The sequence below is a fragment of the Hyperolius riggenbachi genome, chromosome 2 (assembly GCF_040937935.1).
Source record: "Hyperolius riggenbachi isolate aHypRig1 chromosome 2, aHypRig1.pri, whole genome shotgun sequence".
Classification (NCBI taxonomy): domain Eukaryota; kingdom Metazoa; phylum Chordata; class Amphibia; order Anura; family Hyperoliidae; genus Hyperolius; species Hyperolius riggenbachi.
In genome coordinates, this window is record NC_090647.1 from 145,457,544 (window position 1) to 146,019,514 (window position 561,971).

Genomic DNA, 561,971 nt, shown 5'->3' on the forward strand with positions numbered 1-561,971 from the left:
TAGGATTCTCTGCTTTTCCTTTATAAAATTCACAGGAATCGTTACGTGGATAGCACAATACATCTGTTATGTAAGTAGAAGTAGTATTTATCTACTTATGTGTTTTTTATTTCTAGGTTAGCATGGGTGTCACTTGTTCTTTAAAGAAAACCTGAAGTTGAACTTCAGGTTTGATACTTGCCCAAGTACAGGGAAGGCTCTGCATACCATAGAGCCTTTCCCAGTAGTCTCCGCTCTGTCCCTGCTTTGCCTTCGGTACTCCTCGGCCAGCCTTCACATATACTCTCTGGCCTAGTGCACACCAGAGCGGTTCTGCTGCGGTGTGCGATCCGCTTGCGGGTGCGGATCCGCTAGGGTAATGTATTTCAATGGGCTGGTGCACACCAGAGCGAGAGGCGTTTTGCAGAAACGCATACTCCCGGGCTGCTGCAGATTTTGGATTGCGGATGCGTTTCTGCCTCAATGTTAAGTATAGGAAAACGCAAACCGCTCTGAAAAACGGCACTTCAGAGCAGTTTGCCAGGCGTTTTGTTACAGTAGCTGTTCAGTAACAGCTTTACTGTAACAATATATGAAATCTACTACACCAAAAACGGTTCACAAAACCGCAAAATGCTAGCTGAAACGCTACAGAAAAAGAAAAAGCATTTCAAAATCTGCTAGCATTTTGCGGATCTGCTAGCGGTTTTTGGTGTGCACCAGGTCTCTGTGACGGATTGCGGAGAAACCGCCGCGCGTTCTGACAGTGAGGCGGCAGAATCCGCGCACAGAGCGGCGGTTTCCCCGCAGCAACATGCTTCTGGTTTCTAGTAGTGCACACAGATGGAGAGCTGCGCGCGCCGCAAGACAGGCTCTTTATGCCAATAGGAGAACGGTCCTGCTGATCGAGGCGGTCAGCTGATCCCAGCTCAGCAGGTGATTGGTTGATGGGAGCTGGGCGGCGCTGTGGAGGGCTTTACTATATATATATATATATATATATATATATATATATATATATATATATATATATATATATATATATATATATATATCCCTTGCTGTTCAGTTGCTGGTTGTCTGGCGTTGCGAATACCTGTGTTAGCACTCAGACCTTAGTCCGAACCTTCAGTGTGGTGGAACCAGGTGGACCTGGGAATGCACACTTAGCCAGTTTACTGTGTATCATCTGTGTTATTCTTTAGACCAGTTCCAGGGTGTAGAGACCACGGACCTCACACCCAGACTAGGGAACCTGTGTTATTCTGTTATATATCAGACTAGTTCCAGGGTGTAGAGACCACAGACGTCACACCCAGACTAGGCATTGTTTGATATCTGTTATGACTTATTGCTTTCCTGACTTTCCCTCAGCTTTCTGATGCGGTACCTTGCATTTCTGATTACCTGTTGCCAAACCCTGCTTGCCTTGGATACCGAATCAGCTTCCTGTCTTTGTACTTTATCTTTCTGGCTGTCACCCACCCCTTGGGTGCTCAGCCTTCCTGCAGGGGCCCCCTGCTCCTCAGAGGGGGCACTGCTGCTAAATCAGTCAGGGTCTCCTTCTCCTGGAGTCCTTGACTGCAGTAGAGTCTTTCTCTACTCATTGGACCACCTGCTACCCCGGTGGTCCAAATTACTACTGTTACACCAAACACTTACACGCTTCAGGTGTCCAGAGGTTAGCAATATATCTGTATTATCGGTGATTCTGCAGATCATCAATAATCAGGTAAATATCTGTATTCTTGGTGATACTGCAGATCACCAATAATCAGATTCTCTCTGCGTGCTGACACCAATCGTTACACTCTCGTTCAAGTAGTTCCAAGGATGAGTGCAGAAGCACCAAAGGCATTCCTGTTTCCTAGCATGTGGCGCATTCTCTGTACACTCCCGGCACTCACATGGGGAAGGTGCTGGCCGGTAACAAACAGATTTTATGATAGGTTAAATTGTATGGCAAGCAATGTCACAGCATTGCAGCTAGTGGAGGCAATTTGCACTAATGAAGAGTCCAGAGGATGTCAGAGGTGGTGTTCCTGCAAAGCTACCCAAAAATGCAGGAGGTGAGGGGGGAAATGCCATGAGACAAGTACAGAAGTCATCAAATGTTAAATAAGGCTGTGACTCTCTTATTTAAAATGTTTTCTAATGAGCAACTAAGGTTCTCTAACAATGTTTTAAGATTATTTCAAACCACCAAATCTAATAAGTAGAGTGAATGAACAGTTGTCATAAATGGAAAGGTATAAAAATCTATGGCGCAAAAACGCTCATGAGAACATTCAAAAGTGGCTGAAAGAGTTTCATGAGAAACTGTAGACAATAGAAACCAGGTCATGCACTGTATGACTAAAGAGCCTGCAGGGATGAGACAGCATAAACTTCCTTCTCCTGCATCAGCTGGTATTGAGGCACAGAATAAGGGCCAGAGTCTGAGCAGCTTACTGATCTTTTACAGGAGGGCGGCTTCAGCATATTAATGAATGGTTGTCTAGAAGCATGCCTTCACTCCGATGCCCACACTGAAAAGGCCAATTCATGAAGTGGATGTAAGATACTGCTTTCAGAGGGATGTAAAGTGGGGTATACCTCGCCAAGGCAACATTGTGGCGATTGCTTCTCAACCCTTATTGGGGGTTTGCGGTATATTTGGTTAGCATCAGGCCGAGTAGGAGAGGCATACACAGGTATTTGCAGCTCCATTACTGTATACGGAATAGACTTGGACACCTTGAAAAAAAAATGACAAACTCTGGAAACAAACCACAAGACCTCAATTCACCAAGCTTCTCTCCTGTCTTTAAAGAGAACCCGAGGTGGTATTTAATTATGTTAGTGGGGCACAGAGGCTGGTTGTGCACACTAACACCAGCCTCTGTTGCCCCATGGTGTGCCTCCAGGACCCTCCCTGCGCGCCGCTATACCCCCCGCAGTGCTGGTGACACAGCGTGTCGCCAGCACAATGTTTATCTAAGCGCATCCGCTGATTGGAGGGAAGAGACGCGGGCAGCGCCGATACGGAGGAGCGGCGCTAACAGGCATAGGTAAACATTGTGCTGGCGACACGCTGTGTGTCGCCAGCACTGAGGGGGGTCCTGGAGGCACTCCATGGAGCAACAGAGGCTGGTGTTAGTGTGCACAACCAGCCTCTGTGCCCCACTAACAATTAAATCCCACCTCAGGTTCTCTTTAAAGGTAACCTAAACTGAGAAGGATGTGGATTTTACCTTTTAAAATCATGCCAATTACCTGACTCTCCTGCTGATCCTGTGTCTAATACTTTTAGCAACAGCCCCTCAACAAGCATGCGGATCAGGTGCTCTGACTGAAGTCAGACTGGATTAGCAGCATGCTTGTTTCAAGTCTGTGATTCAACCAGTACTGCAGCCAAAGATCAGCAATACTGCCAGGCAAGTGGAATTATTTAAAAGGAAACATCCTTATCCCTCTCAGTTCAGGTTCCCTTTAATAACATTTCTATAGCCGTCACCATGGTGATGAGGCATGTAGTATTCAGGAGACATTTTGCTTCAGGAAAACCTAACGTTAACTACTGTCTTTAAGTTAACTCTTCAATCCTTAAAATAACTCCAGAATTCTAAAGTTAAAGGGACACTCTGTAGGGGGGGGTTGTCGGGGGAAAAGAAGTTTAACTTACCCGGGGCTTCTAATGGTCCCCGCAGCCACTCACCGATGCTCCGGCCCCGCCTCCAGTTCACTTCTGGAATTTCAGACTTTAAAGTCTGAAAACCACTGCGCCTGCGCAGGCCCAGTATGGTTTTTGTCTGCGCAGTAAGCTCCTGGTGACATCAGCGGGATTGAGGACATGGCAACGCAGGCGCAGTGGTTTTCAGACTTCAAAGTCTGAAATTCCAGAAGTGTACCGGAGCTGGAGCATTGGTGAGTGGCTGCGCGGGAACAGGATGTCTGCGGGGGACCATTAGAAGCCCCGGGTAAGTTCAACTCGTGCCCGCCCGTCCCCGCCGGCGCCGCTTATCTCCCGCACGATTCCCTGCCATTGTCCCCTCGCGGGGATCGAGCAGGGAATCGGCGGTGCGAAGATCCGTCCTGCCAGGTCTTATCAATCGAGCCGCATTAGCGGCTCGATTGATAAAGAGCATCGCGGCCACATCTACGCGTGTAGATGCTGCTTTAAAGACAGGCTGTTAAACAACAGAGTGTGAAAATAACTACAGAGGTGGTAACAATGTGGATCAGAGAAACTTTTACTCATTGCATAATTGTGTTCCCTTCATATAGTTTATAGGGCATTCCTCAAGCAAAATACTTTTGTTTTAATACTCTAATTCCCTATAAACTAAACAAGCCTCACCCACAGCTCCTTTTGTGCCTCGGCACTGTAGCAAGGGCTTACAGGAGCTCAGTCTGGGTAGGAGGAGGAGGAGGTTACTAGCCATTGATTTCAGAGGCAGAGGGGAGGAGGGAGGAGGAGAGGGAACTGAATTTACCAGGGCTGTGGAGTCGGAGTCGGGCAATTTTGGGTGCCTGGAGTCGGGAAAAAATGCACCGACTCCTAATGAATTTGTAACTGTAATTAAAATAGAAAATATGATAAAATGTTCTATTTCTCAGATAATAGTCATTAAAAATAATGTATATATACAGTATACATACAGTAATAGCTGTGCTTAGTCCACAAAAATGAAATAAAACAATCAAAATTAGTTACTTGTGCTGCTTCAATAAAGCAGTCCCCGTATTTTTAAGGTCAGATATACATATCTGATTGTGACTGTATATATGATGTGTACACAGGAATCTCTTATATATGTTACGGCCAGAACCCGAAGTGTGGCCACTTCTAGTTCTGGCCGGCCACTTCGGGTTCTGGCCGGCCAATTTGCGAAGTGGCCGCAGCGCAGCGGCCAATGTTAGAAATGCAAAGCTACACTTATTTTACGGCCGTCTCGCTGCGGCCAAATGTATTAAAAGTTGCTTAAATTTAATTAAATATAGCCGGCGGCGATGTGATAGATGAAGCCGCCGGCTTTCGCACTGCCTCCCCCCCCCCCCCCCCCGATTCTCTTCCCCCCCCCCCCCCCCGCCTCTCTCCTTGTCCCCGCCTTCCATACAATACGGAGCCGCCGGGAGAGTCATTCGTCGCGGCAGGGGAAGCAGAGCGGGGAGGCTGCAGACATTGCTTCTGCCAGCGCCCGCTCTGCAGGAACGGCAGGATTCCCCTGCCGCGACGAACGACTCTCGGGGACACGCGTGTCCCCGCCCGGCTGCTCCGTATGTCGTATAGGAGGCAGGGGAGAGGAGAGAGGCGGGGGGGAGGAGGAGAGGAGGAGGAGGCAGTGCGAAAGCCGGCGGCTTCATCTATCACATCGCCGCCGGCTATATTTAATTAAATTAAGCAACTTTTAATACATTTGGCCGCAGCGAGATGGCTGTAAAATAAATGTAAACTTTCCATTTCTAACATTGGCCGCTGCGCTGCGGCCACTTTGCACATTGGCCGGCCAGAACCCGAAGTGGCTGGCCAGAACTAGAAGTGGCCACACTTCGGGTTCTGGCCGTAACATATATACTAAATAACATCTATGCTGTAAGAATAAAGCCTGATGTGTAGCTGTGTCACTAATAGAGATGGTCAATGAGATGGAAATAATTCTGCATTGATGCTGATTTATGCAAATGTATGCACTCCCTTTGCTGATGAAATCAAATAATTTGATATGTTGTTAAAATTTGGTTTAGTGACTGCAAATTAAAGGGTACCTGAGACGGATGAAAAGTAAAGTTTTATACATACCTGGGGCTTGGTCCAGCCCCCTTCAGGCTAATCAGTCCCTCGCTATCCTCCACCACCCGGACCTTCTGCTAAGAGTCCTGGTAATTCAGCCAGTCAGCGCTGTCCGGCCGCATGCCGCTCCCACAGCCAGGAACATTCTGCACCTGCGCAATAGTGCTGCACAGGTGTAGTATGCTCCTGGCGGTGGAGTGTGTGCATGCGCACTACGCCCGACTGGCTCAAGTACCTGGACTCATAGCAGAAGATCCAGGTGGTGGAGGAGGACAACGAGGGACTGATTATCCTGAAGGCGGCTGGACGAAGCCCCAGGTATGTATAAAACTTTAATTTCATCTGTCTCAGGTTTACTTTGTTACACAGTAGTACTATACTCTACATATGCACTCCCCACAGAGCTGCAGGGAGTCCACTGAGAATGCTGTGCACGTTGAACACAGGTGTTGTCTGTCACCCATAAACGTTGTTCAGATTGTGCATGAAGAATGTGTAATAGAGGAAGAATCCCCTCATTCCCCTGCAGAGTACCTGCACATCATTCTTACATGTACCCACACTTACATTGCCTAGGGCCTGATAGATGTTCTTTGTTCCGGTTTGTACCTTTTACAAGTACTCTTACCAAGGACTAGGTTTAGTCTAAAGGGAATAAATATAGTAGCCTACATATCCTTCTCACTTCAGTTGTCTTGTAAAATTCCTAAGCGTTGGCAGTTAAGAGACAAATTTCATGTTACATACTTTTAATCAACAAAATTGTAATATGCAAATTAGAGGAGTCGGAGGAATCCTAAACTGAGGAGTCGGAGTCGGTGGATTTTTGGACCGACTCCACAGCCCTGGAATTTACCCAGAGGCAAGCTGATAGCATCTTCTGATAGCAGCCTGTGACAAACAATATGGCTGCTCTCATTGTATCACAGGATGAAATCATATTCTGTTGAAGCTGTTTGCAGATAGATATGCTGTGTAAACTATCTACACTTAGGTAACATATAGACAAGTTACTTGTTTTAGTTTTCATCTCGGATACGCTTTAAGGAATAAAGAGATAAGATAGCTCTCACTGTGTGGCGGCAAGTTTTCTCTTGCCTTATCTCCAGCATGATCTTAGTGAATTGAGGCCAAAGTGGCACAGTGTATTAAAGGCCTAGTTAAGGAATAGTTTTCATTATATTTTTCAAAGAAGCATAGTAGAATATGCAGTTTAAAGTTATATTGGAAAAACTGTCAGTATATTTTTGTGAATGCAGCCTATTGCCCTCCATATCATGGGGCAGTGTCTACTGTAATCTCCACTAAAGCCATAACTACTTACTGACCAACACCACAGGAGAGTTTGCGCCTACGCAGCAGCACAGAGTTGCAGTACTCAAGCGGCTCCGCAGGTTGTACTTTGTGCCTGCGCAGTGCCAACATACACAATTCTTGACTTATTTCAAAGGTTGTCACGTAGGGAGACCAGGGAAGCCTCTGGACCATCACAGAGCTTTTCCTTACTGATGCATTTTTTTTTTTAAAGTTACAGGTACCCTTTAAATTTGCATGCAAGACAAACTGCTGTTAGTGACCGCCCCCAGCTGACAGACCAATCCTGAAGAGTAGTAGAGTTAAATGATTAGTAAAGGGTGGTACACATGTTAAAGTGTCTTGGTCATAACTGCCTCTGCCAAGAATTACTGTGTGTACAGCTTGATAGTCTCGACTGAGAACATTGTTCTTCATACTCCCGGTAGTATAGTTTTATCCTGTGGCACGCTGCCCTTCTTTCTCTCTCCACAGCAACAGCTGTAACCTTGTAACAAATATACAGCACTCAACCTGTCATACAAGGGATCCAATCCCTGCTTGGGACTTTTTGTGCAAGCACACCTTCAGGCACAACTGTAAAAGTAGAACCTGCATAAACAGCAGCAAGCATAGCTCCTGTCCCCAATGAAAAGACAACATTTAGCCAGAGTTCTGTTTTAGCCTACACTAGAAGATGGAACTATCTTCTATGAAACTTATTTCCTGGCACAGCTAAGTAACCAGTAAAAAGTTTATGAATTGCTAAACCTTCTGAAACCTCTGTGCAAGACTCTCACATGCCCGTTTCCACTAAGCAAAATCATTGCTTGCGACAACTCATCTTCCAAAGTGCATTTTGTCATCATAACCTTTAGATATTTCACAATCTTCAGCTATAAAAAAAAAAAAAAAACTCCTTTTATGCAAGGCCTAGTTTACACAGACTCAATTCGCATGGAAAGCTCATACAGTGCTTGTAAGAGACCTGAGCTGGCCACACACCCAGTTACCTGGAACCACACCCCCTTTAAGGTGGCCACACACCATACAATTTTTTATATATCTGTTCAATTTAAGAATTGCAATACATTTTTCTGACTGATTGTAACATATCAAAAATCTGACCAATGTACCACACACACACGTATGTTCAATTTTCCCCCAATTATGATAAAAATGATTAGAAACACTGAAAATTGCTAGGGTGTGTATATTAATAAATTGACAATCCAACACACACACCGTACAATCTTTAGAAGGATTGAAGAAAAATATCTGGCATTTCGGATCGATAAAAATTGAATCAAACTGGAAATCCGATCGGATTTTTCAGTCGAATGAAAAAAATAAAAAAAAAAAAAATAAAAAAAAAAAGCAGCTTTCGATTTTTCGGGAGATACGATCTTTTTTTATCGAATTGCTGTCAAATCTGATCATTTTATTGTATCGTGTGTGGCTACCTTTAGTCAGGAGATGCCGGGGTGATGCTCTGCCAGCTAAAGTCATAGCTCCTTGCTGACACATTGCCCATCAGGAAGCATGGCAAAGACTGACTGTGCAAACAGGAGCTTCAATGATGGTAATAGGCTCAGCCCATGCCCACAAACTTACAGTTCCCAGGGAAGATACTCAGCAGCATGCATGCAGTGGAAACCAAAGGAAGGCTCTAAAGGCCTTACACTAATGGTTTTGTGATTAATAAATTGCATTTTTACCGCCATCTAAAACAGTACAATGTGTAAACATTTGGGTCCATACATGTATACGCTTCTCAGTGGGCAGTGCAGTTGAGGCTGGCTGAGCTGCAACTAAGGGTATGCTTCCACCAGGGCTGTGGAGTCGGCGCAATTGTGGGTACTTGGAGTTGGAGGTTTCATAAACAGGAGTCGAATGATATTTGTGCCAAATTCACAACACTGGTAAGGATTAGACTAAGGAGTCGGAGGTTTCATAAACTGAGTCGGATTCAGAGTTGGATGATTTTTGTACCGACTCCACAGTCCTGGCTTCCACTATTGCGGAATCTGCAGCGTTTCCCCACATGCGATTAGAGCAGGGAAAATTCCATGAATAGGCTTGCCATCCGATTGGCATGCTGAAGTTTACCACAGCACGCATCCAAATCCTTATTCTATTGTGATTTGAGCAGGACTTTGCACAAGAACACGTGCCGCATCTGATACAAGGATACAAAAGCCCAGTGGAAATAGGCTTACAGTCTTCCATTAGGAAGACCAGCACTCACTACTACACTGGGCAGAACACTACTACACTGGGCAGAGCAAAGAAAACTAGCTGTGGCAGCAGCGCAACCTACATTACATAATACATCTGCTGCAAGGTGGAAAGTAGGTAAACCATCAGCATCAGCTACATCCAGAAGATACTTTACCTAATCCAATATGTATTAAGGCCTCAAGAGTGGAGTAGTATCTACCAGTTTGTCAGGGGTCAGGCTAGGACTGTACTACTATTTATAGCAGTGTTTGCATTGTCTGTTCTGTAGTGGCACGATAATTTTGTATTTTCATATACACATTTTGTGTTCATTTTGATACAGTCAGCTGCCTTGTATATAGAAGAGCAAAAAAGAGAGCGCTCCGTAGTGCATTAAAGTATTTATTCCTCAGACACGCAATTCTAAAAACACACTTACTGGAAAACAATGATAAATAGGCATATAGTGGGCAAAGCCCAATCAGACAACCAAGGGTGGCAACCTGTTCCTCCTCTGTGGCCTGCAGTGGATGGATGTCCCAGCTGGTGGTGGACAATGGGCGCCTACCTATCGGTGTCCGTGTGCAGTGACTACACGACGCGTTTCGGCGTATCCACGCCTTCGTCAAGTGAGGAAGACACTTGACGAAGGCGTGGATACGCCGAAACGCGTCGTGTAGTCACTGCACACGGACACCGATAGGTAGGCGCCCATTGTCCACCACCAGCTGGGACATCCATCCACTGCAGGCCACAGAGGAGGAACAGGTTGCCACCCTTGGTTGTCTGATTGGGCTTTGCCCACTATATGCCTATTTATCATTGTTTTCCAGTAAGTGTGTTTTTAGAATTGCGTGTCTGAGGAATAAATACTTTAATGCACTACGGAGCGCTCTCTTTTTTGCTCTTTTCCATGTTCCCAGTCATTTCCTCAGCCAGGACTAAGGAGCTGCTAGTGGTCGCATCACATACCCAGTACGCCTGGTGAGATTAGCGCAAGATTGCACATCACTTTCTTCTTGTTGGATTCATGCCTTGTATATACATGTTTAATATCGAGGCAGTTTTAAATTCTACATTTAGATCTGGATCTCACTGCCATGTATGATGTAATATACCTACTGAAGGCAGCAGAAGCAGTTTCTGATTATATTAGTCCTATTTCAGTAATGCTGTACTTGACAAAGTATATACTGTTTTTTTATGACATGTATGTGTTTTATAAGGGATTTATTTTGCAGGGTTCTCCAAGTCTCAGGTGCTACACATGTTCATGTATTGTCTAGCTGTGGGCAGCTCTAAGAACCTCCTTCCCAAATCCCACAAAGCAATGACTGTGCATCCAGACAGGCAATAACATGAAGGAGGCAGGTATACGCCCACACAAGTCAATTTCCTGCTTATGAAGTGATTGTGGTTCTATGTAATCATCTCCTATGGTGCAGGGGCAATGCAGTAATGTTCAATATGTAATTTATTCCTCAAGGATTCATTTAAGCCCGACTGGTTTTTTTTTGTTTTGTTTTTTTGCATCTGAGCAACTTTCACCTGCATTCATTTTCCAATAACTATCACTACTCATCAATATGAATTGATCTAGATCTTGTTTTTCCGGCCACCAATTAAGCTTTCTTTGGGTGATACATTTTGCTAAGCATTATTTTATTCTAAATCTATTTTAACAGGAATATTAAGAAATGGAAAAAATAATCTCAGTTTTTGGCCATTCTAGTTTGAAATTAATACATGCTACCGTAATTAAAACCCATGTATTTTATTCGCCCATTTGTCCCGCTTATTACACTATTTAAATTATGTCCCTATCACAATGTATGGCGCCGATATTTTATTTGGAAATAAAGGTGCATTTTTTTCAATTTGCGTCCATCACCATTTACAAGCCCATAATTAAAAAAAAAAATTATATTAATATACTCCTTTCACCTACATATTTAAAAAAGTTCAGACCCTTAGGTAACTTTTTTATTTTTTGTATTAAAAATTGTATGTGGGTAATTTTTGGTGTGGGAGGTAAACCGCTAATTATAAATGTAAAAAAAGGTCTTTATTAAAAAAATGTATGTGTGTAGTTTTACTATTTGGCCACAAGATGGCCACAGTGAAAAAGTCCTGGAAGCGTGATCATACGCTCCCAGAAATAATTTTTTGAAACTCAGAAAAACCGCTGCGCCTGACGAGACGCTGTCGGCTTTTCTGCGGGGGACTTAGATCAATGAAAGGGATCTATAATCCATTTTATTGATCGCTGGGCTAACAGCTGGCGGTGGGAGCGCGCGTGGCCTGCGGGAGTGCACGCAGCCCAACTGAACGAGAATGTTCATCCAGTTGGGCTTAAGTGGTTAAAGTTAGCATACAGTAACATTGGGCAACAGAAATAGACAATCTTAAAAAGAAAAAAACTTCAGAAAAACTGAAGGTGAAAACTGGCCAGTATTACAAAACAATGAAATGATAGGTCCTGCTGGGAAGTAGGAGGATGGTCTTGGGGTGGGACCCTCTTTTTCCGTCGGGTCCAAATCACAATCCTGGAAATGGTTTTAAGTGGCAGATTATGTAAAGGGATCAAAAAAGAGGTTCCCCACCTTCTGGCCACACTGGTCTTAGAACCAGTCAACTGATGGCCTTTCCCCTACAAGGTTCATCACCTCTGTCAGTATATCATTATGCGAAGCAAACGAGACTGCACACTAAAAGCTCAAGCAACAAGCTTATACTGAAGCATTACAAGTAACGGAGTACACACACTACACACCTGAGGACAGGGCCGGTTCTTTATTGCTGCCTGAGGCAAACTTGTGAGGTTGTGCACCTCACTTCTGCTGTACAAGTCAAATGAAACACTGCTGCTCTCCTGCCTACCCCCTCCTCACTCACTGTCAGACTCCTCACATAGAGCAACAAGCCGATTTTACCCAATGATGACCCCTTCACCTTGCTCACTCTCCTCTCGTTTCCCCTAATCTGGCTGCATGCTGTAAGTGTAAACGCATAGTACAAACATGTTGCCCCTGCAATCTCTGCACCTGATGCAAATGTTTCACATTGCTTCATGAGAGAACCAGCCCTGCCTGAGGAAGAGCAATGCCCAAAACATGTACCGTGTGTAATCAGTTGCCTGTAATGCTCCATATAAGCTCGTTGCTTAAACCATTGATGTGCCGTCTCCTTTGCTTGCTGTAAAGAGGTCCTATTTTATGTTTTTTTTTACTAGTGAGCAGAATATCTCTTTTTCAGTCTAACATAGAATTAATGATCTGTGAAAACTAGATTTAATAAGTTTAGTTCCCCTTTAATGTAATGGCTGGCATCACTGACCAACCACATAGCTGAGGATTCAAACCATGCAAATAAAATTCAGGCAATGCCAAGTACATATGGAAGCTGGTTAGTAACAAATGCAAAAGGATTGCCAAGTCTGAATATTTGTTTCCATGACTAATTACATACTTTCACACTCTTAAGGGGCCCATACGCTTAACGATTTTCCTGCCGATATACAGCAGATTCGATCACTGTGATCAAATCCGCTGTGAAATTGATGCGCAAACGTTGACCGATTTCCATCCGAAATCGATCATTCCCATTGATCTGTCTGTCGGTAGCGGCGTTCGAATGCTCGACGACCAACGCTAGAGGAAATACATTACCTGCTCCGCCGGCGCGTGTCCCCGCTGTTCCTCCTCCGCTGGCCTCCGGCAAGCTTCACTACTACTTCCTGTCCCGACAGGAAGTTTAATCAGAGCACGTCAGCTCCACAGATTGTGAATCGGTTTCATAGTTAAATCGATTCACAATTGTTTGCAGTAAAGGCAGCCATACGATTCCTCTCTGATCAGATTTGATCAGAGAGGGATCTATCTGTTGGTCGATCTCATGGCAAATCGACCAGTGTATGGCTACCTTTATTGCTCTAGAAAACTGCAGACTAACAATTTATCCTGTTCTGTACTACTAACAAACGTAGAGGGCAGGACAAGAGATTTCTCTTAAAAAGTTTTGCAAGCAGCAGTTAAGCCAATGAGAGCGCACCCAGAGTCTGCCCAGCAACAGCTGACGGATGTATACAGCCATTCCTATTCTAAATGGAGTTCCAAGCAAGAATACATATGCATCAGGAATCCCTATCCGACTGCAGTATACTCAAACCCGCCTCCCTTGATACATCCTCCAACCAAACTCCAGACACATTAGCAAGCACACTCAATTACATTGTCATCCCCGGATCATCGGCACATCCGATTGATATCTGCAAGTAGACGCTTCCCTTCGTTTTTCAAGCATCATTACAAGTGTATGGGAAACTGCTCCCCTGTATAGGGTTTCAGATAATTTGTATCTTCATGCGCTCCCCAACTTTCTATTTTTGAATGTTTGGCAACATTGCCTAAATTCCCTAAAATCGTGTAAAAATTGCTGTGATCGCATACGTTTTTACGCAATCGCTGCGATTTTTACCTCAAGTTTAATGAAAGTGAATGGGAGAGTTTTAAAAAGCGCTAATCAAATCGCAAGTGCTCAGAAGAGTGCTTATAGTGTGTCTGAGCCCTTTGGGCAAGCATCCACAAGCACTAGTAGTCTCCGAGAGACGCCGGCACTTGTGCATGCAGATTACACATCTGAATCCCTGTAGCTGTGCCAATTATGGCTATGGAGATTCAGACGAATTGTCCACAATTGCTGAAGCGGTGCGTCAGAATTTTATCCACGCGCCAGAATTCGGAAGCAGCCTGTTGACTTCAATAGGCTAAGATTCTGGATCTGCATTTGTGCATGACTTCGGACACTAACAGCCCCAGTGGAAACTGACCCTAATTGTTTCTTTTAGGGAGGGGGTCACAGAAGTGCAATTTGCACAGTGTTTCAACTAGCTTTTTACAGTAGCCATTGATTTCCATGGAAAATTGCATGCAATGAGCAGGAAAGTAGTGCGAGATAGAGAGATAGATAAAGAGAGATAGAGAGATAGATAGAGAGAGAGAGATTTTTTTTACGCTATACAAAATCGCATATGTCTTCGGGAAAATGCAGCAGCACCATAAACTATGGCACAATGCTGCGGATTTGATCAAGTGTGACCCCTGTTTAAGGCATATGCGATTCTGCATAGCGTTAAAAGGATACAAACTGAACTGCGTCCCTAATGCATGTGGTTTTCCATAGAAATCAATGGCTACTGTTAAAAAAATTAAAAAAAAAAAGCTAAAACAGTGCAAATCGCACAATTGTGCGGCAAACCACTTGCCTGCAGATGCAAGTGTGATCCCTACCTTAGTGTAAACTCCACAGCTATTTTAACCACTTGAGGACCGCCCCCAGCCGATGGGCGGCGGCAAAGTCCGGGCCAAAACGTCCACAATACGCCCATCGGCGGGGGCAGTATCAGCGGTGGCTGTGCGGCGATCGCGTCATCAATGACGCGATCGCCGCCGGCAATAGGCTCCGCCCACCCTGCTCGGAAACCCGTCGGCCAATTAGCAGCGCCGGCGGGTTTCAAATGCGGCGATCGGGCCAATTAGGAGAGTATAATACACTGTTATTGTAACAAAGTGTATTATACTGGCTGCCTCCTCCGCTGATGGTCACTCGTCGTGCGACCATCATAGAGGACGGCAGCCCACTAGATAAGTAAAAAAAAAAACAAAAAAACAAAAAAACAAAAAAAAAAACACACACCACACTTTAGCCCACCCAGACCCCCCGATCGCCCACCCCAGCCCTCAGAACCCCCCTGACCGACCCAGCACACCAGTATCTGCACCCCACCACCCACCTAAAAACCCATCAATCACTCCCTGTCACTATCTAGGGACGCTATCATTTAGGTTAGGTCCCTAACTGCCCCCTAGGGTCCCCTGATCACCCCCCCTACCCTCAGATCCCCACCAGACCCCCCTCCCAGACCACATACAGTAGTAGTGTAGTGTATACAGCTATATAGCTGCCTTAGCCACTGATCACCTGTCTATGACCTGTCTATCACCCATCTATCACCTGTCTATCACCACCACCCATCAGCGCAGACCCTAAACTGTCCCTTGGGGCACCTGATCACCCACCCAGACCCTCAGATTGCCCTCAGACCCCCCCTCCTGATAACCTCCCCAGTGCATTGTTTACATCTATTCTCCCCTGTAATCACTGATCTCCCATCGGTCACCCCCTGTGTCTGCCACCCATCAGATCAGGACCCAATCTGCCCCGTGCGGGCACCTAATCGACCCCCCATAACCCTCAGATCGCGCCCCCCCCCCCCAAATCACCTTCCCAGTGCATTGTATTTGATTGTGCCGTGATTGGCCTTGATTGTGCCGTGATTGGCCTTGATTGTGCCGTGATTGGCCTTGATTGTGCCGTGATTGGCCTTGATTGTGCCGTGATTGGCCTTGATTGTGCCGTGATTGGCCTTGATTGTGCCGTGATTGGCCTTGATTGTGCCGTGATTGGCCTTGATTGTGCCGTGATTGGCCTTGATTGTGCCGTGATTGGCCTTGATTGTGCCGTGATTGGCCTTGATTGTGCCGTGATTGGCCTTGATTGTGCCGTGATTGGCCTTGATTGTGCCGTGATTGGCCTTGATTGTGCCGTGATTGGCCTTGATTGTGCCGTGATTGGCCTTGATTGTGCCGTGATTGGCCTTGATTGTGCCGTGATTGGCCTTGATTGGCCTTGATTGTGCCGTGATTGGCCTTGTGCCGTGATTGGCCTTGATTGTGCCGTGATTGGCCTTGATTGTGCCGTGATTGGCCTTGATTGTGCCGTGATTGGCCTTGATTGTGCCGTGATTGGCTTTGATTGTGCCGTGATTGGCCTTGATTGTGCCGTGATTGGCCTTGATTGTGCCGTGATTGGCCTTGATTGTGCCGTGATTGGCCTTGATTGTGCCGTGATTGGCTTTGATTGTGCCGTGATTGGCTTTGATTGTCCCGTGAATTGAGTGCCCTGTGATTGGCCTGCGATTGCCCTGTGATTGCCTTTGATTGTCCTGTGATTGTTTCTGATTGCCTCTGATTCCCCACTCGCCACCACCCACCTGTCACTATCCTAGTGATCTAAAAACAGTGATCAGTGAAAACTGTCACTTTTTTTAGTACCACTAGTGTTAGCAGTTAGGCCAGTAAGCTAGGCCCCTTTGTGTCAGTTAGTGCTCAGCCCACTGCACCACAGTCACTAATTAGTGTCATCACTGTCGCTAATCAACATTGGTACTATATAGTATCTGTAAGTGATCATTACTGATCGCAGTCAGATCTATTAGGGTCACTAGGATCCACAAAAAAACGCAGCGTTTGCCCGATCAGGCCTGATCGTTCGCCTGCACTTGCGTTCAGCCCGCCCCACCGCAGTGACAGAATTTTTTTTCTGATCACTGCAAAAAACACTGTACAATAGCTGTGGCACTGTAAACCTCAGTTTTGATTTATTTTTTTATCAAAACTCAGTGACCACAGCTTTCTACCTCTCAAATACTCCCTTTTGCTAGGTAGGTGCTTTTTTTTCTGGGTAGTCTCAGAGGAATACCCCCTAAATTTAGCAGCCCACCATGGCAAGAAAGGGGTATTCCGATGATGAGGTTCTCAGGTATATGGCCCAGTCGAATGAGGATGATTGGGACGTCTCATTCAACGAATCTTCCGGGTCAGAGTTTGAACCTGAATTGAGCAGTGGCTCACTGACCGATAGTGATGACGAGGTTGAGGTCCCGGCTAAAGCCAGGCGTACCACACCCCATGTTGTTGGACCGCAGGTGGCGCAGGATCAGCCTCAAGGGCAGCAGAGTGGTGTTCGTGCTGGTCTGAGATTTCATGGTGGGGCCGGCACCAGCAGCACAACATCTCCTGGACCTAGCACCAGTACTTCCGTAGACCCTGGTGAAGTGGCAAGCACCAGCATGGAAGTTGAAACTGGTTCGGTGGCACGTGCAGTAAGATCCCAGTCGCAGCCACCAAGAAGACGGGCCCGTATTACCCCTAGTTTACCAGAGGTGCTGGCAAACCCAAATTGGCAATCCCCTGATTCCGCCGCACCCGTACTTCCCCCTTTCACCGCCCAGTCTGGAGTCTAGGTGGAGACAGATAATCTAGGATCGGCCCTAGACTTTTTCTATCTGTTCTTCACCCAGGATCTCTTAGACTTAATTGTGGCAGAGACCAACCGTAAGGCCACACAATATATAACCGCCAATCCGGAAAAGTTCCTTGCCCAGCCTTTTCGGTGGAAACCAGTCCAAGTTTCCGAAGTTAATTTTTTTTTGGGCCTTCTTCACACGGGACTAGTAAAACAGAATGTGTTGCGGTCTTATTGGTTTACGGACCCAGCATATGTTCCCCTGTACTCTGCCGCCATGTCCAGGACACGATTTGAGAACATCCTGCGCTTCCTGCACTTCAACAACAACGAAACCTGTCATCGAAGTGACCACCCTGCTTTTGACCGGCTCCACAAAATTCGACCCCTCATAGACCACCTGTCATCCAGATTTGCAGATGCTTATACCCCTGACCAGGACATCTGCGTAGACGAGTCCCTCATACGCTTTACCGGGCGCCTTCGCATCAAACAGTACATCCCAAGCAAGCGCGCCCGGTATGGGGTGAAACTGTATAAGCTCTGTGAAAGGGCCACAGGCTATACATCTTATTTTAGGGTCTATGAGGGAAAAGACTCAAAATTGGAGCCGGTCGGATGCCCTGACTACCTGGGGAGCAGTGGAAAGGTTGTGTGGGACTTGGTGTCACCCTTGTTCCAGAAGGGGTACCATCTTTTTGTGGACAATTATTACACAAGTGTGGCCCTCTGTCAGCACTTAAAAATAGAAAAAATCCGATACTGTGGCACCGTGCGGCCTAGTCGACGGGGCTTCCCCCAACGGCTCATTACCACCAGACTTCAACGGGGGCAGATGGCCGCCTTGTGTGCTGACGACCTGCTCGCGGTGAAATGGAAGGACAAGAGGGAGGTTTACTTCCTGTCCACCATTCACGACAGTTGAAATTCAACAGCGAACTGAGGTCATTGAAAAACCCCTTGTCGTCAATGAGTATAATACTAACATGGGAGGGGTGGACTTCAATGACCAGATGTTAGCGCCCTATTTAGTTGCCCGAAAAACAAGACGCTGGTATAAAAAAAAAAGTGTCTTTTTACCTCATTCAATTGGCAATTTACAACAGCTTTGTTCTCTCCAGTAAGGCTGGGAGAAATGGATCGTTTATTCTACCGTATATACTCGCATATAAGCCGACTCGCATATAAGCCGACCCCCCAACTTTTCCCTCAGAAATGAGGAAAAAGTGATTGACTCTCATATAAGCCTCCCCCCCACCCCACTAACAGTATAAATAGCCAGATGTGCCCCCATATGAGGTATTCCCCATATGCAACAAATTGCCACAGTTAAACTTGAACCATAAATCCAAATAAATAGAAAAACAGCCAGAAAGTGCATATAATAGCAGCTGAAAAAAAATAGAAAGTGCCAGTGCCCAAGAAATAAATAAAGCTCAAAACCAGCCATGATCAAAAGAAACACCAATGTGCAATTGTACAATAATTATACTTTAAAGTGCAGAATGCATGAAATAGGTATTATAACACTGGGAAAGTGTTTGAGCCTAATTAATTGATAGCTGTCCAAACAGCCAATGTCACAAGATGCACAGTTTAACATCCACAGTAAATAAAACCTCTCTGAATACATAGACAAACCAGCCACCACAGCATTAGTAGAAACAAGTTTTCCGCATAGATTAACTGCGATAGAACCAGCTTACCATCAGAAAATGAGAACGTGCCATGCCGAGTGTTCCTACCAGGAAGTGCTCCCTTAATCACCGGCGGTAACACATCACCTCTCTCGCTACAGGGGCACAGGTCAGTCTTGGAGGGATGGGGGCACGAAAACAGTGGGGAGCAGGAAGGAGCCGGGCATTGCTTTCCTGCAACTCCGCACATGAGAGAAGCGCGCCGCACATCCCCAACGAGGCAGTGTGTCTAACAAAACATGCTGACTGGCGCTGACAAATGACGCTGCTCGCTCCGGGGGCACAGGTCAGACTTGCATCACACACTCACCATGTTGCGATGGAGGACAACGGATGCATCGCGAATTCAGCAAGTGTAGGATCCGGCTGCACAATGCCTTCCACTGCACTGCCGGCTCTGCGATCCAAATGATGAGGCTCGTTCCGGGGTTGCGCACTCACAATCTTGCGGTGCGGGGATGGAGGACACGGACACAGTGGAAAGCCGGCAAGTGCAGGATCCTGCTGCACAATGCGTTCCACTGCACTGCCGGCTCAGCGATCCATACTGATACACTTCTGGGGTAACCGCACAATATGTTCTGCTCTGCAAGCACCCATTGACATCATGGTGACTCGCATATAAGCCGAAGGGGGGACTTTTGAGCACTTTTTTTGTGCTCAAAAATTCGGCTTATATGCGAGTATATACGGTATTTAATAAACAGATCGTGATGGAACTCCTGTATCCAGGAGGTGCCGTGGCCCAACCCCAAGATGCAACTAGCCGGCTGCATGGAAGGCATTACGCCTATCCAATTCCGAGTACCCCAGGTCAACGAATCCGAAGAAAACGCTGTCGTGTCTGCAGCAGGGCTGGAATAAGGCGTGATACCACTGTTTATTGTCCCACCTGTCCTGACCAGCCTGGCCTATGCCTAGGGGAGTGTTTTGAGAGGTACCACGGGCAGGTACACTATTAGAGAGTAGGGAACTCCACACACAGCGGTAGGCACACAAGGGTCTCTCAGTGCCATTTCACACTGCTGCGATGCGTTAGGGCAAAATGCCTAGCAAAAGTCACACTTTGCGCTCCCCCCCCCTACGCCGGAAGTGCTTGACTTAACGCTAGTGCATGCCTACGTTACTGCGTGGCTTCGGTGGCAATATCGATCGGCGCGGAAGTCATGTTAGTCTATGGCGACGCAGTTCATTACTAGGCCGAATGCTACTCTTGTGGTATTGCCTGAAGGTCTGTTTTGGACGATACGGTGCGGCGGGCTCGACCCACCAGATATGTCAATATGCAGTGTGAAACCAAGCATCGGGTTTCCAGAGACCCTAATACACAGGGCTGCCAGAAACCTCTCCTTTCACTTGGGACAAATTGCGTAATGTACTTCGCCACAACTCTGTGCGATTTGCACTTCGCACATTGTTCCATGGGGGAGGAGGGGTTTGTCCTCGGGAGGTAAGTTAAAAAAAAAAAAAAACTAAACAGGTAAGCAAAGAAGTTAATGTTTGGTTTGCAATGTTAAGTTTTTTTATTAAAAAAGTTCAAAGTTTATTAATGTTAATGAAGTAATTGCTTTGCTGCTTGCTTGTTTGTTTGTTTTTTTATTTTTTTTTCTCTTTTTCCATCCAATAACCTTCCAGGTGGACCGAGCGAACGACTAACCAGCTGCAGCACTGATAGTGCATCCTGACAGAACATTGCGTGTGTCAGCTTACACACAAGTCGGTGCATGCAGTGCTGCAGGACGAGATTTCTCCTCCGCAGTCAAAAAGATACGTTTGCCGAGGCATATGGGCCGAGGAGTGGTGTTGGGGTTTCATATGCTTTGGAAAGCACTTTGTATCAAAAAAGAACTCTGACAATGATTTGTTCATCCACATCGGTGTGAATGGATAAATCAGGTTTGCCAGGGCATACGAGCTGGTGGGTTTGGATTTTTGGGGCGGCAGCTCCTATGTCCTGGCAGACTCCTTCCCCTCTATTTTTTTCAAATTTTTTTGGCAGATATTTTTTCATCCACATTGATTGATTGACGTTCATTTTACCTTTCAGCCCAGAGCGCATTACCCTTATACCCAATATAAGGAGTATAGCAGAAACTCCTAATACCGGCCATACATGTAATGATTGCAGAGACCCTAAAATGCCAGGACAGACCCCACGAATTATGCCATTTTGGAAAGAGGACACCCCAAAGTATTCCGTTAGGTGCATGGTGAGTTCATAGAATATTTTATTTTTGTCACAAGTTAGCAGAAATTGTGGTGTTTGTTTTTTTTCACAAAATATCATTTTCCGCTAACTTGTGACAAAAAAATAAAATTTTCTATGAACTCACCATGGCCCTCATGGAATACCTTAGCGTGTATTCTTTACAAAATTGGGTCATTTGTGGGGTTTGTTAACTGTCCTGGCAAGTGGGGGGGGGGGGGGGGGGGTGCTAAATTGTAAGCATCCCTGTAAAGCCTGAAGGTGCTCATTGGACTTTGGGCCCCTTAGCGCAGCTAGGGTGCACAAAAGTGCCACACATGTGGTACCGCCGTACTCAGGAGTAGTAGTGTAATGTGTTTTGGGGTGTATTTTTACACATACCCATGCTGGGTGGGAGAAATAACTCTGTAAATGGACAATTGTGTGTAAAAAAAAAAAAAAAATCAAAAGATTGTCATTTACAGAGAGTTAGCGGAAATTGATTTTTATTAGTTTTTTTTTCACAATGTCATTTTCCGCTAACTTGTGACAAAAAATAAAATCTTCTATGAACTCACCGTACTACTAACAGAATACCTTGGGGTGTCTTTCTAAAATGGGGTCATTTGTGGGGTTCCTATACTGTCCTGGAATTTTAGGGGCCCTAAACCGTGAGGAGTAGTCTTGAAACGAAATTTCTCAAAATGACCTGTGAAATCCTAAAGGTACTCATTGGACTTTGGGCCCCTTAGCGCAGTTAGGGTGCAAAAAAGTGCCACACATGTGGTATCGCCGTACTCAAGAGAAGTAGTTTAATGTGTTTTGGGGTGCATTTTTACACATACCCATGCTGGGTGGGAGAAATATCTCTGTAAATGGACAATTGTGTGTAAAAAAAAATCAAAAGATTGTCATTTACAGAGATATTTCTCCCACCCAGCATGGGTATGTGTAAAAATACACCCCAAAACACATTAAACTACTTCTCTTGAGTACGGCAATACCACATGTGTGGCACTTTTTTGCACCCTAACTGCGCTAAGGGGCCCAAAGTCCAATGAGCACCTTTAGGCTTTACAGGGGTGCTTACAATTTAGCACCCCCAAAATGCCAGGACAGTAAATACACCCCACAAATGACCCCATTTTGGAAAGAAGACACTTCAAGGTATTCAGAGAGGGCTATGGTGAGCCCGTGGCAGAGTTCATTTTTTTTTTTGTCACAAGTTAGCAGAAATGGAATTTTTTTTTTGTCTAAAAGTATCATTTTCCGCTAACTTGTGACAAAAATACAATCTTCTATGAACTCACCATGCCTCTCAGTGAATACTTTGGGATGTCTTCTTTCCAAAATGTGGTCATTTGGGGGGTATTTATACTATCCTGGAATTTTAGCACCTCATGAAACATGACAGGTGGGCGGAAAAGTCAGATGCTGGAAAATGGGAAAATTCACTTTTGGCACCATAGTTTGTAAACGCTATAACTGTGACCCAATCCAATAAATATACACTGAATGTTTTTTTTTTTTTTTATCAAAGACATGTAGCAGAATAACTTTCGCGCTCAAATGTATAGGAAATTTTACTTTATTTGAAAAATGTCAGCACAGAAAGTTAAAAAAGTCATTTTTTTGCCAAAATTCATGTCTTTTTTGATGAATATAATAAAAAGTAAAACTCGCAGCAGCAATCAAATAGCACCAAAATAAAGCTGTATTAGTGACAAGAAGAGGTAAAATTCATTTAGGCGGTAGGTTGTATGAGCGAGCAATAAACCGTGAAAGCTGCAGTGGTCTGAATGGAGAAAAAGGCTCTGGTCCTTAAGGGGCGAAAAGACACTGGTCCTTAAGTGGTTAAACTACAAAGCCAAAGAGCTGAACCATGGCCTGAAAACCCTAGTCCTACTCCTCTTGCTGCAATGTTTATATATACACTACACTGCATGTAAGGACCGTGTTCTGTTAATGGGAAGAAGAAAAAAAAAGAAACTCTGTACCTCTTTCTAGTATAAGTAAACTTCCAGCAGGCAAACATTCAGAATCCTAGATTACCATTTAGTGTTTGTAGCAGCTCTGTATCACTCAGGAACCTTGTGCACTAACCACTGTACAGCTATCTTGGCTGATGCAGTACCTAGGTATCCAAGATAAACTTTAGGCAAAACAAGTCTGTAGAACATACAAAATTCACCTGAACAGAGGGATTATGGAGGCTGCTATATTTATTTTCCCTTTAAACAATACCAGTTTCCTGGCATACTGCTGTTCTCTTTGGCTGCAGCAGTGTGAATCAAACACCTAAAAGATACATGCTGTTATTCTGGTCAGACTTCCGTCAAACATCTGATCTGCATGCTTGTTCTGGATCTATGGCTAAAAGTATTATGCTGGGCATACACAGGCCGATGCGCCCTTATCAATCGAGCCGCTGATGTCTCGATTATTAATTTCCGACAGGCCCGATGACCCGCCGGATCGATACCCTGCTCGATCCCTGCGGGCGGACAATAGCGGGGAATCGAGCGGAAGATAAGGAGCACCCGCTAATCGAGCCGCCGGGTCGATTCGTGTATGGCCAGCATTATGCTGGGCATACACGGGTGGATATTTGTTATCAATCGAGCCGCTGATGGCTCGATTTATAATTTCCAACAGGTCCGAAGGCCCGCCGGATCGATTCCGCGCTCGATACCAGCGGGCAGGACAATAGAAAAAACAAAGCGCTGATTAGGAAATGCCAGCAGGGACGAGCGGGAATCGATCCGGGTCGGCCGCGGGGACGAGCCGGCATCATGCCACTGGCTCGATTCCGGGGTATAATCTACCCGCGTATTCCCAGCATTAGAGGCAGTGGATCAGCAAGACAGCCAGGCAATCTGCATTGCATAAAATAAATATGGCAGCCTCCTTATGCCTCTCAGTTCAGGTTTGTTAGTATTCTCCACCGAGTACTCTAACCTATTCTAAATTATACAGGGATGAGTGAAAAATGAAATGTATGGCAACAGGTTACTAGGAGCTGCATGTTAGGCCCCGTTCACACTTGCGTTTGGCATGCAAACGGACCGGATCAGGACCTGATCCGGATCGGATCCGGTACGTTTGCATCAGGAATGTATCAGGCTGCTATCCGGATCCGTGTGGTAAAAACAGCGAAATTACCAATAAAATTGTTGGGGTCAGCAGAAGGTGCACCTGTACAATCAGGTCCTCCTCTGTTTAGGCCTCACCTCCACCTCCGACATTCTGCCAAACAGCTCCAGCACGTTAGGCCACATACACACATCAGACCATAGTCTTTTGAAAATAAAAGATCACAGACCAATTTTACCCCCTTCCATGTAGTATTAGAGCCATACCTTCACAGTCTTTTCTATGGAGCTGAACTTCCCATCAGAAAAAAATCTTTGCAAGATGCTGCACACACAGATGCTGTACAGACACAAAAGATCAGTATCTGCAAAATATCTGTTCCTGCAAATTGCATTCATAGTCTATGATATCTGCAGATCATCATACACACCTTGTTTAACTGACATTCATCTGCAGATCAGACAACCATCTGCAGATCTGAAAATCCATCCTGGTGGATCTGATCTGCAGATGAATGTCAGTTAAACAAGGTGTGTATGATGATCTGCAGATATCATAGACTATGAATGCATTTTGCAGGAACGGATCTTTTGCAGGAACAAATCTTTTGCAGATACTACAGTGCAGCATCTTGCAAAGATTTCTGTCTGATGGGGAGTTCAGCTCAATAGAATAGACTGTGGGTATGGCTCTCATACTACATGGAAGGGGGTAAAATTGGTCTGTGATCTTTCATTTTCCAAAGACTATGGTCTGATGTGTGTATGAGCCTTTAGTCACTGCTGCCCATGTATCCCCATCCGAAATGGCCGCTAGAATACGCATAGGAAGTGGGGTAGAACGTCAGGTGTTTGTATCCTGTGTGTTCTGTGCTTTCCATTCCCCATAGGTTTCTATTTCCGGATGGTGCAGTCAGGCTCCAGGCCAGGTGCATGGGCCGGATGATCCGGACCCGAAAAATAGCGCATGTTGTTAAAGTGTCCGGAGTCCGGATCCGATCCGGCTCCGTTCTGTACAGAACGTACGCATGTGAATGTCCGCATAGACTTTGCATTGCTATGCCGAACGTACGTTCCGTTTGTACAGTATACGGTCCGGATCCGAACAGGCGGATCCGGACAGGGAACGCTAATGTGAACCAGGCCTTAGTTACCATGTGTATAGAAAACTGCCGCAAGCTTTGTGAAAAGAAAAAAATTGCTATATAAATAAAAACTAGAATGTGTGAACATAGGATGCACAAGGCTGCTACTGCTGGAGCGCCTTACAATCAGAGAGAAGTCAAGTGATTAGGCTCCAGTTACACTTCCCAAAGAAGCATGTGACCACAAGCTGCACCCGCTATCCATGAAACCAGCAAGCTTCGAACAGTCAGAATGTCAAGTAGACGTCAGATTTAGGATTATCTGTTTCACTGAAGAATGCTGATACAAGTGTTGCCTAGCAATTCAGGAAGGTCACACAATTTGAGCCCTAAAGCCTCATCTACACGTGTAGATGAGGCAGCGATCCAGCGGCTCGATTAGCCGCCGGATCGCCACTTCGGCGTCCCCGCTCGCGCCCCAGAATCAATACCCGCTCGTCCCCGCGCCGCTTATCTTTCGCTCGATTCCCTGCCCTTGTCCCCTCGCGGGGAGCGAGCAGGGAATCGGCGGTGCAGAGATCCGTCCTGTCGGATCTTATCAATCGAGCCGAATCAGCGGCTCGATTGATAAGGAACATCGCGGCCGCATTTACGCGTGTAGATGCGGCTTACTGCCTAGTACACGCCATACAATTTCTGCATAGATTTTCTGTAGAGACTGGTCACTATCGTTCTGGTTCTAGATGCGGCCGCGATGTTCCTTATCAATGAGCCACTGATGCGGCTCGATTGATAAGATCCGACAGGACGGATCTCCCCACCGCCGATTCCCTGCTCGCTCCCCGCAAGGGGACAATGGCAGGGAATCGAGCTAAAGATAAGCGGCGCAGGGACGAGCGGGTATTGATTCCGGCGCACACGCGGAAGAGCCGCCGGATCGCCTCTTCCGCGTCCCCGCTCCGGATTTGATTCCCCGCCGGCGCCGCTCATCTTCCACTCGATTCCCTGCCATTGTCCCCTCACGGGAAGCGAGCAGGGAATAGGCGGTGCGGAGATCCGTCCTGTCGGATCTTATCAATCGAGCCGCATCAGCGGCTCCGATGTTCCTTAAGAGCCGCTGATGCGGCTCGATTGATAAGATCCGACAGGACGGATCTCCGCAACGCCGATTCCCTGCTCGCTCCCCGCGAGGGGACAATGGCAGGGAATCGAGCGCAAGATAAGCGGCGCCGGCGGGGAATCGAGCGCGGATGCGGTGGGCACACGGAAGAGGCAATCCGGCGGCTAATCAAGCCGCATCTACGCGTGTAGATGCGGGTAGTGTCACACTTGAGGCCACGGGAAAACTGCAGCATTTTCCTGCAGCCAAATCAGCATTCTTAGCCAGCAGCCAGCTGAGAAAAGTTGGCCTGCAATTTTTGCAAAGTGTGACCCAAGCCTGAAACTTCAGTCAGTCGCCCAAAGGGAGTATCCAAGCAAGGTCCGCACCAATTCGCCACGAATCATCTTTATTGTTAGGACATATCCAGTGTTAAAACATCAAATCTCACGCTGACATGTTTCGGACCTACTGGTCCTTAATCATAGCTGGCTCAGCTATGATTAAGGACCAGTAGGTCCAAAACATGTCAGCTTGAGATTTGATGTTTTAATACTGGATATGTCCTAACAATAAAGAGGATTCGTGGCGAATTGGTGCGGACCTTCCTTCTGTTGGAGTGTCTCTGAGGTCTTGCTAACCTGGTCCAACACAACTATCCACTGGTGGGGCAGAGCGGTGTTCCCTCTACCAACATATGGAGTATCCAAGCAGTTGCTACATGCTCATTACTGGTGTGCTGCTCAAACCACTGAATCCAAAAGTTATGACAAATCAGCACTTTTTACAAGGGAATTGAGAGGATAGACTCCATATTTCTACAGCCATAATGTACCTTTGAAATTTTTCATTCACTGCAAGCAAAAAGGTGAATAAGTGACAGCAGCAGTTTCAAGCTCCTGCGACTTTTACTGCCGCAATGCATGCTGGGAGAGGTAGTCTGGCCAATACACAGGAGCTTGAAGCTGCCACAGCTGTGGTCTGCCCAGAGATGATGGTGAAGCACACAGAAACGGGGGCTAGGGAGCAGCCCCACAAAGATAAATAATGCCCGTTAACCTCTCCCACACACTATTCGCGAAGCCTAGGGGAGGTTCATTTTACATATTTTGTAAAATAGGTGCTCAGATCCCTTTAAGACTTGTACACATGCAAGATGGCTCTCGGCAGGGGCGGCCAATCCCCAATCCTATTTTATAGGTTTCCAAGAGATCAAACCCTATGGTTCTTCTCCTAACCCCGCCAGCTCCATGGTGTCCTCACCTCTCCACAGCAACTGAACGAAAAGGCTAGCAAAGCATCTGTACAGCCCTGAGCCCCAATCTGTTGCCAAGGAATCAAGACCCAATCCATACAGGTGACAGTAATTGTGTGTTAGTACGCACCCTAACACCAGTGCTTTCAACAATCTTTCAAAGCATACCGTAATAGGAAAACCAGCAATAAGATAAAACTGCTGATACTCCAGATGGGGTTGCCCTCACTGCCTCCTGCCCACTAGATTGCACAGTTTGCCCACTAAAAGGGTGATAAAGCACAGCAGTAAACAGATTTATAAACCAGATATTCATGTAGTAAGAATAAGCACATGCATCATCCGTCCACAAGGTGTAGATTTATTGGAGTGTCAGCATAAGTACATACAGGAGTTTATGCACCGGTATCTGCCTGTGTAGCAACTATGTGGGAAAGGAGGTGGTTGGACGGATGGTGCACGTTCTTACCTCATGGATTTGCCATTTTTCTTCTTTCCTCACCCTTTGATGGAGCACATGTCCAGATACAGTTAACCAACAGTACGCCAGCAGCTTTGATGAGAGGATTGTTTGCTTTCATTTATTTTCCCCTATAGAATACCCTATGTGAAGAAGTGCCGCACAGTTTGCACAATAAACCAGATACTACCACCCGTTTAGAAATCGTATGGTTATAATGTGGAGTCTTCCCACAGGAATCTAATTCTACACTTAAATTTGAAGTGTACCTCCAATGTAAAAATCAATGCAATTAATCCTCCCCAAATAGTACCATTATATAGGGTTGGCAAATGAACGGGGCTATAAACCAGGAAATTACTGTAATTGGTAAACCACTCTATCACTCCCCTTCCCCCAAATAAAAGTGCCATGGCTGATTTTGCCCAAAGCCTGCAGAGAAGTCCAGAGCTCTTTGGCCACTCCCACTGTGTTGCTGCGGTCTGCCCCCAGCTTGGCAGCCAGTGCTTGATAGGCGGCAGCTGAGCTGGGGGCAGGCTGCAACAACATGGTGGGGTTGGCAAAAGAGCTCCAAACTTCAGGTTTGCAACAGGGGGCAGGGTTTACCAATTATGGTAATTTCCTGGTAAAAGGTGATCTATATCCTGTTATTTTGCGAACCTATATTATGGTACCATTTAGGGAAGATTCGTTGCATTGATTTGTACTCCAAATTACACTGGAGGTAGTCTTTATAAATAGGCTTCCTTACTTTCAAGGCAGCTACAACTATGATTGTTGGTATGGGGAAGGCAATACTTTTATTCAGGCAGAGAGGTACAGTGAGGCTTAAAAGGTTTGACATGAAGGACGCATGTGTAACTATGTAAGATATGGAGTCAACTGATCACCACTACCAGAAATAGTCCTGTATACAGACACCATAATCTTCCCCTTATACCTTTACTGAGAATTAGAGCAATCCCTGAAAAGGATCACAATATTTTGTAGTGTAGCTTTAGACAGGGTGAAGGAGGGGACTGGCGACTGTAGTGAAAGAGTATATGCATTGTACTCCATTTATCATAATTGCATTAAAGGAATTGTCCAGGCAATTAAAAAAAAAAAAAAAAAAAAAAAAATATAATAATAATAATAATAATAATAATAATAATAATAATAATAATAATAATAGTCACTTACCTGGGGCTTCTACCAGCCCCATGCAGCCATCCTGTGCCCTCGTAGTCACTCACTGCTGCTCCAGTCCCCCGCTGGCAGCTAGCCGACCTCGGGGGTCAGCGGTCCGCATTGCGTACATTTTTACGCTTTGTCGTGCCATGCGCAAATTTTTACACGTTGCGCCACTATCGCGTAAAAATGTATGTGTTAATGTTTCTACACTAGCGGGAATGTGTAAAAATGTACGCAATGCGGCTCGCCGACCCCCGAGGTCGGCTAGCTGCCAGCGGGGGACTGGAGCAGCAGTGAGTGACTACGAGGGCACAGGATGGCTGCATGGGGCTGGTAGAAGCAGACTTTGCTCTAACATTGGGCAGTGCCTGCGCAGTTGAATCAGATCGCAGACAAGGACATATCAGGTCTGCCTTCTAAGGGCTCCTTTGTCACTAGAGGCATTTTTTTGGATTTTTTTTTTTAACAGGTGTTTTGTACAAATCGCCCTAAAAGTGATTTCTAATGGGGCCATTCTGTTTGCTTGCCGCTGACAAAAGCGCTGCATGTACCATTTTCAGGACGATTTGCCATGAATGGAAGGTGTAGGGAAATCACAAAGCGCTTTTTATAGCGATTTCCCCAGCGCTTTAATGAATACATACATTGTATTTATTCATTCCCGGGGGCAAAGTAATCACTTCCTGAGAGAGCAGAGCAATTTGGAAAAAATGAATTGCTCAGTGCGGGCGAGAGCGCGATCGGAACGCAGTATAAACGAGGCCTTATTGAGCAATTTCCTCCTTATGGCTGCCCTCCCTCTAGCCTCCTCCCTGTAGCATGCGCAAGCTTTGCCCACACTCCCCAAGATGTCAGCCCGAGTTCCAAATACACCAGCGAAATTGAGCTGCACCTGCGTGGGGTCACACTCTTCCGGGTTTGGGGGACCCAACCTCGGCTGTTCGGGTCAGGGCTGGGGAGTCAGTAAAAGATAAAAAAAAATCTCAACTCCGTCTCCTAAGTTTATGCAACCTCCAACTCCAGGTACCCAAAATGTCTCCAACTTCTCAACTCCACAGCCCTGGTTTGGGGGCAATCTAATCTCACTGGTCAGATGAGGGTACTGAACAAGGTTAAGACTGCCTTGGAAAAAAATTTCCTTGGACATTTCCTTTAAGCATGATGCTGAATTCCTGTACAGCAGGGGTGCCCACACTTTTTCGGCTCACGAGCTACTTTAAAATTCGCCAAGGCCAGGAGATTTACCGATGTTTCAAATGCACCCATCTTCCCCCCCCCCCCCCCCCCGGAAATGTAGTTGGGTATAGGTCCCTTCAGTATAGGTTTGCTGGGTATAGGTCCCTTCAGTATAGGTTTGCTGGGTATAGGTCCCTTCAGTATAGGTTTGCTGGGTATAGGTCCCTTCAGTATAGGTTTGCTGGGTATAGGTCCCTTCAGTATAGGTTTGCTGGGTATAGGTCCCTTCAGTATAGGTTTGCTGGGTATAGGTCCCTTCAGTATAGGTTTGCTGGGTATAGGTCCCTTCAGTATAGGTTTGCTGGGTATAGGTCCCTTCAGTATAGGTTTGCTGGGTATAGGTCCCTTCAGTATAGGTTTGCTGGGTATAGGTCCCTTCAGTATAGGTTTGCTGGGTATAGGTCCCTTCAGTATAGGTTTGCTGGGTATAGGTCCCTTCAGTATAGGTTTGCTGGGTATAGGTCCCTTCAGTATAGATTAGCTGGGTATAGGTCCCTTCAGTATAGATTAGCTGGGTATAGGTCCCTTCAGTATAGATTAGCTGGGTATAGGTCCCTTCAAATAATCCAAATAACCCCTGCGCTTCAATCCTGGTCTCAAACAGCCATCCAAAACAACCTCTGCAGTCTATGTTCACAATGCCTGGCTCAGCTCCAAACAGCTCTGGGGTGTGTGCAACTTTAAAACAAAAAAAAAACAGGGAGCGCTCCATAGTGCATTAACATAAAAACTTGTTTATTTCGCATTAAAAGTTATACTCACAATGTGCTAATACTAGCACATTGTGAGTATAACTTTTAATGCGAAATAAACAAGTTTTTATGTTAATGCACTATGGAGCGCTCCCTGTTTTTGTTTTATAGGTCCCTTCAGTATAGGTTAGCAGGGTATAGGTCCCTTCAGTATAGGTTAGCAGGGTATAGGTCCCTTCAGTATAGGTTAGCAGGGTATAGGTCCCTTCAGTATAGGTTAGCAGGGTATAGGTCCCTTCAGTATAGGTTAGCAGGGTATAGGTCCCTTCAGTATAGGTTAGCAGGGTATAGGTCCCTTCAGTATAGGTTAGCAGGGTATAGGTCCCTTCAGTATAGGTTACCTGGGTATAGGGCCGGTGTCTTCCCCGGGTGTCTTCCCGCGGTGGCGTCCAGGTCTTCACTCCCTCAGCCGTGGCTGAGGGAGGCTCCGGTGGGCAGCGTGAGTGGTGTCGGAACTCGGAAGTTTTCCGCCTCTCCTCCCCTGATTGGCCGCGCGCCTCTCCTCCCCTGATTGGCTTCACGATCAGCGGTCAGCAGCAGAAACTGCATTATACAGCTGCTGGCTGCTAAATTCAATGGGACGCGGCCAAGAGACCGCGATCTACCGATCAGGCGGTCGCTATCTACCGGTAGATCGCGATCGACCTATTGGGCACCCCTGCTGTACAGGAACAAACATTTGAGAATCATGTTGAATATATTTGCCTCAAACCCTTCCGGGCAGCACAAAATGAAATCTACCCAGTTTGGGAGAGGTTATGCTTTTCAGGGACAGATTTTAATCACTCTCGCTGCACGGCCCCATTGCAAGCGCCGTTTGCACCACAGTCATTCCTGCAGCCCGCTCACTCTGCTGTAATAATGCTCCATGCATCAGTCAGGACCCTGTGAGCCAATCAGTGATCACAGCTTGATTTTCAGAAAAAAAAGCCTGTGGTCCTTAAGGGGACAGAGATTCACATCAAATTTTGAAAGAAAAGCTTTAAAGTGTTTCTCCTGTAGAGTTACAACTTTATGGGCTGGCTCAGAGACAGAAAACTCTATGTATATACATAACATGCATGTCTTATTAGAGCGTAAAATTATGGCATGGCTGCCAATAAGGATTAACTATACAGTCTGGCCTATCCATTCATTGATGAACCATAACATTTAGTTACAAATTGCTTCTGTGCTGGTGCATTACACAAGGTTTGCCCCACATCATTTATGAGGTTCATAAATTGGGAACCAAATTAATCTATGAGCAGAAGGGAGAAAGGTCTGAAGTAATTTTTGAAAAAAAAAAAAAACATTCTTATGAAACTAATGTTTAATAAAGACAAGGAAATCTAATCTCATAAGCTATTAGGATTTTTTGTGGCTCATATAGGGATTTAAAGCTAAAGTGAATGCCCTTCAAGTAGACTGAGCAGGTAGATTTTCCTGTTCAGTATAGATAAGCACATCAAAGCTGATCATATTTCAAACCATCAATTTGTCTTGTAAAAGAATAACCTGACCTGTACTTGTCAGCCCAAATATAGAATTGAGAAGAAAGAAAATGCTACTTTTCAGGGCTGTGGAGTCAGTACTTCCGACTCCAACTCAGACTCCTCAGTTTATGAAACCACAACTCCGACTCCAGGCACCCAAAATGGCCCAGACTCCTTAGTCTTATGCTGGGCATACACTGGTCGATCCAGCGGCCGATTAGCCGCCGGATCGGCCCCCGCTCGTCCGTGCGGATCGATTCGCGCTCGTCCCCGCCGGCGGTCCTTATCAGCCGCTTCATTCCCTGCCATTGTCCGCCGGCAGGAATCGAGCGTGCACGGGGCGAGCGGCATGATCGGGCCAGCTGAATATTATCAGCTGGTCGATACACGGTACAGAAACGTACTGTGTAGCCCCAGCATAATACTTAACAGTGCTGTGGATTTTGTACAAAAATCATCCGACTCAGACTCCTCAGTTTATAAAATCAACGACTCAGACTCCAACTCCGGGTGCCCAAAATTGCCCCGACTCCGACTCCACAGCCCTGCTACTTTTCTGTACCGATGAAGTGAATTATACAGGTTTTAGTTCAGCAGGATCCAGCCAGGGATCGCTACAGATCCAACATGCTGGATCTGTGGCAGACATTGGGCGGCAGCTGTACACACGATGGACTGAATGACGATTCTTGACCAAGGCAGTCTTTACTGGCTGCCTTGGCTGAGTTCACTCCAGCATGTGTACAGAGCTTTAGTGCTTGCTACTTATCAGGTGCATGGTCTTCTGGTTATAGCCTCCTGGCAGCACAGTACCTCAAAGTGCATACACATGTGAAAATATTGTCTTCCCCTGAAGGGCTGTGGAGTTAGAGCAATTTTGTGTACCTGGTGTCAGAGGTTTCAATGAACTGAGGAGTCGGATGATTTTTGTGCCAACTCCACAGCCCTGGTAAGAATTAGACTAAGGCCTCGTTCACACTAGTCAAGCTGCCGTGCGCATTTCAGCAGCATGTATGGTGTGCGTTCTGACATTCAGACTATGCCCACTGTACAGCAGTGCGATGCGCTATCGCACTGCTGCACGCATTCTTGGCAAAGCGCATCGCTGATCCCATTCACTGCAATGAATTGAACCAGTAGCGCAATGCAGATGGCGTGCGATCATGTGCGCTTGCATTCCGATCGCACAGCCATCTGTGTTGCCTAATATGAACAAGACCTAAGGAGTCTGAGCAATTTTGGGAACCTGGAGTCAGAGTTGGTGGTTTCACAAACCGAGGAGCTGGATTATTTTTGTACTGATTCCACGGGCCTGATCCACTGGCCAAGTACTGCACAGCCTTGCAAAACTTCTAGCAGGAGGGGTAAGGAAGGAAAACTGCACTCAGCACTACAGATCTCTGGGTTGCATTGGAGAGGTTGTACACATGTAAGATTCTAGCCAGGGACAGCCTCAAGTGGCCACCTTAGCTGAGAACACTAGTGTGTGTATGAAGTTTCAGACGCAGACTGCATGGCCAGTGTTTAAATTTACAGTACTAAGGACAGCAGAACAGCTACAGTGTTCTTCGATAATGCAGCCATGTCAACCAAAAGTTAACTTTTATACAGCTACTTGAAAATATCCAATGTGTTTGCTCATCTCGGCCGAATTAATTGTTCCCCTCTTTTCTTTGCAGTTGAAAAACATGCCATTATCACTATTCTCTTCATAGCAACAGAATGTGTCGCAAAGCTGAAGCCTAACGATGCATCTGTGCACTCACCCCTGACCTGTCGCCTTAGGAATTGTGTTTCAATCCATGTAGGTGACAATCATAGTGCACACACACACACAGCAGATTTCTGGATTTCCCACTTAGGGCTAGTGCACACCAAAAAGCGTTAGTGTAATCGCAAACGCTCAGCGCTTTTTGAAGTGATTTACCTATGCGATTCTAGGCATTTGCCTAGCAATTTTCTAATCATACCTAATGATTTTAGGAGCATTTTTGTGTAGAGCTTTTTTATTTTTGTTACAGTAGAGCTGTAACTGAACAGCTTCTGTAACAAATACACTTGAAAAATCGCTCTCATCTAGTGCTTTTCTGAGCAATTTTCCACTTTCCTATACTTAACAGACTGAATTGCCTCAGAAATGAGCAGAAATGCTGCAGGACCCGCATTGTGTTTTGAGAAAATCACATCAATCTGGTGTGATCCATTGCATTCAAATACATTAGCCAAGCGATTTTCAAAGCGCTAGCGGTTTTAAAAACACTCAGAGCTCTTTCACATCAGACAACGCGTGCAGGACCAGTTCTCCTGCACACGTTGAATAGCCTGCGGTGTGTCGTCGGGATGCTGCGGTGCGATGCAATCAGTGGCGGTAGCTATTAATTCACCCGACGGGAAACGCTGGCTCCCGCCAAAAAATAAATAAAGCTCCTAAATGCGTCAAACCGCAACGCACCGCAATGTCTGGGGTGAAAGGTAAAATAAAAGTCTATGGACTTTCATTTAACCTTGGTTAACGCAAAGTTTCGACTTTCCGTTAAAACACAGCAAATAGGCTCTAGTGTGAAAGAGCCCTTAGAAGAGCTTTTGGTGTGCACCACACCTGAGTCTCAGTGGATTTTCCTCAAGATTTGTGGTCTTATCACTGCTTTGACGGATGGAGTAGTAATTACCTCAAGAATAACTGGTAATAAAACTATTTAAATGTATCCATAGCTGTTCCCTGTCCCAGCATCACCCAGCCATATCACCACACCTTAAAGGGAGTAAAGGTGCCCATACATCTAGCGATGATGGGCAGATTCAATTAAACTCAAATTCATTCAGAGAGAAAACTGTCAGCTGTCCATATATCGCAGGTTGATTCCCAATCAACTTCAGCACGTAATCTCTTGGGAATTGGCCTGGTGACACCACACATCCGCCACATGCTATACACCGGCAGCGTGTGGCACGAATAGAGCAAGCAGAACACGGATAGGCACTGTGGCGCATGTTTCCTGCGCAGTAGAACGAACTGACCCGATCGGGATTGGCTATTTCTGCCTGAGCAGATCGGAAAGCCGCTACTGCGCCTGCACTGGATCACGGTAGGTAAACATTTACATCCCTGGTGTTTTAGGGACCGACAGTGCTGAATTTCCAGGATGGAGGATGATGGGGGGGGGGGGGGGAGCCTCATGATCCAGAGGCTTTGCCATCCCAAGGTGAGTATCCCCTACAGGGCTGTGGAGTTGGGTACAACAATCCTCTGACTCCTCAGTTTATGAAACCACCAACTCCAACTCAGCCTCCAGGTACCCAAAATGGCTCCAACTTCTCGACTCCGACTCCTCACTCTAAAGGCTCATACACACATCAGACCATAGGCTTTGGAAAATGAAAGATCACAGACCAATTTTACCCCCTTCCATGTAGTATGAGAGCCATACTCTACACAGTCTATTCTATTGAGCTGAACTCCCCATCAGACAGAAATCTTTGCAGGATGCTGCACACAAAGATGCTGTAGACATTCAAAAGATCAGTATCTGCAAAAGATCTGTTCCTGCAAAATGCATTCATAGTCTATGATATCTGCAGATCATCACACACCTTGTTTAACAGACGAATGTCTGTTAAACAAGGTGTGTGATGATCAGGGCTGTGGAGTCGGAGTCGTGGAGTCAGAGTCGTGCAATTTTGGGTGCCTGGAGTCGGAGTCGGGGAAAAAAATGCACCGACTCCGACTCCTAATGAATTTGTAACTGTAATTAAAATAGAAAATATGATAAAATGTTCTATTTTTCAGATAATAGTCATTAAAAATAATGTATATATACAGTAATAGCTGTGCTTAGTCCACAAAAATTAAATAAACCAATCAAAATTAGTTACTTGTGCTGCTTCAATAAAGCAGTCCCCGTATTTTTAAGATCAGATATACATATCTGATTGTGACTGTATATATGATGTGTACACAGGAATCTCTTATATATACTAAATAACATCTATGCTGTAAGAATAAAGCCTGATGTGTAGCTGTGTCACTAATAGAGATGGTCAACGAGATGGAAATAATTTTGCATTGATGCTGATTTATGCAAATGTATGCACTCACTTTGCTGATGAAATCAAATAATTTGATATGTTAAAATTTGGTTTGGTGACTACAAATTAAAGGGTAACTGAGACGGATGAAAAGTAAAGTTTTATACATACCTGGGGCTTCCTCCAGCCCCCTTCAGGCTAATCAGTCCCTCGCTGTCCTCCACCACCCGGATCTTCTGCTATGAGTCCTGGTAATTCAGCCAGTCAGTGCTGTCCGGCTGCATGCCGCTCCCACAGCCAGGAACATTCTGCACCTGCGCAATAGTGCTGCACAGGTGTAGTATGCTCCTGGCGGCGGAGTGTGTGCATGCGCACTACGCCCGACTGGCTCAAGTACCTGGACTCATAGCAGAAGATCAAGGTGGTGGAGGAGGACAACGAGGGACTGATTATCCTGAAGGCGGCTGGAGGAAGCCCCAGGTATGTATAAAACTTTAATTTCATCTGTCTCAGGTTTACTTTGTTACACAGTAGTACTATACTCTACATATGCACTCCCCACAGAGCTGCAGGGAATCCACTGAGAATGCTGTGCACATTGAACACAGAGGTGTTGTCTTTTACAATCTCCTCATTCCCCTGCAGAGTACCTGCACATCATTCTTACATGTACCCACACTTACATTGCCTAGGGCCTGATAGATGTTCTTTTTCCGGTTTGTACCTTTTACAAGTACTCTTACCAAGGACTAGTTTTAGTCTAAAGGGAATAAATATAGTAGTCTACATATCCTTCTCACTTCAGTTGTCTTGTAAAATTCCTAAGCGTTGGCAGTTAAGAGACAAATTTCATGTTACATACTTTTAATCAACAAAATTGTAATATGCAAATTAGAGGAGTCGGAGTCGAGGAGTCAGAGTCGGTGGAATCCTAAACTGAGGAGTCGGAGGATTTTTGGACCGACTCCACAGCCCTGGTGATGATCTGCAGATATCATAGACTATGAATGCAATTTGCAGGAACGGATCTTTGGTAGGAACAGATCTTTTGCGTCTGTACAGCATCTGTGTGTGCAGCATCTTGCAAAGATTTTTTTCTGAGGAGTTCAGCTCCATAGAAAAGACTGTGAAGGTATGGCTCTCATACTACATGAAGGGTGGTAAGATTGGTCTGTGATCTTTCATTTTCCAAAGACTATAGTCTAATGTGTGTGAGCCTCAATACTTACCAGGGCTGTCCTCAGTTTATGAAACCACTGACTCCAACTCCAGGTATTGCTCCGACTCCTCTACTCCACCTCCACAGCCCTGATCCCCCAGAGCTTTTTTTTTTCTTTCTTACGGTATGTCTAATGCTGGGCATACATGGCTCGACGCAGACTTATCAATCGAGCCGCTGATGGCTCGATTGATGATATCCGACGTGTCCGATCACCGCGGGGATCGATTCCGCGCTCGATCCCCGCGGGTGGACAATAGCGGCGAAAGGAGCGGAAGATAAATGCCGGCGGGGACGAGCGGGAGTCGATCCGACGGCTAATCGGCAGCCGGATTGACCCGTGTATGCCCAGCATAACATTATGTCGATTCTGCATTGCAGTTCACAAACCACACAGTGCATTATGCAATACGTACAGTGTCAAACCAGCCTAAAGTAAAACAATAATTTAGCTTTAAAGTCAATCTAAATTTAAAGTCATATGCTTTGAGTGCACCATATAACTTGACCATTAAGTGTGCTTTAAAGAGACTCCGTAACAAAAATTGCATCCTGTTTTTTATCATTCTACAAGTTCCAAAAGTTATTCTAATGTGTTCTGGCTTACTGCAGCACATTCTACTATCACCATCTCTGTAATAAATCAACTTATCTCTCTCTTGTCAGCCTGTGTCTGGAAGGCTGCCAAGTTCTTCAGTGTTGTGGTTCTGTGATGCATCTCCCCCCTCCAGGCCCCTCTATGCACACTGCCTGTGTATTTAGATTAGGACAGCTTCTCTCTTATCTTTTACAAGCTGGATAAATCCTCCTCTGAGCTGGCTGGGCTTTCACATACTGAGGAATTACATACAGGCAGAGCTGTCTGTACTCTGCAGGAAGAAACAGCCTGACACTTCAGTGGATGAGAGCTGAAGGGGGAAAGAAATACACAAATGATCTCTTGAGATTCAAAAGGAAGGCTGTATACAGCCTGATTGTGTATGGATGTATTTTCTATGTGGGGACATACTGTACATCAACCTACTTCCTGTTTTGGTGGCCGTTTATTTATAAACAAACTTTTTAAAACTGTTTTTAACCACTTTTAATGTGGCGAGGAGCGGCGAAATTGTGACAGAGGGTAATAGGAGATGTCCCCTAACGCACTGGTATGTTTACTTTTGTGCGATTTTAACAATACAGATTCTCTTTAAAAAGCAGTATGTACTTCAGAAATAGAAGGTCAAATTCATTGACCTTTACAGAGATCTGCTCAATGAAGGCCTTATCTAAGCTGTCTTTGCAGAAAAAGAAAAATGTACTCACTGATAATATTACAAGAATCAAAATATTGCTGTGCACAACAGTTTAGTGTGAGTGACAAGTATATATATTACTATAGATTTGTTCATGTGCCTTCCATTATCCTATATCCAATGAACTGTACATGCTACTTGGCTATCGCTGGGCAGCGTGTCCGAACAAAGCTTGTTCTACAAAACACAGCCCAAACGACCGAGCAATGATTTCTTAACCTTTTAACTAACCGGTCCAGCCAATTGGCATGGACGCGGCAGCCCCAGGACTGCCCAACGCCATGCAGTCCTTGGGGTGTGTTTTGCAGGAGATCGCATGCATCTCCGCTTGAATGACAGAGCAGCGGCAAACACTGCTAGGAGACTGTTAGATAGCGAAACCGCCGTCTACAGCAGTGCTGTACTGGGAACAGATGTGTGACACGGCTGTCCCCCTGGGAACCACAGGAGTGATCAGCTGTCATAGGCTGATGCCTATGACAACTGATCACGGTGATTGGCTGGTTTGGGGGGGGGGGGGGATGTTCGGGGAGACGGACTGAGTAATTAAAGATTTAAAAAAAAAAAAAATGATGAAACAAAAAGTAAACATGCCACAGGGGATCAGACCCCACCAACAAAGTTCTGTTGGTGGGCAGAAAAAGGGAGGGGAGAGATCACTTGTGTGCCAAGTTGTACAGCCCTGCAGCGAGCTGTTAAAGCTGCAGTGGCCCAATTTGTGAAAAATAGCCTGGTCACGGGGGGCAGGGCTGTGGAGTCGGTCCAAAAATCCACCGACTCCGACTCCTCAGTTTAGGAATCCAACGACTCCGACTCCGACTCCTCGACTCCGACTCCTCTAATTTGCATATTACAATTTTGTTGATTAAAAGTATGTAACATGAAATTCGTCTCTTAACTGCCAACGCTTAGGAATTTTACAAGACAACTGAAGTGAGAAGGATATGTAGACTACTATATTTATTCCCTTTAGACTAAAACTAGTCCTTGGTAAGAGTACTTGAAAAAGGTACAAACTGGAACAAAGAACATCTATCAGGCCCTAGGCAATGTAAGTGTGGGTACATGTAAGAATGATGTGCAGGTACTCTGCAGGGGAATGAGGAGATTCTTCCTCTATTACACATTCTTCATGCACAATCTGAACCAGGTTTATGGGTGACAGACAACACCTCTGTGTTCAATGTGCACAGCATTCTCAGTGGATTCCCTGCAGCTCTGTGGGGAGTGCATATGTAGAGTATAGTACTACTGTGTAACAAAGTAAACCTGAGACAGATGAAATTAAAGTTTTATACATACCTGGGGCTTCCTCCAGCCGCCTTCAGGATAATCAGTCCCTCGTTGTCCTCCTCCACCACCTGGATCTTCTGCTATGAGTCCAGGTACTTGAGCCAGTCGGGCGTAGTGCGCATGCACACACTCCGCCGCCAGGAGCATACTACACCTGTGCAGCACTATTGCGCAGGTGCAGAATGTTCCTGGCTGTGGGAGCGGCATGCGGCCGGACAGCGCTGACTGGCTGAATTACCAGGACTCATAGCAGAAGATCCGGGTGGTGGAGGACAGCGAGGGACTGATTAGCCTGAAGGGGGCTGGAGGAAGCCCCAGGTATGTATAAAACTTTACTTTTCATCCGTCTCAGGTACCCTTTAATTTGTAGTCACCAAACCAAATTTTAACATATCAAATTATTTGATTTCATCAGCAAAGGGAGTGCATACATTTGCATAAATCAGCATCAGTGCAGAATTATTTCCATCTCATTGACCATCTCTATTAGTGACACAGCTACACATCAGGCTTTATTCTTACAGCATAGATGTTATTTAGTATATATAAGAGATTCCTGTGTACACATCATATATACAGCCACAATCAGATATGTATATCTGACCTTAAAAATACGGGGACTGCTTTATTGAAGCAGCACAAGTAACTAATTTTGATTGGTTTATTTCATTTTTGTGGACTAAGCACAGCTATTACTGTATATATACTGTATATATACATTATTTTTAATGACTATTATCTGAGAAATAGAACATTTTATCATATTTTCTATTTTAATTACAGTTACAAATTCATTAGGAGTCGGAGTCGGTGCATTTTTTCCCGACTCCGACTCCAGGCACCCAAAATTGCCCGACTCCACGACTCCGACTCCACAGCCCTGACGGGGGGTATAAAACCTGTGGTCCTTAAGTGGTTAAGGGTAACAGGCTAGTTTTAGCTGGGAAATTGCATTATAGAGCAGGATCACAATGAAACAACGAGGAAAGGTTGCGTTGTGTGTCACAAACGCAATGCAAGACATACAGCACATAAAAACTATGCTTCACCAACTAAATGTGCATGTTGTCCAGTAACACATAGCATGTTCACGTTATTCCAATGGATTCTGAGTCAATATGAACGTACCATTACAATACAATTGCATTTTATTTGTGATGTGAATATTGTCTGACATAACTTCACTTTGAAACTAGCCCATGTACAAGGCTTAACCTCCCTGGCGGTATAATTCCCGCGGCTGCGCGAGGTTTTTTTTAGCATGAAGCTAGCCTAGCGCCAGCTACATGGTTCCCCCCTCCCTGTGGCGTCCCCTTGTAATGTCTGATCGCCACCGCTTGCCCATAAGGAAATCCTGTTCTGAACGGGATTTCCTTGAGGGCTTCCCCCGTCACCCTGGCGACGAACGTCGTGACGTCACAGGGAGTCCCGATCCAACCCATAGCCTAGTATCACGGCGGGTAGCGGCGCATAGGCGGCGATTGGACCAAACACGCAGCTAGCAAAGTGCTAGCTGCGTGTTTTCAAAAAAATGATGCAAATCTGCCTAGCAGGGCCTGAGGAATCCTCCGTGGCGGCTTATCCCGTGTCCAGCACGGGGTTACCGCTAAGGAGGTTAAACCCTGTAGCAGCCCTTGAAGAGACCATGGGCCGCTGCTCAAAAGGAATCACAAGGGCCAACACACTGAAGTCACTGCCTCTTCTGTTTATAGTAAGCACCACTAAACACCAGGATTATATGTAAGTTGGCTACAGAAGTCCTATAAACTAATTTACACACGGACAGTCAAATTGACACTAGTCCTCTGCTAGCAGCTAAAACAAGTATATTAAGACGAACAGTTTTCAGCCGTGCGAAAGCTAAATAGCCACTGACCTTGGTGATCCATGTGTATTGCTTTGGTACATGCACAGCAAGGAAGTGGGAGTTCAGGGGATAAAAAAAAACAACCCACATTATTTGACCTGTCCCACACTAACTGGGGAGACATGGGAGCATGAATTTTTCATATGCTTCATCTCAATGTAACCAGAATAGAGGGTCACCAGTCAAAGGGAGCTCAAGATCTTGTGTCTGGCCTACAAATGTGTCCACAAGACCTGCCCGACCTACATATCTAAACTTGTCCATAGATTAGCGCTGGGAAAACTACGGCCAACGGGCACTGTTCATCTGGCCCGCCAATAGGCAGCCAGAGTCCTCTCTTTCGCTCCTCCCTGCAGAGCTGCAATGCCGTTACTATGGAGACGCAATGCAGGAAGCGGCAAGTGCATAAGTATTAACCCCTGCTAGCAAATCTGCAGGGAGGGGGGAGGCCAAAAATGATAAGAATGCGGCACACAATACAACCGGGGAAACAAAGTTTGCCCAGGCATACCATATATCCTTCAAATGTCATTTGACCACCCCGTGCTTCACTCATTCCCATCCAGGATTTCTCTATAGCTCCCCCACTCTGTGTAAAATCATTCATTCAAAACATCTTTTATGTCCTATGCTGGGAATACACTGTTTTGTATCTGATTAGATGGTTCGATAGATAATTTCCAACATATCCGATCTCCCTTTCGTTTCTTTTGCGGCTCGATGTCTGATAGAAGTGAATGGAAAAAGATAAGAAAAACGAGGGGATGTCGAGAGCTGAAATCGAGCAGCAAAAATGATCGAGAGCAGAAACGCACGGCAGAAACAAACCGTGTATTACCAGCACTAGATCTCTCTGCTGACCACTTGTTCTACAACCTCTACCAAGTGCATCCTTCCCAACTCACTACAGACTGTAGGCCTTTGGCAGGGTCCTTCCACAACGACCTCAATGGCCCACTGATAGCCTTGGACTCAAATTACATGGTCTCTAATAGCTGGTACACACCATGACACTTCCTGTAAGAGTTTGGGGTGACCCAAAATCACCCCAAAATCTGACAGGAAACTGCATGGAGTGTAAAAGGCATAAGACCACCTCCACATTGTATCCTTGTATGACTTTTGCTGTATGTCCCCCCTACTTGTCTATTTCTTGTCCAGGCCATCGTAATATGCTGCAGCTTTATAAATGAATCATCTCATTAACAAATACTACGGAGAGTTCTGAACAGACAAACTAACCATCAACATCTAAAGTGTTAGCCTCAAAGGTTCTTTGCACTATAAGTTTATGTGCCTCATAGGAGGAGAAAGCGAATGAGTGCCAGGCGCATAAATACCGACAAATTATTAACCAGTTTCACATTTTATTTTTTTTTTGCCACTTTCTAGCTTGTAAAGGCAGGCTTTGCATGGATACACCCAACAGCCCGGCCAGACAATGAGGAACCACAGCAGCATGTTCACATGGTGACATCCGAGGAATGACACACTACAAGGGAAGCCGCCCTCAGCTAGCCCTGGAAGGCCAGGCAGACGGGAGACACGAGCAGGACAGCGCAGTGCTCTGAACACTGCAATACACAAAGCACACGGCTTCTGTCACTGGGCGTGTAATATGAGCCGGTGTCACTGTGAGGAGCACACCGGCTCCCGGGCCGGCTTCATGTAAGCAGATAGGATGGGGCACCGCGGTTACGGAGCAGCGAGTTGGGGGGAGGGCAGGTAGACGGGCGGAGGTGGGCTGAGGGAAGGGAGATGCGGCCAGACTATAGCATTGCAGAGCACACAGCCCCGCACCAGCAGCATACAGACAGCACCAGCTCAGACACCCCGGCATCTCCTCACCTTAGCTCCGAGGATTCGGGTGCACAGGCGTCCAGCGGTGATGAGAGACATGGTCACGTGCTGCTGCTCGGAGTCCGGTGTGTGTAGAACAAGGTGAACGCCGTCACTGGGCCCGGAGCTGCTGCAGCCTCTTACTGATGCTGGCGAAGCTAAGGCGCCTAGAAGGCCGCAGCCTGGACAAGGTTGAAAAGGAGGACTTGGACCCGCCTCCAGGTGGCGACGTCACTGGCCGCCTTCAGAACGCAATCACGCATCGCCGCCATCTTACTAGAGGCGACTAGGTTGACCTTTCGTCTTCTCTACACCCAATCCGATTAGAGAAGGGTCATATAGTGTTGTAGTTCACGATGCAGCACGCATGCGCAGGAAGCATGCCCTACCTAGTAAGAAACAGCACGTCGCAAAGGACAGTATGCGCTTCGCGAAGGCGTTTGGCTTGGTGCCAGCTGTCCACCGCCATATATAGAGAGTTAGCACGCGGATACTAACATACATATCTTATTACCGTACACACACACCCACTCTAGTGTAGCGCCAGTTCTGGAACGTTTTGAGGCTTGGCCTCTGATTGGGTGGCCTGGTGCTGTTGGGCGGGGCTTTACCTAGCAAGGACAGGAATTACTGTATCCATATAGGGATGTAATGTGGTATAGAAGGCATTTGTATGTGATCCCTTCCACTCTTCTGAAATAAAACATGTAAACAATTATTTCCCTGCTGCATGCATGGCTGCATACTGATGGACTATTACATGCAGCCATGGTTATGCAAAAGTATGTTGTTAGCTATTTTTTGCCATTGTGAGACAGTAATTCACCCAGCTCCACTGGTTTATAGCATATGTAATCTGTAAACCAGGCAGAATGAAGCCTCATTCTTGCAGCAAGGACTGCAGTTCCTCTTGTATTTGTGGCTGATGAAAATTGACACTAGGTGATGCATTATTTATTTATTCTCAGGGTAAAGAAGGTTACTGTGACAGTACTAGGGTTGGTGTAAGCTGTGCATTAGGATAAAGGTAGTTTGCATTAGGATATAGACAGAGCTTGGAATAAAGATGGCAGCCTCCATATTACTCTCACTTCAGGTACACTTTAAGCCCCTTTTACACTTGGGCACTTTTTTCATTACCCTTTGTGCACGCTTGGTAACACAACAGAAAATATTGTGTGTGGGGCCCAGTACAGCAACTGCGTCGTGTTGTGCCAGAAGTTTCCAACCCACCACAAAGTCAACAGCGCATTACTGTGCGACTTCCTTGGCAAGGCGGCGGTGGAATGAATAGAAGCCAATGGGTGACGCAAAAAAATGTACATTTGTTGGTGGTGACGGTGCGGCGTGCATGCGCCGAGCGAAGCAAATACGATTGAGAAGCTGGGAATCCCAGTGACGTACGTCCTGTCCAGCAGGGAGTACATCACTGGGTGAGGGGCGGTGGAAGGCGTGCAAGCAAGGGGCAGCGTAATGCATATGACCCTGTTGGTGCACTCTGCCGCAGGGTGATACGAATCGATTTTTGGGCCGTGTATCGCGATGGTGGCGGCGCATCGCACTACAATGCTTGCCTCAAATTTAATACCGGCCTGAAGCTATCTTAATCCTTGGTACATATTTCCATTTGATTGGCCAATTACTTACCAATTTTACCATCTCCATGTTGTATGAGGGTCAACATATACTGAATGCCATGAGCAGATTGTGTTAGTAACCCCTCAAACTAACTACACATAAGTGGTAAAATTGGTCAGTTATTGGCCAATAATAATTGAAAGTGTGTACCAGGCTAAAGAGGAGTCACATTTTACAGTTCTGCACAGACAGACCTAATAAAAGAAGATATAAATATCTTTTGAAAATCACCACGACATTTGCAAATAAAAGGTATACAGTACATGGATTTTTCACATTGTGTTTCTGCAAAGGATTTCTGAAGTTCAGGTAAAGTTAACCTGAATCGAGTAAAAGTATTTAAACACATGATGTACCTGCATATGAATATTACATATTTACTTCGCCATCAGTTCATATAAGAAGCTCACCATTTTGTTCTTACAACGATTAAAGGAAACCTGAGATGAAGGACACCTCAGGATTTTAACTTACCTGGGGCTTCCTCCCGAAGCAGGTGATTTCAGCGCTCAGTGCTGGGCGTCTAGCAATATCATGCTGCACATGGCGTGTAAGAGTAATTTGGGGCTATTACACCTACCTTTGAGTTAGGATGACTCGGAGGGGGCATTGTATTTAACACCGCCTGGGAGTTTAGCGGCAGCAGGGAGAGCTGTCATTTGTCTCGCCCTGCGCCCAACTCACCAACGCCGTACTAATACGCACGCCTTCCTTCAGCCCTCTGTAGTCCGTCTGGTCCCTTGGATTCCATCTGGCCCCCTGTGTTGTGCCACTGTGAAGCCATGCGCGATCCTGGCCACACGCACCATCTGATCACGCTTCCGTGGCTAGGAAGCATTCTACGCAGGTGCAGTTACAATCTTTATGAGCTGAATGCTCCCACCTAAGGGAGCACGATTGGGGGGTGCGTGCGGCCGGGACCGTACACGTGCAGTGGCCCGCGACTGTGCCAGACGGGGAATTTATCGGGCTAGATTGGCCAAATACTGCTTGACAATATTGTCTTCTTTCCTTTCCCCTTCCACTTCGTCGTGAGTCACTCTTTGTCCCTCCACTTTCCACTATAGTAACAGAACTAGCAATGCATCTATACAGCGTTAGGCATCAATGTTGTAGCATCAGATATACTGGTGACATATATCAGAGTCATTTATTTTGCCAAGTACAAAGATATTTCATATTCTTTCCTGCCCGACATGACAGAGGGTGGAGCTGGGGGCATGTAGCAGAATGGCCCATCTCCCCATTACAAACTCTACCCTCGAGCGGAGAAAGGGTTAAATGACTGGACACAGGCTGTGAGGGGAGTCCTTATTTTGCCATCCATATACCATCTAGGAGTGGCTGCTATCCACGGACTCCTATCCACAGAACTTTCCATAATTGGACTATTATATCTTCCGTTTGGACTCACCATCGCAAAGAGCACAGTAACCTCACACAAACTACTCAAGATTAAGAGCACAGTAACCTCACACAAACTGCTCAAGATTAAGAGCACAGTAACCTCACACAAACTGCTCAAGACATTATACTAATATATTATTTTCACTTTTAATCTTTACTATTTTTACTGTATCCATTTGAGTCAATTGCCATATTTAGTTTATGCATTATTTTTTAAAATAAACGATAAAAAATTGTTTGTCTAAGTGCTTGTTCTGAAGGCTCTGCAACGGTTCCCGTCTCCTGAGAGAAACATTACCATAACTGTTTTGATATTCATATTGTTATTTTTGCTATCTCTAAAAAAGGTGGTCGAATTAACCCTTTTTCCTACAGGATTCCTACACTTAGCGTATTCGCACGCTTATTACGGATTAGTGGCAGCGATCTGGTCTCTATATGAGATCACAGATTGTATGGATTGTACATACAATCGAAACGACTGTGTGTGGACTCACCAACCAATCCAAAATATTACTTTGCCTGCAGTGCTGACTGCCTTCAGGAGTCTCTCAAGTCTGAGGCTGAATGGTAAATTGCAGAAAAGGGAACAGGAATTGGAGGGTGACCGCATTCCGTCACATTGTCGGCAGCGGTGCGACAAATCTTTGGCGTTAGTCTGTTCACCATATTTCAAGCCATCGGATGCGACTATTCCCCGAATGGTAATGGTGGCAGATTAGAAGGGATTGGTGTTTCTTTAACAGTTTCACAGCGTCAGAACTTTGTTTTTCTTACCAAAGCATCATTTTTAGCTGCATTTTTAGCTAAGCTCCACTCATCAAAGCCAGGTTTTTTTTTCCCTGATGCTGTGCAGAGCATGATGGGATTTCCTATGTTGTTATTCACGTTGTCTAGCAACTGGGAGAGGTGCTCAGGACACAGGACAGTTGGAACTGAGTCTCATGCTCCCTGTCAGCTCCTTTCAACCAAAAAGATGGCTGCCATCATGAAATCAAACATTTGCCTGTTCTTTTAAAACAGTGTGGGTAAGAGATTATATTACCTATCTATTTTAATTAACATAACTAATGTAACTTAATGACAGTATGTTTGTTTAGGCTGGAGTTCCTTTTTAAGTAGTGTTTAACTCAATGAATCACTGGGAGACTGCCGGCATTTGTACTACTAATAATAATAATAATAATAATAGATTTTCAGCAGCAACAACAGTGTCAGACAGACGTCTGTTTTGTGTGTGTGTGTGTGTGTGTGTGTGTGTGTGTGTGTGTGTGTGTGTGTGTGTGTGTGTGTGTGTGTGTGTGTGTGTGTGTGTGTGTGTGTGTGTGTGTGTGTGTGTGTGTGTGTGTGTGTGTGTGTGTGTGTGTGTGTGTGTGTGTGTGTGTGTGTGTGTGTGTGTGTGTGTGTGTGTGTGTGTGTGTGTGTAGCTTCACAATCAAAGTAGTTATCACATGAACAGCTGTGCTATGGAGCAGAGTAATTGCCAGTAAATGTAGCATGAAATCAGTGATATTGGCCTATTGAAGGATGTTGTGGAAAAAAAGCATGACATGAGAAAAGCTAAAAGGGGGGAGCGGGCTGTTAACCCACATTTTCAGTCATGGTTATTAACTGTGGTAATCCATTCTTAGTGGTCATCTAAGAAAAAAAAACGTTGCCAGCTCTTGGAAAATCTTACATATCAGGGCATATTCACAGTGGGACATTGCGTTGTAATGTGACATTAAAGTCTCAACACAGCATTACAATGCTGCGTTATCGTGGCATACAGTAGGTACAGTGGAGCATACAGTCAATGAAAAGTATGCCTCTGTATCTGTTTAATGTCTGCGTTTAGAGGTAACGCACTGCAAGTACTGAGTTACTATAACGCAACATGTACAACGCAACGTGAATGTAGCATAGGCTTAACACTACAGTGCGTTAACCTGTGTTATGATGACTTTATAACGCAGGACAATAACGTCCCACTGTGAATGCAACCTTAAGTTGTCTATTTATGGAGGCCATGGAGAATACATAAAATGGTAATAATCTGTTGTAATGCTAGTTTGGATTGACATTTTTGCATTCTGATTATATGCCTCATGGAAGACATTAGGAATGATTAATGAAATGCAAATAATTCTGTGTTTATGCAGGATTATGCACATGTATTCATCTTAAAAATGGTCCAATCAGAGTCCACCAAGGTAAAATCTGATTGGCCCGTTTTCAAGCTGCATACATTTGCATAGAATTGAGTGAAAATCTGTTAAAAACGAACACCTTTGATATATATATATATTTTTTCAAAATATCAATAAATAAGGAATGCCAGTTCTTTTATTAATCCAATGGAAGGCAGGGATAAGTAGCATGGCATGGGATTGTCGGTGTTACATAAGTCTACATCAGCATACACTAAAAAAGGGCATGTGCAAATGTAAGTGCCGAGTGAAGCGGCTAGCAGAATATTGGCAGTATTACCGATATTGTTTATTAAGCGTTGGTTAATGCGGATAGTAAAATATTGGTAATTTTACCAGTATTCTACTATTGCTTTACGTAACCTGCCTTACACCAACCCTCCTCTCTAGCGACTCCTAACACTAACCACCGACAGGCATGGGAATTCGTGATTTAACCACTTAAGGACCACAGTCTTTTTACCCCTTAAGGACCAGAGCCTTTTTTTTCCATTCAGACCACTGCAGCTTTAACAGTTTATTGCTCGGTCATACAACTGTAACAATTGGTGTCAGCACACAGAGAGAATCTGATTATTGATGATCTGCAGAATCATCAACAACACAGATGTATACCTGACTATGGATGATCTGCAGCATCACCAACAATACAAGTATGGCTAACCTCTGGACACCTAATAAAGTATAAGTGTTAAGTGTAACTGTATGCTATCTCCCGAGAGGCGGGAGATACGAGCAGCTCGGCCAGGAACCACCTGAGGGGCAGGTGGCCCTGGACTGTGCAGCGACTATCTCCTTGAGAGAGGAGATAGAGATAATCTGGCAGCCAGTGATTCCCTGGAACTGGAAATCAGACTGTACTGCAGCCAGGGGGCTCCAATGGGAGAGAGGCCACTGGCTGTACTGCAGGAAGGACTCTCTGATGAGCAAGAGGTCCTTGCAGCTAACTGGCACTTGGTGGAATAGTGTCACGGGTAGTACAGACAGACTGAACACTCAAGGGATGAGTGACAGCCAGAAGGGTCGGGCAGGCCAGGTCGGCAACACCCGAGCAAATGGTTATAACATATATAAAACACAATCCTAGTCTAGGGTGTGAGGATCTTGGTCTCGACACCCAGGGACTAGTCTAAAGAATAACACAGTATCCTATGCTTGGGTGTGAGGTCCTTGGTCACAACACCCTGGAACTGGTCTAAAGCATAACACAGTAATGACACAGTAATCCTAAGCTTGGGTGTGAGGTCCGTGGTCACAACACCCTGGAACTAGTCTAAAGTATAACACAGTAGTGACACAGTGATCCTAAGCTTGTGACAAAAAATAAAATCTTCTATGAACTCACCATACTCCTAACGGAATACCTTGGGGTGTCGTCTTTCTAAAATGGGGTCACTTGTGGTGTTCCTATACTGCCCTGGCATTTTAGGGGCCCTAAACCGTGAGGAGTAGTCTTGAAACCAAATGTCTCAAAATGACCTGTAAAATGACAAGACAAGACAAATAACATTTATATTGCGCTTTTCTCCTTGCGGACTCAAAGCGCCAGAGCAGAGCAGCAGCCACTAGGGCGCGCTCTATTGGCAGTAGCAGTGTAAGGGAGACTTGCCAAAGGTCTCCTACTGAATTAGTGCTGGCTTACTGAACAGGCAGAGCTGAGATTCGAACCCTGGTCTCCTGTGTCAGATGCAGAGCCCTTAACCATTACACCTTCAGCCAAAATCCTAAAGGTACTCATTGGACTTTGGGCCCCTTAGCGCAGTTAGGGTACAAAAAAGTGTCACACATGTGGTACTCAGGAGAAGTAGTATAATGTGTTTTGTGGTGTATTTTTACATATACCCATGCTGGGTGGGAGAAATATCTCTGTAAATGACAATTTTTTTTTTTTTTTTTTACACACAATTGTCCATTTACAGAGAGATTTCTCCCACCCAGCATGGGTATATGTAAAAATACACCACAAAACACATTATACTACTTCTCCTGAGTATGGCGATACCACATGTGTGACACTTTTTTGCAGCCTAGGAGCGCTAAGGGGCCCAACGTCCTATTCACAGGTCATTTTGAGGCATTTGGTTTCTAGACTACTCCTCACGGTTTAGGGCCCCTAAAATGCCAGGGCAGTATAGGAACCCCACAAGTGACCCCATTTTAGAAAGAAGACACCCCAAGGTATTCTGTTAGGAGTATGGTGAGTTCATAGAAGATTTTTTTTTGTCACAAGTTAGCGGAAATTTACACTTTGTGAAAAAAACTATAAAAATCAATTTCCGCTAACTTTTGACAAAAAATAAAATCTTCTATGAACTCGTCATACACCTAACGGAATACCTTGGGGTGTCTTTTTTCTAAAATGGGGTCACTTGTGGGGTTCCTATACTGCCCTGGCATTTTAGGGGCCCAAAACCGTGAGTAGTCTGGAAAACAAATGCCTCAAAATGACTGTTCAGGGGTATAAGCATCTGCAAATTTTGATGACAGGTGGTCTATGAGGGGGCGAATTTTGAGGAACCGGTCATAAGCAGGGTGGCCTCTTAGATGACAGGTTGTATTGGCACTGAATTGCAGGAAGCGCAGGATGTTCTCAAATCGTGACCTGGACATGGCAGCAGAGAACATGGGCATGTGATTGATGGGTGTCTCAGGGGGTGATTAGAGGGGAAAATAGATGCAATCAATGCACTGGGGAGGTGATCGGAAGGGGGTCTGAGAGGGATCTGAGGGTTTGGCTGAGTGATCAGGAGCCCACACAGGGCAAATTAGGGCCTGATCTGATGGGTAGGTGTGCTAGGGGGTGACAGGTGGTGACAGGAGGTGATTGATAGGTGTCTCAAGGTGTGATTAGAGTAGGGAATAGATGCAAGCAATGCACTGGCAAGATGATCAGGGCTGGGGTCTGAGGGCGTTCTGAGGGTGTGGGCAGGTTATTGGGTGCCCAAGGGGCAGATTAGGGTCTGATCTGATGGGTAGCAGTGACAGGGGGTGATTGATGGGTGATCAGATAGCAGAACAGATGTAAACAATGCACTTTGGAGGTGATCTGAGTGTGGGTCTGCGGGCAATCTGATGGTGTGGGTGGGTGATCAGATGCCCGTAAGAGGCAGGTTAGGGTCTGATTTGATGGGTGGCAGTGACAGGTGGTGACGGGGTGATTGACAGGTGATTACAGGGGAGAATAGATGTATACAGCACACGGGGGAGGTCTGAGGTCGTTCTGAGGGTGTGGGTCGAGTGATTGGGTGCCCTGGGGGCAGATAGGGGTCTGATCTGATGGGTAGCAGTGACAGGGGGTGATTGATGGGTGATCAGTGGGTGATTAGATGGCAGAACAGATGTAAACAATGTACTTTGGAGGTGATCTGAGGGTGGGTCTGTGGGCGATCTGATGGTGTGGGAGGGTAATCAGATGCCCGTAAGAGGCAGGTTAGGGTCTGATTTGATGGGTGGCAGTGACAGGTGGTGACGGGGTGATTGACAGGTGATTACAGGGGAGAATAGATGTATACAGCACACGGGGGAGGTCTGAGGTCGTTCTGAGGGTGTGGGTCGAGTGATTGGGTGCCCTGGGGGCAGATAGGGGTCTGATCTGATGGGTAGCAGTGACAGGGGGTGATTGATGGGTGATCAGTGGGTGATTAAATGGCAGAACAGATGTAAACAATGTAATTTGGAGGTGATCTGAGGGTGGGTCTGGGGGCGATCTGATGGTGTGGGTGGGTGATCAGATGCCCGTAAGAGGCAGGTTAGGGTCTGATCTGATGGGAGGCAGTGACAGGTGGTGACGGGGTGATTGACAGGTGATTACAGGGGAGAATAGAGATATACAGTACACAGGGGGGAGGTCTGGGGGTGTCTAAGGTCGTTCTGAGGGTGTGGGCGAGTGATTGGGTGCCCTAGGGGCAGATAGGGGTCTGATCTGATGGGTAGCAGTGACAGGGGGTGATTGATGGGTGATCAGTGGGCGATTAGATGGCAGAACAGATGTAAACAATGCAATTTGGAGGTGATCTGAGGGTGGGTCTGTGGGCGATCTGATGATGTGGGTGGGTGATCAGATGCCCGTAAGAGGCAGGTTAGGGTCTGATCTGATAGGTGGCAGTGACAGATGGTGATTGACGGGTGATTACAGGGGAGGATAGATGTATACAGTACACAGGAGGGGGGGGGCTGGGGAGGATCTGAAAGTGTGGGGGGTGATCAGGAGACCCCACGAATGATGCGATCACCGCATAACCACGCCCGCCACCGCCGATGGGCGTATTGCGGTCGTTTGGGCCCAACCTTTGCCGCCGCCCATCGGCTGTGGGCGGTCAGCAAGTGGTTAAATGAGGCTTAATTGCCTCCGGTGTGCGGCTGAGAGAGAGGGGTTACTTACCCATAGGTCCGCTGTCTTGTATGCGTTTCAAACGTCTTTGTTGTAAGACTCACTACTGCGCACTTCCTCCTTCCGGCTTGAAGGAGGAAGTGCGCGGTAGTGAGTCTTGCAACGGGTCCAATAGGTAAGGTGTAAGACGTTTGAAACGTGTGATGAAACGCGGAAAAGCCGCTGTCTCTCAAGGTGAGGCGGCTGTTTCCGCGTCCAGCATGGCGTCACAACGCGGTAAAAACGCTGCATGCCGCATAGGCAGAGCGGCGGAATCCGCATTGGGAACGGCGGAATCCACATTGGAGGCGGCTTCCGCACTCAGTTCACTAGATACATTGCAAAACAGTACTGGTGTGGCTGGGACTGATAGTCCACCAAGATTCAGAGTGACACGCGCACGCGCACAGAGGCTGAGTTTAAATAACAGCCAGAAGTGAGTCAGCTGACCAGGCGGGTCAGCTGACATTTTCCACAACTCTCATTGGTCCAGCAATTAGGGAGGTCCTGGAGAGGTCCTTGTGTATATATACTGCTGGCTGTTCACTTGCTCTTTGTCTGGCGTTGCGATCACATATGTGGGAGCACCCAGATCTGTAGTCAGATCCGCAAGTGTGCCGGGACCAGCTGGAGCTGTAATCCTACACTTAGCTAGATTCTGTTGATAGCTAAAGTACTAGTTTGATTGTGATTATCTGTTATGACTTTTTGCCTGCCTGATTATCCTCCTGAACTCTGACCTTGTACTTCGATATTTCTGATACTCTGTTGCCGAACCCTGGCTCGTCCTTAGACTCTGTTTCTGCCTCCTGATCTTGTACCTCGATATTTCTGATACCCTGTTGCCGAACTCTGCCTGTACCTAGACTCCGCCTCTGCCTTATGAATCTGTACTTTATCTGTCCGTGTGTTTACGACCTGGCTTGTCCGACCTCGAGAACCGACCTCACTATTGGAGGCGGTTCCCCGTCCTGTTAGGGACACTTCCTCCTGAGTGTCACTTTCAGACTACCTTCCTACTCGCAGCCTGACTCCTCCCGCCTTGGAGAGTTCAGGTCTTCGGAAGGAAGCCGTGCAGTACTCCTCACTGCACTGAGGCTCAGCCCTCTAAGTGTTACTGTTACACCAAACACTACACTCTACTCAGGTGTACAGAGGTTAGCTGGTATATCGGATTATCGGTGATACTGCAGATCACTTATAATCAGGTATACATCTGTATTCCCAGTGATACTGCAGATCACCGGTAATCAGATCCTCTCTGTGCTCTACCGTTCGTTACAGAACTCCAGACCTTGCCTCGACTTCTGAGCGGAAGCTCAAGCTTTTGCGTCAAGGCGAAGGTCCGGTCGAAGATTACGCGGCCGAGTTTAGGAGGTGGTCAGTTACGGCCAGGTGGGACACTTATGCCCTGTTAGATTGTTTCTTGTCAGGGCTGTCCGATGAGGTCTCGGATATGATGTTAAGTCAGCCCGAGCCCAGAACAGTCGATGAGGCCATCTCAGCGGCCATCCGAATCGACCGCAGGCTGTGCTACCAAAGACAGACCAGGGGTAGTTCCCGTGTCAGAAGGGTGTCTTACACCACGGCCCCAGTGACTCCACCTCCTACTGTTTCGTCTTCTCCGGTCTTGCTTCCATCCGAGCTGATACAGATTGGTCGGTCAAAATTGACCCAGGTGGAGTGAAGACGGTGAATGACCGAACAGCTGTGTCTGTATTGCGCTGAAGGGGGGCATATAGTACGAAACTGCCCTAATAAGCCGGGAAAACGCTACCGCCTAGGAGTGGTAGGGGGTAACACCCTGGGCGTCCGACTTTTACCCTTAGAAGAAAAACTGTTGCTTCTTCCCTGCACCGTTACGTGGGAAGATAAGACCGAGGTCACGGAAGCCTTTATCGATTCAGGCTCCGCGGCAAATTTTATGGATTTTGAGTTTGCTAAGAAATTAGGTATTCCGCTCACTCCAGTACAACCACCCATCCAGGTTACGGCAGTGGATGACTCTCCTCTGCAAGGGAATCACCCACTGTCTCAGACACCAGAGGTGGGAGTCACCATAGGGGTTCTGCACTGGGAGAAATTACAATTCTTTGTGTTGCATATGACTACTTCCACCATTATACTCGGCATGCCGTGGTTGTACCTTCATTCTCCACACATCGATTGGGCCACCGGCCAACTAATTTCTTGGTCAGCACACTGCTTTCAGCAATGTTTAGGGAAGGTGACACTAGGCCAAACCAGGGTTCATGTACAGGGGGTACCTGAGCAATATTTGGAATATTCTGATGTATTCTGTCCCAAGGCAGCAGACAAATTACCTCCACATCACTCTTTTGATTTCCCCATTGATATCCGTTCAGGTTGTATGCCCCCTCGGGGTCATTTGTACAATTTATCTGGGCCAGAAAAGTTGGCTTTGCAAGAATATATCCATGAGAATTTGGCCAAGGGTTTCATTCGCCCGTCCCGATCACCTGCTGGAGCAGGTTTCTTTTTCGTTAAAAAGAAAGACGGGGGCCTGCGGCCCTGTATCGATTACCGGGGACTAAATCAAATCACGGTAAAGAACCGCTATCCATTACCCCTGATAGACGATTTATTTACGCAGGTCACGGACGCTAAGATCTTTTCAAAACTGGATTTGCGGGGCGCGTACAACCTGGTACGCATAAGAAAGGGTGATGAGTGGAAAACGGCCTTTAACACACCAGACGGGCATTACGAGTACCTGGTGATGCCCTTTGGGTTATGTAATGCCCTGGCCGTTTTTCAGGAACTCATCAACGAGGTCTTCAGAGAGGTGTTGGGGAGATTTGTTCTGGTCTATCTAGATGATATACTTGTTTTCTCCAACAACCTCTCTGAGCACAGAACGCATGTGAAATTTGTACTCAACAAACTAAGGCAAAACTCACTTTACGCCAAACTTGAGAAGTGTATTTTTGAAGTAACATCTGTCGCCTTTCTGGGGTACATTATTTCCACCATGGGCCTGTGTATGGACCCCGCCAAAGTCTCTGCTGTGTTAGAGTGGCCCCAACCCGTGGGGTTAAAATCTTTACAGCGGTTTTTAGTCTTTGCAAACTATTACAGAAGATTCATAAAGGGGTATTCCACGGTCATTTCACCCCTCACCTGTCTTACGAAAAAAGGGGCAGATACTAACCACTGGACCCCAGAAGCTCTACGAGCATTCTCCACTCTGAAAGACTTGTTTTGCTCGGCACCCATTCTGAGGCACGTTGACACTTCTTACCCCTTTATTGTTGAGGTGGACGCCTCAGAGGTCGGGGTAGGGGCTGTGCTGTCTCAGCGATCAGGGTTGCAGGGAAGATTACATCCCTGTGCCTATTTTTATCGTAGGTTCTCTCCGGCAGAGAGAAACTACGATATAGGCAACAGAGAGCTCCTTGCCATTAAACTTGCCTTTGAGGAGTGGCGTCACTGGCTGGAAGGAGCAGAGCATACGATTACAGTACACACTGATCACAAAAACCTGGAATATATCGAGGGGGCTAAGAGGTTAAAGGGACTCCGAGCAGTGCAGAAACTATGGAAAGATGCACATCATTTTAAAGCTCTCTTTCTCCTCTTTCCAATGATATATAAACCGCCACCCTACGCCTTTTAGTTTTCGCTATTTTCGCGATTGAAATTGCAGCGGCCGCGATTTCGATCGCGAAAATAGAGAAAACTAAAAGGCGTAGGGCAACGATTTAGGTGTCTTCAGAAAGAGGAGAAAGAGAGCTTTAAAATGATATCCATCAAGCCATAGTTATATTGTATTACACAGGGCGACTTTTTGTCAAAGTCAGCAGCTGCATTCAGCAGAATGGAGCTGCTGACACTGGGGAAAGTGTCGTCCTGTGTAATACAATATAACTATGGCTTGATGGATATCATTTTAAAGCTCTCTTTCTCCTCTTTCTGACGACACCTAAATCGTTGCCCTACGCCTTTTAGTTTTCTCTATTTTCGCGATCGAAATCGCGGCCGCGGCAATTTCAATCGCGAAAATAGTGAAAACTAAAAGACGTAGGGTGGTGGTTTATATATCATTGGAAAGAGGAGAAAGAGAGCTTTAAAATTATATGCATCTTTCCATAGTTTCTGCACTGCTCGGAGTCCCTTTAAGTCCCCATCAGGCTCGATGGTCGTTATTTTTTTCAAGGTTCAGGTTCATTATTACGTACACCCCGGGCAGTAAAAACATTAAGGCAGATGCCCTGTCCAGATGTTTTGAGCCAGAGACAGCCCAGCCTCCTGCCCCCGAGTCCATTATCCCACAGAGGCTAGTGCTAGCGGCAACTGAGACTTGGGAGGACTGGACAGAGACCCTGAGGCCTTTTCAGCAGGATGTCCCCGAAGGGAAACCTGAAGGGGTGATGTTTGTACCCCTACCCTTTCGTCTCCGCACGTTGCAGATGTTTCATTCTCACAAGAATGCGGGACACCCTGGGGCATCTAGAACTCAGGATCTAGTGTCCAGGTGTGCTTGGTGGCCTTCTTTGGCAGCAGACTGCAAGGAGTTTGTTAGGGAGTGTGCAGTGTGCGCAAAGAGTAAACCCTCCCGGCTGGCACCTGTGGGTACCTTGCAGCCTTTACCCACCCCGAGTGAGCCATGGACTCATTTGTCCATGGATTTTGTGGGTGAGCTTCCCAGGTCAGAAGGTATGTCGGTCATTTGGGTGGTAGTCGACCGTTTCAGTAAAATGGCCCATTTTGTGCCCTTGAAAGGACTCCCCTCGGCCCAGGAATTGGCCGACTTATTTATTACACATGTGTTCCGGCTGCACGGCATTCCGGAGAACATAGTGTCGGATCGGGGAGTCCAGTTCGTTTCTAGATTCTGGAGGGCATTCTGCCAACAAATGGGCATGAAGCTGTCCTTTTCATCGGGCTACCACCCACAGACCAATGGTCAAACGGAGAGAATCAACCAGTCGTTGGAGCAATTTTTGAGTCAGAAGGGTCAAGCTGACAAAAGACGTTCGGTGGAGTGGCGCTTCCAGCCAGGAGACTTGGTTTGGGTATCCACACGTCATTTGGCCCTGAAACAGCCCTCAGACAAATTGGGCTCCAGGTTTGTCGGTCCGTTTCTGGTAACGAAAAAGATTAACAACGTCACTTATACCGTTGATCTCCCCACCAGCATGCGTGGGGTGAGGTCATTTCACGTATCCCTGCTCAAACCAGCAGTCCATGTGGGCCCTACTCCTCCTCCTCCTGTCCTGGTGGATAGTCAACCTGAGTACGAAATAGAGAAAATTTTGGACTCTCGCATTGTTCAGAACTCGGTACAGTATCTGGTACACTGGAAGGGGTATGGCATTGAAGAGAGACAGTGGGTACCGGGGACTCGCATGCATACGGATGAGTTGAGGAAAGAGTTTCACGCCTTACACCCCGAGAAACCTGGTAGGAGTTGTCCGGAGTCCACTCCTCGGGGGGGGGGGGAGGGGGGGAGTACTGTGATGAAACGCGGAAAAGCCGCTGTCTCTCAAGGTGAGGCGGCTGTTTCCGCGTCCAGCATGGCGTCACAACGCAGAAAAAACGCCGCATGCCGCATAGGCAGAGCGGCGGAATCCGCATTGGGAACGGCGGAATCCGCATTGGAGGCGGCTTCCGCACTCAGTTCACTAGATACATTGCAAAACAGTACTGGTGTGGCTGGGACTGATAGTCCACCAAGATTCAGAGTGACACGCGCACGCGCACAGAGGCTGAGTTTAAATAACAGCCAGAAGTGAGTCAGCTGACCAGACGGGTCAGCTGACATTTTCCACAACTCTCATTGGTCCAGCAATTAGGGAGGTCCTGGAGAGGTCCTTGTGTATATATACTGCTGGCTGTTCACTTGCTCTTTGTCTGGCGTTGCGATCACATATGTGGGAGCACCCAGATCCGTAGTCAGATCCGCAAGTGTGCCGGGACCAGCTGGAGCTGTAATCCTACACTTAGCTAGATTCTGTTGATAGCTAAAGTACTAGTTTGATTGTGATTATCTGTTATGACTTTTTGCCTGCCTGATTATCCTCCTGAACTCTGACCTTGTACCTCGATATTTCTGATACTCTGTTGCCGAACCTTGGCTCGTCCTTAGACTCTGTTTCTGCCTCCTGATCTTGTACCTCGATATTTCTGATACCCTGTTGCCGAACTCTGCCTGTACCTTGACTCCGCCTCTGCCTTATGAATCTGTACTTTATCTGTCCGTGTGTTTACGACCTGGCTTGTCCGACCTCGAGAACCGACCTCACTATTGGAGGCGGTTCCCCGTCCTGTTAGGGACACTTCCTCCTGAGTGTCACTTTCAGACTACCTTCCTACTCGCAGCCTGACTCCTCCCGCTTTGGAGAGTTCAGGTCTTCGGAAGGAAGCCGTGCAGTACTCCTCACTGCACTGAGGCTCAGCCCTCTAAGTGTTACTGTTATACCCAGTGGCGTAGCTAAGGAGCTGTGGGCCCCGATGCAAGTTTTACATTGGGGCCCCCCAAGCACTCTATACATAACAATTGATACGGTGCACCAAAACCTGCCAATGGCAACTACAGTGTCAGAGGTGCAAGAAGGGGATGAGGAACAGTTTGTTAATTATTGCCACTATTCAAAGTATCTATAGAAATGATTATTATGAGCACCGGACCAATAGAGAGCTAATTCTGTAGTTGAGGGAAGGCCCTTCGGGGCCCCTCTGGCCCAAGGGCCCCGATGCGGTCGCTACCTCTGCACCCCCTATTGCTACGCCTCTGGTTATACCAAACACTACACTCTACTCAGGTGTACAGAGGTTAGCTGGTATATCGGATTATCGGTGATACTGCAGATCACTTATAATCAGGTATACATCTGTATTCCCAGTGATACTGCAGATCACCGGTAATCAGATCCTCTCTGTGCTCCACCGTTCGTTACAAAACGCATAAAAGACATCGGACTTATGGGTAAGTAACCCCCTCTCTCCCAGCCGCAGACTTGAGGCAATTTGAGTCCTTGCGGACTCATGAGCCCACCACTACCTACTTCTAACTCTAAACCCCGCCTAGCCTAACATTATTAGTGCTAATGTGCGCTGTTTCATTTACCCCTACCGCCGCTATCTGTTGCTCCGCATGTATCTTCACCAGCTCCTCACCGCTATTTATCACCTTCCGGCGTTCACTTATATCAAACTTATAAAATAAAAAATTATACATTATAGGTGCAATTAACAGTGCGCTCAAATTACCAGGGGTACACAAGTGCCCAAATTACCCGCTTCGCTACCTCAAGCATTACAAAGCTAGCGGTGACACTACAATCTATCTTTAAATTCTACTGAAATATATCAAGTAATATACACTATGGAAATCCCTACCTCCACCCATTAGGGCAGCCCCATCCTTCAACATCATCAAGAAGGCCCTCAAAATTCACTTTTTCACTCTGGCCTACTACCCCTCACAAGTGCTCTAAACCTACAGCTGAACTCTGGTCCCCTACCTCTCGTGTCCTTACCTTGCCCTCTAGATTGTAAGCCTTTTGGCAGGGTCCTCTTTTTGTGTCCTACCCAATCATGCACCTCCACTACTGTGAACGCATGCTATGCACTTGAGTGAACCTCACTTGCCTAATCTCCATGCTCCCAACCAGTGACTGACTAAGCATAACCTTGTACTCATACTGTGCTGCATGATCTGGTTTTTCTTGTATTCCTGTATTGTCATATTGCTGTATGTCACCCCTAAATATTGTCTGTAACCTAAACTAATGTCCAGCGCTGCGTAATATGTTGGCGCTTAATAAATACAATAAATAAAATAATAGAAGTCGTTAAACAATCAATATTTCCCAATGTAATTTCAGTTAGGTAAACTTTGACCATATGCTACATTGAGGATAAACTCATTGGCTACTTTCAAACTGACACGTTGCAGTATATCAGACAATATAATTACATTTTCTAACGCGATTATATTGTAATGAGATGTTCACATCATCACGTTAGCAGTGTGGCCTGGCAGAATTCTTCAGAATGATGCAAGCAATGTTGTGTGTTACCGGACAACATGCTTGTTTACAGCTTTCCCCTACTGTTGCATTTGTGATGGTGTGCAGTGTAACACACAGAGAAGATTTGAGGAATAAACAATTGTGACTTTAAGGTTGCAAAAATGCGCATGTGCAAGTACTTCAACATGTAAATGTCAGCATAGCAAAATTAAATATATTACATATCGACATGGCTGAGTGGTGGCTGAGGGCATTGCTCTCTCCCCGCCCACTCTATCAGCCCACCTACCTTCTCCATAGCAACAAACGTGTCGCAAACCTACAGGACTGTACAGAATCTTCCTGAACTGTCGCCCAAGGTACTGAGTTCCGATTGATATAAAGCACATTCATCCTGTGTGTACCTAGCTTTTGATTCGTTTCCTGAGCAAATATAAACCACTGTCTTTAAACTAATGCTACATATGTATGTTAGATTTTCATCACCTAAGACGATTGTTAGTGATCATTGGGCTGGTCACAAGCCCCCCCCCCCCCCCAGTCACAGAACAGTCAAGCAGTGCTGTCCAGCTATTGCTCTTAAACTGTCACAAAACAAATATTGGGGGACATATACATAGCAATTCAAGACACTGTACAATCATGACATCCGGTAGTATAAGTACAAATACATTTATAATTAATGTGTGGATTGAGAAATCACAAAAGTTGGTACACATTAATTTGGTAAACTACAGCAAAATAAGAAACAACAGGAGGAGGTCCCTGCCCCGCGAGCTTACAATCTAGAGGATTTTCCAGCAACAACACATAAATGTATGGATAAGGCTTTAATAAGACACACTGTTAAATGTTTGTACAGTCTATTTGTTATTCAATATACTTTCTCCTATTTATGAAAGTATGAATTATCACAATCATTTATATTTTAGTGATATATTTTGCCCTATCTAGTGATGAGCAAAAAAACCTAAATCTCATAATAAGCTAACTTGCCCTAACAAGGACACAGAAGAAGGAATAAGCACAAAATAACTACCATAATTAGTATTCTCTCCTTCAAGTCAATATTTAGTATGTACACACTGGTCAGTAATTACAGACTTGAACTAGAGCCACCTGGGAAGGAAGGTATAATTAGCACCTTCTGAGCTGGTTTTGCCTGTAGCTTGAGTCCTTCCGAGGTGACAAGTGTACACTGATGAGAATTTGTTGCAGTTTGGACATGTAGAGTCACATTTTACCTTTTATTTGTGCACTGTGATGAGATGTCCTGATATCGTCCCCACATAAAGCTCCTGACTTTGTTTAGGTCACATTTTAGAGTATTTATTTGTACTTTGAACTTGATTAGAAATTCCTTGCTCCCTTGTATTTTAAAATTCCTGGACGCCTTGAGATCATTATTGTATCTGCATTTCCATAACTATTAAATTAATGCTAATGTATTCACGGACATAGGGTTGTTCTTGGTCTGCCATATAGTCTCGTGTTTGGACATCTCATGTATGCAGTTGGGTAGACCACAATGGACCATTTGCAGTACAATTATCGCTTTATCTTTGGTTCTATCTTCTGCTTATGGGGTATAACTAGCCAATCTGTAGCAGATTCATTTGCAGGTGTTACAAGGCATCTGTAGACAGGGAGACATTTTCTCCTGGGTCACTGAGGGACCTTCAGGCAGTTGTTTGATAGTTGGTGGTTGTATGTAAGGAGATGTTCTGATGATCGCTCTCTTGGTCTGTTTTTCATTATGCAAGCTAGTTTGGAGCCTATGGCCTCAATTCACGGAGCATTATCAAACGTTTATCAAACACTTTATCAAACGTTTCATAATTTACCTCATGGGTAAAATCTCACTAAGGTGTTATATATTTATTGAACGTTTTATCGGTAAAACATTCGATAAATATATAACACCTTAGTGAATTTAAAATGAGGTTTTACCCATGAGGTAAATTATCAAACGTTTGATAAAGTGTTTGATAAACGTTTGATAATGCTCCGTGAATTGAGGCCTAAATATAATTCTGCAAATATCTAGGGGACTTCAAGGGGGTCATAGTTACTGGTATCCTTATATTTATATTCTACGTATGAAAGCTCTGCTATAGTTCAAATAACCATTCTGGGTGATAGTTTCCATCCTAAGGCCTAGGACCCACAAGCAGCACTTTTCTAAGTGCTTGTGATTTAAAAAGCTCTTGCTAATATAATGCTGAGTATGATCCCACTTGAGGGATGTTATTTAAAACAAAAATACCCATAGCATTACATTAGCAAGAGCTTTATAAACCACAGGCACTTAGAAAAGCAGTGCTAGTGGCTCCTAGGCCTAATTTACATTTATATACTGTATTTTTTGGACTATAAGACTCACTTTTTCTCCCCCCAAAAGTGGGGGAAAAAAGTCACTGCATCTCATAGTCCAAATGTGAACTTGTGAATGTCTGCCAATACAAACCTCCAACCTGCCGCTATGTTGGGGACTCCTTGTACTGTGCCCATGCAGAGGAGGACACAGGGAGACACAAAGAGGAATAGAGGAGGACACAAGGGGAATAGAGGACAGAGGAGGATGCATGGGGGACACAGGAGGGCACAAGGAAGACAGAGAAGGACACAGGGAGACACAAGGGGGCATAAGGTACAAAGGGGGCCTAATCCACAAGATGCCTCTTCACCATGGATGCACCAGGTTTAGTATATATTTTTTTCTCCCTGGTTTTAGTCCTCTAAATCTAGGTGCGTCTTATGGTCAGGAGGGTCCTATAGTCCAAACAATACGGTACTTTTAGTGTCCACATTCCTATTTATCACAGTGCATAATGGAATGATGGGGATATTTGCATCTTGGATAGCTATAATTAAACTTAAGCCTTTCCATATCTTTGCAGGTTTTCACTTTGACAAACAATAGGAAGGAACACGTCTATGTCCAACAGTGCTATGTTCTGAATTCCAGTTTTTTGTATCATAAACATACAGCTTTGATGTTTACTAGAAATAGTACTTCTGCTATTAAAGTCTGTGTGTGTCAGAGAAAACTAGTCTTTCCTCAGTAAGGCTCAGTTTTAAGAATTTTGTTATGGTAAGCATTCAATAACACGTTTTTTGGTTTCCTGACACCATCACACGATTGGTCCTAACCAGAGCTGGGCAGTGCCACGCTAATAATTTCAAGCTGAAGCAAGGTTTGTGTTAATATAATGCAGCTTGAAATTGGACTAATTCAAATAATCTGCTACTGCGTTTGATTGGTCCAATTTTAAGTTATATACAAGTAAATTAGCATTTTCACTTTTCATCTATTAACGATTTAGTGGATGGAATAGAGTAATGTTGTCATGTTCGCAAATTATAAAAAGTTATGGTATGCAGAATTAACACTAAGCAGGATAGAGACATATTACAACAGGATCTTCACAGCATGGCCAAGTGGGCAGGTATATGGGATTTCTAGCCATCTATACTGGGGGCCCTCTCTGGCTGCAAAGGCTTTTCTTGGTTAATAATGTACCGCTTTGAGGGGGGATCTCTGGCTACCTAGGCTTTTATTGGTTAGTACTGTACCGCTTTGAGGGGGGCTCTCTGGCTACCTAGGCTTTTATTGGTTAATAATGTACCGCTTTGAGGGGGGGGGGATCTCTGGCTCTGAAGGCTTTTATTGGTTAATAATGTACTGCTTTGAGGTGGGATCTCTGGCTACCTAAGCTTTTATTGGTTAGTAATGTACCGCTTTGAGGGGGGGGGGGGGGATCTCTGGCTAGCTAGGCTTTTATTGGTTAATAATGTACCACTTTTAGGGGGGCTCTCTGGCTACCTAGGCTTTTATTGGTAAGTAATGTACTGCTTTGAGGGTATAAAAATACTAACATAATCAGCCTGCCAGGGAGGTTAAGGGGGGTTCCAGATTCTACCAGAAGGCCTCCCCATGCTATTAACCACATTGACCTTTAGGGCACACAGAGGTGAGGAGGAGGATCTAGTTGAGAGCTTGTTGGGGGAGATTTCCCTTCACTTCTTGTTCCAGCCAAGAAAAGAAATAAGACCATGGGTCAGTTTTAATACAATTCTCTTGAACAGGGCAAACACGTCAGTTAAAGGGCAACTGACGTGAGATGGATGTGGAGGCTGCCATATTTATTTCCTTTTAAGCAATACCAGTTGCCTGGCTGTCCTGTTAAATCCTCTGCCTCTAATGCTTTTAGCCATAGACCCTGAACAAGCATGCAGAAGATTAGAGGTTTCTGACATTATTGTCAGATCTGTCAAGATCAGCTGCATGCTTGTTTCTGGTGTTATTCAGACACAACTGCAGCCAAACCAATCATCAGGACTGCCAGGTAACTGCTAAAAGCAGATAAATTGCACCGCTTTTAGATCCTTATGCTGGGAATACACGGTTTGTTTTTGAGCCAGAGAGATGGCTCGAAAAATAATTTCCGACATGTCTGATCTCCCGCTCGATCATTTCGCCGCTCAATTTGTAATAGAAGTGAATGGAAAAAGATAAGAAAAACGAGTGGAAGATAAGAGAATAGACTGCAGAATCAAGCGGCGAAACGATCGAAATGGAGAATCGAGCGTCAGAAACGAACCGTGTATGCCCAGCATTAAGCCCAGGACTAATCAGATCGCCAAGGAGGTTAATCTTATAATGCATCATTTCAGATTGGTATATATGCAAAATCACTCTCATGTCTTTGAAAAGCCAGGCTTGTACTCGGAACCACTTAGCATAGCTTTTCAGTAGATGGCTTTTTGATTCCTTTTGAGCCTCTATCAAAATCTTATTTGTTTGGTTTCTCTGTATGTAACTTCTCAAGGTACTCTGTAACTTCTGCTTTGCATGTCATACTAGAGCCATATCAATCCTTACCAAGCACAGGTCAGAGCCAAACAGCCTGTAGCAACTCTCTAAGGGTCCACACATCCATTTTTGAATGGCCAATTTAACGACTTCCATGTAGTAGGAGGGCCAATAGGCTTTTAAATATTTTTGAATACTATGAACAGCTAGTGTGGGTAAGCTCTCATACTGCATAAAAAGGTAAAATAGAAATATATATATATATATATATATATATATATATATATATATATATAAAAAATCTAACAGGCTATAGGCATGGTGGAAGCCAGAGAGCCCAGATGTAGGTCAGGCTTTTTAGTAACATAAAAATTATTTGCATATTTGCTCACTGGCCAAAGTCATGCTTTATAACAGTAATTTCTTGCGCACGTGAAGCTAAATACTTGCAAGTGCCTTCTGTTTTTAGAAGGGAAAAAAAAAAAAAAAAAAAAAGATTGTACTTGGCATTTCCAGTGTGAACCAGGAAGTACAGAAATAAAAATGTTACGTTGTAAAATGAAATAACCTTAAAGTGCAGCTCAAGTCCACCCCCAATATGGGTAGAGTGATGGTGTTTAAAGGCTGTTATTGCTGCTTGTGGTTCCAGCCCCCCCCCCCAAAAAAAAAAATCAGAAGACCTTGGACTAGACTAAATACAATTCTCCTAAGCAGGAAAACATAAGTGATACTAAAAACTCATCTAGATTGAATAGCTCTGAAGTGGAAACATTCTACAGCCCTTTCCTGGGTTGTTGAATTAATCTTTGAACAGAGGCGCCAGAGTAAAATATTTTAAAACAGTTTAGGAAGGGAGGTGGTGGTGGACTTGCCTTCCCAAGCAGACCCAAAACAGTCAATTGTCAGCAATCTCTTGCAACGTGTTTCAGGGGTCTAAGGCAGGGGTCCCCAACCTGTGGGCCGCGGCCCACTAGTGGTCCGCAGGACATTTCATAGTGGGCCGCGGCTTCAGACTCACTTTCACGCAGATTAACATTTCACTTCTAATTCTAAGGGCAGCCGCGGCAGGAGGGCGGGCGCATCATACGTCTCCAGTCTCCAGGCCCGCCCCCCTCACTCTGTGCGACCGAAGCAGTGGGCGTGGGCGTACGCGTAATGCGTTTCAAGTCCCGCCCCCTCACTATGTGTGGCCAATCACCCCCTGGCGGCGACGACGCTATTATCGGAGGCGCCCGTCCCGCCTCCTGCATCAGTGGGGATTCCTCTCGGAGGCCTGTCATGCCTCCATGTGGCCAATCACCCCCTTCTGAAGCGGCGGCCAATAGCAGCATATCGGAGGTGCCAGTCCCGCCTCCTCCATCAGTGCCCCAATCATCATTCCCCCTTCAGCCTCCCGTCCCGCCCCAAGGCCAATCAATGAATGGCTGCATGTATTTCATCACTGCGACACAGTCGCAGTGTATACGAGTGCAGCGTCTGGGCGCCATTAGAGAGAGGAGGTCAGACAGAGCCTGCCGCTGTGAGCCTGCCGCTGAGAGCCCACTCAGAGCCTGCACGAGCCTGACATCAAGTAAGCCTTACTTACTTAGTAAGGATCACACACATATACTGGGGTAACTACTGGCTATACTGGGCTAACTATACTTGCTATACTGGGCTAACTGTACTTGCTATACTGGGCTGACTGTACTTGCTATACTGTGGTAACTGTACTAGCTATACTGGGGTAACTATACTTGCTATACTAGGCTAACTGTACTTGCTATACTGTGGTAACTGTACTTGCTATACTGGGGTAGCTATACTTGCTATACTAGGCTAACTGTACTTGCTATACTGGGGTAACTATACTTGCTATACTAGGCTAACTGTACTTGCTATACTGGGGTAACTACTGGCTATACTGGGGTAGCTATACTTGCTATACTAGGCTAACTGTACTTGCTATACTGTGGTAACTGTACTTGCTATACTGTGGTAACTGTACTTGCTATACTGGGGTAACTATACTTGCTATACTGGGGTAACTATACTTGCTATACTGGGGTAACTATACTTGCTATACTAGGCTAACTGTATTGGCTATACTGTGGTAACTGTACTTGCTATACTGGGCTAATTATACTTGCTATACTAGGCTAACTGTACTTGCTATAGTGTGGTACCTGTACTTGCTATACTGGGCTAACTGTACTTGCTATACTGTGGTAACTGTACTTGCTATACTGTGGTAACTGTACTTGCTATACTGTGGTAACTGTACTTGCTATACTGTGGAATCTGGGAAAAAAAGGGGGGGGGGCTGCTGCCGCCGACACTAGCCACGCCCACTCCCCCCCCCCCCCCCCCCCCCCGGGGGGCCCCGGAGAAAATTTTGGTCGGGATAGTGGGCCTCGGGCTCAAAAAGGTTGGGAACCACTGGTCTAAGGTGCTTCATCAGGATATAACAGGAGTAACTTATCTAAATTTTAGCTGGTAAAAGCCCCTCCGTGTCACTCCTGTTATAGCCTGATAAAGCAGGCTGCTGATTTTGAGTCTGCTTGGGGAGGTAACCTCCCTTTTTAAACGGTTTTTAGATATTTTACTCTACTCTGGCGCTTCTATGCAAATATCAACTCAGCATTCAAGTACACTATTGGTGGAGGGGTGTTACCCCGCTATCTTCTTCCTTGCTAACAACAAGCGAAAGCACCCTCAGTCATTGCTGGTTCTAGACTTCTTGCTGCCTGAGGCAAACCCCCCCACCATTGGACAGTTCCCAACAATTTGCTCTGCTTCATTTAATGTTCTCACATGACATGCTGCAGCTCAACACAATAGCACACTGGCTGGCTGTGAGTCTGTGACAAACACTCTGCTCACCCTCAGCCACTCCATTCCTCCACAGTCCTGACAGCAATGCCACCTTCTCCCCTCTGCTGTGCAAGTCAAATGAAACACTGCTGCTCTCATGCCTCTCCCCTCCTCACTCATTGTCAGACTCCTCACACAGCACAGCAAGCTGCTGTTCCCCAATGATGACCTCTTCACCTTGCTTGCTCTCTTCTTCTCCTACTCTGACTGCATGCTGTTAGTGTAAACAGTACAAACATGCTGCCCCTGATGCAAATGTTTCACCGGGCTTCATGAGAGAAGCGGCCCTTGTATGAACCTTGAATGACCAAACTGCAGTTAAAGTAAAAATGCTGGACGGACAGACGGACGGATACACACACGGAAAATAGTATAAGGAAATTTTTTTTTTATCAAATATTGTAAAAATAACCTGCCATATCAGAAATACACTATATCTGTGTGCCAGTGCAAAATGACGTCAAAATTAGTGCAAACCCAGTAAAAAGGTGTGCAATGTCATATACTGATTAAATCTGTAAATGTGGCACAAACTGTGTTGCACTATGGAAATAGTGTGAACTGTGCATATAGAAAAAAGTTGCTGTAGTGTAAGGCCTCGATCAGATAATTCGGCGCAGATGGCTGTGCGATCGGAACGCAACGTGTACGATCGCATGCCATCTGCGCTACTATGTGCTGCACTACAGTGAATGGGATCTGCGCTGCGATTCCCGAAAATGCATGCAGCAGTGCGACATCACATCACACTGCTGCGCAGCGCATATGATGGGAACGGTAGAAGGGCTGTCTATGCACTTATACCATTTTTGCGTGTCACACTATACACGCTGCCAAAATGCACACGGCAGCGCGTATAGTCTGAACGAGCCCTAAACCTTAATTTACCTGTTTTTTGGAATAAATAAACTTTTGCAACTTTAACTGCAGTATGCTCATTCATGGTTCATACAAGTTTACGGAGGGTGCTTTCTCTTGTTGTTAGCATATACCTATATTGCCCTTTAAATAGTAAATATTATCCAATTTGTGCTCAATATATGGGTGTCGCTATCTTCTTCCTGTCTACAGAGAGCGACTTTTTAACCTGAGTAGGGTGGGTTCAAATCTCGCCACAGCCGTTACAGTGGTTGCCTAAACTGTAACCCACGTTTGTGAGTACCTCTCTTTCGTTATTACAAAATACATTGCCTGGTACTAACTTACTACACTATTAGGGGCCCTCGATCATCTCTCCCTTTGTGTCTTTCCAGCACTTTCCTGGGTTGTACCCAAGACCTGGGACTGGCAGAGGAGATCTGCGAGTTCCATAATTCTCTCTGTACTGTAGATTTGCACACTGGCCATTTTCTCTGGTGAGATATGAGTGAGCTGGCACAAACATGAAGATCAGCAGGTTTGGTTTTAGATATGCTGTAGTGTGTATTGTAAGCAATCCCTCATGTTTGGACAAAATAAAGACAACACTCAAGATGACAAAAGTATTTGTTTTTAATGTAAAAATATTTAAGAAAACAGTACAACGTGCGCAACCCCATTCACATTTACCCACAATTTCTGTAAACACTAGATGAAGCTTTATGGTCCAAGTCTGAAGTAGTAAAGGTAGGTCACAGTTCATCATGAGCTATATGTACAGCATGGTCGCACAGATCTACATAATGGAGATAAAAAAAAAGAGAAAATGCTGTTATCTTTAAAACTGAAACTGGTAGGCATTAAAGACCAGGATTGCAGTGCAAATTACTCCTTTATTCTATGAAGAGTCGAAGGTATCCTGCTGTGGGGAAATACAATAGCAATCCACCCAAAAAGGATTCCACACCCCAGATGATTCACAACAGAGGACAACAGGTCAAACTACAACCCTAAACAAATATTTGAGGCAACAGAATTGTAATATAGAAATTACAATATCAAGTTTAAATGATGAACGAACATATAAATTACTAAAGCTACAAGATCTGCGTGAAGTATAACAGGACAGTATGTCTAACCATATTCATTTGCTTCGTTGGTATAATAAATCTAAAAGATGCGGATATAATAAAAGGGGGATTGACAGCCTTAACATCCAATTCCTATTACCCAATGCTCTGTGTATATTAACTAGTCTACATAATGTCCCTGCATTGAAAGCATTCCAATATAATCATAAATGTGTCTGCTGTAATGAATCTTATGTCAGTCAGCATGGCTCCTTTCTGGTACATTACCGGGGAGAGGGAAGCTTCTTATCTAACCTCCCATATTCCTGTTCCTTACTGATTGGCTGAGGGCAGTTTAGTGTGACCGGAGGCGGAGAAGGGAAATACACCTCACCCCTCTGCAGAAGCTGCTTAAATATGATCTATGCTGTGCTCACATGCATTTACAAAGCAAGCTAGATAGGCCATTTTTAGTATAGAGCTCAGTGGGGATGAAGGCTGGCAATGCATACACCATTTCAAGAAGAGGAGGAGGGGGGGGGGGAGTAAGGTGGGAAATTACATCAGGATTGGCTTTAGTCAGAGGTAGTAAAGATGGAAAATGCCTGGAACAGTTTTATCTTTATTTACTATATAAAATTAACTGAAATCAAAATGTGGACAGTACTATACATATGATAAGTAAGTAGAACAAGTATTTATCAACTTATATATGTTTTTTATCCTGGGATAGTATGGCTGTCTCTGCTGCTTTACCTGCTTAACGTCCGCTCCACACCAATTGGCGTGAGCGGAGGCCCCAGGACCACTCCACGCCAATTGGCATGAAGTCCTAGGGGCGGAGATTGCAGGGGATCACGCGCATTCTCGCTTGAAGAGCTCCGTCATCAGCCTTCCAGCGGCAACCGTCTATTTACATGGTACAGCCCTGTCTCATCCACTGAACTGATTCGGTTCAGTGTGATGAGTCTGATCACTCAAGTCACAGGAAAGAACCGGCTCATCACTAGTTCACATCACTAGTGTGAAGGGAAACTTCTGTGTGCTGAGCCGTTCACACAGACATTTCCCTTCACAGGGAAACAAGCTCATGGCAAACAGCAGGGGACAAGTAAGCACGTTATTGGCCGGGCAGACTTGGAGCTAGAGGGAGAGAGAGCGGTTGTCTCTCGCTCCTCATAGTAACTTATTGAGGCTGGTCGTGCGCTGCATAACTTGCACTGGTGTAGGGGAGCATCAATATAGTATAATCCACAGCTGCACTCAGCAAGAGGCATCACCTGTAGCATAACGAGCGCCCCAATAACCCGTCGCCAGTTTGTTTAGGGGACGCTGTCTTCAAGGTATATTTAAAAAAAAAAAAAAAAACATTGCACAGCAAAAACATATGCTGTGTTTGTTCTGACTGTTATTGCCATATTGATTAATGCTGCTGCCAGAAATTGAGATACTTTAATAGTATTCCTTTAGGGAAGAGAGCATGTACTTTCCTACGGAGGGTTGCTCAAAAGTCTCCTGTCTATATACATGCCTCCATCTTCTCTTTCCCTGTGCCACAGAACCGCAGGTTGAAGCACCTGCAGTGATGTTGTGTGTCCTCGACCGCTGCATTGCATACTGGGAAATCTAGCCCATTAATGTAATTCCATCTCTCGGCTGTGGTCCAGGGACAAAGAAGATTGATGCTTGTGTACAGATAGGGACTACGTAGCAGCCCCATATAGGCAAGTGAAAGTCCACACCGTTTACAAACCTGCCTTTGGGGAGGATCTTTTGATAGTTTGCTGAAAATGGGGGCACTCAGGGGCTCAGTTTATTCTAAACCTACTTTTGTAGCTTTTAAAGTGGACCTGAACTTTTGCACAGGACAGAAGAAAACATATGTATTTAGAGAGTAAGTGTATATTTAGTGAGTTTAGCCTGTCTAATTCCCCCTCATCTGTGACTAATCAATACTGTAACTTGATCTGTCAGCTGTGTCAGCTCAGGAATCTCCTCTGCCATGGCAGAGCAGCTAATTTGTAAACACTGGATGTTAACCCTATGTGCGCTTCCATGAAAGCAGGAAGAGACACTGCAGGTTTACTGCAGTATTTGTATCAGCGTTAACAAATACATGTTTTTCTTTAAAGGTTACTATGCTGTTGCTTATCTTTTAGAGCAGAGCGGAAGTTCTGAGTCCAGGTCTGCTGTAGAACACAAAATAAAACTGTAAAAATCAAATGATAGATGGAGGAGAATGATAGATATCTCGCTGATGCGTCCAGAAGTAATGCGCGGTGACGTGTGGCAGCCCTGTTCCCACACACCTTCTCTCCTATTGGTATGTTTGAGTATTAAAGTGCTGAGGTAAAGTAGTAAGGCCCCCTCCCCCGGGAAGCAGTAAAACTGTTGGGAGTCACTTTCATGGGACGCCACGCCACCCTGCACCTTCAACGTGGCACGGGGATGTAAGAAGGCCATTTCATCTTGCCTGGCATATGCCGCCCATGGAGCAATCCATGGCCACCACTGCATTTCCCAGCGCCCCCCTCCAGTACACCCGCAGCACAACCACAGCATCTGACTACTTGAGCCTGGAATTGAATCACAAAACTTATGATCATCTGAATCATCTATCCAGTTGAGCCACTGAGGACTAATGGATGTAATATACATTATCCAGATCTGGACTTTGGTGAGATCATTCCTATTGCTACTTGCTTTGACTGTTCGCAACTGCTTAAAGGAATACTATTAAGCTTAACCAATTTCTGTCAGTATCAGAAATCAAAATTGCAACAACAGTCTGTATATCTGCATATCTTTTTGCTGTGCAGTGTATTTTTTTTCCTAATTTACCTTATAGACGGCATTGCCTGACAAACTGACGGCGACGGGTAATGGGGCAGCTCATTATGTCAGAGGGGATTCCTTTTTTTACAGGGCGCGGCAGTGCATTATGGTAGTTTCATGTACCCCCACATCAGTGTGCATTATAGAGCATGCGACCCGTCGAAGCCTGCTATGAGTGAGAGACAACCGCTCTCGCTCCTACTCTGCCCAGCCAATCACCCCAGAGGAGACTTCCGTGTGTTGGGCTGCCATTGCTACGCAACGGCAAACATATAAGCTGGAGGAGGGCGCGTCATGATCTTCCCTTTGGCTCCAGGATCGGATCAGGAGCTAAAGGGAAGATCATGACGCGCCCTCCTCCAGCTTATATGTTTGCCGTTGCGTAGCAATCAGGGCTGTGGAGTCGGAGTCGTTTATTTCATAAACTGAGGAGTCAGAGTCGGGAGTCGGAGTCGTCTGATTTTTGTACAAAATCCACAGCCCTGTTAAGTATTAGACTAAGGAGTCGGAGTCTGAGCCATTTTGGGTACCTGGAGTCGGAGTTGGAGTCGTGGTTTCATAAACTGAGGAGTCGGAAGATTTTTGTACCGACTCCACAGCCCTGGTAGCAATGGCAGCCCGATACATGTAAGTCTCCCTCTGGGAGACTATAACTGAATGCTGATTCTGCCACTTTGCACAGTATTGCTTTGAACACCGATTCCTATGGCTGTTTACACCATAAATTTGTGGTCCTGTTTGAATGGGCTTATGAGAAATGTTGCTTACAGACGGGCTAACAGACATTTATTGTGAACTAACATCTCTCCAGATATTTAGAACATGCCTATTGTTGCTTTGTGGTGGTGCACCTGAATGTGTTGTGAGGTGACTGGGTCTATGGTGGGGTGGCCACCCCATACACTTTTCATTTTTTGAGTTTATATTATATTTTGTGTTTTTAGGTTTAATAAATTAGTCTTCACTGCTATCGAGGTTCTAGTGATCTTTTTTCGTATTACCTCTTTTGTCAATCTGTTTTTGGCCATTTCATATAATATTGTGTTGATAGATATACCGTAATTGTTTATCTCATCCTCTTATTTTCAGCTCAGGTTTGCTTTAGGACGCATTGATGTCAAGCAGAAAAAAAATTGTCTGATGTATGAAACTATTACTTTTCTTTTTTTCTCTTTTAAAGAAATGATGAACCCTAGATTTTCCAGGATAGAGAGAAGGGTCATCTGACAAGTTAGTGCCCATTTCAGAAGCCAGCAGCGTTGTTGCTGTGGAAGTGCATTAGTGAATGTAACATGGCTAGCTTGCACATCTCAGAAGAAAACCATTAATGTTAGATGATACACACAGGTTTTAGAGTAAGGCTCCCTGCACACTGCAAATCAGTTTTCCGATTCGGATTCCGTTTCCAATTTTCAATTCCGATTTTCCCTGAATACATTCAACAGAAAAATGGATCAAAAAACGCAGCATGCAATAAAGATTAAAAAATCGGAATCGGATGTAAAAACCGATTAAAAAGCGGAATCTGAATCGGAAATGCATGCAGTGTGCAAGAGGCCTAACAAATGCTGTCATCCAGCCAATGTCTTTCCCAGGGAATGTCCTACTCATATCTGCATGATGCCAAACTGCAAATATTACAACAGCATAGCTCCATAGCACAGGAGTCCAGCAGATAAACCAGCCCGCCTGCAGCACAGATCTGTCACCCACTGAAAAGATTTGGCACATTATAAAACAAAAAACATGACTCGGGAGGCTTGCTGAGCAGTACCAATCATATCAAGCGTAGGAGAGCGCTCTTCGCTTTCTAAAACTAGTACATGTCTCCTCACTTCCTAAATGCTTACCGACATCTGTTAAAAGAAAAGGTGATGCAAAAGTACTAAACATGCCAGTCCCAACTTTTCTAAAATCTGTCCCTGCCATTACATTCAAAATGAGCACAAATGTATTACTTTTTTAAAAACGAATATTCCTCGGTTTCATCATTTGCGCTGTTGTCGTATTTTAGGATTGATTATAGGGTTTACATGATTTGCAAGTTGCCATTTTTTTTGTTTTTAATAATTTACACAGCTTCACAGCTTTTTTTTTTTTTTTTTTTTGAGAAATGGGGACATAAAACAATATCATGCAAACCCCAACCAATACCATCTCACTTCTGTGACCGGAGCTACCCTTTAATCTCAAATGTACACTACTGACTTTACTACACAGCAGAAAAATAAACTGTTTCCAGCAAGCGAGAATGAAAATATATACATGGCCTCAATTCATTAAAGTGAACCTAAAGTCAACAAAAAAAAAAAAAAAAAAATGAGATCAACTCACCTGGGGCTTCCCTCAGCTCCCTGCAGCCGATCGGTGCCCTCGCAGCCCCGCTCCGATGGTCCAGGACCCGCCGGCAAACACTTCCGGTTTGGCCGTCACCGGCCGAGAGGCATGGGAACGCGAGTGATTCTTCGCGCTCCCAGCCTGTATATCGCCCCCTATGCTGCTATTGCGGCCAGGAGGCTGGATATAACCGCTAGCAAACAAGGTAGAGAATCGTAGAGACTGGAGATTTGGTTCAGTCATTCATGTCAAGGGCACAAACCGACCATACCATACAGCTGGGCAGGTCTTAAAGACAGGCCGTGACCAATAATTGAACTTCATCCCAATCAGTAGCCAATACCCCCTTGTCCCATGAAAAATCTTTTCCTTTTCTCAAACTGAGCATCATTGGGGTTCTGTATGGCTGATATTGTGGTAAAACCCCTCCCACAGTGTGATGTCAGGACCATGGTCCTGACTTCACACTTTGGGAGCCTTGCTGCATTGTGAGAAATAAAAGCTGTTTCCAACTGCCAAAAAAGCAAGCAGCATCTCCTTTCACTGACATCACCTGCCAGCAGTAAAAATGTCACCATATGATAAATGTCAGAATGTAAATCAGGGAGAGACAAGACAAACAACATTTATATTGCGCTTTTCTCCTGGCGGACTCAAAGCGCCAGAGCAGCAGCCACTAGGGCGCGCTCAATAGGCAGTAGCAGTGTTAGGGAGACTTGCCAAAGGTCTCCTACTGAATAGGTGCTGGCTTACTGAACAGGCAGAGCCGAGATTCAAACTCTGGTCTCCTGTGTCAGAGGCAGAGCCGTAAACCATTAAAGATTTTACAATGCAACACCGAGTAAATCATTTATACATAATTATTGTAAAAATGAAGCACTTTTGTTCATTACATCTCCAGGCACACCTCTTGTAACACATCTTTATCTAGCGCTCACGTCACTTATCACAGTTTTTATCAGGGATACAGGATCTGTTTCAATGTGCTTATGAGGGGTTTTTTTTTTTTAGAAGGAAAGGCAGTGTCTATTTGTTTAATCCATTTAGCCTTGGTGGAGGAGTTTGTTCGCTGCTACCGGTAGATAGGAAATAGCTTTAACATGGGGAGTCCAAAGTCTACAAACTTTTTAGTGTCTGCCTGGATACTCATCCAAAAACACACTGGAGTGGGTCCTTGAACATGGGGAAACCCCATTTTGTCATGGTGGAACTTGACAATCTGCCTCCAGAATTTATCTACAATAGGACATTACCATAGAAGCTCATTTTATGTAACCTGGATGGGGTCAGATGTGTAAGTCTTTTGCGTAAACTGGGCGTAGCACACTTAGCCGCTGACAGAGCCTTGTCCCAGTCCTCATTTTCTAAATTACTAAATCGGGGGCACCCATCTTGACTTAGATTGGCTTGAATTATCAAGGGCAATATGCTCATTTAACACCTTGTAAATGTTGCCAATCAGGTGTTTTTCAGTGCCTTCATTAAAGGACACTTTGGGGTTTAAAAAACCCCAAAAAACAATATCTGCTTACCTGGGTCTTCCTCCAGCCTTTGGCAGCCTATTTGTCTCTAGCCGCACCTCCGCTACCCAAGTGGGTGTCTCGGGGTTCCCTTTGTTGCAGATGTCATCTGCCTCTGTGCAAGCACGCAGCCGCACTGCTCGCAGTCGTACTCCCATACCTGAACGCCAGACACAGAATGTTTCAAGCTAAGTGAGTGTGATCACAAGCGGCCTCACGGTCACGCCGGTGTAGAAGATGCCAACCTGGCAAGGTCAACATCTGCAGCGGAGGGGGCACTGGCTTGGAGAGGAGCTGAGGCAAGGAACAGACCCTGGTAACTAGATTTGTTTTTTTTTTTTGTTTGTTTTTTAACCTCAAACCTCTCCTTTAATATGGCCTAGTACTGGGGATTTATGAATAGTAATAGGAAGGATGCCAAATTGAGCTTGCACAGTGTGCAGATGGTGGGGATACCTAAATCTTTGTAAACTAGGTACAGAGTATTGTGTGGCAAGGTCTTTAAAGAACATCAATTTCCCCATTCTGCATAATATGGATGGGAAATATAACCCCTCGAATGGTCCAAAAATCGGGGAGAATTAGCAATTCAGCCGGGGATGGGTTCTCTAGAAATCTAGACCCTTCAGTTTCAGGTAGGCCGTCAACCATTTCCAGAATAGAATTGCTTGTCGTACTTTTGTGCCTACACCCAGATGCAGTACCTCTCAGAACATCAAATGCTAAAGTTGTCCACTCCAATCTCAAGGGGGTAGCCATATGTTTCAGGGCTTACAACCACCCTTGCATTGTGTGTATTTAGCATTAGCCTGTATGTAGGTTTAGTTGTATGACTTTAACAGGCTTTTGAAAAATGTTTCAACTAATGTGTAGCAGGAAGAATGAGGAGAGGAGAATTTCATTGCATAGCTCACGACAATTACAACTGTACAATCGTTCCTTTTTCTTTTGTCTCAAAATCACCACCCAAACCAACTATTAAAGATATACTAAGAATGGTAGAATCAAACTTTCTAGCTGAAAAAGCATGGGCGATTAAATGTGGTAATTTGAAGTCCTTCCTGAAAAGGGCAAGTCTATGGCCTACAGTATACAGAGAGTCTAAGCTGTCGGAATTTTGATATACGGAATGATCCTCTTGACATTCATTCACAGGCTTGGTGCACCTCACCAATCACAGTCCATTTCACAAGTGATTTTCTTAAGTGAATACTCACAAGTGAGTATCCATGAATAAGAGAAAGTAAAGCATCATAATACTTACCTTCTGGGGACATACATACTAGGTATAATGTTTAGTTCAATTTAATTTAGTTTAGTTGAGTCAAATCTAGTCAGTTGATTGTAACTTAAAAAACAACAACATAGGATAAGATAATCTTATTACTGTCCTGGTTCCTATATCATATTGTTCACATTGTTCATATATTACCCTTAAGGGTAACCCTTATTAAAGATGCATAACTAAAGTCCCACCTCAGTTAGAACTTACATGGTGGTATTGTATAGTACTATATCCCAGTAAGTTCCACTCCCTGAGATCTCAGTAGGGCGGCTCTATACCCCCATTTCTCAGGTAGAGAGGACAAAGAGTTAACTGATTCTTACCACTATGTGTCAAAGAAAGGAAATAATTCCTAGAAATAATGATATGGTGGTACTGGAAAAGACCATATCAAGTTTAACTGTTATAATAGATTGGCAATATGAATCCATTTTGATTAATACTGTTAATACTGATATTAATATTACTATTATCTTAAGCGTACGAGTATGTTCAATAAAACTATCAAGGTCATTGATGCTATTTTTATCACTAATATTATTGTCATTCTACTGCTAGTCTATTTCTTGAACTTTATGACTTATTGTATACTGCTATTAACTTATCCAGTTTAAAATACCGTTTATATTACTGTAAAATGTACCTGTTCGTTTACTGCACAATTTGTCCTTTACATTATCGGTTTCATGAGAGAAGAATTCAAGCAGTTCATCTTCATATTCTTCAACAATGTGTTCACACTAGAAAAAAAAAAAAATAAATGAAAAAAAATAAAAATAAAAATGAAGGAACGAATGTATGTAATCATTTCATAGAAAAACCGCAAAATATCCCCCTACTGGTGTTATCTCCCAATGCAGCACACTCTTGGTATCCCATCCCCTTTCCATATAGCAGAACAGGCAGATAGCTGAGCAGCATATTCATACAGGGAAAGATCAGCTGATACAATGAAGATGTGAGTGTCATATGGGCAGATCAGTTGCTGCATCCAGCTGCTAGTGCCAGTGACAATTTACTGTGACTTTCCTTTAGTGACCTTGTGCAATATACAAGAAAACTATACTAAAGCAAGTACAGTAAAACCTTGGATTGAGAGCAATTTGGTTTAAGAGCGCTTTGCAATAAAAGCAACATTTTTTGTGAAATCTTGACTTGATATACAAGCAACGTCTTGATATATTGATATTCAAGCAAAAAAGTATACATGATTCACGTCATCACAACTGAGCTCCCTTTGGCACGGCAAGATTGTACTTAAAGGAACAATATCGATTAACATGTTTTTTTCAATTGAGATAGGAATAGTTTGGGAAGTGCTGTGAAGAACATTTCAATGCTTATCTCTTTGTTTATTGTTATCGAATTCCTTTCACACTTGAGTGTCGCCAAATCTGACAGCTAAGTGAACCATGAAAGGAAGGGGGATTCCCTCACATTACATTTGATAACCCTGTGTGTGAGAGAAAGCTCTCACTGCAGCTGCCTGTCTCTAAGAGCAGTCTGCAGAAAGCAGAGGAAATGTATCTTATGTGCAACATACACATTTGTAATAGTATGTGAAACCTGAAACCAGAGGCATTTCATATAACTCTACTTCAATATTACACTGTTCTTAGCATGTCAGACTGCAGAGATTCACCTATGCAAATGAGACTGTAATGATCTGCTCTGCTGTCTGCACAGGCAGGCAGTTTTTTGACCATTTTTCAGGTTTATATGCTGCAGGTTCCTGGAAAAGAGACCGGTTTTCATTCTGCAAGTTTCAGACGTGCTGTTCTGGTGAGAGATTTGCATCCACTTGTCATGCAAATTGTTTATCTGCTTCCTTTGAAGGCTTGCAGTATAAATACCATTTCCTTCCAGAATTCCCTGCTGGTCATAAAGGTTTGGTTCTGCTGGACTTGCCTTGAGTTTCAGCCCCTCTGCTGATTGTTTGCGAATATTATAGTGTAGTTAATTATTGGGGAGTGCATCTTGCATTCTCTATAGTGCAGTCAGGCTTTGTATTATTTGTACTGTTTATTCCTGTGCTGTTTTGTCTTGTCCCTGCGATTGTACTGTCGCCTGTGGCGGCTGGCAGTAAATCGTTTGGTCTTGTTCCTAGATCGCATTCGCCCTGGCGGTAGAGGCGGTGGATCTCCTTTGTCTGTCTTGGAGTATAACCTTAGCTGCGGTTGCTACTGGTTACTCCTTTAGTCTGTCTTGTCCAGCACGAACGCTTGCTGTTGTCTGGTGGGAGGCAACCGATTAGCAAGCGTTCGCATTATTTGTCTGTCGTCATTGTCAGGTTTGTGTGTTAGTTAGGGTTGTTACGTTTTGTCACTGTTGCACTTTTCGTGCGGTGACCGTGCCTGGCACGCGCTGTCGCTATTGCGCTTAACGAGTGGTGACCGCGTGTAGCTAGTCCTGTCTGCTCCTTCGTGTTGGATTACAGTTTGTCATTGGTTCTGTCTTTATTCTTCCTATGCTCTGTCTTTGCTCAGTCTTGTGTCACTGTTAGCAATCGCCATTCTTGCGATTGCTTTCTCGCTTGGTCTTCGCTGTTGTGTGTCCACCGTCGCCCGGTGGCAACTAGATTGGTGGACATACATACATTCTGTCTCTGTGCTCACTCTCTAGAGAGGCTATCTTGCCCTGTATTGCTTCACTTCGTACAATCTGCCGGTGGGAATTTCTCTCTACAGGTGCATTGCACCAAAGCTGGGTTCTGTTATTTAAGCGTTTGTGGAGGGTTTCCGCAATGTTAGCGCACATCTTGTGCGCTGACCACGGAGATAATTCCACAATCGTTACAAAGAAATTCCGAACATAGCTAAAATCTACACACAATGAATTACAGCATTTGCCTCTGATATTTAACATAAAAAGTAGGAAAATGTTTACACAGCTACTTAGACATTATTTGTATATTGTCATTTTAGAACACTTGGTTTGATAGTGTTCCATTAATTGTATTTAATCTGAGTGTAGAGAGTGTGCAAAGTCACTAGTCTATGAAATGCTCAAAAGTAAGCAAAAGAAACTGTCATTAACCTCTTCACCTCAAAGGGTTTTTCTGCTCAAAAAACCAGAGCAGTTTTCACCCGTCAGCGCTCCTTCCATTCATTCACCTATAACTTTATTACTACTTATTACAGCGAAACAATCTATATCTTGTTTTTTTTGCCACTGTATAGGCTTTCTTTGGGGGGTACTTTTTGCTAAAAATTATTTTCTTCTAACTCAGTTTTAATAAGAAGAATAAGAAAAAAATTGAAAAAAAAACATTTCTCAGTTTTCAGCCATTATATTTTCAAAATGAAACATGCTACCGTAATTAAAACCCACACATTTTATTTCCCCGTTGGTATCGTTTATTGCAACGTTTAAACTTTTTCCTTAGTACAATGTATGGCGCCAATATTTCATTTGGAAATAAAGGTGCATTTTTTAAGTTTTGCGTCTATCCCCAATTACAGGCCCATAATTTATAAAGTAATTGTAGTATACAGTTTTTGTATACATATTAAAAAAGTTCAGTCCCTAAGGTAACTATATGTATTTTCTTTTAATTTTGTAAAAAATTTTTTATTAAAAAATAAATAAAAATAAAATGGTAACTTTAGGGGAGTGTGGGAGGTCAGGGGTTAATAATAATAATTAAAAAGGTAACTAGGGATAATAAACTGAAAAAAAAAAAAAAAAAAAAAGGAGGGGGATGTAATATTACAATTTGGCCACAAGATGTCCTCAGTAGTGACTTCAGCTCCGTACTGTTTGTACGGAAACGGAAGCACTACGCATACGGAATGAATGAATGGCAGAGCCGTCTGTATAGACGGCTGCAGTCATTCACACGGGGAATTAGATCAATGAATGGGAATTGTTTTCCCATTCATTGATCTAGCGGCGGGCGAGCGGCGGTAATGAGCGGCAGTACCGAGCGTGGGGGGGCGTGGCGGGAGGGACGTAGTACCTACGTCCCTGCACAGAGTTATGGCAGTTTGCAGGGACGTAGTTACTCGTCCCGGGGGAGGGGAAATGGTTAAATAAGTTCCTTGTTAAAGCCACACAGAAAAAAGGTTGGGTCAAGCTAACAGATTGCAGGGATTCTGTTAGTTATAGTGAAAGCCTTGTTTACATTTTTATTTTATACTATCTTATCATAACTGTTTTTGGATTGTAGAACGAATCAACTGGGTTTCTATTCATTCTTATGGGGACATTTGCTTTAATGTAAGAGGCTTTGGATTACAAGCATTTTTCCAGAACAAATTACGCTCGTAAACCAAGAAACTATGAAGTAATTATAGCTTAATTGGGGTTGATGCACTAAACTGTGGTAATATTGCTGTGTGCAGGGCAATATTACCATTAATACTGGCAGCAAGTACCACGAGTTTCGCTACTAGCATGACCCATGGTTTTTAAAGTGGATCCGAGATAAACTTTTACTCTTTGCATAATTCTGTTCCTTTCATATAGTTTATAGGGCATTCCTCAAGCCAAATACTTTTTTTGTTTTGTTTTAATACTCTCCCTATAAACTAAACATGCCTCGCCCACAGCTTTTCACAGTGCCTCGGCATTTTCAGACAGTAGCAAGAGCTTATAGGAGTTCAGTGTAGGCAGGGGGAGGTGTTACTAGCCATTGATTTCAGAGGCAGAGGGGAGGAGGAGAGGGGACTGAATTTACTCACAGGTAAGCGGCTAGCATCTCCAGCTCTCAGCCTGTGACAATGTGACTAACAGAACATGGCTGCCCTCATTGTATCACAGGAATAAATATTCATACACTGGTGAAGCTGTTTGCAGATAGATATGCTGTGTAAATTATCTAAACTTTAGATAACCTATATAGACAAGTTACTTGTTATAGTTAGTTTTTCATCTCGGATCCGCTTTAACACGAGCGTTGCTATAGTAATGTGCATTAGTAACATGTTACCTTAGCAACGGTCACACTACTCGAGTACCGCGGGTTGTGCTAATAGCGTACCTTACGGTACACATTGTAATTTGTAATGGTCATACACACAGCAATATTACGCCAGTTTAGTGCATCAATCCCATTGTGAGCAACAGGTAGCAGGACATTTCAGTGCCAGTCACTAGTGTTAGGCCTCTTTCACACATGAGACTGAAAGTACCCCTAAGCGGGGTTTTGAACAATATACTTTTTATATATTTGATTTCTTTTGCTGTGACATATCACAGCACGATCTTCCTCCACCTCCCCCTCTACTGAGTCTTCGATGATGGGTAGGGAGGAAGTGTCAGCACTTCCTCCTCTCTGCCCGTCCTTAGTCCAGCCCCTGCACTAGTAGCTTACAAATCCTAGCAGTGTTCTCCCCAGAATTTTTGTCCAGCCGGGTGGCATGAAGTAGTAGCCGGGTGGCATGAATTATTAGCCGGGTGGGGAGAGATGAAAATGCGGGGCAACTATGCTTACAGCATAGGAGGAGGTGAGGAGGTGAGCCGATGACAGCCGGGTGGTCTACAAATCTAGCTGGGTGGAGCACCCGGCTAAAAGAGTCTGGGGAGAACACTGTCCTAGTACCGCACACAGCACGAACGGGAGCTGTGCTGTGTGCGGGCTTGTGATAATTGATAACAGAACGATAGTGTATATTAGTACACTATAATTCTGACCTCAATTATCACAAGCCCACACACACAGCGTAGCATCCATGCAAGCTGTGCGGTACTCCGATTGGAACTGTAAGCTACGAGTGCAGGGGGCGGAGCTTAGGAAAGGCAGAGAGGATGAAGTACTGACACTTCCTACCCACCCATCCCCGACGTTCTGCTCAAGTCGAATATTTTGGCTGAGCAGAACGGGGACACAGGGGGCGCTGGAGGGGGAGGACTGTACTTTCTATTTCCACTACTGAGTTGTGGCTGGATAGTGTAATGGTTAAGGGCTCTGCCTTTGACACGGGAGACCAGGGTTTGAATCTTGGCTCTGCCTGTTCAGTAAGCCAGCACCTATTTAGCAGGAGACCTTAGGCAAGTCATCCGGAACACTGCTACTGCCTATAGAGCACGTCCTAGTAGCTGCAGCTCTGGCGCTTTGAGTCCACCAGGAGAAAAGCGCAATACAAGTGTGTCTTTTACTTTTACTGCAATTTGACTGCAATTGGCCGGTCAGGAGCTTGAATGCACCAAAAATCTTGCAGGCCAGCAATTGCGATTCGGGGAAAAACAAATTGCACTAATGGAAAAAACAGGCCCTGACTGCTTATAAATGCCACTTTTAAAATGTGCTCCTAATAGTTATATGTTGGAAGTTGTTTTTCATAGTATTTCTAAAGCAGTGGAATTAAAAAAAAAAAAAAAATTAAGTTACTTTCAGTTAAAAAAAATGGCATTATAAAGCTTTACATTTATTTTCTTATTGGCATTAACACCATGAAATTAGAGTCAGGAGATTTTTCCCAGCTTTCTCTGTAGAGTTGTTGTCAGAGTGTGGCGTCCAGTGACAAAGCAGTAAAATTAGCTGTGGCAATCTCCTACTTCTATTTATCACTACATTATAAATAGAAGCAGCCACTGAGAACACAAGAAGCAGCAGCATGTGCTCCTTGCCATTTAATCTCTGTATTAGAAACAGATACCTTAACCTTTAAGTAAATACTGTAATCTGTAAGCTCCCGTTTGCTGCATGCCGTGCAGTATATTCACGGCCCTGGAAAAAAGAAAGGATGCACCAGGGCCGTGAAAACAAGTCTGCAGCGGCATGCAGCCGCCACTCGCTCCCGTTCGCGCGTGCACCGCCGTTACCGCCGCTTAGAGGGGAAGTTAATGAATGGGACCGCAGGTCCCATTCATAAATCTAAGTCCCCGATTCAATGAATACCAGCGTCTACGAGACACCGGCATTCATTGTATCTTCCTGTGTTACACAGCCACGGATTACTTCCGTTTCACGTGCTTACGTACGTGAATCGGAAATGACGACTGAGAACATCTTGTGGCCAAATAGTATATTGCACCAAAATTGCTTCTTATTTAATAAAAATCCCCACACTGACTGATATAATTAACTATTTCCCTCCCACACCCTCCCATAATACCCAAACTTTTTTTTTTATTTATAAAAGGGGGGAAAAAATTACATAAAAAAAAAAATATATATATAAGTAGTTACCTTAGGGACTGAACTTTTTAAAAATTTATGTCAAGGCAGTATATTACTATTAATTTTTAATTTATGGGCTTGTAATTAGTGATGGACGCAAAACTGAAAAAATGCACCTTTATTTCCAAATGAAATATTGGCGCCATACATTGTACTAGGGAAATTTTTTTGAACGTTACAATAACCGGGACAAAAGGGCACATAAAATCTGTGGCTTTTATCCACAGTAGAATGTTTTATTTTAACATTATAATGGCCAAAAACTGAAAAATAATGCATTTTATAATTTTTTTTTTCTTATTATTCATGTTAAAATGCATAGGATAAAATTATTCTTGGCATACTGTAACTCCCAAAGAACGCCTAATTGGTGGCAAGAAAAACAAGATATAGATCATTACGCTGTGATTAGTAGTGATTAAGTTATTGGAAAAAGAAAGGGAGGAGCGCTGACAGGTGAAAATTGCTCTGGTCCACAAGAGGAAAAATGCCTCAGGTGTCAAGTGGTTCAAAAGCTATGGACACACTTAATATTTTCCTTGAACAAGATGATCATTCCTCCTCCACTCGGAAATCTGAAGTGTTTGCTGGTATCCAACAGTGCTGGCCTCTTTAGAATGCCCTGATATGGCTTTCCCTTGCCCGGCTCCTATGGTGACTGGTAGAAATTCAAGAGAAGTTTTCACAGCATAGATCCACTTGCGCATCCGTCCTGCTCCCTCCACTCCATAGAGTAGAACATGTGGCTCGATCTAAATGGCATATAGTTCCTAAACTGATCATAAATTGTCAGGAAAGATTGTTTTGGGGGCAGTAATCCAAGATGTGCAAATAACGTAATTAATAAAAGTTTATTTTTTCACAATATTCATTTATAAATTAGCTTTTGTTTGTTGGGAAATCTTTCCTCACCCCAATCCTCAATTTACATTCTGAAATTTTTCACAGGCGATAACATATTTAGTTCTGTCAGGTGAGGTCTGTGGAATGTTTGGTTACTGAGAGTTCCAAAGCCAGTCCAATAATACCTGGTCTCCCAGAATAAACTGAGGGGACTTAGCTAATCAACCTAGGATAAACATCACTGGGAGGGCAGGCTACATTAAATATACAGCAATATATAGGTAGAGGAAGTGTTTCTGATTCTGAAACCAGGAACATTTCCCTACAAGTGAGTATCCTAAATAATTTACTGCATTCTACTATATGTCATTACAGTGCCTCTTTAAGAGCACAAATGGGCTTTCTTTTGTCTGCACACAAACCTGATGTAGCGTCATTTGGGAGTTATTTTTTAGCAAGTCATGTGTTAATGTTACACAGAAAGGTATGCAATTATAATGAACCCAGGTGATTTATTACAAAAAAAACCTCAACACACCTTGATATTGGAAGGTACTAAACCTCAAAACCACTTGCTAACACTTTATTGCTTAAAGTGGACCTGAACACAGGACAGAAGGAAAACAGAGAAATGCACCCTGTATGTATTTAGAGAGTTTAGCCTATTTAATTCCCCCTCATCTAGGCCTAATCAGAAGTTGTAATTTAATCTCTCATGTGTCAGCAGACTGCCATGGCAGAGAGGCCATTTTATAAGCACATGATGTTAACAATAGGTCTGCTTCCATGAAAGCAGGAAGTAGACAGACTGCAGATTTATATCAGCTGCAACAAAGAATTTTCTTTCTTTAAGGCTGCTTTCACAGTGGGACGTCACAGGCGCACGTTAGAGCAGCCTGTAACGCAGCCCCACCGCACAGTAATGAAAAATCAATGGGCTGTTCACAGTGCCCACGTTGCGTTACATTGTAACGCAGCACATCTGTGAAGTGCTGCATGCTGTGCGTTATACGCGGCTAAGCCACGTTAGACTGTGCGCACATGCTCAGTAGTGTTGCTGAGGAGTGGAGAGCGGCCAGGCATATGGCTAATTAATATTCACTGCACGGTGTGAAGTGCAGTGTTTACTTCCTGGAGCGGCCGCTCTGTGCGGCGATTGGCCGAGCGGGACCACGTGATGCAGCATGCGTCCACGGACGCCAGAGTGAGCTGCACAACGCGGCTCACTCTGACGTCCACATCAGAGAGCACCAGGCGTTGCGTTAGGGGCACGTTATGTGCCCTATATCGTCCCCTAAACGCAACGCCCTGGTGTGTAACTAGCCTAAAGGTTATTATGCTGTTGCTTATCTTTTAGAGCAGAGAGGAAGTTCTCAGTTCAGGTCCGCTTTAATATAATATAATGTGAAAAATAATGAAACGACTGAGAAAACTAGCGAATCAAGTGTAACAAAACCAGGAAATTAGACAGTCTTTAATTCCTTTTTATTAAATGATACCTGACCTGAGGCAAAGCTACTCAAGGTAAGCTCAGAGGTATGCTCATGCTGGAGTCACACACCTCTTCTTGAATCATAAAGTTATTGACTTTTGAATTCTTTAACCTAAGGACTGCAGCCTTAAAGAGACTCTGAAGCGAGAATAAAACTTGCTTTTTCCCTTATATTCTGCTGGGGCATGTTAGACCCTGCTAAAACACTGCTATCCCGCGGCAGAAGGGGGGTCCTTTACCCCCCAAATCCCCCCCTGCAAAATCCACGACCAACTTGGTCGTAGATTTTGATGCACATGGAGGCAGAGCTATGAGCTGTAGCTCTGCTCCATGCGCGTCTATCAGCGGCGGATCTCCACCTCTCCCCACCCCTCTCAGTGAAGGAACACTGAGAGGGGCGGGGATCCGCGCTGATAAGACACGCTGAGAGGCAGGGCTGCGGCCGTCAGCCCTAATTCAAGCAGGAAGCACTCCCCGCACAGCACGGAGGGGATTTGGGGAGTAAAGGACCCCCGTTCTGCCGCGGGATAGCGGCATTTAGCAGGGGTAAGCATGCTGAATATAAGGGAAAAAGCGAGTTTTATTCTCGCTTCAGACTCTCTTTAAACCCCCTTAAGGACCAGACACTTTTTTTCCCATTCAGACCACTGCAGCTTTAATTATTGCTCGGTCATACAACTTACCACCTAAATAAATTTTACCTCCTTTTCTTATCACTAATACAGCTTTCTTTTGGTGCTATTTGATTGCTGCCGCGATGTTTAGTTTTTATTATATTCATCAAAAAAGACATGAATTTTGTAAAAAAAAAAAAATGTTTTTTTTTAACTTTTTGTGGTGACATTTTTCAAATAAAGTAAAATTTCTATATACATTTTTGTCTAAATTTATTGTGCTACAGGTCTTTGATCAATAAATAGACACTTATTGGATTTTGTTTTGTTTGGGTAAAAAGTTATAGCGTTTACAAATTATGGTGCAAAAAGTGAATTTCCCCAGTTTGATGCATCTCTGACTTTTCTGAGCACCTGTCATGTTTCATGAGGTGCTAGAATTCCAGGATAGTATAAATACCCCTCAAATGACCCCATTTTGGAAAGAAGACATCTCAAAGTATTCACTAAGAGGCACAGGGAAGTTCATAGAAAAACATTTTTTGTCACAAGTTAGAGGAAAATGACACTGACCAAAAAAAAAATTAAAAAAAATAAAAATAAAGTTTCCATTTCTGCTAACTTGTGACAAAAAAAAAAAATGAAATCTGCCATAGACTCACCATAGCACTCTCTGAATACTTTGGGGTGTCTACTTTCCAAAATGGGGTCATTTGTGGGGTGTGTTTACTGTTTACACCCAGCATGGGTATGTGTAAAAATACACCCCAAAACACATTATACTATTTCTCCTGAGTACAGCGATACCATGTGTGACACTTTTTGCAGCCTAGGTGCTCTAAGGGGCCCAAAGTCCTATGAGTACTTTTAGGATTTCACAGGTCATTTTGGAGGCATTTGGTTTCCAGACTACTCCTCACGGTTTAGGGCCCCTAAAATGCCAGGGCAGTATAGGAACCCCACAAATGACCCCATTTTAGAAAGAAGACACCCCAAGGTATTCCGTTAGGAATATGGTGAGTTCATAGAAGATTTTATTTTTCGTCACAAGTTAGGGGAAATTGATTTTTATTATTATTTTTTTTTTTTTACAAAGTGTCATTTTCCACTAACTTGTGACAAAAAAATAAAAAAATAAATAAAATCTATGAACTCACCATACACCTAACGGAATACATTGGGGTGTCTTCTTTCTAAAATGGGGTCACTTGTGGGGTTCCTATACTGGTTCATAGACAGGTGGTCTATGAGGGGCCAAATTTTGTGGAACCGGTCATAAGCAGGGTGGCCTCTTAGATGATAGGTTGTATTGGCACTGAAGTGCAGGATGTTCTCAAATCGTGACCTGGACATGGCAGCAGAGAACATGGGCATGTGATGTATTGGGTGCGTAGACCAGTAAGACCACAATACATTCTTTTTGACTAAACCCATGTTAAAGGGAATGTCCAAGCAAAATAAAAAAATGAGTTTCACTTACCTGGGGCTTCTACCAGCCCCATGCAGCCACCCCGTGCCCTCGTAGTCACTAACTGCTGCTCCAGTCCCCCGCTGGCAGCTTGCTGACCTCGGAGGTCGGCGGGACGCATTGCGTACATTTTTACGCATTCCCGCTAGTGCAGGAACATTAACACATACATTTTTACACGTTACTGGTTTAATGCATACATTTTTACGCATTGAACCAGTAATGCGTAAAAATGTATGTGTTGATGTTCCTGCACTAGCGGGAATGCGTAAAAATGTACGCAATGCGTCCCGCCGACCTCTGAGGTCAGCAAGCTGCCAGCGGGGGACTGGAGCAGCAGTGAGTGACTACGAGGGCACAGGATGGCTGCATGGGGCTGGTAGAAGCCCCAGGTAAGTGAAACTCATTTTTTTTATTTTACTTGGACATTCCCTTTAAGGAGAAGGCCCAAAAAAATGTTAAGTTTGGAAACTTGGAGTGGTTTCCACCGAAAAGGCTGGGCATGGTAGCTTCTCCGATTGGCGGTTGCGTATTGTGTGGCATAACAGTTGGTCTCAGCCACAATTAAGTCATAGAGATCCACGGTGCAGAACAGTTGAAAAAAGTCTAGGGCCGATCCTAGATTATCGGTCTCCACCTGGACTCCAGACTGGGCGGTAAAAGGGGGCAGTACGGGTGCGGCGGAACCAGGAGATTGCCAATTGGGATTTGCCAACACCTCTGGGAGACTATGGCTAGTACGGGCCCGTTTTGCTGGTGGCTGCGACTCGGGTCTTAATGCACGTGCCACCGAACCAGTTTCTACTATCATGCTGGTGCTCGCCACTTCACCAGGGTCTATGGTAGTACTGGTGCTAGGTCCAAGAGATGCTACACTGCTGGTGCATGCCTCACCAAGAAAACTCGGGTCAGCGCTAGCACCACTGCTGCCCTTGAGTCTGATCCTGCGCCAGCTGCGGTCCAGTGACATGGGGTGTGGTACGCCTAGCTGAGACCTCAACCTCGTCATTGCTATCGGTCAGAGAGCCACTGCTGTTCACCGGTTCGTATTCTGACCCGGATGATTCGTCGTATGATGGCAATCTCACCCCACTGGGCCAGAATCTCGGCGGCCTCTTCAGCGGAATACCCCTTTTTTGCCATGGTGGACTGATAAATTTAGGGAATATTCCTCTGAGACTGCCCAGGAAAAAGAGCACCTACCTAATAAAAGGGAGTACTTGTGAAGTAGAAAGCTGTGGTCACTGAGTTTTTGAAAAAAAAAAATAGAAACTGATCTTTACAGTGCCACAGCTATTGTACAGTGTTTTTTTGCACTGATCAGAAAAAAATTCTGTCACTGTGGTGGGGCGGGCTGGACGCAAGTGCAGGCGAACGATCAGGCTTGATCGGTCAAACACTGCGTTTTTAGTGTATCCTAGTGACCCTAATATAGATCTGACTGCGATCAGTAATGATCACTTACAGATACTATATAGTAGCAATGCTGATTAGCGACAGTGATGATGCTAATCAGCAACTAAATAGTGACTGCGGTGTGGTGGGCTGGATGCTAACTGACGCCAACGAAAGGCCCTAGCTAAATACCTGGCCTAACTGAACACTAGTGATACTAAAAAAGTGACAGTTTTCACTGATCACTGTTTTTAGATCACTAGGATAGTGACTGGGGGGAGGGGGGGGATTGATGGGTGATTAGGGGAGTGATTGGGTGCAAACAGTGGTCTGAGGGGTGATGGTGGGCGAGGGGAATTGTGTCTGAGTTGTGCTGTGGGTGATCAGGGGGCAGAATCAGTGTGCTTTTGTGATTACTACAAGGGGGCAGGATCAGTGTGCTTGTGTGATTACTACAAGGGCTGCCTCCTCCCCTGGTGGTCGCTCGATCACTGGGACCACCAGGGGAGGAGGCAGCCAGTATAATACACTTTGTTAGCTTAACAATAACAATAATATTTATATAGCGCTTTTCTCTCTGGGGACTCAAAGCGCTGTGACCCTGCATTATGCAGTCTCAAAGGCTAGGGAAAAGAGGTGAGTTTTTAGCCTTTTTTTAAAGCTGTCCAGAGAGGGAGCCTCTCGTACTGATTGTGGAAGTGAGTTCCATAGAGTAGGGGCTGCGTAGGAAAAGGCCCGAGCACCAAATGTTAATTGTATCCTGGGAATAATCAGCTTCATCTTGTTGGCAGAGCGGAGGGTGCGTGGAGGGGCATAAAGTTCCAATAGATCCGCTATGTATTTGGGTCCCATGTGGTGTAGAGCCTTGAATGTCAGCAGGCAGATCTTAAAATTGATTCTCCATTTTACTGGCAACCAGTGAAGAGTTTGCAGTACTGGGGTGATGTGTGAGCTGCGTGGGGCATTGGCTAGGAGTCTGGCTGCAGCATTCTGTACTAGCTGTAAGGGGCGCAGAACCTTTTCTGTAGATCCGATGAACAGGGCGTTGCAGTAGTCTAGGCGGGAGGATACAAATGCATGAACCAGGTCAGGTAGGTCTTCAGCTGGGATAAGGTGTTTGATTTTCGCTATATTTCTTAGATGGAAGAAGGAAGACTTGACGACAGCTGATATCTGCTGTTTGAGTTTTAGATTTCCATCCAGCATCACCCCAAGGTTTCGCACAGAGTCTTTATACTGTACAGTATCTCCCCCAATTGCTAGTTTGAGGTGGTGAACGTTTTGAACTTTATCCATCATGTGTGGACCACCTACCACCAACACCTCTGTTTTGTCAGAGTTCAGCCTCAGCCAGCTGGTGTTCATCCAATTTTGTAAATCCACTAGACAAGCATTTATGGATGCTGATGGGTCTTGGGTGCCAGGCTTGAAGGACAGATACAGTTGTGTGTCATCTGCATAACAATGGTATCCTAGGCCATAGTTCTGGATTATTTTGCCCAGTGGGAGCATGTAGACTGCAAAGAGTAATGGTGATAGTACAGAACCCTGTGGAACTACATAGGGAAGTGGCACTGGATTAGAGTAGTGTGTGCCCAGACATACTTGCTGTGTCCTGCCAGATAGGAAGGTCTGAAACCAGCTAAGAACAGTACCCCTTAGGCCACAGTAATTCTTCGCTGGATTAGTATTTCATGATCCACAGTATCAAATGCTGCAGACAAGTCAAGAAGAATCAAAATTGAGCAATCACCCTTGTCCCTTGCAGTAAGTAGATCATGAATTACTCGGACTAATGCTGTTTCAGTGCTGTGCATTTTCCTGAATTCTGACTGAAAAGTATCAAAGATGTTATCTGTAAGCCTGGCTTCTAGCTGGTTGGCGACTACTTTCTCGATAACTTTTGATAGGAATGGTAAGTTCGCAACAGGTCTGTAGTTGGTTACAGAATCAGGATCTAGTGATGGTTTCTTCAAGAGGGGTTTTATGATTGCTTTCTTTAGTTCTTCTGGGAAAAGTCCACTTTGCAAGGAGCACTGAGTGATTTTGTGAAGTGCTGGCCTGATCAGCTCTGGGCACTGCATTAAGGATCCAGTTGGGCCAGGATCCAGGTCGCAGGTAGTGGGGCGGAGACTTTGAATGAGAATTCCAAAATCTTCTTCACTCAGAGTGTCAAAGACTTGCCATGGTGGTACGGTAGTAGGCAGATGCAAAGTCCAGTGGTCAATTGATGTTGGTGTAATGCTGGCACGGATGGTATACACCTAGTTTGTGAAGAAGGCAGAGAATTCTTCACACCTTTCCCTGGAGAATGTGGTTGGGGCTTTTAGGCAGGAAGGATTGCAGAGTGATTCCACTGTGTGGAAGAGTTGACCAGCTCTGTTGTTGGCTGTAGATATTTTGTGCGAGATAAAGTCTGATTTTTTCTTGGTTATTGCTTGTTGGTATTGTCTGAGGTGTTGAATTAGGCTAGATTTGTGCTCCTCAGACCCTGATTTACAAAAATGTATTATACATTTAGTAGTGGCGAGTTCGGGTATTTACAACCCGCCGGCGATGCTAATTGGCCGGCAAGTTGACGTCACGGGTGAGCGGAGCCTAATGCCGGCTGATGTTCCCGGCTAATTAGTCCCCCAGGTGCCACTGATCGGCGTTAGGTGGTCCTGGGGGAGCCACCTTGCCGCCGCCAATAGGTAGTGGGCGGTCGGCAAGTGGTTAAAATGGCACGGATTTCCTCCAAATCTTGGCTATGGTCTGTTTTGCAGTTACCAATATGACATGGAATAGTTGTAATTGATAGAGAGGAGTGCTAATCTGAAATGTAGCAGAGCACACCAGGAACAATATGCAATTCACCGTTTCTTCTGAGTTTTCTCCTATGTGATATTTTTCTACCTTGTGATAAAATGCATTTTAAAGGGAAGGTTCAGGGAGGGTGGGTAAAAAATAAAAATCAAATTCCACTTACCTGGGGCTTCCTCCAGCCCGTGGCAGGCAGGAGGTGCCCTCGCCGCCGCTCCGCAGGCTCCCGGTGGTCTCCGGTGGCGCGCCCGACCTGGCCAGGCCGGCTGCCAGGTCGGGCTCTTCTGCGCTCCAAGGCCCGGAACTTCTGCGTCCCACGCCGGCGCTCTGACGTCATCGGACGTCCTCCGTGCTCTACTGCGCATGCGCAGTAGTTCTGCGCATGCGCAGTAGAGCCCGGAGGATGTCCGATGACGTCAGAGCGCCGGCGTGGGACGCAGAAGTTCCAGGCCTTGGAGCGCAGAAGAGCCCGACCTGGCAGCCGGCCTGGCCAGGTCGGGCGCGCCACCGGAGACCACCGGGAGCCTGCGGAGCGGCGGCGAGGGCACCTCCTGCCTGCCACGGGCTGGAGGAAGCCCCAGGTAAGTGGAATTTGATTTTTATTTTTTGCCCACCCTCCCTGAACCTTTCCTTTAAGCCACCAACAAGCAAGAAAATACTCATATTAAAATTGTAAAATGATTAAAAGTTATTTTAAAGTGAAGATGAAAATTATCTCCCTGGAGATAACTCAGGAGAAAAAGTAAATTGCACATGAGCCCATGGATTTTAAGATTCTGAGTAGCAAATGCAGAAGAACAAATACTCTGGACCAAAACCTGGTAAGCCTAAGAGTGCCCATACATTAGAAGATGTATGGGCAGATCGACTAAGAGAGATCTCTTTCTGATTGGAGAGAGATTTGTTGCTTGCACATACACCGCAGGCCGATTACTGATTCATTTCATGCTGAAATGGATCTGGAATCGACCTTGTGTTGCCGCATCCACTGCCTCGTCGTCAGTAACGGCGAGCGATATCTTGACGAGCAACACACGCAACTGCAACCATCCCCCCAGTGCACTACACAATACCTGTAGTGTCTGCCCCTGGCTCCAGGCGCTGTCCTCCATCCATACACGCGACCCACATGGTTGCTGACATACAAATGGGCGCGTATTACTCCGGGCAACCACGTGGGGCACGTGTATGGATGGAGGACGGTGCCTGGAGCCAGCAGCAGACATGAACAGGTCAGTACCTGTCCGTGTCCAACCCCAGGCTCTGTGGGGTGGGGGGGGGGGGGGGACGACACATTGAACATTGGGGGGGGGGGGGATCAACATGCTCGGCCCAAAATCGGTCACATATTTGATTGGCCACTTGGCGGCACCGATTTTCATTTGATAATAATTATCGAATCAGATGGTCGATTGGCCGCCAAGTCGCTAGATATTTGGGTACCTTAACACATGACCAGAAGGTGTAAAATATATCATCTCTCAGTCCGCACCCAGCAGGAGTCTAATACTTGTGCAGATGGTGGGCCAGTCCGGATTACTGACAGATTTAGTTACAATGATCAGATATGCAAGAAACCTTGACTAATGTTAAACACACCCGACCTATCTGACCTGGATGATGTAAATTTTTGTTTTGTGTTTTTGACTTATTACACTGTTGAAGCTCCCACGCATTTTTTGTGATCTACCTGAGCCTCTTTTACCCTTATATGACCCTCAAATCCTTATGCACTTATTTCTGGTTCTCAATATAAACATTCTCATTGGGAGATAAACCAGATATTGTATTTACTGTATTTATTCACTAGTATGTTAGTAGGAACGTTGTTTGCTCCATTCAGGGGGCATAACTACCATGCAGAGTAGCGCGTGTCATATTACTTGCGTCCAGTGCAGCAGGTCTCCTCTGTGGATCACAGCACACTCTCTTCTGCTGCCATTAACCAACTGAGAGTCATGTGATCAGAAGCTCAGCGAAGGGCTGCAGAGAGTACTAGAATATGGAGGCAGCCATATTTATTTCCTTTTAAACAATACCAGTTGCCTGGCAGCCCTGCTGATCTATTTGCTGCAGTAGGGTCTAAATTACACCAGAAACAAGCATGCAGCTAATCTTGTTAGATCTGACAATAATGTCACAAATACTCGATCGGCTGCATGCTTGTTCAGGGGATATAGCTGAAAGTGTTAGAGGCACAGGATCAGCAGGATAGCCAGGCAACTGGTATTGTTTAAAAGGAAATAAATATGGCAGCCTCCATATACCCTTCACTTCAGTGGTCCTTTAAGGCTGGTCACCGTTACTCAGCATTTGAATAGCAGCTATGCTCACTGCAAGCCTAACAGTCCAGGCTCCTTTCACACTGTGCATGTTGCATTTGAAAGCAATAGCAACGAAACAGAGCCAAAAAGTCACATTAGGCAGTAGCATTGCAACCATACAGTGAGGCACAGAGTACAAGGAAAGTCTGCCTCATTGCCACTGTAAACACACACGTTGCACTGTAATCGCACTGCATGCTGTGTGTTACCCTGACAGTTTGCGCCACACCACAATCAATGTGATAGCCACATAGGAATATCAATATACCGCGTTTAGATGCAATGATCTTGTCTGTTGCAACACTAACCAACAAAAACAGTGTGAAAGGAGCCTTACAGTACAGAAAATACCCCCTGGCTGAAGAAAAAAAAAAAAAAAAAAGTTTTAGACCAAGAAATGTGTTTTTTTTTTCTATAGCTGAAAACACGGGACACCATCTAGCACTGCACGGTAAGTTAACTAATCACCTTTCTCCTCCTTCCAGCCTGCCTAAAAATGTCTGAGGAGGTCTCTGGGGATACTGTTTGCAACGGATTAGTCCCTGTGGGTAATCATTTGTTGATTCTGTTAATTTCCATTGTACAGTCTGACTTGTCTACCACTTTATTGATATTCCATCACAGAATGTCTTGCTGAGTAGCAAGCTGCTATCCTATAACAGAAAGTAAATAGTGCCACCTTGAGGTATTCTGTTTGTATTACAGTCAGCAAGGACAGCATAACTACTGTATACAGTAAAACCTCATTACTATAAAGAACTATGGAAAATTTAGTGGTTAACAATAAGAATTCAGAGAATTATTAAGTCCAAGTATTACCATTTTTGGAGTATTTCCATTTAAAAGGAATGTAAGCTCACATAATAGTCCTATTTTAATTGCGAACTAGGTAATAATACATTTCAGAGTATGGTCAGCAACAACCCGTCTTCCTATTTGTCCAAAATCAGATTTGTTCGAAAGTAAATGATTTATCCACATTTCCCCATGTATAACGCACGCCTCAACATACAAACTCCCGGCACGTAACCAGTTTGTCAGAAGGTTACTGCTTGTACTTATAACAACTCATACAATATCGTAACATGCAGCATCAACAAAAGGGAAAAAAGGGTTTTATAATCAGTACTAGGCATAAAATATAAAACTGAAACTATAATAAATAACTCAGGACAGCCCTTGTTTCATAAAATATGAAATTATCACAATGAAGTGCATGCACTTATGCATATTGTAAAATGTAAGAACAAAATATATGCAATTAAAAAAAAAAAAACAATGCTTTTAATACATGAAGACTACTTTCTTTGTATGTCTGAAACATAACTCGTGTCTATTGTAAGTAGGGGACTGTTCTATAGCAGATCAAAGCACCTTAGACCACTGGTGTCACTAAAGACAGACACTACATGTGTATATGAAGCCACCATAACCCAAGCAGCATGGTTTACCACAGGACAAACATATGCACGTTTCAGTCCATGCCACTATCAATAATACTCACTGTGAACTTCAAGTCTGATAGCATTTCTTTCTCTAAGTTAGTGGCTGACGCATCCATGGTCTTGCCATCCCGAGAAAGCACTCGGACATAGATTTTGCGGTGAGTGGTCGGGTCCGTTTTCTCTCCATAGTCCTTCATTCTCTCACAGACACGTTCTAGAAGCTCAATAAGATGTGTTTCTGATCGTACATACGGTATCTGCAGCAAGAATCACAGGGATCATTTGCATAGGAGCAATTCACTAAAATGTGTGCACTGAAAAGAAGCTAAGTCAGTCCACGTTCATATTAAGCAATAATGGAGAACCAGATGTGGAGTGAGAAGGACCTTTCTACCATTAGAATGCCATGTAGAATGAATGGTCACTTTGTGCAATTACAAGATTACAGCATTTGTGGGGACTTTTGTAAATATCACAATTTGAAGCCACATCACATTTTCTTTATAAAGTTGATCATCACACTTGCCAAAATGTTGGCAACGTGTTTTGTGGTACTGGAGTAACGTTCATACTCTTCAAGAACCGTTATATTTTACAATCCAGCCTGAACATCTCTGATAACATTAGATATAATTACCTCCATCATTGACTGGGATCCATCTGGATTTATGCGAAATGATCCTTTCTGAATGGTCTTCTTAGGATCCACTTGTGAGATTTCCCACTCTATCTCATCAACAAGAGCCCGGCAAGCTGGGTTATGAGAGATCTTTCATTAATCCTTGTAGCTAAGTAAATATTAAGGTGTAAACACACACACTATAAGAGGTAGCCCCGTTCACAGTGGTGCGTTGCGGTGTAATGGCCGCTTTATAACGCGGCTTACCACACTGCAATGCACAATCTATGTGATATTCACAGTGTGGCGGGAGCGTTGCAGTATAACGGGACATGGTGTGGTAACGCACTCATGGGGTAGAGAAAAGTATAACAATCTTTATTCAATATCATCATAGTTATATCACAAGTCTAAATAAGTCACCAATAACATTTACATTAAAAAAATCCCCATAAAATGCACTGCTGCAATCAATTGTCACCAATCAGTGGAATACTTTGACTATTAATTATATGAGTCAATGATAATTCAACAGGTGACCCCTGTCTTGACTAGACCCGGGGTTGTATATAAAGTGCATGTGCAATATCAGATACATAATTCAAAGTGATCAATGCAAAACAAAGAGCAGAAACGGGTTATAAATAAACACATTAAAAAAATCATTCAGAAAATTAGGCAGTAACTTGTGCAATTTTAGTCAAACTAAAATGAATGGAGCAGCCTAGCAGTAATGGAAAAAAGTGCATAGTGAGTAATAGGTAGGAATACATCACCCAGTTATAATATGTGAAGTCCAGGATAGGCAGAAGGAGCAGTGCAGTAGACACTCCAACCCCCCCAATGGTTATAGTGAGAGAAGCATACTTTTCATTAAACTGCATGCTTCACTGTATGCACAGTGCTGTTTCCCAATCCGTTGCTGTGCTTTCTGCTGCTACAGGTAATGCAACGCAATGGGCACTGTGAACGTGGCTGTAAATGAAGTGGTCTCAACTCTAGACCACTTATGGAAAAGTACTTCCAGAAAGAGAACAAGAGCATAACTTTTAGTCAGACATGTTAGATTTAATAACATTTTATTTTTGAAATCATAAAAAAAAAAAAAAAAAAATCTAAAGCAAACAAAATGAAGAGCACATCAGAGGGGAAGATTACAGTTATATTAGGGATGGGCGAGAAGAGAGCAAATTTATCGGAGAACTCCATTATTACATTTAAGCTGTAGCTAAAGGTCCTGTGTCCGCTTATTACTTCCTTCAGCATATGTGACTAGCGAGCTACTCCAAATACTGTGCAAGAGCCACAAATCCACAGGCATTCTAATGAGGCAAATGTGAATGCCCCTTACAACCAAGTCAAACACTCCCATTTTTATGGACAGCCCACACATAAAAAAAAAAAATAAAAAAAAAATATAAAGACTTGGTCTGCATTTTACACTGAAATCCATACATTCTTTTACACTCATTTCCAGCTCCGCTCAAGGGTGCAGGGTGTGTGTGTGTGTGTGTGTGCGCGCGCGTGTTTCTAACTAATCTCACATGGATGTTTTAAATGGTTTTCTAGTGGTCAATGTGCAGGCAGACAGCTACAGCACAGAGGAAGAAGGCACACATTTGGAAGAAATTCATTTACATAATCTGATATAGCTCACCTTAGGATTCACTTTAGTTTTTAAACATGCACATTTATCCTAAATACTAATGATGAAAAATTGTACAAAACAACATATTTGGCTGAAATGTAGCAAGCATGACACACAGACGCAAGCAAAAAAATGTAAAGTTAGTAGAGTGTTTAAGTGCAGTATTTCCCACTAAGCAGAAATGAATGAAGACAAGTAACCATAGATTCTGACTGCAGAGGCTCCAGGTAGGGCAAACCTGTAGATCCTACCTATACAGTATGCTCACTATACTATCAGTGGTATTAGATGTACTGTTGAAATTCTGATGTAGTTCAGGGTCACAGACTTTGTTAAAGGGCAACCTACTCAGATAGGCCATAAGAAACCATGTGAAAGAAATGGACTTCCTGGTGGAGGCTGGGCAGTAACAGCAGAGCAGTGGGTGGAACATACAGTGACAAAGGTCATGAGGCACTGAACAAGGAAATTCTTCAAGAATTCTGATACATTCACTGAGTTTAACCAGCTGAGCGGTCTGGACGAGCTCAGCTCGTCCAACACCGCCAGCGGCTGCCGCTCAGGCCCTGCTGGGCCGATTTTAATGAAATAAAAAGCAGCACACGCAGCCGGCACTTTGCCAGCCGCGTGTGCTGCCTGATCGCCGCCGCTCTGCGGCGATTCGCCGCGAGCAGCGGCGAAAGAGGGTCCCCCCAGCCGCCTGAGCCCAGCGTAGCCGGAACAAAAAGTTCCGGCCAGCGCTAAGGGCTGGATCGGAGGCGGCTGACGTCACGACGTCGGCTGACGTCGATGACGTCACTCCGCTCGTCGCTATGGCGACGATATAAGCAAAACAAGGAAGGCCGCTTATTGCGGCCTTCCTTGTTTATTCTGGGCGCCGGAGGCGATCGGAAGATCGCCTCCGGAGCGCCCTCTAGTGGGCTTTCATGCAGCCAACTTTCAGTTGGCTGCATGAAATAGTTTTTTTTTTATTTAAAAAAAACCCTCCCGCAGCCACCCTGGCGATTTAATCAGAACGCCAGGGTGGTTAATATACACATATACTAATGTGCCACAAACAGGAAGTTAATATCACCAACCATTCCCATTTTATTAAGGTGTATCCATATAAATGACCCACCCTGTACAGTGCTGTGAAACATGGTACCTGACCAAAACAGTACTGCGATGTAAACCCTAACTTAGCTACATAAGTGCAAGGCAGAAAGTTCACAGCCAACTGCCACTAGTCCAACTGTTAACATGGCCATGTCCCCACTGACAACAAAATCTGCAAGCAATGCACCCCATTCCAGCTGGTGATGGTCAGATAAGGAGTTGCTGTACAATGGATCTGTTTCAGGGTTTTTTAAGGCTCATGTTTCCAGCCTGTTGGAAAAGCACTAATGTGAAGTGGAAACAATTATTTCCTTTTCCATGGGGTTTAGTACTTCATAGGCCTCAATTCACTAAGCAGTTTAGACCAGTCTACTGATGGTTTTTAGTCTACTGATGGTTTGGTCAGTTGCATCAAAGGGGAATTCACTATTACCAAACGTTTTACACCTGTTTTTAAACCTGGTCTAAACCATTTGGTAATTAGGTCGGTAAAGCAGAGGAAATGATCAAAAGATGAAATTCACAAATGAGTAGCTATGACTGACATCCTTCTCCTTTGATGAGTTCTACTGTGCATACAATTAAACCCCTGCATAATTACTTTAAAAGGTTCCATCCTCACATCTAAAATACCTCACAGAATTACTTTACCTACAGAAATCAGCTGGTCTAACCTCTGTCAGAAAAAGTGGGTGTGGTCACTCCTTGTTTGCCTTTGGGAAATTACTGAATGTTAGAGCAGGTCTAAAAAACAGGTCTAATGCTGGGCATACACGGTCAGTTTATGCGCCGGTATCGAGCCAGTGGCTTGATGCCGGTGCGTCACCACTCGTCGGTGCGGATCGATTCCCACTTGTCCCCGCAGGCATGCCTTATCAGCTGCTTGATTCCCCGCCCGCGGGGATCGAACGGGGTATCTATCCGGCGGATCATCGGACCTGTCGGATATTATCAATCGAGCCATCAGCGGCTCGACTGATAAGGAAACAACTTGCCGTGTATGCCCAGCATAAAACATTACACCAAACCATCAGTAGACTAAAAACCATCCGTACACTAGTCTAAACTGCTTAGTGATTTGAGGCCATTTTAGTGTGTTATGCTTTCATGCAAGTAAGAGAGAAGACAGCCTGGTCGTAGAAGCATGACTGTTATGCTGGGTACACACGGGGTACTGCTGTAGCTTGTCGCTAGCACACCGGGGGACGTGTGCACGACAGCTCGTCGCCAGGTCCCTCTGTGCAGCAGCCGTACACACAGGGCTGTGGAGTCGGAGTAATTTTGGGCACCCGGAGTTGGAGTCGTGGTTTCATAAACTGAGGCATCGGAGTCGGGTGATTTTTGTACAAAATCCACAGCCCTGTTAAATATTAAACTAAGGAGTCGGAGCAATTTTGATTACCTGGAGTCAGAGTTGGAGTCGTGGTTTCATAAACTGAGGAGTCGGAAGATTTTTGTACCGACTCCACAGCCCTGCACACGGCGCACAGAGGAACAGAGATGCGGCAGAAGCTGTTGCCGAAGGTTCCTCCCCCCCGCCGAAAGCTCCGTCCATCGCCTATGGGTTGCTGTCGCTAGTCCGCATACATGTTTTGTACTTCTTGGACAGCACACCTATCTTGCTTCAACGGCTGTGCCAGGTCTAGCCTGTATGGCTGATACAGACTTAATGCAAGCAAAAAAGTAAAAATGACCAGCACTTGCCAATTCTTAAAAAGCAGGGTATTTATTCACAAAAAGAGTGAACAAAAATAGCCATGACATCTGGACTCCCAGAATGTAACTATAGCTCTTGATAGTAGATATAGCTCTTAGCTGCAAACAGTAGCACGAGGACTTCCTCCAGAATAGGTTACGCCTCCATTGCAGCCCAATTCCAATCACAACGGACTGTAGCCGTTTCGAACAGATAAACCGCTCTTTGTCAAGTGAAAGCATGCTGGTCATTTTTACTTTTTTGCTAGTCCGCATACAAACGCAGTACGCGTGGCGGACTAGCGACAGTTGCGGTGACAGCTGTTGCCGGCAATTGGGCACGCTAATAACCTGGCGACAGCTCTGACTAGCGACGGTTTGTGGCGCGCGTGTTATACACACGGGGGACCTGTCGCTGTAACACGCGCGTGCCACGTGGTTGCGGTGACACTTGTAACCCGTGTGTATGAGCCATTAATGTCCTGACACCACACCATTCACTCTGACTGAGGAAGAACAAATGCATACCTGAGCCACCGAATCCAGCTGTTTCCTAAGCTGGATTCACGTAACCACCATTGTTCATTTCCCGCTTTCTTTACTGTAGAAACCGGAGTGATGCTCAGCTACATGAAGCATCAATGCCTGTATAGCAGTTGGAGGATACAAACCTTGATATCTACTCATACACTGCTAGACTAAAACAATCTAAACGTTGCCAATATCGATAATTTATTTGGATTACAGCTGTACACCACTCAATAGCCATCAGATATCTGACCAGGGCTGTGGAGTCGGTACAAAAATCATCAGACTCCAACACAGACTCCACAGTTTATGAAACCACCAACTCCAGGTACATAAAATGGCTGACTCCTTAGTCTTAAGATGGCCACTGACAGTCCAATTTCTAGCGAAAAATCGTTTCAAGCAATCAGAAATTTGGATCGTATTGATTGTAAATAATCTCCATTGATAGGCACAATCGATTATGAACGATTATAACAATAGTCATCCGATTGGATTCTGGTCAAACCAAAATTTGGATTTTTTTGTTGGTTATGATAGATAGAAAGCAAAGATTAGTTCGTTGATGGTGCAGTGAACGATTTTTCTTCCAATCAGAATTATCTGATCACTCGTTAGTGCCCACCTTAATACTTATCAGGTCTGTGTATTTAGTACAAAAATTATCCAACTCAGACGCCTCAATTTATGGAACCACGACTCCGAATCCAGGTACTCAAAATTGCTCCAACTCCGACTCCACAGCCCTGCATCTGACTGGATGATTAGAACACCTCAACTAACTGAACGACTCCATGCAGTAAAAATCTATAGAGCCAATTGCCTGCTGCTTCCCCCACCCCAGTCTCATTTTTAGACCACAAAATGAACAGATGTTCTCGATCAATGTTTGATGGATACATCAATTAAAATTGATAGTTTGTCTTTTGTTTCAATGTCTGTAATAGAACCAAATATCTAATCTATTATAGGATATCGTAGTGTATGCCTCGCCTCAGGATTCCCACCACCCTTGGTTATGCGAGAGCATACTTACATAAGGGAGTATACACATGCACTAAAGGCAGACCAAGATGAAGCAACATGGCACATTCAGTAGAAATGAATGGTTATTTACCTTCATCTGTCTCAACTTGTTTTGTAGGGAGTTCCCCTCCCCCAATGTAAGCTGTTTTCTATTTCAATGAGAGGAGGAGGGAGATTAAGCAGAATTCTTGTAGTGTAAAAAGATGGCTGCTTCAAAAGTAGATTTTTATTTCATAATGTACAAGTGAGAGAGTAACTTAAAATGTTGGAAACACAGACTTGTTAAAAATAAAATTGAAGCAGCGCAAAAGCCAAAGAAAACAAAAACAAAACTGAATTATTGCAGCGAATTAAATGTACAACCAATGATAATGAACTATACCTGGGCAAACTCCTTCATGCAGACACACTTACAGATACGTAACAGAAGCACATTGTGATGTGATGTAAGCATCTGGATTTCCCAATTCTTTTGGTGCTACCAAACTGTGAATAGTAGCAAAGTAGCATTGGGGCAATGGCATGAAATGGTCTACACCCCCATTGTTTGCCAGTACTACCAGTCTTCATGGCAACTGACATTATCATGAAGGCATCAAATCAGTGCTGGTACAAAGGATTCACTCCACAGCATGCTCGGTCATCTCCAACTCCAGCTTGGTGTGTGACCTGATAATTGGTAATGATCTGTTTTGAAAATTCAAACGTTGCCTATAGAATGTTAGTAATGGCTTTGTGTGTCCTGAAGTGGAACACCTTCCAAAACCTCTTGTTATTTTCTTCTTTAACAGCTTTGATCAAAATGGAGGATTTTTCTGTAAAGCATAAATGGCTGAAAAGTCATTGGGAATATGAATATATATATATATATATATATATATATATATATATATATATATATATATATATATATATATATATATATATATATATATATATATATATATATATATATATATATATATATATATATATATATATATATATATATATATATATATATATATTCATATTCCCAATGACTTTTCAGCCATTTATGCTTTACAGAGAATTCTCCATTTTGATCAAAGCTGATAAAGAAGAAAATAACAAAAGGTTTTGGAAGGTGTTCCACTTCAGGACACACAAAGCCATTACTAACATTCTATAACTAACATTTGAATTTTCTATATCTATATCTTGCCTGAGGTAACACTCTGGGTCCTATAGAGCCTTCCTGCTTCTCTCCTGGTCCCCCTGTTGCAGCGGCAGTTCCTCTGTTTGAACCCCCCACCACAGGTGACTTCGGAAGTCTTAGGGAGCAGAGTTCTACCAAAGACAGGCGGCTCCACACTGCACAGGCGCGGGAGAGGGCGCTAGTGCAGGCGCATTATGGAGCAGCCCGTCTTCAGGAGAATTTCCAAAGCATCCTTCAGCAACAGAGAGAGCAGTATTTGATACTGCTATGGGGGATGCAGCACTGGAACGGGGGGGGGGGGGGGGGGGGGGGCTGAGAGAGGAGTGGGAAGGCTCTATAGGACCCAGAGCCTTCCCGCTCCTTAAGTATCTGGCTGATTATTTTTTTTTTTTTAATCATCGATTCCCAATGACTTTAAAGCGAGACGGCAGACATATACTTAGGGCTTGTTTCCACTAGTGTGGAATACGCAACATTTCCCTGCATGTGATTCGAGCAGGGAAACGTTGCCATCTGAATCACATCCTGGCACGAGTCGGATGGCATGCTACAGTTTACCGCAGCACACATCCAAATCCCTATAGCCATGCATTGCACAGCTTAAAGGGAACCCAAGGTGAAAATGTAATGGAGGCTGCCATATTTATTTCCTTTTAAACAATACCAGTTGCCTGACATTCATCCTGATCCTGTGCATCTTATACTTTTAGCCAAAGCCCCCGAACAAGCATACAGCAGATCAGGTACTCTGACTCAGCTTTTACTGGATTAGCCATATGCTTGTTCCATGTTTTTGACTCAGACACTACTTATGCCAGAAGATCAACAGAACTGCCAAGCAACTGGCATGGTTTACAAGGAAATAAATATGGCAGCCTCCATATCACTCTCACATCGGGATTCCTTTAAGCCAGGGCGAACTCCTCACACATTTTTGGCACAGCTCAAATTAATTGGTGGGACTGAATCAGGACAGGTGTGGTTCATCAAGTACAACACATTTCTCCAGTTCTCAGTCCATTCGAAACACTAGCATGGATTATGGCCCTCCAGGCCCGGAGTTCAACACCTGTGTCTTAAAGTGAACCAAAGACGAAGCACACTCATGTATTTTACCATATATATCAGTGGGAACATTAGAGAAAACACCTACCCTGCTCTCTGTTTCATTCTTCACTGCTCAGCCTGCTTCTAATCAGCCCTGATAAAATCCCCGACTGAGCATACAGTCTGGCTTTGCTCAGAAATCATTATAGCGGAGTCATTATAGCAAAGCCAGACTGAATGCTCAGTCTGGGATTTTATCAGGTCTGTTAAGAAGCAAGCTGAGCAGTGAAGAATGAAACAGAGCGGGGTAGGCGTTTTCTCTAATGTTCCCACTGATCTATATGGTAAAATACATGAGGGTGCTTAGTCTCTGGTTCACTTTAAGCGATTCGGTTGCAGATTCGCAACAACATGGGTGCTTGCCTGATTTGGAAGCGGAGGCGGCACCCCACTGGAAATAGGCCCTTATTGTTTTGGATACAGCAGAGAAAAGTCAAAACCTTTATGTTATCTCAATCTTGGCAATTCTCCTTCATTTCGTATCCCAGAGACACAACCGGAGGTTATATGAAATCGCTCCAGATGGGGTGGAAATTCTACTTTTGACAGCTCTTCCTAGCAGGTGCTCCAGGGGGAATTAATTCGCAGCTTCTGTTTCTATGACAACTGCAGAATTTAAGGAACACATTCCACCTGCTATACAAATATAAACTGTCAGAGAAAACGAGTAAGGGATGCTTTCTCTACAGTGATGCTGAAGCTTAGATTCTAACTGCTCTTCATGTTGGTCTAACACACGTGTCGAACTCCAGGCCTGGAGGGCCAGATCCATGTCAGTGTTTAGGATGGACTAAGAAAGAAAGGAATGTGTTCTACCTGATGGACCACGCCTTTCTTGATTCAGACCCATCAATTCATTTGAGCTGTATAAAAAAATGTGTGAGGATCACGGCCCTCGTAGGACCGGTTTGACGTACCTGGTCTAACAAGAAGAAAGGGGGGGGGGGGGGGGGGTTAGGAGCATTACAATGACTGGACACACAATCCTATTGCTGCTGCCCCCTGGAGCATTGCTGTCAAACTAGCGGGCCTCCTGTTGTGGCCTGTCACCTGCTGTGATTCGTCCATGGCTAGCCCTGTGGCTGGGCTGTGCATCTTTCCCCTGGAATGGGTTCCAAAATGATGCAGAGTGATTAACACGCTAAAGGCATCACCCAGAAATACCCAGTAAGTTAGCTCAGTGGGGAGTGGGAGATTTGTAACCGGAGCTGCTGTACTGAAGAGAGGAGATTGCCCCTGGAGGAGTCACCTCATAGGTGAGTATATTATTTTTTTTGTTCCGAGGTGCCACTACTGACACCAGAGATGACAAGGGCACAGCAATACGCAGTGCATTAAAGGGGAACTCTGTTTGTGTTTTAGAGGGGAAAACTCTGCCTGGTGTTTTTTTTTTGGGGGGGGGGGGGTAAATGCTGCCTGATTGTGTGTACTTTAAAAAATAAAAAAAAAAACTACCAAATCATGTGCATTTTTGATAGTAATGTAGTCCCCAGTTGCTTAGCAGGACGGAACGTGTATCTGGAAGCCACAACAATACATTGTCTGACTAATTCAGGGCAACTAAACCGCTGCTACCATGACAGAACCAGGCAAGAGAACACACACGTCAGAGGGTCCCAGTTGCACACTGGGCCGAAGAGCTTACACTCCATCTGCTACCTGCAGGGATGCCCAGACACCCCCTAGGGGGGATAGCTGCACTGCAAATGCCCAGTTTGCCCTTGTGGAAGCGGCAGCCCTGTATTTTCCTGTCTCTCTCCACCTGGCTAGTCTTTCATGCCACCCGACTGGGGAAAAAAACTATAGTTATACTAACATTATTTCAATTATGCATAAAGAAATACAGGTGTGGATTGTCTGAAGTGTCTATCTATTGCCGCTCCCCCCCACGGCGAATCGCCTGAAATTTACCATCTGGTCCGATTGTAATTTTGACCGATTTTTACAGCGAATCAATCAAAATTACAATCAATGTGGCTAGGTGTCTCAGATAACCTTCAGATTCAATCAGAGTGATCGAATCTGCGAGCAGAAATGAACGCACGTGTGTGGCCAGCTTAGGGCTGATTCACACTACCAGCACTTTTTTAAGCACCAGTGCTTTGAGAAGCTCTTGCTAATGTAATGCTATGAGTGATACAGGAGGCCCTTAAAGCTGTAATGCTCAGTTTGCAAATGAGACAGTGTATATTTGCACTCTATAGCTGAAGCCAGACATTCCCCATATACCCCAACCCCCAAATACAAAGTGACTCCCTGACAAAAATAGGCGTGCAGCAAGGTGGTGCGGTTTACATTAAAAGGAAGACACAAGGTTTTTGTTTTATTATTATTATTATTATTATTATTATTCAGACAACAGAGCACGTCTGTAGGATTTAAAACCCGAGGTAAGAGTGATATGAAGGCCGTCATATTTATTTCCTTTCAAAAAAATACCGGGTGCCTGGCTGTCCTGCTGATCCTCTGTCTCTAATACTTTCAGCCATAGACCCTGAACAAGCATGCAGAAGATCAGGTGTTTCTAATAATATTGTCAGAACTGACAAGATTAGCTGCATTGCCAGCTCCTACACATTAGGTAGGATTATTAACAGAAAGAAGTGCAACTCTTCATTTAGCGTTACTACTATCAACTGTTAATATCAATGGGTATTAAGCCACTGAAAGCTTGCATATATTTGTTTTAGCATATCCCCGGTTGAAACAAACAGAACAGGCAGACAAGAGAATTATCACTAAATAGAATGTATTCTTGTGATAATATACAGAGAATATACAAAAATTACATATAAGATAGTTATGATTAAGATGCCAATTACTAAGATATCTGCTAACCTAATTTTATACTGTCCACCAAAAATATATTGCATGAAATACATTACCAGTTCCTAGAAGCCTAAGTAAGAGCAGCAGTAGTCTAAAAATCTCTCTCTCGTTACCTATCTTTATAGGGTTAGAACAAAAAAAGAAATCTAACTCCTCCTGCTGATTAACATACGCGTATGTCAGCACTTCACATTCCAGAAATTCATTCCGATGATGTAATGTGCTTTTGGTTTCACTTTCCATCTTATGAGTCATTCTAGGAGATCTTGCCAACTATTAGCTACTTGCTAAAATATTTCAGTTATTAGTGAGGTCATTTTCAGCGTGAGAAAAAAAGTGGGAATAAAGTGTGGGAATACATGAGAATAGTTTCACATCATTACACTCTATGCGAGATATAAAACTGGTTATACAACAACTGATTATTACTCATTTCAACAGTAATTTTGAGACTATGATCTAGGAATAAATAAAAAGATATAAATTCATGATATATAAAAGGAATACAACGTTCAAATATTTGACAGCATGCTTATTTCTGGTGTTATTCAGACACTACTGCAGCCAAATAGATCAGCAGGTCTACCAGGCAACAGGTATTGTTTAAAAGGAAACAAATATGGTGGCCTCTAGATCACTTTCACCTCGGGCTCACTTTAAGACAATTCTGTCTTCAGGAATGAAATACCGGTCAGATGTAACAAAAACTTCCAGGTACAGGAACAGTTTCTTCCCTCAGCCGGTAGCCCTGCTTAATGCAGAACCACGCAAATTCTGAAACCGATAGGACTTGAAAACATTATTACACAGAACTGGAAAATTAACGCTTCATCCAGTTTTTCAATTATTTTAAATCCTATATTGCTCTTGATCTGTAATTATCTATACTGTCTGTCCTGTGCAGTGCAAACTTAATTGGCCAAATCAAAAATGATTCTTTAAAATAAAGAGATAAGATTTTCATTCTAAGCAAAATAAGTAAATGCAAGTGTTAAAAACACCACCATACATTCCTATTATGAGATCACAAACACCACTGTGGATTACTTCCAGACAGAATTACAAAACCTCCAAATTAATTTATTTTTCACATCTCACCTCCACATCGGATATCCTGTCCTCGTCTAGCCTGACTGCCCGTGAGAATGGAGACCAGAATAACCAGTAGAAGCCAGCAGAATGTTTGGGCCGCCATCTTTATGAGAGATTTGACAACCAAATCTGTAATGAAGTAAATACACATTAGAGGGATTTTGCTAGTAGAAATCAAAAGAACTTTTGGGTCACTATCTATCTATCTATCTATCTATCTATCTATCTATCTATCTATCTATCTAAAAAAGTGGTTGTGAGGTTAGTAATGTAATGTCAACAACTACACTATCATGGCCGATCACAAAATCTACATTACAAAAGTAGGCCGGTTCAGTATAGGATTGCCAATCTCATACTGACAGTCACATATATGAGTGTGGTGCTCAAGATAATAGCATAAAATGTAAAAAGAGACAGGTGGACGACACTTGCCCAAACCGCCGAAGCAGAACAGTTAAAGCGGATCCGAGATGAAAAACTAACTATAACAAGTAACTTATCTATATATCTTATCTAAAGTTTACACAGCAAATTTAGCTGCAAACAGCTTCAATAGAATATGATTATTTCTTACTGTGATACAATGACAGCATCCATGATGTTTGTAAACATTACTCACAGGCAAGCTTAGCTGCATCTTCAACACTCAGCCTGGGAAACAAGCCTAATCCCCCCTCCTCCTCCCCTCTGCCTCTGAAATCTCTGGCTAGTAACACCTCCCCCTCCTCCTGCCCAGACTGAGCCCCCGTGAGCCCTTACTACTGCCAAGGCTCTCTGAAAAGGTGTGGAGGAGGTTTGTTTAGTTTATAGGAAATTTGAGTATTAAAACAAAAAAGTATTTGGCTTGAGGAATGCCCTATAAACAAACAATAGGAAATTAATACAATTGTGCAATTAATAAAAGTTCATCTAGGATCCACTTTAAGTGCACATTCCTGCTATCCCTAACCAATTATTCGGCTAAACAGAAGCCAAATGCCAGCTTTATATAGGTAACTAGCGGTGGGAAAGCTGCTGTAAATAAAGTCAAACTCTAAAGCCAAACTCTGGCGCCTCACACCCAAATTACCCTGTTGGCTCCACCATAAGCGCTAACTACCAGGGCTGTGGAGTCGGTCCAAAAATCCACCAACTCCGACTCCTCAGTTTAGGATTCCACCGACTCAGACTCCTCGACTCAGACTCCTCTAACCACTTGCCGACCGCGCACTCATAACGCGCGTCGGCAAAGTGGTAGCTGCAGGACCAGCGACGCAGTATTGCGTCGCCAGCTGCAGGCTAATTAATCAGGAAGCAGCCGCTCGCGCGAGCGGCTGCTTCCTGTCAATTCACGGCGGGGGGCTCCGTGAATAGCCTGCGGGCCGCCGATGGGTGCTCGCAGGCTAAATGTAAACACAAGCGGAAATAATCCGCTTTGTTTACTTTGTACGGCGCTGCTGCGCAGCAGCGCCGTAAGGCAGATCGGCGATCCCCGGCCAATCAGCGGCCGGGGATCGCCGCCATGTGACAGGGGACGTCCTGTCACTGGCTGCACAGGACGGATAGCGTCCTGTGCAGCCCCGATCACCGGGGATGACAGGTAAGAGAGGGAGGGGGGGAATTTCGCCGCGGAGGGGGGCTTTGAGGTGCCCCCCCCCCGCAACATGCCAGCCAAGAGGAGCGATCAGACCCCCCCTGCACACCATCCCCATAGGGGGGAAAAAAGGGGGGCGATCTGATCGCTCTGCGTGCTGCCTGATCTGTGCTGGGGGCTGCAGAGCCCACCCAGCACAGATCACAGAATACTGCGCTGGTCCTTAAGGGGGGGGTAAAGGGTGGGTCCTCAAGTGGCTAATTTGCATATTACAATTTTGTTGATTAAATGTATGTAACGTGAAATTCGTCTCTAACTGCCAACACTTAGGAATTTTACAAGACAACTGAAGTGAGAAGGATATGTAGAATACTATATTTATTCCCTAGACTAAAACTAATCCTTGGTAAGAGTACTTGTAAAAGGTACAAACCAGAACAAAGAACATCTATCAGGCCCTAGGCAATGTAACTGTGGGTACATGTAAGAGTGATGTGCAGATACTCTGCAGGGGAATAAGGAGATTCTTCCTCTATTACACATTCTTCGTGCACAATCTGAACCAGGTTTATGGGCGATAGACAACACCTCTGTGTTCAATGTTCACAACATTCTCAGTGGATTCCCTGCAGCTCTGTGGGGAGTGCATATGTAGAGTATAGTACTACTGTGTAAGTAAACGTAAACCTGAGACAGAAGAAATTAAAGGTTTATACATACCTGGGGCTTCCTCCATCCCCCTTCAGGCTAATCAGTCCCTCGTTGTCCTCCTCCACCACCTGAATCTTCTGCTATGAGTCCAGGTACTTGAGCCAGTCGGGCGTAGTGCGCATGCACACACTCCGCCGCCAGGAGCGTAATACACCTGCGCAGCACTATTGCGCAGGTGCAGAACGCTCCTGGCTGTGGAAGCGGCACGTGGCTGGACTGCGCTGACTGGCTGAATTACCAGGACTCATAGCAGAAGATCCGGGTGGTGGAGGACAGTGAGGGACTGATTAGCCTGAAGGGGGCTGGAGGAAGCCCCAGGTATGTATAAAACTTTACTTTTCATCCGTCTCGGGTACCCTTTAATTTGTAGTCACCAAATCAAATTTTAACAACATATCAAATTATTTGATTTCATGAGCAAAAAGAGTGCATACATTTGCATAAATCAGCATCAACGCAGAATTATTTCCATCTCATTGACAATCTCTATTAGTGACACAGCTACACATCAGGCTTTATACATAGCATAGATGTTATTTAGTATATATAAGAGATTCCTGTGTACACATCATATATACAGTCACAATCAGATATGTATATCTGACCTTAAAAATACAGGGACTGCTTTATTGAAGCAGCACAAGTAACTAATTTTTATTGGTTTATTTCATTTTTGTGGACTAAGCACAGCTATTACTGTATACCGTATATACTCGCAAGCAAGCCGAATTTTTGACCCCCCAAAAGTGGCCTAAAAGTTGGGGGGGGGGGTGTGTCGGCTTGCTTGCGAGTCACGTTGGTCGGTGGTCGTAGTGCGCCCCCCCCCCCCGCCGCTGCTATTAGCTTACCCTGCCGGCTTCCAATAGCCCCCTCTCCGTCTCCCGGGCATGTAAATAGATCACAGCAGCTCGCTCCACGGCGGCTGCTGTGTGATGACAGGATTGGAAGCAGCAGGCAGAGCGGTTTCCATAGTAAAGGCGATACACATCGCCGTTACAGGAAGCCGCTCTCCCTACAGCTTCCTGTCATCACACAGCAGCCGCCGTGGAGCGAGCTGCTGTGATCTATTTACATGCCCGGGAGACGGAGAGGGGACTATTGGAAGCCGGCAGCCGCAGGGTAAGCTAATAGCAGCGGCGGCCGCGGGGGGACGGGGATTGCTTGAGGCGGGGGGCACTATACTAGCTATGGGGGGCACTATACTAGCTATACTGGGCACTATACTAGCTATGAGGGGCACTAAACTAGCTATGGGGGGCACTATACTAGCTATACTGGGGCACTATACTGGCTTTACTGAGCACTATACTGGCTATACTGGTCAATATACTAGCTATACTGGGGCACTATACTAGCTATACTGGGCAATACCTACCCATACTGGGCACTATACTAACTATACTGGGACACACTGTGGGGGGGGGGGGGGGGGGGTTGGGTGAAATCACACGGCCAGCATTTCCTACTCCCGGCTTATATGAGGGTCAATAATTTTTTCCTGGTTTTTGAGGAAAAAGTTGGGGGGTCGGCTTATATGCGGGTCGGCTTGCTTGCGAGTATATACGGTATATACTGTATGTATACATTATTTTTAATGACTATTATCTGAGAAATAGAACATTTTATCATATTTTCTATTTTAATTACAGTTACAAATTCATTAGGAGTCGGAGCATTTTTTTCCCGACTCCAGGCACCCAAAATTGCCCCGACTCCACAGCCCTGCTAACTACAATGTGAGCGATTGCCGTGCCCAAATCACCAGGCTTCCAAGTTACTGGCTTCAGTGTGTCTGGCCTTTACTGCCATTATGGATTTAATTCAACTTTGCAGAGGACAAATCAGCACTCTGTAACTCCATCCAGAGAAAAAGAGGGGGTTGTCATCAGTAATTCCATGCCTCCTCTACATGAAAAGTCAAAGCCAGATAAAAGTGGACAATGGAAAAACTATAAGGGTCTATTCACACTTAAATGCTTTGTGCTTGTGATTCACACTTTGCTGATTGCTGGCGATCAACAAAAGGCTGCTGTACAAGTGTTGCACAAGTAATCCTATGGGATTACGTGCGTTTGCGATTATCTCCGATCGCAGAGCTTTGTGCAGCATTTTCCCAGTGACTGGAATAGCTTTCCAGAGTGTGAACGGGGCCTATAGCTACTTTTACACTTCATCCATTGCGTTCCTTCACAACTGACAATATGATCGCATTGCAATGCAATTTCTATGGCACATTTTCTTTGGTGCATCAGCAGTGCAGTCGGTTCTGCTAGAATAACATTTACTAAACAACATGCACATTTACAGTGGCAGTGAAGCATACTTTCAATGTACTGTATGCTTCAATGTGTGCGCCGCCTGGTCGGAGTCCTTACTTGCAATGTGAGTTTACAGCACCGTTGCGTTGTGAACATCAGGGCTTTGGAGTCGGAGCAATTTTAGGTACCTGCAGAAGGAGATGGAGGTTTCATAAACTGAGGAGTCGGAGTTGGATGAATTTTGTACCCACTCCAACGCCATGCAAGGGCTGTGGAGCGGGAGTCGGAGCAATTTCGGGTACCTAGAGTCTGTGGTTTCATAAACTGAGGAGTCGGATGATTTTTGTACCGACTCCACAGCCCTGGTGAACATGCATAAAATGACGATTAATTGGATTGGGTACCATTAAGGGTGCCGTTTGATGATGAACAATCGTTCTAGCCATCCAAATTTTGGAACCATTATTTTAGTCCAATGGGACGGCTTATCCTTTTCCCCTCCATTGGAGAACGCGACCAATCACTTCCGATCGAGCGCAACGATCGGATCAGATGGTTGATCGTTTGGAAGATTGCACCATTAATGGCCACCTTAGGAGTGCATACACACATTCAATATTTTTTAACCAATGTAACTACTTCCATGCAGTATTAGGTCCAACAGATTTGATATACTATGAACAAATTGTTCACATTGCATGGAAGTAGTAAAATTGCATGTTATGCCCACTGATGATACAATTTAGATTGTAATGCAGGCATCAAACCAGAAAATGTTGATTCCAGTGATACATTTAATGACTAACTGTACATGGTTTATTGCAAGCTTTCAAAACGTTGTTTCTTCTTCAGGCATTATACAGAACTGGATCAGAACCGTACAAATCAACAACAGTGGTAAGATTGTACAACCACCCTGTTTGGATGTCCGGTCTGTTTGATCTTGTGGTGGTCTGCCCTGGCTTTATATTTGACCAGATGAGTTTCTACCTTGTATTCCAACTGTGCAGATGTTCACTATATATTTAAAGGCCTGAAGAAGGGTTACTAACCCGAAACAAATCGATGTTGTTGCCTTTTTTTCAATCAATCATAAGCACTTTTTACGTGATTAAATATTTTGTGTATATATTTCTGCACCTTTTTGCAAATAAAAAATAAAAAGTAATTTTTCAATTTTTGATCTTCCGTGTCTTTGGTATATCCCTGATTAATTATTTATGCCCACTGATGATACAATTTAGATTGTAATGTAGGCATCAAACCAGAAAATGTTGATTCCAGTGATACATTTAATGACTAACTGTACATGGTTTATTGCAAGCTTTCAAAACGTTGTTTCTTCTTCAGGTATTATACAGAACTGGATCAGAACCGTACAAATCAACAACAGTGGTAAGATTGTACAATCTTACCACTTCTATATAATATGAGGGGGTAGCTAAAGTATCCATTTAAAGAGAACTTGTAACAAAAAAAAAAAAAGTTCCCCTGGGGGGGTACTCATCTTGGGAGGTGGAAGCCTCAGGGTCCCAATGAGGCTTCCCCCACTCCTGTTGCTGCAGGCAGTCCAGCGCTGGCTCCCTCGAAGTGTCCTGGAATCCTCCCTCGACAAGCGCCGATTTATTTACCTTTCCTGGCTCCAGCGGGGGTGCTGTTGCGGTTATCCACGCGGAGATAGGAGAAAATAGCCGATCTCTGTCGGGTCTGCTCTACTGCGCAGGTGACTTGCGCCTGCAGAGTAGAGCGGCCCGGCAGCGATCGTCTATTTCTGAGCGGAGAGCCGATACTGCGCCTGCGCTGGAGCCGGGAAGGTAAATATTTACATCCCCACTGTTCGGGGAGCTTTATCGCCGTCACTGTGGGACCGAGGAGGACGGAGGAAGCCTCAACAGGATCTGGAGGCTTCCCCCACCCCAGGTGAGTACCCCCCAGGGAAGGTTTTTCTCATTGCAGGTTCTCTTTAAATTCAATTCTCTCTCTCTCTCTCTCTCTCTCTCTCTCTCTACAGCAAAGTCACCATTATCTGGAACTCAGGCAACCAGAAGTCTCAACTAAGCGACATGCCAGAGTGAGCTTTTTTTAAGTGGATCCGAGATGAACTTTTACTCATTGCATAATTGTGTTCTTTTTCATATAGTTTACAGGGCATTCCTATAGCCAAATACTTTTTTTGCATTGTTTTAATACTCTAATTCCCTATAAACTAAACAAGCCTCCCCCACAGCTTCTCCAGAGAGCCTTAGCACTCTAAACCTTAGTAGCAAGAGCTTATGGGAGCTTAGTCTGGGCAGGAGGAGGAGGTTACTAGCCAGAGATTTCAGAGGCAGAGGGGAGGAAGGAGGAGGAGAGGGAAGTTTTTACAGGCTGAGGGCTGGAGATGCAGATCAGCTTGCCTGTGTGTAATGTGACAAACATAACATAGCTGCTCATTGTTTCACAGGAATAATCATAAACTGTTGAAGCTGTTTGCATCTAGATTTGCTGTGTAAACTATCTAAACTTTAGATAAGATATATAGACAAGTTACTTGTTATAGTTAGTTTTTCATCTCGGATCTGGAGTTTACTTACCGACCATCCGACCGCCCTCTTCAACGCACCCTGCACCACACGACCCGATGCAGGTCAGGTGATATGCTGAGAGCCATACACTGAGGGCTGGGAGGTGCTGGATGCGTAGAATACGACACCTAAAATCTGACAGAACTGACAGTCCATTCATAGAGAAATGTGAACAGTACATTGCAAAACATAAATACATAAAGTTTTGCCACTTTTATTGAATGATAACAGCCCTAAGGTGAACTGCTAGTAGTAAAATGAAATGTGTGGTTGAATACATTTTACATCATATCCCCAGCAAAATAGCATGAAACAGCAGTGCAGCCTCTGATGCCACAAGGTCCAATAAGCTTTTACTGTATCTGCGCTAGCTGACAATTTCAAGCATAGAAGCACACAGTAATTCCATTACAGCATCAGTAAGTACACACAGTCCTCTCCTCCTCACTATTAGTAATCGTGGCTCAGCTCGTGCTTATCGTAACGAAACCCTGCAGCCTCAAGAGACCAGCGACCTGCCTGCCCCATCCCTCCGGCCACATCAGCCAGCATACCCGACCCGTTACCTCCGCACCAGCAGCTCCGGCTACTCTCTCTGAGCCACGAAGCCCCCTAACCGGGCTGCCTTTCCACTGCCTTGCTATTAATACATACTTATATGCTATGGGATTAAATGTACAGATTTCCCCCCTCGGTTTCCTTCTCTAAATGAAACTCGTAGCACTGCTGTATTTCACTGATAACGCCGTAACAAGAAGCACACATAACAGGCGCTGCAAGGTCGCCTAAAATCCTAATGTAGGTCCCTAATTGCGTGGCGCTGTATCCACGTGTCCGGTGCTTGTGGGTGTGTTTAGGATAACAAGCGTCTTATTGTACTGGCTACTGGGCTAGCATACTGGGGTCCTCCGAGCATCATTTCTGCCTCTGCTTCTCATCTGTTGGAACTGTTTTCTGTCCAGACGAGTGATGGCTATTATAAAATTTACAAACTCACAGTTGTAGATACTCATAGCTCCCAACTGTCCCTCTTTTAGATGGATTGTCCCTCTTTGGGAGCTCTGTCCCTCTTTCCTCATTTGTCCCTCTTTCAGGACTTTGTTCCTTTTTCTATGTGTATATATACATATATATCTACTAAAAAATGTGTTTGATTGACTCTAATCTTTATTCCCATGCTTTAAATTGATATACTACTAATTTTAAAATGTTTATATGAAGGAAAATAAACCAGGGTGGCAAGGACCAGTGTGATTTGAATTCAGGCCCGGATTTACACCACAGGAGCCTATAGGCACTGATGTCCTACACCTTTTGCCCTCTAGGAACCCACAAACCCCTGATAAACTGCACCGCAAGTGTGCTGGCTGGGACAGCTGTAACTTCTCTCTTACCCGTCATAGGTAGCTACAGGTGTCTCTTAGCATTAGGTAGCCAGCAGTACCCTCAGTATTAAGTAGCTAGTGGTGCCCCCAACTGAAGGGAGATCTCGTCAGTGGAATGCAGAGAGCTGGGTGAGTAACCTCTTATTTAAATGCCGCTCGGGATTCAGCATAGGGAAGGAGGAAGGCGCTAGGGGAAGGGAAGGAGCTGCCCTTCCATCATCAGGCGCCTGTAGGCACGTGCCTACAGTGCCTTATGGGAAATCCGGCCCTGTTTGAATTATAAAAATATTTGTCTTATGAAATCTTTGATATGAGTGAGTGAGGGCGTGATCAGGGGTGTGGCTTATGTGACCCTCTTTCTCATCTCAAAAAGTTGGGAGGTATGGATACTGGCCTCCAGTCACAATACCATGTGCAGCAATGAAATTTGTAACAAGAAATTACCAATAGCTGTAATTACTGTTTTCTTTTTTTACGTTCACAAACATTTTTTTGAAGTGCTAGTAAAGATTGGTACAATACTATGGTAGTAGTGAGACAAACATACAGTATATACATACCTGGGGCTTCCTCCAGCCCCCCTCCAGGCTGATCGCACACTTGCCGTCCTCCTGCACCTTCAGCGCAGTCCAGCCGCGCGGGCTCTCGTGGCCGGGAGTGCTCTGCGCCCTCAGCAATGCGAGTGTGATGGGGGCTGACCAGTACGCCCCAGTAGGCCTTTCCAAGGCGAATTTCCAAAGATCCAGGCAGTGGTGCAGGAGGACAGCAAGGAAGCGATCAGCCTGGAGGGGGCTGGAGGAAGCCCCAGGTATGTATGTTTTTTTCAACTCCTGACCATTTCAGGGTCCCCTTAAAGCTGATTTTAAAAAAAAATGGTAATTAATGATGTAACAATACATTCTTTTTTCATCATAAATTTCATTTTTTGTGGAATTTAAAGAGACTCCGTAACAAAAATTGCATCCTGTTTTTTATCATCCTACAAGTTCCAAAAGCTATTCTAATCTGTTCTGGCTTACTGCAGCACTTTCTACTATCACAGTCTCTGTAATAAATCAACTTATCTCTCTCTTGTCAGCCTGAGTCTGGAAGGCTGCCAAGTTCTTCAGTGTTGTGGTTCTGCTATGAACTCCCCCTTCCAGGCCCCTCTAAGCACACTGCCTGTGTGTTATTTAGGATTAGAGCAGCTTCTCTCTTCTCTCTTATCTTTTACAAGCTGGATAAATCGTCCTCTGAGCTGGCTGGACTTTCACATACTGAAGAATTACAGACAAGGGCAAAGCTGTTTGCAGGAAGAAAAGAGCAGCCTGAAACTTCAGTGCATGAGAACAGGGGGAAAGAAACACACAAATGATCTCTTGAGATTCAAAAGGAAGGCTGTATACAGCCTGCATGTGTATGGATGTATTTTCTATGTGTGGACATACTGTACATCAACCTACTTCCTGTTTTGGTGGCCATTTTGTTTGTTTATAAACAAACTTTTAAAAAAGGTTTTTAACCACTTTTAATGCGGCGAGGAGCGGTGAAATTGTGTCAGAGGGTAATAGGAGATGTCCCCTAACGCACTGGTATGTTTACTTTTGTGCGATTTTAACAATACAGATTCTCTTTAAGTCTGAAAGAATGATTTTTTACAGACATGTTACCGCGCTATCATCACATTTCCACAAACCGTAATTTCAGTTGAAAACATTGTGAATGTGGACATGGTCTAGAGTGACCAGACGTCCCGGATTCGGGGTCCGCTGACCCAGGCTGCATGAGGTCCCAGGAAACGTCCCGCTTTCAGCAGCGGGACGTCCTGGCCTCGGGACTCTGGCCACTCTATCCTTATGAACTGGCAGCGGCGTCTATAGTTCATTGCCTGCAGCCCCGCTCCAGCCTTCTCTTCCGGTGTCTGTTCCGACTAGTGATGGGTCGTTCGCGAACGAGCGGCTCTAAGAGCCGGCTCTTTGCTGCGAACGACAAGAGCCGGCTCTCAATTTTGAAAGAGCCGATGCCTCAGCTGCCCCACACAGCTCTGCTTTGCTGTGTAATAAAGGGCGCTGAGGCATGCTGGGAGATGTAGTCCTCCTCGTGCAGCTTGTAGGAGTGTATGGGGCGCAGCAGAGCAGTAGCGGGAGGGATTGCCCGAGCCAGAAAAGCAGTCTGGAGTTGTCATGGAGACGGGGGCGGGGCTTTTACTCCGATTCTGAGTGGCGTCTAGTGATATTTAATGAAGAACCGATTGAGAGCCGTAAGAGCCGGCTCTTTAATGGGAGCTGATTCAGAAGAGCCGATTCTCCAAGAAGAGCCGAAATTCCCATCACTAGTTCCGACACCGGCAGGCGAGCAGGGCTACGGCAAGATGGCTGTCGAAGCCCTGTACTGGAAACTATTTGTCTCCAGTACAGGGCTTCGGGCGCCATCTTGCCGTAGCCCTGCTCTGCCAGGCTGTCAGCGCGGGAGACTTCAGGAGGAGGGTGGTCCCGGGAGCAGCGCGCCAGAGGCCGGAGACTTCTGCCAGGTGAGTAAATGCTTTCTTTTCCAGGTGAAATGTTTGCCCGCATTGCGTTTCTTTTCTGGTAAAATGTTTGCCCGCATTGCGTTTTTTTTTCTAGGTGAAATGTTTGCCCGCATTGCGTTTTTTTTTTCCCAGGTGAAATGTTTGCCCGCATTGCGTTTTTTTTCCAGGTGAAATGTTTGCCCGCATTGCGTTTCTTTTCTGGTGAAATGTTTGCCCGCTTTGCGTTTCTTTTCTGGTGAAATGTTTGCCCGCATTGCGTTTCTTTTTCAGGTGAAATGTTTGCCCGCATTGCGGTTTTTTTTCCAGGTTAAATGTTTGCCCGCATTGCGTTTCTTTTCTGGTGAAATGTTTTCCAGCATTGCGTTAATTTTCTGGTGAAATGTTTGCCCGCACTGCGTTTCTTTTCTGGTGAAATGTTTGCCCGCATTGCGTTTCTTTTCTGGTGAAATGTTTGCCCGCATTGCGTTTCTTTTCTGGTGAAATGTTTGCCCGCAATGCGTTTCTTTTCTGGTGAAATGTTTGCCCGCATTGCGTTTTCTTTTCTGGTGAAATGTTTTCCCGCATTGCGTTAATTTTCTGGTGAAATGTTTGCCCGCATTGCGTTTCTTTTCTAGTGAAATGTTTGCCCGCATTGCGTTTCTTTTCTGGTGAAATGTTTGCCTGCATTGCGTTTCTTTTCTGGTGAAATGTTTGCCCGCATTGTGTTTCTTTTCTGGTGAAATGTTTGCCCGCAATGCGTTTCTTTTCTGGTGAAATGTTTGCCCGCATTGCGTTTCTTTTCTGGTGAAATGTTTGCCCGCATTGCGTTAATTTTCTGGTGAAATGTTTGCCCGCATTGCATTTTCTTTGTACTGACATGTTGCCCGCATTGCGTTTATTTTGTACTGACATGTCCATTGCGTTTATTTTCTGGTGTCCGGGGTAACTGTTACTGCATTTATTATTTAATGGTCATAGGTGGCTATGTTTGCTGCTTTGTGGTATACTATTAGCATCACACAGTTTCTGCACACCCATGATGCAATGTCTCGTTTGTCCACATCATGGCGTAAACACTGCTTTCTTATGCCTTGCTGTTACATCATTACGTTAGCTCCGCTCATACAATGGCATGGCCACGCCCATTTTTCACCGCGTCGCGCTACGTGCGCCGCCCTCCTCCCCTCCCCGTCCCAGGTTGGACCCACAAAAATCTGGTCACTCTACATGGTCATACTTCATTACTGAACGCGGTAACTTTGAGAATGTAGGCCATCGTGGGACCAGTTAGTGGTACCATGAAAATATGTGATACCACATTTTTAGCGCTAAAAATCCAGTTTTCTTGGGTGTCCCCCTTGATCACCCACAGCAAAGTCCAGCATATCCCCTATAGATGCTCAGCTCCCAGTATGCCCCCATAGAGTAACCACAGCTCCTAGTATACCCTTATTGAAGAACCACAACTCCTAGGATGCCTTCATAGAGGCACTACAGCTCCCAGAATACTTCTCCATTCATGCCTCCCAGCTCCCAGCATTCCCCCATCGAAACACCACAGCTTTCAGAATGCTTCCCCATTGTTGTAGCACAGCCCCCAGCAGGCCCCACATTGATTCACCACAGCTCCCGGAATTCCCCCATTGATGCACCACAGCTCCCAAAATGCCCCCATTGATGCACCACAGCTCTCAGCATGCCATCTATAGAGGCACCACATTTCCCAGCATGTTGCCCTAGAGGCACCACAGCTTTGAGCATCAATGGGGGGCATGCTGAGAGCTGTGGTGTCTCTATAGGGGTACTTTGAGAGCTGTGGTTCTCAGCATGCCTCATAGCCATACAGGCACCACAGCTCCCAGTATACTTTCCATTGAGGCACCACAACTTCCAGCATACCCCCATAGAGGTGTGGAGCCTCCAGACGATCAGGGAATAGTTACTATTGGGGTAAGATAGGGTCCACTAGGCCAGAAAATACTATTTGGGGGGGGAGAGAGGGGTCCACCAGACTGCCATGGAATACTTTTGGGGGTGTTTGGGGTCTACTAGATGACCAGGGAATACTACTAGGGGACCACTAGATGACCAGGGAATACAGTGGGGGGGGGGGGGGGGGGACACTATGCTACCAGGAGATACAGATATACTGTGGGGAGATTGCCAACCAACCTGGTCATGTAAATTTGGCTTCACCCATTCCCACACCCATGTTTCTGTGTGAGGCCATACTCAATTTTTGGAACAGCAAATGGGTGCCCAAAAGTGCCCCTGATCTTTTAGGATCCTAGCAACTTTCCTGCCATTATTGCTAAGTAGCATACATATCAGGAGGCAGGTTCTTTTGCTGCCGACTGTAATTGGCACTAGGTTACAGTAGCTTAAAGGTAACCTGAAGTGAGGAAAATTATTTAAAATAAACACATGACGTAGCTGCAAATGAATATTACATACTTACCTCACTATCAGTTCCTCTCAGAGGCTCACTATTTACTTCTTACAAAGATCCCTTCCACTTATGACAATATTTTGTCAGAACTGAAATATACCAGTTGCTGTCAGTTATATATCAGCAGCTGTCAGTTACAACTGAATGTGCAAGGTAATGTGCATGTTTCCCTATGGCTCAAGTGGGTGATATTACAGTTTAACAGTGTGCTGACCAGGAAGCTGTTAAGGGGTAATGGACATTTTTAAAATGGAGGACGGAGAAATCCATGGATCACAGTGGACAAATGAGACGCAGGAGAGGAGAAAGAGATTGAGGAGTAGACTACACAGGAGGTAAGTATGACCTGTGTATGGTTATTTTGACTTTTTATTTTCAGTTCAGGTTCTCTTTAAAGGGGTGTTGTGGACTGTTTAAATAAACAAAAACAGACACTTTACCTGGGGCTTCAAATGCCCCCTGCAGCTGTCATGTCCAACCCCGTCCTCCTACAATCCTCTGTTCCCTGCCACCGGTCTCGGTCTAATCAGCCGTCTAATTAGACTGCGGCTGCGTGGCCGTATGCATGCTCGCTGCCGTGCGCGTCATCGAGAGCTTACTGGCCAGGTGCAGTACAAGAAAACTTTGTACTGCACCTGCGCAGTAAGCTCCAGATAACGCACGAGGGAGCGAGCATTATTCGTCTTGTTAGACAAATATTAGACCGGGACCAGCGGTGGGCAATCGAGGATCGTAGGAGGACGGCGTGGGACATGACAGCTGCAGGGGGCCGATTGAAGCCCCAGGTAAGGGTCGGTTTTTGATATTTATACAGTTCACAGAACCCCTTTAATATCAAAAACTGCAAGGATCTGGCAGAGTGTTCATACAAAAGCTGAAATGCTGCAACAGGATGACAGTAATAATTGCTAACGTTTGGTGTGGAAGTTTGGCTGTTTTATGGCCGAAACATCACCCACTGAACCACACAAGGTGAATAGGGAACTTGTAAATGTTAGGCAAACTGAGGGGTTTATTAGGATTAAGGATTTATACAATAGGCAGGAATTAAATATTTCTGCCTGCAGGTGTTTTCACCTTCAGGATGGAAGCAATTTTTCCCCCGTCAGCACTCCTCCCATTCATTCACCGATAACCTTATCACTACACATCACACGTAAATGATCTATTTCTTTTTCCACTACAAATTAAGTTTTTCGTGGGTGATATTGGTTTTCAGTAATTACTTTAAGTTCTATGCATTTTATAGGCAAATACAAAGAAAAGAAAAAATACACAATTTTTCCAATTCCATCCAATACTACTATAAATAAAACCCATTCATTTTATTTGCCTATTAGTCCCAGCTATTACAACATCCTAGTACAATGTATGGCATCAATATATTATGTGGTAATAAAGGTGTATTTTTTCAGGGTTTTTTTGTAAGCCCTTATGTACTAGAATAACAGTAAGATACCCTCATGATATATCATTTAAAAAAATAGCTTAATCGCCAAGGCAACTATTTATGGATTTTTTTTTTTACTGTTTTTTCTCATCTGTTTGCTTGGTAACTGGGGTGGGGGCTTTTGAAGGGATTAATTATATTATTTAATCCCTGATCGGGGTCATGTACAATCATTACAGGCACTGTGATTGTTTCAGGGGAAGCCTTGCTTCCCTACCCCAAACACAGAAATGCCGCCAAGTCCGAGTGGCGGCCAAGCGCGCACCCCCGCCACTTTAACACTGGATGAGAATACTCGTCCAGTTAGCCTTCAGCGACACCTATCTGGATGAGAACACTCATCCAGATAGGCTTAAGTGGTTAAAATTGTCAGGAAGAGGTAAGGAGTAGTGAAGGTTAGGGTTGGATATTGCTAAGAATAATAAACAATGAAGGGATTGGGTAAGGTTAGGTCAAAAATCCTGCCACTAACAGTATTGGTAAGAGCATACTACCAATACCCTGGCTAGCATTTCAGGATTCTCGCACCAAATCTAATCATTTCTGTAGTGAGCAAATGCTTTTTTTCCTTCCATTTTTGTTACTGTTGTTTTGTTCTGTATCTATTTGGACTAATTATCGTATTGTTTGGAATTTAAGGGAAACCTGAGTTGATTCAAAATGAAAAATTCATACATACCTGGGGCTTCCTCCAACCCCCTTAAGCCTGATTGGTTTTCGCTGTTCTCCTCTACTATGGCTCCCGGGAGTTGGGGCTTACGGTGCATGCATGCCCCTATCGCCGGGAGCGTTCTGCAACTGTGCAGTACTTGGATAGCCAGGAGATATAGGCTACACCTCTTAAAATAAGCACTAGTTGCGTTTATCAAGTGGGAGCTGCCCCTTCTTTATACAATCTGGAATAATCTATTCAGAAGGTAACGCATACACAACCACCTTTGTCTGGGCAAATAAAAGTCACATTATATGCATGAAGTCCACATCACAATCCACATCTGCTAGAAGTAGGTCTATGGTGTTCCTATTTTCTTTAACACTTCCTAATACCTCCACCAACACCCTGTGAGCCGACACTCATCAGATTCAAAGACCTCCACTCAGATCTATTCACGCCTTGGGACACTTCAGGCCATCCCCCACCATATAGGATAAAAGCTGCACACCACCAGATTCCTCTCTTCACACAATCAGAGCGGACGAACTTCCATATAAATGTGACCTCAAAGACAAATGCCTCACATAGCGTAAAACCATACACATTTATTAAGGGAGAAAACCAATTGCACTCACAAATTATGCTCAATTTCCAGCTTAGAGTTTGTTTATCGTCTCTCCCCCGTTAAGTTGGGCACCGGCTCGCTCTAGTAGTTCCTCTGCTGCAGAAGTTTAGGGTGCCACTCAATAGCCCTCGTGTTCCTTCGCTCATCAGAGCGCGGCAGCAGGATCAGATGTGGTATGGAAGTTTTAGTTTACGGTTACTGTAATGTAGCTTAGCTGGTAGGGCAGCAGGGATTAGTGTAATTTAGCTGGTTATTATAGCTTAAAGCCAGTTTGTGGCAAAAGGTCCATAAGATGCCCCTAAGTTTAGTATTTTTAATATTTTCCTTGATTTTTGAACTCTAAACCTAGGGGCGTCTTCTAGTCCAGAGAGTCTTATATTCCAAGAAATACAGTACCTAAGTTGATGTAATACTGAGTGAAACATTTTCTTAAGCTTGGTACACACATCCAATGGCCAATAATAGGTCAATGTTACCACTTCTGTGTAAAGCCTGGTACACACTTTCAATTATGATTGGCCAATCACTAACCAATTTTACCACCTCCATGCAGTTGGAGGGATTAGCTGTACAATCTGCTCATAGCATTCAGTATCTGTTTGCCCTCTTACTACCTGTTGGTGGTAAAATTAGCCAGTGATTGGTCAATCAAAAGTGAATGTGTATATTCTCACCCTTAAGCCTGGTACACACTTTCAATTATGATTGGTCAATCACTGACCAGTTTTACCACCTCATGTAGTAGGAGGGTCAACAGATATTGAACACTATGAGTAGATTGTGTAGGTAAAGCCTCATACATGGAGTTGGTAAAATTGGTCAATGATTGACCAATCATAGTTGAAAGTTTGTACCAGGCTTTACAAACAACTTGTCCTCATACAACAATTTGTGGTTCCCACCTTAAATCAAGTTTACTTGCTTATCTCTCAGGGAGAACTGTCCCGGAAGAAGGAAAAAAAAAAGTGACTTACTGGCCACCGTATTCCTGTGAATTTTTTAGAACAGTTAGTATATCGCTTGCTAATCTATCTGTGCTAGGTTTCACCTTGTTTGGTCAAACTTAACATGAATAAAATGGAAACTGAAATTTCCAATTTCTCTCTCTGCACCCCCACATGTACTCTCCATCAATGTAGAAAACATCCCAATGACCTCAAATCATCATGAGTTCTCATTTAAATCCTGTATTACCATGTTAACAATCCCCAGAATATATTCCTTCCTTACACAAGCGACTTCTAAAATGCTTGTACATGCTCTAATTATTTCCCGTCTTGACTACTATAGCACCCAACTGTGCAGTATACAAAAAAAAAAACAGGCTAGCACCTCTCTAGTCCCTATTGAACTCTGCTGTTCGTTTCTTCCACCACTTCTCTGATCCCAACCTGCTCTACCAATCCCTTCATTGGCTACCAGTTACCCAAAAGGATCCAGTTCAAACGCCTAACACCATCATGGCAAACTCTGAATAAGCTGTCCCTGCCATACAGTTCCTTCTTTTAACTCCAGCTACCATCCCTCGTGGAACCTTTGCTCCTTCCTTGAGATCCCCAGGTCAACCAGCTTGGGTACCTGCTCTCTCGGTCACATCTTGGACTTCTCAAGTGTCACATCTCCTTTGGAACTCTCTCCCAAAGCCTGCCCCTCATGCTCTAAACCTGGAACTCTTCAAGTGCATCATTAAAACACCTCTTTAGACAAGCTTGTAATTTGTTACGGCTAGTATTTGCAGCTCACTGCTTAGTCTACCAAGCCTTTTGTCTCCTTCCCTAGGGTCTCCACTCCACATGAGTAGGGGCCTCTTCAGTGTTTTCTGTTGAAATTTATCAAATGTCCCAGTATTGGTGATATTTTAACTTTTTGTACTTGCGTAGCTGGTTACCTTGATTGTACAACTGCATAATATATTGGTGCTTTATAAATACAATAAAGAAATGTGTTGGACTACTTATTCATGTATCTATGCTCCCCATAATTGTCTGTTTTGTAGTATGTACAGTGCTACAGAAGATGTTGGCACAGTGTTCTCCCCAGAATCTTTTTTCAGCCGGGTGGCATGAAAAAGTAGCCAGGTGGGGCACGACGGGGGAATGCAGGGCTGGAGCAGCTCTGCTTACATCATGAGGAGGATAAGAAGGCAGGCTGATGACAGCCAGGTGCAAGGTATAAGGCTTTATAGCAAGCCTGAACAGAACAACAAAGCGATATTTACTTGTATGTGTAGTACGAATTGTAAATAGAAGTTTCCTGGAGTTGCATAATGTTATTTTCTATTTAAGAGGTTGCCACAAGTTTCCAGACTGAACTGTGAACAGCAGCCATGTCAGTGTGACATAGAATCAGGTTCATTCAGGCTGTATTCTTGCCAATTTTCAGTGTATGAGAGGTTGACTGTTGCTGATTTCTGAAATATTCCTCTTGCTTCCAACGGTGCTGAACACAGCTTCACTTTAAATAAAATGTGGTTGCTTTGAGCATCTACTCCTCCTCTGCTCCAATTTTAATAATCAATCCTTACGTATAATGATACAACACAATCTCGTTACAGTAAACTCAGTCCCCAGGTCCCGACCATGCGCCTGTATAAATATAAAATGTATGGCCAATCCCGATATAGTAAACTTTTGATATAATAAACTACTTGACTAAGTCCCTTGGAGTTTAGTATAAAGTGATTGTACTGTATATCCTAAAGTTTAACTACAATCTCTTAGTGAAATAAAGCCTTTTACTTTTTATACTGTGTTACAATACACTTAAAGTTAAGCCGAGGTGTAAAACTGATGAGATAAACAATTGTATTTATCCTCCTACTCCTGAAAAGGATTTTTTTTAATTCCCATGGTTTTAGTTTATATTTAAGAACTTACAAAGTAGATAGCCTTTAAAACATTCAATTACGTTTCAATAGTTTTCAATTAAATGTCCCAGAGTTAAAATACATTTTATTATATTTTTCTATCTTTCCCTGCTCTCCGAAGTATTTTTCTGCCAAGAAAACTTTTATGGCTGTAATTTACTTAGTGATGTTTACTATATTCCTGACAAGGTACTGACAAGACAGAAGCTGTTGCTTGCATGCCTGAAAATTAATTGTTTTAGGCAGCAAAATAAGAACAACAGCCTGGTTATTAATGTTTTGCACTGTACATACACGTTTATCTCATGTCACATATCGCCTTGGGTACACTTTAAAGAGGTACATTATATGAAATCCTGTTTTTTTTTTAAATAAATGGAGAAGTCACAAAATTAAAAATTTAATAACTTTTTCCAAAACAAAAATGTAACTATAAAATTGATGTCTTAAGAGCTGTAGCAAGAATAGATGATCTTTCCATGACTGCATTTTAACTGATCACAGTTTGATGTCAGACCAGTGGTGGTTTGGCAAGGTAACAGTTCATAGTAGCAGCAGGGATGATAGAGTGTTATTTCTGCAAATCCTTTCCCCACAAGAAGCAATACATTATATTGGACAGTCATAGATATGAATTTCCTGGTCATCTCCAACAGACACAATTTTTGATCCATTCCTGTTGTATTGTGCACCCCACACCTGGCGAAGACAGAACAATCCGTGAGTTATATTTATTGGTAGTCAAGAAGTAAAATTAGTCACAAGATGAGATACTTCAGATACAGCAGTACCTTAAAAACGAGGTCATCTCGGTCATTAACCACTTAAACCCCCGCGGTACGAATTTCTCCGTCCCTTTTTTCCACCCTAAAAGACCATGGACGGAGAAATCCGTACCTTCCGTGCTACCGCCGCTGTCCGCGCTCCCGCCACCGCCCGCCTGGAGATCAATGAACGAGAAAGTCCATTCCCGTTCGTTGATCTAAGCCCCCGCAATGATCCGCTGCTTCTATTAGAAACAGCGCGATCATTGTGATCTTCTCAGCCTCCTACTGCTTCCTGTAAGCGTCCTTCCGGACGCTTACAGGTCGCATGTAAACAAACACACTGTGGCCATCTTGTGGCCAAATAGTAAAACTACACCCTAAAGCATTTTACATATACAAACACATTACATTTACACAATAAATTAACCCATTACCTCCCACACTCCCCAATTTTATTTTAGTAATAAAAAAAAAAAAACAAATAAATAGTTACCTTAGGGACTGAACTTTTCAAATATTTATGTCAAGAGGGTATAATACTGTTACTTTATAAGCTACGGGCTTGTAATTAGGGATGGATGCAAAACTGAAAAAAATGCACCTTTATTTCCAAATAAAATATTGGCACCAAACATTGTGATAGGGACATAATTTAAACGGTTTTATAACCGGGACAAATGGGCAAATACACTTCATGGGTTTTAATTACAGTAGCATGCATTATTTAAAAAGTATAATGGCCGAAAATTGAAAAATAATAATTTTTTTCCCACATTTTTTTCCTATTTTCCCATTAAAACACATTTAGAATAAAATAATTCTTGGCATAATGTCCCACCTAAAGAAAGCCTAATTGGTGGCGAAAAAAACAAGATATAGTTCATTTAATTGCGATAAGTAATAATAAAGTCATAGACGAATGAATGGAAGGAGCGCTGAAAGGTGAAAATTGCTCTGGTGTTCAAGGGGTAAAACCCCTCAGTGGTGAAGTGGTTAAGTACCAAACCTGCATGAGGCCTGATGGCTAGAGCAGCAACCTGTATATTCATTCTCTCTCTCCTCCTACAACCCCCCTCCCCCCCCACCAGTTAAATGTGAAAAGATTGCACTTAATGCTATAACCACATCCTGGACTAAGGAAACAGGCAAAGTGTATTCTAGAGAAAAAGAAGTTCAATTCCCCATCAACTTAATGTATACTACACATTTAATAATTTCTGTAAATGTTTTTGTGCAGAATGGACACTATCGCTTCTTGTAGTGCGTTATCAAAAATACACCATTACATTCCACGCCAGTGAAATGCACCAGAAGCACTTTCATAGGTTCATAGGGGACAATGCATGCAAAATCATGTACAAAAATACATGACGTGCATAGAGACTTACAGTCAGGTCCATAAATATTGGGACATCGATACAATTCTAACATTTTTGGCTCTGTACACAACCACAATGGATTTGAAATGAAACTAACACCATGTGCTTTAACTGCAGACTGTCAGCTTTTATTTGAGGGCATTTACATCCAAATCAGGTGAATGGTGTAGGTTTTACTACAGTTTGCATTTGTGCCTCCCACTTGTTAAGGGACCAAAAGTAATGGGACAGAATATCAAACTTTCACTTTTTACTACTTGGTTGCAAATCCTTTCAATTATGGACTAAAGTCTGGAACGCATAGACATCCCCAGACGCTGGGTTTCATCCCTGGTGATGCTCTTCCAGGCCTCTACTGCAATGTCTTCAGTTCCTGGGCTTGTTCTTGGGACATTTTCCCTTTGGTTTTGTCTTCAGCAAGTGAAATGCATGATCAATCAGATTCAGGTCAGGTGACTGACTTAGCCATTCCATAACATTCCACTTCTTTCCCATCAAAAACTCTTTGGTTGCTTTTGCAGTATGCTTTGGGTCACTGTCCATCGACACTGTGAAGCACCCTCCAATGAGTTCTGAAGCATTTGGCTGAATAGGAGTAGATAATGCCCAAAACACTTCTGAATTCATCCTGCTGCTTTTGTTAGAGTCAACAATCAAGAGAAGACTTCACCAGAGATTACAGAGGGTTCACCACAAGATGTAAACCATTGGTGAGCCTCAAAAACAGGAAGGCCAGATTAGAGTTTGCCAAACGACATCTAAAAAGCCTTCACAATTCTGGAACATCCTATGGACAGATGAGACCAAGATCAACTTGTATCAGAGTGATGGGAAGAGAAGCGTATGGAGAAGGAAATGAACTGCTCATGATCCTAAGCATACTATCTCAACACTGAAGCATGATGGTGGTAGTGTCATGGCATGGACATGTATGACTGCCAATTGACCTGGTTCTCTTGTATTTATTGAAGATGTGACTGCTGACATAATCAGCAGGATGACAGTCTGCAGTTAAGGCACAAAATGTTAGTTTCATTTTAAAAATCACTGTGGTTGTGTATAGAGCCAAAAATGTTAGAATTGTGTCGATGTCCCAATATTTATGTGCCTGACTGTATATAACCACATCTAGTCTAATCCTGTAATGCCGTACAACCAAAAGCATATACACAGTCACTTTGCCGTTCTGACTCATGGGAGCAACACATTCCTAAGCTATGCAGCGCTATTTCTCCTCCGTAAACTCCACAACACAGTGTGCAAAGAAACTGGTATGCCTAATCGCCAGGCTTGCTCCAGTACATAACCCAGTACAAGCCAAGGTTGTACTCTGATGTTTATGTGCTGAATACACAAAAATGTAGAAATATAATTACACTATACTAACTAAATTCCCATTCAAGCCTCACTACGTAACTAGTATTTTCACACCATTAGGTTTTACCAATATGGATTTCACAAGAGCATTAAAGGATACCCGAAGTGACATTTGACATGATGAGATAGACATGTGTATGTACAGTGCCTAGCACACAAATAACTATGCTGTGTTCCTTTTTTTCCTTTCTCTGTCTGAAAGAGTTAGATATCAGGTATGTAAGTGGCTGACTCAGACAGGAAGTGACTACAGGGTGACCCTCGCTGATAAGAAATTCCCCTTTTTATCTCTTTCTTGCTCTCAGAAGCCATTTTCTGCTAGGAAAGTGTTTTATAGTTGGAATTTCTTATCACTTCCTGTCTGAGTCAGGATTGAGTCAGCCACATACATACCTGATATTTAACTCTTTCAGACAGAGAAAGAAAAAAAAAAGACACAGCATAGTTATTTGTGTGCTAGGCACTGTACATACGCATGTCTATCTCATAATGTCATGTCACTTCGGGTATCCTTTAAAAATATTTAATAAAGACCGACATCTGGGGTCTCCTTAGTAAGGGTCATCACTTGTGTGCTGAGCTGTATGGCCTGAATTGTAAAACATAGCCTGGTCACTAGGGGGGTTTAAGACCGTGGTCCTTAAATGGTTAAAGGTTATTATGCGGTTGCTTATCTTTTAGAGCAGAAAGGAAGTTCTAAGTTCAGGTACGCTTTAATTTATAGCATCAACATTCTGCAAAAAATAAAAATTAGTATTCCCCATGTTTCTATTTTTACAGGTTAATCCAAATGTAAACAATTTGATGTAAACACCTGAGAGCCTTTTCCTCTTACCTGTTCTTGGTGATCAAAGAATGTATGCACACAGGTTCTGCTGGCAACATCCCAAACCTTCACACTCTTATCAGAAGATCTAATAACAAGAATCAGTTTATACTCTATTTTAGCAACACTTACAGATCCACAAACTGAGTGCTGAATATATAGTGATTTTTGTAACTGGCTACTTACCCAGAAACAAAGTGAGCATCATCGGGGGAGAACGCCACATTCAGGACCCAGGAGCCATGTCCACTGAGTGTACCAGCCAAACTGGCATGCTGCCTGGCAACACAACACATTTACAAGATTTATTATAAATATTTTTTTCAGCCGAGATGAAAGTGTTCTTGAATCACTAGAAGTTGCCAATGAGTTACTAGTTGTCTGTGCAGTGAAGGATGGTTTCTAATTGGCAACAACAGATCAGGTAGCCTAATTAAAAGCTTGCAGGGAATAGGGTAGATCAGGTGGAATCAAATGTCTACTGTAAATACCACTTTCACCCCATAAGTACCCCTGATCTGGTCATTCAAACTTTAAATATTGTCTTATTACGTGCCGTGACTTGGACACAGAACTACCCTCCCACCTCCACCCCCCTGACCCCGTTCTCCTGTCAAATATGTACAGGGAGGAAGTGGCAGCTTTTCCTCCAGCCCCCTCCAATCACTGCTATAGATCCCCTTATGATCCACTGAACACAGCGCGCAGGGGAGCTGCGCTGTGCGATTGAGGACCGAAGGATATCCGACCTCAGTTATCACAAGCCTGCAAACAGTGCAGCTCTGGCCCGCTGTGTGCATTAAATCATAAGGGGAAATACAGAGACTAGTGGAGGGGGTTGAATTATGAATGGGCAGAGAGGAGGAAGATCTGCCACTTCCTCCCTGCCAATATTCGACGTTCTGCTCAGTCGAAGATTACGACTGAGCAACATGGTGGCCACGGGAGGGGGGGGGGGGACATGGTGCTGTGCGCCAGTAATTAAACAACACTAAAAGTATTGGGGCAGAGGGTACCAGGTCGGAGGTACGTTAAAGAAATATTCAATTTCCTTTGTACCCCTTACATCTCATTAGCATATAACTGGCATCTGCCATTGGCTGTATTCAGTAAGTTTCAATTGACAATATCGTCAGTTAACATTTTATTTATAGCATAATTCACCAATGGCAACAGGAATATCTTGAATATTAGCCACTGTCCGTACACAAAAAATAAAAAATTTAAAATGTGGCCATTATGGTGGCCTTATGAAATAAGCCTGCAAATCTACACTGATCCACCAAAACAAAAAAACACCATTGTAATGGGTTCTGTCGCCATAAAAGCTTTGGCCCATCAAGGCATGGACTGCAAAAGACCCCGGAAGATGTCCTGGGGTATCCATCCTACAAGCAGTCAAGTACGCTTTTTTCAAACACACCTTACAGACACACAATCAGATTGCAATCTGGGGAATTTGGAGCCCAACAAAATGCAATTTATCAAGACAGGTTACTTTTTCTCTATAGCTCTGTGGTCCAATTCCAATATTCTTGGGCTTATTGTAGGTGCTTTTTGTAGTGGACTGGCCTTCAATTGCCACAAAAATGTATGAGCCGGGGGCTCCCTTCAGCCAGCCGCTGGTTAATGAGTTATCTATCCTCGAACAACCTGTGAATTGACTTGGCTGTCATAATTTAGCCCCTGTCAAAGTTGCTGACATCCTTACCTGTGTACATTTTTCCTGCTTCCTACATCATAACTTTAAGACAGCATTTCAGCTTTAAAGCATTAGTGTACTGATACCAGAGTATGCCTAGCATACAACTTAAAATGAGGCTCTGATCAATAATAGTGTAAATATTTTATTTATTTTGCTTTTGTTCTACAATAGAAAATGATCTCCGGTCAGTTTATATTGCAAAAAAAGAAAAAAAAAAGTCAGCAGCAGTCTGTTCTCAGTACTCAGTACTTACAGGTGTTGGCACTTGAGGAACTATTTGAAGGGCAGACAGTCAATATGAATATGTAAAAGAAGTGGGGAAATATGCAGACGTGGGCTGCATGGTAAGTAAGTGGCTAGTGTTCTCATATTGCATCACAAAAGTTCCTAGTTTGATTCCTGGTAAGGACACCAACATGGAGTTTGTATGTTTTGCTTTTGTTTCACCCACAGCACACTAGTAGGTTAACTGGATTTTCCCCTTAAAAACAAATACCACTAGATAATGGCAATTGCATGATAACTCCACACACTTTAGTTTCTTTACTATAAGGACAGTGTAAAAGATAGCACTATAGATACTGGGAATTACTTGACTATATGTTGAAAGGAGGTAAAAAAAATTGCAGGTTTGTTGGATTATTGATCAGTGCTTTATTTTAAAGAAAACCTGAGACAGGGAGAAAAAAAAAAGTTATACACACACCTAGGGCTTCCTCCAGCCTGATCGCTCCCTCGCCGTCCTCCGCTGACTCCTGGATCGTCTGCAATTCGCCCCGGAAAGACCTCTGGTCTGAAGTGTACTGTGCATGAGCAGCCTGGCCTTGTGTGCCCCAGTCAACCGGAGTGTTCTGCACCTGCGCAGTACTAATGCGCAGAACGCTCCCGACCAAGAGCGCACAACGGGGGAGCGTGTGCAGCTGGACTGCGCCGGTTGGCCCCGACTGGAGGTCTTTCGCAGGGCGAACTGCAGATGTTCCAGGATGCGGAGGACGACAGCGAGGGAGCGATCAGCCTGGAGGAAGCCTCAGGTATGTATATTTTTTTTCTCCCCCACCTCCCTCCAAGGTACCCTTTAAGTATTTTAGGCACATCTAAGTGCGGTACATACATTAAATGTACCTGTATTTTTTTTTGTTATGGCACACAGTGACATCCCAACACTTACACATCATAAATCTTGATATAGCCATCATCTGAGCCAGTCACTAGTAGTTGGGAGTCCGGGGAGAAGGTAAGTGATCTGATAGGCATAGCGTGTCCTGGTGAAACACAAACACAGTCAGTAATGATGCACAATCACTGCATGGAAGGTCTCATTTTCCTATTCCTATTAGGTTAATATGAGCAACATAATATGACAATCGCTGAAAATGCCCATATCCTGAAAATACTTATGTCCAATTTCAGATTCTACAGTGACAGATTTCTCTTAAAAATAACATTCCACAAAAACAAGAAAAGAGACTACAAGCCCCAAACGCATTTGATTTTTGGGTGTTGCACAGTTAAAAGCAGACCTGAAGTGAGAGGGTTATGGAGGCTGACACACATTCCTTTCCTTTTAAACAATACCAGTTGCCTGGCAGTCCCTTCAGGAGTTGGAGAGCAGACGGGGAGGGAAGACTGAAGATTGAAGTTCATAGCTTTAGTTTTAAAGTGAATCTGAAGTGGAAGCAAACTGTTGAGATTGTATGTATAGATCAGATCCTAGGTAGGACTTTTCTGGAATCCTGTTTTTTTGTTTGTTTTGTTTTACAAGTTAAATATGTAGGTTTGAAGCTTTGACTGTCTTATGCTGGATACACACCATGCGTTTCCGCGTTCAATGCGTCCGTCGATACGCATCGATTCGATTATTTCCGACATGTCCGATTCAAGCTTCGATGGATCGTTAGGTCGATTTGCCATACTTTACATGGCAATCGACCTAAAAATCATCGAAATGCATTCGGAAATGCTCGGAAATAATCGAATCGACGCGTATCGGACGCATTCGACGCGGAAACGCATGGTGTGTATCCAGCATGAGATACATGACTACCATTTGTTTGTTCGCTCCCATACTGACGAATTTTGACCTATTGAACTTATCTGCTCCCAGGAAGGTTTTTTTCAGCCACACATGAGTTTTATGATCTCTGTTTAATTATCAGAGTTACTGTAGTTTGACTACCCTACTATAGAAACTGTCATTTACAGCAAGAAAAAAATAAACAAATGCAAATTCTAAGTGGTACTGGTGAGGTGCATACATTTGTCTCATGTTATGTCACTTCACTGTCACTTTAAAAAGATTTAAAAAAGGTATGAACATTTTTTTGTCTCTCTCTTTAAGCACAATAGGCTCTATAGGCCTGACTTACTAAGAATCTGCCGATCTCTACAAAAAAACCTGATCCTGAAATGAGACTGAAGGGTTTCACTTGCTCCACATGTCATCTGTCTGTGTCCTGGCTCCTGTACTTGTGTCATCAGGGAAAGTTCACAACAATGGAACTGCAGAAACTTTGGGAGACTGACAAAGCTTAAGGTGGCCATACACTGGTCGATTTGCTATCAGATCGACCAACAGATCTCCCTCTGATCGAATCTGATCAGAGAGGGATTGTATGGCTGCCTTTACTGCAAACAGATTGTGAATCGATTTCAGCATGAAACCAATTCACCATCTGTGGAGCTGCCGCCGCCCGCGTACATTATCTGATCCGGCCGGCGCCAGTCCCCTGCTCTCCGCTGTCTCTTCTCCGCTCTAGGCTCCAGGCCTGCAGCTTCACTGTACTTCCTGCAGGGGAAGTTTAAACAGTAGAGGGCGCTCTACTGTTTAAACTTCCTGTCCGGACAGGAATAGGTGAAGCATGCCAGGCTCAGAGCCCAGCACGGAGAAGAAGCAGCGGTGACAGCGGGGACTCGTGCCGGCCGGATCAGATAATGTATTGCCAGGTATAGTGTAAGGGAGAGTCAGTGCACAGGACCGTGACCTAGAGCATAAGGAGTGCGGGGCCCCATGTAGAGTCCACTCAGTATTCAATAGAAGAGAAAAGCAGGCCCGCACATCCAATGCAAATTCAATTTATTTCAACATTAAAAATCATTCAGGCACTGTACCGTAATGCTGGAGAGGTATGTAAGTCAGTGAGGGATCGGTCTACAGCTGTTTCACGCCAGTAGTATGTGGCGCATTATCAGGACCTCTCCAGCATTACGGTACTGTGCCTGAATGATTTTTAATGTTGAAATAAATTGAATTTGCATTGGATGTGCGGGCCTGCTTTTTTCTCTTCTATTGAATACTCAGGTAATGTATTGCCTCTATATCGCGTCGGTCATTCGAACGCCGCTATCGACGCACTCCCGACCTGCCGGCGATTGAGCGAAATCTTCCGCACGGACAGATCGATAGGAACGATCGATTTCGTGCAAAAATCGATCGTTCGGTCAGCGTTTGCGCAACGTTTCGTTTTGATGCGACATTAAGGTTGTAACGCAAATTACAACGCAACGCCCCAAAAAAGTTGCAACGCAACTTAATTCCCAGTTATCCTCGCAAACAGAGCATACAGTCAATGAAAAGTATGATTCAAAGTCATAACTGAGCATGTGCAAACAGTCCAATGCAGCTAATAACGTCACGTGTATAACATGCAGCCTGCAGCACTTTCTAATAACGCTACACACAAACGCAACATGTGCACTGTGAGTGTCCCACAGACCTAGTATTACTGTGCGTTAGTCTGTGTGGAAACATTTTCTAACGTGCAATTTTAACGTCACACTGTGAAAGCTCCTGGACACAGACAGAAACTCAAAGCATTTCTGCGTTCAATACATAATGAATACAACCAGTTATGAATAAAATGCAGTCAGCTCTCAAAGCAAAAAAACTGTACTTTTAGGAACTAAATTCATTCTAAATGAATACTAATACTTATGCACAAATGCAAATACGATAACAGTATGGCACATGAAAAAATTTCTATCAGGATTTTTCCATTGACTGTTAATCCCAATTATTTTAGTTGATGTGAAAACAGGAAAAAAACCATCGGCTATTCATTTTCTGTGCCCGCATAGGTCATGTGTCGAAACAGACTCGGGAACATCCGATTTTCATAGCCTAATGAATTATATTTTTTAATAATGCATCAGTTTTTTTTTTTTCCCCCTATATAGGTTGATCCACAGCAGGTGTGCCAACAGTAATATCAGTATTAATTACAGGTAATTGGATAACTGATTAAGAAGTAGGTAGAGGTGGTAAATCAATTTGCAAAGTAGCAGGAGCTTGTGCAGTTACCACTGCTTACTGATTAATTGGCTAAGTAACAGGTGAAGATGGAATAACTGTTCCTGCAGTAGTAGGAGCTTAAGCCGTTACAAACAACTGTTAACTGACTGAGAAGACAGATTCTCAGAATATGTGAATGAGATGGCAGAAAATTTTGTTCAAAGGTAATCCTTATATGTAACTGCAGATTACGCATATAACACAAATAACAAACAAACCAAAAAAGACTTATGTAACCACATTTGCCTTTAAAGCTCCATAGTTAGTGATATTACTTTCCACAGAAATGCATTAATCACTTTTAGTCCCTTAATCAGATACAGCCAGCACAATCAGCAAAACACCTAAGCCCTTATGCTGGGAATACACGGTTCGTTTTTGCCTTCGTTTAAACCTTCGTTTCGATTGTGCCTTTTGTCCTTTTCGATCCCGAAATAATCAGTCATACGGTTAATATCACCACCCACGGTTTAGTTTTTTTTTCCGATTCTGATGGTTTCGTTTTTCCAATGATCGAAGGCTGCAAAGAAACGAAACGAAAATCCCTTTTTACAGGGACGGACTAGCATAAACGAATATATAATCGATCTGAACAGCCATCAAGCCTACCAATGGCTCGATTAGATGGATAAAGAGAGATAATATCAAACATGTTCGATCACTAGTCGTTCGTTTTTGGGGTCTATTAATCGAAACTATAATGAGATTATGACTATTTTCACATACGTTTTCAACACTCGATTCGTTTACCGAACGAATCGAAGGTTTAAACGAAGGCAAAAACGAACCGTGTATTCCCAGCATTAGACAGAAGCAAAATCAGACCCATTGCAATACCTTGCTAGAATCCCGTTTAGGCTCCTGTCACCTTGGCTCTGAATCATGAGCAGCCGCCTGGCTGGTTTCAGGCCTTGCTGTTGCTTCTGCTGTATCCATTTTGCGTCTGCACGAGTGCGAAGACGCTGGGACGCCGCAGCCCTGTCTATCCGGCGGGCGGAAGTGACGAAATCCGGGAGTACCTGAGCCATCTAAAGTCCTGGAACATGAGACTGTGGCTTACAGCCTCCGCCTACGCCTGCTCTGTTCCATTCGTCCTTCCAGCCGGCGGCAACTGCCATGAAAGAAAGTAACGCTGCAGCCATCTCCCCTCCAGGACCACCAGACTATGTGCCATGAAGGGAGGTACGCAGGGAACACCAGGAATCAAAGCCTAATGATCTGCCGTGTCTCCTGCAGCGCCAACAGCCCTTAGCCCCCCAGGCTCTCCAGGACTGCAGCACTGGTATAGAGAGACCTGTCCCTGGAACAGAAAACATCCATACTGCCGATCACCTGACAATTATTTTAATTTATAGAGAGGCTGTGGGATGTTTCCTGGGAGGGGCCAGATCTCGATGTATACCTGTCCTGGAGGGTTACTGGAAAAAATGTCTTCTGAGAGCAGGAAAGAGAAAAAGGGTCAATAGTCCATAGATTTTAGCTCTGGAATACTTCAATTCATGTGTCATTGAGCAAAAACTTAAAGTAGATTTAAATACAAACTAAAACTGTGGAAGATCTTAAAAAGTCATTTTTAGGAGGAGGATAGATACAATCATTTCATTCGTTTATTTTTGTGTCTTTTAAAGCTTCGTATACACACTGGTTTGAACTCAGCCGTGACAGACTATAATGAATCACTAGGCCGAGTATTGAGTCATTCAAGTGAGTGTACAGCAGCCGCTCAACATCTGCTAAAGCAATGTTCCCCAACCCTGTCCTCAAGGCCCACCAACAGTGCATGTTTTGTGGAAATCCACAGAGGTAGTTAATCAGCTCTGCTGAGACACGAATTACCTCACCTGTGCATGTTTGTGGTTTTCTGAAAAACATGTACTGTTGGTGGGCCTTGAGGACAGGGTCTGGGAACTCTGTGCTAAAGGATCGTCATACAGGATCTCAAGCAAGCCCCAACGCTTGATTGCATGGTTCTACCCCGCCTGCAGAAATCCGCTCTGTTGTGTGCTGCTCATTCATCGGCTCCCCCCACATAGCAACAGATGTGTCGCTAGCCTGGAGGCTGGGGGTGCGCCTGTACAGTCAGCACTGCACTGTCACCCAAGGAATAGAGCATCTATGCCTGCCAGGTGACAAATCCCCAGGTGTATATGGGGCTTAACAGATTAATCTGTCAGATGATCTGAACAACACAGGTAAAGTAATTGTGCAGGGAATTGATAAGCTGACCTTTCACAAAACAACTTTGACTGTACAATCTTACCACTTTTATGTAGTTTGACAGTTTACCAAACCTGTTCAAATCAGTTGGCCCTTACAATACATAAAAATGGCAATAATATTCCATCAAGCTTGTAATATTGAAACTGAAATGATGGCACAAACTTTTCATAGGTTGTACAGTTCACATTTGCAAAGTTTGTGTTCGTCCGCATGTTAAAGTATGGGGCGTACGTTAACATTTAACCCAGCGTTACTGTCATAATGTTAGCTATGGTGTCATAAACAGCAATTTCCCATTGAAGCTTCATAGCACATTATTTCAATAAACCATTTGTACTATTGTTACATTCACTTTATCAGATAAAAATCCGCCAGTGTGTGGCAAACGTGACACGTTTTTATAAACCCAATATAGATCTGCTCCAGGTCTCTGAAACCGTCTATCAATGTTTTTACATCACATTTAACATGGACATTATTGTATTTACGGAAATCGCTCTCTTACCTTCCAGCGTGTGGAGGAGCTTGCCAGTCGCAATATCAAAAATGTTAATTATTCCATCAATAGCTCCACTGGCCAAATATTTCCCATCTGGACTCTGTAGGGGTCAGATATAGACAGCTAAGTGTATTGTCTAGCAGCAGATACAGTTTGTGCTAGATGTACAGTCACAGAAACTTACATAAGCAATACTGAGAATAAATTTGCCTCTGGTATCAAGAGAGAATTCTTTCTTTCCAGTCTCAACACCAAAGATGTTCACTTTTCCTACATGGCTTCCGGTGGCCAAATGCTGGGAGTCTGGTGAGAAAGCCACAGACCAGGCATCCACTGTGCACACAAAGGGAAAACCATTACATCCTGATACAGCACATGCATAAAACCAATACTTCATGCTTTATTGATAAAGCTTATCTCCAGGCACACAGCTAAAATGAATCTAATGGTTTAGAGCTCAGATATTAGCTTTTTGTGTAAAAAGAAGCTCCAGGTACTGAAGTACCCCTGAACTGAGAGGGTTGGTTTGCGTGGTTAATAACATTTTGTTTGCGGTGCTATGACATATGTCACAGCACTATCCTCCTGTTCCAGCACCCCCAGGGGTCCCTGCAGTATTCAGTCAAACTCTTCAACTGGTACAAATGGCAAATATGCGCAGGGAGGAAGTGGCAGTTATCCTCCTCTGTTGGCTCTAGGAACTCCCTTGTAATGTCCCCGATCCCGCCCACTTGTATCGCCCCTGGCTTTATTCAGGAAATAATTACCGATGGAAGAAGGAGAGAGAAGAAGAAGAAAAAAAAATAAAAATAAGGGGGGGTGGGGGGGGAGGTTACAGATCATACCTCACCTATTCGACTTGCCGTCTTTTTCTGTTAGTACTTCCGTTGCGCCGCGTTGTCCACTTGTAAGCCCTGGCATTTCACAGCAATGGCAGTGATCTAGAAATACTGACACAGAAGTACTTCCAGGTCAGTGCCTTTGCTGCGAAAATGCCAGGACTTAATAGGGCTTGTACCTTAAAGAAAAACTGAAGCCAACCTAAAAAAAAAGTTCAGACATTCACCTATGTAAAAGGAAGGTTCGGGTTCCTGGTCCTCTCTCTGTGCCCTCATTCCACTGTTGCCACCATGTGAAAGTCATTTGACCAACTGGTTCACTCACAGTCTTTGGAAACACTCAGGAGACATGAGTGCTTCCAAAGCCTTCCAAGGAGTCCCGAAGGTGCAGACTTTCACTGGGTGACAGCAGTATAGAGGGCATGGAGAGAATAACGGGAAGGCTCTGTGGGATCCAGAGCCTCCTCTCTACATAGGTGACTCAACTTTTTTTTTTCCAGGGTGGCTTCACATTTACTTTACATTTTATAACAGAGATTGTGTTAGGCTCAGTGATGGGGCTGCTGCTCTAATTTCCTCACGCTGCTGTACGGATATTAGAGGGAAGGCACAGAAAGAACAGCTCCAGCATACTTTCTATAGCAGTAATAGTCTGTGGTCCAGGAAGTGACCAGCATCTCATATCCTGCCCTGATACTTTAAAAGTAATTTATATGAGATCAGTAAATCAAGGAGCTTCTAAGCATGAACAAAAAAAAGCTTTGTGTCTACATGCATCTAAGCAAGCATTTATACTTGGAGTTGGGCTTTTATTGCATCCAGAAAGATTTTACCTGGTCCAGCATCAATGGATCGGATCTGTTTTCCTGAGTCAATGTCCCAGAGACGAATGTGAGCATCTAAGGAGCTGGAAGCTGCTATGTTCCCAGTGTGACTGACATCCACAGACACCACTCCCAGCTGGTGACCCTCCAGAGCCCATTGCTGCTCCAGCTTCTCACCAGTCCTGCATTAGGACAACACACAGTACAGATATATGTATAGGGTTTTTTTTATAGGTAAACATAAAAATAAAAAAAATCTGTATTTGCAAAAAACTCAACTTTATTAAAAAAAAAAAAAAAAAAACTCCACACACACACACTCCCTGAAAGTTATTTGCAGGGTTCCTCCAGGGTAAGAAGGCTGAGAAAGGCTGGTTTACAAACTAGATAAAAACTCTGCTGTGGCGGCCAATAAAGACTGCCTCTGCTGAGAAGCCAGAATGTTTAGTGTGTATGGCAGCTCGGTCAGCAATCTGACCTGATGGATCGCTTCGGCTGAGAGCACTCACCCCACGACACCACTCCTGTACCGCTTTGCATGCCTCCCCCTTGCAAGCAAGGGACACATCTGTATAGCCTCAATGCTGCGATGTTGCCTAACAGATCGAGTCCTGATCTTCATTGTGACACATTGATGGTGCATCTGTACGGGGCTTTAGACTATAGCAGTGGTCTCCAAACTTGGCTCTCTAGCTGTTAAGGAACTACAAGTCCCACAATGCATTGCAGGAGTCTCACAGCCACAGTCATGATTCATAAATGCAAATGCATTGTGGGACTTGTAAGTCCTTAATATGGGGAACTGAAGTAAGAGGTATACGGAGGCTGCCATATATTTCCTTTTAATCAATACCAGTTGCCTGGCAGCCCTGCTGATCTTCTGCCTCTAATACTATTAGCCATAGCCCCTGAACAAGCATGCAGCAGATCAGGTATTACTGACTTTAAAGTCAGATCTGACAAGACTAGCTGCATGCTTGTTTCTGGTGTTATTCAGATACTACTGCAGAGAAATAGACCAGCAGGGCTGTCAGGCAACTGTTGATTAAAAGGAAATAAATATGGCAGCCTCCGTATACCTCTTACTTCAGTTCCCCTTTAACAGCTGGAGAGCTAGGTTTGTAGATCACTGGACTATAGAAACTTTAATTTATTTATTTTTAAAAGGGCTACATTTAATCAATAACCTCAGGTTCCAACACAAACACTGACTGCTTGGTTCTGGAAAAGCTCGGTGCCTATATGTCTAGAATGCACATATTGTTGAAAAACTACTTTTCCATGTAGCAATATCATGCCTTTTACCTTTAGGTTGCATTCACAGTGCCACGTTGTGGAGCTGCGCTATAAAGTGTTATACTGCAGCTTACCGCACTGCAATGCTAATACTATGGGCCGTTCACAGTGCGACCTTAAAGTCTTGTTGAAAATTGTTGCGTTGTGGTAACTTACTGCTTGCAGTGCGTTACCGCTTAACGCAGACACGTTGCGACTTTAATGTTGCATTCAAATGCAACGTTCCACTGTGAATGCAACCTAAAAGCTACAAACACACACTAGATTAACCTCAGCAGAGATGGCTTATAAAGATTGCCTCAGGCAGTGATGGCTAACCTTGGCACTCCAGCTGTGACAAAACTACAAATACCATCATGCCTCCGCCCCCCTGAGTTAGGCTTAGAGCTGTCAGAGTGTTGCAATGCTTCATGGGACTTGTAGTTCCACCACAGCTAGAGTGCCAAGGTTAGCCATCACTGGTTTCGTGCAAGAATCTAGCATGTGAACAGCACCCCTCAGTGCGCCAGCAAGCAATTCACCTAGCAGAGCATTCCTCACTCACCCTGCCACTTCGTCGGCCCTCCTCCCCCCTGCATAGCAACAGAACGGATCTCTGTACAGCCTCGGCCCCACACTGTCGCTGGGGTGATCATGTCCTGAGCCCTCCCAGGTGACAGTCCTCGGCCGTGTGCGCGAGGCTTAAGTCAAGCAATTAATAAAACCCCTCTCTGTCAGAAAAGTGTCAAGAGGCCGGAAATTTAAATAAGTTATAAAACCGCTGTAACTGTGCAAACTTTAGGCGCTAGCTTACCATTTCCACACCTTCACCAAGTCATCCAAGGAACCGCTAACCACAGTCTCTGACCCATCAGTAGTGTTTTTCCCCCAAGCTACCGACCATATGGCATCAGCATGGGCTGGGAAAGAGAATATAAAGTACAATATAAGGAAACTTATGTTTTGTGTAGCAGTGCATTCCTACAAAGTGTTACACACATTTCTGGTGGTTCTAGGTTCCATCCATGACAGTTGCTGGTTCAAATTGTATACAATGAACAGAGGCGCCAAAAGTATAAGATTAGATGAGCTTAAAAACCAACTTAAATGGCAAAATTGAAGGAGGAAGTGGTGGTCTTACCTCCCTCAAGCAGACACGACAACGACTGCGATTCAGACAGTCAAACACATTTATTAGGAACTCCAAAAAGAAATGCAACGCTGGTTTAAATTGGTTGAGATCCCATTTATTTATAATGAATGGAATCACACAGTGAAAGTGCATAAATGCATGTAACCAAGCATTGCGATTCAGTTGTGAATTGCAACGTATGGATAGGGACATCAGACAGTGCAGTCTAAGGCTCGGATCACATTGGCAATTAAAAAATGGTCCAGTCACAAATCGTAACGGATGTGAATGGATCAAATGCTAACCTATGGATCCGTTGGAACGGATCCAATCCCCACGCTCTGCTGAACGTTTGGTGCTGCAGTGATTTTTCCAGACAGCGGAATGGACACTGAAGCACTGCATTAGGGCAATGAGAAACAGATCCTGTTAAACACACTGGCTAAAAAAAAAAAAAACGGACCGCTCTAGCCAGCAAAATCTATTTTAGTGATGGAGGTCTGGCAGGATATGGGGAAACGGAACTGAACCAACTGAACAGAAAAAGAACAGAAATAATCGGATCAGTTCAAACAGAAATCTGATCCATTGGAAAGTAAATTGTATCCGTTTAGCAGGTAAGTGCCAGTAAAAACCGGCCCTAAGAACTTCTGATGTCCCTGCAGATTGCATCAATATGTGTGCTGAAAACACAAACAGCAATGAACAAGTGGAAACAAGGTCTTAGAATACAACAGGGACATATGACTATGGTAGTGATTAGACTGCAAGCTCCTCTGTGGCACAGTTAGCACCATAACTTGTGGAAGATGCCAACGCTACATAAATACATAAATCATTGTAACAGGAGACTATTCTGAATCATAAACACAGGTTAGTTTTGCAGGATCCCTTCTCCAGTCTAAAGAGGTCTCCAGGCCACATATGAGAAGTTTGGCTTCTTACCTTGTTCTTGCTTGTAGAGGATGCTGTACTGTTAAAATAATAAAAAGCATATTACAGAACAAAGTGACTCGACAAACAGCATAATTAAGTTGTACAAAAGAGCAGCAGCCCATTACACACACAGCTGCATGAAGCACATTGCTGCTCGGCTCACCTGTGTGCTCATGTCCAGGCGACTGCTACTAGCTTGCTGAGAACACAAGCAGAGCTCCTGTCTGTGGCTCGTATTCTGTGTGCACCGGGTTAGTAGCACTGTGCACGCCGCTACTGCTTGGGCTGCATGGATTTGGAATTCGGTATTCTGTATGGTTTCTAGGATCCGCCTCCAGCACACACACACAACCAGCAGGCTGCTACTTCCCATTCAGGACAGAAACCCGGAAGTGACGTTCACAAGTATAACTGGGCGGGCTTCACCAAACTTGCAAGGGGAAGACCGTAGCCGTCATGTGATGTGTGTAGAGGCAGCCAGTGACAAGGCTAGTGTCAGTGTCACTGGAGCAGAGTGTGGTAACGGGTACTGTATATGGTGTACATAGAGCATGGCTGTGTTATTTACTGCTATTGTAAGCCTTGGGGACGGGGGGTAAAGGTTAGAAATGATTTGATTTTCACTCTACTTCTGATCTCTTTTGCGTCATGTGACATGAGACTTTTCATGTTTTAATGCGACAGCTAAGGCACATTTGTATGGTGGCATTATATATATTGCATACAATTTTAGTGGCGATAAAAAAATGTTGTTACACTGCTGTTCACACAGCCTGCAGCCTGTCAATTGAAAGGGGGTGACTGTAGAGAATGGCTTCAGTGTGTCCCTGCTTGCTAATCATGGATGGATTACATGATTTCTTAAAGTGAACCTGAGGAGGCAGATACCTAGGTGTAGGGATACCTCCGAATAGTACAGAGGTTTCTCCTTTCCTCCTTGCTCCCACCATTTTTATGCTCAGACCCTCTGAACATATTCACCAAGAGCTTGTAGGATATGTTCTTGCGGTTGTGCCAGAGTACGGCGCTGTGCCTACACAGTGAGCCAAAAAGCCGCTTGTCCATGACAACCGCACTTGCACACGAAGGGGAGCATGGACATGAATTAAAAGTGGTTCCTGACCAGCGGTGGTGGGGTCGGGGAGAATGTGAGAAGCCTCTGGAGGATCCAGAGTCTCCCCTCTTCATAGTTATGTATCTAAAAAATTGAAAATGTACTGTATATGATTGTAATATACTTTTAAATGTACTTTTTAATTTGCATTTTTGTGGTATGTAAATACACTAATTTTGCCTTAATTGGGGCTTTATTATTATTAATAAATAATATACTCTTGCAACTAACTGTCCCTCACAGGGCAGGGGTAAACAATCCTATCCTATAAATCCTATCATAGCCTTATGTACATCATTGGGCTCTCTTCACAAAACTTCTCATAAATGACTTATTTATCACCTAATTGATAAAAATAACATTTCAGCACATTTGCAAGCAAAATAATCTCTCAAAGTAAGTTTTTGTCGATTAACTTCATTTCAATATTACTTTTCTCACCTTAATTATTTTATATTTTTTTCTGTTTGGGAGCTTAACAAAGTAACATAGATAAGGTGAAAACAGGTGAAAAATCTTTGCCCATAGTCTAGGGCCAATTTAGGGGGAAGTCAATTACTGTATATGTTTTTTGGGATGTGGGATGAAACTGGAGTGCCCAGAGGAAACCCACCAGACTTGGGAAGAAAATAGGCTGTGGGTGTTTGCACACGGATTTTACTTTGCATGTGTGCTATCACATCCCTGTTTATTTTAACTATTCTTAGGCAAATAGATACATGGTTACATTTGTACCCTCTCCCTTCCCCCCCCACCCCCCTTAATGTCTGGCATCCAAGTCTTTATCCTAACATTACTAACAGGAGGTAGTCAGGGAGGAACTGAGGAGAGCCACTGACTAGTTTTTTACTATGAACACTAAGCTGACCACTTAAAGGGAACCAGAGAGGATGAAGTATACATACCTGGGGCTTCCTCCAGCCCCATACGCACGGATCGCTCCCACGCCGCCGTCCTCCGCTGCCTGGAACCGCAGATGCCGGGTCCCGTCATTACCGCCAGTCGGCCGGCGGACGCAGCTAATTCTCCGCATCACAGGGCGCTCCCTCCATACAGGTACGCGTATGGCTGCCTACTGCGCAGCCGCATGCGTACGGGTACGTCGGGAGCCACTGTGATGCGGACAATTGGCCGCGTCCGCCGGAAGTGACGGGCCCGGTACCGGCGGATCCAGGAAGCGGAGGATGGCGGCGTGGGAGCGATCCAGGCTTATGGGGCAGGAAGAAGCCCCAGGTATGTATAAACTTTTTTTATATTTTATAAAATCATTCCTCTCTAGTTCCCTTTAAAGAGAACCAGAGACGAAGCACCCTCATGTATTTTATTACATTTATCAGTGGGAACATGACGTAAACACCTACCATGCTTTTAGTTTTATTCTTCTCTGCCTAATCTGTCTGTTATCAGCTGTGATAAGAATCCCCGACTGAGCATTCAGTCTAGGTTTGACCTGGAAACATTACAGCTGAGTCAGTCTTCTGTGGAGTCTTTTCAAGCCCAAGCCTGCCCCCTTATGGCTCAGCTTTCCTGCTTTGCATACTTAGAGCTCTGATGACATGGGAGGGGCTGCTGCTGCCGAGAAAGAAGCTCTGAAACAGACAAGTGTATCTGTGTGCACTGTGCAGCCAGTCATTATCTACTGTATTCAGTTTAATTTCTATGAGAGACACTTCCTACAGGCAGCCACACAGCGTACCAGAATAATAAAGATGAAAGCCTGCAGCAGCAGCCCTGCTTGTCTATAGTCTCATAGAGGCTAGACAGCACATCCAGAACAGCTTATAACCTGGAAGCAGAAGGGATATGAGCCGGCGGCCATATTGGATTTTTCCTGGAGCAATAATGGATAAAAAACACTCAAAAAGGCACATCAGAGTGGCAAAATTATCAGGTAGAGCATTTATTCTTTACAAGCTATCAACTGATATGTTTATTTTGTGTGAATCGTTCATCTCTGGTTCCCTTTAACTCTTCCCACTCCATCCCTTTCTGCTGTTGGGAGACGAACTCTTTCCAGTTGGCACTGCAGCTTCAGTCCTGCAGTCTCACCGTCCGTTTCGGCCCAGTTACAGCATACTGAAGATGAAATAAAGCATTCTGTTCTGATCCAGCGCTCTCCTTATTGTGTTTGTAAGAAAGGTAAATAAAAAACAAAAAAACAGTGAGAAATGACTTCTTATTGCAGGAAAGGCTGGGTGAAGAGAAATGCGCACATCTTTTGTAAACAAAGGGAGAATGTGAGAAGAGTCAAATGCTTTATTACACACTGAATAGTAACTGCAGTGCTTGGTTGAGGTAATCAACTTTGTACTTAGGAAGCAACTCACTCTCCCAGCCAGGAACTGAAGGAGCCATCAGCCAAGTATTTTAAATATATTTTTTTGCAAAAAGTACAGATGTTCAGAGCAAAAACAATTTGTGCATTGTTAATTAATGCAAATGTACTATTGGATGCATAAAAATGGGAGGCTGAACTCAGGGTTGGATTTATGGGAAGGCCCGTAAAGGCAAGTGCCTTGGGCAGAAACAGCAGAGGGGAGGCAAGACTAGGCAGAGATAAGAGATCCCACGTTAAAGTAAATCATCTCTCTTGATCCACAGACACTTTGCACACACTGTCCGCAGCCTGAATTTCAGAGTTCTCTGAATCTCCCTCACTTTCTGGGAGCGCAAACGCAATACGTGGTACTCTGCTGGCTTTAGTACTCTTGTACTACAAGAACAAATTGATAGAAGGATTTAAAGTACACTTGAGGTGGGATGGGCAAAAATAGATACTTACCTATGTAGAGGGGAGGCTCTGGATAACCTAGAGCCTTCTTGGTCCTCTCTGTGCACTCATTCTACCGCTGTCCCTCTGGTGAAGTTCTTCGACCAGCTTGGTTGAATTCTTCTTTGGCCCTCCTTGGGCAGTCTTCGAATTGGTACTGTGCACATGTGAGTCCAGGCTCACACATGCTCAGTACTGATGCACCTGTCTTCAAACAGAGACAGTGGTGGAATGAGGCATAGAGAGTACCGGAAAGGATCTACAGGATTTCGAGCCTTCCCTCTACTTGGGTACATATCTAACCTGAAGCGACTTTTTATTTAAAGCTTATAAAAAACACACCATATTATTAGATAAATAGAATATGTTGGTCAACAAGACCATAAAAAGTTTGACAAAATCCTTGCTACACATTAATATATCCTAGCAGAGTAGTATCAGTCACACAAAATGCATGGTATTAGCTTGGAAAATTTCTAACAATTGTTCCTGAAGAGGTGAGACAAGGTCATGTCATCGGGAGCCTTATAACTGTATCAATGGATGCCAGGCTAAATCCCCAAGAGATCATCACCTAGACCCTTGTCTGTTGACTACTGTATTACTTAGGTATTGCATGCTTGATGGTGTTCAGCTGGGAGGTATCAACATATCAGAAGTTCTGTCAAATTTCTAGGAGTGACTCCAAACTGTTTAATTATGTAGTTTGTATAAAAATTGTATTGTTTCAGACAAACTTTATTATACTTTTATATAAACTATTTTGATGTATTTTATAGTGGTTTAAACATCTGTTTTATTTGGCTTTAGTTAAACCATTAAAGAGGATCTGTAACATAAAAAGATCCCCTGGGGGGTACTCACCTCGGGTGGGGGAAGCCTCCGGATCCTAATGAGGCTTCCCACGCCGTCCTCCATCCGTCAGGGGTCTCGCTGCAGCCCTCCGTGGAGTCCGGGCAGCGGTGACGTCATTATTTACCTTCCTGGCTCCAGCGCAGGCGCTCTGACGGCTGTCGGCTCCGAACTACACGGAAATACCCGATCGCCGTCGGGTCTGCTCTACTGCGCAGGCGCAAGTTTCCGGCGCCTGCGCAGTAGAGCGGACCCGACTGAGATCGGGTATTTCCGTGTAGTTCGGAACGGAAAGCCTCCACAGCGCCCCCCGCTGGAGCCAGCAAAGGTAAATATTAAACTAACAGTCGGCACAGTCGCCGGCTGTTCGGAGGGCTGCGGAGAGACCCCCGTGGGACAGAGGACGGCGTGGGAAGCCTCATTAGGATCCGGAGGCTTCCCCCACCCGAGGTGAGTACCCCCCAGGGGATCTTTTTAATGTTACAGAGTCTCTTTAAAGCCAAGTTGTTGTTTTTTTTTTATTTAAAAATTGTATTATTATCAAGTTGGTTTTTTAAATGAAATTTGGAATAAAATGGGGAAGAATTAAAACATCACCTGGGTTGTTATTGCTCTCATGTCCTTTGAGAATTAGTTAATTTCCTGCCTTTGTCATTCTCTGGGATTTGAAATGGAATTTTGGGCAGTCCCCTATAACTAACCTGTGGTGGGAAACATATTATTGCACTCCCCAAGAAGGCACCACTGTCTCTCTCTGCTCATCTTCTTTCTTGCCACAGTTCCTGTTACTTCACTGAAGATCTATTTTTTCAAGGTGGTCAATAGTCCCGATCCTTGCTTAAATGGTAAGATGCAAGGGAGCTTAGATCAACAGGGCCACTGCTCTCTTACCAAGAAATGACCAAAAATAATGTGTCAGGGTCTTGTGGCGGTCTGTCGGGCCCTTGTGGCAATCTCACCATGTCCTGGGGTGTCCGAGAGGTTCCCCATGCAGTCGGGCCGGAGTACTGCGGGGAAGTCGGAGTTCCGTGGCTTGCCACGGCTCGCATTTCCGAGTTGGTCTCTGGGCAAAGGCGTCTGCGCATGCACGTGCGTCCCTAGCGATGGATTGGTCTCTGTTGCCGGGAGACGTACGCGGAAGTGGGTGAAAGAAGTGCCAGGCATTGTGTACACGTCAGATACTTATGATTTCAGCTTGCATTCAGCATGTAAATGAGCAAATCAAAATCAGAGGGAACACATTTAATTGGTCCAATTCCAAGCTGCCTACAGTTTGCATGAAACTAAACATGCAAGCTGGGATGGAATTAGCATATCATTGACACCCTCTACTCCCCACTCTACAACAAAAATTATTCTTCTATTGGTGTCTGTATCCCAGATGTAAAAATGTATGACACTTTCTATCTAGACCAGGCATGGGCAAACTTGGCTCTCCAGCTGTTAAAGGATACCCGAAGTCAAATCAATGTGTAGCGAGCACCTATGGTGGACCGAGGAAGAATGGGACGTGCTCTCCACTCCAGTCACCTGTGCACTCCAGGTGTCCTTTCAAGTCGTTATTTCAAGGAGTCAGCACCATCTTCAAAGGATAAGCTCTTTTATTTGTATCAGAACATCAAAGATCCAGAAGATCAAGCAACCAGCGACAGCTCCGCTGTTTCGGGCAATCTGCCCTTTCTCAAGCTGTTAAAGCATGTCCTCCACATTAAAGTCTCACATCATGTTCATATATATAGCTAACCAAGTAGATCAGGTGACTGCAGTGCGACCAATCGCGCGTATGGGGCCGCCGGCGGACCTGATGGGGAACTACCAGCTTAATATTCAAATTCTGTTCGAGCCCAACCCCTCATGGCAACCAAATCCCAGACGCCACCCCCTATCGCATCACAGCTATTCCTAATAGTAGCAACTTACGCTGTCATCAGCAGTGTGTATGGGCGTGCACGGCGAGCCTCTCCGTCCCCCTCCTCCTCGTGTACTTCAATGGACATGCGTGATACCTCACGCATGGCGTGACGCGATGCCGCACACGCCTCCACATAGCGGCAATCGCGTCACCTCGTATCTAGGCAACCAGACGCTCCGCATTCACAGGGGATACAAGCCCCACCCACCTGCAGAGCTCTGGCCGTCCTAACAACATATACCAACTAATGAGGGGAGGAACATTGAGCCCCCTCCATACTCACTCACCACACCACCAACAGACAGCAGCCCAGGGATAAAGGGAATAAAATCAGAGGTCCCACACGTTTGAATAGCGCCTGTAGCCACCTGTAATAAATAATAAACAAAAGTGAATGTCAATAATACAAGAGTCACGGCAGTACATCTAGATACACGGCAACAGGTCATACTCTTTATTCAGACCGCCTCTCCCCATCGTTCCTAACCTTTTTATCCACATAGCCTCTTTCTTAAGCAGCATTTTGTGTCGATCTCCTCTACGCTGGCGCAGGGGTGCATGATCAATCACCTGCACCTTCAACTGAGAGACACTGTGTCGAGAATCCTTAAAATGACAGGCCACCGATTGATCCCTACTTTCTCCCCTAATAGTTGATTTGTGTGAGGAAATTCTATCTCTTAGGGGTTGTGTGGTCTTCCCCACATACCCCAACCCACAGGGGCACTTAATTAAGTATACTACATAAGAGGATTCACAAGTAAAGTGACCCCTAATCTTGAATCTACGTCCACTAGAGGGATGTGTAAAGGTATCTCCTTTTATTACACTATTGCACATGTGACAGTGGAAACACGGGTACGTCCCCCTTCTTCCCACTACTCTATCATCTCCCCCATGTGTATGGACAACTTTATCCCTGATCGTAGGTGGCCTGCGGAAAGACAAGAGGGGCGGGTATCTAAATTCCTGTACTTGAGGAAAGGATTCGGAGAGGATCCTCCAATGTTTACGTATAATTTGGCCAATTTGTTGGCTCTGGCTATTGTAGGTGCTAACAAACGGGATTCTAAGTCCACTAATTTTGTTATTGTGATTCCTTCTGTTTCTCTTCCCCTCCAGGAGTCTATCTGGGTACCCTCTTTTTTTAAATTTAGATCTCATCTGCTCTACCCTCTGCTGACACACTAAAGGATCCGCCACTATTCTCTCCACCCTTGCTATCTGTCCACACGGAATGTTGTCCTTAACACCCCCCTTAACAGGGGAAGAGAAACAGAAGGAATCACAATAACAAAATTAGTGGACTTAGAATCCCGTTTGTTAGCACCTACAATAGCCAGAGCCAACAAATTGGCCAAATTATACGTAAACATTGGAGGATCCTCTCTGAATCCTTTCCTCAAGTACAGGAATTTAGATACCCGCCCCTCTTGTCTTTCCGCAGGCCACCTACGATCAGGGATAAAGTTGTCCATACACATGGGGGAGATGATAGAGTAGTGGGAAGAAGGGGGACGTACCCGTGTTTGCACTGTCACATGTGCAATAGTGTAATAAAAGGAGATACCTTTACACATCCCTCTAGTGGACGTAGATTCAAGATTAGGGGTCACTTTACTTGTGAATCCTCTTATGTAGTATACTTAATTAAGTGCCCCTGTGGGTTGGGGTATGTGGGGAAGACCACACAACCCCTAAGAGATAGAATTTCCTCACACAAATCAACTATTAGGGGAGAAAGTAGGGATCAATCGGTGGCCTGTCATTTTAAGGATTCTCGACACAGTGTCTCTCAGTTGAAGGTGCAGGTGATTGATCATGCACCCCTGCGCCAGCGTAGAGGAGATCGACACAAAATGCTGCTTAAGAAAGAGGCTATGTGGATAAAAAGGTTAGGAACGATGGGGAGAGGCGGTCTGAATAAAGAGTATGACCTGTTGCCGTGTATCTAGATGTACTGCCGTGACTCTTGTATTATTGACATTCACTTTTGTTTATTATTTATTACAGGTGGCTGCAGGCGCTATTCAAACGTGTGGGACCTCTGATTTTATTCCCTTTATCCCTGGGCTGCTGTCTGTTGGTGGTGTGGTGAGTGAGTATGGAGGGGGCTCAATGTTCCTCCCCTCATTAGTTGGTATATGTTGTTAGGACGGCCAGAGCTCTGCAGGTGGGTGAGGCTTGTATCCCCTGTGAATGCGGAGCGTCTGGTTGCCTAGATACGAGGTGACGCGATTGCCGCTATGTGGAGGCGTGTGCGGCATCGCGTCACGCCATGCGTGAGGTATCGCGCATGTCCATTGAAGTACACGAGGAGGAGGGGGACGGAGAGGCTCGCCGTGCACGCCCATACACACTGCTGATGACGGCGTAAGTTGCTACTATTAGGAATCGCTGTGATGCGATAGGGGGTGGCGTCTGGGATTTGGTTGCCATGAGGGGTTGGGCTCGAACAGAATTTGAATATTAAGCTGGTAGTTCCCCATCAGGTCCGCCGGCGGCCCCATACGCGCGATTGGTCGCACTGCAGTCACCTGATCTACTTGGTTAGCTATATATATGAACATGATGTGAGACTTTAATGTGGAGGACATGCTTTAACAGCTTGAGAAAGGGCAGATTGCCCGAAACAGCGGAGCTGTCGCTGGTTGCTTGATCTTCTGGATCTTTGATGTTCTGATACAAATAAAAGAGCTTATCCTTTGAAGATGGTGCTGACTCATTGAAATAACGACTTGAAAGGATACCCGAAGTGACATGCAACATGATGAGATAGACATGTGTATGTACAATGCCTAGCACACAAATAACTATGCTGTGTTCCTTTTTTTCTTCTCTGTCTGAAAGAGTTAAATATCAGGTATCTAAGTGGCTGACTCAGTCCTGACTCAGACAGAAAGTGACTACAGTGTGACCCTCACTGATAAGAAATTCCAACCATAAAACTCTTTTCTAGCAGAAAATGGCTTCTGAGAGCAGGACAGAGATAAAAATGGGAATTTCTTATCAGTGAGGGTCACACTGTAGTCACTTCCTGTCTGAGTCAGGACTGAGTCAGCCACTTACATACCTGATATTTAACTCTTTCAGACAGAGAAAGAAAAAAAGGAACACCGCATAGTTATTTGTGTGCTAGGCACTGTACATACCCATGTCTATCATGTCACATGTCACTTCGGGTATCCTTTAACCATTTTAGCCACGCGGACGTGAGCTTCACGTCCGCAGCGGCAGGTGCTAGAGACGCAGGGACGCGCTAGTCACGTCCCTGCAGTTTGGGGGGAGGGGGGTCTGCAGGCGATCCTGCCCGTGATCGCGCTGCTGCTGCTAGCAGGGGGGATTGGCTGCAGGGGACAAAAGTCCCCTGTGCCAATCCGTACATGCCCGCCGTGAATAAACACTGTTTTTGTTCAAAAACAGTGTTTATTCTGTAAATGGTGCCGCCACGATTTCCGCCACCCGATCGTTAAATTTATGAATGGAAACAATGTTTCCATTCATAACCTCCCCGCCGCCACTGGGATCGGAGGCTTCCGATGGATGCCTACGTCACGTCCCTGGTTACAATGTAGTGGTACATTGTATCCCAATTAGCGTACATTGTACGCTAATGGGATTTTTGCTCAGTAGAGACATCGTGTGGTCAAATAGTAAAACACACCTACTGACTTTGGGGAATAAAAATAAATGATTATTTATGTCAAGAGGACATATAATTAATAAATAGTGGGCTAAAAATTAGTGATGGGTGTAAAACTGAAAAAATGCACCTTTATTTCCAAATAAAATATTATCACCATACATTACACTAGGGGTATAAGTTTAACGTTGCAATTACCGGGCCAAATGGCCAAATAAAATGTGTGGATTTTAATTATGGTAGCATTAATTATTTTAAAACTGTAATGGCTGAAAACTGAAAAATATTTTTTTTTCATTTTTTTTCTTATTATTCCCATTATAATGCATTTAGAATAAAATTAATTCTTAGCATAAGTTACCACCCAAAGAAAGCCTAATTGGTGGTGGAAAAAAAAACAAGGTATAGATCATTTCGCTGTGATAAGTAGTGATAAAGTTATTGGGGAATGAACGGGAGAAGACAGGTGAAAATTCCTCTCGTCCATAAGGTGAAAAATCCCAGCGGGCTGAAATGGTTAAGTAACTACAAATCCTACAATGCATTTGCCTTTATGAGTCATAACTGTGGCTGTCAGACTCCTACAACACATTGTGGGACTTGTAGTTCCTCAACAGCTGGAGGGCCAAGTTTGCCCATGCCTGGTCTAGATAGATGAAGAAACCCACTCCAGTGGGACACAGATAACAATAAACCATCTGTTAAATGTAAAATAAAAGCTTTGGCCAAACATGAGGCAGAACCTTGGGAAGATATAGAGAGGATATTTACTCCTCATGAATATTTGAGTCCTCTGTAACGTGAAGAGCAGGTGAAATGTTGCATGAATACTCAGTGGGATAACAACTAATCTCTTGGCAGATCAATTGACCTATGGGATATAGTGCATTATTTACCAGGGTCTGGAATAAGAATGGATTGTTTTCCCTTTCAGAAACCGCTGAGCCTCTGACGTTCTACCTGACTTTACATGCAGGTTTAGAGTGTCGATGCTGCAGTGGGCAACATGGACATGCATTTGTCATCGGTTTAGTTGTGTGTCTGTCTCTACCATTTTGAAATCTCTGAAGATTGTTTGTGTGACTTAGCAACATTATACAATTGGTTGGTTGCGCTAAATATATAGTAAATGTGTTTGTTGGGTATTTGTTGTATGGGTGAGGCCACCCCATGACCCTTATCTAAAGCCACATGCAGACTTAGATGTCTATTGCCCTAAGTAATCTTCCAGGATCATTTTTGGTGACAGCATGCCGGTGATCCCTGTACATACATTTTAGCTCGTCTCTGCTGAGCTCTAGTAAGGATCTGAATGTGTGATGTGCGCTCTCCAAACCCGTCCCATCCTAATGCGTGCATTGCTATCATAATGTGCTGTGAAATGCACGTTACCATAGCAATGCAGTGCGTTACTGCGGTAACACCTGAAGGGTTAACATGCGGTGCTTCCCCAGTGTTGGTAACAGTAATATTGCTGTTCTCTTCCTGTGCTCGGCAGCCTTACCACAGTGTAGTGAATTAGACCCCTAATGCGGTGCAGAGGGTTCATATGCAGGGCAGCGCATGTGTTTACAGTGAGGCACATACACAGTGTGAAAGGGCCTTGAAAGAATATCCATGGCTCAGTTCAGTTTACCAAATATGAGCTTTGTTTCATTTTCACATGTGCGTTTTTCAAGTCTGTGCCACAAGTCATGAATGTGTTAGGGGTGTGTTCGCAAATTTATGGGCGGTGTAAATCGAATGGTTTCTCCTACAGCTACTTTCACACTATGGGCCTGATGCACTTACAAGCAGTGATTTTGACGTGTGGCAACAGCACATGGCAGTATTACTGGTACTACCACAGGCAGTGCACTGTAAGTTATGCTATTAGCAAGACCCGTGGTCCTCAAGTAATACGAGCATTGCTACGGTAACACGCATACCTGTAGAACCACACTGCAATATTACTGCATCAGACCTTACATGCATTATGTTTCACATCCTGAAAAATAAAATCGTGATGTAAAGTTATATGGGAGTCTACTGCTGCAATGCGACCCCTAGGCATGCAGTGCATAGACTGTACATGGCCTGGTAACACCCTGACTGCTGTGCGTTATACCATCAGCCGCCATCCAAATTATTTAATTGCAAAAATACTAGTGTGAAAGCCCCATTGAACCATAATTGCATCACAGTGGGATGTGATTATATTGTCTGTTGCAACACAACAGATGTAGTGTGAAAGGAGCCTTAAAGAGACACTGAAGTGAAAAAAAAAATTATATAATGAATTGGTTGTGTAGTACATATAATTACTAGAATATTAGTACAAAGAAAATATTCTCATATTTTTACTTTGCATTCTCTAATATTTGCAGTTTACACACTACTTAGCATTCTAAATGATTTTAGAGAGCAGACCAGTGAACTATTGACCTGTCCTCTGGAGAGAAAAAGAAGATACAATGACTGAAAGTTGTGATAACAAGCTTTAGAAGACAGAGCTCTCTGCAACTTTGAAAGTCGTGGAGCTCAATGGCTCTTTTGCATAGATAACAACTGGAGTTTCTTAACTCTTCCTGTACTGGAAACCAGGGCTGTGGAGTCGGAGTTGGAGTCGAGGAGTCGGAGTCAGGGCAATTTTGGGCACCCCGAGTTGGAGTCGGAGTTGTGGTTTCAGAAACTGAGGAGTCGGGAGTCAGAGTCGCATGATTTTTGTACAAAATCCACAGCCCTGTTAAATATTAGACTAAGAAGTCAGAGTCGAGGAGTCGGAGTCTGAGCAATTTTGGGCACTCTGAGTTGGAGTCGGAGTCGTGGTTTCAGAAACTGAGTAGTCGGAGTCAGAGTTGGAGTCGGAAGATTTTTGTACCGACTCCACAGCCCTGCTGGAAACAATATTAGACTTATGTCTCTGCTCCTAATGTTTTATTTCTTAGCTGAACTACACATACAAATCCTTATCATCATTTTTTTTTCGCTTAAGTGTCTCTGTATAGACTTGTTATACGTAGTTGTGTTCCCTATACATATCTCATATTATCATTTAACGGTAAATAAAGAAAGGAAACCTCCACACAGTTATCAATACAAGTTTTTTATATTTACATCAGTGTTGTGCTTTAAAAACAAGCATGCAGGTCAAACATTGCATAATATAAATAATAAATTCCCAATTCTAGAATGATGTTCCACATGCAAGTGGATGACGAGGCCTGCTTACTCTGACTTAGCAATGCTGGTAAAACAGATTGCAGATCATATTATACAGAAGATCCCAGTAATGTACTGCTATCACAAGTCTAATAATTCAGATCTCTGTAGAGTACCAGATCTCAGTGAATCTGTGTGGCGGACCAGATTTCAGTGAATCTCTGTGAAGCACCAAATCTCAGTTAATCTCTGTGGAGCACCAGATTTCAGTGAATCTCTGTGGCGCACCACATCTCAGTGAATCTTTGTGGTGGACCAGATCTCAGTGAGTTTCTGTTAAGCACCAGATCTCAGTGAATCTCTGTGGCGCAAGAGATTTCAGTGAATCTTTGTGGAGTACCAGAACTCCAAGAATCTATGTAAAGTACCAGATCTTACAGAATGTTTGTAAACAATATAATGCATAGCAAGTTCATAAGAGCCGAGACATATATACAGTACATGTTTATTATTGCTTCCCCACCATGCTAGCTTCCACAACACACCTGCATAACTTCTATTTAAACAACTTGTGTAAATCAGATCTGATCTGGCATACTGTGTTATTTCAAATTTGTTTACCGTACATTAAATATGTGTGAAATGGGTACCTCCTGTATTTGAGTGCAAAATATGGGCTTGTCTTCCACTGGTTTAATGTGTTGTGTTTTTTTTTATTCTTCCATTTGCCATAGTGCTAAGCGCTACTTTGCTCGATGTCATCCAAAATAAAGCCTTACTAAGAGGTGTAACAGCAAAACATTTACCAGGTTTTTGCTGTATCCTAATATAACTTTTAGGGTCCTTTTGTTGCTTTGCAATACCATAACAACGCAATGGTGCTGAAAAGTGTGCGGTACGACTGTACAGTGAAGCATACAGTACAATGAAAGTATGCTTCACTGCCACTGTAAACGCACATGTTGCCCAGTTAACACACAACATGCTGTGTGTTACTGCGCCAGAACCTGCCGTGCTGCACTCAATGTGAATGCCCATAGGAATAACATTGCATCACATTGCGGTGATATTGAGACGCAATGGACATAATGTGTGCATGTAATTGCTGCTTGTGGCCGGCAGCCAGGAGGCTGTACTACATGACAAGTGCAGAGTTCAACCTCCCATGAAAAAGAGGCATCAGAACAGGAAAGCCTCTGGATAATCTAGAAGCTTCCACCATCCTCCCTCACCCCACCAATCCAGCGCTGGGACCCTCTGAATATATTTGACAAGGGATTGTCATGTATGGTTGCACGGCCTCGCTCCTGCACGTGTATGATTGCGGCCGCACTGTGCAGAGACAAGGATGGCTTGCGCAGTAACATGTAGCTAAGTGTGCACAGCTTTTTCCTCTGTGCACGAGCGACTCCATGCTGCTGTGCAGTGCAACCACGCTTGTACACCAACGGGAGCTCGTCCGTGACAAAGAAGAGGATCCTGGGGAGCAGCAGTGGGGTGGAGGAGGATCGCAGAAGCTTCCCTGTACTGGGGTATTCAACCCTTGCATTTTCTCACACAAAAAAAAAATGCTACTTACCACATGCCTAAGCTGGCTCGGTTCTTGTAATGAAAACTTACCCGTTTGGTACATTTTCTGCAGCACAGCGAGGGACATGCAAACGGATCTAATATTAAAAATAGCTAGTACTTTCACTTGCTATTTTTAATGGATCAATTTGCTGCATTGCAGTAAACGAAACACAAAGTCCCGACCTGATGCATCTTTCCTGATAGCGGATGTGTTTCCCATTGTGTCGCTTCAGAAGCAAATGGGAGGAGAAAACGGAGCAGAGCGGACACAGAACTGTCCAGTCCACTCCGAACTGATCCGTTGTAAGTGGGAATGAGCCTAACACATGAAATGACTTGATGCATACATTATCTCCCAACACAGTCCCTTTTTTGGAGAGGCAGTCATTTTGTATCCAAATCGATTGGTCCCTTCTTGTTCTTTTGTCCTTCTTTCAGAACTGATGTTACACCTCTGTGTAAATGCATTTCTGTACGCAAACTCTTTTTATGTGATTATGTGAAAATTATTGCCATTCTCTAAATTGATGTTCTGTATTGCATATTTTTAAATATTAATATGAAAGAAAAGTGGTTGTGAAAGCAGCTAAGACAGCTAGGTCCAACAGTATCTCAAACAAAATATTCCTCACTAAAAGGACACTTAAGTCTGTGGAAAAAAATGAGTTTTACTTACCTGGGGCTTCCAGCAGCCCCCTGCAGCTGTATTGTGCCCACACAGACTCCATCAGATGCTTCTGGCCCCACCGGTAGCCACTTCCGATTTCGGCGACAGGAGCCGACAAACAGGAAAGCGAGTGATTCTTTGCGTTCCCAGCCACAATAGCGCCCTCTATGCTGCTATAGTATAGAGTATATATCATATAGCAGCATAGAGGGCGCTATTGTGGCTGAGAACGCGAAGAATCACTCGCGTTCCCTGCCTGTCGGCTCATGTCGCCGAAACCGGAAGTGGCTGCCGGCGGGGCCAGGAGCATCTGATGGAGTCTGCGTGGGCACAATACAGCTGCAGGGAGCTGCTGGAAGCCCCAGGTGAGTAAAACTCATTTTTTTCCTCAGACTTAAGTGTCCCTCTAAGTGTAAGACTTTAAAAGTAACAATTTTTAAACAGAAGAAGTGAGAGGAGAGAAAATTATCATAAAATACTAAATTACTTTATTATTCACCAAAAATATTATAAATTGTTATAAAATGACCAGAGCACACACATGAGTGGAACTTTGATTTTTTTTATTTTGTATTTTATGATAATTTTCTCTCCTCTCATTTCTTCTGTTTAAAAGTTGTGAAAGCAGTACTGTATTGTGATTTCAATTGTGAAAATCAATGTTTTGCTCATGAATTCTTAGTGATATTCAGGGCCGGATTTCTGGTAAGGCCACAAAGGCCGGGGCCTTGGGCGACAGCTGGCCAACGGGCGCCTGGACACGGAAGAACAATAGCTGCATATAGAAGAAGATGCTACAAATGGAATATGGAAGCTGCAAATAAGGAGCAACACATGGACATAGGGAGCTGCTGCTGCTCAAGGGATTTGTGTATAACTGGGGCTGCTGTCCATGAAGGTTAGACATGGGAGAGGGGGCTGCACAAGAATTAGGAGAGGGGTGCTGCACATGGAAGGGGAGCAGCAAGGGGCAGAAAACCGATAAATCCAGCCTTGGAGATATGCATGATTAGGTTGTGATTTGATTTGGCTAAAGGAGTGGCAGTGTCTATCTTTCTTATCTCAGAGATCTGTGTCATGAACTGCGCACCCGGCATCAGTCTAGGGCCAAGTTTTCTAGTTTTTTTTCCCTGCTCAGAGTGGTAACCCTGATTCATGGTAGCCGCCGGAAGGTCTAGGTGGAGCCTGCGCGCAGCTGGAGTTTCAACTCACCTCTACCGGGAACCAGACGCCGGCAGTAATTCTCCTTCCTGTCCTCTCTGGCATTCCTCTGGTGAGATCGTCGTTTTGTTGTCATGAAGACAGATAGCAATCTCACGACAGGGTTACAGCACCACCCGGAGGACGGAGGGAGAATTGCAGCACTGGATCCCAGGGAGGTGAGTAGGTGCTGGGCTGCTGCAGATCTCTCTAGCAGCATGTTTTTTTCCCTGGTTTTAGGGTCTGAAAGTGTGGAAAAAATGGCACCGCTTTTAGGCACTAAAATCCAGAAATAATACCGCCAGGGGGGGTTAAAATTATATGATGTAGTAATCCCTTTTCTAACCTGTGTGGGATGTTCTGTGGAAGTTATTATTTAGGAGAAAAATAGACCCTTCAAGGGATGCTGCTACAGGGGACCCAGAAGCCGCATGGGGCCCTGTAGGGGGAGACATTTCTTTTCCCTGTCCTGAGTCTGACAACTAAAGGCAGAGAAAAAACTTTTTGCTCTCTGCACAATTGTTCTAATGACTGCATCTGCTCAGCCAGTGATAACGAATCATGCATTGTTTTGTAGACAGTCCCTATTCAGTGTGCTGCAGGCTCTTGTGTACAGACCCTGCCCCAACCTATCTACCACTCCCCAAGTGCTGTGTACTGTAGTGATGCTGGAGGTGTCCACAGAGCCAGTTCTGCTCAATCAGAGATGGACAGAGTAAGTGTAATAAGCTGAAACTGGGAGCACACTTGTCTGTGGGTTTTCTGCACTCCATGTGTGTCTGTATGTGTGAAAACATGCACGTTTATCACAGAAGCTAATGTAATTGCTAGAGAAAATGCATGCAGTGCTTCAATGCTGGCTGTTTTTATCTGCATGGGGAAAACACATTAGTGTGCTAGCTAGATGAATAACATTGGTTCTCAGTTTACCTGTGCCCCTTCCAAAGTTTCACAGGGGGGCCCAGTGATCTCTAGTTATGCCCGTTATTCATCCTTTTTTTATGAAACATTAATGAAGAAATTCAATGTAAAATAATGATGGTTTTCCAGACACCTTTTTCCTTCTCCATGCAGAATGAAAAAAACTCATTGTCCATGCTTCTTAGAAAGGTGCATCGCTGAAGCCCATCTCAGCATACAGAGCAACCATGGAAATTCTTCTACAACATAAACAACTAGCTTCACAGTTCAGTGCTCTGCTGCCATCTAGAGTTGAATAAAAGCATTACAGTGCATTCCATTGTTCCTGGTGAGAAGACTCCTGAACTAGCATACTTGCTTTGATTAATGGAGAACTAACACAGAAACTTCATGAATAATGCTGCATATCAGTAAAATATTTCATCCGTATAAAATATACAACCTGAATAAATGTTAAGTGCTTTAAATAAACGTGTGACTAGATGCATGAATTTTACATAAATTAGCTGAGATTCAGCATCATCTTGCTTCATTATATAGCAGTCAGAGGTATTCTGAGAAGAAATATAGTCTGTTTCTTTGCCTCTGAAACAGTTTGGAGCAAGTTAAAGTACATTTCATTAGGGAATGACATCATAAATATAAGGATGTGAACTTTGCAGGGGGTGTTGTCAGTGGGTTGCAGTGGCTTCCAGAACTGTTTCTTTTTTCTCATGGAAGCAGCGATGTACACTACTGCGGGAAAAGCCCTGGCAGCCTCAGGGTGGCCCAGGGCAGTGGAGCAGCTCCTACTCACTATCCTTCCAGTACAAGGTCTCCGCCCTCCAGAATAGGGTTTGTTGTGACCACACTTGTTTGAAATAATTGAATCATGGTGGTTACACTGTTATGGGAGATTCATGGTGGCCACACTTGTTATATGGCTGGCGACAGTTGGGCACGGGAGTACCATGGGGGAAAAGGAATAAAGGGGTGTGAGCATCGGGGTTGGCTCCATCAGTTTTGCTGGGGTCCCCTTGATTTGTAGTTATAACCCTTCACTGAAGACTTACTTAAGAGCAGTCAAATGCATCCATGAACAGCCTGCTCTGTAGCAGATCTTCTATGCCTTGTGCTCTGTGGGAGGCTTGATAATCACTCACTGGCCCATCTGTCTGGTGACACCATTCTGAAGACAGCTGTGCAGAAAGGAAACCACTGACTGCTGCAAATGGTGCTGACTGTCCTTCGACAGGAAGAAATGGTCCTCATCTGGGTAAATCTAGAAAGCAGAACCCAACAGCACTCAGTTAACTGTAAGTAAACCTCATTTTACATTCTGAAAAAAAAAGCTGCGATTCATTCACGCTTTTACAGAGCCCTTTGGGAAAACTTTAAATGAGCCGGTAGGCCTTTCATGCAACCATATACAAGTCAAGTGCTGCTTTATTTAGAGCAGCTAATCTTTCTCACCTAATTTAGTGCAGAAACGTATCTGCATTGTTTACACAGCTTACCTGCTTTGGGACTGGTCCCTTTGAGGAATAGAGGTTTTATTCTTTTTGCTCTCTCCCTGATCACTGTGATTGGCTCACAGTGATCAGGAGGTCAGGAGCCAATGTAAACTGCTCTTGACCGAGTTATGGAGCTCTGAAGAGATCTGTGCCAGAGGGGACATTCTATTGTGTTCCGTGCTCAGAATGGGGCAACTATGCCACATCAGGCTTAGGCAGCCACAAGTGCGACAAAGTTTTAACTATACGCAGTCCCAAACAGGTTAAGATGCCCATACACTAAACGATTTTTCCATCTAATTCCCTGCAGATTTGACTCATCTGATGGCAGTCGATTCTCCTAAATGTCCGATAAATCAATTTTTTTCATTGATTTAGACCAAAAATGTATTGAAAGTAATGATTGGACAGGTTGAAAAATTTTAGTTGATCAGGGGCAGGGCGAGAGCATTGGTAGATCGATGGCCCATATAGCATTGTACTACATCGAACAATGCAATGCTGCCATTCAATCGATTTTCACTGTATTCCCTGCTGGAATCTATTGGAAATTGATGTGCAGTGTGTGGTAGGAATCAATTCCTTCTGAATCTTTTCAGAAAGGAATAAATTGTTTTGGAACATTGGGTGGAAATCTATAAGTGTATGGCCAGCTTCACACTTCCAACACAATCTCTAATGGTGATTTTATCAATTAGCAGGTAAGTGACGTCAAAAGTTTGAATATTAACCTCCTTGCCGGTTATCCCGAGCTCAGTTCGGGTTAATCTGTGCAGGAGGATTTCTCAGGCCCCGCTGGGCCGATTTGCATAATTTTTTTGTTACATGCAGCTAGCACTTTGCTAGCTGCTTGTGACATTCAATTACCGCCGATTTGCCGCTACCCGCCGAGCCGCCCCCCCCCCACGCCCCAGACCCCTGCGCAGCCTGGCCAATCAGTGCCAGGCAGCGCTGAGGGGTAGATCGGGATTTTCCTATGACGTCTGTGACGTCATCCCGCCCCGTTACCATGGCGACCGGGGAAGCCCTGCAGGAAATCCCGCTCTGAATGGGATTTCCTGCTTACTCTGAAGGCGATCGGAGTGGGTGGGGGGATGCCGCCGCTCAGCGGCTATAATGTAGCGAGCCCTGGGCTCGCTACATGATTTGAAAAAATAAAAAAAGAGTTCTGCGCTGCCTCCTTGCCGGCGGGAATTAGACCGGCAAGGAGGTTAAGCCTTCCATTAACTTGGAAACCAGTCACATCTGTTTAGCTAATAGTTGTTTGCTGTCTTTAACCACTTGCCGACCGCCCACAGCCCATGGGCGGCGGCAAAGTGGACGCCTAAAGGACCGCAATACGCCTTCAGGCGGCGCGTCCTTTAGGCATGCCGGGGGAGCGATCGCGTCATTGATGACGCGCGCTTCCCCCGGCAACTGGCTCCGCCCACCCGCCGTAACATCCCGCCGGCCATACGGAAGCGCCGGCGGAATGTTAACCCCGCGATCGCCGCTACAAAGTGTATAATACACTTTGTAATGTATACAAAGTGTATTATACAGGCTGCCTCCTGCCCTGGTGGTCCCAGTGTCCGAGGGACCACCAGGGCAGGCTGCAGCCACCCTAGTCTGCACCCAAACACACTGATCTGCCCCCCCCGCCCACTGATCGCCCACAGCACCCCTCAGACCCCCCCCTGCCCACCCCCCAGACCCCTGTTTGCACCCAATCACCCCCCCTAATAACCCATCAATCACTCCCTGTCACTATCTGTCAACGCTATTTTTTTTTTATCCCCCCCCCTGCCCCCTCCTGATCACCCCCCCACCCCTCAGATTCTCCCCAGACCCCCCCCCCCCTGTGTACTGTATGCATCTATCTTCCCTGATAACCTGTCAATCACCCATCAATCACCCATCAATCACCCCCTGTCACTGCCACCCAACAATCAGCCCCTAACCTGCCCCTTGCGGGCAATCTGATCACCCACCCACACCAATAGATCGCCCGCAGATCCAACATCAGATCACCTCCCAAATCCATTGTTTACATCTATTCTCTCCTCTAAACACCCACTAATTACCCATCAATCACCCCCTATCACCACCTGTCACTTTTACCTATCAGATCAGACCCTAATCTGCCCCTTGCGGGCACCCAATCACCCGCCAACACGCTCAGATTGCCCTCTGACCCCCCCTTATCAATTCGCCAGTGCATTAATTACATCTGTTCTTCCCTGTAATAACCCACTGATCACCTGTCAATCACCTGCCAATCACCTATCACCCATCAATCACCCCCTGTCACCCCCTGTCACTGCCACCCATCAATCAGCCCCTAACCTGCCCCCCCTTGCGGGCAATCTGATCACCCACCCACACCATTAGATCGCCCGCAAACCCGCCGTCAGATTACCTCCCAAATGTATTGTTTACATCTGTTATCTTCTCTAAACACCCACTAATTACCCATCAATCACCCATCAATCACCCCCTATCACCACCTGTCACTGTTACCTATCAGATCAGACCCTAAGCTGCCCCTTGCGGGCACCCAATCACCCGCCCACACGCTCAGATTGCCCTCAGACCCCCCCCCCCCCCCTTATCAATTCACCAGTGCATTAATTACATCTGTCCTTCCCTGTAATAACCCACTGATCACCTGTCAATCACCTGCCAATCACCTATCACCCATCAATCACCCCCTGTCACTGCCACCCAACAATCAGCCCCTAACCTGCCCCTTGCGGGCAAACTGATCACCCACCCACACCAATAGATCGCCCGCAGATCCGACATCAGATCACCACCCAAGCGCAGTGTTTCCATCTATTCTCTCCTCTAAACACTCACTAATTACCCATCAATCACCCATCAATCACCCCCTATCACCACCTGTCACTGTTACCCATCAGATCAGACCTTAATCTGCCCCTTGCGGGCACCCAATCACCCGCCTACACGCTCAGATTGCCCTCAGACCCCCCCTTATCAATTCGCCAGGGCATTATTTACATCTGTCCTTCCCTGTAATAACCCACTGATCACCTGTCAATCACCTGTCAATCACCCATCAATCACCCCCTGTCACTGCCACCCATCAATCACCCCTGTCACTGCCACCCATCAATCAGCCCCTAACCTGCCCCTTGCGGGCAAACTGATCACCCACCCACACCAATAGATCGCCCGCAGATCCGACATCAGATCACCACCCAAGCGCAGTTTTTCCATCTATTCTCTCCTCTAAACACCCACTAATTACCCATCAATCACCCCCTATCACCACCTGTCACTGTTACCCATCAGATCAGACCCTAATCTGCCCCTTGCGGGCACCCAATCACCCGCCTACACGCTCAGATTGCCCTCAGACCCCCCCTTATCAATTCGCCAGGGCATTATTTACATCTGTCCTTCCCTGTAATAACCCACTGATCACCTGTCAATCACCTATCAATCACCCATCAATCACCCCCTGTCACTGCCACCCATCAATCACCCGCTGTCACTGCCACCCATCAATCAGCCCCTAACCTGCCCCTTGCGGGCAATCTGATCACCCACCCACACCAATAGATCGCCCGCAGATCCGACGTCCGATCACCTCCCAAGTGCAGTGTTCACATCTGTTCTCTACCCTAAACACCCACTAATTACCCATCAATCACCCCCTGTCACTGCTACCTATCAGATTAGACCCCTATCTGCCCCTAGGGCACTCAATCACCCGCCCACACCCTCAGAATGCCCTCAGACCCCAGCCCTGATCACCTCGCCAGTGCATTGCTTGCATCTATTCCCCCCTCTAATCACACCTTGAGACACCCATCAATCACCTCCTGTCACCCCCTAGCACACCTACCCATCAGATCAGGCCCTAATTTGCCCCGTGTGGGCTCCTGATCACTCGGCCAAACCCTCAGATCCCCCTCAGACCCCCTTCCGATCACCTCCCCAGTGCATTGATTGCATCTATTTTCCCCTCTAACCACCCCCTGAGACACCCATCAATCACCTCCTGTCACCCCCCTAGCACTCCTATCCATCAGATCAGGCCCAATACAACCTGTCATCTAAAAGGCCACCCTGCTTATGACCGGTTCCACAAAATTCGCCCCCTCATAGACCACCTGTCATCAAAATTTGCAGATGCTTATACCCCTGAACAGTCATTTTGAGACATTTGGTTTCCAGACTACTCACGGTTTTGGGCCCGTAAAATGCCAGGGCGGTATAGGAACCCCACAAGTGACCCCATTTTAGAAAAAAAGACACCCCAAGGTATTCTGTTAGGTGTATGACGAGTTCATAGAAGATTTTATTTTTTGTCAAAAGTTAGCGGAAATTGATTTTTATTGGGTTTTTTTCACAAAGTGTCATTTTTCACTAACTTGTGACAAAAAATAAAATCTTCTATGAACTCGCCATACTCCTAACGGAATACCTTGGGGTGTCTTCTTTCTAAAATGGGGTCACTTGTGGGGTTCCTATACTGCCCTGGCATTTTAGGGGCCCTAAACCGCGAGGAGTAGTCTAGAAAACAAATGCCTCAAAATGACCCGTGAATAGGACGTTGGGCCCCTTAGCGCACCTAGGCTGCAAAAAAGTGTCACACATGTGGTACCGCCGTACTCAGGAAAAGTAGTATAATGTGTTTTGGGGTGTATTTTTACACATACCCATGCTGGGTGGGAGAAATTTCTATGTAAATGGTCAATTGTGTGTAAAACAAATCAAACAATTGTCATTTACAGAGATATTTCTCCCACTTAGCATGGGTATGTGTAAAAATACACCCCAAAACACATTATACTACTTCTCCTGAGTACGGCGGTACCACATGTGTGGCACTTTTTTACACCCTAAGTACGCTAAGGGGCCCAAAGTCCAATGAGTACCTTTAGGATTTCACAGGTCATTTTGCGACATTTGGTTTCAAGACTACTCCTCACGGTTTAGGGCCCCTAAAATGCCAGGGCAGTATAGTAACCCCACAAATGACCCCATTCTAGAAAGAAGACACCCAAAGGTATTCCGTTAGGAGTATGGTGAGTTCATAGAAGATTTTATTTTTTGTCAAAAGTTAGCGGAAAATTGATTTTTATTGTTTTTTTCACAAAGTGTCATTTTCCACTAACTTGTGACAAAAAATAAAATCTTCTATGAACTCACCATACTCCTAACGGAATACCTTGGGGTGTCTTCTTTCTAAAATGGGGTCATTTGTGGGGTTCCTATACTGAACTGGCATTTTAGGGGCCCTAAACCGTGAGGAGTAGTCTGGAAATCAAATTCCGCAAAATGACCTGTGAAATCCTAAAGGTACTCATTGGACTTTGGGCCCTTTAGCGCAGTTAGGGTGCAAAAAAGTGCCACACATGTGGTATTGCCATACTCGGGAGAAGTAGTACAATGTGTTTTGGGGTGTATTTTTACACATACCCATGCTGGGTGGGAGAAATACCTCTGTAAATGACAATCTTTTGATTTTTTTACACACAATTGTCCATTTACAGAGTTATTTCTCCCACCCAGCATGGGTATGTGTAAAAAAGTTAGAAGAAATGGATTCTTTGTTTTTTCTTTTTTTTTGTCACAAAGTGTCATTTTCCGCTTACTTGTGACAAAAAATAATATCTTCTATGAACTCACTATGCCTCTCAGTGAATACTTTGGGATGTCTTCTTTCCAAAATGGGGTCATTTGGGGGGTATTTATACTACTATCCTGGAATTCTAGCCCCTCATGAAACATGACAGGGGGTCAGAAAAGTCATAGATGCTTGAAAATGGCAAAATTCACTTTTTGCACCATAGTTTGTAAACGCTATAACTTTTACCCAAACCAATAAATATACACTGAATGGTTTTTTTTTTTATCAAAAACATGTTTGTCCACATTTTTCGCGCTGCATGTATACAGAAATTTTACTTTATTTGAAAATTGTCAGCACAGAAAGTTTAAAAAATCATTTTTTTGCCAAAATTCATGTCTTTTTTGATGAATATAATAAAAAGTAAAAATCGCAGGAGCAATCAAATAGCACCAAAAGAAAGCTTTATTAGTGACAAGAAAAGGAGCCAAAATTCATTTAGGTGGTAGGTTGTATGAGCGAGCAATAAACCGTGAAAGCTGCAGTGGTCTGAATGGAAAAAAAGTGGCCGGTCCTTAAGGGGTAGAAAGACTGTGGTCCTCAAGTGGTTAATGCTTTAGACCAGTGTTCCCCAACCCTATCCTCAGGGCCCACCAACAGTGCAGGTTTTGTAGAAATCCAGAGGTAGTTAATTAGCTCTAGTGAGACACTAATTACCTCACCTGTGAATGTTTGTGGTTTCCTGCAAAACATGCACTGTTGGTGGGCCTTGAGGACAGGGTTGGGGAACTCTGCTTTAGACCATAGATAAATTAATGGAATGAGTTTCATCCCACTTAGGCCTCGATTCATAAAGCATTACCGCATGCGTTATCGCCCAAGCGGTAAATTACCGCATGGTATGTTGTTGGTAGTGAAGTCATAAAATGTAACGCATGTTCTACGCATGTTTTACCGCATGCGGTAATAGTGTGGTAATGAACCTGGCGAGTTTGCTCTACACAGTAGCATTTTAGGTGACAAATGGAGCCCTTTCAACTTAATGTTATGGAATTTTTAAGGATTCAGAGGAGGAAGGGTGGTTGTAATATCAACAAGGCTTTCAGAAATCATACAGTTAGATAATTTATAAGATTGATATATACTGTGTGTATATATATTATAAAAAATAAGTCACATGTGTCTAAAACTGCTCACTTCTACCCAGCATGCACCTTGTCATTAGGAAGTCAGCGGCAAACTACCGCACTCAGCAAATTATACCGACAGCTTTCCGCACCACACCGCACACTTACCGCCTGCTATCGCAATCACTTCGCACTCTGATTTTTTGTAATGAATTCACTGCAAAAACCCTAATAATTTCCCGCCACTCTCTGAACTACCGCACTCACTTTTATGAATCGAGGCCTTAAAGGGGAACTTCAGCCAAAACAAACATACTGTTATTAAATTACATTAGTTATGTTAATTAAAATAGATAGGTAATATAATCTCTTACCCACCCTGGCCCATATGCAATTAACTTTTTCTTCTATGTTGTCTACTAGGAGATAATTTTCATATTCTCTTTAAAATACCTTTTAAGCATTTTACAACTGAAAAAGTTTCTAAAAGTTGGTAAAAGCGTACTATCAAAATTATTTCGAGTGTTTTCTTGCTTGCTGGTGCTTTAACAGGCATTTTATTGACAAGTTTAAAAATATCACCTAGGAGAAAATGTAGGAGAAAAAGTTAATTGCATATGGGCCCCTGTTTTAAAAGAACAGGCAAAATGTTTGTGATTTCATGGGGGCAGCCATCATTTTCATGGGGGCAGCCATCTTTTTGGTTGAAAGGAGGTGACGGGGAGCATGAGACAGTTCTGACTGTCCTGTGTCCTGATCACCCATCCCAGCTGCGTTCGCTAGGCTTCAAATCTCAAATGTAAAAAATTAAAATTGCACCAAAACAGCAGAACTAGAACAACAACATCAGAAATACCATCACGCTTTGCACAGCATCAGGGGAACAATGCCCGGGCAGATTTCTTCTGTGCAGCTAAAATAAGGCTTGGGTAAGAAAACCAAAGTTCTGATGCTGTGAAACTGTTAAAGAAACACCAAGCCTTTTCAGTGCTGCTGAGTAGATTTTTAGTCAGGAGGTTCACTTTAAAGAGAAACCGTAACCAAGAATTGAACTTTATCCCAATCAGTAGCTGATACCTCCTTTCCCATGAGAAATCTATTCCTTTTCACAAACGGATCATCAGGGGGCTCTGTATGGCTGATATTGGGATGAAACCCCTCCCACAGTGTGATGTCAGGACCATGGTTCTGACATCACACTGTGGAAGCCTTGTTGCATTGTGGGAAATAACAGCTGTTTACAGCCGTTTCCAACTGCCCAAAAAAAGCAAGCAGCATCTCCTTCCACTGACATCATCTGCCAGCAGTAAAAATGTCACCATGTGATAAATATCAGAATGTAAATCAGGTAGAGGAAAGATTTTTTTTTAATGGGCAAACACTGACTAAATCATTTATACATAATTATTGTAAAAATGAAGCACTTTTTTTATTACATTATTTTTACTGGAGTTCCTCTTTAAGGGCTCCTTTCACAGTAAAAACATTACATTGTAATAAGATCGCAATACAACATGGCCATAGGCAAAAGTTGCATTGTGCAGTAACACTGCGGTGCAACTATGCAGTGAGACATAAAGTACAATGAAAGTATGCCCCACTGCCACTGTAAACAGTGTGAAAGGAGCCTTATAGAAAACTGAAAAATGTGAAACCAATAAAAGCAGTAGACACAAACAGATATGCAAAGGCATGTGCTCCTTGTGGAATTCTTTTGAGAATGGAGTTTGATGCTCCTGAAATAGCAGGTGCTCCTATTTGCTACTTGCTGTACTGTGGCGATTTCTCTTTTTTTTCCTTATACCACTGTTTGTGGGTAATCTAAACAAGCACATGCATATATAGATCTATTCTTTGTTAGCGTATTTACCCATGGTTTCCCTAGTGCTAAAAATTTGTGTACTATCTGTAAAATGAGAAACCAAAGCTATGATATTCTAAAACTGCAAGTAAATACAATTTATTTTGTTGCAAGCAAGTATGGCAACACTGCACTGGTCTCTGCAAAACTCCTATAGCTTTGTATAAAATTCTATTTGATGTTTACCAGATGATGGAGAAGAGAACATGTGATGGATCTGCAGACACCCTCTGCACATTCCTTAATGTTTGTGGGTCTTTCAATTCTGTTGACGTGCCAGAATTCTCAATGGCCTAGAAGAATTTGTGGAAGATCAAGAGCTTAGAGTGGTTCTCTCAATCTCTCAAAGCATCATTTGTATTTGTCTGTGATCCCAAACCTAGTCCTTTCACACATTAGAATCACATTACACAGTTGTACACAAACACACCAGAGGGACAGTAAGTTAGGGGAACGTATCATTAAGGCATGTATAAATGTGTTTTCAGTTATGAGGGCGTTATACAGTAGTAATGATGTGCACTGATAAAAACATTACTGTGATGTTATGCACTTAAAAGGGGATATCATTAGGTCAAAGACACTGATTGGCACTTCATTGTAGTCTAGCCTGGCATGTAGGTGACATACGGAGGAAGACAAGGAAGTTGAAGGACACAAGTGAATTGGAAGGTAAGTATGGTGTATCTTTCTTATTTGTGCAGGTACCACTGAACACCAGTGATTTGAGGGGCATATTGGCTAATTATGTATGAGGGCACAATGACCAATTATGGGCATGGCCATTACATAATGTGGGTGGAGCCAAATACTAGCGAAATATAGGTAGTCCCCGGTTAATGAATAAGATAGGGACTGTGGGTCCATTCTTCACCTGAATTTGTTCTCTTTTGCCCCTTCTGTTCCCCCTGTGCCTCTTTTGTCCCCCTCTGTGTCACTTCATGTTCCTGTGTCACCTCTGTTCCCCCTGTGCCTTTTTTGAGCCCCCAGTATAAACAGCCAGACATAGATGCCCTAGTATAGGTAGCCAGGCATAGGTGCCCCCAGTGTAGGTAGCCAGGCATGGGTGCCCCAAGACAGTATAGGTAGCCACACATGGGTGCCCCCACTATAGATAGCCAGGCATAGGTGCCCCCAGTATAGGTAGCCAGGCATAGGTCCCCCCAGTATAGGTAGACAGGTACAGTTTCCAGGAATGGGTGCCCCCAGTATGACCATCGTGCGAACCAATCGTGTGTTTTTTAAACGTTTTTTTTTTCAGCTCTAGGACATGGCAGACAGGTGAGCGGTTAGGGAGGGACCCCTGTCAGAAGGAATGCCTGCACGGGGCGGTCCTGCTAGCGACGCAATCTTGCGATTTGCGTCCAACTGAAGCCTCCCACCTGAATGCTAATGGCTGCTAGATGTGGTATGGCAGGTAAAGGGTGTATGACAGTGCATCCTGATTGGCTGACGAGCACCTGCTGACGACTTAAATGTAGCTGCATGCATGTATTGCTGTGTTCTATTGCTTGTGTGTGTCGAATTTAGCATTCAGTATGGAGGCAGTGTTGGTGGGTTTTCTGGATGTGAGAGGTCCAGAGCCTGGGTGTGAGAGGTCCAGGCCCACCTGCACTCCCCTCCAGGTATCGCGCATTGGCCCTGGGGCCCCGGCCAGTGAGAGAGGCAAGGGGCCCCTGGCCATCGTGCGAACCAATCGTGTGTTTTTTAAACGTTTTTTTGCCCCCAGTATAGGTTAGCAACATATAGGCCTCCCCCCCCCCCCCCGGAAACTTAAATGCCCCCAATCCTTTGCTGACTCTTTTCAGTGCTCCCTCCTCCTATTAATGGCTTCACATCCCACCGCCATGGTTACATCCGACGGCACTTCTGCCGTCATGAGCGGTGCCTGCTGGGGTAGCCATGATGACAGGATGCCGCAAATTCAACAACAGGAGGAGAGAGTGGTGAGAGGAGTCATGTGGGCATGTAAGTTACAGAGCGACCAGCGAGGGGCCACAAGGAGCACAGGGTAGACCGAGCCGCCAGCTGAAAAGCGAGGCCCCCCATGTAAAGTAGGGCCCAAAGCAGGGGCGTGCCTTGCTTGTATGCTTGCGGCGCCCCTTGGACACAAGTTAAAGGGCAACTGAAGTGAGAAGAGTATGAAGGCTGCCTGTAACGATTGGTGTCAGCACGCAGAGAGAATCTGATTATTGGTGATCTGCAGTATCACCAAGAATGCAGATATATACCTGATTATTGATGATCTGCAGAATCACCGATAATACAGATATATCACTAACCTCTGGACACCTAAGGTATGTGAGTGTTTGGTGTAACAGTAGTACTTTGAGTAATGCACCTGCTGGGCAGATGATATTAGGCAGTATAGGAACACTGCTCTGAGAGCACAGGAACCTTCCAGCAGCCTGAGACTCTCCAAGGGGTGGAGTCAGGATGGAGACAGGAAGGGCCAGAGAGTGAATGACACCTGAAGGTGGATGTCACTTTCTGATCTGGAGACTATCTCTTAAGGGGAGAGATAGCTCTCGAGGTCGGACACGCCTGGTCGGACAGATAAAGTACAAAGACAGAAGGCTGATTCGGTATCCAAGGCAAGCGGGGTCTGGCAACGGAGAATCAGATATGCGAGGTACCGAATCAGAGAACAGAGGAGTAGTCAAGAAAGCAATAAGTCATAACAGATATCAAACAATGCCTAGTCTGGGTGTGAGGTCTGTGGTCTCTCCACCCTGGAACTAGTCTGATGCATAACAAAATGATCACACAAGTTCCCTAGTCTTGGGTGCGAGGTCCGTGGTCTCAGCACCCTGGAACTAGTCTGATGTATAACACAAATGACAATACAGTTCCCTAGTCTGGGTGCGAGGTCCGTGGTCTCAGCACCCTGGAACTAGTCTGGAGTATAACAAATGATAATACAGTTCCCTAGTCTGGGTGTGAGGTCCTTGGTCTCTACACCCTGGAACTAGCTTAAGCATAAACAGAATAACAGTTCAAGTAATCTGGCTCAGTGTGAATTCCCAGGTCCACCTGGTTCAAACACACTGTTGGATCTGACTAAGGTCTGAGTGCTTCCACGTAGTGTTCGCAACGGCAGACAACTTGCAACTGGCCAGCAGTAACTATATATGGAGTAGTGCTCTCCAGCACCACCCCTAATTGATCAACCAATAGTATCCTGCTCTGGAGTCAGCCGATCAGCTGACTCTCTCTGCCCAGTATAAGAATTCTGCCTCTCAGCGCGCGCGCGTATTCCTAAGCCTGTGTGCACTAACAGACTAAGCCACACCAGACACACGCTGCCTCGTGCAAACCGCCGTGCTGGACGCGGAACCAGCTGCCTCACTGTTGTTGCATGCGGCGGCTTTTCCGCGTTCTGCCCTGCTACCAGACACACGCTTCCGCGTGCAAACCACCGCATTGGACGCGGAATCAGCCGCCTCCTCAGTAGCACACGCGGCGGCTTTTCCGCCTTCTCTCATACTGCCATATTTATTTCCTTTTAACCACTTGAGGACCAGAATATGGAGGTTGCCATATTTATTTCCTTTGAAGCAATAGCAGTTGCCTGGCAGCCCTGCTGATCTATTTGTCTGCAGCAGTGTTTGAATAACACCAGAAACAAGCATGTGGCTAATCTTGTAAGATCTGACAATAATGTCAAACATCTGATCTGCTTATGCTTGTTCTATAGCTAAAAGTATTAGAGACAGAGGATCAGCAGGATAGCCAGGCAACTGGTATTGCTTAACCACTTGCCGACCGCACGCTTATACCGTGCGTCGGCAAAGTGGCAGCTGCAGGACCAGCGACGCAGTACTGCGTCGCCAGCTGCAGCCTAATTAACGAGCGATCGCGCGGCTGTAGCCGCGCGATTGCTACGTCACACTCTTCGGCCCCCATGTGACTTCAGCCCGCCGGCCAATCAGCAGCGCCGGCGGGCTGTAAAAATTCAAATCTGCCAATAGAACAGGTATAATACAGTTTGTTTACGTAACAAACTGTATTATACTGCCTGCCTCCCGCTGGTGGTCACACTTAGCGATCGACCACCAGCGAGGAGAGCAGGCACAGTATACACACCCACACACACATCTTAGGAGCCCCACAGACCCCCCGATCACCCGCAGCACCCATCAGACACCCCCCTGTACCCCCCTGCAGCCCGCAGATCAGACCTAACCACCCCCCATATCACCCATCAATAAATCCCTGTCACCACCTGTCACTTCTATCCATCAGAGCAGACCCCCAACTACCCCTTAGGGGTATCTGATCACCCCCCACACCTCCAGATCTCCCCCCGACCCCCCCCCCCCCCTGTATACTGAACCTATCTATCTCCCCTGCATCTGTCTATCTCCCCAGTGATCAGCTGCCAATCACCTATCAGTCACCTGTCAATCATCCCTTGTCACCACCTGTCACTGCCCCCCATTAGATCAGACCCCCAACTGCCCCTTAGGGGTATCTGATCACCCCCCACCCCTTCAGATCTTCCCCCCCCCCCCCCCGTATACTGCATCTATCTTCCCTGTAATTGCCCGCTGATCAGCTGTCAATCACCTATCCGTCACCTGTCAATCATCCCTTGTCACCACCTGCCACTGCCCCCCATCAGATCAGACCCCCAACTGCCCATTAGGGGCTTCTGATCACCCACCCACCCTTTCAGATCCCTCCGAGACACCCCCCCTGATCACATCAGCAGTCCATTGTTTACATCTGTTTTTCCCTGTAAACACCCACTTATCACCCGTCAATAACCCATCTATCACCACCTGTCACTCCTATCCATCAGATTAGACCCCCAACTACCCCTTAGGGGTATCTGATCACCCCCCACCCCTTCCGATCCTCCCCACACCGTCCTAGTTCATTGATTGCGTATATTCTCCTTCCTGCCATTGTGTATCTTATCTCCTGTCTGTAAGGCTTGATTGTGCTTTGTTTGGCTACAATTGTCTCAATTGCACTGTGATTGGCATCGATTGTCGTGTGATTGGCTTCGATTGTCACGTAATTGGGCTTCGATTGTCGCGTGATTGGCTTCAATTGCCCGTAATTGGTTTTGATTGTGCCAATTGCCCACTGATTGGCTATTTTGCCCTGTGATTAGCATCGATTGTCGTGTGATTGGCTTCAATTGTCACGTAATTGTTTTTTGATTGTCACGTTATTGGATTCAATTGGTCCGTGATTGGCTTTGATTGCGCCGATTGCTGTAATTGTGTTGTAATTGTCTCGTGATTGTCTTTGAATATTTGTGATTGCTCTCTGATCCCCCCCCCCCCCCCCCCCTCACCATCACCATCACTATCACTATCCTAGTGATCTAAAAACTTTTTTAGTATCACTAGTGGTAACAAACAGTTAGGCCAGTTAGCTAAGCAAAAGGGTTGTTAGTGTCAGTTAGTGCTCAGCCCACTGCACCACAGTCACTAATTAGCGTCATCACTGTCGCTAATCAGCATTGGTACTATATAGTATCTGTAAGTGATTATTAGTGATCACAGTCAGATCTATATTAGGGTCTCTAGGATCCACAAAAAAACGCAGTGTTTGCCCGATCAGACCTGATCGTTCGCCTGCACTGCGTTCAGCCCGCCCCACCGCAGTGACAGAAATTTCTTTTTTCTGATCACTGCAAAAAACACTGTACACAAGCTGTGGCACTGTAAACATCAGTTTTGATTTTTTTTATCTAAACTCAGTGACCACAGCTTTCTACCTCTCAAGTACTCCCTTTCGCTAGGTAGGTGCTCTTTTCCTGGGTAGTCTCAGAGGAATACCTCCTAAATTTAGCAGGCCACCATGGCAAAAAAGAGGTTTTCCAATGAAGACATCTACAGGTACATGGACCAGTCGGATGAGGATGATTGGGTCGACTTATTCGACGAATCTTCGGGTTCAGAGTACGATCCTGTAGACAGCAGTGGCTCTCTAACCGATAGTTCCGATGACGAGGTTGAGGTCCCGGCTAGAGCCAGGCGTACCACACCCCATGTCACTGGACTGCAGGTGGCGGAAGATCAGTCTCAAGGGCAGCAGAGTGGCGTTGATCTGATTTTTCTTGGTGAGGCATGCACCAGCAGCGCAGCATCTCCTGGACCTATCAACACCAGTACTTCCGCAGAAGACCCTGATGAAGTGGCGGACACCATCCTGGAAGTAGAAACTGGTTCGGTGGTACGTGAATTAAGATCCGATCCGCAGCCACCAAGTAGACGGGCCCGTACTCCCATTGGTTTTCCAGAGGTGCTGGCAAACCCTGATTGGCATTCCCCTGATCCCGCCGCACCCATACTGCCCCCTTTCACCGCCCAGTCTGGAGTCCAGGTGGAGACAGTTGAACTAGGATCGGCCCTAGACTTTTTTGAACTGTTCCTCACCCAGGATCTCCTTGACTTAATTGTGGCTGAGACCAACCTATATGCCACACAATTTATAACCGCCCATCCGAAAAGCTGCCACGCCCAGCCTTTTCGGTGGAAACCACTCCAAGTTTCCGAACTTAACATTTTTTTGGGCCTTCTCCTCAACATGGGTATTACTAAAAAAAATGTATTGCGCTCTTATTGGTCTACACGCCAAATACATAACATGCCCGTGTTCTCTGCTGCCATGTCCAGGACGCGATTTGAGATCATCCTGCGCTTCCTGCATTTCAATGACAACGACACCTGTCATGAAAGAGACCACCCAGCTTATGACCGGCTTCACAAAATTCGGCCCCTCATAGACCACCTGTCATCCACATTTGCAGATGCTTATACCCCTGAACAGAACATCTGTGTAGATGAGTCCCTCGTACATTTTACCGGGCGCCTTGGCATCAAACAGTACATCCCAAGCAAGCGCGCCCGGTATGGGGTGAAACTGTATAAGCTCTGTGATAGGGCCACAGGCTATACATCTCGTTTTAGGGTCTATGAGGGAAAAGACTCAAAATTGGAGCCGGTCGGATGTCCTGACTACCTGGGGAGCAGTGGAAAGATTGTGTGGGACTTGGTGTCACCCTTGTTCCAGAAGGGGTACCATCTTTATGTGGACAACTTTTACACAAGTGTGGCCCTCTTTCAGCGCTTAAAGTTAGAAGGAATCCGATGCTGTGGCACCATGCGGCCTAGTCGCCGGGGCTTCCCCCAACAGCTCGTTAACACCAGACTTCAACGGGGGGAGAGGGCCGCCTTGTGTACCGATGACTTGCTCTCGGTGAAATGGAAGGACAAGAGGGACGTTTACCTTCTGTCTACCATTCACACAGACACGACAGTACAAATTACACGGGCAACAGAGGTCATTGAAAAGCCCCTCGCCGTCCACAGCTATAATGCCAACATGGGAGGGGTGGACTTCAATGACCAGATGTTAGGGCCCTATTTAATTTCCCGGAAAACCAGACGCTGGTATAAGAAAGTGTCTGTGTATTTAATTCAATTGGCGATGTACAACAGCTTTGTTCTCTACAGTAAGGCTGGGAGAACTGGATCTTTCCTTCAATTCCAGGAAGACATTGTTTCGGCACTCCTCTATCCAGAAGGTGACAGAGCCCAACCCCCAAATGCAACTAGCCGGCTGCATGGAAGGCATTACGCCTACCCGATTCCCAGTACCCCAACTCAACGCAACCCCAGAAAAAGATGTCGTGTCTGCAGCAAGGCTGGAATAAGGCGTGACACCCCCGTTTACTGTCCCCGCTGTCCTGACCAGCCTGGCCTATGCCTAGGGGAGTGTTACCACGAGAAGGCACACTTTTAGAACCTAGGGAACTACAGAGACAGCAGTAGGCACACAAGGGTCTCTCAGTGCTATTTCACACTGGCGCGATGCGTTAGGGCAAATTGCCTAGCAAAAGTCACACTTTGCGGTCCCCCCCTACGCCGGAAGTGCTTGACTTAACGCTAGTGCATGCCTACGTTACTGCGTGGCTTCTGCGGCAATTTGGGTCGGCCCGGAAGTCATGTTAGTCTACGGCGACGCAGTTAATTACTAGGCCGAATGCTACTCTTGTGGTATTCCCTGAAGATCTATTTTGGGCGAGACGGTGCGGCGGGCTCGACCGACCGGATAGGCCAGTATGCAGTGTGAACCCAAACATCAGGTTTTGAGAGATCCAAATACACTGGCCTGCCAGAAACCTCTCCTTTCACTTGGGACAGAATGCATAATGTACTTCGCCACATATCTGTGCGATTTGCACTTTGCACATTGACCCATGGGGGAGGAGAAGTTTATCCTCAGCTCGCAGGTAAAAAAAACAAACAAAAAAAAAAAAACAGGTAAGCAAAAAAGTTAATATTTGGTTACCAATGTTATTGTTTGGTTTGAACATATTTAATAAAGTTTAGTTAATGTTATTGAAGTGCTTTGCTGCTTGCTTGCTTTTTTTTTTTTGTTTGTTTGTTTTTTCTTCTTCTCTCTTTTTTTCCAACCGACCAATCAGCTGCAGCACTGATGATGCATCCTGACAGAAGCATTGCGTTTCTGTCAGGTTACACAAAATCGGTGCATGCAGCGCTGTAGGACGAGATTTCTCCTCCACAGTAAAAAAGATACGTTTGCCGAGGCATATGGGCCAAGGTGTGGTGTCGGGGATTCATATGCTTTGGCAAGCACCTTGTATCAAAAAAGAACTCAAGCAATGATTTCTCCATTCACATCGATCAATGTGGATGAATAAATCAGGATTGCCTGGGCATACGAGCTGGTGGGTTTGGATTTTTGGGGTGGCAGCTCCTATGTCCAGGCGGACGCCTTCCCCTCCTTTTTGTTTTGTTTTTTTTCGTTTTTCTTCTCTCTTTTTTCTATCCAGACCGACCGACCGACCAATCAGCTGCAGCACTGATGGTGCATCCTGACAGAAGCATTGCGCTTCTGTCAGGTTACACAAAATCAGTGCATGCAGCGCTGTAGGACGAGATTTCTCCTCCACAGTAAAAAAGATACGTTTGCCGAGGCATATGGGCCAAGGTGTGGTGTTGGGGATTCATATGCTTTGGCAAGCACTTTGTATCAAAAAAGAACTCAAGCAATGATTTCTCCATTCACATCGATCAATGTGGATGAATAAATCAGGATTGCCTGGGCATACGAGCTGGTGGGTTTGGATTTTTGGGGTGGCAGCTCCTATGTCCAGGCGGACGCCTTCCCCTCCTTTTTGTTTTGTTTTTTTCGTTTTTCTTCTCTCTTTTTTCTATCCAGACCGACCGACCGACCGACCGACCAATCAGCTGCAGCACTGATGGTGCATCCTGACAGAAGCATTGCGCTTCTGTCAGGTTACACAAAATCAGTGCATGCAGCGCTGTAGGACGAGATTTCTCCTCCACAGTAAAAAAGATACGTTTGCCGAGGCATATGGGCCAAGGTGTGGTGTTGGGGATTCATATGCTTTGGCAAGCACTTTGTATCAAAAAAGAACTCAAGCAATGATTTCTCCATTCACATCGATCAATGTGGATGAATAAATCAGGATTGCCTGGGCATACGAGCTGGTGGGTTTGGATTTTTGGGGTGGCAGCTCCTATGTCCAGGCGGACGCCTTCCCCTCCTTTTTGTTTTGTTTTTTTCGTTTTTCTTCTCTCTTTTTTCTATCCAGACCGACCGACCGACCAATCAGCTGCAGCACTGATGGTGCATCCTGACAGAAGCATTGCGCTTCTGTCAGGTTACACAAAATCAGTGCATGCAGCGCTGTAGGACGAGATTTCTCCTCCACAGTAAAAAAGATACGTTTGCCGAGGCATATGGGCCAAGGTGTGGTGTTGGGGTTCATATGCTTTGGCAAGCACTTTGTATCAAAAAAGAACTCAAGCAATGATTTCTCCATTCACATCGATCAATGTGGATGAATAAATCAGGATTGCCTGGGCATACGAGCTGGTGGGTTTGGATTTTTGGGGTGGCAGCTCCTATGTCCCTCTTTCTTTTCTTTTTGTTTCACATTTTTTGGCAGATATTTGTTCATCCACATTGATCGATGCGAATGAAGGGATGTTTGCCGTTCATTTTTCCTTTCAGCCCAGAATGCACTACCTGTATGCCCAATATAAGGAGTATAGCAGAAATACTGGCCATACATGTAATGATTGCAGAGGCCCTAAAATGCCAGGACAGACCCCACAAATGACCCCATTTTGGAAAGAGGACACCCCAAAGTATTCCGTGAGGTGCATGGTGAGTTCATAGAAGATTTTGTTTTTTGTCACAAGTTAGCATAAATTGTTGTTTTTTGTTTTTTTTCACAAAGTATCCTTTTCTGCTAACTTGTGACAAAAAAGAATTTTTTTTATAAACTCACCATGCCCCTCATGGAATACTTTGTGGTGTCTTATTTTTAAAATGGGGTCATTTGTGGGGTTTGTTAACTGTCCTGTCATGTGGGGGGGGGGGGGCTAAATTGTGAGCACCCCTGTAAAGCCCAAAGGTAGTCATTGCACGTTGGGCCCCTTAGCGCAGTTAGGCTGCAAAAAAGTGCCACACGTGCTATCGCCGTACCCGGGAGAAGTAGACCAATGTGTTTTAGGGTGTATTTTTACACATACCCATGATGGGTAGAAGAAATCACTCTGTAAATGACAATTTTTTGATTTTTTTTTACACACATTTGTCCATTTACAGAGATATTTCTCCCACCCAATATGGGTATGTGTAAAAATACACCCCAAAACACATTGTACTACTTCTCCCGAGTACGGCAATACCACATGTGTGGCACTTTTTTGCACCCTAACTGCGCTAAGGGGCCCAGAGTCCAATGAGTACCGTTAGCATTTCACAGGTCATTTTGAGAAATTTGGTTTCAAGACTACTCCTCACGGTTTAGGGCCCCTAAAATGCCAGAGCAGTATAGGAACCCCACAAATGACCCCATTTTAGAAAGAAGACACCCCAAGGTACTCAATTAGGAGTATGGTGAGTTCATAGAAGATTTTACTTTTTGTCACAAGTTAGCGGAAAATGATTTTTATTGTTTTTTTTTTACCAACTGTCATTTTCCGCTAACTTGTGACAAAAAAAAATCTTCTATGAACTCACCATACTCCTAACGGAATACCTTGGGATGTCCTCTTTGTAAAATGGGGTCATTTGTGGGGTTCCTATACTGCTCTGGCATTTTAGGGGCCCTAAACCGTGAGGAGTAGTCTTGAAACCAAATTTCTCAAAATGACCTGTGAAATGGTAACGGTACTCATTGGACTCTGGGCCCCTTAGCGCAGTTAGGGTGCAAAAAAGTGCCACATATGTGGTATCGCTGTACTCGGGAGAAGTAGTACAATGTGTTTTGGGGTGTATTTTTACACATACCCATATTGGGTGGGAGAAATATCTCTGTAAATGGACAATTGTGTGTAAAGAAATCAAAAAATTGTCATTTACAGAGATATTTCTCCCACACAATATGGGTATGTGTAAAAATTTACACCACAAAACACATTGTACTACTTCTCCCGAGTACGGCGATACCACATGTGTGGCCCTTTTTTGCACCCTAACTGCGCTAAGGGGCCCAGAGTCCAATGAGTACCGTTAGCATTTCACAGGTCATTTTGAAACATTTGGTTTCAAGACTACTCCTCACGGTTTAGGGCCCCTAAAATGCCAGAGCAGTATAGGAACCCCACAAATGACCCCATTTTAGAAAGAAGACACCCCAAGGTACTCAATTAGGAGTATGGTGAGTTCATAGAAGATTTAGCTTTTTGTCACAAGTTAGCGGAAAATGATTTTTATTGGTTTTTTTTTACCAAGTGTCATTTTCCACTAACTTGTGACAAAAAAAAAATCTTCTATGAACTCACCATACTCCTAACGGAATACCTTAGGATGTCCTCTTTGTAAAATGGGGTCATTTGTGGGGTTCCTATACTGTCCTGGCATTTTAGGGGCCCTAAACCGTGAGGAGTAGTCTTGAAACCAAATTTCTCAAAATGACCTGTGAAATGCTAACGGTACTCATTGGACTCTGGGCCCCTTAGCGCAGTTAGGGTGCAAAAAAGTGCCACACATGTGGTACCGCCGTACTCAGGAGAAGTAGTATTATGTGTTTTGGGGTGTATTTTTACACATACCCATATTGGGTGGGAGAAATATCTCTGTAAATTGACAATTGTGTGTAAAGAAATCAAAAAATTGTCATTTACAGAGATATTTCTCCCACCCAATATGGGTATGTGTAAAAATACACCCCAAAACACATTGTACTACTTCTACCGAGTACGGCGATACCACATGTGTGACACTTTTTTGCAGCCAAACTGCGCTAAGAGGCCCACAGTGCAATGACTACTTTTAGGCTTTACAGGGGTGCTTACAATTCCGCACCCCCCAAAATGCCAGGACAGTAAACACACCCCATAAATGACCCCATTTTGAAAAATAGACACTTCAAGGTATTCATTGAGGGGCATGTTGAGTCCATGGCAGATTTCATTTTTTTTTTGTTACAAGTTAGCAGAAATGGAAACCTTTTTTTTTTTTTTTTTTTTGTGACAAACTGTCATTTTCCGCTAACTTGTGACAAAAAATAAAATCTTCTATGAACTCACTATGCCTCTCAGTGAATACTTTGGGATGTCTTCTTTCCAAAATGGGGTTATTTGTGGGGTATTTATACTATCCTGGAATTTTAGCACCTCATGAAACATGACAGGTAGTCAGGAAAGTCAGAGATGCTTAAAAATGGGAAAATTCACTTTTTGCACCATAGTTTGTAAACGCTATAACTTTTACCCAAACCAATAAATATACACTGAATGGGTTTTTTTTCATCAAAAACATGTTTGTCCACATTTTTCGCGCTGCATGTATACAGAAATTTTACTTTATTTGAAAAATGTCAGCACAGAAAGTTAAAAAAATCATTTTTTTGCCAAAATTCATGTCTTTTTTGATGAATATAATAAAAAGTAAAACTCGCAGCAGCAATCAAATAGCATCAAAAGAAAGCTGTATTAGTGAGAAGAAAAGGAGCCAAAATTCATTTAGGTGGTAGGTTGTATGACTGAGCAATAAACCGTTAAATCTGCAGTGGTCTGAATGGAAAAAAACAGCGCTGGTCCTTAAGGGGGGGTAAAGGCTGAGTCCTCAAGTGGTTAAAAGGAAATAAATATGGCAACCTCCATATTCTCACTTCAGTTGTCTTTTAAGGAAGACATTGCCTAATTATGTTTTGGGCGCATATTGTCTAGATTTATCTAGACACTATAATTATCTTTTAGTGGCATGCTACCTAATTATGTTATGGGGATACGCTGCTTAATTATGTTTTGGGAGAATACAGTGCATCTTTACATGCACTACTTCATTACACCTCATATACGTTTCCCTAAAATCAAACATACTCTACCAATAAGCCCTAATATGGCTTGTTCTGTATTTTTCCAGATGCTCAAAATATAAGCCCCATCCCCCCAAAAAGCCCTAGTTGAATTTCATATTACAAAATATTATTTTGTTGCTGCTTCTGACCACTAAGGGGAGCCAGTGGAATGCAGAAGAGATCAGCTGGCACTTGCCTTTGACAGGAGTGCGTGAGGATGAACACCAGCTAAAACCAATATATCTCTCTGTGGCCTGGAACCCACTGCCAATCGCTAGCCCAATCGCTAGCATTTGAAATTAGCTTTTTGTAAGCAAATTCATGAGCATTTTCCGGCGATTTTGGTATCGATTTTAAAAAGTGTAAGCTTTTTGATAGCGATTGTGATAGCCATTTGTGATTAGCGATTTCAATTCTGATTGGACCTTTCAATTTATTACAATTTTTTTTTACAGTTTGCAGTAATTTAAATCGCCCGCAAATCGCTATGTGTAGCGATTCAAACACTAACACTCCCAAAATGCTGCATGTCCTGTGATTGCAATTTTGCTAATTGCAGTCGCTACTGTGGAATTTGTTACATTTATTAACATTGGCAGAGTGTTTAGGAAAAATCGCTAGCGATTTAAAGCGCTCCCTTAATGCTCAAAAAAGCGCTCTAGTGGCTTCCAGCCTTCAGACCCGTATGCAATTAACTTTTTCTCTTAATTCTCCTAGGAGATAATTTTCTTCTTCTCATTAAAATATTGTTTCAACATTCTGCAATTGAAAAAGTAGATGAAAAAGTACTATCAAAATTATTTTGAGTATTTTGTTGTTTGTAGGTGGTTTAAAATGCATTTTATAAACAAGCTGTGAAAATATCAGAAATATCACCTAGGAGAAAACTCAGGAGAAGTTCATTGTAGATGGGCCTGTATGTTTGATATTTTTTTGTGAAATTTGCTGCTTTTCTAATACAGATCTATAACCTTCATGAATACCTCTGAGTAATTTTTGTTTCCAGAACTGCACCAAAAGGGAGGGATTCAAATTTTGTTTCCTTTTCTTGGTGAAGGGTCGGCCCTACTGCATAATAATTTTTTACATGTAAGTTGCCTGGACTACGACTATGTTTGAATAAATGTTGATTTTTTTGTTCAAGGCCAGATTCACATTAGAGTTAAAAAACGGTCCGTTCCTGGATCGAAACGGATTGGAGTGGATCCAGTGTTAACCTATGGATCCGTTCACATCCATCCGTTCAAACAGATCCGTTCCATACGATCCGCTGAACAGACCACAAGTTTCCTACAGCAACTATTTTTCCGGACCGTTGAGCCCAGTGGAACGGAAATGGAAGCTTTAGCGCTGCACTGGGGGCAATGAGAAAACTAGTGAAGAAACGGTTCGTTCTAAATAGAAAAATACACTGGGGGTCGGGGGGATGTGTGGAAACAGAACGGAAGCAGCAGAACGGAAATGGAGTGGCAGATCAGATCGACCAGTAATCAGATCCGCTTTCATGGGTCCGTTTGCCACTTCATCGCAAGTGTGAACTGGGCCTAAGAAAAAAGGTATATTGTTGTTCATGAAAAAATAAGACATCCCCTGAAAACAAGCCCTTGCGCTTGTGCAGTATGGATCCACTTGTCTTTGGAAGTATTCATGGAAGCCAGTACTTCTGAAACTTGCATGAGGAGTCCCAAAGGGTTATCTGACCGAGCTGGTTGAATAACTTCACCGTGGGACAGCAGTGGAATGAAGGCACAAAGACAGGATTGGGAAGGCCCTATGGGATTTATAGGCCGATTCATGAACTTGCAACAGCACCGCACTCTAAATTCAAGGCTGCATGCTAAGCTCACTCTTGCAGCGTAGCGCACCTTCCTTATTTACACGATTTGCTTACATAGCAACTCATGTTCCTTTAACCTTCTGGGGACTGCCTAGCACCAATGGGCATGATCAAGGCGGCAGCCCCAGGACCGCCTAACATCAATTGGTGTCAAGTCCTGGGCCGGAGATTTGCAGATCACGCGCGCCGATGCACTCGCATCTCCGCATGGATGATGGAGCTCTGCTCCGCCTTCAGTCTCCCAGCGGCGATCGCCACTAGGAGACTGTTTAATGGCGAAACCGGCGTCTGTTAGTCTGTACAGCGCTGCGATCTAAGGCAGCACTGTACTGGGGACAGCCGTGTGACATGGGTGTCCCGCTGGCAGGCTCAGGGGTGATCCGCTGTCATAGGCTAAAGCCTACAACAGCCGACCACAGTGATTGGCTGGCGGGGGGAGGGAGGGAGGGCTAGGTAATAAAAATATTTTTAAAAATAGCAAAATTTATTATAATATAATGTTATAAATATTTTCAAAAAAACAAACAAACACTGCATCACCAGTCAGAGCCCACCAAGAGAGAGCTCTGTTGGTGGGTTGAAAAGGAAGGGGGGAATCACTTGTGTCCTGAGTTGTGCGGCCCTGCAGTGAGGCCTTAAAGCTGCAGTGCTCCTTTTTGTGAAAAATGGCCTGGTCACTAGAGGGGTGTAAACCTATGGTCCTCAAGTGGTTAAATGCTGGGGCCCCTGCTGTGAAGTTTTGCGACCGCACTATTTTACTAGAGAGGCCGCTACTATGTTAATTAACATAGTAACTGTTTATTAACATAGTAGCTGCTGCTCTAGTGAAATATCACAGTCGCAATAGTTCTCAGCAGCGGCCCCGGCGTTTAAAGGAACATGCGTTGCTATGTAAGCAAAGTGTGTAAATAAGGAAGGCATGCTAGAGCGAGCATAGCATGTAACCTTGAATTTAGAGTGTGGTGCTGTTTTGGAACTTTTGCTGCTATAGCAGCGCAGCTTCATATATCAGCCCCCTTAGTGCCTTCCCTCTTCTTAGATTTGTATCCAACAATTTATTTAAAAGTGACTTTAGCTTTACTTTAATGAAACTAGCAGTTGTGTATAAGAACTCTATAAAACACATGGTGCTAAGGATGGCTCTGTGGTGCCCTTTCCTCCAGGTGTCACCCCAAGCACTGGTTTACCTAAGCCTAAAACCGGCCCTGGTGTTTTACACCAAGTGGGAGCATTATTTTGATGTCATGCTCTGAGGTAGAGGTAGTTTGACTAATCTGCAATGGTTGGGACTTTCCAGACACTGATATGATGGTGTGTCACCTCGACTTGACCGTGCATCTGTTCCTCAAGTCAATACATGACCTCAACATTTACATTTAGGAAGAAGTTTGTGGTTTGTGCAGTGTATATTTAGGACATATATGAATTCACTTTCTGTAAAAACATAGCTTCAAGTTTCATAATGATGCCCAAAAATCACAAAGGGACTGTTGTGGGAACGAGATTGCATCCATAAATGTATACACTGGATAGCACTTAGAGGTTTAGCTTTCCTTTACACATTTTCTGTGAAATGTTTTTGTAGTCATACCCTAGAGGTGACATTAGCTCCAGCCTGGATCAGACGGCTCAGGAGTTCAGCTGTGTGCTGGAAGTGCACGTTGGCTTTGGTTGAAAGGACAGACAGACAAAAAACAGCAGAAAGAGAAACAAAACAGTAAATATATAATAAAGAACTGATATTTATACAAAAAAAACAATTCATTTTAGGATTATAGATATTCTGTACTATAGTGCAAGGATCTTTATAAAATTGACTAAAAGTACTCATTAGGGTTCATTCACACTATGGGCTTGATTCACTAATCCGTGATAACTCAAATATCACACCTTGAAAACGATATCACGCCTTATCAAAGATATCACACCTTATTAAAGTTAACATGCCTTATCAGAGTAGCATAGCGAGCACTACGAACCCGCAGGGGCTCAGGGCAGGGCGAGTGCCATTGCCAAATTAGCAGGCATAAGTTTGTAGTGCTCGTTATGCTACTCTGATAAGGTGTGTTCACTTTGATAAGGTGTGATATCATTGATAAGGTGTGATATTTGAGTTATCACTGCACATGGTGTGCAATCTGCATGGTGACATGAAAGTTCATAGTCTTTCATGATACAGTTTATAGTACAGTTATGCATACCTGTGCATTTTGATATAACACATCTAGAAACATTTTTGCAAACAACGCACATGATTCCTCGTCAAGTTGTATTGTACTGAGGCAGCCGACAAACGCGTCATACCGCAACTCACCATGCACGGCAAAAAGTGAATGAGACAATGCATTCATGCACATGTTGCAAATGTGCACGAAGCCTTAAAGGCCAACTAAATCCACAACTGAAGTTGGTGTATTCTGAAAACACGTACTGTCTACATCAGAGGTCCCCAACCTGGGGGCCGCGGCCCCCTGGGGGTCCGTGGGCAGATTTCTGGGGGGCCGCGGCGGATCTGGCCTTTCTCCCTCTCCCCCCAGCGGCCGCCGTTCCTAATACCTTATGAGCGGGCGGCCGCTTTCTTCCTTATACTCCCCATAGCCCCTCTCGCATCTCGTATTACAGCAGCGCTTGCCGTGCGACTGCTGTAAGGAGGGAAGGAGGCGGGGCAGCCTTCCCATGGTAACTGCGATCGCCGCTACAGGAAGCCGCTGCCCTATTTCCTACCCTTCCTTACAGCAGCCGCGCGGGAAGCGCTGCTCTAATACGAGGTGCTGCAAGAGGAGAGGAGCTATGGGGAACATAAGGAAGCGACTGCCCGCTCGTAAGGTAACAGGAGCGGCGGACGCGCGGGGGGAGGAGAGGAGAGGCTACACTGGGCTAACTGTACTGGCGACACTGGGGCAGCGATACTGGGCTAACTATACTTGCTATTCTGGGCTAACTATACCTGCTATACTGGGCTAACTATACTTGCTATTCTGGGCTAACTATACTTGCTATTCTGGGCTAACTATACTTGCTATACTGGGATAACTACTGGCTATACTGGGCTAACTATACTTGCTATACTGGGGTAACTACTGGCTATACTGGGCTAACTATACTTGCTATACTGGGCTAACTGTACTTGCTATAGTGTGGTAACTGTACTTGCTATACTGGGGTAACTATACTTGCTATACTAGGCTAACTGTACTTGCTATACTGGGGTAACTATACTTGCTATACTAGGCTAACTGTACTTGTTATACTGGGGTAACTACTGGCTATACTGGGGTAGCTATACTTGCTATACTAGGCTAACTGTACTTGCTATAGTGTGGTAACTGTACTTGCTATACTGGGATAACTGTACTTGCTATACTGTGGTAACTGTACTGGCGACACTGGGGCAGCGATACTGGGCTAACTATACTTGCTATTCTGGGCTAACTATACTTGCTATTCTGGGCTAACTATACTTGCTATTCTGGGCTAACTATACTTGCTATACTGGGCTAACTATACTTGCTATACTGGGCTAACTATACTTGCTATTCTGGGCTAACTATACTTGCTATTCTGGGCTAACTATACTTGCTATTCTGGGCTAACTATACTTGCTATACTGGGCTAACTATACTTGCTATACTGAGCTAACTATACTTGCTATACTGGGCTAACTATACTTGCTATACTGGGCTAACTATACTTGCTATACTGGGGTAACTATACTTGCTATTCTGGGCTAACTATACTTGCTATACTGGGCTAACTATACTTGCTATACTGGGATAACTACTGGCTATACTGGGCTAACTATACTTGCTATACTGGGCTAACTATACTTGCTATACTAGGCTAACTGTACTTGCTATACTGGGCTGACTGTACTTGCTATACTGTGGTAACTGTACTAGCTATACTGGGGTAACTATACTTGCTATACTAGGCTAACTGTACTTGCTTTAGTGTGGTAACTGTACTTGCTATACTGGGGTAACTATACTTGCTATACTAGGCTAACTGTACTTGCTATACTGTGGTAACTGTACTTGCTATACTGTGGAATCTGGGAAAAAAGGGGGGGGCTGCTGCCGCCGACACTAGCCACACCCACTCACCCCTCCCACCCCCCGCCCCCAGAGGGGCCCCGGAGAAAATTTTGGTCGGGATAGTGGGCCCCGGGCTCAAAAAGGTTGGGGACCCCTGGTCTACATAGTTATTTGAGTTGAAAGAAGCTATACGTCCATCGAGTTCAACCGAGTCCTTCCCTCTCTAAAAACTGCAGGCAGAAATCAAGCTTCCTATGAACTACAAGTCTGCATCTGGATGTAGAGCAGGCTGGAACAGTATGGTGAAAAATGGTATAAAAGCTGCCACCGATTTTAGTGCATGAATATGGATGAGATGTGCAGGGAGTTGTGGAAATACAGAAATGTAACTCATAGGTAGCCTGCTTTATAGGCGCTGCACATACAAGCTGTGCTCACCTCTCCAGTGCGCTCCACAAACACAAATCCACACTTATGCTACATACACACTTGAGATAAAAGTCTGTGGAAAAGGCAAGATCAAACCAAACACAGAACATTTATATCACGCTTTTCTCCTGGCGGACTCAAAGCGCCAGAGCTGTAGCCACTAGGACGCGCTCTATAGGCAGTAGCAGTGGTAGGGAGACTTGCCCAAGATCTCCTACTGAATAGGTGCTGGCTTACTGAACAGGCAGAGCCGAGATTCAAACCCAGGTCTCCTGTGTCAGAGGCAGAGCCCTTAACCAGTGCACTATCCAGCCACACAAGATCACAGACCAATTTTACCCCATTCCATGTAGTATGAGAGCCATACTCTACACAGTCTATTCTATTGAGCTGAACTTCCCATCAGATAAAAACCTTTGCAAGATGCTGGACAAAGATGCTGTACACATTCAACAGATCAGTATCTGCAAAAGATCTGTTCCCGCAAAAGATCCATTCCTGCGAAATGCATTCATAGTCTATGATCTCTGCAGATCCTCATACACACCTTGTTTAACAGACATTCATCTGCAGATCAGATCCACCAGGATGGATCTTCAGATCTGCAGATGATTGTCTGATCTGCAGATGAATGTCTGTTAACCTCCTTAGCGGTAACCCTCCGGCGGCTTACCCTCCGGGGTAAGCCGCCGGAGGGTGCCGCTCAGGCCGATTTAAATAATTTTTTTTTTGCTTGACGCAGTTAGCACTTTGCACCCCGATCGCCGCCGCCGCGCGCCCGATCGCCGCTATCACGGCCCCCCCCCCAGACCCTTGCGCTGCCTGGCCAATCAGTGCCAGGCAGCGCCGAGGGGTGGATCGGGTCTCCCAATGACGTCCCAACGTCGGTGACGTCATCCCGCCCCGTCGCCATGGCGACGGGGGAAGCCCTCCAGGAAATCCCGTTTCTTTGAACGGGATTTCCTGATCGGAGATCGCCGAAGGCGGCTATCATGTAGCGAGCCCTGGGCTCGCTACATGATTTAAAAAAAAATAAATAAAAAAAAAACTGCTGTGCTGCCCCCTGGCGGTATATTTCATACCGCCAAGGGGGTTAAACAAGGTGTGTATGAGGATCTGCAGATATAATAGACTATGAATGCATTTTGCAGGAATGGATCTTTTGCAGGAACAGATCTTTTGCAGATACTGATCTGTTGAATGTGTACAGCATCTTTGTGTCCAGCATCTTGCAAAGGTTTTTATCTGATGGGGAGTAACTTCAGCTCCATAGAAAAGACTGTGAAGGTATGGCTCTCATACTACATGAAGGGTGGTAAGATTGGTCTGTGATCTTGCCTTTTCCAAAGACTTTTATCTCAAGTGTGTATGTAGCCTTAAGGCTCATACACACATCAGACCATAGTCTTTGGAAAATGAAAGATCACAGACCAATTTTACCCCCTTCCATGTAGTATGAGAGCCATACCTACACAGTCTATTCTATGGAGCTGAACTCCCCATCATACAGAAATCATTGCAAGATGCTGCACACAAAGATGCTGTACATATTCAACAGATCAGTATCTGCAAAAGATCAGTTCCTACAAAAGATCCGTTCCTGCAAAATGTATTCATAGTCTATGAGATCTGCAGATCATCATACACACCTTGTTTAACAGACATTTATCTGCAGATCAGATCCACCAGGATGGATTTTCAGATCTGCAGATGATTGTCTGATCTGCAAATGAATGTCAGTTAAACAAGGTGTGTATGATGATCTGCAGATATCATAGACTATGAATGCAATTTACAGGAACGGATCTTTGGCAGGAACAGATCTTTTACAGATACTGATCTTTCACGTCTGTACAGCATCTGTGTGTGCAGCATCTTGCTAATATTTTTTTCTGATGGGGAGTTCAGCTCCATAGAAAAGACTGTGATGGTATGGCTCTCATACTACATGAAGGGTGGTAAGATTGGTCTGTGATCTTTCATTTTCCAAAGACTATAGTCTGATGTGTGTATGAGCCTTTAGGGTGCATACACACATCAGACCATAGTCTTTGGGAAATGTCTTTGAAAAATAAACACCTTGTTTAAAGAGAGTCTGAAGCCATAATTAAAATGGCTTTTTTCCTTATATATAGCAGGGGCATGTGTGCCCCTGCTAAAACGCAGCTATCCCGCGGCTGACCGAGGGTCCTTTCCCCTCCAAATCCCCCCCGTGCTGCCCGGGGAGCGCTTCCGTGTGAGGCGGGGCTATGAGATGCAGCCCTGCCTCACACGCTTCTATCAGCGGCGGATCTCCGCCTCTCCCCCGCCCCTCTCAGTCTTCCTTCACTGAGAGGGGCGGGGGAGAGGCGGAGATCAGCCGCTGATAGACGCGTGTGAGGCAGGGCTGCAGTTCATAGCCTTGCCTCACACGGAAGCGCACAGGGGTAGCAAAATCTACGACCAAGTTGGTCGTGATTTTGAAGGAGGGGGTTTGGAGGGGAAAGGACCCTCGTTCAGCCACGGGATAGCGGCGTTTTAGCAGGGGCACACATGCCCCTGCTATATACCGTATTTGTCGCCGTATAAGACGCACTTTTTCTCCCCCAAAAATGGGGAGAAAAAGTCCCTGCGTCTTATACGGCAAAGGCAGGGAATCCCCAACTTAATAACGCCCGCCGATCCGAACCGCCGACCCGCCGCCACGTTGGGAATTCCCTGCCTTTCTGTGCCTGCCTTTCTGTGCCCGCCTGCGTCTCCTGGCCCCCCGGATGGAGTGTTAATAGCGGCGGCAACTTACCTTTGCCAGGCTCCCGCGCTGATCCTAGATGATTGCGCTGCCCCCCGCTAGCCTCCTCTGCCTCCCCCCTGTGTATCTGGCCCCCCCGGGTGTAGGAATAAGTATCGGCAGCTTACCTCCGCAGTGCACCCGCGATGACTGCAGACGTCCGTCTTCCAGGCACTTCTCGCTCTAGTGGCCGGCTTTGAACTGCGCGTCATCAGTTCAAGCCGGCCACTAGAGCGAGAAGTGCCTGGAAGACGGACGTCTGCAGTCTTCGCGGGCGCACTGCGGAGGTAAGCTGCCGATACTTATTCCTACACCCGGGGGGGGGGGGGGGCAGATACACATGGGGGAGGCAGAGGAGGCTAGCGGGGGGCAGCGCAATCATCTAGGATCAGCGCGGGAGCCTGGCAAAGGTAAGTTGTTGCCGCTATTAACTCTCTATGCGGAGGGCAGGAGACTCGGGCAGGTGGGAGGGAGGAAGGCAGGGGGGCAAATGAGGGCACATGGGGGCACCGGAGCACACATGAGGGGGCACAGAAAAACACATGGGGGCACAGGAGGACACATGGGGGTGCACAGGAGCACACATAGGGGGCACATGAGGGCACAGGAGGACACATGGGGGCACAGGAGGACACATGGGGGGCACAGGACACATGGGGGCACATGAGGACACACAGGAGAACCCATGGGGGGCACAGGAGGACACATGGGGGGCACAGAAGGACACACAGGAGGACACATGGGGGGCACAGGAGGACACATGGGAGGCACAGAAGGACACATGGGGGCACAGGAGGACACATGGGGGCACAGGGGGACACACAGAAGGACACATGAGGATATGGGGGGCACAGGAGCACACATGAGGACACACAGAAGGACATGTACAAGACGCTCCTGAAATATGGACGCACCAGGTTTAGTATTTTTTTTTCCCCTGGTTTTTGCCCTCTAAACCTGGGTGCGTCTTATATTCCTGAGCGTCTTATACGGCGCGAAATACGGTATAAGGAAAAAAGCCATTTTTATTATGGCTTCAGACTCTCTTTAACAGACATTCATCTGCAGATCAGATCGACCAGGATGGATTTTTAGATCTGCAGATGATTGTCTGATCTGCAGATGAATGTCTGTTAAACACGGTGTGTATGAGGATCTGCAGATATAGACTATGAATGTATTTTGGAGGAACAGATCTTTTGCAGAGACTGATCTTTTGAATGTGTACAGCATCTTTGTGGGCAGCATCTTGGAAAGATTTCTATCTCATGGGGAGTTCAGCTCAATAGAAGTCTATGGTCTGATGTGTGTATGCACCCTAAAGGCTCATACACACATCAGACTATAGTCTTTGGAAAATGAAAGATCACAGACCAATCTTACCCCCTTTCATGTAGTATGAGAGCCATACCTTCACAGTCTTTTCTATGGAGCTGAACTCCCCATCAGAAAAAAATCTTTGCAAGATGCTGCACACACAGATGCTGTACAGACACAAAAGATCAGTATCTGCAAAAAATCTGTTCCTGCCAAAGATCCGTTCCTGCAAATTGCATTCATAGTCTATGAGATCTGCAGATCATCATACACACCTTGTTTAACGGACATTCATCTGCAGATCAGACAATCATCTGCAGGTCTGAAAATCCATCCTGGTGGATCTGATCTGCAGATGAATGTCTGTTAAACCAGGTGTGTATGATGATCTGCAGATATCATAGACTATGAATGCATTTTGCAGGAACGGATCTTTTGCAGGAACTGATCTTTTGCAAATACTGATCTGTTGCATGTGTACAGCATCTTTATGTACAGCATCTTGCAAAGATTTCTGTCTGATGGGGAGTTCAGCTCAATAGAATAGACTGTGTAGGTATGGCTCTCATACTACATGGAAGGGGGTAAAATTGGTCTGTGATCTTTCATTTTCCAAAGACTATGGTCTGATGTGTGTATGTGGCCTAAGGATCGTCAATGAGATGCAAATAATTCCAAGTGGATGTTGGATTATGTAAATGTGTGCAAATTTATGCAGCTTGAAAATGGACCAATCAGAACCTACCAAGATATAATTTGATTGGTCCATTGTATAATTTGATTGGTCCATTGTCAAGCTGCATACATTTGCGTACATTGGTTGTGTTCATGTTTCAATCTAACTTGCCTTGTTCAATTTTGGGTTTTGGTGGCCTTTAGGCCTCTTTCACAGTGCAACGTTAAAGTCGCACGTTAGAAAATGTTCCAACGCAGACAAGCGTTAAGTCACAACTTAACCACTATATATGGTTTTAGACATGTTTTTAATTAGTACCTCAAAAAAGACAGTTGCAACGCGTTTCGCGAGTCTCAAGCCCGCTTCCTCAGGCAAAACACAAAAAGTGTTTTTAAAACAAAAAAGTCAACCTTCAATTAATTATGTTCAGTTATGCACGCTATACTTGGTCGGGAATCCTTTTGCAGAAATGACTACTTCAATGCGGCATGGCATGGAGGCAATCAGCCTGTGGCACTGCTCATGTGTTATGGAGGCCCAGGATGCTTCGATAGCGGCCTTAAGCTCATCCAGAGTGTTGGGTCTTGCGTCTCTCAAATTTCTCTTCACAATATCCCACATATTCTCTATGGGGTTCAGGTCAGGAGAGTTGGCAGGCCAATTGAGCACAGTAATACCATGGTCAGTAAACCATTTACCAGTGGTTTTGGCACTGTGAGCAGGTGCCAGGTTGTGCTGAAAAATGAAATCTTCATCTCCATAAAGCTTTTCAGCAGATGGAAGCATGAAGTGCTCCAAAATCTCCTGATAGCTAGCTGCATTGACCCTGCCCTTGATAAAACACAGTGGACCAACACCAGCAGCTGACATGGCACCCCAGACCATCACTGACTGTGGGTACTTGACACTGGACACTGGACTTCAGGCATTTTGGCATTTCCCTCTCCCCAGTCTTCGCCAAGACTCTGGCACTTTGATTTCCAAATTACATGCAAAAGTTGCTTTCATCCGAAAAAAGTGCTGCTTCTCTGTAGCCCAGGTCAGGCGCTTCTGCCGCTGTTTCTGGTTCAAAAGTGGATTGACCTGGGGAATGCGGCACCTGTAGCCCATTTCCTGCACACGCCTGTACACGGTGGCTCTGGATGTTTCTACTCCAGACTCAATCCACTGCTTCCGCAGGTCCCCCAAGGTCTGGAATCGGTCCTTCTCCACAATCTTCCTCAGGGTCCGGTCACCTCTTCTCGTTGTGCAGCGTTTTCTGCCACACTTTTTCCTTCTCACAGACTTCCCACTGAGGTGCCTTGATACAGCACTCTGGGAACAGCCTATTCGTTCAGAAATTTCTTTCTGTGTCTTACCCTCTTGCTTGAGGGTGTCAATGATGGCCTTCTGGACAGCAGTCAGGTCGGCAGTCTTACCCATGATTGCAGTTTTGAGTAATGAACCAGGCTGGGAGTTTTTAAAAGCCTCAGGAATCTTTTGCAGGTGTTTAGAGTTAATTAGTTGATTCAGATGATTAGGTTAATAGCTCGTTTAGAGAACCTTTTCATGATATGCTAATTTTTTGAGATAGGAAATTTGGGTTTTCATGAGCTGTATGCCAAAATCATCAATATTAAAACAATAAAAGGCTAGAACTACTTCAGTTGTGTGTAATGAATCTAAAATATATGAAAGTCTAATGTTTATCAGTACGTTACAGAAAATAATGAACTTTATCACAATATGCTAATTTTTGGAGAAGGACCTGTACAGTGGTTAAGTTGTGACTTCTAGGGAGGTAAGTCCACCCTTTGTTCACCCCCCCCCCCCCCCCCCCCCCCCCCGATTTTATTGTTTTTATACATGATCCTATTTTTATTCGGCTGGCTCCTCTGTTTCCTCTCGTAAATTTGTAAGACATATTCATATTGAATAAAACATATGCATGTTATTTTCACAATAAGCAATGAAAAAGTAATTCATGTGTTGGCAAGGAGGGAGGGATGTGAGTCACCACCGTAGCGTTCTCAGTGATGAGGTGGCCTGTTCTATTTGTAAACTATAATGATAGCTTCTGCTGGAAAAAAAAACCCTGGAAACTGAATTTTGGTTTTAATTTAACCACAGAGGGATATTTGTACAGATGGACAATAGTGCCAACTCCTATCTTTGTTTCAAGACTCTTGGAGATTTAATATAAATGTATCAGTTCTGCATATTACTTGCCACAGTTTTCTGTTTTCGAAAAATAACCTGTAATTTGAGCACTGCAGGGAGCGTGACATGGGAAGGCGTTGTGTATTAGAGGTATGTCTAATGTATAGTTTTTAAATAATTAAACTGAAGCTGCTTTTGCTGCCCATACAATTCCTGCGTTCAGGCTGTACCCAATAGCTCTGCAGTTAAACAGACATACATTTTTATAACAAAGATAACCTTTCCTTACTTCAACAAAAATTCAGGCACATTGGCCTGCCTGAATTTACCTACATTTACTGCCATGCACAGCAAAATTCTATGTTATTTAGAAAATGATTTACCGTATTTTTTGCCATATAAGATGCACTTAGGTTTAGAGGGCAATAACCAGGGAAAAACAAAATATATACTAAAGCTGGTGCCTCCATATTCCAGGAGCGTCTTGTAGATGTTCTTCCCCAATTATTGCGTAGTATAGATACGGAGGCGTCAAAAGGATAACAGTATATAAAAAGTTTAAAACATGGAGGCAGTGGTGGACTTCCCTCCTCCAAGCAGACACAAAAATTGCCAATGTGTTTGTCAAATAGAACAAGTTTATTTACATACTCCAGGGGACAATGCAACGCGTTTCACAGGTTTGAACCAGCTTCATCAGGCAATAACAATAACAACGGAGCAATAGCAAATGTGGTCAGGAATAGAGCCAGGCACCTCTGTGAAAGCGACTTCTTAATCCTGAGTGGGGTCAAGTCCAATCTCCCCACCTGCTTATACAGTGGTTGCCTTTGAGGTAACCCTGCTTTGTGAGTATAGCTTATTACTCTATCATACTTCATTTCAACTACCAGAACATACTACACTATATTTGACTAGTGGTGTCCCTACTCTGTGTTCCCCCAATTTTTGTTCCTCCTGTGTCCCCTTCTGTCCCCATGTGTCCTTCTGTCCTGCTGTGTCCCCTTCTGTGTCCCATGTATCTTCCTTTGCTCCCCCATGTGTACCATTCTGTCCCCATGTCCTCCTTTGCTCTCCCATGTGTCCCCTTCTGTCCCCCTGTGTCCTCTTTTGCTCCCCCATGTGTCCTCCTTGGTCCTCCTGTGTGTCCTCCTTTGTCCCCTTGTGTTCTCCTAGGTCCCCCTGCATGTCCACCTTTGTCCCCTTCTGCCCCCCTGTGTCATCCTCTGGTCCCCCTGTGTCCTCCTTTGTTCCGTTCTGTCCCCCTGTGTCGTTCTCCGCCCCCCGCATGTCTCCTACGCTTAATCCACAGTTCCAGCGGCGATCACAGACTTCTCCTCTCCCGTGCTGCTCCCCATACTAATGGCTTCTGCTGATTGCGTCATCAGCAGAAGCCACCAGGGGAGCCACACAGGAGAAGGGAGGTCTGCGATTTCCACTGGAACTATGGTTTAGGTGAGCCACGCTGCCGCTAATTGTATTTAATTTGGCATATAAGACTCTCTCGTGGGAAAGTTCAGCTCTCAGTTTGCAGGAAATGTGTATAATCTCAGTACTGTTCATCTTAATAATGGAAGATCATACACACAGCCTTGAGTGCTACATTGTTCTACAATGAGCAACCATGGAGCTCAAGAGTATTGCTTCAAGAATCTGAAGTTTCTACCTCCTTGTTTTCATAACTGGGTAGTTGCTAGGATAATACTGTAAATATCCCAGGTGAGAGCATAGCTCCACTTTGAAACAGAATTCATCTTTTTAAAATTATTCAGAGACTTTTTCAAACCTTCTTGGAAGTAAATATCAAATACGGTGGTATGATTAGTGAATTCGCAATACAAACATTCAGAGTTGTATTATAATTCCCTCACGAGCACACAGCTTACCGGGGACATTTCTTTTGCATAGTGCAGGATTATTATGTGTGAAACTTGCTATAGAAGGTTTATGAAGATGAATTTATCACAGCTAGAAATGTATCTTGTTTCTGTTCTCCGTGCTGTTCGGCCTACAGGCACATGCACAAGCAATAGCTCGTTTAGGCAAAATGCTCTCAGTAATATCATCTCATTGTTTCCCATACAGCATGCATAATGCATAGGCATCCTTCTGCTGCTTAAATAAAAAAAATGTAACAAACCTAAAATATGCTAGGTTAGTTGAAGCCAATTACTGTTACTTGCGCAGTGAAGAAGAAACCCCGTTGTGCAATCACATTCTCTAGTAATACATGCTTTATTTTTATAATGACCTTAAAATGATGTTGTCCAACATGCACCTGTTCATTCCACGGATGCGAGTCTCACCATCAGCAGTGCCGTGCACCAGCAGAAACCGCCGGCCCTGCAGCCTCTGAACGTCGTTCAACAATGAGGCCACCTAAGGAGATTGACACAAATAGAAAAGCATTCCAAGGTACAGAAAAATGATTTTGACAGTCCATATAACCGCTTGATTGCTGTACACAAAGCTTATAATGTTTTTCTGCTGAGAATGGCGTTTTCTGTGGACCTCTCTCCCATAAGGTGTCAAGTTCGAATTGGTTGAATATATAAGAGTGGACTGACCAAGCCTTGCTACTGAACAGAAGCTACATTCTTCCATGTGCAGTCCATCATTTTCAGCTTTCCTTTTCTGTTTGCGGCCTCATCTATTGTGTGCAGCAGTAGCTCTATTCCTTGTCCAACCTTGCCCCAGGGCTGAATCTTCTACCTTTTTTTCTGTATAGTCCAGCTTTCCTATGTACCCTTCCATGCAAGGCTAGATCTATACTTTGTCCACTTCTAGGCTAATTTATTTGTGGCAGATATTCTACATCTAGCAGCTGCCCTCTGATTCCATGGGCCCCCCTCTTCCATGTGTGCCATCCAGGTAGAGCAGCCCCCTTGGACAGCAACTCCCTGCTTCAGTGTATTGCTCCCTGGTTTGCAGCCTCCCTTTTCCATTTGGAGCAGCTCCTTTTCTCTGTGTGGCCACCCCTTTGAGCAGCTGCTGCCCTAGCCGTGGCTCTGCAGCCTTTTCAAACATCTGACCTTACTTTTATAGGCAGCCTACCCCCCATATATAAGTACCACCTCTTGTGGTTAGCGTCATCTCAAGTACCCCTTTCACATTCCTTCATCCCTTTTATCAACTAAATTACTTACTCAGGTTTGTTTATAATCTTTTTTTTTTTTTTTTTTTTTATCTCAAAACTTAATAGAAGGGATTGACTGCAAAAGGGCCAATTACCCATTTACCTCTATTGCAGTAACCCAGAGTCAGGCTCGGGGTGGAAAAGAGAAGCCAGGAGTGGTAATCCCAAACCCGACTCGGGGTAGCTGCGGGAGATTCTCAATCCCTCAGGTGAGATCACCATTTGACATCCTGATGCCAGACAGCGATCTCACTATAAGGGTACAGCGCCACCCGGAGGATGGAGGGAGAATTGCAGCGCTGGATCCCAGGAAGGTGAGTAATGTGCTGGGCTGCTGCAGATCTCACTGCAGTATTATTTTTTTTATCCTGCTTTTAGGGTCTAAAAGCTCGTGAAAGAAATCTGGAAATAATCACACTGCCAGGGAGGTTATCCTCATAGTAGTAGCTCCTGAGATATGCAGACCATATGCTGAGAACCTAGGATTTAATGTGCCTTAGACATTCTGTTAAACACTGAGATCACAGCCATAATTACTGTATAGCTTCTTACCCTTCCTCTATCCAATACAGGGGCTGCTTCCAGGAACAGATGTGGTTATGGACACACTTGTTATATGATTCCTAACAGATAGGCCTCCTGGCAGCAGGGGTTACCATGAGGAAGGATGGTGTGGCTGTTGGGGGAAACCCATCAACATTTTGCTGGCCCCTGGTTTGTAGTTACTACATTGACCACATGATTTCTCATTTACCCGTAAGCCGTATTTACAGTACAGAGCTAAATATCCAACAAATCTGCAAACATCATATGAGAGAAGCTCAAAAGGAAAGATTGTGTAAAATGACATGTAGTGCACATGATGAAACAGCCTTGTCCGGAGTTGTACAAAATCATTTTCATGCTCTATAAGAGAACAAGACAAGCTATGTGATTTTACAAGCGGCCAAACTGCATTTGAACTCATTTATCATACATTTTTGCTGTAGGCATCTGACACAAAAAACAATGAGAACTTAAGAACAACCCTATAAAGGAAAACTCTCAAATAACTACTGAACTAAGGAAAAATGACTCATTTCTGCAGCCATATTGCCAGAACATTAATCAAATTCAATGACTTTGAACGATGAATAAATGAAATTTGATATAAAAAAGTTAATCTCTTGCGATGATTATTGCCATACTGAATACTGAACTAACAACAACCTGGTCTTTGTTTGTGGTGAAAAGGTAGCAATACAAGAGGGAGCCGTGTTTACATGCCAATGTGATCTGATAGTTGGAAGGCCAGTGCCTAGCTGCACAGTGAAGAGAAGACACCAACACCTACTCAGAAATGAGACAAAGGATAAATCAAAGAGATACACAGCTCCACCTTTTGGCTTCATGTGCTTAAAGGATACCCAAACTGAAATGTGACATAATGAGATAGACATGTGTATGTACAGTGCCTAGCACACAAATAACTATACTGTGTTCCTTTTTTTCTTTCTCTATCTGTAAGAGTTAAATATCAGGTATGTTAGTGGCTGACTCAGTCCTGACTCAGACAGGAAGTGACTACAATGTGGCCCTCACTGATAAGAAATTCCTCTTTTTATCTCTTTCTTGCTTTCAGAAGCCATTTTCTGCTAGGAAAGTGTTTTATAGTTGGAATTTCTTATCAGTGAGGGCCACATTGTAGTCACTTCCTGTCTGAGTCAAGACTGAGTCAGCCACTTACATACCTGATATTTAACTCTTTCAGGCACAGAAAGAAAAAAAGGAACACAGCATAGTTATTTGTGTGCTAGGCACTGTACATACACATGTCTATCTCATCATGTCACATGTCAGTTGAGGTATCCTTTAAAGTGTACCAGAGACAAAGCACCCTCATGTATTTTACCACGTACAGTATATCAGTGGGAACATTCGAGAAAACACCTACCCTGCTCTCTGTTTCATCCTTCACTGCTCAGCCTGCTTGTTATCAGCCCTGATAAAATCACCAACTGAGCATTCAGTCTGGCTTTGCTCAGGAATCACTATAGCAGAGTCTGTCTTCTCTGATGTCTTTTCAAGCCCAAGCCTGCCCCCTTCTGGCTCTGCTTTCCTGTTTTGTACACTTGCAACATCACAAAGAGCTGTTATGAGATGGGAGGAGCTGCTGGTGCCAAGGAAGGATTTTTTTTTAATCTATATTTGGTAGTCATAAGAGGCTTTTAGAAATGGTGATTTCATTGTGCACACATCCCACTAAATAATATGCTTTTCTGATGAACTGTGTTTTGCGTGGAGTTTTAGTGAAAAACACAAAAAACGGCACACCAGAGAGGCAAAAATACCAGGTATAGTATTTATTTTGTAAAATCTATCGGGGATATGTTTATTTTGTGCTAAAGCGTTCATCTCTGGTTTCCTTTAATATAAATAAACCTGAGATGAATGTAGGTAAAGGAATTATACTTACCTGGGGCTTCCTTCAGGCCCCTGTAGTCCATCTGCTCAGTTGCTGTCCTCCCAGTCCCCTTTGCTGTGCCGCTGTGAAGTCTGCAATCCTGGCCATGGAAGCGCGATCGGGTGGTGTGCGCTGCCCGAATTGCACATGCGCAGTATGTGAAACAGCTGCACAGTGGACTTTATCTATGGGCTGACAACGGCACAATGGTGGGGACCAGCAGGATATTGAGGGAGCAGACGGACCATAGGGGGCTGGAAGAAGCCCCAGGTAAGTATAAATCCTTTTGCTACATTAATTTTAGGTACACAATAAAGCTCCAGGTAAAAAAAATTTTCATAGTGCCAAATAAGATGACTTCTAAAAAAAAAAAAAAAAAAAAAGACTACAAAATAAACTGCATTATATTGTGTCTTCTCCAAGATGGGGGCAAGCATGTTTTTTTTTTGGCCCTCTTCGACCATAAAATCACAATTTACTACCGATAATAATATGTGCTGTGGATGTGCTGCTATTTTGCTCTGCAAGCAAATATTATCTCCTGTAGATGACACCAACCTCCCACGGTGCTCCTGTAATGGTGCCCATACACGGTACAATAAAAATGTTACATTTTCCTGTTTATTCCTGTCCTGTTTTACCAAAACGATAGAATCAAATGAAAGTTGAAAATAATCTTTTTTTTTCTATCAAGAAAAACGAACGATTATCCTGTCTTTTTCAATAAAAATATGATCGGACATGTTGGAAAAATCTTTATATTCCATCTAACGGAACAATTTAACAAAATTATTCAATTGAAAAAAATGAAAACATTGTACCATGTATGGGCACCTTAACCTATTTTGGTTCCTGGACGTAGAAACTACGTCCAGGAACCATGCGCGCTACCGCGTGCTCCCGCGGCCGATCGCGCGCGTGCAAGCGCACTCCTGGCTGCGGATTCGGTAGCCAGGGAATCAATGTATCGGGCTATGGTGCCCAATCACTGATTCCTTTTCCCCGGTGAAAAAGCAACAGCTTCTCTCGGAAGCTGCGCCTTTTCTGGCCGTTTCCCTCCCCGATGCGTCACTCTAAGCGTGTGTTACGCTTAGAGTGACGTCATGTAAACAAACTCATGGCCGCCATCTTGTGGCCAAAAAGTAATACTACAACTGAAAGTAAAAATAAATTAAAATGAACACACATTAACATTATAAATCTATTGTTTACCTCCCACCCTCCCAAAACTACCCAAATAAAATGTTTACTATAAAAAAAAAAAACCATTACAATAAAAAAAAAAACATGTAAATATTTACCTAAGGGTCTAAACTTTTTAAATATCAATGTAAAGATGAAATATTTCTATATTTTTTTTATTTTAAACTTGTTAATAGTGATAGATGCAAAATGGAAAAAATGCACCTTTATTTCCAAATAAAATATTGTCGCCATACATTGTGATAGGGACATAATTTTAATGGTGTAATAACCGGGACATATGGGCAAATACAATACGTGAGTTTTAATTATGGAGGCATGTATTATTTTAAAACTATAATGGCTGAAAACTGAGAAATAATGAATTTTTCCATTTTTTTCTTATTCTTCCTGTTAAAATGCGTTTACAGTAAGGGCTCGTTTCCACCATAGAGAATCCGCATGCGGCGACGAGATGCGGATTCGCTTGGTACACTGAAGTGGCCGGGGCTGTTTCCACATGTGCGGCGTGCGGGAGCGATTTGGCGGCGGGACAAATCTGCACGACGGGACCCACCGAATTCGCCTGCGTCGGGAATCCGTGCGAATCGCCGCTAATGTATTTAATAGTAAAAACGCATGCGGTTTTTACATGCGTTTTTACCCGCGATTCGCGTGCGATTTCGCACCTTTTTCAATGTTATTTTGCCCTGGCAGTGTCATGGTTAATTTCGCATGGCACCCTGCCATGCGAAATCGCGGGTAAAAACGTATGCTGAAACGCATCCGCATGCGTTTTTACAAGCGTAGGAATGCCGGCGAAATCGCGTCGCAACAGTGGAAACGAGCCCTGAAGTGGCTCTAAGCAAAATGTACCCCCCAAAGAAAGCCTAATTGGTGGCGGAAAAAACAAGATATAGATCAGTTCATTGTGATAAGTAGTGATAAAGTTATAGGCTAATGAATGGGAGGTGAACATTTCTCACGTGAAAACCACGGAACCTGAATCAGTTAAGAAAGAACTTTACAGTAAACCTGTGACTTTTTCAAACAAACGGAAAAAAAAAAAAACGGATACCTTGGGAGGGGGGAAGCCGCTGGAGCCTAAATAGGCTTCCCCTGTCTTCAAAACACCTTTTCAAGGGACTAGTGCTGAAATGGGCCTGTGAAGGAGGGCAAGGGAAGCCTCTTTAGGATCCAGAGGCTTCCCACTCCAGTGGTAAGTACCCCCCAGGGACATGTTTATTCACATCAGAGTCACTTTAAAGAAAACCTGTACTGAGAAAAACCTCCCCTGGGGGGTACTCACCTCAGGTGGGGGAAGCCTCCGGATCCTATTGAGGCTTCCCCTCAGTCCCACGGCGGCGGAGATAAATCTCCCTGAACACGGGAGATGTAAATATTTACCTTCTCGGCTCCAGCGCAGCCGCAGTATCGGCTCTCCACTCGGAGATAGGCAGAAATAGCCGATCGCTATCGGCCCACTCTACTGCGCAGGCACAAGTCGCCTGCGCAGTAGAGCAGACCCGACGGAGATCGGCTATTTTCGCCTATCTCCGTGTGGAAAGCCACAACAGCGCCCTCGCTGGAGCCAGGAAAGGTAAATAAATCAGAGCTTATCAGCGCTTGTCAGGCTTGTCGAGGGAGGATTCCCGGACACTTCGGGGGATCCAGAGCTGGACTACCTGCAGCTACAGGGGAGGGGAAGCCTCATTGGGACCCTGAGGCTTCCCCCTCCCGAGGTGAGTACCCCCCAGGGGAACTTTTTTTTTGTTACAGGTTCTATTTAAACTTCTTTCTAGACAGTGTTACTTGATGGAAGCTCTGAAGCTGCTTTGTTCTAATTAAATATTGAACACTTTTACTATATATTGTGATACAAAATCAATTTACTGTATATATGCAGACTTGGAATATATGTGATAGAGCCACTTTAATAAAACCATGAGAAATATATTAAGACTGTGCCTTTTGATGAGCATTATCTTTCCTTTTAAAGTGAAACTATTTTAGATGTCGTCCATTAAAGTACTTGAGGATCATGTCTATTGCAGTGAATGTACAGGACTGATGGCCCTATCACTGCTGTGCTATTTCAGTAGCCTGTGACCAAAGGTCCATACACACGTCGGATTTTTTTAACGACCCGCCGTTTGGACGTCCCTTCGTTCAGTCGTCCGGACGTCAAATCGGGAGTGTGTGCAGTGCGTCGTTTAGCTGATAAGATTGGTCTTGAATGATCCGCCTGGCGGAGTATGTAGTATGAGGTAAAATTGGTCTGTGATCTTGCCTTTTCCAAAGACTTTTATCTCAAGTGTGTATGTAGCCTAAGTTTATGGGCATGCTCCCTAATAACCCTGTGTAGTTTTGCTTAAATGGTGTTCCATGCCTGTTCCTACTGATACATTTGCTGGCTAGCTAGAGACAAGCAAGCCTATACTGCTCCCTGCAGTGCAAATAAACATTTTTACATACAAGGAATTCTTTCAAATGTTCTTTTATGTACCTAAGAGTAGTTACTGAATTTTTAGTTGTAAGAATATAATCCCACTTTAAGAAATGGGGGCTGAACTAGGATTACTAGTTACTAGCACAAGAATCTAATAAATACTGCAGAACGGCAAAATGTTACTTATGAAACAGTCTGGGTCATAAAGGAGTTGCAACAAATGCACAATGCTGATTTGAGGGAACATACCGTGTAGGCTGAACCTTCTTGTGATGGCATCCCCAGGTACCTCTCTGTAAGCACTGCCGCTGTATGGAAATGGAAACAAGTTTATTATGCACAGAACCCACCGGTCAAGATACAACCTTCCATTTCTCAAGACATTCAAATGAAACAACTGCCTTTAAAAAGAGATTTTTGTTGAAGAACTGTTGGAGTTGAAAGTTATTTCAGATGTGCCTACATGGATTGAACTTTGTATGCTATACACAGTGAATCTAGTTGATCAGCTGGGGCCGTGTGCAAAGCCTGTGTTTCATAAAGGACTTTTTACAACCACACACATCTGCATATGAGTAAATAACACAGCAAAGACAATGGCCTCAGACACTGACCCCAGCCCCCGCAAATGGCCATTGAGGGACTGGCTACAACCACACCAACAGTTTCCTCTCCTCCCCCCAGCTGCTAAGGGCAGGAACTATTGATGTATAAGACAGAGGAGGAGTCTCTTTACCTGTGATGTCCAGATATAAGACAATGCTGGGGATTATATCTCTCTCTCTCTTGGAATGCTGTTGCTATGGACTGTGGAACAGAATAGGGGCTCAGCTAATGGAAGTGTGTGACTGTGCATAGGGTATATAGAGCCATTATGTGAGTCACATAGTTTGTATGATCTAACTTGTACATATGTATAATTGTAAATAAACCCCTTTCATTTAACCCCTTTGAAACGACCTCAAGTGTCTGGTCATTAACATAGAAATAAGTTAACATAAGCTAGAGCACATTCTACATTTGGCACCCCAAGATAGCGTGTGGATAATTAGTAAATCTACATAGAACCCCATAACAGAGAGTTACTCTAGCTAATAGTTCCAGAGAACGTGGAAGACGAGGATAAAGGACCTAACCGATAACTTGAGCGTGGACCCTGGATGCCAAGGAAGCATAGGAAATGCGGTGAGTTGTTTTGTTTGATATATATCAATGCATATATGTATTTTGCTTGCGGTTTGTGAGGTTTGGCTGTATGTATGATGAGTTAACTGCTAGGAAGATAGGTTGTTGAAAGCGTATATAGGTATGCTATAGGAAACAATAGGTTTCAGGAATTGTGTGGATTGAATATGAATGGTCTGTGAAAGGCAGCAAAAGCTTCATCTCCTGTTGTTGCTGTATTTGTGTATATAGTTTGGTCAGCCATTGTGAGTGTAGATCACATAATCTGAAGGCAGTTAGAAGTGAATGTGAGTGTTTTGCAAGGACAATAGCTTTTGTGTTGGTCTTTGTATCTTGTGTACAGTTTGGTGAAAATGGAGCTGGCACAGAAGTATGTTAGAGACCATGCCACGGTTGATGTGAATACATCTGCAAATGAATCACAGGAGCAACAGTTTGCTTCATTGGTAGAAAAATGTGAGAAATGTAATAATGGATTGCAGCAGACATATTTTGGAAAGAAAGTACAGAAGGTAAAGCTTGCAAATGAAATTTCGATTTTACTTAGGATGAGGGTCATATCAGAGCAGAGAGCGAGAGATTGGGCTGCAGACAGACAGCAAATCAGAAAGGACTTGGATAATTTTAAGGATAATTTGGTAGTTATGGCAGATTCATCAAGAGCCGATTTGCAGGAGTTGAAATTAGAGGCAGATGATTGGAAGGAAAGGAATAGTGAATTGGAGAAACAAATAGAACAGCACAAGGTCAAATGCACCTCAAATGAAACCTTAATTCACTCACTCAATGATAAATTAACCCAGATGCAAGAGCTGGTTGCCTCTTTAAAAAGAGAACTGTTACATACCAACTCATTGTTGATACAGAAGGAGAATAACATCTTATCAATATGTGAACAAAAAGCAAAAACTTGTGAGTCTGCAAATGTCTGCACTATTACTGATGACAGTACCTGCAGTGGGGTACAACTAGCAGATGTGTCCAGCCCTACTGTGCTAACAATTCAGGACAAACTGCGCTTATGTCAGATTCTGGGCGATTTTGATTCCCTAGAATCGCCTGTGAGGTTATCTAGTCAATTTGAGGCAGTGGTATGTCAGTACAGTCTAAATGATGAAGATGCATGTGCACTTTTACGGGCCTGGTTGCCGGGGCCCTTAGCCACTCGCATAGTTCTGGAAAATGGTGGTTGTGTAGCAGATGCAGGAGGTAGGAGACAGGAAGTACAGCGTGTATTGGGAAGCCGTGATGAAAGAGGCGTGCAAGCGTTGGCAAGCATGAGGTTCATGAAAGGAATGAATCCTGTAATATTTTGTCATGAGTACATTTCAATGTATAGAGTGGTCCATAATTGCCAAAATATATCATCTGATGATGGGGAGTTGCTATATTCCATGGCAAATAAGTGTATGGTAAGCCACCCAGTTAAACTTGCTCTTAAAAATGCCATCACGTATCAACAATTTATTAATATACTGAGGGATTGTTGTGAGGAGGGCAATGAGGGAGAGACATCCAATGTATCTGTGGCATATAAAGGTACACAGAGAAACATTTTCCGATGTTACCGATGTCATAGACCTGGCCACATAAAACGATATTGCAGAAGCCACAAAGTTAAAAATAGACACACCAGCAATATCTCCAATTGTGTAAGCACCGTATCCCCTCACGATCATGAAAAACATGAGAACGTTGGTGCATTTCAGGGCCCAGATAAGCTGGAAAACGGAATCGGAAATCATGGCCAGCAAGCGAAACCTAAACAATATTCTAGTTTTGCATACGGTGCCAATGCACAGCAAGGACATTGGCCAAACATTCCAATTTATGCCCCGCTAGCCAGTATGCCATATTGGCTAATCTGTAGTTTGTCAAACATTGCAATCCCTTTTTTCTTGGGATATATGGCAGAGTGTTCAAAAATTAATGTGTAATAATGTATGGCAAATGAAATACAATCTGTTGTATCAACAGGTTTGCAGTATAGGGGTAACCTAACAGATTGTGAAGTAACAATGGTGTCTTAATGTGAGGATATTAACATAATTATGCTTTGTTTTTCAGATATCTCTGAAAGGAAATGTATGTGGTAAAAAAAAAATTCAAGCCATCTAACATTTGATTATGTTGTATTCATGTATTGTGTTTTTCTTTCTCTCCTCTTTAGCCAAGGGCATCTACATGGAATTTGGTTAGGATCAGGGTGCACCCATTCTAAATTATAGAGGTTAACAATTAGTCTGCAGAAAATACCATGAGCTCATGAGTTAAAATCCTAATTGTTTGCAAACAATTAAACAATAGAAGGTTTAATGAGTGAAACTGAAGTAAAGGTGGTTAACAGTTAACTTGTACTGTATTGTTGTTGTTTCTTGTATTTCTTGTTTCTATGGACACAGATGGCCCAGTACTGAAGACAATGAACTCCAAAGGATATCAGCATCTCTGTGTCAATGTACTAATTGTACAGACCTGTGTGTAACTAACTTATGTGTGTGTCCTGAAATAGGCCTGTTTCTGTGTGTTTGTTTGTTGGTTTGATTAGGAACAACCAAAGGGTTGTAATTTTTTTTTTTACTCTCCCTGTTCAGTTTTTGGATAATTTGATAATTTCATTTTCACAATATATTTTTTGCTTTTCAGTTGTGGGGATTTTTGTTGCTTCCCCAAACACCATTTTTTTTTTTTTTTAGTTTTCATTTTTTCACTTTTGTGGGTTTTCTCTTTACATAGAAGTATTGACAAAGTGGTACCTATGCTTTGAGGTACCAAAGGGGGGGGATATATACAAGATATTGAAGGCAGGAGTAAACACAGCTATGGAGGCTATTTGCCTATTTATATGTTCATAAGAAGTACTCAAATGCAATTGTACTGTTACGAATAAACCTCTTAAGTTTATAATTTAATCTACAATCAAGGGAAGTAATGGAAAGGGTTGCCATACACATCGATTTTCTCAGTTATTTCCTTGCAGATTCAGCTGCTAGGAATCGATTCCCCAAATGTCAGATCAATTTTGGCGATTGAATAAATCGATAGGACAGGTTGGAAAGTTAAAAACAATCAGGAGCAACAACTTTGGCGAATTAAGGGCCAATAACCTTGCACTGCATTGGGCACCGCAAATCTGCAATATGATCGATTAATACTAGATTCCCAGCTGGAATCTATTGGGAATTGATGGGCAGTGGTTGGTAGGAATCGAGTTATTCTGAATCGATAATTTTCCGAAAGGAATTGATCGTTTTGGAACATTGGATGGAAATCTATAGGTGTATGATCAATTTACATTATTTAAGATTAAAGAGTTTGTTCTCTTGTGGGAGGTATTGTCAGATATGTTATATTTTCCTGCGAGCTCTTGCACACTACATGCAATTCCGATTGGCAGTTTTGGGACGCGATTTTACGTGCGATTGTGGGTCGCGATTGTGAGTCGGTACTGCATGCCGAGGTTTTTTTCGTATGCGTTTTTCTGCGTAGGTCGACAGCGCCCAGTAAAAATCGGAATTGCAAATCAGATTGGCAGTGTGCAGGGGGCCGCAGAGATAGTAACACACAGCAGTAGTGGAGATATTTATTTTCTTTTATTGGGATTTATAAGGAAAGGGGGATGGTTTCTACACTAGAATGCCTTCCCAAATAGTCCCCTCCCAGGTTGGAAGGCTACAGAGAGTATTCTCATTGTTATGTAGGGTGTGGGATAGTTTCATTGACACAGATATTGTAGAAGGACTCATCAAAGGAAGTGAATGGGTAGTTAGCCCACAGGGATGAGGTGAAGTCTACAACCAAAAAGAATGTATGTAAATTCACACAATTGAATGGTTAACAAAAGTAGCCAGAGGCAGAGCTTCAAAGAAGCCAGTGGAAATTACCACCAACAATGGTTTATTATTAAATAGCTGGGCATCACCAGCCATTTGTATTTTGTTAGAAGATAAATTAAGCTTTGAAGGTGGATAAAGCCTGAACAGCAGGCGTACTCTTTGGGTGTAAAACCTTTATCCAGGTAATTTAATAATCAGGCCCACCCTTTCAGTATACAGTGGGGGTGGCTAACCTCTGGTAATGTAATGTCCGGACACCAATGATATAGAATCAAGGTACTGATAATTGATTAGAAGTTAAGCTTTTTTGTTTCATCTATATATATTTGGTGCCTAATCCACTGAAAACAAGACAATGTAGGTAATGTAGTGTAAATGTGTTTTGCAGCAAGATTAGTCGAGTACTGACTTAGTTACATGAATACCGCATGACCTACAATGGTACAATAGATAGTTTTCTTGTATTATATTTTCATGTGCACAACCTACCTACACAAACAAACTCATTGAGATATATATTTGGTTGCAATGGATAATCCATGGGTATGATGTGTCTTTGTCATAAAGGTATACATTGATGCCAATAAACTTGCAGAACAAACTAAGGTTCACATGATAAGATATTGCGATCGGGTAAATCCAGGTGATGCATATATGGTATGATGTTGTATATTCACCCTTACAATTAATGCCAGGTCAATGTACTGATTAGGTGTGAGTGGGAATGAATGTTGGGTTCCTGCTTGGTGGCCCATGGATCGTGGTCACAGGAAATGGAGGCCCGTTAACCACGGAACTATGTTTTGTTGCGCTACCCGAGATAGCTGTTTGAGCAAGCGCAGTGGAGGGCCTTAGTCCCTCTGGCAATGTTTTTGGGACTCAATGTAGCTGTACAGCACCTACCGAAGATATAACCCGACTGGTGTCACGGCAGGGAGTGTGGTATCATGTAGTCACAAAAGGGAGATATGTTGGAGTTGAAAGTTATTTCAGATGTGCCTACATGGATTGAACTTTGTATGCTATACACAGTGAATCTAGTTGATCAGCTGGGGCCGTGTGCAAAGCCTGTGTTTCATAAAGGACTTTTTACAACCACACACATCTGCATATGAGTAAATAACACAGCAAAGACAATGGCCTCAGACACTGACCCCAGCCCCCGCAAATGGCCATTGAGGGACTGGCTACAACCACACCAACAGTTTCCTCTCCTCCCCCCAGCTGCTAAGGGCAGGAACTATTGATGTATAAGACAGAGGAGGAGTCTCTTTACCTGTGATGTCCAGATATAAGACAATGCTGGGGATTATATCTCTCTCTCTCTTGGAATGCTGTTGCTATGGACTGTGGAACAGAATAGGGGCTCAGCTAATGGAAGTGTGTGACTGTGCATAGGGTATATAGAGCCATTATGTGAGTCACATAGTTTGTATGATCTAACTTGTACATATGTATAATTGTAAATAAACCCCTTTCATTTAACCCCTTTGAAACGACCTCAAGTGTCTGGTCATTAACATAGAAATAAGTTAACATAAGCTAGAGCACATTCTACAAGAACAAACAACATAATTATTCCATAGTCAGGAGAATGTACCTATTTGAACTTGCAGTCTTTTATTTCCAAAGCCAAGAAGTAGTTTTTCACTGATTGCGATTTTGGGAGTGATTGCAATTTTTGTTTGTAGTGATTGCAATTTTTGGAGTGATTTCTGGATTAGGAATGCAGGGTTTAGGTCATTAACAGTGGCTGACCAGCAATAAACTGATGTAGCAGAGGATTCTGGGATTGGCATTTCACCTAAGTCCAGGAGGAAGTAAGGGAGATGCAGAGAATTCAGGCTGCAGGCAGCCGCGGACCAAGAAAAATGTTCTAGTTTGACATGTGACCTATCTCTAACAAGTCCAGCCACCCCTTCTGATTTTTTCCCCCCAAGGCCGTGGCCTTCCCCGAAATCTAGCCCTAGGAGCAGGTTAGTGAAAGAGAATATACTTAGCAGCGGGACAGGTTAGTGTAAAGATGAGGTTAGTGTGAGAGAATGTTTTTTTTAGCAATGGAGCAGGTTAGTGTAAGGGTAACAAGAATTGTTCCAAAGGGTATTGCGCTCAGATCACCAGGACAACAGGCACTATATATGCTGCTCCACCTGTAACTTCAGGTAAATTGTGCAATCAGTGTAAGGAGAGAGGAGCACTCTATATAGTGCATTAAATGTGTTTTATTAGCCACTGTAAAATAATAAAACTTACAAGATGCTGAAGTTATCCAAGCATATCGATAAAAGGAGGCTGAAGGATCCCTTCTTTCCAATCGCTACCTCACTCGCGTGCCGTGGCCAGTGGCGCAGGTGTCCGGATCTCCGTAGGACCAGTAATGACACTGCTGGCACACATCAGATAGGTCCCGCCCACAGCCACTCATCCTATGGAGATCTGTTCACCCATGCCTCTAACCACGGCCTGCGAGGGAGCGATTGGCAAGAGGCAATCCTTCTGCCTCCTTTTATTACAAACAAATACAGAACATTTATATCGCACTTTTCTCCTGGCGGCCTCAAAGTGCCAGAGCTGCAGCCACTAGGACGTACTCCAGGGGCGTTTCTAGGGTCCCTGGAGATCAGTGGCACCTGTGGGCACCAGGAGGGGCAAAAAATGGGCGTGGCCATGCGGTGAGTGGGCGTGGCCATGGGTGGGGCCAAATGTACATGAACTTAGCAGCGGTGTAAGCTACGGATAACGGGCCTGCCCATCGAAATATTGGACGGAGCCCCCTGTCCTTTATTTCGATCATTTACAATCAGTATAGGCATAGATCAAAGATGTATACGCACATACAATTTTGATTGGTCAATCACTGACCCCCAATTTCCCACCCCCGTGCAGTAAGTGGGCCAACAGACAATGAATTTTATGAACAGAGCTAAAATTGGCTAATCAAAATTGTATGTGTGTACCAGGCTTTACAGCTAATACTGTACATACTGAAAGTAGCAGGGATCAGCATACAATACAGCTGGTTTACAATCAATAAAGGCACAGAGTAACACCTTACACTGTACACACTGGAGGTAAATCAGCACACAGTGCAAGCACTAGAGAACAGCGTATACTGTACATACTGTAGGCAGCAGAATTCAGCACACTGCAGCTAGCGTGCCAAAAATATGACGATCACGTTGTGTGGCGTGCTTATCGCGCCGCACCAAAAAATGGGTGGGCCATGGACCAGAATATAGGTGTGGTAACGGGTGGAGACAAATTTACATGAACCTAGCAATGGTGGGACATCAGATTAGGACAGTGGTGGCGAACCGTTTGGAGGCCGAGTGCCCAAACTGCAACCTTAAGTCACTTACCGGTATCTATCGCAAAGTGGCAACAGCAATTTAAACTAAATACTGTACAAACGTTTTAACTCATACATGAACATTATGGAAAATCCAAGTTGAAAATAAACTGTGAAGATAAACAATTTCATCCATCCTACTCCTGAAAAATGTATTCAATTTTTTAGAACCTCCCAGTTTTATTTTCTGTTTTAAAACGCTAAAAAAGTAGGTTTAATGCTATTGTCTCATATGATAAGGATTCAGCTTTTCCCATAGTCTCGCAGTTAGCAATCATGTGACCCCCAACAAGACATATTCAGCAATCATGAGGCCCCCAACAAATCAGGAGGCCCCCAACAAGACAAATTCAGCAATCATGAGGCCTCCAACAAATCATGAGGCCCCCAACAAGACAAATTCAGCAATCATGAGGCCCCCAACAAGACAAATTCAGCAATCATGAGGCCCCCAACAAATCATGAGGCCCCCAACAAGACAAATTCAGCAATCATGAGGCCCCCAACAAATCATAAGGCTCCCAACAAGACACATTCAGCAGTCATGAGGCACATAAATAGACAGCATTTCACATAAATAGGCAGAATGCCCCCTTAATATGGTAGCCCCCCCAAGTTAGGTAGTGAGTGACAGGGACCCCCAGGTTAGCTAGTGAGTGACAGGCGCCTCCAGTTAGGTAGTGAGTGACAGGGACCCCGATAGTGAGTGACAGGGAGCACCTTTAGGTAGTGAGTGAGTGCCAGGGAGCCCCTTTAGGCAGTGAGTGAGTGCCAGGAAGCCCCTTTAGGCAGTGAGTGAGTGCCAGGAAGCCCCTTTAGGCAGTGAGTGAGTGCCAGGAAGCCCCTTTAGGCAGTGAGTGAGTGCCAGGAAGCCCCTTTAGGCAGTGAGTGAGTGCCAGGGAGCCCCTTTAGGCAGTGAGTGAGTGCCAGGGAGCCCCTTTAGGCAGTGAGTGAGTGACAGGAAGCCCCTTTAGGCAGTGAGTGAGTGACAGGAAGCCCCTTTAGGCAGTGAGTGAGTGACAGGGAGCCCCTTTAGGCAGTGAGTGAGTGACAGGGAGCCCCTTTAGGCAGTGAGTGAGTGACAGGGAGCCCCTTTAGGCAGTGAGTGAGTGACAGGGAGCCCCTTTAGGGAGTGAGTGAGTGACAGAGAGCCCCTTTAGGGAGTGAGTGAGTGACAGGGAGGCCCTTTAGGGAGTGAGTGAGTGCCAGGGAGCCCCTTTAGTGAGTGAGTGCGTGCCAGGGAGCCCCTTTAGGGAGTGGGTGCGTGCCAGGGAGCCCCTTTAGGGAGTGGGTGCGTGCTAGGGGAGCCCCTTTAGGGAGTGAGTGAGTGCCAGGGGAGCCCCTTTAGGGAGTGAGTGAGTGCCAGGGGAGCCCCTTTAGGGAGTGGGTGCGTGCCAGGGGAGCCCCTTTAGGGAGTGAGTGAGTGCCAGGGGAGCCCCTTTAGGGAGTGAGTGAGTGCCAGGGAGCCCCTTTAGGGAGTGAGTGAGTGACAGGGAGCCCCTTTAGGGAGTGAGTGACAGGGAGCCCCTTTAGGGAGTGAGTGACAGGGAGCCCCTTTAGGGAGTGAGTGAGTGCCAGGGAGCCCCTTTAGGGAGTGAGTGAGTGCCAGGGAGCCCCTTTAGGGAGTGAGTGAGTGCCAGGGAGCCCCTTTAGGGAGTGAGTGCGTGCCAGGGAGCCCCTTTAGGGAGTGAGTGAGTGACAGGGAGCCCCTTTAGGGAGTGAGTGAGTGACAGGGAGCCCCTTTAGGGAGTGAGTGAGTGACAGGTAGCCCCTTTAGGGAGTGAGTGAGTGACAGGTAGCCCCTTTAGGGAGTGAGTGAGTGAGTGACAGGGAGCCCCTTTAGGGAGTGAGTGAGTGCCAGGGAGCCCCTTTAGGGAGTGAGTGAGTGCCAGGGAGCCCCGTGAGTGAGTGAGTGAGTGAGTGAGTGACAGGGAGGCCCCCTCTCTAGCCGCCGCCGCTCCCCCCCCTACCTCTCAGCAGACCTCAGGATCAGCGGCGACCCGACCAGATGTACGAGCGGGCGCTGGACGCACCCGCTCGATATGCGGAAGTGATGTCACTTCCGCATATCAGTGCGGGCGCTGGGTCCTAGCGCCCGCACGATTGGTCGCCGGCTCGCCGCCTGATCCTGAGGTCTGAGACGCGGCGGCGGCGGCTGGAGGGAGCCGCTGACAGAGGGGGCAGCGGCGGCCGGGAGATCCGTGGCACCCCAGGAAAGATTGGGGGCACGTGCTCCCCTAAAACAGGGCTAGCGACGCCCCTGACGTACTCTATAAGCAGTAGCAGTGTTATGTAGACTTGCCCAAAGTCTCCTACTGAATAGGTGCTAGCTTATTGAACAGGCAGAGCTGAGATTTGAACCCAGGCCTCTTGTGTCAGAGGCAGAGCCCTTTTAAACTATCCGTATGCTTGAATAAATGCAGCATCTTGTAAGTTTTATTCTTTTACCGCAGCTGATAAAACACCTTACCTGTAAGTGTAAGGTTAGTGTTAGCGTATATATTTAGCAGTGTAGCAGGTTAGTGTATGGGTAGGGCTAGTCTGAGGGTATATTTTAGTTTCAAAAGATTTTATTGACAATAAAGTCATTTAGCACATTAACAGAATAAACATCATTTTGTTCCCCATGTATGGAGCAATCTTACAAAGAGTAACACAGATTACATATAAAACATAGCACATTAAAGGATGTGAGCTGGACATAAAGGGCAATGAGGGTATAGTTTTAGCAGAGGAGCAGGTTAGTGTGAGGAAATATATTAAGCTGTGGAGCAGGATAGTGTACGGCCGGTTTCACACCAGAAACCAGCATTTTTGTTGTGGTGCAATTGCATCGCACAGCAACGTCAAAAACAGCCTTCAGAGATTACTGCCGCAATGCGCGGTAATCTCACTTCAGGTTGCAAGCCAAGCAAGAAGTGAGACTCTCTAGTGCTTACTTCCTGTGGTGGAAATATGAAGTGCACGGATGTGTATATACAAAATATGCTTTCATGCATGCGCGATGTAAACCCATATAAAATATTTTCCGCGCCATAGACTTACATGACTTCCAGTCGCCGTCAATAATGCACTGTAGTCCGCGCAGTAAATTCTATACTTGCCGCACACACGCGCCGCGATATCTTACACTCCATAGGTTTTCATTGCTTTAATGTTACCCTGGGGTAAAAAAGGGTAACACAATGCAATGAAAACGTCTCAGTATGAAAGGGGCTTTAAGGGTAGAGAAGTGTGAGGGATGTTGCAAAAATGATGCTGATGCAAATTGTGAGCTAACTTTATGCAGCTTTATGCATCTTGGAAATGGACCACTCAAAAGCAACTTCTGCTGTATTTGCTTGTTCAATTTCCAAACTATACATTTACATAAAATTTGCATGAACCCAGACTTATTTGCATCTAATTGACTATACCTGAGCCAGGGTACCAGCATCGACTTCTTACATACATTGTTTCTGTCCCTTTCTTTCCCTTTCTGAAAGTTTTGTAACTTAAACATAGCAGCTTTGATTCTGGTGTCTCGCTGAGCCTGTGTACTTGTATGCCATTCATACAAAGAGTAACATGCCGTGAAATTAGTGTCAGCAGTTGCTTTGAGAAAATGTTTACTACTTGTAATCCATTAGGCCAAGTACCCTGAATCTGTCTCTCACAGCAATAATAAAGCTCTTAATATTCCATGGAGTCGCCAGTTACACTAATCTAAGACCACAGTGACATATTTAGGAAAATTACCATGAAGTTTCCATGAAAATTCACTATGATATGGTTGCTTACTACAGTATTTGTGTGAGATTTCATTTAAAGGAGCATGCAACACATTGATTAGCTGCTGAAAAGTAACATTTGCATCAGATACCATTTTAAAATGCTTTGTCCTTATCATATAAAAAGTTACTTAGATTCCTTAAGCTGTCTGTGTATTCAGTTGTGTTGTAACATATGGATTGACGTTATTTCATGCAACAGTTTAAGTTTGTAAAATGTCTGACTTCCCATGGCAATATTATGGGTGTGCGAGCAGCTAACAGACACAGCGTTTCTGTCACGTGTTATCTGCTCACTCACCTATTGCTTTATATGCCATATAGATATTGTTTTGAATAGTTTAGGTGGCCACTAATGATCCAATTTCCCTAATACATAGCCAACCGATCAATAGAATCAATCTGTTTTTCGGATCAATGCAATTGACGGGATTAAGTACCTATTCACTTCCAAATAGTGGACCTGATCAGTCGTTTCCAAATGATCGTTCAGGAAATTGGACCATTAGTGGCCACCTTTATACATGTAAACTACTGCATAGTATAACACACATAAATCTATGTATTGCAGCCAGGGCTGGATTTACCATAAGGCACTGTAGGCACGTGCCTACAGGCGCCTGACGATGGAAAGGTGGCTCACTCCCCTCCCCGAGTACCTCCCTCCCTCATTCCCTATGCAGAGAACCAAGCAGAGCATAAACAAGACCCATTCCACTGACGAGATCTTCCTTCAGTCGGGGGCACCACTAGCTACTTTATACTGAGGGTACCTCTGGCTACCTAATGCTAAGGGACACCTGTAGAATTGTAAGGGAACTAAGGGAGAAGTGACAGCTAGGCCAGCCAGCCCACTTGCCAGTTGCCACACAGTTTGGTGGGGGCTTGTAGGTTCATGAAGGGGGAAGTCTAAGGTGCCAGGATATCTGTGCCTATAGGCTCCTGTGATGTAAATCCAAGCCTGATTGCAGCATAATGCTGCTTTGTGAATCAACCATATGATGTGGTCAGATACTTGACTGGCAGATCTAGAGACAACAGAATGTACGGGTTCTGAGGGTTTTAGTAAGAAGAAATTGATTTTCATTGTGGACATATTTGGGAGAGGGAGAACAATTTTGTTGAAGTATCGCTAAAGTTCATGGCACAACTCGGACACTGAACAGGCTGTTAGCAATGTTTCCGACCAGGTTACAAGTACAGGGAAAATGGATGCTTGAAACTAATTACAAAAATTGATTTACTGTAACTTTGAGGATACTTGTTTAAATGCTTTACTGCATTCTTTAAGGAGACGCCGTACAGTAACAAACAAACAAATGGCTTTACTTTGTTTCAAAGATGTCTGTTAATAAACTGTTTGCAAAGTCGATTCTAGAGCTTCAATAAACTTGTGTACGGAAAGGAGAGGTTTTCACAACTGATCATTAAAATAGCTTTTCTATCCCCATTAATCTAAAACGTTAAAGCATACCTGAATTGGAAATAAACTGATGAGATAAACAATTATATCTAATTGTACTTTCTAATATGGAACAGGTGGATTTGGCGTTCAGGGCAGAGCGCTGAACACTTGAGCTCAGCACCGCTATAGCTCTAATGCTATAGTGTGCACCCCACGTGAGGGTAATTTAGCGTTCCGGCAGTCACCGGACCCTGAATTACCTTCTCCCTCCGAGTTGCTATGACTTGGAGGGGGAATAGTATTAACCGCTGCCGGGAATTTGAATGGCTCGCCCTGTCCCCAACTCACCAGGGGCGGAATAATACATACGCTTAAGGCCTCTTGCACACTGCATGCATTTCAGATTCCGATTCCGCTTTTTAATCTGTTTTTACATCCGATTCCGATTCAGATTTTTAATCTTAACTGCATGCTGCGTTTTTTGATCCGTTTTTCTGTTGAATGTATTCAAGGAAAATCGGAAACGGAATCGGAATCGGAAACGGAATCGGAATCGGAATCGGAAAACGGATTTGCAGTGTGCAGGGAGCCTTAAATAGGATTTTCTCAGGCTCCCGCGGTTTTATTCTATCGTTAAAGGCTTAAAAAAGTAAGATTAACATTTTTAGTTTCTCAGCTGAATGATGACAGTTTTGGATGTTTTACGACCCCCATCGTCAACCATTGATTTTTTTTCTTTTATTCCCTTTATGAATTGTCGCTGCCCTGCAAGTGTTTTATAGCCTATAATCAGTTATCAATGAGAGATGCTAGTCCCACTGAGGCCCACCAGAGAGAGCCTGCCAGTCACAGTCCAGGAATTTAAGCCCTTACAGTGAGAGAAAGAAAAAAGGAACAGCCTTGTTACAATATATGTATGCTTGGCACTGTACATACGCATTTATCTCATGTCACATTCATTCAGGTGATCTTTAACATAAACTGTGCTTTTTTTAACTAAAGCTTGATGTTAAGGTGCCCATACACGATGTATGGGAGATCGACCAAGAGACAGATGTCTCTCTGATCGAATCTGAACAGAGAGAGATCTGTTGCCTGCCCATATACCACAGGCCGATTCCTGATCGATTTCATGCTGAAATTGATCCGGAATCAGCCTTGTGATGCTGCATTCAACGGCCTGATACTGCCCCTCAATGTTCAATGATACCCCCCCCCCCCCCGGTGCCCAGGGCACTATACATTACCTGTCCGTATCCGCCCCTCCATCCATACACGCGCCCCACGTGATTGTCGGAGTAATGTGGGTGCGTGTGTGATGTCACAAACATGCCCACATGTACGCCGTCAACAACGTGGGGCACGTGTATGGACGGGGGACGTGGCGGACGTGGAGAGGTAATGTATAGTGCACTGGGCACCGAGGGGAGCACATTGGGTGGATAGCGTTGGGGGTTATTGTCATGTTTATCGCCCGTCCCAATATCGCTCGCCATAACCGCTGCGCACGCCACGGACCACGACGGTCAAAAATCTTGCAGAATGTCCAATCGACCTTCTCGGCCCGGACATTGGTTGCATCATCTATCAGGCATGCACTTGGCGGCACCGATTTTCATCATATTTGATAATAATTAGCAAATCTGGTGGTCGATCGCCCACTAAGTTGCTAGGAGTATGGTCACCTTTACTGTTTTTACCTACTTCATAGTATTTTTTTCTCTTGCCTGGAATTGAAAAGGTATTTTGCCATTAAGATGAAAAAAAATGTTATCTCTGAAAGAAAACTCAGGAGAAAAGTTTACTGAATAAAGGCCTGAGGCCTCTTTTCCATGTGCACTGAATTCACCACCTGTCAGCTGCTCTTGTTCACTGGCCGGGGAAGGGGTTTGCTAATGCTTTGCATGACGGTGGACAGGCAGCCCCAATGGACTTACATCTACTTCACGCGTGACAAGAGATGGTTTTTGGCCGCTTGGTAACGCCTCTCCGTGTCAAATGTGACATGTGTGGTGTTACTAAACGCTACCATTGAGCTGCATGTAATTATAGCCAAAAGGCTCTTGTGGCCGCCAAGCGGAAGGCTGTACTAGAGAGCGGTTCAGACACTCTTGGAAAAGAGGCCTAAGTATCTTACATAACACTAATGAAAATACTTATTAGTAGACATGTGCTTCTTCCCTACAACATACTTACAATGCAGCTGGAAACAGGTGATAGGAGCCACTGCTACACCACACGCAAACAGATCAGAAGAAGACAGCAACTTAAGTGCCAGAAAGCCACCATACGCCTACAAGACAAAGGTTCCGTTAACAAAGGGAATTAGGAATCTATTATCAGGCTTCTATCTGGCACTGGAGGTCCTGTTCAGCATCACTTTGGTTGCGGTAACTGATCAGGAGTTAGTTAGCGGTAACCTCCAGTCGACTACTTTTTCATTTCAGGTGCCAAAATAAATACATAGCGATAGAAAATCCAGATTGCTTACACATCAAAATTAGATGAGATCAATGAAATGCTTATAGTTTAGAGCCCATGCAAATTATATGTGAATTTTATAAACATTTATGCAGCCTGGATTTGGGACAAAATCAGAAGATACTGCATTTGACCGGTATGATTCCAAGCAATTTGCATATAATAAATCTCAAATTTGTATGAGCTCAATATTATTCTCTTCTTGTTAATCATCTCTAATGTCACTGTGTAAGCAATAGCAATCTATCAACCTGGATTCTCTATCACTATATTACTGTAAGTATCTAAAAATAAAAAAACAATTTGCATAAGAATAACGAAAATTGCATGACTTCCAAAGTTATTAACTTCTCATTGACCATCTCTAAATGAGCCGCCTGGCTGTCTTCATATAGTTGTTTTTAGCCAATTACCCAAAACAAATTCACAACCAGTAAAATCATAGTGAGTATTCTTCATCTGCATACATGTTCTGGGACACTGGGACACAGAGACAAGGTTTATTGAAAGTGACTAGCTCTGCATGTCAGCCAGACAAATATCATTTTCAGAGGGAGAGGCCAACAACAGCCTGAATATGTTTTGTCAAATTATAGAGACCGACTGGATTGCAATACAGATACTGTAAAGGTAGTGATGAACACTCGAGTGGAATGGATAGATTGACTGTTGGAATTTCAGAAGTGGCATATTTGCTGATACCTCAATGAGTCCATGGGGAATGCTCAATATTCTCCCCTCAATCATCAAGAAACATTCCCAGACAGAGAATTGTTTCCCTTCCCACAGGCTTAGGGCCCAGTTCCACTACATCCACATCCGACCGGAGCGAATCAGCAGCGTTTCCCTGCATGCGGGGGGGGAGGGGGCTGTCTATCCCTGTATTGGCTTGTAACCGTGCCCTTTTCATGGATGAGTTCCCTTTGTACCAAATCTTAAGATTATGATGTACAGTGGGATGCGAAAGTTTCACCTGTGTATGTAGGTCATGGGTCACTGAGCTTACCAAGCCAATTTGAGTTCCAATAATTAGTTCTAAAGGTTTTAGAATCGATAAAATGACAACAGTGCCCAAATTTATGCACCTGCCTAATTTTATTTAAACAATTAGACTTTCTGTAAATCCAATAAACTTAATTTCACTCCTCAAATATCACTGTGTGTGTCTCCTATATGATATATTTAACTGACATTTTTTGTCGTAACAACCATCAATTTATACAGGAAAATTGTTACGATTAACAATGTTGCCCAAACTTTTGCATACCACTGTATCTGCAGTGGAATACATGCACATAGACATCTGTTATCTTTGGGTACCCATAGGGCACAGCTTGAATTTCTCCCAGCCAGCCAGAGCCTTCTCCAGTGGAACACACTTTTTAACAGCAAACTGAGTTGCCCAGTTCACCATCATTCCCAGTGCTTTTGCCCAGTATTCCAGGAAGGCTCAGTCACCCTCTATCTATGTAGTTGAATATAATAGCATATTCTATTCTCAGATATCACATATTAATTCCCATACAGACTGTCAAATGTTGATGAACAATCTTTATGCAGGGCCGGATTTCTGGAAAGGCCACAAAGGTCAAGGCCTAGGGCGATAAATTCAGCAGGGCGCAGGACTTGGAGAGATAAGAGGTCACATGTCAAAGTAAATCACTTCTGCTTTGCTCTATTCTGCCTGAATTCCAGAGATCCCTGCATCTCTCTCACCGCAGAGTGTGTGTGATGACAGCATCTGTTGTTATCTGAGGATCTTGTCCTTAGTATAATGAGCGGGGACATACAAGCTGCTGTGAGAAGAAAAATATATGGGCTCAAGTAGTAGAACTTTTGAGTTCAGATTCGTTTCTTTATGCAGCATTCAAGGACAGGAATTATCAGCTCTCCTCTCCCCCTGACTGATATTTATTACTTGGTCAGAGCTGTTAAAGACCTGAGACCTGTTGAATTTATGGTTTGTTTATCTTTCCTAAGGAATTACAGCAACATTCTCTCTGTGCTACAGTTTAACTCTTTCCTGACATGTTTTAGAAGCAGCAAAGCATTGTTCTGTGTTAGCCATCAGTGAAAGCAGGATGTTTTGAAACAGAATGACAACTGTATTACATTTATTTATATTTACAAAACAATGTATGCATCTCCTGCTGACTGTATGTCCTAACATCTTGTATACAGTAACACAGTCTGAAGATGGCTCATTAGCCAAAGGCTCACTGTTTTTCTTTTGGTTAGCCAATAAATATTATCATTCTATTACAAAACGTAAAAACTTCATGCTGACTGATTAAGATCTGTCTTAACTTGCCCTAAGTGCTAAATTGTCCCTGTGTAAAGTACACCTGAGCTTATGCTAGGTACACATGATGCAATTTTCTGACAGATTTACTGTCAGATCGACTATTTCCAACATGTCTTATCTGCTATCCGATAGAATTTCTGAATGATTTTTTTTCATAGAAATGAACGGAAAATTGATTGATCTGATTTCCAATCAATTTTTCAGACATTGGAAATAATTGATCTGACAGTAAATCTGTCAGAATTGCATCATGTGTACCTAGCATTACACTACATCTATGCCAGCGTGTGTAGTGTCGGATCCTTCTACTTGGGTTTCTCTCCTTTGCGCTGCACCATCACCTGTTTGTGGCTCTGACTGAAGCAAGTCGCACAGAGGATAAAGAAGCAGCGCATACTGTGTCCTCTCGGGCTTCTTGTTATTACGCACTCCTGTACTGATGTGCACAGCAGCCGAGGCTTGAAGTGCTATGGGTATGTGTACTTGACAAGTGCTGCTCATATATGAGCATCATTTCTGAATTATGCAAGCCCTGAACACTATCGGCTGCTGTGCATCCAGGCTGGAGTGCAAAATTACATGGAGGGGACAGAGCATGCACTGCTTCTTTGAACAGGGGGGGGGGGGGGCCCAAAGCAGCAAAACAGACAGGAGCCCATGTAACCCAGTGATCTCTAGTCAGAGTTGGACAGAATGGGGGGGGGGGGGGGGGCGGTTGGTGATAGCCGGCCTAGGGCGCTGGAAAGTACAAATCCGGCCCTGATCTCATATCTTGGTTAGGTGGACCTTTCATAGTCCTACAAATATGCATGAGCTATAGCTCAATTCTGAAGACTGTGGATAAAGTTCATGGTGTATCCTTTGTATTACGTCACTTTTTTTTCTAAAGAGCACATGATCCTCTATATCATATATGTTTAATTAACCATACATAGACGCTTGAATGCTGTGGTTTGTCTATCATTCCAAAGCTCAACTCCACAATAGGAGTTACAGTTGTTTTGGCCCAGTGCATGAGGCCTATGGCCTTGGTCAAGTAATATCTTCCCTCTGTACCCTCTACAAAGCCAACTTGTGCCACACATTTTGACAGGGTGAGCGTTTTCTTATTCACCGCACTAAGGGGAAGGTACAGAACAACTATTGTGGGAGCCTGCATTCATATTTATCTTTTGCAGTATTTGTCCTACTTTGAACATTAGCGTAAAGCTGGCCATACACTGGTTTATTATGGTTTGATATGCCAAGCCGATCAATCCCTATCCTATAGTGATTTATTCCTGTTCCAGACCGCAAACTCAGTGTATATAGATTTCAGCAGAAATCTATCAAACATTGATATTGCAAGTACAATGCTAAGGGTTATTGGTCCCCCCACCCCTCTCCCATTGCAATGAGATCTTCCAATATGACCAAGCAGACTTTCAAATTGAAAAACTGCACAAAAATCAATGGACAGTCAGTCAGTTACTGATAGATATGGTGGAGTAACATGTTACTGGCAGATTTGATCAAAGTGATCAAATTGGTCAGATCAAAAAAACTGATGCGTGTATGATCAATTTAATGCAGGGCATACACGGCACGTTGTATGCACCAGATCAAGCCAGCGGCTCGATCCCGGCACATCCCTGCTCGTCCGCGCGTGTGCACGGATCGATCGCCGCTCGTCCCCGCGGGAGCGGCTAATTAGCCGCTTGTTTCTGCCCATTGTTCTCCCCGCCGGTATCGAGCGCACTATCGATCCGGCCGGGTATCGGACAGGTTGGATCTTATCAATCGAGCCATCAGGCTCGATTGATAAGCCTCCCTCCTGTCCGTGTATGCCCAGCATAAGAACAATAATTAACACAGACAGCCTGACTTATGCCACTATGGCCTATATTGGGGATGATCTACAAAGCTTTTTCACCTGTTTTAATCTGTTTTCACCTTATCTTTGTTAAACTTTTAATCTCCCAAAGAGTAAACAAATAATAAGGTAAGAAAAGTAATACTGAAATGAAGGTAATCAGGAGCAACTTACTTTAAGTGATTATTTTGCTTGTAAATGTGCTGACATGTTATTTTTATTAATTAGGTGAAAAATAAGTATTTTATGAGAAGTTTTGTGAAATAACGCCATTGTAGCTGAACATATTTGCAACTGATATACTATGTAATTTAAATTATAACTAGTGATATGTACCGTACTTGAGGTCCCCTTTTGTTTGCAGCGTTAGGCCTCATTCACACTCGGGCACTTTCAGCCTTTGTTTTGTGCTTTGCTGGTCTCCGACGCTGCAGCAGCACACACCGTATGATTCTATGGAATTACTCACTGCTGTGATAGTGGCAAATTAGCAATTACCGCCGATCGCATGCAGTATTTTTGGGCGATTGCATTGTAATTTTCATTCACTGGAATGAGAATCGCAAAACCTAATTGTGGCAAAATCACTGAACATCTTAATGCAAAATTGCGCTCATAATGGCTAGGTGATTGCGCTCAAGATTTGCAGTTTCGAGTGGGAACTAATATGTTATCATTGGTATGCTCTGTGATCCTCCAGACTATAACAATGTGTACAAACATTGAAACAACAGTAAGATGACTTGTAACAGTGCAATTTCAAAATCAGGGACTGCAAACTCACTCTCCCCTTTTAGACTAGTGCAGTATAAACCAGTATTTTGCTGTGACACAAGATAAAGGGGAATAGTATTGTCTGCTTCCCATCCATAACTCAGTTAATAATTTAATTAAGTAGTCAAGTCAAGGTCAATAGAGAATAAAGACAAGTTTTATTGCTAGCTGGAGAAAGCAATCAATAGGTATTGATCTAAGAACAATACCAATTTGCCACAGTGAAATTATTATTTGTAAAACAAGAGTGTTCCTTTGGAGAGATGGCTGGGAATGTTCTAGGCAGAATGCTATAATGGTGGCAATAGATTAAGCAAATTTCTTAAAGTGTACCTTGTGACAAAATGTAATAAGATGAAGGTTGCCCCATGTAGATGGCAGAGTGTAGTCATCCATCATGCTATCCTGTCCTTCATCCTTATTAGTAGAGTGCAGTAATTCTCTCTATAAGGCTCCCATCAAATCCCATAATCAGAGCCGTCACTGGAGCCTGACCCTCCTTCAGAAGCAAGCGTTGGGTCTCAGTTCTGACAGTTGGGGTTGTCCAGATCACGGCACTATACTACTTGGGGCAACCTTCAGCTTATGGCATACAATGCCACTTCAGGTAAAGTTTAAGGTATCTATAGACATGAACTGACAGACAATGGCACTTATTGTCATTAGGTCATCAGTAGTTTCTGTATATTTCTCAGGCACACATCGCAGGCAAAGGGGATGTGACTTAATAGGTTAGGAATTCCTAACCAACCACTGTGGTTTGTCCCATGATCAACAGCACCATGTCTATGCACCACTCTCCATCCCCTCTATGTAGCTCAAACAGGACTTACTCAACTAAACGAAACATTTGCAGTCAACAATAAAAATCAGCTGGTGGCAGATGAACATTGCTCACACGTCCAATCATTCTCTTATATCTATGGCCAGCTTGACAGGAAATAAGAAGAAGGCGTGGTTGGTAGTTGGCACGTTGACGTCACTCAGCGCAACTTTCGGGTCCTTTTTTGGACCCCAAGCACAGCAACAGACCAAGTCTACTGTTATACTCCTGACTGCGGAAGCTGCCGGCTGGAGCTCCGCAGCAGTCGAGTAGGTCTGAATCGAATCTCTCCATCTCCCCAGGCCACGTACAGATGCCGCAGCTCCACTAGGACATTGATTGATTGTTGGAGCACGGTAAATTGGACTCAAAGACACGCTAATCGAGTGGAGCCATGAGTACCAGAAGATACACTCCTTCTATTGAATGCTGCTATTGTGCTGCTCTGTATAAACTGTGCAAGATATGAAACTGATTTAGGATTGCCAAAACACAAGTGGATTTTGATGTCCTATGCTATGTACACATGGATATTGGTGTTTGTATACATTTTATCTGGATTTAGGAGCCAGAAGGAGGCTCTATCTAAAGGAATATTGCAGGAGCGATCCCTGTGATCTGTCCAATTATATTAGATTGCTCGCAGGATAGTTTGCTAGACAGCTAAGGGTGTGTTTTCTAATGTTTGCTAGAGACATCTTTGACCATTTTTTACTGTGAATTTTATTCATTTAATTGATTTTATCCTAATAAAGTGAAGAATTTCTCTTTGCATAGTGTGCAGGAGTCCATGTATTTATATATTTCTCCTATTTTAGTAAGACTGTGGGTGTTTGCTTACTATCTCTCCTAGCAGCCTAATCACATTATTTGTACTACAGAGGAGCGCTGCAATTGCCTGATTTTAGGAAATAAGAAGTTGGACAATTGCTCATCCTTGAATAGAGATGATCAATTCCCTTATGCTGGGCATACACGGCACTTTCTTTCCTTATCAATCGAGCCACTGATGGGCTTGAGTGATAATATCCGACAGGTCCGATGACCTGCCGGATAGATTCCCCGCTTGATCCCAGCGGGGACAAGCGGGAATTGATCCGCCCGCACGCGCGGACAAGCAGGAATGTGCCGGCATCGAGCCAGCGGCTCGATCCGGCGCATAATTGCATCCAGAAACGTGCCGTGTATGCCCAGCATAAGATAATTTTTTCTGCAAGATTTATGCATGATGACCTGTAAGATCCATGCAGAAGCACAGGATTGATTTATCGAACATGACTCTGATTGTGATGTCATGAAGGATATTGGCTTCCTGTGAAGGGGTAACCCTCCATTCTTGACAGGATTATACATAAGGAGTGAAAGCTTCCATCCTTTTCCTCTATAAAGAAGGGAACAATAAACTCATACATAAAATGTATTTCATGTATTAATTAATGCTTGCCATGACAACTGGACAACATTCCCATAGCTTTACATAGCCAGGTTACCCAATTGGACCAGCCTGTATTAATATAATCAGCTAGTGGGATCCCAAAGTTGGTGGTTGGTGGACAGCATGCAGCTTCTGGAGTCATCTTTTGGTGTAGTAACCTTGCCATATGGAAGATAAGCAGATGCGACCTGCATGCGTAAAGCCTTTGACTGATTTCCTGCCACTCTACGGGTACCCAGTAGACCACACAAACATCAGATAAGTGAGGCTGCAGGACAAACCACCTTTATTTTATGTGTGCATTAATCTGCAGTTCACAGCAGTAACGTATGCAGAGGGCAACACAGCTTACTGCAGTCTCTTCACATAGTCCCCAAACATTTATATTCTGACAAGATCCAATTCATAAATATATTAATGTGTATGTCCAACCCAATGACTTTAGATGAGAACATTAATAAAGGAGATCAACAGACTTTCAATGTAGACATGTCTTTTATTTAACTTCTGAAGTCCCTTAAAGTCCTTTCTTTAACTTCTAAAGTCCCTTAAAGTGTACCCGAGGTGACATGCAGCATGATAAGATAAACATGTGTATGTACAGTGCAAAACATATTTATAACCAGGCTGTTTTACTTGTTTTATTTTGCTGCCTGAAAGAGTTAATTTCTAGGCATGGAAGTGACAGCTTCTGTCTTGTTTTTATCGTGTTGGGAATATAGGAAACGTCACTTATAATCAAATTAAAGCCATAAACGTTTTCCTGGCAGAATACAACTTCTGAGAGCAGAGGGAGATAGAAAAAGGCCAATAGTTAATGTATTTTAACTCTGGGACGCTCAATAGATGACCATTGAGCAGAGACAACAAAACATTCAATCTACTTTGTAAATGTTTAAATATAAAATAAAACCATGGGATAGCTTAAAAAAAGTTTTATTTTTAGGAGTAGGAGGATAAATACAATTGTTTATCTCATCAGTTTATTTTCACCTCGGATTCACTTTAAAGAGACTCCGTAACAAAAATTGCATCCTGTTTTTTATCATCCTACACATTCCAAAAGCTATTCTAATGTGTTCTGGCTTACTGCAGCACTTTCTACTATCACAGTCTCTGTAATAAATCAATGTATCTTTCCCCTGTCAGACTTGTCAGCCTGTGTCTGGAAGGCTGCCAAGTTCTTCAGTGTTGTGGTTCTGTGATGCATCTCCCCCCTCCAGGCCCCTCTCTGCACACTGCCTGTGTGTTATTTAGATTAGAGCAGCTTCTCTCTTCTCTCTTATCTTTTACAAGCTGGATAAATCATCCTCTGAGCTGGCTGGGCTTTCACATACTGAGGAATTACAGACAAGGGCAAAGCTGTTTGCAGGAAGAAACGAGCAGCCTGAAACTTCAGTGCATGAGAGCAGAAGGGGGGAAGAAACACACAAATGATCTCTTGAGATTCAAAAGTAATGCTGTATACAGCCTGCTTGTGTATGGATGTATTTTCTATGTGTGGACATACTGTACATCAACCTACTTCCTGTTTTGGTGGCCATTTTGTTTGTTTATAAACAAACTTTTTAAAACAGTTTTTAACCACTTTTACTGCGTCGAGGAGCGGCGAAATTGTGACAGAAGGTAATAGGAGATGTCCCCTAACGCACTGGTATGTTTACTTTTGTGCGATTTTAACAATACAGATTCTCTTTAACTTATCAATGGATTTTAAGCATTCATTAAACTGCTGTGGAATGCTAGTGGCTATAGTCCATCATCTATAATAGATAAATGACTTAATCATCTATATTGGAAGTATTGCATCTAAAAGGCTCATATATTCTTCAAGATGCGATCTGTATCAAAATTACAGACTCGGGATTGCGAGTGATAATCGTATTCATCCGTCGCTGATCTCATATTTGTCAGCAGTTTTATACAATGAAATATGGATGAGCCTCAAGATTTTCAACTTGAATAATAAAATTACATTTTGTTTTACTTAGTTGAAGCGAACAGTAAATTGCAGCTCCTGTAGTGCAGAGCAGCACTCAGGTGATCAGAGCAGCTCTGTAGCAGTTGCTAGCTGCATGCTTTATCCTTCCCTGCAGAGCCATTTCCTTACATTGCAGCCATGATGTAAAACTTTGTGATGGAGAAAGCCGGCATGCCAGATATACAAGCTCATTTCAAACTTTACTTTCTGAAGATTTACACTGCTGAGTTTACAATCAGCCACTGTGACCTAGTTCTAATTATTCTTTTTTCCCCTGCTTACTTTAAAATGTACTGATAATCTCTATCCCTATAAAACCCGGGAGTCATACTTTATTCTGCTTTCATGTGTCTCCAAAAAGCACTTGATAACAGTAGAATCATTTCTTATGTTGTAACCAGTGAAAGAAGAACCAAAATACCCATTGCTCAGCACAAAGGAAGCTCAGCGCTGTCAGTTGTTCAAGAGCTCCTCAAAGCTTCACTGGACTGAGAAATTAATAAATGTAACATCGGTAATTTATATGTTACAGTATTTGTCCTTTAGTTGCTATGCCAGTGCTTTAAAGGACTTATGAGGCGAAAAAACATAATTTTGGTCTTTACCTGTTTACTATGTGAATCCATAGGTGTGTTACAATGCGTCCTCCGTTGCATTCCGCCTCAAAAGTATCTTTTATATTCCCCCCAGGCTACGACCCGACCCCACAGCACGGGTCGTCTCCTATGCCACATTCAAGATGGCCGCCGCAAAGATCCGCGGCTGCGCAGTACGCATGGCGGAGACTGCGGCTGAGCAGCTCTCCGCCCTCGCTGTGAGCGCGCCCGCTGTCACAGTAGGATGACGCTAACAGCGAGTACGCGGCTGGGCGAGGGTGGAGAGCTGCGCAGCCGCACTCTCCGCCATGCGTACTGCGCAGCCGTGGATCTTTGCGGCGGCCATCTTGAATGTGGCATAGGAGACGACCCGTGCTGTGGGGTCGGGTCGTAGCCTGGGGGGAATATAAAATATCCTTTGAGGCGGAATGCAACGGAGGACGCATTGTAACACACCTATGGATTCACATAGTAAACAGGTAAAGACCAAAATTACGATTTTTCACCTCGTAAGTCCTTTAAAGGGAACCTAAATTGAGAAGGATATGGATTTTTCCTTTTAAAATAATACCAGTTGCCTGACTCTCCTGTTGATCCTGTGTCTAATGCTTTCAGCCACAGCCCCTCAACAAGCATGCAGATCAGGTGCTCTGACTGAAGTCAAACAGAATTTGCTGCATGCTTGTTTCAGGTATGTGATCAGGTCAGGAACTTTTTGGGCTGAGAGAGCCATAAACGCCACATATTTTAAAATGTAATTCTGTGAAAGCCATACAATATTTTTAAAACTGGGACAGTGCGCATGCTCAGCAGAGGGCTCACTTCGCAGTTGCTATGGTGATGTGTATACAGTTGATCCGCCAGGCAGCGGAAGTGTCAGACACGTCTTGGGTTTCAGCAACATCAGTAATTTCCCAGACAGGAGAAATATCGACTAACAGCTTGTACGATTAGCTTGCTGACTTAGGGGTTGGTTCACTTTGTAGGACAAGATCCCCGCACTTTGGCCCAATAGACTGTCTGTCAAGTGACAGGCAGCCTATTGGGCCAATCAAAGTGAGGGCATCTCATCCTACAAAGTCACTGGACCTGACAGGCTCCAGTGGGACAATTGGCGCAGCCGTTCCTTTTGGGGTAGCACAAGTAAGTTAGTAGTATATGCTACAGCAGTAGCATGCCTACTTTGAAAATGTTACTAGCTCTGCCACACTAAGCTGCACTACTTGATCAGTGTACCTTAGTGAATCAACCCCTACTGATTTGTATGTGAGCCAGATGTAGCCATCAAAAGAGCCACATCTGGCTCCCGAGCCATAGGTTCCCTACCCCTGGTCTAAAAGGAAACATCCATATCCCTCTCAGTTAAGGTTCCCTTTAAGCATCCCCAAAAGGTCTCTACATGTATCTGACTGCGCTTATGAGAGAAAGTCAGGTCTCCTCCTCAAATGCTTGATTGAGAACTCCAGATACAATGCAATGATGATAGATCATTTGCCACCTTGGCATAGTCAACCATTACATGTCTAGTCTGATCCTCATCCTAGACATGAGCTTTGCACTGACTGGTGCAGTACTTACCAGTAGTGATTTCTTTGCTCTTCGCAATGAAAGCTGTTTGGCAAGAACATGTCAATGTGTCACCATAAATCTGGATGGATTCTGGGGCAGTGCAGGGATATCTATTTTCTGTAACAGATGTAGCATCCTCACTAATAATGACGCTGGAAGGCAACTTTACCCTTAAAGGACAACTGTAATGAGAGACAAATGGAGGCTGCCATATTTATTTCCTTTTAAACAATACCAGTTGCCTGGCTATCCTACTGATCTTCTGCCTCTAATATTTTTAGCCATAGACCCTGAACAAGCATGCAGCAGATCAGGTGTTTCTGACACTATTGTCAAATCTGACTGGAATGGCTGCATTCTTATTTCTGGTGTTATTCAAACACTGCTGCAGCCAAACAGATCAGTAGGGCTGCCAGGCAACTGGTTTTGTTTAAAAGGAAATAAATATGGCAGCCTCCACATCCCTCTCGTTACAGTTTCCTTTAAAGATGGATTATACTTCCAGAAATAAAATCTCAGTAACTACTCAAAGTTACATAAAAGAATATTTGAAAGCATTCCTACACATTACCTGTGTGCAAAACCTTTATTTTAATTGCACAGAAACGGAGAAGCTTACGTATCTCTGGTCATCGGCAAAGACAAAATGTGATCATTGCTGGCTTAAGCTCTCTAAGTAATGTGTCTGCACTCTGCCTCCCTTTCAAATACTTTTAAATATATACTATTATATACGGTAACTAAGAATAGTTACTAAGATTTTAGCTAAACCCACTTAAAGTCTTTACGTTATTTGTACAGCACTGGTTATTAGTACACTTTAGAGGCTTGAATAGGACAGATTGTAGCTAATCTGTAATGTCACTGAAAGCATTTTGATGTTTGAAGCTATACAGTAAACTTTCTAGTGATGGTGTATAGTGTAATTCCCTTGTAACTTTTGGTTTAAAATGTTAACAGCGAACTACAGATATTATTTTGTACCTGCAAGCTTAATGTAGAACACTAGTAAAATAAATGAATCCAAGAACCATACAGTACTTGTCTATGTCCCAGTAGAAGCTTTGGATTCAAGATTATAACATTCAATAATCAACTCAACAGTAAAAAGTAGGAAGGTCATACAGCATTCACTCACCTTTCCATACAACCCTATGCGCCTTTTGTCCACAAACGGTAACTGTTTCAATTGCCTGGAAGAAGGAAACAAAATGATGAATCACTCACCAGAATAGTTTACAATGGTGTGGCATCTATGGAGCACATCTGTGTATGATTTTACAATACTGATTATATACATCTGCAGATAATAAGAACACCATCACGTTAACTTGTAACTAGACGAGCTTAACATTAGCTTGTAGTCAGAAGGTTATAGAGGCTGACACAAATGGCCAGTAAAATTGATGTGCACAGGCAGTGCATGCAGTGCCAAAAAACAACGCATTTGGAGCTAATATAAGTACATAGGTACACATACTGCAGTACCAGCCCACTAAGAAATTGTCTGAAGTCCCTTTCCAGAAAGAATTAAAAAAACTTTAATTCTTCCTGGAAAGGGACTTCAGAGTTTTTATCTACATAAATGAGCTTGTTCAACAGCTTGTCAATTCAGTCTGTTTCCTGAAAAGTAAATAGAAGGCAAAAAAATCGGAGAAACCATGAGATAAGGCTTCTGATAAGCATTCAGTGCTGGAAAGTTCAAAGAGTCATTACTTCTATTTGTTTTTTTTTAATCAGAAAGACAGATTTGTCATGGCTGCTGTTCAGATAGAAAAATGAATCCCTTAGGGACCCCTGCCTAAGGGATTCATTTTTCTGGGCCCTTGCCTAAGGGATTCATTTTTCTGGACCCCTGCCTAAGGGATTTATTTTTCTATCTGAACAGCAGCCCTGACAAATCTGTCTTTCTGATTAAAAAAACAAATAGAAGAAATTACTCTTTGAACTTTCCAGCACTGAATGCTTATCAGAAGCCTTATCTCATGGTTTCTAAAGGTGGCCATACACTGGTCGATTTGCCATCAGATCGACCAACAGATAGATCCCTCTCTGATTGAATCTGATCAGAGAGGGAGCGTAAAAAAAAAAAAAAAGACAAACACTTATATAGTGCTTTTCTCCTGGCGGACTCAAAGCGCCAGAGCTGCAGCCACTAGGACGGAGCTCTATAGGCAGTAGCAGTGTTAGGGAGACTCGCCTAAAGTCTCCTGCTGAATAGGTGCTGGCTTACTGAACAGGCAGAGCTGAGATTTGAACCCTGGTCTCCTGTGTCAGAGGCAGAGCCCTTAACCATTACACTATCCAGCCACATCTATGGATAGTGTATGGCTGCCTTTACTGCAAACAGATTGTAAATTGATTTCAGCATGAAATCGATTCACCATCTGTGAAGCTGCCGCTGCTGCCGCCACCCCCTGCATACATTGCCTGCTCTGCCGGCGCATGTCCCCGCTGTCACCGCTGCTCCTTCACCGCTGGGTTCCGGCAGGCTTCGCTTCTTCCTGTCCGGGGAATTTTAAACAGTTGTCGGGACAGAAAGAAGTGAAGCCTGCTGGAACCCAGCGGAGAAGGAGCAGCGGTGACATCGGGTACATGCGCCGGCCGGATCAGGTAATGTATTGCCACTAGCGTCGGTTGTCGGACATTCGAACGCCGCTATCGACGCACTCCTGACCCGCCGGCGATCGAGCGAAATCTTCCGCACGGATCGACGGGAATGATCAATTTCAGACGGAAAGCGATCGCTCGGTCAGCGTTTGCGCAACGATTTCACAGCAGATTCGATCACAGTGATCGAATCTGCTGTATATCGGCGGGAAAATCATTAGGTGTATGGGCCCCTTCAGCTGTTTTGCCTTTCTGAAAAACGCATTTAAACTGAAAGCTCATGTTAATCAATGGGCTAGTTCACACTTAAAGAGGAACTCCAGCCTAAACAAACATACGGTCATTAAGTTACATTAATTAAGTTACTTAAAATAGATAGGTAATATAATCTCTTACCCACCCTGTTTTAAAAGAACAGGCAAATGTTTGATTTTATGATGGCAGCCATCTTTTTGGTTGAAAGGAGGTGACAGGGAGCATGAGACACAGTTCCAACTGTCCTGTGAGCTGATCACCCCTCCCAGTTGCCAGGCAACGTGAATAACAACATAGGAAATCCCATCATGCTCTGCACAGCATCAGGGGAAAAAGGCCCGGGCTTTTTTTCTTTGATGGGTGGAGCTTAGCTAAAAATGCAGCTAAAAATGATGCTTTGGTAAGAAAAACAAAGTTCTGATGCTGTGAAAGTGTTAAAGAAACACCAAGCCTTTTCAGTTCTGCTGAGTAGATTTTTAGTCCGGAGGTCCACTTTAACCACTTAAGCCTAACTGGACGAAAATTTTCGTCCAGTTAGGCTGCGTGCACTCTTGCGGGTCGCGCGTGCTCCCGCGGGCCCCCCCGTGCGCGCTCCCGCTGGGGGCCGTTAGCCCAGCGATCAATGAAAGGGATTATAAATCCCTTTCACTGATCGGACCCCCCCGGAGAAAAGCCGACAGCGTCTCTTCAGACGCTGCGGCTTTTCTGAGATCAAAAAGTTCCCCTGTGGTCTATCTTCTTCCTGGGAGAGAGCTCGATCGCTCCCAGGACTTTTTGATTGTGGCCATCTTGTGGCCAAATAGCAAACTACACCAAAATCACCTTACATTGAATAAAATACATTTTTATACATGTAAAATCCCCTGTTTACCTCCCACACCAAAAAATACCCACATACAAGTTTTAATAAAAAAAAAAAAAAAAATTACAATAATAAAAAAAAAAAAAAAAACATAAATAGTTACCTAAGGGTCTAAACTTTTTAAATATTCATGTCAAAGGAGTATATCAATATGATTTATTAAATTATGGGCTTCTAAATAGTGATGGACGCAAATTGAAAAAATGCACCTTTATTTCTAAATAAAATATTGTCGCCATACATTGTGATAGGGACATAATTTTAACGGTGTAATACCCAGGACATATGGGCAAATACAATAAGTGAGTTTTAATTATGGAGGCATGTATTATTTTAAAACTATAATGGCTGAAAACTGAGAAATAATGATTTTTTTCAGTTTTTTTCTTATTCTTCCTGTTAAAATGCATTTACAGTAAAGTGGCTCTTAGCAAAATGTACCACCCACAGAAAGCCTAATTGGTGGCGGAAAAAACAAGTTATAGATCAGTTCATTGTGATGAGTAGTGATAAAGTTATTGGCAAATGAATGGGAGGTGAAAGTTGCTCAGATGTAAAAAATTATCAACCCTGTAGGCTGAAGTGGTTAAGGTGGTATGCCACATACCGTGAAAAAGATAGACCCTGCAAGGCTCCAGAAACAACTGTTGGATTCATTGTGGTTTGGGCACATTAAAAAGCATGCTATAACTGTGAAATTGATGTGCTGATAGACTTTGTTAGCATTTTTTCTACATACAAACGCACATAGGCTTATATGCAATTCACTTTTTCTCCTTAGTTTTCTCCTAGGTGATATTTTCATAATGCTAACAGCAAGCAAGAAAATACTCCAAATTATTTTCAAAGTACTTTTTCACCTACTTTTTGGTACTTTTTTTTAATTTCAGAGTGCTGAAAAGTTATTTTAATAAGAAGCTAAAACATATCTGTTAGGAGAAAACTCTGGAGAAGAAGTTAATTGCATATGGGGCATGATGTGCAGAAAACACGTGCACAAAAATCGATACAGAAAACTGAAAGACAAGTGTGACCCCTGCCTAACACTGAACATAAAAATATGAGACTCTGATCTGTGTTTAATTTACCCTTCGTAAAACACATACAATTCATTTTCTCATAAGTTTATTTTCACTCAGATTTGCTTTGAACAATGCAAGTTTCCTGGCTAGCGTGCTGAACCTTTTGGCATCAGTATTGTCTGAATCACATAATGTAAAAAAGCATGCAGCCATTGTGGTCAGACGTATTATAAGAAGACTATACAGTAATTGGTAACGCAATAACATTAACATAAAAATAGTACAGTGATACATAAGCTTTACATACTGCACTAGAGCCAGGTGATCTTTGATCTCGGCAGAACCCAACTTGTGATCGACTCCATGTAGTAAATGCAGACCTCGATTCTTAGATCCCCGCCCATCAATGCGTGCAACAATTATCTGGAAATGGCTTACAAGCACAGACTCCCACCCCAAGGACAGTTCTTCTGTTACCTGCTGAGTGCCTGGTAGTTCTGGCCTAAGGGGATATAAAATACAACTTTATGCTTAAGGAGTTTCATTCAATAAGTCATCATGTCATTAACATAAAATAGATAAATTTTGCTACAGCTGTTATATCAGTGCCAATATACAGTCTATTTTTATAGATTAATTCCAAATAGAAGCTTTAAATAAATAAAGCTACTATACAAATGTTTAAACTTTATGCTTCCTAACTGAGCCAAAACTCTCCTGCTCCTTTCACAACACGCCTGAACACAATGCCATATCATGGAACGAGACCGGTCCTAGGAACAATTGCTCATAGATTGCAATGGTGCAAAGGACACACTCAGTCTTTGTGGATGAGTAAAGGAGAGGACGGGAAACTGAATGTTTATGTAAATGGCACGTCTTCTCAATTCCCCAAAACACCTATTTGTTTGTATTATAACTAGGCATACCATTTTACAAGTTGAGCGTATTGTTTTTAGCTTTTTTATTAATTGTGTGCAGGGCCGCCATTAGAATTTTCTGGGCCCCATACTTGGCAAACCTACAGGGACCCCCTCATGCCAAATAACAATCTGATAGGTAGATTGTGTGGGGGCAGAGCCACAGTAGGTGGGGTAGAGTCAAAGCAACTTGCCTGTCCCCCATAGCAACCTCCCCCCTGCATTAATGCGTGTTCATCAATCACGCAGCAGGGAAGAGGGAGATGACCACACAACTCCTGTTATACCACGGTAGAATAATTGCCAGTAGAGACTCGAGTGGCATTGCCACTGTTTGGGCCCCTGACTCTTCCTGGGCCCCATATTACTGTCCCTCTTGTACCCCCTGATGGCTGCCCTGATTGTGTGTAAGGTAATACACCATCTCAGCCTCATTTGTTACATGTATTACCGAGGTGAGCGAGCCAATAATTGGTGATTCCCCCACGTGAGCCACTTATGACCAGGGAGACTCGGATAAGCATGAGTGATTAATGACCTTTGAGGTCTTCTTATTCTGTGAGAGCATGCCAGAGTGGGGTGAACTTTAATGTATACTGAACTTTAAAAATAACTTTTTGTCTGAAGCGCCATTTCTTTGTGATTGTAACTTTTGCAGATGACAGAAGTTGTTCCCCCTTTTGGATGCTGTGACAACCTATTTGGATCCATAGTGCACTTTCCTTGTGTATATATTTTGCATATGTGGTACAAGGTGTGGGGCCAAATATATGTACCGTAAATGCCAAATAAGTCATGGCCTAGGGAGAGTGCCATTCACGGTCTATAAATGGATGATGAAATTATACCAGTCACCGGCTGTCATTACATCAAAATGTACTCCCTTAAGGAGCATAGATTGTTGTAGAAAAAAAGGACACATGTATCACATGTAATGGACTTGCCCAAATTTTGTATATTTCTGAAGTAGAGTGCAATCTCTGTTCCATTTGGTGCATTTCTGGCTAAAAGAAATTGTCTAAAATAAGTTGGGTAGCCATGGATTTCCATGTAACACCAAAACGCACGAGTTCTTGTGCCTATCTCTAAAGGGTGGTTGTGGGGAGGCAGATGGGGGAAGAGAGGAGGAATCACACCCCCCATGACACAAACTGAATTCCAGAATTTGGGCAGAGGATGAGTATAAAATAAGCAGTGGTAAAGCTTTATTTTTGCATGTATTCACACATGAGAAAACTATATCTCCTATTATGTGAAATTCAAGAATAGCAAGTGTTCTCCTAGTGTTGCCTTATTTTGAAATGTTAATGGTCTATGCCATGGATTCTGGCAATGGATTTTTCTGCACTTCGCCGTTACTCGATTTAAACAAGTCTTATTGACAAGTTATACTTACAGCCAGACAAGCAGAGGAAATTCTGCATCCTCATAGTCTGATGGAAGAGTCAGAAGGACGGGGAGGTCTGAAACATAAAGTAAATATTTCTCAAATATGAAATATATACAAGAAGTTTTAAATCAGGATGATACCATTTATTGGCTAACTTAAAAGTATATATAAAAGAGTAAGCTTTCGGCCCTTGGGCCTTCGTCAGACTGAATCCTGTAGGCTTATAAGACAGCTTTATACATGCAGCATCAAAGGGGATACATGGATTTTTTGTAGGAAACATAAATACATGTCAATATGATGCCTTCGTTGAAACAAAACATCCAGTACAGTGTCAGAGGCTGTTAGGTTGTTATTACAAACAGATAAGGCCCTTTTTTTACTAAGTGCTCACACAACCGAGACACTGCCAGGCACACAGGCATCCTAAATTCCTAGTTCAAGAGTTTGTTCAATTTGTCTGGGCGGAGAAAGAAAAATAATTATGACATTAAACATTATAAACCTCATAACCAATTTAAGAAATTGGCATCCTTGTTCAATATTCAGGGCCGGATTTACCATTAAACAAAGTAGGCACGTGCCTACAGGCGGAGTATTTGTGAGAGGCGGGGAACACAGTAGCAAGTGGTCTGTCCATTTCTCCCTCCCTTCATACTAGTGGCAGCGGCGGAGGAGACCCACATCTAGAAGAGCGGTGGCAGGCTGTCGTAGTTACTATTAGCGGCATGCTTCAGTCCTTCTTCAGCAGCGAGCGGCTCCATGACGTCACTCTGCAGCGCCCCCTGCTCCTCTCCATGGTTACTGCGTCCGACTCTGCGTGTTACCATAGGGAGGAGCAGGGGGCGCTGCTGGGTGACGTCAAGGAGCCGCTCGCTGCTGAAGAAGGACTGGAGGTTGCCGCTAATAGTAACTAAAACAGCCTGCTGCCGCCGCTCTTCTAGATGTGGGTTTCCTCCGCCGCTGTCACTGGTATGAAGGGAGGGAGGGTCGCTGCCATCAGAGTCTTTCTTCTGCCTCCCCAGAGTCCCCCACATCCCAGGCGCTCTGTATATTTGGGAGAAGAAGGACTTTAAACTTTCTCCAAGTCCGCCCCCTCCCCCAGAGCCCTGCCCTTCACCCACACCTGGGAAGCCACTAAGTGGACCTGAACTCACAGGACAGAATGAAACATAGGGAACGCACCCTGTATGTACTTAGAGAGTTAGCCTAATTGCCCCTCACTTGTGTCTAATCACAAGTTGTAATGTGATCTCCCCCTGTGTCACCTGATTGTCACAGCAGATAAGCTCATTTGAAAGCACAGGAAGTTAACAATAAGACTGCTTCCATGAAAGCAGGGAGTAGACACACTGCAGATTTATTAAAGGATTTGTATCAGCTGTTACAAAGAAATGTTTTTCTTTATAGGTTATTATGCCGTTGCTTATCGTTCATTTTTTAAATTATTTTTTAGTATTTATGTAGCGCCGGCATCTTCCGCAGCGCCGTACAGAGTATATTGTCTTGTCACTTAAATGTCCCTCAGGTCCGCTCTAACCCTTTGCTGAATGCCCTTCTTTACCTGCTCTACCCTCTAACCCACCAACCTCGACTTACTGCTCTCTATACCTACCTGCTGCTCTCTCCCACCTACCTACCTCCACTGACTGCTCTCTGTGCTCTCTATACCTACCTGCTACGCTCTCCCACCTACCTACCCACCCCCACTGACTGCTCTCTGTTCTCTCGATACCTACCTGCTGTGCTCACCTACCGACCTACTTACACTGATCATTCTCTGCTCTCTATACCTACCTACTGCGCTCTCACACCTACCAACCCCACTGACTGCTCTCTGTGCTGTCTATACCTACCTGCTGCACTCTCCCACCTACCAACCGATCCCCACTTACTGTTTGCTGTACTCTCTATATCTACCTTCTATGCTCTCCCACCTACCCACCCCCACTGATTTCTCTCTGTGGTCTCTATTCCTACCTGCTGAGCTCTCACACCTACCTACCCTCACTGACCCCTCTCTGTGCTCTCTATACTTATCTGCTGCACTTTCTGACCTACCTACCCCCACTGACTCCTCTCAGTGCTCTCTACACCTACCTACCTACCGCCAACTGACTACTCTCTACATTCTTTATACCATACCTAGGGAAAGGGGTGTGTTATTATGGGGTGTGGCCTGTTATGGGGCGGAGCTTAGGGTGCCAGAGCTTATGTGCCTATAGGCTCCTGAGCTGTAAATCCGGCCCTGTCAATATTACATTTACAGATTTGAACCAATGTATACATTTTGTCTCTGCTGTCAGTCTCTCATTTTGTGATGTAAATATACACGTACATTGCAATTTGGATTTATTTTTTTCATTCTTTCAGCAGCTTTGTATAACCTGGTCATATATAATGTACATTGGTGACATCCACCAATGTGACATTCCTTGCACTGGAATTTGCTATAATAAGATTAACGGTTACATTGCGAAAATAGATCAAGTAACGAGTATGCTATAAAGCACATAGTGGAACAGCTGTTGTATTCATATAATGTACAGATAGAGCAACATAAGGCAAGAACACTCATATAAAACAAAGTTGTTATTGTGCAAGCAAACTTAAAAGCCATATATCATATTAAGGAAATCTGACCAGCACCATCTATAAGCATAGAAAATAAAACCTTATTATAGGAGGAGTACCAATATGAGCTGGAGCTGTTTAATCATGTGGATGCTGAGTACATGCCCAATAAACCACTCTGACTGAAGCCTTTGCTGAGAAGGAACATTTGCACAGGGACTTTATAACATTTTTCAAAGTGCTAATGCAGTCTCAAGTGGCTTTTAATGGCCCGTGAATGCCTATAACTCAAAGCAAGATGAGTTCCACAAGCATTTTGTAAGCAGAGAACGCATTATAGTAACACAGAATATTTTCTAAAAGCAATTACAAATCATTATGAAAGCTGACCTGAACTCTGCTGTTACAAATTCTTCCTGCTTGAGCTCTGAGGGGTCCTCCACACTGCCTGAGCTCCCTTAAACTAAAACACTGAAAGTGCAATACTTTCCCTCCCCACACTCATGGTTTAGTCTGTTAACCAATGTAGAGGACAGAATGTGGTCACATGGGGTGAGGAGAAGCTACCAAGACCCTTCAGGCACCAGCTAAAGTAGGGCTTAAAGGGCAGCTGAACTGAAAGGGATATGGGGGCTGCCATATTTATTTCCTTTTAAGCAATACCAGTTGCCTGGCTATCCTGCTGATCCTCTGCCTCTAATGCTTTTAGCCGTAGACCCTGAACAAGCGTGGAGCAAATCAGGTGTTTCTAACATTATTGCCAGGTCTGACAAGATTAGCTGCATGCTTGTCTCTGTTGTTATTCAGACACTATTGCAGCCAAACAGACCAGCAGAGCTGCCAGGCAACTAGTGTTATTTAACAGGAAATAAATATGGCAACCTCCATATTCTTCTCATTACAGTTGTCCTTTTAGGAAGACGAGTTCTGCAAATGCAGCAGTGCAGTTTGGTAAACAAACCTACCTAGACAACAGCCGTACCATTACTTTTCTCCTTACATGTTGAGTTTGGGAATAATCTAAGTTGACAATTTCTCAAAATGGGTATTTAGGAATCCTCTGGTCTCTGGATTTTGGAGAAAATTAATTTGAAAAAACTTAACAAACATGATTTTCAAATTAACAAAGCCAAAAAGGTAGTGTGGTCTCTATGATGACTACAAATATTTCATTGTCTAATGCAGAAAGATTAAATCTTGGAGTGATGAGCCAAATAAACAAGTAATTTGAACAAAACAGAAGTGCTAAAATTACAATGCCAATAGGTTTAGCAGGACCACTAATTCTAACTGTTCTGAAGTTGTAAATGTAATCAATAAACTAAAATCCTGTAAAGCTACGAGATTAGATGGTCCGTGGTGGAGTGTATAAAGGTTTTTCTTAGTGAAGAAGGAGATAACGTCTTTAACTGACCTTTGAAACTTAATTTATGAAGCAGGTTATTTATCTGAAGATGTTAAATAGATAATTTTATAAGTATTCTAAACAAACCTGGGGCAACTAGACAAGAGGCATTTACAACAATGAGCTTCATCAGTCAAGTGGCAAATGTTTTCTTTATATTATCTCTGGGAGCAATAAAGAAACAAAATCAACACTAAAATCAACAATAAAATAACACAATTACAAAACCTCACCAGCAATATGCACCGGCGAGTGTCAAAACCATGCAATTTCTCACTGCACTGCTGAGCAAATGTTAGCTTGCCGTGGCAGTGTGAGAATGAGCTCATTTGGCTATTTCTGTTTTCCTGTTCTGAGTTTTCTCTCCTGGATTAAATTAGTGATATAGGATGTGGAGAAGCAAGGTTCCCCAGAAATATGAAGGCAGACAAATGCTTTAGCCAGACAAGAAGTCATCTTGCTCATCTTAGTTTTGCACCATTTCTTTTTAACAAAAGCTTAAAATGAAAAAGCGTAGTCCCCTACCCCCCATCCTCTTTAACTCTTTTTCTATTATGCCGATGGCTATGACCAGAACAGCTGAGCTGGACTGCATGGATCTTCACCACCTGATTCATACTAGTCTGCATGGTCCATGACATGGGGTAGACTGTGCAAGTGAGGGGCATGAATCAACCCCCCCCCCCCCCCCGCAAAGCTGCTGTCCATGTCAAGAACAAGGTGATCATTCCTACTGCTATGCTTTAGAGGTGGGTATAAGAATCCCCTTGCACGTATAGGTAGGTAATGTGGGGGCTTATAGTGGAATCAGGGAGGCGTACGTATGTATGAGTCACCAGGGAGTTGTGCACAGGGTGAGCCGAATGACAGCTCTCCCTGCTGCCGCAAAACTTGCCGGCAGTGTTAAATACTATTCTCCCTCTGAGTCATGGCAACTTGAGGGAAATGTAATTCGGGGTCCACCAACCATCAGAGCACCGAATAACCCTTACGCACCCTGCGCAGCATTACATTGCTGCAATGGGTCACCTGGTTTCGGCGCCTGGCGCTTCGCCGGGGAGTCCCATTTAATAACAGGAAGTCCAAATTGTCTATTCCCGAGTCCCAGATAAATGGGTAATTTAGAAGAAAGTGTTAAAATTATAAACCTTTTCAAACAACCCCCCCCCCCCCCCCTCCTTAAAATAATATAAAATGTATTCTTTCAAAAAAAATAAAATAATATAAAATAATAACAGCAATAACGTGAGATAAAAATATATGAATTTCTGATTTATTGATTATACATTGGTATGTCATACTGAGCACATAGTAGATATGATGTAAAAAATTTCCTTTTGCCAGTAAAGCTTCACTGACATATGATGTCAAGCGGTGGGCAGGACGAGCATCGTTATCAAAGTGGAAAGCAGAAGAGATAGGTGCCCACAGGCGTTCAGATTTCATTTATACAAACACTTTCATTTTTTCTGATGTGGAATACTGCACATTAAAGTGTGTTGCATCTAACTTGTTGTGCTGATGAACTGTGTTCGTATATTGCAAATAAGATTGACATTGCCTATGTCATTTCATCAAGCACCTAGTACTTGATGGTGTGCGTGCTTCACTTCACTTTAAAGAGAACCTGAACTGAAAAAAAAAAAATCAAAATAAACATACACGGGTCATACTTACCTCCCATGTAGTCTGCTCACCGATCTCTTTCTCCTCTCCTGCATCCCGTTTGTCCACCGTGATTGATGGTATTCTCTGTCCTCCATTTTAAAAATGGCCATTACCCCATAACAGCTTCCTGGTCAGCATACTGTAAAACTGTTATCGCCCACTTGAGCCATAGGGAAACATGGACATTACCTTGCACATTCAGTTGTAACTGACAGCAGCTGATATATAACTGACAGCAAGTGGTATATTTCAGTTCTGACAAAATCTTGTCAGAACTGGAATGGATCACTGTAAGAAGAAAATGGTGAGCTTCTGAGAGGAACTGATGGTGAGGTAAGTATGTAATATTCATTTGCAGCTACATCATGTGTTTATTTTAAATAATTTTACTCATTTCACGTTCCCTGTAAAGATTTTAATTTGAGAATCTGGCCCAGCAAAATATGAACACTATATGATAACGCCAGGGTGGAGATCTGCATAGTGGTAGCACCCTTGCTAGGATCTTTGAGTGGTGATGGGAACACTTCTTGTGCTTCATTTTTTTAAAAAATAACAATTAAAAATATGACTGGACTGGGATAGTGGATCAGCCCATTTATTGTAATGTACTCAAGAATGAAAAAGTACACAGACACTGTGGTATTTGCCGTTACAGAAAATCCTACTTACCATAACCATCCATTTGAATAGTTCTGTACATTGTCTCTGGCATGTCTGCTGTGCTGAGGTACATTTTCAAGGCTTGATTGTCCTCCAGCAATAAAAAATCTGCAACATTAAAAATGTTTTTTTTTTTAACTCAAACAAATATAATACCAGTAATTGTTTATAGCCAACACAAGTTATGTAAAATTGGTGTTCTATAGGTATAAAATAACTATTGGTATTTTACTGTTTGGTGGACTTGCCTGTGTCTAGAAAAAGATTCTTCTTGCATGTATTTCAGGCTTTCAGAGGAACACCCCCCCCCCCTGAAAAAATGGCGCAGGGGATTGCCTCTAGCAGAGTATCAGTATAATTACCAATATTCTACCACTTAATTCCAACAGTAAAATATTGGTAATCTTTACCGATATTTAACTATGACCTAACCCTACTCTCACACAGAAACCTCCCTCTACCAATACCTAACCCTAAGACCTTCCTCTTCCAATACCTAACCCTAAGACCTTCCTCTACCAATACCTAACCCTAAGACCTTCCTCTACCAATACCTAACCCTAAGACCTTCCTCTTCCAATACCTAACCCTAAGACCTTCCTCTTCCAATACCTAATCCTAAGACCTTCCTCTACCAATACCTAACCCTAAGACCTTCCTCTACCAATACCTAACCCTAAGACCTTCCTCTACCAATACGTAACCCTAAGACCTTCCTCTACCAATACCTAACCCTAAGATCTTCCTCTACCAATGCCTAACCCTGAGACCTCCCTCTACCGATGCCTAACCCTAAGACTTTTCTCTACCGATGCCTAACTGGTGCCTTACCAATGCTAAATATGTAGGGGGCACGGACTCCAGGCCCCAAATTTCCTACCAATGCCCCTGGCTTTTATAATGGCCGCCTATGGCAGCACCCTTCTCTCTAAGGCACCTGCGGTGCCCTAGTTACCAGCTTCATCTCAAAAGTACTGTAGGAGCTACAGGAAAGCAGTGTAACAGTTATGCATGACTGCAAGTGTATGAAAGTACATAAATATGGGCAGTCCAATGGTGAGAACGTATGCCTGATTCATGCAGCAGTTACCATTGTGTCAACTTATTTGTGGATGTATTCTCCCTTTGGATTTAAGGCTGGATGTATGGAAACCTGAGGAGAGGGGGATTCATTTTTGTGAAGAAGGGTCAGAATTATTTCAACTAGGAATTTTGATTCAATGGAATTCCTGTCACATAAGGATAGGACAGATATATATATATATATATATATATATATATATATATATATATATATACATACATACATACATATATACATATATACATATACATACATATATATATTTATATAGATAGATAGAGAGAGAGAGCGCGGGAGAGATAGACTCTATACTCACCCTTTGGATTGGAAGTTGGATGTACAGAAACTTGTGGCACTCCAGGACCTGTAAAGCATATATTAAATCACAAGTGAACACTGCAAAATACCACCTCAGCATTATCACTGTAAACTTCACCACAACTGACTGGGTGCCCCAAAATTTGCATATTTAAATTTCCTGTTGAGACTTCCATTTGTCCAACTGTTTTGACTAGTAGGACTTGAGCCTGAAAGGGAACCTGAAGTGAGAGGTATATGGAGACATATTTATTTCCTTTTAAACAATGCCAACTGCTTGGCTGACCTGTCTGAATCACACACCTGAAACAAGCATGTGGCTAATCTTGTCAGATTTTTGTCAGAAACATCAAATCTGCATGCAGGTTCATGGTCTATGGCTAAAAGTATCAGAGTAAGGGGATCAGCAGGACAGCCAGGCAATGTGCAATGTTTAAAATTGAATAAACATGTCAACCTCCATATCCCTCTCACTGCAGATAATGCCTTGTTAAGAAATTCCAATATACTGATGCCAGGTCTCATTGTGCTGCGGGGACTATGTTAAGAAAGATTGTCAGGATATCATTCTACAATCAAACAATGAAGAAAGACAGTAGAACACATATGAAGAATATGAGAAAGTAATATCTTGAAAACAGGTCTGAATTTTGACTTTTTTTATTTCACTGATTTTTTTTTTACTTTCAACCCTTCTTAGTAAATAGGTAAAGCCTCAGTGTTCTCCCCAGGATTTTTTAGCTCCACCTGGCTAATTTTCATGAGCACTTGGCTCAGGCTGCTGTAAGCAGAGTTGGGCTGCCCCTGCTTTACCCACCGGGCTACTTTTCATGCCATCTGGTTGGAAAAAAAAATTCTGGGGAGAACACTGAGGGTTATGAAATTTTATCAATCACTTGTGGGGTCGGATGAATGTGGGCTTTCACTGCCTTATTAGAGGGTGACCAGATAGCATCACAAGCCCCCATTAAATCCTACCTATTTCTTGGGGGGACCCCTTATACTTAACATTGGAACATTGTTTTGCAAGGTTACAGGTTTCTCAATCCTGGCCACCAAACATATATGACTGATGTGATAAAGTGATTAGATACAGTGATTAACTGGATAGCGTACTGGTGTTGCCTTTGATGTAGGGTTTGAGTCTTTGACCAAGATTTGAATCCTGGCTCAAGCCAGTATGTAAAACAATAGGCAAAGTAGGAAAAGCCCCTTAATGATCCTGGTTGCCTGTGGAGCGGACCCTAAGAGGCTGAAGCACTTTGAATCTGCCAGGAGAAAAGTGCAATATAAATGTTATGTGTCTTGATTTGTACAATATTTAACTGTGCTGTCTACAAATAAGTATATCTACTTCCATTGTTAAATAGGGTTTTCTATTTTTTGGGTGGTATTTTAGAAAAAATGGTACTTAACTACATTGATTAATAATCCTGGAAAACTTTCCATCTCTGTTTACAAATCAAGCAGAAAGGGATTGATGCACAATAACAAGGCAGCCTTGTCATATGACTATGGCAGCCAATCAGACGCCCAGACCCCCACCCAGTTTTGCAGGTTTCCAGACCCTTACCCAGATTTGGGTGGTAGCTGCTGTGGGACTGCTTTATGAAGCTCCTATGGAATTAAGTTTACTGAAGACTATAAGTGATCCCAAAGCTTTGACTTGGATTTAATGGTACTGAAAAATGTCTGCTTTTATGGAAAAGGTTTGTGTGTCTGATCAAAATCATATCGAAAGGGTTCTATTAAAATGAATACATTGAAGCCACATTTGTAGAATTATTTATGTTTTCCAATTATCTTTAGCTCAGGAGAAACTTAGTAAAATTGCACAAAGCATGAAACAAAAGTATTACCAAAATGATATAACTTATTGTAATTCATTGTCAAACATGTATTTTACCCTCAGCTCTAATCCTCTTTTATAGTTTACCTAAATACGCTTTTTTTGCCTCTTAAAATTTGGTGTGTCCTGATCTTATTAAAATGACCTGCCAGGTGACATTTCTATACCTCTTGCTGTACTAACAAAGATGAATATGTTCTCTCACGCAGAATCTATTTTTCCTTGAAGTGACTATTATCCGTGGATCTGTAAGTCAAGCAATTTTTCTCTAATTATCACTGACTATTTTGCGGGCATTAGGATGATTTCTGACTAATGGTAGAGTCAGAACAATATTCAGGATTACTGCTGACCTTTGAAGAACAAAAACAAGAATTCTCCTTTAATGTTTGAATGCAGAAATACACCTTCTTTTAATGCAGTCATATCATATTTTACCTTTGCAGAACAATATGAAGTAGCTGCTTCTAGGACTAAATTCTACATCCACAAACTGGCAGCCCGGAAAGAGATCACAGGTCACGCAAGTTCGGTTTAGAGGTCCTGAGGTCTCCACGCTGCAATCAGAGAGGATTCTGTCATTACTTGCAACTGTGTAAATTAGCTATTTTTTTCCCCAAAACTTTTACAACAACAATATAAACTGGTAACAAAAGAAGCAGGAAATATTGTCCAATTTGAAAATGTAAATATAAGAGCCATCAACATTTCGCAATCATGGAATATACAGTATGTGTCATCTCCAAGGGGAACAAGAAAATAAACAGTAAAAAGGGCAAGCAAGGATACCATATGTATACGTATTATATGGATCTGTGTATCTTCTAATCACCTCAGTCAATTTCATAACAATGTAGGGTATCCCTCAATATAAAGTAGACAAGTCATCTTTGGCTTTAAGTTAAAGTGTTGGTAGATTTGACCTTGTTGAAATGTAATTGGGGGTGGCTAGGGGCTACCTAGAGATCACCTTGTTTGGCACCAGCAGCCTTGAATGGCTGCACACAGCTGACCAACGTTCTCAAAGCCGGCAGATACCTTATCTCAAGTGGACTCCAGACGCCTAAAGCTTTAAGGAATTTATTTGGCAAATAAAGACATAAAGGTGTGTGTCAGCGCCAGAGCCGGAACAAGGTCCTCCAGCACCCAAGGCTGAGACACCAAAGTGTGCCCCTCCATCCCTCCCACCCCAGCCATCACACACTGATTGCTATTAGACTAAGAGTCCCCAGGACCCCCAACTAGAGATGTCCCGAACCTCCGATTTTTGGTTTGCGAACTTCCGCAAAAGTTTGGTTCGCACGAACCGCAATAGACTTCAATGGGGAGGCAAACTTTGAAAACTAGAAAAATTTATGCTGGCCACAAAAGTGATGAAAAAGATGTTTCAAGGGGTCTAACACCTGGAGGGGAGCATGGCGGAGTGGGACTGACGCCAAAAGTCCTGGGCAAAGCAGCGTTTTAGGGGCAGATATCACATTGAAAAATTGCAGGCCTAAAGTGCCTTAAAACATCTTGCATGTATATAAACCAATCACAGTACTGCTTCACACTGACACACCAAACTCACTGTGTAACGCACCGCAAACAGCTGTTTGTGTAGTGACGGCCGTGCTGGACTGGTGCACACCATGGTGAGAGTGCAGGCCGTGGTGGTTTTCAAGCCCATATGGCCGCAGGGATGTGGTAGCTTAATGATAGAACAACAGTGACTGTCCAGCTGATCAAATTTGGTCTGCCCCCCCCCCCCCCGACACACTCATATAGCCGTCGGTCATTGCTTCACTGTGATACCCAAGCCCCTTCACCGCGGCAAGGTAATGATCATGAAGGGGAATTGGAACATGTACATGCCTTTTGTTTTGTTCATATTGGGGGGGATGAAGTGAAAGGTATGCACTGACTTGACTAATACAATGTGCAGTCACACAGGTAGAGTTAACAGGCATGCACGGCGTGGTATATCACACTGCGTGCACTCATGTAGGTAGGTGCACTGAACACAACATGTAGGTATATGCAGTGATGGGTATTACAAATGTGCACCTGTCACACACAGACAGTTACCAGACAGGCACAGTGACACTGCGTGTGCTCACGTAGGTAGGTAGGTGCACTGTGAAGAACAGGTAGGTAAATGCAGTGATGGGTATTATAATGTGCACCTGTCACACACAGACAGGTACTGGTCAGGCACGTAGGTAGGTGGGTGCACTGACTGAAGTGAACAACAGGTAGCTATATGCAGTGATGGGTATTACAATGTGCACCTGTCACACACACAGGTAGTCACTGAATATGCTGGGCCTGGCAGTGGCACACACAGTAGGAATTACCAACGCTGTCTATGCAACACAAGTGTCAGTGGGACACACACACACAAAAAAAATAGATCACAAGGTCAAGATTAGCTCTCAAAAGAGCTGTTGAGGGGTGCTTTTTTAGCAATAAGAATCAGCAAGGAGCAAGCTAAGAAGCCTACAAGAGCCTTACTAAGCTTTCCCAATAGCTGTCTATGCAACAGCTCTCCCTTTTCTAATTAATGCAGGCACACGAGTGAGTCCAAAGCCTGACGCTGCCTGCCTTTTATAAGTGGGGGGGGGGGGAATGGCTCCAGGAGGGAGGGTAACCTGATTGGCTACAATGTGCCTGCTGACTGTGATGTAGAGGGTCAAAGTTGACCCTCATGATGCACTATGGGGGCGAACTGAACTTCCGGCAAAGTTTGCGGTTCTCTGCGATCGCGAACCCCGGAAGTTCATCGGGAACCGTTCGCCAGTGAATCGTTCAGGCCATCTCTACCCCCCCCCCCCCCCCCTCCCCAGCACCTTAATTTCTAGTTATCTGGCTTACAGCCACTGCCATGTATCCCCTTTTCTTATTTATTTATTTTTTCTTATTGATTCAAACCCAATAGGGGAATGATAGCTGAGTGAGTGATAGTCCAACCCATTAGGGGAATGATAGCTGAGTTACACGGCACCCCGAGGCTGGAGGCTGGAGCCTTCCTCGCCTCTGCCTCAGGCCCAGCCATGATCAGTGGTCTTCTTATCTCAGCAAAGCATGAATCTGAAGTCAAATCTTGCATTTCATGGGGCTTGAGCTAGTTTTTGTGAATAACTCAGGTTTCTCTTAAGAACATCTATGCTACGTTTGCACTAAGACAGGTACTACCACAAATGACAGGAAGTTTAAGGAAGTTAGAAGAAGTTAGAGGCAGTTACAAGTGGCCTGGAGCCCCTCTGTGTGGCTGGCTGGTATATACCAGCACCCAAAGAGCTAACTTTGACATCACCCGGCATGGGTGGACCAGTCACACATCGCATCCTACGCCTGCAATTGGCTGACGAGAGCATGTGAAGTGTGACATACATCATTATACATATGTCATTTACATAGCTGCCCGCACTTGTGCAGATGGCCTCAGTCATATGTGGCTCTTCCTTCCTTGATATGGGGAAAGGAATTGGTTTTCTGTTCTGACTGAAATTGTTTTCTGTTCTGCTAGGAATGTTTATACCTTCACAGAGTGAATGTCTGGGCCCAGGGCAAATAAGGTGTTCTATGCACTTTGTAAAATATAAACAAATGTTCCTAAACCCTTCAGTATTGTGCTTCTAATAATGTCTTTTAGAGAGATACTCTGCATAGCCGTCTCACTAAAACAGTGGTTCTTAAATGTAAATCAGGGTCCACACTGCAAGAATCCAATCCTTAAATTCTAACAGCCAATGAAATGCTAGTACCAAATGGCTGAAATTAAGTTATGAAAGATGTAATTGATAAAATCGGATGTTACAGTACTGTATATCGTTGATTCCTGCAAGGAAGAAGCTCTTTGGTCATTTATTGAAATTTTGTTTAATCTGACCTCTGACCATAAGGTCTTAGCTGCGCTAGTACACTTCTAAACAAAATTAAGCAGGTCTCCCTCCTCCTCACAGCCTCTAACAGAGGGGAGGAACCAGGGTAAATCTCACCCAGCCTAACCAAGGTAAGGAGACGGCACAGGTGTCATTTCATGCTTACTTCACAGGCTAAGCCAATTCTACCAAATGCTTATAAATTATTTTTTTTGCTGCTACGTAACCGTGCCATTGAGGTTCATTGCAAAAAAGTAGTGATGGGAAAATTGTACACTGAAAGAGGAACTGCAGTGAAAATAACGTAAGGCATAAAAGTACTACATTTTTACAATAATTAGTTATTGTATGGTTATCGTTGTATAAGTTATAAATGATTTAGTCAGTGTTTGCCATTGTAAAATCTTTATTTTCTCTGATTTACATTCTAGAATGTATCACATGGAAACATCTTTACTGCTGGCAGGTGATGTCTGTGGAAGGAGATGATGTTCTTTGGGCAATTGGAAACAGCTGTTATTTCCCACAATGCAACAAGGCTCCCACATTGTGATGTCAGTATCTAGGCGCTGACATCACACTGTGGGAGGGGTTTCACCACAATTTCAGCCATACAGAGCCACCTGATGATCCCAAGATTTCTCATGGGAAAAGGGGTATCAGCTACTACTGATTGGGAATCCTTGGTTACAGTTCCTCTTTAAGTTGGCAGCTGAGTTGAGAAAATAATTTTTGCTCGTGTTACCCTGGAGCGCTACCTACAAATAAATTTGTGCATTGAGATTCCACTGAGGTTCATTGTACTCCTTTTTAATTGACGGACATCTGAGAGTTTATTTACTTTACAAAAATCATCAATACTTTATATTTCTTTGTTTTTGTTTTTTTAGAGAGAACCTGAACTGAAAATTAAAAGTCAAAATAAACATAAACAAGTCATACTTACCTCCCGTAGAGTCTACTCCTCAACCTCTTTTTCCTCTCCAGCGTCCTGTTTGTCCACTGTGATCAATGCAATTCTCTGTCCTCCATTTTGAAAATGGCCATTACCCCATAACAGCTTTCTGGTCAGCAAACTGTTAACTGTAACATCGCCCACTTCAGCCATAGGGAAACATAGACATTACCTTGCACATTCAGTTATAACTGACAGCAGCTGATATATAACTGACAGCAACTGGTATATTTCAGTTCTGACAAATAATTGTCAGAACTGGAAGGGATCACTGTAAGAAGAAAATGGTGAGCTTCTGAGAGGAACTGACGGTGAGGTAAGTATGTAATATTCATTTGCAGCTGCATCATGTGTTTATTTTAAATAATTTTACTCGCTTCAGGTTCCCTTTAAATACCGGCATGTTTCTATTAATTTTACACCTAACGTCATAAGATATGAATCACCAGATGATTGTGATGAATGAATTATGGGGGCCTTAATACAGTGCTTGGACGATCTGTGGCTTATTACCGTACCCCTTTATTGACTGAAGCAGTTTTCCTTGCTGCATGGCAACTTTATTTTTGAATCTATAAAAATAATGACACAGCAGATGGCCAGAATAATGTGCCGTTCATATTAATTTCTTATCTCACAATGTCAGAGCGGTTTATATCTCTGAGCATAACCTATTATCAGCCTATTACTGTATTTCTAAAGCTGGCAGTCCTGCTAATTTTCAAATGAGCAGACTGATGGAATAATTTGCTGTCTGTGCATCCATACTTAAAGTGAGTGTTATATGGAAGATGGCATTGCTGATGTCTTTACAGAATGCCACTTGCCTGGCTAATATGCCATTCCCCTGCCTATTTTCTAAACCACTGACCCCGAGCAGTTTGCAGTATAGACACATTGTAGACAATATGGCTCTGCTTGTCACATTCCATACTTGTTTCGGATGTCTGACAAAGAAATGAATGGCAATCTTTACAAAGCTTATTGATTATGGTTATTGGAGCCACTGGGAAGTGTGCTGTTATTGTGCTTGACTCTGCTCATGTTTGACAGACACATGAAGTGGAGGAGAAGTAATCTTGCTGGAATATAGATATAGAGCCTTTTTGCATCACCAGCATTAGGGGGTACAGATGGATGGTACTCCAGTATTGAGCCCAATGTGGGCTGCTAGAATTTTACCCTTCATGAAAGGCCTAATAGGGTCATGATGCATACTTCATATGGGACCAACAAATCTGTGGGGGTTCTGATGGAGACCTCTCCTTTTTTTGCACCTGGTTAATTACTGCTTAGACTTGACATGCTGAGCAGGCCCAATGCCCACACACCACTGATCATGTTTTACATTCTGTCGCAGGAGCAGAACATTTTAGTCATTCAAACCTCATACAAGTTACAGCTCTGTTAACATGGATGCTAGATGCGGGTGCGGATGTAATTTAAACCAAATATAAAGAAGAGCCGGCACACCACTGGCTGCAAAAGATGTAGGTTTTGGTGCTGCACATGAATTGTTATGCATAGAGTGCTTGAGAGGGACTAATGTAAAACTCCCACTGGTGTCTATAGTTGCTTAGCTATGCCACCGGTAATCAGGGTTTCTCATGAAGATGGGGATCCCAGAGTAGAACTTCAAAGACACTAAAAGTATATATTACAACCCTGTTTATTTGATTGACTCTTAGCTTATATACACTGGGCTAATGTGTATGTGATCTCAAGAGACTTCTATGGACATAAGCCAGAGCAAGGAGCTTATCTGTTTGTTCTGAATTTGGGTGACTGAATTGCAACATAATCTTATATTCCTATGAACAGGCACCTCACAGGCGTGGGGAATATGTCACTACTCCATTCTCCAGTCATTCTCTCCTATAAGGTTGGGGGACCAACTTATGTTTTTATTTAAATTACGTATAGCTGAGCTGCAGTAAGGTTTATTTTACTTAAAAATTTAAAGCAGACCGGAACTCAGAATGTCCTCTCTGCTCTAAAAGATACGCAACAGCATAATAACCTTTAAAGAAAAACATTTCTTTGTTACAGCTGATACAAATCCTATAATAAATCTGCTGTGTGACACAGGGAAGAAATCAAATCACAATTTGTCATTAGACAATAAGGGAAAATTAAACAAGCTAAACTCTCTAAATACATACAGGGTGCATTTCTCAATGTTTTCCTTATGTCACGTGCAAGAGTTCAGATCCACTTTAAGAAGTTATTAATAGTAAAATATTCTGTCGTATGTAACATTCACTGTACAAATGACAGGGGCGTGTGAATTGTGCTTTTCCATTGATAATCTGGTGTTTAGTACGGGGTGATGGTGATCTGTGGAATCATACCTGTAAAGGTGTCTTCTTCTGGACATGTCTTCAGTGCTCAAAAAATAACTGGTCACATATAAAATATGAAAATACAAGTTAGAATCCTGACCTGATGCGTACAAGTATATTTAAAAGTCATTTGAATTCATCCATTGTATATATCTGTGAGCGTTCTGATTTATCCAGGACACCGTACAGAATATCCAGGGGAAAATAAGGCAGTTTAACCACTTCACCCCCAAGTGGTTTTTACCCTAACGGACCAGAGCAATTTTCACCTGTCAGTGCTCCTCTCTTTTATTCCCTAATAACTTTATTACTACTTATCACAACAAAATGACCTATATCTTGTTTTTTTCATCACTAATTAAGCTTTCTGTGGGTATTACATTTTGCTACTTTTTTTTTTTATTCTAAATGCGTTTTAACGGTAAAAATAAGAAAATAATGGAAAAAATTCATTATTTCTCAGTTTTCGGCCATTATAATTTTAAAATTAATCGTGTTCCTGTGGGTAAAACTGACACATTTTATTTGCCCAGTTGTCCCGATTATTAAACCGTTTAAATTATGTCCCTATCACAATGTATGGCGACACTATATTATTTTGGAATATAGGTACTATTTTTCAAGGTTTTTTTTGTCCGGGCCATAATTACAAGCCCCTATGTAGTAAAGTAAAAGTAATTTTCCTTAATAAAATATAGATTAAAAAAGCTGAGCCCCTAAAACAACTATTTATGTATTTTTTTTTTAAACTGATTTTTTTTTTTTACAAGTTTTTTTTTTTTTTTTGGGGGGGGGGGGGGGGGGGGGGCTTTGGAAGGGTAAGTTATTAATTCTATTAATATTGTGTATGTATGTATGTGCCTGTATGTGTAATTTTACTTTTTGGACACAAGATGGTACTAATTTTTTTTTTCTACATTTAACTACATTGTGACTGTTTCCTGTTTTATCAATGGACGTGGCCGCCGATCGCGGTCATGTCCATTCATTCCAGGCATTGCAATTGGGTAGAGGACCGCTCGGTCCTCTTCTCCAATCACGGAACAAGAAGTCCCAATGGGTAACGGCAGCGGCGGCGGGAGCAAGCGACTTATGAAAACGTCTTGCTGCCATTACCAGGCTCAAACAGGACGTTTTAATAAGTCAGTTTGCCATTAACTGGTTGAACTGAAAGTTTTGTTTCTGTATTTGGAATGAAGTTCCATTCACTTGCTGCTTTCATGCATTTGAAATATTCAATAGTAATAGTAATATTTTATATAAGTATGAACTATGGTAATAGTCTATATTATTTAAAGAGAGCCCGAGGTGGGGTTTAAAAAAAAAATGTAGGCTACCTGATCCAGAGGGCTGAGCGGATCAGGTAGCCACAAAAAACGCCACTCCCCGCCGCTCCTGTGGGCCCCACTGGCCCACTTTTACTTTACCTATAGGTCAGGAATCTGAAATGATTAATGGATTCTCTCATCCAGGATGCAGGGAGGCAGGAGAGTGGCAGAAGTTGCGGCCAGGGTGAGAGAGCTGCCCAATGGCAGCTCTGGAAACCCTGCAGGAACGCCCCTGGCAGGCATTTTGAACAGGGAATCCCTCTCCCACATGTGTACCTCCAAGATAGCGACAAATATTGTCGCTAATCTGAGGGGGGGGGGGGGCTATAGCGTGGCGGTGGGTGGGCAGAGAGTGGCAGTGTGGGGACACAGAGTCATGTCATGAGGCAGAGAACATGCCTCTGTTTTCATCAGGTCACAGATTTCTAAGTTATCTGCTGGTCACAATGATGTGTTGCTTCTGTTTCCTATATTAGCTAAAGCAAGACGTCATCCCAACACATCAGAGCCCATAACCTGATAAAACTGATAATCACTTCTGCTACACACAAGCAACTCTAGTAATCACATGACAGTTTAATATATGTGCAGGACTCCCTGTCCCACGCAGCAGACCCACTGGCCCTTATTCAATTCACTTTTCTCCTAAGTTTTCTTATATTTCTGATATTTTCACACCTTATCAATAAAATGCTCTTTAAGCCAGCAGCAAGCAAGAAGATACTCAGATTAATTTTAACTATACTTTTCACTTACTTTTTGGTACTTTTTCGATTTCAAAGCGCTTAAAGGTTATTTTAAACAGAAAATAAAAAAATATATCCTAGGAGAAAACTTAAAGAACACTATCGATTAACATTTTTTTCAATTGAAATAGGAATTGTTTGGGAAGTGCTGCTAAGTACTGGTGTATACATTTCACAGGTAACCTCTTTATTTACTGTTATCAAAATACTTTCAAACTTTACTGATGCCAAAACTGAGGGCAGAATGAGCCGTGAGGGAAGGGGAATTCCACCCACACTACATCTATTAACCCTGTGTGTGTGAGAGAGGAAGCTCTCAGCAGCTGCAGCTGCGGTGTCCTTTGTCTCTGACTGAAGTTTCTGAAGAGAGCAGAGGAAATTTAACTTGTTATTAACATTTGTAATGGTCTGTGACACCACAGCTTTTCATACTTTTTTTTGCTTTCAGAGGAAAATACTCTGTAGTCAGATATGCAACACGGGTGTGATTTGAAGCAGACACCCTGAGCCATATGTAATTCACTTTTTTACCTGAGTTTTCTCCTAGGAGATAATTTTTCATCTTTTATATAAAATAACTTTCCAGTACTTTTCAACTAACAAAGTACCAAAAAGTAAATGCAAAAGCACTATCTTAATTATTTTGAATATTTTCTTGCTTGCTGGTGGCTTAAAATGCATTTTATTGGCAAGTGTAACCACTTTACCCCCGCCCGTACGAATTTCTTGTCCCTTTTTCCATCCTTTAACCCTCAGGGACGGAGAAATCCGTACTTTTCCGCGCTCCCGCCGCTGCCCGCGCTCCCGCTCGCTCTAGCGCGCATTCCCGCAGGTAAACACGCTGCCGGCCGCTCGCCCGGAGAGCAATGAACGGGAAAATCCATTCCCGTTCATTGATCTAAGCCCCGCAATCATCCGCTGCTTTTCCGCTAAAAGCAGCGCGATCATGTGAGGAAACGCAGAAAAGCCGCCGCAAGGGCTCAGAGTGAGGCGGCTGTTTCCGCGTCTAACATGGCGGCACAACGCGAAGAAACCGCCGCATGCCGCATGGGCAGAGCGGTGGAGTCCGCATTGGATGCGGCGGATTGTACGCATGGCAAAGCAGATGGCATTGCGGCTGGACGCGGGGAAACCGCCACTCGCTTAGAGAGCGGGCGGCGGTCCCCGCGCCTGAATCAGTGGTCACATTGCAAGACATGTCTGGTGTGGCTGGGACTGCTAGTCCACACAGGTGCAGAAGGACGCGCGCTGAGAGGCAGAGCTTATATGACAGCCAGAAAAGGGTCAGCTGACCAGGCGGGTCAGCTGACATTTTTACTACCTGCCATTGGTCCAGCACTTAGGGGAGGCGCTGGAGAGCGCCTTGCTACATATACTGGGTGCTGGTCATTCTCTTGTTGTCTGTCGTTGCGATCACTACGTGGTAGCACTCAGACCTTGTCTGTATCTGTGTTCTAGCATAGTTTCCAAAGGTGTTGACGATCAAGGAACTCACACCTTAGCATTAGGAATATTGAACTGTATTATTTGTTATGACCTTATGCCTGTCTGACCATTCCTCTGAACTCTGATTCTGTACCTCGCTATTTCTGTTACCCTGTTGCCAATCTCTGCTCGTTCCTGGACTCTGTATTGGCCTCCTGATTCTGTACTGTGCTATTCTGATACTCCGTTGCCAAACCCTGTCTGTTTATTGGATCCCGTATCTGCCTCCTGAATCTGTACCTTATCTGTCTGTGTGTTAACGACCTGGCTTGCCGACCCCGAGAACTGGCCTTACTGTTAGAGGCAGTTCCCAGACCTATTAGTGACACCCTCTCCCACGGGTGTCACTCTCGTTCTGTCCTTCCTCCCCTCAGCCTAGCTCCTCCCCCCTGGAGAGTCTAGGCCAGAGGAAGGAACATACTTCTGGAGAAGTACTCAAAGAATACTGTTGCATCTAAACACTCACTTGTTCTATCAGGTGTCCAGAGGTTAGTAGATATATCTGATTATCGGTGATACTGCAGATCACCAATAATCGGGTATATTCTGTATTCTCGGTGATACTGCAGTTTACTGGTAATCAGACCCTCTCTGTGTTACACCAATCGTTACAGATCATTGTGAAAAAAAAAACTTACCCAGCCTCCTACTACTTCCTCCAAGCGTCCGGAAGGACGCTTGGAGGTCGCATTAAACAAAAAGTTACTGGTGCCATCTTGTGGCCAAATAGTAAAACTACACCCTAAACATTTTTCACATACAAATGAATTAGTTATACACAAAAAATTAACTCATTACCTCCCACACTCCCCATTTTTTTTTTTTTTGTAATAAATTTTTTTTTAAAAGATTTACAATTAAAAAAAATACATAAATAGTCAAGAGGGTACAACACTGTTACTTTATAAACTATGGGCTTGTAATTAGGGATGGACGCAAAACTGAAATAAATGCACCTTTATTTCCAAATAAAATATTGGCGCCAAACATTGTGATAGGGACATAATTTAAACGGTTTTATAACCGGGACAAAAGGGCAAATAAATTTCATGGGTTTTAATTACAGTAGCATGCATTATTTAAAAACTATAATGGCCGAAAACTGAAAAATAATTAATTTTTCCCCACATTTTTCCTATTTTCCCATTAAAACACATTTAGAATAAAATAATTCTTGGCATAATGTCCCACCTAAAGAAGCCTAATTGGTGGCGGAAAAAAACAAGATATAGTTCATTTCATTGTGATAAGTAATGATAAAATTATAGACAAATGAATGGAAGGAGCGCTGAAAGGTGAAAATTGCTCTGGTGGTCAGGGGGTAAAACTCCTCAGTGGTGAAGTGGTTAAAGAAAACCAGTACTGAAAAAAGTTCCCCTTCCCCTACTCACCTCAGTAGGGGGAAGCCTCTGGACCCTATTGAGGCTTCCCCTATCCTCCTGTGTCCCACGGTGGTCTTGCTTCAGCCCCCAGAACACACAGGCGACAATTGTCAAGCTGAGCTGTGCAATATTTACCTTTTCTGGCTCCAGCAGGGGCGCTGTTGCAGCTCTTCCCACGGAGATAGGTGAAAATAGCCGATCTCCGTCGGGTCCACTCTACTGCGCAGGCGCAAGAGACTTGTGCCTGCGTAGTAGAGTGGCCCGATGGAGATCGGCTATTTTCGCCAATCTCCGTGCAGAGAGCGGATACTGCGCCTGCGCTGGAGCCAAGGCGGTAAATATTTACATTGCCACTCCGGGAGGATTTTTGCCGCCGCCGTGGGACCAAGGAGGACGGAGGAAGCCTCAATAGGATCCGGAGGCTTCCCCCATCCGAGGTGAGTACCCCCCAGGGGAGGTTTTTTCATTACAGATTTTCTTTAAAGCGGACCCAAACCAAACATTTTTTTTAATTCAAAATATTAAGTTGCGCCACTCTGACACATATAAAGATAAATAAACACTCCTTGAAGCCTCTGAGCATTTCAGTGCATGCTTTTCACCCCCTTTTTGCATAACTAGGGTTATACAGGGGGCAGCCATTAGCAATTCCTCCATTGCCGGACACCATCTACTAAACCAGTTTGCCGGATTCTGTCTCGGCAATATGAAAGGAAGGGAGGGGTTCCTCCAATAAATGTAAAATATTTTATAATTGTCATCATGCAAAAAAGGCTGCTATTTATTATTATAATTTAGAAAATAGATTTTATTTCTGAAATCTTGTATTTTTAATTTGGGTCCACTTTAAAAATACCACGTAGGAGAAAACTCAGGAGAAAAAGTTAACTGCATATGGGCCCCCTTCTGCAATTGATTTGTTCCAAATAAAGCTAAATCCTACACTCAATAGATTAAAGCTTTTGCCTCTGATATTTAACATGAAAAGTAGGAAAATGTTTACACAGCTACTTAGACATTATTTGTACATTCTCATTTTGGGCCCATATGCAATTCATTTTTTCACCTGAGTTTTCTCCTGGTTGATATTTTTAAATTTGTCAATAAAATGCATTTTAAGCCATCAGAAAGCAAGAAAATGCTCAAAATAACTTTGATAGTACGTTTTCATTTACTTTATGGTCCTTTTTTTAGTTAAAAAGTGCTGGAAAGTTATTTGAATTTGAAGTTAAAAAATGCATTTTATGACAAGGACCCATTTGCAATTTACGTTTTCTCCTAGGTGATATTTTCACAACATTGTATTAATAAAATACTTTTTACACTACCAGCCAGCAAGAAAATGCTGAAAATAATTTTGATAGTACTTATTCAACTTTATTTGGTATCTTTTTTTCAATTGAAAACTGATGAAAAATTATAAAGATAAAATGAAAGATTATCTCTTAGGAGAAAACTGAGGAGCAAAAGTTAATTGCATATGGGCCACTATGTGGGAGTAGTAATCAACTGTAGTCTTTTCCCTTCTCCATAAAAAACTGTGCCCTGACAAGTATAAATTGTTGCACAGGCACCACTAGCCAACGTTTAGATAATACCTAGCTTGTGCTTAGCACAGCCATCTATCATGTAATAGTTTATATATATAGCTGGAGCCTGACTATACACTGCATCCAGAGGGAGGTGAAGGACCGCCTCCAGGTAAATTTACTTTCAATGTTTACCACATGTAATTATGTCCCACTGTGAATACTTTTGCTGTAGAGTGGGGACTGCAAGTACAGAAGTTGGCTTGATGAAGCAAGAATAACCCATAAAGCAGTGTTTCTCAAACCTGTCCTCGTGACTCCCCAACCAGTGCATGTTTTGTAGGCAGCCTCACCAATGCACAGGTGGGGTAATTAGTGTCTCGGCTACATAGAATCCACCTAGCTGAGACACTAATTATTCCACCTCTCCTTAGGTGAGGTTGCCTGCAAAATATGTACCGTTGGGGAGTCACAAGGACAGGTTTGAGAAACACTGTCATAAAGGATGAAAAAAATAGCTTTAAAAATACCTTTATTCGTTGTTTCAGTTAAGATACAGACAAATGAAACCAGTAGAGACAATATTGTAATTGTTGAATGCATAAAGTAACAGTGCATAACTGCATAGACCTGCATTGAGTTGTTACCTATAGTAATGATGCAAGACTATATATGGAATTTAACCTTTTTATACAAAAATGGGCAAAAGAATGTTAATGATAATAAATAGCTCTGAAGAATGTATGAATATTAACCTCCAGAGCTAACCATTGTTATGGCTACACTTTGCCTCTCTTTCACATTAGTGTCACCTGTAAGGTTTGAGCTCGACACTGAGGGGAACACTGCAGTCAGCAGACATCTAACAGACACATTTGTTCAGGTATGCCAGTGTGGCTTGTGGTGTCCACGACATGGCATGCAATGGAAAGGCTTCTAGCGGGGATAAGGAGGGGACTCGTGCACTTGTTCGTCAGTTTGTAAGTGACCTGGTGGCATTCCTGCAAACATGCTAGATTATTGGGTGAGACGTGGGTGAGCTCAGTATTGGTATTTAGTATTTTAGCTTTAGTATTAAGGGTCTACTTTACTTGCTTGTATTTTAAATGTAAAAACATTAAATCAAGGTAGCTTTTTATTAAAGTAATGATGTATAGTAGAATGCACTAAATTATTCAGGATGCCTGTAAGGCTTAGCGGAGTCACCGCCGCCGCGCTGGGCAACATGGCGGCGGTCTCCGCTTCCCAGCCGGCGGTTTCCGCCACACAGCCTTCCCTTAGTACGGCGCTGGGGGCACAGAGCAGTGGGGACACCGCCGCCGCGGCTGGCGACATGGCGGCGGGTCCCGCAAACCCAGCCGGCGGACTTCAGTGCGCGTTCGTGTGCTGATCTGGGGCCTGGCCTCTCTGGTACACAGAGGCGGAGGGTCACGCGCGCGCGGTGGCAGGACCTTTACCTCCTACGTAGGAAGGTCAGCTGACTCTCCTGTCAGCTGACCTCAGGAGGTCTCCTGATTGGCTGGGCTTCTGGGCGGTCTGGCTGAGTGACTCTCAGCATGTAAGGAGGTGGATTTCAGTTGCTCCTTGTCTGCTGTCGTGAACGCTTAGGTGCTCAGACCTTAGCTCAGTTCCTAGGTGTTGATACCAAGGATGTCACACCTCAGTTTAGGATTGTATTTGTATTTATTACCTGTGTCTTGACTCTGGCTATCCCTGACTACTCTTACTATAATTAATCTTGTACCTTTGCCTATGTGATTCAAGTTGCCGACCCTGCCTGTTTACCGACTCTGAATCAGCCTTCCGTTCTTGTACTGTTGCCGTCTCTATGTTGCCGAACCTCTGCTTGTCTGACCTTTCTCCCTCCAGTGGATTGTCTCCCAGTGGAGGGCAATCTCTGAGGCTTGCCTCTTTGAGACGCCTGCCCTAGCAGATCGTTACTGCCAGTGGCTGAGATTCCTCTTCTAGCCTCTTGGGGGATCTTACATGCGAGGTTCCCATTCAGAGGTAACCACACCTCTGAGGAATTGCTGTGTGGTGGATATTTCTACGGTCGTGTGTTTTGATACTGTCATTATCGTTATCACTGTTGTAGGTGTCCAGAGGTTAGTCATACTCGTATTATTGGTGATTCTGCAGGTCATCAATAATCAGGTATTCGTCTGCATTTTTGGGGATACTGCAGATCGCCAATAATCAGATTCTCTCTGGGCAATGACGCCTATCGTTACAATGCCCACTTTTATGGTAACTGCCCCGGTTTTAGCAACACTTCCTATAGCTATATATTGCTGTATACTGGTATGTAGCCCCGCCTTCCATGTGATGCTTAGCCTAGGCTGTTTAGCAATGCAGAATTCTCCTCCTAGAGCATTCAGGGAGGCCATGCATTATTTTCACTGGCTTCAGAATTCTCAGAAATAAACATTCCGCAGAGCTGCCCCTGAGAAGACTAAAGCTGTCACCACCTGTGAAAAATTTCAGAATGTAAATTAGGGTGAGGAAAGGTTTTACAATTGGCAAACACTGACTAAATAATTAAATGAATATTGTAAAAAAAAAAAAAAAAAAAAAGGAATTGTATTCACTACAATTCCACTTTAAGTATTAAGGGTCCACTTATTTTGTTTGTATTCTAAATTTAAAAACATTCAATCACTGTAGCTTTTTATTAACTATTCATCCTTTTTGAACTGGTATTTTATTTTGTACTTTAAAGCAGGATTGTCAGCTACAAAATCAAATTCCATTTAAGTCACACAACCTCTATTCTATGCCATCGCTGAGGAGAAAGCTTGTCATCTCCCCTCCCACATTCCTGCTTCTCACTGATTGGTCTGAGCACACTTCAGTGTGACAGGCTGAGGCTGCAACATACTGTGCTCATACGTGTTTACAAGCAAGCCAGAGATGACACAGCAGATTGGAGGAGAAAATAAAAAAACTTAAGGGAGGAAATGACATCAGGATTTAGCTCCACACCATGGGAAAAAGACATGCCCCCTGCCAGGATCAGAATTCCTGGCAGGGCAGCCGCCAGAGAGCTACACAGAGAGCGCACTTCTCTAGCACAGACTGGCGCCGATGTTACGGGACCCGGTACCGGCAATACAGAGGGCTGAGGATGGCGGTGTGGGAGCAATCCGTGTGCATGGGGCTGGAGGAAGCCCCAGGTATGTATAAAACTTTATTTAATAGCGTCTCTGGTTCACTTTAAACTTCAAGACATATGCTTATACTGACTTGCTGGGTGAGAGATGGGGTTCCTTTTTTGTAATTGGCTAGTTAAACCACCCATTACATGCCAAATCGACACACATAATAAATTGGTTTAAACAGACTACTGTTTGTTTTCTAAGGGCTCTTTCACACTAGCTAATGCGTGCACAAACCCGATTTCGTGCACGCGTAATGACCTACGATATGACGCCGGGAAGTTGCGGCTGGATGCTGATCAGCGGCACTAGTTCCAATTCAAGCGACAGGAAGCGGTTTCCCGTCAGGTGAATTAAAACTAGCGCTGCTGATCAGTGTCGAATCACAACCTCCCAATGTCATGATGTAGGTCATAACGCGTGCACGAAAACGGGTTCGTGAACTCGTTAGCTACTTCAGCTTTAGACTGCAACTGTGCGGACAGGTGGTCTTTCCCTGCGTCATATTCTTGCTATATCTGGAAGTCTGACAGTTCTTCACCTCCTATTGTTTATTGTATTGTGCTATGTAAAATGCTGGTTATTATAAGGAAGGGTAATAAAATAATAACATTTGGAACTATCATGATTACAATATTTCTTTAAATAATACAGAAGAATGAGCTCTACCATGCATTAGAAAATCACCGCTGTTTTGCCCTTGACAAATGAATAACAATGTGAAATGTTTGCTAGCGCGTTGTATTCAGTAAATCCTATGATGACAATTTGAAACTCAGACAAAGATCCACTGGCTGTAAGTGCTCATATCATTATTTGTGCTGTCCACAATCCCATAACTCATGATTACGATGTGGGGCAATAACTCACACTGTTTTATTGTCTGCACTGTAGGCCACGATCCTTGTTACATCCCAGTCGCCAGAAGTCAGCATCCGCAGAAAGCTGTCCTTACTCCCAGACTGCAGAGGAGATAAACATATACTGAACAGTCTCGTACATTATTAATAAAAGAATATATAATAAAAGCAATTTGTATTCCAAAGAGAACATTTTTTTTGCAGCTACTGGAGCCGCAGTGCAATAATATCAATAAACTGGATAACAAGATTTGATGAGGGAGAAGGAAAAACAGCAATAAAGTGGCTGGGTCAGGAAAAAAAAAGGAGAAAAAGCCTGCTGACTAAATTTTTTTTATTGTGTTCAACATTTCATCATTTATTAGTCTTGTTCATCTTTTCTGGTTATGTCATGTTTCAACAACTTACTGTCGTGCTTGAATGGCAAATCTTAACTAATATAATTATGTAAACAGCAGTGTGGCTGAGGCCTGAACGGAGAGAATTTTTAAGGGTTGCTTTCTGAAAAACGTACTTCTATATTGTTTTGGTCCTCCCATTCTAATATTGTCTAATTCACTGACTTAGAAAAAGTACATATATTATGTGTACTGTCTCTGCTGGCTGTATGCAAATGCTATGCATGAGTAAAGCTTCAAACACAACGCTAGATGTTTCTTGCCCAAGACGACCAATCGGAGCCACCTCTGCTAAGAATCTAGTGTGTGTACAGCAGGCCCCATTCCCGCTTGGCATATTTGTGAGCAAGCTTGGTGGGCATTGTTCATTTATTCACCATGCTGCTCCATCTTGCACCATGCCATCAGCCCACATATCCCAGAGTATCTGCCTTTACACACACCAACTTTAGTGACATCCCAACTTTAGTGACACTACATAGGTAAACACAGCCCGCTGCGACACGGCTGTGATTTATGGGGGCATAGCAGACCGCAGGGGCCTGGGGGGACACTACATAGCACACAGAGGCTGGGCTGTATAGGCAGACCCAGCCTCCGTGTGCGGATATCATTCTTAGAACCCCACCTCGGGTTCTCCTTAAATGAATAAGATAACAGATTCTTACACTTTATTCCACTGCGCCCGACTCTTTCCATTTCACCTGGTGATGTAAGGCATGCACGCAGTTGCTTAGCCATGGAAACGCATTCCATGAAGCTCTTTGTGCACTATTCTTGAGCTATTCTGAAGGCCATATGAAGTTTGGAGATCTGTAGCTATTTACTTTGCATAAAGTTGGTAAGTTCTACACAGTGTGGGCTTCATTATGTGCTGACCCCACTCTGTGATATTATGTGGCCTAACACTTCTTGGCTGATTTGCTGTTGATCTTAATTGTTCCACTAACAGTTGAGCGTGGAATGTTTAGAAGTGCACAGGTGGTATCATACCATGGTAACACACTGGAATTCACTGAGCTCGTGAGAGCAGCCCACTCTTTCACAAATATTTGTAGAAATAGTCTGCATGCCTAGGTGCTGGATTATTTTTTACACTTGTGGCCATGGAAATGATTAAAATACCTGAATTCAATGATTTAGAGCTGTATGCCAGGTCCTTGGCGAGACGGACAAAGCTGTACCCTGTACGGGCTTACCAGCCACCAATTCAGGTGAGGTTACTCCTCGGCCGGCCATTTAACTCCACTGAAACCACTGAGTGCTGCCTTTTTTTCTTGTCTCCCTTATTGCCAGATCATCCGTCTCCCAGAGTGTACCATAGAGCGGCACCAACCACACACCCTACCCATAGTCAACTGACTTTGGTCGCTCCTTTTGCAATGCAGCAAAAGTCACACGCCCTCCTACTCCAATGTCCTTTTGTATTTTGCGCAGCCTTTGGAATAAAAGGCTAATTTGCCCAGCATTTATATTGCCCTTGAATGCATTTATGTATGTTAATTAGTCCCTGTTTAATTAATCTCTTTTCCAAGGTAAATAAGTAAAATATGTCTAACCTTTCTTGGTAAGTGCGACCTTCCATCCCTATAATTAATTTAGTTACCAGTTTTAGTGCCTGTTCTAAAACTTTAATGATCTTCCTATAGTATGGTGCCTAAAACTGTCTACATTTCTCCTGGTATGGCTTTACAAGTGATTTATACAAAAAAGTAGCATGTCAGGATGTGATTTCATTTTCCATTTTATGCATCCTATAAATGTCTTTGCTTTAGCTGCTGCTGCTTGGCATTGAATACAGTTGTGTAATATATTATCAACCAGTATTCCCAAGCCCTTCTCAAAGGCTGATGTTCCTATGTTTTTATATGTCATTGTGATTACACACGGAGATGCTTTTTTTACCGAATTTTAATAAACGTGGTATTAGATATAAAGATATTCCTTGCACTTTTACGCTTTTATTTGGAGGTGAATCAAAACAGCTACAGCAGAGGAATACAAGAGCCCAGCTGTTGGTGCCAGTGTGGCTGAGGCCCATACCCCTAATGCGATATCGGGCCCGGTGGCCGGTGGATCAGGTGAGTCTGTTGATGAAGGGGGGACAGTGTATACCATTGGAAAGTGTGTAACATTGGTAACCCCTAATGTCTTGAAGCTCCTGTTGGGGACTGTATTCCTAAGAGACTAGACTTTGAGCGCTTATCATTGATCCCACTTATTTGTTTATTTCTACCATATAGCAGCGCTTGATTTTGTTAAACATCAATGAAAAAAACGTCCAACATGATGGCTTGGGAGAAAGAGCTGGGTGAGGACTCTGCAATGATTCAGTGGGATAAGGCCTGTGATCATATTGCCAAGGCAGCTAGGGGTATGATTTTCAAAGAGACAGTGTTTAAACTGCTTTTCAGGTGGTATTATACACCTGTGAGATTGAATAAAATGTTTCCAAACTCTTCCCACTCCTGTTTTAGGGACTGTGTGGGCAGGAGGGAACGCTCTCCCCTATATTTTGGACCTGTGCTAAGGTGGTTAAATTCTGGGACAATTTAACTTTTAATTCAAACTGTAGTTAAACTCTAGCATTCAACTGAGTATTGAGCATGCCTTGCTGTGGTTTCCTAATCCTGACGTTCCCAGGTCATTTCGGCAGTTATATCATCATATTCTGTTGGCATCTAACTGGGTCATTGCATGTAGTTGGAAACAGGGGGGAGATTCCTTTGTCCATGGTTTCAAGTAGGATTAACCAAATTATGTTGACAGATAGGATTTTCTATGCTGCCTCTGACAACTTGGATAGATATAATTTGATCTGGGAAGTTTGGACTAATGTTGGGATGGCTGTTTAGGTCTCAAACAGGTTATAGCTGCTTTTGGAAAAGTGAAAGGGTTGCTGACTGGTGAATAATTTTTTTAATTCTTCTTTTTTTTGTGATTGGCACCTCTAACCTACTATTTACATGTTGTTTTATTATCCTGTAATCTCAATCTTGGACTCTGATTGTACCTGCTTTCTTGCTTACAAATTTATGTTCTGATTTCCTATCATTTTTCTGATCGATTTCCATAGAAGTGATATGAAAATAAATCAGAAAAACAATCATAAATCCGTAAATCAGAAAAACGGATCTGTGGGAAATTATCTATTGACCCATCTATCTGATGGGAAATTGCATGGTGTGTACCAGGCATTAGACTCATATCTCTGCTGCTAATGTTTTATTTCTTAGCTGTACTACACATGCAAATCATTTATCATAAGTTTATTTTCACTTCAGATTCCCTTTAATAAAGCTTTTTAAACAGAAAAAATGGGAAATGGGGAAGAAGTCAGGAGATAAGCAGGCATGTGTAGACCTATATGGCAAATATGCTTAGTAACAGATTTTATGAAACTACATGAGGACACAGTACAGTGGCTTGACATTTGTATTTAATAAAATGTATACATGTTAATGTTAATAGAAGTTATCATTTGTTCTGATTGCTCTGTTCATGAAATTACCTGTATGGATAACATGGCAATGTGGACATTTTCCCTCTGTGCTCCCTGTTTTACAGGTACCAGCATGAAGATGCTGTCAGTGGAGGCCACAATGTTCGCCTGCAGGGACAAACCAGAATTAAGAAACAGCTCATCATCACACTACTTACATTAAAAGTGTTTGGTATAGCTAAAAGGTGATTAATCAAGGATATGCATAGAATCTAGCATGCAAATCTTCACTGATCCGGGTAAGGAATTACATTTAGTCTGCTGGTTAATTAACTAACTGATCAGCTGCTGCCGGCTTTGCCTTGATTTAATTCACTTTCTGGGTAATGAAAATTTGCATTTGATGAGTTTTTTCTCTCATAACTAGGGCTTAGTATGCTTTATATTTCAAGCACCATACGTTGGGGTAAGATTTTCTGCTACCCACACGTCAGTTTGAAATTAAGGCCTCACAACTGTATTACTTAGTGGAATGTTCCATTCACCACTAAACATTATTGAACACCATCTTACATCCTACATTATTGCAGAATCCCATCTCAATGCACTAATGCTATAATTAAGATAAGCACAAACAAATTGAAAACTGATGGCTGAGAAAGATTTTTCCTGAATTTGGGCCTCATTATCATTATTATTTTTTTAACACCCCAGTTTAGTGTAAAAAAATGATTGACTAAAATTATTGATTACCCTAAAGTTATTCTATAAACTAAAGCTCATGGCCAACATTCAGTGAAACTTCAGGAAAAAAATCTCCTTCACTCCAATAGATTAGTTATACTATTCTAAGAACAATCTCTAAATTAAACTATGTAGCCAAACTCTGGTTAGCGGTGACAACAGTGATTTGCACCTGATTAGCAGCGGTAGCATTCCGTGGGGAGTCACCTAGTGTTAGGCATAGGTAGCGGGGAGTAGTGTTAGATGTAGGTGGGGGGTATTGTTAGGCATAGATGGGGGTAACGTTAGGCATTGGGGGGTTAGTGTTAGACATAGGTGGGTAACGTAAGTTAGGTTGGATGTGGTGATAGTGAAAATATTGGTAACATTACTGATATTCTACTATTGGCTTCATCCAACACCCAAATTGCAGTAATATTATTATGAAAAATTAAGACAGTTAAGCTATTACTTGAATATAGATTGTGATAAAATCAATTAATGACAATACCTGGCACCCAAACTAGCAATTGCTATTTTTACACAAACACTAGATTAAATAGATATGTTTTTTCTATTCATACTTCTTGGCCATCTCACTCTTTGAGATCGATGTAGTAGAGGAGTAAATTTGAACCTTCTGTTCATTTAAAACATCCAGTCAGGTTCATAGGAAGTGGGCATAAAATATTACACAAAAATGGTTTAAAAGTTGGATTTATATTTAATTAATTATTACACATCAACGTGGTGCTGATCGGGATCTCCCTGATTTGTTGCAGCACTATGCTTTTTGAACTTCATTATTATATTACTGAAATAGAAAGAAGATTGCTTTACCTGAGTGCTTATCCACACATCCGATGAGGCTCTGTGCTTCTAAATATGCAACAAGCAATAGTATTAATATCTTCAAGAAGCTGGATGAGAATGAGTGCAATTGCATTTGTCCACAAGCAGTGAATGATGGAACTGATGAGTCAGATGATGATGATGATGAAGCATCTCTGGATAGAAACAATGGGAATTCTGTTAGAGCAAACGCTGCAATGTTCTCTTGCAATGAAGGTGACAAATTGCATCTTGTTCTGGAGATGGCAGTGTTCTTAGTGTGTCTGATAACAAAAATATTTATGTCAAATGCAGTTTTCATAAGCACTACCTACAAGAGTTTATCATTCATGACAACTTTACAGCAGAACTCTTAAGAAGGTCAGATAATGGCTGGGGAGGATGTGAGTGCAATGCTGTGTTTTTCATGTATTTTAGTTGATGCAGAAAATGATGAATATGTTCCTGTCCAGCACTTCTGGGTTAGAAGGGTCTTGTACTAGTTGTCATATGAACAAAACAGGCTCCATAGAAAGATATGGGAATTAGCACTCATTAACAATACATGCAGGGCCCCTTTACCCCAGAAATACAGGGTAAATACAGTGATGAAGTCATCATTCTCTACAATAAATATCTCCCAATTATATTCTGCATTGATTTATCGTTCATATAGTTTTCCTTTAGTGCTGTTTTTGTGCTATAGGACTGCAGATACCAACCTGCCTGCGGTGATTTAAGTAAGGACCTCCATACTCATGTCTTATCTGGCTCCACCTGTGGGTGTGAGTGTGTGAATGCACACGTGCGAGTGTTCAGAGAACCGATGTCTATTACTCTGAGTGTACCGCTTTATGCCAGCCCCTAATCACCAGTATCTGTGCTTCATAAGTCTCCATGTTTGGTTTTATGGGTTGGGGCTTTTTGACTGCCTGAAGTGAATCAGAACGCTTATGTACCTCTCACATAGACAAATCTCGAACTATGTTTCATCTGCTCCCTGCTTTTATAAGTGTTTTACTTCAGCCACACAGTAATTTATTAGTGAGAGTCACTGCCTAGGATGCAGGGCCGGTTTAAGCAACAATGGGGCCCCAGGGCAAAATAAACCTGGGGGCCCCCCCAACATATACCCCGGAACAAAAATCGGCATTAGGGAACCTTTTTTGCAGCTGGTATAGTCAGGGTGTGAAGTCCCAATCGGTCGGAGCTCCACATTCTGGCTATCCCAGCCTGCATGGGGGACAAGGGGTTAAAAAGTTTCAGAAGGGGGGACCCCACATAATTTAAAAAAAAAATTCCCACACTCTAAACATAAAAAAAAAATTGGAAAAATAGAAAAAAATGCCAGGGATCTTCATACAGCCATATTGCGGCTGTATAGCGATCTCTGGCCAAACCGCTGCGGCTGCGTATAGACCCCCTGGAAACCCCGTCAGGAAATGTATTGCGCTTTCGTTTGATGCATGTAAAATTACACTACCGTTAGGTTTGCTACTAAAAGTGACATTTACCGCATGTAAAAGTATACTTTTTTCCTTCGAAACTTTAAAATCGATTTTCTCAAAAACTATAAGGTCTTTTTGAAAAATAGTTTTTTCCTCTTATTCCTAATGATCTCCTTAACTAATCCTGCAAATTTAGGGTTTCTAGCATTTAAGGTGGATTTGCCATTAAACCAACCATTAAAGTCGGCAGGTTTTTAAATGTGTATTTTTTTTCCTTTGAAACTTTAAAATCGATTTTCTCAAAAACTATAAGGCCGATATGAAAAATTATTTTTTCCACTTGTAGCCACTGGGGGCCCCTACAAGCTCTGGGGCCCTGGGGCAGCTGCCTCCTCTGCCTCTATGGTAGCGCCGGCCCTGCTAGGATGCCATAACCTTACAGTGAGAAGAAAGAAAAAAAAAAGAACACAGGGTAATTCTATGTAGAATTGGGACTGTACATATACATGTTTATCTTATGTTACATGTCAATTCAGGTACCCTTTAAAGAGAAATTCCAACCAAGAATTGAACTTTATCCCAATCAGTAGCTGATACCCCCTTTTACATGAGAAATCTATTCCTTTTCACAAACAGACCATCAGGGGGCGCTGTATGACTGATATTGTGGTAAAACCCCTCCCACAAGTAACCCCTCCCACAAGAAAAGTTCAAACTTTTGCCAGTTTCCTGTCTGTGAACCTTGCTGCATTGTGGGAAATAGCTGTTTACAGCTGTTTCCAACTGCCAAAAACCATGCAGCAGCTACATCACCTGCCAACAGTAAAATGTTCACTGGAGTTCCTATTTAAGACATGTTCTCTAGATCTAGCAGCTCTATGCAGCTACCAGTATATCTCTCTTCTTCTGGTCTCTTCCAAACTATCTGAATGTCATATTCATTCAGACCTTAGTGTATTACTGTGATGCACACGGTTCCCGAGAAAACCGTGTGTACGCCATTCAAGTCACAAACGCACGTTTCATTGCAAATACCAAAATGACAGTTCAAATAAACTGTATTTCTCCTTCTCCAAAGGGCTGGAGGAATCTTTTCATGGTCAGGTAATTAGCCTCCTGTGAAAAGCCCTCTGCCAACACACAGGACACCCAACCAGGCAGAAAGAGAGAAATCTCACACCTACACTGCCCTCACCCAGACTTGGTGTCTTCTCAGTTCCGTGCTTGAAAAGAGCTAACCCCAGGGGGTCTCTCAGGATTACCTCAGCTGAGAGATCAGAAAGAATCCATCTCCCAGCTGACCCCCATGTGGCCCTGAGATGCCCAATATTCATATGTTCTCCATATTTTCCTCATAATTCATGGCATAGAAAGTTCCTAGGCCCCTGAAAAGTGCACCAGTTCTGAGGTTCAACTTGGTGCAGGTGCTGAGAGAGTTTGGACAAGCTAGATGCTTCCAGACCCAGGCTGAAAGGGGGAGAAGTAGAAAATGTGTTATGAGTAGTATCTGCTCCTCGTGTTTGGTTTTAGCAGATTCACACACTTACGCTGATTATGAATATTCATTCGGGTTCTTGATATTACCTACGGGCATGCCAAGAGCGGGCAAAACATGAATTGGCCCAAAATCTCTCTCTGCCTAAGGGGGCACTGCCTTATTCAAATTGCACAAGGCTGGACTTGTACGTGTCATAACTCCTCCCACCTACAGTGAGGAACAAAACTCCCATGACACAAAGGTCCAGCGCCCATTACCTGAAATCCTGGCCTCATAACATCTGGGCAGCCAGCGGGACACTGGCGCAAAATCTCCATTTTGGACTTCTCACAAGGCCTCTGGCCGCATGGCAACCGCCATCTTGGATTTTCCTCCAAAGACTTGCGATTGCTGCATGGACTACCAATAACGGTATTTGAACTGTATATTAGGACATTCTGTAACTTTTCATTTCTACTCTCTTTCTATCAAATCAATCTGTTCTAAAGTAAGCTGTGTGTATGTAGTTTTAGAATAAGATTAACGATTTTTATCGTTCAGTCTTGTGCCTGTTCTGGTCATCTGATTTCTGCTATAACGAATCTGCCCTCTGAAGAGTCAGTCATACTACCGCATTGTTTTATTATTTGCTTATAAATTGTTGATTTGGCTAGCTAGATTGTAAATAACCGTTTCTTCCTTCTAGGATTAGCTAGTACCCGATTTCCTGTGTGAAATCAATAACTTTACTTTCTTGATTGGATACAATCGAGATTGCAACCTATATGGACCCAGTAACCTTTCTTAAACGTCACATTGCTCACCGTCTATAAGCCGCCGGAAGTGACTATTCCCCAAACGGTGACTGGAGCATGTCGAACGTGATTGGGCTGGCTACCGTATTATGATAGCGTTGGGAGTCTCTCTCCTCCCTACAGAACACGAGAGAGTGGTGGCAGTGTATTTACCTGATTTCCAGCGTGAAATCGATATTTTTAGTTTACCGATTGTATATACAATCAGGATTGTACATGTATGGGCACCTCCAACCAATCTTAACCGTTTGCTACGCACACAGTGAATTTGCCTCCAGCAGTCTCTAGTGCATGGGATCTGCATGGCAACAGTGGCCTAGTAATACGGGATTGGTGAGGGACTGTCCCATTACATATTGTCGGCAACTGCGCGACCAATCTTTATTGTCAGTCTGTTCACCGTACTTCCTGCGTATGCTAATGGGAGCAGATTAGATGGGATTGGCCCGCTCTGTCGCATTAACCTTCTCCCTCTGATGATCCAGCAACCGTTCTTCGTTGTCCGTCTGCACCCGTACTTCCTGCGTACGCTAACGGGAGCAGATCTCGATGGAATCGCGGGGCTGGATTGTCACAATTACCTTTCTTCTAACTGCCTGCTTGATCACCTTCACTATGGTCTTCGCCCTGATGCAGTGGCAAAATGGCAAATGGCATATTAGCTGCAAAATCTAAATACTACCATCCTGTATTAATCCTGCAGGATCTCTCCTTAGCTTTTGCCACAGGGGACAATCCTCTGCTCCTCCCTAGGCATTCCAGGGTTTAGCTGCTTCTTGGCTTTCCTCCTTTCTCGCTGAAACTAATTCCAGCATAATGGCCTGGAATGCCCTTCCACAGCACATCAGTCACTCTCCAACCTTTGAAATCTTTAAACTCTCCCTCAAAACGTACTTTTTCCCGACAAGCATACGCTCTAACTTAGCCCATTCCCCCTTTCAACCTCTGGCCAAGTTGTACTCCTTACTGGATAACCTATAAACACACTGCCTGTGTGAATACTGCATTCTATCCCAAATCTTGTCCCCTCCCCCCACCCATTCCTTTGGATTGTAATCTTGCAAAGGCACGGCTCTCTCACCCTTTTGTGTCTTGGAATTCGTTATTCATTTTGTAGCTTTTATATTTTATCCATCATGTTACATTTGCCACTGTAATTACCAATTCTGTATCTTGTACCAGTGTCCATATTTGATGTACTGTATACCGTTGTCTGTATTATTATGTACCCCATGTTTGTTTTTCTTACTTTGTACAGCGCCACAGAATATGTTGGGGCTTTATAAATCAATAATAATAATGCACTGTAACACAATCTCCTCCCTGTGCCCAGGTGCTCACAGGCATCCCATGGTAATTCCCCTATATGAAACTGCAGTGTAAAAAAGACAGCCACACTAACATCAGGGACGAGCACACGGCAATGTCAGTAGAGTAATGCTAGTGGGGTTCTAGCCGTTGATTATTTAAAAGACACACTAATCATTTGTCTGTTTTCTATATTTTCCTTGTTTATGTAACTATAAGGCCTGTACACACTGCTGCGCTTGCGCTGCATTTTTAAAATCGCAAGGTCTTTTGAAAAATAATGAAAATCGTGATGACCTGTACACACTAGTAGCCAAAGAAAGGTGTCCCGCTACACCATGGATGGGTATAAAAAGTTTCTTCAAATTTATTGGCACATCAGAGGATACATAAAAGCCTTTTATGTATCCTCTGAAGTGCCAATAAATTTGAAGAAACTTTTTATACCCATCCATGGTGTAGCGGGACACCTAACTTTGGCTGCATGTTTTGAGGTTTGTGGTCCCTCCTCCTTTGGGATGACAGTGGTTGTAGCGTTCCTAACTTCCTGCATTTTTTGTACACACTGGTGTGATGCGTTTTTAGAAAAACGCAATTGCAGTGCCTGCTGCGCTTTTTAAGCGCAGCGCTTGAAAAACCCATGAAAAAACGCAATGCAATGCGATTCAATTGCATTTTTCAGAAGTCAGTATCCCAGAAGACTCTGCAATTTCCTGCTTCCTGTTAAAATGTAAACTAGAAAAAAAACAAAGGATTGATACGATGCGTTTTTAAAACTACATGCGCTTGTGATTTCAAAAACGCGCTTGCGATTTTGCTTGCGTTTTTCAGTGTGTACAGGCCCTTATCTGTAGTGCAGCATCCCAGAATATGCTGCCACATAATATACCACACTCACATGGCACCTATGTGTAAATGGAAATAATGTGGTGATGATCGCTTTGTTTATGGCAGCATTTTTGTGAAGAGTGATTGTGAACAGAAATGGTGATACAAGAGAACCCTTACCTCTACACAGGTTCCAGTGATTGCGTCACAGATGGTCAGTACTGAGAGATTCTGGGAACGATTCAGCCACTGAACAACAAGGCCAGTATCTGTCACCCAACTGACCAAAGTGACATAATATTCCCTGGTGGGAAATAACAGAGATGTCAGGTCATGTTTAGAAGATCAAATACAAATTCATACCTCTGCAGTTGGTAGACTCACCAGGGGAGCTTCAAAAGTGAGGAACTGAGGCTAGCTGCGTTTCTTCCACAGCTACAGCTGCCCTACAAGCATGCCAGCTAAACCAGGGGCGCAGCGAGGCATAAAGCAAACCAATCGGCCGCTTGGGGCCTCAAGATCGTAGGGGCCTCGGCGGCTCAGTGACGTCGGCGTGACGTCACTGCTTTCCCGCAGCCCCGCGGGGCTGGCAGAGCAGGGCAGCAGGGCTACAGGAAGATGGCCGCCGCCGAAGCCCTGCTCTGGAGAATATTTATGCCTCCAGTACAGGGCTTCGGGTGGCCATCTTCCCGTAGCCCCCCTGCATTCAATTAGCGTGGGAGATTGGAGGAGGGAGGGAGCTCCGTGGGAACTGCGCGCCTGAGGAGCCGGCCACCGGCCAGGAGAGGAGAGGAGACGGGGAGAGAAGACTTCTGCCAGCCAGTGCCAGGTGAGTAAATTCTTTTCTTTTTGCAGCCCTTATCTGCTGAAAATGTGCCCTAATTGCATTTGATTTCTGCTGAACTGTGCCCTAATTGCATTTGATTTCTGCTGAAAATGTGGCCCTAATTGCGTTTGATTTCTGCTGAACTGTGCCCTAATTGCGTTTGATTTCTGCTGAAAATGTGTCCCTAATTGCGTTTGATTTCTGCTGAACTGTGCCCTAATTGCGTTCGATTTCTGCTGAAAATGTGGCCCTAATTGCGTTTGATTTCTGCTGAGAATGTGCCCTAATTGCGTTTGATTTCTGCTGAAAATGTGCCCTAATTGCGTTTGATTTCTGCTGAAAATGTGCCCTAATTGCGTTTGATTTCTGCTGAAATGTGGCCCAAATTGCGTTTGATTTCTGTTGAAATGTTGCACAAATTGCGTTTTTATTTTCTGGTGTCTGGGGTAACTGTTGCTGCATTTATTATTTAATGGTCATAGTTGGCTATATTTGCTGTGCTACGGTTAAGCTCCGCCCATACAATGTCATGGCCACGCCCATTTTTCAGCGCTACGCGCGCCTCAATCGCCCCACGTCCATTTTTCCCCGCAAACAGCCCCGCCCAAATCCACCCTCCCGCTCCACCCACATGTCATGGCCACGCCCACTTATGCAGGATAGCCACACCCATTTTTCGCTGCGGCACGCTTCGCGCGCGCCACAGGATAGGGCCACTTACTACAGTCCGCTTGGGGCCACAAAAACCTTAGCTGCACCCCTGAGCTGAACTCAGAGTGTCCCTGAAATCCAATTCATAATTTTATGGACACTGGGAGCATGCTAATCAAACCATTTTGACAATAATTATTATGGCCAGCCTGGCACACACTCTACAATATTTTCAGGCAGATTGTACTAAGGAATAATGATTATCAGTAATATTCTATAGTTTCATACACATGTTTCATATGCGTGAATTTGTAACACCTAACAATGCAAATACAGTGGGTTGCAAAAGTACTCGCCCCCTTGAAGTTTTCCACATTTTGTCACATTACTGCCACAAACATGGATCAATTTTATTAGAATTCCACGTGAAAGACCAATACAAAGTGGTGTACACATGAGAAGTGGAACGAAAATCATACATGATTCCAAACATTTTTTTACAAATAAATAACTGCAAAGTGGTTTGTGCATACTTATTCGTCCCCCTTTGATCTGAGTGCAGTCAGTTGCCTATAGACATTGCCTGATGAGTGCTAATGACTAAATAGAGTGCACCTGTGTGTAATCTAATGTCAGTACAAATACAGCTGCTCTGGGAGGGCCTCAGAGGTTGTCTAAGAGAATATTGGGAGCAACAACACCGTGAAGTCCAAAGAACACACAAGACAGGTCAGGGATCAAGTTATTGAGAAATGTAAAGCAGGCTTAGGCTACAAAAAGATTTGGCCTTTATGGAAGAGTGGCAAGAAGAAAGGCGTTGTTAACAGAAAGCATAAGAAGTCCCGTTTGCAGTTTGCCACAAGCCATGTGGGGGACACAGCAAACATGTGGAAGAAGGTGCTCTGGTCAGATGAGACCAAAATGGAACTATTTTGGCCAAAATGCAAAATGCTATGTGTGGCGGAAAACTGCACATCACTCTGAACACACCATCCCCACTGTCAAATATGGTGGTGGCAGCATCATGCTAGGGGGGTGCATCTCTTTAGCAGGGACAGGGAAGCTGGTCGGAGTTGATGGGAAGATGGATGGAGCCAAATACAGGGCAAACTTGGAAGAAAACCTCTTGGAGACTGCAAAAGACTTGAGACTGGGGCGGAGGTTCACCTTCCAACAGGACAATGACCCTAAACATAAAGCCAGGGCAACAATGGAATGGTTTAAAACAAAACATATCTATGTGTTAGAATGGCCCAGTCAAAGTCCAGATCTAAATCCAATCGAGAATCTGTGGCAAGATCTGAAAACTGCTGTTCACAAACGCTGTCCATCTAATTTGACTGAGCTGGAGCTGTTTTGCAAAGAAGAATGGGCAAGGATTTCAGTCTCTAGATGTGCAAAGCTGGTAGAGACATACCCTAAAAGACTGGCAGCTGTAATTGCAGCAAAAGGTGGTTCTACAAAGTATTGACTCAGGGGGCTGAATAATTACGCACACCCCACTTTGCAGTTATTTATTTGTAAAAAATGTTTGGAATCAAGTATGATTTTCGTTCCACTTCTCACATGTACACCACTTTGTATTGGTCTTTCACGTGGAATTCCAATAAAATTGATTCATGTTTGTGGCAGTAATGTGACAAAATGTGGAAAACTTCAAGGGGGCTGAATACTTTTGCATCCTGCTATATGCAATCCATTTATTGATAGGGCTTATGTGCACGGAGAAATCAGCCTGACAGATATTCTTCCAGATTTCTCCCTGTCTGAAAGGGGGCTGGAGCCCCCCTTCTTGCCAGGAGGACATCAGCTCCCATATCAGCCCCACCCAACAGGACGAGCCCTTCAAGAGATCTGGTACCACAGATCTCGGTTGTCCTTAGAACATCATCAGTTTTGTTGAATTCCAGTTACTGACAGGCCAGCAGAACACTGGCCAAATCACAATACTTTGGATTATTCAGCACAAAGACTTGAGATTGTATCATGTATAGGCACATCATCCCAGCTTAAATGTTTACTTTGCTCACAGTGCAGTCACCTTTAGAAGCACACAATGGATAGGACCTGAATGGCAAGTGTGGCATAGTAAGTCACTATTGGTAGGTGTTGTTCATAAACCCTTTCTGTGCTCCCAGGAATCTCTGAATCTCTGCAGGATCTCTGAGTTCTATAAGTTGTAACAAAGAAATGTTTTTTTCTCTAAATGTTATTATGTTGTCGCTTATCTTTCAGAACAAGCTTAGGTCTGCTGTTTGCAAACATCTAATTTCAGTAATCTGCATTTACGTCGCTATGTTAGAAATTATTCTTCCACAGAAAGCTGTTGCTCTGCAGAAGCAATAAAAAGTATTTTAGAAAAAGTGTCCAGTTGAAGCTACTTATTTTTTTTTTTTTTGGATATGGGAGAAAAAGTGAAAGGATAAATGTTAGCTCAAATGCTATCAACAGCACCATCTTCACTAAGTTTGTGTGACCCCCCCCCCCTTTATTTATATAATACATTGTAGCATTATGGTACAGCATTTGTCCCTGTTTACTTTGAGTTAATTTCAAACAAAAACTGAAAGAAAAATAAGGTTGTTTAAGAAGTTAAGCTGTGATGTTTTGTTAACCAAGGCAATGAAACAGAATTATCCAGGAGCAAAAAAAAAACAGTGGAATGTACTTTATAGATCTAAAAAGTGAATTACTGTGTATAAGAGAAGCACAACGCATTCACTCATCACATGTAGAAGACATCCAGCTGCAACATAGAGAGCATTCACTGCTTGAGATGAAGCCAGCCCACCTAGTATGGAAGCAAATCTTCTCTAGTACATAATAACTCAGGTAAGCTGCGGGAAACCTAAACATGCTGCATATGCATTCATCAGTATAATGGAACCCTGTTGTCAGCTATTCATCGTAGGGAAATATATTGCATTAAGTCACCGCTAACCCCTATTTGCAATTCAGAATTTCTGCACAAAATTTCCTTATAACATATGGTGAAATCCCATATTTATGGACTTACAGTAAATCATTTCTGCAAAAGAAAACGTGTCTAGAATGACAAACCAGCTATGTTCTGTTTATTCCCTCAGAGTGTCCACAAAATATACAGTTCTGAGTACATTTCTGAGCTCTGATAGCAGCAGGAATAGCATCCAATACATACAGGTAGCAGGCAGAATTATCTTCTTAACAACTTGTCTCTTCATTGTGGTTGGGAAATTAAGTTGGCCATATATCGGGATCGTGATTAGCTTTCTTGCCTTGCAGCGCTGGGACCCTGGTTAGAAATCCTGCACAGAGTTTATATGTTCTCCCCATGTCTGTGTAGGTTTCCTCTGGGAACTCCTGTTTCCTCCCATATCCCAAAAACATAGGGATAAGTTAATTGGCTTAGCCCTAAAAATTGTCCCTAGACTTCATGATACATACAGTGCTGACCATAATTATTCATACCCCTGGCAAATTTTGACTTAAAGTTACTTTTATTCAGCCAGCAAGTAATTTTTTGATGTAAATTGACATAGGTGTCTCCCAAAAGATAATAAGACGATGTACAAGAGGAATTATTGTGGAAAAAAAAATCTCTTAGCTTTTATCTACATTTTAGCAAGAAGTATCCAGTCCAAAATTATTTATACCCTTCTCAGTAATCAATAGAAAAGCCTTTATTGGCTATTACAGCAGTTAAACGCTTCCTATAATTGCAGACCAGCTTTTTGCATGTCTCCACAGGTATTTTTACCCATTCATCTTTAGCAATGAGCTCCAAATCTTTCAGGTTGGAGGGTCTTCTTCCCATCACCCTGATCTTTAGCTCCCTCCACAGATTCTCAATTGGATTCAAGTTAGGACTCGAAAACATTAATGTTTTTGTTTGCTAACCAATTCTTCACCACTTTTGCTGTGTGTTTCGGGTCATAGTCATGCTGAAATGTCCATTGGTGGCCAAGTCCAAGTTTCTCTGCAGACTACCTGATGTTGTCATTGAGAATCCTCATGTATTACACTTTTTTCATGGTGCCATTTACTGTGATTAGGTTCCCTGGTCCATTGGCTGAAAAAAACAACCCCAAAGCATTAGGTTCCTACCACCATGTTTGACAGTGGGGATGGTGTTCTTTGGGTTGAAGGCTTCTCCTTTTTTACGCCAAATGAAGGAAACATCATTGTGACTAAACAATTCAATTTTTGTTTCACAGAAGACCAGAAGTCTTCTTCTTTGTCCAGATGAGCATTTGCAAAGGTCAAGCAAGCTTTTGTGTGCCTTATCTGGAGAAGTGGTGTCCTCCTTGTTCTGCATCAGTGGAACCCAGCAGTGTGCAGTGTCCATTGGATTGTCTGCCTTGAGACATTGCCAGCAGCAGAGCCCAGATTCTCCAGGATGGCCTTCTTCCAGGATTCTTTTTCACCTCTCTCACTATAGTCCAGGCCAGCACATGTGCCACTTTTGGCTCCCGACCACGTCCTCTGAGATTTTCCACAGTGCAGAACATCTTGTATTTTTTAATAATACTTTGCACTGTAGCCACTGGAACTGGAAAACATTTAGAAATGGCCTTGAAGCCCTTTCCTAACTTGTGAGCAGCCACAATGCGCAGCCGCAGGTTCTTATTGAGCTCCTTTGTCTTAGCCATGACTGTCCAGAAACCAACTGCAGAGAGCTGCTGTTTTTCACTTGTTGAATTGGTTAAATCAGCTGTTCCCAATTAATCAGGGTAATTAAGATGCATTAGAACAGCTTGGACTATTTGAAATGGTATAGAACTTTAGATTTTCCCTGTGACAGTTTGTGAAGGGTATGAATAATTTTGGACTGGGCACTTTTTGCTCAAATTTAAATAAAAACTGAGAAATTTATTTTCCACATTAATGCCTTTTGTACATCGTCTTATTATCTTTTGGGAGACACCTATGTCATTTCCCATCAAAAAATTGACTTGCTGGTTGAATAAAAGTAACTTTAAGTCAAAATTTGCCAGGGGTATGAATAATTATGGGCAGCACTGTACATATGACTATGGTAGGAATTAGATTGTAAGCCCCTCCGAGGGACAGTTAAGTGACAAGACAAGGTATTCAGTACAGCACTGCGGTAGATGTTAGCGCTATATTAATACTAAAAAATAATAAAATATGGGATCGTAACCATCATGCTGGATCAAGCTGCTGCGAAAGCTGAAGAGAAAATTTAGGGATGATTGTTACCTGTATTCAAAAGTATCCGGACGCAGGATTTCCACAGTGTGTGATGGGCCATGAAGATTAACAACAAACACCTTCACTACTGGAATGGGCTGTCCAGCCTGGAAAATATAACAGTACAGTTGCTGAGAGAAGCTTTACATAACAACACAACAAAATACAAGATAATACAAAAGTACATGGGAATAACCCAAATGAGGATTCACTTTAACTATTTCATGTTTTATTTAGCAATGTGTTCTGCTGGCCAAGCTTCAGCAATCCTGATTGTTCACATGGGAGTGATCAGATTTGTACTTGATACAATCATCCATTTTACTGCTCTGATTTGTTCACTTTTCCTATATTTTGATGGCTTAAGTAAAAAGCCAATCTCTTCCAAACCAACCTCCTCGTGCTCAATACTAGGAAGAACTGACAGTGCATGATTAGATGTTTCTTCAGACGCAGTGTGTCCACGATGTTTGAGTCTTTAGTCATGCCTGGTACAATACAGACAGACTGAGTTATGTAGAAATACTGCATAAATAAATGTGGATCGCACACTATGTGCAGTGCATCAAAACTGACAGCGCAACACTAAGTACGAATGAGCCCTTCCTCTGGATCAACAGAGATATGTGAGGGTGTAGGCTAGTGTTGTACCATATCTTCTGGTTGAACTCGATGTAACTATATAAGAATTAATATATGCCATAAAAATAGTACTAAAATATTAACGATAAATTTACAGTACATTGTGAGGACAAAAAATTGCAGGAAATGAAAATACTGAGAGGACTGAGACAGGATCACTAATCAGTCACTAAGAGGAAAAATAAATACAAAATGATCTGCTTATACAAACAGCAACAGAACTCTTGGTGTGAGCGCTAAATCAAACAAACATGTTAACTATGCAGGGTTTATGAATAAATAAGCTAACACTATCTAAATAAAGATCTTTCTAAATAAAGTGCTATCTAAATAAAGTTTTTAAAAAGGGTGCAGTGTTACATTTTTTATGATCATTTCTATCCTGATGAAGAAAAATGGGCCAAAGCACTAAAAGCTTATGATGCACTTATACTGTATAGGGACAAATGGGCACATTAAAAATTATTTGAAAGAAAAATCTGCAATAAATCTATTTACAATATACCGTAAGAAGCAATTACAACAAATTAAAAGAGATATTTCCCAAAGACCCATCTTGGGCTGTCCAAGTACATACTTTGTACAAGCAAAGAAAACCACAAAACCACATATTAATGTTTGTAGTCACCCCTGAAAGTTTCTGAACCCCAAATAACCCAGAGAATGGTAATGTAGAGAAAATGGATGAGAGGCCCAGGATGATGTATAATAAGTATAGTTATCTCAATAATAGAAATAAAGGAGGTGTCTTACCTCAATAGATGACGTCTAGACTTATAGTTTATTGCACAAATCCGAAAATGCATTTCATGAGTCAAACGTTCACTTCATTAGGTTTGTAAGCACCTCGACTTCTCTTATCTCAATTTACGTGCAGTGTCAGGCATACTACATCATATTGGGCTCCTATCATTCTTTTGTCTTTTTCAAGGTCCACTGACCAACCATTCCCACAGTAAATGGTAAGTAAATGGTAATCTGACATATAAATATCATTGTAGTTCACGTACAGTATCTTCACCCCAGCTTATGCCTCATGCTCAAAAAGACCAAAATCGTGTAAATACTGCTATAACTTTAGTGTGAAAAGTCCCCCCCCCCCTCACTTTATGTTTTGGTGTCCGTATATCAAGCGAAGCTGTAGTATGCTCCACTGGCCAAATATCATCTAAGGTCTTTAAGATTTTGTTGCTGCTATTAAATCGTGTGAGACGCCAGATTCAGAGGTTCTGCCTTTATTCATCTTTAAGTGCTGCAAATTCTTTTTCTTCTTGTTATTCCCGCAAAACAAGCATTCATAGCAGTTACAGGACTAACCTGAATAATGATTGCTATTCAGCCTTGTCCAGTGACTGAGGCCTGATATTCTAAGATTCTCCCAATACTGAAAAACCCTGGAGCATGCAAACATTTTGAAAAGGTCACTGCTGTAATTTGGGCGCAAGGGATAGCTGCAAGTAGAATGTGGGCAAACTAATGATATTCTACTAGAAATACCTCCACCCATGCCTAACCACCCCCCGGCCAACGGCTAAGCCTAGTCAACACCGCCCAGGGGATGCCTAACACTAACCATCCCCTTTCCCCGCTGATTCCTAACCCTAACCAGCCCCCAGCTAATGCCTAACCCTAACAGGCACCCCCGCAAGATACCTAACCCTACCTGACCCCTTCACAGTCGATGCCTAACACTAACCTTGCCGCAATCACAGCCACTATCTGCTCCAATTCACTACTAAATAGCTGCAGGGGAAGTTTTCCCACTCAAAGGAGGCCAAATTTCCAGTTATAGCTTAAAAGTGGCTATTAATGAGGGTGCCTGTGGTGGCACCCAAACTTTCCCGGCAACCTCCAGCACCCAAATTGCCTGCTTTGCTGGATATCAGCATGGAATGTAAAGGATGCAGCAAACCTCGCTGTAATTTATTTAAAACTGCCTGTTATTAGTTGGAAATAGCAGACCATACTGAAAAGTCAAAAGGTCCCCTCAGCTTCAAAAAGTTAGTTAAACTTACATCATATAAAGAACAATTTAATTGCTAGATAATTACTGAAGGTTAATAAACTGCGTTTTACTATGCTCAGAAGCTTATCACATGTTGCATTGCTACACAGCTTCCCTGACTTTCTTTTGATCAGTAATGTTAAGCAGAGAAGAGAAAGTTTTCCTTACTGACATATTACATCTACTGCAATGGCAGTTCTCAGCCCTGCTGCATTCTATGCTGGGGGTACTTGTGATTTTTGCACAGGTGACATTACTTTGGAACAAAACAAGGTTAGTTAACTGTATAGGCAATAAAGAATAGGTTGCCTTGGGCAACAATCGTGAGTGAATCTAGTGAGTGCATCTAGTGTGTGTGTACAATGGCCATCCAACGTTCCGTAAAGATCCAGCATGCCAGATCTTTAGCGCCGGTCCCCGAACAGCCCTCGATCGCATTGTTTTCATACCCCATCTGCTGTTAGCGGACTCCATGTAGGCTAGCAAGACGTTTGTGTGAAACTAGGCTTAAAACTATTGCCCACGTGATCGAGTCATGATCCTTGTTGGGTGACAGAGGTTGTAAGTCTGAACTTAGCTTAAGACTCGTTGGAATGTGACCTGACCACTATGTAGTTGTAATGAGCTTACCTTCCTGTGGCAGGTCCCGTGGCGTCTCCGGCGTGGTCCGGGCGAGCGGCGGGGCTTCTGCGCTGGAGTCTGCTGGTGGCAGCGTCCCTCCGGCGGTGTCTTCTGACTCGTGCGTGCATGGTGCGACCTTTGGGTCGGGCGCGAGTTCGAGTGAGCCTTATAGGCTCAGGAGGAGGATGTAGGGATGGCTGCAGGTGATGTCACTAGGTGACATCACCAGATGGGAGTAGCTACTGGTTGAGCATCTTGTATTTAAGGCCAGAGCGTTCAGTGCTCACCGACCTTGATACTAATCAGTTCGCTGGTTCTAGGTCTAGCTAGCTACTTTGAGCTACATTGATATATTGTGTAGACGCACAATATATATGTACTCCAGTTAGTCAGTCTTTTGTTATTTTCATATTCTCTTAATTTATCTTAAACATCATATTGTATATTATCTGTGTACCGACTTCTCGCTTGCCTCCTGACCTCGCTATTGTCTAGCCCTCTTGTACCGGTGCCATCTGATTACGTTACCAACTCGGCCTGTCCCTGACTTTGTTACTGCCTGATCCTTGCAACACGACTGACATCTGATTTATGTGTATGACCCAGCTCGATTATAGACTACGATCTAGCCTAGCCACTCTGTACCTCGCTATCTCTGACCTGTACATGACCTCAGCCTGATCTAGACTACTCTTTGTATATTATTGTGGTATTACCTGTACGCTACCTCACGTACCTGAACTGCATGCTATCTCATCACGCACCAGCGTGATAGTAGTATCATTTAATCTGTAACACACACTTGTCAGACCTTGATTGATTAGCCAATAATTTCACTGCAATAGGGATACAGTAAGAAGAATAATTACCGTTGTCCATACACTAGAAAGAGTGGTGGGTCAAGGCACATTCCAACGAGTCTTAAGCTAAGTTCAGACTTACAACCTCTGTCACCCAACAAGGATCATTACTTGATCACGTGGGCATACACTAAATACACTAAAGAGCATACACGTGTCCATACACTAAAGAGTAGCGTGGATCACAGACATGGCTCAGCCACTTTCATGCTACTCAGCTCCTTAAAGGGATACTTAAGTCAAAATTAATAAATGATTTTTACTCACCTGGGGCATCCCTCAGCCCCCTGAAGCTGTATGGTGCCCTCGCAGCCTCGCTCCGATCCTCCTGTCCCCGCCGGCGGCTACTTCCGAGTTCGGCGACAGCCGCCGACAGGCTGGGAACGTAAGTGATTCTCCGCGTTCCCAGCCGCTATATCACCCTCTATACTGCTATAGCGTATATGTTATATGCTATAGCAGCATAGAGGGTGATATAGCGGCTGGGAACGCGGAGAATCACTCGCGTTCCCAGCCTGTTGGCGGCTGTCGCCGGACCCGGAAGTAGCCGCCGGCGGGGACAGGAGGATGGAGCAAGGCTGCGAGGGCACCATACAGCTTCAGGGGGCTGAGGGATGCCCCAGCTGAGTAAAAATCATTTTTCAATTTTGACTTAAGTATCCCTTTAAGGAGCTGTGTAGCATGAAAGTGGCTGAGCCATGTCTGTGATCCACGCTACTCTTTAGTGTATGAACACGTGTATGCTCTTTAGTGTATTTAGTGTATGCCCAAGTAATGATCCTTGTTGGGTGACAGAGGTTGTAAGTCTGAACTTAGCTTAAGACTTGTTGGAATGTGCCCTGACCCACCACTCTTTCTAGTGTATGGACAACGGTAATTATTCTTCTTACTGTATCCCTATTGCAGTGAAATTATTGGCTAATCAATCAAGGTCTGACAAGTGTGTGTTACAGATTAAATGATACTACTATCATGCTGGTGCGTATATGTTATACGCTATAGCAGCATAGAGGGTGATATAGCGGCTGGGAACGCGGAGAATCACTCGCGTTCCCAGCCTGTTGGCGGCTGTCGCCGGACCCGGAAGTAGCCGCCGGCAGGGACAGGAGGATCGGAGTGAGGCTGCGACGGCACCATACAGCTTCAGGGGGCTGAGGGATGCCCCAGGTGAGTAAAAATCATTTTTTAATTTTGACTTAAGTATCCCTTTAAAGCAGAATTACCATAACAGTTTCCCTCTGCTCCAGTAAATATGCCATACCATCATATAGGCATAGAAAATAAGTTTTGCATGTGTGTGTGGGTGGGCAGGGGTGGGGCATATAGTGGGCATATATATTTCCAGGGTGTTAATGATCTGTAGATTGGGGCAGTTTCATAGTAGAACAGTAGATTGGTGGGTTTTGGGGAACAGATGTGTAGAAAAACAGGGTGGGTTAAGTGTGTCAGTGAGAGCACTCAGTGGGTCTGAGAGGTCAGATAATAATGCTTACATTTCTATAGCATCTTTCTCCTGTCAGACTCAAAGCAGGTAAGAGCTGCTGCAACACTCAATAGGCCACCCTGTAGTGTTACAGAGTCTTGCCCAAGGAGTCCTCACTTAATAGGTACTATTTTCAGCCAGGGTTCAAACCCTGGTCGCTTATGTCAGATGCAATGCACTTAACCAGTACACTACTAGTCACCCGATTACAGTGTTTAAAGGCGATTAAGGTCGTTTCGGCACTACCCTGTGCCTCATTTGGGTGCTACTATAGGTGGCAATGTTAATTACGGCTATAGCATTGCAGCCCAATGGCTATAGCATTTCAGCCCAACGGCTATAGCATTGCAGCCCAAATTGCGAGAAATCACCGTAATTCAGGTGCGGGCCATAGCAGGACTCTGAGTTATGCGGCCAAGGGTAAAATTAGGTAATCAGTAGGTGAATATATTTGTTATATTCCCCGAGATTACCTATCACAGGGAGAGCTGTATTTTGGCTTCTCCCTGCTCCCAAATTACCACATGGCGTTATTCAATGGAGACTCTGTGTTGTGGTTGGATAGTGTACTGGTTAAGGGCACCACCTTCTGACATAGGAGACCAGGGATTAAATCTAGGCTCCTCCTATTCACTAAGCCAGTACCTATTCACTAAGCATGGCCTATTAAGCACACCCCTAGTGGCTGCAACTCTGAAGCTCTTTGAGTCTGACCGGAGAAAAGTGCTATACAAATGTTAGAATTATTATTTGTAGGACAGATCAGGTGGGCAAGTAAAATACGGTAAGCTGGCTGCATGTCGGGATGCTGAGCTTTTTACAAAAGATTCTTCCCTTAACCTCTCTGTCTTTAGCAGTTATTTTTGCCAGCTGGACTCTTGCATTCACAGTACAGACCTAATGTCTTAGACAGTGTAAGACGGTATCTATAGATGGCCTGACCTCACATAACGACAGCATCTTCTTACAGCTCTCCCTCTAGGGAACTGATGCGAACATGTCACTCCTGTCCCCACTACAAATCACAGCTGCAATCTGCTCTGCCTGTCAGTGCCGTTATATTTCACTCACCTAGGAAATGACTCGATAGACTGAAGCTTTGGAATATAACAGCCATTTGGTGATCTCTGAGAATTAACTATAACAGCACTGGTGAATAGAGCAAAATGCAGCTGTGATTTTTAGCCAGAATAGGAATGGCAGGATTACAATGTCATTAACTATTCCTAAAGCATTGGAGAAAGAAAGTTGCATTGATTAGAAATTCAAATAAATACGTAAACTAGAGCACTGCAATGAGAAAGGCACAGGCAAAGCTAAAAACTAGACCAGGCTAGTGAAACTAAGGTTCAGAAAAGTATAACAATTGCAACTAGTATGTGCACCAAAAATAGCTTTCTGGCATCACGACTGGTGTATAGTGTTGGGCGAACTTGCTACGTGGTGTTTACTGGGTGAACTGCTTGCAAATTCCAACATGAACAGGGGCTTTCCTTCCGAACTGCAGTGCAAATATGCTTGTTGCCCAGTCATCCCTTCCCCTGCCCAGTGTGCCCATGTTCAGTCAGCCTTGTCACCATCCTTGAGTCATGCTGCCATCACCCTCAGAAGCATAGAGAGTTGGTTGGTCGTTCCCATCCAGCCCACTCATCCATCTCTCTATGCTTCATCGGCAGTTACAAGCCCAATTCGGTGAACCATGATGTTCATGGTTCTGATTCCGTATACTTATCCTAATGTGTTCATTTCTATCCTACAGGTTTGAGCATATCTGGTGGTGTCCTAGTGTATATGATAGCTCATTCATAAAACACAATCAGGACTTGTGAGTTATGAATAATATTTAAGGGTGGGCTGATCACTAAAGGACATAGAGGCTAAAACGTCTCCCTATACTTGATTAGATTTGTATGTGAACGCTCATCTGTAGTGTTAGCCATGAAAGCTGGTATTATAGGGTGGCTGCATTTGTCTGTGAGTTTTCTATATTCACATATGTGTAGTTTTCTATCTTTGATGGACAATGTAGTGTCTAAGAGAGTCATGTGGAGGAGTCCAACTTGATTGATGGTTGGAATGTGATAAATTGTGAGTAGATGTTTTTTCCCCTTTGTTCTATTAAAAAAAAAAAAATAATGTAGCAGTGGTGAATAAGTGTTTTTTGTTATGAGGTCTTGACAGGTCAGCTAGGAAGGAGTTAGCATATTGCGGTGCTATTTTACTCCCCATCGCTGTCCCCATGACTATCAGCTAGCTGTTATTATGAAAAGTAGTTGAGGATAAAGTGAAAAGCTTTTACATATCACAGGTCTGTACATTTTTGGTGTAGTGAAGACTTGTGGGGATATCACTGAACTGATATTGTACATACATGGTAATAAGCAGTTTATTCGTTGGAAACGTTTGAGGAATGATATAAAGTTGTTTTTTAAGGGATGTTTTTTGTATCCTGCAAAAACATGACAGAGTCTTAATGGTTTATTCACATTTCCTGTGTTGGCCTCCCAGCTGACTGGTGTTTGGATATTGTTCTGAGTGCTAGAAGATCTTTGTGCATTGTGAGGAGATGGTGTTAAATATTTAGGACAATTGATCCCCTTTAGAGTCCAGCAACATAGATGTGGGTGGGAATATGGACTTTGGCCCAAGTATTAATTAAATGCTGTGGGAACAAATTAGACCACATGTAGTAAAATATATACTGTTCCTGTCTCAATCTGAGGTAGGATTGGGAGCCATGAATGTGAAATATGCAGCTTTTTAATTTTTAACTTGATCCCCCCCTTTGAGATGGGCAACATTGATATTGGACTTCTGGATTTTGTCCCAAGCATATGAAATATATAAGGAGATAAAGTACACCACATGCCATAAAAAAGTAGTGTTCCTGACCTATTCTGAACGAGGATTGGTAGTCCTAAATATTACAAAATATTACCACTTGGCATAAATAGTGCAATTTGCAGCTTTCAATAAGTCTAGGCAATCCCCTTTTCGAGTCTACCTGCAAGAAGCAGATTGCCATCCATTGGTAATCAATAACCTGCTATGGATAAATCTGTTGTGCCAAATCTACATACAAAACTTACAAAACAATTGTAGACATTTAAAGTCTATCTGGGTTCTGATCTCCCTTAATAGGCCAGTGATGCCGATACTGATGTATCTGGATTTTAGCCCAGACTTACAGACATCAAATAGCTTTTTAGCTGGTGGAAAGAGGCCACATTAGAAAAAGCTTACAGCCTTTATACAGATACCAAAATTCAGAGCTTCCAAACACTAGGTGGATATCTGGATGATCAAGTGTCACCAGCAGTGATCACAATAGTTCATCATTTGCATGATATACATATGAAATTGATCAAACAGAGGTATATAAGGTATGTAAGAAAGATCTGTTATTAGAGGTTTGCAGAACATGTTAACAATATGGTATCTTACAGTATGCCTTAAAGAATATCTCATTATAACCAAAGTTATAGTAATCTCTGCTTAAAGAGGTACTCCAGTGAAAATAATGTAATAAAAAAGTGCTTCATGTAAAGTCTTTTAAATCCCTGATTTACAATCTGACATTTATTACATGGTGACATTTCTACTGTTGGCAGGTGATGTATTTTTTGGCAGTTGGAAACAGCTGTAAACAGCTATTTCCCACAATGCAACAAGGTTCACAGACAGGAAACTGCCAGGAGTACCACGGTCCTCAGAGTTTCTTGTGGGAGGGGTTTTACCCCAATATCAGTCATACAGCGCCCCCTGATGGTCTGTTTGTGAAAAGGAATAGATTTCTCATGTAAAAGAGGATATCAGCTACTGATTGAGGTGAAGTTCAATTCTCGGTCGGAGTTTCTCTTTAAAGGACCAGTAATGTTAACATTGTAAAATGTAAAATACATGTAAAAATATACAAATAAGAGTAAGGGCCTGTTTCCACTACACGCAGATTCTGGATGCAGAAAAACAGACTCCAGTGAATGCATATGGGCCTGTTTCCACTAATGTGTTCATAGGCATTAATTTGAGTCAGTTTTTCTGCATCCAAAATCCGTGTGTAGAGGAAACAGGCCCTACAATGAGTCATACATTACTTTTCTCCTATGTTGCTATCACTTACAGTAAGTAGTAGAAATCTGACAAAACTGACAGGTTTTAAACTAATCCACCTCTTCATGGGGATTCTCAACATGGCTTTCATTCTTTATAAATACATTCACTGAAAAGGATTTATACAATGATGCTGGCCAGCATCTGTGCTCACTGCACACTTTTTTTGTCAGTTTGACAGAGCAAATGCCATTTGCTAAGTGCTTTTGAAACTAAACAAAACCATGTGAATCCCCCATGAGGAGATGTGCTAGTCCAAAACCTGTCGGTTCTGTCAGATTTCTACTACTTACTATAAGTAACAGCAACATAGGAGAAAAGTAATTTACAGCTCAGTTTACTCTGGAAGAAACATACTTCTTATTTGTATGTTTATGTGTATTTTAAATTTCACGGTTTTCGTGATAGTGGTCCTTTAAGACAATGGGCATTCCTTGGCTTGTTCTATCATGCCTGGTGGTCCTCTTATTTAAAAGTCAAAATATTTTGGATAAGGGTCTACCAAAGAAATTATCTTTTCAGTGATAATGAAAAGCAATATCAGAAGACCCCACAGAAGCTAAACAATTGCAAGCTCAAGGAAATCAGGTTTGTTCAATGTTGACCAATGCAAAGGCTAGGTTGGTGCCTTTTCTTTCCAAAACCTTGCGAAAACAAGAGTGGTAGTAAATGACACTAGTAATGAGAACAAATTTTGCATAATCATTATTTTGCATGGTAATTAGCAATTGCAATGTGAAATTATAATGTGAAACTTCGGGAAAAATCATAATTAATTGTGTATGGAAACACAATCAGGAACTGTAATTTTGCAACTTCAGGTCATTTTTCCTAATATTGTGCTGGCGTTAGCAGTTAATAGCAAAGCGCCCATACATGCTATTGTCACCAAAATTGCTAAGTATGTTAAGGGGAATGTAACGGTCGGTGTCAGCACGCAGAGAGCATCTGATTATTGGCGATCTGCAGTATCACCAAGAATGCAGATATATACCCGATTATTGATGATCTGCAGTATCACCGATAATCCGCTATATTGCTAACCTCTGGACACCAGCAAAAGAACACAATAAAGACAGTAATATCATGGAAGTGTGGAAATATCCACCACATGGCAATTCCTCAAAGGTGTGGCTACCTCTGAATGGGAACCCCCTGAGCGAGATCCTCTATCCAGGCAAAGTGAGCAATCTCGACCCCTAGCAGTAATCGTCTGCTTGGGGCCAGCGTCTCGGAGAGGCGAACCTCAGCGATAACCCTCCAGTGGGAGACGTTCCACTGAAGGGAGAAAGGTCAGACAGGCAAAGGTTCAGCAACAGAGATGACGGCAGCAGTACAGGAACGGAAGGCAGAAGAGTAATCGGTAATCAGGCAGAGGTCGGCAACAAGGATCAGATAGGCAAAGGTACAAGATTAGCAAGAGAGAGAATAGTCAGGGATAGCCAGAGTCAAAACACAGATCAATATACAATAATATTCCTAAGCTAAGGTGTGAAATCCTTAGTATCAACACCAAGGCACTGCACTAGGGTCTGAGCGCTAACACAGAATGTATTCAAGACAGCAGGCAACTTGCTACTGCCCAGCAAGTCCTTTTGTAGCTGGAGGACAGCTCAGCACCGCCCCAGAGCCCCAGCCAATCAGGAGACCTCTGAAGGTCAGCTAACTGGAGAGTCAGCTGACCCTCCTACGTAGGAGGTAAAATTCCTACCTCCTTGCGCACGCACGCAAGACCCTTTGCCTCTGGATGTTGGAGAGGCCGGGCCCAGGGTCCGCGTCCGCACGCGGCCTAAAATCCGCCTGTCGCAATGCAGGACCCGCCGCCGTGTTACCAGACGTGGCGGCGGCGTTCTCGTCAGTCTGCGCCGGCATCTCCGCGTGATCGGCGGAGACTGCCGGCTGGGAAGCGGAGACCGTCACCATGCTGCCCGGCGTGGCGGCGTTGTCTCCGCTATCCCTAACAGTACCCCCCCCCCTTGAGGAGTGGACTCCGGACACCTCCTACCAGGTTTCTCGGGATGTAACTGATGAAACCTCTTCCTTAATCTCTCAGCATGCATACGTTTCTCCGGCACCCAGGACCTGTCCTCTACACCATACCCCTTCCAATGGACCAGATACTGCACCGAATTCTGCACCAACCGAGGGTCTAGAACCTTTCAACTTCATACTCCTTCTGACCCTCTACTACCACTGGGGGGGGGGGGAGAGGAATCCACATAAATTGCCGTTTTCACTAAGGAGACGTGGAATGATCTCCCACATCTCATGCTGGCTGGGAGATCAATTACATAAGACACATCATTGATTTTCCTGACCACCGGGTAAGGCCCTATGAACCGGGGACCTAACTTGGTAGACGGTTGTCGAAGTGCCAAATGTTTGGTTGACACCCACACCTTGTCTCCTGGAGCAAAGTGCCACTCCGCAGACCGTCTCTTGTCAGCCTGTTTCTTTTGTTTTTGGAAAGCTACTCCTAAATTTTTCTTTACCTGTGCCCAAAGTTCCCTTAAAGTTTCCTGCCAATCTTCCAGGGCTGGGAAGGAGGAGGAACACACGGGTAATAGGGAAAACTTAGGGGACTTTCCTGACACAACTTGAAAAGGGGACAAGCCTGTTGATGAGTTCTTCAGGTTGTTGTGCGCGAACTCTGCAAAAGGCAAAAATTTGACCCACTTGGTCTGCGCATCGGCGACGTAGCATCTAAGGAATTGTTCCAGAGCCTGGTTAACCCTTTCAGTCTGCCCGTTGGACTGTGGATGATACCCCGATGAAAATGATAGGTTCATACCCAATGTGTGGCAAAAGGCCCTCCAAAACTTTGACACAAACTGGACTCCCCTATCAGAAACCAAGTCCTCCGGGATTCCATGCAAGCGGAAGACGTGTTGCACGAAGAGATCGGCCAACTCCTGGGCCGAGGGAAAACACTTTAGGGGAACAAAATGGGCCATTTTGCTGAATCTATCCACGATTACCCAAATGACAGTCATGCCTTCTGACCTGGGGAGCTCACCAATGAAGTCCATGGACAGATGGGTCCATGGTTCACTTGGTACTGGCAAGGGTTGTAGGGTACCCACAGGAGCCAGGCGGGAAGGCTTGCTCCTGGCAAACACCACACACTCTCTGACAAATTCCTTACTGTCCAAGGCCAAGGAGGGCCACCACACACACCTAGTGAGCAAATCCATAGTGCGAGCGGCCCCAGGGTGACCTGCATTCTTATGGGCGTGAAATAGCTGCAGGATTTGTAACCGGAAGGGAAGTGGCTCGAAAAGAACCCCTTCTGGTTTCCCTTCCGGGATATCCAATTGGTAGGAGCCTAAGGTAGCAGCCCAATCCCCCTAAGTTTCGGTGGCAGCTAGCACTACTTTACGGGATATGATACTCTCTGGGAGTGTAGGCTGAGCTGTTTCGGCCTCGAAACACCTGGAGAGAGCATCTGCCTTCACATTTTTGCTACCAGGGGTATACGTGATTACGAATCTGAACCTAGAAAAAAATAAAGACCAACAGGCCTGTCTGGGAGTCAGCCTTTTGGTGCCCTCAATATACTCCAAGTTCTTGTGGTCAGTGTATACAACAATAGTGTGTTCTGCCCCCTCTAGCCAATGACGCCATTCTTGGAAAGCTAATTTAATGGCAAGGAGTTCCCTGTTGCCCACATCAAAGTTTCTTTCAGCAGGAGAAAACCTATGTGAGAAGTAGGCACAGGGGTGTGTCTTACCCTGCGGACCTGAACGTTGAGACAGGGCTGCCCCTACCCCAATCTCTGAGGCATCCACCTCCACCATGAAGGGAAGGGAAACATCAACATGCCGCAGTATAGGTGCAGAGCAAAACATCTTCTTCAGGGTACTGAAGGCTGACTGAGCCTCCAATGACCAATGGTATGGGTCAGCCCCTTTCTTGGTAAGGCTAGTCAGAGGGGCTACTACCGAAGAGAATCCCTTGATAAATCTCCGGTAGTAGTTAGCAAAACCAAGGAACCTTTGGAGTGCTTTCAGACCCACTGGTTGTGGCCACTCCAAGACAGCCGAAATCTTTTCTGGATCCATCAGGAGACCTGTCGTCGAAATGATATAGCCCAAAAAGGGAACCTGAGTGACCTCAAAGAGGCACTTCTCTAGTTTTGCATAGAGTGAGTTCTGTCTTAGCTTTTCCAGTACATATCGGACATGCTTACGATGCTCTCCAAGGTTTGGAGAGAAAATCAATATATCGTCAAGGTAGACCAAAACAAATTTCCCCAATACCTCTCTGAAAACCTTGTTGATTAATTCTTGGAAGACGGCTGGCGCATTACACAACCCGAAGGGCATCACCAGATACTCGTAATGCCCGTCGGGTGTATTGAAGGCCGTCTTCCACTCATCACCATCTCGGATGCGCACCAGGTTGTATGCCCCCCGCAAGTCTAGTTTTGAGAAGATACTAGCATTGGTTATCTGAGCGAAGAGATCATCTATCAGAGGCAGAGGGTAGCGATTTTTTACAGTGATTTTGTTGAGACCTCTATAATCGATACATGGTCCGAGACCGCCGTCCTTCTTTTGTACAAAAAAGATTCCGGCCCCAGCCGGAGATCGGGAGGGACGGATAAAACCCTTTGCCAAATTTTCCTTAATGTACTCTCGCATAGCTATCTTCTCCGGCCCCGATAGATTATACAGATGCCCTCTAGGGGGCATACAACCTGATCGTAAGTCTATGGGGCAGTCAAAACTCCGATGAGGTGGGAGTTTGTCCGCTGACTTAGGACAGAATACGTCGGAAAACTCGGCGTATTGGGTCGGGACCCCTTTTACCTCTAACTTGGTGGTACAGATAGCAATTTTTTCCAGACAATGGCTGTGACAAAATGGTGACCAAGCAAGCAACTGACCTGATGCCCAATCTATCTGTGGGGAATGAAGTTGTAACCAGGGCATTCCGAGGACAATGGTGGATGTAGACATATACGCAGAACAAGGAACTGTAATTTTTCTTTGTGTAAAATACCTACAGTGCAAGACAACATCGGAGTCTGAGAGAGAGGTTGGGGAATCATCAATTGCTGTGACCACTATTTGTCGATCCAAAGGATGCATTGGGATTCCCAAACCCTTCACAAACTCGTAGTCTATAAAGTTGGCTGCCGACCCGTGGTCTATGAAGGCCTGAGTGCTCATGGTCAAATTTCCCCAAGAAATGGAACACGGGAGAAGCAACCGATTATTCTGATTAAGAGGTAACCTCTGCTCGTCCAGGGTATTACCTCTAACTACTCCTAGACGGCAGCGTTTCCCGACTTCTTGGGGCAATTTTGAGCAATGTGGCCCTCCTCTGCACAATATAAACACAATCTCTCGGCCTTTCTGCGCTCTTTCTCGGCCCGAGTTAACCGAGAATGTCCGATTTGCATCGGTTCATCGGTAGGTGGGGTAGACGAGGAGGATGCGTAAGAAAGTGCCCTTACGGCATTCCTTCCTCTGGATTGACGCTGGTAACGCAAGCGGCGGTCCACTCGCACTGCCAATGAAATGGCGTCATCCACCGATTTTGGTTCTGGGTGCCCTAGCATTAGTTCAGAGATCTGCATCTGATAGGCCTGAAAGAAAACAGTCTAATAACGCGTAGGACCCCCACCTAGATGACACAGCCCACCTCCTAAACTTCGCAGCATAAACCTCAACCGAATCTCTACCCTGCCAGAGAGTCTTAAGCTTCCTCTCTGCAGTGATAGAAGCATCAGGATCATCATAAATTATTGCCATGGCTTTAAAGCCGTGTCTTCGGGAGGGAGACCGTATGCCCTGGTTTGGGAGTCCCTGGACAATAAGGTCTTGATAAAGGTCACCCTTTGCTGCTCAGAACCAGATTGGGTTGGCCGCAGCTCAAAATAGAACAAGACCCGGTTACGGAAGTTCTGGAAGTCAGATCTCTGCCCTGAAAATTTCTCAGGAACTGACATGCGAAGATCTGTGACCGGAGGGGATTGCATTGTCGCGACAGTGGTTTGTAAGGTCCGCACAGATCCAGACAATTGAGCGATCTGGGTCTGTTGCGTATTAACCACCTCAATAAGGTTATTAAGTGTGGTGGCTAAAGTCTCAATCTGTTCGCGTAATGCTTCCATAATGTTGGTCTGCTGTTCTGTAATGGACGGTGTCAGCACGCAGAGAGAATCTGATTATTGGCGATCTGCAGTATCACCAAGAATGCAGATATATACCCGATTATTGATGATCTGCAGTATCACCGATAATCCGATATATTGCTAACCTCTGGAGACCAGCAAAAGAACACAATAAAGACAGTAATATCACGGAAGTGTGGAAATATCCACCACATGGCAATTCCTCAGAGGTGTGGCTACCTCTGAATGGGAACCCCGTGAGCGAGATCCTCTATCCAGGAAAAGTGAGGAATCTCGACCCCTAGCAGTAATCGTCTGCTTGGGGCCAGCGTCTCGGAGAGGCGAACCTCAGCGATAACCCTCCAGTGGGAGACGTTCCACTGAAGGGAGAAGGGTCAGACAGGCAAAGGTTCAGCAACAGAGATGACGGCAGCAGTACAGGAACGGAAGGCAGAAGAGTAATCGGTAATCAGGCAGAGGTCGGCAACAAGGATCAGAAAGGCAAAGGTACAAGATCAGCAAGAGATAGAATAGTCAGGGATAGCCAGAGTCAAAACACAGATCAATATACAATAATATTCCTAAGCTAAGGTGTGAAATCCTTAGTATCAACACCAGGGCACTGCACTAGGGTCTGAGCGCTAACACAGAATGTATTCACGAGAGCAGACAACTTGCTACTGCCGAGCAAGTCCTTTTGTAGCTGGAGGACAGCTCAGCACCGCCCCAGAGCCCCAGCCAATCAGGAGACCTCTGAAGGTCAGCTGACTGGAGAGTCAGCTGACCCTCCTACGTAGGAGGTAAAACTCCTGCCTCCTTGCGCGCGCACGCGAGACCCTTTGCCTCTGGATGTTGGAGAGGCCGGGCCCAGGGTCTGCGTCCGCACGCGGCCTAAAATCCGCCTGTCGCAATGCAGGACCCGCCGCCGTGTTACCAGACGTGGCGGCGGCGTTCTCGTCAGTCTGCGCCGGCATCTCCGCGTGATCGGCGGAGACTGCCAGCTGGGAAGCGGAGACCGCCGCCGTGCTGCCCGGCGTGGCGGCGTTGTCTCCGCTATCCCTAACAGGGAATAGTGGAAACAAGTCAAAAAGACCTTGTCGTTTTTGAGATAATCGATTTTGAAAATGCAAAGAAAAAAATTATTTTTAAACTATCATTTTTCTGAGTTTAAAACCCATTTTTCCTATAATCGATTTTCTCAAAAACTACATGGTTTTCTTTTTTTTGGTTTGTTTCCACTATTCCCCTTAAAGGAGTACTGTAGGGGGGTCGGGGAAAAAAAGAGTTGAACTTACCTGGGGCTTCTAATGGTCCCCCAAAGACGTCCTGTGCCCGTGCAGCCACTCACCGATGTTCCGGTCCCTGCCTTCGGTTCACTTCTGGAATTTGAACCATTAAAGACGGAAAACCACTGCGCCTGCGCAGCCGCACCCTCCCTCCCGCTGACGTCATCAGGAGTGTATTGCGCAGGCCCAGAAGGGTCTGCACCTGCACAGTACACTCCTGGTGACATCAGTGAGAGCGAGGACTCGGCCGCGCAGGCACAGTGGTTTTCCGCCGCTAGCGTGTATGTGGCTGTTACCCGGCGAGATGGACGGACACCGTGCAGAAGCTGCTACAGGAAAAGTAATGTATAAATGCAGACACACTACATACATTTATACATTTTGGGGTGGACGTGGCGGGCTCAGCCAATTCCCTGACGATTTCATGCTGAAATCGGACGGGAATCGGCCTGTAGTGTATGGGCAGATTTGACCAAGAGACAAATTTATCTCTAATCAGATTTGATTAGAGATAAATTTGTCTCTTGGTCGAATCTGCCCATAATCTTCTAATGTATGGCCACCTTAACCTCCTTGCCGGTCTAAAAAATCCGGCAAGGAGGCAGCGCCGCACTTTTTTTTTTTTTTTTTTTTAAATCATGTAGCGAGCCAAGGGCTCGCTACATGATAGCCGCTGAGCGGCGGCATCCCCCTACCTACTCCGATCGCCTTCGGCGATCAGAGTATGCAAGAAATCCCGTTGAGAACGGGATTTCTTGCAGGGCTTCCCCGGTCGCCATGGCGACCGGGCGGGATGACGTCACCGACGTCATAGACGTCGTGACGTCAGAGGGAACCCCGATCCGCCCCTTAGCGCTGCCTGGCACTGATTGGCCAGGCTGCGCAGGGGTCTGGGGCGGGGGGGGCGGCTCGGCGCGGCGGGTAGCGGCGAATCGGCGGCGAGCGGCGGCGATCGCAAGTTACAAGCAGCTAGCAAAGTGCTAGCTGCTTGTAACAAAAAAAAAATTATGCAAATCGGCCCAGCGGGGCCTGAGAAATCCTCCTGCGCAGGTTACCCCGAACTGTGTTCGGGATAACCGGCAAGGAGGTTAAGAAAGTTGGCATGAAATTATGCAAAATTTCGTGTAATTATGCAAAATTACAAATGGATTAGGCAAAATCAATTAAATGTCTATATTGGAATTACGTATGGCTGTAAATACAAAAAGCAGCAGATTACGATCATCACTAAATGACACTGACTTAGGTGTAGGAGGCAAGGCTTCCAAGATAAAAAACACAGAGAGACAACTCAAAGCACCATTGTAGTGTAGTAGGTGTGATATCAGAATAATATAAGAAAAGAGAGATATTCACAAACCTGGGTTGATAGCCGAGCAACCAAGGTAGAGTGTGCATGGAGAAAACCCGTGATCACTCGTGGGTTGTGGTGGCTTCAAGATTCCAGGTGGTTGCTCTCCAAAAAGCAAAAATTGGGATATGTATGGGAGAGGGATAATATAGCAAACGGATAAAGGCACCCCAAAAATATAAAAAAAGCTGAAAACTGTTCATTATGTTGTGTGGCTTACCTCAATGAAGGACAAAAATTCAGGGAAAATTGTTTATTGCACACTTAAAATAAATACGTGTTTCATGGGTGCACCTCGCTTCTTCCGGCCAATACAGTGTGTTTAGATGAGCAAAATTAAGCTTGGAGCATCTTTTAAACTATTTTTCCCAATTGTGTCCTCCATTGAGGTAAGCCATAAATATTTTTGTGCTGCCTTTTGTTCAACACCACCTGAATCAAATTTGAGAAGTCTTGAGTCCCACTAGAGAAGAGGTCCAAGTCTAATGGGACATGCTAAATTGAAGCTCAATTATAATGTACTGTATGTCTGATGACCATTTCTATTAGAGCTGTTTTCCTGGCCCTGCACCTTCTCCCCCACCATATTCTAATTATTTATTTGTTGCCTTCTGCTAATGCCTTCTCCATCACGTTCTTTTTCTAATTCACCATTTTACTGTTTGGTCTTACTCATAGCTAGGCCAGATCTCCCAGGTACATACCAAGCTTAGCTGATTCCTAAAGGGAGGGATGTAAACTAGCCATCCTTGATAAGCCCAGGCTGTAAATAACACCACAGGAAATGTTGAGTAAAATATGAAAGAGTGGCAGCATGAAGAAAAGGCCATTATAAACAGTAGACAATTAATAATTGCTATGTATAAGGATGACACTCAGAGGCAATGTAGAAATAGAATTTCAGACTGATGCCTAGAAGCCTTACAGCTTGGTATCTTTCTTTTATATGTTATATATCATACAAATGCAAAGTTTGACTCGAGTTTATATAAATTGCACTACTGTGGACCATAACCATTCGATGTGACCATGGTAACAGTTGAACCTTAATTACATTTTCCAGGTAAAAAGGCAACAAAAACAAAAGGATTTTTGTGTCTAGCTTGTATCACATACTACATGGGCTGTATCACCCACTGTGAAATACATGTTACTATACACCATTCAACAAAACATGTCATTACAAACAAAACAGCCCAATAAACTATATACTTACTGATAAAATACTATATTTGCTCATTTCACTTCCATCACACATTTTATTTTCTCGCTATGAGATGCAGCACAATTAAAAAAAGGAATTGTCTTTCTATTATCTGTAATAGAATGTTGGCTAATCTAGTTTAAACATCACAGTTGTTATATATAGGATTCTTTAATACTGTAACTTTGTCTAGACAGTCACAGACATACAAAATGATGAATTGGAGGCATTGCAACAATTACATCATTTTGTGTTTAACTAACAGCTAGGGAAGTATTTTACATAAGTCAATACATGAAAGTGACATTTAAAATGGCTGGAGAAGAAATTGCCAGAAGCCCATAATAAAGTTTATTTGCAAATCTATATGCTAATGACTGAATTAACATTCAGTGGCAGATTCATTAACATGCTCTCCACAGCTCACACTGCTTTAACCTCACTGAAGAAGATATACAATCCCCTCTCCAAGGACAAGGCGTTGAGGGATATTAGTGAACAAATAAGAATTTACAGCTGATATGAGCAGAATATTAATTCCCTATAATGTGGACTTTGAGTGTCGGCAGATACAGTATGTGGCACTGGCAATGACCCTGTATGATTGAATTATGTAAAGATACCCATATGCATCAGATACCTATTACTGGGTCTACAAGGGTGGGAAAATCATCTTTCTGTGTAGGCACAGCAGATATTCCCCCCAAAAAATCTTTTGGGAATTAGAAAAGCAGGCCATAGATAGGCAGATGTCTTTAAAAAGGGATAAGTATAAAAGCAATATCTATTAACAATTCAGGGGAAATGGCAACCCATACGTTAAGATAATAATAATCATCAAATAACCAAAAAGAGAATGAGGGTTTATAGGCCTAGGTTTTGTTACAAAACTGTAAAACATAACTTTTATTGTAAAGGCAACTTGTCACACAGGTAAACAAACTCTCATTCTCCTTTTGGTTATCTTATTATTAGTAGCGGTATACCAGACTATATTTCTGCAGAATAGCAGGCTGACTTATATAAAGCAATCCACCAGGAAATTCTTTATATAATAATTAGGGTGCAGGAGATCCTAGAGTCATATGACAAGGCCCACCACAATTATGAAAACACCAACTGTACTCACCATATATCCCTCACAAAAATCACCAGGTCCTACAACACACTACTGGTCCTTTGAAACCCACAAAGGAACTCCACCTCAACAGGAAGAAGCGCATCTTGTACAGGATGTTTTCTATGAAACTGTTATCTCCAGTCCATTAAAATGGAAAGAAAATATACTGCAACACATATCAATGGATGGGAATGGACCACAATGGAAACAAATGAATTATAACGCATCTAGACAAAATAATCCTCTGGCACAGTGTAAACACAGCCTAATTGGAAGAGCAGTAGGGCATTCTTGGATTGTTTACTACACTCATCTGGCAAGTAAGTGAGCAAATACAGTATATAGTTAAAGGGACTCCGAGCAGTGCAGAAACTATGGAAAGATGCATATCATTTTAAAGCTCTCTTTCTCCTCTTTCCAATGATATATACATCGCCGCCCTACGCCTTTTAGTTTTCGCTATTTTCGCGATTGAAATTGCAGCGATCGCGAAAATAGAGAAAACTAAAAGGCGTAGGGTGACGATTTAGGGGTCGTCAGAAAGAGGAGAAAGAGAGCTTTAAAATGATATCCATCTTTCCATAGTTACATTGTATTACACAGGGTGACTTTTTCCTTAAGTCAGCAGCTCCATTCTGATGAATGGAGCTGCTGAATCCAATGATGAGGATATCAGGATTATTTCAAGATGGTGGAACCAATAATAAATGAGTATGACACATAAACCTGTACTCCTTTTGACTCATGGTACCGAACTGCACTGGGTGGAATTTTTCATTATGCCTAAGTCTGAAGCAATGTGTTTTTTTATTGTGCCTTAAAATAATGATGTATTTATAAATATTGCTGATGTTCCATTCTAATTCATGATGCATGTGATGGGTCCATAAAATGCCATCAAGACTGTATAGATACTTGTTCAAAAGAAAGTAATTTCAGTGAATAAGAGCTGCAGTGTTCCACAGAAAAACGTTCAGATTCATTCTGAGGAAGAACATGCACTTTCTGTGAACGAGACACTGGAAGTCTGTACAGTTGCAGGGGGTTTTCAGCAAATTCAAATATGCACTTTCTATGAAAGTTCGATAGGAAAAACATAATACAATTACCTTAGGGTATGCATAACGTGTACTGGTGGGGTAGTCAGCACCAACAAACTGTGGTAACTCCATCTTTGGAACAAGGGTGGTGTTGATTGAAAGGTAAGCTAGCCTCGCACCATCAGGAGACCACCAGTGAGCAGCATATCTATGCAGCACTTCTTCTGAAACACAAACATCATAAGTTATACTGGATTATTGTAAATCGATGATTCTTATTGTAAGATTATTTATGAACAGCACTAAACAAAGATCCGCATTCCATGTGTTTTGATAGGTTTGGCATTTGAAACCATAGACATAAACATATTTTTTGTGGATAAAATCTGAAAGTCCAGGTGATTGCTATCATAACAAAGCACTAAGCACACCATTATTTTGAATGTTTACTTTTTTGTCTTGGCTTTAAAGCTAAACTCCATTAGCGCCCCAGGTAAAGCCAAAGATGTTGCATGATTGGAATCTGTATGAATGACGAAAGCATGGCAAAACATTTGTAATGCACTTTTCTCTTGAAGGCGCAAAATTATATTCAGCTTAGGAGTGCAGAGACAAATTAGAGCACTCTGTGTAAGTTATCCTGGTCATGTGTCTACATGCGTGTGTACTGGATATATCGTATGTGTTTATACCAGTCTGCTACCAAATCTATGTTTAGTTTCTCAGGGAGAACGTTATGTTTTTGAGATGTGGGAGCAAAATGGAGCAACGCTGCTGCTGGCGGCTCCTTCTAGCGGTTCCGGGCAGCGGCGGAAGCTGGTTACTGCATCCTCCTCTGGCGGCATCCCCGGCTCCCCTGAGGCTGAGGAGGTGGGTGTGAGGTGTGTCAGCTGATATAGAGTCAGCTGACACTGGTTCATGCAGGAGCGTTGCTGAATGGCTGGAAGTTCCAGGGGGCATGGTTTGCTACTTCACCTCAGTACTTAAAGAGGAACTCCAGTGAAAATAATGTAATAAAAAAAAGTGCTTGATTTTTACAATAATTATGTATACATGATTTAGTCAGTGTTTGCCTGTGTAAAATCTTTTAAATCCCTGATTTACATTCTGACATTTATTACATGGTGACATTTTTACTGTTGGCAGGTGATGTAGCTGCTGCATGCTTTTTTGGCAGTTGGAAACAGCTGGAAACAGCTATTTCCCACAATGCGGCAAGGTTCACAGACAGGAAACTGCCAGGAGTACGTACTCAAGAGTTTCTTGTGGGAGGGGTTTCATCACAATATCAGTCATACAGCACCCCCTGATGGTCTGTTTGTAAAAAGGAATAGATTTCTCAAGTAAAAGGGGGTATCAGCTAATGATTGGGATAAAGTTCAATTCTGTGCCTAAGTCAGCTAGTTTTCAGAGCTATATATATATGCAGACACTGCCGATATATATGTAGTCTAGTTAGATCAGTCTTGTATATTGTATAGTCTCCTGATTGTTGTCCTGTGTATGACCCGGCGGCGGCGTGCCCTTCACTTTGATTACTCTTATCTGTCCTGTACTACAGACATCTGATACTCGGTTTTAACCTCGGCCTGTTTACGACTCTGTCTCTGTCTTATCCTTCCTGTACTGCCGTCATCTGATGCTCGTTTTAGACCCCGGCCTGTTAACGACTCTGATTTTGTCTGACTAGTGGTACCTCTGTTTCTGATAGGTGTATGACCTTTGGCTATCCCCGACTACTCGATTTCTTTATATCTGCTAAGTACCTAGTGCCCAAGCATTACAGTTGAGAGGAAACCCAATCAACAAAGAGAGAAGTGTAAAAAAAGAAACAGAGAAAACAAATGCTCCTTGTGTTTAAAAGTAAAATAGAGTGTTTTCCTCTTAAAGAGAATCTGTATTGTTAAAATCGCACAAAAGTAAACATACCAGTGCGTTAGGGGACATCTCCTATTACCCTCTGTCACAATTTCACCGCTCCCCGCCGCATTAAAAGTAGTCAAAAACTGTTTTAAAAAGTTTGTTTATAAACAAACAAAATGGCCACCAAAACAGGAAGTAGGTTGATGTACAGTATGTCCACACATAGAAAATACATCCATACACAAGCAGGCTGTATACAGCCTTACTTCTGAATCTCAAGAGATCACTTGTGTGTGTTTACCTTCTGTCCCCAGCTTCTCTCATGCACTGAACATTACAGGCTTCCTGCAGACAGCTCTGCCTATGTCGTTAATTCCTCAGTATGTGACAGACCAGCTCCTTTCACAGCCTCCAGAGGAGGATTTTTATCCAGCTCTCTTCTATCACTGATAAGATAACAGAGAAGCTGCTGGCTTATGTAAATAAAACACACACTGGAGTGTGCATAGAGGAACAGTTCAACACTGAAGAACTTGGCAGCCTTCCAGACACAGGCCGACAAGTCTGACAGGGGAAAGATACATTGATTTATTACAGAGATGGTTATAGTAGAAAGAGCTGCAGTAAGCCAGATCACATTAGAATAGGTTTAGGAACTTGTAGGATGGTAGAAAAAACGTTGTAATTTTTGTTACAGAGTCACTTTAAGGTGGAATGAAACCCAGCATTTCTTCTGTGCTCTAAAACATTATTTACAGCATATAATATATTAACACAATTTTTTTTCCAGTAAAAACAGCATTCAAAGGGTTAAATCACAGGACTGACTTTTTACTCCTGCAGGGGCAGCCGCATCCCAACTGGTGATAACCTTATCTTGTGTTTACATTCTTCACTTGATACAATTAAGTAAACATTCTCTAACTGTGCAGACACTTCTGCTAATGAGTCCTGAACTGAAACATTGCTCAGAAATCATTATTGGGTGCTTTCAAAGTAAATAAACTGAACTTTGGGAACCTATAATTTCTAAATGAATAATAATTCTTGTGCACAAAAGCAAATATGAGAATTGTATGGGTTATAAAAAGTAGGAAAACACATCTTTATTGAATATTTTGTCAGAGTTTAAAACCGCTTTTAAGTAGAGAGTGGTTCACCTTATCAAGCTGGTGACAGTGTCGATGTCACTTCTTCAGAGGTAAATGAACCATTGTCAATTACCTCTGAAGAAGCAAGGGTAACATGTTAGGCACTGAATGTTTTATTCCCTTAAAATCATTTCTTTTACATACCTTTGGGCGCAACCAGTCTGTGATTTATATATAAGGACATTCAACCTTGGAGTCATCTGGAGAGCTTGGACCGCTTCCTCATCTGATCGTTGGATGATGACCCACTCCCAGAAGTGACAGTCACAATGGTACGACCCAGTGAATCCATTTACTGACATGCATGAAAGCAGACTGATCAATATTGAAATTGCCAGCAACTTAATAAGGTGAGCTGCTCTCTGCTTAAGGGGAGAACACTCTATTTTACTTGTAAACACAAGAAGCACTTGTTTTCCTTTTTTTTTTTACACAGTTCCTTTGCCATTTGGTGGTACCCAACCGAAGAACAGCTACATATTTGTGCTCTTTTATCCCGAACTTGCGCAGTAGGGCCCAAGTGAACTCCACTGTGGACAAGGTGTTCATTTCTGTGTGTAACACAGGGAGAACAGATAGTGTCCAATGATAATAAGGAGGGTCATGGGGAGCAGTGGAGGACAGAGTGGGAAGCCTCTAGAGGACCCTTTAAGTAGAATTTTATCACAATGTGAGCCTGAAGTGGCAGTTTTGTAAGTTGCCAATAGCAACAAGTGGTGATGTCTGGAAGAAAGATTATTTACAGCAGGATTTTGGTTGTCAACGTCAAGTTTAAAATGCATTTATAAGCATACATGGTTTTAACTGATGTACAAAAACTACACTAAATATATTTCTTTTAGTGGAAGGTGCACTTTGCTCACGCTGACCTTGGTAAGTCCAGTCGGTGATGCCATTCCTGATATTATCTGGATCCCCTGATGAAGTCAGTCTTAGTGCTGGACTTGAAGCTGATTCTTGATAGTATATATCATTATTGAAGATAAATGCCTGCAAAACAGACCATCATCAGACGTTAATGCACAGCACAGAACTAGTATAGTCTATTATTGGTATCCAAGAAAAATGACATATTCTGAATCCCTTTATCACATTTTGGGGGGAGTATATTCACTAATGAGTAGTAACATATACGGGGATCAGATAGCGCACATAATTTTACTGGGTAAAGCAAAGTGTGTGACACTTGTTGTTTAGTTTGCGTAGCACAAGTATGTGTGCATTGCTTGTATGACACATGTTGTGCTATTAGTGTAGCACGCATTACACAAGAGAGTAACCAAGCAGCTCAGGGTGACCCAAACTACTAGGAATGTATAGGGGGGTAAAAGGGACCAAAAAGCCCTCCTACTAAAAAAAGCAAAGCTTGGTGTATTTGCCTTCTTAAAACAGAAGGAAATCTGCAATAATTCAACCACAATGCACTACTACTGAATATGCAAATTATCCCTTTTCACCCTTGGTAAGCCAAGCAAGCATCCAGAACCACTGGTCTGTAGCAAGCCTATAGCTTTAAATTTTACACAGCCATATCAAACCCACATGTAGACAGCCTGTTTCGGACTTTTGGTCCTCATCAGTACATGGCAGGGATTGATAGGGCTGTATGAGATAGGGCTTGGACCAGTACAACAGAGTAACCAAGCAGCTCAGGGTGACCCAAACTACTAGGAATGTATAGGGGGATAAAATGGACCAAAAAGCCCTCCTACTAAAAAAAAACAAAGTTTGGTGTATTTGCCTTAACAGAAGAAAATCTGCAATAATGATATTTTCTCAGTTATTAGCAGACCCCTGATAGAATGTTGATCTACCTCTGCTAGTGATAGCTTTGTACTGTTCAATGCAGCACATGCCTGCTAACTCTGCCCGACCCCTTTGCATTCACCCACCAGCTGGAAAATGTGCTGTCAGAACAATGAATTACTGTTCATTGCAGCATTTCCAGAATGGCTGTTGCAAAGTAACTGACAAAATTGTGTGCAAGTGATTAGGGAGGCTGGATGGTATTTTACTATTTTGGCAGTTAAACTGTTGTTCAGGAAATGCTGTTGAAAACAAAGAAAACCCTGAGAATCCTCCATGAAGACATGGACTGGCCCAAAACCTGTTGGTTCTGTCAGATTTTAACAGCATACTTTTTTCGCGATAGTGGTCCCTTAATAGTGTGTGTGTGTGTGTGTTTTGAGGGAGGGCAGCTTTGAATAGTTGTTCCACTCAGGCCATGATTGAAAAGCCAGCAGATTGAGCCCAAATGCAGCTTGCTCTCTTTATGCTTAGTAACAAGGAAGCTTGGCTTTGCACTACACAGACTAATCTTAAATCCATAGCGGATAATGAAGTGGATAACTGCCTTGAAGCACTCTGGAGAGGCACAGCCAACGTACAGAAAATAGCCACACATGGGTACTCTTGGAGGTGAAGTTCAACATTTTGCTGGCTTTGAAATCTCTGCTATTTTCATCACTCACCAGCTGACTTCCTTGACATCCCCAACCAGCATACTGAAGCACACTTTCATTTTTTCCAGGTGGCGTGAGACTCCACAGATCCCTGTAGATAACAAACATATAAACACATGCCACCAGGATTTACATATAGCCACCAAGCTACTAACATGCTAGCATGGAAACAGTAAATTCGGGCGCCTGAGGCAGGTGGACAAAAAAGGGCGCCGCCATTCACTCCCATAATAAATATTGTTTGATTGGCGCCCGACAGGAAAAAAGGGCGCCAGAGAAAAATAACGTTTTACAAACGGCGCCCAGAGACTTTTACTGTTTTATAACTGCTTCTCATGATTACACATTATTTTATGATTTATAATTTTTTAAACATTATTTTTAAACGAAAAACAGTACAATCTTTTTTTCAAACGTTATTAATGCTTATCACAGGGGGGTCTTAGGGTTAGGCGCCACCAGGGGGGTCTTAGGGTTAGGCACCACCAGGGGGGTCTTAGGGTTAGGCACCACCAGGGGGGTCTTAGGGTTAGGCACCACCAGGGGGGTCTAGGGGTTAGGGGTAGGTACAGGAAGGGTTCTGTATGAGAGTAGGGTTACGTATAGCTATAGTAAAATTCTTATTAATCTTTTATAAAACGTTATTATACATTTCACTTTTTAAACAGGGAAGATTAACGTTTTTACAATTGCCGATTTCATACACATTATTTAATGATTTATAACTTTATAAAACATTATTTTTAAACGAAATATAGCACAATTTTTTTTAAACGCTATTCATGCTTATCGTTTAAAACCCTGCGGCCTTTTTTCCCGACGCCCTTTTTTAACGTACGCTGCTAGCATACCACAGTGGATACATTCTGTACACATACAAAACAGAATTTAACTTATAAGAATGCTTAGTTAATTATACCCAATTCAAAGCCTATCTCCAGGCTCCCCCTGTGGGGAGAAAAGCTGATTTAAAGAGGAACTGTCGTGAAAATCTTAAAATTTAAAACGCATACAAATAAGAAGTACTTTTCGCCCAGAGTACAATGAGCCATAAATTACTCTTCTCCTATGTTGCTGTCACTTACAGTAGGTAGTAGAAATCGGACATGGGCTAGTCCATCTCTCCATAGGGGATTCTCAGCATGGCTTTTATTCTTTATAAAGACATTCCCTGAATAAGATTTATACAAAGATGCTGGCCAGCCTCCCTACTCGCTGTAGACTATTTTGGCAGTTGGACGGAGCAACTGCCATTCACTAAGTGCTTTTCAAAATAAAGAAAACCCTGAGAACCTTCCATGAGAAGATGGGCTAGTCCAAAATCTGTCTATAATGACAGATTTCTACTTCTTATTGTAAGTGACAGGAACATAGGAGAGAAGTAATTTATGGCTCATTTTACTCTGGGAGAAATGTACTTCTTATTTGTATGTGTTTTACATTTTAAGATTTTCGCGACAGTTCCTCTTTAATTATGTTCTGTACAGAATAATTGTAAAGTTGTGCATGTTATTTACTCATTGTTGCCAGTGTGCATGTGTGTCCTACTATCTGTGCAATAAATAAGTGTTTTGGACATAATTAGACGTGGTGCGTTATACCTCCGTACCTACATCTATTCTATTTATGGTCATCCACGGTTGTGCCAGCTCTTGATGTCCAGAAAACTACATACATATATCAGGTGAATTTGTGCACAGACATTCCTTGGGTGTAAGCCACAAAATATTTCTTAGAAAAGCTGATGACACTTGCCCATGATGACTCCCACTGGTCCCCAGACCCCTTCTGCTTTGTGTCCAGGTCCCTTGTACCCTTACACAGCAGTGAAGTCCACGTCAAGGTTCTCCCTCTAATGATGTCTGTCTACCCCGCTATTTCCAGTCCAAGAATGGTAAATGTGAACTGGACCTGTCAAACTCACCTACATATCTTACAATGATGTTAAGTATTGAAAGATGTGGGATTGGAGTTCACCATGGAAGGGGAATGTTGGAATCTTCACCTTGGTGCCATTGTTGTTGGGGGACAAGGGACCGGATGAACAATGGGGAGGACAGTACCCCTATGTTTCCCAACAGGTATATTTTGGATTAAGTGTCCACATTTCTTTACCAGTGACAAACATTAAAACATTGTCTTATTAGAATACCGTATATGTCTGGATTAATCCAAAGAAAAAAAAAATTACATTTCGGCTGTATTTTTCTTTTTTTGTATTATATAAAACCTTTCACCACTAATCCTAGTGGCCTACTTTATTAATATAAACTGCATGCCTGATGCTTACATGGGGGAAAACTGGGCAATAGCCCAGGGCGTCAGAGCCAGAGGATGGGCCCCCCAGTCTTCCCCCCAACTAATAGTACTCCCCAGGGCCCGTGCAAAGCGTTCGCAGTGCAGCAAACTCACCTGTCCAGTCAGTGCACTCCCTCCTTTAGTCTGTGAGCATCTCCGTCCTCGCCAGTGCCTCTTCTCTGTGACTTTATTAATTGTCAGGATCCGCACCGTCTAAAAACAGGTATTTATTTAAAGCTCTTTAAAACATCACAAAAATGTAAAAAAAGTGTGCCGGGTCACCATTGACGCACAGCGTTTCGGATATACTCCTTCCTCAGAATGGTTCCAGTACACACTTTAGACTGTGCGGATCCTGACAATTGATACGGACTATCCCTGTGACTCCAGGGTTGATCACAGCACGTCGTCAGTTCCATTGGTTCAGATGCAACTACGGTGTTCTTCTCTGTGACTTGGCAGCATGTTACACGTGTATGTACATGCCACCGTGTCACGGCGAATAGGCGCCGGCAAGGATAAAGACTGTACACGGGGGAGTGCACTGGCCAGACAGTAACGTTCACTCTGCTGCGAGTATTCTGCAGGGGCATTGGGGGAGCACTACTAGCTTAGACCTGGGGGGCCCACCAGCGGGCCCTGGGGGGACAATACTATTTGGGGAGGAGGATAAGGGGCATAGGGGCTCCCTAATGCTACATTCGGGATAGTGGAAAGTGGGAGATGCTCAGCACCCCTTATACTGCTTTATTTGGGGGGTTGGGGGTCCCCATGTCTATTTTTGCCCAGGCCCCTTGTCAGCTAGAACCGACCCTGATAAGATGAGGGAAAGTTCCAATATTTAAGTACATAAGAATGATTTAGTCCTTTACTGCAGGCACAGTCTAAGCTATGTTTTGAGTGAAGGTATGAAAAATAGTCCACATTCTCCATAAGCATCATTCTTTTATCGTACTTCCTTGAAGCCCATTATCAGGACGTCAGTTGCTCAAGACATGTGATTTATGGTATGAGCTGTCATAAAATTGCTGGGATAAAGTAATAAAAATGTCATTACATATTGATGATGGTTAGATTCTGATTACATGTTATTCCTGAACCAGAGCCAAAGATGTCTATAAACATGAAGTTATTATCACCATGCATCATGAATTGCTTGAATGGTCTATAAACACTGGTCAGAATCTACAGATAGCCCTTACCTGAATAGAGAGTAGAGTAATAGAGTGAGTTATAGTAGGCTAAGTTGGATTTTCCCAGTCAGTCACACCTGTTCACTGACATTAGGCCAAAGTCGCGGATGTGTGTAAGTACTCCTTGGTCAATGTGCTGAAAGGGCACGTTTTTGTCACAGGCATTCTAAAGGATGATTGTTCCAACTGTCGTATCATGTGCATGGGCCGAGGGGCACACACTTTCAGGTAGCGGAAAATGGTGCTGAAAGGATTATTACACCAATGGATATAACTACTTAAGGGGAACACTTTTATTTATCACATTCTGAAGTTCTTGACTAGCATATTCCATATACTGAACCACAGGAAATTGGAAGAAAGATACAATTATATAACTGTTATACTAAACTTACCTACTTCTGATGTTATAAAGGCTATAAGAAGCGGTGAAGGAAACTCCAGCAACCTGTAGTAGCATGAAGTACAAAAGGCATGTTAGTATTGCTAGAATTTCACCATTACCTTGTACATTATGGCACAGTACTTTACTGCAGTTATCCTTTATGTGTACACAAGTTTCCATATCATTCATATACAGCTGGATCCGTCTCTGACTCTGTACATAGATGTTCAAGTCAGATACAAAAGAACACCAGACAAAAAGAAATGAACGCGTACGTTAAAAAGGGGCGCTGGGAAAAAAAGGGCGCCGTGTTTTTAACGATAAGCATGGATAACGTTTAAAAATGTATTGTACTGTATTTCGTTTAAAATTAATGTTTTTTAAAGTTATAAATCATTAAATAATGTGCATTAAATCGGCAATTGTAAAAACGTTAATCTTTCGTTTAAATACTGAAACGTATAATAACGTTTAAAAAAAAAAATTACTAAGTAACCCTCCCTGTACCTACCCCTAACCCCTAGACCCCCCTGTTGATGCCTAAACCTAAGACCTCCCCTGTTGGTGCCTAAGTAACCCTCCCTGTACCTACCCCTAACCCCTAGACCCCCCTGTTAGTGCCTAAACCTAAGACCCCCCTGTTGGTGCCTAAACCTAAGACCCCCCTGTTGGTGCCTAAACCTAAGACCCCCCTGTTGGTGCCTAAACCTAAGACCCCCTGTTGGTGCCTAAACCTAAGACCCCCCTGTTGGTGCCTAAACCTAAGACCCCCCTTTTGGTGCCTAAACCTAAGACCCCCTGTTGGTGCCTAAACCTAAGACCCCCCTGTTAGTGCCTAAACCTAAGACCCCCCTGTTGGTGCCTAAACCTAAGACCCCCCTGTTGGTTTTTTCGTTTAAAAATAATGTAAAAAAAAATGTACTGTTTTTCGTTTAATAATAATGTTTGAAAAAAAATATTGTACTGTTTTTCGTTTAAAAATAATATTTAAAAATGTATAAATCATTAAATAATGTGTAATCATGAGAAGCAGTAATAAAACATTAAGTCTCCGGGCGCCGCTTTTAAAACGTTATTTTTCTCCGGCGCCCTTTTTTCCTATCGGGCGCCCATTAAACGATATTTATTATAGGAGTGAATGGCGGCGCCCGATTTGTCCACTAGCCTCAGGCGCCCGAATTTACTGTTCCCGAAAGGAACAGTCAGTATACAGTAGTATTCCTAATAACATTAACATTAATGTCATTACTGTAGCAGTGACTGAATTATCTCTAAGCTATGTACCACATGCTTGATTAGACTTCGCCAAGGTGGTCATTCCGGACAGAGAATCTCACTTGAGAATCTACCGGTGTACAGGTGTCCCCAACATCAAATTTAAAATAACAGGGCAGCACGGTGGCGTAGTGGTTAGTGCTCTTGCCTTGCAATGCTGGATCCCCAGTTCAAATCCCCGCTGGGTCAACAACTGCAAGCAGTAGGAGTATGTATGGTCTCCCTGTGTCTGTGTGGGTTTCCTTCGGGTACTCAGGTTTCTTCCCAAAAACATACAAATAAGTTAATTGGCTTCCTCATAAATTGGCCCCAGACTACGATATAGACATATGACTATGGTAAGGATTAGATTGTGAGCCCCTCTGGGGGACAGTTAAGTGACAAGACAATATACTCTGTACAGCTCTGTGGAAGATGTCAGTGCTATAAAAATAATAATAAATAGGTATAAAACTATTTCATGGCATATTACTATTTTTGTTATGTTTCATAGGACAACTTAGGGACTGCAGGAGTGACTTCTTTAATGTCTTTAGAGATCCTCTTTAAGTTTTATACAGATATCAGATGGTACGTAGACTTAGCCCAGGCATTTATGATTTGACTGACCATCTGTCAGCAAACGGCTAGAGAGAATCATTCTATGATCATTTTTGCTTTTTCTGAGAGCTGTCTATATGCATCATACCCTTGTACCCAGTTTTAAAGTGGACCTGAACTCTTACACAGGACAGAAGGAAAACATGCACCCTGTATGTATTTAGAGAGTTTAGCCTGTTTAATTTCCACTCATGTGTGTCTAATCACAAGTTGTAATTTGATCTCTCCTGTCTCACATGACTGCCGTGCCGTGGCAGAGATGGCAGTTAAGCTCATTTGAAAGCTCAAGATGTTAACAATATGTCTGATTCCACGAATCAGGAAGTAGAAACAGTGCAGATTTATTTTAGGATTTGTGACATTTTTTTGTTTAAAGGTTATTATGCTGTTGCTTATCTTTTAGTGCTGAGAGGACATTCTGAGTTCAGGTCCACTTTAATTTTGCTATAAATTCACTTCTTTACCTCAAAGAAAGATTTCGTCTACTTAAAACACCAAAAATAAAGATGGCTTAGAAAAGCTCACCTAAACGAACCAATGAAGTGTTTTCAAATAAATCAAACAATTACGCTGTTTAAAGGAACAAAAGATGATATAATAGGTAATGCATTGTGCCACGTTCACATCTGCTGCGCTGAGAAACGTGTGAAAACGCATGCACTTGTACGCGCTGTAGTGCACACTTCTGTGCGTTGTGCTGCGCTTCTTTAAGGCACGTCTTGCTTAATGTAGCAGTAGCAGTTGTCAATAAAGCTTTTTTTTTTCTATGTAAATGTAGGGGTAAAAAACGCATGCGCTTCTATGCGCTTGTACGCGCTTCTATGCGCTTAAAAAGCACACCCATTCACTTGCATTGATGTGCGCTTTACAGCTCAACGCACAGAAATGCATAGCAACCCTATGTTTTTGTAACGCTGCTCAGCGCAGCGCATAGATGTGAACCAGCTACATTTAATTACATGGGAAAATTAATACCTTGCTGAACGCGCAGGGCAGTGCGCTGTGAAAATCGCACAGAAACGGCCCTGATGTGAACGAAGGGTGTCAACTTGGAAGACTCTCAAGAATTGAAGTTTATAGTGATTCTAAATCTGGATCTCCTAAATTATCTTCCATATTAAATCCTGCAGCTTTACAGCCCTGCCTGCATGGAGTATTTGAGTTCTCCTTTGGGTTTATGTGGGTTTCTTCCTCCCTAGAAATATATCTAAAATCAACCCCAAACTACACTCGGCTGTTGTTTAGATTCCAGGTCATTCAAATGAACCCACGATTCTTCACACATCACAGTGGTGGATAGAAGAAACCAAGAATCCCAGGAATAACCACCAGGAGCACATGTGAATCTATGAGAAGTGCTGCAATGACTAAGCTATAAAAACTGAGCAGAACTATGCATTAAAAACAAGGCTGCTCCCATCACATAAGAAATTAATACAAAAGTATTATGTTTAAATTTTAGTCATGCTGTTTCTGTTTCATCATTTATGTTGGCTCTAGCTACTAATAATAGCAATACTTGCACATACTCATTTTTTAGACTTCTCCCATCATAATTTTAGCAAGTCGGAAATATCTCCTTACCCAAAAGATAGAGCTAAGAAAGTTCAGGATTATTCCAGCTTCTATGATTAATTTATTAAATTAAATGAAAATGTTTTATCTTTCTTTGCTGTAGTATACCAATAGATGGGTTACTGACAGACTTTAGTGTCCCAGAATGCACTGACTATGTGCTACCATTAAAGTGGATCCGAGATAAACTTTTACTCATTGCACAATTGTGTTCCTTACATATAGTTTATAGGGCATTCCTCAAGCCAAATACTTTTTTTTAATCCCTAATTACCTATAAACTAAACAAGCCTCACCCACAGCTCCTCCAGGGCCTAGACACTCTGAGATTCATGTAGCACGGGCTTATGGGAGCTCAGTCTGGGCAGGAGGAGGAGGTGGTGTTACTAGCCAGAGGTTTCAGAGGCAGAGGGGAGGAGGAGAGGGGAGTAAAGTTTTCACAGGCTGAGGGCTGGAGATGCAGAGCAGCTAGCCCGTGTGTAATGATCACAAGCAGAACATGGCTGCTCTCATTGTATCACAGGAATAAATAATCATATCCTGTCAAAGCTGTTTGCAGCTAGATTTGCTGTGTAAACTTTAGATAAAATATATAGACAAGTTACTTGTTATACTTAGTTTTATTATCTCGGATCCACTTTAAGCATAACTTATAAGCCTCTCACTTTCTGAGATCAGGTTTGGTGATCCTTGCACCATTTCATTAGTGGCTGCTCTTTTTAAAGATGGAAGGGGACAAGAGGCCTTCCAATCAGCATTATGACCTACAAAGTTTGGCTTTGATTGGCCAGAAGTACAGGCCAATCATTTCTGAACAGTGCTTCAACACAGATGCAGTCAACTGACATGAAATAATACTGTGGGCTTGCATGGTGTCTAGCACATTTGCCCTGCAATGCTAAGGATCCATGTTCGAGGATCAAGCAGAACGTTCTCCTTCTGTTTGTGTCTGTTTTACCTGGGCACTTTGCCTTATAATGAGCATGAAGTATTATTATTATTTATTGCATTTATAAAGTGCCAACATATTACGCAGCGCTGCACAATAGATAAATGGGCTAACATACAAGGTGAGGCATACAAGGAACTCACAACAAAACAAGATCATGCAAATGTCTTTGATAACAGTAATGTAGTGTCTGGTCAAAACAGAGAATTTTGAAATTGATCCTAAAGCGGATGAATAGCCAGTGGAGGGCTTTAAAGAGGAGAGTCGTAGAGCCGCTGCGATGAGAAGAGTTTACCAGTCTGGTTGCCGCATTCATTACCGATTGAAGGGGGGTAATGCAGTTAGAGACGAGGCCAGACAAAAGAGAATTGCAATAGTCTAGGAGGGAGATGACAAGGGCATGGATGAGGAGTTTAGTGGTGTCATCTGAAGTAAAAATAGATTGATAAGGCAAGCAGTTGTATCTGTAGAACTATTTCTAAAAAGGACTTTCCCAGAGTCCCATATTCTTATTTTGGTTTCAAGGATTACAAATCTGAAGATTACGCTCTCTCCAGATTAATAATAACCTACTGAACATCCTTTATCTTCCCAGCTGTCAAAAGACTCAAACAGAATTTATTACTTATCACTGCAGTCCAAATTCAACCACTTTAGAGTAAACCTGAAGCGTATAAGAAAAAAAAAAACAGATACTTACCTATTGAGAGGGGAGGCTTTGGATCCCATACAGCCTTCACAGTTCTCTCTCTCTCCGCCCCATTGTTCTGCCTGACTCCAATGGAGTACTTTTACCATCTTGGTCGAATAAGTATTTGGCCCTTCTGGGCAGTCTTCAGAACCACTCGGATCCCTTAGTACTTTCAAAGCTGAGCAAATCCATACTGCGCATGTGCGAGTCTGGGCCCGTGCATGTGCAGTACGGAAGCACCTATTTTCAGAAGTACTCAGAGGTGCAAGTGCTTCTCAATACTACCAAGGGTTCCTAAAGGAGTGTAACTTCAACAGGGGACAGCTGTGAAATTAAGGGATGGAGCGAGGACCAGGAAAGCTCTATGAGATCCAGATCCTTCCCTTTTCATAGGTTAGTATCTAACCTGAAGCAAGTTCATTTGCTTCAGATTTGTTTTATCAGATACTGTGATTTATTGAATTGGGTACAAGGAGGTTATAAAAATAATGCAAGCACATTTTGATTGGTACTTATACTGCATACACACATTTATCTCTGTCTACTGCTTGTCATGCAGACTTTAGATTATGGCAGGGATGCTAGTGAATTCGCTAAGGATTAGATTGTGAAATCCTTGAGAGAAAGTTGTTGACATAAATGTTGTGATATACTTTAAAATGCTGCAGAAAATGTTACAGATATATACATTTATAATGATAATAACTTTTGGTATTGTAAATTGACTAGTACAGTTATAAATGCCAAAGACATTTGACATTTAGCCATGATTATAACTAGTTGTTATTGTTCTCTTAAAGGACACAAGAGGTGACATGTGACATGATGATATTATTATTACACAAATAACTATGCTGTGTTCCTTTTTTTCTTTGTCTGCCTGAAAGAGTTAAACATCAGGTATGCAAATGACAGTGTCTGTCTGGGGCGGGACTGGGTCGGACTACTGTATATCAGCCTTGGCTGCATGAAGATCACATGACATGATTAAAAACTGTTAACTTTAAAAACAACTGTACCTGGCCAGGATATGCGCGCTTTTATCTATATAGGGACCAGATCTGGTTACCTGCAAGGTGTAATCGCCCAGCCGCAGCCTAATGCAGAAAACACAGAGCAAACCAAGATCTATTTGTCCTCTCCACCACCTGAACACCAAACACACCGTGTTATAATAACATCAACTGGCTTCCCTGGGAGCACTGTGTCGATTAACTGCAGTTTCTGATGGCCAGTATCTTCCACAGACAATTGAGGCTACTATTGCGAGCAACTTGCAGACAGACAGTTCAAACATAAGCATTAGCGTGCAGGGGCTAACAGCTTGGAGCAGACGTTTTTCAACTGCTTTAGAACCTCTTACAGCTTGTCAGCATATTATACTTGCGTAGATTGGATGGTAAGCTCCTGCTTACAAGACCCTCCATTACCGCAGTGCACTGGGTTTTTAGGAACTCTCTCTGCTGCTTGAGTTGGTCATATCCTCCGTCCGTGTGGGCCTCAGCGCTGTCAGCACAATGTTTCCCATAGGAGCCAGGTCAGTGTATCCAGCGTTGCATGTGGTGACACCGCGCAAGCACTCCGGCGGTAGCCACGCCCACCGACGCGTTTCGCCCCGCCCACGGGGCTTTCTCAAGGTGTTTGAGTGGCAGCGGCTTCAGTTCTTCCTCTTTTGTATTAGGACATCCCAGCTCACGCCCACACAGCTTTTAGGCTGCATTCACTTCACGTATTATCCACACTTATGAAGGTGGGGGGCTGTATATCTTTCAAAAACACATCGCTGTATTTTGATCTTGTTGTATCAGATACTTGAGTAGAACTATAGAATCGTTTCTCTGTTATGAGATGACGAATCTTTTTGCATAGGCATACAGCAGTTATTGCACGTATATACACGCATACCAAGGGCATTTTAGGACACAATCTCTTAAAGCGTGAACTGCAGAGCATAGAAAATATGACAGATTGAGATCTGTATTGAGACCTTTTGGAGCGATTGTCCCCAGACGGTAGATCCAGGTTTGCTCAATCTTATACAATTCTCTTTCTATGTCTCCACCTCGAAAAGGGATGTGCTGTTTTATAATTCCTTTACCCCGGCCGTCCAATTGTCTCCGGCAATGAGGGCCCTCTAGAGAGACTTGGTAGGTATCTGGACCTCAAGCTGAAGGGCATAGTGGAAAAGCTGCCATCATATGTGAGGGACACAGGTGATGCCCTACAGGTACTGGATACTGTTAGGATTTCTGAGGAAGACATAATTGTAAGTATAGATGTGGAATCACTCTATACTTCAATCCCCAACGACGTAGGAATAGCCGCAGTGTCCTTTTTCCTGAGTGAGCACTTCCCTCAGGCCCCAGAACATAATCAGTTCATCTGTGATGTGTATGTCAAAACCTTGAATTGGTTTTGACATACAATTGCTTTGCCTTTCATGGTCGATTCTACCGCCAGACTAGGGGTACGTCAATGGGGGCATCCTGCGCTCCGGCCTATGCCTGTCTCCATCTTAGCTTGTGGGAGCGGCATGATGTGTACCCATTGGACGTCTTCCGGAGCAGGGTGGCGCTCTGGTTGAGGTTCATAGATGACGTGCTCCTGGTCTGGCGGGGAACTGAAGAACAGCTGTCCTTATTTGTTGAGGGTTTGCAATGTAATTCGAGGAACATAAGGTTAACATATCAGCATGATAGAGAGGTGTTGTCCTTTTTGGACTTAATGATTAAAAAAGAAGACAGGAAACTAGTCACAAGTACCTACCGTAAGCCCACAGCTGGCAACACTTTATTGCATTACTCGAGTTTTCACCTCCCAACACAGAAGAAGGCCATTCCAAATGGCCAGTTCACACGAATAAGGCGCAATTGCTCAAGTGACAATGACTTTCACAGAGAAGTTGGTGATTTAAGACGGAGGTTTAAAATGCGAGGATATCCCTCACGAATTGTTGAGGAGGCAGTAGGAAAGCTGAGCGAAAAAGACAGAGGGTCTCTGCTGACAGTGAAGGATAAGAGGAGAGTACCCAAGCAAAATAAAAAAGAAGTAATAAGATTTGTGACTGAATATGGCCCGCATTGGAATGATTTGCAAAAAATTCTCCAAAAACATTGGCACGTATTGATGCTAGACGAAAAAAATCAAACAAGACATTGGTGAAAGACCGTTTATGACGGCCCGCAGGGCGAAAAATTTAAAGGACCATCTAGTGAGGTCCGAATTCCAGTCCACACAACCTTCCACATGGTTGGATAGATATCCTAGAAGGGAGGGTATGTTTCCCTGTGGATCGTGTGTCAATTGCAGGTATGTGGACAGAAGTAGAACATTTACAAACTTCGATGGTTCCAAGGTCTTTGACATCAGAGCTGACATAAACTGTAATTCGACACGTGTTGTATATGCAATAAAATGTCCCTGCAACCTATTGTACATAGGGAAGACGAAAAATCGATTGAGCAGACGAATCGGTGACCATATCGGCAATATTCGGAATGGAGACCTCGATAGCCCGCTGGGGAAGCATTTCTTGGAGTATCATGATGGCAAACCTGATGGTCTGATGTTTAAAGGAATTATAAAACAGCACATCCCTTTTCGAGGCGGAGACATAGAAAGAGAATTGTATAAGATTGAGCAAACCTGGATCTACCGTCTGGGGACAATCACTCCAAAAGGTCTCAATACAGATCTCAATCTGTCATATTTTCTATGCTCTGCAGTTCTACTCAAGTATCTGATACAACAAGATCAAAATACAGCGATGTGTTTTTGAAAGATATACAGCCCCCCACCTTCATAAGTGTGGATAATACGTGAAGTGAATGCAGCCTAAAAGCTGTGTGGGCGTGAGCTGGGATGTCCTAATACAAAAGAGGAAGAACTGAAGCCGCTGCCACTCAAACACCTTGAGAAAGCCCCGTGGGCGGGGCGAAACGCGTCGGTGGGCGTGGCTACCGCCGGAGTGCTCGGGCGGTGTCACCACATGCAACGCTGGATACACTGACCTGGCTCCTATGGGAAACATTGTGCTGACAGCGCTGAGGCTCACACGGACGGAGGATATGACCAACTCAAGCAGCAGAGAGAGTTCCTAAAAACCCAGTGCACTGCGGTAATGGAGGGTCTTGTAAGCAGGAGCTTACCATCCAATCTACGCAAGTATAATATGCTGACAAGCTGTAAGAGGTCCTAAAGCAGTTGAAAAACGTCTGCTCCAAGCTGTTAGCCCCTGCACGCTAATGCTTATGTTTGAACTGTCTGTCTGCAAGTTGCTCGCAATAGTAGCCTCAATTGTCTGTGGAAGATACTGGCCATCAGAAACTGCAGTTAATCGACACAGTGCTCCCAGGGAAGCCAGTTGATGTTATTATAACACGGTGTGTTTGGTGTTCAGGTGGTGGAGAGGACAAATAGATCTTGGTTTGCTCTGTGTTTTCTGCATTAGGCTGCGGCTGGGCGATTACACCTTGCAGGTAACCAGATCTGGTCCCTATATAGATAAAAGCGCGCATATCCTGGCCAGGTACAGTTGTTTTTAAAGTTAAAAGTTTTTAATCATGTCATGTGATCTTCATGCAGCCAAGGCTGAAATTAAAACCAATATGAAGGTACAGAGAGACAGCAGCCTTGTTTAAAGTGTATGTGACTGTATAGAATTTAAGCGGCTGGCTCCTTGCTCGTCAAGTGGTACAATAAGTCAATAGGGGGAGGCTCTCCATTATTATTTTGTTAAACTACTGTATATCATAAGCCTCAGTGATAAGGAATTACAGTCATAAAACACTGTCAATGCAGAACATGGCTTCTGAGAGCAGAAAGGATATAAAAATGGTCAATGGTTCATAGATTTTAGCTGTGGCATACATCAGTGAATGTGCAGAGACAATAAAATGGTAGAAACCGAAAAAGTAGATTTAGATATAAAACAAAACTGTGGGATACCTAAAAAGCGGTACAGCCATGCTTACGCGCTTTGAGTCTGTAACGAACGGTGTAGCACAGAGAGGATCTGATTACCGGTGATCTGCAGTATCACTGGGAATACAGATATATACCAGATTATAGATGATCTGCAGTATCACCGATAATCCAATATACAAGCTAACCTCTGGAAACCTGAGTAGAGTGTAGTGATTGATGTAACTGTAACACTAAGAGGCCTAGGCCTCGAGGCAGTAAGGAGTACTGCACAGATTCCTTCCGAAGGCCTGAACTCTCCTAAAGAGGGAGGAGTCAAGCTAAGATAGGAAGGACTCTCGGATAGTGACACCCAGGGGGAAGTGTCACTAACAGGACTGGGAACTGCCTCTAACAGTAAGGTCGATTCTGGTGGTCGGGCAAGCCAGGTCGTAAACACACAGACAGATAAAGTACAGATTCAGAAGGCAGATGCGGAGTCTGATAAACAGGCAGGGCTCGGCAACAGGGTATCAGAAATATCGAGGTACAGAATCAGGAGACAGAAGCAGAGTCTTAGGGCAAGCCGGGGTTCGGCAACAGAGTATCTAAAATATCGAGGTACAGAATCAGAGTTCAGGAGATAGTCAGGCAAGCCAAAAGGTCATAACAGATAATCACAATCAAACTAGTACTTTAAGCTATCAACAGAATCTAGCTAAGTGTAGGATTACAGCTCCAGCTGGTCCCGGCACACTTTAGGATCTGACTAGGGTCTGAGTGCTAGCACGTTGTGTTCGCAACGCCAGACAACCAGCAACTGAACAGCCGGCAGTATATATACACAGCACAGGCATCTCTCCAGCACCTCCCTAAGTGCTGGACCAATGAGCTGTGGAGCCAGTGTCAGCTGACCAGCCTGGTCAGCTGACTCACTTCTGGCTGTCATATAATCCCTGCCCCAGTGCGCGTGCGTGCGTCACTCTAAGCCTAGAGGGACTACGTGTCCCAGCCACACCAGCACCGCTCTGCGGTGCCTCAGCAATGGGGCCATGCGCGCTAACCGCCGCTTCCAACGCGGCGGTTTCTCCGCGCTCCGCCATGCCCCGTATGGAGACAGCCGCCTCACACTGAGTGGAGGCGGCTGCCTCTCCGTGCTCCGCCATGCCGTGTGCGGAAAGAGCCGACTCATGGCGGCGGCTCTTCCGCGTTTCCTTACAGTACCACCCCCCCCCCCGAGGAGTGGACTCCGGACAGCTCCTACCAGGTTTCTCGGGATGTAAGGCATGAAACTCCTTCCTTAATTCGTCCGCATGCATACGACTCCTCGGTACCCATTCTCTCTCCTCAATGCCATACCCTCTCCAATGCACCAAATATTGTACCGAGTTCTGTACAATGCGTGAGTCTAATATTTTCTCCACCTCGTATTCAGGTTGGTCATCTATCATCACAGGAGGAGGAGGAGTGGGACCCACATGGACCGCAGGTTTAAGGAGGGACACGTGAAAAGATCTTACGCCCCGCATACTGGCCGGAAGATCTACAGCATAAGTGACATTGTTGATCTTCTTGGTCACAGAAAATGGACCCACAAACCTGGGATCCAATTTGGCTGACGGCTGTTTCAGGGTCAAATGACGTGTGGAAACCCAGACTAAGTCCCCTGGTTGCAACTTCCATTCCAGAGAACGTTTCTTGTCAGCTTGACCCTTTTGACTTAGAAACGCCTTCTCCAAATTACTCTTAACAATCCCCCAATTGTCTCTGAGTGACTTCTGCCAAGCCTCCAGTGCCGGGAACGGAGTGGAGGCCACTGGCAATGGGGAAAATTTAGGCAATCTCCCGGTCACCACCTAAAACGGAGAGAATCCCGAGGAGGAGCTTCTCAAATTATTGTGCGCAAATTCAGCGAATGGTAAAAACTTGACCCAATCGTTCTGTGCTTCAGCCACATAACATCTCAAAAATGTTTCCATTGACTGATTGACCCTCTCCGTTTGCCCATTGGTCTGTGGGTGGTAGCCTGACGAGAATGACAGCTCCATGCCCATTTGATGACAAAATGCCCTCCAAAATCCAGACACAAAATTGGACTCCCCTATCTGACACGATGTTTTCCGGAATGCCATGCAGCCGGAAAACGTGAATGATGAACAATTCGGCCAGTTCCTGAGCCGAGGGGAGTCCTTTCAGGGGCACAAAATGGGCCATTTTGCTAAAGCGGTCAACTACCACCCAAATGATCGACATGCCTTCAGACCTGGGCAATTCCCCCACACAATCCATGGACAGGTGGGTCCATGGCTCACTCGGGGTGGGCAAAGGCTGTAACCTTCCCACAGGTGCCAGCCGGGAGGGCTAACTTTTAGCACATACCGCACATTCCTTGACATACTCCTTGCAGTCTGTTGCCATAGAAGGCCACCAAGCACACCTGGCAATCAGATCCTGCGTTCTGGCAGCTCCAGGGTGACCAGCATTCTTATGGGTGTGAAACATTTGTAGCACCTGTAGACGAAACGGTAGTGGGATAAACATAACCCCCTCTGGTTTTCCCTCAGGGACATCCTGCTGAAAGGGACCCAGAACCTCTGCCTAATCTTCCCAGGTCTCTGTGGCTGCTAACACCAACCTCTGCGGGATGGTGGACTCAGGAGCTGTGCTGTCTCTGGTTCGAAACATCTGGACAGGGCATCTGCCTTGATGTTTTTGCTGCCTGGAGTGTACGTGATTATAAATCTGAACCTCGTAAAAAATAAAGACCAACGGGCCTGACGGGGACTTGAGGCCATATGCAATTCACTTTCTCTTCTGAGTTTTCTCCTAGGTGATATTATCACAACTTGTCATAAAATGCTTTTTAACCCACCAGCAAACAAGAAAATACTCAAAATAAATTTGGTAGTACTTATTGACCATCTTTTGTTTACATTTTCAATTGTAAAATGCTGAAAATGTAGTTTACAGAGAAGATAAAAATGATCTCCTAGGAGATAACTCAGGTGAAAAAAATGAATTGCATATGGGCCTTAGGCCCATATGCAATTCTCTTTTTCACCTGAGTTTTCTCCTAGGTGATAATTTTAAACTTGTCAATAAAATGCATTTTAAGCCACCAGCAAGCAAGAAAATACTCAAAATAATTTTAATAGTACTTTCTCGCCTACTTTTTGGTACTTTTTTTAGTTGAAAAGTGCTGGAAAATTATTTTAAATTGAAGATGAAAAATTATCTCCTAGGAGAAAACTCAGGTGAAAAGGTGAATTGCATATGGCCCTCAGTCTCTTAGCCCCCTCGATGTATTCTAAATTCTTGTGATCAGTGTAAACCGTGATCGTATGTTCTGCCCCTTCTAACCAATGGCGCCATTCTTCAAACACCAATTTAATGGCCAGAAGTTCCCGGTTGCCTATATCGTAGTTTCTTTCTGCCGGTGAAAACCTACGGGAAAAATAAGCGCATGGATGTAATCTGCCCTGCAACCCTGACCGTTGAGACAGCACCGCCCCCACCCCAACCTCCGAGGCATCAACCTCCACAATAAAGGGAAAGGACGTGTCCACATGTCTCAAAATAGGCGCTGAGCAAAACAATTTTTTCAAGTGAGAAAAGGCTGCCACAGCCTCAGGGGACCAGTGGTTGGTATCCGCCCCCTCTTTTGTGAGACTGGTAAGGGGGGCAATTATCGTGGAGTACCCCTTTATGAACCTCCTATAGTAGTTCGCAAAACCCAAAAATCTCTGCAAGGGCTTCAACCCCACTGGCTGTGGCCATTCCAAAACAGCTGTGACCTTGGCAGGATCCATTGACAGGCCTGAGGTGGAAATCACATACCCTAAAAACGTGACAGTGGTCACCTCAAAAATACACTTCTCCACCTTGGCATAAAGCATATTCTGCCGCAATTTGTCCAACACAAATTTAACGTGGATCCTGTGCTCGGAGAGGTTGTTGGAATAGATTAGTATATCGTCGAGGTATACCAGCACAAATCTACCCAACACCTCCCTGAATACCTCGTTGATTAATTCTTGGAAGACGGCTGGTGCATTGCACAACCCGAAGGGCATCACTAAGTACTCGTAATGCCCGTCGGGTGTGTTGAAGGCCGTCTTCCATTCATCGCCCTTTCTAATGCGGATCGGGTTGTATGCACCCCTCAGATCTAACATTGAGAAGATCTTAGTGTTTGTGACCTGCGTGAATAAATCGTCTATCAATGGTAACGGATAACGATTCTTCACCGTGATTTTATTCAGGCCACGGTAATCGATGCAAGGTCGAAGACCTCTGTCTTTTTTCTTAACAAAAAAGAAACCGGCCCCCGAAGGCGACCGGGAGGGATGATTGAACCCTTTGGCTAGATTGTCACGGATGTACTCCTGCATAGCCACTTTCTCTGGTCCAGACAAATTATACAGGTGACCCCTAGGGGGCATACAACCGGCACGGTGTCACGATCTGCATCTGCTGGTAACATCATGAACTCTATGGATTGACTTCCTATGTCTCACCAGCAGATGTCACCAATCTCTTCAGGGATTGTGCAGCCTGAACTGCTCTCTGCCCACCAGCAGAGGTCTCTATTTCCAGAAACATTTCTGTTACAGACTGCTAATGAAGGCAGGTCTGGGATCACATGGACATTGTCACCTGACCTCCCAGCACACCATTTAACCAGCTTCAGCAGACCAGTTCAGTGCTAGTTCTTCAAACCTGTTTCCTGGACCTGATCCCCGAGTTCTAGCCTTCCCTGATTCAGTCTTGTTACCTGCCGTGTATGACCTTTTGCTATTTCCTCGACTAATCTTTTGCCTAAGCGATTATATCTCTGTATGATTTCCTGGTTTGACTCTGCTTGTATGACTATCCATTGCCTGTCGATATCTGCTTTAGCCGCCTTGTTTATGTATATATTGTATACAGGGCCGGTCCTGGACTTTCTGCTGCCTGAGGCAAAGATCGTAAAGGCGCCCCCCCCCCCCAATATTTCGACAAAACATGAGCGGCGGCCGGCGGCAGCCAGTCAGCCTTATCATCATTATCGACACGTCGGCGGCGCTCGCTGCTCAGTGACTGACCGTGACAATCAGCCGCAGCCAGGGCAGCAGAGCGGGCGGCAGCCGCCGCCATCAAATCAGCAGGCTTAGGCACTAGGCAGCGTCACCAGCATGCAGCCTTGGAGGAGACAGGAGAGGCCGCAGAGCTCAGAGTCATCGGACTCGGAGGCCGGCGGCAACAGTGCAGTTTCTAGGCTAAAATGCACCCAGGGCGAGGGTGTAAAAATTGCGCCCCCCCCCCGGTATAGGTAACCAGCTATAGGTCCCCCCAGAGTATAGGTGGCCAGGCATGGGTGAGCCAGTAAAGTTGCCCCCAGTATAGGTTAGCCAGGTAGTTGCCTCCAGTATAGGTAGCCAGTATAGTTGCCCCCAGTATGTTAGATAGGCAGGCACCCCCCCCCGGTATAAGTTAGATAAGTAGGTGCCCCCAGTACAGGTTAGCTAGGTAGGTGCCTCCAATATAGGTAGCCAGTATAGTTGCCCCCAGCATAGGTTAGATAGGTAGGTACCCCCAGTATAGGTTAGTTAGGTAGGTGCCCCCAGTATAGGTAGCCAGTATAGTTGCCACCTGTATAGGCTAGCTAGGTAGGTAGGTGCCCCCAATACAGGTTAGATAAGTGCCCCCAGTATAGGTTAGATAGGTAGCTTCCCCCCAGTATAGGTTAGATTAGGTCGCTGCCCTTCAGTATAGGTTAGATTAGGTAGGTGCCCCCAGTACAGGTTAGATTAGGTAGGTGCCCCCAGTATAGATTAGATAGGTAGCTGCCCCCAGCATAGGTTAGACAGGTAGCTGCCCCCCAGCATAGGTTAGACAGGTAGCTGCCCCCCAGCATAGGTTAGATAGGTAGCTGCCCCCCAGCATAGGTTAGATAGGTAGCTGCCCCCCAGTATAGGTTAGATAGGTAGCTGGCCCCCAGTATAGGTTAGATTAGGTAGGTGCCCCCCAGTATAGGATAGATAGGTAGCTGCCCCCCCAGTATAGGTTAGATAGGTAGCTGCCCCCCAGTATAGGATAGATAGGTAGCTGGCCCCCAGTATAGGTTAGATTAGGTAGGTGCCCCCCAGTATAGGATAGATAGGTAGCTGCCCCAGTACAGGTTAGATTAGATAGGTGCCCCCCAGTATAGGATAGATAGGTAGCTGCCCCCAAAACAGGTTAGATTAGGTAGGTGCCCCCCAGTATAGGATAGATAGGTAGCTTGCCCAGGTAGGTGCCCCCTCATAATGGCGGAGGGGGGAGCCGGAGCCGAGGTGAGGGCAGCCCGACCTCTCCCTCCCTCTCCCCGGGCCGCCCTCCATGCTCCCCCCGCCCTCGGACTTTAGGCAGCAGAGTTAGCGCGCAGGGAAGCGCTGCTGTACACAGTCACAGCCTGTTACTCACCTCCCTGGATCCGATCGCCGCTCCCGCCCTGCTGGTCTCCTCTCTGCCTAGCCGGCTGATACACACGCGGCTGCTTCCTGTGTAAACAGGAAGCAGCCGCGTGTGTAATGTATCAGCGGCTACATTGCAGAGAGGAGACCAGCAGGGCGGGAGCGGCGATCGGATCCAGGGAGGTGAGTAACAGGCTGTGACTGTGTACAGCAGCGCTTCCCTGCGCGCTAACTCTGCTGCCTAAAGTCCGAGGGGGGAGCATGGAGGGCGGCCCGGGGAGAGGGAGGGAGAGGTCGGGCTGCCCTCACCGCGGCTCTGGCTCCCCCCCCCCCCGCTCAGTCACAGCCATTCATCTGGTGCCGCCCCTCCACTTCCTGCCGCCTGAGGAACCCGCCTCACCCCGCCTCATGGGCGGGCCGGCCCTGATTGTATATAGTTTGTGTGTATATATATTAACCAGGTTCCAGGGTTTAGTGTGCACACTAGTGATATATGCTTAAGGCTGCCTTGCATATTCACTATATGCAAGGAGCACTTAGTGCATATATATCCCTGACTATTACTAGTCCTGTGTATGGTTTCCTTTTTGCAGTTGCATATCTTCTTATTTTTGCCTGGTTTCCGTGCATGAAGCTAATGTACGTTTAATGCTATGTGCTTAATTTATGTTGCAATAAACCTTGTTATTTTTCCCTATTCCTGGCCTGAGTCTTGGTGTATTTCCACATTAGTGACTAACCTGCAATTCCTATGCACTGCATGTGATGTTTTATGTTACCAGTGCATTGGTATCGTAACACACGGAGATCGATGGGGCAATTGAAAGGGCGATGAGGAGGCAACCTATCAGCAGTCTTGGGACAGAACACATCCGAGAATTCAGAGTATTGCTCGGGAACCCCCTCCACATGGATCTTGGTCTGACCTAAAGTCACTTCCCCTAGACACTGCTGGGAACAGAAGTCTGACCAACTGGTTAATTGTCCCGTAGCCCAACTAATCTGTGGCGAATGGAGCTGCAGCCAGGGCATACCTAAGACAATTGTGGAGGTAGTCATATGTAATACAAAAAAACTTAAACTCTCCTTATGCAGTACCCCAATAGTGACTTCCACCTCTGGTGTCTGTGACAGCAGACGGTCCCTTTGTAGCGGGGAGTCGTCCACGGCAGTAACCTGGATAGGTGGTTTTACTGGGGTGAGTGGAATGCCCAACTTCTCTGCAAACTCGGAACTCATAAAATTAGCCGCTGAGCCTGAATCAACAAAGGCCTCTGTGGCTTCAGATTTGTCCCCCCACGTAATCGTACATGGAAGGAGCAAACGTTTTTCTTTTAGGGGTACGAGTCGGGCGCCTAGGGTGTTACCCCCTACAACTCCTAGGCGGTAGCGTTTCCCGGCTTATTAGGACAGTTCCGTACCCTATGCCCTCCTTCAGCGCAGTACAGACATAGTTGTTCCGTCATCCTCCGTCTTCGCTCTACCTGGGACAATTTTGATCGACCTATCTGCATAGGCTCGGGTGGAGGCAAGACTGGAGCGGATGAGACTGAGGGAGATGATGCTACTTGAGGTGCAGTGTAGGACACTACTCTGACACGATGACTACCCCTGGTCTGTCTTTGGTAGCGCAGCCTTCAGTCAATTCGGATGGCCGCAGATATGGCCTCATCGACCGTTCTGGGCTCGGGCTGACTTAACATCAGGTCAGAGACTTCATCAGACAACCCTGTCAGGAAACAATCCAACAGGGCATAGGTGTCCCACCTGGCTGTAACTGACCACCTCCTAAATTCAGCCGCATAATCTTCGACCGGACCTTTTCCCTGACGTAAAAGTTTGAGCTTCCGCTCAGAAGTCGAGGCAAGGTCGGGGTCGTCGTAAATTACTGCCATAGCTTTAGAGAATTCCTCCACAGAGGTAAGGGCTAAGTCACCGGCGGGCAAATTGTACGCCCAGGTCTGGGAGTCACCAGTTAACAAAGTTTTAATAAAGATGACCCGTTGGGTCTCAGTCCCTGAGGATCGGGGTCTCAACTCGAAATAAGATAACACTCTACTCTTAAAATTCCGGAAGTCAGATTTGTGGCCGGAAAATTTTTCAGGTATGGGCATACGGATATCACCACTGAGAGGGGATCGCACCTCATCGACTGACGTCTGGAGGGTTTGTACAGACCCTGATAGGGCATCAATTAAAGCTTTGTGATGGCCCAGTGCTTGATGGATGTTATCCACCGAAGTGGCAAGCACACCCAGAGGGTCAGCGCGTGCGTCCATCGGTCTTTTGGTCTGGCGTTCTGTAATGAACGGTGTAGCACAGAGAGGATCTGATTACCGGTGATCTGCAGTATCACTGGGAATACAGATATATGCCAGATTATAGATGATCTGCAGTATCACCGATAATCCGATATACAAGCTAACCTCTGGACACCTGAGTAGAGTGTAGTGATTGGTGTAACTGTAACACTAAGAGGCCTAGGCCTCGAGGCAGTAAGGAGTACTGCACGGATTCCTTCCGAAGGCCTGAACCCTCCTAAGGAGGGAGGAGTCAAGCTAAGATAGGAAGGACTTTCGGATAGTGACACCCAGGGGGAGGTGTCACTAACAGGACTGGGAACCGCCTCTAACAGTAAGGTCGATTCTCGTGGTCGGGCAAGCCAGGTCGTAAACACACAGACAGATAAAGTACAGATTCAGAAGGCAGATGCGGAGTCTGATAAACAGGCAGGGATCGGCAACAAGGTATCAGAAATATCGAGGTACAGAATCAGGAGACAGAAGCAGAGTCTTAGGGCAAGCCGGGGTTCGACAACAGAGTATCAGAAATATCGAGGTACAGAATCAGAGTTCAGGAGATAGTCAGGCAAGCCAAAAGGTCATAACAGATATCACAATCAAACTAGTACTTTAAGCTATCAACAGAATCTAGCTAAGTGTAGGATTACAGCTCCAGCTGGTCCCGGCACACTTTAGGATCTGACTAGGGTCTGAGTGCTAGCACGTTGTGTTCGCAATGCCAGACAACCAGCAACTGAACAGCCGGCAGTATATATACACAGGCATCTCTCCAGCACCTCCCTAAGTGCTGGACCAATGAGCTGTGGAGCCAGTGTCAGCTGACCAGCCTGGTCAACTGACTCACTTCTGGCTGTCATATAATCCCTGCCCCAGTGCGCGCGCGTCACTCTAAGCCTAGAGGGACTACGTGTCCCAGCCACACCAGCACCGCTCTGCGGTGCCTCAGCAATGGGGGCATGCGCGCTAACCGCCGCTTCCAACGCGGCGGTTTCTCCGCGCTCCGCCATGCCCCGTATGGAGACAGCCGCCTCACACTGAGTGGAGGCGGCTGCCTCTCCGTGCTCCGCCATGCCGTATGCGGAAAGAGCCGCCTCCCGCCGACTCATGGTGGCGGCTCTTCCGCGTTTCCTTACAGAGTCCTATGGGAGAAAAGCGCTTTACAAATGTTGTTGTTTATCTCATCACTTTATTTTCACCTCATGTTTCTTTTAATACATGTTGTATTTTAATAATTATGCAGTTTATGAATAATGTCATTTTTACACAGTCAGTGTGAGAAAACAGGATGGTTATTGGTTAGGGTTAAAGGTTAGGGTTATTGGTTAGGGACGCTCGTGGTCCTCTTATCTTCCTGCACTTTTCACAACCTATTGCTAATGTAACTTTGAAGTTTTCTTTCTTTATCCATGCTGTAACAACAAAACAAGTAAGTTCCAGCTAGCTTTATTAGAAGACTGCCTTTTTCTTAATCTAATTTCCATGTTAATGATACCACTGAGGACATTACTTGCCTTACAGTGCTTCACTGCAGCAGCTCAGGCTGCGTTAGCAATACGTCTATTCCTGACCCTGGGGTAATGAGGGAACACTGCTACTGTAGTCTTATAGCTTCAGAGGGATGGAAGATTGCAGTGCTATTAAACGAAGACACAGGAGATTAAAGTGGACTTACCACTGAAATGACACTTCACATAAAGCAATAGCAGAAGTGTGTAATTCCTGATGGACCATAGCCTCAAGATAAAGCTAAATGATGAAGCAAGTGTGACTCAAGAGGTTTGCTTGTTAGAAGTCATCAGTAGCTGCAAGCAAAACTAGCTGACTTGTTAATTCTATCCAGCTACATCCTGCCTGAGTGAAATAACCAATGCAGAAGTGCTAGCAAGCCGTATACTATTAGATTAGTGGTAGATCAGGTACACAGTCAATATTGGTAGACAAGATAGCAGCACTGCTGCATGATGCAATACAAATCAATGATATTGTAGATCGTGTACTGTCGCCAGTGCCACCCATGCCCCACTTTCTCGCATTGCTGTGAACCAATAACAGGCATGTCTTATTATTATTTTTTTTATTTATATAGCGCCAACATCTTCCGTAGCGCTGTACATAGTACAACCAAATAATGGGGAAAAAATATACATGAGAAGTAAAAGACACTGTACAGTCATGGCATTGAATAGAATAAATATAAATACATACATAGTTATTGTGTAGTTGGTACATGTGCATATGTTAAAATTACAGCGGTATGAGAAACACTAGGAGGAGGTCCCTGCCCTAGTGAGCTTACAATCTAGAGGGTAGTGGGGAGGAAACAACAGGGAAGGAAACAAAGGGGTTAGTGGGTGAGCCAGTGTGCCTTCAGAGCTGCCTATAGCAAATTATAGGCTTGTCTGAACAGGTGTGTTTTCAGAGAACGTTTGAAGGTTTCCAGACTCGTGGCATGGCGAACCGGCTGAGGGAGAGCATTCCAAAGGAAAGGGACAGCCCGTGAGAAGTCTTGGATGCGAGAGTGAGAGGAGGTGACTAGGCTGAAGGATAAAAGGGTCTCCTGTGAGGAGCGGAGGGTCCGTCTTACCAATATTTATTTAATGTGTCAATCAAATATCAATGAAACGAGCCCTAGTTTTTAGTAGTTTTTTTTGTGTTGCGCTTTTTTAAATAAAATGTAATATTTATGTTTAACAACGTATTATATTGAAAGCCAAACTTGACGGTACACTAGGAGGTGCTAGTACCTGATGCAGTACACAGCTGTAAAGTCGCTTATGTTTAGGTATTCTGCTGGTGAGTGATGGCTCACCCTGCTGCTGCTCAAGTCCCCGGCAGCGTACAATACTATCCCCCCCCCAAGTCTTGCAACTCAGAGGGAGATGTAATTCGGGGTCCGGCGATTGCTGGAACCCTGAATTACCCTAACGTGCCCTGCGCAGTATAACATTACTGCTATGGTGGCGCCTAGTTTCAGTGCCTTGCGCTGTGCCCTGTGCACCGAATCCACCTGCTTCGGTACAGATCTCGTTCATATGGGGGCTGGATGCAAAAGTGCCTCTAGTACCAGTGGAAGATTGGCAAGAATTTTGTGCACTCTTCCTTGGACAGCATAGAATGCCAGGAGCAGCCAGTTTGATGTAGGAAAGGTGTAATACTTAAAATGTACCTCTGAGAAAAAAAAATGCAAAAGACAGATTATTACCTCAGTAGAGGGAAGCCTCTGTATAGTCCAGAGGTTTACCCCATCCTCCTTCAGCCCATCAACTCAGCGTTGGGACTATGCACATATTTGACAAGTTTGTGCAGCTGTGATCCCGTCCGTGTATGAGCGCTGCCGCTGCCGCACTACACTGGCACTAGGATGGCCCATACCTGTGAAGTTCCACAGAGCAGGCAGCTGCCTGCTACTGTGCAAGCGCAGGAGGTCATTGCGCCTGTGCATTGTATTGGCAATCGCATTACTGATACCATGCTTATTAGGAGTTGGACCAAACCAAATGGCGCTGAATCCATATGTACCCCCCGCAGCCCCACATCACTTCCTTAATGACCTCTGGTAACTGCTCCCACATATACCTTTAGAAATAGTATATGGTTACAGTATTTCCTACTCCATTCTGCACTATAGACAACAAAGGGCTTTTCCACTGAAATGGATGTTGGATAATTCTACAAGAGCAACTTGTGGCTGGGAGGGAAGGCAGGAATAGTAAACAAACGGTGCCTTTTCCTGTTAGAGACAACAGTCCAGGCAACTGTAAATGCAGATGGGTGGAAACTGACAGCAGAAGCCTTTAGGATAGTAATAGGGGATCTGAGGGGGTTGGGTTATGATTAGGAACATTATAAATGCATGTATGCATTAAGCCAAAGCTAGGCATTTTAAATTTTACTGTTTTTCCACAGATAGATATTCTTTAGTTTGATCACTCAGATCGTTTGCCACAGTAACACACTTAAAAAGCTCATTTATGTTTCATGAGTTTTCCGAGCGCACACAAGCTTCAGTTCAATTATATAGATGGCTCACTGTATGATACTGCTGAAGCTGAAATGCGCTGTGCAATCGGTGACTTAACTAAATTAACTGGGGGAACTTCAATGAGGCAGAACTAAATGTCATCATATTGCCGTGTTCTAAATCTGCTGTCATAAAACTCTGCAAAAAAAAATAAAAAATATAGGTTACTCTAATTTATTATGTACGATTAAAGGGAGATTTGGGTCTGGTCAAGTAAACAATAAATCCATAAGTGGGCATTTCTTGCTTTATTTTGCTGTTCAGTGTACTATGTTTTGCCTGATCAATTAAAATAACAATCACATGTAAAATATAGTGCGTTCTAATCACACATGCCATTTCCTTGAAAGGAAATCTTAAGTGAGAGAACTTTGGAAGCTTATTGCTACTTGCTTGGCTGTTGTGTACTGTCATAAGCAGTTGGCAGTGGCAGATAGTTTTAATTGTGGCTGGATAGAGTACTGGTTAAGGGCTCTGCCTTTGACATGGGAGACCAGGGTTCGAATCCTGGCTAGGTCAAGTACCTATTCAGTAAGGAGTTCAAGGCAAGACTCCCTAACATTGCAGGGTGGCCTCTTGAGCGCGTCCCAGTGGCTGCAGCTCTTGAGCGCTTTGAGTCCGACAGGAGAAAAGCGCTATACAAATGTTCAGATTATTCAGATTATTACTAATTAACCTCCCTAGCGTTCTGGACGAGCTAGGATCGTCCAGAGACGCCGGAGGTCACCGCTCAGGCCCCGCTGGGCCGACTTGAATATTTATTTTTTTAAACACGCAGCAAGCACTTTGCTTGCTGCGTGTCTTACCCGATCACTGCAGCTCACCGCCGATCCGCCACCGCGATACAGGGCCCCCCCAGCCGAGACCCCGTGCGTTGCCTGGCCAATCAGTGCCAGGCAGAGCTGAGGGGTGGATCGGGTCTCCCTGTGACGTCACGACGTCGATGACGTTGATGACGTCACGACGTTCGTCACCATGGCGACAGGGGAAGCCCTCAAGGAAATCCCGTTCAGAACGGGATTTCCGGACGGGTCATTACACCGGCGGCGATCGGAGGGCAGAGAGGGACGCCGCAGGGAGGGGGAAATCATGTAGCTAGCGCTAGGGAGCCTCCTGCCATTCACCCCTCCCCCTTCCCCTGAAGCAGGGCTTTTTGGTGCTTGATGAGAGGTCATGCAGTGCCAAAGCCTGGCGAGTCTACAGCAGTAATGCTATAGACCGTGCCCCACTTCAGGGATCTGCCGATTGCTGGACCACAAATTACATCTCCCTCCGAGTTGCAATGACTCAGAGGGGGAATAGTATTTAAACTATCCTCCATTCCCCACCTTCCCCCAAATCTGTGCGGTGGCAGGATGAGCCATCATTCCACTCACCCTATGCCAAAAAGCCCTGGCACCAGGACGCAATGTACGGCTCCCCCCTCCATTGGACAATGCATGCAACTTAGCTGTATTGTGTTAGTGGGAATGATTAAGAAAAACAAAAGTTGCACGTCTGTTTTTGGTCTGACTTTCTGGGTTACCATGTGCAGATCAGGTGTTCTGGCTCTATTGGCTGCCAGGGGTGTAACTAGAGGGGAGTAGCGCCTGTGATTGGAGGGGGGCCAGAGCTGTGAGGGCCCCAACTAATAACCTTCCCTTCCTCCGATACAGGGTACAATACTCCAGATCAGGTGTTTTTGTGGCTACATTTGTTATGGGTATGAAGAAGATCATGATGGACACACTTGTTTTATGATCCTATGTGAGATGGGCCTCCTGGCCGTGAAGGACACCAAGGGGACAAAGGGAAGGAGTGTGAACATTGGGGGGGGGGGGGGATGGGGATGGGGGGAATCAAAGTTTCACTGAATAGTAGTTATGCCACTGCTGGCTGCTTGTCAGACATGTGACTCAGAGACCACCTGAACCAAGAGATCAACATAAGATCTGGTTTTCTTAAGGGATTGAAGATGTTTTTTTTTTTGTTAGTTTGTGACCCCTCATCACTGTGTCTCGGCCCTTGTTATCTTCTGTTTACATCAGGGGTGCTCACACTTTTTTGGGTCGCGAGCTACTTTAAAAATTACCAAGTCTAGGAGATCTACCAACATACGCACTCCCCCCCCCCCCCCCGAATCCCAGCGTGGTAAGGCAACGCAAGGTTGGTCAAAGAATATTTCCCCCCTCCCGCACACATTGTCATGACCCCCCACCCCATCACAACATAGTTGTCAGAAAATGGTCACAGATCCCTTCTCTTCAACACCCCCCCCCCTTTCACAATCGTTCTCCCCCCACAGCACATGGCTCCTATAATCACATTATAAATCACATCTATAAACCCCACGCCCCCTCACAATCACCACAAAGAATTAGGCTCAATCAAAAAATCCCCATCTTCCCCTCCCCGACCCACCACTAGCACCAAAATCCAAAATTCCATATGCCCACCTTGCAAAGCAGTCTCTTCAGCCCCCTTTCTGTGCGCAGCAAATCCTCCATTCGGTCGCCTTTGCTCGCCTCACAAGAGGGAGGACGACTGTTAGCCACTGAAGACCCGTGGGACTTGCTCCCCTCCCCTTTAGCCACGCCTCTCCCCTTCAGCCGTGCCTCTCCCCTTCAGCCACCACTCCTGGTACGAGAAAATGACAGCCGCGGCTACACATAATTTCACAGCCGCATCCACGTGGCAGCTAAAGTTGACTGGCCGCGATCTACTCAGAGGGTGATCGCGATCTACTGGTAGATTGCGATCGACCTATTGGGCAAATCTGCTTCAACAAATGACTTGACCAGGATATGTAAAGCATAATATTGCCTTGGTTTTGAAGTAAGGACTTCTGATATTGGTTTGTGCCTATACACAGGTGTTGTATGAGGTGTGCATCTGTAAAGGACGGTATAGAATTGCCTCTGTGTAGTGTGTAGAGCCTTTTCTGCACAATTGCCAGTGCAAAAGTGCATGTTTGGGGTTGATGACAGCATCGAGTGTTATAATCTCCTGTGCACGCTACGTGAGCGGGTCCAGTAGCTTATGATATTACTACACTTTGATTGGCCCTGACTGTGACAGTTTGTGTGTACTCAGTATAGAGTAAATCCTGTGCATTTCAAGTGTAGAAGTGTAACTTTGTATATATCCAGTTTAGAGCTTTCATGTGTATTCCCAAAATAAAAGCTTTTAAGTGTATTTTAAGTGTATTACTAGCATATAAGTATGTTTATCCAGTGTAAATGCTCTCATGTGCATTACGAGTGTAGAAGTATTCAGTGTAGAGGCTTACCTGTATATTCTGGGATGCTATTAGACATTGGGCTTGATTCACAAAGCGGTGCTAACTGTTAGCACTCCCGTGAAAACCCCCTTAGCACGTCTAAACAAGCTTTTCGCGCATAAAACTTTACGCGCGCAAAACTTTATGCGCATAAAACTTTACGCGCGTACTGCACAGAGCGCAGGGCGCACTGCGCGAAGTGCCCATTAAAGCCTATGGGACTTAGCGCGCGTAAAGCTTTGCGCGCGTAAAACTTTATGCGCGCAAAGTTAGCGCACGATCTGATTGAGAAATCCGGTGCTAACCTACTTAGCACCCTGGTTAGCGCATCTAAAGACTTTAGACGTGCTAAGTAGGTTAGCACCGCTTTGTGAATCAAGCCCATTATATTCTATTTATAAAACTCCTATACAATAGGTAATAGAGGTGTGCAGGGGCTGTCCTTTGCACCATCAGTGAATTTGAAAAAACCCTGAAGTTTTAACTTAGCTTCACTTTTGCAGAAGGCACTGAAAGAATGAGCCCCAGTGTTTACTATATGAAGAACTGTCTTGGCAGAACTCTCCTGCAGTTTATTCACAGTTGCTGATAAGAACTAATATACCAGGTTGTTCTGCCTAAACAAATACCGAACACAGAGAAGTGAATTTCTTCAGAAACGATAAGTGGAATAAAGACTTTTCATTGTGTGCTGTGCAAGAGTCCGGGTACTCTTTGATATTAAGTGTAACTTCATAATATAAATACTATAATATACCATAAGTGAAAAAGAGCTTGTTATGTTGTCCCTGGAACAGGACTCTTCCTTCCAAGGCTCAGAGCTGCCATATCCTGCCACAGAGAGGAGATATAATTTCACACTGCAGTTTGTTCAGTGCAAACGCTCTTGTAGATTCAGCCCCAGTTCATAAATCATAAAAGCTGCTGTGCCATCTAGCAGTACATTTCATTTCAGTTTAGCAGATGAGGCAAAATCGTGGGTGAGAAATAATCTTCTTGCTGTTGTTAATTCATTGCATTTGAAGATTTATTGTAAAGCTCTGAACACTAATGGAGAGATGTCATAGAAAGTTATTACTGTTTACAGTGACTCAGTTCTTGTAATGTCAATAATAGCTATTATAGCAAAGTGTCTAGGCATAGTTATGGTCATTTATTTACTCTGTGGGTGGATCGTGTACCAGCTCACATGAAAGTACAACATTGACTGCAGATGTGACAACAATGTGACAGCAAATGAAAAATTACTTCTTACTTGTTCAGTGAGGAACAGAGAACCAGTCTTGTACTTCATTTATGTACCATTTATATGCAAAGACACTCAGTGCCTATACAAATACAGACTTACAGAAAGTATATTCATAAGCACTTCACAAGGAAGAGTGAGCAATGGGATGCATAGGAGCGACACGTGGTGTCTGCAGTAATGTAGCACTGCACTATTGTTCAATACTTTTTTCATCTTGGAATAGATATATTTCAAAATGCTGTGCGTTAATTTGGGCACAACATAAACAAAAAGAAAAACCCAGTGAAAGTGAGTCTGAAGCCAATTAAAAAATCATTAAAAAATACTTACCTAGGGCGAGGGAAGGCTCTGGGTCCTACAGTTTTGGCTAGCAGTCTCCTACCGATGGATGGGAGAGTGCTCTCTGCCGCAGCGGGAGGCTTCGAAAGTCTTTGGTTGCCTGAGTGCTCCCAAAGACGGGCCACTTCGCACTGCGCATATGCGAGCACGGTCTCTTGAGCACTCACCTATGCGCAGTACGGAACCGTCCGACTTCGGAAGCACTCGGATCCCCAAAGACTTCTGAAGCTTCCCACGGTGGGAGATTTGAACGAGGGAGCCAGTCCTGGAAAGCAGGTACCTTGAAAGGAATGGGAAAGCTCATTAGGACCCATTGTCTTCCTTCTCCTTAGGTAATTATCTGTTTCTCTTTAAGTGAGCATTTTATAGTAGTAGTACTAGTAGAACATCCGTAAATTTACCGATATTCTACAGCTTAATTAACATAGTGAAATATCGGTAACACCCCCCCCCCCTCGTGACAGAAGATGGTTGCCCTTTACATGGCGGGTGCCGGGCCACCTGCTATGCAAACTGCGGCTACCGCTTTTGGTAGCAGCCACAGTTCACATGGTGGGCGGCCCCAGCACCGCTATTTGGCGCATGCCTATTTTTGTCACGCTTCAATCAGCTGCTGTGCTTGGAATGGCTATACATGCTTGTCTCACAAAGGGAAAAGTAATTACATTCACTTATTTTCTGTTGACTGTGCTGTGCGTTGCTGTGCTTGGGATTAATAGTTTAGCTATTATACTTTTGAATCGCTTGCATGAAAAAAGGGCACCATGAAAAAAGGGCCCGACTTGATAACGAAATGGCGCCGGTTATTAACGAAATCTGATAACGATAAATATTGTTGTCAAGTTTGTTAATGATAAATACCATTGTTAAAACAGACGAGAAATAATAATGAAAAGATATTAACGTTAAGTATAGTTAAGTAATTCAAAATACAGCTTAACCGAACCTTACCCTCACACAGAACCCTCCCCTGGGGGTGCCTAAAACGAATCACTCCCCTGGTGGCGCCTAACCCTATCCACCCCCCGGTGGTGCCTAACCCTAACCACCCCCCGGTGGTGCCTGTGATACAAGTCTGAAAAGCCTGTGTGTATGACTGGTTGTTAGGAGAGGAACACATTAGCTAGCTAGTTCATAGGCAGAGAGGATATCTTGTATCTTTTTAGTAGTGATGAGGCCATTCTCCATAGAAAATCATTGGCAAGAACAAAAGGTTACTGCAAGTTATAAAAACATACTGCTGTGCGCTGCGACCACGCAGTGATCACGAGGGATGAATCATATTTCCAAGTTGTGGATAGGCTGATGGTCGACTAAACCCTCTGCAAACAAGTACTGAGCATGCGTGGCACGTGATATGGTTATATAACATTGTGTTGCAATAAGCGCGTAACCCTGAATTAACTGTTTCAGGGATTGCACGACTTAACTAGAACTAGTTCTGTTCATGAAAATATTGACTATAAGTCATCCAACCATAGTGAAGCTCATGCCTGAGCATCCCCAGGATGCAATAGGGAAAATGGGTGGAGCTATGAGTATAAGACAGAGAGGATTCCCTTGCTCTCATGGGACTCTCCACTACTGACGAGTTCTGTGATGTTGTGTATGCGCTGCCTCCTGACGATCGCTGGTCCCCCGATACGGAGTGATGATGCAATATCCGGTAATGTATTGATTCTTTACTCTATTACTTATCCATGAATCACTGCTATACCTGTAAATAATGTAAATAATTGAATAAATATCCTAATACAGTGTGAAGTTGTAAGCTATGTATTTACCTAGTCTGTGTGCTAGTGTGAGTCGAGTGTGAGGCCTTAGCAACGCCAAAAACATAGCAATACAGTGCCTAACCCTAACCACCCTCCTGGTGGTGCCTAACCACCCCCCTTGGTGTTGCCTAAAACTAACCGCTGCTTGGGTGGTGCCTAACTCTAACCACTCCCCCTGGTGGTGCCTAACCCTAACCACTCCCTCTGCAGAAACACCCTTTTACACATAGTAATGATAATATCTTTGATAACGTAAAATCTGTACATATAAACGAAATAATATGACAAAAACTATAATGTTGCAAGCTTCTAAAATGATAACATACTTCAAAAACTATAATGTTCTAATGTTATTAATGATATTTATCCCGGCGCCTTTTTTTCTGCTTTTTTCGCTGTATTAACGATAATTGCATTTAAGTCTATGGCGGCGCTCATTTCGTCCACCCTTAGCCGGTGCCCTTTTTTGCTGCTATCTTTAAATCTTGAAAAGAAGAGTCATTTATTTGCAGGTAATCAGCAAAAATGATTTACACATTAACTGCTTCCCGACCGCCGTATAGACAAATGGCGGCCGGGAAGCTGACGCCGCAAGGACCGCCGTATTGACAAAATGCGGCGGTCCTTGTATGGGCATGGGCGGAGCGATCGCATCATCAGTGACGCGATCCTCCGCCGGGAGTCGGAAGCCCGGCACTTTGCCTCTGCTCGCCGGCCACTTAGCAGCGCCGGCGAGCGGAGGGATCTCGGGGATCCACCAATCAAAAAGTATAAGGCACTTTGTTAGGTAAACAAAGTGCCTTATACGTGCTTCCTCCTCGCCTCGTGGTCTCATTGTTGCAGAGACCACCAGCGAGGAGGAAGCACATTGTGAGTATTCACCAACACTGCTTTTTTTGCCCTCAGCCTCCCTGATCACCCACCCCAGGCCTCATACCCCCCCTGATCACCCCAGCAGACCCCTGCCTAGCACCCTTGCACCCCTACAAAACCCCCACCCCCCCCACCTGCCACTAACTAGCGACGCTGCCCCTTAGTTTAGGTCCCTAACTGCCTCCTAGTCACCCCTGATCCCCCCCCCTACCTTTAGATCACCCCCAGACCCCATCCCAGACTACCCCCCTGTATACTGTATACATCTGTATACAGCTACCTTACCCTCTGATCCCCCTCTGATCCCCCTCTGATCCCCCTCTGATCACCTGTCTATCACCTGTCCATCACCCCTCGGCACCCCCACCCATCAGAGCAGACCCTAACTGCCCCGCGGGGGTAACCGATCACCTGCCCAGGCCCTCGATTGCCCTCATACCCCCCTTCTGATTACATCCCCTGCTCTTTGTTTACATCTGTCCTCCCCAGCAATCACTAACTGATCTTTGATCAGTAACCCCCTGTGTCTGCCTCTCATCAGATCAGGACTCAGTCTGCCCCGTGCAGGCTCCTGATCAACCCCCCACCCCCTCAAATCGCCCTCAGACCCCCCCCCCCCTAATCACCGTCCAAGTGCATTGTATTTGACTGTGCTGCGCTTGTATTCGATTGTGCTGCGCTTGTATTTGATTGTGCTGCGATTGTATTTGATTGTCCCGTGATCTGCTTCGATTGTCCCGTGATTGTTTGATTGCCTGAGACCCCACTTCCCACCACACCCAACCCCCCCCCCCCCACCACACCCAACCCCACCCTCCCCCCCACCACCTCCAACCACCACCTTCCGAGTGCATCAGATTTGCTTGTGCTGTGATTGGAGTCGATTGTGCTGTAATTGTATTTGATTGTCCAGTGATCGGCTTCGATTGCCCCGTGATTGTTTGATTGCCTGAGACCCCACTTCCCGCCACACCCAATCCCACCCTCCCCCCATCACCTTCCGAGTGCATCAGATTTGATTGGGCTGTGATTGGATTCGATTGTGCTGTAATTGTATTTGATTGTCCCGTGATCGGCTTCGATTGCCCCGTGATTGTTTGATTGCCTGAGACCCCACTTCCCGCCACACCCAATCCCACCCTCCCCCCATCACCTTCCGAGTGCATCAGATTTGATTGTGCTGTGATTGGAGTCGATTGTGCTGTAATTGTATTTGATTGTCCTCTGAGACCCCACTTCCCACCAACCCCAATACCTCTCAAATACTCCCTTTTTGCTAGGTAGGTGCTCTTTTTTTCTGGGTAGTCTCGGAGGAAAACCCCATAAATTTAGCAATCCAAAATGGCAAGAAGGGGGCTTTCCGATGACGAGGTATACAGGTACATGGACCAGTCGGATGAGTTCTTTTGGGAAGAATTATCCGTCGAATCTTCCGGGTCCGAATTTGAACCTGTAGAAAGCAGTGGTTCCCTGACCGATAGTGATGACGAGGCTATGGTCCCGGCTAGAGCCAGGCGTACCAGACCCCAAGTCGTTAGACCGCAGGTGGCGCAGGATCCGCCTCAAGGGCAGCAGGGTGGTGCTAGCGCTGTTGATAGTTTTCTTGGTGAGGCAGGCACCAGCAGCGCAGCATCTCCTGGACTTAGTGCCAGTGCTTCCGTAGACCCTGGCGAAGTGGTGAGCGTTAGCATGGAAGTTGAAACTGGTACGGTGGCAAGTGCAGTAGTACCCCCGTCGCAGCCACAAAGAAGAAGACGGGCCCGTAGTACCCATAGACTCCCAGAGGTGCTGGCACAACCAGATTGGCAATCCCCTGATTCCGCCGCACCCGTAGTGCCCCCTTTCACCGCCCAGTCTGGAGTCCAGGTGGCGACAGCTCATCTAGGAACGGCCCTAGAATTTTTGCAGCTGTTCATCACCCAGGTTCTCTTGGACTTAATTGTGGTTGAGACCAACCGTAAAGCCACACAATTCATCACCGAGCACCCGGAGAGCATGTATGCCCAGCCTTTCGGGTGGAAACCAGTCCAAGTTTCCGACATTAAAATCTTTTTGGCCCTTATCCTTCACTTGGGACTAATGAAACAAAATGTATTGCGGTCGTATTGGTCTACGAACCCAGTACATCATGTTCCCTTGTACCCTGCTGCCATGTCCAGGACACGATTTGAGTCCATCCTGCGCTTCCTGCACTTCAACGACGACGAAACCTGTCATGAAAGGGGAGACCCTGCTCATGACCGGCTCCACAAAATTCGGCCCCTCATAGACCACCTGTCCTCAACATTTGCAGATGCTTATATCCCTGAACAGAACATCTGCGTAGACGAGTCCCTCTTACGCTTTACCGGGCGCCTTGGCATCAAACAGTACATCCCAAGCAAGCGCGCCCGGTATGGGGTGAAACTGTATAAGCTCTGTGAAAGGGCCACAGGCTATACATGTCGTTTTAGGGTCTATGAGGGAAAAGACTCAAAATTGGAGCCGGTCGGATGCCCTGACTACCTGGGGAGCAGTGGAAAGGTTGTGTGGGACTTGGTGTCACCCTTGTTCCAGAAGGGGTACCATCTTTTTGTGGACAATTATTACACAAGTGTGGCCCTCTTTCAGCACTTAAAGTTAGAAGGAATCCGATGCTGTGGCACTGTGCGGCCTAGTCGCCAGGGCTTCCCCCAACGGCTCATTAACACCAGACTTCAACGGGGGCAGAGGGCCGCCTTGCGTACTGAAGACCTGCTCGCGGTGAAATGGAGGGACAAGAGGGACGTTTACCGTATTTTTCGGACTATAAGACGCACTTTTTCTCCCCCAAAAGTGGGGGGAAAAAGTCAGTGCGTCCTATAGTCCGAATGTATTATTTGGACCTGCACCATGTATTTTAAAAATGTTGTCCCCGTCTCCCCTCCATTCCCGTGTCCTCCTCTCTGTGCCTCTGTAAGTGTAACAAGGGTTAACTGGGGAAAGAGGACAGGATCCTACTTACAGCTTCCCGGATTATTGCGGCGGTGGAGTGCGCTGCGGATCACGTGGGTCCGTGAAGGAATGAGCATGACCATCAGCTTACTTCCTTTATACCCCTGTGTCCTCCTCCCGGTGTCTCTGGGTCCCCCTTCGCCTGCCGCGCTGCTCTCAGTTCCCATGTCCGCGTGTATGCGGCTTACGGTAATTCCTTCATCCCCCTGTGTCCTCCTCCCGGTGTCTCTGGGTCCCCCTTTGCCACGCTGCTCTCAGTCCCGGTGTCCGCGTATATACAGTATACGAGTTGCAGCCACGCCGTCATCGATAGCAAGAAGCCATCTTCCAATCAGGCAAGGGGGCGCTGCCCCAGACCGCCAATCACACAGCTCATTCCTCCCTTCACTGTGTAGTGATTGGCCGCAATGAAGGACCTGTGGTCCCGCCTTCGAGACCAGCGGGCCCGGAAGAAGGGAGGAATGAGCTGTGTGATTGGCGGTCTGGGGCAGCGCCCTCTCACCTGATTGGAAGATGGCAACCAAACCTGCGTGGCTTCTTGCTATCGATGACGGCGTGGCTGCAACTCGTATACTGTATATACGCGCGGACACCGGGACTGAGAGCAGAGTGGCAAAGGGGGACCCATAGACACCGGGAGGAGGACACAGGGGGATGAAGGAAGTGCCGTAAGCTGCATACACGCGGACATGTGAACTGAGAGCAGCGCGGCAGGCGAAGGGGGACCCAGAGACACCGGGAGGAGGACACGGGGATAAAGGAAATAAGCTGATGGTCATGCTTGTTCCTTCATGGACCCACGTGATCCGCAGCGCACTCCACCGCCGCAATAATCCGGGAAGCTGTAAGTAGGATCCTGTCCTCTTTCCCCAGTTCACCCTTGTTACACTTACTGTTACGTGTAATTAGGACTGGCAGGGTGGCTCTCACACTGCACATTACACCCTACCACTTCTACTGGATACTTTCACCCTCTGTACATGGCACTAATAAAATGTGCACTGTATTTTCATTTGTTATACTGAAGCATCTTTGAACATGATTTGTAGGGCTTTGCAATATGCAAGTATTTGATTACTCAGACACACTATATGCTGCACTGACTCTGTGTGTGCACTAGCTTTTCAACGAATCCATGTGTGCTGTGGATCTCCCTTTCCTACTTTCCCATTTCCATCCCAGTCAGCTCAAACCCTGGAGTAATAACTGGCTCCCCTGTCACTGAGCTCCCTTCTCCCTCTTCCCCTGCTTCCACACACTATGCACGTTTCCCAGGGCTAACATAAGACACCCCTGGACCATGGAGGCAACAGGTTTAGTAGATTTTTTTTTTCCCTGATTTTTGTCCTCTAAACCTGGGTGCGTCTTATAGTGCGGAGCGTCTTATAGTCCGAAAAATACGGTACTTTCTGTCCACCATTCACACAGACACGACAGTCCAAATTCAACGGGCAACTAAGGTCATTGAAAAGCCCCTTGTCGTCCACGAATATAATGTCAACATGGGAGGGGTGGACTTCAATGACCAGAGGTTAGCGCCCTATTTAGTTACCCGGAAAACAAGACGCTGGTATAAGAAAGTGTCTTTTTATCTGATTCAATTGGCAGTTTACAACAGCTTTGTTCTCTACAGTAAGGCTGGGAGAACTGGATCTTTCCTCCAATTTCAGGAACAGATCATTCTGGACATCCTGTATCCAGGAGGTGCCAGGCCCCCCCCCCCCCCAGATGCAACTAGCCAACTGCATGGTAGGCATTACGCCTATCAGATTCCGTGTGCCCCAGGTCAACGCATCCGAAGAAAACGTTGTCGTGTCTGCAGCAGGACTGGAAGAAGGAATGACACCAGTTTTTATTGTCCCCGCTGTCCTGACCAGCCTGGCCTATGCATAGGGGAGTGCTTTGAGAGGTACCACGAGCAGGTACACTATTAGAACCTAGGGAACTCCAGACACAGGAGTAGGCACACACTCACTGGTCTTTCGCACAATGTCCCAGGTGGAGGAGAGGTGAGCTTGAAAACCAAAAAAAACGGGTAAGCATAAAAGTGGGAAGAAGGATCGGTTTACATGCTTGATATTGCTGATCTGTCCTGGGTTGGCGATATAAGACGGCATGTTTGAATTTCCCTTGAGTGTGGACACCCCCGGTTTATATGTGATTTGGGCCTATGATGATGCTTTAATGCCACACAGAGTCATCTCTATTGGCAGGCATATTGCTGTATCCTACAGGCATAATGCTGTATACTAAAGTTCCGAGGCCCAGTCACATAAGTTGGTGGCTCACCCTGAGTGCAGGGTGGCACGGGGTGTCTCTCTCCTGAGGTTATCACTGCCATTGATGTGGAGCAAGGTATGTTTGCCGTTCATTTTCCTTTCAGCCCAGAGTGCATTACTTGTATACCCAATATAAGGAGTAAATCAGAAACTCCTAATACTGGCCATACATGTAATGATTGCAGAGACCCTAAAATGCCAGGACAGACTCCACAAATGACCCCATTTTGGAAAGAGGACACCCTAAAGTATTATGTGAGGTGCACGGTGAGTTCATAAAAGATTTTAGTTTTTGTCACAAGTTAGCAGAATTTTTTTTTTATTTTTTTTTTAACAAAGTGTCATTTTCCGTTTACTTGTGACAAAAAATAAAATTTTCAATGACCTCACCATTACCCTCATGGGATACCTTGTTGTGTATTCTTTCCAAAATGGGGTCATTTGTGGGGTGTGTTAACTGTCCTGGCAAGTGGGCGGGGTGCTAAATTGTGAGCACCCTTGTAAAGCCTAAAGGTACTCATTGGACTCTGGGCCCCTTAGAGCAGTTAGGGTGCAAAAAAGTGCCACACATGTGGTATTGCCGTACTCGGGAGAAGTAGTACAATGTGTTTTGGGGTGTATTTTTACACATACCCATGCTGGGTGGGAGAAATACCTCTGTAAATGACAATCTTTTGATTTTTTTACACACAATTGTCCATTTACAGAGTTATTTCTCCCACCCAGCATGGGTAAGTGTAAAAATACACCCCAAAACACATTGTACTACTTCTCCCGAGTACGGCGATACCACATGTGTGGCACTTTTTTGCACCCTAACTGCGCTAAAGGGCCCAAAGTCCAATGAGTACCTTTAGGATTTCACAGGTCATTTTGCGGAATTTGATTTCCAGACTCCTCCTCACGGCTTAGGGCCCCTAAAATGCCAGGGCAGTATAGGAACCCCACAAATTACCCCATTTTAGAAAGAAGACACCCCAAGGTATTCCGTTAGGAGTATGGTGAGTTCATAGAAGATTTTATTTTTTGTCAAAAGTTAGCGGAAAATTGATTTTTATTGTTTTTTTCCACAAAGTGTCATTTTCCACTAACTTTTGACAAAAAATAAAATCTTCTATGAACTCACCATACTCCTAACGGAATACCTTGGGGTGTCTTCTTTCTAAAATAGGGTCATTTGTGGGGTTCCTATACTGCCCTGGCATTTTAGGGGCCCTAAACCGTGAGGAGTAGTCTGGAAATCAAATTCCGCAAAATGACCTGTGAAAGCCTAAAGGTGCTCATTGGACTTTGGGCCCTTTAGCGCAGTTAGGGTGCAAAAAAGTGCCACACATGTGGTATCACCGTACTCGGGAGAAGTAGTATAATGTGTTTTGGGGTGAATTTTTACACATACCCATGCTGGGTGGGAGAAATATCTCTGTAAATGGACAATTGTGTGTAAAAAAATCAAAAGATTGTCATTTACAGAGGTATTTCTCCCACCCAGCATGGGTATGTGTAAAAATACACCCCAAAATACATTGTACTACTTCTCCCGAGTACGGCGATACCACATGTGTGGCACTTTTTTGCACCCTAACTGCGCTAAAGGGCCCAAAGTCCAATTAGCACCTTTAGGCTTTCACAGGTCATTTTGCGGAATTTGATTTCCAGACTACTCCTCACGGTTTAGGGCCCCTAAAATGCCAGGGCAGTATAGGAACCCCACAAATGACCCCATTTTAGAAAGAAGACACCCCAAGGTATTCCGTTAGTAGCATAGCGAGTTCATAGAAGATTTTATTTTTTGTCAAAAGTTAGTGGAAAATGACACTTTGTGAAAAAAACAATAAAAATCAATTTTCCGCTAACTTTTGACAAAAAATAAAATCTTCTATGAACTCGCTATGCTACTAACGGAATACCTTGGGGTGTCTTCTTTCTAAAATGGGGTCATTTGTGGGGTTCCTATACTGCCCTGGCATTTTAGGGGCCCTAAACCGTGAGGAGTAGTCTGGAAATCAAATTCCGCAAAATGACCTGTGAAATCCTAAAGGTACTCATTGGACTTTGGGCCCCTTAGCGTACTTGGGGTGTAAAAAAGTGCCACACATGTGGTACCGCCGTACTCGGGAGAAGTAGTATAATGTGTTTTGGGGTGTATTTTTACACATACCCATGGTGGGTGGGAGAAATAACTCTGTAAATGGACAATTGTGTGTAAAAAAAATTAAAAAATTGTCATTTACAGAGATATTTCTCCCACCCAGCATGGGTATGTGTAAAAATACACCCCAAAACACATTATACTACTTCTCCTGAGTACGGCAATACCACATGTGTGGCACTTTTTTGCAGCCTAACTGTGGTAAGGGGTCCAAAGTCCAATGAGCACCTTTAGGCTTTACAGGGGTGCTTACAATTTAGCACCCCCCAAAATGTCAGGACAGTAAACACACCCCACAAATGACCCCATTTTGGAAAGTAGACCCTTCAAGGTATTCAGAGAGGGGCATGGTGAGTCCGTGGCAGATTTCATTTTTTTTTTTGTCGCAAGTTAGAAGAAATGGAAACTTTTTTTTTTCTCACAAAGTGTCATTTTCCGCTTACTTGTGACAAAAAATAATATCTTCTATGAACTCACTATGCCTCTCAGTGAATACTTTGGGATGTCTTCTTTCCACAATGGGGTCATTTGGGGGGTATTTATACTATCCTGGAATTCTAGTCCCTCATGAAACATGACAGGGGGTCAGAAAAGTCATAGATGCTTGAAAATGGGAAAATTCACTTTTTGCACCATAGTTTGTAAACGCTATAACTTTTACCCAAACTAATAAATATATGCTGAATGGGGTTTTTTTAATCAAAAACATGTTTGTCCACATTTTTCGCGCTGCATGTATACAGAAATTTTACTTTATTTGAAAACTGTCAGCACAGAAAGTTAAAAAAATCATTTTTTTGCCAAAATTCATGTCTTTTTTGCTGAATATAATAAAAAGTAAAAATCGCAGGAGCAATCAAATAGCACCAAAAGAAAGCTTTATTAGTGACAAGAAAAGGAGCCAAAATTCATTTAGGTGGTAGGTTGTATGAGCGAGCAATAAACCGTGAAAGCTGCAGTGGTCTAAATGGAAAAAAAGTGGCCGGTCCTTAAGGGGTAGAAAGCCCTAGGTCCTCAAGTGGTTAAACAAAACATATCAACACAAATGTGTATTATACCTGAGGAAAACCTACCCCCTAATAGCTAGTGTTACCCTCTTTGGTTGAAATAGCTTTATAGCGTAATACCGTTTATAAAGTAAAAAAGTACATGAAAGGACAAATCTCCTTCAAAAAGCTAACTGTGATTTGAGCCATTTTAAGTGGGAATAAATATGAACGTAACCTGATTTCTTCTCAACCAGAAATTGCATTTTTGTACAATTACAGATTTTGAAAAGTGTTTTCTGCAGCTTAAATTCCTCAGTTGTATTTTATTAATTGACTCTCTCTTGTTAAATTTGAGATTAAAATATCAGTACATCCTGACTGCAATAAGATGTGTTATCTCCAAACATTGGAGAGACACTTCCCCACCTACCATTTCTGAAGTGTTAAATAGGGTGAAATACATTTACAAGCTAGAATATCTTACGGCTATTTTACAAGATAGGATCCACATCTTTCAAAAGGTATGGAAAGATATTGACCTTTAAGCTGTATTAGGTAGACTGTATATTAAGGTATAGTTCCTATTGCGCTAAATCAGGATTATATAGTCTGGTGGGCTGGCAGATCACTCTTTTCTCCCTTCCTCTTTCTCTCCTGATCTAAAATTCATTTCTGCTCTTTCTCTCTCTTTTCTACTCTTCTCTTATTCCAAAGGAGGGTTCTTCACCCCTCTTAGGATACTGATCTGATAGGGTTACTCCATCTCTTTGAAAAAGATAACAGATTTAAACCCATAAGGGTCTTTCACAGCGAGATGGAGGACTCTTTGTTGATTACTGAAACAACATATATGGATATTAGATATATGTTATAACATACCTCCACATGGCTAATGTATCGAGATCATTGATATAGCTGCTAACACAATACGACTAAACATTCTGTTCTGACTTTTTATAATATCCAGTGTGGATTGTATTGTATTCTACTATGCAAAGGAAAAAAAAAAAATTTAAATACAAAAAAAAAATATCAGTACATCCAAGAAAGAGCACTCTGGCTTTCATAGTGTTCCTAATTTTTCCACATGAATATATATAATATATATATATATATATATATATATATATAGAGAGAGAGAGAGAGAGAGAGAGAGAGAGAGAGAGAGAGAGAGAGGGGGGGGGGAAGAGGGGGGGGGGGGAAGAGAGGGAGGGGGTGAGAGAGAGAGAGAGAGGGGGGAGGGAGAGGGAGGGGGAGAGAGAGAGAGAAAGGGGGGGGAGAGAGAGAGAGGGAGAGAGAGAGAGAGAGAGAGAGACTCCAGCACTATTGTGCATACATGAACTACACTTATTCAGGTTTATTTATACTGTATTTGATTATTTCACTTTTTTTCTTCTCAAACCATACTATAATGTATTGAATATGACGGCTTAAGTACCTGCTGAGTGCAACTAAAGTATCCCTACCATGCATGAAGCACCTAGGGTTTAGAGTACAATGAATAATTCATCTCACTAAAGGTGGCCATACATCAGGCGACTTGGCGGCCGATCGACCATCCAATTTGATTACTATAATCGAATTGGATGAAAATCGGTGCCGCTAAGTGCATGCCTGACCGACAATGCGACCGATTTCGGGATGAAAATTGGTTCGCATTCTCGATCACACATGCTGCAAGATGTTGCTCGATCGGGTGCGTGGCCGTAACGATGTGCAATTTCCCGACGATCAATTAACGCGTTGAAACCCCCAGCACTGTTCCCCCTAATGTCAATGTCCCCCCAGTGCCTGTGTAAAGTGTATACATTACCTGTCTGCAGCCTCCACTTGTCCCTCCGCTGCTCCGGTTGCATTCCCTTCTGCATACACGCGTGCCCCACGTGGTTTCCTAGTAACGTCACACACGTGCGCCCTTACTAGGAAACCATGTGGGGCGCGCTTGTATGCAGAGGAGGAATCCTGGAAGCCAGCGGGGGACAAGCGGAGGCCGCGGAGAGGTAATGTATACACTTTACATGGGGCACAGGGGGACATAGACATTAGGGACGCACAGCATTGGGGTGGTGAGGCGGACGTATGTGGCGCACAAGGCCGATTCCCGAGAGATCTCATGCTGAAATTGATCGGGAATCGGCCTGTGGTGTATGGGCAGCTGACAGATCTCTCCCTTATCAGATTCGATTAGAGAGAGATTTGTCTCTTGGTCGAATCTGCTCATCATCGCTAGATGTATGGCCACCTTAACTGTCCATAAGAGGCACTCACAATCTGATGTCCCTTTGTAGTGAATGACCAATTTTGAGAAACTTTATCACTGCAAGTTGAGAGCGGAATCTACTTAGTCACTTTGTGCATATGTTTTGTCTGTTAATAAATCCAGGTGGTTCCAGGTCTTGATAGCTTAACGGGGTCTCTCACATTTTAGTTGATTCCTGAAGAAGCATTATGCTGTTACACATGGATCTGTTCATGTTAATTTACTCCTGTAATAGTTTACATGCATAAAGTCATACTAATGAATGCCTAGCACATACTATGGAATAGTTGTATTTAAGATGGATAAATGGCTCTGTGTGACTAAGGGCCTGATGCACCGACTAGTGATAAGACTGACATGCGCAGGCAGTGCATTGCAATTTTACAGCAACTAATACTGGGGAGCATCACCTGTTAACCCATTAGCACCAATGTGTATGTTGCTATGGTAACGTATGTTACCACAGCAATGCACGCGTTAACCATCCAGTAACACAAGTGGCACTAATGGGTTAACAGGTGGTGCTCCCCGTGATAGAAACAGAAAAATTGCTGTGTGCTGCCCTAAGGCCCTAAGAAGCAGGGGCGTTGCTAGCCCCAAAGATCAGTGGCATGTGCCCCGGATCTATTCTGAGGTGCCCTGGATGTGCCCATGCAGAATACAGACACCACAGACAATACGCATCATGCCCCATAGAGGCACCACAGCACTCAGCATGGTACTATACAGTGCCCAGCATGGCACCACAGCAACCAACATGCCCCATAGAGGCACGATAGCATCCAGCATGGCACCACAGCACATAGCATGCCCCATAGAGGCACCAGCATGGCACCACAGCACCCATCATGCCACCATACAGGAACCAATGCAGCCAGCATGCCCCCATAGAGGCACCACAATACCAAGCATGCCCCCATTGAAGCACTACAGATCCCAGCATGCCCCCATTGAGGCACCACAGCTCCCAGGATACCACTATAGAAGCAACAACTCCCAGCATACCCCCAGAGAGCTGTTGAGCCTCTATGGGGTATGCTGGGAACTGTGGTTCTTCAAAAGCGGGCATGCTGAGAGCTGTGGTGCATCAATGGGGGTATGTTGGGTGCTATGGTGCCTCTATGTGGGCATATTGGGTACTGTGATGCCATGCTGGGTGCTTTGATGACTTTATGATAGCATGCAGGAAGCTGTCGTTCTTCTAGGGGGGCATGCTGGGAGTTGTGGTGCCTCAATGGGAGGCCCATGAGAACATGGGAGAGAGCCCACTAGAAAGTCAGGGAATGCTATGGAGTCACCTGGCAGCAGGGCAGCTTGCCCAGCAACAAGCCAGACCAGCCAGCACAAAAGCCAGGCAAATCTGCATAGTTACTGTATGTTTAAAGAGGAACGTTCACGAAAATCTTAAAATGTAAACACATACAAATAAGAAGTACATTTCTCCTAGCGTAAAATGTGCCATAAATTACTTTTCTCCTATGTTGCTGTCACAGTAAGTAGTAGAAATCTGACATTACCGACAGATTTTGGACTAGCCCATCTTCTCATAGGGGGTTCTCAGGGCTTTCTTTATTTTTAAAAGCACTTAGTGAATGGCAGTTGCTGCCAAAATAGTGTGCAGCGAGCAGGGAGGCTGGCCAGCATCTTTGTAGAAATCATTTTCAGGGAATGACTTTATAAAGAATAAAGGCCATGCTGAGAATTCCCTATAGAGAGATGGACTAGCCCAAAATCTGTCGGTCATGTCAGATTTCTACTACCTACTGTAAGTGACAGCAATATAGGAGAAAAGTAATTTATTCATTTTACTCTGGGAGAAATGTACTTCTTATTTGTATGTGTTTTAAATTTTAAGATTTTCGCGATGGTTCCTCTTTAAGTGACACTGCCTATTTATGTGATATGCTGCATTTTTTTGTATTAATGAAGAAGAGGGTTTCATCCAACATTTTGTTGTTTATGTAAATTTGGCTCCACCTGTGACCACACCCACATTCCAGTGCATGGTCACACCCATTTTTCGTCTTGCGTGGACAAAAGTGCCCCGGAACCTTTAGGATCCTAGCCATGCCTCTGCTAAGAAGTGTAAATGTGCTAGATGCTTGCCTGGCTCGCTAAGGCAGATTGCTCTTCAGAGTTCAGACAAGAGAAAGTCATGACATGAAGGTAGCCTCTGATTTAAAGAAAACCTGAACTGAACATTAAAAGTCAAAATAAACATACACAAGTTATACTTACCTCCTGTTTAGTCTACTCCTCAATCTATTTTTCCTCTCCTGCATCCTGTTTGTCCACTGTGATCAATGGAATTCTCCGTCCTCCATTTTGAAAATGGCTATTACCCCATAACAGCTTCCTGGTCAGCACATTGTTAAACTGTAACATCGCCCACTTGAGCCATAGAGAAACATGGACACATCCGTTCTCCTCTCAGCTGTAACTGACAGCAACTGATATATAACTGACAGCAACTGATATATTTCAGTTCTGACAAAATGTTGTCAGAACTGGAAGGGATCACTGTAAGAAGAAAATTGTGAGCTTCTGAGAGGAACTGATGGCAAGGTAACTATGTAATGTTCATTTGAAGTTACCTCATGTGGTTTTTTTTTAAATAATTTTACTCAGTACAGGTTCTCTTTAAGGATACAGTATACTTTAAAATCAGTCCAGGAACAGCATTTATTCTGATGTTTCTGGAGTTCAAAGATGTTTGTGAATGTCAATCACACTTGAGATTATTCCTTATTAGCTAACAGTCCATACATTGGAAGTAACATATGTCCTCTTACCTTCTGGCTTTTAGAAACAAGGAGTAAGTTCTGGAGATCTGGAGACAGCTTGTGATCGGACATCTGGAGAGACAACTGCCAAAAATGTCAGATTTCAATGAGCAGAAAAGGTACAGGTGTGCTACAAATGAGTGATTATGCTACACAGATGGAATCAGTGAGGAAATTGCTTGTGAAAGTATTTACTATAATTTCAGTGCAGTGTACAGAATTGCTCTGAAGAGATCCCTGGCAAGAGTAAAATCTGCTGGAAAGCAAACAGACTGAAGAAAATATTGCTGGATAATGAACTTTTTTCCATGACATTTTGTTTCTTAACCACTTGAGGACCCACCCTTTACCCCCCCTTAAGGACCAGCGTTATTTTTTGTGATCTGTGCTGGGTGGGCTCTGCAGCCCCCAGCACAGATCATGTTTCATGCAGAGCGATCAGATCGCCCCCCTTTTTCCCCCCCTATGGAGATGGTGTGCAGGGGGGGTCTGATCGCTCTGGTGGGCAGGCTTGTTGCGGGGGGGGGGGCACCTCAAAGCCCCCCTCCGCGGCGAAATTTCCCCCTCCCTCTCCTACCTGCTCATCCCCGGTGATCGGGGCTGCACAGGACGCTATCCGTCCTGTGCAGCCAGTGACAGGCTATCCCCTGTCACATGGCGGCGATCCCCGGCCGCTGATTGGCCGGGGATCGCCGATCTGCCTTACGGCGCTGCTGCGCCGCAGCGCCGTACAATGTAAACAAAGCGGATTATTTCCGCTTGTGTTTACATTTAGCCTGCGAGCCGCGATCGGCAGCCCGCAGGCTATTCACGGAGCCCCCCGCCGTGAATTGACAGGAAGCAGCCGCTCGCGCGAGCGGCTGCTTCCTGATTAATTAGCCTGCAGCCGGCTGCAGCTGCCACTTTGCCGACGCACGGTATAAGCGTGCGGTCGGCAAGTGGTTAAATTACCAATTGTCTTGAATTTGTGTGTTTTTTTATGTTTCACTGGTGTTGTTCGTAATCCGGTAAAGGGCTACAAAGAAACCTTTCTGCACCCATAAGGGAGGGGGTGACCATCTACTTGCACATATATTGAAATTTGCTAGCTGGATAGTTAATAACCCCCCTATCAATGCTTGCACCTCCTCCTTAAAGGAACATTATCAATTAGCATGTTTTTTTTTAAATTTAGATCAGAATAGTTTGGGAAGTGCTGCTAAGTAGTGGTCTATACATTTGACTGCTAATCTCTTTGTTTACTGTTATGAAATTCCTTTCACACTTCACTGATGCCAAATCTGACGGACCAGTGAACCATGAGAGAGGGGGGATACCCTCACACACATCTGTTAACCCTGTGTGTGAGATAAGTCTCACTAGCTTAACTGTAGCTGCCTGTGTATCTCTGAATGTGCTGTCTGCACTGAGAGTAGAGGAAATTGTATATGGTTTGTAATTGTGTGTGAAACCTGACACTCAAGGCTCTTCATATAACTCTGTAATTTCACAAGCAAAGAACAGTGTAATGTTGAAGCAGAAACTCACCAAATTAATCATTACAATACAGCTAAAATCTACACACAATGAATTAAAGCTTTTGCCTCTGATATTTAACATGAAAAGTAGTAAAATATTTACACAGCTACTTAGACATTATTTGTACATTATCATTTTAGAACACTTGGTTATTGTTAGTGTTCCTTTAAGTTGCCAGTGGTGCCAAATGGTCCAATTCCTGTCAGTATTAGACGCTAGTACTTTCCTAAGTGTGTCCTGATAGTCAAAACACTCCATTTAAAGCACCCCTTCAGTACTGAAGTATGTGTGTACTGCTAATCATTGTGGTAGAAAGCTGCATGTTTAATATACATTGCTATGGAGATACAGCATGCTCCAAACAGATATCCATATGAAAATTAACCTTCAGTTACACTTGTATTAAAGGAAACCTGAGGAGACTTAAACAAAGAAGAGTTTCACTTTCCTGAGGCTTCTGCCAGCCCCCTGCAGCCGCCCTGTGCATGCGCCATTGCTCAACGATCCTCCAGTCCCCACCCCGTGGCTAACTTTTGGTATCACTGACTTGCAAGTCGATGACCACTGCGCCTGCACAGCCCTGGCCACTTGCATCCTCGTTCACACTCCCTTTGCCAGGAGTGTCCTGAGCAAGCACAGTACAAGAAAACCTTGTACTGCACCTGTGCAGGACGTTCCCAGCTACAGGAGTGTGAACGGGGATGTGTGCCACCAGGGCCACGCAGGTGCAGTGGCCGTCGACTTGCAAGTCAGTGATATCGAAACTTAGCCACGACGGGGGACCGGATTATCATTGAGTGACGGCGCAGGCATAGGGTGGTTGCAGGTAGCTGGCAGAAGACCCAGGTAAGTGAAACTTCTTTTTTTAAGTCCCTTCAGGTTTCCTTTAATTCAATAATTAGGGCCCTTTTACACCGAGTCAGTCCCATTGCAATTAGATTTCAAACTAGCTAGAAAGTTGTGCATTGCCGTTGTCACACCAACCATACATTGAAGCATACAGTACAATTAAAGTATGCCTCACTGCCGCTGTAAACACGTTACCTGGTTAATGCCCAGCATACTATGCATTTCTGTGTTGGAACCCGCTGCAACGCACACAATGTGTAAGCCCCATAAGAATATTATTGCATCGTATTGTGATGCAGTGATATTGTCTGTTGCTTTGAGTCGGTCTGGAAGGGCCCTTGAAGTTGGCGTTACAAGATTTTGTCATCAAAAATAATAAAAGACATGAAGGTTGCACAACTTTCACACACAGTAGATGGAAAACATGTATTAGTGATAGCATATTTTGCCATACTTCTCTATAAAACCAATAGACTTTTTTATGTCAGTGTCTTTCTCTTTCTTTTATTTTTCCTTTATATTTTCCTCTGTTTCTTTTTACACTTTTTTAGCCTTTATTTCTGTCTGTGATTGCCGCATTGACCTCATACAGCAGTGAACACAGATCCAAGCAGGCATGCTGAACAACAGAGCGCTGGCAGGCTATTCTAACTCAGTTAAGAGTTTAGACACATAATTGTTTATTAAGCAAGAGCTACCACTAATCCATTCCATCACAACAAACTGCTGCCAGGTTTACTTTAATAATGAGTTTATCGATCAGAATAAAGGAAGATAATTGGTTCAGCATAATGATTTGTACATCAGTATAATCCTGACATCACGCTAATCAAGATCAGCATAACTGAGAGCTTTCACTTCCTCCGCTCTGATGTTGAGCTGTTATTCTGTTATTATTTATTCTTTATCAGATATATTCCAGATATTTCACAACATTTGGGCAGAATAACATAGGACTGAAACATAATCAAAGAAATATCATGTGCAAGCAATAGAAAATTTTATACTCACCTACCTCAATTTTCCTTCCCTGGTGCACCTGTGGCAGCATACAGATGGGTTAACTCCACCCTTAATGCAATTGGACATTGTAACTATAAAAGATTTTAAAATCCACTGTGTATGGCAAGCACCAATGGGGGAATCAAAAAACAGGCGTGCTGTACCTCCTATGGTCTGTGCACCTCAGACCAAACGTATATCAAAGTCCAAAATCGAGTCAGCACCGCCTTCAGTAGAAAAATAGCTCTTTTATTAATTAAAAAGCATGATGTCAAAGTAGCGGCGACAGCTCCGCTGTTTCGGGCGTGCAGCCCTTTTTCAAGCCAAAAGCAAGGATCATCACACTAACAAACATTACAAATCACCTTATATAGCATACAAACTTATGAGCTCACCTGTGATCGACCAATCAGAGGGAGGCAGGGGCTGGCGGACCTGATGGGGAACTAATCCCTTAGTATGCAAAGCGGAGTGTTCAGTACCCTCCCCCAGACGTCAGCAATAACCCACCCAATCAGTGGGAAATATGGTTGCCATACGAGGAGACGCTTGAGGACGCCAGAGCCCAGCCGCCCCTTCCACCGGCATCCGCAGCGTCATACATGACGCAGTACCAGTCACATGGGATCAATCCTCCAATCAAACGAGCGCTCCGCTCTCCAATGCGGAGAACAGCTCGTCGTGGATAGAAGGGACGTCACTGATTACGTCTGGGCGATCCGCCCTCGCTGTCATGTGACTCCCAAAACATAAACATTATCCCCATGGCAATCCCCAAACAAAGGGCAATACCTATATTGTCGTTAAGGCAGCCTGGCCATGAAGTCCCCAGTCTCCCCCCGCACAGCAATCCATTGCGCACCCTGGATAATTTAAACTTGCCAGTCTCAGCCTCACTCCTCCTCGCCGATCCAATAAATCTGTAATAGATAAAAATAAACATATATACAAGATTAATATGTATCAATCACCTACACAAAAAAAGATACACTGCAGATCTAGATACACCCCGATAATTCATATTCCTTATTAAGCCCCCCTCTGCCAAAAGTACCCAATCTTCTAATCCACATCGCCTCTTTTCTCAATAACAATTTATGGCGGTCTCCCCTCTTTATACTAAACGGGACATTATCAATAACTTGAACTCTCAATTGCGAAACAGTGTGTCTGCAATCTTTAAAATGGCATGCAACTGCATGATCAGAGCTCTCACCTCTGATCGCACCCTTCCAAAGATACACAAGAGTTTGGAGGCACCACCTGGTAGGCCCATAGTGTCGGGTGTAAATTCAGTATTTGTACCTTTGGCACAATTTGTTGATAAGATTTTGCAACCGTTGGTCCTTTCATTGGACTCTTACTTGCGAGATACTAAAATGTTTATAGACAAATTAAATGGCCTAAGTGCATTAGACGCTGAGTGTGTTTTGGTTACTCTGGATGTTGAAAGCCTCTACACCTCCATCCCACATGATGGGGGTGTAGAGGCTGTAGAGTGGTTCTTAATGCTACATACGGATTTGACAGATGAACAGAGGAAGTTTGTTGTCTCTCTGCTGCAGATAGTATTGCGAGAAAACTATTTTTATTTTGATGGGGATTTCTATGCGCAGCGTAGAGGAACTGCGATGGGTTCGAACGTGGCCCCGTCCTATGCAAACCTGTTTATGGGACAATACGAGGAAAGTTTCGTGTATACTAGTCCCTTATTCCACCAGCATGCTAAATGCTGGTGGAGATTTATTGATGATATATTTTGCGTATGGGCGGGGCCACGTTCGTCCCTGGAACAATTTATTGTCCAACTTAGAGACAAGTGTCCCCAGATAATCTTGACCGCACATGTGGATGCCACGGGTGTCTCTTTCCTTGATACTTGGGTGTACAGGGTGGGTGACAGATTGCTCACTGACCTGTACACTAAACCCACTGATCGAAACTCTATATTAGAGTTTCAGAGTTTTCATCCGCAACATATTAGGAATAATATCCCGACTGGACAGTTAATGCGGGTTGAGAGATTGGTGGCGGATCCAGAGAAACGGGAGAACAGACTGAAACAGATGAGGGATAAATTTAAAAAGAGAGGGTATCCTAATACTCTATTGGATAGTAAAAGTAGAACCAGAACCAGGAGTAGATCTAAGGAGCCAAGAATTGCTTTTGTTAGTACCTACAATAGCCAGAGCCAACAGATAGCTAGGGTGATTAATAGACACTGGAAGATACTTAAAGAATCCTTCCCTACTGTACAGGAATTCAGGTATCCGCCACTGATGTCCTTCCGACGGCCGCCCAGGATTAGAGACAAGGTGGTACACACGTCTGCGGTTGAGAGGGTAGGTGTGCCCAGGAATGGGACATTCCCTTGCTTGCACTGCCACATGTGTGGCTGTGTGACAAAGGGAGATATGTTTACGCATCCATCTAGTGGTAAGAGATTTTACATCAGGGGATACTTTAATTGTGAGTCAACATTTGTAGTTTACTTGATTAAGTGCCCATGTGGCCTAGGTTACGTGGGCAAAACCACACAACCGCTTCGAGACCGGATTTCATCGCACAAATCTGCGATCAGAGGTGAGAGCTCTGATCATGCAGTTGCATGCCATTTTAAAGATTGCAGACACACTGTTTCGCAATTGAGAGTTCAAGTTATTGATAATGTCCCGTTTAGTATAAAGAGGGGAGACCGCCATAAATTGTTATTGAGAAAAGAGGCGATGTGGATTAGAAGATTGGGTACTTTTGGCAGAGGGGGGCTTAATAAGGAATATGAATTATCGGGGTGTATCTAGATCTGCAGTGTATCTTTTTTTGTGTAGGTGATTGATACATATTAATCTTGTATATATGTTTATTTTTATCTATTACAGATTTATTGGATCGGCGAGGAGGAGTGAGGCTGAGACTGGCAAGTTTAAATTATCCAGGGTGCGCAATGGATTGCTGTGCGGGGGGAGACTGGGGACTTCATGGCCAGGCTGCCTTAACGACAATATAGGTATTGCCCTTTGTTTGGGGATTGCCATGGGGATAATGTTTATGTTTTGGGAGTCACATGACAGCGAGGGCGGATCGCCCAGACGTAATCAGTGACGTCCCTTCTATCCACGACGAGCTGTTCTCCGCATTGGAGAGCGGAGCGCTCGTTTGATTGGAGGATTGATCCCATGTGACTGGTACTGCGTCATGTATGACGCTGCGGATGCCGGTGGAAGGGGCGGCTGGGCTCTGGCGTCCTCAAGCGTCTCCTCGTATGGCAACCATATTTCCCACTGATTGGGTGGGTTATTGCTGACGTCTGGGGGAGGGTACTGAACACTCCGCTTTGCATACTAAGGGATTAGTTCCCCATCAGGTCCGCCAGCCCCTGCCTCCCTCTGATTGGTCGATCACAGGTGAGCTCATAAGTTTGTATGCTATATAAGGTGATTTGTAATGTTTGTTAGTGTGATGATCCTTGCTTTTGGCTTGAAAAAGGGCTGCACGCCCGAAACAGCGGAGCTGTCGCCGCTACTTTGACATCATGCTTTTTAATTAATAAAAGAGCTATTTTTCTACTGAAGGCGGTGCTGACTCGATTTTGGACTTTACTATAAAAGATTTTGGCTTTGCACTCAGAGGCAATCCTAGTAACTATAGTTATAGTAAACTATAGTTATATAGTCTGTCTGTTGTTTGTCTTGTTACTCAGCCTGAGGAGGATTAGTGCGGCGTCGCACTAAAGTAGCCATTGTATCTTAATGCGACTTTCATTACTCAATTAATGTATTTCAATGCGACTACCAGACTGACTTAGATACAACCTTAGCTTTAGTGACCATTCTCTCGCCTAGTCCTTTGTACTGCAGCCATCTGATCTAACGTGTATGACCTTAGCCTGTTACCGACTCTAATTTCGCCTAGTCCATTCTACCACAGCCATCTGATCTAATGTGTATGACCTTAGCCTGTTAACGACTCTGATTCTGTCTAGTCCACTGTACCACTGCCATCTGATTTAACGTGTGTGACCCTAGCCTGTTACCGACTACGTCCGTTGTGTATTGTATCAGGCCCAGTGACCACCAAAACCGCTAGCAGATCCTCAAAACGCTAGAGGTTTTTGAAGCAGATTTTCAGAGCGATTCTAGGCATGTTCAGAGAGGTTTTCTAAACATGCCTAGCGTTTTCTGGAGCGTTTTTGTGTAGCAGATTTCATATATTGTTACAGCAAAGCTGTTACTGAACAACTACTGTAACAAAAACGCCTGGAAAACCGCTCTGATCTAGCGTTTTTCAGAGTGGTTTGCACTTTTCCTATACTTTACATTGAAGCAGAAACGCTTCTGCAAAACTGCAAAAGTGCTGCAAGACCTACGTTTGCAGTTTGCTAAAAAACTCAAACCGCTGGTGTGCACCAGCCCATTGAGATACATTAGCCAAGCGTTTTCACAGGCGGCAGCGGTTTGCGGAACCCTTCAAAAACCACTCAGTGTGCACCAGGCCTCACATAGCATCTAGCGTGGTAGGTGGTATCGGAAGCCCAGAGCTGCAATTGCCCTGGGCAATCTTGCTCCCTTGTTCATTACTCCTGTGTTCATCTGTGTAGCCTCTTCCATTACCCAGCTACATAGTCTTGAGCATACACGCTGACTCGGAAAGTATACCCCCCCAAGCATTACACCATGTTGCTGACTTACCTATAATGACGACAGAGGCTCCAGCATGAACAGCCCAAAATGATGCTACACTTCTGGTGGAGTGTACAGTCATATGGCCAGCTAGAGACAGCCTTGTAGCCCGATAAGCACACTCTTTGTTACATAGTCAGTTTTGTTGAAAAAATATATCAATCCTTCAAGTTCACCAGAAAAAGAAAAAAAAAAAAACACCATCCTGAACTCGGAACGCACATATCTCAGTTGATCCAGGGGAAGGCGAAAAACCTTACAAGGCCTAGGCCAATTAGCCTTAAAAGGGAAAAATTCCTTCCCGACTCCAGGTGGCAGTCAGATAAATCCCTGGATCAACTCTCCCAGGAATTACCTAGTAATTATAGCCGTGGATGCCCTTCAATGCAAGCAAAGCATCCATTTGTTAGGAAACATGTGGATAAATGTTTGGCAGTCGGCATTTATGACATTGTAAAGTTTTAGCGTTAGATCCACTTCCATTACTTTCCTTACCTCTTTGCTCTACAGATCTTGATGAACATTGGCCTTCCTCCCTTGTAATAGTCCATCATTCCAGTCTGTCCTCTAATTTCCTTTTCTGGTCTGGATAGCTGAGTCTTTACAAATCCTTCATAACTTCATCCCTGAGTCTCCTCTTTGGCTGACCCCTTTTTCTTGTTCCATTTGGAACTCCTACAAAAATGTTCTCATCACTTCTCTGCTGTTTCATCCTTCCAAGATACCCTATCCATCTTATCCAAGGTGATATAACATTGGCCACTATGTCAGGATTTACTGGTACGGTCTAATAGATTTTAATCTTTGCCTTTCTACTTACAACTGCTGATTTTAATATATTTTGTAAAGTATAATAACAATGACTTGCTGCTCAGAGTCTTGCTTGAACTTTGGCATCCATACTTTCTATACTGTCAACAGCAGAGTATAAATACTTGAAGGCATCCACTTGTTTGAAGTTCTTTCTGATTATCAATCATACATTCATTTCCATTTTCCTTCTCTAATAATGGCATACACTTAGCTTTCTGAACATCATTTTTTAGCATAGCTCTTCTGCTGCCAGCTTAGGGCTGACATAACGCTCTTGCAGCACATTTTCTGACTGAGAGGCAATGACAGCATCATCTGCATATGCATCCATCAGCAGTGAATGGTTAAACCCTTCCAGGGCTTATATCTATATTTCTGACAGCTTTTCTCTAACACTAAGTTATATAACAATGTTGAGAATACATCTCTCTGCCTTACTCCATTGTCGCTTTGAAATCAGATATTTCTCAATTTAACCTTTAAGCGTTTTTGTTTCATTGCCATTATTATCAGCCTGATAAGGTTTAGGGAAAATACACATTCTAAAATATTTTGCAGTGTTTGTTCCTCCTGTCATAAGAAATGTATGAATAACTTTCCTGTTTTTACATTGTGTTCAGTTCATGTTTCTAAAGTATTAATTTACAAAAACAAATTAGACAGTTGTAGTTCTGTCCCCTGTAAAGCCAGTAGTTCAGTGGTTACAAATTCAGTTGGATTAAAAAGATAAGTGAAATAAGGAAAAGCTAGCGGCACTGTCACACTCACCGTACCAGGCTCCTGCGGCGTTCCCGAACCTGTTCCCTTGTATGCAAGCGCCGGGGTTCCCTGGGACTCCTTGGTTTACTTCCTGGCCGGTGGCATCTGTCGTCACGCTGCAGGCACATGCGCCGAAAAGGTTGCACCAGTGCATGCGCTGAAAAGGTTGCATTCACGCATGCGCAAGAAATTAGTGCACATTTCTGGCGTTCTGATTGGTTCCCCACAGTATTTAAGCAGCACTGCCCTCAGTGACAGTGCTGCTCGCACTGACAGCTTGGCGTAATCCCCGTGGTGATTCTATTGCTTCCTGTTATTATTCTGATTGATTCCCGTTTTGACCCCTAGCTTGTCACCCAGACCTCCATTGATTGCCGTCTGCCCCGACCCCTGGCTTGTGACCTGACTTCGTTGATCGCTGCCTCTGGCTAACTGTCTGACTACTTTTTCTCCTGTTCTCCTCACATACTAGCATCACTGTTCTCCCAACCACTAGCTGAGGTTATCCCAGTAGTGACTAGTGTTGGGCGAACAGTGTTCGCCACTGTTCGGGTTCTGCAGAACATCACCCTGTTCGGGTGATGTTCGAGTTCGGCCGAACACCTGATGGTGTTCGGCCTTTTAAGTTCGGGTTCGCCCCGAACTACTAAATGGCCGCGAACAGGGCCCTGTTCGGCCGAATACTGCCCCCCTATGGGGTCGCAGGCATAAGGGGGGAGCATGCCCCGATCGCGGGGGGGGGGTCGGAAATTCCCCCCACCCCCTCCGCTAGCGCTCCCCCCTCTGCCCGCTTCCCCATACAAAAGTTTAATGAAGTAAAACAGTACCGGTCCGGTGCGGTGGTAGTGGCTGGGTGGCTGGCAGTGGGCGGCACTGTTTAGTGAGTGACTGAGGAGGAGGAGTCCGGAGAGTGACGCGTTGAGGGAGGCCGGGCAGCGGGCGGTTCAGCAGTAGTACGGTACTACTGCTGAACCGCCCGCTGCCCGGCCTCCCTCAAAGTATTAGTTCTTGAGAGAAGGAGGTCATTGTTGAATAAAAACTTTGATAGTTTCAGAGATGACACTAATGGAAGCCTGAAAGTTTAAATTGCCAATTATAGGCTAATAACTGGCCTAAAGCTAGGTACACACCATACCATTTTATGGCAGATTTACCTGCCAGATCAATTATTTCCAACATGTCCAATCTGAATTTTGATCAATTTTTCAAACGATTTTCATTCACTTTTATGGAAATCGATCAGAAAATCAATCAGAAAATCGGACATGTTGGAAATAATTGATCTGGCAGATAAATCTGCCAGAAAATTGTATGGTGTATTTAGCATAACATCTGCAGACTAGCCCACATGCACTTCAGAACAAAGTCTTCTGTTAATCATGTTGCAGATGGGCATGTGGTGTGCCAGTGCAGCAGCAAATTTTGATATCTTAGTTGACTGGGTAAACGATCATATCTATGAGTACCTTGATACAGGGTTTCTAAAACTTGTCCTCAAGTATTACCAAAAGTCCATATTTTCTTATCCGCTTAGCTAGTTAAGCTAACTTGCTGAGACACTTATAATTCTAGTTGTGTTTATGTCAGGTTACCTGCAAAGCATAAACTGTTTAAAATGGTCAAGGAAATGTTTGGGAAACTGATTTAATTTGTCTAATTGATCTATCTTTAGTGTCCTGTAGATACTATGCTGGTAGGGGTGGCAATGCTTAGGAGAACTCATGGAGAGGCATGTGATCAGTCTGATGAATTGATAGATTTGTAAGGTTCTGATTTGCTCAGCTGTGATGACTTCCTGGTTTAACACATGATCATGACCAGCAAATCAGAGCCTTACAAATCTATCAGCTAATAAAACTGATCACATGCTTTTTATACTTTTCCATGAGTTCTCCTAAGCATTGCCATCCCTAATGCCTGGTACACACCATACAATTTCCTTTCCCATCAGACCGACGGGTCAAATCAATGATTTCCCGCAGGTCCGATTTGTTCACAGTCATACTTCATTCATTTTACAGGCCACTAAGATACTTACAAAGGTGACATTATTAAGTAAAAGACTGGACTTCTTTGTCTCCAAGTTCTGTCGAATTAGATTTCCATCTTTGGTCTCCAGAATAATTTCAGAATCTGCGTAAAGAAAGATACAGGCAACATCTCATGTTTTTGTCAAGATGCTTCGAACTCCACAGCAACACAAGTCAAAGCCAGGTGGCATTGGAAGAATACAAGGCAAACACTAATATGTTCCTTCTGTTGCAAGCAGTATCTTTAAAGAAAACCTGTACTGAAAATAAAAGTCAAAATAAGCATACACAAGTCATACTTACCTTCCATGTAGTCTACTCCTCAGTGTCTTTTTCCTGTCCCGCGTCCTATTTGTTCACTATGATCAAGGGAATTTTCCGTCCTCCATTTTGAAAATAGCCATTACCCATAACAGCTTTCTGATCAGCACACTGTTAAACTGTAACATCGCCCAATTGAGCCATAGGGAAACATGGACATTACCTGGTACATCCGTTTTCCTCTCAGCTATAACTGACAGCAACTGATATTTTACTGACAGCAACTGATATATTTCAGATCTGACAAAATATTGTCAGAACTGGATGTGATTATTGTCAGAAGAAAATGGTGAGCTTCTGAGAGGAACTGATGGCAAGGTAACTCTGCAATGTTCATTTGAAGTTACCTCATGTGTTTATTTTAAATATTTTTACTCAGTACAGGTTCTCTTTAACATTTTTTGGCATGGAAAAGCGATCGGATATGGATGGGCAGTTTCTTTAAAATTTGTCACAAAAAGAATGAAACCTAATCTTGTATGTTCTAAACATAACAATTATAAAGACATCTGGGTAGTCAGATCAGCATTTCAAAAGTAAAAATCATTTTTTTTTTCATTTAATATTATGTTTGTTCTTGGGTAAAAAAAGTAATCAAAGTTCTTTAAAGCTTAGAGTACAGAAAAGATTTTCCCTCTAAATTTTCTGTAAAACACCTAATGCTTGCTTTTCTCAATGATGTGAATGCACTTTAGGTATAGTTAGATACATTTTAGGTAAATTCACCCATGCCTAGTCATTGCAAGAAAATATATGTAAAAAAATAATGGAAAAATACATTTGATTAATTTCCTGTGTTTACATTTCACTGACATATTACACAGTGTGGTGTTTTAAAGAGTAAAGTTGAGGCATTACCATGGCAACATGATAAGCCACCATAGCAACCAATCAAATCAAATGTATCTTCTGATAAGAAACTGAAACAAGAATTCCGGTAGATTACTATTAACAACCTCTGGCCAAGTTGTACTCCTTACTAAATATAACCTAAAAACACTATGTCTATAGCTATACATATTGTATACTATATCGCATCCTGTTTCCTCACTATTCCTTTAGATTGTAAGCTCACAGGGCCAGGGCTCTCTCATCTATTTGTGTCTTGGAGATTGCTATAGATTTTGTTCATCATATTATATTTGTCACCGTAATTACTATGTCTATCAATTCTGTATTATGTACCAGTGTCTATATTTTTGTATACCATTGTCTGTATTAATATAGGTCATGCACTAGGTCTTGCTCCCTCCATATGTACTTGGTTATTGGACTTCCTTACTAATCGCCCTCAAACTGTCAGACTAGGAAAACAGACATCCTTCACCCTTACCCTGAGCACTGGCGTGCCACAGGGCTGTGTATTAAGCCCTCTCCTCTATGCACTTTTCACCCATGACTGCCAGCCTATCCATACCTCAAACATAATTGTTAAGTTTGCAGATGATACGACTGTCATTGGGCTTATATCAGACAATGAGGAAGCTGCATACAGAGAAGAAGTAAGGAACCTGACTGCATGGTGCGACATTAACAACCTGTTATTAAATACAAAGAAGACCAAAGAAATTATTCTGGACTTTAGGACCACCAAAAAGACCACTCACCTACCGCTAATTATCACTGCAGAGGCTGTGGAGAGAGTTTCCAGCTTCAAATTTTTGGGAGTCACCATCGCAGAGAACCTGTCCTGGGCTGACAATGCTTTAGCTCTAACTGGCAAAGCACAACAACGCCTCTACTTTCTGAGAAAACTAAGGAGCGCTAACCTCCCACAGAAGCTGCTGGTTAATTTCTACAGATGCACTATAGAAAGCGTTCTGACCAGTTGCATGACGGCCTGGTACAACAGCTGCACGAAGGCTACTAGAGAAGCCCTGCAGCGAGTTGTTAAAACAGCAGAAGCCATTATTGGCACTGAACTACCATCACTGGAACTTTTGTATAATACTCGCAGCGTGAGAAGGGCCAAAAACATTATCAAGGACAACACTCACCCTGGAAATGCCTTGTTTGAGCTCCTTCCATCAGGTAAACGTTTTAGATCAATCCGTACACACACAAACAGACTGAAAGACAGCTTTTTCCCATCCGCCATAAACTTTATGAACTCTGAATCCTCTCTGAAATAATTAACACTGTGTACAAATTGTTTAAATATCTGTAATACCTGGCATACTTGTATAATTTCTTCTCTTCCTTGTTACTATCACTATGTTCCCTATATGCACCGTGGGGTTGTCATGAAAAGTAATTTCGTTGTGTTACACAATGACAATACAGTGAATTGAATTGAATTGAACTCCATGCTTAGTTCTTACTATGTACAACTCCATAGAATATGTTGGCACTTTATAAATGATTATTAATAATAATAATAATAATAATTATAATAATAAAGTCTCTTCTTTTTGTGTATTGCTTTTTAACCATTTTGCATTATTAATGTCTTATTACCTGGCTTGCTGGGCTTGTGAAATTGCCTTTCAAATGGAATATCAGATGTGGCTTGGTAAACATCAATAGCAACATATTTAATGTCCAAACTCCTCTCATTCCATCATTACCCATGCAAGATGGTCATGGAGAAACAAAAAATGGGCCCATCAGCTAATCTTTCACTGTGAACACAAAGCTGACCCTGCCCACCTCTTCTGTTCTGCTAATAGAGATTAATTATTTGTGGCCAGCACTTCAATATTAGGTACAATTTAGCTCCTCCCTATGCAGTGTGTAATAATGCATTTACCCTTCCTACAACCTCCCCTGTTTAACATTAAGTCCCTTCTACACCATACAATTTTTTGTCCGATTCGATTCAGTAATTCGATTTAATGCGACATGTCTGATCGGGATTCGATTCAATTCAATTTGCCATTGCAAAACAATGGCAAATCGAATCAAATTGAATCCCGATCGGACATGCCGGATTGAATTGAATCAATGAATTGAATCAGACAAAAAATTGTATGGTGTAGATGGGGCTTTAGGTAAATGAGCAGTAAAAAAAAAGTTTCTTATTGCACATAAGCCAGGATTATGAGATGTACACATGGCTTGCATATAATTATTGTGCTGGCCATGAACAGTTCATCTGTGTAAGCAGTGGAAAAAAGTGATCTGGGAATGGTTGATCTTCTGTGTGCTAGGAAGAACTCCATCTCTCCTTGTAGTAAGAAGCTAATGAATGTAGCCTGCCAGAAGCCAAACAAGTACTTTCAATATATTTACTGCAAAAAGTATCGATGTTTGATGTACAGGTAGTCCCTGACTTACGAACGCCCGACTTACGAATGGCATGGATTCTGTGTTTCCATGGGAACATTTTAAAAAAAAATTTCTTAAATTGGACTTGTAGTTTTTGAGAAAATCGATTTTAAAAAATTCAAAGAAAAAATGGCTTTTAGACTTGTATAAGCAGTTACAGAGGGCAGAGGTGACACAGAGGGGGACACTGGAGGCGCAGTGGGACACAGAGCACAGAGATGGCACAATGTTCCGACTTAAGAACAGATTCAGGTTAAGAACGAACCTACAGTCCCTATCTCTTTCGTTAACCGGGGACTACCTGTACATAACTTTATGTATTGCTATTCAGGGCAAATTTACTATTAAGTGCATTAAAAAAAAACCGAGAGGCTGAACTAGGGTTTTAACGATCCATTGGTTGAATTCTCTGTGATGTGCCCTATTAACTGACTTGAAGTATGATTTCAGTGACTAGTCTTCATTACTCTTTTAAAAGCAGGGTGCCGATAAGCTTAGGAAGACCGTTTGGTAAGGGTTGAGAACTAAAAAGCTAATTGCTCTGTCCTGGCTGTTGTGGTCCTGTAATTAAAATATGATGCGTTCGATATTAAATTTAATACTGAAAAAATAGCAAAAGCATTACAAAGTCAACAGTGAAAGGGACCCTGAGCAGTAGAAAAAATAGAAATCGGGACTTACCTGGGCCTTCCTCCAGCCCCCCCCCCCCCCGCCATAGCCTGTGAGGTCCCCCTGGGGTCCTCCTGCTTTTTCTCCTGGTCCCACTGGCTGCTCTGGTAATTCAGCAACTTTGGCTGAAGTCGTCCGTGCGTGCTCCCGCCGAGCATTCTGAGCGTCACCACGCCGGCTGCTGTAAGAGTCCTGCACATGCGCGGTTCTCTAAGACTGAAACAAGCAAGCGCAGGACTCTTACGGCGGCCGCCGCGATGACACGCAAAGTGCACTGTGGGAGAGCGCACAGGCAAATTCAGCTGAAGTCGCCAAATTACCGGTGCCGCCATCGGGACTGGGATAAGAAGCCAGGGGGTCTTGGGGGGGGGGGGGGGGGGGGTTGGCGGTAGCCCTAGGTAAGTCTATTTCTATGTTATCTACTGCTCAGGGCCCCTTTAAACACTACTATATTTTTTGCAATTGGGTATATATGTCCTGCAATATAAAACATTTTGCTCCATAAAGAGAACATGAGGTGGAACTTCAACAAAAAACAAACAAACACCGTATTACTCTCCGCTTCCCACCATCCTATGTCGCTCTGTGCATCCCGCAGTTCTCAGCTCTCTGCTTTTGAGAGCCTCAGGAGCGAGCACAGAGGCGGGGAAAGGACTGCAGGAACAGAAGGGGGGAGGGGACAGAGAGTGGCGCAGAGACACAGAGATGTGTAATTGTGCAGGAACATGCCTCTTTGTCTCGTTTGTTAAATAATATCTGCCTCAGGTACACTGTAAAATTCAGCATCCCGCACCATTACGGTTTGACAAGTGTTGTTTAGATGCACATCTGAATTAGCAGATATGCTTTATTCATGCACTTACCACTTGCCCAGGATATCTGGGGTAAAAGAAGCTGGTTTTCCACATTTTCCAGATCAGACAGTGTCAGGGGAAACTTCTCGGGCACCTTTGAGTTTTCTGTTCAGATAAATAGCAAAATATTACAAAACTTTTTTTTTCCTTTGCCTTAAAGCGGACCTGAACTCAGAACTTCATCTCAGCTCTAAAAGATAAGCAGAAGCATAATAACATTTAAAGAAAAACATTTCTTTGTTACAGCTGATACAAGTCCTGCAATAAATCTGCAGTGTATCTACTTTCTGCTTTCAAGGAAGCAGACATATTGTTAACATCCTGTGTTTACAAATGACCTCTCTGCCCTGTCAGTCAGCTGACACAGCTAAGGGATCAAATTACTACTTGTACGAGGCGCCAGGTGTTACCCGGACATACTGCTGTCGTGTACTCCTTTTACTATTGCCTGATGAATCGGGTTTAGGCCTGGGAAACGCGTTGCGACTAACCCGGAGTGTACTAATAAACCTACCTTGTTTTGAATGCACAGCTTGTTGTGTCTGCTTGCAGGAGCCGGTAAGTCCACCACTGCCTCCTAAGCATTTTTAGACCTTTTAATAACTGATTTTACTCTTTTGGCGCCTCTGTTCTCTTTTACGTTATACATAATATCCACCCCTGGTGGAGGGGGATACCCCATTTTCTTCCTATCTACAGAGAGCGATTCTTAATCCTGAGTGAGGACAGGACAATCTCCTCACCTGCCTATACAGTGGTTGCCTGGAGGTAACCCTGGTTTGTGAGTATATGGTACTCGTTTTCATCAAACCCATTGCCACAACCTACTACACTATATTTGGCTCTCGGTTCTTTCTCTTTACATATAAATTACTACTAGTGCTTAGTCACAGATGAGGGGTAATTAGACAGGCTAAACTCTCTAAGTACATACAGGGTGCATTTCTATATGTTTTCCTTCTGTCCAGTGCAAGAATTCAGGTCCACTTTAAGAGACATCGTCTATCACAATATTATATCATTTTTACAGAAAACTTTTTTTAAAATCTTTCAAAAAATCTGCCACTTTTCCCCAAAATTATCCTACCCACTTTCTTATGGAAAATAACTAGTGGGAATCTAACAATACTAAACCATTAGAAATAGAAGATCAACAGCTGATCATACAGAATACAGAGTTATTTACTGTACCAGATGTATGAAATGCAGCAAGATTGGCGTTTGGGATTCCCTGTTGTATAATCACTTGAATACTGGGATGACATCAAAGCTTGATTTCTGTAAAGGCCACAAAGTCGGGGCCTTGGGCATGCTAAAAAAAGGGGTTACTCCTTATGGAAATAAAGGCTGAGCATGGAATAAGGAGGATACACTTGGGGAACAAGACATGGAAGAGGGGAACTGCTGCCCAGGACAGCAGTACATGAAACAGAGGGATTGCTTTAAATGAATGTTACACATGGAAGAGGGTGCTGCCCATAGATGGGGAGGGGCCCGCTGTACATGGAAGGGGAGCAACAAGAAAGTGGGCCTATGGGTAGAAAATGTTTAAATGCTGGATGCCATTACATGAATTCAGGGTCATCATAATCAAGGCTGGCTAACCCTACAAGAGGAAACACTTGGTTCTAGTATGCCTTGCTCTGTTATGATGCATATTACTGCATAAGTAACAGCTTTGTCAGACTTCCCTTTACCTCTGCAAATTAATAGCATAAATGGCATTTAAAGATGCAATAGGCTTTCTTATTGTAATACTGGGCCTAGAATTCAGCTAAGAACATTTTAGCTTTTGGCCCATGTAAGCATTGTGAACTCACTCCTACAAGGTTCTTCAACTCAAGTACACTATAAATGTCCAGTATTTTTTCAAATCAAAATGAAAAACAAAAATATTATAACATAATGAAACATATCAGTAATGTTATATAAAGTCAATATTTTATACCAAAAATCTGGGGGGAGGCGGGAGGATAAAGTCTCAATATGTAGACAAGATAAGGTAAAAAGACAGTGGGAGCCTAACATTATGGGGGGTGGAGAGGGGGGGTGGAGACAGTGTAAAGATTAAGGAGGTTGGTAAAACTTCAAGTAGCCCATTTCGTGTAAACAAAATTGGTAAATGTGTTGGTAAAAATATAAAGTGCATGGTAACCAATGCTCGGAGCCTTGCAAATAAAATAGACGAACTAGAGTTCATTCTGAATGACAAAGGCTATGACATTGTGGGAATAACCGAGACATGGATGGATGAAAGCCATGACTGGATAGCTAATTTAAAAGGATACAATGTGTTTAGGAGGGATAGAACAGGGAAAAAAGGTGGAGGGGTTTGTCTCTTTGTTAAGAATTCTTTTACAGCTGTCCTCAACGATGAGATGGAGGAAGATTGCGAAGATGTGGAGTCCGTTTGGGTAAATATTCATGGTGGAAATAAAAGTTGCCAATTGCTTATTGGGGTATGCTACAGACCACCTCTTATTAATGAAGCTGCAGAACTGCGATTACTACAGCAGATTGAAAAAGCTGCAAGTAAAAACGAGGTCATAATTATGGGTGACTTCAACTTTCCAGACATTGACTGGGGTATTGAGGCTACCCATTCTGGTAAAAGCAGCAGATTTCTGGCAGCACTACAGGACAATTACTTGACTCAAATGGTAACGGAACCAACTAGGGGGAATGCGTTACTGGATCTGATCATTTCTAATAGACCAGATAATGTATCAAATGTGCAGGTTCAAGAACATTTGGGAAATAGTGATCACAACATGATAACGTTTGATCTGGTGACTGATAGGCCACGGGGCAGCGGGACCACTAAAACTATGAATTTTAGAAAAGCAAAGTTCAATCAAATTAGGCAGGCACTAAGTTTGGTGAACTGGGATAATGTACTACAAGGGGACGACACTGAAGGGAAATGGCAAGCTTTTAAACGTATTCTCAATCAATATTGTAGTATGTATATCCCATATGGAAACAAAATGTCTAGGAATAAAAAAAGGCCTCTATGGATGAATAGAAAGGTTAGGGATAAAATGAAGAGGGAAAAGAATGCCTATAAGGTCCTAAAACAGGAGGGGACTGAGGCTGCACTAAGCAATTATAAGGAGTGCAATAAAAATTGTAAAAAAGAAATTAGGCTGGCAAAGATCGAAGCTGAAAATCAAATCGCTAGGGATATCAAATCTAACCCAAAAAAGTTTTACAAGTACATCAACTCTAAAAAAAGAAAGGTTGACTGTATAGGAATCCTAAAGGATGAGGGTGGGAACTCAATGGTGGACGACCAAGGTAAGGCAGAGTTATTAAATGCTTTCTTTGCTTCTGTCTTCACAAAGGAAACAGCACTGTTGCAAATTACAGAGGCAGAAGAGTCTCAATCTTCTAACTGTAATATTAAATACTTAACGCAGGAAGAAGTAAAGGCAAGACTAAATAAATTAAAAATAGACAAGGCACCTGGCCCGGATGGCATGCATCCTCGGGTCCTAAGAGAATTAAGTTCAGTTATAGCTAAGCCCCTTTATCTTATCTTTTGTGACTCTCTTGCAACTAGCAGAGTCCCAGTGGATTGGCGTACAGCCCACGTTTTCCCATTATTTAAGAAGGGCAAAAAATCTGATCCAGGAAATTATAGACCTGTAAGCTTAACATCAGTTGTATGCAAACTATTTGAGGGGTTACTAAGAGATACTATACATGACTTCATAGTAGAAAATAATCTTATTTCTCAGCATCAACATGGGTTTACTAAAGACAGGTCCTGTTTGACTAACATGCTCAGCTTTTATGAGGTAGTGAATGCTAATATGGATATTGGGAATGCTGTAGATGTGATATACTTGGACTTTGCAAAGGCCTTCGACACTGTTCCCCACAGAAGTCTGGTGCAAAAGTTGAGGATGCAAGGACTGGGGAAGAGTTTGTGTGCATGGATAGGGAACTGGCTAATGGACAGAAAACAAAGAGTTGTGGTCAATGGATCGTACTCAAAATGGGAGACTGTTAGCAGTGGGGTCCCACAGGGGTCTGTACTGGGTCCAGTGCTCTTCAATTTATTTATTAATGACCTAGTAGATGCAGTAGTGAGCAATGTTGCTATTTTTGCAGATGATACAAAATTGTGCAGAATCATCAACTCTCAGGAAGATAGTGTCATATTGCAACAGGATCTGGATAGGATGGCTATATGGGCACATACATGGCAGATGAAATTCAATGTTGACAAATGTAAAGTCATGCATTTTGGTCGTACCAATGGTCTAGCACCATACAAAATAAATGGGATACAGTTGGGAACATCAAACTTGGAGAAGGACTTAGGAGTACTCATCGACAACAAGTTAAATAATCGTACGCAATGCCAAGCCGCTGCAGCTAAAGCGAACAAAATTTTGGGATGCATTAAAAGGGAAATAAAAACTCGAGATGCTAGCATAATATTGCCCCTGTTTAACTATCTAGTAAGGCCACATCTGGAATATGGAATTCAGTTCTGGGCACCACATTACAAAAAAGATATTGCAGTTTTAGAGCAGGTGCAGAGACGAGCTACAAAATTGATTCGTGGGATGGAAGGTCTCGCTTACCAAGAAAGGTTAGATAAACTGGGTTTATTTAGTCTAGAGAAAAGACGCCTTAGAGGAGATCTAATTAACATGTATAAATACATTAGAGGGCAATATAATAGCTTGGCGGATGAGCTTTTTGTCCCTAGGCCTTCTCAAAGGACTAGAGGACATGAGCTGCGCATGGAGGAAAAACGTTTTAGCCATTTATTTAGGAAAGGGTTCTTTACAGTAAGAGTGGTTAAGATGTGGAATGCATTGCCACAGGAAGTCGTTATGGCAAACTCTATACCTGCATTTAAAGGGGGCTTAGATGCTTTCCTTGCGTTGAAAGACATCCATGGCTACAATTACTAGGTTATGCCTAATGATGTTGATCCAGGGATTTTATCTGATTGCCATCTGGAGTCAGGAAGGAATTTTTCCCATTTGGGGCTAATTGGACCATGCCTGGTGGGGTTTTTTTCGCCTTCCTCTGGATCAACAGGGGTATGTGGGGGACGGGCTGGAGTTGTACTTTGTACTGGTTGAACTCGATGGACGTATGTCTTTTTTCAGCCAAAATAACTATGTAACTATGTAACTATGTAACCAATTCGCAGCACTATTTTGTGTTAAACTGATCAAGTTTAAAGTCACATTCACAGTGGGACGCTGCATTTTAATACAACTTTTAAGTCGCAACGTGTCTGCATTAAGAGGTAACGCACTGCAAGCAGTGAGTTACCATAACGCAACATTTTTTTAACGCAACTTTAACCGGTTCAGCCCCACAGTGTCGAAAACCTCATGCATCCGAGCAACGTTCACCTCCCATTAATTCGCCATTAACTTTATAACTACTTAACACAATGAATTGATCTATATCTCGATTTTTCCACCACCAATTAGGCTTTCTTTGGGTAGTACCGTATTTTCCGCCATATAAGACGCACTTTTTCTCCCCCAAAAATGGGAAGAAAAAGTCCCTGCGTCTTATACGGCAAAGGCAGGGAATCCCAGACTTACGAACGCCCGCCAATAGGAACCGCGACCCGCCGCCACGTCGGGTAAACCCTGCACTGCCCCTTATGTGCTGCTCTGTTCTGCGTGTGTCCATGGCTCCCTCATGTGGTCCGCTTTCTGCCAACAAACTGTTGCGTATGACCGCAAACACCGCCGCCGCTGCTTGTGCATACGTTCCCCGTGTGGTTCGCAACTGCCCGCTTGTGCCCCAGCTTGAGTTGACGCTTTCCCCCCTGAGTAAATAGCTAGACCGCGCTCATCTTACCTAAGTCAGTGCCTTCTGCGGGGATTGGAGACCTGTCTTCACTTCCGCACTTCCACTCTAGTAATTGCTTCTTCTGCGTCATCAGCAGATGCCATCACTAGGGGTAGCCACTGGGGAAATGACAGGTCTCCGATCCACGCAGAAGGCACTGACTTAGGTAAGATGAGCGCGGTCTAGCTATTTACACCGGGGGGAAAGCATCGACTCAAGCGGGGGCACAAGCGGGCAGTTGCGGACCACACAGGGGCAACGTATGCATAAGGCGGTGTTTGCGGTCATACACAACGGCAGATGTGGACCACCCAGGGAGAACAGAGACACTTGGGAACATACTGGGGACAGCAGGGGACATACCCGGGACATACAGGGGATATACTGGGGACAGCAGGGTACATACTTGGGACAACAGGACACACAGGACAGCAGGGGACGTACCAGAGGCACACTTACAGGGGACAGCAGGACACACCTTAGGGACACATTAGGGACATACTGGGAGCAGCAGGGGACATGCTGGGGGCAGCAGGACACACATTAGGGACATCATGGGAGCAGCAGGGGACATACTAGGGACAGCAGGACACACATTAGGGACATACTGGGAGCAGCAGGGGACATACTAGGGACAGCAGGACACACATTAGGGACATACTGGGAGCAGCAGGAGACATATTAGGGACATAATGGGAGCAGCAGGGGACATACAGGGGACAGCAGGCGATACATTAGGGACATAATGGGAGCAGCAGGGGACATACTGGGGACAGCAGGAGACACATTAGGGACATAATGGGAGCAGCAGGGGACATACTGGGGACAGCAGGACACACATTAGAGACATACTGGGAGCAGCAGGGGACACCTGGGGACAGCAGGACACACACTAGTGACATACTGGGGACAGTAGTACACACACTGGGGACAGAAGGGGACACAGGAGGACACCAATTAAGGGAGAACATCTACAAGACGCTCCTGGAACATGGACGCACCAGGTTTAGTATATTTTTCTCCCCTTGTTTTTGCCCCCTAAACCTAGGTGCGTCTTATATTCCGGAGCGTCTTATACGGCGCGAAATAGTACATTTTGCTAAGAATTATTTTTTTGTAAATCCATTTTAACAGGAAGATTAAGAAAAAATTGGAAAAAATCATTATTTCTCAGTTTTTGGCCATTATAGTTTGAAATTAATATACGCTACCGTAATTAAAACTCATGTATTTTATTTGCCCATTTGTCCCAGTTATTACACCGTTTAAATGATGATTCCCTATCACAATTTATGGCTCCGATATTTTATTTAGAAATAAAGGTGCATTTTTTCAATTTGCGTCCATCACTATTAACAAGCTTATAATTTAAAATAATATAATAATATACTATCTTGACATGCATATTTAAAAAGTTCAGACCCTTAGGTAACTATTTATGTTGTTTTTGTTTTTTTTAATTGTAATTTTTGTTATTTTTTTTTTTTTTTTTAAATGTATTTGGGTAATTTTTGGTGTAGGAGGGAAAAAGCTAATTTTAAATGTAAAATAATGTAATTGTTTAATTAAAAAATGTATGTGGGTGTAGTTTACTATTTGGCCACAAGAGTTAAAAAAAAGTCCTGGATGCGAATGATCTCGCATCCAGGAACTAGAAAGAGGACGGGGAACTTTGTTTTGGCAGAAAGACGGCGGTCTCTGATAAGAGATTGTCGGTTTTTCTGCGGAAGACTTAGATCGGTGAATGGGAACTATATTCCCATTCACTGAACGGGGGCTAGCGGCAGGTGTCGGGAGCGCGCACGGGAGCGCACCCGATCGTGTGCACCACGCAGCAGCAGCAGAGCCTATCTGGACGAACATCCTCATCCAGATAGGCTGAACTGGTTAACGTCACACTGTGAACGGCAGATAGGATTAGCATTGCGGTGCGGTAAGCTGCGTAATAAGTCTTTATAACGTTCGACCATAACGTCCCACTGTGAATGTGACCTTAAACACATTGACATTATTACTAATATTTTTGATTGCTATTATGATACAAATTATTTTGTACACAAACTTTATATGACGCCATTACCTGGTGATAGCAGAAATATAGAAAGCAGAACTAGTGACATAACTATGGAGATCACCAACATTGCCAGACCAATTCCACGCCAGTTACGAGGTGGAGCCCCCGAACCACTCATGTCCTAATAAAAAAACACAATTGCAAAATTACATTGGAACGGCAACAACAGTATTTCTGTGACTATTTTTCTCTTCAAGTACATTTTTACTATATTGTATATTGCTTGAAGACTTAGCTTAACATCATGTAACAACATTTCAGTAGAGTAAACTCAAAAACAAAAGCCAAACTAAAATGATAAGCACCGCAATATTCATATTGAAAGAGAAAAGACATCCATGCTGGTGCTAGTCTGCTAGAGCGGCAGACTACAAGTTCCAGGTATAGCTTTGCGTTAGGACAGTGCAGTCTTGTGAGTGTGTTATTTATTCATACATGTCAGAGGTTTTTCATTGATACATTGGTGTCTTGAGCAAATGGTTTATATTGTTATTTTGATTATGTTTACATTTTTGTAGACTTATTTCAAACTGTAATTTAAAAAAACAAAAAACCTTTTACTGCCCTACATGCTGTCTGCCCAGTCACCCATGCAGCTATGTGATTTTAATTGTTTTTAGATTGTTTTGCGCCTAATAAAGAATGTTTACATTCAAAGTCAGTTTGCAGTTCTGATGATTAGCACCACCACAGATGGCTTTTCTCTTTGAATATGACTACATTTCAGTAGGACTGAGGTCAGGACACACTGCTATGTGGCATGACTCAAAGTCACGCTTAGGAAAGTTTTTTCCCCATGGAAAGTGTACCTACTGTAACGATTGCGGAATCGTTTTCATGGTCAGCGCACGAGATGCGCACTGACACAGCGAAAACCTTCCACAAGCGTATAATTGGGTGAACCCAGGCTAGGTGCAATGCACCAGCAGAGGGCAATTCCCACCGGCAGATGGCGCTGTGAAGTGCAGACGAGTACAATTGCTGCACGGCCACAGATGCCAGATGGGGATTGTACAGATCAAGACAATGTGGGGCTGAACAGCCCATAAAGAGGAAGAGCACAGGGACAGGACGAATGTGTGTTCACCAATCTAGTCGTGACCCTGCGACGGTGAACACACATCAGCAGAAACAAAAGTAGGAACGCGATCGCGAGAAAGGCGATCGCCAGAAGTGACACAAGACAGACTAGAACAGAACACAAGAGGAGCAAAGGCACAGCAAATAATACAATGAGAATGATAAAGAAAATAACAAACGCTAACTAAACGCGAACACCGCACTCATTCGCAACAGCGAACGCGTTTATCGCGAGGTCTCCGCGTGTTAAGCACAAGAGAGACAAGCACGCCTAACTAACCACCGACAGACAAACACAAAACAAAGAACGTGAACGCTTGCTTAACGGTTACCTCACCGAGCCTACAGCAAGCGCCCGTATCAGACAAGACAGACAAACGAGAAACAAGAACTAGGCAGAAAGGATCCACCACTCTTCCGCCAGAGCAAGTGTGAGCCAAGCAGTAACACAGATCAGAAAGATCCACAGCCGCTAAAGCTAGCGGCTAGTGCGATCTAAACTCAGGAACAAGAAAACAGATCAGAAGGATCCACAGCGCTAGCGCTAGAGGCTAGTGTGATCCAGGAAGACAGAACAAAAGGATCCACAGCACTACCGCAAGGCGAGTGCGATCCAGGTAAGACAGATCAGAAGGATCCACAGCACTAGCGCAAGGCGAGTGCGATCCAGGAAGACAGAACAGAAGGATCCACAGCACTAGCGCAAGGTGAGTGCGATCCAGGAAGACAGAACAGAAGGATCCACAGCACTAGCGCAAGGCGAGTGCGATCCAGGCAAGACAGATCACAAGGGGCTACCAGTAACAACTGCTGTTCCGGTTAGCACCCAGACACACAGAACGATTTCCTGTCGACCACCGCTGGGACAGGACAATCGCAACAGACAAACAAACAGATATGCAATCCTAACTGCACTAGGGAAACTGCCTAGTGCAGTCCCATGAATTATTCTAAGCTAACTTTACCAAGAAGTAGCATGGCTGACACTCTAGGAGTGTTTACTACAAACCCTGAAGGAATGACCAGCGAAGTACTGTGGAATCACATGGTATTTATAGAGCAAGCCTACAAAGGATGTGGCAAGGAAATTTGCATGACAAACGTATGCAAATTCCTCAGCAGCAGCAAGCTGCAAAACTGACAAAAGGTCTCTTTTCCAGAGACCTGCAGAATGCAGACCTGAACAGTGGTCAAAAAGCTGCCTGCCTGCGCAGGCAGCCGAGCGGATCATCACACCTACCCTCACAAGTTGTTAGTGAGGGTTTGCATCATAGTGATGAGCTCTGTCTTCACCTTGCACCTACTACCAATCGGTTGCTCTGTTGGATGCACTCAGCTTCACTTGCAATCACACTGGACCAATAAAGTCGGCTTACTACAGTAGACTTTCTGCCTCATTGACACACATACAGGCGAAACTCGAAAAATTATAAAATCATGCAAAGGTCCATTTATTTCAGTAATGCAACTTAAAAAGTAAAACTAATATATGAAATAAACTCATTACATGCAAAGCAAGATATTTGAAGCCTTTATTTGTTATAATTTGATAATTATGGCTTACAGCTTTTGAAACCCCAAAAATCCGAATCTCAGATCATTAGAATATTGTGAAAATGTTCAATATTCTAGGCTCAAAGTGTTAGAGTCAAGTCAGCTAATGAATCCAAAACACCAGCCTAGGGGTCTAATTTCCTATATTAGTTTCACATTTTAAGTTGAATTACTGAAATACTTTTGCACGATATTCTAATTTTCGAGTTTCACCTGTAATCCATAAAATGCTGCCCATAATCTTTAATGCAAAAAATATAATTTTTCTTTCTAAAGCAAAATCTAACTTGGTTTAATAGGATTTAAATGTTGTCCTGCTGAATTTCAAAACTCATTTCTACTAGTTTATCTAGTAATCTCAATCTTGTGGAGCTTTTTCCCACAAGATGGGTTAACCAAGAGCTTGGCAAGACCGTAGGTTCAGCATTGAAATTACTGTAAGGTTTAGCTGTAAATAACAACATTCTGTGATTATAATCTTTGGTATGCACAGAGCCTTGCTGCAATAAAACACACACAGTTTTACATCTCTCTATTCCATGGCCACATTTAATGCTTAATTCCTCTGACACTTCGCCAGCACAGGGACATCCATATAATGTTCTTTTGGTATTTGGATAGCCTCCCAGAAACATAATCTTGCATTTCCTGTTGCTGAATGTCACATTTTACGTTTATGTCTTCTTTCTAGGGCTGCTAAATTTCATGTCTTTTGCCTTGCTAAGCTAATGCTGACCAGCCCAAACAGTTCCGTTATGGATCTAATGCCTGGTACACACACACATAACAGTTTTTACATTTCTTGGTTAAGTGTGGATTAATTGAGCCTGGTGTCATCACAGGAATGGCATGGTGACATTACAAAGAACAATTTTCCAGATTAGTAAAGATGGTCAATGTGACGCAAATTTAATGCAAATTGTATGTAGGTTAAAAGTAAACCAGGCCAATTAACCCTTTCCCTGGCAGCCGATTTGTCCTAAACGCAAACATCTACTGCCAAGCAGTTTTCAGACATTTTGCACTCATTAGATTTCCTTTGGATTTCTGACAATAAATTTGCATGCAAACTTGACATACTTGAAGTGGTTGTTAACTTGATTATTCTGGATACTGGGTTGGGGATCTTTGGCATGTGTTTGTAAAATTGTGGTTTGCACTTTATACGTTGCACCAATTTTTTCAATTTGAATTAGCATGTCAGCTGGAATTATTAGCATCTCACTGGCCATTTCTACAGATCGTCTTTTTCACGTGATTTTCCTGGAACATGTACTTCAAACTAAAAGTTATTACATTGAAATGTTGCTATTTGACTGTTTCTTTAGCATGGACAACTGGTTTCTGTTGCTGATAACTCAACACCAAGATGTCAGCACCAAAAAACTATCCCCAATAACCCTAACCTGAACTCCCTGCTTCACCAGCCCTGATGTTAATGCCGACAGTTGGCACCCTCTAACCTATGCCCTATATAAAACATTATTCCTGACCAATCCCTAGCTTTCCCACCTCAGTTATTCCACACCGTAACCTACATCTAGTGCTAACAATCACCCTTCACCTAAACATTACGGTGACAATCTCTATTACATCACACCTCCCCAACACACACACACACACACACACAAATTAGGCTGTTAGTAACCTTCATCCTATACCTATCCTCAGCACTAATGTACAACCTCTCATTGCTTGCCTTACAATAACTGTAATCTCTGAACTATCCCTATCACTAACATCCCCTCTCCCTCATATGCATTGGTCGAACATGAGACTGTGCAAATCTAACAGAGGAGGATTGGGACCATTTGGCTTGTGAGGCAAATACAACCAACTCCTTGGAGGAGGATGATGTGGAAGGTGTGCCAGAAAAGTGGGTGGTGCCATGTGTCAAAAATAGCTTGACAAAGTTCTTGTGCGCCAGCTTTTCAGTGTGTGTATCTTGCTGTTCAGCACCCTGTTGTGTCTAAACTACCAAGAATTACAAAAATTAAGACTATCAAAAATATAATTAATGGTGTTCCACTACACCTTCTGAAATCATCATTATAACCAAAGAATACCGGTCTCTCATCATACTCAGAAAACCGACTTTTGGAAAATACTATATCCAATCTTGTATTGATACAAAAGTTTTTTTAACAATACAAAAGTTAATTTCAGAAAAAAAATTTCATATACTGTACATATTCATAGGCGTCACTATGAATACGTATATGACAATTTTTTTACCAAAATGAACTATTGTATTGAAAAAACCTTTTGTATCAATAAAGATTGGATATAATATTTTCCAAAAGTCGATTTTCTGAGTATGATTGATATCCTTTGATTATACCAGTGTTTCTCAAACCTGTCCTCATGACTCCCCAACGGTGCATGTTTTGCAGGCAACCTCATCTATGCACAGGTGGGGCAATTAGTGTCTCAGCTACATGGAATCCACCTAGTTAAGACACTAATTACCACACCTGTGCATAGCTGAGGTTGTCTGCAAAACATGCACTATTGAGGAGCCACGAGGACAGGTTTGAGAAACACTGGATTATACTGATGGTGTAAACTACCCCAGAATGTTTGTAAAGCTTTCTAGTTTACTCCACATTATGGGGGTTTGTGGCAATTGCTAACCACTAGCAGAGGCACTGATCACCCCGGACAGAAATTATGGCCACCTATGACTGCTGGTTGATATGTTCACAATTATCGTTGCTTACTAAGACTTGCTTCACATGAATGATTTTAAAAATTCAACTGCGTGGTTACCAAGTGGTCAAAAGTAAAATAACCGTGATCAAGCACTACCCCCAATTCTGTATATGTAACTGAATAAAAGCTTTGAGGCAGACAGTTGTACTTGGCACTTGTATGGCATTATTCCACATCAAAGTTTGATGGGGGCCCATGATCTGCAGTTTAATTCCTGTATACAACTTGAGTTTTGTGTACACCAAACGTAGGAGGAGCTCCACAAAGGTATAAGTCTAAGGTGTGCCTCGGCCTTCACCCCTGTGTCCACCGGGGTGCTTCGTATCAGTAAACAGCAACACAGCCGGCACCACCATAAGAGTAAACATATGGCGATTGCAATTTGAGAAAGGGCTATACCCGAAACAACGTTTGTCATTGTTGGAGCCATTGAGGTGATGCAATAAAAGAGCTTACTGTTTACTCTTATGGTGGTGCCGGCTGTGTTGCTGTTTACAGCTTGAGTTTTGACAAGCTTTAAAGTAAAATGATATATAATAACAGCTGAAAATAACATCACCAGATTCATTGTTTATTATGTGTTACAGATTGCCCAGCAACCTCATGGTGAACCAGAACTCCTAGGAGTATGTAAAAGGCTAAAAAGGACCAAAAGGCCCTCTTACCAAAAATGCTATGCAAAACAGAAATGTGCCTTCTTAAAACAGAAGGTATTTGCAATTATTCAGGTTGGAGTGAGTATATGAGGTGTCCCACAACGCATCACTGCTGATTATGCAAATCATTCCTTTGTTGTCCCTGAAGCTAAACACACCTCCAGAACCACTGGAATGCAATTATGTGTCACCTTCTTAGTATGACAACATAGGGACGATTTGCAGCTGCAACGGAGATGCATTGTGGGACAACTACATGCTCACTCCAACCTTAATAACTGCAAATACCTTCTGTTTTAACCACTTAAGGACCGCCCCCAGCCGATGGGCGGCGGCAAAGACCGGGCCTAAACGACCGCAATACGCCCATTGGCGGGGGCGGCGGCAGGCGTGGTTATGCGGCGATCGCGTCATTCGTGACGCGATCAGCCGCCGGCGACTGGCTCCGCCCCCCTCGCGCTGTAACCCGCCGGCCGTTCGGAAGCGCCGGCGGGTTACTAGCACCCGGATCGCCGCATGGATTACGTATAATAGGCTTTGTAATGTATACAAAGCCTATTATACAGGCTGCCTCCTGCCCTGGTGGTCCCAGTGTCCGAGGGACCACCAGAGCAGGCTGCAGCCACCATATGTCGCACCCAAGCACACTGATTTCCCCCCCCCTGCCCCCTGATCGCCCACAGCACCCCTCAGACCCCCCCCCCTGCCCACCCCCCAGACCACTGTCTGCACCCAGTCACCCCCCTAATCACCCATCAATCACTCCCTGTCACTATCTGTCAAAGCTATTTTTTTTAACCCTAAACTGCCCCCTAGGGACTCCTGATCACCCCCCCACCCCTCAGATTCTCCCCAGACCCCCCCCCCCAGACCCCCCCCCCATGTACTGTATGCCTCTATCCCCCCTGTAATAACCCACGGATCACCTGTCAATTACCTGTCAATCACCCATCAATCACCCCGTCACTGCCACCCATCAATCAGCCCCTAACCTGCCCCTTGCGGACAATCTGATCACCCACCCACACCAATAGATCGCCCGCAGATCCGACATCAGATCACCTCCCAAGTGCAGTGTTTACATCTGTTCTCTCCTCTAAATACCCACTAATTACCCATCAATCACCCATCAATCACCCCCTATCACCACCTGTCACTGTTACCCATCAGATTAGACCCTAATCTGCCCCTTGCGGACACCCAATCACCCGCCCACACGCTCAGATTGCCCTCAGACCCCCCTTATCAATTCGCCAGTGCATTATTTACATCTGTTCTTCCCTGTAATAACCCACTGATCACCTGTCAATCACCTATCAATCACCCATCAATTACCCCCTGTCACTGCCACCCATCAATCACCCCGTCACTGCCACCCATCAATCAGCCCCTAACCTGCCCCTTGCGGGCAATCTGATCACCCACCCACACCAATAGATCGCCCGCAGATCCGACATCAGATCACCTCCCAAGTGCAGTGTTTACATCTGTTCTCTCCTCTAAACACGCACTAATTACCCATCAATCACCCATCAATCACCCCCTATCACCACCTGTCACTGTTACCCATCAGATTAGACCCTAATCTGCCCCTTGCGGGCACCCAATCACCCGCCCACACGCTCAGATTGCCCTCAGACCCCCCCTTATCAATTCGCCAGTGCATTATTTACATCTGTTCTTCCCTGTAATAACCCACTGATCACCTGTCAATCACCTATCAATCACCCATCAATCACCCCCTGTCACTGCCACCCATCAATCATCCCCTATCACTGCCACCCATCAATCAGCCCCTAACCTGCCCCTTGCGGGCAATCTGATCGCCCACCCACACCAATAGATCGCCCGCAGATCCGACGTCAGATCACCTCCCAAATGCAGTGTTTACATCTGTTCTCTACCCTAAACACCCACTAATTGCCCATCAATCACCCATCAATCACCCCCTATCACCACCTGTCACTGTTACCCATCAGATTAGACCCTAATCTGCCCCTGGGGCACCCAATCACCCGCCCACACCCTCAGAACGCCCTCAGACCCCAGCCCTGATCACCTCGCCAGTGCATTGCTTGAATCTATTTCCCCCCTCTAATCACACCTTGAGACACCCATCAATCACCACCTGTCACCCCCTAGCACACCTACCCATCAGATCAGGCCCTAATTTACCCCGTGTGGGCTCCTGATCACTCGGCCAAACCCTCAGATCCCCCTCAGACCCCCCTCCGATCACCTCCCCAGTGCATTGATTGCATCTATTTTCCCCTCTAACCACCCCCTGAGACACCCATCAATCACCTCCTGTCACCCCCCTAGCACTCCTATCCATCAGATTAGGCCCAATACAACCTGTCATCTAAGAGGCCACCCTGCTTATGACTGGTTCCACAAAATTTGCCCCCTCATAGACCACCTGTCATCAAAATTTGCAGATGCTTATACCCCTGAACAATCATTTTGAGAAATTTGGTTTCCAGACTACTCACGGTTTTGGGCCCGTAAAAAGCCAGGGCAGTATAGGAACCCCACAAGTGACCCCATTTTAGAAAAAAGACACCCCAAGGTATTCTGTTAGGTGTATGACGAGTTCATAGAAGATTTTATTTTTTGTCAAAAGTTAGCGGGAATTGATTTTTATTATTTTTTTCACAAAGTGTCATTTTTCACTAACTTGTGACCAAAAATAAAATCTTCTATGAACTTACCATACACCTAACAGAATACCTTGGGGTGTCTTCTTTCTAAAATGGGGTCACTTGTGGGGTTCCTATACTGCCCTGGCATTTTAGGGACCCTAAACCGTGAGGAGTAGTCTAGAAAACAAATGCCTCAGAATGACCTGTGAATAGGACGTTGGGCCCCTTAGCGCACCTAGGCTGCAAAAAAAGTCACACATGTGGTATCGCCGTACTCAGGAGAAGTAGTATAATGTGTTTTGTGGTGTATTTTTACACATACCCATGCTGGGTGGGAGAAATCTCTCTGTAAATGGACAATTGTGTGTAAAAAAAATCTAAAATGTGTCATTTACAGAGATATTTCTCCCACCCAGCATGGTTATATGTAAAAATACACCACAAAACACATTATACTACTTCTCCTGAGTACGTCGATACCACATGTGTGACACTTTTTTGCAGCCTAACTGTGCTAAGGGGCCCAAAGTCCAATGAGTACCTTTAGGATTTCACAGGTCATTTTGAGACATTTGGGTTCAAGACTACTCCTCACGGTTTAGGGCCCCTAAAATGCCAGGGCAGTATAGGAACTCCACAAGTGACCCTATTTTAGAAAGAAGACACCCCAAGGTATTCTGTTAGGTGTATGATGAGTTCATAGAAGATTTTATTTTTTGTCACAAGTTAGCGGAAATTGATTTGTATTGTTTTTTTTTTCACAAAGTGTCATTTTCCGCTAACTTGTGACAAAAAAAAATCTTCTATGAACTCACCATACTCCTAACAGAATACCTTGGGGTGTCTTCTTTCTAAAATGGGGTCACTTGTGGGGTTCCTATACTGCCCTGGCATTTTAGGGGCCCTAAACCGTGAGGAGTAGTCTAGAATCCAAATGCCTCAAAATGACCTGTGAATAGGACGTTAGGCCCCTTAGCGCACCTAGGTTGCAAAAAAGTGTCACACATGTGGTATCGCCGTACTCAGAAGAAGTAGTACAATGTTTTTTGGGGTGTATTTTTATACATACCCATGCTGGGTGGGAGAAATATCTCTGTAAATGGACAATTGTGTGTAAAAAAAATCAAATAATTGTCATTTACAGAGCTATTTCTCCCACCCAGCATCTGTATGTGTAAAAATACACCACAAAACACATTATACTACTTCTCCTGAGTACGGCGGTACCACATGTGTGGCACTTTTTTGCACCCTAAGTGCGCTAAGGGGCCCAAAGTCCAATGAGTACCTTTAGGATTTCACAGGTCATTTTGCGACATTTGGTTTCAAGACTACTCCTCACGGTTTAGGGCCCCTAAAATGCCAGGGCAGTATAGGAACCCCACAAATGACCCCATTTTAGAAAGAAGACACCCCAAGGTATTCCGTTAGGAGTATGGTGAGTTCATAGAAGATTTTATTTTTTGTCACAAGTTAGCGGAAAATGACACTTTGTGAAAAAAAAACCAATTAAAATCAATTTCCGGCCATTACACCATAACAGCTTTCTGATCAGCACACAGTTAAACTGTAACATCGCCCACTTGAGCCATAGGGAAACATGGACACATTAGTTCTCCTCTCAGCTGTAACTGACAGCAACTGATATTTTACTGACAGCAACTGATATATTTCATATCTGACAAAATATTGTCAGAACTAGAGGGGATTATTGCCAGAAGAAAATGGTGCGCTTCTGAGAGGAACTGATGGCAAGGTAACTATGTAATGTTCATTTGAAGTTACCTCATGTGTTTATTTTAAATATTTTTACTCAGTACAGGTTCTCTTTAAGGGGCGAAAAGACTGTGGTCCTCAAGTGGTTAAGAAGGCAAGTTTCTGTGTTATTATGAGAATCATATTATTAAAATCACGTTATGCATGCATTCAGCTTAGACAGTGCTTCTTTATTCACTGCTGCAAAAAGTAACGAAATTGCGAAATGCATTCAACATCAGAAGTCCTATTTTACACAAGTTTAATTTACAAGAAAATGTGCTTAAAACCCAATTTCAGGAGAAATTGTTATTTAACTAATCATGTTGACCCACCTATAACAAATTGTTTCTAGTATACAGTATGTAAGGAAAGTTCATAGTGTTGGATCAGAATATTCAGATGAATAGCTGAATAGCCATGGAACAGAAAGCCTTGAAGTAAAGTTTAATTATCCTTATTTTATTCTTAGCAGCAAAGCGGCCATACCTTTGATAGTGATCTAATGGAGGTTTGAACAATGTTCCCTTTTGTGTACAGGTTTATAAAGCATTAATTTTACATACCATACTTGAATTACGTATTTATAGAATATATATAACACTTATGGAGACATTACTTTGAAGAATCCTGATTGGTTTGGCTCATTTGACACATTGCCGCACTATAATTCCTTACAGTGTGGTGGTAGTACAAAGAGTATAGACAGAAACTCCAGCACCTAGAACCAGCAGGAGTTGAGTCTGTGTGCGCTGCCTTTATTCCTCCACACTGCACTGCACTACAGGGAGGAGGGGGACGCCGGGGAATGCAGCAGGAGTGTGGGGCGGATGCAAATGGTGGTACACTACAGGAGGGAGACCAAGGACTGGGTCAAAGGACAGGTGCCAGCCAGGGCCGGCCCGCTCATGAGGCGGGGTGAAACTTTTGCCTCAGGCGGCAAATTTCTAGGGGCGGCATCCGCCCGTCGGAGGGTGCGGAGAGCCGGCCGCCCAGCTAGAGGGGTAGCGGGCAGGACGGGGGTATTGGGCCTAGCGGCGGGGAGGGGGGTCGGACCCCCCCCTCCCTCGCCTGGGTCCCCGTCCTCCGCTCCCCTCCAGCCTTAAATACATCAGAACTAGCGCAACTCGTAAGAGGCAGTGGGCGGGGAGGACTCACCTCTTCCTCGATCCAGCGTGCGCTCCACTGACGTCACTTCCTGCAACGCCGCCCACTGTATTGTAAATGGACGGCGCTGCTGGAAGGGACGTCAGTGGAGCGCACGCTGGATCGAGCGAGGAAGAGGTGAGTCCTCCCCGCCCACTGCCTCTTACGAGTTGCGCTAGTTCTGATGTATTTAAGGCTGGAGGGGAGCGGAGGACGAGGACCCAGGCGAGGGAGGCGGGGGGGGGGGGGGTCCGACCCCCCTCCCCGCCGCTAGGCCCAATACCCCCGCCCTGCCCACTACCCCTCCAGCTCGGGGGCGGCGGCAGCAATAATTTTTTTAAAAATTTGCCTCAGGCGGCAAAAAGTCTAGGGCCGGCCCTGGTGCCAGCCCCCCTCCCTGCACCCTAGCAGCCTACACAAGAGGATCCGACTGGTGTTGTGTCAGCATGATCTGACATAACACCCGCATAGTGTGGTGGCCAATCAGAGAGGGACAGCGGTATGGGAGAGGAAAACGTAGAGGACAGAGGTTTTAGCCAATTAGGCCAAATTAGCTGTATCTGGGGGGAATAAGTAATGAAGGGGAGGAGAGTAAAGAAAAAAAAACTGACATGTACTGCAACTTCCTTTATGCGGCAGATGTGACAGTGACAAGTGACAGGAGGCATGGGGATGATATGATATGATAAAACTTTTTGATTGCTTGTTTAGCATAATTTTTACTTATTTAACAGATCGAAATAGAAAATTGATTTTAGATTTTATGCCTGACAGTTACATTTAAACCATTGTAAATTATCATATTAATTTATTAGCTTGTTTACTTAGTAATCCAACTAGTCACCCCAAAACTATGAGATCATGCAGTTAAGGCCGACTGCATGGAGGGTCAAATTCTACTTGAACTATACAGATTCTGCTAACTGAGCAGGACCTAGCAGGACCTAGTCTAAGTAACTGGCTAAATCTCACAAAAGGATCATGGATTACAAATTTTCTTGTGATATTGGTTCTTCCTTAGAGTAGGACTCATTGCAAGAATATAACTGATTCTTAAACCACCCTAACTAACCTGTACCCCCACTCCTGGGACCATCCCCCAACCCTCACCTACAGAGATCCTCAACTTCTGGGTCAAGTGAACCATCCATCTGAGCAGACAGCCATGATCCTCAGAGTCATTATAACAATAGCAACACAGTCACAACCATGTCCCCACCCACGACCACCTGTATCTCAAAAAACTCCACATCAATTTGACATCACTGTATAACCCTCCCCACCATAGGAAAAGCACTGTATTAGAGTTCCAATAACCTATACTGAAAATTATAGGCTTCACGTATTATAGCATGTTTGTGTTAAAAAGGATATCTGTTCTGCACCATTCCTGAGCTGAAGGTATGACATTGACGTAACAGTTTGCAGAGGCGGCCAATAAAGTGAGCAATACCAGTGACAGTAATGGCAAAGGTTGAGTAATAATGGGAACAACTATTGTCAGTAAATGACTGGCCACAACAACAATAGGATGAGCCACAGTCTGCTGCTGCAGGAAGATTTCATAACAGATAGTCTGAAGAAATTCTGAGGAATCCCATCTGATGATATAACTTGATTTCATATCTTAAGGTGGCCATTAACAATATGATTTTTCAGATGATCGATTCTCCAATTTGATTGTAATATCGTCCACATCAATTTGTCTTTTTACGGATCAATTCCATTAATCTGATCAAATTGGATAGCAGCTATCCTTCTCCTAGAGGGCCCAAATGATTATTTCTGATCAATCGTCCAAAGAATCATATGGTTAATGGCCACCTTCTGAAGTGTAATTAAAAGAAAAAACAGGTACTCACCTTAGGAGAAAGAAGGCTCTGGGTCCTATAGAGCCTTCCCGTTCCTCCTACAGTCCATGCATTCCAGTGATAGGACTGCCCTGCCTGCTGCTGCGGGAGGCTTCAGCAATCTTCGGGAGCCTGAGTGCTCCCAAAGACACGCCGCTCCGTAGCACCCATTCTCGTGCACTCGCAGTATGGAGTGACCCGGTTTTTGGAGCACTCGGGCTCCCAAAGATTGCCAAAGCCTCTTGCAGTGGCGGAAGTGAGCAGTCTCCAACCCATCGGTTGGAAACTGCTAACAGAGGAACTAGCGCTGGAACGCGGGGTGGGGGGAATTGGGGGGGCGTAGGAGGAACGGGAAGGCTCTATAGGACCCAAAGCCTTCCCTCTCCTTAGGTGAGTATCTGTTTTTTTTTTAAATAACACTTCAGACTCCCTTTAAGAGTTTTTTTTATATCTGACCATTTTTTGTTGAAATCTGTGTTTCACTTAAGGGTGTATGAAGAAATAATAATGTAAGCTGATGGTTCCTTAAACAAACTAAAAGAGCATGATGTGCTACAGGCGGCTATTTCATGCCACACAGCTCTGTCTCCAGACTGCCCTCAGCTTTAAAATGGACCTAGTTGATATAGACTAATCATGAATGAGAATATGGTCCCGGTGCTGAAGGAAGCAATGGGTCTCCCGAGGTTACACATAAACACAAGATGGAAATGCATTCCTGTTTTCATAATTTCTAGAAACAATTCTGGCACACATGCTGCAGATGGCTGTCTCTGGGGACTCATGAAATGACAATGGAAATGTACTGCAAGCTGCACACGTTCCATGATAAAATGTATTGGAGCATTTCCCAGGGAGCGCCATGTGTAGAATGATGCAGTCCTTTAATGTGCACTGGTGCTGGCGGACAGAATTAATGTTCCGTTGGTTACAGGATTTTTCCTTTTCCTCTGCTCTTTTATGCATAGCTCTGAAAAGGACAGCATGCTAATGCAAAAGCACCAGAGAAATTCCCAATTTTAATTCATCATTTTATACATAAGTATCTAGTCAGAGCCCCATTTTACAACCACTGTAAAGAATGGAGAGTATCCTTACAATGGACTTTCTCTATTTTATATTAAAATATGTGTTTGCCATGTTTGCTCAGGTGCTAATCATATTTTGTCAGGTTCCTTTGCTTTGTTATGTTTTGCAAACAATGCCATGTGGTTTTAAATGGCTAAATACTAGCCGTAATCTGTGTAATATGTGAATCATTATTTACTTATAAATTATTGCCATAATAGAGCAAATCCTCAATTAAAAGACAATTCATGGGGCCCCCTAGTGAAACTTTGACCCCCCCCCCATGTCCATACCCCGTCCCTTGCCTCCCCTTGGTGCCCTTCATGGTCTCGGGTCCATCTCACAAGGCTTATAAAACAAGTGTGGCCATCATGATCTTCACACATCATAACAAGTGTAGCCACAAAAACACCCTGATCTGAAGTATAGTACCCTGTATTGGAGTAAGGGAATTTCAATAATTAGGGACTCCCACAGCTCCGGGCTCCCCTTCAATCACAGGGGCTGCTCCCCTCTAGTTAAGCCCCTGATTTACAGTGGTATAGTCTTTGGGTCTCTCATGTTAATCAAGGTGGTGCACTCTTCTAGGCCCTTTCAGATATTAAAATGCAGCAGAGAACTAAAACAGCCCCAGCCCAGCATAGACATCTTAGTCAAACTCTGGACCTGTCCACGACAAAAACCAGAAAAAATATGTTACCGCTCTGCAGCAGCGGCGACGGATACCTGGATTGGTCAACTCCCTTTTTTTTCCAACTCCGGCACCCCCTGATGCACTGTCCCCCCTTTTCTCTATTGGGAACTCATGCTGCACCACCCGGTAAGGTGCCTCACTTAAAGGAATAATCCCATAAGCAACTCAGTACAGACCCTTTCCTGATCTGCGCTGCTCCGTGTCTCCCTGCACCTAGCTGGGAAACAATTCCTATCCGTGACCATGCTAGTCTTTATGTTGCGTTACAAGCTTCTTGATTAAACTTCCTGCTGAAGTCAATCAGGTACCTTCTTTCTAATCTACGTTACACTAGACTACCTATGTACAGCATACATTATATCAGATTACATATAGAATGAAAAATACTTAGAGGTTCCAGTCAGCATTGAGAGCTAGTGTGAAAGTAAGAAGCAGAGTGAGCTCCCATCACTCACTCGGGCTTTAATACCGACTAGAAAAGAGTTAAATATGACATCATCTTCGCCATCCCCTAGATCAGACTATTGGTGGACCTACTCGTGGTGTCATCATACACACCTACTCAATTAATACTCAATTAATATTCAATGCGGCTTTTGACATACATACAAGAATTTCGGTATTTAGTAAATATGGCTGATGTTTATTGTTCTAGTGGTGTACATGCACAGGTCAGGGAGACCTGTGGCCTTGTCCATAGAACAGCTTCTTGGTATGTTCTAGTTCTGACAGAACTGAAGATTTTCTCTCTAAGAGAAAATCCCCTTAAAGGGCAGGTCTGCTCCCCAAGCCTTTTTGACTAACTCAGTCCAAATAACTGAGGCCTACTTAAATTATAACACAATGGATGTGCAGAAGCTCTCCATGCTCTCCAATGGGTCCTTTCACCCGTTTGCTTGCTTTGTCCACCGCAATGCACAAGAAAGTCTATAGGAACACATACTTTATGTATGCTCTGTACATTATTGCACAGTGGTAGAACTCATTGCTTCTGTTCAACTGGTTTTCTTGGCAAAAGGTAACTGGAGTGGGCTGCCAGTACCTTCTCCAGCCCATCGTATTTAGTCTGATGACTCTGCGATGACCTGCTCACCTTGGGTGGCCTTACACGATATAGCTCATTGCTTCATTAAGACACACAAGCACCTTCAACACAGCAAGGTGATGATCCAGGGGGCAAAAGAAGATGGCAGAAGCTAAGATGGTTAGACAGCATATGTGAAGCTATGAACATAGTGATGCAACAGCTGAAAGAAGCAGTGATTGACAGACCCATCTGGTGTGCAAAAGTACATAAAGCCACAGATAGTCGGAGTAGACTAAATGAATGAGGAGAAGTTGGAACTCCACCAAAAAAGGACACTTTTTTCCTTACAGGTACACTTTAAAAAGAACCTGTACTGAAAAAAGGGCCCCTGGGGGGTACTTACCTCCAGAGGGGGAAGCCTCTGGATCCAATTGAGGCTTCCTCCATCCTACCCAGTCCCACGGTGGTCTTGTTGTGCCCCTTGTAAACCACAGCCAATAATTTGTCAGGCTTTGGCTGGCTGTACACACAGATGCAGTAGCGCCTGCAATATTTACTTTCCCCAGCGCAAGAGCAGTAGGGGCTCTCGGCTTGGATCAGGTGGAAATAGCCGCTTGCGCCTGTGCAGTAGAGAGGACCTAACTGGGATCGGCTAGTTTCACCTGATCCGAGCCGAGAGCCACTACTGCACCTGCGCTGGAGCCGCGGAAGGTGAATATTTACATGGCTGCTTTCCGGAGCGGCCCATCGAGACCACCGTGTAACAGAGGAGGACGGGGGGAATCGTCAATCGGATCTAGAGGCTTCCTCCTCCCGAGGTGAGTACTTCCCAGGGGCCCTTTTTCATATTACAAGTTCTCTTTAAGCCTCAACTTTATTTATGCTCTTTTTAGCAGCCATCCAATGCACTTAATGTGATCTGGACCCAGACATTGGCATGAAAAGCTATGTGTTTAGGTCACAGGTAAGATGGAGACTTAAGTGCACACCCCAGAGTTTCTCAAGACCCCTTTGACATTTGTTTGCAGAGATCTCAATGCATTTTGCCATAACAACATTACATCCACTGAAAACAGGACAGTTTTGTTGATGTTCTTGCAAAGCAGAAATGCAAGTCTTCACTAATCACTACAGCAAAGGTCCCTCTTATAGGCTACAGTAAACAGATGTTTCAATAGTCATGGTTTATAAATGGAAAACAATCTCAGTAAAATGTAAAGCGTAGGCTGGGAGATTGGTGTCGCATGAGAGCCTGTGGCTACAGATATTGCATATAGCAAGCAGAAATGGCAACTGGCTAATTTGCTGAAACAATTACTTCAAAGAGCAGATGTTTGCAAATAAACAGATATTAAACATGTAGACTCAATGTGAAATATGTCTGCATAGAAACCCATAGGAATAGAAATATGTTAGGAAGAGGCCAGAGTCGCACAGCCATGAATAACAACAATTACCTCCCACAATCACAGTGTGTTGATTCCTGAACATTTAATGTGGATCAGCGTGCTAAGAGCAACATGGGGAAGAGAATATTTCATCCCAGTGGAAGCACAGCTTGCCAGAAATGTAATGTAACTCAACATTCTAAGTGGAATATGTTAGAGTCCAGGAGCAGAAAATGATAGCACAGTTTCTCTTTTTGCTTGTTGCCCTATGATTGCTGTAGCTTCCTGGATGTGTGCCTAATTGATGCTATGACTGCTATTCATAATAGCAAGGGGAGGAAGAGGACAAGTAACAAAATGCAACTATCCACACAGCACCCAATCGTGAGTTATGCCAAAATAATACGTTTTGTGTATCAACCCCCAAGGAGAGATAATTGATGGGATAAAAATGATAAGGAGAGATAAGGATAGATGATTCTTGAGATAGAAAAATAAAGAGAAATCATCCACGAGATAAGAAAAATAAAGAGAGATATTAAAGGAATACTATCAATACCCAAGTGTTCTAAAATGACAGTGTGCAAATAATGTCTAAGTAGCTGTGTAAACATTTTCCTACTTTTAATGTTAAATATCAGAGGCAAAAGCTGTAATTTATTGAGGGTACGATTTAGCTATATTGGGACAAATCAATTGCAGAAGGGGTGTCTGCTTCAATGCACAGCCAGAGTTGCATATCAGACTACAGAAAGCAAATATTAAACATATCAAACTCTGAAAGCAAAAACAGTATGAAAAAGCTGTGACAATTAGTTACATATCCTCTGCTCTCTTCAGACAGGTCAGTCAGAAACACAGGACACAGGAGCTGCAGCTGTTGGGAGCTCTCTCTCTCTCTGTCACACACAGAGCTACACATAGAGTTAAATGATCAAGTGTGAGGGGAATTTCCCCTCTCCTCATGGCTCAGTCAGCCGTCAGTTTTGGCGTCAGTAAAGTTTGAATGTATTTTGATAACAGTAAACAAAGAAGTTGCTACTAAAATGTATACACCAGTACTTAGCAGCACTTCCCAAACAATTCCTGTGTCAATTAACAAAAAAATATGTGAATCGATAGTATTCCTTTAAGGAAGGAAGATAAAGATAAATAATCCATGAGATAGAGTGAGCTAATTCATGGGATATATTTTTTTTAACTAACCTCATACCTCATTTGCACACTTTTGTGCAAATGACGGTATCAGCGGAAAACGTCAGTACCGTTGCCGTGCATTCACTTGAATGGGCCGGAAGTAAACCATGTGCAAGCGTCCCTGTGAACCGGTGTTCCAACATTTTAGCATACATTTACAAAATAGCATACATTTACAGTGATAAAGGTGTTACAACTGAGAAGTTGTGATATCATGAAGGCATACATTAGCATTCCAGCTGTGTCTTGAGTACGATCTGAATGTAATAATTAGTTTTCAGTTGGAGATGACAGAAGGTAGTTGATGTGAGGCTGCAAAAGGTATGAGGGAAAGGATTTATTGGAGCCAATGTTCTTTTTCTCCCTTTTTCTCCCTTCTTCTCTCTTCCGGATCTCACTCTATTTCCACTACTCCACCTTTATCACTCTGTATCTGTACGGTGCAATAATCTGTTCACAGCAACCTTTTGTAAGGAGAAATACGACTGAGCTACAGTTATATCTATGTAACAGCAAGTCTTGCTGGCAGATATTTGATTCAACCTTTCAGAAATATGAAGCTGGGGTTTTTCTGAAGGCTAATAGATAATGTGTGTCAGATATCCAGATAATGCTGCTGTACCATAACCTGTTATAAGAAATAAGAGAACCTTCTATTTTTACTAGCAGCAAGTCCAAAAGTTGGTTAGCACACCAGGCTTCTTATGAGCAAAAAAGTAAAGGTTTTATTTTTTCAAAGTATGTGTCAAAACACCATTGGTTGACAGTTGTTTCGGGGCCACGCAGAATCCCCTTCCTCAGAATAGTGCAGACATTTAACAGTTTTTTCACCCCTGAATATAAACAAACAAGCAGGCATGGTCTCACGAGTTGTTACAAGTCCCAAAGGACTCAAATGCGTGATTCAAATGAGGCTTAATTGCCTCAGGTGTGCGGCTGGATCTGAAGGGGTTGGTTACCCTTAAGTTCAGTGGGCCTCCCTGCGCTCCAAACAGCTTGCACGCGTCCTATTGGACGTGTTGCAAACCTCACTATGCGCACTTCCTCCTTCAAGCCATAAGGAAGAAGTGCGCGGTGGTGAGGCTTGCAACGCGTCCAATAGGACACGTGCAAGCTGTTTGGAGCGCAGGGAGGACCACGGACTTATGGGTAACTAACCACTTCAGATCCAGCCGCACACCTGAGGCAATTAAGACTCATTTAAATCACAAATTCGAGTCCTTAGGAACTCGTAACAACTTGTGAGCCCATGCCGGCAAACAAGTACTGCAGTACCACCCATGATAATTAGGTACCAACTCCTGTTCCATATGCATGTAAACAATACGCTCATTAAATGTAATATAGCACAGTAGGTTTGCAATCAGCATAACAATAGGTAACTGTATATGTTGCATCACTGAATTCAGCGATGCAACATATACAGTACATATTGTTAGCCCGGTGTGCTAACCGACTTTTGGACTTGCTAATAGCTACTGGGTGTCTGCTTTGCACCAGAGGTTTTGCACCCACCTAATACGGCAAGGTGTGCCACTCCAAACCTTTCTACTTTCTTCTATTTTTACTAGGGATGGTAATGCTTATTTCCCAGTTTCCGATTGGAAACTGGCTTCACACAGCATTAATTGGAAATCGGACAGAATGCTGCATTACCACAACTGGGAAATTTTAGGCCAATAACAGAACTCGGAAGCATTGGACCAATCAGAGAATGCTGAATATTTCCACGGATATCGGATTCTGCTGTGATTTTAGACCAATCAAAAGACTCAAATGTTAGTTTTTCTAAGTCTTGTGATTTGTTTAAAATTTCTGTGGTTTTCCAATTTCCGCAGTAAAGTTTTACATTTCCTGATTGGTCCAATACTACCGAGTTTTTTTAAGTCAGACTATAATGCGGATTGTGTAAAAAACAACCCTTTACCTAACTTTATTAACAAAATTGCCAAAACCCCCCAAACTTTCTGAGAAAATCGGAATTGGAAATCCGTTGGAATTTTGCAGTATTTGGCATCTGCAGAAATTACTATTACTAGTTATTTTAGTAGTTACTACTTAAATAACAATAGTGATCATCATCACAATCAGACAGGCATATCAGTGGCAGACTTTCTGAGTAAGGGGCTGACATTTTTATAGAAATCGCCTGTAGTTTTCACCAGGGGTAGTACTGTGAATAGTTATTAAGAAAAGCCAGGGGGGAAAAGGAATACAACAGAAAGATTGCTATTTCATGAACAGACAGCAGTCACAGAGTTTACAGAAGACTGACTATACAGATAACTCTGGAACATCAGCAACTGTAAAAAAACGCATCTGCTTTATTTGAATCCCTCACATTGCAATGATGCATGAAACGACTGAGCCAAGCACACCCGCCAGACCTGCATTAGCCCATATCTATGCATGCTTGGCTGCCTAGGAAGTGTGCCAGTGATTGAAAGCTTCAGTCTTATCAACCAATGGAGGTCTGATGCTGCTGTTGTTTAGACAAATGTGCTGCACATTGACAACCTGTCACTGTGTGTGAGAGATACTGATCACTATTCATTTACCACTCTCTTCACCACATTACTCAGCCGTTCCTTTTGCCCACATCATTTTACTTCTATACAAAACCTGATTCTTAAAGGACCGCTATCAGACCCGTACCATGGCAAATATAAGTACACTCTGCATATTTATTTTGAACTTGTGTAGAGAAAAAGACAGTTGGCACTACTGCATGAGACAGACTGTTGTGAGGGAGGTAGGCAGGGTACACAAACTTCACCCCCTTGGACGCCACATCAGCGTGCTCCGATCCATGTAGATATACTGAATGGAAAAAGAGGAGGAGGAGAGGATCGGCAAGAATAAACATACCGCAAATGACCAGCCTCTGTAGAAGCGCATATTTGCACGAAACGGCCGCCAGGCTTTAAAGTGCCCAGCACCCACCGTCAGAGCACAACTTCTATGCACCGGTATGTTTATTCTTGATTGCATTTGATCTATACATTTGCACAGTGCCTACGTTTGGAAATAAACTCACTTGCACTTCCGATCCTCTCCTCCTCCTCTTTTTCCATATATATTTTTAAAAAATAGTGTTTAAGTCAAAATACATATCACAATGACTGCAACAGATGTCACTGAAAAAAACACAATCATTGTGACAAACTTAGGCATATTCTACTTGCGTTGGATGCAATAACACCTATAACACAGATGATGGGTTCCTTTCTTCCCTTTCTTTTTTATATATATAATTCTACACTGCCTTCATTTCACACATTCAGCAGCAACACAGAGGCAGCACACTACTGCCTTCAATCGTGACTTTATAGAGCAGGATTGTGTATTACATGTTGCAGACCCACTTGTCCTTTATCAGGATGTAGTTATCCTACCATCTGGCATGACTAGTACATTGATTTTTAAAGTAAACCTGAGACAGAGGGGACAAGAGGATTTTTACTTATCTGGGCTTCTTCCAGCCCCATGTTGTCTGCGCGCTCTTTTGGTGTCCTCCTGGTTCAATCCAATGTGCTGCTGCAGCCAAATTAAAGTTTGTGACCTATTGCGCATGTGCTGCTCCAGGCCGCGTGCCCCCTCCATTGTACTCCCGTGGCCAGGAGCATTCTGCACATGCACAGTTACAAGTTTGTGTGAACTGCACATGCGCAGATTGCTCAGGAGCATGATCGAGAAGGCTGAGCAAGCTCAGTGGCCAGTTGCTGACTGTATCGGGGCTGACATCGGCACAATGGAACACCCTGAGAAGGAAGCAGAGATTGCTGAGAGAGTTCAGGAGGCTAGCAGAAGCCTCAGGTAAGTAAAACTCTTCTTCCACTTGTACACAAGTACACTGTTGCATCTGATCTTTCAGCAATAATGTATTATTTCTTCATATTCCCATGCCATAGGCTCAAAGGCTCAAATGCGGGCACATATATCTCACAAGGCTGTACCACTGACGTACAGCCCACTGACTGTCCTGGAAGTAGCTGATGGGCAACAGGTTGGCAACCAAGTCTACTGACAGGTTCCGCCACAGGACATCTGGTGGTAGTTATTGAGTGGCTGGTAGATATTTTTGGGGAGTAATTAGCTGGCTATGTGGTGGGGCTCCCCTTGTGCCTCCATTCAAGCAGCCTTTTTTCCAAGCCCACATAAACACCTTACTTTGAGTGTGTACTTATATAACTTGATGTGAGAAAAAGATGCAATGTGATAAACTCAAGGATCCCTGAACCAGATTGCGTTTGCTTTATAGTTATGCTTTTTATTACTGATTAGCATGTCTAATTAAAAACTCCACTGTACCACCAGTATGTAGCAAAGTAACTAGGGTGATGTACACATGGGCAGGGCTGTTAGACTTTCTAAGCACCCACTGATCAGGATAGAAAAGATAAATGAACTTTCATGATAACCCAACATTTGTTTTAGCAAATTGTTTCTCATAAAGCAGAATGAAACCCAGCATTTCTACTTTGCTCTAACCGATTATTTACTGTATATTATACACAACCAGCATTTATTTTACTAGAACTGCATTCAAAGGGTTAACACAGGCTTTAAAAGCTTCCCTTCCAGCAGAGCTGGCCGCTTCCGAACTTTACATAATGTTATCTTGTGTTTAATTGTATCAAGTGAGAAATGTAAACAAAGCCTTCTCTCACACTGCCAGGTCCCCTGAACAAAGTCAGACAAACATAAATGCTTTCTGATGCTTTATGATTAAGTTAGAGGATGAATAAAGCAGTTATAAATAAAATGCAAAGTCAGCTCTCAGAGTAAAATAAGTGTACTTTAGGAACATATAATTTCTAAATAAATAATAATACTTATGCACAAAAGCAAATATGCTAACCGTATGGCATATAAAAAGTAGGAAAACATGTTTTTATTGAATATTATGTCAAGGTTTTATACTGCTTTAAACTACAGGGTGCTTGTAGAGGGAAGGCAGCACCGATATGCCGACAGTTGGAGCGTGCCCTGGTCCAAAACACCCCAGTGCCTCCTGGGGAGTGCCAAGTAGAAACACAGGAAAGAGGACTGGCACCGCTCAGATGTATCAATAGCTCTTTATTGAAATGCTGCCTTTTTAATTTCAATAAAGAGCTATTGGTACATCTGAGCGGTGCCGGTCCTCTTTCCTGTGTTTGAACTACAGGGTGGGCAATTTATATCGATACACCTTAATAAAATGGCAATGGTTAATAATATTAACTTCCTGTTTGTGGTACATTAGTATATGTGAGGGGGGAAACTTTTCAAGATGGGTGGTGACTATGGCGGCCATTTTGAAGTCAGCCATTTTGAATTCAACTTTTGTTTTTTTCAATAGGAAGAGATTCATGTGACACAGCAAACTTATTGAGAATTTCAAAATAAAAACAATGGTGTGCTTGGTTTTAACGTAACTTTATTCTTTCATGAGTTATTTACAAGTTTCTGACCACTTATAAAATGTGTTCAATGTGCTGCCCATTGTGTTGGATTGTCAATGCAACCCTCTTCTCCCACTGATAGCAACACCACAGGAGAAATGCTAGCACAGGCTTCCAGTATCCGTAGTTTCAGGTGCTGCACATCTCGTATCTTCACAGCATAGACAATTGCCTTCAGATGATGGTGTGGTATATGGGGTACAAAGATAGTGGGGCCATTCTTCCTCAAGGCCACTGGATATGCGAAATTGCTACATGATGATGTGTTTCCCTCTTTATTAATCTCGTATCTTCACAGCACAGACAATTGCCTTCAGATGACCCCAAAGATAAAAGTCTAAGGGGGTCAGATCGGGAGACCTTGGGGCCATTCAACTTGGCCACGATGACCAATCCACTTTTCAGGAAACTGTTCATTTAGGAATGCTCGGACCTGACACCCATACTGTGGTGGTGCACCATCTTGCTGGAAAAACTCAGGGAACATGCCAGCTTCAGTGCATAAAGAGGGAAACACATCATCATGTAGCAATTTCACATATCGAGTGACCTTGAGGTTTCCATTGATGAAGAATGGCCCCACTATCTTTGTACCCCATATACCACACCATCATCTGAAGGCAATTGTCTATGCTGTGAAGATACGAGATGTGCAGCACCTGAAACTACAGATACTGTAAGCCTGTGCTAGCATTTCTCTTCCGGTGTTGCTATCAGTGTGTGAAGAGTGGGAGAAGAGGGTTGCATTGACAATCCAAAACAATGGGCAGCACATTCAGCACATGTTATAAGTGGTCAGAAACAAGTAATTAACTCATGGAAGAATAAAGTTACATTAAAACCAAGCACACCATTGTTTTTCTTGGGAAATTCCCAATGCGTTTGATGTGTCACATGACCCTCTTCTTATTGAAAAAACAAAAGTTGGATTCAAAATGGCCAACTTCAAAATGGCCACCATGGTCACCACCAATTTTGAAAAGTTTCCCCCCTCACATATACTAATGTGCCACAAACAGGAAGTTAATATCACCAACCATTCCCATTTTATTAAGGCGTATCCATATAAATGGCCCACCCTGTAGAATTGACATTCGATCAGCCTGATCATCAAGGAGCACATGTCCACTGCTGCCCTCTGGGTTGTAAAATTGAATAAAAAAAGTATTTTTGAACAAGTTCATTAGCAGTTATTAGGAATGATTGAAATGCTAAAAAATGTTGAGTTGATGCAAATGTTATGCATTTGGAATTTGAACAATCAAATAGGCCCAGTTCCAAGGAGCATACCTTTGTCCAAAATTTGCATAAAATGTCCATCTACTTGAAATAATTAGTGTCTTATTGAACATCCCTAGTAGTTATGCTGCCAGGAATAGTGTAGGAAGATTGCTTGCATGATCTTTTTCACAAACAATGGGTATTTGCAAGTGTGCTAATCTAAATCTTTGGTCATGTTTGCCATTGGTGAACCCATTATCTATAATGCCCAGGATGACTTTTAAACTAACTCAAGCCCACGCTCCCTCTGAGGCCATACACAGTAAAATTAGTGCTGAGCAGTTTACACCACTCATTGCCAGCAATGGCATGGAGTGTGCTACAGTCACATTCAATACACGTGAAAGGGGCTGCTTGCCTATTTCTTTAAAATGCTGCTGGCTGGATCTTTTTCTAAAGGTGTTCCACTGGCTTCATGTGAATAAGTATTTAGACTGTGTTGGATTGCTGAACAAATGGTGAAGCTGGAGTTGGTTAAATTATTATTATTTTTTTATTTATAGAGCGCCAACATATTCTGTAGAACGTGCAAAACATACAGTATAACAATGGGGAGCATAGATAGATGAGCAGTTCAACATACTGTACAATTAGTGATACAAGTACAGATACTTACAACTGATGTGTAGTTTTCAATACTTATGGGTGATCATTTGATAAATTGCACATCAACAGGAAACAAAATGGGAAGGCCCCTGCTCTTGCAAGCTTACAATCTAGAAGAGGCTTTCTCAACCAGGGTTCCCTAGAACCCCAGGATTCCTTGAGTACTCTGCAGGGGCTCCTTGGCTTTTCCCACCATCGTGGTGGTGGGAGAAATATGATAGACCACCTTATAATAGGGGGTATTGTAAAGAGAAGCACATTAATAAAAAGCACTAGAATAAGGAGACACTGTAATAGGGGGTAGTGAAATAAACAACCACACCTACTTTAAAAGACCATGCCTCCTGCAAAATAAATGCAGGGGTACCTTGAGATCCAAAAAGGATTTGCAGGGGTTCCTTGAGATCCTTGAGATCCAAAAATTATTTACAGGATTCCTCCTGTAAAAAGGTTGAGAATGATCGATCTAGAATGTAGTGTGGTTGAGACACGGAGGGAGTAGATAGAGACAAAGTGGTTGGCAGATGAGGCTGTAAGCTTTAAATTCTAGCTATAGAAAATTATAAGCTTTTCTGAAAAGGTGTGTTTTGAGGGTACGCTTGAAATTTTTAGGCTTGGAGCATGATGGATAGGCTGTGGTAGGGAGTTCCAAAGTAGCGGTGACACTCATGAGAAGTCCTGAATGTGAGAGGGAGAGGAGGTGACCAAGCTGCATAACAATAGAGTCTCTTCCAGTAGTTCATAGAGTTGTAACTGACTATTACTACATATAGTTGTAACTGACTATTACTACCTTTAATACGTGGATTTCAATTTAAACAGACCTGAACTTATACTAAAATAATTAAATGAACAGAAAGGTTGAGATGTAGACTTACAGGTACTTATTACCATCCCAAGGTGTCTGTTTGAATTGTCAAAGTAAGCCCTGCAGAACTCGGATGAGTCTCATTAATTCCTATACATCTGGCTAACAGAAGTGTGGCATGCCCACATCTGATGTTATCTATTAGCTTATGCACCATTATAGATGTCAGAACATGATCACACACATGGGCAATACTGCATTACTAAAATCTTTGGCTTCCTGCTTTAGAGGGGGACCTGCCTTGTCTCATCTACTGACCATTCTAGCAAGGAGACACCAAGACTTAGTAAGTGGGGTGGTACAGCTTTTGTTTCAGTTTAGGACCATTTGAAGAAAATATAAGTCTAGAATCTTGCACTTCTGACAACCAGTCTGATTATTCAGCTTAATGAGACTATAAATGGGCTGAGCAGCCCTGTCAGAGAAAACAACTGACAGAATATAATTTGTGGTGCAGCGATCAATGAACTGTAGAGGATGTTCTAATCTTAATCAGATTTCATCAGAGATCTGCTCAAAGGTCATCTGACTGAACCACTGCTCAACACAGTTTTTTACTGTTTGCATTATAAAACTATACACCTGCCAGTCAAGTTCCTGCCTGATTGATGCTGATTTACTGTAACACCAGTAGCTCTATTGATTGATATACTGCACAAACTGAACTGAATGTTACCAAACAAAAGCATGACAGTGAAGAGATTTCAGACCCATTAAACTGATCTGATCTGATGAAAATAAGTCCCTGCATTTGGACTATATATTGCTGGCTTTACACCTGTTAGATTTGGCCATATACACTTGCAGTCAAAATCCTAAAGGACAACTAAAGTAAGAGGGATAAAAAGGCTGCTATATTTATTTCCAGCTGATCCTGATATTTTTTTTGCCATAGATCCTGAACAAGCATGCAGATCAGAGTTTTCTAACAAAAATCTGACTAGATTAGCTGCATGCAGAGGCATATTTAGGGAAATCAGTGCCTATGGCAAGCAATGAATGTTTGATGATGATGCTAATGTCATGATGGACACACACACACACACACACACACACACATGCATGTTCTGGAAAACAGTTAAACTGGTTGGTATAATAAAGTACCTCTCCTTAACTTGGCTGAGAGCTGCCTCTAGTCTCAGCTCTGAGTGCATCTCTGTGCACATTGTCCAGCACAGCAAGTGTATGGGCGCCAGGGCCGGATTTGTACTTTCCAGTGCCCTAGGCCTGCTGTCTCCAAGTGCCCCCCCCCCCAAAAAAATATTTTGTCCAACACTCTGACTAGCGATCATTGGTTTGAATGGGCTCTTTTCAGTTGTGCTGCCCTGCCCCCCATTCAGCAAATAATTCCTGTAATTTGCGCTCCTGCCCGAATGTTCACAGCGGCCGATAGTGTTCTGGGTATGCATACTTGAGAAATGATGCTGATGTATGACCGGTACTTGTCAAGAATGCGTAACACTGTACCGGCCTCGGTTGCTGTGCACATCTGGGCAGGAGCGAGAAATTACAGGAAGCGCGAGTGGACAGAGCATGCACAGCTTCTTTGACCTCTGTGCGACAGGCTGCAGTCGGAGCCACAAACAGGTGGTAGGGAGTGCGAGTGGCCAGAGCATGCGCTGCTTCTTTGTCCTCTGTGCGACTGGCTGCAGTCGGAGCCACAAACAGGTGGCAGGGCAGTGCAATAGAGAGAAGCCCATCCAAAACAGAGAACAGGTAAGTAGCAAACATCCTGTCAAGACCCACTTTGGATGTTCTGTTGTAATTATAGTGGACCTGAACTCAGAACTTCCTCTCTGCTCTAAAAGATACGCAACAACATAACCTTTAAATAAAAACATTTCTTTGTTACAGCTGATACAAATCCTGCAATAAATCTGCAGTGTGTCTACTTCCTGCTTTTATGGAAGCAGACATATTTTTAACATCCTGTGCTTTCAAATAAACTTAGATGTTGTGGCAGTCAGGTGACACAGTGTAGAGATCAAATTACAACTTGTGACACAGAGGAGGGGGAATTAGACAGGCTCTCGAAATACATACATGGTACAGTTCTCTGTTGTCCTTCAGTCCTGTGCAAGAGTTCAGCTCCACTTTAAAGCATCTGAATGACATTTATTTATATTTGCTGAAAAATCTATGAATCTCTTTTGAATGCTGAATGTACATATGGTAGCGTGCTCTAACATATTGACAGTATACTGGAACAAAGTCTGAAGAAGGCTTATTAGCAGAAAACTTACTCTTTTTCTTTTAAGCCAATAAATGGTATCACCCTGATTCAAAACTCTCTGCTTTCGCTGATGGCTAAAATGGTACAATGCTTTACTACTACAGGAAAGCAGAAGGATGCCAAACCATACACACTAGCATAGAGGTAGTAACAGTTCAGGTGCAGTGCTGCTCGGATACCCCTTTTCAAAATCCGGATTGAATTCGGATCCGGATACCTAGATATCCGATCCGAATCGGATATCAGAGTTTGAAATTTTGGAACCCGAATCGGATATCCCAGTATCCCAGATATCTGCCCAGATTCGGATATCTGGGTAGAAAACCGGAAGTGGGTTTTAAATTGCCTTTAAAACGTTTTTTTTAGGGTAAATGAGGCATGTAGCATCATGTTTTTTTAATGATGTGGGGACTTAAAATCCTCCCTCAAAAAAAAAATTCTCTCTCTCAGATGGGAAATACGAGTTTGCTCGGATAGTGCTATTCGGATTTTTAAAAATATCCGAATAGCTATTCAAAGTTTGGATAGTGGAAAAAGTTCGGATTATCTGGGTAGTTCGGATACCCGAATATTGGATGAGCACCACTGCTCAGGTGTCCTTTAAAATAACAGTTTAGCAATGAAAGGGAAAAAAACAGCATTTTTATTCTTGCAGGTCTCATAGATGGTAGGAGCTGGAGGACAGAAAATGAGTCAGGAAAGAGTTAACTAAGGAAGAGAAGAGACCACTGCTAGCTAAGAAAAATAGTCATGAATTAGGATTAGATACATTAATTAACAACTGTCTGCTGGGGTCAGTGTCAAAGCTGTAAAAGAAACTAGCAGAGCTCAGTGATGTTTGTGAATGCCTGCATTAAAACTCAGCAGAACTATCTATCTATCTATCAGTTCTATCTGCTTTGTAATGTAAATCCCTTTTATTTCTCACATCCACTTGTATGTCCATCATACAGAAGAATGATTGTTATAAAACATCAAGAAGTGAGAGAGAGAGAGAGAGAGAAGCAGGGATTGGGGAACTCTGGAATTCAGCTATTAGTGCAGAGCAGGGCGCTGGATGGCTGCGCTGCGGGACCAGAAGAGATGATTTACTTTGACATATGACCTCTTCTCTCTCCAAGTCATGCCGCCCTTCTTATCTTATCTAATTTTATCGCCCTAGGCTGTGGCCTTACTGGCCTTTCCAGAAATCCAGCCCTGATGGGCGCACGATCTACTCTGCCTCTCACTCGGCAGACAGTCCTCCCATCCCATCAGCCCCAGTGGCATGCCAGCACCGCTCCATGCTGCGATTGGCCAATCACAGGAGGGGATGACCGGCTGGCAGCCATTAAGCGAGCGGCACTATACTGGCTGATGCTCCATGGGTAGCTGTGCCTAACCAGACAAAGTATGTGTATGGAGAGGTGAATGGCTGGGACTCGCGCAGCGGGCAGACACACAGACCTGGCTGGGAGTAAAGAAGAGTCACCGGCTGCACAAACTCTCCCATTCACTCCACAATAATGCGCCCCCCTGGGGAGGAGTGACAAGGGATGCCTCTAACAGGTGCCCTATGTGCACCCTGCAAGATACGCGTCTGGCTGCATGCTTGTTTCAGGTGTGTGATTCAGATGCTACTGACCAGAATGATTAGTAGGACTGCCAGGTAACTGGTATTGTTTTTAAAGGAAATAAATAGGGCAGCTTCCATGTCCTGCTCAATTCAGGTGTCCTTTAAGGAAGACTTATGCACACGTAAGAGGACTGTGATTGACAGGGTACAATTCATGGGGTGACAGTTTGGAGCTGAGTGCTGTACAGAAGCATTACTATTCTAGCGAGGATAGCGATACATCTGTTGCTATGGAGTGAGAAGGAGAGGTGATGTGTGGTGCACAACAGATTGGGAGGGGTGAGGAGAAGAACAATGGGCTCAGTCTGCACTTTGCCGAGTTGATACGATACTTCTGATCTTTTGGCTTAGCATCAGGGCTGCCATGCATACGTTCGAGTCTCAACAGAGGTGGGACCAAATGGCTGCCTCTGCCAAAAGCGTCTTGCCTGTGTACAAGGTTTAAAAGCTGTCCACATAGTACAGTACATTCAGTCATAATGTACTGTTCTATGTGGACATCATAGTTCAACATTTCCCCTGCAGCGATAGCGCTGCGTATGCACGACGGAAGGAAAAATAATGGTGGTAAAATATTCTAAATTGCCAAATCTCAGAAAAATCGTATAGCAGTGCGATTGCTGTGCCATTTTGCTGTACTCCTGGGAAAAATGATGTTGCAAACATCTCTGCACAGTTTTCATTAGTTCAAAGTTTACCTAGCGAAAACGCACTCAGTGGAAAATAGCCCTTATAATACATAATTAAGTGAGGAAAAAAACAACTGCTGGTTTCAGAACAAGAGTTAACAGATTCATTTAATTAAAGGAGGAATCGATATTCCAATCGCTGTTATTTGGCTGAACTGTAGCGGGTTCCAATGTTTCTTCTATCACTTTATAGTGCTGTAAACTACTGTTCCATTCCCAAGTTAAAGGACCCTTCATCCTTTTAAAAACTCTCATTTCCGAGTGCTCCCTGAAGCAGCACATTATACTGCTGCACTCTATGGGCTTGCTTCACTAAACCATGACAACGCATATCACGGCTGTTTTCACACACGTTTTCACGTGAAAATTCGCGATTATGCGAGTAAATTTGCAATGCGAAAACGGCCATGATTATGAGTTAACACGGTTTAATGAATCAAGCCCAATATGGGTAAGGAGGAGTCAGTGGATTATTCCGCTTACCAGTTATCACAGGGCAATGTTATCATTTTATTAGATGGCTACTGTGCTAGATTCCATCTATAGTGATGTTCTGCGCTTTAAGGCTCAGGTTCTGAATCAGTCTCTTTTGAAAAACAAGTATTGGTAAAAACCTTTTAAATTCAAATGGAGGTTATTAAGGTTTTGCTGCTTGTTGCTCATATTCAGTAATTACAGTGAGGGAAAGAAGTTTTTGATCCCCTGATGATTTTACTTGTTAAGTAGGTTTACTGTAGCTGTTAGCGTCAGAAAAACAACAAAAGAACCTTAAAAAAAAACTCAGTACCCCAAAGTCAGAGGTTGATGTGCACTGTAATGAGTCAAATCAGTTTTGATCCCCTATCAAAAGATGACTTACTACCTGGTGGCAAAGCCCTTGTTGGTGATCACAGAGGTCAGACAGATTCTTATCATTTACAACCAGATTTACACACATCTTAGAAGGGATTTTGTCCCACTCATCTTTGCAGAACCTCTCCATGTCAGTAAGGTTTGGAGTCTGATGTTTGAGAACTCAAATATTCAGCTATCTCCACAGATTTTCTATTGGATTAAGGTCTGGAGACCAGCTAGGCCACTGCAGGACCTTCTGTGTTTTGGGTCATTGTTATGCTGGAAGACAGCTCATACATGGACCATCTTAACTGTTCTACCAGAGGCATGTAGGTTCTCACCCAAAACTTTAAGGTTCATTGGTCACTATATGTGGTGTCCTGCAGTTGTCTTGTACCCTTAGAAGAAAAACAGCTACAAAGCAAAATGCTTCCACTTCCATGCTTGACTTTGGGGATGTTCTTTATTTATACACCATATTTTTATTCCTCCAAAAATGGCTGTTCAAGTTAATTGTACAGAGTTCTTTTTTGGTATCATCTGACCACAGCACTTTCTCCCAAGCCTTCTCTAAATCACTTTTCCTTCCCAAAGTAAAGACAGGCATGTGCCTTTGTGAGCAGGGGGACATTCTGGGTGGTGGAAGATTTCAATTTATTATGGCATAATGTGTTACCAATGGCGTTCTTGGTGACTGTGGTCCCAACTGCCTTTAGATCATAAACAAGTTCCTTCCATGTAGTTGTGCTCAGTTCACCTACCGTTCTCGTGATCATCCACACCCCATCATGTAAGATCTTGCATGGAGCTCCAGACTGAAGGGGAATGATGGTAATTTTATATTTCTTCCATTTTTGAATAGTTGCACCAACAATTGTCACCATACATCCAAGCTTCTGGCTAATGGTCTTGAAGCCCATTCCAACACTGTGCAGGTCTACAATCTTGTCTTGTATGTCCTTCAACAGCTCGCTGTTCTTGCCCATGGTGTTGGAGAGGTTGTAATTGGAGGAACTGATTATGTGGACAGGTGTGCTTTCTTAAAGCGGTATTGTCACCATAAAAATCAAATTTCAACAGCAACTGGTCTGAGTGTATTAACCCCCCTGGCGGTCTATTAAAAACCACCAGGGGCAGCGCAGCGTTTTTTGGTGATTATTTTTTTTAAATCATGTAGCGAGCCTAGGGCTCGCTACATGATAGCCTCTCTGCAGCGGCATCCCCCTACCCTCTTCGATCGCCTCCGGCGATCAGGAAATCCCGTTCAAAGAACGGGATTTCCTGGAGGGCTTCCCCCGTCGCCTTGGCGATGGGTCGGGATGTCGTCACCCACGTCATCAACGTCGTGACGTCATTGGGAGTCCCGATCCACCCCTCAGCGCTGCCTGGCACTGATTGGCCAGGCAGCGCGCGGGGTCTGGGGGGGGGCGGCGCGGCGGATAGTGGCGAATCGGCAGGTAGCGGCAGCGATCGTTATGCACACGCAGCTAGCAAAGTGCTAGCTGCGTGTAGCAAAAAAAAATTATGGAAATCGGCCCAGCAGGGCCTGAGCGCCACCCTCCGGCGGCTTACCCCGTGTCACACACGGGGTTACCGCGAAGGAGGTTAAGTGATAAAGATGCTATTCCTGCATTCAAAACTTTTTCTGCTGTTATGGTTTGGAGTTATCACATACTTTAGGAGCACTGGCCCTAGTGCCAAACAGTGCCAAAAAGTTGAATGCTGGGAGTTCTTTTGAATGCTGGGAGTTCTTTTTATCTATAATATATTCCTCCTCTTCCATCTATTTCCCTGCCTAGCTGATCACTTCTGTTTACAAGCAAGGCTGAGGTGACTCAGTGATTGAATGTGTAAATAAAAAAAAGACTCCGGGAGGAGGGCAGCTAATGAATACACAATGGGCAAGAGAAGGGAGGGAGGGAACACGAGTCAGGGAGGATATGATGTCAGCATTAGCTTGGCAAAATGGCCACTGCCCAGAATAGGATTTTCTGCTTTTCCTTTGTAAAATTCACAGGAATCATTAAGTGGATAGCACAATACATCTGTTATGTAAGTAGAAGTAGTATTTATCTACTTATATATGTGTTTTTTATTTCTAGGTTAACATGGGTGTTGCTTGTTCTTTAAGGTGTACTGTATATTATATCTGTGGTGGAAAACGAACCCTTGTTTGGGCAAACGGAGGAGGGCAGAAACAGATATAAACGAGAGCGAGTATTTTGCCCCTTTGGAAGGTGCATTGCCCACTGGAGATGAGATTTTTGTGGAATTTATAAAAAATGGAAAAAGTGTAAATATCACAATATTTATCCTGTGATGTCCACTTTTCATTTTTTATTCAGTACCACAGATGTTTCACAAATAATTCAAGGAAAATTGGAGCAAAACTGCTATAAAAGTGGAGCAGATGCCGAGAGTAAGGATCATGATTGGTCGCTCTGAACAACAGCACCACTTTTGCACCAATTTTCCTTGCACTGGTTTTGATAAATCTGCTCAACGGAAAAACAATTTTGAGAATATCTCCATATTTATAAAAAGGTGAACAGAGCAGACTAAAATAGTGTGAAACTGTAGAACTCCTTTTCACCACTTTGATAGTGGATAAGTACTAGAAGGAGAATTTCTCTAAGGCAGGGTTCACTCTAGAGTGCAGCCAATATGCTGTGACTGTCCCGTTGTTCTCATATGTCCACTGGTGTACATTGTAATGGATATACATAACACTGCTATCTATGACTTATACGACTTCCATCCGGTGTCCACAAAAGTTGTGCAGGATACGACTTTGTATTCCATCACCACAACAAACACAATAGAAAAAAACATTCCCATCAGAAAATGTCTAAAGTAATATAGAATCCATCAACATATCTGTGTGTCCATTGTGGTTTGTTCCAGAAAACAGTAGGATTTTCCATCCAGTGTGAACTAAGCCTAATGCTTGTTCTCCACTTGTATTATTTATTTGCACTCTTCGGTCACTTCATTACAAGTCAGTACGGCCTCTGTTCATTTTTTTTCTACACTACTTGTTCACCATTTTTTTTTGCTCATTTGACTTCAATGGAGATTCTTTCCTCTACTTTAGATTATGTGTAGCATTTCTTTTCTCTGCTTTTCCAGGCTAGTTCACCAATGAAAAACTTCAGTTGTCCCTTTCATAAATCAGGTGAAAAAAATGGGTCACTAGATTTTGAACAGTGAAGAAAAAATTGGAACATAAACTGAATTTTCCCACACTTTTAAAATGCAGTACACTGAGCAACCAAAAAATTTGTGACGTTGTGAGAAAACGCGGAAAAGCCGCGACGTGTGTTCAGAACAAGGCGGCTGATTCCGCGTCCAACGCGGCGGTTTGCACACGTAGGCCTACATCTACTAATATGGCGGAACGCGGAGAAACCGCCGCATGCCCTGATAGCGGTGCGGCTGGTTCCGCGTCCAGCGCGGCGGGTGGTACACAACACATGGCTGGTGTGGCTGGGACTGATAGTCCACACAGGTTCAGAAGGACGCACGCGCGCGCTGAGAGGCAGAACTTTTATGACAGCCAGAAGGGAGTCAGCTGACCATGCCGGTCAGCTGACGATTCAACCAGTTCCCATTGGTCCAGCACTTAGGGGAGGCGCTGGAGAGCGCTGTGATATATATACTGGGTGCTGGTCATTCGCTGGTTGTCTGCCGTTGCGATCACTACGTGGAAGCACTCAGACCTTTTGTTAGATTCTGTGTTACCAGTTGTTATATTCAGACTAGTTCCAGGGTGTTGATGATCAAGGACCTCACACCCAGATTAGGGACTTGTATTACCATTCTGTTATACTTCAGACTAGTTCCAGGGTGTTGATGATCACGGACCTCACACCCAGATTAGGGACTTGTGTTACCAATCTGTTATACTTCAGACTAGTTCCAGGGTGTTGATGATCACGGACCTCACACCCAGACTAGGGAATTGTAGTATCATTCTGTTATACTTCAGACTAGTTCCAGGGTGTTGATGATCACGGAGCTCACACCAAGACTAGGCATTGTTTATTATCTGTTATGACCTTCTGCTTTCCTGACCACTCTTCTGATTACTGATTTGGTACTTCGCTATATCTGATATTCTGTTGCCAAACTCTGCATGTCTTAGGATTACTGAATCTGTCTCCTGTCTTTGTACTTATCTGTCCGTGTGTTGCCGACCTGGCTTGCCCGACCTCGAGAGCTATCTCCCTAAGTTAGAGATAGTTCACAGATCATTAGTGACACTCTCCTATTGGTGTCACTAACGCTCTGGTCCTTCAATCTCCTGGCCTGGCCCATCCCTTCGGGAGATTCTCAGGTTACTGGAAGGCACTTGTTCTCTTTTGCAGTATAGCCTACTGCTCTGATACCTGTTCTCCAGGTATTGCTCTCAAAGTATTTACTGTTGCACCAAAAAACTCATATCTCTCTGGTGTCCAGAGGTTAGCGATATATCTGATTATCGGTGATACTGCAGATCATCAATAATCGGGTATATATCTGTATTCTTGGTGATACTGCAGATCACCAATAATCAGACCCTCTCTGTGTTACACCGATCATTACAGACGTCCTCTAATAACGAGTTAGTCCACCTTTAGTTCTGATTACAGCCAATATTCTTCTTGGTATAGACTCAAAAAGATGCTGATACCGTTGCTGGGGAATGTTGGCCCATGCTGACATAATGGCAGCTCTAAGTTGGGTCAGATTGGATGGTGCCATTTCCAAGCTCTGAAGTGATCTTTTGACTTTGTTCCACAAATGCTCAATAGGATTGAGGTCAGGGGACCGAGCTGGCCATGAAAGCAGATTAAACTCTGATTGATGTTCTTCAAACCAATTTGAGATTGATCAAGCATAGAGGAAAGGGCCCACAAAATGCATCTTTTCCTATTTTCCTGTGATACAAAAAGCACCCTTGATGATCTCCTGCTACTAAAGCCCATCCTTTGCAAAGTCCATCTTGTTTTGCATTGCGATATGCTTTGTTATCCACCTGCTTTGAATCCAGCTGTAATTTGTCCTGTTGTTGCCCTTCTGTTGCTATGGACTATGCGTGCTACTCAACTTTCACCTCTCTCATTTAACAGACTGTTTTGACCAGAACAGTCTTTATTGATTAAAGTTTTTTTCTGGACTGCCACTCTCCAAACACCCAAGATACTGTTGGGTGATAAAATCCAAACAGAGTTGTTGTTTCAGAGATGCTAGCACCAACTCTTCTTGCAACGATGATCATCCCTATTTCTAAGCCATTTAAATCTTCGTCTTACCCATTTTTACATTTTGACTTCCATGATAACTAAGTCGTCCGAAGCTGAGCGTTCCTTATATAAGCAACTCTGTATTGTTACGTCACTCTATCGTTACTTGGACTGGTTTACATTTAAATAAAGAGTTTCTTTTATTTTACATTCTAGTTTACATTCTAGTTCACATATCACACTTGAGTTCAGCACAACACATTCTCGGGTTCAGAAGACATACCTGTCTGGGAAAATGTACACCGCTATATTGTAAAATGGTGCACATAAAAACCAATGACATGTGAAAGGGCTCTTGCAGAATTTTTTGTGAATAGCTGAACATATTTTACAAACAGTATCACATATAGCTTATGCCTTGTACACACAACCAATTTTACCACCTCCATGTAGTTTTGGGGTTAACAGATTTTGAATATGATGAACAGAATGTGTAGGTAAGCGCTCATACTATATGGAGGTGGTTAAATTGGTCAGTGATTGGCCAATCAAAATGAAAGGTGTGTATCAGTCTTTAGACTGCCAACGCTGATTACAGGCATGCATGCAAAAGGGGCATGAGGAAAAATGGGCGCTCATTTTCGTTCATAAAACTATTGTTAATATCTACAAATATTCTTCATTTTGAAGTGTAAATAGTGTAAATTATCATAATAAAATATCGTTATATATTAACAATATTTTACTACAACTTAACCTAACCCTACTCTGACACAGAACCCTCAACCTCTGATGCCTAACCCTAAAACCTCCTTTTTCTGAGGCCTAACCCTAAAATCTTCCTTCCTGACACCTAATCCTAAAACTCCCCCTTCCTGACACCTAACCCTAAAGCCACCCTTCTCCTTCTGTTGCTAAACACTAAAACCCTCCTTCTTGATGCCTAGCCCCACAACACCTCTTCCTGTCTCCTAACCCTAAAACTCCCCTTCCTGATGCCTAACCCTAAAACTCTACTTCCTGACACCTAATCCTAAAACCCACCTTCCTGACTTCTAACCCAACCCCCCCCTCCCTGATGCAACTCTTCCTGACGCCTAGCCCTAAAACCCCCCTTCCAGACACTGAACCCTAAACTCCCCCTTTCTGACACCTAACCCTAAACCCCCCTTCTCGAGACCTAACCCTAAAACCCCCCTTCTTGAGACCTAACCCTAAACCCCCCTTCTTGAGGCCTAACCCTAAAACCCCCCTTCTTGACACCTAACCCTAAAACCCCCCTTCCTGATTCCTAACCCTAAACCCCCCCTTCCTGATACCTATCCCTAAACCCTCCCTTCCTGATACCTATCCCTACAACCCCCCTTCCTGACACCTAACACTAAAACCCCCCTTCCTGACTCCTAACCCTAAAACCCCACTTCCTAACTCCTTACCCTAAAACCCCCCTTCCTGACGCCAAACCCTAAAACCCCCCTTCTTGAGGCCTAACCCTAAAACTCTTCTTCCTAACCAAATGCTAAAAATGATAATTTTAAAAAATGAATAATTTGTAAATACAAAACATTACAAATTTCAAAAACTATAACGTTTTCATTTTCAAAATGATAACAATTTAAAAAAACTTTGTTGTAATTTACAAAACGCGCCCACATTTCTGCTTTGGGCGCCTAATAGACGGTATTTGCATTAGCATCTATGGGGCATCCAAATAATCTAATAGCCACTGGGTGCCTACATTTCCTGCTTCTGATGCTGTAGACTGAATTAGCATATTAATATTTGTAGTGAATACAACTGATAACTAGTACTGCACTACGACTTCACAGTTATGCATAAAAGGGCTCAAGTTAGCTGGTATCAAATATTAATGATTTTATAGACAACGTCCAACCATAATTTCAGGATTGTTGGAACTCTATGCATTCTGCTTCCTAAAAAAGGGATGCCCCTGACTCATAAAACAATACACTGTAAGCCTCCTCATCCTATTCATGTGTGTTGCAGGAAGCACAGCGTGCTACAGCCAGCGGTGCGCTCAGTGATCTGTAGCATGCACATTGCATTAAAGGCTGATGTAAATCACCCCAAGCTTGTCCTGAACATTGAATCAAGCGCTGTGAGTGATTCATCTATCTTCAGCTCTGCACTTTTCTGGCTACATCTGCCGATGCTGAAATAAATTGGGTGATAAATTCACTTTCCCCATCACACCATAAAATAAATGGTCATGTTGCTAGCCCTCTCCTCCTTTATGCATGCAGTGTGCGCTGTAGGCAGACAGTCAATAATACCCTGCATCTTATACAGTACATCCTCTTATCTGACACTGGGAACTCATAGACCAGTGACATCACTGTGTCTCATAGCCTTGTACAGCATGCTGCAACAGGGCAGAGCCCCATTAAAGTAGATTACAAGAAATAGGAAGGAATAATGTCAGATGGCCATGCCCCACCTTGCAGTCAAAAGTACAAATATATGCATGCATAGGACAGTTCTCCCTGTAACACAGGGTGAGGCTGTTGTAAAACAAGAAATTATTGTCCCAAATGTAACTGCTGTCAATCTGAAATGATAGCTCTGGTGTATTTTGAAATCAATGAAGTACAGAACAGACACTTTACAGTTACAGTCTATCATTTTACCAAAAGAGTTGTAGATGAGTCCAAACTAACAACCAGCTGATGTAGTGATGATACAAACAGTGAAAATACAGGTCTGTTTGAATGATGAAAACACTAGTAAGCTAAGTACACATGTAGACTCACAAGCATCCACTTAGATTCTGACTACCAATTATTAATATTTTCTAAACCTATAATAGTAACAGCATATGATGAGAGGCTCAGTAAGCCAAGGCTACAGCAGATCAGTACAAGTTTTCCACACACAGGAGCCCCCAGTCCTTTCTGCTCATGCAGTAGCAGACACCTTACACATTGATGGGGGAATACCATCCATTCCACAGTCTGCTGCTCCAGCCCAATTCTGCAGCCAGACTTTCCCACACATTTGCTAATATACAGAAGTTCACCTACTCTCTCACTACATCAAAATACAATGAACCTTTCCAGATACTGACCAGGTCTGTCCCCAGATTCTGATGAGCGCTGACCAGCATTGTGGCAGGGAAGAGGTGGTTTGTTCTGTTGTGGAGTTACAGTATAGTAGTAGTGTCTCCTCTCCCTCAGCAGCAGCGCAGGGAATGGGGATGTCTCAGCACAAGTCAGTGTAGTCTCACGCAGCTAGAGAAAGCCAATCTTGTATTGACCAGGAGAATTAATCAGAAAGACAGCATTAAAAAAAAAGCCCTGACTCTCAGCGAAATTGCCCAGTGTGAGGGGAGAGGAGGAGGTGGGGAATTGGACTGTCGTTTAGAAGCTGCTGAGGAGAGGAGTGACTTAATGCAACAAATAGCACACGGTTACAACTGGAGCAGAAAGGGCTGTACAAGGGGCACACTGTATACTAATAATATAAAATAGATTGTGTTTTTAGTCCTAGAAGCTAGGTAAGGGGAAAAAATGGAAACATTACCACACATCTTCATAACACAGGCACTGGGTGTTCCAGATATAGGTGGAATCACACTTTGTTTTTATTTAATATGATAATGTTGATCAATTTTTTTAAAGTTAGTTTTAAAAATGTCATTTGTGTAGTGTTCAACACATAGCATGCTGAATCTTATTATGACAGAATTGTGCAGTATTTTACAGCAGAGGAATGTGAATTGTATTTCAGCATAATAACATGAAAAATAATGTGTGTACCCTTTATTTATCAATAACAAATGAGGGATTTAAAGTATATTTCCAAAAGACTATTTCAGTATACCGTATATTCTGGAATATAAAACGACCCCCCAACTTTTCCAGTTAAAATATAGAGTTTGGGGTATACTCGCCGTATAAGACTACCCCTCTTCCAAAGCACACCAAATAAAAATGTAACCTATAGACAAAACATAGATAAAAATTGCACATAGTGCATTACTGCTTTTTCAGATCATAAACACACATGCCCCCAAAGCCGTGCAAAAGTGACAACGCTGTGCTCCACTCGTGATGAACGGCAACCCCCTCACACCAGCAGCTCACCAGATGGACACCACCTCAAATCCAGGTGGGTCTAGCGCAGAGCCTTAGAGCGGCCAACTTCAAATACCAGCCTCCACAATAGATGTATCCACAGTAGAAAACAGATCCTCTTTAATGAACAGTTCCACTTGTAAAATACATAAAAACATACATAGCGTAATACAGTTGAGATAATCAGCAACGTCTGCGCAGTGTCAGCGCACTCACGTGATTTAAGAAGTTATCAGGCATCTCGGGCCTCATAGCCCAACAGTATTCAGCTGCTTATGGCGGTGCCGGCGTCCCGATCCTCCGCTCCCCGTAGCTGCTAACTTGCTTGGTCTGCGCGCCTCTTCCCTGCTGCCCAGTGACGTCAGTGCTCCTGGTCACGCCCTACGCGTTTCGTCCAATGGAGCCCCTGATGAGTCCATTGGACGAAACGCGTAGGGCGTGACCAGGAGCACTGACGTCACTGGGCAGCAGGGAAGAGGCGCGCAGACCAAGCAAGTTAGCAGCTACGGGGAGCGGAGGATCGGGACGCCGGCACCGCCATAAGCAGCTGAATACTGTTGGGCTATGAGGCCCGAGATGCCTGATAACTTCTTAAATCACGTGAGTGCGCTGACACTGCGCAGACGTTGCTGATTATCTCAACTGTATTACGCTATGTATGTTTTTATGTATTTTACAAGTGGAACTGTTCATTAAAGAGGATCGGTTTTCTACTGTGGATACATCTATTGTGGAGGCTGGTATTTGAAGTTGGCCGCTCTAAGGCTCTGCGCTAGACCCACCTGGATTTGAGGTGGTGTCCATCTGGTGAGCTGCTGGTGTGAGGGGGTTGCCGTTCATCACGAGTGGAGCACAGCGTTGTCACTTTTGCACGGCTTTGGGGGCATGTGTGTTTATGATCTGAAAAAGCAGTAATGCACTATGTGCAATTTTTATCTATGTTTTGTCTATAGGTTATGAAGAGGAGCGCTGTCACTTATACATACTTATTGACATTGAGGCTTTGTGATAAACGAACACTCAGGATAAAGACTTTTTATTTATTTATCACAACGAATAATTTTTCACAATTGTATTGAGCGAAACTTTGAACTAAGCATAGACATCATCACTGTGACTTATGTATTGTGGCTGGCGCAGTTTGTTTTAAAAGAAATAAAAATGTAAAAAAAATCATATACTGGTGCAAGTATGAACAGATGCTGGTGCTGTACTGTAAGTGGTACACAGTATATACAGTGGGATGTTAAAGTTTGGGCAACCTTGTTAATTGTCATGATTTTCCTGTATAAATCGTTGGTTGTTATGATAGAAAATGTCAGTTAAATATATCATATAGGACAGAGTTCCCCAACCCTGTCCTCAAGGCCCACCAACAGTACATGTTTTGTGGAAATCCACAGAGGTAGTGAATCAGCTCTGCTGAGACACTAATTACATCACCTGTGCATGTTTGTGGTTTTCTGCCAAACATGTACTGTTGGTTGGCCTTGAGGACAGGGTTGGAGAACTCTGATATAGGAGACACACACAGTGATATTTGAGAAGTGAAATGAAGTTTATTGGATTTACAGAAAGTGTGCAATAATTGTTTAAATAAGATTAGACAGGTGCATAAATTTGGGCACTGTTGTCATTTTATTGATTCCAAAACCTTTAGAACTAATTATATGAACTCAAATTGGCTTGGTAAGCTTAGTGATCCCTGACCTACATACACGGGTGAATACAATTATCAGAGAGAGTATTTAAGGGGGTCAATTGTACTGTAAGTTTCCCTCCTCTTTTATTTTTTTTCTGAAAAGTAGCAACATGGGGGTCTCAAAACAACTCTCAAAGTACCTGAAGACAAAGATTGTTCACCATCATGGTTTAGGGGAAGGATACAGAAAGCTGTCTCACAGATTCCAGCTGTCTGTTTCCACAGTTAGGAACATATTGAGGAAATGGAAGACCACAGGCTCAGTTCAAGTTAAGGCTCCAAGTGGCAGACCAAGAAAAATCTCGCATAGATAGAAGCGAGAAATGGTGAGAGCAGTCAGAGTCAACCCACAGACCAGCACCAAAGACCTACAACATCATCTTGCTGCAGATGGAGTCACTGGACATCATTTAACCATTCGGCGCACTTTACACAAGGAGATGCTGTATGGGAGAGTGATGCAGAGGAAGCCTTTTCTCCACCCACAGCAGAAACAGAGACGTTTGAGGTATGTTAAAGCACATTTGGACTAGCCAGCTTCATTTTGGAATTAGGTGCTGTGGACTGATGAAACAAAAATTGAGTTATGTGGGCATAACAAGGGGCATTACACATGGAGGAAAAAGAACACAGCATTCCAAGAAGAACACCTGCTACTTACAGTAAAATATGGTGGCAGTTCCATCATGCTGTGGTACTGTGTGGCCAGTGCAGGGACTGGGAATCTTGTCAAAGTTGAGGGATGCATGGATTCCACTCAGTATCAGCAGATTCTGGAGACCAATGTCCAGGAATCAGTGACAAAGCTGAAGCTGGGCCGTGTAACGATCGGTGTAACACAGAGAGGATCTGATTACCGGTGATCTGCAGTATCACCGAGAATGCAGATATATACCCGATTATTGATGATCTGCTGTATCACCAATAATCAGATATATCTCTAACCTCTGGACACCTGAGTAATATGAGTGTTTGATGCAACAGTAATACTTAGAGGAGGATCCCAGTAAAGGGGTACAGTACAGTAAGAGATACTGCTCTGAGAACAGATTCCTTCCAATGGCCTGATGCTCCCCAAGGGGCGGAGCCAAGCTGAGAGTGGGAAGGACCAGAGAGTGAGTGACACCAATGGTGAAGTGTCACTGACAGGTCTGTGAACTATCTCCAAACAGGGAAGATAGTTCTCGAGGTCGGACAGGCCAGGTCGGCAACAGACAGACAGATCAGGTACAGAGACAGGAGGCAGATGCAGAATCTAGAGACTAGCCGAGTTCAGCAACAGAGTATCAGAATGACAAAGGTACAAAATCAGAGATCAGAAGAATGGTCAGGGAAGCAGAAGGTCATAACAAATAATCAACAATTCCTAGACTAAGGTGTGAGTTCCTTGATCATCAACACCTAGGAAACTGGTCTAGATAATAACACAATAATACAGAATTCCTAGAGTAAGGTGTGAGCTCCTTGATCATCAACACCTTGGAAACTGGTCTAAAGTAACACAGATTCTGACAGGGTCTGAGTGCTACCACGTAGTGATCGCAACGCCAGACACCAGAGAAATGACCAGCACCCAGTATATATACACCAGCGCTCTCCTGCGCCTCCCCTAAGTGCTGGACCAATGAGAACTGGAAGAATTGTCAGCTGACCGGCCTGGTCAGCTGACACCCCTCTGGCTGTCATAAATGCTCTGCCTCTCCGCGCGCGCACGCGTCCTTCTGAACCAGTGTGGACTATCAGTCCCAGCCACACCAGACATGTGTTGTAATGCCTCTGCTGTATTGGATGCGGAATCCGCCGCACTGCTGTCAGAGCGTGCGGCATTTTCTCCACATTCAGCAGTACTAAGAGAGGTAGGCCTATGCATGCAAACCGTCGCGTCGGACGCGGAATCCGCCGCCCTGTTCTCTGGGCATGCGGCGGTTTCTCCGCGTTCCATCAGGCCAGTGAATGCATGTCCCTGCGCGCAAGCTGCCATGTTGAACGCGGAATCAGCCGCCTTACTCTGAGTACTTGCGGCTGCTTTTCCGCGTTTTCTCACAGGCCGGAGCTGGATCTTTCCACAAGACAACGACCCTAAACACTGCTCAAAATCCACTAAGGCATTCATGCAGAGGAACGAGTACAACATTCTGGAATGGCCATCTCAGTCCCCAGACCTGAATGGAATTGAAAATCTGTGGTGTGAGTTAAAGAGAGCTGTCCATGCTCGGAAGCCATCAAACCTGAATGAACTAGAGATGTTTTGGAAAGAGGAATGGTCCAAAATACCTTCAAGCAGAATCCAGACTCTCATTGGAACCTACAGGAAGGATTTAGAGGCTGTATTTTCTGCAAAAGAAGGATCTACTAAATATTGATTTCATTTCTTTTTTGTGGTTCCCAAATTTATGCACCTGTCTAATTTTGTATAAGCAATTATTGCACACTTCCTGTAAATCCAATAAACTTAATTTCACTTCTCAAATATCACTGTGTGTGTCTCCTATATGATATATTTAACTGACATTTTTGCAACGATTTATAAAGGAAAATTATGACGATTAACAAGGTTGCCCAAACGTTCACATCCCACTGTAACAGTATATAGGATATTGACTGGTTGGATTGGTCAACTCTCCCTCTCCCTAAGTGGATTGGTCAGCTCTCCTTGTCTACCGGTTTATCAGAGCGGTTTGGAAGAATAGATCGCGCTGTGCCCATAAAACACGCCTCTTTCACCCTTCTGGTCCGCCCTTGTATCCAATTTACCTCCTTCTCCGCCTCTCAGATCTCACACATGTGCGCCTACGTCACTTCACTACAGTCCTCAGCAGCGAGATCTGAGAGGCGGTAACAGGATAGGGCATATCACCTGGCATCAATGACGCCTGGTGTATAAGATGGCCCCTGACTTTTCAGAAGATTTTCAAGGGTTAAAAGTAGTCTTATACACCAGAATATACAGTACATGTCACAAATGGAGATTTACAGGTGACAAACTACTGTATAAGAATCTGTTTCAGGCAATTAAAGTGCACCTTTAGTTAATTGAAAAAACTACTGTATAAGGTATGCTAATGGAGAAAAGTTATTATGCCTCGACAGAGTCGACACATTGGCCTCAATTTACTAAGCTTTATCAAACACTTTACCGAATGTTTGATAATTTATCTCATGGGTAAAATCCAATTTTGAATTCACTGAGGTGTTATAAATTTATTGAACGTTTTATCGATAAAACATTTGATAAATATATACATCTTAGTGAATTCAAAATTAGATTTTACCCATGAGGTAAATTATCAAACATTCGGTAAAGTGTTTGATAAAGCTTAGTGAATTGAGGCCATTGTGTTAGTGTAAGGATCCCTCCTGTAGCATGTCCTGTCAGTTGCAGTGGAGCTGCAACCGCGCAGTTTTGATTTCTCTGCTTGCATTTGATTGCTTAGTTTTGATTGCATTCGCAATACGTCTCATTCCCATCTGCAATCACTCTGCAGCTCAGAGCAACTCAGGATGTTGTCATGAATCCACCTATGGCTTGCTGCAGTTGAACTGCAGCCAGACAGCTCTGGATTTCTTACATGCATGTTGTTGCATATTTTGGCATGCATTTGTAATGAGAGTCCTTTCCATGCAGTCAGCTTGTAGCCTTCAATCAGCCGCATGCTGGGCATACACGGCTAGATAGTGCGCCGGTATGGAGTCAGCGACTCGATGCCGGCGCGTCACTGCTCGTCCGCGCGGATCGATTCCCGCTCATTATTGCGAGCGCTTTTAATCAGCACTAATCAGCGCTTCGTTTTTTCTATTGTTCTGCCCGCCGGTATCGAGCGTGGAATCGATCCGGCGGGCAATCGGACCTGTCGGAAATTATCCATCGAGCCATCAGTGGCTCGATTTATAAGAAGAAACGAGCCGTGTATGCCCAGCATTACACAGGATTGATTGATTACCATTCAGCTGTGTGGGAATTTGCATGTCTGCTCTCATTGGCTGATGTCCATAGAAAAGCATGCTCCTCCTCTCACACCCTGCCCGTCATAGCATTCCACTTTTCTTTAGTTGACTGCAGGGTTCCTTGTGTGAAGTTTGAATTGCATTGCACTACCTTGCTTTGCTTGCTTGGACGTTCACTGCATCCGCGGAGGTACAGTGAAGTCTTCCTATCCTGATAGCTTGGAGACTGCCTTCACCACGTTGGTGACTGGTAGTATTCCTGATAGTTCTGTTCCTGTGGACGTAACTATAGCTGTGGTTGCTATTAGTTGCGTTCCTTCCTGTTTGTCTTGTCTGAACTTGTGTGGATGTTTGCTATTGCTGGGGAAGCAATTAGATTGGCAAACAATCCTTCTGTCTGTCTGTTCCTGCTGGTCTTGTCCCTGTATACGTAACTATAGCTGCGGTTGCTATTGATTATGCTCCTACTTGTTTGTCTTGTCCGTGCCTGCATGGATGCTTGCTATCACTGGGGCAGCAATTAAATTGGCAAGCATTCCTTCTATCTGTCTGTTGTCTGTCCTCCTTGTTACACAATGTGGTGGACATCAGATGCTCAGTGCTGCAGCTGCACTGAGCAATCACTGTGTCCTGTTTATCGTGGCATTTATCAGAAGCTCAGAGCTGCGGTCGCTCTGAGCAATCTTGCTCCCTTGTTCATAGCTCCTGGTGTGATCTGTGTATACTCTTCCACAAGAGCATTCCGCTCTATTACCTAATATCACCCAGCTGCATAGTCTTGCTTGCTCTGGTGGTACTCTGGTTTTCCTGGCCTCAGCCGCTATATCTTGCACGTTAAAACCTGGGGCAACCGAAGTCAGGAGACATATTCAGTGTCCTGTTCAAGCAGAGGTTTGTCTATAGGTGAAGACCGTGTGCCGAGCTCAGAGCTACCACACTAGATTGGGGTATAGGGGCTGAAGGAAAACAAGAGATCTGCCAGGCATTACAGTTAGGTTCGGTTCACACGGGCATTAAAGTGAACCCGAAGTGAGAGGGATATGGAGGCTGCCATATTTATTAATTTACCGCCATTTCCCATCGTTTGCGCAAACGCTGCATTTTGAACCCTATTTTTGCTGTCGTCTGAGGTGACCATGGAAGCAACAGGCTGCTTCCAGGGTCATTTAAATGTATGCAGCTTGAAAATGTACAAACCACATGCCACCGGGGAGTAGCATTGGATTTGTCCATTTTCAAGCTTACATTTACATAAGCATACATTTACATAAAATTAGAATAAACATGTGTATTAATTATTTACATATACTTGACTATCCCGACTATCTACAAATACTTGTTTGTTTCTAGAAGTTCTTATGCTATGGCTAATCTATCATAGCAGATGGGATATTTTGATAGTTCCAGTTTGAAATGTTTTTTTACATTTTAGTCTAGAGCAGCTATGAAATAACTCCAGCTTGCATGCATTTTGAATACAAACTATACAGTTTGGAATTAAACCCATTAGATGCCCTGCTAAATTTGATTCACCCAAATATCAATCTGTATGCAATCAGCATTACATTTTCTTGCAGGGCAGAATTATTTGTATCTCACTGACCATCTCTACGTATTACTAGTTTGTACCATTGTTATTATAAAGTGGCACAGAATATGCTAGCACTGTACAAACTCATAATAACTCTATTATATTCAGGGGCGTAACTAGACTTAATAGGTCCCCCCTGCAAAAATGATAGCATGGGCGCCGCTAGCCCTATTTTAGGGGGGAACGTGCCCCCAACATGGCGAATGGTAGCACAGAGTGTTCTGCTGTGAAGCAGCGTCTGGAAGCAGGAAAAAATGACTCATGCTCCTGCACATGTTTTTTTGTGAGTGAACAAGACGGTTTTTTTTTTGCTAATTGGCTGCACTTGTGGTTGGGGAGAGGGAGGAGGAGGGGCCCCAAAGCCTGTGGGCCCCCCTGCAATGACAGGGGTGGCAGGGGTGATTGTTACGTCCATGATTACTATATTAAAGGTGATATCACCAAACATGAGGAGTCTGCCCGTGTACACACGAGATAAAAGTATTTGGAAAATAAGAAATTACTGATCAACCTTCCGATAATTGTTATAAAATAGTTTGCAAAAGACCTCCAAAGGTAGTTTAACAGCCGGCGGGGATACCGCCGCGGCGGAGAGAGCGGCATGGACGTCGTCTCCACGAGTCAGCCGGCGGCGGTCCCCGCCTCGCTGCTACACACAGGTCCTTCGGCCGCAAACAGGGCACGCATTACGCGTGCACGCGCCCGGCGGCAAAACATTTATGCAGCAAGACGGGGAGTCAGCTGACTTGCCGGTCAGCTGACTCCAACTAGACATGGGATTGGCTGGGCGGCTGGGTGGCGCTACAGATGCGCTCCCAGCATATAAGGAGCCAGAAATCACTTGCTCCTCGTCTGCTGTCGTGAATACATTCGTGTTAGCGCTCAGACCTTAGTCCAGTTGCCTAGGTGTTGATACCAAGGACGTCACACCTTACATTAGGATTGTACTTATATATTTACCTGTGTTTTGACTCCGGCTATCCCTGACTACTCTTTTCTCTAATCGTTCTTGTACTTTTGCCTATCTCATTCAAGTTGCCGACCCGGCCTGTTTACCGACTCTGAATCAGCCTTCCGTTTCTTGTACTTCTGCCTATCTGATTCAAGTTGCCGACCCTGCCTGTTTACCGACTCTGAATCAGCCTTCCGTTTCTGTACTGCTGCCGCCCTCTCTGTTGCTTGTCTGACCTTTCTCCCTTCAGTGGAACGTCTCCCACTGTAGGGTTATCTCTGAGGCTTGCCTCTCCGAGACGCATGCCCTAGCAGACGATTACTGCCAGGAGCCGAGATTCCTCTCTTTGCCTGGGTTGAGGATCTCACACACGGGGTTCCCATTCAGAGGTAACCACACCTCTGAGGAATCGCCGTGTGGTGGATTTTTTCCACGATCGTGTGAATATTTATTGCCGTTATTGTTTATTCCTGTACTAGGTGTCCGGAGGTTAGTTTCACTTGTATTATTGGTGATTCTGCAGATCACCAATAATCAGGTGACATCTGTATTATTGGCGATACTGCAGATCACCAGTAATCAGATTCTCTCTGTGTGCTGACACCAATCCTTACAGGTAGCAACGAAGGACGTTTGTCTCTCAATCTTTCATATCCATCCCAGTGGATCTGATCTGCAGACGATTGTTAGTTAACCTCCCTGGCAGTGCATTTCTGTCTGGAATTATGAGTCAAAAGCGGTACATTTTTTTTCAAGAATTTTAGGCCACCAATTCTTAAGTCATAATGCACCAAAAAATGTCAGATTAAAAGCCTGGTAGACATTCTGCATATAAATGAAAGACTAAAACACAAATTTGTTGAATTATTACATTTATGAATAAACTTAAAAATCCAGGCAGAGGTCGTGCAGGGGACAGGCAGAAAGTAGTCAAAATCCAGGCAGAGGTCGGTGCAGGCAGCAGGCAGAGTGTAGTCAAAATCCAGGCAGAGGTTGGTGCAGGCAGCAGGCAGAGTGTAGTCAAAATCCAGGCAGAGGTCGGTTCAGGAGGCAGCCAGAGTGTAGTCAAAATCCAGGCAGAGGTCGGTTCAGGAGGCAGACAGAGCGTAGTCAAAATCCAGGCAGAGGTCGGTGCAGGCAGCAGGCAGAGTGTAGTCAAAATCCAGGCAGAGGTCGTTGCAGGTGGAAGGCAGAGAGTAGTCAAAAACTGTCGGTAACAGTAAGGCAGAAGCACTTAGCACAGAAACAGTTGGGAACCAAATGGCTATATTGTCATCCTGCGCTTTCAAATGAGCTTATCTGAAATTGTAATCGCCCCACCCCCTACCCCCGCCGAATGACGTCATGCCACACCGCCGACATAGCCGCACTGATTGACCGGGTCCCTGGAAGAAGAGCGCGGATATGGCGATCCCGGCGGCCAAATAAATACAGTCTGCTGGGGTGAGAGGCTGGAGTCCCGCAACGCCGATTGGGCGCAGGACTCCAAAACATCAATTAAAGCAGGGCATTCAATAGCCCAAGCCGAGCTCAGGATTACTGCTCTGGGCTATATTTTCCTACCCCGAGCTCAGCTCGGGGTTACCACCAGGGGGGTTGAAGGATAAGTGAAGTAAGAGGGATATGGAGGCTGCCATATTTATTACCTTTTAAACAATACTAGCTGCCTGGCAGCCCTGCTGTTCCATTTAGCTGCAGTAGTGTCTGAATAACACCAAAAACAAGCATGCAGCTAATCTTGTCAGATCTGACAATAGTGTCAGAAACACCTGATCTGCATATGCTCGTTCAGGGTCTGTGGCTAAAGGGATCAGAGGCAGAAGATCAGCAGGATAGCCGGGCAACTGGTATTGCATAAAAGGAAATAAATATGGCAGCCGCCATATTCCTCTCGTTTCAGTTGTCATTTAAGCAAGCTGTGTATAAGATTGCCAGATATTTTTTAAAGGCAACTGAGCACCCCCCTCCCCCCCCCCCCCCTCAAAAAAAACCAAATGACTATACATTGAACTTTTAAGGGAAGTTCGTAACACTGTATACTGTAGGTGGGCTGAGGATTAGGGGGAGCGCCATTGGTTACCTATGGGGAGTTGCTTGTGTAGTGACAGTAGGGCCTGGAGCCCACTAGGAGCGCTTTTCTGAGCACTTTGTGATTTGAAAAGCTCTTGCTAAAGTAATGCTATAAATGTGATCCCACTTGAGTCATGTGATTTTATAAAAATCCCCCATAGCATTGCATTAGCAAGAGCTTCACAAATTACTAGCGCATCGAAAAGACTTCTAGAGGGTTTCATGCCTCAAGCAGGGTCTCCAACCGTCCCGGATTCGTCGGGACGGTCACGGGTTGGGGGAGGGGTCCCGCTGTCCCGGGATACCCCCCCTTGTGTCCCGGTAGGCAGAGGTGAGGCGTGATGAAAGAAAAGATCGAGGCACCAGCCGCAAAACAGTGTACTAATGCGGCGGGGAGCAGAGCGGACATCACTCCTTCCTTCCTCCCTCTCTCTCCATCATGCCCCCCTCGTGAGTCCCCATCATAAAATGCAGAGATCGTGCGCAGCGGCCAGCGGGTGTTTAGTTTACATACTGTTCGGTGACCGGCTTCCTACTTCCTGTTTCCGCGAAACAGGAAGTACTAGGAAGCCGGCCGCTGGAACGGTATGTAAACTGAACACCCGCTGGCCGCTGCGCACGATCTCTGCATTTTATGATGGGGACTCACGAGGGGGGCATGATGGAGAGAGAGGGAGGAAGGGAGGAAGGAGTGATGTCCGCTCTGCTCCCCGCCGCATTAGTACACTGTTTTGCGGCTGGTGCCTCGATCTTTTCTTTCCTCTTCTGCCCCATACCCCTGGCTACATATACTGGGGACATAAACCCCTGGCTACATATACCCCCTGGCTACATATACTGGGGACACATATACCCCTGGCTACATATACTGGGGACCTATACCCCTTGTAAGAAATCGATATTGTTGGAAATATTCAATCACAATCGGATATTGATACATCCAACAATATCTATCTCTCAAAAGTCCTAGGTGGTTGTTGGCAAAGGAGAGTCACATCAATTCAGGTATAAAAACTTTATATATCACAAAGGTTTGCAACAAAGATACAAAAATGATATCACACAATTAAGGGAAATACAGAGATCATAAAAACTTATGAAAACTAAATCAGTACACAAAAAGGCTCTACAAATAAGCACCATAAAACAGGGTACAGTTTCCCAATACACATAAGAAAAATAACATGGTTTACATTTACCCCAATACACAGGTCGTCTCGAGCCTTCCTCTCCCAAGCACCCAGGTCACCAGCCAAGAGCCCCTCCAGAGCTTTCCCTCAGTATTTATTTCAGTAAACCCCTCCCCTTTAGCTACATCATTTCCTCTCCCCTAGAGTCTCTCTGATTGGAGGATTTGAAAAACTCTGCTTACATCATATGCTCTTGAGGGTCAGGTTTTCTCCAGAAAGATCTGGAACTTGGTCTTTGTTAATCAGGTCTTTGTTTATCACATGCTTGGGAGGAGAAATGGCTATCAACAACACATGTAAGTAACTAAACCATACAGATATGAAAATCCCTCTGATTAATATCAACTGTGTACCTCATTTCTTACATATTCCCCCCCTTGAGGGCGAGTGAATGTCCGCACAAACGAGCCCTCACATAATAATGAAAATTACTGTTCATCCTTTGGATATGCGTGATGGTTTATATGTCATGCATTTGAGAGTCTTTAAAGTGTTTCTCATTCGACAGTACATGTAAAGTCCAAGAATGATGATCACCGTTTGCATGAGAAGAAGTCCTTTGAAAGTAATCCTCAAGAAAGGGTGTTGAGCATATGCGTCCATTTGATTCCACCATGTTGTTTTCACCAGTTCCGCCATTGACTCATTCACTCTTCTTGTTTTTTGTTGTATCTGGATGATATGTTCTGGAGTGCGTTCCATGAGCATTTGTACATCAACACTTAGTGGAGGAATAGGGATTGTAAATTCCGGAATTGATTTTTGTATAACCTCCTCTAGTCGTAAGTCCATTTGTATGTAAGCAATATCATGGAACACAGGTATGGGAAACACCTTATGACCCTTAATTGTCACCATTTGGTTGGCAGTCAGACAGAAATTAGGGTTTGGTATGTTGCACTCATGTTCTCCATACTGTAAAGTGGTGGCAGAAGTCACAAAACAATATTTACCCTCCCCCACATATGCAATTCTCACCATGTCATCAAACCATTTAGTCAGTTTCACTGAGCAGGTCTTTAACAAGTCCTTATCTCCCTTTGCTGCCTCAGGCTCAGACTCCTCTGTTTCTGATAAAAATCCACACACTGGATCTATGTTTTTAAATACATTGCATCGACATATATATATACCTTCGTCCTTATTGCAACATGATAAACGGGGAGATATCCATGTTCCAGTGTTTTGTTGGACCATAATCTTGGGGGGTCTTTTAAACTCCTTGAGCACAAATCCATCCAAATTTCCTAAAGAATGCACTTCTACTAGGCTGGAATAAATCTCATCAACATTAACAATGGGGAGAGAGATGGTTAGAGGTATAAGAAGATTGCTGGAGCCCTCACACATATCTGTGTGTCGGGTTACTTTGCCTAAGTCCCGAATGGTACACATGTTAATTCTAGTGTCAGTGTTGCCATACCAACTTATTATCTGATCATCTGAGATGAAGTCGAAAATTCGTTCCAGCTCAATGTCCCTCAGTATATCTGATAGTTTACTAAGAAGATAATCTCCATAAGCCAAACATGCTACCGCTTTCCCTATTTGGTTTTCTTTAGCCTCTCGATTATTCAGGGCAATTATCTCATTAATTTTGTCCTGAATCTGAGAGACAATCGAGGCAATTGTATGCATATTGTAAATAGTGACTACTTCTTCATTCTCCATGGCCAGCTGGCTTTCTAGCATTGGAGTGAGTAACTTTTGTTTTAGGGTTCTCCTGAGATGTTCCTCATTTTCATATAAAGCATCAAGATCTGCTCGGTTCCAGACAGACATGCCTGACCCGAACAGTCCAGAAATTGCTCCAACCCACCCCTCTGCACTTCTTTTGTTACGCTTCTTATTAATACTATCCTCTTTTTTGTTGAGTCTCCCATTCCTTATCCAAAATGATGTAATTTTATCTTTTATAAATGTATCATACATAACACTTATTTTATCATTGCAAATCTCTTTAGGAAGTGTCCACTTAGAAAAATCCAAGATTACAGGGGCATGGATAAACTTCACATTATAATATAGGACACCAGGAACAGGCTGGGCGACTAAACCACTGGGAGAAAGAGGCGTCATAAGGGGGCATTTTTTTTTCTCACTCGTTTCAATAATAATACCCTCCCCCCAGTTAACTTCAGCCCAGTCATTAGCTGGTGTACAGGTTATAGTTCCATTCTGGGACAAAGTAAAATTTCTCTCTATATGTATTTTAACTTTGTGTTCTTCCCCGCTACCCAACTCTTCTATTTCATTAGTCTTATGTAAAGCGACACCTCCAGGGAAGACCCATCTTAAGTATTTATCCTCAAGATCCATAGAAGGGACAATTACCTCACATGTCACAATGACCCACGCCCCCTCTGGCCCCCTTACCTTATTGTGGGTGAAATTAACCATAGGTGATTTTAAACTGACACCCAGATTAATCTCTGCAATGGGTTTCTTATTAGCATTTCTCTTTTCTCTTCTCTCCATGGGAACGCTCTCTTTCTCCACTGAACTAAAAAAATTAATTCCCTCACACTTGTGTGTTTGGCTTATGGACATCACCTCTGTCAGCAGTGTTAGGATCACGACCAGGAACATCATAATTCTCGGCCTCCAGCTCAGACTCCCCAAAGTCGACATGCTCCATCTTTTCGCAGGACTGTGGAGTTTCATTTCTGTAAAAGATGAAGCATTCCCCTGTAAGTTTACGTTACACATTCTTAAGCTGATTTATATGATACCATTTGAGGAGCGGCTTTCCTTTGGCTGTGTTCATTTTGAGGAGATAAACAGATGGACTGGCTTTGTCTATAATGTTAAAAGGGCCCCTCCATGAAGGAGTAAATGTGTGGGCCTTCTTTCCAAAATCGCGCACCATCACAGATTCACCCACATTATACTCAAAGGGTCTCACCTTTTTATCAAAATACTTTTTAACCTGCTCTTTTGAGCGACCAGACTTTTGTGCAACAAACACATTAATGTCCTGTATATGCTGCGCCATGTTCATGACCCAATTTTCAGACACAGCACCTTGTAATATGGGGGCTGCAAGAGGTAATAAAAGGTGACCTGGGGTACGCATTAATCTCCCCATCATAACCTGGAAGGGGCTTATACCCGTAGTTGAGTGAGGAGTAGACCTCATAGCCATCAGACATAAAGGTAACATATCTTTCCAGGCAGAAGGCTTTCCCGAGCAAAATTTAGTCAACATAGTTTTAATAGTTCGGTTACCTCTCTCAACAGCTCCTGAGGACTGTGGGTGATAAGCCACATGAAGCTCATGCTTGATGTCCAACAGTCTCTGTAGCTGTTGAAATATCTTTCCCGTAAAAGCTGGTCCTCGGTCACTGGCTACAGTGTGAGGAAGGCCCCATCGTGAGAAAACTTCTATCAATAAAATCTTAGCAGCTGGGAGGGCATTTTGATTTTTAGTGGGGAAAGCTTCCACCCATTTACTAAACACATCAATCACCACTAAACAATAAGTATAGCCCCCTGGGGTTTTGGGAAGTGGGCCAATGAAATCAATTTGAATGTGCGACCATGGACCTTCGGGAGGGGGTGCTGTTCTTAAAAAGGCTCTGTTTGTAGAGGATGGGGGATTTACTTGTAAACATGGTAAACATTTTGAACACTTAAAATAAACATCCTCTTTCAGAGTAGGCCACCAAACTGAGTTCATTATTTTCTCAATTGTTTTATCAGCTGCATAATGTCCACCTGTGGGGTGAGAGTGAAAAATCTGGAAAAACTCATCTGCACAATCAGGAGGGATACAAACTAATGGAGAGCCTCCATCTGGTTGATATGTCAGGATTAGCTCGCTTGAGTCACAAGGGGATAACTTAGTAGAGTCTGCCCATGCTGTGGGTATAGGACACGGTTGACCTGCAAGATGCCATTCTCGAACTACTACATAAGGCTCATATGCCTTTTGTAAAGATACAAGATCAGGAGATGTGGTTGCTTTCAAGGCAGCCACTGCTGGCATCTCAGGAGGTTCCCACACACCTGACACCTTAGCTGCTTTCTTTGCATACTGATCAGCAAGGCTGTTTTTCTCAGAATGCACTGAACCCTTAGAATGACCTTTAACCTTTATGAGTGCACATGGGGCTTTCCTCTGACACAATAAATTCCACACGTAGTTTAACAAATTTGCATGTACTAAAGATTTTCCATCAGTTGATCTGAACCCATTTGTTACATACAGAGGTGACATGTTCAATGTATTCACCACATAAGCACTGTCACTGTAAATATTAATACCCATGTCAGGACACTGCTCCAATATACATGCAATTACAGCTAACTCGGCATATTGAGAAGAATGAATCTTACAAGAATGCATGATTACCTGTTCAGGAAACACAGCAGCAAACCCAGTATAGGCTTTTCCCTGATCATGGTAAGAAGATCCATCACAATACACATCCATGCCTGGTACTGAGGTGTCAGAGAGAGGGTTCGAGGGAAGGGATAAATTTGAGGGTAAGGGACACTCATGAGGTTCTCCTGGGTAGAGCAGGAAAGCTGGTAAAAGGGTTGTCTTCTTTGGTGTGATGTCTAAGTCTCTCTGCATCAACATCAGGGTCCATTTAGACAGCCGGGTTGAAGAGATGACAGAGTCTCCTGGTCTCATCAGCAGATTTAGAGGCGTGTGGGGACTGTGCAGCGTAACATTGCATAGTCCTGTAATGTAGGTGAAGTGTTGCAAGGCCCAGAAAGTGGCTAGTAAGTGTCTTTCACATGCACTGTATTTGCTTTCTACTGGGGTGAGTACCCGCGAACCATATGCAATAGGACAGAGTTTTCCATGTCTCTCTTGACACAGGACAGCAGCTAAAGCCTTGTCTGTGGCTGCAACCTCCAGATGAAATGTCTTTGTAGGATCTGGCATGATCAAAACAGTTGCATCCATTACTCCTTTTTTAAGGGCATTGAAGGCATCAGTGTGAGCTGTAGTCCATTCGCCTCTGATGTCATCATCAGGCACTTCCTTTTTTAGCAGATCATAAAGAGGCCTCGCGATTTCTGCAAAACAGGGAATAAAGTCTCTCTGGTATTGTACAAGACCTAAGAATGATCCTAATGCAGTCTTTGATACAGGTAGGTTCAGTCTTGCTATAACCTCCATCTTGTGTGTGTCTGGCATTTTACCCTCAGGAGTGAGATGGACGCCTAGAAACGTCAGTGAAGTTTGCATGAACTGACATTTCTTTGGATTCACATTAAGTCCAGCCGTACCCAGCAAATCAAGTAGTTCTTTCAGCAGAGAGAGATGTTCCTCTTGTGTCTCGGTTGCCAAAAGTAAATCATCCACGTATTGCAGGATTGCTTCCGGTTTGGAGAACTTAGACAGTATGGTAGCCATGCGCTTGTGAAATATCGTAGGAGAATTGTGCAGTCCTTGGGGAAGTCTATTCCAGGTATACTGTTGATCCTTCCAGGTGAAGGCTAGTTTATATTGTGATTGCTTGGCAACTTGTATACTCCAGAATCCATTGCAGATATCTAAGGTACTGAAATACCTTGCAGAAGGCAGGATGTGGGACAAAAGGGTAGGAACCTCTCTGACAACTGGTGCACAGGCAGGTGTAACTGAATTTAACTTACGAAAATCCAGGCAAAGCCTATATGACCCATCAGGTTTCTGTACTGGATAGATAGCAGAATTAGTTATAGATTCACACTTTCTCAAAACACCTTGTTCTAACAACGAATCAATGGTTTGCTGTATATAAGGTTCACTGTCCTTTGGAAGAGGATACTGTTTTTGAGGATCATGAGCCCGTCCTGGAATGATCTCCTCCCCTTCCATTTTGCCACAGTCATGCTTATGCTTAGCAAACACATGTTCACACTCTTGTATTATCTGTGACACCCTTGCATCATTGTGAACTGGGAGTGAAAAGACTTCTGGTTTCTTAATTGCATGCACTGCAAGGGAATCAAAGATAACACAATGGCCTTTCTTACCATGAAACCAGATCTTTCCATTTGCATAGTCAATCACCACCCCATGCTGTTCAAGAAAATCTGAACCTAAAATGGAGACAGGATCAGGCAAATTCATTAGATACGCATTGACCTTAAACTCTGCATTACCAATCTGCACATTAGTGCCCCTTGCTTCTATAGCCACAGCATGAGAACCCTGAAATGCCTTGAGACTCATCTTCTTTCCTGTTGAGAGGGGATGCGACTGGGGATCAGAGGTATGAATAATTGATATGGAGGCTCCCGTGTCGATCAACATTTCCTGCTGTGAGCCTCCTTGTACAGCAGCAAATATGATAGGGCGATTGCATTCGTCTCTCCTGAACTCCACTACAGGTGAGACGGATGCAGCTATTCCCTATGCTGAAGAGAGTGAATGAGAATTGGGAACACCAGAAGAGCAATTAGCAGCTGGGGATGAATTCAGACCCCTCATATAACTAGCAGTTTGTAAGGCTCTCAGTTTCTCATTTTCTCTATTCAGTCTCTCCACGTCCCTCTGCAGTTCCTCGTTATTATGAGTAGCAGGAGGCAGAGGAGCTCTTGCTTGTCGGAAAGGACAGTTTTTTGCAAAATGATTACCCTTTCCACATATGAAGCAATTTACGGCTTGTCCCCTTGCATAGGGTCCTTTAAATGGAGGTGAGGGGTTACTGTAAGCATTGCGGACCGGAGCAGGTCCTTCAACTGCTGCTACTCTACCTTTTTGAGACTTATTTTGCTCTTTTATCATTGCTTCAGCCCTCTTAAAGCAATTGATAATTCTTGTGTAGCTGCTTTGAACTGAAACTGCCAATCCTACCAATCTACGTAACTCAGGGAGGGTTCTATTGAGAAGCGCCCGCTTATAAATTTCATCATTTAATGTCGCTTGTGTCCCAGCCGGTAACGTATATTTGTATAAAGTACATAACCGATCAGCAAATCCCTGTACCGATTCTCCTTTCCTCTGTGTACAATTCCCAAAATGGGTATGATGGTCAATCTCCTCAATACCGAGAGATTTTAATACCTCATCTACCAAATTTTGTTTAATTCTGGGCTCTGTAAACACAGAAGGAGGAAGGCTGGCTTTGAGGGAGTTATCCAGGCTGGCCACAACAACATCAAACAAATCTGTATTTGGGCTCAGGTTTTGATGAACCCTTTCAAATTGTTCAATCCTCATCATAACTTCAATAGGATCATCATTCAAGTTAATACACCCTAACTCTTTGCTGAAGGACTGGATGTCTGTGTTAGATAATGGTCGGAAAACTGCAGTTTCTGATATAACTGCTCCTGAGGAATCTACCTGGCGTTCAGTAGTTATGGGTGCCATTTTCATCTCTTTATCTTGCCAATACTCCCCACCAGCTAAACCATCCTCCCATGTATCTTCCCAATCACTCTCATTACTTCCCCCCATAGGAATATTAAATGCAGCAACTACCGCACTGTGTTTTCCTAGCTGTTGTTTCAAATAATCTATTTGGGCGGTGCACAGAGAGTGATCGGTATCGGTATGTCTCTGGGACATTGCCAAAGATCGGATAGCTGCCTCAGCATCTTTGAGCCGGTCAGTAAGCCGATCATTTTCCCTTTGTAACTCTTTATTTTCTTCCATCGTTTTCTGATTATTTACCCCTAGGGCAGCTGCATTTTGAGCCGCGATTGATAAAGAGTTTGTATGAAATGTGAGAGAGTCCACTTGGCCTCTCAATTTCTCAACCTCCTTTTGTAAACTGGTGTTTTGTTTCATAATTTCACAGTGTTGTTCTGCTATCCAATGAGCAGCAAAAATAAGTACATCTCTACCCTGCTTCTTTTTGAGTTTCTTATTTGTTAGTTGATCATCTACATATAATTGAACTTGCCCCCAAGGGTCTGTAGACCCATTCATGATTTGAACAATGCTTTGTTGATCTTTTACTTTAAGGAGCTTCTTACTAAGGTACTCCATAGCTCCTCTTGTATCTGCCTTCTCTATTGTTTACACAGCAAATGTGAACTAGTCTGATTAAAAAAAACACAATGGCCCGTATACAATGCCCTCACCCTAAAGGAACTGGCCTCTGTATGAGTTTGAACTATTTATCAATCCCAAATCCTAAACTGACCTGTGCAGCAACCCTTGTACATAATTTTTTTTACACCAAAATTTTAATGTCTCCCTACCAATCAAGACGCACCTCCTACCTGGCTCACCATCTGTAAGAAATCGATATTGTTGGAAATATTCAATCACAATCGGATATTGATACATCCAACAATATCTATCTCTCAAAAGTCCTAGGTGGTTGTTGGCAAAGGAGAGTCACATCAATTCAGGTATAAAAACTTTATATATCACAAAGGTTTGCAACAAGGTTTGCAACAAAGATACAAAAATGATATCACACAATTAAGGGAAATACAGAGATCATAAAAACTTATGAAAACTAAATTTGTTGAGTCTCCCATTCCTTATCCAAAATGATGTAATTTTATCTTTTATAAATGTATCATACATAACACTTATTTTATCATTGCAAATCTCTTTAGGAAGTGTCCACTTAGAAAAATCCAAGATTACAGGGGCATGGATAAACTTCACATTATAATATAGGACACCAGGAACAGGCTGGGCGACTAAACCACTGGGAGAAAGAGGCGTCATAAGGGGGCATTTTTTTTTCTCACTCGTTTCAATAATAATACCCTCCCCCCAGTTAACTTCAGCCCAGTCATTAGCTGGTGTACAGGTTATAGTTCCATTCTGGGACAAAGTAAAATTTCTCTCTATATGTATTTTAACTTTGTGTTCTTCCCCGCTACCCAACTCTTCTATTTCATTAGTCTTATGTAAAGCGACACCTCCAGGGAAGACCCATCTTAAGTATTTATCCTCAAGATCCATAGAAGGGACAATTACCTCACATGTCACAATGACCCACGCCCCCTCTGGCCCCCTTACCTTATTGTGGGTGAAATTAACCATAGGTGATTTTAAACTGACACCCAGATTAATCTCTGCAATGGGTTTCTTATTAGCATTTCTCTTTTCTCTTCTCTCCATGGGAACGCTCTCTTTCTCCACTGAACTAAAAAAATTAATTCCCTCACACTTGTGTGTTTGGCTTATGGACATCACCTCTGTCAGCAGTGTTAGGATCACGACCAGGAACATCATAATTCTCGGCCTCCAGCTCAGACTCCCCAAAGTCGACATGCTCCATCTTTTCGCAGGACTGTGGAGTTTCATTTCTGTAAAAGATGAAGCATTCCCCTGTAAGTTTACGTTACACATTCTTAAGCTGATTTATATGATACCATTTGAGGAGCGGCTTTCCTTTGGCTGTGTTCATTTTGAGGAGATAAACAGATGGACTGGCTTTGTCTATAATGTTAAAAGGTCCCCTCCATGAAGGAGTAAATGTGTGGGCCTTCTTTCCAAAATCGCGCACCATCACAGATTCACCCACATTATACTCAAAGGGTCTCACCTTTTTATCAAAATACTTTTTAACCTGCTCTTTTGAGCGACCAGACTTTTGTGCAACAAACACATTAATGTCCTGTATATGCTGCGCCATGTTCATGACCCAATTTTCAGACACAGCACCTTGTAATATGGGGGCTGCAAGAGGTAATAAAAGGTGACCTGGGGTACGCATTAATCTCCCCATCATAACCTGGAAGGGGCTTATACCCGTAGTTGAGTGAGGAGTAGACCTCATAGCCATCAGACATAAAGGTAACATATCTTTCCAGGCAGAAGGCTTTCCCGAGCAAAATTTAGTCAACATAGTTTTAATAGTTCGGTTACCTCTCTCAACAGCTCCTGAGGACTGTGGGTGATAAGCCACATGAAGCTCATGCTTGATGTCCAACAGTCTCTGTAGCTGTTGAAATATCTTTCCCGTAAAAGCTGGTCCTCGGTCACTGGCTACAGTGTGAGGAAGGCCCCATCGTGAGAAAACTTCTATCAATAAAATCTTAGCAGCTGGGAGGGCATTTTGATTTTTAGTGGGGAAAGCTTCCACCCATTTACTAAACACATCAATCACCACTAAACAATAAGTATAGCCCCCTGGGGTTTTGGGAAGTGGGCCAATGAAATCAATTTGAATGTGCGACCATGGACCTTCGGGAGGGGGTGCTGTTCTTAAAAAGGCTCTGTTTGTAGAGGATGGGGGATTTACTTGTAAACATGGTAAACATTTTGAACACTTAAAATAAACATCCTCTTTCAGAGTAGGCCACCAAACTGAGTTCATTATTTTCTCAATTGTTTTATCAGCTGCATAATGTCCACCTGTGGGGTGAGAGTGAAAAATCTGGAAAAACTCATCTGCACAATCAGGAGGGATACAAACTAATGGAGAGCCTCCATCTGGTTGATATGTCAGGATTAGCTCGCTTGAGTCACAAGGGGATAACTTAGTAGAGTCTGCCCATGCTGTGGGTATAGGACACGGTTGACCTGCAAGATGCCATTCTCGAACTACTACATAAGGCTCATATGCCTTTTGTAAAGATACAAGATCAGGAGATGTGGTTGCTTTCAAGGCAGCCACTGCTGGCATCTCAGGAGGTTCCCACACACCTGACACCTTAGCTGCTTTCTTTGCATACTGATCAGCAAGGCTGTTTTTCTCAGAATGCACTGAACCCTTAGAATGACCTTTAACCTTTATGAGTGCACATGGGGCTTTCCTCTGACACAATAAATTCCACACGTAGTTTAACAAATTTGCATGTACTAAAGATTTTCCATCAGTTGATCTGAACCCATTTGTTACATACAGAGGTGACATGTTCAATGTATTCACCACATAAGCACTGTCACTGTAAATATTAATACCCATGTCAGGACACTGCTCCAATATACATGCAATTACAGCTAACTCGGCATATTGAGAAGAATGAATCTTACAAGAATGCATGATTACCTGTTCAGGAAACACAGCAGCAAACCCAGTATAGGCTTTTCCCTGATCATGGTAAGAAGATCCATCACAATACACATCCATGCCTGGTACTGAGGTGTCAGAGAGAGGGTTCGAGGGAAGGGATAAATTTGAGGGTAAGGGACACTCATGAGGTTCTCCTGGGTAGAGCAGGAAAGCTGGTAAAAGGGTTGTCTTCTTTGGTGTGATGTCTAAGTCTCTCTGCATCAACATCAGGGTCCATTTAGACAGCCGGGTTGAAGAGATGACAGAGTCTCCTGGTCTCATCAGCAGATTTAGAGGCGTGTGGGGACTGTGCAGCGTAACATTGCATAGTCCTGTAATGTAGGTGAAGTGTTGCAAGGCCCAGAAAGTGGCTAGTAAGTGTCTTTCACATGCACTGTATTTGCTTTCTACTGGGGTGAGTACCCGCGAACCATATGCAATAGGACAGAGTTTTCCATGTCTCTCTTGACACAGGACAGCAGCTAAAGCCTTGTCTGTGGCTGCAACCTCCAGATGAAATGTCTTTGTAGGATCTGGCATGATCAAAACAGTTGCATCCATTACTCCTTTTTTAAGGGCATTGAAGGCATCAGTGTGAGCTGTAGTCCATTCGCCTCTGATGTCATCATCAGGCACTTCCTTTTTTAGCAGATCATAAAGAGGCCTCGCGATTTCTGCAAAACAGGGAATAAAGTCTCTCTGGTATTGTACAAGACCTAAGAATGATCCTAATGCAGTCTTTGATACAGGTAGGTTCAGTCTTGCTATAACCTCCATCTTGTGTGTGTCTGGCATTTTACCCTCAGGAGTGAGATGGACGCCTAGAAACGTCAGTGAAGTTTGCATGAACTGACATTTCTTTGGATTCACATTAAGTCCAGCCGTACCCAGCAAATCAAGTAGTTCTTTCAGCAGAGAGAGATGTTCCTCTTGTGTCTCGGTTGCCAAAAGTAAATCATCCACGTATTGCAGGATTGCTTCCGGTTTGGAGAACTTAGACAGTATGGTAGCCATGCGCTTGTGAAATATCGTAGGAGAATTGTGCAGTCCTTGGGGAAGTCTATTCCAGGTATACTGTTGATCCTTCCAGGTGAAGGCTAGTTTATATTGTGATTGCTTGGCAACTTGTATACTCCAGAATCCATTGCAGATATCTAAGGTACTGAAATACCTTGCAGAAGGCAGGATGTGGGACAAAAGGGTAGGAACCTCTCTGACAACTGGTGCACAGGCAGGTGTAACTGAATTTAACTTACGAAAATCCAGGCAAAGCCTATATGACCCATCAGGTTTCTGTACTGGATAGATAGCAGAATTAGTTATAGATTCACACTTTCTCAAAACACCTTGTTCTAACAACGAATCAATGGTTTGCTGTATATAAGGTTCACTGTCCTTTGGAAGAGGATACTGTTTTTGAGGATCATGAGCCCGTCCTGGAATGATCTCCTCCCCTTCCATTTTGCCACAGTCATGCTTATGCTTAGCAAACACATGTTCACACTCTTGTATTATCTGTGACACCCTTGCATCATTGTGAACTGGGAGTGAAAAGACTTCTGGTTTCTTAATTGCATGCACTGCAAGGGAATCAAAGATAACACAATGGCCTTTCTTACCATGAAACCAGATCTTTCCATTTGCATAGTCAATCACCACCCCATGCTGTTCAAGAAAATCTGAACCTAAAATGGAGACAGGATCAGGCAAATTCATTAGATACGCATTGACCTTAAACTCTGCATTACCAATCTGCACATTAGTGCCCCTTGCTTCTATAGCCACAGCATGAGAACCCTGAAATGCCTTGAGACTCATCTTCTTTCCTGTTGAGAGGGGATGCGACTGGGGATCAGAGGTATGAATAATTGATATGGAGGCTCCCGTGTCGATCAACATTTCCTGCTGTGAGCCTCCTTGTACAGCAGCAAATATGATAGGGCGATTGCATTCGTCTCTCCTGAACTCCACTACAGGTGAGACGGATGCAGCTATTCCCTATGCTGAAGAGAGTGAATGAGAATTGGGAACACCAGAAGAGCAATTAGCAGCTGGGGATGAATTCAGACCCCTCATATAACTAGCAGTTTGTAAGGCTCTCAGTTTCTCATTTTCTCTATTCAGTCTCTCCACGTCCCTCTGCAGTTCCTCGTTATTATGAGTAGCAGGAGGCAGAGGAGCTCTTGCTTGTCGGAAAGGACAGTTTTTTGCAAAATGATTACCCTTTCCACATATGAAGCAATTTACGGCTTGTCCCCTTGCATAGGGTCCTTTAAATGGAGGTGAGGGGTTACTGTAAGCATTGCGGACCGGAGCAGGTCCTTCAACTGCTGCTACTCTACCTTTTTGAGACTTATTTTGCTCTTTTATCATTGCTTCAGCCCTCTTAAAGCAATTGATAATTCTTGTGTAGCTGCTTTGAACTGAAACTGCCAATCCTACCAATCTACGTAACTCAGGGAGGGTTCTATTGAGAAGCGCCCGCTTATAAATTTCATCATTTAATGTCGCTTGTGTCCCAGCCGGTAACGTATATTTGTATAAAGTACATAACCGATCAGCAAATCCCTGTACCGATTCTCCTTTCCTCTGTGTACAATTCCCAAAATGGGTATGATGGTCAATCTCCTCAATACCGAGAGATTTTAATACCTCATCTACCAAATTTTGTTTAATTCTGGGCTCTGTAAACACAGAAGGAGGAAGGCTGGCTTTGAGGGAGTTATCCAGGCTGGCCACAACAACATCAAACAAATCTGTATTTGGGCTCAGGTTTTGATGAACCCTTTCAAATTGTTCAATCCTCATCATAACTTCAATAGGATCATCATTCAAGTTAATACACCCTAACTCTTTGCTGAAGGACTGGATGTCTGTGTTAGATAATGGTCGGAAAACTGCAGTTTCTGATATAACTGCTCCTGAGGAATCTACCTGGCGTTCAGTAGTTATGGGTGCCATTTTCATCTCTTTATCTTGCCAATACTCCCCACCAGCTAAACCATCCTCCCATGTATCTTCCCAATCACTCTCATTACTTCCCCCCATAGGAATATTAAATGCAGCAACTACCGCACTGTGTTTTCCTAGCTGTTGTTTCAAATAATCTATTTGGGCGGTGCACAGAGAGTGATCGGTATCGGTATGTCTCTGGGACATTGCCAAAGATCGGATAGCTGCCTCAGCATCTTTGAGCCGGTCAGTAAGCCGATCATTTTCCCTTTGTAACTCTTTATTTTCTTCCATCGTTTTCTGATTATTTACCCCTAGGGCAGCTGCATTTTGAGCCGCGATTGATAAAGAGTTTGTATGAAATGTGAGAGAGTCCACTTGGCCTCTCAATTTCTCAACCTCCTTTTGTAAACTGGTGTTTTGTTTCATAATTTCACAGTGTTGTTCTGCTATCCAATGAGCAGCAAAAATAAGTACATCTCTACCCTGCTTCTTTTTGAGTTTCTTATTTGTTAGTTGATCATCTACATATAATTGAACTTGCCCCCAAGGGTCTGTAGACCCATTCATGATTTGAACAATGCTTTGTTGATCTTTTACTTTAAGGAGCTTCTTACTAAGGTACTCCATAGCTCCTCTTGTATCTGCCTTCTCTATTGTTTACACAGCAAATGTGAACTAGTCTGATTAAAAAAAACACAATGGCCCGTATACAATGCCCTCACCCTAAAGGAACTGGCCTCTGTATGAGTTTGAACTATTTATCAATCCCAAATCCTAAACTGACCTGTGCAGCAACCCTTGTACATAATTTTTTTTACACCAAAATTTTAATGTCTCCCTACCAATCAAGACGCACCTCCTACCTGGCTCACCATCTGTAAGAAATCGATATTGTTGGAAATATTCAATCACAATCGGATATTGATACATCCAACAATATCTATCTCTCAAAAGTCCTAGGTGGTTGTTGGCAAAGGAGAGTCACATCAATTCAGGTATAAAAACTTTATATATCACAAAGGTTTGCAACAAAGATACAAAAATGATATCACACAATTAAGGGAAATACAGAGATCATAAAAACTTATGAAAACTAAATCAGTACACAAAAAGGCTCTACAAATAAGCACCATAAAACAGGGTACAGTTTCCCAATACACATAAGAAAAATAACATGGTTTACATTTACCCCAATACACAGGTCGTCTCGAGCCTTCCTCTCCCAAGCACCCAGGTCACCAGCCAAGAGCCCCTCCAGAGCTTTCCCTCAGTATTTATTTCAGTAAACCCCTCCCCTTTAGCTACATCATTTCCTCTCCCCTAGAGTCTCTCTGATTGGAGGATTTGAAAAACTCTGCTTACATCATATGCTCTTGAGGGTCAGGTTTTCTCCAGAAAGATCTGGAACTTGGTCTTTGTTAATCAGGTCTTTGTTTATCACATGCTTGGGAGGAGAAATGGCTATCAACACATGTAAGTAACTAAACCATACAGATATGAAAATCCCTCTGATTAATATCAACTGTGTACCTCATTTCTTACACCCTGGCTACATATACTGGGGACATATACCCCTGGCTATATATACTGGGGACCTATACCCCTGACTACATATACTGGGGACATATACCTCAGGCTACATATACTGGGGACATATACCTCTGGCTACATATACTGGGGACATATACCCCCTGGCTACATATACTGGGGACATATACCCCTAGCTACGTATACTGGGGGCATATACCCCCTGGCTACGTATACTGGGGACATATACCCCCTGGCTACATATACTGGGACATATACCCCTGGCTACGTATACTGGGGACATATACCCCTGCCTACATATACTGGGACATATACCCCTGCCTACATATACTGGGACATATACCCCCTGGCTACATATACTGGGGACCTATACCCCTGGCTACATATACTGGGACATATACACCCTGACTACATATACTGGGGACCTATACCCCTGCCTACATATACTGAAGACCTATACCCCTGGCTACATATACTGGGACATATACACAGAGACTACATATACTGGGGACATAAACCACTGGCTACATATACTGGGGACCTATACCCCTGGCTACATATACTGGGACATATACACCCTGACTACACATACTGGGGACACATATACCCCTGGCTACATATACTGGGGACATATACCCCTGGCTACATATACTGGGGACATATACCCCTGGCTATATATACTGGGGACCTATACCCCTGGCTACATATACTAGGGACATATACCTCAGGCTACATATACTGGGGACATATACACCTGACTACATATACCATAGCTCCCAACTGTCCCATTTTTGGAGGGACAGTCTCTCTTTCACCCTCCCCATCTTTCTATGTAAATACATATATTTCTATACTAAAAATGTGTTTGATTGACTCTAAACTTTATTCCCATCCTTTAAATTGATAGAATACTAATTTTAAAATGTTAATATGAAGGAAAATGAGCCAGGATAGAAAGGACCAGTGTGGTTTGAATTATAAAACAACATATTTTTCTTATGAAATCTTTATGGTATGCGTGACTAGAGGCGTGGTGAGGGCGTGGCCAGGGGTGTGGCAGGGGCGTGGCTTAAGTGTCCCTTTTTCTCATCTCAAAAAGTTGGGAGGTATGCTTAAGCATACTTTTCATTGACTGTATGCTTTACTGTGCTTCACTGTATGCGACACAACATGTTGATAACATGCTGTTCTGCTTTCCCGATCCATTGCATTTTATTCCTGCTGTTACAGGGAAGGCAACGCAATGGCCACTGTGAACTTAGCCTTAGCATATGCACTTTGTTACAGCAGTTGAGATGAATTTTATCTTATCGTGAAACTAAATCTTGAGCAGCTTGATCTCTAGAGACCTAGAAACAAAACATAGTCTAATTTGGAAGCTTTACTATTTAAATCACTACATACATTGATTAATCTATGTTTAACAGACAGCTCCAGGATATCTGCTACTAATGATGGTACTGTGTGATTGCTTAGTTAACCACCCTAGCGTTACAGACGAGCTCAGCTCTTCCATAAATGCCGGGGTGGATAGCTCCAGCTAGGAGCGGTCTATTTTTACAATTTTTTTTTAAAAACATGTAGCTAGCACTTTGCTAGCTACATGTTGTATCCGATAGCCGCCGCTCCCCGCTGATCCGCCGCTACCTGCCGCGAATGAGGGCCCCCCAGACCCTCAGCGCAGCCTGGCCAATCACTGCCAAGCTGCGCTGTAATGCGGAGCATTGCATTGCAATGCAACACCTATGCGTCCATGTTCACAGTGCAGCAGTTGCGGTGTGCTGTAGTGGCATGCTGCAGGTGGTGTGTTTCCGCAAAAACACTGCGACAGTGAAGCATTTTTCATTGACTGTAAGCTTCACTGTGTGCAATGCAATACCCGAATAACGTGTGGCGCCACTTTTACCTTCTGTAGCATTCCTGCCTTCACAGGGAAAATAACATCCACTGGGAACTTAGCCTCACAGTATGCTGCTTGTCAGGAGTTTTGTAACATATGCTTAACCACTTCACCCCAAAGGCGGTTTTTACCCTAACGGACAAGAGCGATTTTCATTTTTCAGTGCTCATCCCTTTCATTTGCCAATAACTTAATCACTACTAATCACAATGAAATGATCTATATCTTGTTTTTTTAACCACCAATTGGGCTTTTTCAGGTTGATATTTGTTTTCAGTAATTACTTTATTTTCTATGCATTTTAAAGGGAAAAGCAAGGAAAAAAATGAACAAATACACTAGTTCTCCAATTTCATCCCCTATAGTTTTAATATAAACACTGCTACTGTGCATAAAACCCACACATTGTATCTGCCTATTTGTCCTGGTTATCAAAAGATTTTAATTATGTCCCTAGTACAAAGTATGGTGACAATATAGTGTTTGGAAATAAAGGTGTATCTTTTTTTCTTTGGTGTTTTTTTTCCACTATTTTCACACGCACGTGCACAGGAATGCACACGCTGGCGCGCGCACGTCTGTGCACAGGAGCGTGCTAGTGCATGCGCGGGAGCGCGCATGTGCACGCTCGGGGGCACATCGGCAGCAGCACTGGCTGACTTATAAAAACGTTCTGGAGCCATTAAGAGGCTCTAGCAGGACGTTTTTATAAGTCAGCTTGTCATTAAGTGGTTAATTTGGTCTTTTTTTTTTTTTTTTTTTTTGAAGATTAAAACATGGACTTGGGAGGTGGTGACTAGGAACATTTACACCTGATGACTATTGTATGTAGGTTATATTTTATGACATGGTAAATGACATGTGTTTAGGCTTTTGCTCTTTTGTCAAGCGTTTCACCGCAAAGAAAGGCACAATTAGTGAAGTCTCCCTGCAGCTATTATGTACTTATATCATGTAAAGTTTGTGTTGTAGCTGACAGTGCTAATTGAGATGGCCTCCTGAATTGAAGGATTTCCTGTGGAAGGGTGTAGGGTGTTAGGGCACTGATGTCTGTAGATCTCCCATCTGATGAAGGGCCAGTGCCAAAACATGTTTTTTGAATGCCTCCTTAGTAGTCTCCTGCCCAAACATACTGAATAATGCATGCTTCAACTCTAATATACAGAATTTTTATTATTATTTAGAATTATTATTATTTTTTATTGATATAGCGCCAACATCTTCCGTAGCGCTTTACATAGTATAAACAGATAATGGGGAACAAATATACATAAGAAATACAAGACACTGTACAGTCATGACATTGAATAGAATAAATACAAATACATACATAGTTGATGTGTAGTTGGTACATGTGCATATGTTACAGCAGTACGAGAAACACTAGGAGGAGGTCCCTGCCCCTGCGAGCTTACAATCTAGAGGGTAGTGGGGAGGAAACAACAGGGATGAAAACACAAGGATTAGTGGGCGAGACAGTGTGCCTTCAGTGCTGCCTATAGCAAATTATAGGCTTGTCTGAACAGGTGTGTTTTCAGAGTACGTTTGAAGGTTTCCAGACTCGTAGCATGACGAAGCGGCTGAGGGAGAGAGTTCCAAAGCAAAGGGATAGCCCGTGAGAAGTCTTGGATGCGAGAGTGAGAGGAGGTGACTAGGCTGGAGGACAAACGGGTCTCCTGTGAGGAACGGAGGGTCCGGGCAGGGAGGTATCTGGAGATTAAAGAGGAAATGTATGGAGGCGATAGCTTGTGTAGAGCTTTGTATGCAAGCGTGAGAAGTTTAAACTGGATCCTTTGGGCAACTTGTAACCACTGGAGGGATTGGCAGAGAGGGTCTGCCTCAGAGGATCTAGAAGAGAGGTGGATGAGACGGCCACAGAGTTTAGTAGGGATTGGAGAGGTGCCAGTCTGCTTTTTGGTAGACCACAGAGTAGGGAGTTACCAGTAGTCAAGACTGGAGATGATTAGGGCATGCACAAGCATTTTAGTTTCTTCTTGTGAGAGGAAGGGATGGATTCTGGAAATGTTTTTGAGATGGAAGTAGCAGGAGGTAATTAATGTGTTGATATGTGGTATAAAGGAGAGCCCAGAGTCCAGAGTTACCCCCAGGCAGGGCCGGCCCTAGACTTTTTGCCGCCTGAGGCAAAATTAGAGAAAATTGCCACCGCCCCCCCCCCCCCCCCCAGCCATGGGTGGGGGGGGGGGCACCGAGCTGGAGGGGTAGCGGGCACTTACAATACAGTGGGCGGTGTTGCCGAAAGTGACGTCAGTGGAGCACGCGATGGAACGTGGAAGAGGTGAGTGATTCCCCCGCCCGTTGCCTCTTCATCATATGCAGGCTTGTACTTAACGCTGGAGGAGGAGCGAAGATCGGGGGACCCAGGCGAGGGAGGGGGGGCGTCCGACCCCCCTCCCCGCCGCTAGGCCCAATACCCCCATTCTGCCCGCTACCCCTCCAGCTCGGCGGGCGGCCCCCAACGTACATGGACAGGCGGGTGCTGCCCCCCAGATCTGCCGCCTGAGGCAAATGTTTCACCCCGCCTCATGAGCGGGCCGGCCCTGCCCCCAGGCAATGAGCTTTGGGGGTTGATGCTATTGGGGTGTTACCTACATTGATTGTGACAGTGGGAGGTGGAACAGAGAGTGAAGGTGGAAATATCACAATCTCTGTTTTGCTCATATTGAGTTTAAGGAAGCGGGATGACATAAATGTAGATACAGCGGATAGACATTCGGGGACTTTTTTCTTTGGTGTTTTTTTTTCAATATTTTCACGTGCTAGTGCATGCGCGGGGGCACATCGGCAGCAGCACTGGCTGACTTAGAAAAACGTTCTGGAGCCATTAAGAGGCTCTAGCAGGACGTTTTTATAAGTCAGCTTGTCATTAAGTGGTTAATTTGGTCTGTGTTTTTTTGTTTTTTTTTGCAGATTAAAACATGGACTTGGGAGGTGGTGACTAGGAACATTCACACCTGATGACTATTGTATGTAGGTTATATTTTATGACATGGTAAATGACATGTGTTTAGGCTTTTGCTCTTTTGTCAAGCGTTTCACCGCAAAGAAAGGCACAATTAGTGAAGTCTCCCTGCAGCTATTATGTACTTATATAATGTAAAGTTTGTGTTGTAGCTGACAGTGCTAATTGAGATGGCCTCCTGAATTGAAGGATTTCCTGTGGAAGGGTGTAGGGTGTTAGGGCACTGATGTCTGTGGATCTCCCATCTGATGAAGGGCCAGTGCCAAAACATGTTTTTTGAATGCCTTCTTAGTAGTCTCCTGCCCAAACATACTGAATAATGCATGCTTCAACTCTAATATACAGAATTTTTATTATTATTTTGAATTATTATTATTTTTTATTTATATAGCACCAACATCTTCCGCAGCGCTTTACAAAGTATAAACAAATAATGGGGAACAAATATACATAAGAAATACAAGACACTGTACAGTCATGACATTGAATAGAATAAATACAAATACATACATAGTTGATGTGTAGTTGGTACATGTGCATATGTTACAGCAGTACGAGAAACACTAGGAGGAGGTCCCTGCCCCTGCGAGCTTACAATCTAGAGGGTAGTAGGGAGGAAACAACAGGGATGAAAACACAAGGATTAGTGGGTGAGACAGTGTGCCTTCAGTGCTGCCTATAGCAAATTATAGGCTTGTCTGAACAGGTGTGTTTTCAGAGTACGTTTGTAACGATCGGTGGGCGCAGAGAGTATCTGATTACCGGTGATCTGCAGTATCGCCGGAAATACAGATATATACCAGATTATAAGTGATCTGCAGTCTCACCGATAATCCGATATACAAACTAACCTCTGTTCGCCTGAGTAGAGTGTAGTGTTTTGGTGTAACAGTAACACTAGGAGGCCTAGGCCTCAGTGCAGCAAGGAGAACTGCACGGATTCCTTCCGCAGACCTGAGCTCTCCAAGACGGGAGGAGTCAGACTGACAGTAGGAAGGAAAGTCCGAGAGTGACACTCAGGAAGAAGTGTCACTAACAGGACTGGGAACCGCCTCCAATCGTGAGGTCGGTTCTCGAGGTCAGACAAGCCAGGTCGTACACACACGGACAGATAAAGTACAAATACAGTAGGCAAAGGCGGAGTCAAAGTACAGGCAGGGTTCGGCAACGGGGTATCAGATATATCGGGGTACAAAATCAGGAGGCAGAAACAGAGTCTAGGAACGAGCCGAGGTTCGGCAACAGAGTATCAGAAATATCGAGGTACAAGGTCAGAGTTCAGGAGGATAGTCGAGGCAGGCAAAAAGTCATAACAGAAAATCACAATCAAACTAGTACTTTAGCTATCAATAATCTAGCTAAGTGTAGGATTACAGCTCCAGCTGGTCCCGGCACACTTAAGGATCTGACTACGGATCTGGGTGCTCCCACATATGTGATCGCACGCCAGACAAAGAGCAAGTGAACAACCAGCAGTATATATACTCTAGGACCTTTCCAGGACCTCCCTAATTGCTGGTCCAATGAGAGCAGTGGAATTTGTCAGCTGACCCAGCTGGTCAGCCGACACCCTTCTAACTGCTATTTAAACTCTGCCTCTCTGCTCGCGCGCGTGTAAGTCTGAATCTTGGTGGACTATCAGTCCCAGCCACACCAGTACTGTCATGCAATGTATCTAGTGCGGGGGCCGCCTCTGATGCGGATTCCGCCGCACTGCCTATGCGGCATGCAGCGTTTTTTCCGCGTTGTGACGCCATGCTGGACGCGGAAACAGCCGCCTCACCTTGAGAGACGGCGGCATTTCCGCGTTTCCTTACAGTACCCCCCCCCCGAGGAGTGGACTCCGGACAACTCCTACCAGGTTTCTCGGGATGTAAGGCATGAAACTCCCTCCTTAACTCGTCTGCATGCATGCGTGAACCCGGTACCCACTGTCTCTCCTCAATGCCGTACCCTTTCCAATGTACGAGGTACTGTACCGAATTCTGTACCATGCGTGAATCCAATATCTTTTCTACCTCGTACTCAGGTTGGTCGTCCACCACCACAGGAGGAGGAGGAGTGGGACCCACATGGACTGCTGGTTTAAGCAGGGATACGTGGAAGGACTTTACCCCACGCATGCTGGCGGGAAGATCAACGGAATACGTAACGTTGTTGATCTTCTTGGCCACTGAAAATGGACCCACAAACCTGGGGCCCAGTTTATCTGAGGGCTGTCTCAGGGTTAAGTGACGTGTGGACACCCAGACCAAGTCTCCTGGCTGGAACTTCCACTCCAATGAGCGTCTTTTGTCAGCCTGACCCTTTTGACTCTGGAATGCCCTTTCCAGATTACTCTTCACCTTCCCCCAGATGACTTTAAATGCCCTGTGCCAGGCTTCCAGGGTTGGAAACGGAGAGGAGGCAACTGGCAAGGGGGAAAACTTGGGCGATCTCCTCGTTACCACCTGAAAAGGCGAAAATCCGGAGGAGGAATTTCTCAAGTTATTTTGAGCAAATTCTGCGAAGGGCAAAAATCTGACCCAGTCGTCTTGTGCCTCCGCAACATAACATCTCAAAAATTGTTCTAGAGACTGATTTATCCTTTCAGTCTGGCCATTAGTCTGTAGGTGGTAGCCGGACGAGAAAGACAGCTTCATGCCCATTTGGTGGCAAAATGCCCTCCAGAATCTAGAAATGAATTGGACTCCCCTATCCGACACTATGTTTTCCGGAATGCCATGCAGCCGGAAAATGTGGATGATGAACAGGTCGGCCAATTCCTGAGCCGAGGGGAGTCCTTTTAAGGGCATGAAATGGGCCATCTTGCTGAAGCGGTCGACTACCACCCAAATGACCGACATGCCTTCAGACCTGGGGAGCTCACCCACGAAATCCATGGACAAGTGGGTCCATGGCTCACTCGGGGCGGGCAAAGGCTGTAAGGTACCGACAGGTGCCAGCCGGGAGGGTTTACTCTTAGCACATACTGCACATTCCCTAACAAATTCCCTGCAATCAACAGACAGGGAAGGCCACCAGGCACACCTGGCTACAAGATCCTGTGTTCTGGCAACTCCAGGATGTCCAGCATTTTTATGTGCGTGGAACATTTCAAGGATCTGAAGACGAAAGGGCAAGGGAATAAACATGACCCCTTCAGGCTTCCCTTCCGGGATGTCCTGCTGGAAGGGGCTCAACGTCTCCTTCCAGTCTTCCCAAGTATCAATTGCAGCCAGCACCAATTTTCGCGGAACAATCGTCTCAGGGACGGAGGCCTGTGCTGTTTCTGGCTCAAAGCACCTGGATAGCGCATCTGCCTTAGTATTCTTACTGCCCGGGGTGTACGTAATCACGAATGTGAACCTTGAAAAAAACAGGGACCATCGAGCCTGACGAGGGCTTAACCTCTTAGCCCCCTCGATGTATTCTAGATTCTTGTGGTCGGTAAAAACCGTGATAGTATGCTCCGCTCCTTCTAACCAATGACGCCATTCTTCAAAGGCTAGTTTAATGGCTAAGAGTTCCCTGTTGCCTATATCGTAGTTTCTCTCTGCTGGAGAGAATCTCCGAGAAAAATAGGCACATGGGTGCAATCTACCCTGTAAACCTGAACGTTGAGACAGCACAGCCCCCACCCCGACTTCTGAGGCGTCTACCTCAACAATAAAAGGGAAGGAAGTGTCTACATGTCTTAGTATGGGTGCTGTGCAGAACAGCTCCTTCAAGGTCGAAAATGCCTGTAGGGCCTCAGGCGACCAGTGAGTAGTATCCGCCCCTTTCCTAGTGAGACTGGTGAGAGGTGCAATAACGGTGGAGTACCCCTTTATGAACCTCCTATAATAGTTTGCAAAACCCAGAAAACGTTGCAACGAATTTAACCCCACCGGCTGAGGCCACTCCAGAACAGCGGATACCTTGGCAGGGTCCATAGACAGGCCCGAGGTGGAGATTATGTACTCCAGAAAGGCGACAGATGTAACTTCAAAAATACATTTTTCCAACTTGGCGTACAGCAGATTTTGTCTCAACTTGTTTAGCACAAATCTGACATGGACCCTGTGCTCGGAGAGGTTGTTGGAGTAAATTAGTATATCGTCAAGGTATACAAGCACAAACCTACCCAACACCTCCCTGAATACCTCGTTAATCAATTCCTGGAAGACGGCTGGCGCATTGCACAACCCGAAGGGCATCACTAAGTACTCGTAATGCCCATCGGGTGTGTTGAAGGCCGTCTTCCATTCATCGCCCTCTCTAATGCGGATCAGGTTGTATGCACCCCTCAGATCCAATTTCGAAAAGATCTTAGCGTCTGTGACCTGCGTGAATAAATCGTCTATTAATGGCAACGGATAACGATTCTTCACCGTGATTTTATTTAGGCCCCGATAATCGATGCAAGGTCGAAGACCTCCGTCTTTTTTCTTAACAAAAAAGAAACCGGCCCCTGCAGGCGAGCGGGAGGGGCGAATGAACCCCTTGGCCAGATTGTCACGGATGTACTCCTGCATAGCCACCTTCTCTGGTCCAGACAAATTATACAGGTGACCCCTAGGGGGCATACAACCGGCACGGAGTTCGATGGGACAATCGAAAGGGCGATGAGGAGGTAACCTATCAGCAGCCCTGGGACAGAATACATCCGAGAACTCGGAGTATTGCTCGGGAACACCCTCCACATGTACCTTGGTCTGACCTAATACCACTTTTCCTAGGCACTGTTGGGAACAGAAGTCTGACCAACTGGTTAATTGTCCTGTCGCCCAATTGATCTGTGGCGAATAAAGCTGCAGCCAAGGCATACCTAGGACAATGGTGGAGGTGGTCATATGTAACACAAAAAAACGTAAACTCTCCCTGTGCAGTACCCCAGTAATGACTTCCACCTCTGGTGTCTGGGACAGCGGACGGTCCCTTTGTAACGGGGAGTCGTCCACGGCAGTAACCTGGATAGGTGGTTTTACTGGGGTGAGAGGAATGTCCAACTTCTCTGCAAATTCGGAACTCATGAAGTTAGCCGCGGAGCCTGAATCAATAAAGGCCTCTGTGGCTTCAGATTTGTCCCCCCATGTAATCGTACAGGGGAGGAGCAATCGTCTTTCTTTCAGGGGTGCGAGCTGGGCGCCTAGGGTGTCACCCCTTATCACTCCTAGGCGGTAGCGTTTCCCGGCTTATCCTTATTAGGCTTAATGAGACAGTCTCGTACCCTATGCCCCCCTTCACCACAGTATAAACATAGTTGTTCCGACAATCTCCGTCTTCTCTCCGCTTGGGTCAATTTAGACCGACCGATCTGCATCGGCTCAGGTGGAGGCAAGACCGGAGATGATGAGACAGAAGGAGACGGAGTTACTAGGGGTGCAGCGGGAGGCACTGTGTAAGAGGTCGGCCTAAGCCGATGACTGCCCCTAGTCTGTCTCTGATGGCGTAGCCTACGGTCGATTCGAATGGCCGATGAGATGGCCTCGTCGACTGTTTTGGGTTCGGGTTGACTTAACATTAGGTCGGAGACCTCATCTGACAACCCAGACAGGAAGTAATCTAACAGGGCATAAGTGCCAAACCTGGCCGTAACTGACCACCTACGAAATTCGGCCGCGTAATCCTCGACTGGACCCCTGCCTTGCCGTAAAAGTTTGAGCTTCCGCTCAGAGGATGCAGCAAGGTCAGGGTCGTCGTAGATTACGGCCATGGCCTTAAAAAATTCCTCTACCGAGGTCAGAGCAGTATCGGTAGAAGGCAGGTTGTATGCCCATGACTGGGAGTCACCAGACAGCAAAGTTTTAATAAAGGTGACCCGTTGGGTCTCAGTCCCCGAGGATCGGGGTCTCAACTCGAAATACGATAACACTCTACTCCTGAAATTCCGGAAGTCAGACTTGTGGCCGGAAAATTTATCAGGTACAGGCATACGTATGTCAGTACTAGGAGAGGATCGCACTGAATCAACTGACGTCTGGAGGGTTTGCACAGAGCCTGACAGGACATCAATCATAGTCTTGTGGCTACCCAGCACTTGGTTGATGTTTTCCACCGAAGTGGCAAGTGCGCCCAGACGGTCAGTATGTGCGTCCATTTGCATTTTTTAGGTCTGGCGTTCTGTAACGATCGGTGGGCGCAGAGAGTATCTGATTACCGGTGATCTGCAGTATCGCCGGAAATACAGATATATACCAGATTATAAGTGATCTGCAGTCTCACCGATAATCCGATATACAAACTAACCTCTGTTCGCCTGAGTAGAGTGTAGTGTTTTGGTGTAACAGTAACACTAGGAGGCCTAGGCCTCAGTGCAGCAAGGAGAACTGCACGGATTCCTTCCGCAGACCTGAGCTCTCCAAGACGGGAGGAGTCAGACTGACAGTAGGAAGGAAAGTCCGAGAGTGACACTCAGGAAGAAGTGTCACTAACAGGACTGGGAACCGCCTCCAATCGTGAGGTCGGTTCTCGAGGTCAGACAAGCCAGGTCGTACACACACGGACAGATAAAGTACAAATACAGTAGGCAAAGGCGGAGTCAAAGTACAGGCAGGGTTCGGCAACGGGGTATCAGATATATCGGGGTACAAAATCAGGAGGCAGAAACAGAGTCTAGGAACGAGCCGAGGTTCGGCAACAGAGTATCAGAAATATCGAGGTACAAGGTCAGAGTTCAGGAGGATAGTCGAGGCAGGCAAAAGTCATAACATATAATCACAATCAAACTAGTACTTTAGCTATCAAATATCTAGCTAAGTGTAGGATTACAGCTCCAGCTGGTCCCGGCACACTTCAGGATCTGACTACGGATCTGGGTGCTCCCACGTATGTGATCGCACGCCAGACAAAGAGCAAGTGAACAACCAGCAGTATATATACTCTAGGACCTTTCCAGGACCTCCCTAATTGCTGGTCCAATGAGAGCAGTGGAATTTGTCAGCTGACCCAGCTGGTCAGCCGACACCCTTCTAACTGCTATTTAAACTCTGCCTTTCTGCTCGCGCGCGTGTAAGTCTGAATCTTGGTGGACTATCAGTCCCAGCCACACCAGTACTGTCATGCAATGTATCTAGTGCGGGGGCCGCCTCTGATGCGGATTCCGCCGCACTGCCTATGCGGCATGCAGCGTTTTTTCCGCGTTGTGACGCCATGCTGGACGCGGAAACAGCCGCCTCACCTTGAGAGACGGCGGCATTTCCGCGTTTCCTTACAACGTTTGAAGGTTTCCAGACTCGTGGCATGACGAAGCGGCTGAGGGAGAGAGTTCCAAAGCAAAGGGATAGCCCGTGAGAAGTCTTGGATGCGAGAGTGAGAGGAGGTGACTAGGCTGGAGGACAAAAGGGTCTCCTGCGAGGAACGGAGGGTCCAGACTGGGACTGGGAGGTATCTGGAGATTAAAGAGGAAATGTATGGAGGCGATAGCTTGTGTAGAGCTTTGTATGCAAGCGTGAGAAGTTTAAACTGGATCCTTTGGGCAACTGGTAACCACTGGAGGGATTGGCAGATAGGGGCTGCCTCAGAGGATCTAGAAGAGAGGTGGATGAGACGGGCAGCGGCGTTTAGTAGGGATTGGAGAGGTGCCAGTCTGCTTTTTGGTAGACCACAGAGTAGGGTGTTAACAGTAGTCAAGACGGGAGATGATTAGGGCATGCACAAGCATTTTAGTTTCTTCTTGTGAGAGGAAGGGACGGATTCTGGAAATGTTTTTGAGATGGAAGTAGCAGGAGGTAATTAATGTGTTGATATGTGGTATAAATGAGAGCTCAGAGTCCAGAGTTACCCCCAGGCAATGAGCTTTGGGGGTTGATGCTATTGGGGTGTTACCTACATTGATTGTGACAGTGGGAGGTGGCACAGAGAGAGAAGGTGGAAATATCACAATCTCTGTTTTGCTCTCATTGAGTTTAAGGAAGCGGGATGACATAAATGTAGATACAGCGGATAGACATTCGGGGACTTTTGATAGTAGTGTGGAGAGGTCTGGGGCAGAACAATAAATGTGGGTGTCATCAGCATAGAGGTGATATTGAAACCCAAAAGAGCTTATTATTTGTCCTAGGCCGTGGGTGTAAATGGAAAAGAGGAGGGGTCCAAGGACGGAGCCTTGTGGTACTCCTACAGACAGCGGGTGCGGAGAGGAGTTGGTATTGGCATAGGAGACCATGAAGGAACGTCCAGACAGGTAAGAGTTGATCCAGGAGTGTGCTAGGCCCTTGATTCCCAGTGTTGAGAGGGTCTGGAGAAGTAGGGTATGATCAACAGTGTTAAACGCGGAGGACGGATCTAGGAGTATTAGTACCGAAAATCTGCTTTGGCTTTAGCAACTAGGAGGTCATTGGCAACCTTAATATGAATTGTTTCCGTAGAGTGTTGAGGGCGGAAGCCGGACTGGAAGGGGTCCAACAGAGAATTAGCAGAGAGAAAGTTCGACAACTCTGAGTAAATGTGGCGTTCCAGCAGTTTGGAAGCAAAGGGAAGGAGAGAGACTGTGCGGTAATTAGAAAGGGCAGTAGAGTCTAAAGAGGGTTTTTTGATTAGGGGTGTTATGATAGCTTGTTTAAATGAAGAAGGGAAAATGCCAGTAGAGATGGAAAGGTTAAACAGTGTTGTTAAAGCAGGAATTAGGGGGGAGGAGAGCTGGGGGATAAGATATGAGGGAATAGAGTCCAAGGTGCATGTAGTAAGATGAGCTTTACAGATTAGTGAAGAAAGATGCTGTTCAGTTAAGGCAGAGAAGGTTGTTAGCAGGGAGGAGGTTTGAGTGAGTGTGTGGTTATGTAGAGAGGGATAGTTGATAGTTGGGGAGCTGCCAGGCAGAGAGGAAAAAGGAAGAGGTGATTGGATTGGTGAAGAGGGTTGCTTTTGAAAGCTGTTCTATAGTGTTTCAATTTTGTTCACGAAGTATGCTGCAAAGTCTTCTGCAGACAAGTATGTGGTCGTAGGGGGGGGGGGGGGGGGGTGGAGAAGAGAGCTGAAGGTGTTAAAAAGTTGTTTAGGTATATGGGATTGTGAATAAATAAGTGTAGAGAAGTATGACTGCTTTGCAAGTGAGAGAGCATCCCTGAGCTGGAGCAGCGTATTTTTATACGGGGCTAAGTCATCTTCATTGGAGCTTTTCCTCCACTGCCATTCTGTTGCCCTGGACTGTCTTTTCAGTTGTTTGATGGGTTCAGTCAGCCAGGGCTGTCTGTTGATGAGGCGGGGGCAGAAGTTGGTGAGAGGGGGTGGCTGTGTTCATGACAGTGGTGACTGTGGTAGAGTAGAAGATAGATGCTGACTCGGGGTCAGTGTAGGACAACAGGGAGCCCAGGGGTTTCAGAGAATCGGCTAGGGAGCAGAGGTCGAGATTGTGATAATTCCTGCAGAGGCGTGATGGCTGCACTACAGTAGCTGGAGGAGGCAGGGAGGGGCTGATTGTAAAAGTTATGAGATTGTGATCTGAAAGGGAGATTAAAGAGTTATTAAATATGGAAACTGGGCAGAGCTGGGTAAAAACTAGGTCCAATGTGCGGCCATCTTTGTGGGTGGAGGTTGAGGACCAGTGGGAGAGGTCATAGGATGAGGTGAGTGAGAGGAATTTTGTGGTAGTGGAACAGTTAGTGTCTATGGGGATGTTAAAGTCCCCAATGATGATAAAAGGAATGTCAGTGGATAGAAAGTGGAGAAACCATGTGGAAAAGTGGTCAATGAAGGTGGAGGCTGGTCCAGGAGGACGGTAGATGACAGCAGTCTGGAAGTGGTGAGGAGGGTAGATGCGGACAGCGTGAGCCTCAAAAGAAGAAAAAAGAAAAAAACAGAGAAGGTGCAGGTGCAAGCGGTGTATAGGAGCAGTGTTCGGAAAGAAGAATTCCCACCCCCATGTTTGTCACCCGATCTAGGTGTGTGACTAAACTAAATGTGCACTGATATCCCTGTCTGGAATATCATCAACAGTATTGTGTTCTTAGTCCTCAGATACTGTATGTTTATATTTGAGCTCTTTTTATATATTTTTTTTAAAAGAGAAATTACTCCGCTATTGATACCTCACTAATCTTAAATTTGTATTAATAAGGCCTTGTGTCCATGGACATCTGAACTGCTAGTTTGTCGAGAAGTACAGCGTCCCGTCTGCTGCCCACGACTGGCACTGCAATTAACATGCAGCTGAATGGCAGCGGTTGTAACACCACGTGTGTCAAGCACTGACACGCAGTGGTGTTACCATGTGACGAAAAACCATCACATCTGTTGTGTCCTGATTAGCAGAAGTAGGGTAAGCAGTGCTGGAGACAGAAAAGACTGGCGGCACGCACAGCTCCATCATTGCATGGAAGAGGTGAGTTTGTGTTCCCTGCCAGCTGTTTTATTATCCGTCGGGGGAGCACTGAAGGGGGCCCTAGTTGAAGGAGGGGTGAGTTAGGCCTTCATCGTGCTGCTGCGCCCTGCTTCCCCCTCCTGCGCCCCCTCCTGGCACCTATACCAGGCTGCCTATACAGGAGGCACCGAAGCCAGGCAACCTATACTGGCGGCACCTATACCAAGCTACCTATACTGGATTAAGGGCACCTATACCTGGCTACCTATACTGTATGTTTTTTTTTTTCTAATATCCTGCCTGGCCTGCCTTTCCATTTTTTGTTTTGCACGACGGCCCAGTGATTTGTAGTTACACCTCTACAATAACCCTTTTAAAATATAGAGCTGAATTGGATGTAGAACATTTTTTTCATCAATTTTGCTTTAAAGCTGACATATTTATTTGAGGTGGAAAACAAGTGCTCTACTGTGTTAGTAAAGAGAAATAAATAGGCAGAAAGGTAAAATGACTGTAATAATGATAACTTTTAACAACATCAGAGCTTTAGTGATCTATATTACTTTCACAGTGTTTTTTGTTTCTGCCAAATTTTTGTCAGGTTAATTAATAGGAAAAACATCTGTTCTATTTCCATCCCTGCTTTGTAGAGATATTGTTCAGTCATCTGATTTACCATCAGATTTTCAATAACGCTTTGCTCTGGTGTCTAGAGGCGCAGATATACAAGAAACAAAAAATAATAGTCTGGTAATGATTTACTAACACTGCAATAGCAGCACTGAAAAGGACTTGCAATCAATGGACTTCTTTGGAAAGAAACAAATCTGCAACCTGCATATTCAGACATACGGCAGCATTCATACTAAGACTTCTTTCATATCGGCAGCTGAAAACAGTGTATTTACCGCATGTCATTTTTATTGTATCCGAATAGCTCTTGTGGGCAGCAGATAGGATGCTGAACTGCCCAACAGGCGCTTAGAGAAGCCTCATCCATGTGAATTCCACATGCGATTTTTTTCCACACCTCTGACTCTGAGTTTTGTGATTTTCTAGATTTGTCTTTCGATTTTATGCTCTGCAAATTTGCATTTTTGTGTGCAGTTTTTATGCAATTTTTCTGATTGCAATTTTTTCTGTGCATACCATTGAATTTAATTTACATTATAATGTATCTAATTAACTTAACCCCCTACCGACCGCCTAACGATGATCAGCATTAGGAGGGTGGCAGCTACAGGACCACCTAACGCCGATTGGGGTCAGGTCCTGTAGGCAGAGATTAGCGGGGAATGCGTATGCGTCTGCGCATGCATTCCCCGCTGAGTTACGGAGCTTCGCTCTGTGAACAGCCTGCCAGCCACAATCAGAGCAGGCAGGCTGTTATGGGGAAAAAAACTGTCATTTTCTTTTGTACAGCGCTGAGATCTAGCTGCAGAGTGCTGAATTGTAAAAGATCACCTGGTCACTAGGGGGGTGTAAGCCAGTGCTTCTCAAGTAGCTAAAGGGATACTTAAGCCCCCTAAAAAGCAGCCTCCTAGAGTCCTCCTGTGGCCGGGCCATCCTTCCGTGACCCTCCAGCAAGCAGTGGTGACTACCTCAAAGCTGTTTGGTCGTGGGCAGGCGGAGGCTACTGTGCATGCGCGGCCCTGAGCTGTGCGCACCCTCATTGCTCTCCCGTCATTGGCAGACTTCTGAGCATGTGCAGTGGCGATTTTCCTGTACTGCACATGCACAGAACACTGCCGTGCGTGGAGACGCAATTAGGAGGATGAGCATAGCTGGCCAGCTTTAAGGGGTGTAGCCGCTGTTTGCTGGACGAACACAGATGGACGGCACGGGCAAAGAATGACTGCAGGGGGCTGCAGGAAGCCCCAGGTAAGTTAAACTGATTTTTTTCAGCCTTGTGTCACATGCAATGCCATTTAAATATGTTGGTTTGGGACGATCGTGAAAACTCAAACCCATGCGATGCATGCAAATTCTGATTGGACGTGCATTTTACAGTTCTTTACTAATTATTAATTTGTATAGTAATGACACATTTTACACAGTTCATTAAACAATTCATATCATTTACAATAAGTCAACAGAACTTATTATTTAACGCCCCTACCACAGCTAGGGGAAGCCAATTAACCCACCATTCGTTTTTGGGATTATAATCCAAAGGAAATCTGAACAAACAAAGGGAGAGCTTACAAACTCCATGTAGATAGTGTATTGGTCAGGATTCAGCCCTGAGCCTTTAGCACTGTATGAGAATACTAAGCAATTAGCCCCCATGCTGCTCAGATACTGTATAAGCCATCTGTTAGGAGACAGATTTCCCTATTAAGAACCAGTAGGGCAACCGCCTTTAAACTCGGGAACTAAAACAACAATTTCAAAGTCAATAAGACATTTTTGCTTTATGAATGAACACCGATGTAATTGTCTCCCAGAGGGCATGAAGAAGAAAATGACAATCAAATTTAGCAATTTTGAATTCATGTTCAAATACTTTTTCCTGAACTATCATTACTATTAGCCTACACTACAGTATATCAGTCAGGCTGACCTTGTTGAGCCCACCATATGTCATAATGGCATCACTAGATCGCTTCCTGTGGTAATGCCATTACATGTCTATTTCCCACACAGTGTGCAGCATTTTCTATAGCTTGCAGCCTCTTACTCTTTTTCTATCTTTAATTCAAACTGTAGAATTTGAGTTTAAACAATGAATTTGGGTTTAAATACAGAATGGTAATTGTACTATTTAGGCTTGGGTCACAGTGGGAGGTGTGCGTTCCCTGTAAAAACACAATGCAACAGAAGAGTTATTGCATCACATACAGTTAAAGAGGAACTCCAGTGAAAATAACGTAATGGAAAAAAAGTGCTTCATTTTTAAAAAACATTGTTTATAAATTATTTAGACAGGGTTTGCCCATTGTAAAATCTCTCCTCTCCCTGATTTACATTCTAACATTTATCATATGGTGACAGTTTTACTTCTGGCAGGTGATGTCTGTGGAAAGAGATGCAGCATTATTGGCAGTTGAAAACAGCTCACTTGCCGTACTTGTGACACAACAGTCCGATGTTCTTGTGACACATCATTCCTCCAATCCTGTGACACATCATTCCGCCATTCCTGTGACACATTCCTCCAATCCTGGGACATATCATTCCTCCATATTTGTGACACATCATTCCTCCATTCCTGTGACACATCATTCATCCATTCCTCTGACACATCATTCCAATGTTCTTGTGACACATCATTCCTCCATTCCTGTGTCACATCATTCCTCCATTCCTGTCACACATCATTCCTCCAATCCCGTGACAAATCATTCCTCCATTCCTGTGACATATCATTCCTCCATTCCTGTGACACATCATTACTCCATTCCTGTGACAAATCATTCCTCCATTCCTGTGACAAATCATTCCTCCATTCCTGTGACATATCATTCCTCCATTCCTGTGACACATCATTCCTCCATTCCTGTGACATATCATTCCTCCATTCCTGTAACACATCATTCCAATGTTCTTGTGACACATCATTCCTTTATTCCTGTGACATATCATTCCTCCATTCCTGTGACACATCATTCCTCCATTCCTGTGACACATCATTCCTCCATTCCCGTGACATATCATTCCTCCATTCCTGTGACACATCATTCCAATGTTCTTGTGACAAATCATTCCTCCATTCCTGTGACATATCATTCCTCCATTCCTGTGACACATCATTCCGATGTTCTTGTGACACATCATTCCTCCATTCCTGTGTCACATCATTCCTCCATTCCTGTGACACATCATCCCTCCATTCCTGTGACAAATCATTCCTCCATTCCTGTGACATATCATTCCTCCATTCCTGTGACACATCATTCCTCCATTCCTGTGACAAATCATTCCTCCATTCCTGTGACACATCATTCCTCCATTCCTGTGACACATCATTCATCCATAATTGTTACACAGCATTTCTCCATTCCTGTGACACATTATTCCGTTGTTATCGTGACACATTCCTCCATTCCTGTGACAAATTTCATTCCTCCATTCCTGTGACAAATTTCATTCCTCCATTCCTGTGACACATCATTCCTCCATTCCTGTGACACACCATTCCTTCATTCCTGTGACACATCATTCCGATGTTCCTGTGACACATTATTCCTCCACTCCTGTGACATATTCCTCCATTCCTGTAACACATCATTCCTCCATTCCTGTAACACATCATTCCTCCATTCCTGTGACACATCATTCCTCCAATCCTGTGACACATCATTCCTCCAATCCTGTGACACATCATTCCTCAAATCTTTTGACACATCATTCCTCCATTCCTGTGACACATAATTCCTCCATTCCTGTGACACATCATTCCTCCATTTCTCCATTCCTGTGACACTTCATTCCTCCATTCCTGTGACACATCATTCCTCCATTCCTGTGATACATCATTCCGATGTTTTTGTGACACATCATTCCTCCATTCCTGTGACACATCATTCCTCCATTCCTGTGACACATCATTACTCCATTCCTGTGACACATTTCATTCCTCCATTCCTGTGACACATAATTCCTCCATTCCTGTGACACATCATTCCTCCAATCCTGTGACACATCATTCCGATGTTCTTGTGACACATCATTCCTCCATTCCTGTGACACATCATTCCTCCATTCATGTGACACATCATTCCTCCATTCCTGTGACACATCATTCCTCTATTCCTGTGACACATCATTCCTCTATTCCTGTGACACATCATTCCTCCATTCCTGTGACATATCATTCCTCCAATCCTGTGACACATCATTCCGATGTTCTTGTGACACATCATTCCTCCATTCCTGTGACACATCATTCCTCCATTCCTGTGACACATCATTCCTCTATTCATGTGACATCATTTCTCCAATCCTGTGACACATCATTCCTCCATTCCTGTGACACATCATTACTCCATTCCTGTGACAAATCATTCCTCCATTCCTGTGACATATTATTCCTCCATTCCTGTGACACATCATTCCTCCATATTTTTTACACATCATTCCTCCATTCCTGTGACACATCATTCCTCCATTCCTGTGACACATCTTTCCGATGTTCCTGTGACACATCATTCCTCCACTCCTGTGACATATTCCTCCATTCCTGTAACACATCATTCCTCCATTCCTGTAACACATCATTCCTCCATTCCTGTGACACATAATTCCTCCAATCCTGTGACACATCATTCCTCTAATCTTTTGACACATCATTCCTCCATTCCTGTGATACATCATTCCTCCATTCCTGTGACACATCATTCCTCCATTTCTCCATTCCTGTGACACATCATTCCTCTATTCATGTGACATCATTTCTCCAATCCTGTGACACATCATTCCTCCATATTTTTTACACATAATTCCTCCATTCCTGTGACATATCATTCCTCCATTCCTGTTACACATCATTCCTCCATTCATGTGACACATCATTCCTCCATTCCTGTGACACATCATTCCTCTAATACTTTGACACATCATTACTCCATTCCTGTGACACATCATTCCTCCATTCATGTGACACATCATTCCTCCATTCCTGTGACACATCATTCCTCTAATCCTTTGACACATCATTACTCCATTCCTGTGACACATCATTCCTCCATTCCTGTGACACATCATTCCTCCATTCCTGTGACACATCATTCCTCCATTCCTGTGACACATTTCATTCCTCCATTCCTGTGACACATCATTCCTCCATTCCTGTGACACATCATTCCTCCATTCCTGTGACACATCATTCCTCCATTCCTGTGATACATCATTCCGATGTTCTTGTGACACATCATTCCTCCATTTCCGTGTCACATCATTCCTCCATTCCTGTGACACATCATTCCTCCATTCCTGTGGCACATCATTCCTCCATTCCTGTGACACATCATTACTCCATTCCTGTGACACATCATTCCTCCATTCCTGTGACACATCATTCCTCTAATCCTTTGACACATCATTATTTCATTCCTGTGACACATCACTCCTTCATTCCTGTGACACATCATTCCTCCATTCCTGTGACACATCATTCCTCTAATCCTTTGACACATCATTATTTTATTCCTGTGACATATCATTCCTCCATTCATGTGACACATCATTCCTCCATTCCTGTGACACATTTCATTCCTCCATTCCTGTGACACATCATTCCTCCATTCCTGTGACACATTATTCCTCCATTCCTGTGACACATCATATTTCCATTCCTGTGACACATCATTCCTCCATTCCTGTGACACATCATTCCTCCAATCCTGTGACACATCATTCCTCCATTCCTGTGATACATCATTCCGATGTTCTTGTGACACATCATTCCTCCATTCCTGTGACACATTTCATTCCTCCATTCCTGTGACACATCATTCCTCCATTCCTGTGACACATCATTCCTCCATTCCTGTGACACATCATTCCTCCATTCCTGTGACACATTTCATTCCTCCATTCCTGTGACACATCATTCCTCCATTCCTGTGACACATCATTCCTCCATTCCTGTGATACATCATTCCGATGTTCTTGTGACACATCATTCCTCCATTTCCGTGTCACATCATTCCTCCATTCCTGTGACACATCATTCCTCCATTCCTGTGACACATCATTCCTCCATTCCTGTGACACATCATTACTCCATTCCTGTGACACATCATTCCTCCATTCCTGTGACACATCATTCCTCTAATCCTTTGACACATCATTATTTCATTCCTGTGACACATCACTCCTCCATTCCTGTGACACATCATTCCTCCATTCCTGTGACACATCATTCCTCTAATCCTTTGACACATCATTATTTTATTCCTGTGACACATCATTCCTCCATTCATGTGACACATCATTCCTCCATTCCTGTGACACATTTCATTCCTCCATTCCTGTGACACATCATTCCTCCATTCCTGTGACACATCATTCCTCCATTCCTGTGACACATCATTCCTCCATTCCTGTGACACATTTCATTCCTCCATTCCTGTGACACATCATTCCTCCATTCCTGTGACACATCATTCCTCCATTCCTGTGATACATCATTCCGATGTTCTTGTGACACATCATTCCTCCATTTCCGTGTCACATCATTCCTCCATTCCTGTGACACATCATTCCTCCATTCCTGTGACACATCATTCCTCCATTCCTGTGACACATCATTACTCCATTCCTGTGACACATCATTCCTCCATTCCTGTGACACATCATTCCTCTAATCCTTTGACACATCATTATTTCATTCCTGTGACACATCACTCCTCCATTCCTGTGACACATCATTCCTCCATTCCTGTGACACATCATTCCTCTAATCCTTTGACACATCATTATTTTATTCCTGTGACACATCATTCCTCCATTCATGTGACACATCATTCCTCCATTCCTGTGACACATTTCATTCCTCCATTCCTGTGACACATCATTCCTCCATTCCTGTGACACATTATTCCTCCATTCCTGTGACACATCATTCCTCCATTCCTGTGACACATCATTCCTCCATTCCTGTGACACATCATTCCTCCAATCCTGTGACACATCATTCCTCCATTCCTGTGATACATCATTCCGATGTTCTTGTGACACATCATTCCTCCATTCCTGTGACACATTTCATTCCTCCATTCCTGTGACACATCATTCCTCCATTCCTGTGACACACATTCCTCCATTCCTGTGACACATCATTCCTCCATTCCTGTGACACATCATTCCTCCATTCCTGTGATACATCATTCTGATGTTCTTGTGACACATCATTCCTCCATTCCTGTGTCACATCATTCCTCCATTCCTGTGACACATCATTACTCCATTCCTGTGACACATCATTCCTCCATATTTTTTACACATCATTCCTCCATTCCTGTGACACATCATTCCTCCATTCCTGTGACACATCATTCCGATGTTCCTGTGACACATCATTCCTCCACTCCTGTGACATATCATTCCTCCATTCCTGTGACACATCATTCCTCCATTCCTGTGACACATCATTCCTCCATTCCTGTGACACATCATTCCTCCATTCCTGTGATACATCATTCCGATGTTCTTGTGACACATCATTCCTCCATTTCCGTGTCACATCATTCCTCCATTCCTGTGACGCATCATTCCTCCATTCCTGTGACATATCATTCCGATGTTCTTGTGACACATCATTCCTCCATTCCTGTGTCACATCATTCCTCCATTCCTGTGACACATCATTACTCCATTCCTGTGACACATCATTCCTCCATACTTTTTACACATTATTCCTTCATTCCTGTGACACATCATTCCTCCATTCCTGTGACACATCATTCCTCCATTCCTGTGACACATCATTCCGATGTTCCTGTGACATATCATTCCTCCATTCCTGTAACACATCATTCCTCCATTCCTGTGACACATCATTCCTCCAATCCTGTGACACATCATTTCTCTAATCTTTTGACACATCATTCCTCCATTCCTGTGACACATCATTCCTCCATTCCTGTGACACATCATTACTCCATTCCTGTGACACATCATTCCTCCATATTTTTTACACATTATTCCTCCATTCCTGTGACATATCATTCCTCCATTCCTGTGACACATCATTCCGATGTTCCTGTGACACATCATTCCTCCACTCCTGTGACATATCATTCCTCCACTCCTGTGACATATCATTCCTCCATTCCTGTAACACATCATTCCTCCATTCCTGTGACACATCATTCCTCCAATCCTGTGACACATCATTTCTCTAATCTTTTGACACATCATTCCTCCATTCCTGTGACACATCATTCCTCCATTCCTGTGACACATCATTCCTCCATTTCTCCATTCCTGTGACACATCATTCCTCCATTCCTGTGACACATCATTCCTCCATTCCTGTAACGCATCATTCCTCCTTTCCTGTGACGCATCATTCTTCCATTCCTGTGACACATCATTCCTCCACTCCTGTGACACATCATTCCTCCATTCCTGTGACACATCATTCCTCCATTCCTGAGACACATATTTCTTCCATTCCTGTGACACATCATTCCTCCACTCCTGTGACACATCATTCTTCCATTCCTGTGACACATCATTCTGATGTTCCTGTGATGCATCATTCATTCGTGTGAGATCACCTGGGCACAGCGGGCTTCCATCACATGCTAGAACTTTTGGTGGCTTCTCCTAGTTGTGTCTGTTATTAGAAAGCCGTCAATTCACCATTTCAGCTTAGCTTGCTTACTAATAATAGATGTTCATTTTTGCTTAGTGTCCTTATTTGAACAATGATTAGGTGTGTGTACAATCTACTATATTACCTCATACATACTTATTATACAGTTGGTTATTTTCACAGGCATTTTACTTCTCAATTTCTCAGTATGACTAATTCTGTGCATTCATGTGGATAACTGGATATATAAGTAACCCATTTTCAGTTTCTTTCATCACCTTATCGGTGTGACAGAATACCCAAGCAGCTTGGGGTGACCCAAAACTATTAGGAAAGTATAGGGGACTAAAAGAGACCAAAGATCCCTCCTACTAAAAAGCAATGCTCAGTGTAGTTTACCTTCTTAAAACAGAAGGTATTTGCAATAATTCAGCTTTAAGTGAGCAACTGTGGTCTCCCACAATGCATCACTACTGAATATGCAAATTATCTCTTTATATAGCTGAAGCTAGGCTTACATCCAAAACCACTGGTGTATAGCAAACCTATAGTTTATACATTTTACAGAGCCACATTGATCCAACATGCAAACAACCTGTTTCAGACTGTTCAGATCCTCCTCAGTGCATGGCAGGGATTGATATGGCTGTATGGGATAGGGCTCGGATCAGTACAACAGAATTCCCAGGCAGCTCGGGGTGACCCAAAACTACTAGTAAAGTATATGGGTCTAAAAGAGACCGAAAAGCCCTCCTACTAAAAAGCAATGCTCAGTGTAGTTTACCTTCTGGCTACAACATTGTAGCTTGAAACATTGTGCTTTCTTGTTGAGCCCAGATCACATTGTATGTGGATGGACATGAATGCATTGGAGGCTTGATGAACCTCCTACTTTGGTTTGTGACTCCACGTGAATAAGGTCTGAGGCCCGTGGACATCCTATTGCAGAGCCGGACAGAGGCGAGGGAGGTTCCAGCCTCAGGGCACAATGTAGGAGTGGGCACACAACTCACTCAGCTATCATTTCCCTATTGTGTTTGAAGCAAAGAGAAATAACAAAAGGGAGTACATGGCAGTGACTGCAAGCCAGATAACTAGAGCTTAAGGTGTTGGGGGCCCTGGGGTACCTCTTGGTCTAATAGCAATCAGTGTGTGACGGCTGGAATGGGAGGGACTGGGGGGGGGGGGGGATGGATCACTTTGGTGTCTCAGCCTTGGGTGCTGGAGAACCTTATCCCGCCTCTGTCCTATTGTGTTTCAATGCCCCAGTGTGCAAGTAGCCACAAAAGGGAAAATACAGTCACAGATTGTCAATATAGCTTTAAAAACCCAATATGAACTTCTAGTTGAAAATTAGAATTTTATTTTACAGCAAAAAAAAAAAGGATGACCTGTATTGAATCATCATCCTGCTGATGTAGCAAAGTTGAAATTGCTTTTTAGAAATGCAGTTCATTCACTAGTCAGTTTATATTCAACCCGACTAGAAATGATAAAATCCATAGGTGTGTGTCAAGTAAGAAGATTATCCCAGCATGACCGATTTGCGAATGATTTAGTAGACAGCGTATGATTTACAGCCCTAATAACACACCGCTGTAGGGGCTTGTTTATCAAAGTCATGAACACCCACTGAAAGCTGTGCACAGTCATTTTCCTGCTTATTGCTGTGCACAGACTGTTACTCAAATTCAGTAGCATTGAATCTGTCAGCAGGAATTAACTGTCTGCCCACTGTGATCCATATTTTACTAAAAAGACTAAGAAAAGAAAAACATTCTGAGAACTTTTGCTATATAAGAGTTTATTTTGCTGCAGCGCTGCTGATTTATCAAGGCGGCTGCAGAGAAGGCTGGAGCAATAGTGGAGCAGCTGCCCACAGCAATCAGTCCAGTAATAGCTGCTAAATGAAGCAATGATTCTTGTGGTTGGATCCTCTGGGGAACTATTCCATTTTTTCCTCCCCGTTTTTGAGCATCTTAATTATTCAACTCCGAATTGCTGTGAACAGATTTTGATCTTGGGGCCTATTCACACTATGCATGTTGCCTAATGTGCATATTGCCTAATGTGCATTAAAAAACGTGGATTTTATAACCTTTTGTGTGCATGTTTTAGGCTACTTTCCCACCAAGACGTTGCGTTTTAGGGGACGTTATGGTCGCATAACGTGCACCTAACGCAACGCATGGTGGTGTTGAAGTTGGACGTCAGATTGAGCTGCGTTATGCAGCTCTCAAAGCAGCCGCTCCAGGTTAGTGATAGGAAGTCCGGATCTTTTTAAGGATTCGGATCATTTTGAATCGGATCATTGAAAAGATCCAGATCTTTGAACCAAATCATTTGAATCATTTTACTAGGGAAGCAGACTGGGTGAAATGACTAGCAGGACAGGACTTTCCCTGCACTGTACATTCCGTATGTTCCTGTTTCTTCCAGACAGACATCCTGTGAACCGAATCTTTCATTGTGATGATCCGGATGATTCGACTCACAAAAAAAGATCCGGATCAAATGAACGATTCGTTCATGATCCGGACAACACTACAGTCCCACCAAGAGTCTCTGTAGTGCAGTGAATATTAATTAGCCATGTGGCTGGCTGCGGAGGAGGAGGAGGAGGGGAGACCTCCTCCTCCAACATTACTGAGCATGTGCAAGCAGACTAACGCTGCTTAGCCCAGTATAACGTACAGCATGCAGCACTTTGTTTAAACGTGCTGCGTTACTATGTAACACAACGTGGGCACTGTGAACAGCACAATTGATTTGACAGTGCTGTGAGTTAGGCTGCGTTACTGGCTGCTGTAACTGGGACATTAACGTCCCACTGTGAAACCAGCCTAAATGCATATGTTGTGATGTGTCTACTGTCACTTTAATAAGTCACACAAAGATATGCCACAAGATTTGAGGGTAGTGCATAACCATGTGTTGTAACAGCTGGCGGGGATACCGCTGCAGCGGAGAGCGGCATGGACGCCATCTCCACGTGTCAGCCGGCGGCGGTCCCCGCCTCACTGTTACACACAGGTCCTTCGGCCGCAAACAGGGCACGCATGACGCGTGTGCGCGCCCGGCGGCAGGACCTTTATGCAGCTAGATGGGGAGTCAGCTGACTTGCCGGTCAGCTGACTCCAACTAGCTGTTGGATTGGCTGGGCGGCGCTGCAGATGCGCTCCCAGCATATAAGGAGCTAGGCATCAGTTGCTCCTCGTCTGCTGTCGTGAATACATTGTGTTAACGCTCAGACCTTAGTCCAGATCCTAGGTGTTGATACCAAGGACGTCACACCTTAGTTTAGGATTGTATTGTATATTTACCTGTGTTTTTAACTCTGGCTATCCCTGACTACTCTCTACTCTAATCGATCTTGTACCTCTGCCTATCTGATTCAAGTTGCCGACCCTGCCTGTTTACCGACTCTGAATCAGCCTTCCGTTCCTGTACTGCTGCCGTCTCTCTGTTGCCGAACCTCTGCTTGTCCGACCTTTCTCCCTCCAGTGAAACGTCTCCCACTGGTGGGCTATCTCTGAGCCTTGCCTCTCTGAGACGCTTGCCCTAGCAGATTGTTACTGCTAGAGGCTGAGACTCCTCTTCCAGCCTTTTAGAGGATCTCACATACGGGGTTCCCATTCAGAGGTAACCACACCTCTGAGGAATCGCTGTGTGGTGGACATTTCCACGATCTTGTGTTTTGACATTGTCATTATTGTTATCACTGTTTTGGTGTCCAGAGGTTAGTCATACTTGTATTATTGGTGATTCTGCAGATCATCAATAATCAGGTATAAGTCTGTATTATTGGTGATACTGCAGATCACCCATAATCAGATTCTCTCTGTGTGTTGACACCGATCGTTACATGTGTCAGTTATTTGTATAAAAATAGATTGCAATCATAAAACTCGTCTCCTCGTTCCCCCGCAGGCTCTTCCATTTGCATCTCCCACTGGGGGAGACTTCAGCAATCTTCGGAAGCACTGGGGCTTCTGAAGACCAGGCGGCTCTGTACTGCCAACTCGCGAGTGCGCAAGAGAGGGCGCTCGGTACGGAGCAGCCTGTAATAGGAAGCCTGAGTGCTTCTAAAGACTGCCAAAGTCTGCCCAACCTGAAAGATATAGCAGACATAAAATTGGCCGTGGACTGCTAACGGGGGAGCCTGCGGGGGACCATGGACACCGGGAGGAGAACGGAAAGGCTCATTAGAACCCAGAGCCTTTCCTTTCCTTAAGTAAGTATCTGTTCTTTATTTTATTTTAGGCTTCAGACTCTCTTTACGTACAAGCCGTCTGCTGTCATAGCGATGGCAGAGCGAGTGGGCTTCAGCGACGGGAGAGCGACGCAATCAGTGGAAGTGGGTGGATTGTGGGGCGTGGTAATTAAAATCTACGCCCTGGCAGGGATAACAGGTCCCAAACAAGGCATATATTTCAATTTGCCAACATCTGGAAAAAGTAAAGTTCTTTCTATTTTATTTTTTCTTTGTGTAACTTTTAATTGATTTAAAACATACCTGTAACCTGAAGTGACATGTGACATGATGAGATAAAATGGGTACATACAGTACTAGTTCCACTTTGAAATTGTCATAAATCAGTATACAGCATATGCAAGTTAGGCAGTTGAACAGCAAATGCAGCAATACTCTCCTGAAACGTGAAAAGAAGGCAAAACACTTTTATTTGGCTGAGGAAATATAGCTGATGACAGTTAAGTGTGGAAGTTTTTTATTTTGTTTTGCAGCTGAATGAAGCAAATTTTACATCATACTGATATGGCTGCAGTTAAGATTTGATCCTTAGACATTCACCACTTAAATTGAAAATAACAATGTGAAATTCCAGGACAGGTCTATTTACCATTATTGCTACACATACAATTGAATATCTCATAAGTTTATTTTCTTTCAGGTTTGCTTTAATATGTACATGAACATCAGACCTTTGTCAGCCATTTGTCACTGAGCAGATTTTAGTTTAGTTGCTTAACATAGCCAAACTTGGTTGCAGCCACATGCGTGGAATCTGAAAACAAATTAAGCTTACCATCTTAGGACTGGTTCACACTCAGGTGATTCTTCAGCAGCAAAGTGCTGCTACAATGTATCCCTATGGATATATTCACACTGCAGTGGTTGCGATTCTGACTAATTACAAACGTGCTGCATGCAGGGTTTTGGGGGGCAACTGCTCTGTGATTCTCGTTCTATTGAACGAGAATCACAAGCGCAAATCGTGGCTGAATCGCAAGATTTTAGTTAAAATCGCGATTGTGGGCTAGCGGCGCTCCAAGCGCCGAATGTGAACTAGCCCTCACAGGACAGAACCTGTTTGTAAATAGTAAGTGCCAGTATACTTTAGCCTGTTCTCGCTCTACAATGAGCCTAATGTGTGTCCTTTAGTTCCTGAATATCATTTAACAAATGCAATGCTGGCAATAAGAGTAGAATTGCATTGGAAAAACTTGTGCGCAAACGCAGTACTGAATGTGAATGTAGCTGTAGTTTCTGTGTAATAACCAAGTGAGATCTAGAAACAAGGCTGTGCCCACTGGGAAACATGAAGGCATCAGACAGCTTGGAACAGTGTTTTGATGTTATTGATGTACCTCCAGGAAAACATGACAGCTGTACTTTGTGTGATAGGAGTAAACTGCACTGAACTGGCTGAACTGCACCAGTGAATCCAAATTCTAAAACCTCAATCAAAGAAATAGTAATAGTAATAGTATTACAAGAACAGCTGTCACTAAATGCTTTGGCCATGTATGAAAAATTCACATTTCACAAAAACGAAAAACAAAAAGAGGATGAGATTTCAATGTGGGACTTAGTGATGCACTAAGGTTTGTTTGTAATTTTACCTATGTATAAAAATATATATGAGAATAGAGGCTCCAAAAATACATTTTATAAGATATGGACATGTTGGTTATCCATGTTTGGAATTGATATGTAAACTGTACTGACTGCTGTACCTGAATCACTACTGTACGAATATTATTGGATAATAATGCCATTCTTTGACAAGGAAACTAGGGGAAGGCTCAATGACTGCAGGAGGTTGATGGGGTGCTCTTCATGTTTTATACTGTTCTGTCATATATAAAGACCAATAAAAAAATTCACAAAAAGATTTTGTTTGTAAGTTACATTGTAAGTTACGCTATATTGGGCATATTCTATTCGGGGTGATACATAGCTTGCAACGTGCCAGCTACTTATCACTTGGTCACATGAGGATTACTAGAAAATCCATCCCTGCGCTGGTTTTGATTTTAGTTATTTTTCTACAGTAAAAAAAGAGAAAATCCTTTTTAGCATTTCCCATTTTAAGTGTGGCTATTTTGAAGCCAATTCTGATGTAATTTCCTCCCTTAGTCTCCTCTGCCTGATTTGCCTGCCCTTCACTATAGAAAGTGCATTGTCTCGGCATGAGAAATATTGGCCAATCAAAGAGGAACAGAGGTGTGGGAGGGGAAAACAGGAGGGAGTGGAAGGGGAAATCAGGCTGTATTAATTAACCACATGAGGACCACAGTGGTACACCCCCCTAAAGACCAGCCACATTTTAACTAAAATGGCCACTGCAGCTTTAGGGCCAAGCTGCAGGGCCACACAACACAGCACAAGAGTGATTCCCTTCCCCTTTTCCCCCCACCAACAGAGCTTTCTGTTGGTGGGGTCTGATCGCCCCCCAGGTGTTTTTTTTTTTTAAATAAATATTTATTTGTGTGTGTTTTACAAAAAAAATGCATTTTTTTTGTTTTGTTATTCCTCTCCCACCCTCTCTCCCTGCATTCAGCCAATCCTGCGATCGGCTGTCATAGGCTTCTGCCTATGAGAGCCGATCGCTTTCTTGTCCCCCAGGGGGACAGCCGTGTCACACGGCTGTCCCCAGTACAGCGCTGCTGCTAATCGCAGCGCTGTACTATGTGTTTAGACGGCGAAATCACCGTCTAACAGTCTCCCGAGCGGCAATCGGAGACTAAAGAGGGGGCGGAGCTCCTCCCCCTGAGCAGGAGATGCGCACGCAGCCTGCGCGCAATATCCTGCAAAACAGAGCCCCAGGACTTGACGCCAATTGGCGTTAGGCGGTCCTGGGGCTGCTGCCGTGGCCACGCCCATTGGTGTTAGCCGGTCGACAAGAAGTTAAAGCCGAATTGTAAAGTTACTGTAAAGAAAACAGTTCCACTTACCTGGGGCTTCCCCAAGCCCCCAGCAGCTGATTTTACCGATTACCTTCCCAAAATACAATTCACTAAACCTGTTACCTCACACAAAAAAAAGAATCACCGACTAGTGAGGTAAAATTATCGACAGTAATTGCCTCAGGAAATGTCAAGAAATTGCACAAAGATTTAACCATTCGGTGAACTGGGCAAAAGCGTTCAGTATTCAGCTCTTACCAGCCGATAACTTACTCTCTCTGTGTGGTAACTTTGACAGACAGCCTTTAGGGAGAGCCAGGCAGCCAATAGGGAGAGCCACATAGCCCTGCTTGTCAATCTGATTTGATGTGACTGGGATTCCTGTGGGTCTTTCACTGTATCAAAGCAGAGGAAGGTGACTTTTTATGAGGCTTCTCTGCATCCATTTAGATGTGGAAATCTGTATGTATACTCTTTTACAGAAGAGCCTCCCCCCCCCCCCTGGTGGCACGGGGATGCTCTGGACAGAGAACATCCGACTCATCCATGCAGCTCCCTGCCTGCCCGCTGCCCTGCTACACGGCTGGTAAGTGACACTTACCAAGCAGGGCTTAGTGAATTGATGCATGTTCGTTCTCTAAATTACCAAACTTCGTCCTAAGGTGGGAAATCTTTTGTTAATTTGAAAAAAAAAGTGTAAAATACCGAATGCAGTATTTTACCAAACAAAATCATTTTACCGACCTGCCTTTAGTGAATGCTGCCCAATGTATAAGTCAGACAGTGGGACATACTCAGGGTGGCAGTAGCCAAGTTTGCACAGATGACAGGACCTGTTTCACAGCTGTGCTTTAGCCAACATGTTATTTTACCTAATGTGCATCTGTTCTTACTCAAGCACTGTTATCTAATGAAACATGAAGTTCTTTTTTCTATAAAGTGTGTGATGATGGCAATTCTTCCTGTAGCTTATACTGACATCACATCTCTCAGGCTCAGCATGATTCTGTGCGGAAGACAGTCTGAGGCAGTGTGCAATAAACCTTCCCATAGCTTTGCATTGCATAGAGTGGTATCAAAAATTGGAAAATTGTATACTCACCTTCGGTAATTTTCCTTTCCTGGTGTTTCTCCATGGCAGCATACTCATGGGTAAAGTCCCTCCCCTTTTGCCCTGTTAGGACGTCCCTAGATTTTAAAAAGCCCCTTCCCCTCCATAACCATATTCTGGCATAACTAGTACGAGCCGAAAGCCCAGGGTGGGCCGTATGCTGCCATGGAGAAACACCAGGAAAGGAAAATTACCGAAGGTGAGTATACAATTTTCCAATTCCCTGGTGTTTTCCATGGCATCATACTCATGGGCAATAACTAGACAAAACCAATAGGGTGGGATGCATAAACTAAACAATTTTATTATCACATCATACACTTTAGATGGCAGAATCAATTGTGGAGGAAATTACTTTCTTTCCAAAATCCACTGTCGTTAGCCTAGCTGGGTCTACCCAATAATGTTTCAAGAAGGTATGACCAGATGCCCAACTAGCTGCCTTACAAACTGTTTGAAGGGACACTTTCCCATATGATGCCCAAGAGGACGAGATACTTCTCGTGGTATGAGCTGTAATGTCCTGCGGAGGCTGAAGGCTATTAGCCTTATAAGCCTTTTGTATTAGTGATACCACCCATCTGGCAATCGTCCTTGTGGATGCAGGCTTTCCTTTTCTATAGCCAGATGGTATCACAAACATTCTCTCAGAGTCTCTGAAGAGTTTAGTTCTTTCTAGATAGTCTTTGATAGTGGATGGCAGATCTAAAGGATGTAGCACCAGAGGCTCTTCCTGTAGCTTAAAACTTGGTAGTACCCACTCTTGATTGAAGTGAAATACTGTGGATACTTTTGGCAAAAAGGTAGTTATTGGGTACAAAACAACTCTATCCTCATAGATGATGAGATGTGGTTCCTTACAACCTAACGCCTGTAGTTCTGATATTCTTCTTCCAGACGTTATGGCCACCAAAAAGGCAGTTTTCTGTGTTAGATTTTGAAGAGAAATAGTCTCTTTGGACATCATAGAGTCTTTCGTAATAAAGTCTAATACCAAGGGTAAATCCCACTTAGGAAACCGAGGTTTCAAAGGTGGCCTATTCTTAATTGCTGCCCTAAAAAACTGTTTTATCATACAATCCTGTGACCATTGTATACCAGAGATTGATGAAATAGCTGACACTTGGGCTCTCAATGTTGAGTACGCCAAACCCAATTTCAAGCCTTTATCCAAAAAGGCCAACAGATCAGTTACTTTATAAGATTTCAAGGAAAACTTATTTTCTTCTGCAAAGTTAACAAATTTTTTCCAAACTCTGTTATAATTTTGTTGAGTAGTTGGCTTTTTTGCACTCAGAAGAGTATCTATTACTTCAGCTGCACAGCCTGCTTTTCTTAGTCTCCTCCTCTCAAAATCCAAGCCATTAGTCTCAGAGGCCGAGGATTCAGATGTGTGAAAGCTCCCTGCAACAGCAGATCTTGAAATTCCTGAAGAGGCCATGGTTCCTGAACCGCCATCTGTAATAATAACGGAAACCATGGCCTCCTTGGCCAGAACGGGATTATTGCTAGAACTGACAGATTGTAAAGTCTCAGTTTTTGTAGAAACTTGAAGATTAGGGGTACCGGCGGGTACGCATATGCCACTTTGAAAGTCCACGGCTGAGTCAGTGCGTCCACTGCTAGAGCTTGTGGATCTGGAAACCGTGAAAAATATCTGGGAAGTTTGTGATTCTGTGCCGATGCAAACAGATCTATTTCCGGCAATGTCCACTTGTTCACTAACCTCTGAAATACTACTGGATTCAGTGACCACTCGTTGTTGTCTAACAAATGTCTGGACAGGAAGTCGGCTTGAGTGTTCTGAACTCCCGGAAGGTAAAGTGCTGAAATATCCTGTAGATACCTCTCTGCTAATATCATTATTGGAAGGACTTCCTGCATTAATTTCCTGCTGTGTGTCCCCCCTTGTTTCTTCACATACGATACTGCTGAGACGTTGTCCATTTTCAACAACACCGACTTCCCTTTTATTAGCGGAAGAAAATGCCTCAATGCTTGATGTGCGGCTCTGAGTTCTATCACATTTGAAACAGTATCTCGGATCGGATGGCTCCAAAGACCTTGCGCCACCTCGTTTTTGTATACCGCTCCCCATCCTGAAACACTTGCGTCTGATACTATTATTTGCCACTGTGGTTGAAGAAGGGAATGACAGTTTTCCAGATTGTAGCTGTCTAGCCACCAAGTCAGTGACTCCCTCACTTCCCTTGAAATATAAATTTTCTGATGGAAATCGTCGTTTTTCCATTGCTGGAGAAAAGATAACTGAAGCGGTCTTAGATGCCAGTGCGCCCATTTGACCATTTTGATCGTTGACGACATGAGGCCCAGAACTCTCATACACAATCTCGCTGATATCGAGTGAAGCTGGTAAACTGATCGAATCGTCTTCTGGACTAGCTTTATTTTCTGTTCTGGTAGAGATATCGTACCTTGGACTGTGTCGAATATTGCCCCTAAAAATATCATCCTCTGAACCGGTTGGAGTTGACTTTTTTGAAAATGTATTATCCATCCAAAGCTTTGAAGTATATTCTTAACTAAATTTCGGTGCTCCACAAGCTTGTCTTTTGAAGGCGCCAAGACCAGAATATCGTCCAGATAATGTAGAATTTGAATGCCTCATAATCTTATGATGGCTATCACTGTAAGTAGAACCTTTGAGAAAGTCCTTGGAGAAGTTGCCAGGCCAAATGGCAGACAAACAAATTGAAGATGAAGATGGCCTACTGAAAAACGCAGAAACTTTTGGAATCTGGGATCTATGGGAACGTGAAAGTAGGCATCTTTTAGATCTATTGAGCACATCCAATGTTTTGGTTGTACCGCCATAGCTATGGTTTGCAGGCTTTCCATCTTGAACTTTGGAATTAATATGAACTGATTTAGACTTTTTAAATTTAACACTGGTCTCAAATCCCCTGTTTTTTTCTTGATTAAGAAAATTGAGGAGTAATAACCCTGGTTTCTTTCTGCCACAGGCACTTGTACCACTGCTTTTTGCTGTATAAGATCTGACACATAATTTACTAGAGCCAAAAGTTTTTGCTTGTTTTTTGGAATTTTTGTAGACACTATTCTTGTTTTTGGTGGTTGTCTCTTGAACATCCATGCATGTCCGACATTGATTGTCCTCAGAATCCAAGGGTTCTTTACTGAACCTGCCCACACCCCCCTGAAATGGGACAATCTTGCTCCCACTGGAAAGACGTGGACAGGCATACTTTCAAAAATATTTTCTTGCTTCCGGAAGAATGTTAGTAGGTCTTGACTTGTTAACCTTATTAAAGGGTCCTTGATTTGATCTCCAATTCCTTCTGTACTCCTTTCCTGGCCTGTAAGATCTGGCTTCAGAAAACTTTCCGGTTTGTTGTCTTCTGAACTGGGAAAACCTCTGTCTTCTAAACCTCCTGTCCTGGGGAATCAACCCTGATTTCCCTCCCGTGACCCTGGTGATCGCTTCATCCATTTTAGATCCAAAGAGGTTTTTTCCATCAAAGGGAATCTTTGTCCAGGCCTGTTTAGAGTTTGGATCCGCCGACCATGGTTTCAACCAAAGGGATCTTCTGGCCATAACCGAATACAACATAGCTCTACTGGAAGTTCTGACGATGTCAATACTTGCTGCCCCAACAAACCCTGCTGCCAACTTAAGGTCACTTAATGAATCAATTATTTGTTCTCTACTCTTTCCAGAATATACATCCTCTTGGATTTCACTTAGCCACACTTTAATAGCCTTAGCTACAGATGTTAGAGAAACTGCCGCTCTAGCTCCTTCTCCTACAGAAAGAAAATTTCTTTTGAGTTCCTGGTCTATTTGTCTTTCCATTACATCTCTAAAGAACACGGAATCTTCTAGTGGCAGCGTTACATTTCTGACTATCTTCATTACAGAAGCATCTACAATTGGGTTGTTTTGAAACAAAACAGCATCATCTTCCTCAAGAGGATACAACTTTTGGAATCTATTTTTAAGAGAAGGTTTTTTAACTGTCTTTGTCCACTCTTCCAACACGACATCTCTGACCTCCTCCAACAATGGGAAGGCTTCAGTAGACTTACTCAAATGCTTATAGTATCTTATCTTCTTTTGTTTTGGTGAGGACATATTTCCTTGCCACTTGATGGCCTTTTTAACCTGATCCACAAACCCAGGAATGAATGCAAAATCTACATCATCATCCTCTTGTGAATAATCTGAGTCTTCGGACACTGATGAATCCTCATAAGATCTTTCCTTTGAAGTGCTTGGCCTTATATAATCCTTCTGTGTAGATAACTCCGAGACTGTATCCCTTACTACCTGCTTAATCAGCGTAGAGACCTCCCTATCTTCACGAGCTATATCTAGGTGACAAAGCTCACAAACTTTCTTGTCTCTTAAAGCTCCACGTCCACATATCCAACATTGATCTCTTGGAGGACGTAAAGGTGAAGATTTATATCTTGGGGAAATTGCCTCTTGCAACACTACGCAATCATCGCTAGACGAGGAAAACTTTCTTTTCTCTTCTTCCAATACTGAGGCCTGCACCGTTTTTGATTCCGTTTCTTTAACAGGAGGATTATTTTTCCTTCTCTCTTCCTTTTCTTGATTGGACCGTTTCGTCGGCGATTTCCTTGGTGATTTATCTCTCTTCCCATCGTCCTGATGGTGTCTGTTAAAATATACAATCGGAATAGATTGTATGAGTATTATCTTTCTTCAACTCTTTTTTTTTTTTTTTTTTTTACTTACTAAAACCTTACCTATTTGAACTTGCACTTGCCCCTGCAACTGCCTCCTTTTGCTCTCTCTTATGTTTCCCCATTTTGCAGCTGTAGAAATGACAATAAAACATCCTAAGCATGATGTTCCTTCCTGGCTAACTAGTGTATTATGCACATGATAAACCTGTAAAGTGAAGCAATTACCTAGAACGCTGTGAAGTATAGCGTATCCAGCCGGTTGCCAGTCGCGTCTACTAATGCCCCAGCCGGTCCCCGGTCCTTTCTGCTTCCAGAAACGCCACCGAGAAGGACTGGTGCCCTATAAGGACGCGGAAACACACCTTTCCGCTTCCTGAGCCTCTGCCCTTAACCAAAATGGCCGAAACCAGACTTCCTCCCTAATTGAACAAATAACACCAGATCTCGCGCGCGCGCGAGACTCACCGTCTGTACGGAACTCCGTCCTGGATGAAAGAAACTCTTACCTGGCACCCTGACGTTTAAACCGCTCCCCATGAACGCCTCCACACACTCGCCGGCCACTCACATATCCAGGTACGACAGGACCACGAACTCCACAATTCTTAGATTTACGCTAATACTCTTAGTATTGCGCTGTCATTAAGAGTAAAGCTACAGCTGCGGGGAGACCACTATGTTCTTTAAACATATAGGCTTCAATTCATCAAGCATTACCGCATTCGGTAATGCTAAAAACAGCTGAGTTAAGGGAGCACTTTAGAAAATGTTAATTCATCAAAGCTGTTACCGAATGAGAAGCTGAAATGACACAGCAATGAGATAAATTACCGACATGTGCTCAACAAATGTTAATTCATCAAGGTTCCCACATTCGCTAACACATTCGGTGTTTATCTCAAGCTCTCCCCTGTCGTTACAGGCTTCGAAAGCCTTCTGTGTGAATGTTTTCATGATTAGCAGGAGCAGGCAGCCAATAGAAACAGCCCCTGTTCTCCTGCAAGTGCCGCTGATAGGTCACACAGGCTTCTCCACACAAGCTTTCAGACCCCCCAAGCAGTGAGCAGAGAGAACGGGACAAAATATATCCCCAGATTCCCTTCGGTGGTTTAACCCTTTCAGGCCCTGTTTGATAATGCAAAGATGCTGGTGGGGAAATCACCAAGCATGGCATTTGTAATGTCTCCAGGAAGTTCATCTACGTTGTGGCAAATAAGTCAAATGTTAAGAAAGACTGATGGACAGATTCAGAGCTGCAGAGGCAGTACAAGTAACAGTAACTATAACACGTTTACATGTAAAGGGATGTCTGGATGCCTTCTATTGTTATCAGCTTGTAACAACACAGAGACATTCCAAGCTGCTCTGCACCACTCTGCTGTTATCGAACAGCCTTTGATGAATTGAAGCCTAGTAGTTCGGTAACTTAACGAACCTCTACCGCACATGGGAAAATATTGATGAATTAGCACAGTGAAGTGTAAAATACCGAATGCGGTATTTTAAGGACTGGGGTTTTGTTATCGAACACCCTTTGATGAATTGAAGCCATAGTGTGGCTTGCAGGAGTATTTTACATCGCGCCCCAGAGAGCAAACTAGAGGGGGCTCCACACCTTCATCGGAGCATTTAGCTACCTAAGGTGCGGACCTCAATGGGAGAGTCAGAACCCACTGGTCGCCGCCTCTTTTAGAGACGGAGGTAAGGTATTAATATCTAGGAACACTTAACTCAGGCTGAAGGCGAGGAAAAACAAAAGAATATGGTTATGGAGGGGAAGGGGCTTTTTAAAATCTAGGGACGTCCTAACAGGGCAAAAGGGGAGGGACTTTACCCATGAGTATGATGCCATGGAAAACACCAGGGAATTATATTAGTTATATTATGACGGATAGACAATCAGTTTATTACTGAAATCTGACCAATATCGAATGGCTCAGGGTGGAAGAATCATCATTATTACCTGACCATTTGTAGTCAGGGAAAGACTGATTGCATCCTACAATAGGCATATATTGCGCAGCATATTTATTGGCTGTTAGGAACAACCTCAGATGTTCATATTACCAGATGGACACCTTTGTATTGGTCACTGAGTCATTGTATTGGACAGCAAATCAATTAACTCTTTGAACACTTGCATGCAAACGCTCTCATGCAAATCAAACATCCAGCAACCACTCCTATCCCTACAGCTAAGTTGAAAGCTGCGGTCGTCGTTACAAAAGAATACAATCCCTTGCATTTTTTCTTGCAGTTCGTATGTGTCCTAACCCTGGCGCTATAACATGCATAGTGCAGGCATACAGTGCATCAACCTAACAAAAGATTAGGAGCAGATAGCTTACATCCTCTCTTGGAACAGATAGTGCTTCAAACTAATCCCACAGGGGAGCTACAATATACATCCATGTGCACCATATAAAAACACAGGGTCAGCTGGATAAGCCAGGATCCTGAGTTTTTTCTTGCAATTATAATCCTTGTAGTCAGGGTTGTACTCAGTGTTCACCCTCACTTCCTGTAACCATTGTCTGCATCCACATAGCTTATGCTGGTGTGTGTATGGTGCACATGGCTGTATATTGTGGGATTAGTTTGAAGCACTATCTGCTGTCCCATGCAAACTCAGGGGAGCCTCTACGTGGCATACGTGTCTACACAAAAGAATATTCTTTTGTTACAAAGACCCCAACATTTAAAGAGACACTGAAGCGCAAAAAAAATATGATATAATGAATTGGTTGTGTAGTACGTATAATTGCTAGAACATTAGTAGCAAAGAAAATATTCTCATATTTTTATAGTTTTTTTTTTTATAACATTGCATTATTCTCTAATATTTGCAGTTTACACACTACTCAACATTCTAAATGATTTTACAGAGCAGGCCAGTGAACTTTTAGGGCCTTTTTCCACTACCCTGCGATTCTGATTGCAAATCGCAAGGTACATTAAACTAATGGAAACTGCAGCAGCAATTTCCATTAGTGCGATCCGATTGCGATGCGATTTTGGCCAAAGCGCAATCGTCGTCCTGCCGCGTTTTGTATGCGATTGAGCTGTACTATAATGGGTATAGTAGCTCAATCGCAATCGCATTGTGGAAATTGAAATGCGATTGTGATCGCGATCGCATTTTATAGTGGAAAAGAGCCCTTAAACTGTCCTCTGCAGGAAATGAAACAATACAGTTAGAGACACTTGAGATAACAAGCTTCAGAAGACAGAGCTCTCTGCGACTTTGAAAGTTGTGGAGCTCAGTGGCTGTTTTGCATAGACAACAACTGGAGTTTCTTAACTCTTCCTGTACTGGAAACAATAGACTTATGTCTATGTTCCTAATGTTTTATTTCTTAGCTGTACTACACATACAAATCATTATATCATATTTTTTTTTCACTTTAGTGTCTCTTTAACTTAGCTGTCATTGCATGAGAGCATTTGCATGTGAGTGTGCAAAGGGTTAATTGATTTAGCGGGTCCATCTGAAAATGGCGCAGGGAGAAAAATGGCGCACTGTTCTGCCGATAAATATATCATAAAACGCTATTTACCGTTTTAATGTAAATACAATAAAACGGTAAATTTCGTTTTATGATACATTGATTGCAGAGCGGTGCACCATGAAAAACATGCAAGGGGCTGCTAGTACAGGAACACTGGAGGGCATAGGCATCGGGGAGGATATGTGCAGAAGCATACGTTACCTTGTCCTGGGCCGGCGATCGCTCCTTCCCTCCGCTCCTTCCATTCGTTTGCTGTAGTCCTGCAGCCGGCCAGTCACCATGCGGAGACTGAAACCACATGGTGATTGGCCGGCTGCAGGACTACAGTAAACAAATGGAAGAAGTGCAGGAGCGGAGGGAAGGAGCGATCGGCGGCCGGGACAAGGTAACGTATGCTTCTGCACATATCCTCCCCGCTGCCTATGCCCTCCGGTGTCCCGCTGCCTCTCTCCTCCCCCAACCCCCGCTGCATTTTTGAACACTTATAACGCTATTTAGCGTTATAAGTGTAAGGCACACTGCCTGCGCCATTTTTTAACCCTTATAACGCTAAATAGCGTTATATAATGTAAGTCTATGGGGCGCCCTTTTCATCCCCCTGGCACTGTGCGCCATTTTTAACTGACCCGGATTTAGCTGTTTTTATGACCACAACCCCTTTAGCACCTCCATAATATCTTTTTTAAGTGTCCTCACTTGAGGCAATGAGCCTGGATCCTGTGTCCTGGGTGAGTCAGAGCAGTATTGCACAAAGGGAGGAGTGCAAAGAGGCTGAGCCACTGAATAAAGTTTAAAGGTAATAACAGTACATGTAGGCACAATTGGTGCACAGATGTCACAGTTTGCTAATATTGTCAGTGTTGTTCATGCTAAAGAAAACATTGCAATGATAATTCAACATATATCATTTCCAAAAAATGCCTATTAAATGCTTTAAAATGCCAAAGGGTCCAGTTGGAACCTTTATAAGTTATGCTATGGTGTAATTTATTGTGGCCATACCATTCAGCTTTATTTAATAATGCATTCATTGTGATACAATCAGAAGGGGAAGAAAAAAAGAAGATTGTTGATGGTAATTTATAACACATTTTTCAAGGGTGAAGTTTCCCTGAGAGCACAATTATTATTGCATCATTAGTCTGCCTTACTTACGGAAGTAGTCGGTGAATAAAAACAGCCCAGTTAAAAGTCCTAATTATCTGGGGAATTATATTGAAAAAGCTTAATAAATCAAGCTGCCACCAAGTCTTTGCTGTTGAGTCTATACAAGGAGACATCGCTGCAGCAACACTCTGTTTTCATTAATCATTATTCTGTTCTTTTATATGTAAATGGGTCACGTTACAGTGGTAGTAATCAAATATATGTGTGGATAGCGATCTGTGTGGAATTTACAGTCTGGAGGCAACATTTCTTTGTAATGAGCTGAAACAAACCACAGATTAAAACTGGCTAGATGCTGTAATGGTTAAGGGCTCTGCCTCTGACACAGGTAACCTGGGTTTGAATCTCGGCTCTGCCTGTTCAGTAAGCCAGCATCTATTTAGTAGGGGACCTTAAGGCCCATACACACGTCGGATTTTTGCGAACGACCCGTCGTTTGAACGTTCCGTCGTTCCGTCGTTCGCACGTCAAATCCGGCATGTGTACAGACTATCGTTTGGGTGATAAGACTGATCGCTGAAAACCAGTCTTATCACCCGAACGATAGTCTGTACACACGCCGGATTTGACGTGCGAACGACGGAAGGACAGAACATTCAAACGACGGGTCGTTCGCAAAAATCCGACGTGTGTATGGGCCTTTAGGCTAGTCTCCCTAACACTGCTACTGCCTATAGAGTGTGCCCTAGTGGCTGCAGCTCTGGTGCTTTGAGTCCGCCAGGAGAAAAGCGCGATATAAATGTTATTTGTCTTGACTAGACATTAGGCCCATTTTGTTTATTAAAGGGCCCTAGGTTGCCAAATGTTGCAGCCCAATGCAAATGCACACCCATGGCCCCACTCACATGCCTGCCCACGCACAACACATGGCCCCGTGCCTGCGCAGTATGGCGGCAACACACTCGGACGCAGACACCTGTGGTTTTATTACATAGGATATGTATGAATGTATAACGTAGCACAATCAATTAAAGGACCACTATCGTGAAAAATTCAAAATACATGTTAACACATACAAATAAGAAGTATGTACATGGGTTGGGCAAAATAATGGAAACACCTTGAAAATCAACAAAATATATTTTAATATGGTGTAGGTCCACCTTTTGTGGCAATTACAGCCTCAATTCTCCGAGGTATTGATTCATACAAATTGTGAATTGTTTCCAAAGGAATTTTAGCCCATTCTTCAGTTAAAACACCCTCCAGTCCTTTTAGAGACGATGGCGGCGGAAATCGATTTCTTACTTGAATCTCTAATAACGACCATAAATGCTCAGTAATGTTGAGGTCTGGGGATTGTGGTGGCCAGATGAGATGCTCAACTTCATTAGAATGTTCCTCGTGCCATTCTTTAACAATTCTAGCTGTATGGATTGGGGCATTATCATCTTGAAAGATGGCATTCCCCTTCGGAAACAGTTCTTGAACCAGAGGATGAACTTGGTCGCCCAAAATTCCTAAATAGTCTCGGCTGTTAATTCTTCCATGAAGGAAAATCAGATTTCCAAGAAATAGCACCTCAGATCATCACAGAACCCTCGCCATGTTTTACGGTTGGGAGAAGGCAGTCTGGATGAAATGCTTCTTTCAGCTGTCTTCAAACATACACTCAGCCGGAGGTCGGAAATAAGGTAAACGATGATTCGTCAGAGAAAATCACAAATTTTTCACTGCTCGAGGGACCAATTCTGGTGGTTTCTACACCACTCTAAACGCTTTGAAACATTTGTCTTTGTGAGCAGAGGTTTTCTAATTGCAGTTCTTCTGTGGAATCCAGATTTGTGCAGCTCCCGACGAACAGTTTTTGTGGAAACGTGGTTCTGTACGTGTTCATTCAGCTCTGCAGTGATTTTAGGAGCCGTGGTCTTGCGAGCTTTTCTAACAATTCGATTTAGAGTCCGACGATCTCTCTCAGGCAACTTCGACTTTCGGCCACAACTGTGCTTTGCTGAGGACGTTTTTCCTTCTCTTTCAAAGGCAGTCATTACTTTTGAGACAGTACCTCTTGAAATGCCAAGCATTCGGGCAGTTTCTGTTACAGTAGCGCCTGCCATACGAGCACCAACAATATGGACTCTTTCAAAGTCTGAGAGATCTGCCATTTTTATAAATTATAACCAACTTTGGTTTAAATATCTGTAAAAAAAACAACTATTATTTTAATTAAACATATCAAATAACAAAAATAATTAACAAAAAAAAATGTAATATATGTCAAGTTTTGATTGCTTAAAACATGTTCAAAGATTATGATGCCAAAATGTTAGGTGTTTCCATTATTTTGTCCAACCCTTGTATCTTCCTGAGTAAAATGAGCTATAAATTACTTTTTGCCTATGTTGCCGTCACTTACAGTAGTTAGTGGAAATCAGACGGAACTGACAGGTTCTTGACTAGTCCATCTCTTCATTGGGGATTTTCAAAATGTAATTTGTTCTTTACAAAAGCGCTTTGTGGAGAGGATCTGTACAAAGATGCAGCATCCCCAACACACACACACACACACATCTGTTTGCACACTATTCTGGACTGAACAAATGCCATCCACTAAGTGCTTTTGAAAATAAAGAAAACCCTGAGAATCCCCCATGAGGAGATTGGCTAGTCCAAAACCTGTTAGTTCTGTCAGATTTGTACTACCTACTATAAGTGACAGCAACACAGGGCGAAAATAATTTATTGTACATTTTACTCTGGGAAACATACTATTTATTCAAGTGTTTTCATATATTTTACATTTTACAATCGTTGTAACTTTATTATCTACTGTATTTCCTGTTTATGACCATAATTGGAGAAGAAAACAGCTGATAACAGCGAAGAGAACAGTTGTTGCTGTTGGATGTAGAATCATTATTTTATCATTTATTTATGATCAACAGTTGGGAACAGTTATTTAAGGGGAAAGTATTTTGATCTTCCATTCATTTTATCCATAGCTAGAGTTGAGCTGAAATTTTCGTAATTTCGCATTACTATAATTACGCATGCGAAATTTGCGATTACGATGCGAAATTAGCGTAGCGAAATTGCCATTAAAATCGTAATTGAAAATACCGTAAGCGTAATTTTCAACGCGAAATTTCGCGTTTCGTTCATGCCGTAATTTCGCATTAAACGCTACCGTAATTTCGCGTTAAACCGTAATGCTCCGTATAATATAAAAAAGCCGCCGACTTTAAGGGTTAATAGCAAAGCCCCCTTAAATGCTAAGAGCCTCAAATTTGGAGAATATATTAAGGAGATCAGGAGGAATAAGAGGAATTTTTTTTTTTTTCAAAAAGACCTTATAGTTTTTAAGAAAATCGATGTTAAAGTTTCAAAGTAAAAATGTATACATTTAAAAACCCGCCGACTTTAACGGTTAATAGCAAAGCCTGCTTAAAGTTTAGGAACACCAAATTCCTAGGGTATATTAAGGGGATCAGTGGGAATAAGAGGAAACAAAAATTTTTCAAAAAGACCTTATAGTTTTTGAGAAAATCGATTTTTAAGTTTCAAGGGCAAAAATGTCTTTTAAATGCGGAAAATGTCAGTTTTTTTTGCACAGGTAACAATAGTGTATTATTTTCATAGATTCCCCCAAGTGGGAAGAGTTTTACTTACTTTGTTCTGAGTGTGGGAAATATAAAAAAAACGACGTGGGGTCCCCCCTCCCAGACCTCTTTAACCCCTTGTCCCCCATGCAGGCTGGGATAGCCAGAATGCGGAGCACCGGCCGCGTGGGGCTCCGCACCCTGACTATACCAGCCCGCATGGTCCATGGATTGGGGGGTCTCGGAAGGGGAGGGGCAGCCAAGCTTTCCCCTCCCCCTCCGAGCCCTTGTCCAATCCAAGGACAAGGGGCTCTTCTCCACCTCCGATGGGCGGTGGAGGTGGAGGCCGCGATTTCCTGGGTGGGGGGTTCATGGTGGAATCTGGGAGTCCCCTTTAAAAAGGGGTCCCCCAGATGCCCACCCCCCCTCCCAGGAGAAATGAGTATAGAGGTACTTGTACCCCTTACCCATTTCCTTTAAGAGTTAAAAGTAAATAAACACACAAACACATAGAAAAAGTATTTTAATTGAACAAAAAACATAACCACGAAAAAAGTCCTTTAATATTCTTAATTAACCATTAATACTTACCTGTCCCTTTAAATAAATGATCCCACGCAATATCCTCGGAAATGTTCTATCAGTTACAATGTAACAAAGTTATTACAATGTAACAACTTTGTTACATTGTAACTACGCCGCACCCGACGTCACTCACCGCCGCCGCCGCCGCCGCGTCTGCGCTGCAGGACCCGACAGAGCTCTGAGCTATAGCTCAGAGCTCTCGAAAGCATCTTTGTATTTGGGCTCCAAGGAGCCCCATTGGTCCTTAGCAGACCAATGGGGTTCCTTCTGATTTGAAGGAACCCCATTGGTCTGCTAAGGACCAATGGGGCTCCTTGGAGCCCAAATACAAAGATGCTTCTCAGAGCTCTGAGCTATATAGCTCAGAGCTCTGTCGGGTCCGTGCAGGGCGCTAAGTCCCCGCCGGCTCCGCTGCCCTCCCCGCCTCTCCCACATGTCACCCACATGTCACCCACATGTGGGTGACATGTGGGTGACAGATGTGGGCGGGGTGGACAGCGGGAGCTGCGGGGACTTAGCGTCCTGCACGGACGCGTATGCGGCGGCTGAGCGGCGAGTGGCGTCGGGTGCGGCGTAGTTACAATGTAACAAAGTTGTTACATTGTAATAACTTTGTTACATTGTAACTGATAGAACATTTCCGAGGATATTGCGAGGGATCATTTATTTAAAGGGACAGGTAAGTATTAATGGTTAATTAAGAATATTAAAGGACTTTTTTCGTGGTTATGTTTTTTGTTCAATTAAAATACTTTTTCTAAGTGTCTGTGTGTTTATTTACTTTAACTCTTAAAGGAAATGGGTATGGGGTACAAGTACCTCTATACTCATTTCTCCTGGGAGGGGGGGTGGGCATCTGGGGGACCCCTTTTTAAAGGGGACTCCCAGATTCCACCATTAACCTCCCCCCCAGGAAATCGCGGCCTCCACCTCCACCGCCCATCGGAGGTGGAGAAGAGCCCCTTGTCCTTGGATTGGACAAGGGCTCAGAGGGGGAGGGGAAAGCTTGGCTGCCCCTCCCCTTCCGAGACCCCCCAATCCATGGACCATGCGGGCTGGTATAGTCAGGGTGCGGAGCCCCACGCGGCCGGTGCTCCGCATTCTGGCTATCCCAGCCTGCATGGGGGACAAGGGGTTAAAGAGGTCTGGGAGGGGGGACCCCACGTCGTTTTTTTTTAATATTTCCCACACTCAGAACGAAGTAAGTAAAACTCTTCCCACTTGGGGGAATCTATGAAAATAATACACTATTGTTACCTGTGCAAAAAAAACTGACATTTTCCGCATTTAAAAGACATTTTCGCCCTTGAAACTTAAAAATCGATTTTCTCAAAAACTATAAGGTCTTTTTGAAAAAAATTTTTTTCCTCTTATTCCCACTGATCCCCTTAATATACCCTGGGAATTTGGTGTTCCTAAACTTTAAGCAGGCTTTGCTATTAACCGTTAAAGTCGGCGGGTTTTTAAATGTTTACATTTTTCCTTTGAAACTTTAACATCGATTTTCTCAAAAACTATAAGGTCTTTTTGAAAAAAAATTTTTTCCTCTTATTCCTCCTGATCTCCTTAATATATTCTCCAAATTTGAGGCTCTTAGCATTTAAGGGGGCTTTGCTATTAACCCTTAAAGTCGGCGGCTTTTTTATATTATACGGAGCGTTACGGTTTAACGCGAAATTACGGTAGCGTTTAATGCGAAATTACGGCATGATACGACTGTAATGCGAAAATTACGCGAAAATTTCGCTTACGCGAAATTTCGCGAAATCCTTCTTCATTACGATTATGTACTTACGGCCATAATCGTAATTGCACTAATTACGCGAAATTTCGCAAAATCGTAATTAGGTCATTACGCTCATCTCTATCCATAGCACTGATGTTTGCATGCTGACAAACTGATGTTTTCTTTTCTTTTTACTTATCTGTGTTACAACAGTATAATAAAAAGAAATGTTCAGCACAAGGTACAGTTGTGTTACTCAGTCCTCAAAGTTCAAAGGATGCTGTGATAGAAAAATCCAGCAAGGCAAGTTAGACCTGGATCCCTATGGTCCCAATAATTTGCAGCATTGCAGCATTTTGGGAGTGAACCTGGAGCAATTGCATCAGTGGCTAGAGTAACTAAATAACGATCACTAAATTACGATCACGATTACTAAAATGCTATGGAAAACAAAAAGTTTGCTTTCTTAAAACAGAAAGAATTTGAGATAATTCAGGTTGGAGTGAGCTTGAGATGTCTCCCAGTGCATCACTGCTGAATATATGCAAATTAACCACTTCCCGACCGCCGTATATACAATTGGCGGCCGGGAAGTGGACCCCGCAAGGACCACCGTATTGACAAATGGCGGCGGTCCTTGTAGGGGCATGGGCGGAGCGATCGCGTCATCAGTGACGCGATCCTCCGCCTCTGCCTGGTGCCGCTCACCCGCCGCAACATCCCGCCGGCCATACGGAAGCGCCGGCGGGATGTTAACCCGACGATCGCCGCATACAAAGTGTATAAAACACTTTGTAATGTTTACAAAGTGTATTATACAGGCTGCCTCCTGCCCTGGTGGTCCCAGTGTCCGAGGGACCACCAGGGCAGGCTGCAGCCACCCTAGTCTGCACCAAGCACACTGATTTCCCCCCCCCTGCCCCAGATTGCCCACAGCACCCATCAGACCCCCCCCTGCCCACCCCCCAGACCCCTGTTTGCACCCAATCACCCCCCTAATCACCCATCAATCACTCCCTGTCACTATCTGTCAACGCTATTTTTTTTTATCCCCTCCCTGCCCCCTGCTCCCTCCTGATCACCCCCCCACCCCTCAGATTCTCCCCAGACCCCCCCCCCCCCAGACCCCCCCACCCCATGTACTGTATGCATCTATCCCCCCTGATCACCTGTCAATCACCTGTCAATCACCTGTCAATCACCCATCAATCACCCCCTGTCACTGCCACCCATCAATCAGCCCCTAACCTGCCCCTTGCGGGCAATCTGATCACCCACCCACACCAATAGATCGCCTGCAGATCTGACATCAGATCACCACCCAAGCGCAGCGTTTACATCTATTCTCTCCTCTAAACACCCACTAATCACCCATCAATCACCCCCTATCACCACCTGTCACTGTTACCCATCAGATCAGACCCTAATCTGCCCCTTGCGGGCACCCAATCACCCGCCTACACGCTCAGATTGCCCTCAGACCCCCCCTTATCAATTCGCCAGGGCATTATTTACATCTGTCCTTCCCTGTAATAACCCACTGATCACCTGTCAATCACCCATCAATCACCCCCTGTCACTGCCACCCATCAATCATCCCCTGTCACTGTCACCCATCAATCAGCCCCTAACCTGCCCCTTGCGGGCAATCTGATCACCCACCCACACCAATAGATCGCCCGCAGATCCGACATCAGATCACCACCCAAGCGCAGCGTTTACATCTATTCTCTCCTCTAAACACCCACTAATTACCCATCAATCACCCATCAATCACCCCCGATCACCACCTGTCACTGTTACCCATCAGATCAGACCCTAATCTGCCCCTTGCGGGCACCCAATCACCCGCCTACACGCTCAGATTGCCCTCAGACCCCCCCTTATCAATTCGCCAGGGCATTATTTACATCTGTCCTTCCCTGTAATAACCCACTGATCACCTGTCAATCACCCATCAATCACCCCCTGTCACTGCCACCCATCAATCACCCCCTGTCACTGCCACCCATCAATCAGCCCCTAACCTGCCCCTTGCGGGCAATCTGATCACCCACCCACACCAATAGATCGCCCGCAGATCCGACATCAGATCACCACCCAAGCGCAGCGTTTACATCTATTCTCTCCTCTAAACACCCACTAATTACCCATCAATCACCCATCAATCACCCCCTATCACCACCTGTCACTGTTACCCATCAGATCAGACCCTAATCTGCCCCTTGCGGGCACCCAATCACCCGCCTACACGCTCAGATTGCCCTCAGACCCCCCCTTATCAATTCGCCAGGGCATTATTTACATCTGTCCTTCCCTGTAATTTACACATACCCATGCTGGGTGGGAGAAATACCGCTGTAAATGGACAATTGTGTGTAAAAAAATCAAAAGATTGTCATTTACAGAGGTATTTCTCCCACCCAGCATGGGTATGTGTAAAAATACACCCCAAAACACGTTGTACTACTTCTCCCAAGTATGGCGATACCACATGTGTGGCACTTTTTTGCACCCTAACTGCGCTAAAGGGCCCAAAGTCCAATGAGTACCTTTAGGATTTTACAGGTCATTTTGAGAAATTTCGTTTCAAGACTACTCCTCACGGTTTAGGGCCCCTAAAATGCCAGGGCAGTATAGGAACCCCACAAATGACCCCATTTTAGAAAGAAGACACCCCAAGGTATTCCGTTAGGAGTATGGCGAGTTCATAGAAGATTTTATTTTTTGTCACAAGTTAGCGGAAATTGATTTTAATTGTGTTTTTTCACAAAGTGTCATTTTCCGCTAACTTTTGACAAAAAATAAAATCTTCTATGAACTCACCATACTCCTAACGGAATACCTTGGGGTGTCTTCTTTCTAAAATGGGGTCATTTGTGGGGTTCCTATACTGCCCTGGCATTTTAGGGGCCCTAAACCGTGAGGAGTAGTCTTGAAACGAAATTTCTCAAAATGACCTGTGAAATCCTAAAGGTACTCATTGGACTTTGGGCCCTTTAGCGCAGTTAGGGTGCAAAAAAGTGCCACACATGTGGTATCGCCGTACTCAGGAGAAGTAGTATAATGTGTTTTGGGGTGTATTTTTACACATACCCATGCAGAGTGGGAGAAAGATCTCTGTAAATGGACAATTGTGTGTAAAAAAAATTAACAAATTGTCATTTACAGAGATATTTCTCCCACCCAGCATGGGTATGTGTAAAAATACACCCCAAAACACATTATACTACTTCTCCTGAGTACGGCAATACCACATGTGTGGCACTTTTTTGCAGCCTAACTGCGCTAAGGGGTCCAAAGTCCAATGAGCACCTTTAGGCTTTACAGAGTCCAATGAGCACCTTTAGGCTTTACAGGGGTGCTTACAATTTAGCACCCCCCAAAATGTCAGGACAGTAAACACACCCCACAAATGACCCCATTTTGGAAAGTAGACCCTTCAAGGTATTCAGAGAGGGGCATGGTGAGTCCGTGGCAGATTTCAATTTTTTTTGTCGCAAGTTAGAAGAAATGGAAACTTTTTTTTTTTTTTTCTCTCACAAAGTGTCATTTTCCGCTTACTTGTGACAAAAAAATAATATCTTCTATGAACTCACTATGCCTCTCAGTGAATACTTTGGGATGTCTTCTTTCCAAAATGGGGTCATTTGGGGGGTATTTATACTATCCTGGAATTCTAGCCCCTCATGAAACATGACAGGGGGTCAGAAAATTCATAGATGCTTGAAAATGAGAAAATTCACTTTTTGCACCATAGTTTGTAAACGCTATAACTTTTACCCAAACCAATAAATATACACTGAATGGGTTTTTTTTTTATCAAAACATGTTTCTCCACATTTTTCGAGCTGCATGTATACAGAAATTTTACTTTATTTGAAAACTGTCAGCACAGAAAGTTAAAAAAATCATTTTATTGCCAAAATTCATGTCTTTTTTGATGAATATAATAAAAAGTAAAAATCGCAGGAGCAATCAAATAGCACCAAAAGAAAGCTTTATTAGTGACAAGAAAAGGAGCCAAAATTCATTTAGGTGGTAGGTTGTATGAGCGAGCAATAAACCGTGAAAGCTGCAGTGGTCTGAATGGAAAAAAAAGTGGCTGGTCCTTAAAGAGAATCTGTATTGTTAAAATCGCACAAAAGTAAACATACCAGTGCGTTAGGGGACATCTCCTATTACCTTCTGACACAATTTCGCCGCTCCTCGCCACATTAAAAGTGGTTAAAAACAGTTTTAAAAAGTTTGTTTATAAACAAACAAAATGGCCACCAAAACAGGAAGTAGGTTGATGTACAATATGTCCACACATAGAAAATACATCCATACACAAGCAGGCTGTATACAGCATTCCTTTTGAATCTCAAGAGATCATTTGTGTGTTTCTTTCCCCCTGCAGCTATCTTCCACTGAAGTGTCAGGCCGTTTCTTCCTGCAGAGTGCAGACAGCTCTGCCTGTATGTAAATGTAATTCCACAGTATGTGAAAGCCCAGCCAGCTCAGAGGAGGATTTATCCAGCTTGTAAAAGATAAGAGAGAAGAGGGAAGCTGCCCTAATCTAAATAATACACAGGCAGTGTGCAGAGAGGGGCCTGGAGGGGGGAGATGCATCACAGAACCACAACACTGAAGAACTTGGCAGCCTTCCAGACACAGGCTGACAAGTCTGACAAGAGAGAGATAAGTTGATTTATTACAGAGATGGTGATAGTAGAACTTGCTGCAGTAAGCCAGAACACATTAGAATAGCTTTTGGAACTTGTAGGATGATAAAAAAAACAGGATGCAATTTTTGTTACGGAGTCTCTTTAAGGGGTAGAAAGCCCTAGGTCCTCAAGTGGTTAAGCATTGTTGCCCTTAGAAGCTAAACACACCTCCAGATCCGCTGGAATGCAATGATGTGTCAGCTTGTTAACTTGTACAGAGCCATAATAATCCAACATGCATACAGACTGATTCACTGGGAGACATCTTGGAGATCACTCCAACCTGAAATATCGCAAACACTTTCTGTTTTAAGAAAGCAAACTTTTGTTTTCCATAGCATTTTAGTAAGGGGGCTTTTAGGACCATTGTAGCCCCTTACACACTCCAATGAGTTCTGGTTCACCATGAGCTTGCTGGTTAGTCTGTACCTCTGGGTTTTTCAAGCCCTACTTCATAGAGCCAAATTAATCCATGCCATGCACTGATGAGGATCAACCAATCCGAAACAGTCTGTATGCATGTTGGATTATTATGGCTCTGCACAAATTAACAAGCTGTCACATCATTGCATTCCAGTGGATCTGGAGGTGTGTTTAACTTCTAAGGGTGACAATGGTTAATTTGCATATATTCAGCAGTGATGCACTGGGAGACATCTCACGCTCACTCCAACCTCAATTATCGCAAATTCTTTCTGTTTTAAGAAAGCAAACTTTTGTTTTCCATAAATTATAATGAAGACATTTTATTTCCATAAAAGTTATCATACTGTGGCTAATCTTTTAGAGCAGAGAGTTATAAGTTTTGTTCCACTTTAATTTAAAAGGACTATTTTGCTTTTAATTGTATTTAGTTTTTTTTTTTTAGTTTTTTTTTTATAATTTTTTTTTATTACAGACATTTGCAATATTACATTTTTTTATTTGGATCTGCACTTGCAGAATTGAATAAAACATTAAAGTGAATTGCTCTACTGCGCCCATAGTGGTTCCCAGGCCTAAGATTGAAGCAGGGGCATCCGGTGGTCCCAGGTGGCCCCCCAGCAAAACTCAGCTGGCTGGGCCACTCTTCTTACCCCCCAAGATTGCATTAGTGTCATCATCCACCCGCTGCAGATGGGGGGTGGGACGTGGGCTGAGGGGGCCAGGTCTTGTGGCCAAAAGAGCAGAACAGCAGCAGACATCATTACCATCATCCAGCGGCGCAACAGGTGCTCACTCTTACCTTTGCTGTAGCTGCTGTACACTATCGCCCTGCAGCTCCCATCTCGGCATGTCACACACAGAGACAGGAGCTACGGGGAGATAGACTGTACAGTGAACACAGTGAAAAGAGAAATGAGGACCTGTCGCTCTGCTGGATGAAGCTCTCCTTGTCCCAGGATTGATGATGGTGGGGGTTGCAGGGGTTGTTGGTACACCCCTGGAATGAAGGTAGTATTTATAACATTGAATAAAAGAGCTGACATTTCCATATCTTATTTCTTTTTTACTTGGATAGGAGCATGGAGGAGTAATCCCTGTATGATTCAACATTCTATTCAATCACAACTCAGATCAGCAAAACTGTAAAAGTGGTCACACACCATACAATTAAAAAAAATTGTTTTTAATTCAAGAATAACAATCATTTTTTTTTTTGATTGATTGAAATATTTGAAAAATCTGCCCAATGTACCACACACATGTGTTTAATTTTTGCCCCAATTATGAAAAAAAAAACGAATTGAAAAAAAATGGGAAATTAGATAAGATTTCTCGAACAAATAAAAAAAAAAGCTTTCAATTTGTCTGTATAACTGATTGTTTTTATCGAGTTGCTGTAAAATTAGATCATTTTATTGTGTCGTTTTTTGCCACCTGTAGATTCACTGCAAACGTTCAAGATTGTATGAATTACCAATTTTTGTATATTAATTATTAACCCATTCGCATTCCGTCGTTTTCACTTGAGCAATGTTCACCTCCCATTCATTAGCCTATAACTTTATCACTACTTATCACAATGAACTGATCTATATCTTGTTTTTTCCGACACCAATTAGGCTTTCTTTGGGGGGTACATTTTGCTAAGAGCCACTTTACTGTAAATGCATTTTAACAGGAAGAATAAGAAAAAACGGAACAAAAATCATTATTTCTCAGTTTTTAGCCATTATAGTTTTAAAATAATACATGCCTCCTGTAACGATTGGGGAACTTTCTCCGTGATCAGCGCACAACGCGTACGCTGACACGGCGGAAATCCTCCACAAGCGTGTAATTGCAGGCACCCAGCAAAAGGTGCTATGCACCTGTAGAGGGAAATTCCTGTCGGCAGATGGCGCTGGGGAGTGCAGAGGAACCAATCCTCTGTACCTCCACAAATGCCAGACAGGAATTGTACGAAGCGCAGAACGCAATCGCAAGAGAGGCGATTGCGAATGAGAACAAGCAAAGGGACAGGTTGTATGTGTGTGCGCCAATCCAGTCGCCACCCGCGACCGCGCACACACAACAGCAGATATGAAATAGGAACGCGATCGCGAGAGGTGCGATCACCAGACGTGACACAAGGCAGATCAGAATAGAATATGAGGGTAGCAAAAGTCAAGAAGTGAAGCCGGCACCATCAATGAAGTATCATGCTCTTTTATTCGTAATCATCCGTCACAAAAAGATGCGACGTTTCGGGGGAGACCCCCTTTCTCAAGCAGGTGACAGGATGAGTATACATAGATATACAGCTCAATTTATATCTAACCACCATGTATGTAACCAATCATAGGTCTCAGATTTTAGACCAATCGCACAGTTGGATAAGTTGTGCGGACCTGATAGAGAACTAGCAAACAGAAAAGGAGCCAATAGAGAGTCATACACTCACCTACATGTCCACAGCCCAGGACGGACACGCAGCGGTACTGCCATGTATGAAGGACGCCATCTGTGGCCAAGAACCGCCCCCAAAGGGCGGGCGGATCTCCCACATTGGCGCGCGGCCGGGGAAGCACCACGTGTCCAGTTCCGGAAAAGTTGGGCACAAGCAGAGCCAGAGTGGAACGCGGAAGCGGCGCGCCGCATGCAATGACGCATGTACGCGTCACTCTCTCGCGTCCACCTGACCCCGCCGGCGCCGCCCCAACCGCATCACCATGGCGACCAGCAACACAGCATCACGCAGCCACGTCCGCCTCACTTTACATTGTGATGCCGCTAGTTTTTTGGACACTTTAGTTGGCATCCGCAATGGGAGACTATACACAGATCTATACATAAAACCCACAGACCGTAATGCAATTCTATCTTATGATAGCTTCCATCCCAAAAGTACCAAATGTGCCATTCCCAAAAGTCAGTTCATGCGAGTGGGCCGTATAGTGGGTGATGAAGAAATACTGGAGTCCCGATTAGACGACATGACAAAAATTTTTTTGGCACGACAATATCCTGATGATGTGGTGGCTCATGCACGCAGGGAAGCGAGAGTGGCACCCATTCGACATGGAGGAAGGAGAAGTACAGGCAACCGATTACCCTTTGTTTCTAAATTTAATATATGGAGTGATTCCATTAGCAGAATAGTAAAAAGACATTGGGACATGTTGTCTCGCTCTTTTCCCTCCATTAATGAATTTCAAAATCCACCTTTATTCTCATACAAGCGAGCTCCCACTCTGCGTGACAGGTTAGTGCACGCTGAGATGAGGACCTTAGTAAGACCTCCCGAGAGCCGCACCCGCAGGGGGACATTCCCCTGTCTTAACTGCGTGCATTGCCACTCCATCATCAGATCCCCGTATGTAGTACACCCGCATACGAGTAAACAATTTTCAATTAGAGGCTGCCACAATTGCGACTCACAATATGTGGTTTACCTACTTAAGTGCCCTTGTGGCCTTATCTATGTAGGGCAGACCACAACTAAATTTAAGGTTAGATTATCGGCCCATAAATCAGCTATTAGGAACAAGTTAATTGAACAAGCCGTCCCATCACATTTTGTACAGTTTGGCCATAGTGTCAATCAACTGAGATGCCAAATTATAGAATCAATTCCACCCATGAAAAGAGGTGGCAGTAGGATCAAAAAATTACTTTACAGGGAAGCCTTTTGGATTAGGACACTAGACTGTCTTGACCCTCGGGGCCTTAATAGGGAGTTTGAACTCTCACCTCTACTATAACTATTGATGCCTTAAATTTGGAGCTCTCTAATTATGTATATATTTATATGCATATGGGTTTCTTTGACATTTTGGCCATTTGTTTTTAGGTCCTAGTTTCCATGTCCTAATGTTACTATTGTGGACCGGTTGTTGTAATTTTGAATATTGATCTATATACTCTGTATTTGTAAATAATAAGTTGTCTTATATCCCTTTCTTCATCTTCAGCCTGCTCTTTCATCCTCTTGCTCATTCTCAGTGTCTTCACCTAGACGGACGTGGCTGCGTGATGCTGTGTTGCTGGTCGCCATGGTGATGCGGTTGGGGCGGCGCCGGCGGGGTCAGGTGGACGCGAGAGAGTGACGCGTACATGCGTCATTGCATGCGGCGCGCCGCTTCCGCGTTCCACTCTGGCTCTGCTTGTGCCCAGCTTTTCCGGAACTGGACACGTGGTGCTTCCCCGGCCGCGCGCCAATGTGGGAGATCCGCCCGCCCTTTGGGGGCGGTTCTTGGCCACAGATGGCGTCCTCCATACATGGCAGTACCGCTGCGTGTCCGTCCTGGGCTGTGGACATGTAGGTGAGTGTCTGACTCTCTATTGGCTCCTTTTCTGTTTGCTAGTTCTCTATCAGGTCCGCACAACTTATCCAACTGTGCGATTGGTCTAAAATCTGAGACCTATGATTGGTTACATACATGGTGGTTAGATATAAATTGAGCTGTATATCTATGTATACTCATCCTGTCACCTGCTTGAGAAAGGGGGTCTCCCCCGAAACGTCGCATCTTTTTGTGACGGATGATTACGAATAAAAGAGCATGATACTTCATTGATGGTGCCGGCTTCACTTCTTGACTACTGATTATCCGTTTGGTATACGGACAGCCGGGCACATCACACGTTTTCTAGGAAGGAGTGCCTCCTCTTCTTACTCTATGAGGGTAGCAAAGGCACAGCAAATAATACAATGAGAAGATGCAGAAAATAACAAACGCTAGCTAACCGCGAACACCGCACTCATTCGCAACAGTGCACGCGGTTATGCGCGGTCTCCACGTGATAAGCACAATAGAGACAAGCACGCCTAACTAACCATCGACAGATAAACATGAAACAGGGGACGCGAACGCTTGCTTAACGGTTACCTCACCGAGCCTCCAGCAAGCGGTCGTAGCAGACAAGACAGACACACGAAAACAGGGACAAGCGAGAGATAGGATCCACAGCACTAGCAAAAAGTGGCTAGCGCGATCCAGGTACAGAGTAGCAGAACAGAAGGATCCACAGCACTAGCGAAAAGTGGCTAGCGCGATCCCAGGAGACAGAACAGAAGGATCCACAGCGCTAGCGAAAAGTGGCTAGCGCGATCCCAGGAGACAGAACAGAAAGATCCCCAGCGCTAGCGAAAAGTGGCTAGTGCGATCTAGAGAGGCAGAACAGAAGAGATAGCTGGTAGCAACCGCTGCACCAGCTATGCTCCAAGAACAGAGATCAGAACGACTTCCTATCGACCACCACTGGGACAGGACAATCGCAACAGACAAACAAAACAGATAAACAATCCTAACTGCACTAGGGAAATCTGCCTAGCACAGTTTCCAGGAATTACTCTAAGCTGATCTTCAAACAGAGAGTAAGGCTGACACCCCACCAGGAGTGTTACATAGGACGAAATCCTTATGACCAGCGAAGCATTGTGGGAAAGACATAGTACTTATAGTACACGCCTCCAATGAATGTGGCCAGGCAATTTGCATGACAACATATGCAAATTCCTCTGCAAGCACAAGCTGCAAAACTGACAGAAGCTCTTCTTTCCAGAGTCCTGCAGCATGCAAACCTACACAATGGTCAAAAGGCTGCCTGCCTGCACAGGCAGCTGAGCAAATCATCACAGTACCCCCCCTTCAGGGTCGAATTCCAGACGACCCTCAAAACTGCTATTAGCAACAGACTCAAACTGAAGACTCATGAAGGTCGGGGCAGCCCGACAAGGTCCAATTCCAGAGTCAGTCCACCCGAAACCGACCTCATCGGAAACAGAAGCCACCGAAACATGCCCATCAGTACTACCAGTCTCAGTATAACACCCATCAGGACTGTGAACGCCAGAGAAGATGCCATCGACACCCTCCAGACAATACCCACCACCTTCCAAGGAGCGTCAGAAAATACCAAACCTGCCACAATACCTGTTCGAAGTGTCCCTTACAACACAAAAGCCACCGTTGATCTTATCCAGGGTACCAAGCAAAATTTCTCCCGGAATCTCCCAGAACCTTTTGAAGCTCCACAGAGATCCCAAGAGGGCAGAACAATCACCAGGCTCACATGGAGAATTACCAAGAACCCCCATGGAACCAATGACAATTCCGGATTCAGAATTACGAGGACACCCATCAAGATCAAGACTTTCAGGGACCACTTCTGGGCATGCAAGCAGGCAGGCCATATCAGAGCATGTCTCCACAGAGGAAGCATCTGAGTATGCTGGTAACCGAGGCACACTTGGGCTTTCTGGGTCACAGAGCACACTGGGGTACACCAGCACAGGAGAAACCTCAGGACATGTCGGGGAACTGCCAACCTCAGAGTCCGGCACGACAAGACCAAAACCAGTATCGGACAGAGAATCATCATGAGTGGAGGTCACAGGCACTGGACTTTCAAAAGAAGACTCGGATACAAATTCAGAAATTTCTGTGACAATAATATCATCATTGACTACATATGAGTGAAGCTCCATCAGAGCTGAAAAGGTAGCCAGCAAGGCAGTAATGCCTACGGAAGAGGGTAACACCTCAGAAGGACTTGGGGGGCAGGAGACATCTCCTACAAGTTCTGCACCCTTTGGGAGGAACTCGGAGACCTCCAGAACATCAAACAAGACCTCAGGAACATCATTTTTCAAGTTTTCTAAGAAGGATTCTGTACTATCCATGTTACAGGGCAAAACTGGAACTTTATTTTGAGAACAGGGCAGATGTTCCAGAGAAGGTTCCACCATAAACTGAGACTGAATTTCATCATCATGAGTGGAACGTACAGGAATATTCACTGGACCACACACTGACTCCCTAATTTTAATCTCGCTGCACCCAGAATTCTGTGTAGCAGTCAAACTAGCTTGCAACTCCAAAACTGCAGAAAGACAGGTAAAAATAGCAGCAATACCTAGACGAGCCTCTAGGGGCAGGGCAGGAGATATTGTACAAGGCAATATTGACTCATCCAGAGTACAGGGTGGAGAGTCCGAACTTTCCTCAAAGCAAGAAAGGGACTCCCAATTGTCAGTGTGATTGGACATCATTTTGTTATTCATAGTACAGGGCAGGCTCAGAGAAAGCGTCTCTGAATAAGGCAAAGAAGGTTCAGCATCAGATTCGCAAAACCGAAGCGCTGTCTCACTCTTAGATTCGGCCAACAATGTCGAATCCGAGGAATCAGAACGCAAAACCTGCGAATCAAAATTCACTTTAGGTTGTGAAACTGATGCTTCCATAGCGCAAACCTCCGCGATCTGCGGAGCAGACTGCAAGGCATCTAGGACCGAAACACTGGAGCAACTGTCTCCAGGCAACGGGCCCTTACAGGTGATAACAGGGTGAGACAGGGAATCATTTGCAGAAGAAATAGCGACATCAACAGGATAAACTTTATTAGGCATATTAATTTTACTTTTGACGCTGCACAGTCGAGAAACTTTCCCCATAGCAGGGTCACAGATGGAAGATCTCAAAGATCTGTTTCTAAATGACAAAGGATCCCACACATCCTTGAGAAAACCGGCAGACTCATGCCGATCACAATCTGCAGGAACATCCGAGAAACAGGCATCAGATCGCACAGATTCAAACTGCACACTGTCAGGAGAGAATCCTTCAGGATTCGCACAGGAATCAACCACAGCGGCATACTCATTCATTTCAGATTGCACAAAGTCAAGACTCTCATGCTTTACCCCAGAAAGGCAGGAACAATCATCTGACAACGATGTCTCTTTATTGGAATCAATTGGTTGGTGTGTGTGCAACTCATCCAAAATCGTTTGCCATACATAGATCACCAGATCCACATCATCCTTGTCACATTCATCGGAATCAATCAGAAGGTACATAGAATCAAGACAAGCATTCAAGACATCTTTGCTTTTTGCGATGTAAAAATCGCAAAAGGCTTTCCAATCAAAATCGAATTCCTCCAGCAAGGCCCCAACATCCCAGGAAGCAAATGGGGGTTCAAACAGGCCAGTATCCAGATAATCTCCATAGGGGTGGAGTTCAGGAACAAGAACATATTTTTTAACTGCTTTAATGTAGTGTGCGATCCTACCTATTGCAGGATCCACATAAGCTTTGGATTGGGGCAAAAAACCTGGAAGCTGATCAGCAGATGCATTATAAACATCATTATCATACTGCATGGTTTTGCCCATTTCAGACTTGACAGAAATAACCTCTTTATTTGTGGTTGCTATGGGCAACGGATCTTTCTGCTGGGAAGCCTTCCTAGATCTTTTACGTTTAGACTTAGAGGCTTTGGATGGCTGCTTTATGGATGAAAGAGTAGATGGGACAGCTGATTGAGCTGCTGACAACAACTCATTAAGGGGGTATGGTAATTGAGGTAATCTCAGCCAATTGTGAATTAAAAAGGCCAAGAATTCCAGGGGTCTTTGACTCAGGGTGGTATGATCTAACACATCATAAGCCCACATTGACATTTCGCCCTCCAACAGAATGTAGACTATTTGGGGAGCCCAGGTAGACACTGGGGTGCATTGGAATTCAGGGTTCGCTAACAGTTTCGTACACTCAGACAAAAATTTGTCTACTGATTCAGGTTCAAGTTTTTTAAATCTCTTAAAGGTACAAGAGCCATATTCGACAAAATCGTACAAATCGGAAATTCCGTCTACACTGGGGTTTTGGGTTTGGCTGGTCATACTGTAACGATTGGGGAACTTTCTCCGTGATCAGCGCACAACGCATGCGCTGACACGGCGGAAATCCTCCACAAGCGTGTAATTGCAGGCACCCAGCAAAAGGTGCTATGCACCTGTAGAGGGAAATTCCTGTCGGCAGATGGCGCTGGGGAGTGCAGAGGAACCAATCCTCTGTACCTCCACAAATGCCAGACAGGAATTGTACGAAGCGCAGAACGCAATCGCAAGAGAGGCGATTGCGAATGAGAACGAGCAAAGGGACAGGTTGTATGTGTGTGCGCCAATCCAGTCGCCACCCCGCGACCGCGCACACACAACAGCAGATATGAAATAGGAATGCGATCGCAAGAGGTGCGATCGCCAGACGTGACACAAGGCAGATCAGACTAGAATACGAGGGTAGCAAAGGCACAGCAAATAATACAATGAGAAGATGCGGAAAATAACAAACGCTAGCTAACCGCGAACACCGCACTCATTCGCAACAGTGCACGCGGTTATGCGCGGTCTCCACGTGATAAGCACAATAGAGACAAGCACGCCTAACTAACCATCGACAGACAAACATGAAACAGGGGACGCGAACGCTTGCTTAACGGTTACCTCACCGAGCCTCCAGCAAGCGGTCGTAGCAGACAAGACAGACACACGAAAACAGGGACAAGCGAGAGATAGGATCCACAGCACTAGCAAAAAGTGGCTAGCGCGATCCAGGTACAGAGTAGCAGAACAGAAGGATCCACAGCACTAGCGAAAAGTGGCTAGCGCGATCCCAGGAGACAGAACAGAAGGATCCACAGCGCTAGCAAAAAGTGGCTAGCGCGATCCCAGGAGACAGAACAGAAGGATCCCCAGCGCTAGCGAAAAATGGCTAGCGTGATCTAGAGAGGCAGAACAGAAGAGATAGCTGGTAGCAACCGCTGCACCAGCTATGCTCCAAGAACAGAGATCAGAACGACTTCCTATCGGCCACCGCTGGGACAGGACAATCGCAACAGACAAACAAAACAGATAAACAATCCTAACTGCACTAGGGAAATCTGCCTAGCACAGTTTCCAGGAATTACTCTAAGCTGATCTTCAAACAGAGAGTAAGGCTGACACCCCACCAGGAGTGTTACATAGGACGAAATTCTTATGACCAGCGAAGCATTGTGGAAAAGACATAGTACTTATAGTACACGCCTCCAATGAATGTGGCCAGGCAATTTGCATAACAACGTATGCAAATTCCTCTGCAAGCACAAGCTGCAAAACTGACAGAAGCTCTTCTTTCCAGAGTCCTGCAGCATGCAAACCTACACAATGGTCAAAAGGCTGCCTGCCTGCACAGGCAGCTGAGCAAATCATCACACCTCCATAATTAAAACTCACGTATTGTATTTGCCCATATGTCCCGGTTATTACACCGTTAAAATTATGTCCCTATCAGGCTATCACAATGTATGGCGACAATATTTTATTTGGAAATAAAGGTGCATTTTTTCCGTTTTGCATCTATCACTATTTACAAGTTTAGAATAAAAAAAATATAGAAATATTTCATCTTTACATTGATATTTAAAAAGTTTAGACCCTTAGGTAAATATTTACATGTTTTTTTTATTGTAATTTTTTTATTTATATTAAACATTTTATTTGGGTATTTTTGGGAGGGTGGGATGTAAACCATATTTTTTTAATGTAATTGTGTGTTGATTTACATTTTTTTACATTTTGTTGTAGTTTTAGTTTTTGGCCACAAGATGGCGGCCATGAGTTTGTTTACATGACGTCACTCTAAGCGTAACACACGCTTAGAGTGACGCATCGGGGAGGGAACAGCCAGAAAAGGCGCCGCTTCCGAGAGAAGCTGTCGCTTTTTCAGCAGGGGAGAGGAATCAGTGATCGGGCACCATAGCCCGATTCACTGATTACCTGGCTAACGAACCGCGGGCCGGGAGCGCGCGTGCACGTGCTCGATCGGCCGCGGTGGTGCGCGGTAGCGCGCATGGTTCCTGGACGTAGATTCTACGTCCAGGAACCAAAATAGGTTAAAGGACCATAGAAAGTGATGCCATTTTATACAATAGTAATAATAATATAATAGGATCGTGCTGTTTCTCTTCCATGGTAACTTTTCAGGAAAGGTAATAAATACATATACACATTTGTATTTGGGATTGTCTGTCTGTGTACCGTATATATTACTTGTATTAATATCAATGACAACTGTGCTTGTTTTAATAATTGATTGGATCCATTATTTTGTAAGCAGGTATTTACATTGTTGGAGATTTATGTGAGTGCCAGGATATTTCCATGCATTTTTTAGTGCTGTGACCTTTGATGTTTCTGTTTTACCTCTTGGCTATGGTTCTTAGATTGTAAAAGCATCCTAATTTACTACCACCCTGTGCTGCTCCTTGAACTGTAACGGAGAACCACAGCCTAAAATTGTTTTGCAGCCAGATCTGTTCCCACAATCATACAGGGCAATGCAGGAATATATGCAACCAGAGCTGTCTACTATCTACTGTTGCCTTGTGCAGCCATACTCAGGTACATGATATACTGTATCCTTTGCAAGTAAGTGTACTTTATAGAGACATTCCTACCAATGCTATAAATATTCAGTCAGCATGCCAGAAAGGCAAAATCCTGAAGAACAGAGACTTCTTTGTTTGTACATTTGCCTTGGAGGATGAACCAGAGAATGCAATTTTAAAGATAAATGTAATTTTGCCTTTTGAAAACAAGATAAAAAAAAGTAAAATTACACCATGGGTCACCATGAGCTGCCTGGGTATTCCTTACTACTTTTAAGAGGAGAGCTGATGGTACCTTTCTGCTGGGCTCTACTTACCGCTATACTATGCATGGTCTTGGTGATTTAATCAACTCATTCGGGTTTCAATACCACCTCTTTGCAGACGATACACAACTGTACCTCTCTGCCCCAGACCTTAAAGGGGAACTGAAGAGAGAGGTATATGGAGGCTGTCATGTTTATTTCCTTTTAATCAATACCAGTTGCCTGGCAGCCCTGCTGGTCTATTTCTCTGCAGTAGTATCTGCTTAAAACCATTAACAAGCATGCAGCTAGTCTTGTCAGATCAGACTTATAAGTCTGAACCAGTGAAACACCTGATCTGCTGCATGCTTGTTCAGGGGCTATGGCTAATAGTATTAGAGGCAGAGGATCAGCAGGGCTGCCAGGCAACTGGTATTGTCTAAAAGGAAATAAACATGACAGTCTCCATATACCTCTCTCTTCAGTTCCCCTTTAACTCCCTCCTTAAAGAGAACCCGAGGTGTGTTTAAAGAATGTTATCTGCATACAGAGGCTGGATCTGCCTATACAGCCCAGCCTCTGTTGCTATCCCAAACCCCACTAAGGTCCCCCTGCACTCTGCAATCCCTCATAAATCACAGCCATGCTGTGAGGCTGTTTACATCTGTAGTGTCAGTCTCAGCTGCTCCCCCGCCTCCTGCATAGCTCCGGTCCCTGCCCCCGTCCCTTCCCTCCAATCAGCAGGGAGGGAAGGGATGCAGGCGGGGACTGGAGTTCTGCAGGAGGCGGGGAGAGCAGCAGACTGACACTATAGAGATAAACACAGCCAGCTCTGACAAGCTGTTTGTCAGCAGCTTGGCTGTGATTTATGAGGGATCGCAGAGTGCAGGGGGACCTTAGGAGGGTTTGGGATAGCAACAGAGGCTGGGCTGTATAGGCAGATCCAGCCTCTGTATGCAGATACTATTCTTCAAACCCACCTCGGGTTCTCTTTAAACGTGTTCCTGACTGCTTGTCTGCTATATCTTCCTTCATGTCCTCTCGCTTCCTAAAACTTAATATGAGTAAAACAGAACTAATTATTTTTCCACCGTCTCTGTCCACCTCCCTGCCTGAAGTTACAATAAATGTTAATAACACTCCCATAACTTCAGTTCCCAAAGCTCGGTGCTTGGGGGTGATATTCGACTCATCTCTCTCTTTTATTCCACATGTTCACTCCATAACCAGCTCCTGCCATCTCCAACTCAAAAACATATCTCGCATCCGTCCCTTTCTCACTCGAGACACAACTAAAATGTTAATACATGGTCTCATAATTTCTCGTCTGGACTACTGCAACGTACTACTTTGTGGACTACCGTCTAACAAACTGGCCCCGATCCAGTCGGTACTGAACTCAGCTGCTCGTCTCATTAATCTTTCTTCTCGATCTTCCTCTGCCGACCCTCTTTGTCAAGCCCTTCACTGGCTGCAAATTAACCAGAGGATTCAGTTCAAACTCCTAACCCTAACCTACAAAGCTCTCCACAATCTCTCTCCCCGGTACATATCTTCACTAATCTCCAGATACAAACCCAATCGCAATCTCAGATCGGCACATGATCTTCTGTTGTCCTCCTCTAGAATCAACTCCTCACATTCACGTTTACAAGACTTCGCACGCGCTTCACCCCTCCTCTGGAATGCCCTCCCACAACACATCCGTCACTCGCCAACCTTTGTTACCTTTAAACGCTCTCTAAAAACACACTTGTTCCGACAAGCATATGCTCTACCTTAGGCCACTTCCCTTTGTACTAAGACCAAATTGCACTCCTACTAGGTATCCTAAAACACAAAGCCTCTATATATTTGCTGCATACTACCCCTCCTCCTGTTCCCCCCCCCCCCCATTCCCTTTAGATTGTAAGCTTGCAAGGGCAGGGCTCTCTCCCCCTTTTGTGTCTTGGTAACCATTATACATTTTATTTATCATGTTAATTTTATCACTGTCATTACCAATTCGATAATTTGTATTTTGTATCATTCTTTGTATTTTGTCACTAATTATGTATCTTGTATATTGGTGTACACCATTGTCTGTATTATTATGTACCACATGTTTGTTTCTTACTTTGTACAGCGCCACGGAATATGTTGGCGCTTTATAAATCAATAATTGTAACGATTGTGGAATCGTCTCCGTGGTCAGCGCACCAGACGTGCGCTGACGCGGCGGATTTCCTCCACAAGCGTATAATTGAGGACACCCAGGCTAGGTGCTATGCACCTGCAGAGGGAAATTCCTGTTGGCAGGTGGAGCTGTGGAGTGCAGAGGAACAGCTCCTCTGCCCTACCACACACGCCAGACAGGAATTGTACGAAGGGAAGAAACGCAATCGCAAGAGAAGCGATTGAGAGTGAGCACAGAGACAGATTGTGTGTGTGTGCATAAAATTAGTCGCCAACCCGCGACTGTGCACACACCACAGCAGATAAGAAGCAGGAACGCGATCGCGAGAGGTGCGATCGCCAGACGTGACACAAGGTACAGCAAGGCGGAGCACGAGAGTAGCAAAGGCACAGCAAATAATACAATAAGGAAATACGGAAAATAACAACGCTAGCTAACCGCGAACACCGCACTCATTCGCAACAGTGCACGCGGTTATGCGCGGTCTCCACGTGATAAGCACAATAGAGACAAGCACGCCTAACTAACCATTAACAGACAAACATGAAACAGAGGACGCGAGCGCTTGCTTAACGGTTACCTCACAGAGCCTCCAGCAAGCGCAGCAGACAAGACAGACACACGAAAACAGGGACAAGCGACAGAAGGATCCCCAGCGCTAGCGAAAAGTGGCTAGCGCGATCCCAGAAGACAGAACAGAAGGATCCCCAGCGCTAGCGAAAAGTAGCTAGAGCGATCCCAGGAGACAGAGTAGCAGAACAGAAGGATCCCCAGCGCTAGCGAAAAGTGGCTAGCGCGATCCCAGAAGACAGAACAGAAGGATCCCCAGCGCTAGCGAAAAGTGGCTAGCGCGATCCCAGAAGACAGAACAGAAGGATCCCCAGCGCTAGCGAAAAGTGGCTAGCGCGATCCCAGAAGACAGAACAGATGAGGTAGGCAGAAACAACCGCTGTTCCAACCTACACTCCAGACTCAATCAGAAGGATCCACAGCCGCTAACGCTAGGGCTTGTACGATCCAAACACAAGACAGACGGAACAGGCAAAACAGATAATACAACCTGACTGGACTAGAAGGGGAGCCTAAAGCAACCCCCAAGAATTAACCACACAATCTAAAACAGATGATTGTCAGGAGCTCTTTGAATAGGCCTCAACAAAACGGAACATCACCCTGCCGACAAAAAATATGTGGGACCTGCAGACACATTTACTCCACTGACAGGGTAACGATACCAGGTTCACAACAGGAGTACAGAATACAAGGAAAATTTTCTTGTGGGTCCACCAATCTGGTATATCTGATCATGTGTGCTAAATGCCCCAATGTTATGTACGTGGGAGAAACTGGACAAACTCTGCGCAAACGTATGAATGGACACAGGCACACTATTAATGATACCAAATCTGGACTCCCAGTTGCTACACACTTTCGGTCCAACGGACACAGCATGGATGATCTTCGTGTCACTGCCCTGAAGGGCGGCTTCAAAACGTCAAATGACCGATTAATAGCAGAAACAAAATTTATAAATTGTTTCAAAGCTGTGCAGAAGGGTCTGAATAAGGACAACAACTTTCTATATTGGTATGAGATTGATGATATATGAACTGTCTCAGCCACCCTAGCTGAACTTGTGAACTAAGAATTTACGATACCTCTGGGTCAATCCTAATACCAGGTCTGTGAGCAATAAAGTAAACAAGGATCCTTATCTTACCCCATTTAGATGGTCTGTTTGTATTAAGGCATCTTAATGATGTATTTATGCTTGAAAAAAATATCTGTTTTTCCTTTTGATGTTGCATGTATATAAGCTGTCTGTACCACCAGCTTGCAAACTAACAGGATATAAACCTGACGAAGGCTGCAAGGCCGAAAGCTTGTTTATTCTTATTCATTTGTAGTTAGCCAATAAATGGTATCATCCTGATTTAAAACTTCTTGCTTTTACTGATGGCTAACACGGTACAATACCCTACTGCTACTACTATGCTTGAAGATACCGCAATGTACCGCACTTTCCTGGAACTAAAGAAAGACCTGAAGAAACTTGCACAACTGGACAGCGACATCTTTTTCTTGACTACATGCAAAAAGGAAAAACTTATACCTCAAGGACTAAGGATACAGAATCCCACCCTGCATACATACAATAGCAGGTTTGCAGAAGAAATCTGCAGGAGGAGCTCGGAGAGAATACGGAATAACCTTTTAAGAGTCTGCTATAACCGTAAGAGGATTACAAAGGATGAGATACAGAGCCTGAAACTGTCTCTGAATGATGACCACACTGGATATACATGGGATCAACTACAGACCTTCTATGTGAAACTACAGAGATTCCTAATTAACAACAAAAAGAAAAAACTTCAGAGACTTAGAATTAAGAGTGGACGCCTGGATGCACAAGCAGCAGAAAAAGAGCAACCCACAGGTGTAATGAATCTTTCCTCTTATCAGGCTACTGAAGCTGAAATGTCAGTACTCTCCAAAGGCCTGTCATTCTGCCCTGCGAGACCCATAGACAGGATTGCACTCTGTGGAGATATGGAGGAATTTTTCAGAAAGCTGCGACTCAAGGAACACTACCATGATAAGGAAGCCTGTGATACAATGGATAATGGACCAAAACGCACCAGATCTAAAAAGAAAAAAAGATGGACCCCCAAAGAAGGAAAAAACCCGGCCCTGGATAAATACATAAACAAATTCAGACGCAGAATCTCTGACAGGATCCTGAGTAAAAGAAAGACACTGGCCCAGAACGTAACACCACAGGAGCGACAGGCCATCAGATCCCTTAAGGAGAATAAGGACATTATTATTAAACCAGCGGATAAAGGTGGTGCCATAGTCATAATGAACACCAGTGACTACATCCAGGAGGCACAAAGACAATTATCCAACACCGCTCACTATGCCAAATTACAGGGGGACCCCACAAAAGGCTACAGGATGGCACTTAATAGGATGGTTAACAGATTGCCTGCAAACATCAGACTACATGTAAGGACCCTTATCCCTGAAGAGCCTAGAACAGCCTGCTTTTACATGCTTCCCAAGATCCACAAAGAGGGAAACCCTGGCAGGCCCATAATCTCAGGGAGCGGAACTCTTACAGAGAACATCTCAGGGTGGCTGGAAAACATTTTGAAACCTCTTGTCTGTAAAAGACCCAGCTACTTACAGGATACCACCCACCTCCTGAACAAGCTGTCAGCCATCGGCCCAGTACCTGAGGGAACCATACTGGCCACGATGGACGTGGAGTCCCTGTACACGAACATTCCCCATGATGATGGTATTGCGGCCTGCCGTAAATATCTTCAGGGTCAGGGCATACCTGTAAAGCCTATTACTGGACTGATCAAATTCATTCTCACTCATAATTATTTCACTTTTGGACAGGACCTCTATTTACAGCAGATGGGCGTGGCAATGGGTTCGCGATTCGCTCCACAGTATGCAAATCTATTCATGGCCAAAATCGAAGAGGAATACCTCAATGCATGTGGCATAAAACCCTTGGCCTACTTCCGCTTCATTGATGATATTTTAATCATCTGGTCCGCAAGTGAGGATGATCTTCTCCAGTTCCACAGGAACTTCAATGCCTTCCATCCTACAATCAAATTGAAACTTACCTACTCTCACACAGAGATTAACTTTCTGGACACCACCATATACATCAGGGGTAACAACATACAAACCTCTGTGTATCGCAAACCTACAGACCGTCCCACATACCTAAGATATGACAGTTTTCATCCCAAGCACATTAAGAACTCTATAATTTACAGCCAAGCTATAAGGTACAACCGGATTTGTTCTGACAGGATGGACAGAGACAAGCACCTGGATCACCTTAAGAACACTTTCATTAAACAAGGTTACAGTCCTCCCATGGCTGAGGCCCAAATCAGGAAAGCCAGCAACATCCCCAGGACTGAACTCCTGAAATATAAGCAAAACCAGAAAGAGGAACGTGTCCCTTTGGTTGTCACCTACAACCCACACCTGGAAATCTTAAGGAGGATTGCTAAGGAACTTCATCCCATTTTACACAAGGATCACAGACTGAGAACGATATTCCCTAAACCTCCACTCTTGTCATATCGGCAACCACACAATCTAAAACAGATGATTGTCAGGAGCTCTTTGAATAGGCCTCAACAAAACGGAACATCACCCTGCCGACAAAAAATATGTGGGACCTGCAGACACATTTACTCCACTGACAGGGTAACGATACCAGGTTCACAACAGGAGTACAGAATACAAGGAAAATTTTCTTGTGGGTCCACCAATCTGGTATATCTGATCATGTGTGCTAAATGCCCCAATGTTATGTACGTGGGAGAAACTGGACAAACTCTGCGCAAACGTATGAATGGACACAGGCACACTATTAATGATACCAAATCTGGACTCCCAGTTGCTACACACTTTCGGTCCAACGGACACAGCATGGATGATCTTCGTGTCACTGCCCTGAAGGGCGGCTTCAAAACGTCAAATGACCGATTAATAGCAGAAACAAAATTTATAAATTGTTTCAAAGCTGTGCAGAAGGGTCTGAATAAGGACAACAACTTTCTATATTGGTATGAGATTGATGATATATGAACTGTCTCAGCCACCCTAGCTGAACTTGTGAACTAAGAATTTACGATACCTCTGGGTCAATCCTAATACCAGGTCTGTGAGCAATAAAGTAAACAAGGATCCTTATCTTACCCCATTTAGATGGTCTGTTTGTATTAAGGCATCTTAATGATGTATTTATGCTTGAAAAAAATATCTGTTTTTCCTTTTGATGTTGCATGTATATAAGCTGTCTGTACCACCAGCTTGCAAACTAACAGGATATAAACCTGACGAAGGCTGCAAGGCCGAAAGCTTGTTTATTCTTATTCATTTGTAGTTAGCCAATAAATGGTATCATCCTGATTTAAAACTTCTTGCTATACTAGATAGCAATGGCTGACACTCCAGCAGTGTCCATCAGGAACAGACCATGGAAGGGAAATGTCCAGCAAAGCATTCTGGGAGCAGAATGCTTTTATAGTGCCAGTCATCAAAAGAAGGCAGGTAACGGATTTGCATGACTAATGCATGCAAATCCCTCAGCAACACAAGCTGCACAACTGACAGAAGGTCTCCTTTCCAGAGTCCTGCAGCAAGCAAACCTAAACAATGGTCAAAAGGCTGCCTGCCTGCGCAGGCAGCTGAGCGGATTCTCACAATAATAATAATAATAATAATACCAATATTATTTTGTCTTCCTCTTCTCACTCCTGCTTACAAGATTTCTCTCGATCCTTTCCCCTCCTTTGGAACACCCTCCAGCAACACATCAGCTGCTCACCTACACTTACCCTTTTTAGGCACAACCTAAAAGGTAACCTCTTCAGGCAAGCATACTCTCTGACTTAGGACAATTTGGCCACTTACCACCATTTCACCATCTCATACACAGCTTCCCTTCACCTGTTGTCCTATCCGTAGGTATAGTGTAAGTGGCTGACTCAGACAGGAAGTGACTACAGTGTGACCCTCACTGATAAGAAATTCCAACAATAAAACACTTTCCTAGCAGAAAATGGCTTCTGAGAGCAAGAAAGAGGTAAAAAGGGGAATTTCTTCCCCTTTCGGAATTTCTGAGGTGTAGACAGGAGTCAGGACTTACATACCTGATATTTAACTCTTTCAGGCAGAGAAAGAAAAAAGGAACACAGCATAATTATTTGTGTGCTAGGCATAATTATTTGTGTGCTCATGTCACATGTCATCTCAGGTATCCTTTAATGCTGTGTAGTGTGTGCATCTCTTCCATCTCCATGTAAAGATCTGCAGTTGATTTGTTCACTGCATCAGTTGTAATCCACCTTTGTCTTGTATTGTTAACTGTTGTATTGTTTATATTGTATTTGTATACCTTGTATTCTGCTGTAGAGCGCCACAGAAGATTCTGGTGCTCTATAAATGAATGATAATGTTGGCCAGGCTTTCTAATTTTATCAATGAATTAACATGCAGGAAAGAGGAATGTGTCTCAGAGGAGCATGGCAGGGCTGGCGTGGGAGCGTTATATAGATGGTTCAGCTTTTAGAACATAATCTGCAGTTTCAGCTTTATTGGAGTAGTAGTGTGTTGTGCCGTGTTACTCATCATCGTAAGCAGAAGCAGGAAGTGAAGAATAAAGATGGTCCCATTCATTGGAAAGATAAAAAAGTTGTTGATATAACATCCTCTTCATACTCCCATCCTGTTAGGCTGATTGCATTACTGTACCATAAAGAAGTTCAACAATCCATACCTGTAATGCACAGACTGTGTATGCATATCTGTAAAGGGATTCCGCTGTAGTTTCATGCTCGGGAGACTGTGTCATGAAGAACACTGTAAGATATTGCATTGGAAAACACGCTGATATTCAGCAATGGTAAATGAACCTCTGATAACATCTTTATATTACAATAAGCTGAAACAGTACACATCAATAGATGGGATTATAATGTGGACAAAGATATAGCACGTCAATGTTGTTTACTATGACAATATGGGACAAATATTAGAGCAGTGAAAATATAGTAATAAAGTAATAAAGAGGACATCTTCTGCCTAAAGAGAAACCGTAACCAAGAATTGAACTTCATCGCAATCAGTAGCTGATACCTCCTTTCCCATGATAAATCTATTCCTTTTCTCAAATGGGTCATCAGGGGGCTCTGTATGGCTGATTTTGTGGTGAAACCCCTCCCACAGTGTGATGTCAGCACCTCACAGTTCTGAGATCCTGACATAACACTGCGGGAGCCTTGTTGCATTGTGGGAAATAACAGCTGTTACCAACTGCCAAAAAAGCAAGCAGCATCTCCTTCCAGTGACATCACCTGCCAGCAGTAAAAAATGACATCCTGTGATAAATTTGAAAGAAAGGGGGAGAACCGAGAGCCCAATATGGTGTAGTATGTTAATGAGGTGATGTCTGATGCAAAAACACACAATGGTTATACTCACAAGGACGGGTCGCCTCCAAGGCAAGCACTGGATAAGCAGGCGGGGAGAATTGTAACCTGACCCCGCTCAGGGTTAAGAAGTCGCTCTCTGTAGATAGAAGGAAATGGGGATACACCCCTCCACCAAGGGTGGACTAAACAGTTATGTGGTATAACAACAGAGGCGCCAAGTAGAGTAAAATTAGTTAAAATTGTTAAAAAGGGGGAAGTGGGTGGACTCACCTCCCTTCTGAAAAAATGGCCAGACAACGGGCAGGTTACTTCAAGTTTATAGTAACATTTATTATGAGCTCCAAAGTGCGTATCCTGTGATAAATGTCTGAATGTAAATCAGGGAGAGGAAAGATTTTACAATGAGCAAACGCTGACTAAATCATTTATACATAATTATTGTAAAAATTAAGCACTTTTTTTATTACATTATTTTCACTGGAGTTCCTCTTTAAATATCAAATATCACTATTACTCTGAGCAGTTAAATAGATGAATTGTACCAGCATTTTTGTGAATCATTCTCATACTGGTAAAAAAACAGGAGGTGATGCAAATCTCTGTTCAATATCAAAGTTCAGCATCAGTAGTTGATAGAAAGAAATGAGGATATGGGGGGGTTCCTGTTCTAAAAATGATTTGTTTGTCAGATCCAGAGTTTTATGGCTTGACTTGTCATAATATCTTTGTTGGAAATGTCAGCTGAGCTTTCATTATTAACTTTCAGTGAAGGTTTTGCTGATATCACCTTCTCATAGCCATGGCTGAGGCATGCAAAGGGTGTGGTGCTGGAGATAAAAAGGTCAGAAAGATCCATTTTGATAAGATGCTCTGAACACGTTTACTCTGTGACACAAGACAACATATATATCGCCCATCTATTCTTTACTTAATGGATATACTGTACACTCACATTTCTACATGGGTGATGACCTAAAATTGGTGCAACCCCATAATAGCAGAAGAGACGTTGCATAAGAATCCTTGAGGTGCTGGACCAAAGTCACACATGAAAAAAACAAAAACTGACAAACGTTTCAGGGTGACCGTTCTGTTCTTGTTACCGTGAAAAAGGGAAGCCCCCGGGCCCTGAAACATTTGTTGGTTTACGAATGGATGTGTGTCACACTGATTAAACAAGGGTTTATTCTGCATTGGAGTGTGTGGAGCCTTTGGATTGTTCCTAATACCATTCTAATCCTTGAGGCAAGCATTTATACTATACACCATTCTAATCCTTGGGGCAAGCATTTATACTATACACCATTCTAATCCTTGGGGCAAGCATTTATACTATACACCTTTCTAATCCTTGGGGCAAGCATTTATACTATATACCATTGTAATCCTTGGGGCAAGCATTTATACTATACACCATTCTAATCCTTGGGGCAAGCATTTATACTATACACCTTTCTAATCCTTGGGGCAAGCATTTATACTATATACCATTGTAATCCTTGGGGCAAGCATTTATACTATACACCATTCTAATCCTTGGGGCAAGCATTTATACTATACACCATTCTAATCCTTGGGGCAAGCATTTATACTATACACCATTCTAATCCTTGGGGCAAGCATTTATACTATACACCATTCTAATCCTTGGGGCAAGCATTTATACTATACACCATTCTAATCCTTGGGGCAAGCATTTATACTATACACCATTCTAATCCTTGGGGCAAGCATTTATACTATACACCATTCTAATCCTTGGGGCAAGCATTTATACTATACACCATTTTAATCCTTGGGGCAAGCATTTATACAATACACCATTCTACTTGGGGCAAGCATTTATACTATATATCATTCTAATTCTTGGGGCAAGCATAGAGATGAGCGTAATGGCGTAATTACGATTTAGCAAAATTTCGCGTAATTAGTGTAATTACGTTTATGGCCGTAAGTACATTATCGTAATGAAGAAGGATTTCGCGAAATTTCGCGTAAGCGTAATTTTCGCATTGCAACGGGTATTACGAAATTAATGCGTATGGCCATGCTCCCGAAGCGGAAAAGTTGACGCATGGATCAATGTTAGGTAGCCGCTGACTTTAAGGGTTAATAGCAAAGCCCCCTTAAATGCTAAGAGCCTCAAATTTGGAGAATATATTAAGGAGATCAGAAGGAATAAGAGGAAAATTTTTTTTTTCAAAAAGACCTTATAGTTTTTGAGAAAATCGATGTTAAAATTTCAAAGGAAAAATGTAAACATTTAAAAACCCGCCGACTTTAACGGTTAATAGCAAAGCCTGCTTAAAGTTTAGGAACACCAAATTCCCAGGGTATATTAAGGGGATCAGTGGGAATAAGAGGAAAACATTTTTTTTTCAAAAAGACCATATAGTTTTTGAGAAAATCGATTTTTAAGTTTCAAGGGCGAAAATGTCTTTTAAATGCGGAAAATGTCAGTTTTTTTTGCACAGGTAACAATAGTGTATTATTTTCATAGATTCCCCCAAGTGGGAAGAGTTTTACTTACTTCGTTCTGAGTGTGGTAAATATAAAAAAAAAACGACGTAGGGTCCCCCCTCCCAGACCTCTTTAACCCCTTGTCCCCCATGCAGGCTGGGATAGCCAGAATGCGGAGCACCGCCGCGTGGGGCTCCGCACCCTGACTATACCAGCCCGCATGGTCCATGGATTGGGGGGTCTCGGAAGGGGAGGGGCAGCCAAGCTTTCCCCTCCCCCTCCGAGCCCTTGTCCAATCCAAGGACAAGGGGCTCTTCTCCACCTCCGATGGGCGGTGGAGGTGGAGGCCGCGATTTCCTGGGGGGGGGGTTCATGGTGGAATCTGGGAGTCCCATTTAAAAAGGGGTCCCCCAGATGCCCACCCCCCCTCCCAGGAGAAATGAGTATAGAGGTACTTGTACCCCTTACCCATTTCCTTTAAGAGTTAAAAGTAAATAAACACACAAACACTTAGAAAAAGTATTTTAATTGAACAAAAAACATAACCACGAAAAAAGTCCTTTAATATTCTTAATTAACCATTAATACTTACCTGTCCCTTTAAATAAATGATCCCTCGAAATAGCCTCGGAAATGTTCTATCAGTTACAATGTAACAAAGTTATTACAATGTAACAACTTTGTTACATTGTAACTACGCCGCACCCGACGTCACTCGCCGCTCAGCCGCCGCAGCATACACTTACGCGTCCGTGCAGGACGCTAAGTCCCCGCAGCTCCCGCTGTCCACCCCGCCCACATCTGTCACCCACATGTGGGTGACATGTGGGTGACATGTGGGAGAGGCGGGGAGGGCAGCGGAGCCGGCGGGGACTTAGCGTCCTGCACAGACCCGACAGAGCTCTGAGCTATATAGCTCAGAGCTCTCTAAGCATCTTTGTATTTTGGCTCCAAGGAGCCCCATTGGTCCTTAGCAGACCAATGGGGTTCCTTCTGATTTGAAGGAACCCCATTGGTCTGCTAAGGACCAATGGGGCTCCTTGGAGCCAAAATACAAAGATGCTTTAGAGAGCTCTGAGCTATATAGCTCAGAGCTCTGTCGGGTCCGTGCAGCGCAGACGCGTATGCGGCGGCGGCGAGTGACGTCGGGTGCGGCGTAGTTACAATGTAACAAAGTTGTTACATTGTAATAACTTTGTTACATTGTAACTGATAGAACATTTCCGAGGCTATTTCGAGGGATCATTTATTTAAAGGGACAGGTAAGTATTAATGGTTAATTAAGAATATTAAAGGACTTTTTTCGTGGTTGTGTTTTTTGTTCAATTAAAATACTTTTTCTAAGTGTTTGTGTGTTTATTTACTTTTAACTCTTAAAGGAAATGGGTAAGGGGTACAAGTACCTCTATACTCATTTCTCCTGGGAGGGGGGGTGGGCATCTGGGGGACAGCTTTTTAAATGGGACTCCCAGATTCCACCACGAACCCCCCCCCCCAGGAAATCGCGGCCTCCACCTCCACCGCCCATCGGAGGTGGAGAAGAGCCCCTTGTCCTTGGATTGGACAAGGGCTCGGAGGGGGAGGGGAAAGCTTGGCTGCCCCTCCCCCTCCGAGACCCCCCAATCCATGGACCATGCGGGCTGGTATAGTCAGGGTGCGGAGCCCCACGCGGCCGGTGCTCCGCATTCTGGCTATCCCAGCCTGCATGGGGGACAAGGGGTTAAAGAGGTCTGGGAGGGGGGACCCCACGTCGTTTTTTTTTTTATATTTCCCACACTCAGAACGAAGTAAGTAAAACTCTTCCCACTTGGGGGAATCTATGAAAATAATACACTATTGTTACCTGTGCAAAAAAAACCTGACATTTTCCGCATTTAAAAGACATTTTCGCCCTTGAAACTTCAAAATCGATTTTCTCAAAAACTATAAGGTCTTTTTGAAAAATGTTTTTTCCTCTTATTCCCACTGATCCCCTTAATATACCCTGGGAATTTGGTGTTCCTAAACTTTAAGCAGGCTTTGCTATTAACCGTTAAAGTCGGCGGGTTTTTAAATGTTTACATTTTTCCTTTGAAACTTTAACATCGATTTTCTCAAAAACTATAAGGTCTTTTTGAAAAAAAAAATTTCCTCTTATTCCTCCTGATCTCCTTAATATATTCTCCAAATTTGAGGCTCTTAGCATTTAAGGGGGCTTTGCTATTAACCCTTAAAGTCGGCGGCTTTTTTATATTATACGGAGCGTTACGGTTTAACGCGAAATTACGGTAGCGTTTAATGCGAAATTACGGCATGAACGAAACGCGAAATTACGCGTTGAAAATTATGCTTACGGTATTTTCAATTACGATTTTAATGGCAATTACGCTACTGTAATCTCGCATCGTAATCGCAAATTTCGCATGCGTAATTTTAGTAATGCGAAATTACGGAAATTTCAGCTCAACTCTAGGCAAGCATTTATACTATACACCATTCTAATCCTTGGGGCAAGCATTTATACTATACACCATTCTAATCCTTGAGGCAAGCATTTATACTATACACCATTCTAATTTCTAATCATTGTGGAAAGCATTTATACTATACACCATTCTAATCCTTGGGGCAAGCATTTATATATGCATCATTCTCATATATGCATCATTCTCATTTCTAACCCTTGGGGCAAGCACCTATACTATATATCATTCTAATTCTTGGGGCAAACATTTATACTATACACCATTCTAATCCTTGGGCCAAGCATTTATACTATACACCATTCTAATCCTTGTGGCAAGCATTTATACTATAGGGCGGAGCTACAGAGTGACGTCATACGCACAGCACCACCTGGACGCGGGGCGGAGCTACGGAGTGACGTCATACGCACAGCGCCAGCCGGACGCGGGGCGGAGCTACGGAGTGACGTCATATGCACAGCGCCAGCCGGACGCGGCTGCTTGCATGTGCGAGGAAGCCTTTTAATTACATTACCTACTAACTTATCAGCTATAGCCATCAGGGTTTCCCCCCCCCCCCATACTTGGAGGGTGAGCGATACGGCAGAGGTGTACGCCTTGCCGCTAGCTGAGCACAGAGTGACCCCTGCACCCCCTGATCCGCTCTAAGTGGCGGTTGTTTGTAGGGGACTGGCTTCTGATTGTATATGTACATTTTTATTACCTGTCTGCCTTTTGGCAGCATTTTTTACTCATTTGAATACATTTTTACACTTTTACGCTATGTGGAGCATCTTATTTGCCCAAACAGACTTGGAATAGCGATTGGAGGACTGCCAGAGAGGCTGCGGGGTGGCCAATACCCCGGAAGTGAACACGGGCCCAATAGGCCGCAACATTCAGTGAGTCTTTCCCCGAAGGAGGGGCTACTTCTCTGTTTATTACTGATGTACAAGCAAAACGTGGAGCGCCTATCCATACATACTATAGACATTTATACTATATACTATTGTAATCCTTGGGGCAAGCATTTATGCTATACACCATTGTAATCCTTGGGGCAAGCATTTATACTATACACCATTCTAATCCTTGGGGCAAGAATTTATACTATACACCATTCTAATCCTTGGGGCAAGCATTTATACTATACACCATTCTAATCCTTGGGGCAAGAATTTATACTATACACCATTCTAATCCTTGGGGCAAGCATTTATACTATACACCATTCAAATCCTTGGGGCAAGAATTTATACTATACACCATTCTAATCCTTGGGGCAAGAATTTATACTATACATCATTCTAATCCTTGGGGCAAGCATTTATACTATACACCATTCTAACCCTTATGGCAAGCATTTATACTATACACCATTCTAATCCTTGGGGCAAGCATTTATACTATACACCATTCTAATCCTTGGGGCAAGAATTTATACTATACACCATTCTAATCCTTGGGGCAAGCATTTATACTATACACCATTCTAATCCTTGGGGCAAGAATTTATACTATACACCATTCTAATCCTTGGGGCAAGCATTTATACTATACACCATTCTAATCCTTGGGGCAAGCATTTATACTATACACCATTCTAATCCTTGTGGCAAGCATTTATACTATACACCATTCTACTTGGGGCAAGCATTTATACTACACACCATTCTAATCCTTGGGGCAAGCATTTATACTATACACCATTCTAATTTCTAATCCTTGGGGCAAGCATTTATACTATACACCATTCAAATCCTTGGGGCAAGAATTTATACTATACACCATTCTAATCCTTGGGGCAAGAATTTATACTATACATCATTCTAATCCTTGGGGCAAGCATTTATACTATACACCATTCTAACCCTTGTGGCAAGCATTTATACTATACACCATTCTAATCCTTGGGGCAAGCATTTATACTATACACCATTCTAATCCTTGGGGCAAGCATTTATACTATACACCATTCTAATCCTTGGGGCAAGAATTTATACTATACACCATTCTAATCCTTGGGGCAAGCATTTATACTATACACCATTCTAATCCTTGGGGCAAGAATTTATACTATACACCATTCTAATTCTTGGGGCAAGCATTTATACTATACACCATTCTAATCCTTGGGGCAAGCATTTATACTATACACCATTCTAATCCTTGTGGCAAGCATTTATACTATACACCATTCTACTTGGGGCAAGCATTTATACTACACACCATTCTAATCCTTGGGGCAAGCATTTATACTATACACCATCTAATCCTTGGGGCAAGCATTTATACTATACACCATTCTAATCCTTGGGGCAAGCATTTATACTATATACCATTGTAATCCTTGGGGCAAGCATTTTTACTATACACCATTCTAATTTCTAATCATTGTGGAAAGCATTTATACTATACACCATTCTAATCCTTGGGGCAAGCATTTATACTATACACCTGTAACGCTCGGTGAAGCACAGAGAGGTCTGATTACCGGTGACCTGCAGCGTCACGGGGAATACAGACGTATACCAGATTATGTGTGATCTGCAGTATCACCGATAATCCAATATACCAGCTAACCTCTGTTCACCGGAGTAGAGTGTAGTGTTTTGGTGTAACAGTAACACTTAGAGGACTAGGCCTCAGTACAGTAAGACGTACTGTACAGATTACTTCCGCAACCCTGAGCTCTCCAAGGCGGGAGGAGTCAGACTGCTAGCAGGAAGTATCTTCTGAAAGTCACCCTCAGGCGGAAGGGTTACTAACAGAACGAAGAACCTCCTCCAATGATGAGGTCGGTTCTCGAGGTCGGACAAGCCAGGTCGTACACACACAGACAGATAAAGTACAAGATCGAGAGGCAGAGACGGAGTCAAAGTACAGGCAGGGTTCGGCAACGGGGTATCAGGTATATCGGGGTACAGAATCAGGAGGCAGAACCAGAGTCTAGGAGCGAGCCGGGGTTCGGCAACGGTGTATCAGAGATAACGAGGTACAAGATCAAAGTTCAGAAGAGTAGTCAAGGCAGGCAAGAAGTCATAACAAATATCACAATCAAACTAGTACTTTAAGCTATCAACAAATCTATCTTAGTGTAGGATTACAGCTCCAGCTGGTCCCGGCACACTAACGGATCTGACTAACGGATCTGGGTGCTCCCACGTATGTGAACGCAACGCCAGACAAGGAACAAATGAACAGCCAGCAGTATATATACACATATCCCCTCTCCAGCACCTCCCTAAGTGCTGGACCAATGAGGAGTGAAGCTATGGTCAGCTGACCTGCCTGGTCAGCTGACTCTCCCCTGAGAGTAATAAATTATGTTTGAGTGCGCGCGCGCGCGTCACTCTGAATCTTGTGGGACTATGAGTCCCAGCAACAGCAGCCCCGTTCTGCGGTGTCCCCGCAGCGGGGATCTGCTGGCTATCTGCCGCATTCAGCGCGGCGGTTTCGCCGCGTTCTGCGGCCTGATGCACGGAGGCAGCCGCCTCATGATGCGAGGAGGCGGCTGCCTCTCCGTGCGAGAAGTTCCTGTGTGCGGAAGGAGCCGCCCGCCGCTGGCTCATGGTTGGCTTGGTTAGACCCAACGTTAGTCTCCCCAAACACTGCTGGAAACAGTTAGGTGACCATGCCGTCAACTGTCCTGTGGCCCAGTCTATCTGTGGGGAATGTACCTGCAACCAAGGCATGCCTAGGATAATAGTGGAGGTGGACATCTGCAACACATAAAACTGTAACTGCTCCCCGTGTAAAACCCCTATGATGAGTCCCACAAACGGAGTCTGTGACAGGGGACAGTTCCGCTGCAAAGGGGAGTCGTCAACTGCCGTGACCTGGATGGGGGGTCTCACGGGAGTGAGTGGTAACCCCAACTCCTGAGCAAACTCAAAATTCATAAAGTTAGCCGCTGAGCCGGAATCAATGAAGGCTTCAGTGGCAACAGATTTATCTTCCCATGTGACCGTACATGGGAGAAGTAATTTTTTTTCCCTAAGGGGTGAAGTCTGTGTGCCTAGGGTGTCACCCCCCACTACTCCTAGGCAGACCCGTTTCCCGCCCTATTGGGGCAGTTTCGCACCCTATGCCCTGCCTCTGCACAGTATAGGCACAGTTGTTCCGTCATCCTCCGCCTTCGCTCCACCTGGGTCAATTTTGAACGACCAATTTGCATCGGCTCTGGTGGAGGCAAGGCCAGAAAGGGTGAGACAGGCGGAGGTGCTGGTTCAGAGGCTGCAGCAACCGGTGCCGTATACGAAGTCACCCTGACACGGTGACTTCCCCTAGCCTGCTTCTGATGGCGTAGCCTGCGATCTACACGAATGGCCGATGATATGGCCTCATCAACTGTCTTGGGCTCTGGTACTGTCAACATTAAGTCAGAGACCTCCTCCGTCAATCCAGACAGAAAATAATCCATAAGAGCGAAGTTATCAAATCTAGAGGTGATTGACCACCTACGGAACTCCGCCGCATAATCCTCGACCGACCCTCTGCCTTGCCGCAAAAGCTTGAGTTTCCGCTCTGAGGTCACAGCAAGGTCAGGGTCGTCGTAGATTATGGCCATGGCCTTAAAGAACTCGTCTACCGAAGTCAGAGCGGTATCGGTAGCAGGCAGGTTATATGCCCAGGACTGGGAGTCCCCAGTCAATAAGGTTTTAATAAAGATGACCCGTTGGGCCTCAGTCCCCGAGGATCGGGGTCTCAATTCAAAATACGACAATACTCTACTCCTGAAATTCCGGAAGTCCGACTTGTGGCCGGAAAATTTCTCAGGGACAGGCATACGGATGTCGTCACTAGGAGGGGATCGCACTGAATCGACTGATGTCTGGAGGGTTCTCACAGAGCCTGATAAGGCATCAATTAAGGCTTTGTGCTGACCTAGTGCTTGATGGATGCTATCCACCGAAGTGGCAAGCACAGTCAGAGGATCAGTGCGTTCCATCGGTATTTTTGGTCTGGCGTTCTGTAACGCTCGGTGAAGCACAGAGAGGTCTGATTACCGGTGACCTGCAGCGTCACGGGGAATACAGACGTATACCAGATTATGTGTGATCTGCAGTATCACCGATAATCCAATATACCAGCTAACCTCTGTTCACCGGAGTAGAGTGTAGTGTTTTGGTGTAACAGTAACACTTAGAGGACTAGGCCTCAGTACAGTAAGACGTACTGTACAGATTACTTCCGCAACCCTGAGCTCTCCAAGGCGGGAGGAGTCAGACTGCTAGCAGGAAGTATCTTCTGAAAGTCACCCTCAGGCGGAAGGGTTACTAACAGAACGAAGAACCTCCTCCAATGATGAGGTCGGTTCTCGAGGTCGGACAAGCCAGGTCGTACACACACAGACAGATAAAGTACAAGATCGAGAGGCAGAGACGGAGTCAAAGTACAGGCAGGGTTCGGCAACGGGGTATCAGGTATATCAGGGTACAGAATCAGGAGGCAGAACCAGAGTCTAGGAGCGAGCCGGGGTTCGGCAACGGTGTATCAGAGATAACGAGGTACAAGATCAAAGTTCAGAAGAGTAGTCAAGGCAGGCAAGAAGTCATAACAAATATCACAATCAAACTAGTACTTTAAGCTATCAACAAATCTATCTTAGTGTAGGATTACAGCTCCAGCTGGTCCCGGCACACTAACGGATCTGACTAACGGATCTGGGTGCTCCCACGTATGTGAACGCAACGCCAGACAAGGAACAAATGAACAGCCAGCAGTATATATACACATATCCCCTCTCCAGCACCTCCCTAAGTGCTGGACCAATGAGGAGTGAAGCTATGGTCAGCTGACCTGCCTGGTCAGCTGACTCTCCCCTGAGAGTAATAAATTATGTTTGAGTGCGCGCGCGCGCGTCACTCTGAATCTTGTGGGACTATGAGTCCCAGCAACAGCAGCCCCGTTCTGCGGTGTCCCCGCAGCGGGGATCTGCTGGCTATCTGCCGCATTCAGCGCGGCGGTTTCGCCGCGTTCTGCGGCCTGATGCACGGAGGCAGCCGCCTCATGATGCGAGGAGGCGGCTGCCTCTCCGTGCGAGAAGTTCCTGTGTGCGGAAGGAGCCGCCCGCCGCTGGCTCATGGCGGCGGCTCCTCCGCGCTTTCTCACAACACCATTCTAATCCTTGGGGCAAGCATTTATACTATACACCATTCTAATCCTTGAGGCAAGCATTTATACTATACACCATTCTAATTTCTAATCCTTGGGGCAAGCATTTATACTATACACCATTCTAATCCTTGGGGCAAGAATTTATACTATACACCATTCTAATCCTTGGGGCAAGAATTTATACTATACACCATTCTAATCCTTGGGGCAAGCATTTATACTATACACCTTTATAATCCTTGGGGCAAGCATTTATACTATACACCATTCTAATTTCGAATCCTTGGGGAACGCATTTATACTATACACCATTCTAATCCTTGGGGCAAGAATTTATACTATACACCATTCTAATCCTTGGGGCAAGCATTTATACTATACACCATTCTAATCCTTGGGGCAAGAATTTATACTATACACCATTCTAATCCTTGGGGCAAGCATTTATACTATACACCATTCTAATCCTTGGGGCAAGAATTTATACTATACACCATTCTAATCCTTGGGGCAAGAATTTATACTATACATCATTCTAATCCTTGGGGCAAGCATTTATACTATACACCATTCTAACCCTTGTGGCAAGCATTTATACTATACACCATTCTAATCCTTGGGGCAAGCATTTATACTATACACCATTCTAATCCTTGGGGCAAGAATTTATACTATACACCATTCTAATCCTTGGGGCAAGCATTTATACTATACACCATTCTAATCCTTGGGGCAAGAATTTATACTATACACCATTCTAATCCTTGGGGCAAGCATTTATACTATACACCATTCTAATCCTTGGGGCAAGCATTTATACTATACACCATCTAATCCTTGGGGCAAGCATTTATACTATACACCATTCTAATCCTTGGGGCAAGCATTTATACTATACACCATTCTAATCCTTGGGGCAAGCATTTATACTATATACCATTGTAATCCTTGGGGCAAGCATTTATACTATACACCATTCTAATTTCTAATCATTGTGGAAAGCATTTTGGAATTTGTGGAAAGTTCCTGTGTGCGGAAGGAGCCGCCCGCCGCTGGCTCATGGCGGCGGCTCCTCCGCGCTTTCTCACAACACCATTCTAATCCTTGGGGCAAGCATTTATACTATACACCATTCTAATCCTTGAGGCAAGCATTTATACTATACACCATTCTAATTTCTAATCCTTGGGGCAAGCATTTATACTATACACCATTCTAATCCTTGGGGCAAGAATTTATACTATACACCATTCTAATCCTTGGGGCAAGAATTTATACTATACACCATTCTAATCCTTGGGGCAAGCATTTATACTATACACCTTTATAATCCTTGGGGCAAGCATTTATACTATACACCATTCTAATTTCGAATCCTTGGGGAACGCATTTATACTATACACCATTCTAATCCTTGGGGCAAGAATTTATACTATACACCATTCTAATCCTTGGGGCAAGCATTTATACTATACACCATTCTAATCCTTGGGGCAAGAATTTATACTATACACCATTCTAATCCTTGGGGCAAGCATTTATACTATACACCATTCTAATCCTTGGGGCAAGAATTTATACTATACACCATTCTAATCCTTGGGGCAAGAATTTATACTATACATCATTCTAATCCTTGGGGCAAGCATTTATACTATACACCATTCTAACCCTTGTGGCAAGCATTTATACTATACACCATTCTAATCCTTGGGGCAAGCATTTATACTATACACCATTCTAATCCTTGGGGCAAGAATTTATACTATACACCATTCTAATCCTTGGGGCAAGCATTTATACTATACACCATTCTAATCCTTGGGGCAAGAATTTATACTATACACCATTCTAATCCTTGGGGCAAGCATTTATACTATACACCATTCTAATCCTTGGGGCAAGCATTTATACTATATACCATTGTAATCCTTGGGGCAAGCATTTATACTATACACCATTCTAATTTCTAATCATTGTGGAAAGCATTTATACTATACAACATTCTAATCCTTGGGGCAAGCATTTATGCTATACACCATTCTAATCCTTGGGGCAAGCATTTATACTATACACCATTCTAATCCTTGGGGCAAGAATTTATACTATACACCATTCTAATCCTTGGGGCAAGCATTTATACTATACACCATCTAATCCTTGGGGCAAGCATTTATACTATACACCATTCTAATCCTTGGGGCAAGCATTTATACTATACACCATTCTAATCCTTGGGGCAAGCATTTATACTATATACCATTGTAATCCTTGGGGCAAGCATTTATACTATACACCATTCTAATTTCTAATCATTGTGGAAAGCATTTATACTATACAACATTCTAATCCTTGGGGCAAGCATTTATGCTATACACCATTCTAATCCTTGGGGCAAGCATTTATACTATACACCATTCTAATCCTTGGGGCAAGAATTTATACTATACACCATTCTAATCCTTGGGGTGAGTTTTCAGAGCTATACAAAGCTTTTTCATTGACCTCCTTATGTATAGATAAGTCATTGATTGGCCAAGGCATCCTATCTTATCAGTGGAATAGCTGTGAATAAGGCTAGGGATGATCAGAACAGCCACATTTTGCTGGTGAATTCTGATTCACATTTTGTTTTTTATGTTATTTTTTGCAAAAAAGTATTTTAGAAAAAGTCAATTTTCAAATGCTTCAGTTGACTTATACATAGCCTCTAGATCAGTGGTCCTCAAACTAAGGCCTGCGGGCCGAATGTGGCCCCCTGAGGCTTTATTAAAGGCCACCCACACACAAAATGTATTACTTATAGATGCGGTCAGCTACATCTTTAAAGGACACCCGAGGCAAAAATAAACTAATGAAATAAACAATTGTATCTATCTTCCTTCTCCTAAAAATGACTTTTTAAGATATTCCACAGTTTTATTTTATGTTTAAATCTACTTTTTAAGTTTTACCTGTTGTATTGTTTTTGCTCAATGATACATTCATTGAAGTATGCCAGAGCTAAAAATCTATGAACTATTGATCATTTGTATCTCTTTCCTGCTCTCAGAAGCCATTTTCTGCTTGGAAAGTGTTTTATAGTTGGAATTTCTTATCAGCGAGGGTCACACTGTAGTCACTTCCTGTCTGAGTCAGACGGTGCAGTGCGGTGCAGGAAAATGCAGCAAATCCGGACCTTCCGTTCAGACGGATACGGTTTTTTTGTTTGGGTGAAGCCGGCTGCTATTTTTAACATTGCTATCCGTGGCTCCGGTTTTGATCAGGTTTTAAAAACGGAACCACGGATACGGATATGAGCCCTTAAACCAGGCTGAAGACTGCAACTGTGTGTGCTAATGTAGGGGTTTCCTCATCATTATTTTAAAAGCAGGTAAGTATGTGTTTATGCTTTATTTTATTTAAGCGCGCTTTCATAGTTTCAGTGTTTTGTTTTTTTTTCCTTATTTTTTTTTTCTTATTTTGTGTAAAGTATACTAATATACCCCTGTACTCGTTTCTCTAGTGGGGAGCAGATATAGTTGACACTTATTTTTTAAAGCGGCTTTGAGAATTCACAATAAACACCCTTGTCCATACTTTCTAGGGCACGTAGAGTTAGGGAAGAGGCCTTTGTACCTCTGCACTGGACAAAGACATTTTTCAAATGGGAGAGGATTGCTGCCCGCCTTGCACTGCACCTTACTCAGTACAAGGACATGTGCCTATGTGCAGCTGCCAAGTAAGCAACTTCATTATGCTATGATATAACCCAGTTGAGAGTTTCAAACTTTTGCCAGAACAGATTTGCTAGATGACTTATGCCCTCCAATCTTTTTCTATTGCTATTTACCCTTGAAAAGAGGTTGCTGAAACATTTCCAGCCTGACCCACTTCCAAAAATTGTAATTTCATTTTTTTCAGTGTAGCTGAAAAGAGTATTTTTAAAAAAGTTTTACAAGATCCAGTGCTAATTTATGTCAAGTGTATAGACCTTCTGGGATGAACATGTGGAACAGCATGTAAGTGTCATGCCTCAAGGACATTCCATTCTTGGCTGTGTCTTGGCTGTGTCTTGGCTGTGGAGATTTTCCTGCATTTTTTCCTATGAGATGAAGTGACCAAAAACAGGAAGTAAGTAAATCTCTTTAATCATAACTAAGACCTAAAACTTGTTAAAGGTTAGAACCTCTTCCTTTAAGTCTAAACAAACATTACTTTTTGTGTTGCAGCTGATGAGATTCACTCATTTATCTGTCATGATATCAGTAACAGCAAATTGAGTCCCTAAAAGAGATACAAACAGCAGAACCTGAACCTGACAGAAATTCTGACTCTTTCCTATTATATCCCAAATTATAACAGCAACATTTTTTAAGAGATAAACTTTAAAGCGGGATTAAAATGTGTACATGATGTATTAAAATATACTTTATTTGGCACCCCCATAATAAATGTATTGTACCTGTAACACCTTTTCTTCTGTCTGAAGCCTGACGCCTTGGTAATGTAAGGAACTTACCTGGCGTGGCTTCTAGCGCTGACTCTTCTGGCTTGCGGACAGAGCGGGCGGATCCGCATCGCTGCACACCCAACGTCATTGTGTCAGCTGATGTCTCCCCAGTGCAGAGACAAGGCTGGCATCTCTAGGGCAGTCGCGTATGCACACATGGCTGTCCTATAGGCTTAGTCATTGAAAGCAGAAGTGTCAGCTTACCTCTCTCTATCAGCTGACACTTAGGTAGGAAGTACTGTGTGATTAGTGTGACTGCTATGGCTGGTCACTGATTGGATGATTTTGGTATTTAAACACATACTGTCATTTTGATTATTGCCTGTGATAGCATTTCGCTTTGGCTACTGCTGGACATTGCTGCACACTGTGGCTTGTTTGCCTGGACTTTGACCCTTTGCTTGTGACCCGGATTTCCCTTGACTGCTGCCTGGATTGGCCTTCGCCCGGACTGACCTCTCTTGATTGCTGCCTGGATTGTGACCTAGGGTTGAATTTGACCCAGATTCTGTTTGCTCCTCTGTACTGCGCCCATCGGATTTGCTGTGTATGACCCTGGAGTGTTACTGACTTTGCGTTTTCTGCTATCTCGAACTGTGCCTGTTGTTTCCTGTTGCTTCCCTCTGTCTTGGTAGTACCTCTGTCTTTCCGGCCTTAGTTACTATACCTTGCACACAAAAGTCCTGGGGTAACCGTAGTCAGGTAGGCGTAACTCCGTCTCCTGTTCAAGCGGGGGCTTGGCTATAGGTGAAGACTGTGCAGTAGATTGGGGTATAGTGACTGAAGAAAGGCGGGGATCTGCTAAGCTTCACAGGAAAATCCTTTTCCTTTTCTTTATATTCATCCTGAGAGAGTATCCATCAATCGCACCAAAGCTCCGCAATCACACCAAAATCCCATTAAATTCGCAGCCGCACCCAAAATTGTGATTCCACCAAAATTGTATTAAAATAGAAATTGTGGCAAAATTTAATTTGTACCCAAAATGGCAATCACACCAAAATTGCACACAAAATCATATTTGCCTTTTTTTAGGCTTTGGAAATAAGGCATCAGGCAGATCAACCAGGTGATTTTTGCCACTAATGAAGCCTTTTCAAACTGTTTTTCAGTTTTAGCACTACATTTTTTGTGATGTACATTATTTTTCTATATATTTTATATTTTGAGTTTCACCTCGCTGTGATGTAGCAGCACATTGGATCTGAATGAACAAGCAGGTTTAGAAACCCCAGGTAATATTCATACATTGGGCCTGATTCACAAAGCGGTGCTAACAGTTAGCACCGTGGTGAAAAGCCCTTTATCATGCCTAAACTCTGTTTAGGCATGATAAGTTTAGGTGTGATAAGTTTAGGTGTGATAAGTTTGGGCATGATAAGTTTAGGTGTGATACGTTTTTAGGCGTGATAAGTTTAAGAACCAACTTGGTTAGCACCGTAGTGCACAGCTGATCAAAAGTTTTGCGCTAGCAAAGTCTGGTGCACTTTGCATAGAGTTTAATGGCGCTGCTTTGCGTGCGGGACTTTGCATGCGATCTAAACTTATCTAAACTTATCATGCCTAAACTTATCATGCCTAAACTTATCATGCCTTAACTTATCATGCCTAAACTTATCATGCCTAAACTGAGTTTAGGCATGATAAAAATGGTTATCACGCCTAAAGTCTCTAACTGGGTTAGCACCGCTTTGTGAATCGAGCCCATTGAGATTTATCCCTAGACAACAAAATCAGCAGTAAAGCTGGGTATACACTAACAAAATGTGGTAAACATTCGATAGCTACCTGATATTAATCACTCACCACCTGACCACAGTGCCACATTCACTATCTGATCAGATCTCAGCAGAGATCCATTTTAACAACCATTACCCCGCCTGATGCTAGCTTTGCATTACTTGCTGCAGTATAAATGTAGGCTTCCAGCTACATTTGTCTGTTTATAAACAGCCTTTCCCAATCAACGTTCAACCAACAAAATGACTGATCAAGAGAGCCTCCTTTTCAAAAACTGTGGTGATGTTCTCTGAAAGCGTATAAAGGCTAGAGATCTATAAAAATAAAAAAAAATAAAAACATCAGCCAGCTCTTGTCCTTTATTTTTGATGTTTTTAAAATTGTTCCTCTTTTTTAATTGTATTCTATTTCACGTTTTCTATTTCTACATTTCCACCAAATTACGCTTCACTAGATTTATCTCTATATTCCTCCTTGAGCTAAAATGGCTTTGCATCTGTAGTATGAATTCACGATTCATTCTTCTCTTGGATGTTTATACATTCCTTCCTTCTTTTTTTACGGTTTGATCATTTCCATGTGTTTGCATAGCTCAGATTAGTGTCATAGTGTATTTATCTTATAGCATGTTGTGTTTTGCTCTGTTAAGATGTAAGCACTGTAATTGGATGGCTAGTTGGCAACCAATCTCTATACCACTGATATATTTTAATATAATACTAATATAAATACCAGTAAAACTAACATAAGAAACAGAATTCTTGATTAAGCTGGGATAGTGTGCATTGTTCAAAATCCTTTTTTGTTAAATATGGATTGGACTTTGAGTAATAAGTGTGGGGTTTGCTCTCTCTAGTGGAAGTATTTTGCACTGCCCTGATCCTATAGATATTTACCAGCGTACTCGCATTTTCATAATAGACACGTCCATATTAGCATTCTAAGGAGAAAAAGATCCTAAAAGCCTAAGTACTCTAGTCAGGAGAATTTAACTACCTTATTAACTCTCATATGGTTATAAAACATACAAATCTCTCACTGTCCTCAAAGTACATCGTACATACATGTACGATATATGTATAATGGCCCGTTTCACCGTAGTGTTAAATATATAGTAGGATGTGTTTATTCATCTTATGGTCAGTGTACCAGAGTACAGCATGCATACAATGGCTTTGTTATGGTTACAAACACACCCGTCATACAGAATTAAAGGTTGTGCTGTTAGTTTCCTTGTAGCATTCTTATTTAAAGTGACACTGAAAAAACATAATATAATGAATTGTGTGTGTAGTATGGGTAATTCATAAAACATTAGTAGCAAAGAAAAGTGACTCATTTTTTATTGTCAGTTCTATATCTTTTTTTTATAACATTGCATCATTCTCTAATATTTGCCGTTTATAAACTATACTCTGTATTTTAAAATATGAAACATATCAGGAAAGTTCAAAGTGTCATTAGCTCTGCAGTAAAACCTTAAACAAACAAGAAACAGTGAGAAACAGGTTGAGATAAGTGCTTCAGAAAAGAGCACTGCTCTCTGACTAAATTAGTCAGAGAGCTGAAATAAGCTCTTTTGTATAGATAATAACTGAAGTTTCTTAACTCTTCCTGTACTGGAAACATTATGAGACTCATATCTGTGCTGCTAATGGTCTATTTATTAGCTGTACTACACATACAAATCATCATAAGTTTATTTTACTTCAGATTCCCTTTAAATACACAGCTTATGAAGACATATCTACAGACCTCACTGAAAATGTTCTGAAGCACATGTGGACAGGCAGAAAATTAGAACACATTTACCTTATATAGCACATCAAACAATTGACATAAAGTCTGTAAGTATCCCTCCTGTAGTGTATTCCGTCCATTGCAGTGGAGCTGCAAACAGACAGTTCTGGCTTATGTGCTTGCATTCGGTTGTGCATTTGCAATGAGTCACATTGTCATTTGCAAGTGCTCTGCAGTTCTGGGCAGCTCAGGATGCTGGCATCATTCCACCAATTGCTTGTTGCAGCTGAGCTGCGGCCAGATAGCCCTGGATTTCCTGCATGCATGTTGTTACATAATACTGCATGTACAGTGGCTTGCAAAAGTATTCGGCCCCCTTGAAGTTTTCCACATTTTGTCATATTACTGCCACAAACATGAATCAATTTTATTGGAATTCCGCGTGAAAGACCAACACAAAGTGGTGTACACGTGAGAAGTGGAACGAAAATCATACATTATTCCAATCATTTTTTACAAATCAATAACTGCAATGTGGTGTGTGCGTAATTATTCAGCCCCCTTTGATCTGAGTGCAGTCAGTTGACCATAGACATTGCCTGATGAGTGCTAATGACTAAATAGAGTGCACCTGTGTGTAATCTAATGTCACTACAAATACAGCTGCTCTGTGACGACCTCAGAGGTTGTCTAAGAGAATATTGGGAGCAACAACACCATGAAGTCCAAAGAACAAACCAGACAGGTCAGGGATAAAGTTATTGAGAAATTTAAAGCAGGCTTAGGCTACATAAACACTTCCAAAGCCTTGAACATCCCACGGAGCACTGTTCAAGCGATCATTCAGAAATGGAAGGAGTATGGGACAACTGTAAACCTACCAAGACAAGGCCATCCACCTAAACTCACAGGCCGAACAAGGAGAGCGCTGATCAGAAATGCAGTCAAGAGGCTCATGGTGACTCTGGACGAGCTGCAGAGATCTACAGCTCAGGTGGGGGAATCTGTCCATAGGACAACTATTAGTCGTGCACTGAACAAAGTTGGCCTTTATGGAAGAGTGGCAAGAAGAAAGCCATTGTTAACAGAAAAGCTAAGAAGTCCCGTTTGCAGTTTGCCACAAGCCATGTGGGGGACACAGCAACCATATGGAAGAAGGTGCTCTGGTCAGATGAGACCAAAATGGAACTTTTTGGCCAAAATGCAAAACGCTATGTGTGGCGGAAAACTAACACTGCACATCACTCTGAACACACCATCCACACTATCAAATATGGTGGTGGCAGCACCATGCTCGGGGGGTGCATCTCTTCAGCAGGGACAGGGAAGCTGGTCAGAGTTGATGGGAAGATGGATGGAGCCAAATACAGGGCAATCTTGGAAGAAAACCTCTTGGAGTCTGAATTGAGACTCGGGCGGAGGTTCACCTTCCAGCAGGACAATGATCCTAAACATAAAGCCAGGGCAACAATGGAATGGTTTAAAACAAAACATATCCATGTGTTAGAATGGCCCAGTCAAAGTCCAGATCTAAATCCAATCGAGAATCTGTGGCAAGATCTGAAAACTGCTGTTCACAAACACTGTCCATCTAATCTGACAGAGCTGGAGCTGTTTTGCAAAGAAGAATGGGCAAGGATTTCAGTCTCTAGATGTGCAAAGCTGGTAGAGACATACCCTAAAAGACTGGCAGTTGTAATTGCAGCAAAAGGTGGTTCTACAAAGTATTGACTCAGGGGGCTGAATAATTGCGCACACCCCACTTTGCAGTTATTGATTTGTAAAAAATGTTTGGAATCATGTATGATGTTCGTTCCACTTCTCACGTGTACACCACTTTGTATTGGTCTTTCATGTGGAATTCCAATAAAATTGATTCATGTTTGTGGCAGTAATGTGACAAAATGTGGAAAACTTCAATGGGGCCGAATACTTTTGCAAGCCACTGTATTTCTGTAACGATCGGTGTAACACAGAGAGGGTCTGATTACCGGTGATCTGCAGTATCACCGAGAATACAGATATATACCCGATTATTGATGATCTGCAGTATCACCGATAATCAAATATATCTCTAACCTCTGGACACCTGGGTGATAAGAGTGTTTGGTGCAACAGAAATACTTTGAGGACTGCATCTGAGGAGCAGGTGCACAGCAGTAAGGAGTACTGCACAGTAACACGTTCCTTCCGCAAGCCTGAGACTCTCCCGAGGGAGGGGTCAGGCTAGGAGTAGGAAGGACAGAGTGTGAGTGACACCAAGGAAGGGTGTCACCCACAGGTCTGTGAGCTATTTCTAGACTGAGGAGATACAGTGGTGTGAAAAACTATTTGCCCCCTTCCTGATTTCTTATTCTTTTGCATGTTTGTCACACTTAAATGTTTCTATTCATCAAAAACCATTAACTATTAGTCAAAGATAACATAATTGAACACAAAATGCAGTTTTAAATGATGGTTTTCATTATTTAGTGAGAAAAAAAAACTCCAAATCTACATGGCCCTGTGTGAAAAAGTGATTGCCCCCCTTGTCAAAAAATTGCTTAACTGTGGTTTATCACACCTGAGTTCAATTTCTGTAGTCACCCGCAGGCCTGATTACTGCCACACCTGTTTCAATCAAGAAATCACCTAAATAGGAGCTATCTGACACAGAAGTAGACCAAAAGCACCTCAAAAGCTAGACATCATGCCAAGATCCAAAGAAATTCAGGAACAAATGAGAACAAAAGTACTGTAATTGAGATCTATCAGTCTGGTAAAGGTTATAAAGCCATTTCTAAAGCTTTGGGACTCCAGCGAACCACAGTGAGAGCCATTATCCACAAATGGCAAAAACATGGAACAGTGATGAACCTTCCCAGGAATGGCCGGCTGACCAAAATTACCCCAAGAGCACAGAGAAAACTCATCCGAGAGGCCACAAAAGACCCCAGGACAACATCTAAAGAACTGCAGGCCTCACTTGCCTCAATTAAGGTCAGTGTTCACGACTCCACCATAAGAAAGAGACTGGGCAAAAACGGCCTGCATGGCAGATATCCAAGGCGCAAACCACTTTTAAGCAAAAAGAACATTAAGGCTCGTCTCAATTTTGCTAAAAAAACATCTCAATGATTGCCAAGACTTTTGGGAAAATATCTTGTGGACCGACGAGACAAAAGTTGAACTTTTTGGAAGGTGTGTGTCCCGTTACATCTGGCGTAGAAGTAACACAGGGTTTCAGCAAAGAAACATCATACCAACAGTAAAATATGGTGGTGGTAGTGTGATGGTCTGGGGTTGTTTTGCTGCTTCAGGACCTGGAAGGCTTGCTGTGATAGATGGAACCATAAATTCTACTGTCTACCAAAAAATCCTGGAGGAGAATGTACGGCCATTTGTTCGTCAACTCAAGCAGAAGCGATCTTGGGTGCTGCAGCAGGACAATGACCCAAAACACACCAGTAAATCCACCTCTGAATGGCTGAAGAAAAACAAAATGAAGACTTTGGAGTGGCCTAGTCAAAGTTCTGACCTGAATCCTATTGAGATGTTGTGGCATGACCTTAAAAAGGCAGTTCATGCTAGAAAACCCTCAAATAGAGCTGAATTACAACATTTCTGCAAAGATGAGTGGGCCAAAATTCCTCCAGAGCGCTGTAAAAGACTCGTTGCAAGTTATCGCAACCGCTTGATTGCAGTTATTGCTGCTAAGGGTGGCCCAACCAGTTATTAGGTTCAAGGGGCAATTTCTTTTTCACACAGGGCCATGTAGGTTTTGAGGGTTTTTTTCTCACTAAATAATAAAGACTATCATTTAAAACTGCATTTTGTGTTCAATTATGTTATCTTTGACTAATAGTTAACGGTTTTTGATGAGCAGAAACATTTAAGTGTGACAAACATGCAAACGAATAAGAAATCAGGAAGGGGGCAAATAGTTTTCCACACCACTGTATGTATGAATAGTTTAGCCAGTGTTTGCCCACTGTAAAATCTTTCCTTTCCCTGATTTACATTCTTTCTGACATTTATCACATGGCAACATTTTTACTGCTGGCAGGTGATGTCAGTGGAAGCAGCTGCTGCTAGCTTTTTTGGCAGTTGGAAACAGCTGTAAACAGCTATTTCCCACAATGCAACGAGGTTTACAGACAGTAAAATGCCAGGACCATGTTTCCAGTTTCCTGTTGGAGGGGTTTCACCATAATATCAGCCATACAGAGCCCCTTGATGATCCATTTGTGAAAAGGAATAGATTTCTCGTGTAAAATGGGGTATCAGCTACTGATTGGGATGAAGTTCAATTCTTGGTCATGGTTTCTCTTTAACTGATTTATTACTGATGTTTCTGCTGATCCACAGCCTTGTATTAAAATCACAGATTGTCTCCATTGCATGCGGTGATGCTTCATCACTGATCGACTTTGGAACCCATTACCCATGCAACAGCTCACAAGTTCTAAGCAGAGCAGCCAGTCATGTGATCACATAATCACCCTGATCAATTAAGCAGTAGAGACAGATGCTGTTCCAGGCACAGCAGGTAAGGGCGTGAGCCACGACTGGTACTTTGAGCACCGCTATAGTATGCTATGTAATTAGCGGCTGTAGCGGCACCCAGTTTGTAATTTGGGCGCCGGAGTTCGCCTATAGTTTAGGTGAACTCTGGCTTTTGGGGGGAGTGGTGAGGGAGTGGATATAAGCGCTCAGCTATAGTGTAGCCGAGCGGGGTGGTGCATAATTTAGGCGCTTGTTTTTGTAATTGTATTGGCGCTTTTATGTTATAACAGAACGCCAGGGAGGAATTTAGGATCTGGGTTATGAGGTTAGTGTTAGGCATTTATATGGGGGAGGTTAGTATTAGGAGCAGGTGGAAGAAAGTTATTATTATAATTTAGTGTTTATAAGGCACCAACATCTTACACAGCACTGTACAGTTTTGTCACTTAACTATCCCTAAAAGGGGCTTGCAATCTAATCCCTACCATGGTTTTATGTCTATGTATGTATCGCAGTCTAGGGCCAATTTAGGGAAAAGCCAGTTAACTTATCTGTATATTTTTGGGAAGTGGGTGGAAACAAGATTACCTGGAGGAAACCAATACAGACACAGGGAGAACATACAAACTCCTTGCAGATGTTGACCTGGCTGGGACCCAGCGTTGCGAGGCGAGAGTGCTGACCACTATGCCACCATGCTGCCCATTCTAAAACAAGTTAGTGTTAGTGTAACGATTGTGGAATCGTATTCGTGGTCAGCGCACCAGACGAGCGCTGACGCGGCGGATTTCCTCCACAAGCGTATATTTGAGGATACCCAGGCTAGGTGCTATGCACCCGCAGAGGGCAATTCCCTCCGGCAGATGGCGCTGTGGAGTGCAAGCGAACACAGTCGCTGCACAGCCACAGATGCCAGACGGGAATTGTACAGATCCAGGACAAGGTACGATCAGGCAGGGCTGGATAGCCCACAAGAAACAGAGCAAAGGTACAGAACCAATGTGTGTCCACCAAACTAGTCGCCACCCAGCGACGGTGAACACACAACGGCGGAAACGAAGTGGGAATGTAATCGCAAGAATGGCGATTGCCGACAGAGACACAAGACTGAGCAAAACAGGGCACGAGGGTAGCAAAGGCACAGCAAATAATACAATGAGGAGATACGGAAAATAACAAACGCTAGCTAACCGCGAACACCGCACTCATTCGCAACAGTGCACGCGGTTATGCGCGGTCTCCACGTGATAAGCACAATAGAGACAAGCACGCCTACCTAACCATTAACAGACAAACATGAAACAGAGGACGCGAGCGCTTGCTTAACGGTTACCTCACCGAGCCTCCAGCAAGCGTAGCAGACAAGACAGACACACGAAAACAGGGACAAGCGAGAGATAGGATCCACAGCACTAGCGAGAAGCGAGTGCAATCCAGGTACAGAGTAGCAGAACAGAAGGATCCCCAGCGCTAGCGAAAAGTGGCTAGCGCGATCCCAGAAGACAGAACAGAAGGATCCCCAGCGCTAGTGAAAAGTGGCTAGCGCGATCCCAGGAGACAGAACAGAAGGATCCCCAGCGCTAGCGAAAAGTGGCTAGCGCGATCCCAGGAGACAGAACAGAAGGATCCCCAGCGCTAGCGAAAAGTGGCTAGCGCGATCCCAGGAGACAGAACAGAAGAGTTAGCTGGTAGCAACCGCTGCACCAGCTATTCTCCAAGAACAAAGATCAGAACCATCTCCTGTCGACCACCGTTGGGACAGGACAATGGCAACAGAACAAACAAACAGATAATACAACCTGACTGGGCTAGAAGGGGAGCCTAAAGCAACCCCCAGGAATTAACTATACTAGATAGCAACGGCTGACACTCCAGCAGTGTCCATCAGGAACAGACCATGGAAGGGAAATGACCAGCCAAGCCTTCTAGGAAACATAAAGCTCTTATAGTGACAGTCATCAAAGAAGGCAGGTAGGGGATTTGCATAACGAATGTATGCAAATTCCCCAGCAAGAGAACAGACCAGAACTTGCAATGGAAAGACAGGTCTCTGTTCCAGAGTCCTGCAGCATGCAAACCTAAACAATGGTCAAAAGGCTGCCTGCCTGCGCAGGCAGCTGAGCGGATTCTCACAGTTAGGAGTAGAAACAGGAGGGTTAGCATTAGAATTAAGTTACAGAGGGGGGTAGTAGAATTTTGGTAAAATGACCAACATTTTATTATCAGCATTTACCAGATGCGCCTATTAAATGTATGCGTTCCAGATCTCCTGTCTCCTCAGTACTTTGAAAGACTGCTGGTAATAGCGCCTATATAAAAAAGTAAAGAATAAAAAAGTATTAACAAAATAAAAACAACAGCAATTAAGAATTTAATATTAACTAATACACTGATAAATGAATAATATTCCAATAATAAATACAGTATGTCAGTAAAAGTTACAATAATAACAATAATTATATTATTATTATCAGAAAATTAAATAGTGCACCAGTTCATGAATTTCAAGTTATTTTTGTACATTTTTTTTTCCTATGTGCGGAGCTTAAAGGGAACCTAAACTGAGAAGAATATGGATTTTCCTTTTAAAATAATACTTTGCCTGACTCTCCTGATGATCCTGTGTCTAATACTTTTAGCCACAGCCCCTGAACAAGCATGCAGATCAGGTGCTCTGACTGAAGTCAGACTGGATTAGCTGCATGCTTGTTTCAGGTCTGTGATTCAGCTACTACTGCACCAAAGAGATCGTCAGGACTGCCAGGCAACTAGTATTTTTAAAAAGGAAACATCCATATTCCTCTCAGTTTAGGTTCGCTTTAATATTTGGTATGTGTAGAATTAGAAAGCTCTATGCTGTAGGTCCTTTAAAAAAAGAAACCAAGACTTCTCATGCTGGGTTAGAATTTTGATCAGAAAATGGGTCCCTCTTCCAAAAGCAAAAGATTTATCCAATAATGAGAGGTGGTTATATAGGTAGGAACAACATTTTTGTATGTCATAAAATCAGTTTGTTGATTTTTAACCTCTTTCAAAGTTCCACTGTCCAAGATTTGTGGTTGGGGTTACACTTTAAAATTGACTATATGCATGATGGCTGTAACCAGCAATAACCTTACACTCACAGATACACAGAAACACACAAATACTGTAATGTAAAAACTTAAGCTGGCCATACACTATACAACTTTGTTTTCGATCGCCACTGCAATCAAATTTACGATCGTCATCACCATTGACATCACCAAGAGCCGACATTTGTGGTTCTGTGTTTGTCGGTATGTCAATCGCAACACAAAAACCCACTACAATTTGCGTCTAACTGGGCAAAAAAATTGTACAGTGTATGGCTACCTTTAGATAACATTGATTCACAGGGATTTTTTTAGCTTCCCACTGTCATAGCTCACAGCTAAGTATTCTGGCTCCCCTATCAGCCCCTCCTGTTATCCCTTGACCTTTGTACACACTCACTCTTTTCAAGCAGAAAGTACCGTGTCATTCCTTATTTCATAACAGCACCTACAGATGCATGCTTACCCAGCTCACTGCTGCTCATGTGAGCCTGAGCCTCTCACCACTTTATCCCATGACGAGCCGCAATCATGTGACTCCCATGACGAAGTCAGTCTTTTTTCCCTAATAACCACTCTGATCCCAAGGCTAAAAAAGGAATAATGAAACGAAGAGTAATTCATTTTCCTGAACAGTATAATACCTACTGACAACTAACACATGAATGAAGTGCAATGTAGCTAAAATATTTAGTGTTGTTTCTGCAATAGCAGAGCAAGGAGCAATATAAGATCAAAACACAAACACCTTCTATGGAAAAGTCAATAGAATTAGTTAGAAAGACATAAATCTTAAAAAATATATATATAGCCTGGTACAGATCAGATCACAATATAATTTCCTGTACAAACGGTCAAGATACAGCCCCCCAAACAAGCAAAAAAGCTCTCAGAAATTATATACATTCATAGGTTAGACTGTAGTGTGTCTCCCACAGGAAATGCGAGGACTAAGTATGTGTAACAGTGGCGCCTGTTGAACTGGGCACTCCAAAACTCCTGTTGCTTCAAACGACAAACAGAAACAGAAGACTTACCATAGGATCTTGAGCTCACTGTTTCAGTTGCAGTGAAGGGGGAATATTTGTTGAGGGGAAAACTACCAGCTTCTAGGAATAAACAAAAGAAAAACAAAATAAATAATAATAACCTATCTTTATTGTATTTTGCTATTGCAATATTTGATTTGCAGTTCCCATATCCATGTTTACATTGTACAACTGTAATGATCCGCTCAGCTGTCTGCGCAGGCAGGCAGCTTTTTGACCACTGTACAGGTCTGCATTCTGCAGGTCTCTGGAAAGGAGACCTTTTGTCAGTTTTGCAGCTTGCTGCTGCTGAGGAATTTGCATATGTTTGTCATGCAAATTGCCTAGCCACATCCTTTGTAGGCTTGCTCTATATATACCATGTGATTCCACAGTACGTGGCTGGTCATAAGGGTTTGTCCTGTGAAACACTCCTGGAGTGTCAGCCATGCTTATCGTTTGAAGATTATCTTAGAGTAATTCCTGGGACTGCATTAGGCATCCTTGCTAGAGCAGTCAGGATTGTATTATTTGTATTGCCTGTTCTGTCTGTCT

At 43.8% G+C, this 561,971-nt stretch overlaps 7 protein-coding genes and 1 long non-coding RNA gene across 14 annotated transcripts in view; 3 read left to right on the forward strand and 5 right to left on the reverse strand.

Annotated features, from left to right (window-relative positions):
* CS (citrate synthase) overlaps positions 1 to 44,679 on the reverse strand; it is an 81,458-nt gene extending 36,779 nt beyond the window's left edge. Inside the window, exon 1 of the mRNA XM_068267645.1 lies at positions 44,408 to 44,679. Coding sequence (XP_068123746.1) covers positions 44,408 to 44,458 — 51 coding nt within the window. The 5' untranslated portion in view covers positions 44,459 to 44,679. The remainder of the gene's footprint in view (positions 1 to 44,407) is intronic.
* Positions 44,680 to 71,140: 26,461 nt separating this feature from the next.
* Positions 71,141 to 119,613, reverse strand: CNPY2 (canopy FGF signaling regulator 2). Of its 5 annotated transcripts, XM_068267647.1 has the most exons (7): positions 119,573 to 119,596; positions 119,016 to 119,141; positions 111,904 to 112,026; positions 99,716 to 99,831; positions 99,138 to 99,335; positions 80,216 to 80,312; positions 71,141 to 71,321 (listed from the first exon to the last, which is right to left on the reverse strand). In XM_068267647.1, the coding sequence occupies exons 2-7, from the start codon at positions 119,020 to 119,022 to the stop codon at positions 71,278 to 71,280; spliced, it is 585 nt and encodes a 194-aa protein (XP_068123748.1). In that variant the 5' UTR covers positions 119,023 to 119,141; positions 119,573 to 119,596; the 3' UTR covers positions 71,141 to 71,277. The 5 variants fall into 5 exon arrangements, with proteins under 5 accessions (XP_068123748.1, XP_068123749.1, XP_068123751.1 ...); XM_068267648.1 differs by lacking the exon at positions 119,016 to 119,141 and having other exon boundaries at positions 119,573 to 119,613; XM_068267650.1 differs by lacking the exon at positions 119,016 to 119,141 and having other exon boundaries at positions 119,581 to 119,600.
* Positions 119,614 to 131,311: 11,698 nt separating this feature from the next.
* SKIC8 (SKI8 subunit of superkiller complex) lies at positions 131,312 to 149,383 on the reverse strand. Its single transcript, XM_068265182.1, has 10 exons — positions 149,155 to 149,383; positions 149,001 to 149,028; positions 147,738 to 147,843; positions 145,658 to 145,830; positions 144,170 to 144,318; positions 143,992 to 144,085; positions 138,147 to 138,240; positions 135,460 to 135,552; positions 135,283 to 135,361; positions 131,312 to 131,623 (listed from the first exon to the last, which is right to left on the reverse strand). The coding sequence occupies exons 1-10, from the start codon at positions 149,362 to 149,364 to the stop codon at positions 131,534 to 131,536; spliced, it is 1,116 nt and encodes a 371-aa protein (XP_068121283.1). The 5' UTR covers positions 149,365 to 149,383; the 3' UTR covers positions 131,312 to 131,533.
* A 78-nt stretch (positions 149,384 to 149,461) lies between these two features.
* On the forward strand, positions 149,462 to 167,239 carry LOC137544117 (uncharacterized). Its single transcript, XR_011025728.1, has 4 exons — positions 149,462 to 149,517; positions 165,345 to 165,560; positions 166,440 to 166,577; positions 166,937 to 167,239. It is a non-coding gene; the product is annotated as an uncharacterized lncRNA (long non-coding RNA).
* Positions 167,240 to 167,604: 365 nt separating this feature from the next.
* On the reverse strand, positions 167,605 to 254,747 carry LOC137544116 (inactive dipeptidyl peptidase 10-like). The gene is made up of 10 exons (XM_068265186.1): positions 254,712 to 254,747; positions 253,321 to 253,419; positions 247,008 to 247,074; positions 244,999 to 245,193; positions 241,081 to 241,135; positions 228,323 to 228,419; positions 212,831 to 212,889; positions 205,650 to 205,750; positions 193,601 to 193,674; positions 167,605 to 168,044 (listed from the first exon to the last, which is right to left on the reverse strand). Exons 2-9 carry the CDS (start codon positions 253,382 to 253,384, stop codon positions 193,647 to 193,649), a joined length of 666 nt encoding a protein of 221 aa, XP_068121287.1. The 5' UTR covers positions 253,385 to 253,419; positions 254,712 to 254,747; the 3' UTR covers positions 167,605 to 168,044; positions 193,601 to 193,646.
* LOC137547480 (posterior protein-like) lies at positions 214,120 to 215,703 on the forward strand. Its single transcript, XM_068271076.1, has one exon. It carries the CDS (start codon positions 214,120 to 214,122, stop codon positions 215,701 to 215,703), a length of 1,584 nt encoding a protein of 527 aa, XP_068127177.1.
* A 19,416-nt stretch (positions 254,748 to 274,163) lies between the features above and the next one.
* Positions 274,164 to 432,442, reverse strand: LOC137544115 (inactive dipeptidyl peptidase 10-like). Of its 3 annotated transcripts, none has more exons than XM_068265184.1 (14): positions 432,340 to 432,442; positions 391,697 to 391,811; positions 383,791 to 383,886; positions 378,679 to 378,773; positions 367,030 to 367,104; positions 323,353 to 323,405; positions 319,476 to 319,557; positions 317,874 to 317,994; positions 314,060 to 314,211; positions 292,157 to 292,254; positions 285,658 to 285,781; positions 279,611 to 279,649; positions 278,117 to 278,215; positions 274,164 to 274,309 (listed from the first exon to the last, which is right to left on the reverse strand). In XM_068265184.1, exons 1-14 carry the CDS (start codon positions 432,376 to 432,378, stop codon positions 274,214 to 274,216), a joined length of 1,284 nt encoding a protein of 427 aa, XP_068121285.1. In that variant the 5' UTR covers positions 432,379 to 432,442; the 3' UTR covers positions 274,164 to 274,213. The 3 variants fall into 3 exon arrangements, with proteins under 3 accessions (XP_068121285.1, XP_068121284.1, XP_068121286.1); XM_068265183.1 differs by having other exon boundaries at positions 314,060 to 314,214; XM_068265185.1 differs by lacking the exons at positions 274,164 to 274,309; positions 278,117 to 278,215; positions 279,611 to 279,649 and adding an exon at positions 279,801 to 279,885 and having other exon boundaries at positions 314,060 to 314,214.
* A 45,925-nt stretch (positions 432,443 to 478,367) lies between these two features.
* LOC137544875 (mucin-4-like) lies at positions 478,368 to 479,435 on the forward strand. The gene has a single exon (XM_068265971.1). It carries the CDS (start codon positions 478,368 to 478,370, stop codon positions 479,433 to 479,435), a length of 1,068 nt encoding a protein of 355 aa, XP_068122072.1.
* The last annotated feature ends 82,536 nt before the right edge of the window (positions 479,436 to 561,971 follow it).

What these genes read in the sequence shown, in the direction of transcription:
- CNPY2 (XM_068267646.1), bottom strand. Translation starts at nt 119,205, where the DNA reads ATGTATTTATGTTTTGCAATGTACTGTTCACATTTCTCTATGAATGGA. An exon ending in ACAGGATATCCGATGTGGAG is followed by an intron (nt 99,832 to 111,903) that starts GTGAGATGTGAA and finishes CTCATAACCCAG; the next exon opens with CTTGCCGGGCTCTTGTTGAT. An exon ending in GATCCCAGTCAATGATGGAG is followed by an intron (nt 99,336 to 99,715) that starts GTAATTATATCT and finishes TTCTTGCTGCAG; the next exon opens with ATACCGTATGTACGATCAGA.
- SKIC8 (XM_068265182.1), bottom strand. Translation starts at nt 149,364, where the DNA reads ATGGGAAGTAGCAGCCTGCTGGTTGTGTGTGTGTGCTGGAGGCGGATC. An exon ending in GCCTGGACATGAGCACACAG is followed by an intron (nt 149,029 to 149,154) that starts GTGAGCCGAGCA and finishes TTATTTTAACAG; the next exon opens with TACAGCATCCTCTACAAGCA. An exon ending in TTATTCTCAGTATTGCTTAT is followed by an intron (nt 144,086 to 144,169) that starts GTAAGTTTCTGT and finishes TGACCCCTACAG; the next exon opens with AGTCCAGATGGGAAATATTT.
- LOC137547480 (XM_068271076.1), top strand. Translation starts at nt 214,120, where the DNA reads ATGGAGCTGGCACAGAAGTATGTTAGAGACCATGCCACGGTTGATGTG.
- LOC137544116 (XM_068265186.1), bottom strand. Translation starts at nt 253,384, where the DNA reads ATGTACCTCAGCACAGCAGACATGCCAGAGACAATGTACAGAACTATT. An exon ending in TTTCCTCTGCTTGTCTGGCT is followed by an intron (nt 245,194 to 247,007) that starts GTAAGTATAACT and finishes ATATCCCCTTAG; the next exon opens with GCCAGAACTACCAGGCACTC. An exon ending in CACCTGTTTCCAGCTGCATT is followed by an intron (nt 212,890 to 228,322) that starts GTAAGTATGTTG and finishes ATTTCCATACAG; the next exon opens with CGGCAGTGCTTACAGAGAGG.
- LOC137544115 (XM_068265183.1), bottom strand. Translation starts at nt 432,378, where the DNA reads ATGCTGGTCAGCGCTCATCAGAATCTGGGGACAGACCTG. An exon ending in TTGTTTCTAAAAGCCAGAAG is followed by an intron (nt 323,406 to 367,029) that starts GTAAGAGGACAT and finishes ATGCTACTACAG; the next exon opens with GTTGCTGGAGTTTCCTTCAC. An exon ending in ATGTGTGGATAAGCACTCAG is followed by an intron (nt 278,216 to 279,610) that starts GTAAAGCAATCT and finishes TTGTCCCTGCAG; the next exon opens with GCGAACATTGTGGCCTCCAC.
- LOC137544875 (XM_068265971.1), top strand. Translation starts at nt 478,368, where the DNA reads ATGTCTGTGGAAAGAGATGCAGCATTATTGGCAGTTGAAAACAGCTCA.